At 42.8% G+C, this 576,716-nt stretch overlaps 2 protein-coding genes, 2 long non-coding RNA genes, 2 other non-coding genes and 1 pseudogene across 14 annotated transcripts; 4 read left to right on the top strand and 3 right to left on the bottom strand.

Annotated features, from left to right (window-relative positions):
* Positions 1-38,154: 38,154 nt before the first annotated feature.
* Positions 38,155-48,376, bottom strand: LOC144365994 (uncharacterized). The gene is made up of 3 exons (XR_013424772.1): positions 48,164-48,376; positions 43,535-43,646; positions 38,155-42,308 (listed from the first exon to the last, which is right to left on the bottom strand). It is a non-coding gene; the product is annotated as an uncharacterized LOC144365994 (long non-coding RNA).
* Positions 48,377-132,646: 84,270 nt separating this feature from the next.
* Plekhg1 (pleckstrin homology and RhoGEF domain containing G1) lies at positions 132,647-337,878 on the top strand. 8 transcript variants are annotated; one of them, XM_078018899.1, is made up of 17 exons: positions 132,647-132,828; positions 188,067-188,109; positions 257,113-257,618; positions 282,055-282,155; positions 293,630-293,699; positions 301,880-301,926; positions 306,439-306,589; positions 309,982-310,113; positions 311,314-311,496; positions 311,589-311,684; positions 311,849-311,935; positions 317,201-317,234; positions 319,550-319,645; positions 321,315-321,353; positions 323,194-323,216; positions 327,162-328,803; positions 334,264-337,878. In XM_078018899.1, exons 3-17 carry the CDS (start codon positions 257,124-257,126, stop codon positions 335,322-335,324), a joined length of 4,257 nt encoding a protein of 1,418 aa, XP_077875025.1. In that variant the 5' UTR covers positions 132,647-132,828; positions 188,067-188,109; positions 257,113-257,123; the 3' UTR covers positions 335,325-337,878. The 8 variants fall into 8 exon arrangements, with proteins under 8 accessions (XP_077875025.1, XP_077875024.1, XP_077875026.1 ...); XM_078018898.1 differs by having other exon boundaries at positions 188,067-188,128; XM_078018900.1 differs by having other exon boundaries at positions 132,647-132,902.
* Positions 272,069-272,142, bottom strand: Trnaa-ugc (transfer RNA alanine (anticodon UGC)). The gene has a single exon. It is a non-coding gene; the product is annotated as a tRNA-Ala (tRNA).
* On the bottom strand, positions 336,570-363,430 carry LOC144365993 (uncharacterized). 2 transcript variants are annotated; one of them, XR_013424771.1, is made up of 4 exons: positions 363,073-363,430; positions 362,526-362,597; positions 352,256-352,321; positions 336,570-337,099 (listed from the first exon to the last, which is right to left on the bottom strand). It is a non-coding gene; the product is annotated as an uncharacterized LOC144365993 (long non-coding RNA). The 2 variants fall into 2 exon arrangements; XR_013424770.1 differs by lacking the exon at positions 352,256-352,321.
* Positions 363,431-363,556: 126 nt separating this feature from the next.
* On the top strand, positions 363,557-554,705 carry Mthfd1l (methylenetetrahydrofolate dehydrogenase (NADP+ dependent) 1 like). Its single transcript, XM_078018905.1, has 28 exons — positions 363,557-363,780; positions 371,698-371,782; positions 372,689-372,739; positions 372,843-372,896; positions 377,150-377,274; positions 379,087-379,187; positions 380,267-380,403; positions 396,502-396,613; positions 402,579-402,670; positions 404,140-404,237; positions 406,420-406,593; positions 413,353-413,489; positions 415,136-415,182; positions 419,625-419,732; positions 420,616-420,690; positions 421,926-422,028; positions 426,964-427,040; positions 430,719-430,859; positions 433,758-433,826; positions 440,325-440,436; positions 471,547-471,686; positions 477,333-477,374; positions 478,590-478,690; positions 479,210-479,387; positions 497,320-497,427; positions 499,728-499,880; positions 547,371-547,489; positions 554,278-554,705. Exons 1-27 carry the CDS (start codon positions 363,557-363,559, stop codon positions 547,458-547,460), a joined length of 2,934 nt encoding a protein of 977 aa, XP_077875031.1. The 3' UTR covers positions 547,461-547,489; positions 554,278-554,705.
* Positions 554,706-572,630: 17,925 nt separating this feature from the next.
* LOC120889362 (U8 small nucleolar RNA) lies at positions 572,631-572,745 on the top strand. Its single transcript, XR_005733270.1, has one exon. It is a non-coding gene; the product is annotated as a U8 small nucleolar RNA (small nucleolar RNA).
* A 3,652-nt stretch (positions 572,746-576,397) lies between these two features.
* Positions 576,398-576,716, top strand: part of LOC101977353 (dolichol phosphate-mannose biosynthesis regulatory protein-like) — a 7,505-nt pseudogene continuing 7,186 nt past the window's right edge.

Raw genomic sequence — 576,716 nt, 5'->3', positions numbered from 1 at the left:
GCTCCGTTTACACCAATAAAGTTCCTGTCTTTGTTGCTTCTTTTCCAAGTCCATAAGGAATGTCTCCAACAGGAGTCACCCTGTGCATTTACTCACATCAGGGACCTGAAAATACCATAATGCACCTAAAAGACAAGTTACAATCAGCAGAAGACCATATACACGTGAGCCGTCGTTGATGTACTGAAGCGAGCAGGGTGGGCTCACCGAGGCGCAGTTTAGATGGTAAACCTTGCCTTTCTTCAGTCCTGTTCACCTCCTGCAGTTTATCCCAGAGGTGCTCGTCGCTCATCTGCGTCGCTCCTCCCGTGACTTTCAGTATGGGATGGTACCCACGAATCTGAGCTTGGGGAGCAGGTTGAGATGTCCTGGAGCTCTCTGTTCAGGGAGAGTGAACTCTAATTACACTCACTGTTTTACAGGGTGGGTGCGCCTGAACACCCACGCGGGACCCTGTTCTGGATGGATAATTCATCATTCAGACATGCTTCCAGGAAGGAGCACAGACCCGGGGAAGGACAGGAGCTGTGGGAGGGTGTGCGAAAGGACGAAGCACTTGCTAGCCTCAAGTGCCCCGGGGAGCGGTGGGCCTGGGCAAGAAGAGACATCAGGGAGGGGACGAAACGCTTGCTCAGCGCTGTTCAGCCTTCGTTTACGTTTAGGGGAGAATGAAGTCAGACTTATTTTTACAAAAGAAAGATGATGAAGACCAAACCATTAAAAGGCACAAGTAAAATATTCATAAGCCCGAGCCCGCATCCTTTCCAGGCTGTCTTCCCGAGGAGGTGGGATGGCTTCCTCCTCCAGGGGAGGTGCTTCCACGTCACTGGAGCCAGCCTCCTCCGCAGTCTCCAGTCCGAGCCTCCACACCCTGCGTCTCAAATCAATAGTCCTTGGGCACTGCCTTCCAAGTTCGTATTTCCTCGCGTTTTGGATTTCTTTTTCATGTCATTGACACAAATGCAGACTTAAGTTGGCTAAACTTGTCATTTCCCCCAGAAGAGCAAATTCCCACGTTTGTTTTATTTCTGGGAGGAGAGAAGCAGCAAAGTCGGCCTGGAATGGTGAACAGAAGCTAAGGGGCGGGGTGCCCTTCCGAATTAACTGGTGGCATGAAAGCCACCAAGATCAGACCAACTCCCATGACCCCTCCTGCCACAATTAAAAGGGGTGAAAGATGGCTTTTAAGGGCTCAGTCTACTGTGGAAGAGGGTTTCAGTCGCCAAAGTAGATTCCATACATGCGTGTGAATTAATAAACAATCTGAAAGCAAAAGGTGCCACACTTTCTCTTAGAGCCTTCTCTTCTTACTAATGACCTGAAAGCAGGAACCGCCACATCATTTGTGAAGCCCAGTGCAAAGTGAAAAGCAGGACTTCCCGTTCAAAAATCATTCAGAGTGCTGTGACAGTGGGAGCACATCATTCCACCTGGAGCCTTAAGCCCTTTGGAGTTCAGGGACCTTTATCACCGCACAGGTTGCCTACCCACGAAAGTTTAAAGCAGCTCTAAAAATGTGTCTAATTGACTGAAGAGAGTTAATTCATCCACTAAGAATTTGTGTTGCATAAGTAGAGCAAGGTTACATGGTCCTGAAATAATGAAATAATTTTTCTTTAGCTTGCAAAAGTGATTTTGCTTAGAACAGACATAACTACTTGGTTCCAACCAATTCTTGCCAGTGAGATGCTCAGAGAATCGTTGTCAAGGACTGTGGGAAGAATTTGATGCTTTGGAATTTGATTACCTTAGGTGGACAAACCAAAATGTGGGGTTTCGAAAATACACTGTGTGTTTGGAAATACCATTTCCTTTGTTGCTTTTTTCCCCTTAAAAGAAATTATTCATTTATTACCATCTGCTGTTATATTCAAAATCTGGTCTATGTAGGTGACTTTTTGAAAGACTATTTCACTGAAGTTATTTGACAAGACAAAAATAATGTGATTTTTAGTTACAAACAAGATTTAGTAGATGAGGCAAATTTCTCAAATTCTGAAAGTCAAAATGCATGCTGGATCTGACCGAAAAAGGAGGCAGCACCCTGGAGGTGGCCAAGGAACGTGCAGAGGAGTCACTCACAAAAGAGGAAATGCACTAAGGAGCCCTACTCCTGGAGGTGGAAGGAGCCGGAGCAGGAGGGTCAGGGCAGCTGATGAGGGAGTAGCAGAGCACTGAGTGGGCGGCCAGCCTGGGCAGCCCTTCTGCATTCCGACAAGACCTCCACCCCAGGCCAGGTACTCACAATAGAGCAGCCACTCAGGACACAGGGAAAGGGCAGCAGCTGAGAATGCAAGATGACTGTCAAACCCATAAAGAAAGATGCTCCCAGAAGTATGCTTTACCATTTTCTAGGTGTCTCTCAATCCAGTCAAGTTCACAACCAAGGCTAACCATCTTGTCCAATAAGCATCTCATGTCCCAAAGTGCTTCATGAAAGCTCGCTCCAGGTCACATGTGGGCAAGTATACTGTACCCCATCTGGTACACCGTGCAGTCACCTGGCCGGCAAAGGAGCGGGGAAGAATTAAGAACAATACAGACTGACAACAGTGCAGCCAGCAAGGCAGTGCCTGCCCTCCTCCAGGGAGGATTCCCCACCACGGCACTGCTCCCCACAACTCTTTCTCACCAAATGCACATGAGCATGGCTCATCTAAGCCCCCTGGTGGGAGGAAGTACAGGAAGATCTCAGGCCACGGTGCCCATCTGGGGGTGGAAGCTGTCTCAGCTGCCTGGGGTGGTCTGGCAGGAGTGATTCTGGTGGGTTCTGACCCCCAGGCACAATCTCTTCAGCTGTAATTAGACCCTTGAACACCAAAAGAACCTGTTCTTTACTCTGCACAGAAAGGGCAACCCCAGGGTCTCATCTCTGGCACTGCAAGTTGCATCAGACAGAGCAGTAGAACCAGGCTTGGGGCCAACCTTGAGCCTGGGGGGATGTCTGGGGCAGCAAAGAGCTTCCCACGATGTAGCGTGTGAGGCATGAATTGTCTGATTGTCCCCTCCGGCCAGTGAAGTCTGAGTCTGGATGGTGACTTGATGGCTGGAACCTGGAGTGGAAATGGGTCTAAGGGACAAAGGGAGGTTTTGCAGGACCAAGGCTGAGGCAGTTGGGCACTCATGGGAAAGTCTGGCCACAGAGAAGGAGAGAGTAGAACTGAGAGGTGGGACCTGAAAATCTTCTGGACTCCAGCAGCCCTGAGGCAAGAAGGTCCTTTAGGAGTAAAGAAAAGAAAGTGGGGTGGTGACGCCATCCATTTGGACGGCGGGTCCTCATTACCCCTAGCAATCAGACTGGAGAATTGATGAAAGGCCAACTTCTTTAAGCTAAGGTGGGGTTCGGATCATCCATACAGCCCACTCACTTGAATTATTTCAAATCAGATGACTGGTGGTTAGTCAATAATGGTCCTATCATTGATAATGTTGAAATAACAGGGCTTCTATCGTGTGGATTGAGAGTCTGGAGCTAAGATTTTCAAATTAGTTCCAATGAGCTGAGTAACTAATTTGCATGCATCTGGTGTCGGTGAATATTGTGATTAAGCTGTGCAGTTAGCAGGTGTTCCACAAGACGCGACCCCACGGAACTTCTTGCAGGAGGAGACTGCAGTGACAACAGAGACAGGAAGGCCCTGCTGCTCTGTCCTTGCCTGGCAGGGGATACTGGGCCAGCTGCAATGGGGCTCAGGCGGCAGAGCTGGCCCGGCGTGATCCTGCCAGCATGGCTGAGGGAGATAACCAGCGGTGGTAATGTATGCATGACGTAGGCCACCCCAACTCCTGTCACCCCACCCCTGTCCTTCCCAGCCCAGAAATACACAAGGCTCATACTTGGCATCCTGGACTTTTTTTTTTTCCACAGTAAAAATGTGAAAAAAGAAACAGGAGGGTATACAGATATCTGTTCTTCAGAATATGTGGTATTTTTCATCATCTAGAAAATGCTTAAAGAAAGAAAGATGGAAATCATGGGTGTTTACAGGAGACCTGGGGGTAGGTTTCTAATTTCCCTCCCGCTACATGTTATTTTCTGAGAGGGTGGTACCTAAAGCCTGGTAGACAGCGCTCAAGGCCTCAGTTGGATAATTTCTAAAAGCACCCCTTTCCCAGCTCTAGTTTTCAATAATTCTGTACCCCTGGCCTCTTTTTCAGCACTTTTAAATTTCTCCTGGCTGAATTTTCATTTTATTCTTGAACAATATTTGGGCTTATGCTAACAGCACCAACTGCTCAAAAGTCAAAAGTCAATTCATTTATTTTTAAAGTCTTTAAATACCTGTGCTGGGAAAAAAAGAAAAAGCCGTGCAGCAGGTGACTGTGTTAGCTTTTCATTACTACAACAAAATATTTTGAGATAATAAACTTATAAAGGATAAAGGTTTATTTTGGCTTACCGTTTTGGAGTTGCTTTGGGCCTGTAGTGAGGCAGCACATCATGGCAGGAGCACATGGTAGAGCAAGACCACTCGCTTCCTCATGAGCCAGGGGGCAAAAAAGAGAAGAAGAGGAAGGGGCAGGGGGGAGGCCCACATTCCCTTTCCAGGGCAAATCCCCGATGATGTAAGGCCCTCCCATATGGCCCCCCTTTTCAAAGATTCTATCACCTCCCAATAGTGCCACCCTTGAACACTTGGGCCTTCGGGAGTGGGAAATGAAGATTCAAACCCCCATTGCTTGTGGGTTGGGGATCAGAGACAGCCCCAGGGGACCTGTTTTCTGTGACCGTTCCTGCCAGGTGCCAGATGCCAGTGCCAGGTGTCTTGTCCCTCTAAGCCTGAGGGTTTCACCTGAGGGATTCACCTCTTCCACTAGAGAGACAACCCGTCAAAATCCCTAACTCACCCCAAAAGCAGTCACCGGGCTTACAAACTCTCTCTTCCTGCCCTACAATGTAATGTATCGCCAGCATTTTCCCTTTGTCTAGAAGATAAAATCCATAGAATAACTGTATGTTTAGGCATTATATTAAACTCAAATTTCTATCTACCAATAAATTTTGGAAAGGAAGTATTTAAATTTACATAAAACCAAATCTGATTGTTTATGACAATCGTGATTTTTAAAAATCTAACCCTTTTTTTCTCTTTGACCCTGGGACAGTAAGCATGATGTAGGTCAAAAGTCAAACCCTGTGACCAGGCAGCATAACAAACAAGCAGCTTTATTTGGGGAGTGTGGCACTGTTCAGATTCCTGCCGCGGGAGGGATTTATTCTTTAGTTTGAACACAATGGGGAAGATTTCCATCCAAAAGAGAAGATTCTTGGAGAGCCATATTCTGTGCTAGAGAAGGACGCTAGATAGAAAAAACAATGATAAGGTTAAAATGAAATATTAAAGAATGATTCCCTAGTGGGAGAAGCCATCTCCAGGAGGTAGAATCTTCTCTACTTTCCAACTTGACATTTCCAGTTCATCTTTCATTCTTAGTCTTCTTTTCAGGTTTTTATCCACATATCTCTATAGACACTCCTCATGACAATGACTTTCTCTTGATCTGTTGCTATTACAAAATCTCTGAGGCTGAGTAATTTATAAATAAGAAAAGTTTATTTAGCTCACAGATCTGGAAGTTGGGAAATCTAAGAGTAAGGCACCAGCATCTAGTGAGAATTTGTTGCATCATAACATGGCGGAGGGCAACACAAGGCAGAACAAGTGTGCTCGTTCAGTCTTTCTACCTCTTCTTATAAAGCCACCAATGTCATTGTGGGCTCTGGCCTCATGATGTAATCTAATCCTAGTTTCCTCCCAAAGGCCCTGTATTCACATACTAATAACATATGGATTTGAGAATTTAATTTCCAACATCAACAATTAAAGACACATTCAAGCCATTGAAGTTCTGAACCATGCATCTAACCAAGACCAATTCTTAATCCATATCTTGACCTCTGAGCAGCATTTAACCAACTGATAACCACTTCTTCTTAAAACACTTGGCTTCCAGGCCTCCACTTCCATTATTTTCCTTATATCCTGCTGGTCTTTCCTTTCAGTCTTCCTTGGTGTGTGTGGGACTTAGTCTTCGGGCTTCCCAAGACAAATCCTGCCATTGTCATGGAGGTACACGTCATTCTTCCACTGATGGTTTCCAAACATGGAGCTCCGATCCTGACCTCTCCCTTGATCCTGGATAATGGCCAGTCCAATGTCTAATGGACACTTCAAGTGGGACATGGCTGAAAAGAACCTCTGAAGCCTTGTCTCAAACCCATAATCACCCCTGTCTTCTCCACGTCACACGGTAATGCTGGCATCACCTTGAAAGGGATTAAAAGCAAAGTACAAACCTTTCTTCAATCTTTGTAAACGCCTTAAAATTTCTATCCCATTTATGCTTTTTAAAAAAATGCAAAACACAACTAGGACAGAGAAGAAGTCATGCCTAATTTTAGGAAATCATACTGCTGACACACAAGTAGTATACAATGAATGAGTAAGTGAATGAGAGTAAATAGGGAACCTAAATTGCCACCACAGGTCTTCAGGACCCCATTTATCCTGGCAGATATTTACCAACATGTGGCTCTTCCAGGGATTTAAGAACCTCTCTCTCTCTAGCTGGCCAGATTTCTCACCTGCCATCTCAGCCTGATCACCTTGCCTAGGCATGCATCAACAAATGGACCATGAAAATCTGGTATTGAAATAGCAACAGAAGTTAAAGTATACATGGGATACACCAGGTCAAACAGACACTAGCCTCCACTACACCAACCAAACAACTTCAAACCAATTGGTTGGTTCTGTTGTTTTTCAAGTGGATCAAAAATGACCCAAGGTACAAATGTTGCCTCTGATGAAAATTTGGAAAAGGGCAGGGATTGCATATTTTCAGCTTTCCCTTCCCCATGCATTGACTAAAAGAGGAGAGGTCCTATATTAGAAGATCTATTCAGTCATCTCTAGGGGAGTTTGTGAAATAAAATGGACCATATCTATGTAAGACAGTTATCTCTCTTTGCTTTAGATTCTTCAGTTACTTGAACCCTGGACTGTCTTCCTTTGGTAGACTGTCCTTTTAACAACCCCAGACAGATTTTAACATTAAAAATACCAGAGATGAGGGCGTGGGGACTGGGGCAGAGAGACCAAGGAGAGAGGAGAAGTGTGAAGTCACTAAGGCATGATGTCATTTACTTGCCTTGGAACGAAAGCTCATTACATGCTACAGGTTCCTTTCTGAGGTATAAGGAGGTGACAGCTCTGAGTCAGTCTCCATCAGCAAGCTGTGGGCAAGGGAGTCAGCTGCCCCCTCCACTCCACCGACCTGTGACTCCTTGGAGGTGAGAGCAGGACCGGCTGTGGTGAACAGGAAGCAGGACAAAGGATAATGGAGGCTCTCAGTGGCCGCCTGACACAGGCCGCCATCTTTGCCATCACCATGCAGCCAGCCTTAGAGCCTTCCATTCTCTGGGACGTTCCCTTCCCTCCTCATAAGTACAACTCTTCCCTACTCCCCTTCCCCAGTTCTTCCTCTCCAGCCTTACTGTCTCCTCAAGGTCTCAGAGAGGGAGGAAGGGAGGAGGGCCTCCTCCAGGGTGCCCCTGCCCACATCTGGACCCTTCCGTCTCCAGTCATCATCACGGGAAGCCTTGAGGAGAGGACAGAGGAGGTGGGGAGGCCAGAGTGGGCACTATCCCTGGCACCTCTCCCACCAGGGTCCGTATTGCAGGCAGTGGGGAGGGGAGAGTAGGAAGAGGACCCATCCACTCTGTCCCTCAATCCCCCCGTAGTTCCTCACAACTCATTCTACTGGGGTTGCCACGGCCCTGGTGGGGTCTAATGAGAAGGGAGCCCTCCCACCCACCCCTGACAAGGGAAGTGAGGTGAGGGGTGGAACCCAGCTGTGGAGTCACCATCAAGGCTGCTGATGGGGAGGACGTGTTGGGGGCTCCTGACAGTTCAGGCTGGCCTTCATTTCTCCATAGAGAAGCCGTCAGAAACGGTGCCCGACTTCTTCCATACTTCTATATTTATGTGCAGAGTACGTGTACTGATATGAGTGCGTGTGTGTTTTTATGCTTATATACACAGTTTGTGTACATGCACAGTTAGTTCTTAGAAACATTACAGACCCAAATGGGCTTTTGAGGATAGTCTAGGATCCAGCCAACATTTGTTTCAAAAAACCCCAAACATACGTGAGACAACTGAAGCAGCTGTGGAATACTTGCAGTAAGTATTTGAACTTGAATGTCAAGATGAGTACATGGCATAGGATTCCTCAGCTCCTATTTTGTTTGGTTTCCCTGAGAAACTGTTGTGAGCCCAGGGAACCACACCTGTGTGTGCTTCCTGCACTTAGGAAAGAGACAGTGCAGCATAACAGTGGAGGTGGAAGGTCGGTAGACATCCTTGACAGAGGAGTACGGACTGATCAGGAAGGTGCAGCTGAATTGCAAAAAGTTGTTTTGAGTAACGCTTGTGAAGCTGTAGTACATGATTCTATTTTAGTGACCGCCATGGCAGGATGTTCCGGCCACAGGACACTCAGCCTGATCAATACTTCCCCCTCCTGCTGCCTGTGTATGACCTCATTTCAATCATGATGCATCAAAGCTGAGGCCATGTCCATCTTTCCTTTATGCACCAGGTAGACGCTCTGTTATGGATGGTATGTGAGGAGTCCCCCCAAAGCTCATGGTGACACAATGCAAGAAGGTTCAGAGGAGAAATGATTGGGTTGGTGAGAGTCTTAACTCAATCAGTGAATTAATCTCTATTAACTGATTGGGAATTGAAGTGGTAGGGTGTGGCTGGAGGAGGTGGGAACTGGGGACGTGGCTTTGGGGTACATATTTTCTATCTGGCAAGTGGAGACCTCTCTCTCTGCTTCCTGATCATCATGTGAGCTTCTTTCCTCTGCCACACTTTTCTGCCATGATGTTCTGCCTCACCTCGAGCCCCAAGGAATGGAGCCTGCTGTCCATGAACTGAGACTCTAAAACCATGAGCCCCCAAATAAACGTTTCTTCCTCTATAATTGTTCTGGTTGGGTCTTTTGGTCAGAGCAGTGAAAAAACTGACTCACACAAACTCCAAGGTCGTATTGGTTTACCTGGCTTAGGACTTTTGGAATCAGACCCAAGTAGCATCACAGGAGTAACTGGGATGAAGTGCAGCAAACACAAAACCAAAACTGGGCTTTGGGGCAGGGAAGGGAGGAAAGATGGTCGTGTCGTAGCACCAGGGCTTTCCTTTCCCCGTTCTGCCTGAGTAGAGAAGTCTCAGGAGAGAAGGAAAGGAAGACAGACTATTTTCTGGGAAAGGGAAGACAGGCCATCCCGACACGAACACCACGTCTGTGGAAGTGCATATGGGGTCGTTTTACCTGGTTACGTGGCGTAAAGTGGGTCACTGCCCTTTGCTAGGCCTCAGTTTCCTCATGGGTGAACTGAGGGGGCATCTATAGTAGACATGGCCCTTGGTCCCCCAAATAACCATTTCCTTTCCTTCATCTGTGGAAATCCATGTCTGCTCTTGTGGCCGTGCTCATGGAAGGTGGGCTTGTTTTCAGATCCAGTGGATGAATCTGGCTGCTCTGGGCCAAACGCAGCCATCCCCCTGTTGCAGTGATTGGTTTAGGAGTAGGTGTGTATCGTGAGTTGAATTTCACCTCCACCCACACACAATTCACAATGTTGGAGTCTAAATATTCAGTACCTCTAAATGTGACCTTCCTGGAGATCAGGTCTTTACAGAAATGACTAAGAAGAAAGCACTGGGTTGGGGGACAACTGGTGCCCTTGTAAGGGAAATCTGAACACAGACACACATAGAGGGAAACACCGTGAAGAGACCCAGGAGCAGGCGGCTGTCTGCAAGGAGAGAAGGCTGGGGTAGAGTCTTTCATCACCCCCCTCAGAAGGCACCAGCCCTGTGGCCCTTGATGTTGGACTTGCAGCCTCCAGAACTGTCAGACCCCAAATTTCTGTTGCTTAAGCCACCAGTCTGTGTGCCTTGTGAAGGTGGCCCTAGAAAACCAAGATGGCATGTTCTGTGCTCCATGAGGAAATTTGCTTCCTTATAGAAAGAGAGGACTATGGGAAGGGAGTCACCGGTCCTCCTTGCTGTCTTGCACAGGACTGGTGAAGCCTCGGGCTTAGCATTCTTCCAGCCATTCTGTGACTGTGCCTGACTCATCCCAGGCCAAAAGCTTCTCCTGAGGATGGTGGAGTAGGGTGAGCCTGGGGCTTGCAGGGCGTTGTTGAAACACTTAACCAACCTGGTCCACTAACCCTCAGGCTTCATGTTTTACGAGTAGTGAGACATCTTTATCACATAAAACCATGTTAGATATTAGGAAACAAGTTATTTAAGCTCCAGCACAATATGAATCCAGTTGTTTATCCTTTTATACCTCCAAGGCTGATTTCTGTACTTCTCTTACTAGTAATGACTAAAAGGAAAAAATAAAAAAATAAAAAGCAGTTGTTAGTTACAATAGAATGCTTTCTGCATATGGAGCTCATTTTCCTTTTGGCTCTGATACAGACACTACAAGCAAAAGGTGTTAAAGTCAGAGTGACTTTAAATCATTTTTATAGGAATTTTTAAACATGAATCACTCCTATAAGATATTAAAATGTAAGAAATGGAAACACATGTCTTTCAGTAGCATTTAAAATGCCCTTGACCCTAAAAATGAATCACCTGTGAAGACAGATATGCAGGTTGAATTACTTAACTTTGTATTTGAATTCTGACAGAAGGCTTTTGTGCAAAGAGCCTGCACGGAGCTCTGGATGCTGACACTGGCTGGTGAAGGCAGCACCTGCCATGCTCTGAGGGGCCTCTCCCAGGCAGGCCCAAGGCCAAGTGGAGTAGGAAGGTTGAGGAGCTTAAACCCCAGGGAGGGGGCCAAAGACAAGCAGGGAAGGCAGTACCCAGTGTGAGAGTACAGAGCACTGCGGAGGGAAAGGGCAACGTGGATTCTGCCCCGGGAGGGATGAGACCAAGCCGGGGCAGGCTGAGGCCACACAGGTCCCAGTGTTATATGGTTCTGGCTACCCAGAGTCGGGAAGTGGTGATGAATTCAAGGAAACCCGAGGACTGGCCTCGTTCCACATGAGAATTGCTCAGTGCTTTTCCCTGAGATGCCTCTGATGGCACTGCCCTCAGTCCCACCCCAATCCAGCTCAAGAGCAGGTACCCACCGCCATGATGACATACAAATAACACTAGGATAGCATCCCCTGTCCCCAAACATATCTCCACTCTGCCCAAAGCCCGCCCACACCTGTCCTCCTCTGTGACACTACACACAAGCACAATTACTCAATTTCTGTTTCTGGAGACATAATGGACTATGTTATTCGGACCAATTATTCTGCTGACAGCTAAAAATTCTGGATAAATTTTTAAAATCTTTTCTTGGAAACACTGAAGCCTGGAGAAGATAGTAAGGAAGACTGAGGCCAAAATATAAGTGAAAGCTAAACCCTGAGCATTAAGGAAGAGAAGCACTCATCTTGCTCTGAGGGTATTTGCCACCCTAAGTGAACTTGGGCTTCTGACTTGTCACCATCTAGGAGCACGGAGAACAGAAGAGATTCTCCCACAGTTTTGCACATGTTAGTACTGCATTCCCTTTTACTACTGAGTAGCATTCCAGTGTAGAGATGCCCTACAGATTGGTCAGGAGTCCACCAGTCATGGACGTTTGGGTTGTTTCTGGTTTTGCATGATGACAGATCAAGCCCCCCTAGACAATCACTTATGTGAACATAAGTTTTCATTACACTTGGGTAAGTACCTAAGAGTGGGATCACTGCACTAAGTGAAAAGTATATAACTTGACAAAAAGGGACTGAATTGCTTTCCAGAGTGGCAGTGCCATCTTGCACCAATAGTGTATGAGAGTTCCAGTTGCTCTACACATTCAACAGCATTTTAACAGTGTCAGTTTTGTTTTGCTAACATTTTAATAGTTATGTAGGAGTATCTTGTTAAATTTACATTCACCTAATGACAAATGATATTGAGCATATTTCACATGCGTATTTGCTATCTATATATCTTCTTTGAGGAAGTTCCTGTTCAAAGCTTTTGCTAAATTTTTAGTCAGGATGTTGATTGACTATTGAGGTTTTCTGTTTGTTTGTTTGTTTGTACCAGGGATTGAACCTAAGGGCACTTAACCACTGAGCCACATCCCCAGCCCTTTTTCCAATATTTTTTTAGAGACAGGGTCTTGATGAGTTGCTTAGGGCATTGCTAAATTGTTGAGGCTGGCTTTGAACTAGAAATCCTCCTGTCTCAGCCTCCTGAGCTGCTGAGATTATAGGCATGTGCCATCATGCCCAGCCTCACTATTGGGTTTTGAGAGCTCTTTATATTTTCTGGCTACAAGGGTTCTTTTATTATTATTATTTTATTTTTTCAGATCTATGATTTCTCAGACATTTTATTCACATAAATGATTATCTATGGAGTCTTATTAAAAAAAAAAAACTAGAAACAACACCCATGTCCATGAACTGGTGAGTGTATGGTCAGTCTGAATCCTGTGCATGCACTGGAATGCTCCTCAGTAATAAAAAGAAATGAAGTACTGGGCTGGGATTGTGGCTCAGTGGTAGAGTGCTCACCTAGCATGAGCAAAGCACTGGGTTCCATCCTCAGCCCACATGAAAACAAACAAATAAATAAATAAAGGTATTTTTAAAAAAGGAATGAGGTATTGGCAATGCATGGATGAATCTCTGTCTTGTCTTTTCATTTTCTTAGCAGTACCTTAAAGATCACAGCCTTTAATGTTGATGAAGTCCAACATGTGAACATATGGAGTGTGCTTTTCATGTTAGGTGTGAATCCTTTTGAATCTGTTCTGTTTCAGTGGCTGACAGCTCCTGAGCCTTCATGTGGCTTCCATGTTCCCTGTCCACTCATGGCACTTTCTAAAGGATAGTCATATAATGAGTCAGACTGAGCCTAAAGTCTAGTGTGTGTACAGCATCTTTGTCAACATCTTGACAAAGACTCGAGATGTGTGGACAAGGGGACGCAAAGCTATGAGGGATCTTTTCTAAGAACAGGTCACCTTTTGCTCTTTCACTTACTGCACTGCTCATTCTGATTTCATTAGTGTACGGACATGAGAATGATATCAGTTAGAGGACAAAAATGAACTGTAATCTAAAATAAGGAGAGTGAAGAGTGGCAGTAGGTGGCTCATAATTTCTCGAGCAGAGAAAACCGCCTGCCATGCTGATCTGTGACCGTCAGCTCTCTCACCCCACCTCCCCAGGCTGCCTGGGTTTAAAGACGTAAAAACTGATGCTGAGGGCAACTATTAGTGCCATGGCCCGCATGGCCATTAATTCAGGTTCCCTGACCAGGTGGTGAGGGGATGCAGAAAAGAAAAACAGACACATAAATAGAGAAAAAGTTGGTCTTGGTGGTTGACTACTTCCTGGTAGTGACACATAACAAGCACAGGACATTTAATATATAGATATAAACATCAAAATGATTTACTGTAAGAAAGTTTCTTCAAAATAGGCAAAACCAAGGTCGTGAGTATGGGCAACCCGATTATGATTATCAGCTTGCACCCATAGCTTTCTACCCCAGGGCAGCTGGCATCTGAACCACAAGGTCAAGAACTAAATAGCTCAGTGGCTGGCACAGAACCTCCTATTGAATAGGGCATCACCATAGCAACTGGGCAGTCTTCACACTGAGAGTTCTCCAGAAAGGCATCGACTCTGCCACTGGATGGTTCAAGACCCACAATTCAGTCACCACTACCAACATACCAATAGATTGCTCTTCATCTGTTCATTTTGTTGGTCTCTTGATTTTTAAGGACAGCCATTGTCTTTGGACAGGTAACATCTTAGTAATAAAACATTTTTCTGGTTCAGTGATTCTATCATCTCTAAAGTAGATCATTGCTCTTACTAACTCATCATTTTAAAATATATAAATCCCTAATAATCCACAGAGACTATTAATTTATTTTCTAATTAACTGTAATCATTGAACTGTGGCTTTGATTGTTTGGTATATGTAAGTTAAGTTCTTTTTATCTTCCTAAAGAATCATCCACAGTATTTTGGTTTCAGATTTTATTTATTTTCTTGTTTGTTTTATTACAAATTTCCAGGATTATCTTTTATCTTCTTTTAGAAACTACTAATAGCCAGGTGCGCTGACCCAGCCTGTAATCCCAGCAGCCCAGGGGACTGAGACAAGAGGATAACGAGTTCAAAGCCAACCTCAGCCATGGTGAGGTGCTAAGCAACACAGTGAGATCCTGTCTCTAAATAAAATACAAAATAGGGCTGGGGATGTGGCTCAGTGGTTGAGTGCCCCTGAGGTCAATGCCCAAAAAAGAAACTACTAATAACATATTAGACTCAAAAAAAAAATTGGATGTAGAACCTAGTAAAAATCAGTGATACATAGGTTAATACCTAATAGGTATTATTATAAATAGTTTATTCCATTCTTTGGTCCATTCAACAAATATTTCCCTAGAATCAGCATAGGTCAAATGCAGTTCTAGTTTCTAGGGACATAATAATTGACAATCACAATTACATGTGTTTTCCCTACAATCACGGAGCTCATAGTCTAGCATGGATAGAGACAATAACCAATAATCTCACAGACAAACGTATAGTCTGAAACGTTTTGGGGTCTATGAATGATCAATCATGACACGTGAGGTCTGGGAGTAGAGAAGGTTTGAGCTGAGATCCAAATAAGAATAAAAATTAATAGAAAAAGGATGGTGGGGCAAGGGAACATCCCGGGCCCAAGTAGGATCACATGCAAAGGTCCAGTGGCATATACAAAGTGAAACAAAGCTTGAGAGAAAGCGGGGGGGGGGGGGATGGTGTAGGAGAGAGTAAAGATGAGGCCACACAGGGCCTCTTAAGCTGCGTTGGCACTTTTGCTTTCTGAGCAGTGGGAAGCCATGTTTTAGTAGATGGATGTGATCAGATTTTTCACTTTGGCTGTGGTATAATTAGATTAGGAGGCCTTAGGAGGCCACTGAAATAAATACAGTGGCTCGCACTGAAGTCGTGATTATGGAGACAAAGAACTGTGGCAAGGTTTGTGAGATGCATAGGGGCTGGGGTGGGGAAGGGCTGGGAGGCTGTGGGCTTCCAGTTTGTGTGGATGGGCGAGGGACTCATTCAGGAAGGTAGGACAACCTGGGAGAGGAACCTGGCTCATGCAGAAGACCATGAGGTCCTCCTCGGTGCAGTTTTGATCCTGTTGGATTTGAAGTCACCATGTGGACGTGTTGGATACGCAGTCAGACCCACAAGTCTGCAGTTAAGTAGATACAAATTCGGGAGACAATGTTGTATGGTCATTGAAAACATAAGTGTGCGTGGAGTCATCTGGGGGCCTGTGCGAAGTGAGAAGAAAAGAGGACCTAGAGGTGCCTCAAGGGCCTCTGAGTGAAGGTGGCTGGAGAGAGGAGAAACTGCAAGGAAAGAGCCACCAGACTTGTAGGCGGAAAGAACCAGAGACTGTGGCAGTGCGCAGTCCACGTGTCGGATGCCGTGGAGAAGCCAAAAGCCTGGAAGTTGTACATTGGATTTGCTCACGTGGAGGCTGTGGCAGATGGTTTTGATAGAGCGATGAGGGCCACAGCCAGATGGGATGGGTCGAGTGGTGAGCAGGAGGTGGGCAAATGGAGACAGTGAGTGGAGACAGCCCTTGAGAGGTTTGGCTCCCAGCCATAGAACAGAGACGGGCGGGGCTGCAGGGACGCATGTGGCCAAGGTTAGCACGCCCTATAAAACATACGAGTACTGACAGGTGAAGATTTTTGAAAGACTGCTGTATGGAACACGAAAACCTGAAATGTTATGTAAAGCGATTCAAGGACATGCATTAAAGGGCACCTAGCTGCTTCTATTTTAGATGGTTTCCAAAATCTATTTTGAAGAAACTGAATCCTTTTATTAAAGGAAGCTCCCGTTACAGTCCCAATCTGTAAAGCAGATGAAAGTGAAAATAGTCTTTACTGCACCCACTCAAAGCCCTAGACTCCACACAGTACAAACGATGTCCTTTGCAAAGGTCATGGAGAGGTGGCACATGTGTTATTCAACAATGATTTCCTTTTAAAAACATACGTATTTGAGGCATCTTGTAAAGACACATAAAATACAAAAGAATAAAAGGGTAAAAGGAATCAGAGCAAAGTTAGCTGTCAGAGAGACATATCACATCTCTACTAGCTGGGTTTTTTGGTATTGTTTTTTGTTTGTTGTCTGGTCTGTATAATTGCTGGACAGGTAAAATTTTCTTTCCACCACTGAAGGCAAAGAGATATGCACAATTACTCCCAAGAATCACAGCTTCCTTATTAAAAGAGGTCTAAAATGTTCAGGAAAGTAGCTTGTCACCATCACCAGGCCTGGGCAAGATGTCTCCTGGGAATCCTTAAATCGGGAAACCAGGAGAAATAGGCTACATGAGGATATTTTTCAAAGGACAGCGATACATTTTGTCTCTTACTTTACTCAAGAGGCTAATGAAAAAGCATAAAGTGCCTTCAAAAAGAAAGCAGGTTTTTTTTGTGAGATTAAGGAAGTATGCTGAGGAGAGAAAAGCAAATCCTGCATATCCAAGTTTCCAACCTATTCAATGACATTCCCGCCCTTTAAGGACATTGTGAACCTCCCTCTTTCACTCTCAAACATGTGTGCTCAACTGCTCTGGAAAAAAGAGCAAAACCTTTTTATTATTTTTTCATTTGTAATAATAATGCTGCACATGCATGACAAAATTCTATAATTCTGAAATTTATAAGCACAAAAAGTACATTTTCCAGCAATCCCATCCCTTAAAAGATAACTGCTCATTTCTATTTCTGTATATCCTCCTGGGATTTCACAGTGCTGGTTCTCGTAGCCTATCTAATGCACAGAGCCGTACCTTCCCATGGCTGTGGATTAGCTCGACAGATGAACATAAAATGCTTATTCATCTCATTATGGATATTTGGGTGTTTCCCTTTTTCCCACTATTAAAAATAAAGTTTCAGTGAATTTCCTGCCAAACTTTAACTCCTTATCAAGTTCTCTGCAGGCTTCTCTGAATTCCCTTCTGAACTCTTGCTGGCAGACCTGATGCTAGCTTTACCTTCCTCAAAGTTACCTTGTATTTCATTTCTTAGGGCCCTGACCTCTTTCTGATGACTCACAACGTGTCATGGAGCACTAATGGCCTTACAGTTTTTCCCAGTTAATAGCATATTTCCATTGCAGTAGTGTCTAGGAGCAATGTTTCACCCACAGATACAAACTTTGTGAAAGTGAGAGTTAGGGACAGGCAGGTGAGGTATCTTGGGCCACAGAGAGTGGGTCATTTGCATAGAAATGGAGCCAGTTCTGCAAGAGTACACAAATGCACAGGGCATACCCAGGAGGCTGCAGGCTGCAGTAGCACAGCAGTGGTGTGTAGAGTCTGGAGCCCAGGGGGGGGGGGGGCGCGGGGGGGGGGGCTCTGAATCCAGACTCCAGCACCAGTTATGTGTAAACTTGGGCAACGTAGCTTCTTTTTGCCTCAGTTTCCCCATCTCTAAAATAGATAAAGTTTTTTAAGCCTACATGCACTAGTAAAGACTAAGCACTTAGAACAGTGCTGGCACATCTGTCTAATCACAGTGGTCCCCTGTATCTGAGGGTGTTGGCTCCTGATCTTCCTGAAGAAACCACAATCCATGGATATCAACAAAATAGCATGGTCTCAACATAGATCCTACCCACAGTCTCCTGTGAACTTTAAATCATTTCTAGATTACTTATAACCTAGTACAATGTAAATGCTATGTAAGTATTTATTAGGCTGTATTGTTTAGGGAATCATAACAAGAAAAAATATGCTCGTGTGCGACACAGATGTGACTTTTTTTCTGAGTATTTTTTATTTGAGGCTGGTAGAGTCTGTGGAAGCAGATTACATGGATACAGAGGGCAACTGCAACACTTGCATAACACCAACAACCTTCAGTCCCCCTGCCATACACTGATGCAGAAGAGTCAGAGCCCTCCTAACTTCATGCTGCTATTGACCTGGGCTTGGCCTGAGGACTCAGCAGCCATCAAGATCCAATTTTTCCATAGTGAGTCTACTCACAGCTTTCTAAATCAGTCCTTCATCTCTCTACCCTCCGCTGCTCCTGCTGCACCAAGGTTATGTTGTGGTTAAGTGTAGCATCCTATGTGAAAGCACTTTCCTTCTATCATTATGAAAATTAGCATTTCTTTGGATAAATTTATGACAGATTAGAAAACAGTAAAAAAAATAGTTGCTGCTAAAAAAAATTGTAATAGATCACATATTTTGGATACTAGAGGACATGGACATTAGTGAGTTACATGCTATTAATATAATTTCTATATGCATTTTTTAATTCAAAATTTTGCCTGAAAACGATCCACTGGTGTGCCTCACAGGACAGAGAGACTTTTCAAAGCAAACCCTCACTCCGCAGCAGATTTTACTAGGCTCTTTTCCAAATCAGCCTACTAAATCAGTTTTATTATTTTTTGGTGAAGAGAGACTCAACAATAACCACCTTTATTCACCTACAAAGACACATTCTAGAAACATCCTAGTGAGTGCATACAAACAATGACCTTTTTGTGCTACATGTGGTCTTCCACAGAGCCCATTACCAGGTGCTCCAAAAAGACTAAAAACACTAAAAATGTTCATAAATATACAACTTTAGCTCACCAATTTCTTTTGGGAACTTCTTCCGGGCTACAACGGCTGTCTACTTTGTAAGTTTAGATATAAAGCAGTTTTGCTCACATGAGTAGCTCTAGTTATAGAATTCTTATCCAGCAACTGCCACTATCGCTGTGAAATCACAATTTTTAGAAATCACACTCCAGTTTGATATGGTGGTACACACCTGTAATCCCAGCTACTGGGGAGGCTGAGGCAGAAAGTTTGTAAGTTCAGGACAAATTAGTGAGGCCCCAGCAACCTAGTAAGACTCATTCTCAAAAAAAAAAAAAAAAAAAAAAAAAAAAAAAAGGCTGAGGATGTAGCTTAGTGGTAAAAACCACACCCTTGGGTTCAAACCCCAGTATCAAAAACAAAAACACACTCCAAACTTGTTATATAAAATACCTTGGAGCAGGTTTAGTTTTGCTTCTTTTTTTTATGGTCTAAAGATAGCAATACCTAACCATTATCTAAAGCTAATACGTATTATTTGTTTTGAAACTAAATGCCACATCTTCATAGTGTGAAAAGAAAGGATACTTGCATCTTCTCCTTCAAGAGAAAACATCCAACTTTTCATGAGTCAGGGAGTAAATACATGAACACAGACAGAAAAAAGCACAATGTTGTCATTCTGATAGCTAATCAGTTGGCTAAAAAATTAATGAAAAGAGTCAAGTGAACATCTCAAACTCAATTAGAAATATTTTGTGGAAGTGTTTCAAAAGATTCCCTAGAGAAAGTATTTTTTTTCCCAAGTGAAGTCAGGGGTTGTAACTTTTTAATTTATATACTCCCTGACACAGCTGAGGTGTGGTAAGTATTCAGGAATGGTTGAATAGTTCTTAATCAACTGTTAAAAACTAGTGAAGATCTACAACCAAAAGAAATTAAATCAGGTTATTGAAGAGATATGTGCTCCCCCATGTTTACCATGGCACTCTTTTCAACAGCCAAAATATGGAATCAAACGAGGTGTCCTTGGATAGATGAATGAATAAAGAAACCGTGGTATATATGCACAATGGAGTATTACCCAGCCATAAGAAGAATGGAATCCTACCATTTGCAGCAGAATGGACGGACCCTGAGGACATTATGTTAAATGAAATAAGCCATGCGTGGAAAGACAAATACCACATGTTCTCACTTATTTGTACAAGCTAAAAACTCAATCTGGAAGTAGAATAGTAATTACTAGAGGCTTGAAGAGGTGGGATTTGGAAAGTTAGCTAGAACCAAGTTAATGGGAGGATCAGTTCTTGATTTCCACAATATAGTGGGTGACTGTAGTTCACAATGACCTACCATGTAGCTTAAGAAGAACTAGATAAAAGAAGCTCAAAGTCTCCCCCAAAATGAAATGATAAGGAGGCAGAAATGCTAAGTGCCCTGATTTGATCAATGCACATTATATACATGTATTGAAATATCATGACCTTTTAAATATGTACAATTATTACTTGTTAATTAAAAATAAAAATTTTTTAAATTAAAAAAAATGAAAATATTATTTTGTATAGGCTTGGCTTCAAAGTAGGGACCTAGTCTCTGGAGTCAAGCATGCCTAAATTCAAAATCTCTCTTTTGCCCACTTGCCATAAGACCAGGTGGCTTCATCATCAGATGATCCCAGTGTCTTCGTGGATGCAGGGACAATTAAAAGCTCTGTGTCTCTGAGCTGCTACAGTGATAACAGAGGCTGGGGACCAAGTGCAATGAAAAGAAAGTGATGATTATAGAGATTACAAAATAAAATCTTGACTGTATCAGAAAGTGAGTTTTCCCCTAAGAATGCCAGGGGAAAACTGTTATGTTTTCTGTTAGTTAATATTTGTTTTCAAAACTCAGGTTCAACTTCCCATTTTAGAGCAAAATATGGGACCTAACAGTCTCTTTCTGATGTTTGCTGAGGAGCCCTGAGTAGCTCTTCATTCTAAAATCAGATAGGATTCTTGAGTGTATGTTGATGTGCGAAGAGTGAAAAGCAGGGTGTTGTGGGTGTTGAATCCAGCATGTTCTGGGAGATATTCTATTGTTGGTTGATTTTTTCAAAAGTCATGCTATCACTTTGTTTCCTTAAGACTGCCTAACATCTCTCCCTAAAACAAAGCACAGAAAACTTTTAAATAGGTGATCTTATTGGTCAGTTCCAATGAGCACCGCTAATATACCCACTTGACACAGTTGAAAGGAATAGGAGCACTAGAAAAAGTCTTCAACCTGCCCAGGTTGAAGCAGACTCTCAGGTCAGGGTGGGCCATGCAGACAGGTGCCCCCACACAAATCCCAGGATAAGGTTTACGGATGTGCAGTGTGGGAAGGACCACTCACCACGCACTGGCCTGATCAGTGGTAGCATGTGCGGAGGCATACAGGGCTCTTTGTGGGCCACCTTGGGGTGAACTTGAAAACCAAGGACAGGAAGCTAGCAGAGGAGTCAGTAAGCAACTTGAGCATCCAAGAGCTGGGTTGAGAGGGCCAGAGGCTCAGAGGCAGCTGAAGGGAGCAGATGTCCAGCTGGAGAGGGCTGAGGAAAGCTTCACCCCTGTCACTTTTGGAAGGCCTTGTCAATCATGAAGGAGGGACATCTGCTCCATACCCGAGTCCCTCATCGCTTGACATGAAGTTGTCGACCCTCCTGTCAAAAGAGAGCGAGTAACTGCCCAGCCCATCTTCCCACTTAGCATTGACAGCAGCAGCAGACACCCTGGGAGGCCCCGGAGCCTGTTTCTCCATCAAGGCACCTGAAATGCTTCCTGCACCATGGCCATGTTTGAACTCAGAGAAAGGAGATTTCTCTGCAGTTTAAGACCCAACAGTGCAATTAAGAGGATTCCTGGGACCCCCATAGACTTCTAGGACCTTCCGTCTGGTTCCATTACCATCCCTTGGAAATTACTTTGCCCTTGGGACCTGGTTGTCTTTGTCACCCAAGCATAATCTTCAGGCTCACAGCTCAACATTGGAAAGAGCGGTTTCAAGATATAAATCAAGAGGAGAGCCCTGGAAACCCAGTAGAACATACTTTTATTTGTGCATTATAATTATATATAATAGTGGGGCTCATCATGTTGTATTTATATAGCACACAACATAATTTGGTCAATCTCATTCCCTCTTACTTTCCCTTTCCCTCCCTTTCACACTCCACCTGATCTACTTGCTATGCTCTACTGACATCCCTTCTATTATTAATTATTATTATTTTAATTAGTGCATTATATGAAAGCAAGGTTCACGCCTCCCAGTGTGCCTGCTGCTCCTGCCAATCCTGTAGGCAACTATCCAGAATAATTGCATGGATTTTGTTCCCCAGTATTTTTCCATGGCCTCCCTTCCCCTCCTTCTCAATCTCCTTCCTTTTTTCTATTTGGTCTCCCTTCTATTTTGGTGAGATTCTTTATTATTATTATTATTATTATTATTATTCCTTTTATTTCACTTTATTTTATCTCTCTCTTGCTTCCATATATGAGAGAGAACACTCGATCCTTGACTTTCTGAGTCTGGCCTATTTCATTCAGCATGATGTTCTCCATTTTCACCCATTTATCAGCAAACGACACGATTTCATCCTTCTTGATGGCTGTGTAAAACTTCACCGTGTAGACATGCACATTTTCTCCATCCACTCATCTGTTGATGGTCACCCAGGGTGGTTTCAGCCCTCAGTCGCTGTGAACTGTGCTGCTATATAAACATGGATATGCCTGTATCACTAGAGCATGTTGATTTGGGTTCTTTAGGATAGATTCTAAGGAGTGGAACAGCTGGGTCACATGGTGCTTCCATTCCTAGTCTTGAGGAATCTCCATACTGCTTTCCAAAGTGGTTGTATCCATTGTTAACGTTTAAGTGTTGGTGGACTTCAAATTAATAGCAAAGTCGAATATTTCTGTCACCTCCAAGACAGGCCCTGAAGAAAGGCCGCCCTGGGCCCCACCCTGGCTTGTGCTGGAGTCACGGACCACCTCCCTTGCTGGCCTAGGGTTCCTTCCTCTGCACCAGGCTGTTTCCACACCTATGACCCAATGCTAAGGCCAGGACCTGAGCGTGGCCACGTGGGCCGTGGAAACTCCAGTAGCCACCCAGTTTTTTTGGATTGTTTCCTAATGTTCATGATTCCTGCAAGTGAAAAGTGCTTCCAGGGACAGGACTTACGGTGGGGCGGAAGAGGGAGGAGAGGAAAGCGAGGTAAATACTGCTGACAGGGTGGAAAAGCCTGCCGCGGGCCCCTGAATCAGCGGGAGTTCACCTTCCTTCCCGTCCACTCTCCTGGCCCCAGTGGCGGGGTCAGCAGTTCATGCATAAGAAATCAGGATTCTTTGGAGCAAGTCATGCTGCCAAATCCACACTGACAGCCCAGGCCAAACCCCCTCCGCATTTGAAGGTCACTTGCTCTGCGTCAAGCACACTTGACAATCGCTCAAAGGGAAATGAGGGAATTGTTTTGTATAAATGAGTCAACTTGCCTTGAATTCACACCACTTGGAATGGATCTTTCAAAAACATTCAGAGAAGTCTTCATCGCTTTATGCGAGCATTGGCGTAAAAGGTGACATGTACTACGTACCTCTCAGCTTATGTCCTGTGCCAGGTTTGAGAATGGAAGTCTAGGTAATTCCAGCAAGATGGGAGGCAGCCTGTTCAGGGTGTGTGCTCACAGCCCAGTTATCCATAGTGAGGAAGGAGAGAAATAATGGCAGTTAGCCAAGGTGGTAAGTCACTAGCTCCAACCTCTTCTTTCCATTTGCCATCCCCTTAAGTCACCTCGCTAAGGGGTCAGCAGGAGGTGAGACATCCAGCCTTCAGCACTGGGATGCCTGGACGGACACTTCAGGAAAGCTGGGGGGTGGACAGGTGCCATATAGAGCACAATTATCCTGCACTGTGGCTAACCAAGAGTTGACTGCACAGATACTTGGATACATATTTGAAAATGCATTCGGTTGTCACAGTATGTATACCTGATCTGGGGAAAGGACAAGTCCACGTTGTGGGTGATGAATAAGGAAGGAGACACTGCATGTTGACACCAGATGGGATCGGAAGAAGTCTTTTGAGTTTAAAAGAAGTGTGGGTTTTCCCCATTATTTCCATCATCTACTATGACCCATGATGGTGTCCCTGGGAGAAAAACCTAATGTATAGTGTCTACTGCTCTGTTTGGAGGCATGAGGCAAAGTGGCCTCAGGGACTCTTTTAACACTTCTCTGATCATCTTAAACCTCTCCATGGGTGAAACAAGTGCTTTGGCAGGGGGATTTACCATACTCACTAGGTTCTCCAAAACTTTGGCCACTTGAAGGTAAAGTTTTGGTTAAAGCCAGATTAGATAGCTGTGTGTGCAAAGGAAGAATAAGATCTTTTTAGTTCAGCCACCCACTGATCCCGGCTGTATGCTGGCTAAGAGGGCACCGGGGGAAACACAACCTCAGTAACCCACAGGAGGGCAAAGCTCTACCAGAGAGCCCTTGAGATCAGCTGTTGCAGTCACCTGGCGGCCCTCCACCTGGCTTTGCTGAAACCTGTGTCTTCAGACCTGTAAACAACCATCAAGGAAAGAACTCCCTGCCAGCACCTCCCTCCCTCCTCCCCCTCCTCCCAGCATTCACAAGATTTGGGGAAAAAACAAAAAATATATATGTTCTTCCCTTATGGTAATTGAGGATTCAATGTTATAGGTGACATCTCACCTGGAATATCAGTAGGCATGAGGCAAAGCTGGCCTCAGGAACTCTCCACAGTGTGGATCAAGGTGACAGTCTACGTCTACTTCCCTCAGCTTCTAAATCTGTTCTATCTTGAGAAGTCCTGCTTGATGTTTCTGCACTGGAAATTGATTCCCTGGATTGTGGTGGACACTGTGTGTGTGTGTGTGTGTGTGTGTGTGTGTGTGTGTGTGTGTGTGTGTAGACACATACATACACGTGTGCCTATGTGTATTTGTAAGTATATGCATGGGTTTGTGTGTGCATGCCTGTCCTTGTGCATATATGCCCATATGCTGGGAAGCAAATTGTACCTTAAAGATGCTGAGGAGAGAGGGCTCTAGTTCTTCCCTGGTGTTGCACTGGAAGGAACTAGTCAGAGGCCAAGTAAGAGGAACTAGGGAGACCAAGACTAAGTACCACTGTGTATCCTGAGCAGTCCTGGCAGTGTCAGGCTGCTTGCAGGAGGAGGAAAGAGGTGTTTGCTTCTAGAAGATTGTACTATCGAGGAAACAAAGGGAACACATAAGCACATGCCCCCACACTCAGAGGAGGACTGTAGAGCAACTGAATGGAGTCTATTTGGTCTGAGAACAAGGCACATGCTAGCGTCCTTCCCCTGCAAGAAAGCTATGGAAATGAGAGACCATGGATCTGAAGAGCTAAGATGGAAATGAAGAGGAGTAGAGTTTGGGCAAAGTAGAGATTGCTGTGGCCAGGCATGTGTACATGGGGGTAAGGGGCACTGGTTGCCACCAAGGGCAGTGTCTGCCGAATTATAGGAATGAGCCTTTGGAAGCAAGAGAAGCAAAAAGACACTGAGGTATATAATAAATATTTTATGGGATGTGCTTGACCTTGGTAAGACCTGGGAAAAGGAAAATGTGGAGTAGGAGAATGAAGGTACGGCACTGGGGAGGGAGGAGGCTCAGTATCGACCAGGCAGTCAGGACAGCCTGAGTGAGAGGTGGCATCAGGTGAAGAGGAACAGCCTTGGGAGGGGACCTGCTGGAACAAAACCCCCTCTGGCAGTAACATGCCTGGTGTTGGGTGACTGCTGTGGCCTCGGGGACTTCCTGGCTTTAGCCCTGGCTGGTTCCAGGAGCAGCATGCTGGCCAGTACAGCTGCAGATGTGTGAGAAGCAGGAGGTGGGGCAGAGACCTTACCAGGAGGGTGGTCAGGTCTTGCAGAACCTCATGGAACATGTCAAGTGTTTGCCTGAGGAAAGGTGCAGCAGAAGAGAGGATTTGATGTATCTTTCAGCTTTATCTTCATTGCACCTCTCACCTCCTGAGACATGTTTTCCGCTGTCCATGTGCTTGGCTTCTTTCTGATTCCCTGATGCAGGCTCCCTGAGGGCAGTGGCTCCATATCTTGTGTTCATTTCTGTGCTCTGGATGTTGAGAATGGCATGTGGCATGCGTTGGCCCTCAGGAATGCTGCTGAAAATGAATGAGAGGGAGAATCTGGGATCAGATCCTGGCGCTGTCTGAAGTGCATCTGTGTCTTCCACCTCCACCCCAGTTGCACCTGCCCATGGGAAGCAGCACCTGTGGGCTGGAGGCTTTTGCCTGCTGCAACTTGAAGATGATGGAACCCCATGGCTTCCATGGCCCCCAGCACACTCATGTGCCTTCCTTAAGCACCTGCCTGGGTAGGTTGGTTTCCCAAGAGCAGAGTCTTAGCGGGAGAAACTGCTCTGTGCCCCAGGTAACCATAGATCTATTCCCCAAGAAATGAAACTGACACAAAAATTGTCAGAAATATTGTGCATGTTCCTACATTAGAGCTCCTAGCTGGGTACACATTCTTCAAAAATGTTTGTGGGAAAAACACAAGAATTAAAAAGCAAACAGAAGTCAACTGTTGAGCTATGTCCTATCAGTCTAAACCCCTAAAGAATATTTATTTCCCCAGAATGCACAGAAAATACATTTCCAGACATAGTTCTTTAGGTCTTGTTATTGTTGTTGTACTACTAGGAATTTAACCCAAGGTACTTATCCAAACTACATCCCCAGCCCTTCTTGTTTTTTTTTTTTTAAAGAGAGAGTGAGAGAGGAGAGAGAGAGAGAGAGAATTTTTAATATTTATTTTCTAGTTCTCGGCGGACACAACATCTTTGTTGGTATGTGGTGCTGAGGATCGAACCTGGGCCGCACGCATGCCAGGAGAGCACGCTACCACCTGAGCCACATCCCCAGCCCCTCTTGGTTTTTATTTTGAGACAAGTTTTCACTAAGTTGCTTTGGGCCTTGCTAAATTGCTGAGGCTGACCTGTTTCAGCCTCCTGAGCCACCGGGATTGCAGGTGTGCACCACCACAGCTAGCTTCACTTCTTACATAATGAAAACTCTAAGCATTTGTCAAAGACACCACCGCTTCAGCAGGACTAAAAATGGCAGCTCAGAGGGCTGCTTGTCTACCAAGGGGACCTTAGTAGTGATTTATTAACCCCACCTGGCTGCAGACTCCATGGGGAAAACACACCAGGAGAATAGGGTGATTATGTTAGCTGATCTTATGCCCAACTGGATTTTCACTTCTGTAGTAATGTTTACCCAAATTTGACCTTTATCACCAAAATATTAATTCTAGTCTAATAATCTGATTACACTAATATTTTATAATTTTTCATAATACTAATTATTATTAATATTGTTTTCATATTACATTTTATGATTTTTAAATTAGTGCTTACATGTATTATATAATTTTTATTTGCTTTCCCTATCTAGTCCCTTTCTCCCCACAGCCACAAGATGGAAAGTATTTTATTTATTTTTGAGATCTATGGCGTGGTAATATAGTTTGGATGTTAAATATTCCTCAAAGGCCCATGTGTTAAAGGCTGGGTATCCAGAGAGGTGCTTTTAGATGGTGCTGTGGAACTTTAAGGGGTGGTTCCTAGTGGGAGGTCTTGGGAATCTCTGGGGTATACCCTTGAAGGGGTTGTGGGACTCTGGTTTCTGAGCTGCCCTCTACTTCCTGGCTCATGATGTAAGTGACTTGCTCCACCACATGCTCCTATAATGATGGGCCACTCTTACCAGAGACCCAGATCAATGAGAACACTCAGTCTTAGACTGGAACCTCCAGAACTGTAAGCCACAACAAGCCTTTTCTCATTGTAAGTTATTTGCCTCAGGAATTTTGTTATAGCAACGTGAAGCTGACTAATACACATAGCATGGTGAATACATCTAATAATTGAGTGTAGTACATTTCCATATTGCTAAGAGACTAAACTTCAAATGTTCTTGTCATGAGAAACATGTTAAATATTTGAGGTATGGATATGTTAATTAGTTGCACTGAATTACTCTATATTATATTAAAATTATAACATCACTTTGTACTGCATCATTATGTAGAACTATAATTTGTTAATATATAATAAAAAACTTAAAAAACAGAGGTAAAATATGGATTAAGATAAAAAAGAAAGGTCCTCTCCATTGATTTTATTATCTGTAGAAATTCTGTGTGCTTCGGGCATGTGGCCTTCGCAAGGATTGAACATCCAGGCGCTTTGTAAGCACGAGTTACTTGGGGGTTCTGAGGATGAAGCTATGGTGGTATCAGCAGAAAGATTACAAGGAATGTTGGCCCCAACATTTAAACCAGAAGCCCAAGAAAAATCCTATGTCATGGACACTGAACAGGAACAAAAAATTCTAGTTTGAAGAACTAGTTAAACCCTACACACACACAGAATTTAAAAAGCAAACACTTAAATGGGATTTAAGAAAGGCCTCACGCTGTTCGAAGTGCTTCCTATTAATTCACTGAACCCCACAACAAGCCTGAGTTAAAAACTCCACCTCCATTTGATAGATGGTAAAACGGGCCCAGAGAGGGTAATTCAGCACAGGTCACACAGCTCCCGGGTGGCAGAGCTGGGCTTCAGAGCTGGAGGTCTGCCCATGAGTCCAGCTTTCAAGTACAATATTTTCGGTAGGTGGCTGCCTGCTGATGCTGTTTTTCTCCTGTCCTTGGTTATCTGGTTCCATCTGGAAGTCAGTCCATGTCCGATATGCCCCTTCTTTAGCCTGCGGAACAGCCCCGGGGCAGCCAAGTTCCCTGACAATCCAGGAAGCCATAAAAGCAAAGGGCACCGCGTGCCCCTGGTCCAGCCGGGTGCCCTGGGCCCTTCTGCCTGCGCCTGTTGTTTGTCCTGCGTTTCCCCCTTATCTCTGCTCTCTGGTTGGCGCAGACGAGACCCAGGTTTTCCTCTATTTAAAAGCCTCTGGACATTGAAGTGAGTAAACAGTTTAGGTGAGCCAACATATGTCAAGGAAGTGGAAACAGCTGGCCCAGTGGGGCGGGAGGCTGGGCCTGGCTGTTTTTGTATGGGGGAGTCATTGGAAAGCTCCCAGGTCCCTGTGGGACCCACTGCCTCCCAACCCTCTGCCCCTCTTCCCCTCCTTCCCCTCCTCTCCCCTCTCTCCCTCCCCAATCTCCCCTCTTCCCCCTCCCTCCAGCCCTCCCCCTCACCTCCTTCCCTCCTTAGCCCTCTCCCCTCCACCCCTCCATCCCTCCATCCCCCTCCATCCCAGTCCTCCCTGCTCCTGGTCACTGTGGAAAAGCACAGGCCTTGCTTCCCAAACCCCTCCCCCTTCTTCCCTCTCCTGTTTGGTGGGGGGAGGGAGAGGTGATGGCTGTGACCATTATTTTTACCTCAAAGCCTCGGGCCACAGAATGAAAGGCACTATCCCCACAGACCCTGTGGGCTACACAGCAGCTGCCTGGGAAGCCACAGGTGGACGTCAGGGCTTCGGGGGGGGAGACAGGCAGGGCAGGCCCAGCCCAAGATGACCACTGGCCACCTGAGGAAGGGGGCAGACTGCAGTGCAAGACCCCTGGTAGGGCAGTCCATTCTCAGGGCTGATTGGGATTACGATGGTGGCATGCAACCAAGTTAAACAAATTGCCTTTCGTTAATAACACTGATGCTCATAACGCCGTAGTAGAGCTTATATTGCACTTATTATCTTCCAGGTACCAGCCTGAGCTCTCTAAGTAGACTTTGAAGTATGAGTGTATGTATGTATTATTGCTATCGATGTTATCTTTGTTACATAAAAAGGAAACTGAGACGCAGCAGAGAGGTTATGTGGCTTGCTCAAGGCCAGACAGCCAATCAATGAAAGAACTGGCACTCACACTGAGACAATGTGGCCAGAGTTTAATCTGCAATTTTGAGTTCATTCTTCTGTCTCACATAACCATCATGGAAAACAAATCATCTGACAAATGGGCATGTCGTCTCTGCGTGAGGCTTGTGTGCAACACACTGATGTAATGGTGCTTCATGGAATTTTGATGTTCCCAGATCTTCCAATAACTCTGCACATGATTCTGGGGCTGATGTCGACCTGTGTTAGTGAACACATGTGTCCTCTGAGCTGTCTGCTAGCCTTACTTGCGAAAGAATACTAGACACACCAAGTGACCTATTCATTTACTAACAGTCTACTCCATGACCAAAACTGGCCAGGTGCTAAGGGAACAGAAGAGGGACTAGATCTTATGGGAAGGACAAGTAAATATGAAGTGTAACAGTGTGAGAATGACAAGGTGAGATGGGCCCAATATGAGGGTGCTGTGTGGTCCTCCCGACCCCTGCAGGACAGGGCAGGAGCTGGGAGGAGAGAGATCGGGACTCCAGGAACAGGTGGTGTTTTTGCCTCATCTGGGAGGATGAGTGGCTTTTCAACAGTGAATCTCAGGAGCATTTCTTCCCTCAGGATGGGGCACTGAGACATGCCCTCGTCCTGATGAGCTCATGGTTAATTGAAGGTGCCTCCTGGCTTGCTGCCTGTACCATGGGTGAATCGATACATTCACTTTTTCCTTGTCTGACACCCCCCGACCCACCCAGTGGGGCCAGTGACAAGGCAGTAGGACCTGCAATGCTTTTCAATATCGGCTACTGAAAAAAATCTTATGCCTAATATGAGCATATGTTGATGTCCTAATCCCAGAACCTCAGATTGGGACTGTATTTGGAGAAAGCTCTTTAAGAGGTAATGAAGTTAAAACAAGGTTGTTGGGGTGGGCCCTGATCCAGTGTGACCAGTGTCCTATAAGAAGGGAAGATTAGAACACTGACTCCCACAGAGGGAAGGCCATATAACACCCCAGGCATAAGGGCAGTCAGCAAGCCATGGAGAGAGGCCTCAGAAGGAAATCAACACTGCCCAAACCTCCTTCTTGGACTTCCAGCCTGCAGCATGGTGACGCGATGCCTTCTGAGGTTTAAATCACCAGCCTGTGGTGACGGCAGCCTCTAGAGACTCGGGGACTGCTTCTGCCCACTAGTCAGGGCTGAACGAATATGTCCTTTGTTGGATCAGTATCTATAAAAACTCCTGGCCAAAAGGCCCACGGTTAGTAACTGGAGGGAGTCACAGAAATTAAGCCACCCTAGTTTCTTGTCTTAAGAGCTCTGTGACCTGACAACACAAACCATAAAGGGCTCTCTCCCAGAGAAGCTGGACCTTGGGCACCATGTGACATCCAGAGTGCTAGAAGCCTGGCCTTGTGCTTAGTCCATAGGTAGCCAAAAGTTACAACAGGAGATTTTAAAACACACACACACACACACACACACACACAGTACATGCATCCTGTTGAACTTTGGGGTTTCACGTGGAGGAGGGTTCAGACTCTTCACCGAGTGTACCAGTGAAATGTGGCTGATGAGCTTCAGTACCAAATTCCATCTGAATGTTTTCTTCCAAAATGAAGCTGCAACTTACTTATGGAAAGCAGATAAATGAATGGACACTTGGAATCTTGAAATGTTCTTAAAGCAGTGTTTTTGAGATGATCCTTGAACAAATCTGGCAATAAGTTGATGGAGATGAGTTCTCCCCCCCCAAAAAAAAACAGTAAAAAAGAAAAACGTGCTATTTTCTCCTAATCAAACATAATTTTGTAGTTGATAATAAGCCATTCCTCCCAAACACTCCCCATTTATTCCTAGCAATAAAAATAAGCAAATGGGACAAGACAGCTTATTAGCTAGAAATTCCTTGTAATTACAGTGATAATTCATCTTTCAAACAAGGAGTTAAGGAGGCACTATGAAGCATTATGCCAGGACAAAGTCAGAGTCCAGCGCTGTTCTGAGTAAACATGTAATCATCGCACTAGACAAACAAATGTTTTTGTCCTTAATTAAGCTGTCACTGAGGAATCTTCCAGCACGTTGTCTTATTGTTTGTTAAATCTTAAAAATCACAAGCACATTTTCTTTTTTCTTTAGACAAAGTATCCAGATAAGCTCTGGATATCCCACATTTTTGGTGTGTCCCAAAGCTTTGCCATGTGAAGAACTGCAAGTTTGGGTAGCCATATCTGGATGCTTCCACCGGGCAGCAATTCTGCTGGTTAATGAATCAAAGGAATGTAGTAGAAAGAGTCAGATGCCGGGAGTTAGGCGTTTGAAATTTTAGTTCCAGCTCTGAGACTCCCAGCTGTGTGAAAATTGACAGGTTTCTTTCCTGTGAAATGTGAAGGTTGGACTACCTGATTTCCAAGATCAGTCATGACTTTAGCAAGTCCAGTCACTGAGGGGCAGCAGCCAGGTTGGGAAGAGGTCGAGCCAGCCTCAAACAACATTTGCACAACTCTTTTGCTAAGACAGAGGATACATCAGTGGTCCACACCCCCCAAAATGGGTGCTACATGCAGGTTTCAGCTCTAAGGTATGTGAATGTAGGATTTGGTAGAAATAAGAATATGGATAAAAATGACAGACGAACACTGACCACAAGGTTGGAACAAACCTGCAATGTTGAAATCCTGTTTTAAAAAAGTGAAATATTAGGATCTGGGTTTAGAAAGGCAAGCTTGAAGGAAATAAATGAACTTCTTCATCAGCCACAGCTTCATTGGCAATGACTTTTAGGGTGTAACTCTGCAATTTGGTCTTCTTTCCTAGTCACTTATCATACAATCAACAAGATAATCTCAAAAGTTGGAAATTAACCATTATCCCCCCCCCCTAGAATGGCAACAAATTTAAAATGCAACAATAATTAATGACATGGGGATTATCAGGAAATGGACATTTATATGTCATGGTAGGAATATGGACTGCTTCAATCATTTTTTTAAAGTTTCCTATTGAGGAACAGTTTCCTTATAACAAAATGTACCTGTTTGAAGTGTACCCCACTAGTACACCCACAGTTGTGTAGATTATTCCCATCATCTTCAAAATATTCCCAGTGTTCCATTCCAGTTAGTTCTCTTGGATGAACTCCTACCCCAGTTTTTGTCATCATGGATTAAACTATCTTTTCTAGAATTACATATAAATGGGTCATATGTATGTATGTGAGTATGCGTATGTGTTTGTTGGTGTTTGTTTTGTACCTGACTTCTTTTGCTCTGTATATTGCTATCATGTTTTTAGGACTCACTCCTGTTGCTGCATGTATCAGTGCCTTCCTTTCAATCAATGATAGGATTCAGTTACGTAAATACACCACCATTTGCCCACTCACCTGCTGATGGACCTTTGAGTTGTTCCCAGTCCTTGGATATTTTGAGTGAAGCTGCTGTGAATACTTGTGTACAAGTCTTTGTGTGGATATAGATTTTCCTTTCTCATAGGTAAACACCTAGTGGAGACTGACGGTCATATGATCCTTGTAAGTTCATGAGAAATTGTCAAACTGCTTTCCAATGCGATTGTCCTGTTCCACATTTCCACCAGAAATTCTGATGATGTGTTGTAAGATCTCATTGTGGATTTAATGTGCATTTCTCTGCTATAACCCTAACATCTTGTGAAATACAAGTTCAATAAGAGTTTTTATATGGAAAATATTCTGGATGGTGTATCTACCGAGAATATCTTCTCTCGATCCATGGCTTGTATTTCTAATTTTTAATATTTTTAAAGAAAATTTCATGGTTTTTATTATTTTAATCTTGATGGAAACCTTAAAAATATGCCTATATGAAAATGGAGATATATATTCGCACATATATTTTATATATTCTTTTAAAACTTTACTGTTTACAGTACCTGGAATTGGTTTTTGTGTACAGTGTGAATTAGGGGTCAAAGTTCTTCTTTTTAAAAAATTTTCTTAAGGATATCTGACCAACCTAGAATTGTTTATTAAAAAGATCATTCTCTTCTCTCATAGGATTACAATGTTTGTTTTCTTAAGTTGAATTGTGAGAGTTTTTATCTATTTTCAGTAGAAATCCTTTGTGGGTATGTGTCTCAGTCTGTCTCTCATCTTTTCATTTTCTTAACAGTCTTTTAAAAGCAGAAATCATCAGTTTTTCTAGTGTCTAATTGATCTGGTTTTTATCCCTTTGTTTTCTCCTGGCTGTGATATTTACCTGGGAGGTAAAATGCCATTTTCATCACATCACATTAAGGGTATAAATTACCAATATGATTTACACCTATTGACATTGACCTTGATTAGGGGGCTGAAATAGCATTTGTCAGATCTCTCCCCTGTGAATTGTTCTTTTCTCCTCCTTTCCAGGCTGCATTACTTAGAAAGATTCACCATCGCTGCTCATACTTTACGAGTGAGAACTGTGCCTCCTGTCTTTAGGGGGGGCAACTTCACACCATACTGGAATTCTGCATATAACACTGGTCTCTTCTCTCTCCTATTTATTTATGTATTTATTCCATCACTTGCCCATATCAGGGTGGACTCATGGACATTTAGTTTATAATTTGGATCATAATCCAGTACTACTTGATTTCTTTTGTGGCTCCAATTGTTCAACACTGGTTACCGGGAGCTCCTTCCGTTGGCTCTGGGGCCCCTTAGGCAGGCCCCGTCAATGTGGGGTTATGATTTTCACACTTTCTCCATAAGAATTTCCAGCTGTGTCAACACTGCTTTTGAAAAGACTAACATTCCCTCCATTGGCACCTTTGTTACAAGCAGTCAATCATATCTGTGGTCACTATGTCCTTCTCAGGCCATGGATGCTGATTTCATCCATTTACTCTCAAAATTGGGAAGAGAAGTAGACGAGGCAGGCATGCCAGGTTGTAACATGATAGTCACATGTTTCTTCCCTGCCCCGCTTTTGTAGCTACAGCCCTACCTACCTGCTCCTGGAGAATAGAATTAATTACCTCGATGCCTCTGCTAACATGCTGACTCCTTATAGTCTGTTCTCTTGGAACAAGGAAACAGAAGCAGGCTGATTGTGCAGGATAACATTTAAAGGGATTCTTACTGCTCTCCTGATGGAGATGCTGTCCTTCTAAAACCCAGAGCCCCAGAACCACAGGGCCTAAGGTTTTTCTGATAGAAAGCACAAATTCTCAATGGGTCCCAGAAAATAATGCAAAATGAATCATTCCTACTTCTACCTGTCAGTCTCTAGATCTTTTATTTAACCTTTAGGGAACTATAACCATATCCTGATTGCTGATGTAGGGTACAGACAAAATCTTAGAGGATGCACCTCATTCTTTCTAAGTGTCATCTGCAAATTGGAACTACTTATGCTATAAGATTCTGTCTCCTCATCTTATTAAACCAGCAGCTTCTGGGTGGTGTCTTATGTAATAGGACCAGTGGATCCTGTGGTCTTGCTCCCACCACCCCACTTCAAAGTATGTCCTACCAAAGTATGTCCCTTGGTCCTAAGAGATATTACATGAGATCCCACAGACTACAAGCCCACTAGGTAGTGGTCCTGTCAAAAATGCTGGGGGTAGATGAGCAGACTCATCACATGTCAAGATGAACTGTAGTCTCTTCCAGTGTCATTAATATGTCACCAATTGAGAAATTGTATCATATTAGAGATTCTCTGAGGGTCACTTTATGGCAGGTTGAACATTGCATAGCACATTAGCTGGATTGTCTTGATGAGTGTGGGTCTGTGCCAACATGTCATTTCAACCCTGTCATCAGCTACTGATGATAGTTACTGTGTTCATGGGCCCACATGCCAACAACAGAGTGGGCCATCTCAGGACCTAGCTGTTATCACTGTTTGTTTTGGTTAGCGCCTCTCCTAGGATACCCTTGTCCTCAAACTTCCAATATTTCTCTTTCTAGACCACACAGTATAAACCAACCAGCAAAGATATTTTTCACCACCCAATAGCCCGTTTATCTTATTGTAGACCACTTTTCTCTCCATACAAAATTAAAGTTGAGGTACCGGCCAGTTGGTAAGATTGCCCCCTACCTACCTGAGGGGTGTATCTGCGTCCACTTTTAAATTGCTCCCACATTCCAAGCCAACCCAGTCTGACTAGAGTTTTTCTCCTTCCTCTCCTGATCATCAGATCCCCTCCCCTTACACACCCATGTAGCCACAGACATTCACTGAGAGAGAAGCATGTGTGTAATAGCAGTGGAGGTTTGGGGCCTGGGCCACCTGCTAGTGCAGCTTACTATGCCCATTAGCGCTGCCCACTCCCAGTCCTGAAGGTGCTCCTCCATCCTACAATGGACGGCTCTTGAGTCTACCCAGTCTTTGACTTGGTGTGTCTGAAAGGACCATGTTTACGATGGATAGTGCTTAACATGGGTGGCTTAATGACTCCTAGCCAAAGGCTCTGCCTTTACCAGTGGCAAGAAGTACACCAAGAGATGGTTCTCAAATTCTGTAGAATTCTCTCTCTCAAAAAAAGCATGGTTTTGCTCCAGAACTCTAGGGTCTACATTGAGATCCTCCCATTGGGGCTTCCCACAAACTCCACTTCTAGTGCCATGGTTGTCTGCTGTATCAAATGGCCTGGGGGCAGGGATGTTTGTACTTCTGTCTAGACTTTTCCAGAGCCCTTCCCTGCCCCAGGCCTGATTCCAATCTTACAACTTCCAGAGCACTTAAAGAATCAGTTGGCATCTCCAGTGTGAAATATGCTGGTTCCTGAGAAGGAATGGTGCTACATTCTTAGTGTTGACAATAATTTGCTTTTAATTTGGTGGAATGTTCTGTCCTGCTCCTAAACACTTCACTGATGTGAAAGGCCCTCAAATCTTCAGAGAACTTTCCTCCCACTTTTGTGGAGCATATGTACAAGCCCCTTCTTGCGACATAGTTAGCATAATGATTAACATAATGTCATCATTTGATAATGTCATTTTGTATGGACCAGTGTGATATGTCCAGGTAGTTCATGATATATCCTCATAAATAAATTAGAGCAGACGTCAGGAGAATTCACAGAGCTCTGGAGCAACATTGTGAGTGTATACTCTTGTCTGTTCCATGCAAATAAGATCTGTTCCTGAGCCTTCTATAGAAAAGAAATCCCTCACCAAGTTGAAAGCTGCACACCTTGGCCACACTCTGCTCTAGCAAGACACCACATCTGGTCCTGCAGCTGCAAATGTAGCCCAGAGAGAGGGAGTGGCAGAAGATGAGCCCAGGAACACAGATTGGTGTCAGATTGGGAATGGACCCAAAGGGCTCTCTGGGGGATTGGATTTTACCTAAAACACAGTGAGGATCCCTTGCAGGATTACAAGCAATATGTTCTGTGTGTTCACTAGTTCAAATGGAAAACTGTTTTCATTTCAAGAGCTTCTAAATGAACTGTCCCTAGGTAGAGTGAGTGGCGTGTACTGTAATGTGCTGCCCACAGCCTGCCTTCAGGACTAAAGCCTGCATTCTCGTTGCTGCCAAAAATTCTGGCTGCTGAAGTCTCACAGCTGTGTCCCAACCCAGCAAGGACTCCGGGCTTCTCCTTTGCACTTGCTATTCCTTCTCTGGACTATCTTCTCCACCTGCTAGGCCTTGAGGAACTCTGGTCATCCTGCAAGACTTCATAGACATCTCCTCTCACCTTAGGTAGGATTAGCTAGTTTGTTCTGTGTTTCCAGAACATTTTCTTCATAATGTGAGCCTATAACATTAGCCAGTTTCTATATGTCATTTCACAGCCGCTCATTCCCTTGGCTGATCTCCTGTTCTGTGCACTTCTTGACGTCCAGGCCACATCTCAGTGATCTTCATGTCATGGAGTTTGCATAGAGCCAACATGGGTAGGCATTCAAGGAATGGTTATTGAATTACATTTTTTAATTTAATTGAATCTGTTTGGGGTTTAAGGAGAAAAAACCCAGGCTGAGACATACACATTAATTTTTTTTTTTTTATAAAACACATGTTTGCTGTCATTTTTCACTGGGCTCAAAAAGATTCGTGCTGGTATAATTTATCATTCTGAACTTGTAAAGCAAAGCTATGATAACCTGAAACCTTTCCTTTTTCCTTCCATCTGAATTAGAGTTACCTAAGCAGAAACTCACATGACTCTACTATTTTAGAAAACTCATGTGTGATATGCTTTTTAGCCTTTTGTTTTCAAAGCATTAATTTTATAATAATTAGGGCAACCAAATGGCACTGAGAACCAAGATACTCATGTTTGAATAGCTTCAAAATTGCAACCTGGTATTGAGTATAACACAAACCCTACTTCTTTTTAAATTTTGATTGGGGCTTAAATGGGTACATTGCCATGAAAGACTGTGAGACTGACCTGTGCTTATGTCCTTCTTGTAACAAAAATTACGTGGAAAGTTTCCCAGTACAAAACTCCCAACACTGAATCACTTTTTAAAATTGTGAACCACAGATTGAGATGCATGCATACACCCTTTGCCTATGTCTGCATTGTGAAGCAAGTGTGTGCATTTTAGGCAATAAAAATATAACATTTAACCAAGGTAGAAGTTGGCACAGTGTGGCAGATACAACTTTCCATTAGTTTTAAAGTTGCAAGTTGTGGTGGCTTGCACACCATAGGAGGATTCAGAATGTGTATGTCTCTCATGAAACACTGGATGTAGAGTAGTTCCAGGCTTTCATAGCTGCTCTAGCATCATCTGGGCCCAGGTGCCTTCAACTTTCTGTTCCAACAAGCCAAGGGTCTGGTCCTCATTCTCATGGTCCAAGTTGGAGTGGCAGCCATCATGGCGATCCATCATGCTGAATGGATAAAGGGGAAAAGGGGTCTGCCCCTCCCTACTTCCCTAGAGACCTTTTTGGAACATGTGGAAATCCCTTTCTCTCATCTCCCATGAGCCGTAATGCAGTTCTTTGGCTACAAACAGCTGCAGGAGAGACTGGGAAATACAGTCTATATTTAGTATGGCATGTGCTCAGCTAAGTACCGATGGTCCCATTTCTGAAGAAAAGGGAGAAAATATACATTGAGAATCATTAATATCTCTGCCACTTGTACACATACCAAATAGGAAACACAATGTTCGGATGATATTTTGCAAAATAAAAATTTGAAGGATTCCACGTTTGGGAAGCTGTCCTTGTTTGTCTTCATGGCTTCCAGTTGCCCCAGTGTAAGTCTCCCACTTCCATTCCCTGCTTTCGTGTCTCAGAGCATGTGTTCTTCAGAGCCTCTGGCTTGGCAAGGGCCTCACTCTGGCTTTGCTTATTCAGGAATGTATCTGATTTGCCCTACATGAGCTCAACCCCAAGCGTTGGGCTCATTTGGCAACAATAATCTATTTATAAATAATTATTAACTTTTTCTTACATGTTTTGTTCTGCATTTTGTTTGCTAAAAGTAAAGCCCTGGCTTTCTGGGGGTTTAGAAAAAATAACACAAGCAAGTTGAGCAAAGAGGGAAAGAAGGTGGGAGTAGGAAATTGAAGTTAAAATTGGAGACATGGTTCTCTTGGAGTTGCTTCAACTGCCCAGGGTAATGGGGTTTTCCATCTCTTTCTCTTTCAACTGAATTTTCACCACTCTCATAAACTACATCTATGCTAAAAGATTTAGGTGAGTGGAAACTTCTATGACCTTAATATTATCCTTGGTGCTACAAAAATTCCAAGGAAACTAATGAACTGGAGTTCAGAGGTAGCCCACTGTCATAGGAAATACACAAGGGAAAAGATTTAGTCAGTACTATCTAGGCCATGCTGCAGTAACAAATACATTTGAGATCTCTTTGTCTTAATACAATTAATATTCATTTCTTATACTTAGTCTGAGGCATGTCTGGCAGCTGTTTTATCTTATAGGACTGCTATTTAGAACTCATGTCCTTTAGATTTTGCTGTAAAATGACAAAGGAGGACAAGGGAACTGAGCAGGATGGTTTTAAAGACCAGACCCAGAGGTTTCTTCTACACTGGCCAGAGTTCAGTCCTGTGCTTAGAAATAAATTGCAAGGTCTACTGAGCCTGGAAGTCTAGTCTTCCTATGTGTTCAAGAATAGGACCTGGTGTGGTGAACACAAGGCAGCATCTCTGTCACATTTTAACTGCAGTTGTTCTGCCTTTTATCTTTATGAAATTTTTGCAATTTTCAGCCATATGCAATTTTTCAGTTGTTATTTGTATAAATATCAAGGTGGGTAAAAGTTCAGCATTTACTGAGTATTTATTAAATGCAATTCCCTTTTTTTCACTTAGAGGTGTCTATGGCCTTAGAAACAACACTTAACATAGTGCAAAAACTAGAAACTTCCTGAAACTTATCCAGAAAACGACCTGCCTTCACAGCACCTGAGATTAACAATTAAACAAAACCACAATTTGTTTAATCATTGAAGAACCAAAGTTAGGCAGAGAAAAAAATGCAGGGATATAGGAAAACAGGAAAAGGTAGGAAAGCAAAAAAAGAAAACATTAAAAACAAAATAAATGTGAAAAATTATTGTCTGTTGACTACATTTCTAAGCACATGCACATTTAGAACAGGAACAACTTTTCAGGGGGAATTACTCACTAAGAACTGGTCACAGATGTTTCTTGAAATCAACCATCATTAGGAAATATTTTGAAAGTTTATAAGCAAGCAGAATGGATGATGTTATGAGGCTAGACACGATAGCCTGCTGACATGACCAGAGCTCCCGGGGTCACGGACCTACGTCAGCTCCCGCGGAGCTCCTGAAGGTCTTTGGCCTCACAAAATCAGGGCTTTCTGCTTCACATTCATTTGGAGCACTTGTGAAGGAGCAGTGTGGGAGCAACACGGGGATCTGCAGAACCAACCAACACCTCCCAGGTACAATGGTGACACTGCCAATTGGGTCAGAGATAGAAATCCAAGAGAACTGTGGGTTCATTTATGAACCAAACTAAATATAAATAAAATACTAGGAGGCCTGCAAGCCCTCTCTTAAAAAATCCAAAATGAAGAGCCTTGGACTTGGCTAGGTCACAGGCCACAAAGCACAGCTGAGCCACAGACCATCCCCACGTGGAGGGGCACAAAGCCAAATACCTTTTCTGATGCTGAAGGAAACCCTTGGTAGCAGAAAAGAGCACTACTTTCTTGGATTTTCCCAGTCAGGATTATCTTTGTGTTATAAAAGAGAAGGATACAAGTTTGGGGAACTGTGAGGCTAGTTTCTTGTGCCAGCTCGGTCTATGATAATAAATTATTTGTCGATTACTAAGCAACATTATCATTATCCTTGGTGCTACAAAAATTCCAAAAAAACTAATGAACTGGAGTTCAGAGGTAGCCCACTGTTATATAGGTGCTGCTATAGAAGCATTTTGTAGATGTGGTTCACATCTACAATCCACTGACTTTAAGTAAAGGAAATTACCCCCTGAAAATGTGGGTGTGCTTTTCCCAAACAGTTGAAAGAGCTTAAGAGAAAAACTAAGATTTCCGAGTAAGAAGAAATTCTACCTGTGTACTATACACCAGCGCATGTCAACCAATTTCATGAAATCCATCCACCCATCTATCCATCTATCTATCTATCCCTCTCCCATTGAGTCTGTTTCTCTGATATAAACCTGATGGACACTGGAAGAACTATTTACAATCTTAAAACTCCTTAGGAGAAAAATATTTTAAAAACAAGAAAAAAAACCAATATTAACTATTAACTATTGACCAAAGACAAACACTAAAAGTTCTAAAACAAAATCACGTGTTCCAGAGATGATTCTCAGAAGGTTCTCCTATGGCCACATCAATTATATGACCTGCTCCTCAGAGATTCCATGACCTGAGCAAATTTCTAAAACACTCTGAGTTTTAGTTTCCTCATCTGTACTTGTTTTCAAAAACTTACAGTGAGCATCAAATGAAATAATTCATTTAAAATACGTGGTCAAGGGAGTAGCATTTGATAGGTATAATAAGTTCCTTTCTCTTTCCCTTCAAAATTCCTGCTCACAAAGAAAGGGCTTCAACCATTTTGTTTTATAATGACCTCATCTAGAAATTGAGATATTAAAATAGGTACCTTGGATGTCCACAGTACCTTTTCTTTTCATTTGTTCATTTGTTTGGAGGTCTTCCATTAGTATCCAACACTTGAGGTTAATAAATCAGGGAAATTCAAAAGATGGGCTAATATTCACACATTTCTTCCCATAATTAATAATAAAATCGGGCCTTCACAAAGTATATAAATATTCATTTGTCCTGCCTTGCTGGTCTGAACATACTGCCATCAGAATAAGAAACGTGTTGGTTGCCATCTTGGTATCTACATCCCAGATGGAAAGCCAAAGTTATATCAGAGGTTGAATCATGAGGTCCTCTGTTTTGTGTGACCTTTGTGTCAAGCCCACACAAGCTTAAGAAACAGAGCTTGGAAGCAGTGGTGCAGCCTGTTTTATTTCCTGTTTGACCCAAAACTGCTCTTTCCTACAGGCCTTTGAGTTTGCAACTTTTGCTTTCTACCATATTCAGATTGTTCCACTTGCTTGGTCTACCCTTCCCCAAATTTTAAGTGTGTTTCAAAATATTGTTGTGCTCACCTGCTTTCTTTGTTAACCCTCTGGGTCTCAGATACCATTACAACTCATTTTTTACTGGGAATGGTCCCGATGGCTGGGTCCTGGGTTGGCTTTTCCATTTTTCTGGTCACAGATTTTCTTAGCATCTAGCAACGCTAGCTCCCTGTTAGAGACAAACAGTCTTTACAAATTTTGACCTAAGTGGCCATGCAAATGTAAGAAACTTCTTTAAATTCCTTGAACTCACAAGCTAAATATAAATAGATATAATGGAAACATAAGATTATTATTTTTTCCTGATGGTGATTTCTAGCAGCAATGAATTGTCCTCCATCTGGCTGGCTCCTGAGTGATCCAACCTGTGCATTTGACTTTGTAATCTCAAATTGTGCATGAGAAACAAGCAAGAAATGGAGTCACTCTCTCTGACTACCAAGGAACTCGGCCAGAAGGAAAGGACACATTCAAAATCCCCCCCCCCCCCGCCCAATTCAGTCACATCCTCAAAGACACTCTCTTTTGTTCAGTGTCAGGAATTTGCTCCACTTTCTGAAATGGTTGCACACCTCCTTGACGGAATGCAGAATAATTCCTGTTTCCCTGTTGTCTTCCTGAAGGATAAACATTGACCTAAAATCCCCTTTGTCAATAAGTCTGGAAGGAACCCATCTTCACATGAGCACTTTTTTTTCCGGTCCTGCTATAGTTCTTTGTAGTCTCAAAGGCTATGGCAGGATGTTTCTCCTCTAAGCACTTTTGGGCTCTCATCCCTCAGATGTCCTTGAACAACTAAATAGAAATGACGTAACATTCTAGAAAGCTCCTAACCTACATTCAGGGAGAATAAAATAGCTCCTATTCCATGTAGCTTTGTCTAATAAATGGGGAATCTTGCATATGTGTGTGTGTAGATGTTATATGACTATACATGTGCATATATACATACACATGTACACATATAAACCTGTGTGTGTGTGCGTGCATCTTTGGAGTTTTAACTACCACTATAGTCCTACACAAACACTGCAACAAAATTATTCAGCTCATTGCTGAGGACAACTTATCATTTTTGAGTGTCTATTATGTACCAAATTAACATGGCTGGGTCATAATCCTGCGTGTTAAGTACTATTTTACACATGAACAAAATGAGGCTTAGATTGTACAATTAACAAGTGTCTGAACTGAGACCAGGATGTAGCTCTATGTAGCTCCTGGACCTTTCTCTCCATTTCCTCTCCTGCTCCTTATTCAGACTGCTTCCTGTTGAAGCCTCTTCCCCTTCCTCCTGATCCACTCATCCATCAAAACCTGCTGAGTTAGTTTCTTTCTTCAATCTTCATCTCTCTGGAGCTCAGAGCTCTCACTTCCAGTGAAGTTGGATCTTACCTGCTGCCCTGACTCCCAGAGCAAACCATCAGCATCTCTTCTACTCCATGTTCAGCGACATAACATTGGGAGCTTGGAGTTGGTCACGGTGGGAATATTTGCAATAGAGAAACTGTTGAATACACAATCAAGTTAGTTGTTAACCATGACCAGCATAATACCTCCAAAAGTTCAAACTTATATCCACTTGCCATGTATTCATTCCTTGCAAGGTTAGTTATTTTTCACACATGCAGACCCATGTCTCTATTATATTACATAAACTTCTTGAGGAATAGACTTTATTCCTACCCCCTTATCACCTTGAGAAAACCAGGGCAGTGGAACTAGTAGGCTTCCATAAGCACTTGGTTGGTGTATGGCAATGCATAAAATTCCTCTACTGACGTCATGAAGTTGCACTTATACATTCAACTAGTTCTGACCCACCTCCCCTGCTATACCATGTGTGCTTAAATTTTGGTGAGTTAAAGTTGAGCTTCCTACCTTTTCCAAACCCTCCCTCAGGCTTCCCTATCTTTAGGGTGGTCAATCATACTTCTCTGGCTTTTCAGTCCTGTGAGGAGTTTTATTTTTAATTTTTTCTCTCACCATCTGCATTAGTTTTCTATGGCTGCGACAAATCACCATTACCTGAGTAGCTTTGAAAAGAGAAATGTATTATTCTCTAATAGTTCTGGAATCTAGAAGTCCAAAATCCACATGTCAGGAGAGTGGTGCTCCCTCTGCGAGTTCCAAGGAAGAGTCCTTCCCCATCTCTTCCGAGCTCCTCTGCAGCTGGCAATCCTTGGCATCCTCGCCCTGTAGCTCCAACAGCTGCTCTACGGGCACGTGAACTTCTTTCCCATGTGTCCATGTCTGGGTGCCCAAATTTCTCCTCTCTTAGACACCAGGCAATCCGGACTGCGGGCCCATGCTAAACCAGTGTGATCTTATGTCAACAAGATTGTATAGGCAAAGATGCTGTCCACAAACGAGGCCAGTTTTGTAGGTATCGGAGGTTAGGATGTATCTTTTGATGTCTCTCTTGAGGGGGACACAATTCAGTCCACAACATCATCCCTTCTGCCCGCACCTCATGCTTTGCTAATTTGTGACACATCTGCTAGCTCTATAACATTGAGAATGCAGACACTTCTGAGGAACCTTCTTGGACTTTTTACAGGCAACGAGGAACACAGAGCTTCCCAACCAGGACAATCTGGCCACGTGACCACCTTCTAGACAGGTTCCTGACCTGACTCCACACTGCTCCAGGCACCCACTGATGCCTTTAGGGTCCTCCAATCAGCTCGACCTTGTCTCCTCCCTCAGAGCCTTTCCTGTAACATTTTTGCACCATAAAATATTCATTCAGCCAAACAGAATGGTCAAGTAAAAATGCCAAAAAAAAATGCATGAGAAAGAGCACTTGGAGTGTCTCTCTAAGTGTGCGTTCCTTGGTTCATCTGCCTCCAAAATATATCAAAATATAGAATTCTAGACCCCACCTTGCATCAGGAAATTAAAATTTGGAGAAGGGAGCTGAACATGAAGGACCTCATGACTCTAATCCAGGTTCTTGGGACTGAAGCAGGAGGTTCACAAGTTCAAAAAAATTATATATACATATATTATTTATACATACTATATATATGTATATTCTATTTCCTCCTTTATATATATTCCATTTCCTTTATATATATTCCATTTCCTTATTTCTTGCAAAATATGAATATATTTTCATATATTTTAACTTTATATATAAAACTTGTTATTTAATTTTTTCACTCAATACTATATCCTAAAGATCCCTTTATGTTAGAATTATACAAACATTTCCACTAATTTTTTATGCCATATACTATCCTATAGTGTAGGTCTACTACAGTTTAATGACCAATATAGCTTAAGAAAAAAGGATATTTTGTTGGGATTTTTCACTGAAAATATTTCCAAATTATTTTTGCTGTTATAAACAATGAGACAATTAGGATATTATATTATAGAGTATTCATAAGTCATTTGTCATGCATACGGGTATATCTGTGGAGTGAATTAGCAAGAGTGGGTTTCTGGATCAAAGGGCAGATGCAGTGAACTTGTGCTGGTATTGCCAGATGCTTCTCCAGGGGACTGTGCCAACAATGTGTGAGAGCCTGTGTTTTCCCCATTGTGTTATGGCCAGAGTGCCAGATGTTTGCTGACTTGACAGGTCAGAAATAGCATCTTGCTTTAGTTTTAATTTGTGCTGATCTTGTTATGGATGAAGCTGATCATCTTTTTATGTTTATGAGCAGATAAGCTACACTTTTAACAGAATCCTTGGATAGTTTTCGTGTACATAGGCTTCTTAAAGTTTCTGACCTAAATCCAAAGGACTGGAAGGGGAAATTGTGCAGCTCACAGTGAGGAACAGACACCCATTCCAGCTTTCCTCTTGATGGTTACTGGCAGTCCCCCGGAAGGATGGTCTCCCACAAGGGACATGCCCCCCTGGGACTTTATACCCAGAGAGCTCACCTCACTCCACACTAAGCAGATAGACTACCACATTGTGAAATAGGTTTTGCAAACTGTAGTCCATTACCCACTTCCAGGATAAGCAGGAAGATGTCAGGAGCACTGAAGATTCTGGTAGGAGGAAGGATTTTTTGATGATGCTGTCACGTTCTATTCATCCCATTTCAAGAGTGACACAGGGTGTGCCCCTCTATCACTCAAGGCAAGAGCTTCACAGGCCACTTGGCTGGCTTGGCAGGAGTCCCTGGAAGGTGACAGGCATGAGGACTGGGGAGGTGGTCATACCTAAAGATATGAGGTTGTAGCTGAACCATTAAGTTGCAGATGCTTTGTGTCCATGTGTTCCAGGGTGACCAACCATCCCTGTATGCCCAGGACTAAAAGGTGTCCTGGGGTAGGAGACTTTCTGTACTGAAACCAGGGCAGGGCTGGGCAAACAGGAATAGCTGGGCACCAAGAGTGAGGCAAAGGCACCTTTTTCTAAGGAAACATTACATCCAATTCCTAACAAAAGGAGCACGTGGAAGGGCAAGGGAACCCACAAAGGAATAAATTCCAAGATCTCAGGCCTGGGCAGGAACCATGGCAGATAGCCTGGAGCAGTGCCAGTACAAAGAACAGCACCCAGAAGTCCTTGGTGGGTGTCAAGGGAACCTCCAAACACCCCACTGAGAATGAGCTTGTACCTGCAAGGTGCCAGAAAGGCTCACAGCAGGTCATACCTCTCACAGCTAGGTAGGATTGTGCCTTTTTACTCCAGTCTGGTGGACCTGGGATGCCCTGGGACCGGATGAAGGACTTGTCCTCCTGCTGCTGTGAGTGTTGCCTGCAGAGAGCCCTTGGCATCAGCTGCCTAGAAGCCCCTCCATCTTTCCAGGGAGGCCAGTAACCAATGGCTGATAGATGTGGGAGAATAAGGGCTCGACCCCCTCACTCCAGTGGGGACAACTCCAAAGGATCGTCCCAGCTTCAAGACTCTGGGGTGAGCTCAGGCCCCATGGAGACGGCCCTACAGCCCCGTGTCCTTCCTCCCTTCCCTTTCTTCCGGTTCCCAGGTGATGATGGCCATATTTCATTCTGTTACAGAGTGGGTTAACTCAGGATGAGGGGGTTTAGTTCCCACCCTGCTGAATTCAACCCATTCTATATACCATTTATAATAGCTCCTACTGACTCACTATCCCCTGAAGGAGTAACACTGTTACAAACCTCTTTATTTCACAAAGACCCTACCCAAGAAACAAAAGATGCTACAAACTCTGACACCAGGAGCCAAAGGTCTAAAGAGACCATTGAAGATCAAAGGCATCCTCAGAAAGGAACCACTAGGGTGACCACAAGTCAGGATGTAGTTTTTATCTAAGTCAACTAATCCAGTCAATCATTAACCCAGCTTGCCAACTGACCTTAAACTATCACCTTACTAGGAACGATACAGACCATGTGTTAGCCCTGAGCAAATGTGGCTGTTTGAACTCTAATCTAGACTTTTCCTGAAACTTTGAAGACCCCTAATCATGTTTGGTCAGGAAGGTACACATGATTTCTTTTTTAGGAAAAAAACCATTTCACCTGTATAGCTGAGGTCATGTCACCAACAGGTCGAAAATAGAAACATTGGCCAGTTTTTTCAGGGGCATGAAGGTTGTAGCCCTCCACCCACCCCAAGCAGGTGTTCTGGGCACTGGAATACTTAAGGTGTTTAGAAAGCAAGAAATGATCACAGGTTCAGCTCTGTGTTCACATACAGAGTGTGTCTGTCTCTATTTCTCTCTATCCCTCTCTCTCTCTCTCTCTCTCTCTCTCTCTCTCTCTCTCTCTCTCTCTCTCTCATACACACACAAACACACATCAAAAATAACCAGGAAAAGGAAAAAATACACTTTATTCACAAAATGTATTTTTAAACATTGTTTTTCCTGTTTGATTGTCTGGCCCATTTCTTCCGTTGAAGAGCAAAAGCTTAAAAAAATGTATAATAATTTGAAATACATTATTTTTAAACCTACCTCAGGACCAGGATATGTTAAGATTGGAAAGGATATTAGGATGCATTCAATCAAACACTTCAGGTAAACCAAGAAATGGCACCGGAAAGGTGACGTGCTTGTTAGCAATGTGACTCACCTCTGCTGATACAGGTAGACAGCTTTGTGCACATTCTGCATCTAATAATCTCACTGGAGAAGTCCCAGGTCATTCGTCAGGTGGAAAAGATGTTGTCTCTTCCAGGTAATACTGAAAACATTTGGTGCCTAGCTTCAAATCTCACAGCTAATAAATTCACATCCCTGTTTAAAATTCTTCCACGGTCCTCCACACATCTTGAAATGAAGGGCTTCCTGGCCCCACCCCACTGGCCCCACCCCTCACTGGCCCCACCCCTCACTGGCCCCACCCCTCACTGGCCCCACCCCTCACTGGCCCCACCCCTCACTGGCCCCACCCCTCACTGGCCCCACCCCTCACTGGCCCCACCCCACTGGCTCCACCCCCACTGGCTCCACCCTTCACTGGTCCCACCCTCTCAAGGCCCCACCTTCTCACTGGCCCCACCTTCTCACTGGCCCCACCTTCTCGCTGGCCCCACCCTCTCAAGGCCCCACCTTCTCACTGGCCCCACCCTCTCATAGGCCCTATCCTTTAACAGACCCTACCTTTTCACTGACCCCATCTCCACCAGCCCCATCCTCTCACTAGCCACGCTTTCTCACTAGCCACACCTTCTCACTAGCCACACCTTCTCACTGGCCCTGCCTTCTCACTGGCCCTGCCTTCTCATTGGCCCGCCCCTTTTGCTGGTCTCTCAGGTCCTTCCAGCCTCTCCAGGCCCTTGCAGTTTCCTACATGCCCTGGCTTTGCCCTGGCTTTGGTAGCAGGCCTTCTCCAGAGTAAGGCCCAACACCATCACTAGATATGCGGGGTGAAATCTTAATGCCCCTGAAATGTAGTTTCCTCTCTTGGGAAATATGCAGCCCGTACTAGTCCACTTTCAGTATTTCCTGCTCAGCTCCTAGGCCCTACAGTCTTCTGGTCTTACCTTCATGACTTTTTCTAAAAGAAAAAAAAAAATTGAAACTTAAAAACTTTTCCTGAGAAAAGTCGTCTCCCCATTATCTATCCGTTTCCAGAAAGCACCAGTAGGGAGGGTGAGCACTCTTTAACACTTAAGGGTATTTCCTCAAGAAATACCCTTTTTCAATGTAGAAACATTATTTGTTTACATGGAGATTGTGAGTGAATGAATGAATGAATGAAAATGAAAATATTCCTTTTAGAAATGTCATTTCCTCAGGGATGTGTTCCCTGAGGTCTTTAAGTCCTCTGTCACATACTCACATAAATGTCTAACGATTTTTCTTATCATGATGGTAATAAAGTAGTTATTTATGCGTCCCTTTGTTTAACATCCACCTATCCAACTAGAGTATGTGTTCCATTTCTCTTTTAATTGTTGTATCTTCAGCACCTGCACAGCAAATGGCAGAGTAGAAATCCCCTCAGAACTTGTCCAGTGAAGAGCCACCCTTCGTCAGCAGGTGGCCCACAGAACTTCACCAGACAGCCTCACCTGGGAACTTGTTAGAAATGCAAATTTCAGGGCCTGATTCCAGCCCTAGGATCACAACCTCAGGGTGGAACCCAGGAATCTGTTTTAATAAACCCCCTAGTCATTCTGATGCACACTCAAGGGCTCCGGTGAGGTTAACAGTTGAATGTAAGATTCTGTCCCATAAGGGATCTGGAGTGATGGGGAATGTCAGAATCCCAGCACTGAGCTTCTGAGAGCACAACCAGGGACAGGTATTATGAGGGGTGGGGGCTGCAGCTGCCTGGCCAAATGGACCCAGACAAACTGGACTCGCTCTGAGGCAGCAGGACCAATTCCAGCCGCCTGTTGTCTACTCGTGTTGAGACCTGCTACTGCCTCATGCATGCAGAAGGAAGAGTTCCTTGGCTTCTCCAATCTGATTTTTGGAGTAGCCAAGTATGGCGGTGTCCAGATTTAGGACCCCCTTGGAAGGTGAGATTGCTGATCTCTAAGATCCTGGAAATGTCTTGCTTCTCCCAGGAGAGATAAGTCACCCACTTCTGAGAGTAGGTTGGCTCTAAGAGTGACCATTAATATTTTTTCCATCTGTTGCTTCATCCCTCATCACATTTAGAGCCTCTGGATCACATCTTCTTCTTCATGTTCATATCTATAACTGATAGGCAGCTCCCTGGCCACTCTGCCTGGTGGTTAGGGGTCTTGCTCAGAACTGTCTTGTTAGGCTCTGCATTTCCTTTTGCTAGAATTGCTTTCTAAATTTTTATTTAAAAATTACACATTACTTAATTGAAATTATTTAAGAGCCACATGAATACTAAAGAGTGAGTGGAATAAACATATAGAACAGTCTTGAATTCAACCTCATGGATGATGCTCCCAAAATGAATCAGAATAGAGTTCACTGTCTCTCTCTGGCCCTGATCAGTTGCACTGCAAACCCCTCCTAGAGGGCGCCTGCTTTTCTGATATAGTTAGGGTTCCCTTTACCACGGTTCCCTTAGCCCAGTCCCCACCATCTGCAAACCAGAGTGGGGGGGTCTACAGGAGAAACCAAACCTGTGGCACTTAATCTTGGACCTCCAGCCTCCAGAACTGTGCCTGTAAGCCACCCTGTTAACTGTGACTCTAAGCCATTTCCATTCCCTGCTTGGAACTTCCCGTACACCACACTGGGGTTCATCCCAGGCCATGGCCAGCTCATAGCTCAGTAAATTACTTTTGTGACTTCCCACCTGTTAAAGACATTAGGCTTACTCTGCCTGGACAGATGTGTGTGTGTGTGTGTGTGTGTGTGTGTGTGTGTGTGAGAGAGAGAGAGAGAGAGAGAGAGAGAGAGAGAGAGAGAGAGAGAGATTCTTTTCATAAGAGGAGACTAATGACTATATTTGAGTTGCATGATAGATTTATATCGGATTCAAACATTTCAGTGGGAAAGGGAAGAATCCTAATACAAAGGAGTCCCTGACCATGACTGAGCTGGGCATTATCAAGTCCACTGATTCAATTCATAAAGTCCCATGGGAGCAGCAGCAATATATCGTATGGAGTACTTCATTCAAGGCCAGGTTCCAGAAGGCATCTGTGTGTGAGCAGGGGTGTCCTTGAGTAACTTAAGAGAGAAGGAAGCTCAGAGCCCCACATCCCTGACCTGTGAACCACTCATCTTCCTCTAGCTCAAACCTGTGGCTTCATGGGTCCTTATAACCCACCAGGTGTGAGCAAGGAGAAATTAAGTGGGGTGGAGAAGCAAAATGCTAAGCATCAAGGTTTGTTTTTTAAAAAAATGGTTAGTAGCTGATTAAATCATTTATATGAAGTATCCACAATGCCTTTGTAACTGATCTGCTGTATTTGTTCTTCTTGATTAGTTCAGATAATGAAAACATTCATCTTCAAAATATTCCTAAGTCTATTTCCAATGAGTAAAAATAAACTAGAAAAATAAAACTGGGGGCCTGTGCCAGCACATAAGCCCTTACAGCTCAGGATTTTAATGGTAATCATTTTTTCATAACTGTGTTTTTATTCCCTGTGGGCGTGTCCTAGATTCCACTGCCAGCCTCCTTTGGGGACCACAGCAGTGTCCTGCCATGAAGATCCTGTGCTGTATCCTAAACACTCCCACAACTCAGCTCAGCCAACAGGAGGGATCACGACCAAAACACATGCTCTTGCTCTTCCTGGCTGGCCAAGGATTCGAGTCCCTCCCTGTAGATGAGACGCTCCTTCCCTTTGATACCAGAAGCATCTTCTTGATTTCATCAGACAAGATGAGATATTTGTCTGGAACATGACTCCTAGATCTTGCCTTAAGCAAACAAATAAAATGTGTGAATTTAGTGAGCACACGAACCTGACATGCAAAACAGAGCGTTAAGGAAGTGATCAGATTGGAAATACCATGTCTTTCCCTGGTGAGCATGCAATCTGCCAAGATAATTTTGTAAAATGAAAAATGAAAGATCTCCATAAGAAATTTTCATGTTCTAGGAAAGAAAACCAAAGTGGGGAATTGTGGCTGGTGTACAGTATTTCTCAGTAGACACTCTAAAGCACAAAGCCTCAAGGGAGTGATAAGACTCTTACTGAAATATATTATCTACATTTTTCTTCTGTGTGATTCAACCAATCCTTCACAAAATTTAATGGGCCCACAGATCACCTGGGGATCTTGTTTCCCAACTGCAGTTGAGAAATAACATGGCAGAATGGAGGTTTCTCACACAGGGTCTTGTTCTCCATCAGCCTGGTAACACTGATGAAGCCATGCTAAGTGTGAGAGAAAATGCCACGCAGGAAATCTGGGTGACAGCTAAAGTATCAGGAAGAAAATGGAGATTTCCACAATGGCCCTATGCAGAGAAAACCACCCCTAACCTTTAGGAGTGTTTTCTTTCAGTGGTGTGTGTGTGTGTGTGTGTGTGTGTGTGTGTGTGTGTGTGTGTGTTTCTGTGTTCACACACAGTTAGAATTTTGATTCTTTCACTTACAATTTGACTTTTCACTTCTCTTGAATCTCCTGCTCTGACAAAAAGAATGTAAATTTTAGATTTGTTATGAGAGTCAAATAAACTAACAGAGTCAACACAGAGTAAATGGAAACTTTATCCTCCTCCTCCTCCTCTTCTTCCCTTCTTTCCTCCTCTTTCTCCTTCTCCATTGTACGATGATACATCCTTTCTCAGTTGCTTACCTTGTAGTTGACCAAGTTGTGCAGATAACTAGAGATACTGGCTACAAATGTCATCCTTGTATGCTTCAAGGCTCCCAAATTGATTTCTAGTTCAGTGAATACCACAGCCTCCACGATACTAGGAGACCAAATGTTTCCTCTTTCAAAAAACATTTGACAATCACCACCATGTCTGCAAAAGTTAGCTGGATTCTGGGAGAAATACAAAAGCATTTAAGACAATATCCCTCCCCTTGACTTCTAATAATTGGCTTGCTACATTATTCCCTAGGAGAACACCAGATATCAAGTCATACTCCAATATTAAGTAATTAAACATTGTGTTTTTGGCACAGAAATAAGAAAATAAACATATTAGAGAGCCCAAAAGCCAACCCTTGTGTACATGGGAACTTAATGAAACCATGACATTTCAAATCAGTGGCAAAAGAGACATCAACACTCTTGAGAAAATAAGTTGTGCAAAATAAAGAAAGACCTCCACACACACCTTATACCAAGTAAAAAAATAAATTCATGTGGATTAAAGAGTTAAAAACTTTTTTAAATCCCCAAATAAAACCTAGTGTTTGTTAGAATAAAGTATAAGTGAATCAGTTATTTACTGCCTCATGGCAAACTGCTCCCAAAGCTTAGGGCTTTAAAGATGCAATCATTAGTTTGAGCTCACAAACAGCCAATGGGCCATCTGGGCAGTTCTGCTGACCTGGGCCAAGAGTGGCTGACCTTGAGTGGGCTTGCAAGGCTGAGGTCAGCTGGTGGGTGGTCTGGGAGCTGAGTGTCCAGACGACTCTACCTGTCATGTCTTCCATGTCCACTGTACTGGACAATACCATCGTGAAGCCGCTGGGCCTCGTGTCTCTTGTCTTCGACGGGCCAGTCTGAGTTTTTCACATGGCAGAGGTAAGGTTTCAAAAGACAGCAAACTGTACACATGGTTAATTCTGCCACATTCCCTTGGCCATTTGCAGGTCCTCAGGCAAGGAAATAGATGCTATCTCTTGATGGGAGAAGCAGCAAAGTTAGATTTCAGAAAGCATGAATCCCAGGAGTTAAAAAAGGATCATTTTTTTCAATCTTTCATAATAGAAAGTAATTTTTTATTTCTATGCTTTTGGGATTGATTTCATAAAAATTTAAAACTTAGGCACAGTGAAAGATTCTATAAACAAAGTTAAAAGATGACTATCATATTGAGAAAAATATCAGCAGTGTACCTGGCAGACAAAATGTTCCCATTAAACAATAAAAAGATAGCATTCTAATTTTAAAATAGGCAAAGGTCCAAAATGGCTACTTCTGTAAAAGAAGAACACAAACATCCAGTCAATATAGGGAAAAAATACTTAATCTCTAGTAATTTAGAAAAACAAACTTAAAGTAAAGCAAAATAATAATAATCACTGAAATGATTGGCAAAGATAAAATTGATTCACATACTCAGAGTTGCAGGCATACAAAGAAATGGACTTCATGTACTATGGGGGGAAGTCAAGCTTTGTAGATCTTCCTAGAGGCCAATCTGCAAGATATACATCAAAATACATTAAGCATGTGGGTACTCTGCCCCAGCAATTTCCCATCCATGGATATTTCTTAAGGAAACAATTGGGCAATTGTTTGTAACAACTGAAAACAACGTAAGTATCTAGCAATAGGGAATGGGATAGTCAAATTGTGGCATATCCACACAATGTCATTTTATGCTATTAAAAAGAATGAAAGAGATCTCTGTGAACCCTCCAGGAAAGACAGCATGGTATACTGCGAAGTGCAATAAAATGACAGTACTCATCAAATGATCTGATCTTGGTGAAGGCCACTGCTATGGTTTGAATGTCCCCTAGGATCATGTGTTGAAAACTGAATCCCCAAAGTCAGACATTAATGGTATTTGGAGGTGAGGCCTTTGGGAGGTAACTGGGTCATGGGAGTTCTCCTCTCATGGATGGATTAATCCATTCATAGATTAATAGACTAATGGGTTAGTGAGTTATCATGAAAATGGGTCTGTTACAAAAGCCAATTTGGCCATCTCTCATGTACTTCTCTTGCCATGAGATGGCCGGCACATCCTCAGGTCTCTGAAGAGATTCCCCATCAGCAAGAATAGTTTCTACGGATGTCTCCCCTCAACCTTGGATCTCCAGAACTGTGAGTAGACTAAACCTTTATTCTTTATAAATTACTGGGTCTTTGATAGTCAGTGATAGCAATAGAAACCGATGATGGAAGCTACCTTGATTCAACTCTGGGACTTTACCCATGTTGATCCTTCTAACTGGAAATACTCTTCTCAACTATCTATTTTCCCAAACACAACATGACAGTCTGTCCCAAACAGACCCCAGATGACACTCCTTTCCCTGCCAGGAGACTTGACAGCTCCTCCTTCACACTCCCTGGATCTGTGTACAAATTTACAAGAGCAGCTATGAGTTTATTTCTTCTACTACCTGGTCTATTTATTTATTTATCTCTGCCCTCCCACCCCCCCATACAAACATCAACTATAATTGGCCTAAAGAGGAAGATAAATAAGTAGAATTTTTATAGAATAGATAAATATGCTTCCCAGCTCAAGACCTCTATTATGGTGCATAGGTGAGGTGTCCCCCCAAAGCGCATGTATGAGGCAATCCAAGAAAGTTTAGAGGTGAAATGTTGGGTTATGAGAACCTTAACCCAATCAGCAAATTGATCCCCTGATGGGATTAACTGGGTGTTAACTGGAAGTTGATCTGGTGTGGCTGGAGGAGGTGGGTCCCTGGGGATGTGACTTTGGGGTATATATTTTGTCCTGGTGACGAGCACTCTCTCTCTCTCCTTCCTGGTGCCATGTCCTGAGCTGCCTTCCTCCACCACACTCTTCTGCCATGATGCTCTACCTCACTGGAGCCCTGAGGAATGGAGTCAGCCTTCTATGGACTGAGCTCTCTAAAACCTTGAGTCCCAACATAAACTTTTCTTCCTCTAATTGTCTTTTGGTCCCAACAGTGAAAAAGCTGAGTAAGCAGCCTGCAAGGACAGTAGGGGACATGTGAGCATCTTGATCTGCAAAGGCAGACTTGTGCCCCTCAGTGTCTCCCGTGGGGAACAAAAATGAGCTTATGTGATTTACAAACTTAAAAAAAAAATGTTGTACGTACTAATCTATTGAAACTCTATTTAAATTCACATAATTAAAGAAAATGAAACTTAAAATTTGAGGGGGGAAGTCTATTTGCTTGAACTATACCCCCAAAAAGTTTCCTGGCAGCAACGTTATAATTCTGTAGGGATAGAGACAGTGAGGCAAGTATATGCTAGCAAGGCCACCTGAGCTGGAAGGAAGAGATCATTGCTGTGCAATGAGATCACTTTGTGTGACAAGGGGCAGGAAGGAAGAATGCAAATAAAGCAGGCAGTCAGTCACTTTACCTCTGCATATCTCTCACTATATGTCAAAGTACAGAATCCTTGATACATTGCAACGTGCATGCTTGTCTGGATTTTGAGTCTTAAAGTAGGTATATTTACATTTTGTTAAAGTATAACCATCTAGTAGTGTTCTTTCCAAATTGCCCCACCTTGAAATACATTATGTGTAATGATTAAATTTTAAACCATCTCTCTCTCTCTCTCTTTCCTCACTACTGCAAACCCAAGAAAATAGAGGTAGGTGACTTTCTTCTAGGAAGCATGTTCATGTAAGAACATGTGTCATTTTTAGAGCTACTTGAGTAAAAAACTGATCAAATATGGTGCTGGTTTGGATTACAATTAAAATAATGATAACATATAATTTTTATAGCCTCTATTTGACATAAAAATCATAGAAGTCTAACAGCTAAAATATGCAAATATTTTTGAAGTTTTCTGAAAGCATAAGGTTTTATCTTAACATGAGAAGAAACTCTACCCAAATGAAAGTGCTTATGATTTCCCCAAATTTTACACACAAACTAAAATATATCAGATCACTTACAAAATAGGCTCTTTTCTAGATTTTTTTAAATCAATCTTGACTATAAACTTGCCTATAAGTCAATATGCAGTTAATTATCTTAATAATTTTGATGAATTTCCTTTTTGTTTCTTTACTTCTGTTCAGTCTGATTTGTAATCAGCTCTTCAATTAATTTTACATATAGCCAACATTTTCTATGCATATTATATTTTATAGACATACTGTAAATTTTTACATAATCAATCTTGTATTGTGCTTTTTATTGTTTATAAATTTTAGTATAAGATATTAATTCAACGCACCCTTATTTAATCTTTTAGCACATTTTTATTTATAATTAGATACAAATATTAGAATTGAGACGTTTATGTCATATTGCCAGGTTTATGATTAAATTTTGTTACCACAGTTAAATTAAATTTTAAAGATACCACTCATCAAATATTTCCTGTGCACTTATATTGTGATAAGCATTTCATTGTAATAAAGAGCAATGTCTGTGTATCACATTATTGAAAATAAATAAATAAATAAATAAATAAATAAATAAAATAGGCTCTTTTTACAAATATTATTGATTTGTTGTTGGCCGGTTGCTTTTAATCGCTTCCAAAGGATGGTGTTGGGCTACCATTTCTTTGCCAAATCCATATTTTCTGGGTTTCTCTTCTGAGTGTTCTAGAGGTGGACTCTGCTGGGAAAGGACAAAAGCTGGAGTTTTCAGAAGACTGTCACCTCCTGCCAATACGTGATGAAAGAGAAGGGCGCTCTTTATTCTTCAGGAGTTGGGAAATATCATCCAAAGACTGAATACTGAAGGTGTCACACAGATATCCAACGGAGCAAAGACCTCAACCATTCTGTTCATGTCTTTTTTGAGAATAGACCTATTCAAAGGTATATTTGGCCCTGACCGTTCCCAGGAACTCAGCTGCTTGGGAAATATTAAAAACTCAGTCCTTCCAGAAATTTCTTATAGATTAGAATTTCAAAAGCCCCCTTGTCCATTAATTTTCCACACAGTTTTAGTCCGTTTCAAGGCATGCACTGTCATCATGCAGGCTTCCCCCCTTGGCTTTGTTAAAATTGTCCTCTTTCTGCAGATACCACAGGGCAGAACTCACATATGCCCTACCTTCTGTGTATAGCATTTGTCCATTTCCAGACTGGGCACATTCTCAAAGGGCCATCACAACATCTCTTCAAGAGCCCCTGTGCCTGGGGAAGCTAGGAAATGTGGTGGTACACATGGTTTTCTCCTGTTTCCAGCCAAATTTTGACAACACACCAGATAAACCTGCCTTTGGCTTTGGGCATACTTACTGGATAAGTGCATTCCAGCAGAAGCCTTGGCATAAATGAGTCTTCAACACTTCTGTTTCCTCCAGCAAAAGTTTCCCTTTGCCCAGAGCCCCTTTTGGGAAAGAGGGATCCATAATCAGTCCAAAGACATTTTTCTCAAGGTTGATAGCACTGTCGGGAATTTTAAGGTGTGAGGCCAGTGACTACTGACCTTGATTCACAAACTTGTCCTCTTGATCCCAATCCACGTGCACCAGCTGGGCTCCAGAGTCAGCCAGAACTCTGCCCCTGTTGGAAGAAGGGGATTTCCCAGGTAGGTCCAGGATTAAGACTGCTCAAGGCCATGTTAGCTTTGCAAGCAGAGGTCTGGAAAGAGCTGGGATGTGCCTGAAGCTTTATTTTTAAGTCTGAGCTCAGGACTTTCTGGGTAGTTACTAAAAAAAGAAAAAGCCCCTCCTATCCAAGAGTCAATGAATAACTTTTAAAATGTACATGCTTGTGGGCTGCCTTCCAGCTTCTATTGCTTTTATAGCCTACTCCTTTCAACTTTTAACTCTGATAAGCATTGTAAAGCTAGCTAGTCTCCTCCTTGATGTCCTTTTTCCAAATTGTTCTCAAGAATTAAAACGCAGTCATCTAAATGGCTTTTCCAAGATCATAACAATTCCCTACTCTTCAAAGCCTAAGCATAAAAATGAATCAGATGGGGACTCTCCTGTCCTTGGCTGAGAGTAACCACTGCTCCTTGTGCAGGGGAGTCGCCTTCTGGGAAGGAGGTTAGTGCCTTCTAATGGGTTTGGCAATAAGAGAGAAAGACTTGGCACAAAATTACTTCTCCTGCCAGTGTCCTCGCCTTGTGATGGTAACATTCTGAAAATACTGAAACCTTCTTCAGTTTTGAAAGATATGCCATGGAGACTCTGCTACTGTTTAGGATACGTTAAGCCAGGGTCATTTCTGCTGAATACAAAGTTGTCATCTATCTGGAGAACAATTTTGCTTGTAATTTAGTTATTATTCTTATTAACCTTCTAGTGCTGGGTGGGTCGAGATGGCAGAAATGGCCCCAGAGTACAGGATTCGAGGTCTGGCAGTGAAAATGAAGGGTGAGAGTCTGTCCCACCTGTCTGAAGGAGACTGACACAGCAGAGCCTATGAAGAAGAGGAGAGGGGATGGGTACCTCCCCAGGCCCCCCGGGGAATGTACTGGGTGGTGGTGATGATGGGCGGGCTTTAGTCAGCTTTTGCATCACTGTGACCAAATCACACAACCAGAACAACTTAGAGGAAGGACAGTTTATTTGGGGCTCAGGGTTTCCAAGGTCTCAGTCCACAGACTGCCAACACCATTGCTCTGGACCCAAGGTGAGGCAGCAATGGAGAAAGAGCCCAGTGGAGGAAAGCCACTCAGCAATTCATCAAGCCAGGAAACGGGGGCCACAGGGAAGATACACCCTTCCAGGGCAACCCCCAGTGACCCACATCCTCCATCCACACTCCACCTGCCTAGAGTTACCACCTCTTCAGACCATTCAAACTAGTGTGGAGGGCTGAGGTGTTAGTTCTCATAATCTAATCATTTTAGCTATGAATATTCCTTCATGGACAGGAACTTTGGGGGAAACTTCATATCCAAACCATAACAGCCAGCATGAGGCTTTGCCGGACTTGGGAAGTCCCAGATGCTAATGTGACCAACATGTCATCCTGAGCCCCCAGCACCGTTACCTCATATGCCCATAAAATGCTCTGCCACCAGGCAAGCCAGCTTGGTGTTGTTTGGAAATGAGATTTTTTTCTTTTTCACATGACCACAGGTTACAGAAGAACGACTTGACTTTACCTACTTGTACCCAGTCCCTTGGAAGTGATCGCATGGTACATCTGTGGCGTGTGCATTCAAGGCAAAGGAGGGACTAAGCTTGGACCGTCTGGCCAGAACCTGCCGGCTGATCCTCCCATAGTTTGTGCAGAAGTGACGTCAACTTACTGAGGATCTTTCATATATATATATATAGTTAGTTAGTTTGTTAGTTTGTTTTAGTTGTAGATGGACACAATACCTTTATTTTACTTATGTATTTTTTATGTGGTGCTGAGAATTGAACCCAGTGCTTCACCCATGCTAGGCAAGTGCTCTATCAGTGATCCACAATCCCAGCCCCTTACTGAGGATGTTTCTGAAGGGTGAGGAACCATGAAAAGAATTCTTGCAAAATGAAAGTGTAAATGTCATCATTTTATCCCTTCTCTTGATAAACAGCTTGAGACTCAAAGTCATATTTTCAATTTCTTTCATATCCCTCACTTAGTAACTTATAAAAGTTATACCAATAACTTTTTAAATAACTTAATAAATTACAAACTAAATTTGTACAAGGCTGTCAGAAAAATGCCTATAATAGCAAAATACTGAAAAACACTTAAATTCCATTAAGAAGAACTGGTTAAAATGGAATATCTATACAATGGAGGACTATGCAGCTACAAAAATGAATAAATATATCTACATATTGCAATGGAGTGATCCCACAAACATATTGTGAAAAAAAAAACAGGTGCCAAATAATCTTTTACTATGTCACCTTTTATCTAAGAATAGGAAAGAATGCATAATTGTAAGTATTTACTTGTATATTTTAAGAAAGTCACAACAGGATAAAGCAAAGCTAAAGAAACTAGTGCAATAATTGATTGTATGTTGAAATACTAGCATTTTTATATACTATATTGAGTTAAATGTGCTATTAAAATTAATTTCATCCATTTCTTTTTACTTTTTGAATACAGCAGCCATTTAGACATTTGGATTCTATCTGTGGCACTCATATTTCCAAGATGGCATTACGTTGGAGACTGAACCCCGTATCACCATACGTATCTGCCATGCCAACAAAAAGGACATCGAATCTCAGAAAGAAAATGCTGGTTATGTGAATTACTAAGACGATTTGAAACAAAAATCTGACATTCATTCAAGTTATTTATACTCCTAGACCTACTTAGATCCCAAGTTAGGTACACAGGGTCACAATGCTTCAAGAATAGGAATCAAGAAGTCAGCAATGTGAAAAGCAGAAGCAGTTGAAGAGGAAAATGCCTTTTCTCTAGAATTTAAGACAAATGTGTCATGGGATAGACTTAACAGTGGAGCTTCCAACCTGCAGAACAATGTGTGTCTGTCAAAAAATGAAACACTCACTGAGACCTCCTAGACCAAAGGCTTTGTGTATAGATGCAAACCTGGGTTCTGCCCATTGACCACCCTTGGAAAATCATCTGAGGGACCTCTTTTCTTCTTGTAATGTTGAAAAGTTTAATCATGAACAGTATGGGGAGGTTTTGTCATTACTAATATTAAAGATGGAGAGTTTTGTCAAACCACTATGATTTTCCATAAGAAATGATCATTCCCATACGTATATACATAAAATATTTCTTTTTTTTAGCTAACTGTATTTTTTTTCCTCTTGGATGTAATTTTTGTTTTCTGGTTACAAAAATAATATAAACATACCCCAAACTGTTATAAAATATTAAAAAGTATATGTTCATAAATATCTTCTGAAATCCCACGATCTAGATGGAGCTTCTGTTAAAGTTTAGGAGTATCTTCTTACTGGCAATTTTTTTCTGCATTTTTGTAATAATTAGATACAAATTCTCATAATTTCTTAATAAAATGGAATTGTCTTATAATGCTATTTTATATCTTGCCCTTTGCTTAATAATATATTGTAGATATCTTTTCATGTATTAAATTTAATTCTCTATCATCAGCTTTATGCTGTGTGCTATCTCATGGAACCAACTTATTTGCTTAAAGTATCTTTTAAATGAATATTTGGTCTAATTCCATTTTTTTCCTATTATAAACAACATGTCAATGAATTTCCTTTGACACTGGTATTTTCTTATTCTCTGAAGTAAAATTATTCTCTGAAATTTTATTGTTTTGAGACTTTGGATATGATCCCTTCCAGAAAGTTTTCTGTGATTTGTACTTATTTATACCAGTAGTAAATGAACAGTGTTTTGAACATTTTCATTGAATTAGGCATTTTTATACTTTTCATAAACAGAGATGCCTATCTATCGTGCCATAAGGTATTAAGCAAATCAGACAATGCCATGATTCAACCCTTGTTGAACTATAAGTGACCATTTCGTATGGATAAAGCTGTATAATAAATGCATTTCTTTGTCTCATTCTTGTATATTATATTTTGTTATTGTAAAGAATGTTATCCAATCAGTCAGAAAGCTTTACAGATTAATCTTCTTAATAGCCACCAATCCACTTCTCTCCTTTCAGCAGTAGATAACCTGACCCTGGATTGTCGCCAAGATGATCTACCTGGAAATAAATAACTCTGGTCATCTCAGCCACTGATAAAAACCTTCTGTGTCTCCTCAGTGTATGGTGGTGCCAGTGCTGATACGGGAAAGCATGAGAAGGATCGTGTTAACAGAGAATGAATCTCACGTCCCATTTGGAACACGTTACATTTGAGACAGTGTGAAATATCCAAGCATGAATGTCAAAGAGCCAGTTTGATTATGTTTCCAGAGTTTGGAGCCAAAGTCTTAGCTTCAGATAAACACTGGGGTCTTCTCAGTCAGGCGATGGTGTTGAAACCTGTGACTGTCAATCCTACCTCTCTCCAGTGTGCTGTGTGAACTGTGGCTTTATCCTAAGCAAACCATGCAGGATGATGAAAGGTTCTCTCCCAGACTGTCAGCAAGGATAATTTATTAAGGAACATGGACATGCACAGAGGACAGGGAACATCAATTCTCCCATCCCAAAGGGGACACACCAAAGCTCATGCACAGATTGGTTAAGGAGCTGGTCAAATTTGCTAGAAAAATCATCCCAGGAATGTGTCTCGTCTTTGCCACTAACTTCTGTACCTCGGGACTCCATTTGTTCAGGTGGGGCTGGAAATAGCTCCATTCTGACTCATGGGAAATGACTAAGAAACATCCTCCTGATGATTTTTTTTCTGCATGTAAAAGCAACGTTACACAGCGGACACATTCATATGAAAGCTTGGTCAGTCCCCTCCTATCTCTTTGGCTTTGGGAACTCTTAACTTCTCTGCAGCTCTTCACCTATAAAGCAAGAATAATGATGCCTACCATGATGAGATTCAGAGATTAAATTAATTCCCAGCCTGGCCCATGCTGGCCCACAACAGACCCTGGGCGAGTGTAGAATGCCGTTAACATTGAGAAGTGCATCAAACTCTGTTTAGCTCAGAGATACCCCCTGAAATATGGCAGTGACCCATCTGCCTGACATCAGCGTCTGTGGTGGCATTGGCCACGTGAAGACACAGAGCGAAGGCGCCATCTGCAAACCACAGGGAGAGTCCTCAGGAGAAATCAGACCTGCAGCGCCTGAACTTGGACTTCCAGCCTCCAAAACTGTGAGAAAGAAATCTGTGTTATTGAAGCCACTGAGTGTATGGAATTCTGCTGTGGCAGCCAAGCAGAAGAAGACTTCACTTCAGAGAGAAATTATTTAGAAATGACTTCCAAATTCCTGTGGGCCCCATCTTTCCCTTTACCTTTTAGAACTGGATTTCAGGATACCTGAGAGAAATCCTCACTAAGTTACTCAGCTCACCCCTAAAATTCATCCAAAACCATATCCTTTATCCCCACTTTTGACTGCTGCCCGTGGTAACCTCTATCCTGACTTCCTAGTCACAGGTAAGTCTGTCCCTCCTCCGGCACCTCCTTCCCTCTGTCACCAAGTGTTCTCTGTCCCTCTGTGTCTTGAAGCCACTCCATCTTCTCCTCCCATGGCCAAACTCATACTATCTCCTCGCCTCCTCACCTAGAATAACTAGTGTGATTTGTACCTCCTGGGTACTTCTCTCTTAGTCCACAGGACAATGCCATGACTAAGGATCTCAGTGCACCCCTTAGTGTGGGGGTGGGCCTCTGGAGAAGGCAGTGAGGCTCCACCCACTGAACGCAGCAAACCTAGGAAGTAGCCCCTGGGCTAGCCGGGGAGCTCCAGGCCACTAGTCAGAGCATGGTCTTCCAGTCCCCAGGCCCAGAAGATTCCCGGCACAGGGTCAGTGTTCAATCAGGGTTACAGAATGTATTCATTAGTTTCAATTCCTGATGACCTCCTCCCCTTTCATTTCCTCTTTTATGATAAATGGCTTTGTCTACCTGTAAGGTAAGTCAAGAGAGAAAGATACCTATGCAAATAGTAACTGAGAGAGAATAATGAAGTGGCACCATAAACTACTCTGGATTTTAGGTGGAATCCATTCCCACAGAGTGGTGGGGGGCACATTAGGAAGGCCCCCGTCCTGGAGTGTGGTCAGTGATCTAGAGCTCCTCCATGTACGAGGCCTAGAGAGACCATGGCCTTCTTATTTCTGCCTCACAGTTACCCAGAGGAGTAGACACAGTTATCCCCATTTTTAGAGATGACTGAGAACCAGCACGGTGGACGAGTAGCATATATCCCTGATGTTTCTTTCCCATTTGCTAGATTAGAATAATATTGCAGTCTCTCTGCATTTCCTAGGATTGGACACGTGTGGCTCAGGTTCCCTGGGGTGGGACAGTCAGGGAGCACAGTGTTATCTGTAACTGTGTGCAGGGGTCTGTATAATTTTGGAGATGGGAATAAGGGAGTCCATCCATGTGAACACACAAACACACACACACCTGTCCATTTGCTTCACCTTGCCTTTTTCAGTAATAAAGTTGGTATTCTTGAGTTCCTGACTCTAGTGCCTATTTAAAAATTGACCCTGAAAGGAAATGGGTGTGCATGTACTGAGCTCCACCAAGTACCAGTCAGGGTCTAAACACAGGTCTGATGACAATTTTTAGTCTCTTTCTACTATATTCCTCTCTAGAACCTACTGGAAGAAGGCAGTGAGGAAGTGTGAGCAGATCTGGTTCATAGGGTAGAAACTGGGTAGCCCATGATCCCTCACTCCTAGATCATGTCCCAAGGTCCCCCAGACAGAGGCCCAGAGAGAGGTTTTCCTTTCTTTTGGAATTCAGCATTAGCTTCCTCTTCAGGTGTCAGCATGTGCCTTGAATCCAGAGCCACTCAGGGCCAATGAGCCTGCATGTGGATTGGACAGCCATGTTAGTGAGAATGACCAAGGACCAGGCCAACTGCATGACTTGGGGACTGCTCAGGTCAGGTCAGCAACTACCCTGTGCGGGGTGCAGGGACACAGTGACAAAAGAAAACAGAGAGACCTTACTCTTGTGGAAACAGCTCATGAGAGAAGCTGATCCTTCAGTATGATGTGGGGGTTGGTAAGTGGGACAGGTGCATCACCTATAGAGAGGAAAGGTGCCTGAAGGTCAAACCTGCAGCCAGGAAAGCTCTGGGGAGAGAGGACACCTGAGCTGAATTGTTAGGGACCCGCCGTTTGTAGAAGGGTAAGATGAGCATTGGAGGCAGAGTGGACACATGAGCAAAGGCCCTGGCCTTGAACACGGTACACCTTGAACCACACTGTAGAGAGCTGATGCTGTACGGCAGTGACGGGGACCCTCTAGGAGTGTCAGCCTGAATTTTTCATGTATTGACTGTCTGTGGAGAAGAGATCAAAAAGAAAGGGGCAGGATAGTAGTCTGGAGGTTCCTGCCAAAGCCTGGATGAGAGGCCCAGGGGTGTCAGGCTGGAGGGAGAGAACAGGTGGAGGATCATTTCCTGGGCAGGATTCCTCAGAGCTGGAGGTGGAGGGGCTGGAAGAGAGCTCTGGTGGGGAAGCATCATGGAGATGCAGCCTCTACCTGATATTGGAGCACAGGGTGAGCCAAGGGGCCTGGGACCAAAAGGAGGCACAGAAGAGGGAGGCAAGAGGGAGACTAAGAGAAAGCACAGAGTGATCTTGTCCAGGACTCAGGAGAACAGAGTCCATAGACATTAGTAGTCCTCAGGGTCAAGTGTGGTCAAGAAATTGGGATACCAGAAAATTGAGAAATACCCATCAGTTTTGAAAATCAGTGTTGCCCCTTGTCAAAGAAATCTCAGTCAAGTGATGGGGTGGAAGTCAGATTTCAGAGGGTTCAGGAACAAAGAGATGAGGAAACACAGAGGGTGCATGTAGAATATTATCTTTCCAGAAACCTGACTGAGAAGGGAATGGGGCTATAGCTACAGGCAGACAGAAGGTCAACAGGTATCTAGGACAGGAAGCACTTGTGCACAGTTTGAGGCTTAAAAGAAAGAGTGAAGAAGTGAAGGTTAAGAGAGAAAGGGGTAATTACAAGACCCTCCACCTGGAAAGCTGTGTGGGTGATGGAGTGGCCCTTGGACTGGAGGCAGACTACATGACCACCTGGCCGCCTGAGAATGGACGGAAGGAATCAGGCAGGTGATCAGCCTGTTGATGTGGTTTTCAGAAAACTGATGTGATTTCACACCTCGTGACTTTAGCTTTTTTGACAAAATAGGACAAGGCTCTGGCCAAGGGCTATGGCTACAGAGTTTTGGAAGGGAATGTGAGTAGAGAAATTAAATTTTGGAAGAGTTGTCCAGTGGTAAGAGGCTAAGAAAGGATAAACAAAAGGACTTTTGGAAAGTGCTGAGTGTCGGTCAAGATAGGAGAGCAGGAATTTGGAATGGATCCAATATATCTGTTGTGTGATTTGCTCCAGAGACATGACAGCATGGTGACAGGACAGTGGCAGGAGAAAGACAAGGCTTATGAGAGACAGTGTGTTGATCCTGGGACTCCTGCTGGGTCAAGAAGTTAGACAAGGAAGGGGCTGCTAGGTTGAGGGAGGCTGGGGACTAAGCCACTAGCAGATGTGCTTCAGAGCAGGCTTAAGGAGGACCCTGAGAGGATGGGAGTTGGCGTGTACGTTAAAGCTTGAGATTTTGGAGGGAAAATCTCGCTGTGTATTGACAAGGTCTGGGGTGTGGCGGTGCGACTGGGTAGCACAAATGAGAGAAGAAGATCAAGACTCTGAGTATGTGGCTGTGTGGGTGCTGACCACGAGGACACTCCAGGAACCCAAGAACTGACGGCAGGACATGGGACATAGAGGATGGCTGTGGTCATTGTGCTAAAGTCCTCTGGGAACGTGGGCATGACCGGGATGTCAACAGTAGACTGTGACAAGCCACCAAGGAGCTATGGAAATGGGAGAGTCTATCAGGACTGCCTTCCAGTTAAGGGCATGGATTTTGGAGCTTAACAAACATGAACTCAAATCCCAGTTCTGCTACTTAGAAGTTGTGAGACCCAAGATTCACAAAGGAAAAGTTACAAAGCCTTGTAGTCCTAAATTTTCTTGACCACAAATTCAGGATAATAATGTGTACTCTTAAGAGTTCTCCTGAGGATAGGACCCAGTGTGCCATGTAGGTAGCACAGTCCTGACTTATGGTCAGCTCTGCTCTGCCCAGGGTGTCCTTAGCTCTTCATCTATTCAGAGTTCTATTCTTCTTCTGTCAAATGGAAAACCAACTCCTTTCTCCAGGGAACTCCCAAGGAAGTTTCTTGGATTGACTCCTGAAACTGCTATTCCTCCTCATTATTGTAGTTTCTGGACATGTCTTTAAGCCCTGCTGGATTGATAAGTTTATCAGGAGAGAAATAATAGCTAATAATAATTTGTTTGAGCTATATCCAACAAATGACCAATAAATATTTGTTCCCACTCTTTCTCAAAAGTATCCTAGTAAATAAAATTTAAATTGCATTAGGAAGCCTTATAATTCAACAGAAAACACAAGAAATTTTTAAATTGCTGGCAGAATTCTTGGGGCCAGATATTCTAAATAAAGTCTAAGGGCTTGAGATCATACATAACAAATTTTAGCACTTGGTAGTTCTTCCAGGATCAAAAGATCTCGTGTGAATAAAGGTCAAGTCATAGATAGCCTTAACTGACTATAAAAATATGTTCTAAAATAAGTCAGCACATTACAATTAAACTCATATGTCTTGGTCTAAGCCAGTGCTTTAATTTGTTTTTCATTGTTACCTAAGCCATGTAGAAATCTCAGTTGTTTTTAGTAAAAAAAAAAAAAAAGTTGTTGTAGAGTTTTATTCTCTTAAAAGAATATGCAAGGGTGCCCCGAAACACAAGTCAGACCTTTAACAAAATGTCATAGTAAGTACATGGCTGTATAAGCAGCGCTTCCCCACCCCCATACATTCATAGAGGGCCATAAAAGAGGAATGAGCTATTTGTACACACAACATGGATGAATCTCAAACACAGTGTATTGAAAAAAGCAGCCAGACACAGCAGAGTAAATACTGCATGATTATATTGATCTGAAAATTCCAGAAAGGGCAAAACTAATTCACAGCGACAGAAAGCACTGATTGTCTAGAGGCTGTGAAATGTTCACAAAAGGGCCTACGGATCATGTTGCAATGGTGGAAATGACCTAAGTCTTGATAGAAGTGTGGGTGACCGGGTATATACATCTGTCAAAACTCATCATGCCTGTCATGCATTCTAAGTGGGTGCATTTTATTTTCAGTAATCTATACATCCATCAAAGAGATTTTAAAATAAAAATTTAAAAACCCTAGTATCAGCCCAGTTGATGTGACCAATCTATGTGCCAAGATCCACTGAGAGCCAGTGTTCAGTACAGGAGCAGTAGCTGGGATGGAAGAGACTGCAAATGAGCAAAGAGGTAATGTGTTTTAAGCAGAAGGAACCCTAGAGGTTTTTTTCCTCAAGGCTGGAACTTTTTAGAACCCACCAGACATACTTAAGAGTGGTTACATTTAGCAGTATGAACAGCAGAAAATCAAAAATTTAAATCATAATTTACCTATTATGTGTATTTCTTAAAAATTTTTTATACATAAATCATCTAACCTTCCCAAGGTTGGTACTTTGTTGTTTTAACAAACTTCTGTTTTAAATTAAAAAAAAAATTATATCTCATTGGTGGAGGAATTTTTTAATCTGTGTCTGGAAGGTCCATCTTTTAGACCAGGAGGCTTTGCCCCGGCACTGGCAGAGTGGGGAAACTACTGTGAACCTCAAGGGACTTGGGCTTTGGCAAGCTACCTGGAAAGCCTTGTTCAAGAAAACAGAATCATCAGTCACGTGCTCTGCATTGAAGAAGATTCATGTTTTGTCCTCCCTAATGTGCCTGTGTATCTTCCATGTTGGGGAGCAAGGATCCTAGCCTGTGTCTCCCACAATACCTACTGGACTCAAATTCCATTGCTGGTACTATGGAACCCTCTTTTTAATTATTCTTGTATGCATGATCTCAACTCAAGCTAAGTTTTTTTTTTAAAGAGAGAGAGAGGGGAGAGAAAGAGAGAGAGAGAGAGAGAGAGAGAGAGAGAGAGAGAGAGAGAGTTTTTTAAATATTTTTTTTTTAGTTTTTGGCTGACACAATATCTTTGTTTGTATGTGGTGCTGAGGATGGAACCCAGGCCGCACACATGCCAGGTGAGTGTGCTATCGCTTGAGCCACATCCCCAGTCCAACTCAAGCTAAGTTTTGAAGTTTATCCCTACATCCCTGCTCTAACTTTGCCATGTGGCATCCAACATCCTGGGCACACTCTTGACCAGTCCCAGCCCTGGGACTCCATGATTCTTCACTGTCCCTGAGGGCCACACATCATCCTCTTTTTCCTATTCCAGTAAAAGGGCCTGAAGCCCTATGCCTTTTCCTGGGTGCTAGTAACTCCTGCTATACAGGAGCATTGTTAGCTAATATAACAGGGAAAGTGGGTTATCTGTGGCCCAGTGCAGGGGCTCCTAGATAGCTACAAATACAAGAAGGGATCCTGGAGTTCAAACACAAGTTTAAAACGAAAAGCAAGTGTCACTCAAGCATCAACAAATGCCTGTGACACCTTCGTATCTGCCATTCATACCTCAGCAGATTTTGTAAATGCTTATACCTTAAGAAATCCCACTGCAAACTGAAACACATAGAGCATTACCTTCCTGCTCTCCATAGATCACAGGGAATTTGGGATTGGAACAATCAGCAAATTCCCACTCAAGGCAGACATGCTGTGCCTGGATTATTTTCACCCCCTCAGAAAAGCAACTTTCTCATTCCTGATGGAATTGGTTCAGAAAATCGATTCTGACTCCCAGTCCCCTACTGTTGATCTTATACTACAAAGCACGTGTAATTGTTTTCTTTTTCCCTAGATTCTTATTTCTACTAACACTGATGCTTAGAATGAAAAGATACTACAAAGCAGCTATGCATGCTATCAGGTGCAATATCACTCAGGTTTGAAGAATAGATCTGCTTTCTGAAAAGTCATTTTTCCTCTTAGAAAAAAGATGAAGATGCTCCCTTTCTATAAAAATAAGAGACCATGAAATATTCTTCCTATTTTATCAAGAGTGACATATAAAATGCAATCCTGCAATAGATGCCATTCCATAACCAAAGAGGCATTAGAGTTCCCTGACTCCCAAATACAACTGGGAGTCAGGAATTAAATTGGAAGATCTCAAAAAGAACAGAACAACTATTCTTTGATAATGTCTGACATAGGCAAATGTTTACAAAGAAAAGTGTGTAGAAGAAATCAATCATAAGGACAGAGAGCTTTGGCAAATCACTTAAAGCCATAATATTTGGTAGTTATAACCAAATATTAAATGTTAAACGAAACATCACATTATTTTATGATTATCTTGGTAGGAAGAAATGAAGCGAGAATGAGAAGTCCTCGGGCAACAATTATAACCTGGCTGTTCCTCCAGTCTGGGGAATTTTGTGTGGGAGTTCAGAGGCTAACTTGGCCATTTTCATCAGTTCATTTAACATGCAAGCCACACCACAGCCCCAACAGATGGAAAAACTGCACAACTCTCTAGAGTAGAAAGAGAACATATTTCTCTCTTCATGGGAGATGGCAAAAGCATGCGATCATTCTGAAGGAAGAGTGATTTTCAGTCTTTTCTGTTTTCTTCCTAGGAAGGGCACATTTCTATGAGGAATCTAAACAAATGTAGCACTGACATCTACAATGATTTTGCTGAAGTCTTCTGTGTCTATTCAAATAAGTGTATATCTCAGGTCCCAGGAATTCACCTTGGGTTGCCATAATAATTGCCATATTTGCACAGATCCTTGTTTCATCCCGGATTTGGTGTCTAAAAAGTCTATAAGTTACACTTTGTAGAAAGACATCATCTCTCCAAAGTGAAGATTATAAATTGAAAGTACCTATTTTTCTTAATAATCCAACATGACCCTGACCTTCTCAATACACCTGTCCTTTTGCCCACCACATCTGTATCATACAAGAGAACTGGAGTCTACTGCTTTAATTCTGACCCATTCTCCTTGATCCAAGTCATTCTGACCTCTTTCATCCTCCAGCCTTAGCTTTCTGTTTCCATTCCGACTTTATCTTTCCTAGCCCATGTCTTGTCTCCGTTCATCAGATGATGGTTCTCCATCTTGGCTACCCTTCCAAAGCTCTTGACTCCAGACTTTCCTTTGCTGGTTGCATTATTGCCTTTTCTGCAGAAATTAGCCCACACAAATTTTAAAAATGTGTTTATATCCCCATTCTAATCTTTTCTGGAAGATAATAACTTCTTCATTGTAGAAAATCAATTGTGTAAGAAATGATATAGAATAGAACAATCTTCCTGATTTTCTATCATCCTTCTCAGTGACCTTTACTAGTTGGGTATTTTCTCTGGTTCCAGCAGGTCAACATGTTGAACGTTTCATAGGTAATTCCTCAACACTTTCCTACACTGTGACAATTATTTCAGCCCTGGTCATTTATGGCACAGCTAAGTTCATTTCCCCTGCATGAATTCATATGCACTGAACCACACATAAACTCAATACTTTTGGCCACTCTGTGAGACCCTGATAATCTTCTGGTTTATTAACATCTGATCAACATCTAAACTTATAAATAAGATTGGTACCATCTGCTCACATTGTAAGTTTACAAAGCATTTTCTCTGTTATATGAAAGTTTCTCAGGTTGTTCCAATCTCATTTTGATTTTTTAAGAGCCGGTCTGGGAAAGATTCCAGTCATTTGGTCAACCAGTCAATCAACTCGAATTTATTGAGAATGTGCATTAACGTGCATGGAACTGTAGAAATCAGGAGAATGTATGTGTATGTCTGACCAGCTTGTAGAGGCTGGAAGTGTGAGTCACAGATTTTGGCTCACAGGGTGCCCCTGAGTGTCTGCCGAGGGATATAAATAACACTGACGGTTCAGCAACTCTCCAGGAAGCACAGTGTTCCTATAAAATAAAAGTTGCATAATGTGGTCAATAGATTCACAGTTTCATTCCACTCCTTTCTCATGGCTTAGCCTCATTCTCTTCTGTTCCTAGGCCTACTACCTCCTGTTAATCCACCATTAACCATTTCAAACGACAATTTGGGTGTTGGAATCTCTAAATTTTCTCTGAGGGTAATTCTAGAAAAGAGCACATTCTTTCCTTTGGAGAAAATCAGAAAGCGAACAATTAGCAACATGATTATGAAGAAGCAACACTGAGTAGCCCTGTTGTTGGATCAGTCTGGTTTCTGACCCGAGCACTTTCAATCCTTCTCCCTTGGGCCAACAATGCTTGGTCCCCAGCCTCCCTGGGCTTTTGGCCTCGCCTTGAAAACCTTTTTTATTTTCTAAAAGGGCATTTTTATTTATCCTCCACAAGTTAATGCTCTCCTTGACAGAGAGTGAAGACAAACTTTGGGTGAGGTAGTGGTCAGGACCAGGCACCAGAATCTCCTGGTGTGACTCTCAGCTTTATGTGACCTTGAGAAAATTAGTTAACTGAGTTTCCCGCTTCCCTTTCCTAACCCTTAAAATGGAGAATATAATGCATCAGTATAGATAAAGTGCTTGGAATGGTGGCGTGCATGACAAGTGAATGGTAGATATTTAGAAAAAGTAGAATCTATATATTGGAAAAACCACTCAACTCCTGAAACCTACCAATGCACACACATTCGATTATATCCTTCCCCCATCCTCCTATTATCCACAGAGGCACTGTTATGGTTTGGATGTGAGCTGTCCCCCAAAAGTTCACTTGTGAGACAATGCAAGAAGGTTCAGCGAAGTGGTCGGGCTGTGGGTTGTGAGTCTTAGCCCAATCAGCGAGCGAATTAATCCCCTGATGGGATTAATTGAGTGGTAACTGAAGGCAGATAGGGTGTTGCTGGAGGAGGTGGGGCATTGGGGGCATGGCTTAGGGGTATATATTTGAATCTGGCAAGTGGAGACCTCTGTCTCTGCTCTCTGATCATCATGTGATCTGCTTCCCTCTGCCATGCCCATCTGCCATGATGCTCAGGCTCATCTGGAGCCCTTGGGGAGTGGAGCTGGCTCTATATGCACTGAGCCTCTGAAACTGTGAGCACATAAATAAACTTTTCCTCCTCTATGGTTGTTTTTTTCAGGTTTTTAAGTCACAGTGGCAAAAAAGCTGGCTAAAACCGGCACTCATGAGTTGATGAAGGCTAATTCCCCACACCGTGTTTCGGGACCTCCTGCTATTACACACACACACACACACACACACACACACACACACACACACACACACATCTTAAGCCCCAAACTCTACTACAATTTCTCTCATAAGTATTAAACATATTTTCTTATTAAAAAAAAAACAATCATCTCTCTACCTACTTCAACTCCTACTTCAGTGGTCACTTTCTCCCTCACCACCTCTGCCAAGACAAGGTGTCTGAAACATCACCTCCACTCTGCCTCTCCCCCCTCTCTCACCACCCCTCACCCTGCAGTCTACCCCTTGGCTTTCTCCAAACTCCACTCCAACTGCCCTCACCAGTGTCCCTTCCTTCTCATTAACCCGGGGACACCTTGCAGTCCTTATATTACTGGAGTCCTCGGCAGCATTCAGCACTGTGGACCCTCCCTCCTTCCCTTAGCCTCTTCCTGGGCCTCTCACACTTCACACTTCTTTAATTCCCGCCAGACCCTCCCTCGTCATTTTTCTCCATGAATACGGCCAGTACTTTTCCTCTACCTCTAACTGCTCTTCACTGAGCCTCTGTTTTGGTTTTTCTTCCCTTTCCATCAATATTCTCTTTGTGGTTTGATTTCTGGTGTCCCTTTACCTTGACAGAACAAAGATATTCTATTTTATCCTATAAAGCTTTATTTTTTTCAGGTTTCATGTTTAAATCTCAATCCAAGTAGAACTTCTGGTTTCAGTATAGTGCGAGAAAAGGGAAATGTTTATTTTTCTCTATGTGGCTACCTAATTGACACATCACCATTTAATGAAAGACTATGTTTCACCCTCTCCTGTGTTGGGTCTTGTTGCCATAAATACATGTATGTCTCTTCCTGGGCCCTATATTTTGTTGCATGGTCTGTTTGACTGTATTTCTGGCAATATGACACTTTATAATAGGTCTTGATGGACAAGCAAGCAAGTATTTCCATTTTTTTCATAAATTTGCTGGGATTTTTTAAAAATTAGGATTGGAATTTATTGAACATATATGCAAAACTGGGCAGAACTAACATCTTTATGATTTTGATAATCCATGACTATGGTATACTTCCTATTTTTATATTTATCTTTTTTTTAATTTTTTTATTGGTTGTTCACAACATTACAAAGCTCTTGACATATCATATTTCATACATTAGATTGAAGTGGGTTATGAACTCCCAATTTTACCCCAAATGCAGATTGCAGAATGTACAAAGAAGTCTATACATCTTTGTGAAATTTACCCCAAGCCTTTTATACTTCTGATCCAATTTAAATGGAATCTTTTAAATTATTTTTTCTGTTTTTTTGCTGGTATACAGAAATAAAATTTAATTTTGTGGTTTGTCACAAGACTCAGAGTATTATAAACTCACCTTATTAATTTTAATACTTGTTGAATATCTTAGGACTTTACATATAATCGGGTCATTATTTTTATTTCTTATTTTTCAATACTTGAACATTTAACTTTTTCTTAATGGGGCTTGAACCTGTAGTATAATATTGAATAGAAATGATGATGGTGAGTACATTTTCTTTCCAGGGTATTATTTCCATAATATCATTTGCCCTTACATTATTTCTCTGATAAATTCCACAATATCTAATAATAAAATTACATCATATTGGAGCTGAAAACAAAAACCCTGAAAGCTCATTGATTAAGGTGAATTGGATTTACTTTTGCCACACCACAAGACTGAAAACTGGGATCAGAACCCAGAAATTCTAACAATTAGTTGAGTGGGTTTTTTTTCTCTACAGCAAAAAATCCAAAGAAGGACTACTACTAAGACAATTTGTTTTATCTCATGGAATTAAATCCTTAAATCTCAAAGCTTTTGGAGTTGAATAACTTGCTGGCTATGTCATAAACAAAGTCATCTCAGCCAAGCCAGAAACAAGGGCACCTCACTGAGCAAATCCAACTCATTTCATCAGGAGATCGAGGCCCACTGCACCTCCAGAGGCTCCCAGAGTGGGCATCGGTTCTGTTCAGTTTGGGAATCTATGGTAATTTCCTGATTTTTCTCCATGATCTCACATCAGTTTATCCTAGCACAGTTGGTTGTGGATACAATCATTTCCAATAAGAGCAAAGAAATGATTTGCCCTTTTCTCCTTTCTCTTGGAATTAAACAGGTCCAGTGAAACTTGTGTGCTCTCTTGCCATTGCCAGCAGCTCCCATTTCTCCCCTTTCTGGCCCACTCACTGGCCCTGTGTGGTAAAACTCCACCCAACCTTACTATCTGACAACACTGTTCCCTGTATCCGAGCTGCTTGGTACTGCTGGGACCTAGTAGCATACACAAGTGTATTCGACTGATTTTCCAGAGGCCCCTCAAGAGACAGGAGAGATATCATGCATGTATAAGACCTGAAAGATTTTATAATCTTACTGAAGGGACAAGATTAAAATTCAGGATATAGACAGCACTAAATAATATTCTCATATAATGTGTCAGTAAAGAATCAACCTGTAACCCACAACGAGAGAACAAGTTCAAGAGCGTTGAATTCTGGTGCCCACAATCAGTCCCAACTTCTACATTGTATTTGCTCCTGTGTTCCCACAGGTTGTTACTCCTCCGTCATCTCAACTTTAGTGCTAGTTTACTCTTCTTCCTTCACTCACCTAAGTCATTGGGGGAAATGTTTGCTCTGGGTATTCTGAAACTTGGCATACATTTTCCTCTAAGACACCCTGCTCAGGAATGATGTAAATACTTCAGTCACATTACAGGTTAAATGGGCTTTTGTGAAATGACTCTTTATAACTATTTCTTTGGAAAAGCTGTTCTGAATACAAAATGACCGGCTTTCAACTGAAATTTCAGAACACAGACCCTTCTTTTAGCTCCAAATGCTCAAGACTAAGCACTCAGGAAGTGTGTCCTGCCAACACCATTATGTTCTCCTTCATCAGCACTGTTGATTGTCTCCTTATTGTACATATGCAAGAGTAAGTCTGGAAATATGAGCAATAAAGCTTGGTGGGTCACATGCTCTTTGTTTTCATAGACACTATTGTCCTTCTTCTCCTGTTCTTCTATATAAGGGCAAGAGGACTAGAACATTTCAGGAGAGCTGGCGATGGATTGAACATGCTTTGTGTACAACCACAGCACTCAAGTGGGTAAAATGAATAATGTTATCTTGGTTTGCACTATTGGCCTAACCTGAGGGAGAGAGCATTTAGAATACATATTATTCATAATTCAGAGGCTGCTAAATAATAAAAGTGGAGCCAGATGTAAGAAGGACCAATTCTCAGTGTATTTGATGCCAGTGCTATTCAAAGTGTGGTCCATGGACATGTAGCCTCAGCCTCACCTAGGGGGTGTCTGGAAATGCAGATTCTTGGATTCACACAGAATCAGAATCTCTGGAATGAGGTCCAAGTGTCTGAGCATCAACCAGTTTTCCAAGTGGTTTTTGAAGACTTTTGCTCTACTTTTTTTTTTCCACAGAGAACAGGCACGAGGCTTGTCCACCCCCCAGCTCAGCAGAATCAGCCCTGCTGATCATCTGCTGGGCTTTGTAAAGACTGCAGAGCCCACAGAGGTGCCCTGCCTGGCAGTGGTGAGGCAGAGGGTTAACTGAGCTTATGGCGGAGCACAGAGCAGGCACTCAAGACAATGGAATGAATGAACCTGCATGGCCCATGTGTGTTGTGCTTCTCCTTCACCCTGGGTGTATAGTTACCTTCTGTGGGCTGACTTGTGGCCCCCACAAAATTCATACATTGAAGTCCCAAATATTAATATCTCAGAATGGGACAGTGTTTTGAAGATAGGATCTTTAAAGAGGTAATTGATTATAATGTGGTCATTAGTGTGTGCCCTAATTCAATAATGACTGTGTCCTCAAGAGGAGGGGATATTAGAACCAGGCACACACAGAGAAAAGAGGGAGGGACAGGAGACAGCTAACCACTGCCCAAGGGAAAGGCCTCAGGAGAAACCAACATGCCTACACCTTGATCTTGGACTCAGTCTCCAAAAATGAGGAAATAAGTTCTCATGGCTTAAGCCCCCAGGCTATGATACTGTGTTGTGGCAGCCCTGGCAAGCTAGCACACTACCCCATCTGTGTGCTCGCACACCTGGAGGGCTTTATACAGAGGTCTTCCCAGGGTGATCACCAGTTCCTCCAGCAACTCATCGCTGGCCTCTGGAGTGGGGATGACTCAGGAGATTTTCTGTGATGTACAAAGCACCTGAGCCCAGTCCCACCTCTCATGAGAATGTAATCATCTGTCTTTGATGTCCTACTACAGAGAGGGAGCCAGCAAACCAGGAGCAGCCCCAGCCTAACACTCAGGAGCCCAGGCCTCCTGTGTTACCACTAACTAAATGTGTGCATGCCGGGAAATGCCCTGGCATCTTTACATGTAACGTGGAAATAATAATGACCTCCATATTGACAATCTCTTTCACCCCTGTAGAAAAGGTCAAATGAGGTGGCTTAGGTCAGAGCCTTCAAATGCATGGTATAACGGAAAGTGGAGATGTGGAGCACTGTTGTCACTTTGCCGTTAGGACTGCCCACAGCAAACCTTCTCTAGTGATACAGCTTGGCTAGACCAACAGCTGGGAGCCTCAGTGGTCTGCTTTACTCAGCTCAGTCACTGGGTAGAACTTAAGGGCCCCCAGATTCAACCACATTTGGAAAGATGTCAAAGGGTCATGTAAACACACTTGTACTTTTGTAATCTATTCGTCACTCTGCATTTTTAAATCAACTTCAGAATGTATGAGAAACAGTAATAGCTAAGAAGGGGACACCAAGGGGCAGGGGAGGTAGCTTTTGGAGGAAGATGCTAGGTCTGGACAGCAGGATCAGGACAAACAGGGAGAGCTAGCTACCTTGTTGGCAGCTGGACACAGAGGGTGTTGTTCAATCTGTGGTGAGTTCAGCTGAATTGCCATCGAACATACAGATGATGGGTTAGATGAAGCTGTCCAATAACTGAGTGTCTTGAGATAAAGATGGAAAGAAGGAAGAGGTCAGAAGATGGACACTTAAAGGCACCCACCAATGAGGAGTGGGGGCAGAAGAGGAACACAAAGGTAACACCGGAAAAGACAGAGAGGGACAAAATTTTTTTGAAATTTTAAAGTCATAATTTTTCAAAGTGTATGAGCATACAGTGGTCCAAAAAGTATCCAAGAGCAATAAAGGTATGGAAAGAATAAGATGACAACCCAGGGCTGGGGGTGTGGCTCTGCAGTAGAGCACATGCCTAGCACGTGAGAGGCCCTGGGTTGGATCCTCGGCATCACATAAAAATAAATAAAATAAAGGTATTGTGTCCAACTACAACTAGAAAATAAATTTAAAAAAATGACAACCCACTGACTTTGAATTTCAAAGTGGGGGTTGGGGGAGAGCAGGGGACGGGGAGGGGCAGATGTATGTGTGTTCCAGCTCTAACCAGGCCAAGTCATTGTCTATAATTTGGGCTCCATCTTGCCTGTCTTCTTAAATTAAACCACAACATTTCCTCCTACTCTGGATGCAGAAGGTCTATATATCTTAGATCAATATGGGTACAATTAGACTGGAGATAAAGACCCCCTTATTTCTGAATTTAAGTATCAGAACAAAGAAATCACATCAAGAGCTCTGTTCGGCCAGGAAATGCGGCAGATTGAGTGCTAAATGACACCAGACAAAACAAGGGAATGTTTTCGAGAGCTGGCTGGTGGAGTTTAGACTCAAAGACTTCTATTTAATTCAAACCACATAACAAATGATGGTGATATCATTAAAATAAATATCCCACATGGGCCATCTCTTTCCCTCCCATATCATAGCACTGACATCATCTTTGCATATTATATCAATGGCATTTTCCATATTCTGATGAAAGGTCACAATTCTGTCAGTAATGAGATTCAGCCCCCAGTCAAGCTGTTCCAAGACAACACCACCCATTTCCAAAACAATTTTGAGGGCGGCTTCCCAGCAGAATGAATTCCAGAGAGCAGATGTCTCCTTGGGTGTGAGCCACAAATGAATGGGGGAGTCCACTCCAGATTACCGTGGCCACTGGTAGTGTGGCCAGGCCACCTAGGAGGACACATAGTAGGTAGCACACAAAATCTAAGAGTACAAGGCTTTCATAGAGCTGGTGGAGCATGTTCTCTTGGGGCAGATTTTAGAATCCCTGTATTTGCAGACATGATTGTCAAATAACAAATCCTTAAAATGAAAGTAGGAGACATGCTTGCCTAATTATGAAAAAGTTTTAGAGTTCAGCAGAACTAAGATAGCCCTGGCTCTGTTCCCTGAAGAACTAGGGGGCTTTAAGCCAATTCCCTAGAGTCTCTGAGCTTCAGTTTCCCCAATCATAAGACAAGGATAATAATGGTTCTTCTCTCCCAGGGTCATTGTAAACACTATGACATAATGCATCCAAAGTGCTTAGCACAGTGGCCAGCGTATCATAAGCCCTCCATAAAGGTCAGCTGCTTTATCACGGGTAATGTGGGTTATTGGGCTGAACTTGAACATCTGTCACATTAAGAACTTAGCATTCCTTCTGTTGCTGCTGGGGCTAGGGGGAAGGGATGCACGGTGCATTTGACACTGGTGGAATTTGAGAAAGAAGAGCACATCTCCAAGTGCACTAGGATTCTCCAAGGCTGCACAAATTTGTCCATCATTTGCTCAATGGAAAATGTGGCTCTGTGCCTGGGGCCAGTCCTGAGCTCACTCACCACCTCTGTAACATTCGTTTCATTCCCCACTCTGCCATGGCTGCATGCTTTTTCTGCTCATATTGACAATCCTCCCTTCACCTCTCCCAGGATCCCCAACTCTCCCACCAGAGACAGATGGAAAGGGGTCTGTGAGACCACTGACATTTTAGTGCAGATTATTGCAACATGATTGCCCTCCTGGGAGGGTTTGCCTTCCAAAGGAGAGTGTGCAGGAGAGAAACAGAGCATCTTTTGATTTGGGGATCAAAGAAATGGCATTGACATAGACTGGATTTCAGCAGGGCAATGGTCAAAAGCTCTCAAAATATCCATCTGGAAGAGATGAAGGAGTATAGACTAGAAAAGAGCACAGTTCTATTTAAAACCAGTTCAATATCCCTGACCAAATATGCTTATTAGCAAAATGAGGACACAAGAAAGGTTGTGTCCTTGGAGAGGGTCACAGGGCTCTTTACTAGGCCACATCCTAGTCAAAATATTTATCACCAGCTTGAATGAAGGCACAAATGGCATGATGAACAAGCTCATAGACTGCTAGACTTGTTGCTGGTTTGTTTTAATGATCAAGACTCTCCAATGTCTCATTTGATCTATCGGCGTGGCCGAGTGGGCCAAATTGTTCAGGGATTGAGTTTTCACTCAGCCAAAGTGACATGACAGGCAATTTGCACACATTGTCTCTCTGCAAGAGATGGATTATTGCCTCCATTATGAAGAAGGAATTGATGCTTCTCATAATTAAGAAGACTGAAAGGATCTCACAGCTAAAATGAAGAATGTAAAAACTCCAAAATCTATGCTCTTTCGTGACCTCAGGCCATGAAATTTCTGCACTTCCCTTTAAAATACAAGTGCTCAAGATTATATAATAGAGAGGGAGGGTGTCTGTCTAGTGCACTTTCTGGCACATAGATTAGAAATACTTGTGGGAAGAAAAAGAAAAGGAGTGAGTGGGAGAGAGGAAGAGAGGGCGGGATCAAGTCTGCTTTAATCTGTGCTGGTCATCATGACCAATGAGAAACATCTGAAGATATTTAGTTTGGCAAATAGAGACATCCTAGTTCTCTCCAAATATTTAAAGGACTTGTGTAGAAGAAGTTTTAAATGTAGCCCAGAGAGGTGCATTTGAATTCAATGTGAGCTGGAACTTTCTACAATAATGAGCATTGTTTGTACAAGCATCAGAATGTCTCCTGAGGTCACATATTATCCCTGGAGGTCCTCAAGCCATACCAAATCATGACTCAAAGGGGCTGAGGAGTAGCAGTAATGGAATAAATGTGTCTGCTTTATAAAAATGTCCTGGTAGGATTTCAGATGCTTGAACCCTGGGGTTGTGGATGCATTTTGGAGCTGAAGGGTGCTCTCTATCCTCAAGGTAAACTATGCTGGTTTTGCCTTTGTCCACTGGGTGTGCAAAAATTATAAGTATCAAATAGACATGGCCTCTCATGACGCCAAATGCCAGCAATACTATGTCCATTTCATTATTTTTTTTTAAAGAAAAGGGCTAAAGATCCCTAAAGCAGGCTTCTGGGGAACAGAAAACCCTCGAAAGTGCAGCAGGGGTGCTTTGGAAAGCACAAGATCTGCTTTGTCTGTTGGTGCAAGCCTGTGCCAGAAAAGCAGTGAGCTCATGGAAATACCCGCCTCGCCATGTGTATCGCCCATGCCATCTCCCGTTATTCACAGATTCATAAGCCAACCTTCTTTCTGGGATGCTCATGCCGATGAACTTGAGCTATCTGAAATGTGATGGTGATGGTGGGGTTACTTTTCATTTCCTAGGCAATAAACCAGGAAGAGCTGTAGACATCCTCCCAGTAACTGGAATACTAACAATGAAACACACCAAAGCCCACAGCCTGCTTGATTATTTCCTAATATTCTCTTTATGCTGGTTCCAGCCCAGAGACCCTGCCAGATGCAGAACGCTTCCTTCATGGCGGCACAAATAGTTTCCATTTCCCATCGGAGAGCCAGCGTCCAAGAGGACCATCTCATTTGAAGCTGAATGAAACAAAAGATGGCCCAGAATCCAACTGCAGCCAGGAAACAGAGGCTCACAAGCCAGAAAACCTCTGCAATGTCCCAGAAATCCCCATGGGGCAGGGGAAGGTCGTGTTGACTACTCTATGCAAGTCAGCATGCGCGTAGGTCAGCCTCTCGGCTGTTTCTCTATCAAAGATTTCTTGAAGGTCTTGATGAACTTTTGTAAAACACTGCATTCCACATTATACTCCTAGTAGCCTTCCTCTCTTTTCATTAATGTCTACAGCACTTCATGAACTCACTTATTTTTTTAAATTTGTTTTAATTAGTCATAAATGATATGTACCATGATATGTCATACATAAATGGAGTATAATGTCTCATCTTTCTAGTTGTACATGATGTAGAACCCCACCAGTCATGTAGTCACATATGTACATAGGGTAATAATGTCTGATTCATTCTATTATCCTTCCTACCCCCATACTCCATTCCTCCCTTCACACCCCTCTATCTAATCTAAAGTACCTCTGTTCTTCCCTAGCCCCTCTCCCCTCCCCTTATTGTGAATTAGCATCCTGATATCAGAGAAAACATTTGGCCTTTGATCTTTTGGGACTGACTTATTTCGCTTACCATGATATTCTCCAGCTCCACCCATTTTCCAGCAAATGCCATCATTTCATTCTTCTTTAAGGCTGAGTAATAGTCCATTGTGTATATATGTACCACATTTTCTTTATCCATTCATCTGTTGAAGGGCACCTATTTGGTTTCATAGGTTAGCTATTGTGAATTGAGCTGCTGTAAACATCAAATTTCCTTCTTTCATTGATATTCAGCAACATATTTTGAGGGTCTTGATCCATTTTGTGCTGCTAGATCAAAATGCCTGAGGCCCGGTAACTTGTAAAGAGGTATACTTGGCTCATGATTCTTGTGGCTGGAGGGTTCAAAAAGCATGGCACTGGTACTGTGGTTGTCACAGCATGGCGGAGAAGTGGAAAGGGAAATGTCGGCATGCAGAAGGTAGCCTTGCTTTATAACAACCGCTCAGGAGAACTCATCCACTCCTGAGAACTCACCAGTTTCCATCCATGAGGATGAAGCCCCCAAGACCTACCGGCCTTAACTAGGCTCCACCACTCGGCCCTGTTCTTTCTAAGAGTTTTCACCTACATGCAAAATGCTGTCATTGTTTATCTCCTACTCTGCTTTCCAGAGACACAGGTCAGATTTCAACATGTTTGCCGGACTCATTCGCTTCAAGAATTCCCCACTGACACCTGACTTCACACAGAATTGAACTCATGTCCTGCTAGACCTCTGGTCTTTATGACTTCCCATTTCTGATGAAGACAACATATTCTCAGTACCTGAGCTTGCACTCAAATGTACTCTCTCCTTTGCCCAAGATAACAGTGACTTTCGCCTCCCAAACGTCTCTCCGATGCTTGATTTGTTCCATTTATACTGCTACTCTTCGAGGGCAGGATAAGGGCCCAGCAATTCTTAGCTGGATCGTTGCAGTAGCCTCTCAACTGGTCTTCCTACCTCCCCATCACCACATCTGAACATCCTCACTAACTCACATTCTCACAATGTCACTTTCCTATCCAGCCCCTGAAGACATCAACCTTAGATGGCATTCATGATCCTCTACAAGATGGCAGGATCCTCCATGACGCCCCAAGTGTTCCATGTTCCCACTCAAACTGGCGAACACTCTGCCAGGTACGCTCCAGGCTTCCTCAGCTCTTGTCTTTTCTTAGGCTGTTTCCCCTGCCTGGGGCCCTACTTCCAATTTCTATTTGCACACATGCTCCCAGGCGTATCCTCTAGGGTACTTCCCTACTCTCTGGTGATGAACGCTCCCTCCTACATGAACTCTGCTGCGCCATCCCATCTCCCAGCTGCATGGAGCACTCGCTCCTGTCTCATCTTCCAGCCTCTGAGCTCCTTGAGGTGAGCCCTTGGCCCCATCAGTCCTTGAAGGAACTGCCCACTCTACTACAGTATTATTTGGCACAACAGAAACAGATTTTTAATGAAAAGTAATGAGGGCAGAATTAAAAAGTAAAGGAATAAAAAAGCAAATAGGAAGAAGAAGGATCTTACACAACAGAAAGAGATGAAATTAAGGCCAAGTATGCAGTGAAGATTTTGGCCAGAGGAGAACCATCCCCTTTTTCTCACTTCTCAGGGAAGGATGAACAATGCAGGAAATGTTAAGGGAATGATATGCATGAGGGAGAGTCACGGAACCCAAAGCAAAGCAGCACTTCCGCCATGATGAGCAGGGCATAGCAGAGTGGGCAGGCATACTCCAAGCCTGTTTCCTGGTTCACATAACTGGGAAAAGTGTGATACCTGTCATGCGATTATTGTGAGGAGCAGTGTCTGGCTCTGTCAACAATAATTGACATGGATGCAAAAGACTGAGAAGGTCCTGGAATCTAGAAGTATTAAGAATTGTAAAAAAGAGGTGAGAAGCTATTGGAGCAGGTGTTAAAATTGAGAAGCCGATAAGATCACAATAGGAGGTCTGATTGGGAGCCAAGGAAGTAATTGAGAGCTGATCTCTACATTTGTCAAGGATGTTAAAGATCAGGTTTGGCCCTCTTAACGCTTATCTAGGATGTTCTGGATGATAAGGTCAGGCTTTCAGTGTGGGCAGAGAGGAATCTGTGCAGACGTTGGTGCTATCGACGGGAGAAGCGGCTCCCCTCCTGAACCTAGTGCCCTTGTTGCATCGTGGATGAACCTTACTTCTTAATTCTTTCCTTCCCAGGACTCACCTCTCTTCTCCTCTCTAGACTCTAGTCCTGACAGAGGGACTTCATTATGTGTGAGGGACAACTTTCAACAGCCAGGGCTCCCCAGCCACCTCAGCCACCTCTCGGACTCACAGAGGGGTTCATACCTCCGTAGCATGGTGATTGGGGGGTGAGGAAAGGAGATTAAAGCAACTGCCCACTCAAGGAAAGAAACTCAACTGTTAATTAGAAACAAGAATTATATAGAGAGAATTATTAGGTAGGCCCTGGAAGAAAATTCTACTAGTGTTCATGGGCCTGGTCTCCTTGTTAGAAAGGTTTTCAGGGTCTTAGGACGCTAGGAGCCAAGCAGGTGTTTTTCCTATCTATCTCAGGCAACTTGGATTGCAGACAGGTCCTCTAAACCTAGGACGATCCCAGGGACTAATTAGTTGCCCCAGCAGGCCTGCTGCATTGGCAGTGACCGGGCAAGCCTGCACACCCAGGATGACAAATCTTCACCTTGGTAGGTGACCGAATTCAGAATTTATGTTCTAATTCTGGCTCCCACATCAGCATCAAGAATAAGAAATTAACTCTAGGCAATCACCTTTCCCGATGCATTTTGGTTAACTGGCATCTAAGAGTAGATAGAGGGCAGATTTAACTTGATAAGGTCAAAGGCAGCACCTTTTTTAACGAAGGCAGGAGGCTAAGAGAACTGCAGGTTGCCCAACAGAAGGCTCATTATTCGGACTGTCTATTTCCTGGATAAGGGAAGAACAGTAAATTCCCATGCACTTCAGCCCAGAACACTAGGAATTGTTGAAAATAGCATGTTCTTTTCCCCTGGTTATTTTTTTCTCCCAATAAGTATCTAATTCTTCTGTAAAAAGATAAAGGGGGAATACAGTAACCAAGACCTGATACAATTTTTCTTTCAAATTCTCTTGTCTATTTTTAAAAACATACGCATCAGTCTTTGGATGGTTTTAAGACTAAAAATGTATTTTCTTAAAAGGCTGACAGTCGTGGATCAGGGTGCCAGCAAGGTCGGGTTCTGGTGAGGGCTCTCCTCCTGATGAAGGTGAAGACTGAGCAAGGTCTCTGGTGCTCCCCATATAAGGACACTAATTCTATTGAATCAGGGCTCCACCCTCATGACCTTATTTAATCTTGATTCTGTAAAGACTCTGCAACCAAATACAGCTGCATTGGTGGTTAGGATTTCAAAACATTAATTTGTTGGGGGAGGGAGAAGACGCAAACTTTCAGTCCATAACCGTGTGTGTGTGTGTGTGTGTGTGTGTGTGTGTGTGTGTGTGTGTGTAAATCAGGGGTTAGAAATGCCCTCAAAGCATCTAAATAAAGAGTAAGCCCATTGCTTGCTATTTTTACCTCTAGTGCCCAGATGAAGATTAAAAATGACTGTGTTAGATGAACACAGATCCTGCCCTAACAATTGTTTTATTCCTTGGTTTATGTCATTCTTTTAGTCACAGTAGACCTTATTTTATTCAATAATATCTGCCTGAGAACCACTTAAATGGTTTATTCCTACCTTATCCCATTCCAAACAAAAGTGTTTGAGGTAGTTTACAGAAAAGTAGGCAGGACAATAGCATTTTTAAACAAAATGAGGGGAAAAGTAAGCAACTTTGGGAAGAGAAGATGAAGCCAAGAGTAAGATTGGAACATGAAATATTGCCATAAATGCCTGGGAAATTGCCTGTCATAGACCTCAACTTGAGATTGAGCTCCCTAGTAGCTAAAGCAAAAAGAGAATGAGGAAAATAACATTTCTATATCAATGTTCCTTGAAGTTGAACAAATAGGAGGAAAGGAATATAGTTGGCATGTTCTTAAGGAGATTAAGAAATCTAATTAAAAACAGAATAACCACAAGTATGATCAGACCTGAGTAAGTCCAATATTTCCATGTCTTCTTTTTCTTATTGACAGAAAGTAGGGATTCTAGAATTTTAGCATACAAAAGAATCCCCTGGGGTAGTTTGTTGAAATAAAGCAGATTCTGGGGCCCATCCACAGAGATCCTGGTTTAGGAAATCTAAGGTGGGAAACCTGTATGTTTACCAAGTATACCAAGTGATGCTCATTCTGAATTCAAAAATACTACCAGAAAGCATGCTGTGATAACTGCCAAGAAAAATGTTCAAAGCAACAGGTAATAATTGCTTAATGTTCATAGAACACATACACACAATGTACACAGAAATCTAATTTTAAGCAATGCTACTTCCTGGTTAACCCTCCAATATAAACTAGTTGTAAAATATATCCATAGGAAGCTAAATAAGTTGATTTGCTGTACATGGATGTTGGATTGAAGCCAAATAAAACTCCCAGGTCTTCTTTACATAAACTGTACTTGAGTTATTGAATTTTTTTTTAAGCTCAAACACAGACTTTACATTTATTCTTGTTTCCACCCTGGATTCAATTTGATTGGCTGGCATGAGTCCATAGAATTGGCCTCCTTTGCCCTACACCCTAAACAGTGGATTCATAAAGGACAGCCTTACATTTAAGCTTGTGGAATGCTTATCAAAGTCAGATAGTTTTCTTGAGTTGACAATGAATAATATATTCTATTTAAAATTTTTCAAATTTTCTTCTGAAACTTAATTTCTTGTTTAAAGAGCTAAGAACTAAAAAAAAATACTTCTTAAAATCTCAGTAACATGAAGAAGAGATGTATTCATGTATTAATTAATTGGGAAAAGGATGAAACAAGATTATATCTCACGGTTAAGTGATTATGCTAGTGCCAAACCCAATTAACCAATTAAGTAATACAGATCAGCTCTTTTCAAATATGGTTAATCCCTCCTACCCCAGCTTCACCCCCTGCAGCAATGGCATCACCTGTCAACTTGGTAGGTATGGAAATCATGGTGTCCCTTCCCAGATCAACTGACTCAGAAACTCTAGATGTACCACACCCTCCAAATGATTCAGGTATACTAAAGTTTGAGAACCATTAATAGATAGTATTGGGCCTTCAGAGACTGCACATATTTCTAGCGCAATGTAATTTGTGGTTCCAAAGAATTTTCATGGAGCACTTACTATTTTTTAGGAACCAGTTAAGGATAAAAACGACAATTTACTATATTACATTTTCCCTCGACAGCAACATAACACATATTCACAGTAAGGTATGAGAAAAAAGGGTACAAAGTTGGGGGTGGTCCCATGTAACCCCAATACAGCCTCTGTTATTCCAGCAAAGTCTAAGTACTAGGTTCAACAGTGGCCCTGAGTTCTGGACCTGAGGTTGGTCAGGAGACATTTCAGAACCTGGGCAGCCTCTATACAGCAGCACAGATGGGCCCTAGAGATGCCAGGGGTTGAAGCAGCTGATTGGCATGTTCTATGAGACCTTAAGCTGCCTCATGGGTAACCAGTCATCCTGGTTGTCCAGGACTGTCCCAGTGTAGCACCACAAGTCCTGTATACTGGGGAACCCCTCCGTCCTAGCAACTGGCCACAGTTGTGTCCCTAGATGTCTCTGTATTAGATGAGCATTCCTCTCGGGGGTTCTTCCTGTTCAGAGGACAAAGGGTGCAAGGACTTTAGACAGCTGGAACGTGATGGAAGAGTGCTGAAGGTCAGGCTCTCCCACTTACTGCGTGATCCTGGTGATTTATGGGACTCCCTAGATCCTGGCTTCCTGTATAGCTCAGAGTCAAAGCCAAGGTGTTGTCAGTGGCCTCTGGGGCCCTATATACCTTGCCCTTTGACCTCACCAACTGCTCTCCCCAAAGAGCAAGAATGCAGGCATGACCTCTCTGCCTTCCTGCGGATCCCCAAACACACTAGTGCTTCCACCTGAAGGCCTTCGGCTGCCTCTTCTCTCCCTAGAGCACCCTTCACCCAGAGATCCTCAGGCTTGCTTCACATCCTTGGGTCACCCAGGTGCCACTTCATCAGTAAGGCTTCCCCCAGCACCCCAATAGAAAACAGATCCCCTTCTCCTCCTGCAGACCTCTTATCGCCAGTTGGCCTGCACTTTTTTGTCTCTAGTGTATTTTATGCCATCTCCCTCTAAAGCAGAGGCCTGTCTCAGCAGAAATGCCTATGACCTTGGCACCTCAAATAGTGCCCAGCAATGGGAGCAATAAATATTTGATGAATGAATGAATGGTGGAAATAGCACATGGGTGTGCTTTGGAAAAGGTAAGGTGTCACCATGAACAAGCTAGATACCTAAGTGGCAAACTGGAAAAAGCAATTTGCAACATACACAATGGACCACACACAAAAAAAAATGTCATCTATACTATATTTTTTTAAAAAATTCTATATATCAATAAGAAAAAGATCAGCAACACAATAGAAAAGAATGAGTGAATTATGTTAATGGGAAATTTGCATTGGAGGAAATTGACAGTCAACAGCTTATGGGCAGGAGACCCGACTTCTGCATCTAGGTCTTCTGATCTGGTAAAACAATTCCCTGTGTCCTCCAATTGGAAAAATAAAATGAGCTAAATCAAGTCAACTACTGGAAACAGTGGCTGATTTCTAGAAAGTGCACATAAGCGCTAGCAAGTATCTCCAGTGGAAATCAGAAAACAACTTGAAAAAAAATACCACTTTTCACCTATCATATTGCTTAAAAGTTTTAAGTTTAAGTCTTAAGATGGCAAATGTCAAGGCTGTGGGGGAAAAAAATATGTGGATTTTACAATGCTGGTGTGGAGATGCAGTGGAACAGTCCCTTCAGAGAGCAATGAGGTGAGTTTAAAACGTGCCAACCTGTGGTCAAGCAGTTCCCCTTTTGAGTACAGAATCTCAGGCAGCACTTCCCAAAGCTCCTTGACTCCAAATACCCAGAATGGTAGTTAAGCACACAGATGCTCGGGACACACCCACCGTGATTTGGATGCAGTTTGTCCCCCCAAAAGGTTCAGTTGCTGGAGGCCAGTTCCCCAATCCAATAGATGGAGATATGGTGGAATTTTCAAGATATGGGGCCAGTAGGAGGTGGTTAGGTCGCTGGAGGCACCACCATTGGAAGGCACTGATCCCTGTCTGGTAGATGGTGTGCTAGTCTCTCAGGCCTGCTGGGAGGGCAGGTTGTTATAAAGTGAATTTCACTCATGGCTTGCTCAAGTTCCCTTCTGCCATGTGATGCTGTCTACCACAGGCCCTCACCAGAGGCCAGCACATGCTCTTGGACCTCCAGAACTGTGAGCTAAATAAGCTGCTTTTCTTTATTAAATATCCAATCTCGAGTATTTTGTTACAGCAACACAAAACAGACTAAGACAGCATTCCTGATTCAGAATCACCAGGCAAAAGGAACAGATGATTCTAATCATCAGACACATGTAGGAAATACTGAAGAAGAGAACAGCCTTTTATTTAAGAGTCTATAATGAGGCTAAATGCAGCATTCTTAGCAAAAATAAAATGATGGAAACAACCTAATGTGCAGCAACAGGTAAATTAATTAATGAAACGGGATGTGCAGACGTAATGGAATTAGTTCTGTGTCCATATGAATAGTTCATTTTTAAAATGAGTGGGAAAAATAAACAAGATGCAGAACCATATATGACACTGGTTAATAATATAACTACTATATCATTCTATTCCAGTAAATTTTAAACACAACACAGAAATGTAAAAGACATAGTATTTTGTAAAATAGTTTAGCAGTGTGTACTAAAGCCCCTTATATCCCACCATATAACCTAACAATTTTCCCTCATTGTTATCCACCCAGTGGAAACAAACAACATACACCTCAAAGTGTGCACAAGGGTGCTTAGAGCAGCACTACTCCTAAGAAGTTGAAACTGGAACAACCCACATGCCCACTTATGGAAGAATAGATAAATCACAGCACATTAAAGGGTCCAAATACTATACAGTGATGAACATCAAGGAACACTTCAAGGTATCTACAAAAGCAAATATTAACTTCACCTGGATTGAGTAGAAGAAACCAGACACAAATATTTCATTTTATAAAATTCAAAAACAAAGTAAATAAATGCTATGATGTCACAACATGAGGTTGGGTGCTGTTAATATTCTGATTTTTTTATCTGAGTGGTAGGTACATCGATATACTCACTGTATAGAAATTTGTTGAGCTGTAAGTTTTGATGTATATAACTTATGCACACATTTCACTTCAACACATTTCACTTCGTTAAAAAAGTAAAATACACATAAGATGTACTCAACATTTTATGGGCATATAATACATGTGAAATATGAAATTCACTTGAAGAATAAACAAAAATTCATCAGAGTCATGATATAATGTCCCAGTCGGGGTGGTGGGTGTGACAAAGGCTGGCAGAACAAAAGATGTCAGTTGAAGTGAACATAAACTACATCTCTGAGGCTCTAACTATTTTAAAGATGAAAAAAAGAGATGGGGTGGGGAGAGAAAACCTAGAAATAAACATGTCACAAATATGTTGATATTTCTGGGCAATGAACATGCCCCAGCAACATCTAGCTGATTGGCTCCTCCATGGAGCTGCTCATTGGGCTGTTTCCCTGCCCTTTCAGACCACGGAGCTGCTCATTGGGGGCCCCTTTGGCTGTGGCTCTCAACAAACATGTATATAGTACAGTATTGCTTATTGCTCTTTATTTTTAGGACTCAAAAAATTTTTAAATACACACGAGGTCAAGACATTCTAGAGGGACACATTTTTAAAGTAAAAAGCTTCTGAATTTAAGGGGAAATAGCCATGTCTGAGAGGTGAGCCACAAAGAAACAAAGTCGCTTTGAGTTTACTTTAATAAGAGTAGCATTGCTTTAAAACTATGTGACAACTGAATCTAGGGGAATACAATAAAGCAGTGGTGTTAGTTATACCCATCACCCCATCCGCCCACTGTCACTAAATGCCACAAAGATTCCCTGGACACTCACAATGTCCTTTGTTCTGTTGTTAGTAACAAAACTGAGAAAATCTTGTTTGCTCTCAGGACAAAAATGTTAGAGTTCAGCCACTTGTGGCTGAGAGAGCCTCAGAATCGAGACAGATTCCAAGGATATGGAATAGATGACACTTAACCTTGACAAAGAAGACAAACATTGACAAGCAAAGTGGAAACTGTGCACTGCCCGGGACTCCCCTACGTGGGCATTCTGGAAATCTGCTGGCCTTGCGTGAACTGACCCAGAAGAGCGAGGCTCAGCTGGGCCATCTGCAGCTCTGGCCAACCCTGAGTCCCGAGGACGCTCCAGGCGACACAATCGACTTCCTGGTCTCCGCGCTGAGATAAAGCCATCCTTGCGGAAGGATGCCAAAAATAGGAAGTCTTAAAATACAGAGGAAACCAACTCTGTTTTTTCCTGGCATTGATCCTCTTGACATGGGCCACCAGAAGATAAGTCACACTCTTAAGAGGACATTAGTCCCCTCAAAAGAGGGGGGGACCTTGCAACTCCACCTGCGAGTAACCCAATTTCACATGAGATGTTTCTAGAGCCCAGAGGCAGCTCTGTGACCAGGTCAAAAGCCACCAAACAGCTGGATTTCAAGCATCAGTTGTTTTCTGTGTCTCCAAACACCACAGCAGCTTTACATGACAAGAGTGTACAACCAATAATTAAGCTTTTAATTGCTCTTCTTCCTATGTCTGTGGTAAAAACAATGCAGCTAGTTGTTTCCCTCGCCCGCTCAGCCTCGATGGACAAGTCGGAAGTGGACAGGCTGACTCAACCAGGAGGTCACGTGTGGGGCCAGGTGCACAGAGCTCATTCTGAAGCGGATTGGGTCATGTTGACTTGTGTTTGCTGCCTTGCTTCGTCCAGGATGCTTTTCTTTCCTTTTAGTCCGGAAATTGCTTTTGCATCTCATCTTAGGAGCAGAGAGAATGGTCTTCCAGTGGCTCCCTCTAGATTCTGTAAGGATTTTATTTCTTACTCTCAGACAGACACTCTCCTGAATATGTTGGGCAATGTGAAAATCAGTGCACCCATCTGCATCACCCCCGAAGGGAGGGAGAGAAGGACTAAAGGGGAATTCTCAGGGCCATCCCTGGGGAAAGTTTGGAAAACTAAACTTCAAAGTGGTAACCCTGGAAAAGCTGCCAGCAAGGTGTTCAGGCAGGACCTGCACCAGGAAGGAATAGATGTGATGTCACACCTTGGAGCTCAACTCCATATCATGTACCTTCTTCGACTTTAAGTGCAACTGGTATTAAAATTTGAAGCTTCTTGACATCATAGTTGCAGGAAAGATCAAAACGTGGACTATTTGGTGTTTTTGACAAGAGGAGATAAACTGAATGGCCAGTGGGCATGAAAGGGAGACCCACAGAGATGCTATCTCCATTCCCTGAGGCACATTTACATTGCAACTGTGTGAATGCTTCAAAGATGCCCATCAAAACCAATGCAAATCAGCCTGTCTGAATTCTCTGAGTCAATGCTGCAAGGATATGGCATTGACTGGTTATCGTGTAGCATTTTAAAGTTATATTCTTTTTAGAAATCTCCTTGGAAATACAGTAAGTAGACCTGGAAGGGCAAATGGAATGTTCAAAGCCATCACCAGCTCTCAATCTCTTCCCACTCCTCCCAATGTCACCCATTGACTAAGCTCTGGGGGTGTCAGCCAGAAAGGGCTCCCAGGAACACAGACCCTCAGATCACTTCCTGAGGCACAGAGCAGGTGGACAGAGTGAAGAACACACCTGAAAGAGGAAATGGAAACCGTCTAACACACGGCTCAGCTTTCAGTCCTGGAGAGCTCCTACTAAGGGCCTTGGAACCATGCAGATGGCACGTGGGCTCATGTCACAGCCTGGATAGACAATAGAATAAGTTTGTGTCACCTCCCAGCACCTCCTGAGCTGATGTCTGCAGGTACCCGTGGTGTCCCCACATGCTATCAGAGGAGATGGAGGGCCCCTCTGTGGGTGTATGGGGGTCTACAGCTCTGCCAAGTCCATCCCACCTTGCTGCCTCCCCAGGCCTGGGGTCCTGGGTGGAACTGGGCCAGCCATGCACAGAAAAACACCCAGGTGTCATTGTAGTGCCTCTGAAAGTCCTGACTCAGAATCCCAACAAAGAGGCCACCAGAAGCTTATAAAATTCTTGTCACAGACTCCAAAACTATCCAGACCCAGTCTCCCTCACACTGAAATCCAACAGTCCTCTAGGACTTTGCCTCATTGAGTTGATGGTGCATGTGGGTGTGTTTTCGGTAACCTTCAAGTCTTGCTTGGCCAGATGAGATTTTTGGCTGGTTCTCTGGACCCTTCACAGCACATGGGTTACTGTAGGATAAAAGGCTCAGTCCTGGAGAACCTCTGCCCACAGGGACCTCTGCTCCCAGCCAGGCTTTCCCTCCATCCCACTTTAGGAAATGCTGGAAAGAGCTAGAAAGGGCACCCAAGTCCCCTCATGACCCTCTGCTTCTCCTGGAGAAGCAAGGCCACAGATTTGCACAGGCTCCTGTAGCCACTCAAGGGAGGCCAGTGCTACCTTCACAGGCCCCATGCTGAGCCAGGGAGCCTTCTACCAGGCTGTGTTCTCCACGGTTTTTCCAAGGAAAATATCTTCTCATAAAATTTTGCCCTATTTTTCTCCTTTCCTGGTTTGGAGGCTGTGATTGCCACACTTTCCTCCTCTCCGCTATCTCTGGGTCCCCTCCTCCTCGGTGGCTCTCCTCCCCTCCTTCCCCTGCTGCTCCTTGCTGCCTCTCTTCCTCGGATTCTCCCCTTCCAGTTGGTTGCTTGGAAAGGGTGGGGAGCGAGAGTCCAGCAGAGGAACGGGCAGGATTGGGGAGTGAGGAGAGGCAAGAATACCTGGAGCTCTATGAAGCAGTCATTTTGTTCTTGGCCTTTGAATAAGGGACCTCGTGTGCCCGGGAGTGTGCGTGGGTTTTTCATGACACTCTCCAGTGAAGTTCTTCACATCCCACCGGCCAGAAAGCCTGCCTGGGTCCTCTCTGTAGTGAAGTGCACCACTCTTGATCCACTCTCTGCCCTGGGAAGTTCTTCTAGGGTTGCTCTGGCTCTGGGTTGGACAAGTCTGGAAGAGTGGGTGGGAAGGAGGATTGAAGGAAAGGAAAGGAAAGCTGCATCCCTTCGCTGACCTCCCAGGTTCCTAGTGACGTCCCACACCACTGGGCACCTCTCCTGGAACCGTGGCCAGCTGCCCAGCCCTGGTTTCCTCTGGAACTTGTTTTTTTCCAGTTCCTTCCCTTCACTGAAGAGGACCTGTTCTCTAAAAAGACAGCCTTTGACCTCTAATCTATCCAGAGATGGATTTTGTAAATTCCCAAATTCCTGTTATCCCTAACATTCCCTGAATCAAAAGTAAATCAGGTTTCTGTTGGCAGGTGCATGCACACACAGACATACACCCAAGGCCTCTTTTATCAGAAGTACAGGTATCATTGCTTTTGCCACATGGGCATTGTGTTGTTTAACCAGAAAGGTGATTTCAACAGTGTTTGCTCCAAGCCAGATGAGCAGAACTCAGAGGAGCCGATAAGAAAAAAATCCATTTGGACAGGTGAAGCCTGGAGTAGACCTTGTAGCTACCACAACCTGTGTGGGTCAAGGTGGGCTCAGCACTCCTTTTTGAAGCCTAACTGGTAATGACCATTGCCTCTGATTGGTCAGAAAAAGCAGTTCAGCCAAAGGGCCAGCCAGTGGCCTCAAGACACGATATTGGTCTCATTTTTTCCTCGCTCACGAAGTAGCGTACTCTATGGAGAAGAATTCTTAAGATTTGTCTGAAACTAGATCAAAATTGCTCCCTTAGACACCGCAAGCAGCTTCTGCTTTTAATAGGAAGACTTCATTTTACATCGGTGCAGAATTGTCCTGTTCACGGGAAAAGCTGCTTGACTGCGACAGTCTAGTTCATAAATCCAAACATTCAACCCTAACTGCCCGCTGACCAAGAGCCAAAACTCTCCTCATTTCTAGGTTCACAGTGAACAAAGCAGAGTCCCCGTCATCTCAGAATTTGAAGTATAGAAACACAATCAACAAGTAACCAAATATTTAATTGTCCTAAAAGAAACCAATTTGGTCAGAGATGGATAACAATGGAGGACGGTGGATTTAAATAGGGTGTCCATTGTTCATGAAAGAATGGCCCAGCCTTCCAGGGGAGAAAGGGATGTCCCAAGCAGAGGAAAACACATGTGCAGCGGTCTGAGGGGTCGGGGGAGACTCAACTTGTTCTAGGAAATGAAGGGAATGTGGATGAGAGGCTCTAGCCTGGACTCAGCCAGGGCCTGCTCCTGGTGGCCTGGGACCAGCTGAGTGCTGTTGGGGGACTCTGCAGGGAGAGGAGGGTTGGGGTGGAAGGGAACGCAGGGGATCCAGCTGCCCACCTCAGCCGTCTTGATGTTCAGGGGCCCCCGTGGGATTCAGTGCTTTATATCAGTTTTATGTTTGTGAAATAGACTCTAACCCCTGACTACGCCGTTGGTGGTTAGTTTTAAGTCATTTTCCTGTGTTATGCTCTCCCCTCATCCTTGTCAGGACTTACAGAAATTCTTAAACTTCCAGAGGAGCAGGGCAGGCCTGACTTTGGAAGGAATGGCAGGAGTGGCATGTCAGCCCTGAAGTCAAAGTGGTGGGATGGGTGGTGCTCACCCACTGAGGACAAGAAGCCCAGGGGCCGCAGACGTCATCTGCTCAGAGACAGCATCAAGGTGTGTTGACAAGGCCAGGAAAGAAGCAGCCCCAGAAGAACTCATGGAGAATCCAGGTCATCTGTGTCACCATCCTGTGTGGTAGGTGACAAGTGTCTCTGCTGGGAACACAGGCCCTTGAATAGCTGCACTGCCCTAAGAACACTGTGTGCATCTCCTACTCATCCCTCCCCACAAATTCCTGGCAACCACTGGTCCTTTTACTGACTCACAGTTCTGCGTCTTCCAGAATATCATGGGGTCACTCAGCAGGTAGCCTTTCAGGCTGCCTTCTTTCCCTTAGAGACATGCACTTAAGGTTCTTTTAGGTTTTTTTCACAGCTTGGTTTCACCCTTCTTTTTAGCACTGAATAATATTCCTTTGTCCAGATGTACCACAGTTTTCCCAATCCCCTACCAAATGGCATCTCTGTTGCTTCCAAGTGTGGGAAATTATGAATAAAGCTATTATAAAATCTGTATGCAAGTTTTTGTAGACATAAGTTTTTAGTTCCTTTGGGTATGATGGTAAGATGATGTTTAGTTTTATAAGAAATGTCTCCCCTAGTTGCTGTACCATTTTCTGTTTCCACCAGCAATGAATGAGAATTTCTGTTGCTCCACTTCCTTGCCAACATTTAGTATTGTCACGGTTTTGGTTTGGCCATTCTAATACATGTGAAGGGGTATCTGGTTGTTGTTTTAATTTGCAATTCCCTAATGATACATGATATGGTACATCCTTTTATATGTTTATGGCCCTCTGTATATCTTCTCTAGTGAGGTACTTTGCCCATCTTTGAATTAGATTGTTAATATTATTAATGTTGAGGTTTAAGAATTCTTGGAATATTTTGGATAACAGTCATTTATCACCTATGTCTTTTGCAACTATTTCTCTGAGTCAGTTTCTTTAGACTTTATTTTGAGAATTATTTTAGCAAATAATTGTTTTCACTTACTGAAGAAAAAATAGGAAATTTCTCCTTTGATTTCATAAGATAAGAGGCTTAGGGAGGACTAGTAACTAATTTCCCTAAAAGGATCAAGGTAGTGTGCAGTAAAAAAAAAAATAGGAAAATGATGTGTGTCTTATCCTACAAATTTCCAGGAAATGGGCTAGGGTTGTAGCTCAGGGTTAGAGCATTTGCTTAGCATGTATGAGCCACTGGGTTTGATCCTCAGCACCACATAAAAATAAATAGATAAAATAAAAGTATTGTGTCTATCTACAACAACAAATTTCCAGGAAATTTTATTTTTTAACATAAGTGTGGTATCATTGTCAGTCTTCTCCAAACCCTACAGTTCCTCCAATGTCATCAGTTTGTGTTCAGTGCTTCCTGTTTATCTTAAAACCAGGGAATTTTAAATGTCTATACCAGTTCCAACAAGATTTCATTTTTAACATGATGTATTAATTTCCAGTTAATATCTATCTTGCCTCTTTTTATGTTTCCTTAAGTAAGTTATATAAAAATCCTTTTTTAAAGTGTAATTAGGAATTTTGGGAAAGGACCAGATTGTAGGTAATAGTTTCCTCTCAATCTAAATATTTACCTGATGCATGAACCACAGGATGGATAACCCTTAGCTTAGCTCTTGGAACAGCTACCAGGCAACTGAACTATACAGGTGATTCTGGTGCAGGTGCTGCAGTCCTATCAGTGCCGTATATGCAAACACTTGCATATAGCAGCTAGCTGATTTGAAACCAGCTTGAGCAACTGTAGGTGTTCTAAAAATAGAATCTTTCCTAAATGGCTACTTTGTATAAAGTCAGTAAACTTTCATGTTTTGGGAAAATACCACTTTTAATTAGTAAAAAAATTAAAAATACAAAAATCTTTATAAAAGCTTTACTCTTCCACAATCTATAACTCTAAGCAAATATTTCATTTTTCTAATTACAATTCTAATTAAACATTTTGCACAGAAACCCTGGGAGAGCAAACATTGCATACAAGCAAAGAACAAAAAAAAAGGCTGGCTATCTCCTCATCACTTAGGAGGCAAGCCCAAAACACAAGTACCCCATCTTCACAGTGTGAAAAGGAGAAGAAAGGACCTATTTTTTTTACAACACTATAGCCAAAGAAAATATCTGTCAAAATAACCAATAAGGCATTTCCAAAAAAAATAAGTAAGGTTAACTGAAGTTGTTTCTAGCATAAGCCCACAACAAAAATGCCATGGGAAGTTCTTCTAGGTAAAGGGAAATGATGAGAGAAAGCATCTTATAGCTACATTGAGAAATAAATGATACTAACACAGTAACTTGCGATACTGTTATTTTTTTCTTTTTCCAATTTCTTCAAGAGATAACTAAGATATTTAAAGCAAAAATAACAAATTATGAGCTTTACCAAGAAAGAAAATGCAAGATAACAATAGAATAAAGAATGGAGGCAGATAAAAATATACTGCTTAAAACTTCTTGTATATGAGGTAGAAAAATATTAAGTTGAAGTAGTATGTAATAAGTTAGGGATGCATATTGAAATCATCAAGTCAACAACTAAAAATAGAACAAAACCAAGAGGTATGACTAATGTGTCAATAGATGGGACAATAATACAGAACATATAATTAATCCAAAAGAAGGGAGGAACATGAGCAATAACAACAAAAAAGGTGATTAATAAATAGAAAACAAATTTAAAAATATGATGGTTTTAAATATGAAATATTTCATGATGATACAATAAAGAATTCATTGAGAAGATATAAAAACATTAGATTATATGTGTATAAATGTACACACACACACACACACACACACACACACACATATATATATATATATATACACACACACACATACCTAATTACAAAACTTTAAAATATAGAAGAAAAAGTGACAGAAGCAAAGGAAGAAATTGATAAATCCAAATCTATACTTTGAGGTTTTAACATTCCTCCCTTAATAGTTGATAAAACAAGTGGAAAATACTATTAATCAGCTTGGTGTAATTGACATTTACAGAACACTCCAGACAAAGAATATTCACATTTTTTTAATTCACATTTTGCATATATGCAAAGCATTTTCTCTAATCACAGTGAAAGTAAATTATAAATCCATAATAAAAAAGATATCTGGAAAATCTCCAAGTGTTTGAAATCAAATTGCGGGATACAAGTAAATAAAGCAGTGAAATAGAAATTAGAGAAGCAATAGAAAAATTTAATGAAACAAAAATTGTTTTTTGTTTTTTGAAAAGGCCAATAAAATTGATGTACTCAAACTATATTAATCAAAAAAAAAAAAGCTGGACATGGTGGAGGAGGATCACAAGTTCACCGCCAGCTTCAGCAACCTAAAAAAGTCACAGATTTTTAATAACCCATGTATCAAAGAAAAAATAAATAAATAAAAAGGACTGGGGATGTATCTCAGTTGTAAACACCCCTAGGTTCCATCCCCAGAAAGAAAGTACAAACCAACATGATGTATGAATAAAACACAACTACAGATCCCACAGACATTAAAAGGAAAAAAAGTAATACTATGAATACATTTAGTACAATAAATTCTACAACCTAGATAAAATGAGTAAATTCCTAGAAAAATACATATTATTATCACTGACTCATAAAGAAATAGAAAACCTGAAAGACTCTATATTAGTAAAAGAAATTACTTCCCACATAGAAAACTCCAGATCTAGAACCTGTCAAATACTAAAGGAGGGAAGCACAAATCTCCAACAAATCTTTTTCAGAAAACAGAGAAATATTGTACATTTCTGTCTTTGTTTTGTGCTGCTACAACAGAAATTCCAAGACATATTTACACCTGGTAATTTATAAGGTACAGAAGTTTTTTTGAAAGCCAAGTGGTCCAAGATCAAGGAACCAGCAGGTTTGATTGTCTGATGAGGGCCTGGTCTCTGCTTCTGAAATGACACCCTGAATTCTGCCTCCTCTGGAGGAAAGGGATGCTGTGTTCTCACATGGCAGAAGGCAGAAGGGTGAATGGGGTAAACTTCCCCCATCAATCCCTTCTATGAAGTCATCAAATCCCATGGCTCAGTCACTTCTCAAAGACCATCTCCTCCAATACTGTTGCATTGGGGGCATCTTTGAACATGAATTTTGGAAGACACAAAACCATTAAAACATGATAAATTTCAAACTCATTATTTGGAGGCCACCATCATCATAATATTAAAATAAGACAAAAATTTAACAGTAAAAGGAATAAATTTCAATAATTTTATGTTGCCTCAGCATCCATTCTGAATATAGGTTTAACTTTCTCATACCGAGAGCGGGGCTTAGTCACCCTTGACACAGTTTCCAGTTCTCCACTTCCTCTCAGTTCCTAAATGTGGCCAATCCAGCTATCTGCCTTAAGCAACTACCTCCTGGTGACCACCTCCCTCTGGTGACCACCACATACTGATGCAACTGATGCTCACACCCTCCATTGACTTGTGCAGATATGCTGCAGAGGCTGCTTCCATCACAGCATGGAGCATGCACCTCCTTGTTCTACACCCACCTACTAGACCTCCTTGAGGGAAGCCGACTTGGTAATGCCATGGACCATGAAATAAGCATTGGTCTATAGGTCCACCACTCACTCTGCATCTAATTACAGGCTTCCAATATCTCTTTCTCTGAGGCTACCTGTCCCTATCAAAATCTTGGTTCTGCAACCCACCTTCAGCATAGCCTGGGATCCATTGAGCATCAGTTCTTTTCATTTTTAGAAGCTACATGATGTTGGGAAGCAGATTCCACCTTTCCCCCATTGGGGTCCAATGCCTAGGAGCAGCTGGGTGCCCACAAGCCAACCCTCACCCACCCTGTGAACTCAGTGGCATACTGATGTTCCTCTCCCTGTTGAGCAGTCATGGGAAATGATAGATCATGTTTGAAATGCTGGGAATAAGTACTAGGAAATTTTTTTTAAAAAAAAGAAAACATTGTGTGAAGAAGTCCCATCCTTGTAAAGAACAAGTAGTCCCCTTAAATATTATTTCCATCATCCACCATGCTGTATAGTTCTGATCACAAGACAAGTGTAATTTATCAACATCTTATCCTGTTCTGTTGCACTGGTTCTCAATTGCAAAAAGACCTGCTCTTTTTCCCCCCTTACTATTCTTAAGGATATCATTATTTGAAGAAAGAAATGTTTAAAGTTTATTTACCTGCCCCAGGAAGTTTGGATCCCTTTTCTGAGTTATCCCCATTTTTTTCCCCTAAAGAAATCTGTCAGAGTTTTTTTGTTTTGTTTTTGTTTTTAAAAGGTGTCACATGATGACACCTTTTCTAAGCTATATGAGATAGTCGGATCCAGCACAGAGATAATCCTTACCCATTTGAATGTTGACCACATAGCAGATTTCTACTATAACAATCTGTGCTAATATTCTACAAAATAAAACCCTGCAGCCTTTGAAAGTCAAGTTTTACAGGTACTGCTCTGACATTTAATGCACTTCTTTCCTCCCTCAAGACAGAGCTTAGAGGCTGGTCATGGATAGCATGAAATCTCAACTTTCCCATGCTTTAGTGTGGAAGTCCTCTCATAAAAAACAGTACATTATCCTTAAAATGAATTTCTCTCTGACTTCAATGACACTCAAATGGGCTGAAAACAATGGGGCTGGCCCAGGTCCAGGGTTCCTGGACACTGCTTCTTAACATAAAGTGAGTTCACAAAGGCTGGGGTACATGCGGGGGGATATCAGATACTTTAAATACTGTACACTTTGTGTCTCCACGTACAAAGTAAAGCCATGAATTGGGCAATTATCCCTGTAATCCAAGTATGCTCTTTCCTCCCCAAGTACATATTTTGGCTTCACTTATCTGAATATTTCAAACAAAAAGTATCTCACCCGTCCCTTGGGTATTGGCTTCACTTCTCTATTTTGTGTATGTAAATTCAAAACATCCCCTAGTCCGTATTCATAAGTGAGAGAAACTTTTGCAAACAAATCAATTTGGAGCCAACATCCTTTTTTTTTTTTTTCTAACAGTGAGCCATATAGCACCTCATAAATGATTCAACAAGCAAAATGTAGTTTTCCTGTGAGGTCAGAACTTCACCCAGGCAGGGACATCCTGTCTCTCCAGCTCCAGCCCTGAGGAGCGGGGAGGTCGGTAGAGTCCGGGCCACCCGGGGATGTGACAGAAGCTGTCTTCCAGCAGGCAGGAAGGCAGTTCACCTGTGGCCTCTCATTATCATGGGACGTGTTGACAGGCATGGGGACCAGGAAGGAGGTGAGGCAGTCTCCTATGCCAGCTGCTGAAAGGATGGAAAGCTCCCTCTTTCTCTCTCTGTCATCCTGCAACAGTGACATAGATCCTGCTGTCAGCATCCTGGGCGAGTGTGCGCCTTCTAAGTTCAGGACCCAGAGTCCCTTGACACTTTGTGGAGTCCTTGAAAGGACTTCAGTGCTGGAGGGCACATGCCATGTGATTAGCTGGAGGCTGGGACCTAGAGGAGTTACCCCTTCCAGTATGTTCACATCAGTTTAAGAAAGGATGTAGTGGCAGGAGAGCCCAAGAGACTATCTTTCCTTTGTCCCCGACCTTTCCACTAGCCTCTGAAGGGAAGGTGTTGATGTCTTTTAAAAGCACACAGGCCTTGGGATGGACCTCATCTCAGGAACCCTTGACCAACTACAACTGAGCAAAAGGAACATATGTTTAAAATACATGAAGTGTGTGGGGCACAGTGGGGCCTGCCTGTAATTCCAGCAACCTGCGAGGCTGAAGCAGCACAATGGCAAGTTCCAGAGCAGCCTCAGCAACTTAGTGAGGTTCTGTCTCAAAATTTATAAAGGGCTGGGCTGGGGATATAGCTCAGCAATGAAGCACTCCTGGGTTCCATCCCTAGTAACAAAAAAATAAATAAAATAAAATAAAATAAAGAAAAGGAAAAAAAAAAGAAAAGAGAAAAGTGAAAGTCTGTTCTCAGAATGCTATTGAGATGTCAGATCCTCTGTAAATGACTGTGAAACAGGTCAGGGGAGTGCACTCCTGAAAGGCCTCACATAACTGAAGGGGAATTCTCATTGTTCGTGGCTGCCATTCAAAAATTTCAGACACAAAAACATTCTTATTTCCCTGAGTCCTGAGCAGAAGATTCTGCAGACTCCAAATCGATGCAGAGTGAGTGGACGCGGTGTTTCCTGCCAGAAGTGGATGGATAATCGCTATGAGAGGGAGGGGTGGAGCACTTGCCTAGCATGTGCGAGGTCCTGGGTTCTATCCCCAGCACCACCCAAAAGTCAATCCCTTCCTCAGCCAATTGATAATGAAAACAAGTTACCTTGCCTGTGGAAAGGGGGAATATATGGAGCCAAAGATGTTAACAGGCCCAATTCACCAAGGCAGTGAAGAATGAGGTGCCTGGCTGGGGCAGTTGAGATTAGTAGTCTGAATGGAAGGTCCATTCTGAAGTCCTGAGAATTGTCAGCAATTGATGTGGCCACAAGGATGAAAGAACAATTTTTTTAATGCAGTTAGGTTTTCCTTCTCGCATCATAAATCAATTATCTGTTATAGTCAGTTTACCCTAAAAGGAACACTTAGTCACAGAGATGTTTTAACATAATTTATTGGTGCTTTAGGTCAAAAGCACCAGCAGGAGACCAGAGATATAAAACCCTGCCGGGAATGAATGCTTGCTTGGCCAGTGCACACCTCCTTCAATGTCAGGTCCACCATCCCTGCCCAGTAGCCTCCAGCTGCTCCTTTGCTCCCTCAAGCAGCATGTCTCTGAACCCCAAGAGAAACCTGCCTCTCTAGCTACCTACCTGCTGTCTGGCCCCTCTGTCTTCCTGCTGAAGTCTTTGAGCCTGTGCTGAGGCCACTCCTGTGCACCTATTCTCTTTTTAACTTCAGCTCCAAAAATTCCCACCTATGGATGGAATCCTGGGCTTTCAAAGTCTCCCATGATCTCATCTTCCTCCTCCTGCTCTATCTTCCTCCTTCCTCCTCCTCCTCTCTCTGTCTCTTTCTTCTACCCTCTCTCTCTCTCCTGTCCTCCCTCCCAAATTCAGATCCTGTGGCTTGGTCGGCATCTCATTGTTCTCAGAACTACTTATGTCCCGGACACTGTTTTGGCCACTGTGTCCTATTTAAAATCATCCACCAATTCTCTGTGTTCTCCATCCTTCTCTCTGATCCTGTCACTTTGGCACCTCCCTCTGCCCCCTCCCCTTGTCTGTGGCACCTTCAAGTCCCTTCTCTAGCCCTCTTCCCTCTCCGTATCTTCTTCCCAAGATCTTCATTTACTTGAAGCTCCATCTAAATTGTCGCCTCCAGCGTGAATCCCTCCCCTGCCGATGGTCAAATCAATAAGCATTCATCCAATGCCATCCCGCAAGTCCAGAGACCTAGTGTTTGTCTTGATGGTGCTATAGGCTGAAGTTGTCCCAACTGAGCATTTTCCTTCTAAAACGTACTCCCTTGCCCACCTCTGGCCCTAGGTATCACTCTTCCTGCTTCCTGTCTTTGACACTAGGATCCCTAACATTTGATTCTTTCCTAATCATCAATGCTGATATCCAAGCTGTCGTATTTCTCAGTTCAACAGGGCTTCTCAGACAGGCTGTCTTTGCCCCTTCTCTCCAGCTTCATTTCCACTGTTTTTTCCTCTTTGACAGCGTTTTCTCTGTCTTCTGTACTAGTATGCCCCAGGGCAGCAGCTCACAGAGGCAGCTGTGACCTCTGCATGAGTGCTCACCTGTCTCCACATCCATGCTGCAGATTCTGTGGTGTACCAGACTGGCCCATGTTTTAGCCTTACCTAAAACATGTGCTCTTGGTTCCTCCCAGCACCACTGTGAGCTGGTACCTGTGCGCTCCTTGTTCATTGACCTTCACTCAGTTCACTGGAGTTTTTTCTTTTTTTAATATATATTCCTATTACATCATCTTCATAATTCTGTGCAATACAGAGAATACAGGAACAGATGGAAAAACTATAAATGAAAAAACTAAAGTCTAAGGCAGCTCACTGGCCACCCAAGATGGTGACTGGTGGAAGTAGGCCTACATCCCCCACCCCCACCCCCAGTTCCCAAGTCTGAGCTCTGCATTCCCTTGTAGCTTTCATAAGCTAAACAGAGATCATGCCATCACTTACCTGCTGAGATTTTCCAATGGCTCCTCACTAGCCACAAAATAGAGTCTAATTGCATTCTCCTGGTGCGCAAGGTGGAGCCCCCAGGGTCTGGTTCTGAGTTACTTCTCCGGGTGTATTTCCTAGAAAAATAAACTAATTCCCTCATGCACCATACCTGTCCACCCTACTCTGGGACAGGGAGCCTCTGCAACTCTTAGCTGATTTCCTGGCTTTAGCTTATTTTATGATCCGTTCTTGCAGGTCTTAGAAATGCGAACGAGTCTCTCTCACCCATCTGAAAATCCAAAGCTATCATCAGAACACCACAAGTGGAAACTATTTCATGTGCAAAATTATTACAAATATTGTATAAAATAAGCTTCAGGCTATGTGTAAAAGGTATATGTGAAACATAAATGAATTTCCTGCTTAAACTTGGGTCCCATTCCTAAGATATCCCAGTATGCATATGCAAAAATTCAAACATCGGAGAAAACCTGAAATCCGAAACACTTCTGACCCCAAACATTACAGATAAGGGATATTCAACCTGGATTTATAAATAGATGTGAGTATGATTCTATATTTAGTTAAATATACAAACAGAAAAGTGAAGGTCAATGAACAAGGAGCGCACAGGTACCAGCCCACAGTGGTGCTGGGAGGAACCAAGAGCCCAGAGCTTTATTGTTCTTCCCAAACCCACGCCCTTCCTCAGGCTCAACTCTTTCCTTGAGAAAATGGCTTGGAGAAGATGATTGGCCAGTCCCAGATGACCTTGCTCTGCACACGGCCATGTGGGAGCTGGGAAGGCCGTGATAAGGACTGAGAGCCATCAGTCTTTCTGTGTGGGGCCCGTGGCCCATGGCCGTCAGCACCTTTCGCAGACATTGTTCTAACAACCTCCGTGCCACCAGGGTTCACTGACCCTTAACGAGCAGAGGTCGCAGCCCGTTTCCCAGTGTCCTCAGGATCCCCTCCTGGCTGGGCACTGACCCAGCTCAGGTCAGCAGTGTCTCGGGCAGGAGCCGGGCAGGGGCAACAATCCCAGAGCAACTCAAAACCTTGACTGCCAAGTCCTCTGGGTGAAAAATAAAGACCAGGAGAAGGGAGCTGTGGAGGAGGGGCCCTGTCAGCAGCAGGTGGCTTTGGCATGGGTTTTCCTGGTGGTCCCCGCAGTTCAGCTCACAGGATGGAGCAGGGGCAGTCCATAGATAGCATGGGCAGGCTGGTGGGGGAGGGGTGCTGCTGGTGGCCACAGCTGTTCTGGCAGCTGTTGGACAGCTGTTCCTGGCTTCTCCCCTGCAAGCCCAGTGCCAGCTGTCTTCTGCATTGTGTCTTCTGTCTTCTGTCATTCTGTCTTCTTCTACCTCAAGCTCACCTGCACCCCTCCTTCAGCCTCCTCCTCTCATGACCCCGGAAGAAAGGCAGTATGGGCGGCATCTACAAAAACTAGGTCCTCAAGAGAAGCCAGATGCCTTCCTGCACCCCAACTTTCCCATCTGTAAAATGGGTAGTACTTACCTGCTCCATACCTCAGACCAAATCCATTTGAAAGTTGCTGACAAACTAACGTGCTGCTGCTGCTGATGTTAGCTTTCTTCAACCTCCTTAGTTATTCATTCCTCATCTTTCTCATTTGCCCCTTAATAAATCTACCCCAATAAGAGCAAATCATATTTTTAAAAATGCTTTAAGCCAAATGCAAAGGTACCAAACAACTGAAAGTCTCGTGCTTTGTGCTTATGAGTATAAACCCAAACAAAAGTTTCATTTTTGTTCAAAATCTCAGGATAGTATAGTTATTATGCTTCAGTGTACAGCAATAGTTACCTAAAAATGGTTGCAACAGGTCACACTAATTGTATTTGAAATCACCTTTGAGGGGTGCAGGAAATCAACTTTGTTCAGTGGGTCTCAATGCCAAGGTTGACTTTTACTAGAGTCCCAGGTTGCTTTGTGGATCAATTCTAGGTGCTAGAAGAAATGGTTCTGGACCAGTCTCACACCTCCAGCCCCCAAAACTTCTCTCTCTGGCTAACTTTTGATACCCAGAGTGTCACCATCATTTAAGTAAGGCTCCAGAGTTCCTGGCTAAAATGAGAAGCTGTGTTAACTCACAAGCATAATTTAGCTCAAAGTCATTTCCAAGTAAAAGCAACTTTCTGGAGATGCTACAGAAGATGAATAACTGCTTATGCATCTGACACACCAGAGGGAGTTGTTTTAAATTTAAAAAAAAAAAAAGAGAGAGAGAAAAAGAGAAGGTAGAGGAGGCAGAAAGGGAGGGAGGAAGAGACAGGGGGAGGAGGAAGACAGACCCTGCTTTTGTCCTCAAAGAGCTCCTGGGGTGCTGAGGGCACACAACCAGCATCTGTGGAGTGGGGATGCCTAGAGAGCACTCAGCAGGATCCCTCACCTGCCCACCAAGAGGGACAACAGAGGGTCCTGGGCTGCTGAGGGGAGCGAGGGGGGTTTGACAATGAGCCCAAGGAGGAAAGAACCACCAAGAAAGGAGGGCTGTGCTTGAGGCTGACATGGCCCATGGTGGACCCGACCTGCACCCAGTAGACAGACAAGAAGGAGACGTGACCCCATAGGTACTCTGCCCTACTCTAAAATACCTATGTTCCTCTGTGTCACCTGCTATCCAGACCTTCTAGCAACTCTCGGAGGGAGCTCCAGCACTCTTCCCACATCACAGAGGAGGAAACTAAAGCCCAGAGTCATTAAATTAGTAGCTGCAAGGCTCTTGGCCAGTAGGCCACAGAATCAGGATTTGAACCCAGGCCCCAGACTCCAGGCCCCACCCTCATCCAGATGCCGACTCCCCTGCAAAACATGGTTTGCCTGAGACCAATGGAAGGTCTTGCCAGGTCGTCCTAGGACACAGCCAGAACTACATCCTTGCCCTGTGCACCCTCATCTGCCAACCCCAGGGGCACAGAGAGTACCAGCCCACTTCTCTTCATTCTCTGAAGTACAAAGTTGCTGGTAGGAATGCCCACAGCAAGAAAGAGTCAGGGGAGGCTGCTCCTCCATCTCCCCTCCACCCGCAGAGAGCCCGTGGCCAGAGCCAGGCCCTTTCCATGGGTGTCACACAGGGTGAACACTGGAGGCTCTGTGGGTTTCCAGGACACACACACACACACACACCACACACACACACACACACACACACACACACTCATACACATGCTCACACACCCCAGGACAGAGAGCTTAGGCCCTCTAAGCTTCTCCCCAGGGACCACTGGGTAAGTTCTTCATTCTGTTTCCCTGACTGAACTGCTCATGGCTGATCTTTAAACCCCTCTCTTCCCTTTCACTCTGCAAAGGTGGGCTCCCCTCCAGGGTCTCTCTCTCCACAGGCCTCTTTCCCCTGTGAGGAACGAGCCTTCCTCGGTTTCTAGACACGGAACACTCAAAGGAAGGGCCAGAGCCACGTGTTCTTGGAGAGGCTCAAGTGGGTGGAAACCTGTCCTGGGGAGCTGGGGGTCTAACTTCAGTCAATATCTGACCTCTCAATTGTGAGCTCCAGGGACACAGGCGATTCTTGTCCCTTGTTTTTTTTCCCCCTCCAAGTCCCAGAACAAGAGCTGGTAAAGGGGAAGGAAGAAGGATGGGTGGGGGGAAGGGGGGGGCTTCCACTCTCTCAGTGACAAGGACACTTGTGCACTTCTTGCTGGACATGGGAGCACCAGGGGGAGGGGGCTGGAGGAGAGAGTAATGGCATCTGGTGGGAAGACTGGGGGAGACCAAGGAGGGCTGGACCCGGGCCTCGAAGGTCCAGTAGGATCTCAGCAGGCAGAACAGACATGCGAAGGCCTGCGCTGGGAGAGCAGAGGGGTGCTCAGGAAACAGGCTGCCGGGGTTCCTTCTGCTGAGGGGGAGGTGACAGAAAGGAGCAATGAAGCCCAGAGCCAGGAATGGTGGGGTGGAGAAGCAGGGAGGCTGCTGCAGAGGACTGGCTGCCTTTCGGGTCTCCTCTATTCTTCCTCTGATTCCGAGAATCAGCTCCTCTGGGCAGAGTGGATGGAGGGACTTTCCTAGCCTCTCTCTGGGCTGGCAGCTAGACTGCATGGAGCCTGCAACAATGGCTTTCGATTTAGAGCCAGAAATGAGGCTGAGGGACAGCATTCTCCATAGGGGAGGAAGAGTGTGTATTGTTATCTATTTGTGGAAAGACTATGGAGAGTGTAATGATTCTAATTATATCCAACTCCAATAAGCCGCTTTCTTTTGTTACTGACATAATACTTGGTTCAGAAGACATATATTCAACCCTGCCCCCCAGTCTGAATTATTCAACTAGACTCCTCAGTGGGGAATGCAAAACTGTGAGAATAATTGGCAAGCCTGCAGAGGTTTCTAGAAACAAGGCAAAAGTAGTTCACACGAAAAATGTGAACATGTTATAAATAAGGCTAAAGTCCCCGGACCAACTCCTGCCACGGTGCTGTTCCTCCACCCACCCTCTTCCATCCTCTCTATTATCAGTGTGCTGCATACATTTTCAGAATTTTTTTTTTTTACTGTATTTACATATTTGGAAATCTGGGGCTGGGGGTATAGCTTAGTGGTAGACTGCCTGCCTAGCATGTGTGAGACCCTGAGTTTGAACCCCAGTAGCTCAAAATGAAAGTTATGGAATCAAACCATACTTTATGTTCTTAGGCCTAAAACATTGTGTATGTGGTTTTGAATTAAAAGTCTGAGGGTGGAAAGTGAACAGAAGGTGGAGTACATGCTGAAGTGGGAATATGATGCCCTTTATATGCTATAAACAAAACTACGTGTCCACTTATGGTTAGATTTCTCTCTCAAATTCAAAAGATATAGAAGAACAAAGTTGTTTCCATATTTTTCTGGTTGGGTTTCTTAGTCCCTTCTGGATACTCTGCTAGATTCCCTATCTAACACAACCATCCGCACGTCTAACAGAAACATGCAAAAGGAAGAAGCAAGGGCCGACAGCTGTCATTCATTCCATTCACAACCAGAGGAGAACTCTCTCCACCCCACCAACTGGCAGGAGGACACTGGAAACTGGTGACATTTGTCCCTACCACTTTAATGAAGGAAGACTGTCTCCCTCAGCCCAAAGTGAGGCAGTTCATCCCCATAGATCTTCTGCAGCTCTCTGGTTTTCTTTTTATCTCAAAATTCTCTTCTTACATGAGAAAAACAGTCCAAAAATTGATTTGGAAGAATAAGAGAACCAGAATAGCTAGAGCAATCCTGAGCAAGAAGAGCGACACAGGGGCCATCACAATACCGGATCTGAAATCATGCTACAGAGCTACAGTAGCAAAAACAGCATGGTATGGGCATCAAAAGAGACACGAAGACCGATGGAACAGAAGACAAAGAGATAAAATCACATATTTATAGACATCTGATACTTGACAAAGGTGCCAAAATATACGTTGGAGAAAAGACAGCCTTTTTAAAAAATGGTGCTGGGAAAACTGGATATCCATTATGTGAAGGGAAGAAATTAGATCCCTGTCTTTCACCCTGTACAAAAGTCAAATTGAAATGGATCAAAGACTTAGAAATTGGGGCTGGGTTTGTGGTTCCATGGTAGAGCACTTGCGTAGCATGCATGAGGCATTGGGTTTGGTTCTCAGCACCACATACAAATAAAAAAAAATAAAGGTCCATCAGCAACTTAAAAATTTTTTTAAAAAGACTTAGAAATTATACCAGAAACCTTGTAACTGCTACAAGAAATACAGAATCAATGCTCTATCATATAGGTGCAGGAACCAACTTACTCAACAAAACTCTTAACTCAAGAAACAAAAACAAGAATCAATAAGTGGGACATACTCAGCACTAAAAAATAACAAAATCATGGCATTTGCAGGGAAATGGATGGCACTAGAGCAAATTTTGATAAGCCAATTTTGATTAGCCAATCCCTAAAAAATAAATGCCGAACGTCTTCTCTGATATAAGGGAAGTGACTCAAAACAGAGTAGGAAGGAAGAGCATGAGAAGAAGATTACCATGAAACAAGGAAAAGAGGAGGAAGGGAAAGGGAGGGAGAAGGGAGTTGCACGGAAGATGGAAGGAGACCCTCATGGGTTCACAAAATACATATATGATGATGTGGGGGGGAAGGGAAGAAAAAAAAGAGAGAGAGATAAGTGTCACAGTAGAATGCGTAGAGAATAGTGATGGGAGGGAAGGGGAGGGATAGGGAGGGCAGCAGAATACAACTGACACTAGGATTGCTGTATGTATACACATGGATGTATAACCAGTGTGATCCTGCAATCTATATACGTGGGAAAACGAGAATTCATACCCTATTTGAATCAAATGTATGATTGTCTTGAGCAACTAATAAAAAAAATAAGTGGGACACCATCAAATTTAAAAGCTTTTGCACAATAAAGGAAATGATTAAGAGAATGAAGAGTAAGCTTACAGGACAGGAAATATATTTGCCGGTAGCTCCTCTGATATGGTTAATATTCAGAGTACATAAATAACTCAAAAAAAAAACCTTAACATCAAAAAGCCAAATAACCAAATCAACAAATGGGCAAAAGAACTAACAAGAAATTTCTCAAAAGAAGCACAAATGGCCAACAAATTCATTTAAAAATGTTAAATGCAAATCAAAAACTACACTAAAATTTCATCTCACCCAGTCAGAAAGCAATTATCAAAAATACAAATAACAATAAATGTTGGTGAGATGTAGGGAAAAGGTGCACTCACACATTGCTGGTGGGGCTGCAAATTAGTACAAACACTCCGAAAAGCAATATGGAGATTCCTCAAAAAACTAGGAATGGAACTGCCATATGTCCCAGCTATCCCACTCCTTGGTATTTATCCAGAGGAATTAAAATCAGCACACTATAGTGATGCAATCACTTCAAAGTTTATAACAGCACAATTCACAATAACCAAACTATGAAATTAGCCCAGATGCCTATAAATAGATAATGGATTAAGAAAATGTGGTATATAGACATAGTGGAGTTTTAGTCAGCAATAAACAAGAATAAAATTATGGCATTTACTGAAAAATGTATAGAAACAGAGAACACCATGTTAAGCCAAATAAGCCAGACTCAGAAAATCCAGGGTTGAATGCTTTCTCTCATATGTGGAAGCTATAACAAAAGAAGAGAAAGAAGGTGGCAAGGGGTGGAACTGGACATGGTAAAGATATAGGGAAGGTCAGTGGAATAGAAGATCAACAGGGAGGAGAGACGGGAAAGGGGAAGAAATATGGAATGAACTCATCAAAATCATATTAGGTGCATATGTATATATAGCACAGGAAATTTCACCTTTATGGATATGTAGAAAGCATCCATCAAAAAACAAAAAATAAATAAATGAGCAAAAGGAAGACCAGAAGAGAACAGGAAGGAGAATAGGGGAAGGGATGAGGGGAGGAAAAGTGGGGAATTGGGACTGAAATGGAGTCAGCCAAGTCCCATGTGTGTATGATGTAGCCAAAATCAACCCAAATACTGTGTGTGACTATAATGCTTAATAAATAAATCAATAAATTTTTCCTTGATTAAAAAAAAAATCTAGAAGACCCAAGGCCTTGAAGATTAGAGGCATTCTAAATTCTATCAAGAAGCATAAGCAGGCTGCTTAGATGACTCATAAACTGGAAAAGTTGAGGTGACTTATTGATAAACTCAACAATAATGGTCTCTTCACACAGGTGAAGCTACTCATGCTTTGCATTTCCCATGACGGCTAAAAGTGTCGGTTCCCCCAGTGCCTGTCCTGTCCCCTGTTCCCATGGACTGGCTCTCACCAGCCAAACTAACTGCTCTTTCTCCTTCTGCTTTCTAAAGTCGCGTGGCTAATTGACTATATAATAATTTCATTAGAAGGAAAACTAAGAGCTTTCCATTCTCCCTTCTAATTTATCTTCTTTTCTGTTTCCGTGTGGCACTCTGAGTCCGAATTTGGCTATTGTCAAATGTCACAAAATTTCTCCTGCCTTGGTTTTAAAGACCAGAGATAAATTGCTTTGGGGTCAGGTTTTATGGGAATGATGAAATCCTCTAATGGGTTTCAGGTGCTTCTTTGCCACTGCCCACGAGGCCATCTTCAGGTCACTGCACGGATAGTACATGACTCGGGACTAGGGATAGAACAGGTGTGCCTCTTTTAAACTCTCTTTTAAAGGATTGCCATTGAAATCTGAAGGTCTCTGATACAGAGTTTTTCTAGATAAGGGAGAAAGGTTTTATTTCCAAGCTTCCTCAAAGATTCTGTTCCTGATGTAACTTTAGAGTCCTCAAGGCAATTTCTCCAACTGTCTGCTGGTACAATGAAGTGACACATCTCTACGTGTCACCAAGCACAGCTTCTCAGCAATGCATGAGGGCAACAGTACTCCAGTGGCCTGACATGTCAGCTCTGGATGACAAAAGGTCCCTGGCCCCTCAGGGTTGCCCTCCTGCACATGAGTGATGGGGAGGTGGCCCTTCAGATTCAGGATTCTGGAGTGTGATCTGACATAGCAGCATCGAGGAAATATGTTTTAAAAGAGAGAGCACAGTGCTGTGCCAAAATAGCCCTTTCTGTTATTCCCATCTTGCCGTGACAATGTACCAATTACACTCAGCTGTGGCTTTTGCTTAATATCGAAAGTTTTATATTAAAATGTCAAAGACATATGTGAAAGTGGTTACCTCCAGGGGACTGAGAGCCACAGGAGTGGTGGGAATGGGCTCAGAGTTGCCTATCCTGCTTCAGAGTGACATGCACAACTAGTGGGACCCCTTGAGCACTTCAGAAGGCACCGTGGTGGACCGCTGTGTTACTCCTGCTGCAGTTCTTCCAACACCAAGAAGAGGCAGCTTCACAGTGCCTCGTGAATCCACGTCCTCACTCTGGGGCTCTGCAGGTCCTTCTAGGCAGAGCGGCCAGCTCTTGCCCTGCACCCAGCTCCCATCCACCCCACCCCCTCCTGCCTGGCTGAAGGGAAGAATGAAGGTCCTGTTCCCAGAAGCTGACCCTGAGTGACTCCAGCCCCTCTGCAGTGTCTACAGCCTGTGGTGACAGGGATGTGGAGTCACACCCTGTCAGAACTGGGACTCAACCAAGCCCGACCGAAGGGTCTCTGTACATCCCTTGTTGTCTAGTGAAAGTTTCCTCTTCTGAAGAAAAGGCCCTTCAGTCAGGTGGACCTGTCCTCAAGGCTCAGTATCCCTTCACAGGGAGACTGTCACATGCCATCATATGACATGCCATCAGAGAGCACCTATGCTGTGAACATTATGACCTCAGTGTTGAGGAGAACTCCGTTCAGATTTGGTCCCCAGAGCCCTCTAGCTGGGTGGCCCTGGGCAGATGACCCAGCCTCCCGAGTCCCCTATCTCTTTGTCACTAAAATGGAGGAGAGGATGAAGATGATGACATCATTCTCATAGGGTTCTTTGTTGGGCTAAATGATATAATATGAGCAGACCACCTAGTAATATCTAACAACTCCAGAAATCTCCCAATAAACAGTAGCTGCTATTTCATTCTCCTCTGTCATTGTCCTGTAGTCTTTTATATATCCTGTAGTATATGGTATATATTTTTCAAATTATAAAAACATGCTAGACAGCGGCAAGTTAAACTGCCTGTCAATCATCCAGATAGTAAATAGAACTCGGTTCAATCCGTTAAGCATGTGTGTTCCATTAGTGGAGAAAGCAGTAAACTAAGAGAAAATAACCTATCAGAGAAGGGGTGTGTTTTTAAAAGTGGCTTCCACAGGAAGGGCTGGGTGTCAGGTCAGCCTAGCCTCAACATGGTCATCCTCAGCATTGTAATAAGAAACAATATTCAGAAAGACAAGCCTGAGCTGTTACAGGGTCTGTTTTGGTGAGAAACATCCCAACCATTTTAAGAAGCTATTTTTGAGATGCAAATAGATCTAGCGATTTTCTACATAATGTACCACAAAGAAGAGAATTCTGGTAACTCAAAACTTCGGTAATCCATAATACTCCATTTCACGAGGCTTTATTTCCTCCAGACTTTACTGAATTGAATGAATGAAGAAAGCCTGGGATCAGAAGACTTCTGGCTGTGTGTGGTTGAACCAGCCTACACCACAGTTCTATTTTCTATGTCCTCCTCCCGGACCATGTCATTAGTCATAATCTATGGCTGAGCCGAATAGAGCACGTAGGATATATAATCACCAGATAATATGCTCCACTCAAAGCATTTTTTCAAGCCATTACATTAACCCTGGAACTACTCCTATGAGGCAAATATGCAGAAATGGCTCCTCTCTATGCTGCAGAAACGAGGAACTGAGTAGTCGAGAGGACACTGGAACTCACATCGGGAGCTCTTCTTCTCCACCACCAGCATTCAGCCCTGTGGATGCCCCATCCCCTCTCCCTACCACATTGCCTTTGAAGATCTACAAAGTGCTGCAGCACTGACTTCAGCTGGAACAGGACTGATCTGGGGAAGAGTGACCACTTCAGGGAGGGTGTGCTCCATCTCCCCGGGGTGGGGGTGGGGGGAAGCACAGTAGCCCATTCACTGAGCTGATCCCAGAGTGACTCATACTGCAGCTGCCTAGATTTATGGTCAGTTGATGGATTTAAGGACTGCTGGCTCTTTTGTTGAAATTCATATTAATAAAGAAGGGGGCTCTATAAAAACTTACTGTTGCATAGAGAGAATCCATGCAGCATCACAATGCGAGGATTATTATGTCCTTGTGACTAAAGAAGTAGGTAGAACTATGCTTTCTTTCATCAGGTTCTGTAGTCTTAAAAGCAAGTGGACTTTGATGGAATTTACTCATAAAATTTGCAGGATGAACTAACCCCAGCAATTATATTTTAAGTCCCCTTATCCACCACCAAGAAGTTGTGGAGACATTGTGTGTATGTTGTGTGTGTGTGTGTGTGTGTGTGTGTGTGTGTGTCTTAAAAGATCAGACATGAACACTCTAAGGCTGAATTCTCGCAAGTTCTCCCTTTTGCTCAAATCCTTAATATATGCCTACCAACAGCATACATCCACCACTATAGAGATATCAAATCCTCGTGATACCGTACAGTAGCACAGAACTCAGAAAGAACATCTAAACTTACAAGGAATAGGATTCATTCCTCTTTTCCATGGAAGATCTCCTCTGGTATTAGGAACTAGCTGGGTTCCCAAAATACAAAATTTAATACGAAAAGCCAGGAAAATGGTTTTCACATTTGTCATATAGTTGCTATCTTCTAAGTTCAAAGTCTTATTTTAACTTACAAAGCAATGATGCTTCAAGGTATAATTGATGATGAAACAAGACCAACGGAGTTTGTGTAACAATCTCATCAGGGTCAACATGAGCAACTGGGTGAGGTGCAACTCTGAAAATGGCTCTGAAGATTTCATGGCCCAATCCCCAGAGTTGGAGTATAAGGGGCACTATATACATATGTATATGGAGTATATGGGCACTACATAATAGAGCCTATGAATAGGCTCTATTATATAGCTCAGTTGACCTTAAAATAAGGCCATTATCCCTGAACCTAATTTATTTACAGAAATCCGTAAAAGCAAAGGGCTTTTCTGTGCCTGTTACTGGAAGAAGCTGAAGAGATTCAAAGCATGAAAAGGCTTGATGTGCTATTGCTGGCTTGAAGACAGAAGGTCCACGTGCAAGGTCAAGGGACAGACCTCTAGGAGCAGAGAATGACCTTTGGCAAGGACACAGGCACCCCGTTCCAACCACTGCAAGAATCTGAATTCTGCCAACCCTCTGAATGAGCTTGGAAGCAAATTGTTTTCCCAGAGTGAGATGAGAACTCAGCTTGGCCACAGCCTGAGCATGAGGTCCCCACAGAGACCCCGGTTGAGCCACGTGGGACTCCTGGCCTATGAAATAGTGAGCCAGTAAATGGCTGGGGTTGCTGTTTGTTTCTTATTTAATTTACAAAGAACAGAGATTAGTTTCTTACAGTTCTGGAGATGAGGAAGGCTGAGAGCACGGTGCTGGAGAACGGTGGCCTTCTAGCAGTGTCATGACAGACACGGCAGAGGCCATCCCAGGGTGAAGGAGCAGGAGCATGCTTCCAGTGTTATTTTAAGTCATAAAATTTGAGAGAGCTTTTATGCAGTAATAGAGAACATGGCAATTAAGCAGAGAAAGTGAGATTCAAACTCAGCTCTACTTGGCATCCATCAAGTGGATGAGAAAATTTCTGGCCAAATCACAAAACAGAATTAAATAGGATCATGATGAACCAGGAATGAACTCATTTCCAAAACAGATTAGAGAAATTAGCCTTTGGCTTAGTACTTGCCGCCACCCTGATCCCTGACTTCATCCTTGGGAACATCCATGTCTCTGCTAATGAATCCAACCTACCCTGCTGTATCCATGCCATTGTTATGACCCTCGTTTTATCACGTTTGTCCACTTTTCAAGACAGTTTCGCATTTCTTATCCTCTCGTCTCCACACCTGCGTTGCCAAACAGCAGGCATCGAAATCCTCACTTTCCAGATGAAAAATTTGCAGAAGCAAAGCAGCTAAACCATTTTCTAAATACCCAGTTAGTAAGTAGTACAACCAGAACCTCTCCTGGCTTTTCTCCAAATGCTATCGTTTCCTAGAGATTAAGAAACCGAAACCCAGAGAAATGGAGCAATGCATGCACTGACCTGGAATTCCTTCTACTTCAGCCATCTGACCCCAGCTGCTCTGCTTCCTACAGCCAATTATTCCAATCAAAACCCCACAGCCTCCCTCCCAACAACAGCCTTCTGACCCAGGTCCCTGCTTACCCATGGCTCCCAGCCCCATGGATCTTTTTCTGAGTGGCTACTCCCACCTGCCCCAGGGCCTTTGTACTGGCTGCAAATACTCTGCCTTCTCTTCCCCCTTGCTCTTGAGAGCCCAGCTCGAAGGATAGTTTTAAGGACAGGGCCTCTAAATTCCCAGAGTAGGTTAATTCCCTGATATACATTCTCATAATGTCCTTTTCTTTTCCCAGTTGGCAATTTATACTCATTTGAGCATATGTCACTAAGGTCTATTTTCCCCATTCTACGGCAATTCCATGAGAACTGGAAGAGCATCTCTTTCTTTCATACCATGTCACCCGTGCACAGCATGATTCTGGCACATCTGTGGGACTTAGCAAATATTGGATGACCTAATGAATGCATTCATGTACTGGCATATGAAAGAAATATTGTAGCTATCCTTCAGGTGGACAGGTTATGGCATCAAGGACCACCTGTCCCTGTGGCCAGCCTGGGAAGGTTCTCTTGGCAAGAATTGAGTATAGGGCCTTTCCAGTCAAATGTTACATCCCATCCTCCAAAAACTCCCTTCCCAACCCCAGCTGGAAAGCACCATGTGCCCCCAAAGCGCTTCCTCCACTTCACAGGCTGGAAAGTGGACAATTGCTCACCTCCTCACACTAATAGCTCTGTTGACAGATCCTCTGAGAAAGGGTCCCCACCCCCACACCCCAGGTAGCTCCTGTGACCCAGATATCCATGGGAAGCTGCTCTGCAGACCACTCCTCCTGTGATTGGTCCTGTCCCTTCCCACAGCAGCATTCAGTCACATATTAGCCATTTGTGAAGAACTTAGCATTCTTATTTTATTTTCTCAGCAAGAGTTATTTGGAAAATTGTTTGGAAAGTTTCATTAGACAGCCTCTACGTCCTGTCCAGTCTGAGAGTCACTGGCTTTACACTGCAGACACAGTACCGTCGATTTAGAGCATCGTCTTGTTCACGGAGCTGAGCTGAACGGCATCTGATTCTAGCAAGTAAAACCCCATGCAGAGCAACCCTCTTCTAGGAAAGAGGAACATCAGAAATGCACCGAGGCTGCTCCTCTTAATCTAGCTTAAGCTCTTTTAACCCCTAAACTTCTGCCTAGTGGTTAGCAGTTTATGAAAAATAACAGTACAGAGAATGAGACTTTAACAAACCTACCAACGAATCACTTTGTTATATGAATAATGACCTTCAGTGACATCAATTTTGTTTGCCGAGCCATTTTAAAAACAAAAATTCATGTACTTACAAGTCTGATCATCACCACGAAGTTCAACATCTCACATGTCCTGTTCTGTTATTGCCAATGTCCACACTCTGATGGCACACCCGGCAAAGGGTTTTGGTCCTTGTTGTAGTCTGGGGAGACGAGGACATGCAGAGGATGTGTGGTTTGGACATTCTGAGCCAGATATGGAGAAAACCTCAAATAACCAATGGAACTGGAACTTCTCCTTGGAGAAGGGGTTCATCTCCCCAAGGAGCCCAGGAAGGCACGTTCCAGCCACAAATAAATTCCCATGACATATCTGAGAAACACTCATTGGTAGGTTTGGCTAACTGAAAATTTGGGGTAGGATCAAAATAATGGTGATGATGAAGATGATGACAGATGCCAAAGTGATCAACTGGGGAGCTAAATTAGTAAGTCCAGAATGCTGGGCTAAGGAGTTGAACTTGATTTGACACTAGGGAACCACTGAAGTGTGTTCAAGGGATAGACGATGTGTGGATTCATAAGGCACACTCAGGCACTCTCCTGCATAAACTCAGGTGCCTTTTCTGTACCCTCTGGGTATCACCTTGAGGGTAAAGTGCCCCTGGTCTAAGTGTCTTTCTTTAGCAATCTTGAGAGAGTCTTTCAATGCATTTGTGAAGTCATCAAATAAGAAGTTAATCAAACCAAGTGTGGTGGCACACACCTGTAATCTCATCAGCTCTGGAGGCTGAGGCAGGAGGATAGCAAGTTCAAAGCCAGCCTCAACTTAGTGTGGTCCTAAACAACTCAGCAAGACCCTGTCTCTAAATAAAATACAATCAAGAGCTGGGGATGTTGCTCAGTGGTTATGCATTCCTGGGTTCAGTCTCTGGTACAAAAAGAAAGAAGAAAGAAATTAATCAAAAATTATTGCTACATTATGAATTAATCTACATTATGAGATGATCCATATACAGCTTGTCAAAGCAATTAATCTAAGTTAAATATGTAAATAATGTGCTGAAAATACTTTACAGACCTGCCAGTATGAGTTTGAGCCTTTCTTACTAAATTTGCAAAACAAATAGGACAAACTGGCATTACTAGGATTCACATCCATGACTTCCTTTTAAGAAAAAGCTTTTGTTCCAGAAGTACCAAATTCTTCTTTCATCTTTCTCAATTAGATGATTTGGTGATGTTTATGGGTATCTAACTGGCCTACATTCCACACTCATCCACAATGAGTGCATTATTTTCTTGCATTGGAGATGAAATAGGATATAATTCATTTAATCAATTCCCAATTAAGCTTGCAACTTCTCCAAGTTGAGTAAACAAAAAGTCTTCCCCAACTACAATCCTACACCCCAGCCCCTGAGCAAATCTGGACAACGCTGGCATTTAATTAGATGTGTTCTTTTCCAATGAGCACCCTGCAAAAATAGCTGCCCCAGCTCCATGTGACTGCCTAGTGACTGCCTAGTTCTGAGCAGAACTGCTGTGGTGCAGAGGGTTATATACTTCATGATTTTGAAGGACATAGCCAAGGGTTCACATGGAAAGAGAGAATGCACAGGTTGTAGGCCACTTGGTCAGTCTCTGTACAACTCAGAAATCCTTGATTCTTTGCTTACTTTCTGGGTCACATGCTCATATTCCTCCCTGGCCATGCATCTTGTTTTGCTTTTGGCCTTCTGGGGACCCTTCACATGTTATTGGCTTGCAAGTGGTATCATGAGATCAGACTAGCAGCAGCACTATGCAGAATGCATGGGGCCTGCAAACGGAGCTTCCCAGTCCAGGAATGAAGCAGTTCAGACTTGAGCTACAAAGCTGGAGTGGGAGGCCTGGAAAGAAAGAAATAGATGGTAGTACTCCAGGAGGTATATGGTTATTCTATCTTCATGTATTTTTTTTAATTGTACAATTACAGAAGGTATGTGTTAATTGCATTCGCCCATATCAAGATGGTCTTTTTTATTTCTTTCCCTTTTTCTAACTGGATGAATAGTTTTAAAAGACTCCTCTGTTCTTAAAAGTTAAAGGATACATTTCCTAAAGGAAATAGGAGCTCAAAATTTTTGCTAGTAATGTAGGAGTCCACTCTCAGGAAAGTATTGGGTTGCTGGAAAGTGGTCACGGAGTTGGGTTCTTCATAATCGAAGTCCTTCTGTAATTACAGAAAAAGATACTTTGAAACCCAGCTACTGAGTGTGTCTTGGGTTAACCACGTTCCAAGGGACCTCAACCAACACAGAAAGTCAAGGTCATGCGGTTTGTGGGGCTTCCATCTTCTCTGGTGTTTCCAGTTAGATCTTTGGCAGGCGGTTTCTGTCTATATGTAAGTCACTGGTTGAACTGTTGTGAATAAGTTGAAAGGAAGAAAAGAAAGAAATCATTTTTTTAAAAGAATGATTTTTTTCAGTGTAACAATTTTAGAAAAATAATAGATTTCTTTGGCTTCCTATTTAATTTGTTCTATTACAAAATTCCAAAGGAAAGTAGAGCTTCTCAGAGTCCATAAGCAATGTATCCACATTATGGAATCAGTTTTACTGATTTAGGATGAGAAGAAAATGCTAATGGGAACAAGGATTTTTGATAAAGTGAATAAAGATGAGTTTGGGGTGGGTAGATAGTAGGAGAGATCAGAAATTAGAAGGAAAAAAAGAGAATGCGGCTATTCAAAGAATAAACCTATAGAAGAACAAACTTATACAAAGAGAGAAATATCTATATGTGCAAATATGATTGTGATGGAAAGTGGGTTTCATTTCTGTTCTGAAAAGAATGATATGAAACCATTGATGAGTATGGCCAGTTTTTAATTGATGCAAAATGTGATTCTAAAAATCTAGGATGCACTCACTGGACACACACTGAGGAATTAATATATACTAAAACAATTTCATGTATTCTTAATTCTTAAGTGTATCATACTCTATATTAATTTTCCTGGATTTAGTAACAAAAATAATTTGGAGGAAAAAATGAGCTTGAGATACTTTTAAGTTGGCACATATGACAAAAACAGTCCACCATAACATTTTAGCAAATACAAAGTTTGATCATGCCAAGTTGAAGACAGACATTATGTTGGAGTTGGACTGGAGCTTCTCAGTTCTCACTTCGGGGACCTCCAAAGACAAAGCAAAATTTTTTTATCTTTCTCCCTTCACACCTCATGCACCTCTGTTCCTGATGTTGTCACATTGTTCTTTCAAGATTGGCCTGTAAAGATAACCACTTCCTTCATTACTAAATTCTGTTTTAAATTTCAAGTCTTTGACTTTTCAAATCCAACATTTCTACATCCAAAATGAATTTTCCATTTGTTTTCCTTAGAGAATTTCATGGGATTCTACTTCTTAAAAAAAAAATACATTTGTCTTACAGGATTGAATCATATTAAACTGTATTTAAAAGTTCACACTTTAACGTGCTAAAGATGTAATGTGAAAACTCAGTTCTAGATCATGCCACCCTTCAAGCCGAACACTCTAAACAACACTTTGCTGTTGATGCAAGAACAACCTTTAAAGCCTGCTTTCATTGGTTGGAGCTTTTGCATGGAATAAGGCATTTTAGTTTTCATGAAATATAGCCTGCCCCCATTTAAAATGGAAATGCAAAGCAGGCATAGCTTTCTACAGAACATCTCAAGTCTCCAAATTTGCAGCTTCAAGTTAGAGTTGTCACAGAGACCTTACTGATGGCCCTAGATAATTATTTCTAAGATGATGTTGTGCCTGAAAGAACACTGGCCATTTACAGTTGCAAAGACCATTTTTTCAGCATTAGTGAATAAGGGCCATTTCGGGTCCTTTCTCCTTTCAGCTGATCGTTTTGTTCCCTGCAGTGATTCAGTCCCTTTTCCTTCCTTTCTACAACACACACAATCAGATCTCAAATGCAGAACTTTCTCCTGCACAGTTGGAAGGGCTAAGTTTGAAGATGCAGAAACGATGGCAGAACGAGGTAACTCAGAAGTCCAATGAAGGTAGCAGTATACAAGGATTTCAGGGGACTAAAAACCCCATTTTCCTCTAAATGTGTTCTAGTTCATGTTCAAGTGAGCTCCCCCTGCACTCTTCCCTCAAGCCCTGCCAAGCATCTGACAAATAAGGTCCAAATGTCCTGCTTGGCTTTCATGAGGACAGCGGGAGTCCAAGAACCCCTTTGGCTGGACCACTGTAGAGGCACAAGTCATTGGACCTTTGTGATGTTTCTGCCAAATATCTAGAGACGGTGGTTCCAATAGCCTTTAGTGATCCACCTTTGAACAGTAAAATCTTGATTTTACTATTTTTCATGCCTTCCTCAAAGAAAGAGAGGGCGGAAAGGAAATTCACACTTCAGTCTTCATCACAACCCCGTATAGAACTGGGATCACAGCCATGGTGGCAGCAAGACATTTTTGCACCTTCCCCTCCCCACAGCAGACTCAAGCGCTCATTCTACAGCCACGCCACAGGCACTGCGCTTACAGATGCATCAATACCATGTACCTCAAATTAATAGCTTCTTGTTCTTTATTCCTCCAAAGGCCTGTGCTGCTCCTTCCTGATAATGAACCGTGGGCCACAGGACTGACCTAAGCTCCCAAAGCCTTCATTTCCTGAAGTCTAGATGCACCAAGCAATTCTTTTCTAACTCTCATACTTACTCTCAGGACAAAAAAAAAAAAAAGATCAAAATCATCTATGAAGAGTGAAACCAGGTAAACATTTTCTTTCTCTTCCCTAGATCTTCCCTTAGGACCAGTGAGCTGGAGGCCTGGCTTTCCCATCTGCTGGGCAGGATGGAATGGGAGGAGCTCACTGCATGTGATATTTTTTCTCTTTCTTATCTCTTGCCTCTTCTAATGGTGTGCTGCTGAGCTTTGAACAACCAGCTCTAGCAGGGGTTGGGAGGGAGGAGAGGCTGATGTGTAGCTCATGCCAACATCTGTGGTGTAAATATTCTCGTGGCAGCTGATCTCAAACTACCAATTTGACATGGCTCAGAAAATTCCTGAAATTTTAATAACCAGTACTTGAAAACTGGTTTAAACAAGCATCAATATGCCACTGCTTCTTACCATTCATAAAACATAATCTTAATAGTATCTATTCAATATAATTTGGTTCTTTGAAATTTCAGATTCCCAATTCAAGGTCTTTTCTAAAAGGGCTTTTAAAAGATAAGTAGTACATCTATCATACATAATGCAATAGTTCTACAAGAGTTTGAGGCAGCACCTTTATATTCCTACAGTTAAATCACTGAAAATTCACACTAAATAGGATTTTTAAGTGAAACTACAAATAGTCTGTGTTAATTTTTGCTCTGTCACTATAATAAATATCTGAGAAAATCAACATATAAAGAGAAGAGGTTTATTTTGGCTTCCAGTGTCAAGCTTTTAGTCCATGATTGGCTGCCCCTGTTGCTTTGGGCATGTGGAGAGGCAACACCTTCTGGCAGGAGTGTGAGGCAGTGCAGAACTGCTCACCAGATGGCTGGAAAGCAAAAGAGAGGAAGAGGAAGGGGCTGGGATCCTGCAACCACTGTCCCCCAACCCCAGCCCCAAGGAGGCCCACCCTCAATGATCTAAAGAGTTCCCACTACACCCAATTCTTAAAAGTTCCACCAACTCCCTAATAGTTCACCCATAAAAATTAAATTAACTGTGAAACCAGGTCTTGTTCTTCCAAACAAAGTCTTTAACACCTGGGACTTTCTGGGAACACTACTTTAAACCATACCAGTCTCCAAACTTTGCAGACGAGGCTTTATTGCCAAATGAGCTGACACCAGGACAGGCTTCATCACAAAGGATTTAAGAAAACATCTTCCCATTTGCAGGATCTTGAGTTGAGGATAAAGATTGTGACTGTGGTTGTGTAGAGTACCCTCTTAGCAGAGCATGTGTTTGCATTTTTCCATGGTTCAAAAGAAGTCAGGTGGTCCTGCAACCATAAAAGAAGGAAACCAAAATAGAAAGATTAAGGTGCATGATTCACATAAAATGTACTGACACTGGCACTTGGTACTTACAGGGACAGTTTTGGAGTTACGAATTTGGCTCCAAATTCCTACACTACTCCTTACTGATTCTAAAATCTTGGCCATAGAAAACAAATTGGGGGTTATCAGATACTGAGAGGGTGTAGGGAGAGAGGGTGTAGGGAGATAAGGATGGTTAATGGGTTCAGGGGTACAGTTGGACCAGAGGACTAACTTCCAATGTCATAAAGCACAACCATTAACTGAATATTTCAAAATAACTAAAGGATTTCAAATGTTTCCAACACAAAGAAATGACAAATGTCTGAGATGATAGATATGCCAACTGCCTTGATCTGTTACATGTTGTACACATGTGTTGAAATGCCATAAATATGTATAATTAAAATATAGTTAAAAAATTAAAATATAGTTTAAAACCATGCTTAGTGGCAGCTTTAAAGTATAATCCCAGCAGCTCAGGTGACTGAGGCAGGAGGATTACAAGTTCAAATTCAGCTTCAGCAATTTAGCAAGGCCCTAAGCAACTTAGCAAGACCTTGTCTCAAATAAAAAATAAAAAGGGCTGGGGATGTGGCTCAGGGGTTGAGTACCCCTGGGTTCAATTCCTGATACCAATTGTATACCAATGTGTGTGTGTGTGTGTGTGTGTGTGTGTGTGTGTGTGTGTGTGTGTGTAGATAGTTTCAAAAAAGACCTTGGCTACTTATACCTAAGTTCTGTAAGCCTCTCATTTGTAAAATGGTGAAAGTACCCCTAGTTGTGAGGATTAAATAAGGTAATGCAAGCAGAATGCTTAATGTAGATTTGGGACGTTGTTGAAAGCCAGTAGCAATCAGTACCTGGAAGAACAAGGGAACATGCTTGGGGCCTCTGCCACCAGTTCACTGGTTAAAAATGGTTTCACAGTTAATTTAATTTTTATGGGTGAACATGGTCTTCTTTTCCCTACTTACTGCATTCTTTTATTCTAGTATCCTTGGACTTGAATTCTTAGAAAAGAGCAAAGTATTTTCTCTCAGTATTTTCTTAGACAACTGAATATATGTTTTTAAGAAATAAGGAAGAGGAGGAGGAAGAAGAGGAAGAGGAGAGAGCAATGATTCCTTCTGTTTTGGTCTGAAAATTTACCCAAAAACAACTGGGAATGAAAGACAAGGAGCAACCTGGAGATTCAGGAGGATTTGGCTTAAAAGGATGTTTTTGTTTGGTCAAAAAGGTGTTTAAAGTCCTTTGAATTCACTTGCCTCCAGGTGTGCACTGCACCCTGACAGCTCTGAACTGCTAAACAAATATTTTTACAGGGCTGGCTTCTGAAAGCATTTAAGTTTGAGATGTCCCATTTAAAGGCACTGCTCACAGTGTGAGTGTAGGGAGATGTTACTGATGTTTAAGGTGGCAATTTCCTCGTGCAAGACTATCTCAGTCATGCAAAAAGGTGAGCAACCCTGGCACCCCATCACTAGATACCAATACTCTCCCTTCCATAGTGACAACCCAAAGCACCCACCCTTACTCGTCCAAGTGACTCCAGGGGGTGTTGTATTATTTCTACAGAAAACTTTCAAACGTGATTATTTTTTGAGCAATAAAGTTGAAAGTAATTTCTTCCCTCAATACATCCAATAAAGAAAAGAGCTAAAAAAAAAAAAACTTACTAAATTTCAAAATCTTCTAAATGTGTACCCTAATACTTTAATATCCACTTCATAAAAAGCTAATTGTGACGCAAAGGTATAAACTGTCCACAATGCTTTATTTTAATAGAATATAATTTAGCATGTTCTCTGTTACAAAGATGTTCAGGCTATCTGCATAATATTGAATTTTGCTTATGTCCCCAACGTGTATTGACAGTAAGTTTAAAGTTAAGTTCTAGGATTTTTTTCCTCAAATGTCAACATTTGTAAAGCATATTACACACATATCTCACTTTAGCATGTGGGTCAACATCAAGATAGGCAATTAGAAGAAATGGTGGAAAGATACCCTTGACCATGAGCTGTTGAAGTTTCTCCTTCTTGAATGTCTATGATCATTGCCTACCCCTTTGGGGTTGTTTTTTTTTCTTTTTCTTTTTTTTTTTTTGCATCTTGGGGCCTTTTTCCTTTTTCTTGCCCTGGAGATCTGATATGCCCACTGTACCAGTCTGAGAATGTTTGGGATAATCCTCCACCATGCATATCATCTTTGATTTGCACTTGCCTTTGAACCAGGCCTTCACCCAGGAGGTGATTCATGATGGAGAGTTCAGGTGATCTTGTTGCAGGTCAGCAGCAGATAATTTGAATATCTCAGAATTTTCGGATGGTTTTAAATTCCCTACTTACTTTTAGGTCCAACTCGGCTAGATAATAATAAACAGGAACGTTTCTCATGGTGTCTTTCACTCTTTGTGGTTAGTTCAGCTTCCTAATTTTTAAAATCTTCTGGCTCAGAGGCTTTGGACAAAGAAGCACCAGCTCCAATACAGATCCTGATGGTCATGTCTGGATGCAGAGAATTTGAAGAAAACCATCATCCCACCTGCTTGCATCCCTGGTCATCTGTCTACATGAGACTGTCATAGGTCACTTCCCTTACCCTAAGCTCGCTAACATGGCCAGGATAGTCTGTAGTTCTTTGTTTTGTTTTGTTTTTGATTTTGTTCTTTTCAAGCTCACAAATCCAAATTTAAAATTAAAACTTTTTCTTTTTTTTTTTAAGGAAAAAAAAAAAAGTTAAACTCCACCTGGGTTTTTTCTCCAGGACTCCTATAATCCAGTAGACATGATTTTTGTGATCTTGTATAATCATAAATTCAGTACAGTCACCATCAACATCATAAAAGTTATCAACATAAGTCGTAAAATTAAAGCAGGGCGTGATGGAGCCATCAAACTCTGTAAGCTTTGCAAACATTGACTCCCATGTGTGCATGGACTGGTGACCCGGGAGCGAGACACCATACCAGCCACAGCTGTGTTAGTGAGCGGCCTTGAGAACTGAGGGCCTAGCTCTGTGCTTGTGTCCTATGCTGCCCCTAGAGCTGTGAGACAAGTCATTGAACTTTCTGGAATCTCTGTGACCTTAGGCATTATGGTGTCTACCTGACTGGCTCTGTCTAAGGAAACAATGTCATGCTTTAGGAGATGTTTAATAATCTCAAAAAGCAAAAATGCTTCTTTTCCAGACGTCTAGTTGGGAGACCCAATCTGTCTTGAGAGGGAGAAGTTTGAAGAACAGGCCAGGCCTGGGCCTGTTGCCCTCAGACCCTTCTTGCCTTCTCCTGCTCAGTCTCCCAGGGTGGCAGGGCTGGGGAGGGGGCTGCAAGCTTTCTTCCCAGTCTCTCAGCAGAGTTCCATCAATGATCCTACCAGGATTGGACACTGAAGGGAGGGAAAAAATTGTATTTTTCCTCCTCTCTGTCAGGGTCTGTGGCAACAGCTGTTTCTCCAGCTCCAGCGGTTTCATCTCTAACACCCCCTCCCCTGGCCCTCCATCTGGGGAGGGGGGGGTGGCTTTAACTTCTGGGCTGCTTCACCCACTGTCTCCTTTTGAATTCTTGATTCTTCCTTCATGTTTACAGGCAGTTCACTGCATTAAAACCCTTCTTTTATAAATACCCTAAATGTTTTCTGTTTCCCTTTTTTTGACCTTAACAGAGAAAACTTCTCATCAAAAGAATTTTCCTAATACTAGATATGACCTTACTCAGAAAGCTCTGGAACTGAGTTCTTCTCCTTAAAGGGGAGCATAGCATGTTGCCAGCAAGCATGCTACATAATAGTATTTTCAGAACTCCATACTCTGTCCTTCATCCATTCATCCATCCATCTGCCTGTCTACTGTGGGCTGGGGTTGTGGCTCAGTGGTAGAGCATTTGCCTGGCATGTGTGAGGCACTAGGTTCAATCCTTAGCACCACATAATAACAAATAAATTAAATAAAAGTACTGTGTTCATCTATAACCAAAAAAAAAAAAAAAAGTCTACTGTGTTCAATGTTGTGCTAAATGCAGGGCACACATGGCTTAACTAGACCTTCAGTGAGTCAGGCCAAGGGATTCCAAGCAGACCACACTCTGGTGATCTGAAGGGCAGAGTGTACCTATTGGTGAGCCAGGAATGGCAAGGTGAGTTAGGTGTCCAGTCATGCTTTATGCACAGATTCAATCAAAGAGCTTCTTGTTCTTCTTTCCACTTCTTATCCCCACTTCATTACTGAACTAAGGTGACAGGAAGAGGAGTGGGCTGGACAGGAAATAAAACCACTCCATAGACACCACAGCTCCATAGTTCAGAACTGTCCTGTGCCCAAGGGAAACTGCCGGCATGGGGTGAAGTCTGCAGTGAGGTCAACATAGTACATGACCAGCTTTGTCTCCCCTTCTGATTGGTGTGGCATTGTAGGTCACCTTGTTATCTGGTTGTCTAGGTAACCATAGATGGTAGTCCCTATCTTTAGGGACGAGCAAATGTGTCTTTGTGCATAGATGTGCCTTCCTACATCCCCATGGGTGGAACTAAGCTCAACTGTTCCTTTATAGTATTACCCCTTGCCCTGTTTGGGATAGAATGTTCCATGGAAACCCCCTTTGTGTGTCCCTTCTCTTACTGTGTCCTGGGGTGTGGCCTTCCTAGATGTCAGTCAACCTGCTTATAGCAGACATCATGAAGTTAGACTCAGCCCCCTGAGACCTGACCCTTGCCTCATTTGAATGGCTTCTCCTCAATAAAAGGGGTCAGCATGTCTCTCTCTCTCTCTCTCTCTCTCTCTCTCTCTCTCTCTCTCTCTCTCTCTCTCGACCCTTAAGGTCAGAGGAGCCGTCATAGCACCCCCCCCCAAAAAAAGGTATTTCTGTCTCTTGTGTGGTTATTTCGCGCAGCCCAGTTCCTCTGGAGTGACCCCTGAGTGTTTAAGTCACTGGAAACTCCAAGTGAGTAGTCTTTTCATGGCATCCCTCTACCCCTCCAATGGCTTTACTCTAAGTCACTGTATCCTGAAGAGGGGGAAACCCCAGTTTTCTTCTTTCCTCCCTCTCCAAGGTGCCCCCAAACCCTGACCCTCAGGCATGAATACACTCATCACCAAGTAGCTTCTCTGAAGCATGTCACAGGATTGGCAAGAGACCATAAATGTGGTACAGTCATCTATCTTGTCCTCAAAGGATACATTCCAAAACCCGCAGTGGATGCCTGAAACTGTGGAGAGTACTGAATCCTGTATATACTTTGACTTTTTTCCTCTACAAATGAACCTGTGTAGGCAACAACAATAAGGTAACAACAATAAAACTAATAATAAGATAGAAGAATTATAGCAGTATACCATAATAAAATTACTAACATTAATACTCTTGCCCTTTGGGACAATTATTGAGTAAATTTATGGCTAATTGGAGATAAATATTGTGGTATTGCAATAGATGTTCTGACAGTCAAAACAGCTAGTAGGAGGTAGTGTATACAGTGTGGATGCATTAGACAAGAGATGATTCACATCACAAGAGGAATGAAGAAGAGTAATGAGAAATTTTCATCATGCTACTCAGAATGGTACACAATTTATAAATTATGAATTGTTTGTCTCTGCAATTTTCCATTTGATATTTTCAGATTGTTGTTGATCTCTGGTAAAGCAAAACTGTGGAAGCAAAACTGTGTGGATAAAGGAGACTAATGTGCTATTGCACAAAACACGCTGTACCAAGTGAGGTGTTTTTGCCCCATGTCTATAACTAATAACAGTATAAAGAGATGGAGATATGATTTGTGTGAACTCCAGATTATGGAGACTCTCTCTCTTAATTAAGACTCTTCAGCCTCAGTTTCCTGTTAATGAAAGACAGTTAGAACCTGTCCTGTCAAGCCCACAAGGTCATCCCAAGAAGATGGCAAATATCTGTTTCAGTCCCAGTGCAAATTTGCCCGTAGTAAACATATTCTAAGCATAATCCACTCCAAAGTCAGTTTGGGAAATAAAATAGAACATAAGCTCCAATTTTTGTGTACAAAACCTTGCACAAAAAAATATAATTTTTTAACCATATACCTATATAAAGGCAAATAAAGGGGGGAAATTCAATAACAATAGTAACATTTATGTAGGTTTTATTAGGTGCTGGGTAGTCTCCTAAGCCTTTTACGCACATTGTCTTATTTAAATCATACACAGCAACTCGGAGGAGGTAGGCGCTATTATCATCAATCCCATTTCACAGGTGGGGGAAATGAGACCCAGAAAAGTTAAATAACTCCCTGGCCCCATGCTAGCGACTGGTAAACTGAAAGTCGAATTGAAGGAGAGCTCAGTGGCACTAGACCATGGGCAAACCCGGTAAGTCCACTTGATGGGAGGTGTTAAGAAATGACTTCACCTTTGATTGAAGTCATAATTTTACTGCCGAGTCGGTGCCTTTACACCGGCTATCTCAAAGGTTATTCTTTGTCCCCTTTTTTTCACTTTTACTTTCTCTAAGCAAAGGTCGTTTGGTACACCTACTGAGGCGATGAGGGTAATGATGCCTGAAAACCAGTGAGCTTCCCCCTCTTTTTGACATTGCTATTACCCCAGAGAGCCTCTGTAAAAAAAAACTCGAGTGTTGACTTAAAGAGATTATTTTCATATTATTTTAAAGAACTCATGTAGGAAATGATCACGACCCGGGAAAGCTAAACCTGAAGATCTCGCAATTGGAGAAAAGTGATGTGTCTGCGAAAACAGTAGCAGAGATTTCAAAAAACTCTCTTTCCCCAGAGGCTGTAATTTGACTGCTCTCTTTGGCACAGCTCCAGAGACGAGGCCAAGTGCTTAATCGCTCTTTCTCTTTCTGGTCCCCCTCTTCCGCCCCACCTTGCCGGCCCACAGCGCGCAGGGGAGGCGGGACGACCCGCAGCTCGCGGCCGGCGGAGGAGCTGCGTCCGGGCGCGGGAGGGGCGGGCGGGCCGACCGAGGAAGAGGAAGTCGGAGCCGCGCGGCGCAGCAGGGCGCTCGGCCGCCCGAGCCGGGGCAGCGCAGCGCAGCGCAGTGCAGCGCAGCCGGCTCTTCTCCGACCTGCGAGCGCCGCCAGCGCCCGGGAGCCGCCCTCTCGGGTAAGCGCCGGCTGGGACTCCTCCAGGGATGGATCGGGGGACCCAGGGACCTCGGACGCGCCCCAGATCTGCAGGTGGGGGCGGGCGGGGCGTGGTGCCGGGTTCCTGCGCGCCCCTGGGCTGGAGCAGAGGGTGTTGGGGAGCGCCAGGGGTCTGGCTTAGGTGCTGGCCGTCGCCCTAGGAGCCCCGAATCCCGTTTCTCCGCCTTGGCGCAGCCTGGATCTGCGCGGCCGGGCGCCGGCGAGCCTCACCGCAGCCCCCGCGCTGCAACGTTTACTGTGCGTGGAGTTTCTGCGTGCCTGCAGGAATCACCTCCCGCCCCAGTTCCGACGGAACAGAGCGAAAACGGGACCCCACGGCCAGCCACCCTCGGCCAACTCCTCAACTGTGGTGCCGGCGCCGGGGCCCCGCTGGAGCGGGTGACCCGCAGTGGGAGTTGGCGGCCGGGGGCTGCGGCGCGGTGGCCGGGAGGAGCCGCGCCTCTGCAGAAACTCAGGCTGGCTCCCCCGCTCCGCAAATAAGCATTTTTAGTTGGTGGGGTGGGGGAGTCAGAGCCTGCGGCTCTTTAGTCACGGAGATAAACGTTCACATCTGGGGGGCTGTGACAGAGCCCACAGTCCTGGCCTCGGAGGACAGCTGGACCCGCGCGCGATGCCCGAGCCCGCCCCTTCTTTGTGTCCGCTGAGCTCTTTTGCTTAAGCCAGAAGCTTTAGGACGCTCGAATGAAGAAAAAGGTCGCTAAGCGGTTCCGTTTCACTCCGCTCACGGGACACCATGAGGTAGATAATTTATTTTAATGTGTTGGTGGACTTTTATTTATAAAGCCGGTGTCTCATTAAGTTCTGGTACTTAGCGCTCCCTTTGTACCGCCCTCAGGTGGCCGAGGTTACTGCGCATAGTTTTGAAGTCCTGGAATGTGGGTCCCTTGGAAGGCTGTTTGGTCAGGCATCAGTCTGAGAAGAGAAGGGCAGTCTCCCAGGGAGAGCTGGTTTGGGGATTTTATATTTTGTATTTAAACCAGGAGATGACCAGAATGTTAACTCTGGGTTAAATCAGTCATTTACCAGAATTCCAGGCCTAGATAGATCGCATAATGCTGTAAAAAATAGTTATCAGGTGTTAAAAGCAGCTTGTTCTGGTTCTTAGTTTCTGCAAGTTGGCATACTTTTAAGAAATTCATAGATTTTGGATTTTTATTAAAGTGCTGTAAAATGTTTCCAAGCCTATCATGTCAGGGGATCAAAAAACTCCATTCTAACTTTGACTTCTTCTTTGAGTATAAAGCAGATAGTTTCTAAAGTTTCATGTACATTCCTCACCTCCCCCTGTAGTATTTATTTGTTCTGCAGTATTTAAGACTTCCATACAAAAGTAATGGATTGATGTTTGACCCTTTAACATTTTTAGTATGGCCTCCCAATTCCTAACGGGAATTTTTGTCCCATGTCCAAGCCACTAGACCACCTGAAGAAATTTTCTTTCCCAGAGTTCTCCCACCTCCCTGCTTGATCCACAAGTGAGTCAACAGCACCCACTGCATGACCTTCTCACTTTCCATTTCTCTTGTGTAGAGTTCCCCAAAGCTCTTTGCTAAAGGGCAGAGCAAAGTGGGAATTGAACTACTGTCTTGCAGTCAACTCCATGCCCAGATGCTGCTTTTCCTTGATAGAATTGTCTTGCTAATCTCCATCTTCCTCATAGGCACCAGTTCCTTTTAAGTGCCTTTAATATGGAAGATTGATACTGAATCCAGGTTTAAACATTTCCATGGATGATTTGAGCAGTAATTGAAAGAGGCTAAATGATCACATTTTAATTAATAGAAAATGGCATAATAATTTTTTCGAAAGCAAACATAAGCAGGACTGTTGGGTTTTGCTGCTTGAGGATATAATTTGTTTTAGTGATTGAATTCAGCCTTTGTGGTTTACAGTCTGACATGTAAATATGGGAAATGCTGAGTAGCCCTAAATCTTTGGAGCCCTTAGTAAACTAAAAGCGATTCCTGAATCTGTACTCTTGATTCTTCATGCTGCAATTTGCTTCTTGTGGGTTTCTCGCTCTTTCATTGCTGGTAGTTGGACTTTCAAACTATTGTCATCTTTAAAGCCCTTTGCAGGGATAATTAGATCCCTGGACTATTAAAGCTAGGATGGCTTTGGATGATGTAGGCTAGGTTCTTACATCTTAAAGATTTAGCAAGCATGGGTGGTTAAGAACAAGTGTTCTGAGATTAGCCCACCTGTATGTGAAGCTTGCCTCTGCATCTCATTAGCTCTGGCACCTTGACTCCTCTAAGGGAACTTGTTAGACATGGATTATTTTACAGTTAAGGAGAGTAACAATCAAAGTTGATGGCTCTCTGGATTTTCTCACCTGTCCTTATTTCTTCCTCTAAAAATTTTACAAAGAATGATCTTTACCTCTAGCATTGTGCTGAAGATTAAACAAAATAACCTATATTAAAGTGTTTTGCACATGTGGTGTGCTTTGAAGATGATTGTTTTGATAAGCCAGATTCCAGTAGGGAGAGATTGTGCTAGAGGTTTTACATATTCTCAGTTGGCAGAGCTGGGATTGAGCCCAGGTTCACATCTCTTTCCCCTAAACTGCACTCTCTCAAAGTCATGGTTGCAAGAAGACATACTTTTTATGAAAGATAATGGTTCAGTCTTTAAGAAACAAACAAAAAATTACTTATCTCCTTGACTTAGGGAAAATATAGTTTCTAATACAAAATGTTCATAGGAATGGAAACACTTTCTAGACAGAGACTCTCTAAATAATCTCATGCTTGTGTGGCAGACAGCTCAGATATTAATATTTCATCCCAGGCCTGCATCAGTCTTGCTTGATGAAATGAAAAGCTGACCCCAATCCATCCAGCCATTCAGAGCCACGGGCATCTGTGCCAAGTACAGCTCACTGGTTGAGGAGCCAGCTCCAAGTGATTAAGAACTGACTACATTTTATTCAGCTTTATTTTGCCTATGCTGGTGAAAATCAACAGATGTTTCAGCAAAAAATATATGAATAATCTATGGTCGCAGCAGGAGACCCAGATTTGTTGCAGTATAACTGGCCTCAGGACACCTGGATGCTTGTATTCATTGGTGATCTCATGCCTATGGTTTGGAGTCGACTGGATATCTAGAAGTTTCCATGTTTGAGTCTGAGTATCTTTTCAATCTATATACATAAGGTTACCAGATTTTTTTCCAATGAGATGTGAGCCAAGTAAAAATTTCCAAACCTACACATATTCCTTTGGTAAGTACAGGAAACCCTTTGTATTGTGGGTTCTGCATCCCCATACACAACCAACTGTGGATTGAAAATATTTGAAAAAGGAAATTGTGCCTGTACTCAACATGTAGAGACTTTTTTCTTGTCATTATTTCCTAGATGATATAGTATAACAACTATTTGCCTAGCGTCTACATCACATTAGGTGTTACAAATAATCTAGAGATTATTTAAAGTATATGGGAAGCTGCACATAAGTTATATGCCATTTCTTATAAGGGACTTGAGCATCCACAAATTTTGGTATCCTCAGGAGTCCTGGAATCAACCTCCCTACAGATACCAAGGGATGCGGTATCGAATTAGTCTTTGATGCAAAGCTAAAGCCTTGATTCATACATATATCTATAACCCCTTTTCCCTTCCTCCCCACATAATCCTAGAGGAAACACAACTTGAAGAGTGTTAATGTCAGGCTAAATTAAAAAAAAAAATTCCAACTATGCCCACTTGTAATAACCTGATGGGAGGAGAGTCAGGGTTTTCACTGGGCCTTTAATTAAGGAAGTTGTTTTGGTATGCCTTAATAACCAGGGTGCTGTGGAGTCTGCTGAAGCCTTTTATCACCAGCTCCAGGAAGGTCAAACCATTCCTGCATTTGCCCAAAAGTTAGGGAGCCCTTTGGTGTGTGAGAAGGACATCTTGTTAAAATGTCAAAGAAAAGCAAGGTTTGAGTGTGGTTCTGATGAGACCTCAAGCTTTAGAATCCACAAAAGAGGAATCATTGAATCCATAAGTCATCATACTGTTAAATTAGCTATAACATTTGAATTTGTAAGTAGCTCTCATTGTCCGTGTGTCGGTTACACTGGGTACAAGTTAAGTGGCCAGTGACAGAGCAGACATGGAAGAGGACCAGGGAGAGAAGTCTTGGATCTAGGGGATGCAAACCCTTTCCTGTGAAAAGTCAGATTGTAAGTATTTTAGGTTTTGTGCCACATAGGATCTTTGTCATATACTCTGATTTGGGGAAGTTTTGTATGCAACCCTTTAAAAATGTAAAAACCGGCCTTTGTCATTGGCCAAGCAAAAACAGGTTGTAACTGTTCTAGGTGAATATCCTTTGCAGAGACCCTAAATGAGAAAATTCGTGGGTGCCATCTAAGTGGACTCCATACACACTGCTATGTAATCAAGATGTCCTTTGTCTTTTCTCAGTCACTCTTGTGACTTTTTGGACTGTGGTTAGAAGTCTGTTGGACATAGCAGTGAGCTCACATAGGAATGGCTGTGCCAACTTTCAACATTCTGCCTGTGGTTGAATAGGGGGAAGGTTGGTTGGGTTGGAGTAAAAGCCACATTGAAACTTATCATTAGTGACTACATTTGGAATGAGGACCAACCACCTGAGCATGACACTTGAGGTCCTTGTACCTGCTCTTCTCCTAGCATTCTCTGCATCCCTCCTAGTCTGCAGGACTCTCAGAGCTGTATGGGCTGTGCTGTCTCTCATCTATACTGGGATCCTTTGGTGCAAAGCATGAATACCTGTCTCCTGCAAGAAGCCCTTGCTCATTTTATTGGGCAGATATGCAGGCCCTTCCATCCTTACACTTGCACAGGAGCATCTAAATGAAGCACTTGCCAGTCCAGAGGAATGTGATTTCCTGCTGACAGATATTCACTTTCAAGGGTATAACAGTGCTGGATTCTCCACCTATCTGCTGCAAGTTCCCCTATCTTGAAAGTAGATAATAAGAATGACTTCTTAATTTTTATTTTTCCTCTGTTAAGCATTTAGTTCAGGGTCTGACATATTGTAATTGCTCAATGAATGATAACTTTTATTCATTCCAGAGCTATTTTTTGAGAACCTATAATGCCTAGAACAGTGCTTGACTAATACAAGAAATAAGGTCTCCATAGAGATGTGACCAATGAGATGGGAGAATCAGAGTGACAGATGTTTGCCTTCAACTGGTGGTCCAGGAAGCCTCTGGAGAGGGCAACATTTGCACTGAGACCTTAATGATATCCATGAGTTCCTGTTGTTTCACTAGCTCTAAGATAACCCAGGGCCCTGTGCATGCCAGGCAAGTACTCTACCACTGAGTTATACTCCAACCCCAAATACATCATTTTTAAATTACTACTAAGGAGGAAGAAATGTGAAATGAATTCATAAGTTGTGAAAAAATGCATCTTAGCATCAATAAACTGCATTCATATTTGTGCTCCATAAATATCCGCTAAATATCTATTGACTATCCATGGAGTGTTACTCTGTGCATACAAGATTTGCATTGTAACTGAATTTCTTTCCTCTGTTTCTTAGCTTGGTGTTGTTTTGGACCTGGTAAAGAGAGAAATATTAATATAGTAAGTAAAAGTATTTGCAAGACACTTCTTATATGCTTTAAAAACAGTTTGAAACATTCACTTTGGTCTCACCAGGGGGTATCAGTGAATCCTGTTTGAATGAACTTGACCTAACACATAACTTGTGTAGGGTGAAGTCGAGCAGCTCTTGCATCTGATAATTCCTTTTGGCAGCTGTCTGCAGAGATGTGTGAACCCTTAATGCACATAAATGCCTTCCTAGAGCAGAGAAGACATCAGCTCTGGGCTTACTTCCTTCTGGTTTCTAGATTTAATTTAACATAACTACTCCTTCACTCCTCCCTATCCTGGGGGGCTAAACATCCCTCTGACTGAGTAGGTCCCTTCTGACAATGAAATGGAAGAGGCTCCGTTTCCACCCAGCCTCCTCCCCTGCTCTGGCAAGTCTCAGGGTTTTTGCACTGTAACTTGACTTCCCTTCCAATTATTCCCCACCCACCTCCCTTGCAAGTGTTTGCTTTTCTGACCACCCTCTAAACTCTCAATCCTAGCCCAGACCTTTTTCTGGACCCATTGTGGAGCCTCTTGCCTCTTTAGCAGCTCTGCCTCTTTCTCTCCTTTAACCCCTCGCTTTCTAGATGACTCAATGGGAATTTCAATGATTATGAGCTATTTCTAGCTGGAATCAATTGTGTCCTCATGCTGTTGTAATTTTCACTTAAACGTCACTCAGTCCCTAGCCCTTGGTGACACTCTGGCTCTCTACCCTGGTGATCCTGTCTGTCCTTTCTTCTACCCTCCTGTAATGTGTCCCTTTGGGACACTTGTCAGCTCCTCCCACCCTCTCCCAACTCTGCTGCTAAAGCCAGAGCAAAGTCTCCTTCCTGCACCCTGTCTGAAAGGGAGTGTGAGTGAGTGCCCAGCCAAGGAGGAAGCAGAATGCAGACCTTCCCTTCCGAAGCCAGCTCCTCCAACCTCTGCCTCTGCGTGTTACTAAAGGCCCTCATGTTTTAAGGGGTCTGAAGATCAGACGCCAAGTCCAGCTGAAATACGAATCTCTGGTAGATGCAAAGGGGAAGTCATTTGTGGGCATTCCAAGGATGCAGGTTAGCCATGTCCAGCCATAGTCACCATGATTTAAGGCTGTCTCTGACCTGGGATAAGAAAGCTGGTTCCACTGGAGAGGGAATGGTGAAGAGAGTAGGGGCCACCAGGAAGAGGGAAGGGGCCGACTGCGGCCATCAGGGCTCAGCTCCCCGGCCAGGTGATTACAGACAGTCCTCCAAGCCTGACATCTGCGCTTCTCTGATGTGCTGCGAGAGAGGAAAACTGTAATCTGAGGCATAAATATATGATCCTGTGTTTGTTCCCTTGAACTGGGTAAACCTGTCATTAGTTTAAGTATCTGTGTTGTGCTAGCCTCAGAGGAGGATATGGTTGCTGATCTGAAATAGCTTATGGTTTAAATATTCAGGTGGCTCCTACTTTTTAAAATTTGAAACTAAGCACCTTAGCGTTGAAGGGTAAGAATCAGGATCAAGACTTTAGGATTACTGGGTAGGTGGCAGAGGAGGGGAGTGAGAGGAGGTGTTGGCTTTAGAAGTTCATTTTTAAAGGGAAAAGCCTTCCCTCGCATTACCATTACGTTATGCCTTTCCCAACATCTAGGAAAGTGTTTAGGGAGTTGTTTGATAAGAAATAATGAGGGTGGGGCTGGAAGATAATAAGCCAGCTGGGAACAGACGGGAGGTGTGGGGGGGGGGTGAGCAGGGGCTGATTGCTATTGGCTATGCTGAAGAAAGTGCTTTGGGAAATGTTTGTAAACTTTTTAGAACCTAGCTATGGAGGGAATGTCTTGGTGGTCTGGGCTTTCTTCCACTTTTCTTCACTGTCTATAGAAGACAAATGCAACTACCCCCCCTTTTTTCCCCTTTAGTAATTATTAGATTCAGCTCTGTAGAAAGCCATTTTATCCCAATCCTGAATGATATTTGACCTCAAAATTAAAACAGCAGAGAAGATAATATGAAAATAATGACTTTGTAGCACACAGAGTCCTTAAGGTCCACAGGAGTACCCCATCACCATGAAGCATTACCGTTAGCAGCTTCCAATCCAGATGACATCTGAAAAGTATCATTGGTATGATACACTCTTACTTTTTGTTTCTTTTTAGAGCTTACCTGAAATGCAAGCAAATATTATAAAGTTCTAAAATTGAGTGTGACAAGGCATTCCCTAATAGCTATGATTTTCTAAATCCAGAATGCCCCTGGGGAACAAAAAGAGACTTATTTTGTTTTATGGTCTGTCATGTGTTGAGGTGCAGGGCCGTTCAACCAACCCAGTCATATAGGTGAAGAAATTTCTAAATAAGTTAGCCAATATTTGTTTCTAATGTCTTATAGAAATAAAAGAGAAAGTATAATTCTATACTCGCTAAGGTATAGCTAGAAATATTCTAAAAATCTGCTTGATTTTAGTTACTAACGTATTCAGAAAACAGTTGGCAAAGGTTTAGAAACTACAGACCATACTCATTTATGAGAAAACTTCTGATCCAGTATGCATACTACATATGTAGCAATCAAATCTAACATTTTCTTGCTTTCTTTGCTTATTTATAGTAATATTAATTCAAATGTTGCTCCTGGAACATTAATTATTAAAAAAAATGGTGTAGGGCTGGGGATGTGGCTCTAGTGGTAGTGTGAGGCACTAGGTTTGATTTTCTGCACCACATAAAAATAAAAAAGACATTGTGTCCACCTAAAACTAAAAAAAAATTTAAAAAAATTAAAAAAATGGTATGCCTGGGAAAGATAAGTTTGTTTTTTTAGGTCTATTGAAATACGGAATCATTTGGAATTAGGCTGTCTGTATATGTCATTTGGGAGCTACTTAAAACTGCCTTCTAGAAGAGGATAAAACTATAATAAAGATGTTATGAGGTTTAAATTCATAACATATGGATGACACCTAGTACTTAATAAACCTTTGGCAAACAGTGGCTATCTTATTGTGTTTACTAAGTCTCACACTTAAGTTTCTTTCTGTTACTAGATGGCTGGAACAGTACACCAAGAGGACAGTAAGTGGGAAAAGGCATCTAGGTGCTGTAAGGAGGGCCTTCAGTCTCCTGAGGCAAAGGTCAGTGGGAGGAGGCACATTTTTGGTTGTTTTACTGTGGCAGAGACCCAGTGCTCATTGCACTCAGGGATTCAGATCAGAATTGATTTATTCAACAAATGTACTTAGTTTTCTAAGTTCTGGAGATACAGTGATGACCAGCACAGACCAAACCTGAAGTGAAGGGGAAACTCTGTTTAACAAATGCTTTAAAAAAAAAATTGATCTGGAAGTGGGTGGAGATGGGGAGCGCTGTATTTTCTTGGGTGGTCAGAAAGGCCTGCGGGAGAAGGTGTCTTAGCTTTTCAGCACTGTAACCAATGCTTGAGATAATCAACTCATAAAGAGAAAAGGTTTATTTTGCTCACAGTTTTAGAGGTTCTAGTCTATAACCGGTTGTTCCTGTTACTTCTGGGCCTATGGTAAGGTAGCACATCATGGCAGGAACCTGTGACAGAGCATCTGCCTCACCATGAGCCAGGGGGCAAAGAAACTGAGGCTCGTATGGGGGTCCTTTTGAGGGCAGGTCCCCAGTGCCCTACAGACCTCTCCTAGGACCTACATCTTAAAGTTTTACTGCCTTCCAGTAGTGCCATGCTGAGGACTGAGCCTTTAACACATGAGCCTTTGGGGGACATTCCAGATCCAAATTTTAACAGGAGGTAACCTGTTAAAGGATGGGAGCAAAGGAGGTGGTAAACAGTGGATGGATGCAGAACTGACTGTCAGTGATGCTGGAGGAGAAGGAATTCAGAGGAGGCATCAGGGAGGCGCCTTGCCTCACCGCACCTGCTTACCTGTCTCCATCTTTCTCTTCTGTCGCCCTCTGGGCAAAGTGGCTGAAGTAGTGTGTGGCTTGGGTGATGCCGTCTGTGAAGCTAGGAGGGGTAAGCTTACCTTCCCCCACAGTCACAGGAATTTCAGGTCCATAGCACGTTACCTCTAGCCCAGCACTTGCAATGGGACTAGTTAATTTATGTTTGGTTGTATGAAGAATAGAACCTAAGGCCTCACACAGTCTAGACAAGTGCTTAACCACGGAGCTACCTCCTTAGCCCACCGTGAGGTATTAATGACCATGTACTTGTCTTCCTTCCCTCATTAAGACTGTGAGGGCCCAGAGAGCAAGTCTGAGCAAAGTAAGTTCTTCCTAATGGTTGAAATGAGCTTTAAGAAACCTACGCAAAAAGGAAAAAAAAATTTCCTTGAGTGAGTTGAGGAATAGAAAGTTTTGAGTACCTAGCTAAATATTTAAATAAAAAAGAGGAAGACAGGAAGAGGGGAAGGGGAATCCCACAGAGCTCCGTATTAGCACTTCCTAAAGCTTTCATATAGAAAGTGGTTTGGCTCAAATGATTTTCTGCCCTGGGAGCCCATAGCTCTCCTGGTTTACAGGTTTTATGCATCTGCAATAAATGCTCTATAACTATGCATGTTCATTGCCTGCCTTTCTCTTACTGTAAACTCAAACATTCAGCAGGGATGGTGTTTCTTCTTGAATAGAAGCAACTGTCAGAGAAAGTGGAGTGGTAAGAAGTCTTTCTCACATTCCAAACCATTCCATACCTCCCGTGCATCTCCAGGAAGGATATTGACTCTCTGGAGTCTATAAACATGCCTTTTCATGTGTGGGGAAGGCATCTTAGTGCTTTGAGTGACTTGTGACTCTCCTGAGGTATGTAGATAATGCCCAATTCCTCTGTCCATTCCCACTAGAGAGCCTGGTCACACCATTGACCTTGAACTTCTGACTTGAATTTTGGTCCAGTTCTCTGTTTCCACTGCCAGGTGGAATTCAGAAATTTTGGGTTTGATGTTAGTCTGAGTTCTGGATGAATCCTTAGTGCTCGGTTATCAGCCTAGAAATGTAAATCTAGCATTCTTACTGGAGAGGAAAAAGAATATAGCTAAACTTCATGGTAGAGTGTTAAGTGACACAATAATGGCTCTGTGACTTGTTAATTTGGTTGGTTAGGATAGATCTCTGGAGGTCCCATTCATATTAAAAGGGAATGGATTCTGGTAGCCTAGTTTTAGTTACTTTGCCTGATAAGAAAATAATACAGTGACATTTCTCCCAGAATATTCTGACTTAAATTTTCTGGCTGGAAAAATGAGACCCTATTGTGTTTCAAAATAAGCCAAGGGAAAAATGATGATGCAGGTTGGTCTAGCCTCCTACTCCTATTCAGGTTTCTCCTGGACTTTATCTATTTGGCTTTTGCACAATTGACTCAAAGTCACCCACCCAGAACTGGACTCATAATCTCTATTTCCAGACCTACCTCTAACTTCCTGGGGTTGTTTTCCCCCCTCCTTTTCCAATTCTTAGTTACTAGCACCACAATTCAATAGTCACAGCAAGCCATTTTCCTTCCCTTTCCTGCCTGGTCCTTAGTTAGCAATAACTTCTTAAATAGCCCTCCCACCGTGTTCACTTACTCATGCCCCCTCCCATCCTTTGAGACTCTTATCTCTTGTTAGACCATCCCTGCTGGCTCAGCAATTGCACTATCAAGAGCCCAAATCTGAGTGCTGAATGCCTGTGAACAGAGACCTCTTCTGCTGGCTTCATCCAAAGGAAAGTTTGACAGTGGAATTTAAGGCAGAGGTAAAAGTCCCAGTTGGAAGGTTTTCAGGGCTTCTCTGATCACACCCCCTTTTATGTGACAGGTCCTACCCATGGGCAAACCTGCAGGCTTTGTCTCCAAGACATCTAGAATGTTCCACCTTCTCACCGTCTTCACTGTTCTCGATTGGTCCAGGCTGCAGTCTTCTCCCCCTTGGTTATTTGAGTCTGTTCTTAATTGGTCCCTCGGCTTTTACCTTGCCCTCTACTGTCCTCAACACACAAGCAAAGTGAAAGTGACCTTGTGGTTTATTAATGACATCACTATCTTCTGTGGGTTTTCATCTCTCTCAGAGTCAGAAGCAAAGTCTGTGGAACATCCTGGGGACCATCCCAGGCCAGTGGCTGCCCTGTTCTCACCGTGGCTGTTCTCCTGTGCAGCTTCTTGTGCATCACCTCCCTGGCCTCCCTGTGGTTCCCCGGGTGCTCCAGACTCCAGCCTCACATTGCTTCCATGCCCTCTGCGTGGACATGCTTACCCAGGCATCAGAGCCTTGCAGCTTCTCTTCTCTGAGTTCCCTTTTTCTCTTTCCCCTTATGGGAAGTCTGCCTGCCCCTGCTTTATCAAACAGGAGCTCCTGTACCTTGCAAGCCACGTCATTTGTACCTTACATCATTTTTGTGGGTAGCACTTATCAACGCCTAAGTTAGGATGTGTTCAATTATGGTCTTTCCTGTCACTTTCGAGAGCAGAGACCTATGTGTGTGGGGGTGGGGTGGGGGGGTTGGGGTGGTATCCCCAGTGCTTTACAACGATGCCTAATGCCCAGTGCAGAGAGAAGCTTAAGCATTTTTTGACCAAATCAGCGTCAGCAGTTGCCTTCTCTTGCCTCTAAGTAAGATAGGTTCTGGTGTCTGAATCTGTCATGCCGTGTCCTAGAACAGAGAGCCGCATCCTAAGGTATGGGTAGATGGGTGGGTGTGGTACCAATGGTGGTGGCAGTGGCTGTGATGATGGCAGGTAGGAGCAAAGTGACAAAGAACCTCCCCTCCATTCCTGTCCTTACAGTTCCTGGGAGGGCCACCTAGGTCTCTTGCCTGCGGAGTCTGCTGTCTGGTGCCATCAGCCTTCCTCTTTGCTGAGCTCCCAGATTTGCCCTCCACTCCACTGCATTCAAGCTGCCCTTCCACTCTCTCCCTTCTGACTCCGCGGTGCCCACGTGTGTGACAGGCACCAGGCAACATCGAGTCACTGCTTTACTTAGGTCTCTTCTTTTACCTTTCGCTGTTCCAAATGCTGCTTTTCCACCAAAAGCGGCACTGTGGGATGATAGTTAGGCATTTCAACTCCAGAGCCAGGCTGCCTGGCTTCCACCCAGGTCCCACCTCTTAGAGTCTGCATGACCTTGGACAAGCTGCTCAGCCCCGTCAGCCCAAGAGTAGCATCTTACAGATGATGGAAAAGATACCAACTTCCCAGGATTATCATGAGGATTAAAGCCAGCCCTTCCTTAAAAGCCCACAGAACCTAGTCCTAATGTTTAGAACATGGCAGGTAAATATTAGGCAGTGTTTTTATCAAAATTTCTTTAAATCTTCTTTCAAAAAAAACTGAAATTGTCATCTTTGTCAAAAAACCATGTGTGCTTTAGTTATTATTTGATTCAGTTACTTATATACTAATTCCTTATCCTAATATAGGTTATCAGTTTAACCATAGCTTACATTTATATATGATATAAATTACAAACATGTACAAAGATTATATTTATCTATCTGCATCTCGTCTCCCTTCCAGGTCTGATTGACACAGCAGAAATTACTGTTTATTATCTTCCTAAGCTCCTTGGAGGGAGGAATTCATCTCTAATTAAGGAAATTTCCAGACAGAAATAAGTGTGGAAAAGAATACAGTGAGCTCCCACATACCATCTTCCAGATTCAGCAATTTTAAGTATTTTGCAGTCTTGTTTCATCTGTTTCTCTATTTACACCTCTCCTCCAATTTGGAGTTTTAAAAGCAAATCCAAGATATGCTATTTTGTCCACAAATACTTCAGTATGTATTTCTAGCTGATAAAAGCACTTTTACTTATAACTGCGGCACAATTAACACACCTAATGAACATTACAGTAGTTCCTCATATCCACTCTTAGTTTGTCCATGGTCAAATGAAACCCTGTTCAAGCAGGAAAGTTTTTATTTGCTTATTTTGTTCCCTGCCACATCCCAAGTTCATAATAGACGCTGCGATATTTAAATGAATGAATGAGTGGGTTGTATTTTAAAAGTTTGTTCTCAGGCTAATTAAAGCCCACTTGACTCATAACGTAGCTGAGGCGTAGCTCTGTTTCATGTTTGTAAGGACCAAGAACAAGCCCCAGTGTCACTGGCCTTCAGAGTGATAACAACTGACTCTCTTTAGTCAGAGGGGTCTGAAATCCCATCTCTCCTCCCCTTTGTAAGCAGGGACTTCAGGTCACATGGGTCTTACTTGCAGCGTTGGGAAGATTACCTTTTGACTGTGGACTGTGCTACTTACTTACAAAGTATTTGTTCTTCATTCATAAAGCAGGAGATAATTACAATTACTGTGGATTACTGTGAACAGGTGATAGTCGGAGGTGAACAGTTACACAGGGCTTGATGTGGAGCAGCTGTTTAAAGCAAGGCAAGCTGAGCACTGTGGCTCACGCCTGTAATCCCAGTGGCCTGGGAGGCTGAGGCAGGAGGATTGCAAGTTCAAAGCCAGCCTCAGCAACTTAGCAAGGCCCTAAACGACTCAGCAAGACTGTGTTTCTAAATAAAATTAAAAAATGGGCTAGGGATGGGGCTCAGTGGTTAATTCCCCCTCTCTCCCACAAAAAGGCAAAAAGATTGTCACTGGCACTCTCCAAGGCAGAGAGAAAGGCCCCCAAAGGTTGGCTGGGTGCAAGGGTCCCACCATGTGGCCTATAGGCCTCTCTGTCCCTGTATCCAGGCTCTCTTCCTCTCTGTGGTGGCCATTGAGGGTTTCCCACTTTTGTGGTATAGTTTGACTTCTGGTAGTTTGCTGTCCTTCAGAGGGTCAGCAAAAGACCCTCTGAAGTTTTTACTACTGTTAAAGAGATTCTGAAGAGGATCTTTTGTTTTGTTTTGGTACTAGGGACTGAACCCAGGGGTGCTTAACCACTGAGCCATATCCTCAACCCTTCTATTTTTATTTTGAATCAGGATCTCACTCAGTTGCTTAGGGCCTCTCTAAGTTGCTGAGGCTGCCTTTAAACTCGCCATCCTCCTGCCTCAGCCTCCCGGCCTTCTGGGCTTCTGTGTACCATGTGACCAGCTAGTATCTTCTCTTTTGAGTAAACAGTGATCAGTTTTTGAGTCATCAATTCTCACAGGAAAATCAAATTTTGTGTGTCCTATAAATGTTTATTACCCATTCAAACCTAGAGCTCCATTCCTAAAAACACCTGAAGGAACAACTGGATACACTTCAGATTCATATTTGAGTCAGATTGTTGCCAGGCATGGTGGGCTCCTTCCTACATTCTGAGGTCCCAGCTAGTCTTGTCAGGAACACATTAGATTCAAGGTTTGCTTTTCTTCTCCATCATTCACCCAGTATGATGTGAATTTCATAAAGTAGTTACCCTGCATTTCCAGGACCACACCTTGGTCTGAGATTAACTGGTATTTGAGATGAATAAAGCTTTGGATAACCTGTAACCTCAGCAAAGCTCAAACCCCTTCCCCCAGCAGCAGGTCTCACAGCATCAATCCTAAAACTCTGCTGACCGTGTGCCACAGCATGTGCCCTTGAACCAATTCTCATACTACCTGTCTACCCTCAAGCCCCACAAGGCCAATCCCAAACCTCTGGTTTCCTCTGTTGGCCTCCCTCATACCTCTGAGAGCGGGCTGTTTACCTTTTGACAGTGCCTTTATTGTTTGAAATCTTCCCAATAGAAATCTTATAATATGCATTTGCATAAATTTTCATAACAGAAAAAAAAACCTGTAAATTCACATAGGCTTGGATTTCTTGTGAGAAGAATCAAATCAAGGAGGGGTTATAGCACAGAGCCAACTGTGAAGAGGAGAATTGAAATTGTAGATCAGGGCTGGGCATCAAGCCAGAGGAAGAGAAGGAGGGCCTGGAGACGGAGACAGGGCCCTGAAGCTCGCCTCTGGCCCCATTTGCCCTGAGGTTCCAAAGTGTACCAGGGCGTAGCAGAGGGGGCTGGCTGATGGTGACAGCTAAGGCCGCCTGCTTCCTGGATGGGGGAGGTTCAAGGTTTGCATGTGGCTACTAATTTCATGCTCATGAGCACTTTGAATGTGGGAGCCTTTCCCACTTCAAAGATGAGGAAACTAAAGTGTGGAAAGTAGGAAACTTGTCCAAAGACACCCAGCTAATCACAGGCAGCTTTGGGGACAGACACCCAGCTAATCACAGGCAGCTTTGGGGACAGTGCCCAACACACTGGCCAGATCTCATGTTCTTAGTATATGTCGTGTTTTGAGTTAGGATTGCAGATGAGAAAAACAAACAAAAACCAACAAACAAAACCCCAGTAGCTTAAAACAGAGAAATTAACTTTTCTCTCATGGGTCTGAATTGGTCCAGGGCTAATAGGTGGCTATCTGTAACTAGGGACCCAAACTCCTGCTACCTCGTCCTCAGATATGACATCTTAATTATGGGCAGCCATATGCCTAGTGAAAACCGGGCATTATTATAGAAGGAAAGGGAGGCTAATTGGGGGACAGCTTACTTGGTAGGAGAAGGGAAAGGTACCATTGCAATGTGGCAATTTGGAAGCCAGGGAGCCTGTGGCCAGAGTTGCCAACCTTGGCTGCTCCAGGGCCTTGCAAGGCTGAGTGTACACCTGGGTCCTAAAGTACACAGTGGACTTCCGGGTGCTCTCTCTAGAGGGAGAGGCTGTATCCAGCATGTTTCACATCTGGTGGGACGTCTCACCTGAGGACAAATATCACGTGCGAGTGTTCAGTGAACAACTGGGCACTTCCAGCAAACAGTTCATTTTGGCCAGGGTTGTTTATCGACACATCAGAAGCATTCTCTTCTGAAGAGGAAATGTCTCCATTGTGGGCTGTCAGTCTTTCATGGTGACATCAAGAAACACCTGAGAACCGATGTGGACTGCGTGCCACTACATGTAAGGACTTGCTCATCTGGCTAAGAGGGGTGATGACCAGACACTTGTCCGAAGGACCCCACATTTAGGCTGAACTGATTAATCCAAAAAAAGACTCAGGAGTAATATTCTGTCTACTATGGGGGAGGGGGAGGGGAACACCACTGGTAAATGTGGAAGTTCTAGAATTAAGGCTTAAATTGGAGGAGGTCTGATTTATATATATTGAAAAGATGCAGGGGGAAAAATGAAAAACTTGAAAAATAATGATTTTTTTTTACCCAGATAAAAAAATCTGGAGTGTAAACTAGCTGAAGTATACATTTTCTCAAATTTAAACTCTATTTTCTTCTACTGCATAGTCCCAGAGAATTACAGGAAATCCTTTCTAGCAGGGTATCCTGAGTTTGGAGGGTTTGTTAAGTTAAAAAAAAAAAAAACACTCATTTGGTGGTATGCTCCTGGTGAAGATTATAGAATCCATTATGCTTCGCTGAGTCTGAAGAATAACAATCACTTTCATCACACTTTGTTTTCATGGGGGCCCAGAGAAGAATGAAGAGACTTCCTTTGAAAAAAAAAAAAAAGTTTTTGCTAAGACAGCGCTTTTAGCCTCCAGTTGAGTCGATGGAATTGTTGTTCCTCCTGGAATTTCAAAATCAAACTTGACGTCCTAGTGAAATGTAAAAGTAAATTGATGAGGAGTAACTAGCAGGGCAAAATCAACTTGTACTTTCAAATGTTTTTAACTACCTCAAATAGCTGGGAGCTTTTAGAAGAATGTGATTTGTTAATACCGTGAAATCTTTGGACGTATTGCACACTAAGTCTCTTTGGCAATATTTTCCATAGAACTCATTTAATGGTGTTTCTTTCGTTCTGGGCGACCTAAGAAAGTCTGATATCGAGCTGCCACACTGATCCAAGTCAGCCTGTGAAGCCAGACAGGACAGATGCCTTCGGGGTCTACAGATGCGGAGGATTTCCTCCCTTTCTCTCAGGGCTTTGACAGACAAACCTCTTGCAGCTTATTGATGGGCATATCAGCAAGCATTGTGTTGTGGAAAGGCCTGGGGTGTGGGAACAGATCTTCAGGGGGAGAGAATACATTCAAACACAGGAGCAGTAGAAACACGTGATGTGAGCTAGTTCATGTTTAACAACCAGTGGGGTGGGAATGGGGGCTGTGTGTGTCTTTGTGTATGTGTGTGTGTGTATATGAATACATATGTTTATTATAAATTATACCCATGTCTGATACAATTTGCAAATACAAAAATGCAAACTGAGTCTCATAGAAACTTTTGTTGATGTTTGCCAGACTTATATTTGTGGCCAACCTATGCAAGGGAATGCAATTTCAACATGAATACTGTTTAATATTTTATTTTACCTTAACAAATAAGACAAACAGAAAACAATGAACATGTGTATCAGAGGTCACTCATTCATCAGTGATTCCAGTGACTCCTCTGATGATTTAGATAATTTTTTTTGAATGCTGGATGATATTTTGCCATTTGGGGAGTGCTATTTCCACAATGTAGCGGCAATAGATACAATGTACTTGCACATTGAATCTGTCATCATTATTAACATTTTCTCTATCATTTTTTGAGATGGAAGGAAAATAAGTCAAGCCCTGATTTATAGCTTTTGTCAGTATCCATGGTATAAATATTCACACTGTGACTGATATCAAGCTGTCATGTGACATTACTAAGTGCAAAGTGGGGGAAGAGCTAAGCAACATCACATGATCTGTTTAGCATTTTTGCTATGTAGATGAAATAGGTATAAAATAATCCCAAGAGCATTGATAACAGTAAAATAAGTAATGTGTTTTGAGCATTGATACATTTTTAATATGATTGATTTCATTTTTAGTTTTAGTGTTGACTTTTTGTTTAACAGTTCGCTCTCAAAATTCCTGAGATTTAGCAACGAATCTTCTGAGTAAGTGAAAGGGGCTTGGATATGAGAATCTGCACTCTCACACTGTACAGGCAAGTATGAGGGGGACATTTCTGAGAGTGGCCATCGTGGGAGTTTTTGACCTAATGAAACATGCCTTTAAAAGCAGTGGCCATTAGCCCCAAGTGTGGAGCCACTGCATTGAGGTAACTGAATGAAGGTGGTCTTCCAGTTTCTAAGGGATGTGAAAATCTAAAGGGCAGGTGGGGCTTGTACCCAGCTATTGCTGGAGAACTGTGGGTGACCTGGATGCTGTCTACTTTCTTGGGGGGTTAACCAGTGTTTAACTGGTTAAAAATCTGAGTGAGTGGAAATAGAAGGGAAGAAACTACGGAAAGGAAAAAAAAGTTTGGATTCGCTTTGGGACAGATCCTAGACAGTTTGACTCCAGTGATGCTCTGTCTCAGAATGCCACCAATCGTGAGGTCAAAGGTCGTCTGTGTCCTTCTCAGAGTCCCTCCTTCTAGCCGAGTCCTCCTCGACTCCTCCTCGGAATTTTTCTGCAGCCTCAGCGCTGCCTGCTTTCACTATTTCCACCTCAACACTCTCTTGCCCGCCTCCCCATTAATGCTTTCACCTTTTCCCTCTTTCTCCATAGAGAGCTTTTGTTTTTGTTTCTTAACTTTCTCTACCCTTGCCTTGAGCTCATACCCATCACCCTGCCTGGCAAGCAGATGTCCCACTCAGGATTCAAATTTCCTTCAAGGACAGTTATGAAGAGTGTGACACTAGACAGGCATGTTTTCAGACACTCTATCATTTGAATTAGTGTTAGTGGCTCTGTTGCAATACTCACTGAGCTCCTCCATTCTTGGGGAATGATGATTAAGGGAAGGAAGGTAGTTTTGGATCAGGGAGATTTGACGGACCCAAGAATGACTTTACCGGAGCAGGGGTGAGAAAGGGTTAAGGAGCAAGGGAAACAAAGTGCCTGCTTCCAAATGCTTTTTTTTTTCCCTGTTGATCACAAAAGAAGAAAACTGAAGTTCGCACTGTAAAACCAACTCTGAGTACTCAGGGGTTAGTGAGACTTGAGTCAGAACAGTGCATTTGCTGCTTGGACTGCTTTATTTTGGTGCATACATTTATTTCTGTTTCCCAAAAGATGTGTGTTTGAGTTGAAGGGAATGTTCTTATAAGTTCTCTCACTATTTTAGTCAACTTTTGGTTTGCTGTGACAAAAGACCTGACAAAGTAGAAAAGGAAAAGTTTATTTGGGGCTCCTGGTTTTAGGAGTCTCAGTCCATGGTTGGCTGACTCCATAGCTCTGGGCCTAAGGTGAGCAGAACATCATGGCAGGTGGGCATGGTGGAAGAAGGGAATTCAAGACAATGCAGTCAGGAAGCAGAGGAAGTTTTGCTCACCAGGGACAAAATATTGAACCCCAAAGGCACACCCCCAGTGGCCCACCTCCTCTAGCCAAACCCTCCTGCCTACAGGTATCACCAGTTAATCCATATCAATTCATTAATCCATTGATTAAATTATATCTCTCATGATCTGATCATTTCACCTCTGAAAATTCTTGCGTTTATCTCATGCATGAGCTTCTGGGAGACATCTCATATCTAAACCATAATATTCACCTGCTTCAGCATATACAAGCTGCTGTACATTTGTCATGTTTGATTTGATCACAATCATAGCCTTTTGGCTTTTTACATTTTTTTCTTGTATTTATTTTTGTCCTTTGTGCTTATTTTGTGGTACATATTTTTATTATTGTGTTTTTAATCAGTAAGGGGATTTTTATGTGTGTCAAAAGAAAGAAAACTCAGAGTCTGGTTTGGTCATTAGAAATAATTCTAAATCTGTGTTCATTGAAGTCCATGGACCAGCCTCAGGCAAGAAGCGCTAGATGCTGGGCACATAACAGCTTTCCTACTTAGGAAGATGCAGAGACTCGGGAGCAACTCAACTCTGCGACTCCCAGCCACACCCAGGCCAGCTCTGAGAGGTCTCGGTTGCACAGGAGATTGCTGCAACAACCTGATCTCTCCTTTGTCCCCTCAAACCCCTCCAGTATTTGTGCAAGAGGGGAAGGACTCTGTCAACACTGTCATTCCCTTTGCAACCATCCGGCTCTCTAAACTTATTTAATCCAAATGGAGGGTGAACACAGCCAATTTATCCCGCCTCTGCAAAGAAAGGGAGAAATCTCTGGCCTCTTGGACTGGGTCTTCAGGGTTCCTAACTTTTAGTCTCTGTGCCTCTTTTAAATGCCAGATCTTTTTTCACTCAATTCACTTTTTTTGAAATTGACTAGCCTTCTGCTGTCATGAGGAGGATATGTGTGCATACATTCATTCGGTAAATGTCTCTGAACCTGTCTTATGTCAAGTGTCATTTATTGTATCAGGCTGAACAAAACTGAGGTTCAGCTCTCTGTGGAGTTTGCATTCTTTGAAGAAGACAGTTATAGATAAGGGAATATCACGTGTCATCAGAAATGATCAGCTCAGTGAAAAATGAGAGAGAAGATGAATTGAGATGGGAGAGGAAGGACTCTTTCTTATTAATACCTAAATGAAACTCATTTGCTAATCATGTTAAAAATGGTAAAAAGAAGAAGTAAATAAAACTATGCAATTTGTCCTGCCTCTGCAAAGGAGGAGAGAAATGTCTGCCCTCATGAACTGGATCTCCAGGGTTCCTAACTTTAGTCTCTCTGTGCCTCAGTTTTCTAACTTTAAAATTTAATAATTTCAAAATCTGAAATCTGAAATGCTCTGTATTCCAAAAGTTTTTTATTCTAATTTGTTATATATGACAGCAGGGTGCATTACAATTCATATTATACATATAGAGCACAATTTTTCATATCCTGGTTGTACACAAAGTAGAGTCACACCATTCATGTTCCTAAAGTTTTTAAGTGCCAAGAGCACTCAAGAAGTTTTGTATTTGGTAGCATTTTAGATTTTGGATTTCAGGTTTTTAGGAATCCTCCAAGCCTATAGAGTCCATGCTGGTGTTCCCAAACCAAAACTTCAAAGTCAGAAGCATTTCTGGTCCCAGCATTTCACAGAGGGATACTTAACCTACAGTAGCAAGCTCCAATAATAGGGATCCCAAATGAGCTATTTAAAGAATCTAATTATGAATGCTGCCTAGGTAGCCACCTGTACTGATTTATGCTGCTTGTCTTGTCCTCTTTACTTTGACATCTATTTCTGTGCAGGTGACATGAACACCTTAGGATTTGCCACTTGATGGTACATTATGTCCCATACCATCATGTTAGTGTAGTAGCCCTACACTGTAGGAAAGAGGGGGACTTTTGAATCCAGCTCATGTTTGAGACTTTGCTTCTCTTACTGACCTCCTCCTTTCTCCTCTGAGAGTTCTGTCCATGTCTGGGGTCGGCTTGGTTGGTCTGGCCAACTCCACACATGCCAGGCAGAAGGAAGCAAAGAATGAGAACATTGTTCTGTCAGAATCATACTTTTGTTAAATGAATGAACCTTGAGAAGAGCAGAAATGTTAAGTGAGCATTTGTTATGTCCAAGGCTATTCTAGATGTCAGAGTGTGGGATCACTTGGGCCTAAAGGTAAAGCATAACCAACTGGTATGCTATGCTATCTATAGTCACCAAGGAGAAGCAGTCTGAGTGACAGATTTTTTTTTTTTTAATTTGCAAAAATCAGAATGAATGGAGACATCAGGCTGTATTCCAGGGTGGGCAGCTTGGTAGACCACCCATCCTGTGCCCTCACCCCAGCTTACCCCAGCTCCCATGGGGCAGCCTGTGGTGCCAGAGCTCCTCAGGCAGCATGCCCATACCTTGGGCATTCTTGCCACTGCACCACTGTTTTGAGAAGGGACTGGGCTGATCTCAGGAACCCACCCCTCAGGCAGGCCAGTGGGGCATTCCTGAGAAAGGTTTCCAGTCCCTCCCTAGCCTACAGTGAGCAGAACCCTCCCTATCCATCCCCTCTCACCTCCACTGTGTTTCCCTAAGGCAACACGTGCACCTCCAGGTGTGCTGGCTAAGGAGGCATCCTTTGCCCTGGACTCTACATGAAATGTGCCGGTGGTGTTTTATCCTTGAAGTTGAAAGAAAGAACCAGCAAGTATTTGTTTCAAGACCTCCTTCAGTGCCTGAAACTGTGTTAGGGTCTTTTAAGAAATAGGATTTTAAATTTCTTTTTATTTGGTACATTACAGTTATACGTAAATGTGGAATTCACAGTGATATATTCATACATGCACATAACATAGTGTGGTCAATTTCATTTCACAGTTGCTCCCCATCCTCATCCCCCCTTCTCCCCATCCCCTTCCTCTAATCCACTCTTCTCCCTTCTATTTATATGAGGCTTACAAACGGGACCTTCTTCTAAGGAGGAAAAACCTGGCCCCATGCATTGTTTGAGCCTGTCTTGTCCAAAGAGGTGTCACTTCCTCTCGTGTCCAAGAGAGATGGATTCTTAATTAGCATCTTTATTTTCTCTGTAGGAAATGGGGGGGGCGCAGGCTTGCCGAGGCCACTTCTGCTGTTTGTGGGAAGTATCCTGTGTGTCAACAACACATTCTTGCAATTTCACTTGTCTCTAGCCCAATTCATCAAGTGACTCTGAGATCATATTTGATGTTATCGTGCCTTCAACCACACAGGTGCAGCCAGAAAGAGGAAAACAGATGGGAATTTTTTTTTTTTTCCATTTTGAAAACTAAATCACCTTGGGGAAGCAGGGACTTGATACGGTTTTCTGAGTGCTCCTGCTGTCGGGCCCGATGATAGTGTCATTCCTCAGTAGCACTTTATGAGGCTGGAGATCGGAGGCCCTTCGCCAGCATCCCCTTTAACGGGAAGGAGTAAATGCATCTTACCCTTGACAAATATCGCGAGCCGTGAGCTCCCAGGCCCATCTATCTCATGTATCATCATGGGATGACTGGTAATGGGGTGAGGAGCCAATTGAGCTAGAATTCTCTCTAATTTTCCAGTGGGAAACTCTATGTCTCAAAGTCATAGAACTACAGGAAAATAGTGGAAGGAGGAAGAGAAGCTAGTTATCTTCTCTATTGACCTAGACGTTGGCCCTAGCCCAGGTTGTGAATGCACAGTACCCCAGGCCAGAGTGGGCCTCAGGCCTCCCTGTACGCCCAGCTCTGTGCTCTTTTTCAGCCTGTTCATTGGAGTGTGTTCTCTGATCCCTGCCCACAGGGTCTCTCTGGTCTAGTCAGACCTGCTCTTTGTCACCTGCCCATCTGTGTGTCTGTAAGCTGTTTTCCATGCTGCCCCTGTAGTGTTAAGTTTTTAGAGGTTACTGGGGGTGGGGGAGGAGATAGAGAAAGGAAGTTTAATATCAACTTAAAAATATCCTCTCAAGAAGGAAAATGTATGTTGAATCTCCAATTAAGCTGAACACCGAACTGTGTGGAATAATTAACACCTTATGGGATGAATTGATGAGATTATAGGTTTCTTTAACTTCTGGAACCATGGGAGTGTCTCATTGAAAAGGATCACTTATGCCAGACCCCAATCTGCTTGTGAAATCCTGCAGTGACCACCTACTGACTGTAGGATGTAGTAGATCTCTCACTTGGAGCTTCACCCCTGTGGTAGACCCCCCCTCTTTCTCTAGCACTTTCTCCCTGTACTGCCCTGTCTGGGGTCCAGGCAGTCTGGTGCCTTCACTCAGATGCCCTCTGGCTCCACTCATCTCTGCTGCTTGTCCCTGGGATTCTATCCTCACAGCACCTCCAGCTGAGGGACTCCCCCCACAGGAGAACCTGCCTCTCCCCACGCCCACACACCGACCCCCAGTTTCCCTATTTGCTATGTTCTAGAGGGTTGTCATGGAGGAAAAAAAAAAATGAGTTAATTTCCAAAGTGCACAGGACCTACCTAACGCAATCATGACCCTCATGATTCCTCTGATACAGGCATAGTGATTGATCAATTCTTCATCTTTGCTTCAAACAGATTTTTGATTTTCTGTTTGGATTAGGGAATGAGAGGGGCAGTTGCTGAGAACTCTCGATGCACCCGCACTTTCATATAGCTTTTGTTTTTCTCGCCAGTGTCACCAGCACGGGCCTCCCTTCAGCAGTGGCAGGCAGCGTTAGCTGTGGTCTCTGCTGAGGATACTGAAGCCCAGAAATGAGGAACTCACTCAGAACCACATTGCACCAAGGAAGAGCTCCATATTTGATGTTGCTGTCAAAACCCTTGAGACTGAAAGTTTCTCTGAAATAAAAGGGTTCATTGAGCCATTACAGATGCTAGCCAGAAAGAGGACCAGGTTCTGGGACAAGTTCCAGTAGCAGAGCTGCATGGCAGATGGCAGATGTCCTCTAGGCTTAGAACTAGAAGAATTTTTATAATGGAAATTGGGGGAAGAGAAGCCTAAGTTGTTTACAGTGAACCCACGTTGGCTGTAGATGAGAAAGGGCAAGGTAACCTGCAGCAGGGCACTCTTGGGGGTAGAAGGACCGTCCACAGGAGAAGCCCTTGTTGCTTCTGGTATGTAAGGGATAACAATCTAGAAAGTCTGTGCACAGGTGGCCCTGCTGGTCAGCCATGCTGGGATTAAGTCAAGGCTTCAACGTACTTTCAGGAATGTGGGACAGTATTTTGTTAGTTTCACCTACAGAAATAACTGATTAACTTTCCTTATCTCTTCCCTCCTCTATCCTTTGGCTCATAATCAAATTTAGGACAACTAAAATTATGTTGGCACAATGTACTGGTTTGCTCGAGGTACTATAACAAACTACCAGAGAGCAGGTGGCTTAAATAATTGAAGTTTATTCTCATACAGTTACAGAGGCTAGAAGTTCAAGATCAAGGTATTGACAGGGTCACTTTCTTCAGAGACCTCTATCTTTAGCTTGTAGCTTGGCGGTTCCTCTATCGTCACATAGTTTGCCCCTTGTGTGTGCCTGTGTCCTAATGTCCTCCTCTTATCAGGACACCAGTCATACTGGATTAGGGAACACTCTAATAACTTCATCTTAATTTGAGCCTCCTGAAGACCCTGTCTCTACATTTACAGCCACAGTTTGAGGCTCTGGGGTTTAGGATTTCAACATGAATTTTGAAAAGGCTCAGTTTAGCCACTGACCGGCAGACAACTGGTAAACTTTGAACACACATTGGTATTAATTGATGTTATAGAATTCTTGTTAATTTTCCTAGGTGTAAAAATGGATTTTTATTCTGTAGGAAATTGTTATATGTATGATAACTATAATGGGGTGAAGAGGAGCACCTTACTTTCAAAGGTCCCCTTACAGCAGAAGAGTTTCTAAGGACAAGAAAGATGCTCAGCCATCATACCCGGAGAAAGAGAATAAAACAGTGGCAGTAGTCAGATTTACTGCCCGAAATCTATAAGCACTCCTGCGGATCATTCAGAAAGACAAAGAAAGGTGCCAGAGAGGAGAGTTTGTCGTTGTTTCCAGGCAGGAACTGTATCGAGAGATTATCTTTAGGGGCCTACAGGCAAAGGGTCAGACTTGCCGAGCCTGGCTGGGCTTCAGTGGGCTTTTCCTGAAGGAGGATGACCACTAGACCCTTGAAGGCTTAATCAACGCCATGTGATCTGGAGCCAGTGTCTGTCTGCATGTCTGTCTGTGAAGGGAGATACTGGGGACTCTGTGAAGTGCACTCTGTCTCTGCTCACTGCCCTGGTGAGGTGCATGGCTCCCAGAACTGCAGCAACCATGTGGGAAGACTTGCTTCTGCCCTCACAGGCTGCGGACGTGCCCAGTTGCCCAGTATTTTCTGTTTTGAAGGTTCAGCTATGACACTAGCTAGTAGGCATCATGGGATAGGACTAGGATAAGTAGAGCTCTGTGAATAGGTACTTACAATTCCATTTCAAAAGATACAGAGGCACACAGATAATTCAAAACCTTTGTTCAAAATCCTTGAAGGACAAATCCTAATAAGTATTTGGATCATTGTATTTGCACCCTGAAACTGTGTGTTTTTGTTTTTGTCTTTTTTTTTCTTTTTGTACTGGGGATTGAATTTGGGTGCAATCCACTACTGAGCCACAACCCTAGCTCTATTTTGCATTTTATTTAGAGACAGGGTCTCACTGAGTTGCTCAGTGCCTTGCCATTGCTGAAGTTGACTTGGAACTAGGAATCCTTCTGCCTCAGCCTCCCGAATGGCTGGGATTACAGGCCTGTGCCACTGCACCCAGCTGTGTGTGTGTGTTTTCATATTTTTACCTCAGTATGGGTGAGAGCTACAGAAAACTATTTGAAGTTAAATATATTTGCCCTCCATCATCAGTAAACTGAGGAAAGTGTATGAAAGAAAAGGAGCAAAGAAGTTATTCTCTCTAGTGAAGAGAATAACTTGGAGAAGAAAGGAAGATGGAGAAGCCACGCTCTAGACTGATGTGGTCAGCTCTCTTGCAGCAGGTCAAGGGAAGTTTGCTCACAGTCCCTGCTTCCAGAACTGGATGTAACAAGTCAGCAAGTCCCCAAAAGACATGCTTGTTTACACCACATCAAATTCTGGACAAAATATTTATTTGAAAAATGAAAAATATTTAGGTTTTGAGAGAGGTTTTTGTGGCAGTCAGGATTGGAAAGTTTTTACTCATTTTTCTTCCTAAACTGTATTTATAAGCTACAAAATCTGGATCTTAAACAACTTGAATTTACAATAGACTCAAAAGCATCACTTTGGAATTTTGTTAACAGTGCAACAATCTCTGTTCTGACTGAAAAATTTTCTTTGCTCAAAAATAAGGCTATCAAGGGCTCTTCATTAAGAAAAGTGAACATTTACACAGATTGAAGTAGTGAAAATCTCAAGGGTGAAGAAAAACAAACTCCAATTTACAAATAACAGTTGTCTTTTTTTTTTTTCTTAAATCAACATCAACATCATTTTTGAGAAGAAAACTTAAATATATTTGGTTTCCTTCTGGGAAAAACCTCACTGATTTTTCTTTATCTTAATTTTTATTTAAAAAAAATATTTTTTACTAGTCTGCTGGTAGGAAGTCAAAAAAACTCGCTACAAACCTGGAAATTCCAACATCAACTCATAGGATTACAGGGTTAAGCAAAATCAGATATGCATGTACCTTGCCTGGCGGAAGTGCTTATAGCTGTGTGTGTCAGCAGATGCCTACACAGTTCAGAGGAGACCATCTCCTTCCTGCCTGGAGCATCACTGAAGTTTATTGCCTTCTGCGATCATTAGAAAGTGAAGCCCCTTATTACATAGATAATAATGAACAACAACTGTGTCAGCTTCCAAACATGTGGCTGGTAACATTCAGGGAGTTTTGGGAGTGCAGCCCTTATTCTATTGGAACTGATAAAGAATGAGATCCTTGTAACCACATGGTAATAGGACTTTTAAGTAGAACCTGTTCTTGTACAGCATAAATATTGCAAATGTAACTTCCCTCGTATCTGACATATGGACAGCAGATTGAAGGCACAGTGAATGTTTTGAAGGTTTGGTAATAACTGCGGCGGCTGTCAGAGGGAATGCTGTAGTTGAACCCAGCGATGAAGCAATGGCTTAGGCATTCCAATCCCACTCACAGAGGATTGAAATGTAATATGTTTCTGGTTGTATTCTTCCCTGAGTGGGATTTTCTGTTTTCCTGTAAATTGCCCCTGCTGTTTAATACATGTATATTTTTCTTGGTATAAATTTCAAAAAAAGGATGTTGATCCAATAGAAAGCCCCTTGGCTGTAAGAAGAGCACAAAATAACAGCTTTTTGCACATAAGACTTTAATCTTGTTTCTCTCTAGATTCCTTTGAGATCAGTTTTCAAAGCGCCTTCAGCAAATGGACATTTGTTTTGGGATGGTATGTCAATAGGAAAACATACAAACACACACACTTCCTTTCTCTGCTGTGTTACACCCTCTAAGTCTGGTTGTGCATTAATTTGACTCAATTGGAGGGACTCAGGCTTGAGTTCATTTGGTTCAATGGAGTTGGTTCATATCCTGCACCTACCATGGATGATGTTGTCATCTGGCAGGAAGGATGAAGTTGGGTGGACACATCTTCATGTTATCCCATAGAAAAAGAATCTGCATCCTAACAATGTCCACATGTTAGAGAAGCTGTGCTCCAGATATCAAATAAGGATGTAGCACTGACATCTCCAATCAGAGATGATGAGACCTTGAGGACCAGAAAGCAATGGAAATGGAGAAGATAATCTAAAAATAAGAGAAGGAGAGGAAGTGCATACACTACCTAGCGTGTGCGCGCGCACACACACATACACACACACACACACACACACACACACACACACAGGAGTGAGCATATTGCACATGCATCATGGGGGAAGGGGATCTGTTGAGAGACTGAATGAGAAGAAACCAAGGAGGCTAATTTGAGGGCCTAGATTGCCATTGGCCACATTGGAATAACTGGCACGGAGCTAGTTTGGATGTGAAGGTAGGACTCACCAACATTGGTGCAGGACCAGGCTGCCCTCAGTACCTCTGGGTGGTTTGCCCACTGGCTAGTCCAACATAAAAGGACTGGGCACAGGATCATGTTTGAAGTGTTTGTTGGAAAGCCACTTGACATTATGTGTGAGGGCCTTTGGTGTTCATACCCTTGACAGTAATTTCAGCTCAGGGTTATACCCCAAACAAATAAACCTTTTTATACACCTGATCCTATGCACAGTTTTAAAACAACCTAAAGTGCAATATTAAAACAACTTAAAATGCCAATACTAGAGAATAAGTTGTTAAATTCATACAAGAGACTAATGAGCAATTAAGATTTCCCAAGAACTATCAAATGATAAAAGTAAAACCTTGAAGCTACATGAGGAAAGGAAAGCTAAAACTACTGTCTGAGCAGCCTGTTCTCAGAGAGTGGCTGAGGCCATGTGAGGCGGCATTGGTGGTACGTCTTTGTATTTGAGCAACACCATTCAAAGTACTTTATTCAAAGAAATTTCTACCTTATTCAGCAGGAGGATCCAGGGAAGAGGGGTACCCAGGGAGTAGGTCTTGGTGAGGACCTTGATTTTGCTGTGAGTCCCTGGAGGACTTTGAACTCAGGAGTGCAATGATATTGCATGTGAACAGAATCGCACTGGCTTTTGTGTAGAGAATCCACACTCGGGAGGTGCAGGGATGGGCAGGAAGCCCAGTGGGTGGGAGGCAACTGCAGCTGTCCAGATGAGAGATGATATGGGCTAGGATTAGGGTATGAGCTGCAGAAGTGGTGAACCATTGGTTGAGTATTTGCTGAGAGTAGAGTCAGCAAGATTGGTGGATAGCTCCTATGCGCCATATTGGAAAGAAAGAATAAAGAATGAGACCATGAATATTAGCTTGAGTATCTGAGTGCATTTGGTACTGCTTGTCAAGGCTGGGAACACAGGAAAAAGGCAGGTTAGCAAGGATGAAGAATTAGAGGTTTGATTTTGGTCATGCTGAATCTCAAACAGGCATCTCGACTTTCAGTGGTTATGTCAGGTAGGTCTTGCATGTGTGAATCCAGTATTCAAGAGACAGTTCTGGAGAGGAAGTGTACACCAGGAAACCGTTAGTAAGTCAATGGCATTTGCAACCATGGGCTAGGTAAGATCTCAGAGAGACAGCGTGGGGTCGGGACCAGGAAGCTGATCCCAGGGCATCCTAGCACTTTAAGATGGCATGAAGAGGAACCCAGCCCAGGAGATGGGGAAGGAGTAGCAGCAAGGGAGGAAGCCAGGAGTCTGTGTTCTCCCAGAAGCCCCACAGAGACAGTGCGTCATCACAGCTGAAAGGGGAAGTGAGATGAGGAGAGCCAGTCATTGCATTCTGCAGTCAGGTCATTGGTGACCTTGACAAGCAGTTTCAACGGAGTGGAGGTGGGGTCAAGTCTGATGATTCCTCCTGGTCAGAAAAGAATTTTGAAACTCTCAAAGATTTTGCTTAATGCTGTGGAAGAGTGTGAGAAGCCAAGAAGATCTCATATGCCCAGGAAGAACAAAAGCTCACAATGTCCAGTTTCTGGATCTTCTGAGACCATGTCCTCTCCAGGGTTCTAGGGCCCAGATCATTGTCCAGTCTGAGATGATTGTGTACAAGCTTTTCACTTGTGTACAAGCAGTTCTAAGCTTGTATTTCTAAATACCTCTTTCTCTGCCACAGTGGACTCTAGGATCCTTCACTTCTTGCCCAACTGTCTAGTTCAGAGCACAATCAAAGGCTCCTGAAGAGGAGTGTGGGTCTCAGCTTTCTATTACTATGCAAATATCTGAGATAATCAACTTATACAGAGAAAAGGTTTACTTTGGCTCACAGTTTTAGAGGTTTTAGTCACTGATTGGTTGGCTCTTTGCTTTGGTGAGGTAGCACATCATGATTGGGAACCAAAACTTTAACACAGGGGCCTTTGGAGGACATTCAGATCCAAGCTATAGAAGGGGGATGGAGGGTTGAATAGGCTGGAGTAAAGAGGAGAATGTGGGCTGGCGCAGAGTTCATGCAGGGGAGCAGGGAACGGATCCTCTACACCAGCCTTCTGGCTGTGCTTTCCAACTTCAGGGGATCCAGGGGCTGACTGCCTGCTTTCTCTGTCACGGCCACCAGCCTGTCCACCAGGGTCGCTCTGCTCTCCAGCCTGCTGAGAATCAGAATTGTCCCATAACTTTCAAGACTCTAGCTCTTAAAACAAGCATGTGGCATTGTTGACATTTTTTGAAAAATTCTTGCTGCAAGTAGCAAAAGGTCAACAGTTTGAAAATGGCTGTTATAATGTTCAATAAAAAAAAAAGGTCAGAGTACACCACATTGTTTAATCTCCATTCTCCATTATAAACAAACAAACGGGCCAAACTGGAAGGAAGTTACCAAAGGATGAGCCAAGAGTGTCTCTGGTTATAAGGGATTTTCTTTAACTTCTAGACTTCTTACAGTATGATTTTATTATTTTTATAACAACAACCAAAAAAAAGTACACATACAAATTCCTCCCACAGTTTGATTCTGTTTGGGGCCAGTCTTACCATCTGCATTGGCAGGCTAGAGGCATAGCAGGCTGCTGTCGGGGTCTCTGGTGCTGTGGTGAGCAGTCAGACATGGGCATAGGTCAGAGGCTGGCACCCACCCCCAGCCCAGGGCCACAGCAGGCACTGCCCAGGACAGCCACAGTCCTCTCCCTGGCTCTTCTTCCTCCAAACCTTGTTCCCAACAGAATGGAATCTGTGCTAGCTGGTAGAGAAGGGAGTCCTGGTGCTCTAAGGCTGTAGGGACACAGCAGTCAGATTTGGGTAAAGATTCTCCTTTAATCTTCCACTTCCTGTGAGGTAGACCAGAAGGCCTCTCTTGTTCTTGGGTTAGTTATGAGAAGGCAGATGTCAGAGGGTTTACACCTCCAATAACTTCCAAAGCAGAGACTTAAATTCTGACCCCGTTGCCTTCCACCAGTCAGTAATGAATTTCAATCTTTTTAAGTCCTAAACCCTATGTTGAAACAAAATTTTACATGGAAAAATTTACATAGATGTGAAAAACTTCAAGTTGAATTGCTTAGAGCAGAACGAAGAATCCCCCTACCCCATAAAGAGGAATTGGGGGATACATTGGTTGCCAGTGCTTCAAGGAACAAAAAATCTTGGCTCAAACCGTACTGAGCCATAAGAAACTGAAAGAATGAATCAAAGCCAGTAAAGGACTTGGAGAAGACAGCAGAACCCTGGGAGGTGCCTCCGTCAAGTTCAACGTCAGGTGACTCTGGAGGAAACCTTGGCCAGGCTCATTGTTGTTAAATGTCGTAGAAGGTGGAAACCAAGTGAAATATGAACCTGTAGCAAGAGGAGGCCAGCGTCAGTTCTAGCAGTCTCTGGAGTGGGAAGCAGATGACGCTGCTCCAGGGACCTGCTTCCTAAGCGGTGGATGGAGGAGTCTCTGTTTGGTCAGTGTTTTCCTTTGAAGATGAACAGACACAGAACTAGCCAGAAGAGTCCATAGAGCCTGGTTTATTAGTCCCAGCCAGGCATTAAAAGAGAAGGGCCATGCTTGATTTGGGAAATGATCAGAAAGAATCTCCAGGAGAGGTTCAGGCCAAGGTGAGGGTGAGTGGGATTGGGATGGGATGTAAGGGATGTGAATTTCCACAGCCTGGCATGCTTTCCGATCTACTTCACTGAAGAGAGAAACCCCTTCCCTGAGAGGAGGAGAGGAAAAATGGAGGACTTGTTAAGGTAGAGTCCAGAGTGCTCAGCTGATGGTCGCCATCTTAAATTAGAGGTGAGCACATTCATGAGAACGTCAGTGTGGAAGGGGTGACAGAGAGAGATTGAGGGCTAAGTTTCTACCGTGATCTAGCATTTGGACATTGTATTCATCTGCTTGAGTTGCCATAACAAAATACCATAGACCTGGTTGCTTAAACAAGAGAAATTTATTTTCCATGTTTCTGGAAGTCTGAGATCAGGGCGCCAGCACGGGCAAGTTCTGATGAGGTCTCTCTTCCTGGTTGTAGATGGCTGCTTTCTCACTATCCTCACATGTCAGAAAGAGAGAACGTTCTCTGGTGTCTACTCCTGTCTTCTGAGGCCACTAATTCCATCATGGGGGCCCCAACCTCGTGACCTCATCTAAACTCAAAGGCCCTATCCAAATATCGTCCCTTTGGGGTCTGGGGCATTAATATATGGTACACAAACATTTAATCCATAATGGGCACCTAACACCTTTATTTTGCCAGCTCAACATGAAGAATTTCTCTATAGCTCCCAAGCTTGGCACTGGGCACAGGCACTACTACCTGCTTCATCCTGTGTCTGTGATCTGAGGTTGGGGAGCATGCGTGTTGGTGTGAGTGTGTATCTCAAAGCACATTCACAAAGCTTTTGCTATCTGGGGCTTACTTGGTTGAGTCAGTGTTTGTTGACTCCCAGATGTGTGCAGAACCCCTTGTCCACCCAGATTTCAAACACTAGCAGTCTTCAAACTCTCACTTGATTCTGTGCCTTCCTGACCTATTTTCTTCTTATCCCCAACTTCCTTCAGACACACTGGTTTATTAGTCACTTCCAGTCCTCTGGCCATAGGTCACATTGGCCACCACAGTCTTCAATTGTGATTATGACCTGGCCTCTGCTTGTAGAGGCCCAATCTTGCTACCTTATGGGTGCCAGGAGGAGAGAGCCCAGCATCTTCCAAGAGAGGTGCCCATGGCTGTGGGTTGATGCTACAGATTTGGCACAAGCTGAAGGAGAAGAGCAAGTGGTCCAGGGCAGCTCTTTGGAAAGCAAAAGGAAAGAGGGTCTGTGAGTGGTGGCATGCAGGGTGGCTATTGTCAAGTGTGCATGCAGATATGGAGTGTGTGTGTGGTGGGATGGGGGTGAAAGTCCGCAAGGAAGTTGTGGTTCTAGACCCTTCTTCAAATCTAGAGGCCACAAATGCAGGCCAGCCCTTGTATGGTGAAGGATGGTTTGGGCTTCTTCACTCCGATCTGCCCAGAATCACCAGGGGAGCTGGTGGAATTGCAGAGTTCCACCAGCAGGGACTGAGTTCTAGGGCAGGGACTGAGCTCTGTGTTTTCAACAAGGTCCCAGGTGGTGGCAGGGTGGCTTGTCTCTGGGTGGCACTGCCAGCAGCCAGGCTCTGGGAGTTACTCTGAGGCATGGCTGATGGGACCTGGGCTGAGGGAGAGGCTGAGTCTGGAGGTCAGGGCGTCCTATAAATGTCCTCAGGGTGAAAACTACAGCCACCATGAAGAATGGCTGGGCTCAGAGTGAGGACATAGAGAAAGTGGAAGGAAGAAGAAGAAGGTGAGTGATGTCCACAGGAGCTTGGATCCGGCTGGAGGGGAACTTTTCACCTCTGTGTTCTTCGTTCCAGGCATGACTCCTTTTGTTGTTGACAGAAGGTCTCACAGTGAAGCTAGTTGGCTTTAGTTGACTTCTGCATTGACTGTCCATTATTTTGGTGAATAGTTACTATAATAAGCTTCTTATTATTCAATTTATGAATAATAAGAAGCTTATTATTTGCTGGGGAATGACATACGCATACTGGAAAAATACTGGCTACAAATATCTTGAAATTTAAACCACTTGGCTGTTTGTGTCCATACAATCAAGCTATGATTGTCAAAGCAGTGGGATTGTGTGTATGTATACAAAAATCAAAGAATCTTGGAGCTAAATGGGATTTAAAATTAGTCTGATGCTTTTATTTTCACATGCATCATCAAGACATAAAAGGGATAATAAATGCCTCAGACATTCTCATGTTTAGAAGTCCTATTTTTTTTTAAGATCTAAAGCACAAATCTACACCAGCCTATCACATCCTATTATGCATAGGATGAAGAAGGCCACCTTTTTTTTTTTATTGGAATGAAGAAACAGAAGATTTGGATTAAAGAGTAAAGTTGAGCTTTGCTTTTCCTTCATCATCATCTGTTGGTGGCACAAGTGTTTAATTCCTGGGAAGGGTCATCAGTATCAGAGATTGAACCCAGGGATGCTTGATAACTGAGCCACATCCCCAATCCTTTTTCTTTTTTGAAATAGGGTCTCACTCATTTGCTTAGGGCCTCACTGAGACTGGCTTTGAACTTGCCATCCTCCTGCCTCAGCCTCCTGAGCGTCTGTAATCACAGGCATGTACCACCATGCCTGGTGAAGGGTCACCTTTTGCATAAGTAGTCTACACAGGCTGTAACACTGTAAATTTAAAAAAAAAAGATTTTACTATTCATTTTTATAATGACTTAATTACTTTTTCATTTAAAAAAAGGCAAAGGAGTCACTTGCTTGTGTATAGAAGGAACACTTGAAGAATATAGGGTTCTGATGGCCCCATTTTTCATGAGCACAGCTGCCGGGGCACACAGCTCAGAGCAGGTTTAGTCTTTTGAGTAGTTTGCCTCTATTTGCCTTCCAGTGGTGACCACAGAGCATTTGCTAATATTTATTTAGTATTAAAATTTAATAATATGTATTTTTTAGTAAATATATACAGTTCAACTAAGTGAATAGTGAGAATTTCTGACTGTTTAGCAATGAAGAGAAGGAGAAAAAATGACATCAAACAGTAGATCTACCAAGACCAAGAATGTCTCCCCAACAGATAGGTGAGTTCACTAAACCAACAACATCACAGGGAAAGCAGGAACCATGGCTAGAAGAGGCAGGTTGCTTCAGTTCCAGGCCCTTTGGATCCTGCAGGGCCTGAGGTCTTTTCCTTGGCCATGAAAACCACCTTGGCCTCTGATATGTGGCTACAGCACACTTCTGTAAGAAGCTTTGACTCTGGTGTGTTCAGGGACATTCTTCTTTAGATGTCAGTCCACCATATTTGACTGACATGAATGGCAGTTTGGGAAGACCCCAAATTAAAATTATAACACTGTACTCCAGCACCCATAGGATAAAGGACATATGTAAAATGCCTGTCTACAGAATAATGTCAACTCTGGAGGGTGTCATCTGTGGTTTATGATCAAGTATGTAAAGTATGTGGGAATTAAACAATGAGTTAAACAGCAAGTGGAATCACTGATGATCTGAAGAGGACCATGTTCCCTGCCCCATGAGGCCTCCATCCAGAAGGGAGAGGACAGAATGATGGGTCGCCTAGAAGAGGAGTCAGGCCAAGTGGGAGGGTGGGAGGGTTAGAGAGAGGGAAGACACTTATGTGTGATGTGACTTTGTCAACAGTCACACCTTGGTCTTCCTGCCTCTGACCTTGCTCTCAAGAGTCTCTTGGAAGAAGTCCTCCGTGACCTGCATGAGCTTTAAGATGCAGCCCTCCTTTGAACATTCTTGGGCTATCTCCATCTAATTAAAAAGCCCTGATCACTTTTTAGGGAAGTTTGTGGGCATTCGGTCCTTGTGGCTTCTGGGAAGGCAGAGCATTGCTCACCTGTTGTAGAAGGGCAGGGAACCCACATTCTTGGGATCCAGCAGAGCTTGCTCTACCTGTGGGTTAATCCATTCGGCTCATGCTTGTGGAGCATCTGTTACCAGGTGTCAGGTGTTCAGGGGCTGCAGCTGAGGAGCAAAGAGGAAGGCAGTTACCCTCCTGGAGCCGAGAGTCAAGCTGGGAATACAGGAGTTTTACTCTACAGGAGGGTGGATACCAGGATGGCATGAGCATGCAGAGCTGGAGAGCAGATAGAAGGCATAGCCCAGCACGGGCCCATGGGGAAGGATCCCTGGAGGTCACATGGGAACTGAGTATCGAAGGATTAGAGATCAAGCATATATGAAGTATTCATTAAACATATAAAATGCATTTATCAATTCTTGTCAGGCACAAATATACAAATTTCAGTTCCTTTTCTTTTCATTACAGCAAGTCTCCTAGTCCTAAGAAACATAGTTACTGTCCTCTCACTCATTCAGTGTTTCAAAGGCTGGTCTCGGGGCCTGGGATGACACAGGGGCCCTTCTGGAACAGCAGAAAGGAACCAGAGGTTCTTAGGCCTGCAACAAAATGCAACCTAGTTTACTTATTATATTTTATGTATTATGATTTTTTTAAGTACATGAGTGATACATGGTGATTGCATTTGCAAGTGAACCCAGAAAGTACATGAAGGGAGAAGTCACATCAACTAAGCCCTCCCAGCCAGAGGCAATACATGTGACATTTTGCTACTATATCTTTCCAGATGTTTTCCTACACCTATGTCTCCCCCCCTCCCACCCCCACAATGAGATCCTACTATGCTGTATGTATTGGCCTATGGCCTGCCTTTTGCAGTCAATATACTGTGACCCTATGGAGCATTCCTTAGAGCATAAAATTTGTAACGAATTAACTCCAAGTGTTTCATGAGTCATGATAACTGTCACTTGAGTGCTTTGTGATTCCAACTTCAAGAAAACTTAGATGAGAGAACCATTTTTTAAAACTTTTTATTGATGGTAGGAAACCTAGTGGCTAAAAAAACAAGGAGGGCAAAATTGTTGAAGAAAAATTTACCTTCAAGTTATGATTTAAACAATATAACACCTTTAGCCAAGGAATTATACATATCACTAATCACTGGTTTTATTTAACAAAAAGTTTCTGGAGAAACTAGCTGGTTATAAGTAAGGGCATATCAAAGATGAAATTTTGCATATATTTCTAATATGAGTTCACTTAAATTTTCCTTTTTTGACTTAACTGGTGTTTGGCTAATGATATTTAGGCTTTTAAGCTATTCTATAAAAATGCCTACACGATGCTCTTTTAAAAGCTCTATTTTTACTGGAGATAAAAGAAACATACTTTATATCTGGGAGCAGCCAAATAACTGATTTGCTCTGCTTCAGAGGCTCATGATTCAGTGTCGCACTGGGTCCGGGGTCTCAGTGATGAGACATGGCTTCTGCCTCTGGAAGGTCTCGACTAACAGAGGAGATGGGCCACAGTGTGGTCTGTAAGGGCCCTGCTCAGGGACACCATCTTGAAGAGAGTCATTGATGGTGGGTGAGAGTCATTCAGGTGAAAGACAAGCTAGGCAAGGCTCAGCAGACAGAGACGAGAGCAGGACCGGTTCCAGAGGGGCAGGAAGGGACCCAAGACAGGTCAGTGAGGCTTCCTGGTGATGCTGGCAAGGGTCAGGTAGATGCAGACTTTTCCAGGGAAATAACCAGCTGAGAAACTGCCCCAGAGCTGCTCTCCAGGTAGCTGGAGACCAAGTCTGAAGGCTGCTTCAAGCTGTGAATGGAGGGCGGAGCCTGGGAGGGCTCATTCAGTGGTGGTACAGGAGAGTGAGCCAGGACCCTAAGCTAAGGCGTTGCCTGGGGAAGATATTCGTGGTGGAAGGAGAGAGTGAGAACAGGCCCTAAAGGGGCTCTTTAGGATAATCTGGACGCCATCATATGCGTAGCCTACAGAAAGGGGCCATGGAGGGGGAGAGTTGGGTGTTGGGAAAGTATGACTGTGGATGACACTGTCTTTTCTCAGTCCTGATCCACCTGTCCCCGAGCCTGGAAGAGGATAATAATGAAGGAGAAGCTGGGCACGGGCTTGCCTGTCATCCCAGCTACCTGGGAGGCTGGGGTGAGAGGATTGCTTGAGTCCAAGAGTTCACGGCCAGCCTCCTTTCTTAGAAAAGGGGGAAGGGAAAGGAGAAAGGAAAGAGGGCAGCCAGAGGTGGACATAGAAGTTGAAAGCTCACCAAGTTGAGGTTGCTCCCGGAGGCCTTAGTTTCCCAGATCAGAGGCTGGGCCATCATCTGAGAATGTGGGGACTTGGAAGGTTTGAAAGCTGAGGTGGAAGGTAGACCTGCTGCAGAGGCAAACTCTAGAAGTTGTTACTGGGGATACAGGGACCATGGCTATTCAGTCAACAGTCAACAACAACAGCAAAAATGACAGTCAAGGACTGATGAACCCCGAGAGCCATCTGGGGTTGGGAACCTGGGTTTATCCTGGTTCGTTCATCATATGTAGTTATTGTTCACTTTTAAGTTAAAATAGAAAAACAGAAAATCACCCAACATTGGGGTTTTCCTGCACAGTTACAAAGTGTGGGAGGGAGATTAGGACGTTGAGAGAGTGGTTAAGGGGTGAGCCGTACAGAAGCCGGTCCAGTAGGAGAGGAGGAGGCCAGAGGGAGAGGCATGGAGGTGCGAGGGTGGGAAAGTGACACCGTCAGTTTTTATGATGGCCATCGAAAGTACGTAAAGTTTTTAATTTTTAAAGGATATTCATAGAATGTTGATTTTAAAGTTTTATATGACAAACAGAAAGCTAAGAAAGTAACGAAATGCAGACTCAGATTCAAGGTGATGTTAATGAAAGCAGACTATGCCTGATGTCGCTGGAGTGTGTGACCATCGCACATCTGACTCAGGTAGCTGTGGCTGAGAGAAGTTCCAGTATCCAGCAAAATCAGGTCTTATTGTTTCTCCCTTGGACTCTGCTGAATGCCTGTGAATTGGTACAACACATACTCGCCCATTCCCAGGCATGTGAAGACCTACGTGTGCCAGCCACAATGTGAGGCACCGATTGTCTGCGGAGCAGCACGAGTACCTAGGAGGCATGTGGGAGACTGCCTGACCCTCAGACTGATCCGTGGGTTAGTTTAGGAGAAAACGTCATTTGACTTCCATACCTTTTACCTGCGTGATCAAGTGACCACATGGGTGGTAGCAAATAATAAATGTGAGAATAGTTTTGTAGCACAGATCAGGTATCCCCTATCCAAAATGCCAGGGACCAAAAATGTTTTGGATTCTGAATTTGTTTTTAATGTTTACATACACATTATAGGATATCTTGGGGAGGGGATCGAAGTCTAAACACAAAATCCATTTATATTTCATATACACCTTATGCCCACAGCCTGAATGTAACTTTATATAGTATTTTTAGTATGTCTGTGTTTTTGAGGGGGGGATTTAAAGAATTATAGCTATTTTACTTTATTTTTTATTTGTTCTAATTAGTTATACATGACAATAGAGTGTATTTAGACGTGTTATATGTATAACTTCTCATTCTTCCGATTGTACATGATGTAGAATTACATTGGTCATGTAATCGTGTATGCACATAGTATGTAGTAATGTCCAATTCATTCTGCTATCTTTCCTATTCCCATTCCCCCTCTCTATGTGCCTGTATTTTTACTGACTTATCACACGAGGTCAGGTGTGGAATTTTCCACCGTGGCATAAGGTCAGTGCTTAAAGTGTTCTGGATTTTGGATTTTTGGATTGGGGATGCTCAATCTGTATGGTAAAAATGTGTGACTTAGGGTGGCCTAGGAGAGCTTGACAGACTTGGTCAAGTTTAGAACAGTGATTGGAGAGAAAAAGTGAGGGAAGTTCAAAAGGCACATAGTATGAACTCAATAAGTTTTTGACTCAAGTGTGTTTGTTGACTTCTATAATTGAACCAAAGCTAACTTGAAAAATACATAAAGGCTGAATGATATTGGTCAAATCTTATTGTTATATTGTGTGCATGTGTGAATATGTAACAACAAACCCGCCATTGATTACAGCTATCATGCACAAATTTAAAAAACAAAAAAAAATGGGAAAAATGCATAAAGGTAAAAACTTAGCATTGGGATACAGTTTTTCTTAAGTAATAAAGCGAATAAAAATAAACATTTAGAATATTGTAACTGAAAAAATAAATCAATTTCCCCGTCACTAGAGCAAATGGTTTAAATTCAAACATATGGAAAAATTTAACTTTCCATCTCAGACTCTAAGCCTATTTCTGGGAGAAAAAACATTAAAACAATGAAGTAATGAAACCATTGAACAATAAATCTTGATTTTGTAGAGAGTGCAGTGAATACTTGGAGGTACATCATCATTTCCGTGCGTTGGGATTATTACAAACACCAGGGTCTTCGCCTGAGCGTCGCAGGCTTTGGTTTGTAGCTGATTTCTGAGCAGGGTGGGTGAGAACTCACAGGATTTCATCCTTCCAACAAAAGTCGACAGCGTTTTGCAGGGGAACGAGGAAACTCCAGGCAGTCCAGGTTTAAAGCAGTCGAAGGACTCTTCCCCTAGAAAAATAATTAGTTCTCCATCCCATTGGACGTGAATATTCAATAGAGCTGTCACTGGGAACCAAAGCCAGTGAAAATGAGGGTGGCTGTGGCTCCTAACCTTAAAGGGCTTAAAACAGAGTGCTTTGAATTTCACACAAATGTTTTGCATTATTTCATTAAGTTTACTCCAGTACATTCCAATCAGTTTCCTGGAGAGCAAGAAAAGTGCAGCTCTCACTGCTTTCTTAGTTTTCTCTTTTTGGAGTTGGGCGCTGCAGATTTTGTTCTTCCTGCATGCCAATGAAGCGCTTTAAGGCCCTGAAATAATCGAATGAGAACTTGGTAGTCCTGACATTAAAACAACATAAAAACCCCGGATGGACCTGTTGGAGGAGTCATAGTTCTATTGTTTCTTGTTTTGGAATTTGTAGATTCGCTATGTGTGCTTTGCAGTTCAACACGGTTAGGAAACGATTGTCTCCTTTGATCTCATTTTGTCCCTTTTAGCACTTCTAATTTCATCTCTCTATGTGTAGGACCAATATCTCAGTTTACTTGGTATATGTCTTTTTTTTTTAATTCGCTTGTGCTTTTTTTTTTAGAATGCTAGTCTTCATATGCAGTGTGTGTGTGTATGTGTGTGATCTTTTTTTCTTATTTTCTCAGTTGTTAGATGCTAGATTTTTAAGGTACATAATTGAGTTAACAGCTTTTCAGGGAGCATAAGTACACTCAACCATGTTCAATGTTCGTGTTAATTATAAGCTACATCCTGATTTCAGGTATGCTTCTACAACGTTGAGTGTACCTTAAAACAAGGAAACCTGAGAGATGTGCTGTGTTTTGGCAGGGATGCCATTAAGTCACTGAAGGTATCACAGCCCCTGGTTTTATGTACCATGTGGTATTAATCATGGATCTTGATTATATGCCCTGTAGTTAGTAACTTAGAAAAGGCAAAGACTCCAGGCTTTTTCTACTTTGGAGTTAAAATAAATGCCATATCTTTTGGGTATTAAGAGAGGGCATTCTTAAGTTGAAGGGCATGAAACAATTATTATCTTTATGGTTGAATAATCATGTGTAGATAAGTTAATGACTTCCTGTGCAAATAATTGTGGGGTCAGCATACCTAAGATCTCCTTAAAGACATGTAGGAGAGTTACCTATAGATATGAATCCCTCTTCAGGGCCATTAGACAAACTTCAAAGTGTGAGTGCTCATGAAAAGACCCCTTATTTTGAATTTTTTTATATGAGTAACAATTTCAACATAAAATAGCCAGATGTGACTTATGTATGTGATCTCTGGCTTTTAAAAAAAAAAAAAAACTGGTGTAATACATACCTAACACTCAAACAGTTACACTTACGGGGAAGGATGGAGCCTCATGCCTTTGAGTAGCTTCCACATGGATGAACTCGGTGTCTCCAGCAGTCACTGTGGTGACAGTGTACAATGTCGGCAGCCTGTTTCTGTGATTGATGTGGCTCAATTGGGGCCATGTTTTGGTTCACCAGCGCTGTCTTCCTCTTGTCCTCTCCTGTGATCATCCATTCTTCACCAGAGTACAAACACTGCCCCTGCATCAGGGAACAGATCTTCCTGTACTTGGTTTTGTTTATAAACTTCTTTCAAATCAGGGTTTCGAATTTTTTTTTTTTTAATCCTTGGTTTAATCATTTTTAGTTCTCTGCACATGTTTGGAGTTCTAGGTTGTTTTGATTCTGAAATATTCTCTTTGTTGGAAGTTAGATGCCTGGTGAATAAAAGTTGATTGACTACTCTAAATGGATATACTGTTTTAAAAATTGAAAGACTTTAGAAAGGGAGTGAAATAAGTACAAAAATGTACAGTCATTACTAACAATTGCTACATTAGCATTGGTTGTCACCAACTGAATTCTTTACTAAAGCATCTATTGAGCTCCTGGTCTGAAAAATGAAGATATTAACATTTTTCATTTATCTTTTCTGCCCTGTGACTAAGGTGATAAACTAGTCCTGGTTTACACAGGACTTTCCCAGTTTTAGCATTGAAAGTCCCATATCTGGAAATCCCCTGGTCCCAGGATGGTTACCCTAACCTGTGACCTCCTGATTTGCTAGACTGTGATTTTTACAGTGTCATAGTTTAATATATTTATAATTTTTATCTTTATGGCATAACCATGAATGTCTTTTTTTTTGCCTGTGGGCTGCTTCTAAAAAACGAAAAGCCAGTATGCAAATATTTTTCACTGTGGAGCCAACTGACATCATGAGAAGGAAGGCCCCGCCTAGTCCACTGAATTCTGTTACTTGGAGATTTTCCCAACAGGTGCCTTTAGAGACATACCCTCCTTTCACTTTTGTTGTATTTGGCTTCTGCTGTCTTTGTTTTGTTTTTTATGCCATGGTTTCTCTCATTTAGATTTTTACCCCATTGGGCGAGCTATTTCCCTTTGAGTAAGTAACTTTTGATCTATGATGTGCATGAATGGTAAGCTCTCCTACGACATTTGAAATGTCTGATTTTACCCTTGACCTTGATTGATAATTTCAGTGTAGATTCAAAATCATTCTTCCTCAATTTTGAAGGCATTTCACCTGTGATACCTACAATTGTAACATTTAAATCTGATGTTAAGCCGATTCTTAGAACTTAGTTAATTTGTGTGTGTGTGTGTGTGTGTGTGTGTGTGTGTGTGTGTGTGTGTATGAGTGAGTGTGTTCACCTTTTTGCAGTTAGGAATTTTAGCTCTACCCTTAATTCTGATATTTTACCATGATCTTTCTTCACTACTCCTTTTTATGATCTGGAGTCTGCTTTAACTCAGGATATTTTCTCCCCACTAATATCCGTGTACCTTCCCCTTGAACTCCAGGATATGGGCTTTGGACCTCCTGGAGTCTATTCTCCTTGTCTCACTTATTTTCCTTCTCTTTGGTCTTTTGCCATTTGTTTTGGAGATTTGGGGAGCTTAAGTTTTGGATGAGTCTTTAGCCATGTAAATTCTATTATTTAAGTCCATTTTCTTTTTAGATACTTGTTTAATCTGAGAACTTTCTCAGTTTTGTTCTTTCTATGAAGGGAATGTGAATATCTGTGGATATTTTTTCTGGCTCTTAAAGAGGTCGTTTTTCATAGGCTATCTTCTTGGTTACCGTAGAATTTTTCTTTTCCAGCATCAAAAACATATAATTTGTTAATTTCTAGAATGTATTTGTTTTCCATCAAAACCCAGCTCTTGCTTGGATAACTGTATCTTGGAACAATTATTCATCTTCTGCTTCTTATGTTCACCCACTGTTTTTTTACTTTTTCCTTCCAACTCCCAAGTCTTCCACAAAAGCTATTCTGATTGCCCTTCTTCTACAGAAGGTTCTGGAACACCCCCTGGGCCGGGAGCACTCTGCCCTTTCTCTTAACACTCACTGACCCTCCCTTGATTTTTTCTTGTCACTGCCCCCTCTCTCTCTCCTGATAGAGAATGAAGGATAATAAAGGTGCCAAGAGGACAAGAACGTGCCCAGGCACAGGAGAGAGAGGACAGGAGCTCCATTGACCAGGTGGCGGCTTCCTTGTGCTGGAAGGGCTACTCCTTGGTGACTGGGAACTTGCACTTCTGCCTCTTACCCAGAAATTTATTGGATTGAAACTTAATTTCTGAAATTATTTTGTGTTCCAAAGTTCTTCTAAATAAGAACTGGTTAGGAGATGACCAAAATAGAAGCTATTAAAATTCTCTTTACATAGCAGGAAATAGAATTGTATAACCTGGATGCATTCCTAAAATTTCTTTGTGGTTTGGCTTTCATAAACTACTACTTTACTTACAGCTTTTAAAATATATTTAGACTTAAGTTTAAAGAGTGAGAACCACATGTGTAAACATCATTGAATACCATTCTTTAAATGAATGGAGAATGTTATTTATATGCTTTCTTTGCTTCCGTGGAAAGCCTATTTCTTTTGAAAAGGCTTTAACTTATATTGTACTCAGGCATTCTTTTAAGTGTACTTTAACTCAGCCATAAAATCCTCACTATTACTGGTGAGAACTTGGCCTAAATTTCTGAGTATGTTTTCAAATTGGTTATTTTAATTTAGATAGTCCAATGACAATACAGATGTCATTAGAGTACAGGAAAACTTAGTCCTTTTAGAGCTAGAAGGGACCCTGGAGGTTCTTGGTCAACTCTGTTTGAAGGATGATCTAAGGAAATGAGGTGCCCACTCCAGGTCAGACAGCTCAACCACAGCAGGCTGGCACTGGGCCCAAGGCTTCAGATTCCAGAACCAAAGTTCTTTCTGTAAGGCTGCCCATCTGGTCCACCTGCTGTCTGCTGACCGTGCCCCGGCCAGCACCCACCTATCCACCTGGCAACTACTGGGTGATGATACAGAAGGTGATATTGACAAGACTTACTCTTTATTTTTTTCTATTCATGATCAACTTCTCAAAATGACTTAAATCTAATCTTCCCTACTCTTTCCAAATCTACTTTCTTGCCCATCACATTCAGAAGATAATCTTGTCTTTTACTTCACAGAGAAAATAGAAGTTACTTGAGAACTTACTGTCAAATCTGTTAATAACCACAGTCTTCTTGTAATAGCAGGTGATCCCACCTGCCCTGGGTAGTCTCTTCTGCCTTTTGGTCACTCCACCTTTGCCAATATTTTCAATCTTTTTACTCAAAACAAAGCAAACAAACAAACAAATGGAACTTCCGTATCATTAGGACTCTCCCACTTAAACCTCCTTAGAATACCGTTCCTCTATAGCCCTTCCTAGTTTCCCCTCTTTCAGACGTTGTCTGTGATACCTGGTGCTTCTCTCCCTGAAACATTTCTCCTTCAGCCCTCACAATTTCACAAAAGTGCTTTCACAGAAGTTAACAATGACCTCATGCCCCTAATTCCAGTGAACACCTTTCACTCTGTTATTCACTGTTTTAATTAGCTTTTTTTACTGCTGTGACCAAAAGACCGGACAAAAACAATTTTTTGAGAAGGAAAAGTTTATTTTGGAGTTCACGTTTTTCGGAGGTCTCCATCCATAGATAGCCAACTCCATTCCTTGGGGCCTGAGATAAGGCAATGAGGCAGAGCATCATGGCGGAAAAGTATGGCGGAGGGAAGAAGCTCATATAATAATCAGGAAGCAGAGAGAGAGTCCACTTATCAGATATAAAATATATACCCCAAAGGCACACTCCCAGTGACCCACTTCTTCCAGCCATACCTTACCTGCCTTCATTTACCACTCAGTTAATCCCTATCAGGGGCTTAATTCACTGACTGTGTTAAGGCTGTCATAACCCAATCATTTTACCTCTACACCTTCCTGCATTGTCTCACCCAGAAGCTTTTGGGGGATACCACATATTAAGTATAACATTCATTGAGTGATGATTTGTTAACCACTGCCCTGTACTGGGCATTGGGCATGCTATGGCACACAAAGAAACAGGTGATCGCGTGTATGAGGAAACTGATGCTAATCACATACCTGGAGTTGTTGAGGATTTCAATTAAAACAAAAAAAAAAACACAATTCTAACTAATTTGATGGTGGTAGATTCTGTCCTTCCATTTCATAATGAAATTTGAGGCATTGTGTTCTCCCAGCCCAAGGAGAGTCCTGCCTATTTATCTGGGCTTAACTCTAGTATCACATGACCAAGTGCGTATGCTTTTATATATACACAAGGATCTGGGTGACACATGCTCATAACCAGAATCTGAAAAACTCTGCTTGTGGAGTTAGAAATCACATAGAGGCTTTCTAAATAAAATTTACTCTAAAGTCAGTCAACCACATTTAATATAGTCTAAACCAGCAAGACAGATGCAAGAAAATTCCAATGGTTTGCCGTGGTAGAAACTGAAAACATTCTGCAGGAAGGATGATCTGTGAAGTTCAGTCTCCCTGAGGCGTTTTTGAGCTGGTAATCACATTAAGTTTTGAACCTTTTTAAGATCAGCAAAATAACTGTGTAAGCACACACTATGCATGCTAATGGAAAGTTTCATGAAAGTAAAAATAGTTGGCTCAAATACGGATTGAAAATGACAAGTTTTCTTTGAATATGTCAGTTCTCACCCTCTTTTCCTCATGGGTTACATTATTCACTTTTAACATTTCCCCTTTTGGGAAGTAAAAACAGTCCCCAATCGCAAAACCAGAGATTTCCAGGAAGTACTGGTTGTCAAAATGCCGAGAAACATCTAGATGAATAAAACCACGGTTTGGTAGTCGCTGTAAAATGTTTCATGGGAAGCCAGTCCTCCGCACTCAGGTTTCCTATTTTCCCCCTGAACCTGAAAGTTCATTGGAATACCCTCAGGATGAATGTGAAATAAAAACTCTGTGATATATTTGATAGTATACTTTATGCACTTTAAAAAAAATTGATATGTCAAAACCTGTTTTTCTTGACTGATGTGGAAAGGTTAAAAAAAAAAAGTCTCATTGAAAGGAAATTACCTTTCCAAATATAACATTTGCAAATGATGGAATAGGTTTTTCCATATGTTGCCTGAATAAAAGTAGTGTTTTTACAGAAGCCTTATTTTAAAAAAATTCTGTTCTTCACCACTGAATAAGTAGGTGAATACAAATTCAGGTATTTAAAGCTTTTCCCCAACATAAGAAACCGGATCTCTTCTGCTTCTCTTACCAAATCTGTTTTACTTATGAGACAGCCCAACTTTTAAAACCATAGCCAGCTGAACTCATTTTAAGGGAATTTCCTTACGTTCATTAACACTGCTCTTTTTCACTGTTTGGTCAACACGTTCTACACTGGTTGAAAATATTGATCTGGATTGAAAGAAGATCTTTAATTTATAAAAGGTAGTGCTTATGAAATATTTCTAAGATAACTTCATTGGTTTCTGTGAATTCCTCCATTTTATTATGTATAGAATATAGGCACAGAATCTTCTCCTTACTTAGGGCTGTACTTGATCTTCAGAAAGCCTCGCTTTGCCTATCATATTCTCCACTAGTGTGCTACCATATCCAAGATTTTAATGTTAGAATTATATTATTTTTATGCTTTCAAAAGCTCACCCTGTGGCTGCAGTTGCTCCTGACACTGTCTCTAGCTATATCCGCAATGTCTGACCCTGACCAGAGGTTCCACATGGGTAAGGACTGTGTGAGTCTTTTTTGTGGCTAGATCCTTAGTAGCGACACGGGTTAACTCATTGGTGCTCAAATGTTGGGGTGCATTTTCTGAGCCACACAGGCCGCCTGAGTGATAATAAAATGGAGTTGGGAAAGTGCTGATAGCTGCATTAAGCCACCTGTAATTTAGTGCCTGTCTGGTCTGTTCACTGACACGTACTCCTTCCAGAACCTGATGTCTGAGTCTGAGGCTCACTGTTTTTCTTTGTAACCCTGGTGCTACCAAAAGCACCTGTAAGTGGAAGTCATTCTCAGGAAGCATTCTCTACTCCACATTGTCCCCACTGTCACCTCCAGCACTGAAGAATAAAGGAAGATGGTGTTGGACTCTCCAGTTCTATTTAAGAGGACTTTTTTACTGTAAGTAAGAAAACAGAGGGACATACAGGGAATTTGAGGTAGGGGTCACCCATTGGGACGCCAAATATTAAGTATCAGAATTTATAATCCTTGTCAAATAATTATCCCAACTGTTACTTTCTTTTAAAAAAAACTAAATAGGAAAGCCAGGCATGGTGGTGCACTCCTGTAATCCCAGACTGGGGAGGCTAAGGCAGGAGGTCTGCAAGTTTGAGGTCAGACTCTGTAACTCAGTGAGTTCCTGTCTCAAAATAAAAAAAGACTGGGGATGTAACTCAGTGGTAGAGCATCCCGGGTTTAATCTCTAGTACAAAAAAAAAAAATCAAAATAAATAGGAAATGGCAAAATCTAAGGTTCAAACAATCAAAATCTGTTGAATGGAGTTCTCATCTGTCTACTTGTGGTCTTCTTTTATAAAAGCTCACATCCAACTTGCCATAAAATCTAGCCCAGATTTAGGAAGTATTTAGTCTTAGCATAACCTATCCATGGAGAACTTTAATTAATCCTACCTGGTATGGTGTATGATCCTGTGGAAGCCAGAAATTGATACAAACTAGACACTGAATTTATCTTAAAAGCTCACTCATTTTATAAATTCTATTTATAAATAAGATACAGAGGCTTGATGGGACATGAAAACCTTGTATTTAATATCTGGATTAAGTGGGTAGAACCTTCATTTTGACAAATTATTCCTAATATATCTGTCAAAATACCACTGAAAGGGGCTGGGGATGTGGCTCAAGTGGTAGAGCGCTCGCTAGGTTTGATCCTCAGCACCACATACAAATAAAGATGTGTCCACCGAAAACTAAAAAAAATATATATATATATATTAAAAAATTTCTCTCTCTCTTAAAAAAAAACCACTGAAAACAATTGTGCATATTACAAACTGCTGGATGTATGTAGTTTTCTCATGAACACATGAATGGTATAATGTGAGATGTATTCCTTCAAGGCACCAGGCCTTGTTCACTTGGTAATTTGTCCCTGGCAGAGGGCCAGACACAGATAAGGCATTTAGCACATAATTGAATCAAATTATGGATAAAACTTGTAGGTGTACTGGTTAGGAAACTAAGAAATATTATCTATTGAAAGATTGCCTCTTTCCATAGTCTCCTCTTTCAAATTCAGGGGTGGGTGTGTGTGTGTGTGTGTGTTAAAGTAGTTCAGACCCACTAGGTTTCATTCAAAAGAAGAGTTAGCCAATTAGAGATATCAAAGTAGAAACTGAAATTGACTTGAATTTGCAAGAAAATCTCTAGATCATGTCTTTGGAGGTCTCTATGAGAATAGAAATGTGTGTTTCAATGTAGTAGATCCTAAATATTTTAAAATACACGAACAAGTTTTTCACAGGGAGGGAAACATGAGTGGCCTGTACTACCCATTAACATAAAAATATGCCTAACCTCATTAGCAATTAAGAAAATGCAAATTTAAACCACTGTAATACTATCCACACCTCTAAGAATAGCTATAATTAAAATTTTAATAGTATCAAGTCTTGGCCATAATATGGAAGGGAAGAGTTCTTATATATTCTGGGTGGAGTTTAAATTGGTATAATTACTCCTGAAAAAACTTGATGTTACCAGTGAAGTTCAATTGTGTATGATGGACAATCCCAAAATTTCTTCAGGTAAATACAATGTAGAATCTCACACATATGAACATAGGGGGTATGTGTGACATTGATTATGATGGGGGAAAAAAAACTGAAAACAAATCTAAAAGTCCAAGTAGTAGAGCATAATCAGCCATTTGTCATGTGGTGATGGGGATTCTGTCTGAGGCAGAGGCAATTTTATCATAAAGCAAACATCATATATTTATTTACACAGAAAAGATGGCTGTGATGTTACTAGGCAATATAATTTCACAGGACCACCCCATATATATAGTTCATCTTGATCAAAATAGCATTACACGATGCACAACTGTAAAAATACTACAAATTATCCAATAAAATACTATCCATCAATGCAAACATATGAACTACACAGTTAGCAAAACAACATGGAGGAATTTCACAATATAGTATTGAATGGGAGAAAGCAAGTCACAGCGGTGTATTAGGAGCCTGTTTTATCAGTTCAGAAGCACACAAATTGGATCTGAATAAGGTTCCTCCATGGTGGCTCATTCTCAGGCCCCATGTGTCAGTAGCAGCTCTACCCTTTGAATCCTCTCTTGTTCACATGTAAGAAGAGCAGGAAAAGATCTGTTTCCTGTCTAATAAAATAACCCAAATTAGGTCTCACTGGGCCTAATTGGTCTGGTTTGGACCGTGTGCCTATCCATGAACCATTCATGGTAATTACAGGGGTGAAATATGATGAATGGTTTAGCCTAGTTAATGTGCTTCCAAGGTCTTGGGCTGGGAGTAGAGCAAGGGAGAGGAAAACGCTGGTCTGTGTGCCAGAAGGAGGGTAGATGGATGTTGGCCTTCTAAGGCAGCAGGGGATATTGGCCTAATATTATTAGTAGAAGCCAATTTGTATTCTGCTCACCAGCACTACTTGCTTGTGATCCCTGAATGAAATGATGCAGCTCAAAGATGGGCAGGTAGAAGCAAGAAAGGAATTTTTATGTTGTAGAAGATCCAGAGTCACAGGTTACCTACCTGCATTCCCAAAGGAGAAGGGATGGGTGTCGAGTGGCCCCCAAGATGGCAGGTGTGGATGGAAGGAATAATCTAATCCCTATGGAGATTCTTTGGGGATTTATTTGATCAAATTTTGTATCCCTCAAAAATACTCATTTAGTTTTTGTCTACTTGGCCATCTGTATTACTACTGACTTAATACTTTCTAGAAACTTATGGAAGGAATGTTGATAGATTCCTTTGGGAGGGGCATTATTACAGTACACACTGATCAAAGGCCTGTCCTATCATTTCTGATAGATTCATACGGATTTCTACCCTCAGTTCATTTCTTTTATGAAGTTCATGTGTTTTACTCAGGAAAATAAAGAAAAGTCTTGTGCTTATGAGCAAATCTTTGGGCTCTTACATATCAACTAATTGACACTTTACAGAAAATGTTTATGCTTTAGGTCTTTGCACAGCCATTATTGCAAGTAGAGGTGTTATATTATTTCTTGTTAAAACCTTGCCCAACTGAGTTCATTAAAAACTAGTTCTATAGAGTCACATAATATTTTGCCCTACACATAAAAAATAAAGTTGGTCTCTTCTGTGGGTTATCTGGTTAACATTTATTCTGGGATAACTAGACTCTGTCTTGTAGTTATTGTCAAAACTTTTAGTCTCTCTCCTCACTCTGTTGTCTAAAATTAAAGGAGAGCTTATTTTAGACACTGTAGCTAAAAGGACATGGTGCTATATTGGACCTATGTCTCCTTTTTACAAAACCAATCCTGACATTTTACTTATTATTATACTCCAACTCACATTAGTTGCACTTCACTTATATAACTTGCTTTAAACATTACCTCGCTTGCACACCAGACTATAAGCTCAGCATTGTTCTTTAGCCAAAAGCAATAAAATGTGACTTGTTTCACTGTGATTCAGAAAAGTGCAATCAGCATTTTCTTTGCACAAATAGAACATTGATGGCTATTTTATAACATTTTCCTAACCTTCAGAAGTGGAATGAAGTTTTATTTTGTTTTTACATCAAATTCTATTTGTGATGCCTGAGTGCGCCACATTACTGGATTTTTCACTTAAAGCCAGATAATCAAATATTCTTAATGTGCTTTTTTTCCCTAAAAATCCTTTATTGGATTTACAAAACAGGCCCTGAGGTTCTCGACTGTTCACCTATAAATGAACATTGCTGATTATAGAATCTGTCTTGCTATTCTTATATTCCGATAATGACTCCAAATACCAGTTCATTGGTTTACCTCATATTGAATTTCCTGACTATATAGTGCTTTCCCTCAATTTTGAAAAGTACATTTTTACTCTTCATCGTTTCTCTTAACCTAAATATTTTCTTAATAGTCTTAACCTAAATATTTTCTTTAGTGTCTTCTACATAGTTTCTTCCCTGTGATTATATTTTTCTGAATATGATCAGATTAATGAGTATGTATTGCTGCTCCTTGACAAAAAAAAAACATTGCTTTTTACCTGCTGTGCTTCAGATCAACTTATAGAACTTTACCATTTCCAATAAATTTAAAAATATTTTTAATAATTATTTTAAGTATTTGTTATAGGTTTCCAGTGGTAATTTGCTCTATTCTTTGCCTTTTGCTGCATTACAGTGAGCATCTATATTTTTAGGCTTTATTTTTCTATGCTTTAGAGCATTTTAAAAATTTCATTGATGTATAAAAATTATACATATTTATAGAGTACAGTGTGATATTCAATTTGTGTGCACAATGTGTAATGATCAGACCAGGGTATTAGCATTTCCATCACCGCAGATGTTGGTCTTTTCTTTGTGTTGGGGACATTCAAAATCCTCTCTACTAGCTATTTTGAAATGTGCAGTTAATTGGTGTCAGCCGTAGTTACCCCACTCTGCTGCAGAACATTAAAATTATTCCTCCTATTGAACTTCACCCTGTACCTATTAGCTCTCCTTCTCCATCCTGCTTCCCTGCCTCTGGGAACCACTATCCCACTGTCTACTTCCTGAGACCAACTCTTTAGCTTCCACATATTACTGAGAACATGAGCTGTTTCTTTTTGTGTTTGTTTCTGTATCTCTTATTTTATTTCTGACCTTTTATTAAAAATGATGCAATGGTGCCTGCCTGTAATCCCAATGGCTCTGGAGGCTGAGGCAGGAGGATCACAAGTTAAAGCCAGCCTCAGCAATTTAGTGAGGCCCTAAGCAACTCAGCAAGACCCTCATGAGGAAGTAATAGGCCTAACCTAAATATTTTCTTAAGTGTCTCCTACATAGATTCTTCACTGTGTGTGACGTCCCAGGTCCAATCCCCAGCACCAAAAAAAAAAAAAAAGACATGAGCGTGTGTAAGTCTCCTGTGATGTATTGATAGGACATAATAGTTCTACTTACGTATTTATAGAATACTATAGAATAAACCCTCTTTATAATGATGCGTCATATACTAGAAATTGGGTTTTCCATATACCTATTTAGGATTCTTACATCTTATCTAAATCAAACAGGATCTTACTTATCTTTGTACCTTATCAGTTTGGTTATCAGGCTTCTGTTAACTTCATCAAACAAACTAGATAGCCTCATTTTTTTTTCCTGTATCCTAACTGCTTTATATATTTCAGGAATTATCTAATTCTTGAAGTAAACCATATGTATGTTTTTTAGCTTTTATGTTTTTAGTTCAGTTTTGATAATTAAATGTCAACTTAGAAACTTTCCACTGAGAAGTTTACATTTATTTGCAAGAATATCTTTATAGAGCACTCTTAGTTTTTCATTCTGTTTTATTTCTTTTTTTTTAATTTTTATTAGTTGTTGATGAACTTTTGTTTATTTGTATGTGGTGCTGACAATAGAACCCAGTGCCTCACACATGCTAGGCGAACACCTTACCATTAAGCCACAACCCCAGCCCTGTTTCATTTCTGTGATATATTCTTTGACTAATTCTAGTTTCATATTAGATTTTAAGACTAGATTTTTAAGAAACCTGTTTATGAGATATTTCAATTTTCAGTGAACCAATTTTTGTTGTTTAAATATCTAAATATGCTTACCTGTTTTTCTGTGTATTTCTGCCTTTCTCATATATTTATTGTTGTTTTCTAACCTAACAGAATTTAAATATTTAGTTCATTTCTTTGTTCTCTCTTAAAATTAAAAAAAATCAATTACTGATATCATAAATCAAACAGCTTTGTTTTTAGTCCCCATATGCAAATAAAATTAGTTCATTTTTACCATCAGTCCTCCTTGATTCTTTCATTGTTAATAACATAAGCTAGGATTTCAGACTTCAGTGGGGCTAGTTATTATAGTAAGATATTATCAGATATTTATTTGATATGTTTTCAAAATGTTGAAAGTCCTACTCCCTCTGCTACTTTTGTAATAATAACTGCTTTCAGTGCTATGCTGTAGCTACTTTTTCACTCTGAAGTTTTAATTTGGATTCATCCTTCAATCAACTCGAATATTTTGGAGACACTTTACGAAGAGACACAACTGATAAGTTTCTGGGCACATTTGTTTTTCTTTTTAAACTCTGCCATCGTCGGAGCGTCTGTGGTTCCTTCTTTTGGAACATAGTGAACAGAAAAACTGTGCCCCCCACCCCAGTCCTACCAGTTGTGTGTGTCACCCGATGGACTCCACCCTCCAACCACCTTGCAAAAAGATGTAACCCAGGAGGAATTATGGCACAGAGTCCATGAAGGGCTGTGGGGAGAGAGCCGTGGCCTTAGGAAGCTGTTCCCACACTGTGGAGGACTTGTGTTGGGGAGGGAAGGAGGGAGGCCGAGGAGGCTGATAGAAATCGGCCCTCCTCTTCCAGCCTCATAGCCTGGGGTTCACCTCTTCACTAGGGAGACTTCTGCCTGATTTATGGGATGTGGTTGAGCCCTTAGTTTTCAGAGGTGTTCAAAGTTCAAGCCTTTTGAATCTTCTAGGAATTTAAAAGGAAAATCAAAGATGGTCGGATGCCAGGCATTTTCTAATACCACAAGCACAAGTCTTTTTGGTTTTCGCTTCATTTCTTATGATTCTTGCTAAAATTCTATTATAGAATACATGTGGTTTTTTTTCCTGGGATAATTCTGCCCTTTTACAGCTAATCTTTATTTTTCCACTCAAAATTAGCCCTAATGTTTTATCCATATCCTATTAAAATAATTCTGAAAAGCAACATTTAAATAAAAAATCGTTTATTTTTTTGTGTGTGTTTCTACTACAGGTGAAGAGTATTGTGAAGAGCTCAGCGTGAAGACATTGAAAAGGTGAGGTTCAAATACAAAAGTGAGTCATTTGCACTTTTTTCGCTGCTTGACAATGAAACATGTTAAAAAGGTAATATGTTACAATTTAGGTTTATTTGGTATTATAGAAGTATACCCTTTAGGTCAACATTTCCTGTTTGCAGGTTTTTGTTGTTGTTTTCCAAATAGGAAAAAAAAAACAAATTTTGAATAGTTTTCGACCATTTTGCAAGACAGAATAACAAACATTGTTGCCGAAGGATGGAAAGAGAAAGAAAATGCTTACTTGGAAATCACAGGCACAAGTTTCAGCATGGCTGGGGAGAGTCCCCCTAGGGTGGCTCTGGTGGCCAGCCAAAAGGTAATAAGTTAGTGTTTCTTGTGGATGACATTTAAATGCTTTTCTTTGTCCAGAAAAGTTCTGTCTGTCCTTTTTAACTTCTTTTTCTTCATGATTTAAAATCTCATTCTGGTTTTGTGGTATGGGGCTCAAAAACCCACAAAGAATGATAAAAGGAAAGGCAGGAAGGGGATCTATCTTTTTTTTGTTTGGTCACGGCAATTATTTTACTCCATTTCTTTCCTAAGTGTGCTAAAGTGTCATACTCAGACCACATTGTAAGCTATTTGTCCAGACCCCAAATGGCAAAGTAACATCGCTCGATCAATCGCGTATCAAATGCTGTGGTAGGAATACAGGAGGAGGCTCAGTCTGGTGAGCATAGTGTTATTACTTCTTACTGAAAAAAAAGCAGCTTATGTTTCAATTTCTTTTTTCAGTACTGGGGTTGAACCCAGGAGCCCTTTACCGTTGAGCGACACCTTCAGTCCTTCTGAAAGTTTTGTTTTGAGAAAGGGTCTCACTAAGTTGCCCATACTATCCCCCAGCTTGCCATCTTCCCACCCCAGCCTCCCCAAGTCAAAGAGATTGCAGGGATGTGCCACCTTGCCCAGCCTTTTTATTCTTTAAAAAATAAAAACAAAAGGAAAAAACTAACTGCAACAATAGGCTTAACTGATAAAATGATTGTGTTCCATTGAAGTCATAACCATTGGATACGCTGAATTAATCTTGAAGCACTCAAAGTTATTATAAAGACAAATCGGATTTTAATGGGGTTATGATTGCTCGGCTTATGTCAGAGTTCATCAGTGTTTTGTTAACTGGTAAAACAATGGTTTTCCTCCTGCAGTTCTTAATTACAGGCAGGAAAGTCCCATAAGTTCTCTGGCTTAATTTGTGTCTAGAATGCTGAGTACCTTAAAAAGCAAGAGTTTGTGGTCAAGAGCGGACTTATCCGTGAGACACGGTGCTCAGGGATCATGATACTTGTAGTGGCCTGTGAAGACGTTCTAATTTTAATTACTTTTAAAAGTGAAAGAAAAATGAATAATAATGGAAATATAATATTGGAATATAATATTGGAAATATAATAATGGAAATATAATATTGAACCTAGCCTAGCCTGCGTCACATGTGTCTTCATATCACTGCAGCTGTAAAATGTAATTTTTAGTAGGGTTTTTTTTTTTTTTTTTTTTTTTAATGGAGGAAGGAGGCCACAAAGGTCAAAGCCCACAGAAGTTGTGATGTGAGTTCCCCCGACCCGGCCCCCGTGCCATACTCATGTGTGAGCCAGTCATCTTCATGCCTTGGTTTGATTTAAGAAAAGTAGGCTTTTTAAAAAAAATGATGATTTTTCTGCAGGGGCTCCCCTAGAGACATGTGGTTATATCTATGAGGAAAATAACACATTATTAGATTAGAGAGCTGTGATTATTTATTTGGTTTTCCTAAAATCAGTTTTCCCTCTAGACACCCATGGGTGTTCTGTTTGCTTTACAATATGTCACAGATCATGAGGGAAAGAGAAGCAAAGCTGGACTTGGTTTCTTTGGTTCCATCTGGCCAAGTGTTGCCCAGAGGGAGTTCCACAGGGGCAGCAGCCACTCCTGGCTACTGAGAGAGCACAGAACTGGAGTTCTTCCGAAGTTGCTGATCTATTTTACTGAGTGTAAACGTTTTCCGTAACTGTGACTCATCTGGTTTCGTTTGTCTTCAAAGCCATGATCTAGTTTTGCAGAAAATATTTTCGTTAAGTCTTCAATGTCAATGACTCTATAAATTGTCCGGAGAATATCTTCTGAAAGTCACTTTTTTTTATTTAAGCAAGCACGTTGCCTATCTGAATAACTTTTTTTCAAATGTAAACTCCCCAAGGCCCAGGACCTTTGTCTGGTTTGTTTGGTGCTATAGACTTTAGGGAAAGACAGATTTATAGGAGAAGTTCAACAAGAGTTTGCTGGAGGAATGAACTAATTTTCTCTTTCAGAAAAAGTCAGGTGTTTCTCTGAATGCCCCAGTATTGTCTTCAGTGTGTAAGCAGACTGCTGAGTGTTTTGTTCTCAGGTGGCGAGTGTCTTGACATGTATGCAAAAGTTAATATTGTACCCAGTAGAACAAGAACCTCGCTGCCAGTCACTCACAAGCTATGGGTCTGAGCTGTCTTCTCTAGGGTAGCAAGCCAGCTTATGCTGTATCACAAAGCCAGTGGTGCCACTTAACCAAACCAAGCTAGGAAAGCAAGAAAATTCTGGAGAGAAGTATGCCTCATTCTAGCAATTGAGAGGAAATCAACAGAAGGAATCAATTGACCTTAATTAGTACCACCAGATCAGATGTTCTAAGTTACAGAAACTTCTGAAAAATCAGGGAGTGTAGGACTATTTTACACTATGTGTTCACCTGAGGGGAATTGGAAATGTATTACTTTTCTCTTGGTACAGTGTGTGTGTGTGTGTGTGTGTGTGTGTGTGTGTGTGTGTGTGTTCAGCTTCAAGACTATATACATTTTTTAGTACCATACACAAAAAAGACAACAGATATATTTTCTTTCTGAAAAATATCCTCCCTGCATTTTATTCTGTCTTCTATTCGGGGTTCTCCCTACCCTGGTTCTTTAACGAAAGAGGGTCAGCAGAGCTGCTGGTGAGAGCACATGGTGAATGGCTGAACAGAGATGCCAGTTAAGTGTCAAGGTACCTACGGGCTCTGAGGTGCCCAGTGTGTCTGGTCACTACTCTTTTTGCGGGCATTTGGTGAGCCCCTTACACTCCTGAGTGGAGTAATGAGATGGAGAGTGCTTTTTAGTAAAGATGCCAAAGATTGGGTGCTTTCTACCCTAGATTTTACCATTACTCAGCACGTGACGCTCCACGATCCACGGTGCCTGTGGCTGTGCCATTGGGTCAGGCTCTCCTCCCAGGGGTGAGCATCACTCTCTTCTGTCCGTGTCTGAGGCACTTGTACTGTCCTTTGTAGCGGGAGGACCACTCACTGAGACCTCCCCACATCAGTAGATGCCCCAGTGGCTCCTTAGAAGTGTCTTGCAGCTACAGGCTTTAGGGGATGGGAATAGAGGGGCTTTTTACCCCTGGAACTTTATAAGCAATACGGTAAGACATGCTTGGGAAGGAGTTGACACTATACATCTCTTTATGGGTCTTATAGGTGACCTTGTTGCTGGGTGCTGGGGAGGCAGGAAGCATCTTACTCAGGGCTGATAGATTTGTCGGAAAGCAGCTAATAGAGGACTCATCAGTGGCTACAGCATTGATGACTCACATTGTGGATAAGTAACATGTCTTATTGAGCTAGACATTGCTAATTATACAACCATCAGCAGAATTCTTGGCAGAGTGCCACGGGACAGGGACTTAAGTGCAGTGTGTAATCTTTACAAAGTCACCGAAGTACTTTTCTTTGGTGGTTTCCATTCCAGAAACCCCTGATTGTTTCTTGATGTGGTGGTGTCATGAAAATGATTTTTTAAAAGTATATAAAAGACTAAAACACGTTACTCAAAAAGTGTTAATATAGTACTCGCAACAATACTGCCACAACAATACATCATTGAGGAAAATGAGTAGATTTGAATCCATCTAAGCATCGGGCATCTCTTTTCTAAAACAAATCTTCAGAAATGTGCATACCTTATGCTGAGTTAGAGACTAGAGACACTTTTTAGTGGCAGGGGGCAAGATCTCCTTTTTGTAGACCCTTCAGTTATAGTAAAGGGTGGGGGGATCTCTAAATATTCATGAGTGAAAAAGGATATAAATTCAAAAAGAAATTTAGCACTCTGGGTTTTGGATTTCCTGGAAAAATTACCTTTTTTTTTTTTTTTTTTTTTGCCCTTTCTCCCTTTTGGAATGGGAATGTCTATTCTATGCTTTGGAAAGGGGAATATCTATTCTATATCTGTCCCACCATTGAATTTTGGAAGTAGCTATTATAAATATAAAAAGAAAATACCTGCTTTCTCATGAAGGGACGTCCTTTGGAATGAGGGACTAGCTTCTGGTCCTGTCCTTGCCATTGAAAATTAGGAATTTTGGTTTTAGATCCTGTTGAAGATAAAGAGGGGGATAGAGGCTTTGAGGTCAAATAATTCTGGAATTTAGGCAAAGGTGATCCCTGTTTCTGCAGTCTGTACCATGCTGCCCTGAACTGCAAGTGTTTAACAGGAAGATGTGATAAGCCAATGTTTTCAAACTCTGTTAAGCTCAGAATACCTCCATCTGCACCCCTCCACACCCCACGCTGCAGTCTAGCTTTTCAACCTGTTCCTATGTTGTTCCTTGAAAGCTATTTTGCTAAATGCAGATTTAAGATTTAAGGTCAAGCATGAGAAAGAGAAGTGGTACAGACACAGAAAAGGGCTATAGAAAGAAAGGTAGATGAATCGAAGCAATGATTGTGACTTGTCCCTGTTGGAGGAACCAGGACTTTGGAGGACAAAGCTCTGCTCAGTAGCTCCATGTACTCTCTGGATCACCAACACCAGAGCCGATCTCTGTGCTTGCTGGTTGGGAAGTCTGTCCCCTTGTGCTCTCCCCTCAGGCTGAACTTGGTGCTCCAGGTGTGAAACACGTGGGTCATCTTGAAGCATTCAGCTAAATCGCTGGCTTCAGGATCGGGGAAGGATGACATTCCTGCATCTCAAATTCTAACCTGGAGAGTTTTCCTTAAACGACTTCCAGTGTAATAATGGTTGCTAGATCCTGATGCATTCCTTATGTTTCACATATGTAGAGGAAGTGTAAAAGTTGTTTAGTGTAAGCTGTTGTTGATAGCATGGGGATGACTGGCCATAGATCCCTTCTCTGTGTGACGCACTGAGCTAAGTGTTGTAGGGGTACAAAGGTAAGAAGGCAAAGCTTCTGCCCTTGGTGAGCTTAGTACCAGAATCTGGAAGCACACACAGCCTTCTGTGGAGCAAGCGTGTGATAAAAGAAAATAGAATGAGTTGGAAATTTAGAGCAAATTAGAAATTAATATCAAAGGCATCAGAGTAGTGATTATAAGAAACAGACAATTGACACTTGAATAAGGAGAAGGAATTTGAACTGAGTTTAAAAGGATAGATAAGGTCTAGATAACATTCTTACCCCTGCTGCTGCTTTACAGTTCCATCTGAAGGCTGCTAGGGGTGGGCACTGCCACCGCAGGCACCATGGACATGCTTATGAAGAATTCAGAATATGATTATCAGAAACAGACAATTGACACTTGAATTCTTATTCACTTGTAAGTGTGCTGTGACTTTGGAAATAATACTTATTTTCTTTTGGTTGGGTACAAAGTTTTTGATTAAACCAAGATTGTTCAGTGGTCATTCCAGCCCTCAACAGCCTTATTAATTTCTTCTCTCCTTGGCCTGTCTGTTGGAGAGAGCCGTTCCAGAGTTCTCATTGCATTAGTGAATTGTCAATTTTTCAAGATTACTTCTGTCGGTTTTCTCTTAATACATTTCAAAACTATGTTTTGGATAAAGATGAACAAAATTATTAATTTGTTACAGCCAGATGTCATGTCATTATATTTTAGAAACCAGATACCCGTCACAGCCCTGTGCAGCATGGGATCATGGGGGATGACTGAAGGCTTCGTGTGTTTAACATCTGCAGCTGATGGGAGACTCATGTAGACCTACCAGGGGCTTAGTGACCGTTCTCCTAGGCATGGGAAGGCCTCACCAAAACGCCAAAGCAACCTGCTATGTTCCACGGTGCCAGATCTGCTCTCAGCAGCTATAGATAAAGAACCCAGGGCTTAGAAACAGACCATTAATATTTGCAAAGCTTGTAGAAGCCCTGGACCAGATTCCCCAAGCTTAGGAAGTGAAACCCAGTGCCCACTGTGGCTTTGGATGATCAAGGCCTGCATTCACATCCTCTGAACTGAAGGCAGCCTCACTTCCTCCTCTGCCTTGTCCTCTTTCTTCTGACTCATTCCAAAGCTCAGCTGTCACTATTTTAGTCCCGCCTCCCAGGGTGCTGTGCTTTTAGAAATCTCTTGCTTTCCGGCTCACACCATCCTGCCTCTTCTGTGCCACCAGGACAGCCTGCTCTGGGGGAAGACTCCAGTGGTGACAACGCCTTCTTTTAGAGCCAAGCAGGGCATGAACACAACCACTGCACTGTAAAGTCAGAGGGCACGGCCTCGCAGTTCACCTTAAGTCCTGCATTTCTTTGAGTAGGCTCCTTTAATTTTCTTTTGCCATAAAAACCTTGAGTCTTGTTTCTTATAATGTTGTAACGTCATACATATTCTTTGAATTTCTGAAGCACAGTCATTTCCAAGAGAAATGGAGTTTGGCAATTTCCAAGTTCTCATAGACTTAAGTCACAAAACTAGGTGTTTTGGTTTTTTGCAGTGTGGTGGATGGAACCCAGGGCCTCGTGCATACTATGCAAGCCCTGTACCACCAAGTAACACCCCCAGCAAGTCATTTTTGGAGGAATTTGAGGTATAAATACCCAAGTTCAACTCTGAAGTCCACCATCCTCTTTGCCTCTGTGAAAGGTACTCGCAGCCCAGCCAGGCAGGGGTGCTATGTGCACCTGGGTTAGGACTGGATTCTCTTTCTCTTTGGTTCTTTGAACTTATAAACCTCCTGGCTGTTCTCACCAACATCCTGGTCCATCCCAGTCCATCCCAACTGCAGCCTTAATTATGTAAGGTGTCCAAATTCCCAAGGTGTTCTGAAATTCCCAAGAACACATTGCTTGCTCTAACCTGTTTTTTAAATCTTCCTGTAAACTGTTCTAAAAACCATTGATTTGGGGGATCAGCATGAGAAGAGCATGGGGTCTCTGGGGTCAGCTAGACCTGGGTATGGATCACTGCTTACCTCCCTCCAGGGTGGCCTCTGGCAGGGTTCATTGCTACCCCTACGCCCCAAAGCCTGCCTGATGACAACTCACTGCATTTGGCCATGGGTCTTCAGAAGCATGTCCATGGTGCCTGCAGTGGCAGTGCCCACCCTAGCAGCCTTCAGATGGAACTGTAAAGCAGCAGCAGGGGTAAGAATGTTATCTAGACCTTATCTATCCTTTTAAACTCAGTTCAGATTCCTTCTCCTTTTTTAAATTACTCCTACCTGATTTTATCTGGCCCTTCCTCTAAGTTGCTGTATCAGTTAGCCTCTGAACAGTTCCTTTAGCAATTTTAATTATACATTGACCCTTGATACTACTTTGGGACCTTGGAAATCCTTCCTGAAATGCCTATTTGGTCGCTTCTCCAGAGTGCTGCTCATTCCTGCCCTAATGCACTCAAGTGATTCAGAGGCCCGACAAAGGCTTCTGTGTAGCAGGCAGCTCAGTGTCCCATGCTTGGCTGTTCCAGGCACATAAAATATATTTAAAAATAACAGATTTTCCCAAGGTGATTCTGATTCACAGACTTTAATGCCCTCATGTGAATTTCAGAGGTGAATTATGTATAAAGCTCAAATTGTCAACTTTTGCAATAAATACGAAAAGTATTCTTATCTACATTATTCCACATTTAAGAGACTCTGTAAAATAAATAGAAATCAAGTGTGTCATATAAAAGATTTTTAATTTCACATGAATTTGTAAGAAATCAATAAGCCAAGTTGGTTTTCAGTATAAGAGGGTTCTCAGATATCTGCAGAGAGCATGATTAGCCCAGACTTCTTTGTTTACAATTCTAAATGTGAAGAATATTACAGAGTATAATTTGAAACTCCAAGAAGCTTTACTCTCTGCTATTTCTGGAAAACTGGCCAATCTTAACACATGGCTATGTATGAACATTCTGTTTTCTTGATGTGATTCTAAGTTAGGAAACATTCTATTTTTCATAACTATTATTTTCTACATTTAAATTTTTATTGGGAGGATTTTCTTTTTTATTCTAATTAGTTATGCATGATAATAGATGCATTTTGACACATCATACATAAATGGATTACAACATGTCACTCTTCTAGTTGCACATGATGTAGAGTCTCACCAGTTGTATAATCATATATATGTACATAGGGTAATAATGTCGGATTCATTCTAGTATCCTTCCTCTTCCTTCTCCCCCCCACCGCACCCCATGGTCTCACACATTCTAGGCAAACACCTTACCACTGAGCTCCATCCCCAACCCCAGGACATGTATCTTGATACTGAAGTGTAGATATATATGCATATTAGCTATAAAACCATAGTAACATAGAAATGAATAACCCTATATAAAAAAGATTCAGGAGAGTTTCATCTATGTATCACGGCAACAATAGAATCACATTAATTCTGTTATTTCCAGTTTTAATGTTGAACCTCTAAGACCCGCGCATTCTGGTTTGTTTTGTGGCAAGAACTTGGGTGGCATGATTTGAAATAATAAGATGGAGCCTTGAATCCTGAGAAGATGACAAAGTGACAGTGCAAATGCCTTCTTCATATGTCCTGCTGCAGTTTGGACCTCAGTGTCCTCCAGAGGTCCCCGTGGTGAAGGCTGCTCCCCACACAGGCTCCTCTGGGGAACTTGAGGAGGTAGAGCCTCCTCATGGGAGAGTTCAGGTCGTGGGCTGTGCTCTTGAGCAGGAGAGTGGCACTCCAGCCCTTTTGTCTTCTCTCACTCTCCTTTTTTTTGGTACTGGGGATTGAACCCATGGGCGCTTACCCACTGAGCCGCATCCCCAGCCCTTCTTATTTTTTTGAGACAGAGTCTCATTAAGTTGCTTAGGTCCTTGCTAAGTTGCTGAGGCTAGCTTTGAACTTGCGATCCTCCTGCCTCCACCTGGAATTATACATGTGTGCCACCACGCAGGGCCCTTTATCTTCTTCCCTTTGGCTTCCCAGCCCTGAGGTGAGCAGGTTGGCGGCTCCCTGCACTCCTGCCGCCTCGCCACAGGCCTATAAGTAACTGGGCCAACCGACGACAGACAGGAACCTCCACAACCAGGAGCCAGAGTGAACCTTTCCTCTTTGAGAGACTTGTTGTGGCACTGGGCAGCTAACACATGTGCCAGCGTAAGAACTTAGAAGTTGTGTGCAATGGAAGGTTGAAGGAGAGGGAAAAAAAAAATAACAGGATGAGGAAACCTTTGCCTTTCCCTCCTCCAATCAACTCCTGGTCTTTCCAGTTGTGGTTATCTTTGGGGATTTTAGGTACATTCCCCTGTGGAAACAGTGAGAAGCCTATGCTTAGATCCCACACGTGAGGACCACTGTGCATTAAAAAGCATTTATTAGCAGGGCTGAGGGACACACAGACCCATTGGAACCTAGAGCACATTTTTCTGTAGATAAATAAGCATATACTAAGAATCTCTTGTAACATCCTTCATTTAAAAATGGGTCCTGCCAGTGTTCATTGGGTTGAGTATGAAATGATGATTGAAATGATGATTGAAATGGTGGAATGATGGACTCTCCTGGGGAACTTAGGGCTTTGTTCTCTTTGGAACTTGATAAGCTATCCTACCACTTGGTACACCTAGAGACTACTCTCAACTATGCGTTTTTTAGACTAAAAATAAAATTTTCTGAAGTAAGCCAATCCCCAAATACTAAAGGCCAAATGTTTTCTCTGACTAGTGGATCTGATCCATGATGGGGGGGCGGGTATGGAAGAATGGAGGAACTTTGGATAGGGCAAAGGGGGGAGGTGTTGTGGGGGTAGGAAAGATGGTAGAATGACATGGATATTATTACCCTAGGTACATGTATGATTGCACAAACGGTGTGTCTCTACATTGTGTACAATCAGAAGATGGAAAATGTTGCACTCCATTTATGTATGGTGAATTGAAATGCATTCTTGCTGTCATGTACACCTAAGTAGTACAAATAAAAAAAGACTAAAAAAATAAAACTTTTCAAGTATTATTATTACTATTATTATTATTTTGATGAACAGAGCCTTCCTATCTAAGAAACTTTAAGCACTTATAAAAATGGCTATGATGCTCATGGGATCCCTTCAGAGTACAAAGAACAGATGGCGAGAGGCCCGCTGACGTGACCTGCTGACTGCTGTGAAATATTGAGCACATGAATTTATTTTTTCCTCCTCCAAGGTCATGCTTCTTGAAAGACGGCCAAGAAAACTTTTTCTTCTGATTATTTCTGACAACTTCTCAGAAATTCATTCAAACCTACCTTTTAAAAATCAACCAAGGCTATGGGAGCAGGGATTTTAAACATCAAATGTTTATATTTACAGACAGAGAATTAACCTCTACACACACACACACACACACACACACACACACACACACACACGGGGCATTATCCTTAAGGCAAGTTATTTAGTTTTGCTCATTCTTATATAGAGTTGGCCATCGAGATCCCATGTTCATGGATTCAAGCAACCGCAGGTCAAAAATATATTTTTAAAAAACTTGCAAGTAAACTAAGTACAAACTATTTTTCCTTGTTGTTATTCCCTAACAATACGGTATAACTGCTATTTACATAGCATCTATATTTTATTTTATTTTCTACTCAGCTATTTTTAATTGCTTTTGTGTTTTATAAATATGTGACAGCAGAATACATCACAATTCTTATGACCCATATAGAACACAATTTTTAGCATTTATATTTTAATAGATATTATAAGTAACTTAGAGATGATTTAAAGTATACAGGAAGGTTGCAAATACCCATTTTATATAAGACTTGAGCATCCTCAGATTTTATAATCCTTGGGTGGTCCTCAAGCCAGTCCCTCCTGAAGACCATGAACCTTTACAGCTCATGAATTCAGTGACTCCAAAGTGTCACCAAGGACTCAGTTTCTCCCTAAATTTCTGCTCTGCCATCCTTGAAGTTGGCTGTGTCTTGGGAAAGCTCTAAACGGTCCCAAGGTGGCTGCTGAACACAAATGGGGTGACCGATCCCCTTGTCCATGTACAGCCTTTCAGGAAAGTCCCTTCTCGGGGTTCCTGAGGCCTTTTAGTTCTGGAGGCTGCAGCAGTACGAAGAATGCCATGTGCTGATCGACTTGGGTCATTCACAGCCCACCTGCAGAGCTGGGGACCAGGACAGCTCAACCTCTACCATGTGACTGTGTGCAGAAGGGGTAAGGAGGTGGATACCTCAACAAAGCAAGCCGTTGGGAAGGGAGAAGGGGAGCATCAATGCTGGGTAACTGATGGTACTCATTGTAGTGAGGCCATTGTCCTTAATTTTTAAATAAACACAGTTCTGATTATAACCTGTCAATCCCTCAACCTCATCCCTACCTGCCATCACAGACTCTCCATCCTTCCTCAAAGTTTCTTAAGTTACTTCCCAGCACCTTAGTGGGGGCCATATCTTATGGTGGTGTCGTCCTCATCTTCCAATTTAAATTGTTGGAAGATGCCCTCAATCCATCTGACCTTGCACCCAGAATCACCCATGTAGCAGAGCCTGGCCTGGACCAGTTGGTATGTGGTTCTTTGAAATATGTGCCAGAGTCATACTATATTCTGTATAGAATAGGGGGAGATGCTTCTCTCATAAGGAGTTTTAAGTGAAACTCGTTGTTTTTAAAATGCTTTCTGCTCTCCATTCCTCTGTGTTTAAGATTCAGACACAGGCTATAGGGAGACGGACAGAGGACAGTAGACCGATAACAAATCTGCCAAGGATGGGTCCAGGCTTCTGGCTAGGAACCATGTGGAACTAGATTGTAACCAGGAAGTGGTATTTGGCTTACAAGTTAAATAGACCAGTGTTGGCAACTGGGGAACCTCTTCCTCCTTGTAGTGCCCTGCATAAGGGAAGATGTGTCCCAGACTCAAGACCTTGAGTCTATGCTCGGATTGATTTGGATCACTATCTGATTGCTGGTTGCAAGTTACCCAAATGTGTTACAGTCCTGTGTGGCACTGCCAGTGAGGACAAAATTCCTTGCTGTCCTCTTTCCCCAGCAATATATATCATCAGAAGAGAAATCTTTGGGGGAAAAAAATAGAACTTTTCTTCTAGTCTATCAAGGCTTTGATGTTTTGATTTAGCAATCCAGATGGAGGCTGGGCAGGGGGCTTTCTTCCTGCTGGATGTCTTTTCTCAGTTCTTTGAATGCACCAGCACAGGCCACTGGGGAAACTCTATTATTGCTCTTAGCTCTAAAATAGATGCTGAAACTCCCAGCAGCTTCTGGCATTTGTTCCTTTATTCCTCAAGGCTTGGCAAACTAGGGAGGTTGACTGAGGTTGACTGAGGTAGCATGGGCAGCCCTGCTGTGCACCCCAGAGAGTAGGAAGAAAGCACAGTTATGGCTAAAGGGCTGTGCAGAGTATAAACGTGGCTTCAGTAGACCAGTCTGCCCACATGAGCCTTTTCTTCCATATCCTATGCAGAGAAAAAAAAGAGGCAAGTTATATAATATAATGCAGCTTCCTGAACAAAATGTATTAAAAGGATCAGTCCATTTTCTGCAGTTCTGTGGAATTCTGGTTGTCTACAATCAGCTAATAGATTTGGGCTGGAATGGTGCCCAATGGAGAAAGTTTAGGAATCAGGGCAAACTAAGTTTTCCTCTTGTCCGGCCAAGGCCATCACAAGATAATGCTGGCTCCCAGCTTCCAGGGCTGGAGTCTAGCTCTGGTGGGCTGTTATCTCCTGTCTGTTCCCCATCCTGTACCCTCTGCTTTCACCACGTTGGTCCTTTCACCACTAACTTGCATCTGTTTGTATCTTACGCTGTCTCCTCTGCTAGGGGCAGTGGCTTACCTTCCAGAAAAACAATGAGCCTAGTGTCTGTGCTCATCTCAGCCACACCTAGCTGTTTCCATTAGACACAGAAAAGACCTGGTCCTCAATATCTCACATTACCAACGAGAAAATGGGTCGAGAAAGGTACAGAGAGAATTACCAATGCCATCAAATGTGCAGAGCAAGTTTACGTCAGAAACTGAACTGGAATCAATCAAGATCTCTCTTCACCTACCCTAAGACAGTTGTCACCATGAATCTGCAACTAGAAGATACTTTATTTTCTCCACAAAGGGCCTAGAACACAAACACACACGCGTGCGTGCACACACATACACACACACACACACACACACCCTACCACACCATATTTAATGATGAGAAATCAGGGTGGATTATTTAAAATTGATTTCCTAAATTAGTTTGTTTTGAGCTTGGGATGCCAAGCATTTAAATCATGCCCATGAAAATTGGGCCTGTTTAAACATAGTAGGGCTGGTTACCTAACTAACTACTTTGGTTACCTAACTACTGAGATATACAGGTTTTAGCATCCCCCAAATGTTTGATCAACAGTGCTTAATTTTAAATCTTGTATTTCTGGAAAAAAAAAAAAAACTCACAAACCAAGTAACTCCATGTGGACATCAGCTCAAGGTTTGAAAATTCCTTAGCTTGTCTTATGGACCTCAATATCAAGAACTACTAGTTGCAAATTTATTAAGTCATTTTGTGTCAAAAAGTCAATTATGAAATACCTATAGTTTTTCAGTTATAACACTATATTCTCTGAGTTCTGTTATAGCCCAAACAGTATTAACTATTTTTTTCTATTGTGTGATTTGATTTTTTTCTTCCAGAAGTTGATTTTTTTATGTATCTAAGTCTCTCAATAAAGTTTCTAAATAAAGAAAAAAAAAATTCTATAAGAAAACTCATATTTCTGCAGACATGATTTTGTTAAAAGAATTCTGACATGTGTATATGACATCATGGATATTTAGTCTCTGACTAAGGTCAACACTAAGAAGACTATTTCTAGTATATGTTCAAGTCTTGCGTTTTCAATAAATGGGTGATAGTCAGAGACAGTCCTATATTGTCTTAATACAGCATTAAAATGGAGTTTGAGGCAGAATGGACTTCTGTTCATTACACACAATCTAACATTATAAAATATCTTGAAAAATAGTAACCTGAAGCATAAAATTCAATGACAGCCTCCCATGGTGTATTAATCTTGTTTATAGCAGTCCACTTTTTTTTTTTTTGCGTTTGAAACAGACATATCTAAGCAATATGTTTTATTAATTTAAACAGAGTTAATAAATCCTGCATTGAATTTGCATTAAAATTACCTAGAAAAATATAACCTGGTTTTCACCTCACAGTGTCTATTCTGCTGTGGCCCAGAATCAACCGTCTTTTAGAACTTCAGGGACTAGAAATCCCCCTATGTTAATATTCAAACTGTTGTCATATTGTAGAGTGCCTGTTGTTCCTGTAAAACCTCTAGTCAGCAGGCAGGTGTAGGAGTGTTAGAGGCCCCTCTTCTATTTGTGGGACCTAAGGAGACAGGTGTGAACAGAAGTATTGGAAGACTGACTGTCTACAGACTGGTCTTCCAGGATGTGAAGACTGGTCCTACAAGTCTTGTGTCTGCTGGTTAAGCCGGTTGCTGTTGGATGTGAGCACTTCTGTGAATGAAGAAGGGCTCCGTGTGTTGCTGTTTCCTGGTGCCCACGCATGGACCGAAGGAGAACATGTTGTTTGTATCTGCCAAGAAAAGACAAAAAGCATCGGCTGCCCTACCTGTAACTTCTGGAAAACCAAACCAAACACCTTCAACAACTAGAATACCCTGTAAACAAAGTACACAGTGATATGGTTCCTTCTGGTTCCCTCAAATACTTTGGGGTACCCTGTAGCCCAATTTCAAAAAAATAAAAATAATGATTTAGTTGGAGAGCTGTTAGTTCCCTTTGTCAACTTCTGGATTTTGCGTGCATGTATGTGCATGCAGGAGATACTATATATTTTGAGTTCATCTACAATAACCTTCAATGGTTCGTTTGAGAAATTGTGCCCATATTAAGCGTGGTTTCTATGGACGTCTGAGGCCATTCTAGAGCATGAACTGCTCTTTCATCTGCTGGGATGTAGTGGTTTCCATGGAGCCCTGCTGGCAGGTGACCAGGCAAGAGTTCAGCATTCCATTCAGCTGGGTTCCGTGTCCCGAGCCAGGCCTGACCTGACGCCTAGCACAGAGGACTTTAAAATCAGAACGCTTTATATGCTATTACTGAAAATAAGTTGATTACTTGAGGAAAAAAGTGCCTTCACAGTTTAAAAAAAAATGTGTTTCATTGACTTAAATGTTGATTTGTGTCTAGAAAAAAAATATTTTAATCTTCTGGTGGTACAGATCTTCCCCAATCCTCCTCCTTTGTACTGAGTAATACGAAACAGAGTTTGTCTTATTTGACCTTCAATGTAAATAAAATGGGAGCCAAATCATTGAGACCAGTGTATTTCCTACATCTGGCAATCATCTTTTCTCAAAGCAATTGTTAATCTGAATTTATTTTTAAACGTTTTAACGTGAGCCTGTTCTCAGGGATTCTTGTGTCTCCCCGACTTAGTTCTGGAGACAGCCTAATACAGATGGCTACTGCAAACCCTGACGTCCTTATTTGGAGACCCTCGTTGGCACAACTGCTCTGTGTCTTCAGGGAGGACGATGGACCTTCCTGACTTAGCTTGCCCTTACGCAGGGGGAAGGCGCATGGTTGTAGACGGCTGGGCTGTTTTTATTCCATAGAATGAGTAGGAAAAAGGAGAATGATGACATTTGCCTGGTTAGATAAAATTATGAGGTGCTCTGCAGGGTTAGATTTTTATAAGAACTAAATTAACTTTTAATACCTTTACTTGATGTTAAAATGACTTGAAAAGTTTATTTAGTTTGGTATCATTCTGTGAAGCAACATGAACAGTGATTCATAGACTTTAATCAAGTTCTTACCAAGATGTTCTTCATGTTGACATGGCTCTAACCCAGATTTTGATCCTAAAATGTATTTCTAATTTCCTTTTGAAACCACTCCTGGGATAACTGAGGGATTTTTGAATTTAAGGACAACAATGGCTTTATTAATTTTTACCTCCGTTCCTCAATTGAGATAGTTATTTATTTTCTTCTGTAAGCCCCCATGGATTTTGAGAGAAGAAAAATATTGATTTTCACATGTATTTATTTTCAAAGTAAATAGTGAGGAATCAATCTTCAAAAATCAGTAATATTGGACATTAGGCTCTTAATTTAAAAAAAATTGACTTAAGTAGGTTTTCTTCTCATAGTCTCTCACTTGTCTTTCATTGACTTTTTAAGGAATGTGATCCATTGAATCATATATACGTGATTATTTTTTTGTACTGAGGATTGACCCCAGGGCTGCCTTACCACAGAGCTTCATCCCCAGTCCTTTTTATTTTTTTGGAACAGAGTCTTGCTAAGTTGCAGAGGCTGGCCTTGAACCTACCATCCTCCTGCCTTTCCCTACCAGGTTGCTGGGATTTCAGGTGTGCACTGTTGCACATGACTCAATCATATTTTTTTTAAGACATGAAAGAAATGTTGGGTTGGTAATAAAGAAGAAACCTACACTCAGAGCAGAGAGCTGGGAGAACAGTCTAGAAGAACAGCACTGAAGCACCTAATGGGGCCATCACCTGAGTCACATCAGGTGTGCGGTCCTGCACACTTCACCTGATATGTGTTCAAATCTGTGAATGGCCCCCTGGAACTGTGCCGAGACAGCAGCCCTAAAACCTGGGTTGGGGGGAGATAACAATTGCTTTTGTATTCTTATATCATTCAGCAAAACTTTGGGGTTTCCTGTTTATCTTAGAGATAGTAGGGAAACACAAACATGCAAAGCTGATGGACCTGTTCATTGTTGGCCTCTGAAGAGTAGTCCATTTGGCCAAGGGAAGTGCATGATTCTTGTGTTGCTGCTGCTTCCTCCACCCTAAAGGGTGCTCCTTTAAGGAGGAAAGGGGAGAGCCATGATGGGTAAGAAGAAACCAAAGTCCATGGCTGTTGAAGAGTTGGTCCTGCAGGAGTGAGCACCTCCTGCGCTCAGTCTGTCATGCAGCCAGCCCTGAAGGGCTCCAAATGCCAGGCCCAGCAGTGAGTGCTGAGCATGAGCATGCTGGCTCTAGCAGAAGTGTCACCTACAGAGAGCGTAGAGTCTGGAGAAGCTGAAAGGTAACAGTTTTAAAACCCACAATAAATGTAGAACTCTAAATCGTGGTGAGTGCCATGAATGAAGAGAAACAGTGTCCCTTAAAGTGGATTTGCATTGGCTGGAAGAGATTAGGTAAGGCCCATGGAACAGGAGAGAACGAACCAGTGTGTCAATGAAAACCCAAGAGTCTAGAGGCTCGTGAGCCATGGCCGTGGGGTTGGAGAGAGAGATGAGGACCAGCACAAGGTGCATGGCCTCGCAGGCTGGGTGAGGAGTTTGACTTTTATTCTGAGCAATGAGGACATTTGTGTAGGGGATATAGCAAGAGAGGAATGAAATCCAGTGTGGCATTTTGAAGATTCATGGTAGCACTGGCTGTAGAATGAACTGCAGGCAGGAAAGTGGAAAAGGAGTAGAGGTTGGGAGCCTTGCTGGAGGCCAGTCAAGAGCTAATGGTCCCTTTGACCAGCAGACCCCTGATATTAAGGAAGTCATGCGGCAGGACACAGATGAGATATTCAGATGTTATCAAGGAAGCATTGTTTGGGGAGTAGAAAAGAGTGTGACAGCAGAAGACTTAATCCCGGTATTTTCCCCTCACTTTACCTTTTAAAGCTGTGCAAGGACCCTCTCTGCTCAGGTGACCCTTATTGTGTGGAGGACATTGGAGCCTAATATTTGCAGGGCCTCGCCATGTGGCAGTGTCACTAAGTGCTTTGAAGTAGTTGCTGTTCCCTACTCTTCTTTTTCCTTTGTTCCGTAAGTTCCCGGGAGAAGCCATGTCTGTCTTTTTTATTGTGGCATGTCTGTCTTTTTTATTGTGGAGATTAATGAACATTGATATTGAGGATGGTTTCACTGATGTCTCAGAATTTGAATTCTTTGAAAAGACCTCATTAGTGGCTCATTGTAATTATAGGCCTGTATGAAATTGATGCTCAATTTTACCAATAGTAGCCTTTAGGTGAAACAAAAGGATATAACCAGTTAGTTGATAAGTGAAGGAGTGGGGGAAAAAATATGGTTGTGTGCTTTTTCATTTCCACACAGGTTGGTTGTACAATGACGGGAAAGTGAGGTGGCCTGGGTTTTCAAGTTTGGGTGGGAAGAAAAAGCACCATTTATAGATAAAAAGGAAAATGTAGTGAGTAAATAACCAGCCTCTTTGGCTGATCTTATTTTCTTTGTTTCTGCAGGTAGACCCTTGGCTGAATTAAATACTTCAGGCTTTTCTGTTGCATATCAGCTCTTTGCTTATTTTACCCCTCAAATTACATATTCTGGCAAGATTTCTCACTTGTTAAAGCATTTAATTATTGTGTTTGGCAGTCACGGTTGGTTGCGTTATATATACAAATGCTGACTTCAAACATTGAAACTGATTTTTTTTCATAATCTGCCAGAAAGTGAGACTATTTGATATACAGGTCAGATGCTCTATTTTTGATTACATAATTTAGGTCTGGGAATAGGAATTTGGCATTTATCTGTAGTCCTGATGCCACAGAAAATTTGCCTTACACACCCTTTCTAAAAGTACAAATCATCATGAATACGGGTTCCAAAAAAAACATTTAAAGTAAACCCCATTCTGTTAGAAGACTTTTGTTATCTTCAAGCATATGCAGAGCCTCTGGTACTGCATCATTTTAATACATTCTGTGTGATTTGTGACCTCTTCGGACCTACAGCAAACTCAGGTCCATTCCAGTTATGGGAGGACCCCCTAAGGGCTTAGATGATCCTGGTAGACCGAGATTGTTTTCTTCTGCCTGTCTGTAGCCAATGCATGCTTTCCCATGCCTAATATATCCAAGAACACCAACTGCTCACTCGATACGTACTCCTATCATGGAGTAAAACTTAAGCCAAAGACCTTAAAGTGTTATTCCCGCCCCCCCAACTCCACCCATAACAGAATGTCTAACCCTCCTCCCTATCACCCCCTCACAGTACCAAACAGGAGGAATTTATTTAAGGAAAGAAGAGAACCCTTTTGATGTATGTCCTCCTATCAGTCTTCATTAAACTCTGCTCCCACACCTGTCTTCCTGGAGTCCAGAGTCGGGCTCATTGTTCATGGAGTTGACCCTGAGGCAGAACAAAGGGATGAGTCTGAATCATCACAGGAAAGTTAAATTGTAGTTTGGATACTATACTTACATATTGAGATGGGAACTTACTTGACCCAGTTTAATAGGGGAAAAAAGAATTAATAAGAGTTGAAAGTTTATATGGTTAACCCCAAAGTTATCAGAAAGTTCACTTAGGCAGACTGATCCTCATCTCTTGAGGAATTTGGAAACTTGTTGTTTTACTCTAATGACGATGAGCTCAGAGCCTAACCTCTCTTCCCTGACTCTCTCATAATCAGCCTGCTGCCAGGGAATTGGCAGAGTGCACCTGGGAATGAAGAGCAGAGAGCCAGTCAGGTTCCAGTGATTGCTGTTAAACATGATAGGGCTCCATTCATGGCATCTGGGCCTCAAGTTGCATAATGCCAGATTATACCTCTGCTGTTTTCTAGGAGAGGTGCAGAGAAGTTGGGCATGGTTTGGTGCTTGAAAATGTAGTGGCCAACTCCAAACTTTCATGTGAATTGACGTCATGGGCTAAATGGGAAATAGTGAATAACTTCAGGCAACAATTTGGGAGCTCGGTGTGTGTGCCAGTGAAGGGGAAGTTCTTTGTGTGAACTTGACCATTTTTCCTTAACCACCCTATGCTAACAGCTCCTGAGTGAGGTCTTCTGGTCCTCCTCCTTGTTCCCTTCAGTCTCTCTCCATTTGTACCATTTAGTGGTCCACCGTGGGCAAACTTGGAGGGTTCAGAAACTTACCTAAGGCCATATGGAGCAGAACCAAGACTCACAGCCAGGTCTGTCACACACCAGGTGTGTGTCTGTCTCCAGTGCGGAGTGGAGGGTTGGCAGAGGGAGACCTCATCTTTTATAATACGTGCAGGGAGTCTCTCTCTGTCATCCCCTTCCTAAGACAGCTTGATTTTGACCTCCTTAATAATAATTAAAACTTCTTTTTTTTTAGTGGAAAAATAAGCACTAAGGATTATTTAAATCTAAGAAGATGAAACTAAATAGCAAAAATAAAACTACACAAACATGTCCTAAAGATATAATGATCAAATACAGAGGAAATATAGATGAGTTGAAAAATTTAAAAATAGTAAAAATAAAATTGCTATAACACAAAGTATGATCCCAAAGAAAATATACAAATTCAGACTCCATACCATGGAATGGGGGGCCCACCTGTGCTCTTCACAACACCTGGCACTTGACCCTCATGGAGAATGCTGTCTGTATTGGTACAGAAATTCTAAATTCTGAAATCTGATGTCTGAGGTCTATTTTCCATCTAACTTGAAACGTAACTGATTAGCGTGCTTAATCCCTAGAGGGTTTATTGCAATACTATCTTTTATATACCTTTGTTAGTAGAAATAACTACAGCCATTAATATATGTGCAATAGTGTCCTTGCCACCTTCAGGTTTGGGGACTGAACTTGGGAGCCATTAGCTGTAGTAGAAGAGAAAAGAGCGGGAGGGAGACCTCAAAGGGCATCAGGAATTAGGGACAGATGCCAAAAGAAGGGCCTGTCAAGGAGGAGTTTACCGGATAAAAAGGGACTCATATTTAGGATTGCCCAAATTCTGTTCATTAGAAAAGCCAAATTGCCAATTAGCCATTTATTAAAACCTGTAGTAACAAATATTTTAAGCAAGAGTAAAGTAGAAAGTCATAGAAGGGTTTTTCAATTCACTTCCTTGTCTTTAATACAACTAGTATTTGTATCGAATGTTAGTATGAGTATTATCTGATGCATAAAGACAAAATGTGGTCCAAAACAAAAAAGTAAAAATGGGGGACTAGGAATGCTCAGCATACGTGAGAACCTGAGTTGTATCCCCCAAACCACACACACACTACACACACACACACACACACAAAGATAAATATGATTTTCCACTTTCTGTAAGCCAAGTGTTTTAAAACTATTCCCAATGAAGAATTAATTTACCAGCACTTGGGTAAGCTTCAGTGGTTTTATAAAATGAAGAGGAAAGTCAAACTCATTGTGCTATCAAAATAGCTCTCCATACACAAACAGGAATTCTTAACAGACCCATCTCAACTTCAGATGCCCTAGTAAACAGAAGTTTTATGTTAGGTTCAACCTGAATTGCCCATCTTCACCCTGTCTAATTGATGTAAGTGGTAGGAATTAATTTTGTGCAGGCAGGGATAAAGGCTAATCCCAGTCAATCAGCGCCTTGTAATTAATCCACATGCTCTATTTAAAAGAAAGAAAGAGAGATGTTGGCATATTCTGTGGCTTAAGGTTCTGTACAATCTGATGTAGAGTTCTGAAATTTTATAGGTTCAAATTTCAGGGAAGAATTGCCAATAACAAAGGTTTTGCTAAAGCAGAAGTTTCTTTTTAACTGCTAAATGCTGAGGTCTTGTTTGAAATCTGGTTCTAACCATGCATGCACCAATGAATGAGTATAGGTATTAAAGGCAAAACCTTTCCAGGTGCCTGTTCAATGTGGCTGAAGAGCCTGGGTTTCATCATATTAGTTTATTGTTGATATTGTAGTTTTTAAAACCCAAAATCTCTGAATACCAATTAACTGTACATTGGCAATCAGTCTAAACTCCTCACCATTTATTTCTGAAAAAAATAAGTAATAAATACCTGGAAAAAATGAAAAGACAAAAATACCAATGAATAATTTTCTACAACAACAATATGAAATCCATAGTAACATAATTTTGTCTTCCTTTGATATAGAGATAAGTGCAAATCATTTTCATAGTATTTTAAGTAAAATGTTTGGCCCTTATTTCTAAGTTGCTATGTTCTTAATAAGGTACAAGCTTAGTGATTTTTAAAATATATTTTAATCTGTGTTTTAATCTAATAATGAATATTTAGCTGCCATGAATTATTTGGTCATTAAATTTCTTGAGCTTCATGATTGTGTTCGCCAGTCCAGCATTTCTAAGAGCAGAGGTCTGAGCGTTCAGTCCAAGTAGGACAGAAATATGAGCATCTCACTTTTCACCAAAGTGCTGCCTTTGAAGAACCCATAAAATAAAGCAGTATCTTAAAACAGATCATATTTTCCCATGGGAATGATTTGATATTAATGGGCTGTTTTCTTTACCAGGACTTCATGTCTAATTATGAACAATACCATATTTTTAAAAAAATTACAACCATGATGACAGAAATATCTTCTACACTAATTATACTAAAGTCCCCAGTGCATGATAGTTGTTTATTCATTCCTTCAACAAGTGTTCATTGAGTCTGTACTCAGGCACCTATCTAGGCTCTAGGAATTTGATGTGGGCGCAAGATACACGTGCCCTTTATCATCACTACTATAGGCTACACTGTAAGGGAGACAGCTAGAGGGCAGTAGCCATTATAAATTATAAATGCTAAAAGGAAAAAATGCAGGCCACATCTGGGGTGGTAATGCCAGAGCTGCAACATGAAGATCAGCAGTAGCTGCCATGGGGACAGAAAAGCATCATGGAGAGGGAGGAGCCCTGGGAAAACAGAAAAGAGTCACAGGTCTGGAGGGGTTCAGGGGAGGAGGACTGTAAGGTTAACAAGGAGGCAGGGATTGGGACATGGGGGACATCAGAAGAAATGAACAGGCACGCAAGAGTCTTCAGTGGCTGGGGTGAGGGTGGGGTGACATCACATTTGCAATTTGGAAGATGGTGATGAGATAGTTCTGCTCCTTCCAGGAGAACATTTACAAGACCATTAAACTAGCACAGATGAAAGGTGCCCAGGGTGGAGATGGAGAAAAGCGTGTGTCATATGAGAGACTAAGAAGTGAGAAAGTTGGGTGGAGGTGATAGTGATGGGAATACCTGGGGTGAAGGAGAAAAAAATGGAAAGTCTGGCTCCAAAATTTCTGAAGGACTGATAAATAGCCATTGGACTAGGGAGAGCCGTCATTCAGAGCTGTAAAGGCAGGTGTGTGGAGGAGGGGAGGGGAGAGATGAAGATGGAGTGAACAGATAACCTATTGGTGATTTTTACCCTCAAAGAGAACAGAAGGGAAGAGCTGCAGTTGGAAGAGACGCAGTGACTGTCAAGAAGGCATCTTAGATGGGCAGATTTGATGGGCGCCTTTCCCACCACTGGGGCAGAGGAGATGTTCTTGGGAGCTAATGAACATCTCTAGAGACTAATGCTTGTATGTTTGAGAGTCCAAATTCTGCATGAACTCACAAATGGACTTTTCAGGGATTTATTTGTTTGAGTGGTAGCCACACACGTGTTGGTATTCCCCGACTCTTCTCCTGAGTAGGACGACTCCAACGCTGAGGACCATAAACACAGGGACGTGGGAGTTTGTGAAGGGCCTGGGTGAATTTGCACAGCATCCATTTCAGAACAATTTAGCCCACACCATGGTTAGCACTTAGAGAAATGATTATGCCTCATCTTTTCTTTTCACTTTCTTCCATTAAAACAAAATTAAATTGTTGAATTTTCTCTGTGTTCTTTATATTGAGAACCACATATATACCATTGACTTCACATTTAGAAAGCAGGCTCTATTCTTAATCCCCTGAAACAGTGAGCTCTGCAAAGCTCAATGGGATCCTTTGATCCAGAGACCCTTGCCAAGTCCATAGCTGAGTCTCTGGTGCTGGAGGGAGAGAACCCAGAGATCTAGAGCCAGCGTGAGGCCCCCTGGGATGGGGAGACTGCAACCTATGGAGGAGCCATCTGGATCTGAATTTGGCCCCTCCTCAATGTCCTCTTGGCCTTGAGTGCAGAATGGAATGTGCATAGCTAATCAAGGGCTGTGGCTAAGCCTGGCAGTCATAATTTAAAGCTAGGCCCTCACTCTGTGGTGTGCACAGAACTTACTATCTTGTCATATTGTTCCTTTCCCAATGTCCAAAAGGCCTATAAACAACAAGAATTCCTTTTCCTACAGTTGGTTCTTTGCCTTAGTTCACCCCATCAGAAGCCCTGCCCTGTGAGGTCAAGGACAAGCCATGGTCACCTGCCTTGTAAAGCCACCCCCACTCCACCACCAGGCTAAGCTGCCCTTGCTGAAGCTGCCCACCATCTGCTTGTGGTGTGAGGCCTCGTCCTGCTTGTCCCAGCCTCATGCCTGCATGCCTGACACATAAAAGAGCCACTTGGTGGTGGCAAGACAGCACTACCTGAGCCAGTTACCAAAGCAAAAATTGCCCCAGAGCTGCTCACCAGGCCATGGCAAAACCCAGCTCTGGGCTATGAAAGCTGACTGGCACCGAGCAGGTTGCCATAAATCACCAAGGTAAGACAGAGGGCTCACGTTTACAGTCCAGCCTGTGCCAGAAGCCTCCCTCTTCAGGAGTTATTTTGTTCCTTAAATGCCATGTCTAGGAGATAGTCTGCCAGATGTTGGGACTTTAGGTAAGAGCAACAGAGACCTTTTCCTCCTACCCACTTGGAGAGTTGGAAACAGGAGTAAGGCAAGTGGAGACTGAACTTCAGTACTGACTTAAGAGGTCATTGTTTGTTCTGTGGGCAGATGGGCGTCCACGTACGGAACTCTGATCAGGAGCCTTCCCACCCAGCAGGCTGAACTGGGGCAGCTCTTCCCACACAGGCTCAGAGCTTGCATGTGTCCACTCAAGGCACTAGGAAGTAAAGCAAAACATGGGCCACCTGTGGGCAGGATGAGCAAGAGTGTGGCTATGTTTTGCTGGTTTTCCCTCAAACTCTTGCCGACCTGACTCTTGATTCCTGCCCACAGGAGCAGTGCATGACAGGGGCTGGGGAGAGTCCAGGAGCTCTCGGGCCCCAGAAAGACAGACACAAACATCAGGACTGGTGAGGAAATACTCCCCACAGGGCCCCACCCTTGTCTCAGCAACTCCTTCCTGAAGTCATAGCAGGAGGTCAAGTATTTGTTACAGAGACGGAAGTCCTTAATGCCAATGGCTTAGCGCTTGTCGTCACAGTGGACAACCATATAACTGCAGCTGGACACGGGACCCATCAATGAGCATTTGCCTAGGGTTCGCATGTGCCCAGAGCCACATTAGGTCCTAAGAGATGACAAAGAAGCAAATGGACACTGTGGAGGGTGGGTGGGGACAGTCTTTCTATTCATGAGGTTTAGAGGATTGTTGGTAACTCACAGCCACCATGGGAAATTGGAGGTACATTGAAGGGATTCAAGAAGTTTCTAGAATTACTTTGTTGTGAGCCATATTGGTTTCTAGGCAGCCTTAGGGTGACTGGTTTCCTAGATTTCCTGCCTAAAGAAAAAGTATATTTCCTTTCTCAATGTGAAAATGTGAAGCTTTAGAACACATAGACTCTCCGGTGAGGAGAGGAGGGGGCTTCTCCTGGTAAGACAGAGTGGGAGAGTGACATCATGAGCTCACTGCTCGGCTGCCTCCCCCACCTCTCCGTGGAAGAACACAGTTGGCCAGTGTGGGGTCTGCTGGAGGAAGGACGTTCGCAGGAGCTGGGAAGGGTGGGGCTGACCTCATAGGCAGGACATTACTCTTCTTCCTCTTCCTGACCACGTTTCTCACAGCAGTCGTGGTCATTGCTCAGTTTCCTGTGGGGGAAAACCTGCGACACAGAGCGTCCACCTGCTTCTCCTGGCCAGCTCTGGACAGCAGAGTGCTGGCTGCTGAACCCGGGAGCACACACAGGCACCTCTTCAGTAGCATTCAGGGCCCGAGACATCGGAAGCAAAGATGGAGCCATTCTCTGTGGAATAGGAGGGTCGGGACACAGTGGCCATCACAAATTGTGTTCTGGGCCAAAACATGACCAGCAGGTGAACTGGGAATACCAAGGAGGCCTGGGTGGAGCAGAGAGGCAAGGTGATGCTGTGGGTGGCACCTGCTGCCACAGTAGGGTTGGGAGAAGCAGCGAGCAGGCAGGTGTGTGAAGGAGTGAGTATTGGTGGCCTGGTGGGTGTGGAGATGAGGGGTGGGTGTCTCAGGACTCCTGGCCACAGCGTTGATGCTGGCTATATAAGCTGTACTGGACACGGGGATGATAAAGGCCATGGTTCCTGGCTTCAAGGAGCCCCATCTAGTAAATTGGTGTCTGTAATACCATCCTCAGATAGAAGCCAGGCTGGCAACGTACGAAAATGTGAAGCTTTAGAACACATAGACTCCCTGCACCATCTTGGACTGGGTGAAGATGCCATCTCAGGCCAGCCTTGTGTTCAGTAAGGTGTTTCTGATGCCCAGTGAGACTGGGGGATTGCTGGTTGAGTGGGATGAGCTTAACAGAGAGCAGTGGTGGCAGCAGAGCGTGAGAAGTGCTGTCATGGGCACACAGGGAACGCTGAGAGCACATGCTTGGTGGGAAACCCAGGTGAGGACTGGGAATTGTATCTGAAGCACCGGCTGACTCCATCTGCCTCCTTCCTCACAAAATCCCTTGGCGACCGTTAACAGTGGCTCTGCAGGCTCTCGGTGTCTAAATTTGAGCAGTTGGATGTTATTCCATAATGGCTCTGTCTACAAGCCTTATGCCTCTCACCTTGCATTTCTGATTAGCGCCTTGGTGGGGGGGGTGGGCTCTCAGATATATGGCAGCAGAAATGGTCAAGACCTCCAAGAAGGACCCCATGGGCAGAGTTACTAGTTCTTCACAGCCTCAATACCTGATCCTTCAGCTCTAGCTCACTGGGTCTTCTCTGCAACCTTACCCTGGGGAGGGGCTAAAGGTAGCTTCTGACAGTCTTGAGAGTCCCTCTCCTAGAACCCATCAGCTCCCATTCCCAGCCCATTCCACCTCCTAAAGTTGGGACACAGAGTTCAAAGAGATTCTAGGTAGATGCACATCCAAGTTCCTGCCTTCCCATCCTGTCCCCTGGGGTGACATGGGGCCAGCTGTACCTAGGATCTCTGTTGCTCCCCATCCTGACTCTGTTGGCCTCCTTCTCTGGATGCCGCCCAGCTCCTGCAGGGAGTGGCTCCAGCAGAAGGCTGGTCCAGCCTGTCTTTGTGACTCTGGGTGTGACAGGAAACTGAGACTGTTGGAGGCGTCTTTGCCCTTTCCCCTAAAAGGTAGGTAGCATTGCCTCATGAGCAGATTTTCCCTCACCTCCTCAGAGCTCATCTCATTCCTCTGTGGCAGAAGGATCTGTCCATGAAGAGGGGCGATACCACTTCAAAAGGGAAGGAGATGAGTCCCACAAAGAGGAACAGGGCTTGTACCTCCCTTCAAATGCTGCCCCTCCAGGATTGTGCACCGCCTGAATCTCAGCCTGAGGTTGGGGTGTGAAGAAACAGATCCCACAGCTTCCTTTAAATTCCCATCCTATTTTAACTTCCCCTCTATCTACAACGATCAAAAATAAAAAAAGGAAATGTCAAACAAGTAAATAGGCAAAGTGCCTATGTAAAGTGAGTGTCCTCAAAGCCCTGTTTTTAAGTATACTATAGCCTTTTATAAAATGTGATCAATTTTAGGGGATTTGGAGAATTTGCCTGTGTCTTTCAGAAGCAATCTTGACTTTATTAAATAAGGTGTAACTTGAGAAGGGAGGAAAAAAAGAGCGAAATCCGGTATGGACCCTTCTATCTGTGTAAACATAAAAGTCCCAATGACAGTAAATGCAGAAACCTCTTGGGTTGCCTGTAGTTAATTCACTCTTAGTCTCCATCACCTAGACTGAATGCGTCAAGGGATTCAAGAACTCTCTAGATCTAACTTCACTCTCGCAGCAGTGATGTACTTTTTGATGTACTCTCACCAGTGTGCACCTGGCTTCTTGACCAGTAGGGGGCATCTGTGAGCAGTGTGCTGCATGGGTGCCCTGGGGAGCCACCCTCTGCATTTGCTGCTACCCCAGTCAGCCCAGCAGGAGGGATAATTAGACCTTTGGAAGCAATTCATTTTTTAAAAGGCTTTGGGAGTTTACACGGTTGTAAATTTTTATTAAATGTATTAACCAACTTTCCTCATCCTCAGAAGCCAATAGAACTTTTGAAGTGAACACGCAGAACATTAGAAATGCCTTTCATGTCTTGTAAACAAATTCTGTTGATGTAGAAGAATGGTTCCTTCTGGAAAAACAATTACTTGAAGATGGTTCCAGGGTAAGAGAGGATCGTTCTGAGCAAAGACAAATAGGCTCATGGATATGGGCCCCAGCCCACCTCTCCCTCACAGTCATTTCTGAATATTGAAAAATTGGGCTGCTTTAAGTAAAAGCAACGAAGCAAAACCAATTCCTCCTATAAAGGAGATTGGCACTTGTGTAAGACTGACCCTCCTCTTCTCCTGACGGCCTCTACTCCTGGCCCTTCTTTTTATTTTTGCTGTTGTCTAGTTTTTCTGATCTCATCTGCCAGACTTTCCCTGGGCCTCCTTGGGGAGGTCTCACAGCACCACAAGGATGAGATGTGGGTGGAGGATGGAAGCGGGAGGAACTGCCTGGGCCTGTCTGCCTAGGGTGGAGCACCTTCAGGGACAGGATCTTCCCACTGGTGGCAGCCTGAGGAGGCTGCCACCACCCCCAGCAGGACCTCCGCTCCAGGAGGAGCATGCTGTCCACCACCATGGTGGGCGCTCTGGTCAGAGGGTGGAGGAACCGAAGCTCCCCTCGAAGGGCTGAATCAAAACTCCAGATCCCACAGAGACAAGGTGGAATTCGGATTCAGGGTACGTAGTAACACTTTGATACGAGTGATTGATATTTCTTAAAGGCTTCAGGAAGGTGATGGTGAACGTACAAGCTATCCCGCTCCCCAACACACACACACACACACACACACACACCACCCCAAACAGAATTGATGAATCCAGAGGAGGTTTTTTTGTTTTATTTTGTTTGTGTTTTCTCTCCTGGGATTTTATTATAAATCAAGGCTAACTCACTTGTGGGAGGTTTATTTTCTTTTCTCATCAAAGATGTAGGTGTCTCCAATAGTCACACAGTCAAAGACAATTATTTTTGTCTTTTTTTTTTTTTTCCTTCCAAAGCTTGTGTTTGAATGGAATCCTTGTTCAGTGGTGTTTACATGCGAAGGTGTGCCGGGTTCTGGCAATTTTTTTGTCTAAATCACCTCACTTTATTTCCTCTGGTATGGGAACTGGGAAAAGGAGTTAGCTTCTGGGTTTCCCCCACCGATGAGTTTATTTTCCATTTTGTCACTATTGTTTTGAGGCAACAATAGAACTCTGACAGATGTGCTGCTCTCCTGTGAACTTGATTCAAAATGTTTTGGCATCCTTCCTGAAATTAATTTTTATTAGATTGAAATACTTTTTGTAATACCTGACCTCGTTCTCTCTGTCTGGACCTTGAACTTCTTCACAATACTGACTTAGAAGGGGACTCTGGTCTTGGTGACTGACCCTTGGGAGAAGCAGAGCCAGTGATCAAGCAAGATGGGGCCCAGGAGAAAAAGCTCCCAGGGGCTCTGGGAGCTGGCTGGCTGCCCCTGGAGATGCTTTTCTCTGACCCAGAGCCCTGTGAGTTTCCTCTTTCAGTCCAACCGACATGTACTGAAAGCTGAGATTTTCCAGCCAGTTTTTTCTAGGTACTGTATGCACTGATCTACTTTCAAGAGGTATAAAAATTAAATGCTGTCATTCGTTGTGCTGTGATGATGGCTTCCAAACATATTTTTCAGGCTAACTGACTGTGCTCAGGAAGAATTAAGCCAGGAAATTATTTTTTTTAAATAGTCCGATAAGTATTCCTTGCAAAAGAATAGATTAATCATTTAACCAGGTATTCCAAAGATAGGAAGCTACTCAGTGTTCGAAACTGCTGAAGGATTAGCGATTATTTGTAAAACCTGGGATTCTGTAAGAAGTGTGAGTCATAGTGTTTCAAAAAGTGAACACCTGACTCTGCTCCTTTGTTTTGTGGATGAGGAAACAAGGCCAGGGAAGTCGATTAGTAAATAATCTTCCGGAACCCTGGCCAGTGCGGTGGCAGAGCAGGGCCCCGTTCAATTCCCAGACTTTTAATCCAGCGTTTTCTTTCCTATCCTATATTCTCCTGATAAATTTGGTAAGTTTCTGTGACAATTTTCATAGTCTTACAGGATAACAAAGTAATATGCTAAGGGATGGATTTTTTCCCCTTAATACATAAAAACCTTGAAATGTTTTTGATGCATAATTGTACATATTTATGGGGTATAAAATTTCAGTGTCCATTTCAGTGTCCATTATGGGGTATAAAATTTCAGTATCCATTTCCACCAAAATTTATTATTTCCTTGTGTTAGGAAGGCTCAAAATCCCCTCTAAGAGCTATTTTGAAATATGCAATTAATTGTTATCAACCATAGTTACCCCTTGGTGCTCCAGGACATTAGAAGCTGTTTCTTGTATCCAGTTACACCCCTGTGCTTACAAAGGTTTCCTTAAAAAACTCATAAGCCGCCCAATTTTCTCATTTAAATTGTGCAATTTGATGGTTTCTAGTATATTATATTACGTTGTTCATTTTTAAGTTGTGATAAATATAAAGAAAGCCTAGAATTTGCTGTCTTAATCATTTTATTTATTTTTTAAATTTTTTTGTAGTTGTAGATGGACAGCATGCCTTTATTTTATTTATTTTTATGTGGTGCTGAGGATGGAACCCAGTGCCTCACGCATGCTAGAGAAGCGCTCTGCCACTGAGCTACAGCCCCAGCCCTCTTAATCATTTTAAATATGCAATTCACTGGCTTTAATTGCATTCACAACGCTGTACAACCATCACCACTATTTTTACAGTTTTCCATTATTCCCAACAGAAGTTCTGTAAGCATTAAGCAGTACTATCCTATTCTCCCCTGGCCCTGCCTTTGCTGTCTCTCAGTTTGCCTGTTCTGGGAATTTCATGTAAGTGGAATCATCCAATATGAAGTTTTTTTCTGTCTGACATTTTCCACTCAATCATCCACAGCATGTGGCAGAAGTTCATTATTATTTATGGCTAATGGGATGGCCTGTTTTAACTCTCTTTTAATTTTATTGTCTCCTCTTTAAAGGAACTTTAATTTTCAACCTGGTCACAAACTCCTTTGGGTATTTTTTAATCCACTGGCGGTTTTATATTTAAGTTAATTAAAGTGTGAAGAGGCTCTTAGGAAGTCATTTATTTTCAGTTAGTTCTATAAAAGCAGAAGCCATAAGTGAATCTTCCTTCTTAAAAAAAAAAAAAAAAAAGTGATCTCTAATGTCTGGTCCTGGGCCTGACATTAGTTTAAATAGATGGACAGATGAATGACTTTTAAGGTTTTACTTTTAGAAATCAGGAAAGAGATTTTGAATTTAAAAAGAATATGATCTTTATACTTTCATTCTTTATTCTCTGAAGCAATGATATTATTTTTTTTACAAAAATATGTAACGGAGGTGGTTTTATACTCCATCAAATCAGTAAATATAAGAAGGCCAAGTTGTTATATAATATCAGCATTTCACTTCCTCTGTCAAAAAGTAACTTAGGCAATCTGGCAGTGACTGACTCACACCTTTTGTGACTGTGAGGTGGGGGTACTGAACCTTGGGGTGGATTCTCCCAGCCACTATGCAGTGCAGTGTGACTTGAGACCAGCCCTTTAAACTCACACCTGCTTTGGGCCCTGGGTACTGGTTGTACTTGCTCAGTGCTGGGCTCAGGCATAAGAGGCCCTGGAGACAGAATCTGCTAGAATTTCAAGGAAGACTTTACACCTAACTAGAGTGAGGAACTGAATACAAAAGTGGTTTCATCTTTAAATACCGAATGGAACTGTATTCCTGCTGGTTCTGTCCACATACAGGAAGGATGAACATATTTATGGTCATCCATCTGTGGTCTCGGAGGAATTGGTTCCAAGGAGCCCAGGGATACCCAAACACACAATTCTCAAGCCCATATAAAATGGCATAGTGTTTGCCCACAACCTGCGAACATCTTCCCATATACTTCAAATCATCTCTATTTTTAGAATGCCAAGTGTGATGTAAATAGTTGTTAAACTGTGTTGTTTAGGGAATGATGACAAGGGACAGTCTGTACCTGTTCAGTGCAGATACAAATTTTTTTCCCTTATATTCTCAATCCACAATTGGTTGCACCTGTGGATTCAGAACCTGCAGATAGAAGGACTGTAAGTGAAAGTAGTCTACCTTTCTGCACACCAAAACTTGCTCCTGGGCTTCAGCTGTTTCCAAAGGTACAGTGGATGTAAGAGGAAGGATGAGATATGCAAACAGAAACTCTTGATAGAGAAGACCATCATTGTGGGATCTGTACTACAGATGCTTTTCCCACCCTCTCAAATATCAAAAAAAAAAAAATCACAAGTTTTAAATTACAGCCAAGTTCTTTGTACTTTTGTGTGTGCCTACTTCAGAAATTCCATTCTCCTTCCTCTGGGAAGACTCTTGCAGCTCCAGGTGGCTTGGTTGTGTCACTCATTCATTTGCAACTAAGCTCTTTCATGCACCCACCCCCAACACTTTGTCTAGTTGAAGGCCCAGTTAAAGCTCCATGGCTTGATACTCTCAATCCACCATGCCTAGGGCCCCACCAGCAGTAGCCGCTCCCTGAAGATTTAACAGCACTGACTTTAGAAACATGAAATATAAGATGTCATAAAATCAGGAGCCTGGTTTTCATATGTGGCCTGTGTAATCTCTCTTGATGCTTTGCTAGTCATAGCAGGTACTTAAGTTATTACGGCTTTCTACATTTCAAAGGCTTACAGGCTACTGTTGGCCCAAATATAAAATAATAATTTCTACCTGTACAAGCTGTACACTCTGTATTCAGAAAAAAAAAAATGTTCTTCCTTCCTCATTTCTTAGTGACAGTCTGTAATCATGTTTGAGCAATTTCTGAGATTTTTTTTTTTTTTCCTAAACACTATTTGCTGCTTTCTGACATCTGGGGAGGATTTTTCCTATGACGATGGAATGATTCTCGCTCTTTCCTCAGCCCAACCACCCACCTGGTGAGAAGAGGTGGTTGTAAATCTCAGCCAGCAATTGCACTGGAGGACAGATCACCAGATAATTTTTGAAGAGCCCGGGAAAGTTTGTGGTGGCCATTAAAGAGAGTATGACTGAGTCATTTTAAGTTGTACCTGAACCCAATTTTAGCTCAGTTTCAACCTCAACTTGGAGGAACCAGGAGCCCCGGATGTTTGAGGGAACATGGGCCGGCCCTGCAAATCCAAACTGGCATTCTTAACCTTACCCTAAATGTGGTCTAGCAACTTCAAGCCTGGGTAAAATGAATAAGCTAGTCCCCAAAAACAGAAGACTAAATGTTCTCTTTGATGTGTGGATGCAAACACATAATAAGGGGGTGGGGAGGGAGGAAGGAACAGAGGTTCTTTGGATTAGACAAAGGGGAATGAAGGGAAGGAACGGGGGATGGGAATAGGAAAGAAAGAAAGAATTGGACAGAACTTTCCTATGCTGGTATGTGAATACACAACCAGGGAGACTCCATATTACAACCACAGAATGGACAGTTGTACTCTGTGCATGTTTAATGTGTCAGCATACACTCTATTGTCATGTACATCTAAAAAGAAAAAAAAAAATTAAAAAGTAAGAACCCAAAATATAGGCATGGGTAAAATGAAGACAGAAATCACAACCTGGTGTTTGGTTTGTTTATATATTGAAAGAATTTTATCTTTGAAACCAAAAATTAAAATTAACCCCTTTTTATAATTAATGATAATGATTAAATACAATAATAATGTTCTAAAATAATTTACTGTATGTGTCACTGTCTTCTGATGGAATTTAATAGACTCATACTCTGACCTATACTTACTTTAATTAGTTTAAGTTCGGCTATATAACTCTTTTCCTATATTTCCTCATAATTAACTATGTAATTGCCATTTATTAAGAGCCCCTTATTTTAATTAGCATAATCATGGGGCTTTGATTCAATAAATAGAGCAGCTGCTGTGTGTAAAAATCATGGGCATGCAGCAAGGAAAAGAATTCTAAGGCTTAACCTTGACCTCAGGAAAAGTGCTTGTGATCTAGAGAAAGCAAATATAAAGAAAGGCAGCAAATATCTTTTTTAGAGAATTTTATTGAAATAAAATATTTTTTAAGAAATATTGTATTTAGAGACAGAATGTCACTACGTTGCTTAGAGCCTTCTAAGTTACTGAGGCTGGCTTGGAACTCAGGATCCTCCTGCCTCAGCCACTCAACCTGCTGGGATTACAGGTGTGCGCCACTGTGCCCAGCATACTTTCAGTCTTTTTGACTCCTGGGGACTCTCATACTGAAAATTTAACATGATTTTAGTTAGACCATCAGGCCCCGAGTGAGCCAGTGATTTCCGTATTTAGAGAGAATCCAGAGGGGCAACTTAGGGTGGGCACTAGCTCACAAAGTCAGGGAGGGGTGCAAAGCAAAGGGCACTCTGGGGAATGCTGAGGGGTCCCATATGGCTGCAGTTTCAGGTGGGGACCTAGAAGGCCCGAAAGCCAGCCAGGATGAGGAGCTGGACTTGGCCTATGACGTGGGAGCTCCATTGAGCTTTCTGACGGAGTAACCTCCATCTGGGTATTAAAAGACAGCTAGGCAGAATGGCTGGAAGGACCTGGAGCCTGGAGTAAGAAGTCATATCAAGGAGGTTACTGCAGTGATTCAGGCAAAAGCTAACGAAAGTAGGGACAGAGAGAAAGGGTGGACGGAACAGACTTACTTAAAGTTAACAGATTCTGTTCTACAATGTTATCATGACTGTTGTTTGTTTCCACGGGATTTTAATATGTGGGGGTGACTGAGTGACAACATGGAGATACGAATGCCGTTGAAAGGAGGTTTTTGTTACTCACATTTCGCAAGAGGAGGGGCCATACACGCCACACAGGGCCGAGTCTAAGCACCAGTGTGAGAACACTAAAAGCAGCCTTTATTCAGCCAGCGGGGCAGGCGAACTCTTAGGGCTGGGTGGTTTGAATAACTCCAGTGGGCCTGGGGTCGTAAGAACATCGCCGTTTGTCTGGCATCTGTCCCTGGGTTGGTGTAGGCAGAGGAAACACGGGTGTGTGGAGCTGCTAAGAAGGTGCTTCAGAGCCTGGGCCTGGTTTTTTTGGAGGGGGGGGGAATTCGGAAGTAATTTTGGCTGTTAGTTTGGCTCTTGGTAAATGGACTCCAATTAGACAAATACAGAGCTTAAGAAATACAAGTTAGAACATCTAACTACATGCTAGGACACTGGGTCAGTTTATATGATTCTCTTAATCTTCGCGATCTGTGATGAGTGCTGAAAAGTCCCCAGCTGGGATCCACGTGGTTTCACAGTCTGTCCGAGACCACACAGTAATAACGGTTTTTGGAGCTGGGATTCCACCCTAGACACGGTCCTGCTACTGGTCACTGTGTCCACAGACATGGCCTTCTCTAGTTAATTGTTCTTCCTCAGGACTCGGGGCGTGGGACTGCTCCTGTTCCAAAGGCCTGGTGGAAACTCCTAGAAGCCTCCCCAGAGCTCATTGGGCTAAGCAGCACAGGTAGACTCTCAGGGCAAGGTCTCCCTGTCTTTCCCTGCTTTATCAGAACAGGATTAAGATGTACGTGTTTACATACTGGAAGTCTGCCATTCTCGCATAAAAACAAAAAACAAAAACACTAAAATGTGACTTAATTGCTATCCTCTCTGGTTCCTGGAAATTGCTTCTCCACTTTGACTTCTTTCTCTGATCATTCTAAGACTTGGATGTCTCACGCCACCCCACCCCACCCCACCCCTGCCATATTATCACCCGTTGATCCCCATTGCTGGTGGAATCATTGTGAATTCCCTGGGAGAGACTTGAGGTCCTGCTTTGGTAGCTGCCCTCTCTTTGGTCACTCCTGCAGAGTTCCTTGGTTCAGGCCAGGTGCTCCCCATATGTTCTGTCACTCCACAGCCTGGCTTTGTCTTGGCCACCTGCTCACCTCTGATGTCTGCCCATCCTCATGGCTTCCTCCAAGAGCAGCTCCATGCTCAGCCCCTGGGGCCAGGCATCCACATTACACATAAATCATGCAACACATCTGTGGAGCAGTTGTGTGGCACAAAACTGTGAAGGGGTTACAAAGCCATGAGGGCCCCAGCTCAGGGTCTCAGGGACCTCATGACCGGCTTGAGAGGCAGGGCAGGATGGTAACAGATGCAAATGGCCTTTAAGAAAATGGAAGCTGTAGCCCATGAGAGTTTGGAAGTCATTCTCAGCCATTTGGAACAGTCTTTGTATGTAGTTATTGCTTCATCCATCTTCCTCTTTTTCTCTGCTCCTGAACATTGACCTGGGTGGTTTGAATACTTTTCTAGACTGGGAACCGTTCAGACAGGCATCACCAGTCTAGTTTAGAAGAGCATTTGCTGAATGAACATGAAATTTCTGTCTCGTGTCCACCATTAATGCAGTTAGGTGGGGACAGTGTCTATCTCTGCATGCTGGATTCTGCCATGGAGAATTATTATAGCATATAGAACTTTCAGCCCCAAAGTTAGACTCTCAGGGCTTCAAATACCAGTTGTCCCACTTAACTAATTGTAAGTTGAAAGTTGCTTCATCTTTAATGCCTCATTTTTATCAAGTATGAAATAGGATAGTAATACCTGCCTTTTAGGATTATTGTGAGAATTGAATGTCTCCACTTAAAAAGAAAAGGCTTAAAATGGTACCTAGCTCCTAGTAAGTACTCAATTAAGTATCAGCTCTGATTATTAGTTATCATTTTGCAGTTTCCTGAGCGATTTCTAGTGTTTAGATGTTTTCTAGTTGATTTCTAGTGACTGGAGCTTTCTTATAAGTTCTATCTGCCTGCTAACAAACTTGTACAAAACCCAGAATTAAAAATCCTCAGCATAACACTTCCCCTGGCACACTAGGATCATTGTATTTTATTATTCCTACGTTGACATTTTAATAGCCAACAAGAGCACTTAAAAGAATTGGGAAGACACACAGCATCTGTCAGTCAACATATTGGACTTCCTGCTATATTTCTGTTTCCATGTGAACCTTATTTTTTCAAAAGTTTATAAGTCCTTTGCTCCATGGTGAAATTCAGCAAAAGTCTCTGTTCTAAAGTCTAAAGTCTCTCTTCCTACTTATAAATTGACCCTAGTTTCCATTTTCTTTACAAAAAGAGTGCTCGGTGACTTATGCTCCTGGAACTTGAACTTAGCTTGATATTATTACAAATATAATTTTTTATACTTGATAATTTTGAAAAACCTCCAGAGATCCAACTATAGCATGTTGTCCTTTGATTTTTACATGCTGAGTTGCCATTAGTTGGTTTTAGTTTCTGATAAGGCTGTAGAAACCATTAGAAATTAACCAGAAGCATATCTATGTTCTTCAGATGAGGAGCCTAGACTGCAGAAAGTATTTCTTTTACATAGAAAAAAAGGGCTATTTCTCATTTCCCTGAAATATTAAATTATAGGGTGATAGTTGAGAACACAAACATTAAATCTGGGTAGAACGCTGGCTTTTCTGCTTATCATTTGTATAAACTTGGACTTGATACATAGCTTGCCTAAGCCTCATATTGCTCATCTGTATAATGGGGACAATAAAATTCTCATGAGCTCTGATAGAGACCTCCATTCAACTGCTCATGACAGTGCCTAACAAATATGAGCTCCATTATTATTTTTGTAGACGTCTGACTCTGAAGTTTCTATTGTGAACCGTATATCTGGTCACTGAAATGTTTTTGAAACAAAATATGCCCTCCTTGAATAGAGGGGGATTTTGTGTGAAAACATCTTTAAAGGGACCAAGTATGTTTATTTAAGTCACACTTGTCAGAAAAGGGGGGGGGACCATAAAAACAATAATTCAAATTTAGAATCTTTACTTTAAAAATGTGAATTTAACATTTCCTTGACTCTTTTCAAAACAGGTCAAGATAACCTGAGGCGCTTTCTATGTAAGTTAGGCAAGGAACACAGAGTGTTAGTATTAACCTAAAAGAGTATCCGGAACCCTGGTTATGTCAAAGTTGCAATGAGGAAGAACTCAGATCCCAGAGAGTATCCTAGCCTGTTTTCCTTCTTTTCAAATCCATACATCCTGTAAATTATTTCTTCGACAGCTTTAAATGGAAAGTCCCAGGAAGTCTAGCAGGAATTTGTACGAAAAGCAAGAAACTGGCAGTAAAATGCCGCAGACAAGGAGGAGTGGACTACCCTTGGCCTGGTGTCCTGGTGTCTCTCCCCTCTCCTTGAAGCCCTGAGCCACCTGAAGGTCTGTAGTCAGGGAAGACTGCCAGCTCCCAAATGAAGTCTGCAGTTTTAATTTAAAATCATAGGATAATATGTAGACAGGTTCATCTTTCTTGCACACACACACACACACACACACACACACACACACACACCCCACAAATGCACACACACCTTCTGCCTTCTTTGAGGAGGCTTTAACACTGGAATTGACCTGATTTGGGGTGTGTTTCTGGAACAACGGCATTTCTATGCAAATTGTCCTAAAGAAATCTTAAGCCAACCAGAAGTTAAAGAATGACTAATTTAGGAGCATGATTTTTTGACAAGGGATTTTAAGTTCAGAGATACAAGAAATCATCTGTGAAGAGAAAAAAAAAATGTCTCAAGCTCAGTATTCTTTAAAAGTATTTTTGCTGGGTACAGTGGTATGCTCCTCCTGTAGTCCCAGCAAATCAGGAGGCTGAGGCAGGAGAATTGCAAGTCTGAGGCCAGCCTCAGTGATTTAGTGAAACCCTGACTCAAAATAAAAAATCAAAGGGCTGGGGATGTGGCTCAGTGGCTAAGCACCCCTGAGTTCAATCCCCAGTAACCACCCTCTCCTCAAAGTATTCTTGTTTGCATAAGACTGAGTCACCTTGTGGTGCTTTGGTGGTCTTCGAAATCAAACTTTAAAGCTATTGCAGAAGGGTTTGTCTCTTTACATCATATCTATTAAGTAGAATACTCCACTATATTTCAAAGTAAAAATTACTTACGAATTACCAAGAAGGTATGAAAAGTTATGTGATGACCGGTCTCCTTGGTTTTAATTATTTTGGTGGTCTTAAATATGTATATATTCTTATTATAATATATGTATGTACATATAGAGAGGTATATTTTGCCGAAGATTTATTGGAAACCAGGCTACTATGAGAAACGCTTTTAAATACAAGGATACTTTTAAACACTTTAAACATTTCTTCAGATACTGAAATAGAGTATATGTGATGACTGGATTCTAGTAGCATAAGGAGTATCACAGACAATTTACCAATTCTTGAGCTTAAGAAAGTGGATAAATAGTCAAATTTTAATTACTAAGAGCTACACACCAGCCCTCCCTGTGTGGGCCATGGAGAAAGCACTGAACCAAGCACTTGGACCCAGGCTTCCTGTGTTCTGGCTCTAACTTTGGGCAGTCCTGGGAAATCTCTGTGAGGTGGCCCAGCTTAGGACACCAGCCCTGGAGGGAGGTAGCCCTGAGTAGAAACAGAGAAACTAGTATACCAAGGATGCTCCCTCCAGTGGACTTGAGTGGCTGGGGTGTGTATGTGTGGTGGTGGTGGTGGTGGTGGTGCTGTGGGGTTCCAAGACAAGCTTTTCTTTCACAATCCCACCTCATTGGGAATTCAGCTGACCCCAGCAGGGGGTGACAGCTCTCTGTGTACAGCTGGAAGGAGCTTGGCTTCCCCACCTATTGAAACATCTGTTTACTCTGGCCAGCCCCACTGGAGCGAGAGGGGATGCAGACAGTTTCCTACAGTGCAAGGGCCAGGCTGTGTTTTGTTTCCTGATACCAGAGCAGCTTTCTTATGGGGAAGAATAAAACATGTCCCCACTCTGGTACCTGCTTATGAAAGTCATTTCCATCTTCTTTGAGAGACCCAAGAATCTGATTCTCGTGAGCTTCTCAAGGCATTTTGGTTTTCTGATGGTTTGTCTGATGTGTTCATTTGATTTTCTGTTTGAAATGATGTTATGGGTAAAGACCAAATTATGGCTAATGCATCAAACAGGAAGCTCAGCTGTGAATGACCTCACCACAGGCTTAATCAGTTTTGAAGGGTATCAGTTTTGGTCATTATATCAATTGTTAGTTAAGGAAGTTGGTTAGCATATTAAGTCTGACTCCTTAACCTGACAATATGTTATGAAAACAAGATCCAGTAAAACTTCACCTATTCCAGCTCATTGAAATTCCCAGTCTTATTGTTTGCACACTTGAGAACTAAGAACGTTTTAGGATATTTGAATAAATTGTTTAAACTCATGTATAACAAATACAGTAATGGCAGCTAAAGATTATTTGAGGAAGTGTAACCAGATACAGGCACCTCCATATAAGCTCTTTGTTTATTCTTTTCCAACAATTGTACAGACGTGGGGGCTTGGTGTGTTAGGATCTGTGTATGTCAAATCTTGGGTTCTCTTACTTCGAAAGAGGCTGTGACTTTGCTAATCAGCCTGTGTATCTACAGATGATTTGAAAATAGGTTGATGTATCATTGTTAATCTCAATCTCTGAAAAACGTGAATTTTTTTACGGAGTCTTTTCTTTACAATTTGTTTTCTTGATATTTACCTTTGTCCTCACTACTGATACAAAGGTAAATTTCAAAGAAATATCAGACAAAATGAAATTGGTGATTGTTTGGTTGCCATTACATTTCCTTTTTATTTCTTCACACTCAAAATATAACTGACCTTGAAACTGGTGGAGTCTGAATGTGCCCTGAGAACTGGACCGTTGTCAAATCTGCCATTGTGCCACAGCTGTACGAACTGTTCCTTTGGGGAACTCAGTGCAGGGCATAGGAGATCCCTGGTACATCTTTTGGGTTTTGTTGTTATTTTGTAGGCTTGTTGATGCTTTTGTGGTAGTGGTTGTTTCAGTTTCCTATGGATGTATACTTAGTTAAAAACATATTTTGTACCATCCCCAGCCCTTTTTCATAGTTTATTTAGAGACAGGGTCTCACTGAGTTGCTTAAGAACTTCACTAAGTTGCTGAGAGTGGCTTTGAACTCACCATCCTCCTGTCTCAGGGTCCTAAGCCACTGGGATCACAGGCGCATACCACTACACCCAGCTCAAAATAAAATTTTAAAGAACAAAAAAAAAAAAATGGAACTGCTCTCTAGAACCCTAACCTGAGGTCTTTGGTGCCTGCCAGGTGTTCAAGAGAAGAGGTGATCTAAAATTTCACTCAATGTGTAATGACTACCATGTGTTCAGACCTGAGAGTTTTCCACTGTGTAACAAATAATTGCCCTGTCGATGTAGGTGCTCCATAGATGCTTCTGGAGTGCCATTCTCTCTGAATCCCCTTGCTAAAGGGGAAGAGAGACTTTGATTATGAGGTCTGCCTGCTCAGCTCAGGTCATGCTGTTTGGCCCCTACCTCCCTGCCCGTGCAAACGGCCACACCTGGGCTGGCCTGTGTGACTGGCGCACTTGCTGACATGTGGGCCTTCAGCGTGTGCCGGGCTCAGTGGTGCCCTGTGCTTGTTAAATCACTGAAGCCTCAGAACCCCCGTGAGGCCACCATGAGCAGGCAGTTTTAAACATGGCAAGTTTAAACAATAATTAAGCAGTGTCCCTATTTTCGAAAAGTTATGAGGGATCTTAATGAAGGACCCTTTTAACTAAACAAATAAACAAAAAACTTTCCTTTTGAATTATAATGTAAATAAATGAAAACTTTGAAATGATCTGGTTGTCCTCCCCTTCTGAGGACAAATGCTGGCAGTCATTCACGGCCCCTGCTATTTTTGCTAATTCCTGCTATGTTTAGCATTGATGGAGCCAAATTTTAGATCACAAGTTTCGGTAAATAACTCACAGCGAGAATAATATTTGTCCTCGGCAGTAAGTGGGTTCCTGTGGTTTCACATTGGCTGTTTGTTGGGGAGGGTACCAAGGGTCTTTGTATTGTCCCATGTTGGAGGGAGTGCCAGAAGGGAGCTTCCCATGTGGCTGAGCTTCATTGAGGATGGAGGCCATCTCTGGCTGGCTCCGGTTGGCTCTGGAAGTTCAGGGGGCTCCCCAGCTGTATCCACCATCTCTTTGAAAGATGCCACTGCACACTTGTTAGCAATTCTCAGTTCCCACTCCAGTCCCAGACCCCTGGGGTTGAGAAGCTGCGATCAGTGTTGCAACCAGCCTCCAGGGGCTTTGGATGCCAGCTAAGTTTTGGGAACCAGGGTCCAGAGTACCTAGGATGATCCTTGTGCTAGACTTCCATTTCTTCCTCCATAAAATGAAAATTCATACTACAGATCTGTTCTAATGCCCCAGCACCCCAAGACACATGTCCTAAGCTCTCTAATTCCATAAATCTGATTTAAATTCAATTATCTGGCAGTAGTGCATAGGGATTAAGAGGACAGTCCCTGAAATCTGACCGCCTGGGCTCAGATCTTGGCACCTCTACTTTTCAGCATTGCTCACCAAGCTGCTTCACTGGCTGTGTGTTGAGTTTTTCATAAAATGGTCACAACTGCGCCTGAGTCCTGAAAGGGTTGTGAAGAGCTGACCAGGTGCATGTAGAGCGGCACCTGGTACTTAGCAAGTCCTTGCACATTGGCTAGGAACAGACTTATCTCTCCCTAACACCTTCTGAAACGTCCAGGACAGGAATTGTGGAGGATGGCTTTATTTCTCGTTCTTGGACTACATATTTAAAATGCTCTTAAACACTTGCTAAGTAAATAATAAATTAATGGTGTTAAAATCTGTGGTCGTAAGGCTACACAGTGGGGTGTATCTATGGACAACAGAGAAGCTGAATTTTTAAGAAATAAGTAACAGTTCTTTAGAAAGAAGATTATTTATCAATGGGGATGTATATGAGGCTGGTGATTGCTTCTATGATGTCATCAGAAAAAAAAATGAGTGAAATGAGTTCAGATTTACCTGTGTTTGGGGTTCTTTTAAACCTGTTGGCAGTTGTCCATCCTTAATAAGGGGACAGCTAACATAGTTGAGTGTCTGCTACGTTGAGTCTCTTCATTTTGGCTCATGGAGTAGAACCTATGGTCTGGTGAGGACTTGTGTCTATGCATGCACCATGATGGGTATTTTTAAAGCATTATATCAAAATGATAAGGTGACCCCCCCCAAAAAATAAGGCAGTGTTCTGAACTTTGACTAAGGTTGAGTGAAGTGGAAGTCCATGATCATAAGTCCTAGGTCCAAAATTGAAACAAGGAATATCTCACCCCATCCTCCACTCTTTTAATATCACTAAATATGTAAAACTAAATTTTCATCAAATGAAATGCTATTTCATTTAAATGCTATTTTAAAACCACAGCGAGATAGCCAAGCAGTGTGGAGCATGTGACAGAGGGCACTGGGAACCTCTCACTGTAGATATTATTTTTCTCTTGGGCACCCACCAAAGTCAAATTTGTGTTCTGATCTTCTCATTCTTCCTCTGTCAGTGCCAGCTTTACATGTAAAAATGGCCAAGGTACCTGGAGAGACACAGACTGCAGAGAAGGGCCGCAGGACTGATCTCTGGTGAGGTCTCTCTTGGCAGATGGCTGTCCCCTTCACTGTGTTTTCACAAGGTTTCACAAGGGCTTTTGCGTGGAGGGAGATAAGATCTCTGGTGTCTCTTCCTCTTCTTATAAGGGCAGCAGGCCTGCAGGATAGGGCCCCACCCTTATGACTTCATTGAACTTTAATTACTTCCTTGGGTATTAGGGCTTGGACAGCCAGGGCAGGGCGGGGGGCACCGTTTCACCCCTCACAGTGACTTGGGTGGTGTTGGATCACACCTGGGAAGTGCTGTTAGGACTGTGTGGGAACCATTGCCAGCTCCATTCGTCACTTTTGGTTTCCAGCACCATTATAACAGCTGATGTAATAGCCTGTCCAAATAGATTAAGATCTCAGTGTCCACAATAGAATGGAATGCAAAGCATATTGGGGAAGACAGACCGGCAGGACACCCGTTCTCATAAGCCAGAAAGGGTTTAGCTCATCTTCAGAGGAACTCTTAAAAAGTAAATACCGGAAGTCACATTTATCCATGTAGAAAAGAGGAGCAGAAGAGCCCCCTGCCCTCTAACACTCTCTTGGCCTTGGGGTTCCCCTAGAAACCTGGAGAAGGAGCGCTGAATGGGACCCCCAGGCCCCTGCTCCACTTCTGCTCCGGCTTTCACAAGCAAATGCCCTGCTCAGGAAGTGCCTCTAAGGGAACCTAGGTAACTTGAGTTGGCCAGGCTCCCGTGGTCCACTGCAGTCTGGAGTAAGTAGCTTCTTCCCTCGGGGAAGCTCTCTGCTTTTTCTTCCATTTCAGGATTAGGGCAAGTGGTTGCCTTTGTTTTTCTGTCTCCCTCCCTCACTCCTCCTCCTCCTCTCCCTCCTGAGGGAAGATATCACATATCAGAGATCCTTCTGCACAAAGACAGGCTACGTCTGCAAATCCTCTCAGAGGCCTCTGCATATTAAAATTTTTATCTCCAGGGTTCAGAAAGGAATAAACACGAGGAAGGCGGACAGGATGGGACTTTTTCTCCCCTTTCTAAGAAAAATGCAGATGATCAACTAATTCCTCCAGCTGTCTTCATAAACGATCAGTGTCAAAATTCACAAATGCTCTTCCAAGTTAGGGGGACTACTTGTTCCTCTTTTTCAGTCATTGTTCACTTTGATGGGACTAGGATATCTGATTCTAAGGTCTTTCCCTGCCTCCCCCACCCCAATGCTGGGGATCAAACCCAGGGCCTCACTGGCCTTGGGCATGCTAGGCAAGTGCTCTGCCTCTGAGCCACTCAGCCAACCCCCCTAAATCTTAAATTCTGTCTTATTATTTTTACAAAGTCACAACAAAACTAGCGTTTTATGAGATTAGGATATTATGTGTAAATTTTGGCATTTATAGTAAGTGGATCTTGACTTATTTTGGAAAAGAATGTCAAAACAAATCCCTCTGGGCACAGTGGGAGGCTGAGTCAGAAGGACTTCATGGTCGAGGCCAGCCTCAGCAATGCAACCTAGTGAGACCTTGTGTCAAAATAAAAAAAATGTAAAGGTGGGTGGGGTAGAGGTATAGCTCAGTGGTAGAGCACCCCAGTTTCAATCGTAGTACCACAAAGAAAATAAATAAATCCCTATAAGGGTGTACAGATGGCAGGATCCCTGAGTGTCACCAGCAAATTCAGTATGGCATGCTTTGGGGGATGCGGTTTTGTCTTGCTGTTTGGGAGAATTTTTTTAAATATTGAAACTATGGCACCAGAGTGACCAATTAAACTGCTTCTCCTATCTTGATTCCTTCATAGAAACACTGAGCAAATTCTAACATTTATTGAAATGTAGGTTTATAAATGAACTAGTAGGATAAGAGACAGATTCGTACAAACAATGGGAAAATGAAAATGTGCTAACTTCCTGAACTGCACTTACCAGTCCCCCACCCTTCCCCGTGGGCCACTCTGCCTTTTCCCACCCTCCCCCTCCCCGTCAAACCTCCCCATGGTGGGAAGATGGGTCTTAAAGCATTTTTCTTTGCCCTGATTTTGTCTAAAGTAACAGACACCAGGTAATTATTTAGGATGGGGTTTTTTTAATGTTTTATTTTCTTGTGGCTTATAAACTGAATAGGAATAAATTGGTTTTACTGGAATATATAATTGGGTAATTTCTAGGACTACTCACCTAGCATTTAAGGCACAGTGTCCAGATGTGTCCATGGTGTATTACAGAGTCACATGCCTCAAGGACCAGGGAGATCATGGAAAGGAGAGAGTAGGAAGGGGCAGTACTAACGGGGTGACGGGGACCCTGGCATACAGGAATTGCACAGCAGGGGAAGCACTGCTGCTGAATGAGATGTTCAAACTTCACTTTTGGGGGATACCTCTTCCCCATGCAATAATAATAATAATAATAATAATAATAATAATAATCTGATTTTTTATGTGAGGCATTGTAATTTTTTAAACTTGAGTCATTGGTTCGATAAAAATCTAAAACTCTGTGTTGACCCAACAACGGGTCTGCAAGTCATTTTGACTGCCCAGTCTCAATTCACAACGGCTGGGGAAATCTTTGGTTCTTACAAGGCCTCATCAGCCCCATGGTACAGGTGAAGCCAATTAAAAGACAACTTCACCAGCACAGTTGTCCCTGCCTGCTGGCCTAAGGACAGGGCCTCACCCTCTTCCTTCCCTCTGCTCTCAGACAGCACCTCCTGGGGCCCCTGCTCTGAGGTACTCCAAGTTCCCAAGCTCCCTGGTCCTCCTGGTGGTGGGCACCCAGACCCTAGGCCCAGGCTGCTGAAACTCCTCATTCTTCTCTGTATGGGAAAGAGATCCTCCTTCCTCTTGTGTTTTCTTCCATTAGATGAAAATATCTCACAGCGAAGTTGACTGAGACATTATTATTGTAATATTTCCTGCCTTTTGTTTTTTCTTAAAGATACCCAGTCTCTTCTTTCTTTTGTGGGGGCAGACATAGACTTTGGGGTTGGCTGGGAATGAGGCTAGCTGAGTGTGCTTCATGTTCAAACTCAGAAGCCAGTAATTCCCCTGAATCTAATGGCCTTTGCTCATTCTGTGCCTCAGGCCAGATTTCCTTCCCCGCGTCTCTCCCCAAATCTTTCATACTAGCGGAGGCTCATCCCCAACCCCTATCCTCAGCTCCCCAAATACAATTTGTGATATATATCTGAAAAAAAATATGTCTGAATGCCAGACACTGTCAGAATCCTTTTGCCAGAATCCATTCCTAGCCCCTTGTAAATCAACCAGCCCCATCAATCAAAGAAAGTCAACTGGGCTGGGGACAGCCACAAAGAATCTTCTGGTCTCAGCCAGTCTCCATGACATCCCATTCAGCAAATTTGTTTTATTCATCATAATTTGTATTGGTTTAGATACGAGATATCCCCCAAAATCCATGTGTGAGACAATGCAGGAATTTTTGGAAGTAAAATGATTATATTAAGAGAGGTGTAGCCTGATCAGTTGATGAATCCACTGATATGGATTAACTGGGTAGTAACTGTAGGAGGTAGGATATGGCTAGAGGAGGTGGGTCACTAGGGGGGTGCTTTGGGGTTTATATCTTTTCCCTGGTGAGCAGAGCTCTCTCTGCTTCCTGTGGCTGTGTCCTGATCTGCTTGCCTCGGCCCTACCCTTCCATCACGATGCTCTGCCTCCCCTGGGACCTAGACGTATGGTGTGGGCCAACCCCAGACTGAACCTCTGAAATTGTGAGCCCAAATAAATTTTCCTCTTCTACATTGTTCTTGCCAGGTTTTTTGGTGATAGTGATGAAAAAGCTGACTATAACATAATTGAATGTAAACTTAAGAAATAAGAGCTCCCTTGAATGATTTAGAACCAGCCATACTTACATTGTCTGTGTGTAATAGAAGCATAATTTCTGCAGTTGTATATTTAGCCCAACTTCTGTATTACTGCTAGCCCAAGGTGTGTTAGTGCAGGTCCATGGTTGGGATGCTGCCACAAATTATGACAAGACCCCTGTGGTAGCCTGAGCTATTTCATCATATACTTTATAACTGGTTTTCAGAATGCAATTTTGCAAAAAGTGGAGGTGAGCTCAGTAGATATGTAAAAAGCTTAACCGAAGGCTAGACACCGGTCTACTGTCAGATGATGATAAACATTTTTGTGGGGAACTTTCCTTTTGGCAATAATTGGATTACAATGTCTATCACAAATCCTGGCACCTAGGAATTATAGGAAATTTCACTCCTTTCCCTATCCAGAGGCCCCATGTTCCTATTCATGCATCACTGTTTGGTTACCTGACTGTGACAGTGGCACCACATCAAAGATCCTAAAGATGTTTGCGAGACTCCAGAGAGACTACCTATAAAGTTAAGAAAGAATTCACAGTGTGGACACATCACATGACTCTGATGCAGACATGTAGAAAGTGTTCTTAACTGTCGGAGAATCCAAAGCTCTTATTTTACTAATCTGGAAGGAATCTGGAACCCAAAGTGGTTAGTGACTTGGCTAAGATGACAAGGGTCCGCAGAGCTGAGATCCCACACATCTCAACTCTGGACCGTGCATCCTTTCCACACATGATTTTGTGAGTGGTAAGTGATAACTTTGATTGCACATAGTAAGTTCAGCTTTGGGGATGGTTTTTATTACTAAATCACTGGGAAGAGAACCAGTAGTCATTGTGAAGGTAACCCCTTAGAGCAGCTCTTAGAGAAGCTTAATTCTTTGGGGTTTGCCATTTTGTTATGCTCTGATTTGTGCAGCCACCTGAGCAGATGTCTTGAGTCTGGAGCCATATTGGTGATTGGACAGTTTTCCCTGACTTCAGGTCCCTTGGGACAGGTGACCAACTGATTCTGGGAAGGACTCGAGGCTCAAATGCACACAGTCAGTTCATGAGGCCCCTAGAAACATCATGACAGACTGAATGGAGTGGAGTGACCAGCTCCTCCTGTCCTCCACATATCCTTTCGTGACCCTTTCTTTTAGGGTTTCTTTGATGTTCATCTTAATCTGATTAAACCTAGATGGAAACGCTGGGCAGGGAAGTTTACATTGTGATTCACTGTCACCGCCGTTTATTAGGACCAAGGGATTGGGCAAAATCAGAGTCATGGTTGCTACCCAAGCAGCTCGGCCCAGGGTCTGAAAGAAGAAAAAAAGCTGAGAAGAGAGAAGATCGATATATACAGATTAAAGAATAGAATCGCACCAGAGTATAGAAAGAAAGGAGAGGATATATTCTAGTAGGGGGACTGTTAGAGTAAATATGGTTGTTACTTGTGCTATGCAACAGTGTGCTTGCAAACAAGAAAAAAAAATCTAGGTTGGGTGGTGCTATGGTTTAGAAATGATCTGACCCCAGATCTAAAGTTAATGCGAGAATGATTAGATTATGATAACTGTAACCTAATCAGTGCATCCTAGTTTGAATGGACTCATTAGGTGTAACCGGAGGAAGTGGGTCACAGGGTGTGCCCTGGAAGGTTGCAGCCTCCCTGTGTCCCCCTTCCTCCTTGCTCTCTACTTCCTGGCCCCACCATGACCTAAGCCTCTTTCCTTCACTGGGCCCTTCCCCCAGGATGTGCCTCACCTTGGGCCCAGAGCAATGGAGTCAGATGTCTGTGCACAGAGACCTCAGAAATCATTCCCTCCAAATAAACTTGCCCTCCTCTAGGTTGTTCTTAACCGGTATTTCGGTCACAGCAATGCAGAAGCTAACTAATGCAGGTGGTCACCCTGGGCATAATGCCAGGGGTACCTGCCATCTGTAACATGAACCATCTTTGCCTTCACCCAGCTCCCCTTGCTCCCTCTTCTCCAGCCTGCAGATGTCAGTTCTCATGTTGCTTCTTCAAGGAAACCTTCCCAGACCGCCCCAAACCAGACGTGGTTTCCTTTTCCATGTGTCTCAGCCCCTGTGCCTCCCCTACCTCATACACATCTAAGTCATCAGTCACCTGCTCAGCTGATGGTCCAGAGTCTGTCCTCATGGCCAAACTCCATGCACCTGGAGGACAGAGTGTGGTTGCTATTTCTGAGGGTCTGACTTGGAGGAGCAGGGAGCACATTTGTTTTCTAGAGAACACTCTCTAAAAATCGTGTCTTTTCATTGTATTTTACAGTGGTAATTTGGCATGAGGATTCTAACATTCCAAAACACTTGGGTGAAAGCAGCAGGAAAGCAAGACTAGAGACCCATACGGAAGGTCAGCAGGGGGCGGTGCCATTTCTAAGCACTTTGGCCCACTGCACCTGGCCCCTGAGCTCGCCACATCAAAACTAACCTCCCAGGTAGTACTCGATGAATATTTGAGTAAAGAGGTAAAGTGGATAGAAAAGTTGACAGCCCACCTCACATGACTAAGGAACCCCACAGTGGAGATGCAATTTCTCTTATATTTTTCCTTAAAAAACTTCAGCTCTGTGTGGGAAAGCACTTTGAAGACTAGGACTGCCTCAGAGTGCGATGGATTATCTGAGCAGGGATCGAGAGTGCCCAGTAACTAACAGAATCCAGAGATGGCCACACATGGTGGGATGTAAGTGACCACTGAAACACCAGATAGAGAGTCCGATTAGAACACCCCTAAAGTATCTTTCTTGGATTGACAAGCTTTGATGGTAGGATTTTAGTCTGTCTAGCTCCTGTTAGAAAAATAAGTTCCAGAAAAGCAGGATTTTCACTGTTTGATTCACTGTTGTGTTTTCAGTGCCTGCGACCGACCGTGTCTGGCACATGGTAGCAGCCCAATCAATACAGAATAAATGAATATACCTGTAGATAGCAAAAGGGAAAATGTTTCTGGCATGGAATAGGCTCCAGTTAAATGTGCATTTCATTGACTTGAATCAAATAAGCCATCCAGCCAAAGGAACCGAACAGGCACTTCCAAATCGAAATATGAATGGTCAACAAATATATGAAAAAATGTTCCAACATCTCTAGCAATTAGAGAAATGCAAATCAAAACCACTCTAAGATCTCGTCTCACTCCATTCATAATGGCAATTGTCAAGAATACAAGTTAACAATAAATGTTGGTGAGGATGAGGGGAATAGGGTACGCTCATACACTGCTGGTAGAACTGAAAATTGGTGTAACCACTCTGGAAAGCAGTAGGGAGATTACCTAGAAAACTTGGAATGGAACCACATGGGACCCAGTTATCCCACTGCTCAGCATATTCCCAAAAGACTTAAAACAGCAGACTACAGCGATGCAGCCATGTCAATGTTTATAGCGGCAGTTCAGTTCACAATAGCTAAGCTATGGAGCCAACCTAGGGGCCCTTCAACAGATGAATGGATAAAGAAAATGTGGTATATATGAACAAGGGACTGTTACTCAGCCATAAAGAAAAATGAAACTGTGGCATTTGCTGGTAAATGGAGACTATCATGCTAAGTGAAATAAGCCAGTCCCAAAAAACCAAAAGCTGAGTGTTTTCTCTGATATGTGGATGCTAACACAGAGTAAGGGAAGGGGAGGGAAGACTAAAAGTTAATTTGATTTGACAAAGGGGAATGAAGGAAAGGGAGGAGGGATGGGAATAGGAAAGACAGTAGAATGGAGCTGACATAACTTTCCTATGTTCATATATGAATGCACGACTAGAAACTCCACATTATGTATAACTGCAAGTATACTCTAATAAGTGTAACTTATTCTAATAAGTTATACCCTGCATGTGTATAATATGTAAAAATGTACCCTATTATCGTGTATATCTAAAATGAACAAATTATAAAATTTTTTAAAGCCATAAATCAAAAAATGGCTGAAATATTACTTCATGCTATGGAGTAAAAAGCAAGGGTCAACATTCCAATAAGCATGTGAAGCCAAACTGCTACCTGCTTTGTAGACCAAATGTTTGGAATTCATATGAAATTGTATTGGCCCAGGATCTGCAGGGCATAGAGCTAGCCCAGGTGCTTCACATGCAGGGTTTAATGGAGGGATTCTTCATTAAAGAGACAGGGTGGCTTAGGGAGCCAGCAACCACAGCAAGCCTTAGCCTCTGACCTCCAGGACAACAGGCAGGACAAGACAGGATTAAGGGAACTCAGGGAAGGTCTGAGGCATGGAAGAGCCACCTCAAATGCAGCCAGTGCTGAATACTAGACCTCTGCTCAACAAAGCCACAGAAGAAATGTCCATTCCCCCTCTCATGTTGCCTCTTAACATTGGTCCCCACCCCCACCCCACTAGCCAAACCTACGTGGATGCCAGCCAGCAAGGGAGTGAGCTGTATACACCCGGGGACAACACAGGGCCTGAGAAAGTGGGATCCAGGCGGGAATAGGGCCAGCGCATGGGGACTACCCATCACCCGTTGCATAAATTTATTTTGGTATTTTAATTACAGAATACATATTTATTAAAGAAAACTTAGGGACAGGATCCAAGTGGGTAGTGAAGAAATATATAACCCCACCCCTCCAACAGCTGGTATTCCTAGTTTGTTTTTTCCCTCTTCTTTCATATAGTAAAAAGGATTTGATAATTTTTATTCAGAATAAACCAAAATAAATTTGGTTGCACTTGTTTCGTGACCTAATTAAGATAAACCTGCAGGGGAACAGAGAGCTCTTTTTCCTTTCCTTTGTTCTGTTAACATAAACAAGTTACTTCATGTACCTCTGTGGGAACCAGGAATTAGGCAAGTGCTTAGACTCACAGAAACTTTCAGCAAGTTTGACTCTCAGCTTGGATACCAAGTAATTAAATATAAGATGAAAGATGAGTCCAACTCGTCTCCCAGATTGGATCGAGGACTCGAAGTGAAGGCAACCTAATTGAACTTGATTTTACTGTCAATAGAAAATTCCTCTTCACTTTCAGTATTGTTTGATGGACAGTGTAGGAGCGGGGGAGAGACAGTCTAGACAAATACAGCAAATGTTTATGTGCACAATCCTTGGTAGTTTGTAATTGTAACTGCGGTGCCCCACACTGTTGCATCACACTTGATACACTTGACATTCTTTGAGATTTGTCCAGTCCTGTGTGACAGGCATTCCAAGAAGACAGCCCTTGTCCATTCATTGTGCCCAGCACGGAACCTGGGGCTCAGTGGATGCCATTAGTGAGGGTGAATAAGGGGTTGATGCTATTTTGATGAGAAAGGACAAAGGCTAGGTGGGTACACACGCGGGTGAACCCAGCTACTGGGGAGGCTGAGGCAGGAGGATGGCAAGTTCGAGGCCAGCCTGGGCAACTTAATGAGATCCTGACTCAAAAAACAAAAGGGCCTGGGGCATAGCTCAGTGCTTGCCTAGCATGTGCAAGGCCCTGAGTTCAAACCCTAGTACTGCAAAAAAAGAGGGGGGCCTGGAGGGAGGGGGGTCATTGGGTTGTTGCTATGTGGACCACCAGCATTCGGAAGGGTAAGGATCAGGGCCCACGGCAGCAAACTGTTGTTATTGCTTATTGGAGGACCATGGCCCTGTGGCCATTGCCTTCTTTAGTTAAAAGAGAGATGAAATCCTGGAAAGAAATGTCACTTAGGACTGAGTTCTGCTTTCCTGGAGCAGAGCCTGCATTTGGCCTTGTACAGATTCTTGCTGGAATGGGATTGTCCCCTTGCCCTAGAGCAGGAGGCCAAATGAATATAAGCTCCAATCACCCCATTCTTAAAATTATAGAGTCTCCCCTGAGATGAGTTCATTTGCTCACAGACTATACATCTTAGAGGCCAAGCTGTCGACCTCCTTGACACTGACCTTAACTTTGGGAGTGGGAAGCTTGACCCAGATGATCCTGAAAGATGGTAATTTCCCAGGGTGAAGAGTGGCAATGGGACAGCGGGGAAGGGGGAGTCTTGAACCAGCTCGGAGATTGATTTGAATCTCCTCCAAGCAGCTCATGAGTGTCTGCCTTGCTAGTTTCCATCCTCCCCCCTGCGGCTGTGGAGAATTGCCTCTGAGCTGAGCCCACCATGGCTTGGTCTACGAAGGGGTGGGAGCAGCTGGCAATGTGGAGCTGAGCCTCCTCTTCACCCCCCACATCCAAGGAGCTGCATCACAAAGAGAAGGAAAGGCTGGCAGATGGGGGCTGTCTGCCCTGCCAGGATGTGCAAATGATCCTTACTCTGAAACTGTTAATTCTCATTTTAATTGGTGTTTTGGAAAATACTACTGCAGGATTTCAACCCAAGTGCCCAAGTCCCTTTTGCAAATTCAAGTACATTTTTCTAGAGTGTTTCCAAAAGTATAGATTGTGTGGAATGCCTTTAGTTATGAATGGATTAGATGTGTGTTATCTCCTGGGGGAAGAATGTGTCTGGGAGCAGCCTACATTCTTCCAGGGATAATTCCTTCATTGTGCTCAGCTCAGCGAGTCCTCCAATGGTGTCCTTAGAGATGGGACTCATAGATTACTGAAAGCAAGAAGCTATTTGTAACATATTTGCTTGCTTGATATCTAAAAATTGTTCAGTTCAGAAATAACTAAGACTTGATTTCACCATCTCTGGAAAATAAAGACCAAATATCCTAAAATAAGAACAGAATGGAAAATGAAGCTAATGATTGTCCCAGAAGCAGAGAAATGAGCCCAGGGAGGAACGCCTGAAACAGCGCAGGCATCAGAATGAGGGCCTTCAGGGCCACCTGGTCCCCCGAATGGCTGCCTGGCGGTAGGTCTCAGGGAAAAGTTAAAGGGCCACTGGACTGAGGGGAAGGGCGGGCTGTGACAACCTGTTGGGACTCATGGCTTTGTGTGTTTGTTTTTTGAAATTCTTGTGACCATGCTTGGTGACAGTGCAGTATGGGGCGAGAAACTAGGTTTGCAGTTGGAGTACTGGTTGCTGGCATTTGTAGCTTGGTTTCTATTGTCACAGTCACTGCTGCAGGACAACAAGAAATGTTTTCATGTAATTTCTCCTACACTTAGTCAGGCTTTTCTTGGGTGCTTTTGTCTGTCCTTAGACCCCTATCTTCTGCGGAGTGTAAATACTTTTTAAATTTGTACAAACAAACTCACTTGCTGTTAAAATTATTTCACTTTGAAACTAACCTTTTCAAAAGGAGAAAGCCACCTTAACCTCTTTGTTTATTTGGCCAAGTGCAGAGTTTGCCTCGTGTAACAGCAGCCAGGCAGAATTTGCAGTAGGTGATGTTTTCTGGGTTTAGAGCAGGCAGAGTATATATAGATTTTCAATAAATAACTGTGATGCAGACGGATGCTAATACATTACCACTCACATGCAGGAGAGGAAGGTCAGTGTGTCCTTATAAGGGACTTTCATGGGGGATATTTGGTACTTTTGGGCATGCAATAGACTTCAGTGTTTCTACACTTATTCTGTGGTATACTCTTAGAAAATGCAATTTCATGCCTTTTCTATTTCGAAGAAAAGTTCTGATAGGCCACTGACAAAACATTCTTAGTATATTTTAAGCCTATATCAGGAAATAGCTGGTTTTATCACTTGTCCTGAAAAAAAAATATTACAATGGCATTATCTTAAGTCACAACACACACAGGGTTCCCCATGCACCTACAGTTGCCCCAGCATGTAAAATTATTATGTTCTGTGTATAAAATACATGTTTTGAAGCACCCCTTGTAACTGGTAGTACCTTTGTATCTGAAAATGTCTGGGTATTTTATAAATCTGCCTTATCTGATATTGATGATATGAAGCAAAATCTTATCTTGATTCCCCCAAACCTAGGCATGTATTTGCCCTTCTTTTGTTTCTCTGGACCATTCTTTTATCCTTGGCTGCCCAACTTCTTGAATCTGTTGCCTGGATGCGAGTTCAGCAAGGTGTATCAGTTAACCAGGACCTGCTAAGTCCCTGCAACTGTGAACTTCCCTATACATTCCCCTCTCCCCCTGCCCAGACCTACTAGACAAGCCCAGCCTGGTCTCATTCCTAAAATCCCTGGCTACTTTGGAAGGATAGGCAGGGATTGCATGATCCTTCCCAGGGAATGTTGGAGTTTTGACTGAGGACTTTTACCCTCAACCAAAATGAGTTGGTTTTAGGTTGAGCATCTTTAATCTGAAAATCTGACATCTAAACTCTTCAAAAATCCAAAATGCCCCCAAATCTGAAACATGTTTAATGCTGATGTGACAGCACACATGGAACTTGTTTCCAGACCATGAAACTTTGTTTCACAACAAAATTATTATAAACAATTTATAAAATTAACTTGTAGCTAGGTGGGTAGGTATACATGGAACATAAATGAATCTCATGTTTAGATTTGGGTCCCACACCCAGGATATATCTCATTGCATATATGCAAATATTCCAAAATCCAAAACCCTCTGGTTCCAAACATTTTGAATAAAGGATACTCAACGCATAGTGGGATTCCAGGCATTAGGGCAGACTTCTGGAAAGGGATTTTTAAAATAGTGAGGACTTTCTGGCCCTTTTCCAGTCAGACCACATGCTATCCTTGCTCACTGGCTTGAATTTTGGTGGCTATAGACATGTCCAGGTGGGTGTTGCTCTTCTATGCCTTGAATCCCTGTTCCAGGTGGGGACACTGTGAAAAGAACCTCTGCCTCCTGATTGTCAACCAGCACTGCCCACCGGCTTCACACAGAGCAGCTTTGCTGATTTTTGTTTCCTTGAAACATATGGAACATCTCTCAAAAATGGCTTGTTTGTGTTTGTTTTGGTACTGGGGATTGAACCCAGGGGCACTCAACCTCTGAGCCACATTCCCAGCCCTTTTTTAATATTTTATTTAATTTTAAAAGGTATCTTTATTCCTTAATGAGGCATATATATGCATGAACCATGGCTACTATCATTTGAGAAAGAAATTTTTTGAGCAAAAGCTACCTTTTCACTAGGATTAACAATGCCAAATAAATTATGCACGGGGGCTGGGGCTGGGGCTCAGTGGTAGAGCGCTTGCCCCCACTGTGAGACATTGGGTTCGATCCTCAGCACCACATAAAAAATAAAGGTATGTGTCCATCTACAACTAAAAAAAATACTTAAATAAATAAATAAGTTATGCAGAGAGAAGGGGCAAGGATTCCAGCACTCCTGCCTTTTGTGTGAATCCCTGCCCACAAGTGGTGGATAAAAAAAGACAAAAAGTGCTAGTGTGAGTGCAGCGGCCTGTGCACACATCCCCTGATCTGAAAAATCTTAAAATTTAAATACCTAGATTTTAATTTAAATGCTATAACCCCTTGCTGGTTGGGGATGCAATTCAGCTGGTTTCTGTTATTTCCAAGTGATTTGAGTTACACCAGTTAATGATCTTGCTAAAGCAAGAATTATGGATGAACCACAAAATGACCATCCCATAGGACTAAATATGGCCTGGACGTCACTTCAGACCTATCCTTCAGGACTCTACCTTGGCTAGTGAGTGAGCAAACTGCCCACTAGCTTCACACAGAGCAACTTTGCTGATTTTTGTTTCCTTGAAACATATGGAACATCTCTCAAAAATGGCTTGTTTGTGTTTGTTTTGGTACTGGGGATTGAACCTAGGGGCTTTCAACCTCTGAGCCACATTCCCAGCCCCTTTTTAATATTTTATTTAGAGACAGGGTCTCAATAAGTTTCTTTAGGGCCTCGCTAAGTTGCTGAGGCAGGCTTGGAACTCAAGATCCTCCTGCCTCAGCCCCCCAAGGTACTAGGATTATAGGTATGCACAGCATCCAGGCCAAAAAAAAAAAAGGGTTTTTTTTAAAAAAAAAAAAAAAAAAACATGGTTTCGGGCAAGGAAAAATAAAAAAGCCAAGAACAGTAACATTTTATTGAACAATTAATGCAGCTAACTTGATATCTACATACATGAAAATCTATGCACCAAGAAGCCGGGAACCTCTGTATGTTCCACACCACCTGAAAGTTTAGATATTTGTATCTTACATAAGGATGTAAAATCTGTAGTCTAGGAAGGCTTCCTGGTCCCCACAGCTGACAATCCAGATAGGAAGAGATCATTGATTAACAGCTGTTTAACCAACGGGAAGAACAGAGACTGACTAGGAAGACAGGAGGGAAGCTTTTGTAAGACTGGGGCTGACTCAGCTACGCAGAGGAGGGCCCTGCTGGGTGCTGCTGTGGGGCATACACACATCAACCAGGAGACCAGAGAGGTCCCTGTGGGCTTCCGAATGGCGGAGTAGACAGGCTCCACAGCCCAGAGAGGCCTCAAATTGCCTTCCAGCATCCTCAGGTAGTGATTTCCATCAAACAAGGTACACCCTGTGGGAGAGGAATCGTTCCACAAGTTGTCTTCCGAACTGACTGATATATTTCCATTCAGAGGACTGATTTAAGCTGTTTGCTCAGCCTTGTTTGAAAGGAAATAGGCATTAAAACAAATTATCCTATTATGTTGTTAGTTTAAAATCATTTAATAGGTATGATAGAAATAGCTTTATTAAAGATGATCTACCCGTGTTATTTTCTACAACCACAAATGAATGCTATAAATGGAACTTCTACTTAAAGGATTTTAATCCTTTGAGATAGTTTAGAGGGTCTATAGATGGACAGAGTCCATGTTTTGAATTTTAGTTCCATGTTGCAGTGGTATCAGTGTTCAATTGCGTTTTGGTACTTCAGGAGGTATTGTCTAAATGCATAAAGAGCCCAATGTCTTTTTCAAATATAAATCTATTGAATCTTTATATGAAAACAGATAAGGAATTTTTTAAAAGTCAGGCAGCCTTTGGGAAATAAATAATAATTTTTAAAAAACCCTTACATAATTTGAAGTCGGCTTACCTAGAATGTGGGAACTAGATTCTTCAGCTGGTACCACTTAATATTTTAAAGTGTAAAATCATGGAACCTGTTTTTTGAAGAAATGCCCATCAGTGTCAATTGCAAACAGTTGCCTTCAGACAGATTTTTAAACTGCTTTTTAAAAAGTCAAATATATTCTTTCATAACTTGGTTTCTTTGAAAGCTGTATTCTTGTCAACAGCAACTATTCAAACTGCCTTCAGTTCCTGCCCCCTCCCCAAGTGTCCCTTTAAAATGTATGTTACAGATGTGTCCCTTTGCTTTGAAACAAGCTCCTAATTCAGGAAGTAAACTTGCAAATATCTGAGCTCCAAAGACCTTGCCGATGTAACGTGGAGCTTAGCAAGAACTATAGCTAGAGCCAGGAAGGTGCAGCCGGAGCAGCTTTAGGCAAGTGTGGGTTGTATTTGATGTTCACAAAAGAATGGCAGTCGCAGGGTGTTGCTTAGTGAAGTTGCATTTCCAAGTTACCCACAGTGGTGTCTATTGTCCTGCTTCTCAATTTCGTGATGTCATGTTTCATTTAAGGCTCACAGGGATGCTGAAGTTTGTGGTCTGCACACTAGGGGGAAAAGGCAGTGAGAAAGTTGCAGATCAGGTTTTTGTAAAGCCTTTGTGTGCTGGGTTTGAGAGATAAAAGCTGACTCATGCAATATTTCCACGGAAGGCGCTGCACGGACTAGTAAAAGCTTCTCGTTTTACCTGACTGAGCACCCAGTGAGGTCACTGCACCAGGCAGACGATGTGCTTCAGCCGAAGTGGAGCACAGGTAGGTGCTAAAGTGAATTCTCCCAAGAAATGATTCGGGACTTGTTCCTTCCCTCTCAGAGCAGCCGGGAGACAGAAAAGGTGCACAGCCTTGGGACTTTTGCAGGGGGGTTTCTTTGCAGAGCTGCAGAAGGACAGAAGCTGGGCTGGATGCAGCACAGATGTTCTGTTGCAAATTCCATGCACTGAAATCTAAGTAGTTTAGAAGATGACTTTTTCCCCCCTCCATAGGAACTACAGTCTATCTTAAACAGTTTTGTCTTGGTTTGGATCTTTCCTTAAAGTTGGGTTGAAACAACTGGAGAGTTGACTTTCAGATTCTGGGGAGAAGTCTGAGATCCTCAGTTATCTTGCACAACATTTTAATATGTTTTCTTTCTGAGGTTCGTGCAGGCTAACCTAGAGGAACAAAAGAAATGTGTGCAAATTGTATGCTTAGCAACGGCTGTGATGAAATGTAGTCTGTCTAGCGGCAACCAAAGTTGACTAAGTAAATGCAGTGTGCATTTTGAGTGTTTTGGGTAAAAAATACTTTTGTTAGTAGCAATGACTGAGGGGAAAGAGGCAGGGATTGTATTTGAAGCCGTTGTCTACTGGAATCTGATTTTATTAATTATTTGAATTTAGTGGTACTGTCATTTTTGAAAGGCAAATGGGGCATTCCTTTGATTTATCACATAGTGAATAGAAAAATCATTTTTATTTAAAATATTTGATAGAAATAGAGGCTGTGACTTTAATTTCCTGAAGTAATTTTGCTGATTATAAAAACAGCATGCTTACTGAAGAAAAGACATGTTTGCAGGTACAGCAAAGGAAGAAAATTACCATTTCTACATTTCTACTTGGTAAAACAAATGTTAATATTGTATTATGCATCCCTCAGTCTTATTCTAATGTGGATAATTAAGTAGTAGTGTCTTAAATTCAAAATTAGAAGCATATCCTACATCTGTTCATTAAACCACCCAGTTTACTTAATTGTATATTCCAACGGTTTCTTACACCTTTAAGGATTTAAAAGAACATGAAATGTAATCTTTTTACATTGTACCTTCCAGAAGGATTTATTTACTCTGATCTCTATTGTTAGATACTTCAATTTCTCTTCCTCCTTTTCCTTAAAAAAAATGTTTAATGTACTTTGTGGACAGATTTATTTTCTCAGCGTGTTATTGTTAGTCACTTGGAATTCTCTTCCTCCTCCTCCTTTTTCTTTAAGAAAATGTTATTTTGCTTAATGCCTCCCTCCCAATGTGTGGAGATGTTTTGGGAACAGAGTGTGTTCAATATAGATGGAGCTTGTGTATGTGGCTATCATTGTTTATTTGCTACTTTGAGACTGATGTTTTCATCTAGCAGGAAGGTGCTATTCAAAGTGAAGCTGGAACACAGAATCTTTTTTAGTCTAAATTAAAAATAAAGGTTTTTCTAGCTTTTGGCAAAGTCAGTGGCATATTTCAGCATCCAAAAGCTGGCAAGAGCAGGATGTTGAAGAGAATCGCTGCCGTGGGGTTCCTGCTTATGCCGGGAGCCCAGCTAGGAATGGGCAGTGTGGTAAACCAGCCAGAGATGGGTGGATTGTTTCAAGGTTGGAGTCACTTCCTGAAGGTTGAATGGGACCTGGAGAAGCCATATAGTCCAGTTGTCCCACTTACAGGCAGGAAGCTGAAGTTCAGACTCCACATGGATGAGGCAGAGCCAGGGCAGATATGTTCATCTTCTGACCAGAAGAGAGTATTATGTCATCATATAACTTCTGATCTGTCCACTCTGTACACACAGTTAGATACACACACACACAAACACACACACACACACACAGTGTAGGCCCTAGACACACACACACACATACACACACTGTAGGCCCTAGATACACACACACACACACACACACACACACACACAAACACACACACACACTGTAGGCCCTAGACACACATGCACACACAAACACACACACACACTGTAGGCCCTAGATACACACACACACACACACACACACAGTGTAGGCCCTTTGGACACAGGGGTACCAATTCACTTATGCTGAATTTTTCATTTCCTGATTCCTTAAGTTCTTTTTCTGCCCAACTATCTTATAAATCTAGATCCATGAACAAGAAATAGTGGACTAGATATCAGAAACCATAGTCTCTGATGCACACTAAACTAAGCACTCTGTACTTAACTTCTCTGGGTTGATTTTTTTTTTTTTGTCATTCATTTGTTTGTTTTTTCCATCTACAAAAATTTTTAAAAAGTAATGAAACACATGGAAGAACTTTGAAGTTGTTTGGCAGTGGGAGAGTAAGGACAATTTTAATGCAGATTTATAGCCATTGTTTTGGGGAAGGCTACTTTGTTATATGGAGACTTGGGTTATCTCTTATGGTATAATAAATCTCAGTGGCTGGCAACGGTGACAATCATTAGAAATCCCTGAGTCAGGAATCCAGGAGATGCTGCCCCAGAGGATGAGGCACAGGTGCAGTCCACGCTGGCCAGGCTGGGCCATTCGGAAGGCTGCTCGCTCCCATGTCTGGTTCCTGGGCTAGAAACATTGAACAGCAAGGCCAGAAAAACTGGTGTCCATCGAGTGTCCCGCTGCCTATCAGTGTGTCTCACCACCTGTTTGCTTCTCCTTGGCAGCTTCAGAAAACCAGACTATTCATGTGGTGGCTCAGGGGACATCCAGCCCCAGTAACTAGAGGGCTCCTTCTTGCGTCCTAGTCTGCCATGCTCTGAGCGTTGGTGTCCTCCTCAGAGAGGAGGCAGGATCCCTGCCACATCTGGATTCCAGTGTTACGGGGAAAGAATGTGGAAGAAAGATGTCAAATGTCTTGAGAAATGGACCCTCGATGGGCGTGTAGCATTTCCATTGGTGAGAGCTCACCACGTGGCCTTATCTAATGGCAAAAGGCTCAGCTGAAACTCTGGGTTCACTAAGGAAAAAGAGAGCGTGGATTTTTGGACAACTAACAGTTTCCTCTGTAAGTGTAACACAACAGTTTAGAGTACCCCCAGGGTCCCCTTCATCTCTGCTGCTAAGTCACCACACAAAAGTATACACTAAAAGGAAAAGCAACTACATTTGCATAAAAGGCTTGAAGGAATTCCCTTCAGTTTCCTTTTAAGCAGACTGACTGGAGTCGCTGCTTGGCTGAGGCAATTTATCTAAAACATTAGCTGCACCAACCACTTACTTCATCCCTACCCTGTGAGATAGCCATCGGGTAAGGCTACTTTGTTAATATGGAGACTGGGGTTATCTCTTTCCATCTTAGTCCATTTGGGCTACTATAACAAAATTCCTTAAACTGGATAACTTACAAACAACAGAAATGTACTGCTTACCGTTCCAGAGGCCGGGAAGTCCAAGGCGAAGGCTCCTGCAGGGGAGGTGTTTCGTGCAGGCCTGTTCCTCCTTGATGGCAGCTTCTGTGTGTCCTCACATGGCAGAAGGGGGTAATAGGCTCCTTGGCCTCCTTTTTAGGAGCACTAACCCCATTCTGGAGGGTACAGCCCTCATGACATGATCACCTCTCAGAGGCCTCAAGTTCTGGGTCATTAAGTTTAAACATGGGACCTCTCTATTCAGTATTAGACTTCATAGCTTAAAAGAATCTTTGCTCTTCTTTCAATCCCTTGCCTCTTATTTAAACAAATCAGTTTTGCAAAATATCTTCTCCAGTTCTTGATCCTCTTCTATCCCTATTTGCTTTTACTAACTTTTCACTGGTAACGAGTTTGTTGTTGGTAAAGTTCAGCTCCTTTTCATATGGTCATTCATATGCCACATGATACCACTGTATAAGGAATCGACCAGAAAGGTGGTTGCCAAGGGCTGGAGAGAGGAAGACACAGGGTGGTATTAGTGGAAGAAAACAGATTTCAACCATGCAATATAAGAGCACAGTGCTCTTCCTAACAATGCTGTATTATATAGTTCAAACAGTTGCTCAGAGGGTAGGTTTTATGCTGTGTTCTTATTACAAAATAACAACAACAAAGACATGAGGAAGCTTCTGGAGATGATGGGTATGTGTTCATGGCATAGATAGTGATGGTGGTTTCCTCCAAACTCATCAAGTTGTGTTCATCAGCTACGTACTACTTTTTGTATGTCAATTGTGCTAAAATACTTTTTGAACTATTTATTTTGTGGAAAAAAAATTATAGAAAAGACCAAAAGATAGTACAGAGTTCCCATATGCCCTTTATCAAGTTTCCCCTATTGTTACTATCTTATCTAACCATAGTACCTTGGTCAAAACTAAGAAATAACATTGTAACAGGAGTTTTTCACTTCGTCACCAAACAGCAACAGAATAAGTATGATAATCATGTTCCCTGAATTGAACACACTGAACATTAAAGAACATGGAGAGTTCTAGTCCTGGTCCTGCCTTTTCAAAAGAAAAATCAATTTTAGTTGAAAAGCCAAGAAGTCAAGCAGAGCCTGATGGTGCACACCTATAATCCCAGCTACCCAGGAGGCTGAGGCAGGAGGATCATGAGTTCAAGGCCAGCCTGGGCAACTTAGCAAGACCCTGTCTCAAAATAAAACAACCACAAAAAGTGTAACTAGTGAAAACCCATGTGTTTTTGTCAGCTTTTATGTCTCTGTGACCAAAATATCTAATGAGAACAACTTAGAGGAGGGAAAGTTTATTTGGGGTTCACTGCTGTTTCAGAGATCTCAGTCCATAGACGGTTCAATTCCATTGCTTTGGACCCCAGATGAGGCAGCACATCATGGGGTAACGACCCAGCAGTGGAAAGCTGCTCAGTTCCTGTAAGAGTCAGGAAGAAGCAGAGAGAGGGAAGGGTACGGAGCCACAGGGAAGATGCACATTTCCAGGGCACACCCCAGTGACCTAGCAACCAGTCAGTCCTTTCACACTAGGATGAACTGATTAGGCTGGAGTTCTCGTAATCTAACCATTTTTCCTCTGAATATTCCTGCATTAATTGGAGCTTTGGGGGGACCCCTTACAGTCAAATCATAACTCCACGTTATCCAAGGCTTTGAGTTAGTATTGAGTATTGAGTTAGTAGATATAACTCTGGGGGAAGAGATACTCTCCTCAAATACTTGGTGTTGTCTTTGAAACATATGAATGTGTATTTCTTAAGGTTGACTCTTCATTTTTTTTTTAAAAATTGTGAATTTGGTTGTTTAAAACGTTGAGGCTCTGCCAGAGGCTAGCTCTATATTAAATGACCTTTGCTGGCTGATTGAGGAGCTTCTCGTTCATCCCAGAGTCTTTCTGTAGCTTTCCCTCTTTGGCGAGCGCACAGGCCATGTAATAAGGAAAGACATAATTTTAGTTATTCACTCGTATTGAGGACAGTACATTCTCTAGATTTCCCTGGTTGTTCTGCCAAGGAACTCAGACTAGGTATTTGATGTCTGGAATAGCAATGAGCAGAATTTGGAAATCCTGATCCCTCCTCCACCCCCCGCAGTGAGAGGAGTTTCTGTTTTTTTCTTGTAGGTCACTCCTTGGGAGTTGTGACATGGACTCACAGGCCATGGAGCCCACTGAGTCCCCCTTTCATGCATGAATGCAGTCACAGAAGGCCATGGGAAGTTACATGTCAAACCTAAATCAGCCCTAAAAGCAAGTGAGAGCCAGGAAGCACGGCTTGATTCTGGCACTAACATTCCAGAGGAGAGCAATTAAAATGATGGAAGATGGAAGGGCACGCAAAGAAAAGCCAAGGAATTAAAGTTACTTTGCCTAGAAAAAATTAGAAATGTGTTGTGAAATTAAAATATGATACCGATAGGGAGCTGTTTAGCCATTTTTTTTTTTTTTTTACTAAAAAATGGCACAAAAAAGGAAATGTCAGTGACTTAGCTAACTGGCACTTATAAGAATCAGTAAACCACCATGTCCCCTGTACCTCCATGTCCCCTGTACCTTGCCAAGGATCAGATTGACCGTGACCCTCAGGTGGGTCGAGCCAGCTTATTAGGGGGTTTTCCTGGTCAAAAGATCTACCTGAGAAGTACGATTGGCAATGTTTGGCAAGAAGTTCTCGGAAATTATTCTATTATTAGCCCTTTGCTTGGGATTTGGGAAGACGAGAATTTTTAAGAACAAGCAAATTATACAAGTGTTAATTTTTCACTCTAGGCAGAAGAAAAAGCTTCCTTGCTCTCTACTTTTCTCTCTGGTGTTTCAGTTTATCATAGAAAATCAGTAACACCAGTATCTATGACACAACAGCCATCTCCCAGATGGACCCCAGATGAGGTTTTAGTTCTCCTAATTTGTAACAATAGTTCGCATTAATAGATGGAGTTTGCAAAAAAAAAAAAAAAAAAAGGGCAAACCAAGCTGAATTTTTCTCTCTATTCACAATAATAATAGTGGATTGTTAATAATAGTGAACAAAGATTGATATGGTCAACTTAATCTTACATAATAATGTAATAACCTAGAAGATCTCTGTATCACATGGTCCAACTAAACTATCTGTGAGCCACATAGATATTCTTGGGTAGTCACATTTTTAAAAAAAAGTAAAATGAGATGTGAAAATAAATTTAATAAGATTTTTTAAATTTCAATCACAGTTCCAAAATATTATTTCAACATGTAATTAATATAAAAATGATTGAGTTGTGTTTTGTAATTTTTGTTCCATATTATGCCCTTGAAGTCTAAGGTATATTTTACACCTAGAGCACATCTCAGTTTGAACTGGCCACATTTTAAGTGCTCGATAGCCACGGGCAGCCAGTGGCCACCACACTGAGCAGCACACCTCTAAAGATAAATATTAATAATTGGCAAATTGTATTAGAAAGAATAGTCCAGACAGGGTGGAAATCTTAAATTATTTTGAGGGAGGTGAGAACAAGACTAGACGGTTTTTATGAGGTACATTTCCTTCTATGAGAAAACTATAATTATCTTCTAAGCAATGATTCAACATAAAAAATGTTATCCATTAGCAAATGCAGTCTCGTATTACATGATATTATTCGACCCGACTTTAAATGTCCCACTTCTGTCATTGGCAATTTTGGAAAGTATTTAGTTTGAGGCAGTAAACTTGGCTAATGCTACACATACCAAATATCTGCAATATTTGATTTTATAAAGTGCCTAATTGGCAACCTGAATAATAAACGGCTTGCAGTGATCTCAAGTACATGGCCTGGTTTTGGAACATATGAAGGCTTTTCTGGAACAGTACCCAATTCATGTTGCTGTTTGATTTATCCACAAAGGCATCCCCTGTTGCCCTAAGTTTCACATCCGACTTTTTCTCACCTTCAAAAGTCATTTTTAAAGCAATACCATCAGTAGCAGGCCAACACGGTCTCCTTTGAAAACAGTTTTTATTCCTCTTTAATCCCTGGACAGCCCATATTGGCCACCTTGGAGTAAGTAGATAAAAAGAAATGAGTCTCTTTGTTGGGTTTATTTTTGGTTGTCCTGATAATAAGTGCACTGCCAAGTGTTTTGTAACTGTGTTAAAAAGTTTCCTAGACTAGAGGAAGACTAATTCTTGCCCAGTTAGGAAATTGGAACTTGCCCTGGAGATCAGCCTATCCAGATCTGTGAGGGTAGGTGGTTTGATCTAGAACTTTCCAGATGTCCTTGCCTTTTATATTGAGTGCATTCAACTTACATTTGGTCTGAAATCATAGCCTCATTTGACCCTTGAGACCTGAAAGAATCCTTCATTCTTCCCATTCCCTATGGTGAACTCAATCTCAGGGTTATGGTTATGGTTATGGTGGAGGCCCAAGGGAAGTTCCTATTTTGAGCTGCTCAGGACTTTCCTAACACTAGTCCTGCACCTGGGCAAGTGTCCTCTGCTGTAAGCCTGCCCAAATGCCTGGCTGCTTCTCAGACTTTTGCCACACTCAAATTGGATCAAGCTTTTTAGGTCAAGTGCATTTTAACTACTGGCCATCCATGTTTTATAGGCCATAAAGTTGTTACAGAGCAAACAAACAAAAAAAAAATTGCAAAAGCTTTTAAAATCGCAGCAAACTCATACCATGTGTTAGCAGTTATGCTGATAAATTGCTCATTTCCTATAATTTCTTACCATTCTATCTTGTGAACCCAGAGTTCCTTTATTTTATATTCATAATTTTAACATTTTCTTCATACATTTGCACTAATATTTGCCATGAATCTATCTAGGAAAACTCAGTATGTTGAAGGATTTTGATGGAGTCTTTATGTTTGTTTTTCTTTGTATCAGGATTGAACCCAGAAGTACTTACCCCCAGAGCCATATTCTCAGCCCTTTTTATTTTGAGACAGGGTCTCACTAAGTTGCTTAGGGCCTCACTAAATGGCTGAGGCTGGCTTTGAACTTGCAATCCTCCTTGCTGGGATTACAGGCATGTGCCACTGTACCCAGTGAACTCTTCATGTTCTAAAAATAATGGTGCCAGTGTTTTGAACTCTATTATAGAATCAAACCGAACTTACATTCCCCTTGAAAACTGATCATTAATGTATATTATTGTTAATGTATTGTCATAACCTTCCAAACATAAATTTCACTCCTTTCCAATAAAAACACATAAACATGGATTCGGATAGTAAGGTAACCTGCCCAAATGAGCAAATATCATCATCAGTCACATTCTTTATCACAGGTCATATCGTCTCTATATACCTGGAATCTCATTATTTTAGGGGTAAAAAAATGTTGATTCTGCTTTATGGAATGAAGAAGCTTGAAACGTTGAGTATTCCATCAGAACATCTCTGAAAGTTTAATTTGCATGAGAGCCTTTGGGACCCAGGGTCATTTTTAAGTGCTGTGGGTATTGAGTGACCGTCTGACCTGGTAGATAGATATGCTTTCTTATAAATGACAACAGCCTGTTTCTCCTAAGTGTTCTTGTAATTTCCTTCTATATTTATTTATATACTTACTAATGGGATGGGGGTCTTTAATTTGTTAGTTTTCTAATACTAGACATGAAAAACAATCTTCTGTGTTGCTTCTTTTGTGTTGTATACACTGAAATGTACAGTTGTTGGTATCACTTAGATCCTAATACTTCCAGGAACCTTGCTTAATATTCTTTGAGATTGTGGTGAAAGACTTAAAAATCTCCAGTGATAATCCTCAAAACTCTGTAAGAATCATGGATTGAACCCACTGAGGTTCAGCCCCAGCTCATTTTATCTTTTCTTTTGAGACAGGGTCTCATAAGTTGCTTGGGGCCTTGCCAAGTTGCTGAGGCTGGCATATCATAAGTTGATCCTCCGGCCTCAGCTTCTTGAGCTATTAGGATTACTGGCATGGGCCAGTGCACCTGACTGGAGGATGCCTCTTAAGTACATAAGAATCACTTGTGTGCTTGTTAAAGTTATAGATTGCTCAGCCCCAACCTCTAAGCCTTTAATTTAGTAAATCTAGACTGATGTGCACACAGGAGCCCTTCCAGGTGGTCACACTTGGAGACATTGGACGTATTTCTTAGACTTTCCTGTGTATGCATCACCCTGGGATCTTGTGAAATGCAGAGGTCAGGAGTTCTAGGGCAGAGCCTGAGACTGCGTTCCCATCAGGCTCCCAGGCAATGCTTCTGAAGCCCTCGCTTTGCATCTTGGGCCCTTTCTCTTTCTGTAACTAACTTGGCACCATTTGGTTATTGACTGTATACCTGCAGGCCAGGTTCTGACTTCCTTTCAACCTTCTCACCTTGCTTATCCTGTCTTTTTTATTTATTTTGTGCTACGCATGTAGATGGGCACCGGATGCGTCTTGAAGCAGCATCAGCTGTAACAGAAGATCCCGATCCTGAAACTACAGCTAAAGGTTCCCTATCCCCAGAACCAAAGACCATGGAGCTCTCTGACAGTGACAGACCCATCAGCTTTGGCTCCACATCATCCTCAGCCTCTTCCCGCGACAGCCATGGCTCCTTTGGCAGCAGAATGACCTTGGTTTCAAATAGCCACTTGGGCTTGTTTCACCAGGATAAGGAAGCGGGGGCCATAAAGCTGGAGCTGGTTCCAGCACGGCCGTTTTCCAGCAGCGAGCTGCAGAGGGACACCCCTGCTGGGCCGCAGAACATGGACCAGAGCAGTGAGAGGCAGCCCAGGACCCCATGGAGAGTGGACACAAATGGGGCGTCCAAAACGACGGCAGACACAGCCACCAGCCCCAAGCTCCTCTATGTGGATAGGGTTGTGCAGGAGATTCTAGAGACAGAAAGGACTTACGTGCAAGATTTGAAAAGCATCGTGGAGGTAAGGCAAGCTTCGTTTTTCCAAGTTTGTCAAGCAGGAGAAATAGGCTTGCAAAATAAAGAGCAAAGCCAAGCTTTTCAATGTGGAGGATATGTGTGTGTTGTCGCCCAAGATGTACAGAGGTATGAAAGTTTAAACAGATGGTTATGTAGCTAGCGCTGGGCTCACTGGGTGAACTCCCCTTCATAGTTGCACTAATGAGTCAGTGTGTGTCAGGAGTAAGGATGATCCTGTGCATGTACCAGTATGCTGTGTTCATCAATCCCACATCAGAGTGCCTTGCAGCTTGGAGCAGGCGAGAGGATGGGATGGGCCTTCAAGCCTCCCAGCAGATAGGTGTCAGGTGTATCTGACTGAACCCATTAGGGTAAGCTGTTCTTAACCCTCATCACAGTCCTCCACTTGCCTTGGAGTTTCTGATTTCATTGGCCAAGGGTGTAGCCCGAGGAGTGGGAGATTCTCAGGTGCCTCTAACACGCTAAGCCTGGAGCCACTGTTCTAGGTTGGGCCTATGCTGGTTGGTGTTTGGGGGAAAGGAGTGAAGGATGGAAGAAAAACCATGGGCTCTGTTTTGTCTTGAGTGTTTCCTTTCTGTTCACTTTTATAGTCAACAGTTTAACATAATTTGCATAAGTTATTTTGTTTATTAAATTATTTGCATAATTTATTCCATGTGAATCAAACTCAGCTCTATGAGCCAGATCATATCCTCTGGAAATCCATTTATTGACTTTGATTTATAAGCAGGTTTTTGAGCATAATGAATGACCAGTGGTGCTGGGTATGGTGGTGCATGCCTGTAATCCCAGCACCTTGGGAGGGTGAGGCAGGAGGATCACAAGTTCAAGGCCAGCCTCAGCAACTTGGAAAGATCCTGTCTTAAAATTTTTTTTAAAAGTGTTGGGGGGGGGGCGGGGGGATGTAACTCAATGGTAAAGTGCCCCCAGGGGTTTAGTTCCCAATACAAAAACCTAAATAAATAAATACAATGATCATTGAAGCTCACATGTTATCTCATTCTTAATTTATGATTAAGAATATTCTATTCAATAGCAAATTTGTATATTACAAAGCTACACTCACTTTGCTGCCTATTAAGATTAAATTCTTTCATTTGTTAATACCTATTGCCTATTTTAGACTTCTAATTTAAAATGCGCTTCAGAATGTAGTGGACTATTTGCTAATAAGCACATTCTGTACTAAATAAATACATTCTTATAGCATTAGCCCCTCAAAAAAAAAACAAATAAAATAATTTAAAGCATGATCATGTGTTAATTTCTACAAATGATAGAACAGACACTGTCTCTTAAAATAGTTATGACCTAACTTTCCAGTAATAATAGAAAAAGTCCATTGATGCTCAACCAAAACAATATGTGGTACCAAATGTAGGACCAAGTTGGCCAACTTTTTAAAAAATTGACAATGATGTCATTTGTACTTGAGAAGAAATATCTATGAATCAGCCAAAAGTTTTACAACCTCTCAGGAAACTTATTAAAGCTTTCTTTGGTTTATGCTTTTTTTTTTTTCTTACTTTCTTAGAAATTTCTCCACTTAATCAGAATTCACCTTACTAAGAAAGAAGCATTTAGTTCCTCAACTAGTATTACATGAAGTCTCTTCTACCTGAGACTGGTTGATTAACGTTAGGTGGAAAAATAAAGAATAAGATTTGAATGAAAGGAAACAGAGTTTTTTTTTTTTTTCTAAGAAAGTTTTAGTGTAAGTTGTACTTGAAGCAGTCCAAATGTCTTTGCCTTTTTTCCTGTAACCTTGAGTTAATCATATTTTGCAGATGGGGTTGGGGACCTTTTCATATAGCTCTAAGTAGTAAAAAGTTTAGGTTCTGAGCCTAAGGTCACAGTGTCACCAGTGTGCAATTCTGCTGTGAGGGCTCAAAAACAGTGATAGTCACTGTAAATGAATAGTCCTAGAAATATGAACAAATCTCTAGAGCCCAACTTAATCGAAGGGCCATAGTCTGCTGACCCCTGTTTCAGACTCCAAATCTGTGCCACACCTCAACTGTAAGATGGTACCTGCACAGGGTTCTTTGAATTCTATTAAATAATAGTAAAAGCATGTACAACAGTGCCTGGCACATGGCAGGCAATTAATAAATAGAATATAATCAACACCAGCCCTGTATAAATCTGCTGCTTAAGAGTAATCAACATTTATACTATGTTTCACATTAAATATTTGCCAAAAATAATCAGGTAAGCCAGTTCATAACAGAAATTGAATTAGGAAAAAAAAGTTTTAATGAGCAGCTCTGATTTTATTATCTTGAATAAAATTGGATTATTTCTAATGACCCCACTGAAATTCAGAGGTGGGACATTCAGAGGCAAAGGCAGAAGAGGTATTGGGAGGGGCAGGGTTGGTGAAGATAAGTCCTGCTGAATAGGGGCACCCAGGTTGGAAGAACTAAGCTCCCCTTTGTTCTGGAAGTCTCCAGAGTGCTGTGGATCACTTGCCCATTCTACCTAGAAAACTTCCAAATCTAACCAGGTGATAATAGGCTGCGTATCTCAAGAAGCTGAAGAGAGGATTTTGAATATTTTCCCTGTAAAGAGCAACCTGTTAATAACAGCTATGATAAGTTCTTACCATACCTAAAAGACAAATTTTCCTTAGTTGGCTCTTCCTAAGCAAGAATTGTTGCTGGCAGGAAAAAAAAAAAAAAACTAGTATAATAATTTATAGAGATAACCAGTGATTTATCTTCCTTTATCCAATAACACATTTTCTGAGTTTGCATACTTGGCTTTATTGAATCTCATTTAACAATATCAATCAATACTCATTTCAAATTCAATCAATTTTCCCCATAGACTGTACATTTTATTTATGTATATGCCATATAGATGCATAATCTCCATGACTTGGGATTCGATTTCATTTTCAGGATTTGTGAACAGTAACATTTTTGTGAAAGATCATTGATACATGAATTGATTCAAAACACACTTACATAAGACAGTATTCCACATGGTCCCAAATATCAGAGTAGCTTATTTCTGAGAAGTTGTCCTTCTACCCTCAGTTGGGCAGTAGGATTCCTGGATGTTGGTCACATGCAGAGATAACATATTAAAATAATCCAAAATATACAGATTCTTTTCTTTCCCTTGCCAGTTAGGGTTCAGAAATGAACCCCTTAAATGCTTTCTGAAAAGTTAACTAGAAATATGTTGTTGTTGTTGTTACTGATTTTTAATAACTTCATTTTATTTATTTTTTAAATGTGGTGCTGAGAATCAAACCCAGCGACTCATGCCAGGCAAGCCCTCTACCACTGAGCCACAGCCCCACCCTCTGTTGTTATCCTCACTCCTTGTTCTTCATTTCTTGCATTCCTCCCAGGCCCTTATCTCTGGACCCCAGTCCCACCTGCATGGCTATTCTATTCCATTCTCTGCTCCTTTACCCAACTTCCTGGCTATTTGATTTTGTACACTTTACATTTGGGGGAGGTAAGATCTTGACTATCACCCATGCCCAGAGCAACAATGGGGCTCTTATTTCCATCTTTATATATGGCTCTTGGCACATTCACAGATAAAATGAGATGATAAATATGAAAGCAACTTAAAAGTAAAATAACCAGTGATACAGTTTGTGGAGAGATGGAAATCCATAGTTGGTGAGCAGAAAATAAGGGTCTCTTTCATGTTTAATGGGACCTTCAATTGACTGAGCAAGGGCTCTCCTGGGCAGAGTGTGTTTCTTTAATCTTTCTAAATGATCTGTAAAAGAGCCTTTGAGAGCCTCATAAGATCGGGCCTCAGATAGAGTTCATGGCCTGTTTTACCCTTTTAGTAAAGTTTTAAAATAGTTCATAATGTTGCATAATGCTGTATAATTGGAAGCTAAATTCCCCACTACAAATGCCATCTTTGAACTTTCAGATACTAAATGAGGTCATCCCTTGGGATGTCAAAGATGTGTAGTTTGTGGGGAAAAAAAAAAAAGTGAGTAAAAAAAGTATAGCATGTATTTGGACTTTTATCTGTCATACGCGAGAGACCTAAAATCCTTCAAGTATCTTCATCCATAAAGTATACTTAAAAACAAAGAAGTGAATATTACAGCCTTGATGTCCAACATTTAAACAGCCAGAGCTTAAGTGTGTCTTTGCTGGAAGACTTTTCGTGGTACTCCAAAGCTGTAGCTCCACAAGGATTCAGGTAGTGACCTCTACCCCCAGGTCTTGTCTTTCTGAGTCTATGTGGCTCCTTCCTGATGGTGTAGACAGACAGGTAGAAGAGAGAGGGGTACTTTCTGCATACCTAGTGACTCGAAATGCATGGAAAGCTATTCTGCCTGTGGCAACCATTTAAAGAGCAAGTTGCTTTGAGCCCTGGTGGTATCGGATGACTTGGAGGGATACCTAGCTCAGGTGGGGGGGAACAAGACTTCACCCAAACGTGTGCAGAAGGAAACCTGTACCCACGCTGGGGACTTGTTGCAGTGGGTCTACCACATTCTCTGCCCAGACACTCAGCTGGGGACCTTGCGAGACGTCTGTGATGGGATAAAGGGGACTCTAAGCTGGCTCTTGTCCTGAGGTCCCCTTCCCTTGCAGATGACACTTTCAAGTTTGGAGTCAGTTTCTAGTAAAGCTTGGCTTCCCAGGGGCCTGTGGGAGACAGAATTGCCTGGTGTGGAGAGGGCCCTGTGTGTCTTTGCACTTGGCTGTGCTGAATGGTTGTATGTGCCTCACCTCCCCTGCAACTCCACCAAAGAAGAAAGCTTATGAGCCCGGGAGAAGGCTGTTGAGAGAGGGAATTGTTACAGATTTTATTGTCTTTTCTTTGCAGATGTCCTGCTTGATACCCTCCGTCCAGTTTAAATAGCTCTTATTATACTGGCACTTTTTACGAGGTTCATTTAAAGTTTTTTGAGTACTGAGGGGAAAAAAAGTGTTCCATGCTGGAGTGTAAGACTTGGCAAGGATTGTTTTTAATGAAGCCTTGTAACGTGGGTGGATTTAATAGGGAATGTACACTGTAGTACTTGGCATAATTTAACGTGCTCTTTCCTTTTACGTGGCATTTGAGCACTTTTATGTGAATGTGTCTCTTTAGCATAATGGGTGAATGAGCCCTTCCCTAAGACCATTCAAGATCTCTAATGACTTAGAGGCTGACCTGTTGGCGTTCTGCTTATGTAGAAGCTGTTCCTTACATAATGCTTCTAATTACTGTGCATGGAACCTCACTTAGATTATTCACTTTATTATCTCTTTTCATTATTGTTGTTACCATTATTATTTTTATGATCCTTCCTCTTCACCCTACCTGGCTCCTCTCTCTTATCATCCCAACAACAGCAGCACAGACATAGAAGGTGGTAGCGCTGAGTGATTCAGGGTGTCCTGTCTTCTACTTGTTGCCATCTAATTTGGAAGACTGAGCAGGGAGTTGGCTTTCCATTTCTTTCCATGCCTAATGGGTTTTCCCATTTGGGATATTTTGTAAATATCTTCTGATTGATTGCTAATGACCAATGGAAACAGTTCCAGGTGGGCAGCATTTGGAAAAAGCAACGAGGTTTGCAGGGTTGCTAAGGTAGCTGTTGGCAGTAGGCAGATGCTCATGGGTACCAATGACTGGTTTTCTCCAAACCTTGGAGCCAGATCTTGAGTCAAACTTAGGAAAGTCATTCTAAATGTCTACATTGGTCAGATTCTCCAGGGAACATGGTAGGCAATGAGTGTCACCTGACACCTTAAGTTTTGTAACCATTCTAATGTAGCTATAAAAATGCTATGTGGACACCACTTCTAAATTTTGTAGATCTATGTTTCAACAACAAAAACATTAAAGAATAACATCAGCAGCAACTAATATTTGAGTGCTTGTCATGTATCAGGCACAGTATTGAGCACTGATATCCTTCCAGCCCCATCATGTGGGTACTTTTATAGTTCCCACTTTAGCTGGAGAATATTGAATGTAGAGAGGATAAAGTAGGTCATTCAAGGTCATGTACATAGTGCTAGAGATGGACCCAGAGCCCAGGTGTTTCTCCAAAGCCAACTCCTTTCACTGCTAGTCTACACTGTTCTCTCAAATCTCCTCTTTGACCCCAACCAAGTTCAGTGTTTTCAGCAATATGACATACCTATTTCTTAAAATCACTTACTGTGCAAAATCACTTGGGGGAAATCAGACGCAGAGTAAAGTGAAATACTGAGCAAAGCACTCAAAAACCTTATTTTAAAAAAGGTAGTTATCTAGCAAAAATACAGGCACAGTTTTATACATGTTAAATGGTTAAAAACCACATATGTAGTATAGTTATTATGACACTGTATAAACAGAGGCGAATTTTAGAAAATTCAGATTGTTCCCTAACATATTAATTTGGATCGGGACATATTCTTATTTCCTAAACAAACGTTCCATCAGAGCCGACTGTACTTATTTTTTGGAGTACTGTGACTTGTTCCCTCTCCTCTTTGCTCAGACTAAAAGATGAAAGAATATGCATGCCAGAAAGCATGGCCTGCATCTTTTGTTTCTACCTTATAAGAAAAACTGGTTTAAAAGACTTCCAAAAGACACTGTCTTAGCAGTGTGAGAATCGACTCATTTCTGAAAACCAGCACGGCTGCTCCTAAACACAAACAGCTGTAGGGAATTTTCCTTTTAGTGAAAGGACTTTCCTAGTTTGGTCAAAGAGTATCGTGCAAACTATATCATCTGCTGCCTGTGAAACTCAGTACACAGAGGAGACTTGCTATATCCGTATTTCTGATGTTTAAAAATTAGAGTAATATAGAGTAATAATCACCTTGCAGACGGGGAGTTAGCATATAAGGACAAGCAGCATAATAAAGGAAAGTAAACCATTGATAGAAGCTGTACTTTTCACAGACATTACAGGTGTATACATTTTATTTGCATATTCAAGTATTTTTAAAAATGCCCAGAACTTGGGTCAGGAGGTACAGCTCAGTGTTGGAGCATTTTCCCGGCATGGAAAAGGCCTTAGGTTCAATCACAAGCACAGCAAACAAACAAACAAAAACCCTGCAACTCAGAGTCCCTTCCCATTCTATTAGACTTTGCTTTTAGGGCAACATTTTTACTTTAAATGAAAGGGCATTTCAAAAAAAAAAAAAAACGTCAGTTAACTCAGGTGATTGAGTAGCTGTTATTACTGGTCTGCTAAAGAGCTGCTGATATATTTCAAAGACTGCCTGTGGGCAAAATTCTATTGAAGATTTGCTAAAACAGGTCCTTTCGGTTGAGTTAGAATCATGCTGCTTTTTGGGTGTGTGCCATCTTGAATATTCAGTTATACTGAGTGGGTAGAAAATTATAGAATTCAAGAAATTATGTTCTAAACAAACCAACCTGCAGCTGGGAAAAGTTTCCCACGACCAGAAACACCTTCCAAAGACAAGGTGTCCTTGCACTTTGTACAGCTAATCCCAGAGGACAGTTTACCCAGGTCATGGACGAAGTCTCCTGTGAGTGTCCACACCACCCTATTCCATGACAGAGGAAAGAGGCAGCTTCTGCTGATTCATGAGTTGTCAGCTCTGTAATTCAGTAGTTAACTATTCTCTGATCATTTATGTTTTCAGTTTCTCCTCTTCCCACCAAGACTGTTTTGCCACTTAAAGGTAATGGCATTGTTCTAGTTGTTATATTGCATGGAATTTCTGAAACTTTTTTTTTAGTTGTTGATAGACTTTATTTTATTTATTTATATGTGGTGCTCAGAATTGAACCCAGTGCCTCACACATGCCAGGCAAGTGTGCTACCACTGAGCCACAGCCCCAGTCCTGAAATCATTTTTAATGGTAAAATAAACATACATAAAAGTAACCATTTTAACCAATTTTAAGTGTACAATTGCACAGGAATGAAGCACATTCACATTCCTGTGCAGTCATTGCCAAATCCATCTTCAGAACTTTCTGTATCAGGCAAACTGAAACTCTGCCTATTAAACCATAATCCCCCTACCCTACCCTCCACCCCAGGTAACCACCATTCTGCCCTCTGTCACTGAATTAAGCACTCTAGGTGCCCTTTTTAAGTGGAATCACATAGTATTTGTCCTGCTGTGACTGCTTCTTTCATTCAGTGGAGTGTCTTCAGGATTCATCCAAGGCATTGAATTTCTTTCCTCTTAAAGGCTGCATAATATTCCATCGTGTGTTTACACATTTTCTTTAACCTGTTGATGAACACTTAGTTTCTTCTAATTGCATGGGATTTTTGATTTGGTAGAATCGCACCCAGTTTTAGAACAGGAGATAGGTCAGTTAAGTCCGACTACAGATTCTGAAAGAACAAGAATAGTTGTATGGCTTATAAAAGTTTACATAGAAGTTTCATATCCCTCACAGGCAGGATTGCATCTGACATTTAACTGGCTGTCAGAAGATATTTGCTGATTAAATACTCAGCCGTGAACATTTGCAGTAAATATTTGCTGTCTTTTTTAAGCATGAGGAAATGGCCAGCCAAAGATCACAGTGACTTCCCCAACTGGGGGCAAATCCTAGCTCTGTCACTTGTTACCTTTGATCTTGAACAATGGCTTAACTTCTGTAATCTGCGGTTTCTTCCTCTTAAGACAGGGGAGATATTGGGAACCCGGGACACTGTAGGGATTAGATGAGTAAATGCCCGTAAAGCGCTTTGCAGAGGCCCAGCCAGCCTAACCCTTGATATGGGCAGCTGCTGAAGTCCCAGACCCACAGAAAAATATTGGCAGTGCCAAGATGTATCCTAGTCCTGCCTCCCATTCACTCCAGTTGGAAACAACTGGAAAAAACCAGGAGCATTTTACTGAGTGCCTCTTGTGTATCAGTTAAATACATGTGAATGAGATTTTCTAGAAACACATGACTTTCCTTGCCCAGTTCTCTCCATCTCGGCCATTGCCAGGGATAGAGCTGGGCCTGGGAGAATGTGAAGGGAAGGGCCTGTCACTTTTTCTATATCAAGTGACCGCATAATTCAGACAAAACCAGAGCGTGAGACAGAAGGAGATGGGAACAATTAGGGTCATTTGTGACTTCCTGGGACAAGTCTAAAGCCATCCAGAAATTAACTTTTTTCCCCTAGTTCTGGTATAGGAAGCTTTTTGAGAGTGAGAAACTGTCTTCCACCATCATTGATTTAGCAGAATCATGCCAAACCTTAGACCAGGTCTTTCTGGGTTTGTCCACGTGTGGTTATTAACAGGCCAGCTGGTGCTCTGGGAGCCTATGTTGCAGATCTATTTTGTTCTGAACTAGGAGCTCCCCTCAAAGTTTCCGGTGTTTTTGGGAACAGAATAAGGACGAAAGGTTTACTGATAGAATATGAAGAGTGACTTATATCCGAAATTATCCAGAATGTTCAAAAGAAAATCTTACTTGGAGAAAATTCCTACTTCAAAAATAGGAATGAATGCAACATCATAATGATCCCTTAGGAGAAACGCCCAATTAACTGGTCATAAACTAGATTTATACCTAGGATAGTCGGCCCTCATAAACAGGTTCAAAGGGGCCATTATTTGAGCAATTAAAAGCTATCACTTGAGAAATCTGGTTAGGAGGAGCAACTGAAACCCAGGGGTTCTTCTAAAGCAGAGGCCACTGGTGAGACTCCTCTGGGAACTTTCACAACTCCTGCTCCCCCACCTGCACCCTGGGCTGAGGGATCCCTCTCTGTGGGGCTGGAACCAGTTTTCCTTAAAGCTCCCCAGTCCCTGTAGACGGTAAAAGTTGCGATCTGCTGTTCTAGCAAGAATTTTTTTTCCCTTTGTTCTAAAGCAAACAACAGACTTTTTTTTTTTTTTTTTAAAGCAACACAAATTACCTCTTCATCCCCATGGAATGTAACAAAATCCCCAAAGGAACAGACTTTAAAAATCTACAAGAACTGAACCCAGATCCTGGCTCTGATACGTGCCTGTATCTTCTTGGACAAGTCATTAAACTTTTATGAATTTCATTTCCCTGGCCCCATAGGTAAAATGGGAGTAAGAGGATTGTTGTGCAAATTAAATAAGGTCATCCATGTGAAACTCTTAGCACAGTGTGAGGCATACAGGAAGCATTCAAATGAGAATTATTATTATTATTATTATTATTATTTTGATCATTCACCTCATCCATATTATTTGGACAAGGCCAGGAATTTCTAGTAGATTTTAAAACACTAAAACATTGAGCTTGCTAATCTATGCTGAGTTACCATTTCACAATGTGATTTTGACAGTAATTTAAAAGGATCTGTTACAGTCACTGTAGTTTTTAGCTTACCTGACATACCTACTTGCAGTTGGAATTCATTTCTAATAGAACAAAAGGCTGTGATGGTTTCAAAATTATGATTTGAGCTCAAACTGAGGTTTATTTAATGACCAGAGCTCTGGTCTGGACTCCAGTTCCACGCTGACAGTCAGCTGCGTGCCTGTGGACAAACAGCCACTCTGACCTCAGCTTCTTCCTCTATTAATGGGACTAATTCAAAAAGCCTCAATCTGTAGATGCCTGGCGAGTGCATCCCCACCAGCCTCAGCTCTCAAGAGGTCCTTTGAGCCGCCAAAATAGATATTTCAAACACCAAACAGTAAATCCTGTGTCTTTACCCAGAGAGAGGCCCAGGCTTTCACTAAGAGCCTATTTCACAGTACATGTTTAAAATAAGCTTAATTATTTGGTTTCCTAGCCTACAGCAATTGGAGGGGGTGGAAGGAGGTGGATATGGCTTTACCAAGGAGCCAGAGGAAAGAACCCTTGGACTAATTAGTGTAAGGCCAGTAGCAATGGTGCAGATTCACCTCGGTCACCCTGGTGACTTGTGAACTGCAGCCCCTAGCAGAACTGAACTCCTTTCTGATGCACCTCAATACCAAGAAACTTCCACGTAGGTATTGTGTTAGCTACAGCACCTAAAATGCCTCGCCTGACTCCTGGCCTTCGTAAACAGCATGGCAATTTAATGGTAGTTAACTTTTTAAATGCTTTGTATTGCAGAAAACTACACATAACTTGAAGTTTCAGTAGAATTAAGTGCGCTCAGCGTCCATCAGCCTCAGATTCGATCTGTCCCCAGCTCATCTCTACCCTCTCCAACAGGAGCTATACCCATCAAACCCAGTCTACTTTCTGCATCTGTGAAATCTCTCTTCTAGATCCCTCATGCCAGTGGAAGTTCTGTCTCCGTGTAGTATTTTTGCCCTTTGTGGTGTCTGGCTAATTCCATGGAGCATGTTCCCAAGGTACAGCCACATTGTAGTATGTGCAGAATTTAATTATCATTAACTCTTAACACGTAGGGAAAGTTCTGTCACAATGACTGATCCTGAAACAAACATGAGATGGCACTTCATTAAAAAAAAAAAAAAAGTAAGAATCTTCCTTACTCTGTAAGGATATTTTTTAAAAAAAGAAAAGGAGCTTCAGTCTCTCTCCAGCCCCAGGGGGAGATCCAAGGCTTTTTCTAAATAAGTTTCTTTGTTTTGTTAAACTAATATAAAGAGACCCCACCAGGAAGGCAGACCACAAACCGTGCTGAGAGGCCACAGCCTGAGTCTGCTGTTTGAAATGGCAAAATCCTTCCTAGGACTCCTGTGTGAGTGTGTGTGTGTGTGTGTGTGTGTGTGTGTGTGTGTGTGTGTACGTGTTGGGGGAGAGCCATTCCTTTAAACTATACACTAAAAATATGTTCTTTGGGAGGAAAAAAACACCACCTTTTTTTTTTTTTTTTGGTCACTGTGACAAGTGTTCCTTCCGCTTGGGGACGGGGCTTACTGTCCTGCTGTTAACCTTTCACTGAGCTCTTAGTGGGACATGGGGAAGGAGGGAGCTGTGTGCCAGCCCACAATAAGTGCAGACCTGCTGAGCAGAGTGCTGCTTTTGTCCCGTCTCCCACAAAGCGGACAATAAATCACTGGCCCTGGGTCTGTTTACGGCCCCACAATGGAGTAGCAGATGCCAGTGCTCATGAGCAGGGGTAGGACTTAATCTACTTTTGATTAGAGGAGCGTTTCTCATGCAGATGCCCTAGCTGGGTAGGTGGGAGGGAGTTAAAAATGAGCTGCATAGCTTAGGAACCTTTGTCATCCTCAAGAGGTGGCTTGAAAATGCTGTCCCTGCAACAAAAGAGAGAGCTCCAGAGGAATGTGGGGCTGGGTTACTATTCAGGGCAGCTCCTGCCCCGAGAGGGAGGGCTGGGGACTCAGTTAACCCTGGCCTGCCTGGCTCTGAGTTGACTGACCAGGTTTCCAGGAATTCCTCTGCAAACACGCAGGGCCCAGAGCGCTAAAGCACTGCTCCTGTGAATGGCTGACCGCTCTGTGGGAGAGAAGGAGCTACAGACAGGTCTGATGGCTCTGTGTGAGGGTTTGCCTGTGCTTCCTCCGTCATGGAGCACCAGACGCCCTGAGACAGAGGGTAGGGAGGGTCAGAGGAGATCTGGGGAAGAGAAGAATGAGTTCACCAGGTATGGGTAGGCAGGAGGGACAGTTCAGGCAGCAAGAGTGGAATAGGAAATAGAGCCGACAGGGCACCAGGAACTTCCCACAGAGCAACAAGTGTGTGTGCTGGTGGGAGCAGGGAGGGAGAAGGATCCAGAAAGTGGTAACACTGAGCCTAGCAGGGTAGGCAGGGATCACCACCTTGAAGGACTCCCTCTCTGCTGAAGGATGGGAGAATCACTGCAGGATTTTACACAGGAGCCATTCCACCAAACTCGAGTTTTAGAAATCCTTTGAAAGTTGGAGGGGTAAGGCCTACACTAGAAGATTGGCTAGGAAGTCCCTGAACATTCAGGCATCCAGGTGAGAGAAGAGCCCTTTTCAAAAGTGACACTGGCTGGAGGGACAGGATTTGTCTTTTGGCAATGCAGCAAGAAGGCAAGGATCCTGGAAACTTGGGTGGCCCATAGGACTTTTCAGGCCCATTTCTCCAGTAACTATCTTCAGACCCTCTCCTGCCACTGATGGTTGAGAATAAGCTGCTCGGCGTAATTAGCCTTCCAAGATCACTAGTAATACCAATGGAGTATTTGCTTTTGAACCAAAAGAAGCTCTGAGGCAGCCCATCTCACAGTCCTACTGAGGAGGAAACTGGGCCCACAGGGCAGGGACTGCCACCAGACAGTGTGTGCTGAGCCCTCACGCCAGGCACCTGGAATGGACCTTGGTGTTCAGCCTCTGAAGGATGAGGAGACATGGCTTTGTATTATTCCTGGGTAAGAGCTAACACAACAGAGTCTGACCATGGGGGATATCCTGCCAGCGGTCTGGGCCTTAGGTCCAGGCTACCCGACTTGGCGTCTGGTGGATTTCCGCCTTGCTGCACCTGGAGTTTGCATGCAACCTGGGCCTTAGATAATGAACCCCGTGTCCCATCCCCAGTCTGCTCCTTCCTTGCATGAATCCACTTTTAACTTTCAGAGTTAAAGTTCCTGGGACATCACATTTGCAGTTTGCATCTAAAGCATGTTGTCCACCTCTGTTCAGATCACAAAATGGCTGCTGTAGAAATTCATATCATCTCTTGGGGGGGAAAAAAATCATCTATGAAAACCTTGACCTATGAGCACATTTTCTTTTGCCCTTTCTCTCTCTCTACGTGTGTCCTACTGTCTGTTAGTTCTGTGTAACAAGATGGCCATGGACATTTTAAAGAGGAGAGAAAAAATGGATTCCCCCAAGTCATACATTTCACCCCCTGAGCATGAACTGGGACCAACCCTCCATGACAGAATGACAGAAGGAAATCTTTTCAGGTGTCCCTTGGCCCTGCACTTTGGAGGAAATCGAGTTTCTGGGGAACATCCCATCATTTTTGTGCATCTTCTTTGCTGAGGAAAGACCCCCCACACACACGTTCTCTCACCTGCTGGGCCCTCTGCCTACTCCCTGCAGCTCATCAAGCCGATGACTGTTTCTGTATCAATAAATAACTCTGGGTTGAGATTTTACAGTGATGAGATCAACAACAATATCACCAGAGAAGCAATCAGATATGTCCTCAGGGCTTCTCACTGTTTGGGTTAGAGTGAATGGAATAGTTTTGCCTGTGCACTTCCAGATTTAGCTGTGGATTACCTAATGAGGCCAAAGGATAATCACGTTCATTTCCCTCCCAATACTACCATAAAGTGTTCAGTCCTTGTGTGGATTCTTCAGTTTAATATATTTATATATCCTCATTGCATTGCAATTTTTAAGTAAAAAAAAAAAAAAGAAGCTTGACCCTGAGGTCATCATCAGTTTGTGTGACTAAGTCCATGGGAAGTTCATCTGATGTCCTTCAGCTTGTTCCTACTTCTGGTTACTATTGTCCAGGTGGTCCCCACTTTCTTCATCTGGTTGAAATTCTTTTGTTTCAGAGTTAAAGTTCCAAGAAAGTAAGCACATATAACACAAAGCTTTTGTCCTTAAGGACTTGGTTTTGTTTGTTTGTTTGTGGTGCTGGGGATTGAACCCAGGGCCTTGTGCATGCAAGGCAAGCACTCTACCAACTGAGCTACATCCTCAACCCCAAGGCCTTGTTTCTTATACGTCTAATGAATACTGTCTGAACACCTACTGTATACAGAGCAGGTTGCCATGAGAATTATCTATATTACTGTTCTGGCCTCCATAAAATGGTGGAAAATCATTTCAATTTTTAAATAAATTATACATTTAATTACTGTCTAACACATTAATTAGCTCTAATTATGTTGGCAATATAGATGTGGATGTGCCGTATCTGCTTGAATGCACCATTACTCGGTGTCCTTATTTCAAAATTTCTGGTCCTTTAGAATTAAGAGTGCTGGGATAAACTGTGGGTCATGATTTGATGTGTGAATGGGAAATGTTTTTGGTGCTGAAATCAGTAACTATCTTGATATCCAGTAAAGGCTTTTAAGCCATCGATGCTCCAAAACAATGTGAGGAGCTCAGGGAGGCAATCGGAGCCCCCTGAGATATCTGGACTGTCAATTGTGCACAAGAGTGTGTGTCCCGTGTTACTTGAAGACATTTGCTGCATATACATGCTCCTGTGGGAAGAGGTACAACACTGGCCACAGCCACCTCGCCACCGGGAGAGGCTGCTGTCCCGTGAGGTCAGTCTGCCTCTGCACGTGGTCCTCTGTGCCTGCAGGACTGCCCTTTCTTTTCTGGCTTTAGATGGATCTTAATTTCAGGCCAGCTCCTGACTCTCCAGCTTTAAAACACTCTGATCTCATTGCCGGACGGTTTTGTAATACTTAAAAAGAGCACAGAGCTGAAAGAGCTAAGGTAATTTATTTGTGACGATTCTTTACGGTGACCCTTCCACCAGGAGAGTGATAGCATCATGTCTGTAAAGAAGGACCAGGTGACTGACTGATGTCTGGTGACCGTGACCGGCAAGGAAAGTGAGACATTTTGAAGGACATTTGAAGCCATGCATAATGACCAGGAAGAAAGAGGACGTGAGAACATGACAGGAAGACACAAGCCCACTTTGAGAATCACGTGGCAGTGGTTGAGAGCTGAGCATTCTGGCCGTGTGCTTATGAAAACTTGAAGGCAGAGGCTGGGCTGGGAGTGTGAGTGGGGCCGACAGCAGTGCAGATGTGGGCTGTGATGGTCCTGCAAGTGGCAGGTGCCTGGTAAATGAGAGCAGGTGTGTTTGGTAGCCTCTACTTGCTATCTAGTAGGAACTACTTTTACCCCCAGAACAAATCAGTCAGCACACATCTCCCTTGATAAGTTTTAAAACCTCTGAAGCAAACATTTAGCGTTTCCATGCCCTGGCTATCCTCCGCTGATCCTGGTCCAAATGTGACTTGAGTCATTTATTCTCTGTGTGACCTTGGAAGAATCACAGAACCTTGCAAAGCTTCTAGCAAAAGAGGATAAACAATGGGACCCATGTCCTAGGGTGTGAAGACTAAAGAGATCAGCATAAAAGGAAAGAGACAGTACCTAGCCGTAAATCTTAAAAAAAAACACGGATGATAAATAGCAGTGAAGAGGATTCAAATTCAGCTCATCTAATAATATACATTTATTTTACTGATCTTTTATTTTTTGCACCATATAAAAAAAATCCCTCAGGCTTTATTTAATTTTCGGTAATTACTATGTGTCAAATTATACCAGCAGTACTTTGATTATAATTGAGATGAATCAGTTTCTTATTTTCAGGCACTTTAAGCCTTGCCAAGACATCGCATTCCCTCCGTCTCCCTGGGCATCCCCATTTCTCCGTTAAGGACTACAGCCATGTCTAATTGTATCTGTCTGCTTCCTTACCTGGCTTGAAACCTGGAAGAGTAAAAAAAGCAATAATAAAAAAATACTCCATAAAAGTTAAGCAGATGAAAGAGCATAAAAGGAGAGACAGAGGGAAAGAAGGCAATTGGAAAGACCATTTTCTAGAGAGTGGTTAATAAACTTCCTTCACGTACATATTTGAAAAGACAAAATTATAGGCTGGGGTATGTGGCCTAGTGGTGGGACCTTACCTAGCATGCACAGGGCTCTGGGTCTGAACCCAGAGAGAGAATCACCACACAATTATTTTAAAGATCTTAATTGGCTTTTATTTGCTATTCTATAACCAGGCAACACCTCTTCCTATAAAATAGGATGAATATTCTGATGAGCTGAACAGAGGTTTGGCTTTCTAGACCAAAGAGGGGTTGAGGAAAGCAGAAACAGAACAAAAAGCAGATTATTTCAAGTTTCTTTATAGCTTTGAAACAGAAGGGACTTCTTATTATGTGGGCTTAGGTAAAGTGCCCCTTTTTGATTGGTTGTTATAAAAATCCTATTTTTGGAAAACTAGCCCTTAGCTCCAGTGACTCCTTCTCTTCTGGTCTGTTCTGCTGGGGCCAGTGCAGGAGGTTAGTCCAAGACAGTGACCACCTGCAAAATGTAATTAGCACCTACCCAGTCAGGGCCCACTGGGAGCCTGGTTCTGTGCTTTTCTCCAGGTATCATGGTAAACACTGCTTGCCAATTTTGAAGATTTTTAAACATGTTATATATTTAAGTGTATCCAAAAGCACATGGATTATTATAGAAATCCTTTTTTTTTTCTTTCTGGAAATAATGATAGCATTAAAGAGTATGCATTATAAAAAAAAGGAATGGTAGCTTGCAGATAAGTAGGGAAAGATATTTCACTTTATCACAGGACATTCTCATGGCTGTGTGTCTACCTCTTTTACTTTAAGAAGAGCTTTTGCCTGTGAGAATGTTGTCGATGTAATTTGCAAACTTTATGCATAATTTTTAAATGAATTTTTAACATAGTAATGGAAAATTAAATTTTTCTGCTGTGTTATGCTGGTAGGGACTCTTCTCCAAGAGTCCCTACCAGCATAAAACTTTTCTAATAGTTTTAACTAAGCAGAATGTGTGAGATTAATTTTAGCGTTCTATTTGTACCAAGCTCTCTTCCAATAATGATAGCATTCTTCAGATTATGTGCACTGATAGGAAGATAATAAATGATATTAGTAGGAAGTAAATAAACACGATTGATTTCTATAAAAGCTGTCCAAAGTATGGGGAAAATGGACATCCGGTGCTTTAAGAACTTCTTAATAGGTTAATGCTAATCCTGTTTCTTAAGACCTTGTGTATATCCCTAGATGACGGTGGGCTCACAGTTTCTGCTTAAAGTCTTTGGGGGAGATCAATTCTCCCAGTTGTCCTCAAGCAAAGGTGCATTTCTCTGTCTTCTTAATGTTCCTACAACACCCCCCCTGCTCTCACCCCTCCCCCAGGTCCCCCCCCCCCAGGTGCTCTGGGGGAGACCAAGCCAAGTCCCGCCCCTTCCAGGCCTCTCCTTCCTGAGAGGAAACCCTGAGTTCCCTCCTTTAGGAGGAAGTAGGGAGACAATGGAGGGGCTGGACAGGAAGGTGTCATTTGTGACAGGACAATAAGAAGGCCATTCCTGACATTTTTGACTGAAGTTTCATGCATTGAAGATATTAGAGAAGGTAAATGAGGCTGAAACCTCCCAGTGCCTTTTTCCACCAAAACTTCCCTGAACCATTAACCGACTTCCACATGTTGCCAACAGGATCCGCCTCTGAATGGAACATCAGGGAAAGTCTGAAATGAGAACCGCTGTCGGGGCAGAGCTGCTTTGAAGGCTCCTGTGGGGTGGGAGTTCCTCCTCTGCCTCCCCGTCCTGTCTCCTCTTCTTCCTCTTCCCCTTTTCTTTCCTCCCTCGTCTCTTCCTGCTCTTTCTTTGCTCCTCATGTTCCTGGCTCTCTTCAGTGACAGTGGCAGGAGGACTTTGTGCTGTAGTTTTGGCACGCGGCACGTGGCCTGGGAGCTGCTTCAGGCCGACTCAGAGAAAACACGGTCCCACCATAAGGGCTTTGGTTTGTAGCTGGTGGAGTGGCCCAGCCCCTGGCTCCCGTTTCTTTTGCTGCCCCTTCCTCTCCCTAGAGGAGGAGAGGGAAGACCGACCTGCAGATTGGACTTCGGGCACTCTATCTGCAGGCCACGGCAGGAATTGGTACTCCAGACCCTTCCAGTGGCTTATTTGGAAGAAACATAAAGGCATTTTTTTTAAATTTGAAATTATATTCCTCTGTACTGTCCCAGCACTTGTAAGTAAATGCTATACTGTGACTTCATTTTTTAAGTGTTTTTCTCCTTTGCCCTCTGTCACCACCTAAAGGAACAGTAATCATTGCCATCGCCTCGCAACACCCCGTTGCTCCTTCAGCTGGGCCTTGCAGGTGGCGACTGTCCTCCCCCACATCTTTATTAAGTATATTGTAATAAAGCTACTGACTGGGATAGGATGCAGCCGTCGTACAGAATGAGAAAGAACCATATTTACAAACAGGAAGTAGGTCTGCCTACATGCATTGAGTAGAAGAAATAAAATTATGGCTCAAATACAGAATCTCATTATGACAGGTAAAACTGTCCCCGCTAGGACGTGGCCTGGAAGCATGGGTCCCACAGTGTCAACCAGTTATCTCTGGAGAACTTTGGGGAGAGGGTAAAGGCCTGGGGGAAGGGCGAGCTTCACCTTCTGTGCTCTGACTTGTGTCATGAAGCTGCCAGTGTTGATGTGGCCGCTCCTGGGCCCTCTCTGACGGACGGACGGGGCTTCCTGCCCGGGTTCCCAGGAAGTGCTCACAGTCCTGTCCTCCTCCCGGGTCTCGTCTTGGTCTATCTTCTTCAGACTCACATTACCAGCTGTTCCCCTCTCGGAATCCCAGGCTTCCTGCTTCCACCTTCTCCTTCCTCCATCTTCAGATTGCTCAAGGGTGGACAGAGGGATGGGTGGACAGGTCACTTGATCCATCCTGCCTGGTCCTGCCTCTCTTCAGTTACCACCCCATCACTCTCTTCCCTGTATAAACCCCTCCCATTCCATACTGATCTGTTATTCCTCTTCCAAGTCAGTCTGAGCCCACTCTGGTCATTGAATTTGGGAGTCCACTATTCCCCATGTTTCCTGAGACCGGCCCTAGGAGAGGGGAAAGCTCATGACACGCTCTGTGCTTCAAACTCTCTCAGGCCTGTGAAGGCCCTCGCCCTTACCCCCACTCAGGATGATGCTCTTCTACAGAGTGGGCCACAGCTCTGAGTGGGCGCTGCTCAACCCACTGTTTGCAAGGGCTGTTGGTGTTTTCCCTGAGCGGAGAGACCCCCAGGAGGCTCCTTCCTGCTGGCTCAGGCCTGCTGACCCCTGCTGGTGCTGCAGTTTGCTGGCCCTGAGGTCCACGAAGCTGCATCCTGGTGGCCAGGTGCTTGGCATAGTCCTGGGCCTCTCCTCCCTGTCGGTGCTCCATAAGATGGAGCCAAAGCTGCACCGAGGGCACTTCTAGCTCCCACAGAGCCCCCCTGAGCAACTGCCCCCAGATCCTGTCCTGATGACCCTCGCTGGGGATGGCTCTCAGTCACCCAGCCGTAACACACCAGGTCTGAGGTGTCATCTCCACCCAGACTCACAGCTTCTCTTCAGCTCCCAGGGGAATGGGACAACAGGGTGAAAGGCAAAGACCGAGTCTCTGGATTAGCTGCACCAAAACATAGGCCTTGTCCCCTCCCCACAGATCCCCAGAGATGTCTTGAAATATTTCATCTTGGTGTGAGGAAATCCGTTCCAGGGGGTACCTGCCCATCAGAAAGGCCTAGAACTGCCCTGCCACGGCCTCTGCAGAACAGACCAGCAGGGGCAGCTTTAGGTTAGTTTTAACTCACATGCTACTTGGGGAAAAACAGCAGAAGGGAACAGAAAAGCCCGCAGCTCTATCTCCCTGCTGCAGCCCAATAGAGGAAGAGACAGAGGGTCTTGGTACTGACTGACTTTAGCAGACCCACTGCCACAGTGGATGATCATATGTCCTCTGAGAAGCAGGTGGAGCCACACCCACCTCCTTGGAGTGGAAAGTGAGAAGAGAAGCCCCAGACTTCCTTCTCCTGAAATCCAGAATGGTGGATCATTTGCTTAGGTCTTGCTCTTTCCTCATTAAATACCTCCTGTCCCATAAAATCTCTCCTCTCCACCCGGCTCAGGTGTGCACTCACCTGCCCTGCCACACAAGTCTTCTAAGCCGCCTCCCTGGCATTTTTTATAGCCTCTATTCTACTTCTATATCCAAGCTGGAATGACCTTTGATCTCACTGCATCCTCCTGTGGCCGCCATCCCCTACATAGCAGCAAAGTCTCTGTGATCTGTCCATCACTGCAGCCCCGCCCTCCAGTCTGGATGCTCCTGCACATGCCCAGCTCTCTGCAGCCCATCTCAGTTCCTGAGGTCCTGCCTGTCCTGAGATCAACCCCTCCCCACTCCTTTCTGTGTCTTCCTTACCCTGTGCCTGTGTTGTCTTGCCCCTCTCCTCCTTGATGCTGTGGTCTCCTTCCTGTTTTCTCTTATTCAAGCTCTACTCATCTCAAAGATCAGCTCTTTCTGCATCATCACCACCCCCTTTGTAGCCTCACTCTCCCTCCTGGAGTGGGAAGGTTTCCTCCTGCACCTGATTATTTCAGTCCTCCAGTGGGAACACTGTAGTGGACCTATTTGTATACAGTTGGACCAGGCAGGGAGCTCCAGGGGGAATGGCATGATGTGTGGTTGACTTTTTTAAATTCCTGGCTTGTGAAACAACTTGGCACACATTCTTATGTCCTTAAAAAGTGGGATGGTTGGAGGGTTTGTATGAATGAATGGGAGTGTGCTTTTAAATTCTAAATGGCTATGCAAATGGAAGTCTGTTTTCAATGATATCTCCATTGAGTACATGGCCAGTGACTACTTTCTGGAAAAGGAGGAGGAATTAGAGAAATGGAAAAAGCACGTTCTCCAAAACACAAACATGTAGAGTTTTCTGCCAACCTGCCAATACTCTGATACTTTTGTAAAATACAGTAAGAAAATGAATTTTGAGAAAAGTTAAACAGACAACAATAAGACCTACCAAATATAAGTACAGGTTTATGAGTAGATTCAGCAGATATTTAGTTGTCCTGGCAAACTACGAGCATGCTCACTCTCAGCTTTGTACTTACCTCATTGCAGAGCAGAAACAGTGTGCAAACTAGTTCCTGCCCATTTACTGTACCTGCAGTTAGACTTGGATATTTTCAGTAACCACCCGTGGAATGAAAAAATTAATGAGAGGAAACCACTCATGTGTAAATCTAATGGTGGAGATGGTAAGGACATAAATTAATCAGAAAATAAACAGAGGACACTTAAAATTGCAAAACAAAAAATTATTGGAATGATAAAAAAAACCTTTGGGGGTGCATTGATCTCTCACAGAATAATTGTCTTAGTGCAAAAGTTTTAAATTGATCCTTCATTGTTAACAGTATGGTAGCCAAAGATGCTGACATTGTCAATAAAATTAATAAGCAGAACAACAGGCTCTAATAAATGTCACTGGTATCCTTACTCTGTCATTTTGAGCACAAATGAACTGTTATTATCACTGCGCTTCAAACCTCTCATTTTGGCTCCAGATGATTATAGCTATAATGGAGAACTTGCTACTGGAGTCTTCGGTAACTGGTTCAAGGTTAAAGCCTCATACTTAAAAGCTTAACTGTGAACAGTGGAGGGAACATGCTGGGGCCGTACGACTTTGATCTGTTTTCTAGAATGACCTGCAAAATCTTGGACACCCAATGATCTATTTTCTCAATAATTTCAGAAAATAAGCATCTTTTAAAATCCAATGTCTGTACCATGGATGCTGAGGGTTTTGAAGCTCTCAATTAGAGAGGGCCATCATTGGTTGGAAACCAGGGCCATGTGAGTCTTTAAAGCCACATGGAACTCTTCAAGCCCCTTTTCCCATCTTTCTCTTACATGAAGAATTTAGTCTTGGGTTTCTGCAAGTGAGCATGCTTTGTACATGAAGTATGGAAAAGGGTTTTTCCTTCTCTTGAAAAGCCCCAAGGCAGAACATCTGGAGCCAGCCAGGTGAATTTGGGATGCACACCCACCTCAGTCCCACCTCTCACCCTGAGTTGGTGTGGTTCATAGCTCCCCAGATTCTTCTGCTTTACCTTCTTAGTTTTGCATGCTACATGATTTTAAAAATGTCCAGCAAGGCATTAAACTATCCTCAAATATGGGCATTCCAAGCAAGTCGAGGATTAGCCCATTGTACCATGTGTGATTTAACAGAAATATTGATGAATACGTTTGATTTTTTCAGAAAGCTCAAGTTGGTTCAACATGCACTGTTACTTCAATTCTCATCTTCCTTCGCTTCTTTTATTTGGGCATTAACGTCCTCATCTGCAAGCGTCCAAACTCATTATCATTGTTCGATTCCTGACAGTAAGGAGAACAGGCCTTGCTATCGTGGGGGTTTAAAGGCCAATACACTTAGATTTGTGAATCTGGTACCTTATGGAGATGACCACTTTCTTGAAAATAAAATCTGTTACCAACGAAGCTTGATTAAAAAAAAAAAAAAGTCTATTAGCATTGTTTCATGTGTGACAGTGATTTTAGTTTGAAAAAGCTAAAATTGAAACTTATGCAAACCATAAAGTGTGCTACTTAAGAAAGTTGATGAGGAAGCCCTTGCCTTTTTTTTTCTTCTGACAAGTGAATTCTTTTTATTCTCATGGCATAGGGAGCATTCTCTGAAATAGACCAGTTATTAGGGCACAAATCAAATCTTAGCAAATACAAAACAATAGGGAAAATTCCTTGCATCCTATCAGACCATAAAGGAATAAAATAGGAATCAATGACAAGATAAAAAAATAAAATATTCTAACACCTGAATCAATAATACACTTTTTAAAAAAAATATGAAAGCTTGTTTTTAGAAATTCTGGGCCGTTTTCCCATTTTGATCAGAACCTCTCTTTGCCACCTCTCTTATTCCAGTCCCCATAGTTTCTCCCCAGCATACAGCCCTGTTTTTTGGAGGAACAAAAAGAACTCTAAAGAATGTGGATTATGAATAGGTGTGAGGAGGAGTCCTCTGCTGGCTCTCAAGTCCCAGTTCTCCTTGGAGTCCCCTCTGAGCACCTCTCTCACTGCTGGGCGTGGACTGCGGTTTGGTGCTGCTGCTCCCTGGTCTGGTGGCTCCTCTGGGGCTGCAGGTCGCACGCTCCCTTTGATAGGGGGCCTTGCTGCATTGTTCAGCCTCGGGCAGCGGACTGTATTTATTTTTTCATTTTACATTATTTCAGCTGTTTTCACTTTTTTCTTGGTTGTTTTCTCGCCTCCTGCTGAGTTCTTCTTCAAGCGTTGCAGGGAGGAAGGGAACACTCAGTTATGAACCCTGCAGCACACACAGGGTGGGAAGCCGTTTTCCCCTTTCTCAGCAATTCAAAGAGTTCCACTGTCAGTTGAACCCGCTGGAGATCTGGACCCGTGGTAGATCTGCCTGCAAGTGGTTTCTATGTTAATACACCTCAGACCATTCCAGAGCATCCTCAGGGCTCACGGACGGGTACCACCAATCACAGAGCGTAAGCCTATTGCACAAGTGCTTATTATTTTAGAAGCTTTTGTAAAGCAAATTGGTATTTGAGGAAGAATTTGTTTCTATCCTTTAACAACTGACAACTTTATGACTTAAAGGTTGTGTTTAAAATAACTGTCCCATTTTAGAATTTTTATTTCTGGTTTCCCACTAGATGAAGTTTGGAGTCTTTTGAATCAGTCAAGGAATCGGGAGCCATTATGCCAAAACTGACATTATTGGTAACCATTCCTGTCCTTCATTTAGGGAAGCTCTAGTACCTTCCACACTCTTTCACCTTGCTAAAGTTCCGTGTTCTCCAGGTGAGTAGTTTCATCGTCAATGAGGGAACAGCTCTGGGTTCTCAGGGTCCAGTTAACGAGCACAACAGCATCAGAATCATTTGAAACAGACCTGAGCGACTTGTCTTGCATAACTAAAGGTGACCTGGAAAGGGTCAGGTGTGTTTAACTCTGTGTGTTGACTTCACAGGATTACCTCGACTGTATCAGGGACCAAGCAAAACTTCCCCTGGGGACTGAAGACAGAGCCGCCCTTTTTGGAAACATACAGGACATCTATCACTTCAATAGGTAAGTTGATACTCAAAAGACTGCTCTCCCATGGAGCATCATGAATTTTTCTCAAATGAATATCGGCTAAGAAAATTCACCCGTAACTCCTGGTTCTGCTTCTTACATCTTTACAGCCTATCATGCCGTGAAGTTCAAGTTCTCTAACTAAAGGCATCCTTGTTTTCTATGTGATTTTTCACATTGATTCAGTATTCTATCCCTCTCCATCCTTCTGGCTTAGAGAAGAGACCTGTTTGCCCTGAAGTGGGCATGGAAACCCTTCTTCCGCAACCAAACATCCCAAAATACACATTTCCCAGGTCTCCAGCATCCACAGCTATGCTGGATTTTCTGTGAATTTTCTTCTTCCTGAGGAGTGGGATGGACACAGTAAAATACAGTCGGTCCTTTAAGTTGTAACATAATTAATCTAATTTAAAATCCACTTAATTAATAATCTTTTCAAATAATTTAATTCAGATGTCTATTAAGTACCTCCCAGGTAGCAAGCACTAGAAAATTACATTAGTAAGCAAGAGAGGGAACTGACGGGAGCGGAAGTGAGCACATCAGTCACTACAATCCACTGTGAACCTTTGGAAGACGAGCTAGTAGGTGGGCTAACCACACAGGTGCTGATGTCAGCACCCATGGACTCCTATGCCAGCTCAGCCATGCCCAGGCCCTGGTTGAGTCTTCAAACCGAATGAAATACCTCCTTCACTTCAAGTCTTTGATCAAATCGTACTTTTGCTACGAGGTTCACCAGGTACCCCTACCCACTCACCCCTATCCTCATCTCCTTTACTTTTTCCTTTCTCTCGTGACACTTGTTAACTCCTCACATTCTGTATGATGGGCGTTTCCATTATGTCTGTGGTTTCTTCCTTCCCACCCCACTCCCAGAATACTCCAAGGACAGGGATCTGTTTTGTTACTGCTGCAGCATCTAAAACAGCTTCTGGCCCCTAGGAGACTCTTGTTGAATGAATGAGTGGAAATGCCAGGAAACTCCACCTCCCTCCTGCTGCTCTTGGGAAGCTGACAGACCCGTTGAAATGGTAGCCAGTTAAGATGCAGATTTTGTCATTGTAAATTGTCATTATGAAATTCTGCCCTGCCCTGTCCCTTTGTGGCTGGTCATGCAGGCTCAATCCTACTCCTCTTTGCTCACTAAGGTTGGTAAAGGTGAGCTCCTTGGGGACAGGATCCCTGTGTCCTTTGCCACTCTTAAATCCCTGATACCTAGCACCAGGCTGGCCTCTGGGAGGCAGGTTCATTGAGTTGATTCAAATCATCCTCTATTCTGAAAGTCTTTGACATAAGAAAGGCCAGAGTTACGTCAGCATTTCCCTCTTACTTGACGCTAGACTTTGAAAACCAGTGTGTGAATCTGTGGTTCTCCACCTGTGCTCTATACTGGAATCACCTGGGAAATTGTTGGAAACAATCCAGTGGCTGGATCCTCCCTCCAGAAATACTGATTCCTTGGTCTGGGGTAGGGCTGGGGCATCAGAATTTTTCAAAGGTCTTCAGGTGTTTGAACTGGGCAGCCATGATTCCCCTGTCTTGAAAAAAATAATTAACTCAATAATGAGAAGATAAAGAAAGAGCATAAAATACTGAATTAGAGAATCCAGAACCTGCATGTTCCTTAGTAAAGTGTTCATAGGAACCCAGGTCCCCGTTAGCTATTGCTGGTGATAAACTCCCATAAGCCTCTGCGTGGTTTCCCCTTCCAGAGCCCACCTAACAACTCCCAAACCTGAAAGAGGCAGAAGTGTTAGATGCTGTTAGGGCCCTGGCCAAGGTCTCCTGTGGTTTGGCTGTAAGTCGATGGTAACAAGTAGATATGGGGTGAGTGCTTCCCTCTGCTGAAGGCCAAGGTCTTCAGATCCATTGTCACTTCACAAGCATCATGTGGGAATAGCTGGCCCCAAACCCCAGGTGTTGGGCCACATACCCTCCAGCCAGATGGAGCCCTGCTTGTCCAGCTGTGGTTAATGAAGCTGTGGCTGACCCCAAGAGAGATTTTGACTCCCTAGAATTTAAATGTTCATGTGTCTCCTGAGTTAAAGAAAGACAAAAATGAGGTCATAAGAAGGGACTTGGCAGTGGAACCCAGTCTACAAAGGTTGGATGGCTGAGAGACCTTGACATTCCTGAATTGATTCTCTGTTCTTTTCTGTTTGATGTTCATTGCTCCTGGAAGTCAGACCTGTCTACAGTAAACCTGAGTCAGAGTAATGAACAGCCTGATGGTGATGCACACGAGGCATCAACGCAGTGACACCACGACAAGGGGTCATGCCCATGCCTGTCCCTGTGGCTCACACCTGTATGTTCCTTGGACGTGCATAGCCTCATTGCGTCTTCTGACAGCTCTGGCGCAGATACAATGAAGCCTTATACACTCTTTTTTTTTTTAATTTTTAATAGTTGTAAATGGACAGCATACCTTTATTTTATTTATTTATTTTTAAAGTGGTGCTGAAGATTGAACCCAGTGCCTCCCAAGTGCTAGGCCAGCGCTCTCCTCTGAGCTCCACCCCCAGCCCCTACTACATTGTTTATAGATGAGGAATGAATTGTTCATGGTCAGGAAGTCCTCTGCCCAAGGACATAGAGCTAGAAATCTAGTCTTTGTCCATCTGAATACTTATTTTTACCAGACTTCCAGTATCTTTCACTGCTTTGGATGACTGAGAAGACCTTGACATTCCTGAATTGATTTCAAAAATTGCTTTCAAAAAATATTTAACTCTGACATTTGAATCTTCTGTACTGTTTCGACCCCATTTGTTTTTATTTCCTTTCTCTTAAACCCACAGTTGTCTTTTTTGCTATTCTATTTGATTAAGTAAGAGTATTGATGTACCTTTTTATGTCAGTGCTGCTTATGAATCTTTTATTATATACTGTAGATCAATTGATTTCAAAGAAAACTATCTGGCAAATCAATGTTGGGGCTTGAAATAAAAACCTTTAAAGTTTCTATTCTTAGTTCAGATCCAGGGTTTTCAACATAATAATATTGCATTTCCAAAATTAAACAGAAAATTAAACCAAAAAATTGTTTTACATTGGCCTGAAAAAAATGCAGCTGAGTAGATTTCTTCCTTTAGGAAATATAAGGAGAGTATCCCTAATCTAACAATCCAAAATTGAAATGCTCCAAAATCTGAAATCTTTTGAGCACTGACATGGTGCCACAAGTAGAAAATTTCATATCTGACTTCATATGATGTGTCACAGTCAAAACACAAGCACATCTTTCAGTAGATGAATAGATAAAGAATATGTAGGGCTGGGGATGTGGCTCAAGCGGTAGCACACTCACCTGGCATGCATGACGCCCAGGTTCGATCCACAGCACCACATACAAACAAAGATGTCCGCCAAAAACTAAAAAATAAATATTAAAAATTCTCTCTCTCTCTCTCTCTCTCTCTCTCAAAAAAATATGTAGTACATAGACACAATGGAATATTACTCAGCCATAAAGGAAAATGAAATTATGGCATTTGCCAGTAAATGGATGGAATCAGAGACTATCATGCTAAGTGAAATAAGCCAGTCCCAAAAAACCAAAAATCAAATGCTTTCTCTGGTATTTGGATGCTAATACACAATAAGGTAGGGAGAGGGAAGAATAGAAGTTAATTTGATTAGACAAAGGGGAATGAAGGAAGGAGGGAGGGAGGGGAATAGGATGACAGTAGAATGAATCAGACATAACTTTCCTACGTTTAATATGAATACACGACTAGTGAAGCTCCACATCATGCACAACCACCAGAATGGAAAGTTATACTCCATGTATGTATGATATATCAAATACATTCTACTGTCGTGTATAACCAAAAAGAACAAATAAAAATTAAAAGGATAAAAACAAAACACAAGCACATTAAAAAATACTGTGTCAAATTACCCTCAAGTTGTATATAAGGTATGCATGTAACAGATGAGGCTGTGTTTAGTCTTGGGTCCCATCTCCACAATATGTCATTTTGAGCAAGCAAATATTCCCAATTCTGAAAAAGTATGAAATCTAAAACACTTCTGGTCCCAAGCATACAGGATAAGGGACACATGACCTTTAGTTCCAAAATGCAGAAAAGCATCAGTGTATGATACACACCCATGAACCACCCACCTCTATCTGAGCCTTTCTTGTTCCATATTAGCTTTAGAAGTTTTTTAAAGCCTAAAGACATTAGAGATCATACTGAAGCCAATCAGATACTCTCCCCCAGCAGCACGTGGCTTTGGAGAACGGCTGGCACTGTGTTGGTAAACCAGTTCTCCAGCACAGAGACAGGAGAGGGGAGGTCTGGAATTCATAGTGCTCATGAATTTCTGTGGTATTTTACTAACAGCTTTATTAAGAAATTTAACTCTACACAATCCACTGGTTTAAAATGTACATAGTGTTTCGTGGTGACTTCAAAGAGAGTTAATTTTAGAACATTTTTGTCACCCCAAAAAAGAAACTCTACACCCTTTTGCAGTCATTCCCACTTTCTTCACCCCAGGCCCTAGCAACCACATCTGCTCTCTGTCTCTAGTTTGCCTATTCTGGGCTTTTCATATAGACAGAGTCATAGACTCTGTGGCCTTTTGTGACTGGCTTCTTTCATAAGCATAACATCTTTGAGGTCTATGCCAATTGCAGCATACATCAGCACTTCATTCCTTTTTGTTTCTAAATAATATTCCATTGTATGGATATACCACAACTTATTTACCCATTACCAAGTTGCTTGGCATTTGGGTGATTTATAGTTGCAGTTCACTTAACTACTATGTAGAACTCCATGGGGGCTCTATCCCTTTGGGTTGTGCCAATTGCAGTAAATAGGAGCATCTTTCTTATTGGCCCCTTAGGTTTCTTTTGTGGTTTCCTGGATCACATCCATTGTTCATTTTTCTGTTGGGATGTTTCTTTTTCTTGTTGTAAAGGAGTCCTTGATGAATTCTAGCTAATGATCTTCATATATCATGTTCCAAATAAATCCTAGTATGAGACATGTCTTTATGATTTCTTTGAGAATGGGTTATTAAAATTATAAGTTTGACAACACAAAATATAATTTTAAAAAGTGTTTTAGTTGTAGTTGGACACAATACCTTTATTTATTTATTTATTTATTTTTATGTGGTGCTGAGGATCCAACCCAGTGCTAGGTGAGTGCTCTACCTCTAAGCCACAATCCCAGCCCCCAAAATACACTTTTAATAAAAGCATAAAGATTTTATGTTATGTTTTAAAATTATCTCCTAATCTCAGGTAACAAATATGCTCTATTTTTTTTCTAATTTTATCTTTAAAAACTCCTAAAATTTTGCTTTTCACATTTGTCTTTAATCTGCCTAAAATTGATGGCAAGTTGCTAAGTGGTAGAAGGTCTAAAACTCTTATTTCACAAATTAAAATGTCCGGCCTCTCCATACTGACTTGTAGTTCTGAGTTCCTCATGGGCCAGGTTCATTTCGATATGTGGTATGTGTCTGCCTCTGGGCTCTGTATCCTGTCTGTCTGTTTCCACTCACCTCCCTGAAGATCACCTGCTCTTCTTCAACACTAGTTTAGCTTTTGTGGACTCTGTCTTGTCAAATGATGTTTATTTATTAGTTTGTCAAGTTTCATGAAGCACTCAGTGGGATTTTTTATTGGAATTGCATTAAATTTATATTTATAGGTTAACTTTGTTGAAATTGACATGTTGTAAAGATGAAAAACTTGCAGTGATGAGTCACCTCATTCATAGATCTATATCTCTTCAATCAACCTTTTAAAATGTCCTTTAATGTTTTAAAATTTCTACATCACATGCATACACATTAACTTTTTAAAATTCATTCCTAGATACCTCATAGCTTTTGATGTTATTTTGACTAGAACAATTTTGTTTTCTTTTTTAAACTAACTATTGTTTTCATCTAGGAGTGCTTTTGATTTTTATAAGTGAATAAAAACTGTTTCACACTAACTTTTTAAACTTTCCCATTGATTCTTAGATTCCCATGTAGACAGTGATGTCAGAAAATGAGGATAATTTTTGTCACCCTTTCCAGTTCTACTACCACTTATGAGTTTTTCTTGTCCTATTGCTAAAGCAAGTCTTCTCATACAGTGTTGGGATGTGAGAGCATTATTACCTTCTTTTTGATATTTGCAGGAATATTTTGCCATTAAGTATAATGTTTGCTGTGGGGTTTAGATAAGCACTTATCCTAGTAGGATTTTATTACAAATCCTTGTGAATATTGAATTTTATTGAATGAATAGTATGCCTTTAATGAAATTAACTTGATTTTACCCTGTGTATTCATAATGTGGTGAATTATATTAGCATTCTGATTTGAATCATTCAAAACATGACCAGAGGGCTGGGGAAGTGGCTCAAGTGGTAGCACGCCCACCTGGCATGCACAAGGCACTGGGTTCGATCCTCAACACCACATAAAAATGAAAACGATATTGTGTCCACCTAAAACTAAAAAATAAATTTTTTTTTTTTTTAACAAAAAACATGACCAGAATAAAACCTGCCTGGTCATGATGTTTTATTTATCTAAGCACTGGTGAATTTTCTATCTTTGTATCTTTTTAGAGAAATTTTCATGCATGTTCATAAATGACAGTACTATACAGTTTCTTTTACTATCTTTGTTCAGTTTTAATATATGACAATATTTAAATGGTTATTTCATAAAATCTTCCATCACAAAATGTTTTGGAATATAATTGAGACTTTGTTATTTTTCCTTTTTGGTAGCCAAATGTCTCTTTCTCCACACTAAATTAGAAATTTAAGCCTCTGCTTTGCTGTCTGGAATAAATGGGCAGGAAACTGAGATAGACAAAGGTACCACTTTCCCCATTTGGACCAGCCCCTTAAAGTCCCCAAACTTTTTGGGGCAGGGGATACCAGGGATTGAACTCAGGGGCACTCACCCACTGAGCCACATCCCAGCCCTATTTTGTATTCCATTTAGAGACAGGGTGTCACTGAGTTACTTAGCACCTCGCTTTTGCTGAGGCTGACTTTAACTGGAGATCCTCCTGTGTCAGCCTCCTGAGCTGCTGGGATGACAAGAGTGTGCGCCACCACGCCCAAATCCAACCGTGTTTCTTAAGTGATTTTCTCTTCCACCTTCCATGGCCTCCCACCCTCTTCTACCCCCGCCCAGCCTCAGTTGCTCTCTGTCATGCTGCCCTCTTCATTTCCTTCCTGTCATATGATACCATGTGACAGTATGCTGTTTATTGTCATCTGTGGTCAGAACATAAGTACATGTTTCTTGCATGGGGCCTTTGTCCGTCGTCTTTACCCCATAATCTCAGCGCTTCTATCCACGCCTAGAGGGGGAGCCTTGGGTATTGCTAGTTGAATGGCAAGCTGACAGGCGGGGAGGACAGCTTTATTGGGACAGTGGCCCCGGTGTAAAAGCATGAGGGAAACCCATGGCCTTTTCCTCACCATTTCCATTCTTATCGTTTTCATCCTATTCTAGAAAAGGGCTGTAAAGGACAGCTGGGCAGGTAATACCAACAAGGCCTCTCGGGTGGGCAGGACCATGTTGAAGACTGGCCCTCAGCCTCCTTGAGTCAACCAGGGAAGAACTGCTTCAGTAGATGTGTTTGCAGTAGAGTGCAGGACGGGACTCAGCCCCGTGCTAGCCACAGCTGAGCATTAGTTAGGAGCTGTGTGGCCTAAGATGAACGACCATTTCTTTATGGGCCGTGGTTTCCCTCCCGGCTCTGTGGCTCTTGGGGCAGGGAATGCCAGTCATTTGCTCACAGGTGAGGTTCCACCTGGAGCCTGGTGAAGAGTTCCTCCCCCCAGCACTCTACTCTGGGGTGGAATTAATACATGGAGGGAGCATGATGAGCCTAACAGAGAGAACACCAGGAATTAAATATGCCAAGGAGTGTCTCTGTTAAGCTCCAAGAAGGAGCGTGATGGAGTCTGCTCGAAATTCCTCTCTGCATAGAAAGAGGAAATTTCTATTGAGAGATCCAGACATAAAACCGCCACCCGCAGCACCCCACCCTCCAATCAGGGAGGACACGATAACTCCAAAACACAGTATCTTTGGCTGTCCTTTGACTTCCACCTTCTCTCTTACCTTGTGAGTATTCAGAGTTCAACTATCTTTAATTTAACCAACCCATCCTTCTATAAAAAGATAATGATATAAACATCAGCAGTAATTTTTTCACATTAAAACTAATCTTTGCCAGGCACAGTGGTGCACACCTGTAATCCCAGCAGCTTGGGAGGCTGAGACAGGAGGGTGACGAGTTCAAAGCCAGCCACAGCAAAAGTGAGGCACTAAGCAACTCAGTGAGACCCTGTCTCTAAATAAATAAAATACAGAATAGGGCTGGGATGTGGCTCAGTGGTTGAGTGCCTCTGAGTTCAATCCCCAGTACCCCCCCCCCAAAAAAAAAAATTAACCAAGGAGATATTTTTTGTAAGACTGTTGGGAAGAATGTTCAAATTGGGACTGTCCTAAAAGATCCTTTCAAAGTGTAAAATTCAGCAGTAGATTTCAAAGTAATGGCACAGCCTATTGGTAAGGCTTCAAACTCCAGAAACCCTTTAACAAACCCCACTTACTGAGTCTGAGTAGAATATCAAAGAAGAATATCCACCCTTATCTGAAAAGTCCATTAAAATAGTCCTCCCTTTTCTAACAACATGTCCATGTGAGGCTAGGTTTTTTTCCAAAGACCACCCCCCTTCCTGCCACAACAGCTTGCAACAGGTTGAATGGAGAAGAGGGCAAATTCAATAAAAGGGAGAGGAAATAAAGTTAAAATCTCCTCCAGAAAAACAGAACAGTAAATAAGAAGACGGTTTAAAGAAGAGGATGAATAAGAAAAATTTGAGGCTTAGATCTGGAGATCCCAAATGTGAATAACATGACCTTCCACAGTGTGGGGGTGGAAGCATCTAAGACAGGAGCCAGGAACAGAGGCTTTTAAGCTTTTTGGTCCTAGGATCTGTTACATGTTTAAAAATGATTAAAGACACCCCAAAAGCTGCTTTTGTTTGTTTTTTAATGTTTTGTTTACCGTGTTAGAAACTAAAACTGAGAAATTGTTAAAGCTTCAGTTTGTGTAATAATATGTTAAACCCACAAGTTTAAGGAAAGTAATTTTACTACTTTTTTTTTTCACAATGTTGATGTGCTTTGGAATTGTTTTACATTTTCACAAATCACCTTACTCTGACCTAAGAGGACACAGAATTCTCATACCCACGCCTACTTTCAGTCTGTCCTAATATAGAACATCGAATAGCCTCTGGAAGAAGCCTCTGTACTCTTTTGATAGAGGGAAAGTAAAAACCCAATAGCGTCTCAGCATTTTTATGAAATAGTATCCTGTGTTCTTCCTGAGGCAGGGTCCCTGGACCACACTTGGAGATCAAGATCTGTTCCCACGTGCTTGAATTGACCCAGTATGTGAACAGGCCCACTGTAAAGCCCACCAACTCAAAGCTTCAGAATAACATTAACAAAGACATAATTCTAAAAGCTTCCAGAACTGAAAAACAAAAAAACAGGTCATATGGAATCTTGATGGGGCATCAGAATGATAGTGGACTCTCAGTAGCACTGTTGGAATTTACAAGGCAACAGACAGCCCTTTGAATGCTCAGAGAAAATGACTTCCAACCAAGAATTCTTTTTTTTTTTTTTTTTTTTTTTTACCAGGGATTGAACCCAGGGATGCATAACCCCTGAGCCCCATCCCCAGCCCTTTTTACATTTTTATTTAGAGGCAAGATCTTGCTGGGTTGCTTAGGGCCTCACTAAGTTGCTAAGGCTGGCTTTGAACTCTCCATCCTCCTGTCTCAGCTTGAGCCACTGGGATTACATGTGTGCACCACCATGCCCAACTCCAACCAAAAATTCTGTATCCACTGACATCATGGACCAGTGTGAAGAGAGGAACATGTTGAAACAGGAAGAGTCCCAGAAAACTGTCCTCCTTTTACCTTTCTCAGAAAGCTGCTGGGTATTGTCACCTCTCAAAAGCAGGGATACATAGGAACTGGCCCCTAAGAAGCAAGGATCCAGCACAGGAGATAGGCCGCAGACATCATCAGGAGGCTGTTGGTGAGCATGTCCAGCAGCTGGAAGAAGAGCATGTGCAGGACAGGGCAGGCTGTGGGCTCCAGGAGGGAGACCACAGAAAGACGCGTAACCGGTGGGCTGTTGGATGATCTGTCCCAGTGGGTGAGATTTATACTGCTGGCCCACTGATGAAAATCATTGGTGCGCACTTTGAAAACAAAGCAAAAGCAAAAAAAAGAGAGAATTTTAACTCCAGGGAAAACATGGTTCTACAAGAAGGAAAAGAGATCCTGGTGTCTGCCAAGAGATTAAACTGGGAAAACTATTTCCAGAGTCTTAAAGATACAAATTCAGACATTTAATCTCATGAAGCTACAAAAGAGAACTGATGGAGATGATGGCAGGAGGAGAAGTTTGGGGAAAATAATATAAGCAAGAAATAGCTGCAACTGAAAAATAATGGAAATCCACTCTTAATATTCATAGAAATAGGGGCGTGCCTAGCAGGAGCAGCTGAAGGGTTGAAAATGTTCTCTGCAGTGGCCCATCAAGAATGAGAAGCACAAAGCAACAAAGTGTTAATTTTTAATCCCTATAGAACTCTTTTTTAACTTTTATTAAAATTCAATGTACTATGTATGACATTAGCAAAGACATAATGTCATACATAGTATATTAAAACAAATATTCAGCATATTAAATTACATATTAATACAATTTAAATGGAGTGCAATTTGGAAGTGTGATAATATTTATACTGAGAATGACCTTTGACCCAGCAACTCCCCTTACAGAATTTTATCAGACATTGGAAGATTAATTAAATGAATTATGGCATAGCCACAAAATGAAAGACTGAGCAGTTACTTAAACTAATGACACTGTCACTAAAAATTAATATAAATTTATATTTGAGGAGAGCGATTTTCCCCCCTGGCATGTCTCAGTTGTTAGTGTGATTTGTCACTGAATGTCTGACTTCCAGTGCATTGGAAGCTCTAGAGATCAGGCACCATATGTCATTATGCTCACTGGTGTGTTCTGAGGGCCTGGCCCTACACCGGGTACCCAGGCAGTTATTTGATAAATGAGTGAGTGAGTGTGAGCATTTGTGCAGCCAAAGACAAAAGTCTAGAAAACTGAAATTTTAGGCAGGGCTTATCTCTGGTGGGAGTTTCCCAAACTCTATTTCAATCCTTGCTCTGCTATGCCTTTGGACAAGCCCCTTTATCTAATTATTTCATACAAATGGCAGAAGGCCTTCAGTTATCCAGTTCTATGATTCCTTGTAAATGCATTAGAAATGTTTAAAATTTTAAGTTTGTAAAATGCCCTCAACCAGAAGACTCCATCTAATCCCTTCCTGGGTTTTTGTTTGTTTGTTTGTTTTAAAGTGAACTTCTGCAAGATTTGGAAAACTGTGAAAATGATCCTGTGGCCATCGCAGAATGTTTTGTCTCCAAGGTAAGCAGGTCTCATTTCTCTGGGCCAGCCAAGGCAGATAGTATGGACTGTTTCCATTTTAAAGTTAGAATGGCTGGTTCGTTCCATGCACACTCTTTTATTCCCCGCCCCCCATTTGTTTCAGTAGGAAAGAAAAAAAAAAAAAAAACACTGCTATGGGAAGAAGAAGAGGCTGACTTAGTAGTTGTCCTGGAACTTGCGTAGTAACTGGAGAATGTTACTCTTTCCCAGGAAAGACTTGAAGCTTGGAGGAGGAGAGTCTAGAGTAGAAAAATGTTAGAAAAATAAATACATATAACACACCACTAAATCTGCTATAAAAATACATTAGAATCTAAATGTTTTCTATGAAATAAGTGTGGTACTAGCCTGGCCTCTATAATTATCTTTTTTAAAAATATTTTTTAATTGTCAGTGAACTTTTTTATTTATTTATATGCAGTACTGAGAATCGAACCCAGCACCTTGCACATGCTTGGCAAGAATTATACCACTGAGCCGAAACCCTGGCCCTTATAATTATCTTTTATGGGATAAAAAGCAGCAGAGTGATTTCTACACCTTAAAATGCACTCATTTTCCTATATTTTTCTTAAGCGCTGTTAATGCTTAGGAAAACACTGGGAGCAGATTTGACTTAAAGCTTACCCAGCAGTGAGCTCAGGCTCTGAACTTGGAAGCAGAGCATGCTCTTGACTGTGTTTCTTTCTCAACATGCTACCTGGTAGAGATAGAAACCTATCTTGTTAAAGTTTCTCTTAAAAATTCAACAGCTTTTGTTTGGAAAACCTCTGGCAGAAACTGTGTTTCAGCAAAAGTTTGTGTGGTTTCTTCAGTTGTGTAAAGGTTTGAAATGTACAAAGGTTTAAGCAAAGTTCATGAAGGTGCTTGGAGACCAGCGGTGAATTAGCACCTCATTGGGAGCCTCAAGTCCAATGTGAACTTGGGATGTTGTCCCAGCCTGACCTGGCTCCAGACTTGTTCCACAAGGTCATTTCTGTTGACTGTAGATCCTTCCAGATGGCTTTGAATTCAAACATAACACCCTGTTGAAGTTCTGTAAAGACCATTGATGATCTTGTATTTAAATTCTCCTGCCTTTGCATGTATCTGTGTGTGTTCATGTGTAACATGTTGTACACACATGCTTAAACACACAGATACTCTTCAAAGTTTCCAGGGTCATAATTGATTCTCCGAAAGGTAGGAATTTTAAAAAGAGGGGAAAAAACTGGAAAGGAGAGAAATGGTAACAAGATAGTCTGAGTATATCAAAGGAGATATGTTAAAATAACCGCAGCACATAAACAACATAGAAGCTCTCGGAAACATTTGGCTTTTACTGGTAACTGTAATCACAAACTGATTAAAGATGTTCCAGCATACGCTTAGCTCTGGCTTAATTATTCACATAAAAGTTTGTTTATGTGCCTCCTTGCCAACTCCCAAATCTTATTTTTCATTGTAACATTGCCAAGTTCAATTAGAAGACTGACTTCAGCTCTCCACACTTGCACGTGGAAGCAGGGAATCGTGAAGTTCTGGCATAACCTGCTTTTCACTCAACACTCTGAAATTTAGAAGATGTTACGTTCTCTGAAACCCCACCAGCTGCTCCTCTCTGGGAGGAATGGAAAATTGTTTTAATTGAGAGGTCATTAACGACCGAGGTAAAGCTGGCGGTTGACTTCTGCTTTTATCTGGATCACTGGGGATTGATGGAGATTCATCTTTGACCTGGCTTACCTTTTTGGTATGCATAAGTTAAGGAAATTCTGACCAACCCAAGGAGAATACAGTGGCTTTTTACCTACTGCTCCTACAAGAATAAGGAGCGGGCAGTTCTCTTGAGGGATAGAAATAAAAGTTCCCTATCGGCCACCCAGTCCTGCTCCCATGAATACTGCTCTGCTCTTAGGGATCTGGAGACACCTGGAAGGGCTCCTGCCTTTACCTCCGCCCTGGTGCCCATCCTTTATCTTGACTCTCAGCAGAGCTGGCCCCGGGCAACCTAGGAAGGGACAGTATGTCTTGAGAGCCCACCTTACCCTTAGCTACTTCTTCTCCCTGGCTGCCCAGCCCCCCTCCCTTGGTGCCTTTCTCCTTTCAGAGCCAAAGTAAACAAGGTATACACATACACAGGTATACACATACACGTGAACATGTGTGTACACACGTACACACACCTGCCCCTGTATTATCCTCAAGAAGGTGCTGATACTCGATATCTGTACCATTAGAGTGTTACCTTCCTGGGTGCTGTCTGCATACCAAGCCTTCTCATAAGGTCCAGGAAAACCTCCCAGAATCTGAGAGTGTGAGGGAGAGGAGTCTGCAGCAGAAGAAGCCCTAAAATCACACTCTGGTTACCTGTCCAGTCACCCTTTGTCCTGTTCGCTCTGTTGGACAGCCCTGACTATCAGATGCTTTGGCTCTTTGTACACTGTCTCATTTCTGATCATCTCAATTTGAAATAATTGAATAACTAGACGTCAGTATCTATTTTTTTCTAATTTGTGTAATATATAGTTTACCATGTATGCCACCCCAATTCTTTTTTAAATGTATGGGGTGGCATACATGCTAAACTATGGCATTTAAGTATTTACAGACCCAGGAGCTACTGCTTTTTGTGTAAAACCATTATTGACAAGGTCCACAGAGCTTTATAAATCTAAGATTCAAACCTGTATTTGATTGTCCAATAAGGCTATATTGTTGATGTCAATCAGAACTCTCTAATACATGATAGGAATATAGCCACAGTATCACAAAACACGATTGTGCAGAAGTCTTCAGGCTCTACTAAGGCTGTGCATACATAGGATGCAATTGGAACAAATTTCCATTGAGGCCATTATGTTTTAATTTGGCATTTCAAATGATCCTAAAGATCCCTAAACACAAGGAAAGGCAGCCTGATCTTGCTCAATCCCAGGTTGAGTAGAGCAGGGAGCAGGAAAGAACAAGAAACTTGGAGAGTGCCAGCAAATCCAGAGAAAAGCTCCAGTCTGATGTATACTTCCTAAAGGACCTCAGGCAGGTCAATGCCTTTCTCAACGCTGGGAGCCAGGGCTGGCTTCAGGTGCCACCAGGTGAACTTGAGGGCCCAGGTGGAGGCTAAGGCAATCCAAGTGCTTGCTTGGTCTCATGGGATAGTATTCGTCATGTGAAACTCAGGCCCTTTGCCTGTGGATTCTACTCTTTCTCAGGAGACACCGCAAACTGGGATATTTATATTTTCCAGTGTTTTAAAGTTGACAACTAATTTGGATTTCTAAACAGTATTATGCCTGAACATTTAGTATCATGCTTAAAATTTAGTCAACAAGGCCATGGAGAAACAGATGCTCTCACAACTGTGCCAAAGCAAAATGGCACAGACACTATGGTGAAGGCTGTAGCTCGACATTACCCTGTTGCCTGCTAATTCTGCTTTCAAAGATCTACTCCAAGGATCAATAGAAAAGATTCATTAGGAATGATGCTATTCTTTGCAGTAATGTTTGTTACCAAAAAAGACTGGAAACAGCCCACATGTTCCCAAACAAGAATCTGGTTGAATAAACCAGACCACATCCACGTGATGGAGTACCGTGAAGCATAAAAACAAAATAAGAATTGCAGAGGGAATGGGTAAAAGTGTGTAGATCTCAAAGTGTGATCCTGGCACCTCAGGGAACTTGTGACACATGCGAATTCTCAGGCCTCCATCCCGGATCTACCAATTCAGAAACTCCAGTGAAGGGACCCAGCCATCAGTTCAAGCCCTCCAGGGGACTCTGATGTCCACTCAAGTTTGAACATCACTAATGTAACATGATTTGTTTATCTACAAAGGGAGGATATGCCTGTTTAGAAACAGGATAACCTATAAGATTAAAATAGGAGATAAGAGAGAATAGAATGGAGAAGAATAGAGGTTAGACTTCTTTTAATGTATTTCTTTGTAGGGTTGATGTTTAAAAAAATGTAATTAATTTAGTTATTTAAAAAAGGTAAAAGTTTGAAGATACAGTCTTCAGAAACTGAGAGCAAATGAAGCACATGCGACTAATCATGTGTCAGGTTGGTGGTGTGACCATGCAGAGGGAATTCCGATTGATTTGAAAGGATGCTCTGGACAGAACTCGGCACATACATCTTTAACTGTTTTCGTGATGATTCTATTTATCGTGATGTTACAATTGTTATTCTGAAATTATTGAGCGTGTCATGGAATGAAGCAAAAAAGTATTTATGTTAGTGCCATTGAGAACAGGAATTGCTAAGGAAAAGGAAAATACAGACACAAGAGCACTTGAGGCTAATTTAAAATGCTGTACTCCTGAATCTGAATGGGAGCTTGAGTAGCCCTTAGCTGAAATACTTGGGACCAGAAGTATTTCAGTATCAAATTTGGGGGAGGATATTTTGAAATATTTACATGTACTAAATGATATATCTTGGGGATAGCCCCACATCCAAATGCAAAATTCATTTGTGTTTCATGTTCACCTCATTGAGGGTTATTTTATACAGCATTTTTAGTGTACTTGCATCTTGACTGCCCTAAGTTACCAAAGGTCAGGTGTGGAATTATCCACCTGGGGTATCATGATGAGGCTCAGAAAGTTTCCGATTTTGGAGCATTTTGAATTTCCAGATTACAGATACTCAACCTGTACCAGCATGAACTAAGGATGTATTTTATCCTTTAAAAAAACATCATATTTTTTAACCCTGACCACTGAAAAGCCCTAATGACTAACTCAGTAGCAATAGCATCCCTAAAACCCAAATTGTGGTCTTCAAATACTATTTGCCACCCAAGAATCAGGGCTCAGTGGAGCCTGAGTGTTTGGTAGACAATACACAAGACTTTCCATGATAATAATGGTCCAAGCATCTTGTCCCACCAGGAAACACAGAAGCTATGGAAGAGAATAGGAGTGCTCAAAGAACAATGTTCAAAAGAGGCTCTGTCAACAAAAGATGGGATTGTTGGAGTGTCAGCAAAGACAATGGAAAATGGTCAAAACTCATGAAATGTTTATGAATTTACAGTGGTATTAAATAAAATGGTCACCTTTGCTGGATGGCAGAGAACCATACATTATTTTGAGAATCAAGAGAAAGAGAATTTACCCTGCACAAACTGCAGAGTAAACCAACAGTTCATAGGAGAAAGTTCCTTTTTCAGAAAGATTCTGACTGATAAATGAAGCAGGAAGAACAGAATTAGAAATATCATCTTTTGTAACCCTAATACAGTAATAGATCTCGGTAGTAATTGCCAACTGTGAGCATCACAAAAGGACAGCAAGGCCCTAAGCAACTTAGCAAGACCCTGTTTCAAACTCAAAAATAAAAGAGCTAGGAATGTATCTCCGTGGTGAAGCACCCCCTGATTCAATCCCTAGTATTAAAACAAAAGAAAAGCAAAGCCAGACATCAGGTGCCTCCTGTGGAAGCACAGTGTAATCTATGGTGGATGTTGCCAAATTTTGAAACCTAAATCTCAGCAAGCTCTACTGCTCCACACAGAGTCAGCAGACAGGGTGTGTACCATGGGACTGTCACCAGCACTACTGAGACTGACTATTCAGGACAATCTGGTTCCTCAACCAGATTGAATCATTTACATGTGATGGTGGCACTGTGGTGATGCCTCTTGGTTGAAGAGCTTGTTTTGAAGGTGCATACTCAAACCCAGATGAAATGATACGAGGCCTAGCATTTGCTTCAGAGTGATGGGGAAGCAGGGGAGGTGGGTTGTAATGATTACGGAGGTTGGATGGTGGATACTTGGGATTCACCATTTTATCCTTTCTATTTGTATATATACTTGAAGCTTTCCATTATAATAATATGAAATGTTTAACCTAATCCTAGTTGAGTTTAACAAGAAGGATTCTAAGGATTCTTTCTGAATTGGGGGGCGGGGGGAATAATCAGAGCATTAAAATCAAGAAAAGCCAGGAGCAGTGGCGTGCACCTATAATCCCAGCAGCTCAGGAGGCTGAGGCAGGAGGATTTCAAGTTCAAAGCCAGCCTCAGTAACTTAGTAAGGCCCTAAGCAACTCAGCAAGACCCTGTCTCAAATTTTAAAAAAAGGATGTACCTCAGTGGTTTAGTGCCCCTGGGTTCAATCCCCAGTACCAAAAAATTTTTTAAAAGTTAAGAAAACTCAGTTTAGAATCACATGTCAGTGCAGCATAAAGTAGTTTAAGAAGTCAAAAGTTTGTGAAATCAGAAAAGAGTGAAATGCGACGTGCCACCCAAAGTATCCAGTGACTTTTTTCAAACAGAATTCAGTAGAGACTTTTTAAGAGCTAGATAATTTTTTGGCTTGAATCATCTGTTCTGAGTGGCAGTCTGAACAGGCACTAGTGTAAAAGCCTGGCTTCTGTACTGCACCTACCTGCATACACAGCTCTCTTCCTTGTCAGCCTAGGGATCCACCAAAAAGACTAGGGGTGTAGGAAATCTATGGCCCTCTAGTTTATTCTTCCAAATTACATAATTCAATAGGGTTCTGCACCTTTCATCATCTTTGAAGTATTTTACAGCTCCCATCAGTTTTAGATAACTGATCGCTGTGCAAATGGTTCTTGGCCACTGAAAGCAAATGAATTCTGTCCCATGCAAGAACAATCGAGTTCATTACCCACCCAACCCCATAGAAAAAGCCAGTTTTGTATCTATGTGTAAATTCACTTCAGCATTCAGCATTGACCTATGATACTTTTATTTATCCTTTGATTCAATTGAAATGTCTTAGAACAATCCTCCCTAATAGGTTAAGTAAAATACCTGACAGTGTTCATTTTGTATTTGCATGGAAGTCATGATTGTACCTTTGTAAAGAATTAACCTTTAATGAGCAAATATTTAATATTGCCCAATTTCAGATAAATAGGACTGGGACATCTGCAAGACTGAGGTAGCCAAGGGAATGGAATGGTTTTAGGGAATGGGGGTATGTTCGCGGCAGGAGGCAGGACCCACACATTTGATAGCCAGACATGAACTGCACTTGGGCATTGCTGCCATGCTGGATGCGTGCAGATCAGTAGGCTTGGTCCTGCTCTCAAATAAACTTTGGCTTAGTAGGGAAGAAGGGAATGCAGTAGTTTGACAAACATTGTGAGCCAAATGTGCACAGTGTGTTCTCTACCCTGAAGGAATTCCCAGTTAATGTGGGAGATGGACAAACAGAAAGTGTCACTCTCGTTTGGTTGGTGCTGCCAGAGAGGCCAGTACTGGATGTGCTGGAAGCCCAGAGTAGGAGCTGTTGGCCCAGCCCAAGAGCTCACAGAAGGCTCCTTAGGAGAAATAAGGCCCAGACTCTGAATAAGGGAGGCACAGTGGCTCTGCAGCGAGAGGAGTGGGAACAGGAGTGGGCAGGGACAGCAGAAGGCACAGGGCCTTGAAAGAGCCCAGCAGCTGCTTAGCTGCTTTTTATTTTTCTTTTTTTCTTTCTTTCTTTTTTTTTTTTTTTTTTGTGTGGAAGTTTCCAGGGATTGAACCGAGGGGCGCTTAACCACTGAGCCATATCCCCAGCCCTTTTTAATATTCTGTTTAGAATCAGGGACTTGCTGAGTTGTTTAGGGCCTCCCTAGATTGCTGAGGCTGGCTTTGAACTCATGATCCTTCTGCCTCAGTCCCCCAAGCTGCTGAGATTTACAGGTGTGTGCCACTGCACTGCTGCACTGCACCTGCCTTTTTTTTTTTTTTTTTTTTTTGGCAATGCTGAGGATTGAACTCAGGGCCTCAGGTATGCTAGATGAGTGCTTTACCACTGAGCCACATCCCCAGCCTCATACTAGCTTTCTTGTCTCCTGCATGTACTCCCACCATGTTCTTCCTACATGATGTTTACATTACCCACTTATATTTCCCTCTCACCCTGTTGCAACCACCAGAGAACCAGGAGCACTTTAGGGCAGAAACTGTTTTCATCCTCTTCCTGTTTGTCTTCAGAGTATCTGGAACCAGGTGTTTAGAGGACCCAAATAGTCAGAGTGTGTGCAGGTTCTAGGTATATAACAGTGGGCACAGACGATCCCACAAGGGCTCCAGAGACGTGTGATTACAGAAAGAAATTTAAAGGCCCAAATGCTGTTTCTTTTCTTGTTTTTAAATGAATGTTGATGTCTGTGCTTTTTTACCTATAAAAGTCTCTCGTTTCCTTGCAGAGTGAAGAGTTCCACATTTACACCCAGTATTGCACCAACTACCCAAGGTATGGATCAGGAAGGAGTGGATCACTTGGGATCACTTTCATAATGTTTCAAGTCAGCATATCCAACATGTGGAGTTCTCAGGTGTTGTCTGGCTGGCCTTGTGCTAAATCCGTGAACAAACACAGAACACGCAGAGAACAGACTAGGGGATCCCAGATATCTACTGATCCCTTTGGGTTTTGGGGCTCCAAGCAGGGACAGTGCAGGGAAAAAAAATGAGAAAGACATGGAAAGAGACCAAAAAGGTTACTAGGTATCTCCAAAGGAAAGCAGGCTGTTGGCCTCGTCTGTCAACCTTTTTCTCTGTGCCATGTCGGTACGATTGGGAAGCACTGCTAATGCATTTATGTAATCCAGCTGGGGAGAAAATGTGTTCTGTTTTTGCTCTGTAAGTTTTATGAACTACACGAGTTTTTATGGAGTTCAGAAAAAGGACAGATTGTGAGAAGCCAAGAGGAGAAAAGGGGGCCCGTGGTCTCCCCTGGGTTGTTAGCTCAGTTTTGCTTACACAAGAAAGGCAGAGCAATTAGGGAACAGCCTGGGCAATATATCAATCAATCAATAAAAGCCCAGGAGCCCAATATCATGGGCCACAACTGTAGGCATTTGATTCTCCAAAAGGCATTTACCAGTCACACTTTGATTCCTAAGCACTGTGTTAAATGCTATAAATACAACATAAACATTGAACTCCACCTCCACAGCCATTCAGAGAGATTGGGGGATTAAAGCAAGGCCCCAGAGCTTGGCACCTGATAGGCTGTCTGCAAAGTCAAGGTCATCACCACCTTTGCCCCATCCCCATCCCCATTTTATGAATGAAGAAGCTGAGTCTGATAGGCAGATTGTTTCAGGGACCAATCACATAGCTGATGAATGGCCCAGCCTGTGTTTGGGCCAAGGTTCCTCCACTCTCAGACCTCGAGTTGATCCCCCATGCCTTCTTCTTCTTATTTTTTTTAAAACCACGTGATTAGCAGTCTTGAGTTATCCCAAGGACAGCCAGGACGAGAACTGGGGGGATTCTACACACTCCGTGAGTGGTCTTAGAAGAGTCCCCAAGGATACAGCCGGTGGCAGGATTCATGTGGAAGAGAAGCCGGCATGTGGGAAGGGAAAAAGAATTCTTGCTCTGCTTAGAAACAGATCCAGAAAGCAGGTCTTGTTAAAAGAAAAACCCCATGGAATAGTCCCATGAAGCCAAACCACAGATTTACTGATGATAAAAGACTTCCTATTAGAGGATCTTACTGTCCTTTTCTAAATATTTGTCAGGATATTGTGTTGCGGGGATTTATTGGTTGGTGGCCAACCATGCTTTACCCAAATTTTCCATAAAAAGAAAGAAAGGAAAGCATCCTGCGTGCAAATTGGAGCATTTATCACATATCCCTATCTGTAGCCACACCCCTGCTTCACAGTTTACTCAAGCAGTTTTCTCCCCTGTACTATTTGTTTCCACCTCCATGCTGAAAAATCAGGAAAACTGTAGGGTGCTCCAGCAAAATTCCAGGGTCCTTCAGCCAAAAACCAGTTTACACCACACCCTAATGCAGAGAAATCACAGACTCAGCCCTCGGCTTCTCCACAAAACTTCTTCCTGAGGGAAAAGCCTTCAAACTGAATAATCAACAAAGTTCTGGACTCGATGATCAGAATCTGTGATATGACCTTCCCAAACTGCAAATTCAGAAGATTTACTAAAAAAGGAAAGTACAAAATAAAGGCGGCCTTTTCACATGTCGGGTTGCTTCAGAGTCTGGGGAAAGGCAAAATCCCTTTTGCATGAACATTATTTTCCCACATTTCTTATTGTTACATTTTAACTATACATGATGGTGGGGTTGGTTATATATTTATACATGCACACAATATAACAATATAATTTTGGCCAATATTGTTCTCAGTATTTCCCCTTTCCCTCCCCTCCTCCCACCCCCTGGTCCCTTTCCTCTATTCTACTGATCTCCCTTTGATTTTCATGAAATCTCCCACCCTTTCATTTCCTTTTTCCTTTCTACCTTTCACTTACGATAGAAAAACATTCAACCCTTGACCTTCCGAGTTTGGCTTATTTTGCTTAACATAATAGTCTCATTTTTCCTGCAAATTATATAATTTCATTTTTCTTTATGGCTGATTAAAATTCCCTTGTGTGTCTATACCACATTTTCTTTAGCCATTCATCTGTTGATGGTGACCAAGGCTGGTTCCATAGTTTGGCTATTGTGAATGGTTGTAAGAACATTTTCAAGAGCCTGCCATTCAGGGATGGTGGTATGGCTCATGGTAGAGCCCTTGCCTTGTGTGCATGAGGCCATGAGTTCCTGAAGGAGCCTGTCATTCGTGGAGCACAGTTCCAAACTTAGTGGAAATCCACAAGAAATAAAGAACCAATGTCTCAAGCAGTTTATATTCTTTTGGGGGGCAGGGGGTACTGAGGATTGAACTCAGGGGCACTCAACCACTAAGCCACATCCCCAGCCCCATTTTGTATTTTATTTAGAGACGGGGTCTCACTGAGTTGCTTAGAGCCTTGCTTTTGCTGAGGCTGACTTTGAACTCGTGATTCTCCTGCCTCAGCCTCCTGAGCCACTGGGATTACAGACATGTGTTACTGCACTTGGCCCCAGTTTATATTCTTTTGAGGGTAGAACTTAACTAAATGCAATAGTGGAATAGCATGTTATGGAAGATCAAATAATAAGTGTAAATTAAATAGGGTGATTGTAGCCAGGCTAAATTCCACGTACATGCCTGGAATATCCCAGCTATTCAGAAGGCCAAGTCAGGAGGATTGCAAGTTCAAGGCCAGCCTCAGCAACTCAGTAAGGCCTAGCAACTTAGTAAGGCCCTAACCAGCTTAGCAAGACCCTGCCTCAAAATGAAAAATAAAAAGTGCTGGGGGTGTGGCTCAGTGATGGAGCACTTCTGTTCAATCCCCAGTACCACACACACTCAGTCATGTGAAGTCGAAGTTCAAGATACTGAGGTAAGAAGTGATAAGTCTCAGTGAGGGGTAGTTAAGAACAGTTTGCTGGAGAAAGTGGGGTGGGTTTTTTTGTTTGGTTTTTGTTTTGTTTTAATTTCAAGTCAGGCATCTCTGCTTCTTTCCCAATTGCAGGGTTTTCATATTCACAGAGAAATACTTCTTGTCCCTCGTCCAGTCAGTTTGGTCTGAGGCCTGAGGTTCCCGTGTCTTAACAAGCCAAGAGTGCCAGGTGTTGTGGCCCATCTGACAGATTTTTCTTTCCCCCTTGGATCCAGTCTGGTGACATTTAAGTGGCCTGGCACACTGACCAGTGTCCTCTTTCTTCCTGCCAGTGGTGCCCTGTGATTTCCCTGTGAGGAGGCACAGGCCCCTCCTTCCTTACCCCAGGGAGGAGCACAAACAGGACCAGGTCAGTGTCCTCAGATGCCTAGTCCTGTAATGAGGACTTCTGGGTACCGGGAGCCCTGCATGCTCCCAGTCGGTGACACAAGCCACTCTCCAGCAGCTGCTCAAGCTATCAGACAGCTAAGGAGCTACCAGGCAGCGGGATCTGGGGGGGGGGGGGTGGACTAAAAACTGAGAAAAGGTCCCAGGTCATATGATGGGGAGTTTTGAGATTTGGACTCAAATTTATGAATCAGTTTGAACCGATATTCTGAAAACAGATGGGTACAAAGGAGAGTCCAACAACTTAATTATGAGACTTGCATTGAACTTCTTTCCAAGGAGTCTTATTTTGTTGTTTGACTCTGATTGTCTCAATTAATCGTGAAAACATGTTCATGACTTGGGGAATAAAAGGGATGAGATTTTTCCTACCTGCTTCCTTCTGAGTTCTGAGACCATAGATGTTACTGCAGGTGTGTGACCACCCGAGCCCCTCAGCATGCTTTAGTTGTGAGGTGCCAGCACTCTTTATCCTGTTCCTGGAAGCTGTTTTAGCACCATCCTTAGTACTTTCAGGGATCTGGGCTAAGAAGGAACTCCAACCCACTTTTCTAATACCCTGTGGTGAGGCACCCTCTCTGAGGACTGAGACCGTCTAGAAGGAGGAGAAGCACCTGGAGGTGGAAAGGGGAATCTATCTGTTCCAGGATTCTCAAATGCAAGTTAACTGTGGGGAGAGGTCTCCCAGAAGAGCCACCCCATAAAGCCATACAGCTTGTGCATTATACAAAGCTAACCATCAGAGTTGACAAATGCCCTAGTGGGCATTTACTGGCAAGGATCTACTGGGAAGAAGGAACTACTTCTTGGTACAAAGTACCTTAAAATTGACTTGTGAAAACTGTGTGAGATCTGCAGTGTGAGCACTGCTTGAAGATACCAGGTAGGGCACACCTAGGGGCTAAAATCCAGCTCAGATCCCTTTTGACAAGCCACATGCCCTGGCATGCATCTGGTCTTCTAGAAGGAAGGATCTTGCTACTAGAAGCCTTGAGCCCATGGTGCTGCATCAAAACTCAGCTACCCCTGCCCTGCATCACACTGACATAAAAAACAATTGTTCCTCTTGCAGGTCAGTGGCCGTGCTAACCGAGTGCATGAGGAACAAGATGCTGGCCAAGTTCTTCCGGGAACGCCAGGAAACTCTGAAACACTCGCTGCCTCTGGGGTCCTATCTCCTGAAACCAGTTCAGCGGATTCTCAAGTATCATCTCCTTTTGCATGTGAGTCTCTGCCTGCGCTTGAGCACTTTCCAACGGGATGGAGATCTTGTGTGTATATATTAAGTTTTGGGGAAAATACCAGAAAAGGCTGTGGACATATGGAATCAGTTTCCACTCTCATACTTTACAACTGACTAATCTGCTTTGAGGAATTAGAGATATTTATATTCTAGGCCTGCAGCCCCGCTGACCATGGCCAAATCAAAAGATTAATCTTAGCTCGGATGGTGACAGGGCTTACGAGTGCCTTGCACTGGGCTGTGACAGTCCAGGCAGGGAGCTATCATCCAAATGGAAAACAGGTTTTTTCCTGTTTTCTTTTATTTCCATGAGTACCGATTCAGTAGGAAGTTGAGAGAGAAAGCTGTTTGTCATAGATTGGTTCCTTTATGAGAGCAAAGAGGAGGGGCTGGGAAGGGGGGGGGCAGAATGTGCAGGAGGTTAGGGCTCCCTGAGCGGGAGAGGCTTCACTTCCAGATATCTCCCTTTTTATAGTGTTTTCCATTACTTTTATAAAATTCAAAGAGTCTTTCGATCAAAGATAGACACAGCTCTCAAATTCTCATTTCTTAGCCTCTAAGGAGGCTGATAAAAATGGGGAAAAAAAAGTTTTATTGAAGGAATTTGCATTCTAGATGTGGAGCTTGCTTACCTCTGCACCACGGGCAAGAAGTAGAGCAGGAAGGTCAGGAGCAGGGCTCTGGGGCAAGCCAGCCTGCCTTCAAAGCCTAGAAGGTGCCCACCTTTCCTGAGGCTCAAGGCACTCGATAAAAATAAGCCAGTGTTTGTAGTTTATTCCTTTCACACTATATTAAATATCTTCCCTTAAAAGGGATTTTAATCCAGAGAACTTTTTCAGTCCAACATTACCAGAAATTTCTTCGCTTTGTCTGCTTGCCTGGGTAGCTCATCCATGGAACATTTTGCATCCCATTTAGCCACATTGGAGATATTTCATTTTTAAATTGGTCCTAATGACATTTTAGATTTAGTGGAGTAAGTTTGCTAAATCAGCATCCAAATAATTCTTAAATAAATAATACTTATCCCAAGACAGACCTCTGCTGAACTCTGTTAATATCACAGCTAAGACTTATTGTGGTCTTCTAGACAGGAAGGTGACCAACCTGCAAAAGAAAGTGAAGTTCTTAGAACCAGCCTGAGAGATGGCAAGTCAGGATCCTTAGAGAAAGTGCATTGGTGGGGAGAACAGCCTCACTCTCTGTATTGGGCTAATAATAAAGAAAAGGGAAGAACAGTGAGTGGATAAATCCAACACTAGCTCCAGGTCGGCCTCGAGATGTGTTGCTTCTATAGGTGGCTTAGATGTTCCTTGTGTCACTCACATCGTCTTAAGTTTTACAGGGAACCATGAATATCTCGGAGCAGGATCCTCTGCTCCTCTCAGCCTGATCATTGTTGGGCAGGATTGCCTCTCGAACTTCAAGAAGAAATGATTATTTCTTAGTTTGCTACTAATCTGTAACTCACCTAGACTAGTGGTATGGTTTCATAGGACCTTCAAACCCCATGAGGCTGAGTATGGGGATAAAAATGTAAATTCCTTTCCAGTTTTTAACTACATGAAAAATTTGCATACCCAGTAAAAGTAAACTAATATTTACAAAGTGTCACTGTAAAATAATGGGAATTAATTTGCAGAAATTATGCCATAAGATTCAGCCTCTTCCATTTAACTGAGTTTGCACAATAAATGTCATAGAAATGATCTAAGGCACAGTTTCTTACTGTAGATGTGATTGTCTCTTGGTATCTGCAGGGGATTGATTTCAAGGATACCAAAGCCGCAGATGCTCAAGTCCCTTATATAAAATTATGTAGGCTTGTGTATTATTCAATGCATGTGTAACCTCCCCTATACTTTAACTCATCTCTAGATAGTTTATAATACCTAAAGCAGTTATTACAACATATTGTTTAAGGAATAATAATAAGGAAAAGCAGTCTGTTCATATTCTATATAGATGCAATTTATTTACATATATACATAGAGAGATTAGAGTTATTGTTGTTTTTAAGAAAATATAGTTTTACCTTAATAAGCATTTATTGGGGCTGAGAGTGTAGCTTAGTGATAGAGTACTTGCCTAGCATTATGGAGGTCCTGGGTTCCATCCCCAGCACCAGAAGAAAAGAAAAACATCTATTGACCACCTGTCTGTTAGGTATTATGGAGAAGATAAAAAGAATAGTCTTTGACTCCTAAGGGATCGAGGTACAGGAGTCTAATATCCTCTAAAGAATTAGAACAGAGGTTGCGGGGCACAGTGCTGTGCATGCCTATAATCCTAGCTACTGGGGAGTCTGAGGCAGGAGGGTTGCAATTTCCAGGTTAGTCTGAACAATTTTTCTTCTTCAGTACTTGGTATAGCTTGGGAAATTTAGCAAGACCTTGCCTCAACATGAAAATTTTAAAAATTCCTGGGGATACAGCTAGCTCAGAAGCAGAATGCTCCTGCTTTCACCTTCCAGTACCAAATAAATGAATAAATAAATAAATAAATAAAGGAAAAAAGAAAGAAAAGAAAAGGAATTAGAACAGAGATTGTGTCCCTCTCTCCCTTCCCTGGGGCTGTGGAACTCCATGCTAACATGGGTGCTAACATAACCTGCTGAAACCATCAGACAAGTTAGTGCATGATTCCTGTGAACTTCCTTGACACTCCAAAAGACTGTCTTCAGTGAACCTCATTGAGGTTCTAAGACCTCATGTCTGCATGAAAATGTGCTTGCTGTAGAGGTTTCTATTTGCATGTTTGGTTTTGGTGCCAGGGATCTTCACCTAGGGCCTTCTGAATGTTAAACACCTGTTCTACCACTGAGTTGCACCTTCTGGCCCCTACGGAGGTTTTTTTGTTTGTTTGGTTGGTTTTTTTTAAGATATTGTCTACGAAATTTTTGAGTCTGTGACACTTTGAGGTCTTTGTGAGACATTTTGTTTCCTCTATAAAAGAAAAAAAAGATATGTATTTTGATCTTGTAAGAGTGAGAACTGTATCACTGAGAGCGATATTACCTTGGTCACCAAGAAGCTCAGAACTCTCAGCTATAAGATCAATTCTCATATCTATTATAACTGTCATATCTCTTTGAGACTTACTGTGTGTTATAGCCTTTCCTGGAATTCTAATACTCTTGTATTATTCTTAGACCTATTTTTTATTTCCATCTTATCATTTTGTGGCAGGTGTTCCTGGTAAGAACCTCAAAATCTTAAGGAATGATAGTAGTAGGCAAATAAATAAGCACAAATAAAATATAAGGAACTAGTTATGGAGATGTTATTCATTACTTCCTATATGAAAAAAAAATGGAAAACAAGTAGTTATTTTTGTGTGTGTGTGTGTGTGTGTGTGTGTGTGTTTTTAAAGGAAATAGAAAATCACCTTGACAAGGACACAGATGGCTACGATGTGGTGCTTGATGCTATAGACACTATGCAGCGAGTGGCCTGGCACATCAATGACATGAAGCGGAAACACGAACATGCAGTCCGGTTACAGGTGAGCCCACAGCAAGGTGTCAGTACCCAGCAGGGCTGCAGGGACACGGATATGTATCATTTCCAAAATCAAATCCAATATTAAGATTGCACAAATATCATACTTTATTTATGGTCCTCATCATAATTCTCCCTGAAGAAAGATCAGGGCACCAATAATAATGACCATTGTTTAGAGTAGCTATTTAAGACAAAGTTGTTATGTAATTTAGCTAATAACTTGCTTATAGCCCTTTGAAGACCCAAGCTAAAAACTTTCATCTCCCAAGGCCTTACCTTATGTTAAGTAATAAAATTATAAATTAGTAATTTTTGTTAAAAGCAAAGTACCTAGACCTTTTAAGCTTCTATTCTTTCTCACTCACTCCTGCAAAACCATGAGATGGTTCTCAAGCACATCGTTTTAGTTTCCTCATCGTTAAAATGAGACAGTCAAATGAGAAGTTTGCTAAGGTCCCATCTAGCACCAACATTTTGATCCCTAAAACACTCAGGAATTTTTAATAGATGCTGTGCCAATTATCCTAGAAATCTAAAAAAAAAAATAGCCCTTTTTAAAAGCTAATTAAAAACAAAAACAAAACATATAGGCCCCAAAATCCAGTTCCAACTTCTTGGGTGTCCCTAGAGTAAAACAAAAAGCCCAGAGTTGACTCCACACTATGCAGGGACACGATGCATCATTTGGCTCATAAGTCAGAAAAAACTCTAGGCAGGTGGGCAGGAGAGTATATGATATCATGCCATAGAGTCAAAAATCAGAGGGGGACAGCATCCTACTCTTTCATGCCATATCTGTTTTTTGCAGTAGTAGCAGAAGGTTTAATGCTTAGTCATTCAAGTGTATTGCAGGCATCAGGCAAACCTTTGTTGGCATTCTGAAGACAGTGCTAAATTAGATTCTGGTCAAACTTATCACCATTTCTAGTTCCTTCCTTCCTTCTTTCTTTCCTTCCTTCCTTTTGCCTATGGCATGGGTTATCAAACCCAGGACCTTGCACATGCTAGGCAAGCACTGTACCACAGAGCTTTCTGTTTTCAACCAATGAAGTCTTTCATTATCTTGTGGCTTCCTTCATTAAGTGGTACTTGTGAACATTTTCATTTTTCAAAATAATGACATCATCTTCCTTAAGCAATATTAATGGACAACAAATCCTAAAGAAATGTCAATCGTGTTACCAATTTCTATATTTACCAGGAGATTCAGAGTTTGCTCACAAACTGGAAGGGGCCAGACCTGACCAGCTACGGGGAACTGGTGCTGGAGGGAACCTTCCGTCTCCAGCGGGCCAAGAATGAGCGGACGCTCTTCCTCCTTGACAAGCTGCTTCTCATCACCAAGAAGAGGGATGACACGTTTACATACAAAGCTCACATCCTGGTAGGTGTGAACACCAGTCACATGGGGGCCAGGGCCGGGGGGCTGCTTGTTCCCTCTCCCCAGTGGCCTCACCTCCGTGCTCTCTGCTCCAGTGTGGCAACCTCATGCTCGTGGAGGTGATCCCCAAGGAGCCACTCAGCTTCAGCGTCTTCCACTACAAGAACCCCAAGCTGCAGCATACCGTCCAGGTAGAGAGCCTCACCGCTTCCCTGGGCCCCCCTCGTGGACGAGGAGTGCTGGGTGCCGGGGCCTTTCCAGGTCTTCCTGACCACACAAGGTGCTTCCCATCTCATCGGGGGGCTAAAGGAGTCCAACATCTGTCCAACATCTGACCCTTCCATCTGCCCCGTAGGCTAAGTCTCAGCAAGACAAGCGGCTCTGGGTTCTGCACCTGAAGAGACTGATCCTGGAGAACCATGCAGCAAAGATTCCAGCTAAGGTAAGACGGCAGATGCAGTCAGCAGACAGTGGCCGAGAAAGGGGTCAGGTCCTAGCAGGGCAGCGGGACAGGAAGTGAGGCTCAGTTGAAAAACACCATTTGAGATGTCAAGTCTGTAAGGACCGATTCCACCACCCAGTGCTGCAGAGATTCGCTCATGGTGGGCTCTGTATGAGGTGTTCCCCGCCTTGGGAGATTGAAAGAAGTGAGGGGAAAGACTGTAAGGAAAGTTCCAGAGGAACTAACAGAAAACGGAGTATGAAGTCGAGCATGGTGGCGCACGCCTGAAATTCCAGTGGGCTCCAGAGGCTGAGGCAGGAGGATCGCAAGTTCAAAGCCAGCCTCAGCAAAAGCAAGGCACTAAGCAACTCAGTGAGACCCTGTCTCTAAATAAAATACAAAATAGGGCTGGGGATGTGGCTCAGTGGTTGAGTGCCCCTGAGTTCAATCCCTAGTACCAAAAAAAAAAAAAAAATAGAGTATGAGAAATACTCAGAGGGGCACTAAGAACCGGCCACACAGGAAAGACCACTAGGTGCTATGGGAACAGCACCCAGAGAAACGAGCCCCAGGCATGGCAGTGAGTGTACTCAGAGCAGGGACAGCTGGCCCTGTAACCCCTGACCGGTTTGCTCAACATGGTGAAATCATGGCACTGTAAGCCAGGTGTCACCAAAGGACAGTGTCCATTTCAGTGGGGAGAGGAAGTGCCTTTTACTTCATTCTTGAAGGGTGAGGAGTATTTTCATAAGTGAGGGGAAAGGAAAAGGGAAACCAGGCTGAAAGGACGTGTAAACAAGCAGGAGAGAACGGGGCACTGTGCTCAGGGCCCAGAGGCGCTGCCTGCCCGGGAGGGCCAAGCTCTCAGGGTCAGGATAGCAGGTGAGGCTGGGAGGCTCAGTGGGCCGAGGGAGGACTTTGGACCATGCACCATGGAGTCTGCATGGTGAGATGAGGAGCAGGGGCTGTGGTGGCCACAGAGGGAGAGGTGAGGCAGCTTGTGAGGCAGAGGAGCGGGAGTTGGCCACTGAGATTCAGCTTCAATCGTGACCTGCACCAGGAGCATGGCGCCGGAGCGCCCAGCAAGCTGGGAGGTGGGGAGAACTGGTTCCATGGGAGTTGAGGGGCAGGGGAGACAGGACCCTTGCAGGTAGAAATTCGGGTTCTGGGAGCCGAGGGTTAGGCGAGACAGTAATGGAAGGTCTAAGATGGTTCACAAAAGTGTGCAGAGGAAAGAAGGCCCCTCGGGAATCCCAGTGAGTGGTCTAAAAGGGGAGGCGGATCTGAAGCACAGAAAAAGAAAAAGGGGCCGTAAGAGAAGCAGGGAAAGGCGTTGCGCCAGCAAAGGAAGGTGAATCTCACAGACAGAGAATGGAGAACAGTCTTGCAGAGGTCAGATGATTCAAATGGAAAGACAGATTTTTAGGGTTGGCAGCTAAGAAGAAAAGGTCTGAGTGGGTCAAAAAGTAAGGGTGAAATGAGGAACAGACCGGGTATCGCTTTTTCACTTCACAAAGGTCAGAAAAGGAAAAAGCTGGTAGTTTGGGGAAAAGCCAAAGCAAAGTACAGATGCAGTGGCACAGGAGGCTGAGGCAGGAGGACCACAAGTTTGAGGCCAGCCTCACCAGGTAGGAAGACCTTGTCTGAAAATAAAAAGGGCTGGGATATAGCTCAGTGGTAGAACGCACCTGGGTTCAACCCGGAGTACCTCCCTCCCCCCCCCCCCCCACACACACACACAAAGATACCATGTGGATAAGAGGGCTGCAGGGGATAGGAAGGGAAACGGGAGACAGTAAGGCCAGGAGAAGGATGTTTGTTGGGGTGAGAACTGGGCAGGTGGGAACAATAGGCCCGTCAGCGCAGCAATAGGAGCTAGTCTTGGGAAGGGTTGGAAACATGTTTTCTGAACCAAGAAGAAGAAAGATGAGCGAGGCAGAGAACAGTGGGTGGACTTGGGGAAGGAAAAGCTTCTAGAGATAAAGTAGCCAAGGGACTATGGTGCAGGGGTGAGTGTCATTACCGCTTAGCCAGGTAGAGGGTGGAATGGTCCACAGTGGGAGGGAGGTGGGGCAGAGAGTGGGGCCATAATCATGGGAGTGGACCTGGGTGGGAAATCAGGAGGACTGAGCTCTGAGAGCCTGTTTTGCCCTCTGTGTATTTTGAAAAGCTTGTGAAGTTAGTCCTCAGGGGCCGCCAGCCCCAATTACTCAGGAAATGAACTTGCAGAGGTGTGTACGTGGACTGCGGTGGGAGTTTCATTTCATCGGGGGATTATGAGATGCAGGGGAGTTCGGGCAGAGGGGTGACTGCAGTTGCTTCACGGGCTGGTCCCGGGGTTGCTGGCCTGGAGGCCCTCTGAGTAATGGCAGCCTGTGTCCCATGCCCCACCTGTTGATGACAAGTCTCCTGAGAAATCCAAGTTGCTTAAGAAAATTCTGAAAGGCAATTATAGACCATTACAAAACCAGACTAGCCTACATACCTGTCCCTTTCTCCTACACACGTGTGTGTGCCCCTGGCCCTTTTGCCTCTATGTGTTACCAGTTGGACATAGCCATAGTTGAATTGTATTTCTCACCTAAGTTGTTGATCCATTTAGAATCTAAATTTTTTCAAGTTACAACTCACTGATCACATATACACTGTGCTGTATCTTATTTCACCCTCAGCAAAACACCTTATGAAATAAGTCCAATTCAAGAGAACTAAAAACAGAGGTTCAGAGACATTAAGTTGTGCAAGTTTTACCACGAGTACATGACTAAACTCAGACTCAGACCAAGGTCTGTCTGCCTGCAAGGAACTTCTTAACCATAGTGTTCCCACGGGTGGTAAAAATACACTTATTTCATATACTTAATCCACTGTAATGTTATCGTACAAATAAAAGGATTACGTTGAACTTTTTGATGAAAGCTACATCTTTCATCAAGACTATTTCTTAAATTGTTTTCTTAAAGCTTTCAAAATGTATTTCTACAAAATAAAATAAATGTATAATGGGGCATTTTAGGTAAAAATGTATCACTGATCTAAGTGTCAACACAGCTTTTGGAAATTCATTAGTTTAACTCCTCCCAGCCTCCACCCACTCCTTTAATTCCATGATGGTCCTTGACTGACACCTAGTGGAAATCCTGGGAATAGTACTTTTTTGAAATTAAATGTCAAGATTGGGGGACGGATACTTTGTTCAGGATTACAGATACCAGGGAATTTCCTGGAAGTAGCCCCATTCTCATTCATCTAGATGTTATATAGACTGAACTCTTATCCAAATTAATTAATAATTAATTATTAATTAAAAATTAATAATTTTGCATTTCATATATTAACATGGTTCTAGAAACATGCTTTCCAGAAATTGAGCTATCGCTTATATTTGAAATTTAATTCCAACTGGTGCATGGAAATGGAAGGAGACCCTCATTGTTATTCAAAATTACATATAAGAGGTTGTGAGGGGAATGGGAAAAAAAATAAGGAGAGAAATGAATTACAGTAGATGGGGTAGAGAGAGAAGATGGGAGGGGAGGGGAGGGGGGATAGTAGGGGATAGGAAAGGTAGCAGAATACAACAGTTACTAATAGGGCATTATGTAAAAATGTGGATGTGTAACCGATGTGATTCTGCAATCTTTGTAATGTTTTGAATAACCAATAAAAAAAATCCAACTGGTAATCTCAAATTCTAAATTTAAAACAGAAATATCAACATAACAAAATTCCAAATATTTGTTTTCTCAAAGCCAAGGTGACTGTGTTAAGGCCTCTCTCTCTCTCTCTCTTCCTTCACTTTCTTAAACTAAATAAGATTATCATTTAGCCTAAATATTTTTATAATATCAAAGATTTCAGAAAGTAGGAGTGATATTATTTTGAGTCATTTTATCATAGTTTTATAGGTTAAGTGACATTTCCCTTGAGAAATAAAAATGACACCAAAGAGGCTAAAAGGCCATCTAAACTGATTACTTTTCTTTGAATTCTTAGGCAAATTGGCTAAGAAAATCAGCTTGCCTTTTTATAACACCCTAAACATCCATAACATGTGGCAATAATAATAGCAAAAAGAAACCCCCAAAGCATTAGCCCTCAGAAAGTGTGTTGGAGAGGGAGGGCTAAGTGGAGCAGCAGGTCACTGGACACGGCCCCCCAGGAGGGCAGCAGCAGCAGGCAGGTGAGTGCCTGTGCCCGACGTTAATGTAGCTCCACCTGATGGGTCCCTCTGCCATCCCATCTGACAGTGGAGGAAGCTCAGCCAGAGATAACAGCACCCACCACCTGGCTGTGTGCCCGAGCTGGGATCACAGTGACCCTCAGCACCTTGACTCCACACTGTACCTCTTTCCTCCTGCCTGGAGCACCCAGAAGAGATGGAAGGTGAAGGGAATCAGGGCAAGAAACCTGATGTTCACCATGCAGCATTTGGGAGGAGAGATGCAGTGAGAGCAAACTCCAGCAGCCATATTCCAATCAACTAAAAATAGACAGCCCCCCACCCACCAACAACAGGGCTTCCACATCTGCAGATCCAACCAAATGCAAATAAAAAAATGTTAGGAAAAAATTTACGGCTACACTGAACATTTAGACTTTTTTTCCTTTTCATTATTCCCTAATGAATAGTTATATAACTATTTCCATAGCACTTATTTTGGATTAGGGATCATAAGTAATCTAGAAGTGGTTTAAAGTTTACGGGAGGATGTGTGGGGTTATATGCAAATACTTACCACTTCATATAAGGGACTTGAGTATCCATCAGTTTTTGTACCTTTGGGGCATGCTGGGAATGGGACACTGAGGGAGACTGTGATTCTAGGGACCACCAGTGGCATGGGGAGGGCTGGTGTTCTATAGATGCCAGGCTCTGGGCCTTGGGCTTTTGATTCGGCAGACCACTATGGGTCGCAGGAGTATACTTTTCTTTATCAGCTCCCCAGTGAATGATTCCTGATGATCAACCAGGCTTAAAACCAACTCTTCCTTTCTCCATCTATTTTTGCAGATTGGCGGGGTGCTGGGGGGGCCAGCCCTAGCTCTGGAGTCTCAGTTGGGCAGCATCTATGGTGCCCATGAGGGCATTTATCTCATTGAATTCCCTGAGCTCCTGATCTATGTTTTAATGTCTGCAAGAAACAGTCATTTAAAGCTTTTTCTAATTTCTTTATTCAGATGGGATAAGAACTGTATTAGAATTAGTAGATTAAAGAAAAATAATAATAGTACTTGCAATTACAGCTACACTTTCTCTTTCAGGCCAAGCAAGCAATACTTGAAATGGATGCCATTCGTAAGTTTTATGTCCTTAACATGAATTGAAATGTTCCTTACTTGTATCGTCACATTTTCTCTCTTATGAAGAGTTTATAAAGTGTCATTTGTAAGAAAACAGCATCTCTCTGCTCCCTACCCCACCCCCCGTCCTACTGAGTTTGGACTTGGCAGTATGATTGGGGAGGCCAGTCCATTGGACCAGATGACCTCCCTTGAGTTAATGTTACCTGCAGCTCTGGAGATGTGCATGTGGCCTTTGGGGTCCTCTAATTTGAGGAACACCAGTTTATGGCTTTGTACCCAGAGTGCTGGCCTTCAAGGTGCAGATGATCAGTCACTGGATATGCTGCGTGTCTTTAGGATTAGACCAGAGTTTCTTAATCCAGAGTCTGTGTGCTGCCTCGCAGGGGCAGAAACACATGAACTCAATGAAAATTCCTTTTCTGGATCTAAATCTTTCACCAGGTGCTTAAAGGAACAATGTCTGTAAACGTTTTTAAGAATACTCCACTGGAGTCCTTGGCCCATTTATTGATTGGGTTATTTGTGTTTTTGGTGCTTAGCTTTTTGAGTTCTTTATATACCCTAGAGATTAGTGCTCTATCTGATGTGTGAGGGGTAAAGATTTGCTCCTAAGATGCAGGCTCTCCATTCACTTCAGAGATTGTTTCTTTTGCTGGGAAGAAACTTTTTAGTTTGAATCCATCCCATTTATTGATTCTTGATTTTAATTCTTGCACCAAAGGAGTCTTATTAAGGAAGTTGGGGCCTAATCCCACGTGATGGAGATTAGGGCCTACTTTTTCTTCTGTTAGGCACACAGGGTCTCTGGTTTTATTCCTAAGTCCTTGATCCATTTTGAGTTGAGTTTTGTGTATGGTGAGAGATAGGGATTTAATTTCATTTTGTTGCATATGGATTTCCAGTGTTCCCAGCACCATTTGTTAAAGAGGCTATCTTTTCTCCAATGCATGTTTTTGGTGCCTTTGTTTAATATAATTGTAATTTTATGGGTTAGTCTCTGTGTCCTCTATTCTGTACCATTGGTCTACCAGTCTGTTTTGGTGCCAATACAATGCTTTTTGGGGGGTTTTGTTGTTGTTGTTGTTGTTTTTTACTATTGCTCTGTAGTGTAGTTTAAGGTCTGGTACAGTGATGCCACCTGCTTCCATCATTGCTAGCAATTAGAGAAATGCAAATCAAAACTACTCTCAGATTTCATCTCACTCCAGTCAGAATGGCAGCTATTATGAATACAAACAACAAAAAGTGTTAGCGAGGATGTGGGGGAAAAGGTACATTCATACACTACTGGTGGGACTGCAAATTGATGCAGCCAATATGGAAAGCAGTATGGAGATTCCTTGGAAAATTGGGGATGGAACCTCCATTTGACCCAGCTATCCTTCTCCTTGGTCTATATCCAAAGGACTTAAAAGCAGGGACATAGCCACATCAATGTATATAGCAGCACAATTCACAATAGCCAAACTGGGAACCAACCTAGATGCCCTTCAGTAGATGAATGGTCAAAAAAATGTGTCATTTATACACAATAGAATATTATTCAGCAATAAAAGAGAATAAAATCATGGCATTTGCACGTAAAAAGATGGAGTTGGAAGAGATAATGCTAAGTGAAGTTAGCCAATCCCAAAAAACCAAATGCCAAATGTATTCTCTGATATAAGGAGGCTATTCATAGTGGGGTAGGGAGGGGGAGTGTGGGAGGAATAGATGGACTCTAATAGGGCAGAGGGGTGGGAGGGGAAGGGAGGGGACCTGGGGTTAGAAATGATGGTGGAATGTGATGGACATTATTATCCTAAGTACATGTGTGAAGCACAAATGGGTTTAAATATACTTTGTATACAACCAGAGATATGAAAAATTGTGTTCTATATGTGTATATGAATGGTAATGCATTCTGCCATATATAAATTTTTAAAAAAGAAACCCTCTAGAGAGGGAAGCAACTTGCTCACAGTTTTGCATATTGTTGTCAAATTATAAAAAGAAAAAAGAATACTGCACTGGGGACAACTACCACAGGGCATAAAGGGACGAGTGGCAAAGCTGGTGATTGACAGCTCCTTCTGCTAAGGAGTAAAAATGGAAGGCAGAGGAAGACGGAGGAGGGGGAGAGAACAGGAGAGCAGTCAGTGCATCCTGGAATCCTGCATGTAAGAAAAAACCTGAGATGCAGTGAATGCCAGTTACGGGGGTAGGATATGTCAGGTGAAAAAGAAAATCCATAAATTATTCAAACAAGATGTGACTATTTTCCAAGGAACCCAGAGCACCTCACTCTGCCTGTTGTTATCTTTACAGATCATCCAGGCTTCTGTTACAGCCCTGAGGGAGAGACAAAAGCATCCTGTGGCTCTAGAGAAGGTTCTACACCCTATCGGCTCAGAAGAAAATCTGGTAAATAGGATGTTTTGTAATTCCAGCGACTTGGGAGGCTGAGACAGGAGGATTGCAAGTTTGAGGCCAGCCTCAGCAACTTAGCAAGATCCTGTCTCAAAATAAGAAATGAAAAGGATTGAGGATGCAGCTCAGGGATAAGGCAGCTCTGGGTTCAATCCCCAATACCACCAGGAAGAATAAAAAAGGATGTTATGATCAAAACATGATATTAACAGGGCACTGGGAGTTCCTTGCCAGTGACAGGCCTTTTGAGCTCACTGCTCGTTTGATTGCACCTGAGCCTGCCTTAAAACAAGCCTCTGCACCCTGTATTTTAAACTCTTTTATCCTTAATGCTCTCTTTTCCTGTGAATAGAAAACATATCAACTAATTTTGCTTTGTAGAGCATCTTACCACGGGTCTGTAGTTACTTAAACCCTGTTTGCTGTTGCTAATGAAAACTGTTATCTTGTGAACGACACCTCAAAAGATTATTCCAGCCTAAAATATTTGCTACATCGGTCTGCATGCAGTCAGTGTTTGCTTAGCCCAAGGACCTTGGTTTTTTGTTTTTTTAATCAGTGTTTATTGAGTACCTACTGAATGCCTTGCTGGAGACATGGAATGCAAGGAAAAATAATGCATGTGATTCCTCTTTGCAAGGAGCTCACTGTGGGAGTGAGTGACAAAAAATTGGGAATAAACACCAATCAGTTTGATGGCATTGTGACACGGGAGGGAAGGAAGAGTGGAGGGATAAAGGAGAGAGATTAACTTTCTAAGGAGAGAAAAGGCGTCCCAGAGAGGAGGGGAGTTCCCCTGATGGAATCTGGGGCTGAGAAGCAGACTGGGCCAGAGTAGTATGTGCTGAGGCCCTGAGACCTGCACCGACATTCCTGAGGACAGACAGTGGCTGCTGGTCACTCAGCCTGACTGGACAGTGGGGTGGAGCAGGGGAAGGTGGAAGGAGACCAGGCTCAAGATGTGCAGTTGGGACCTGAAGGCCGTGCCTAGGGTTTGAATTTTGCATCCACAGAAGGATTTTAAGCAATGAACAGAATATTTGCCTTCTAAAGACAGAAGTCTGGCTCCACGTGGAGAGTGAAGTGGGCAGGAGGGAGACCAGGAGGGAGACTGTCGTGCTAGTTGAGGGAAAGATGATGAGGACTTGGATTGGGAGAGTGGTAACTGGGGTGACACTCTCTCAGGAGCCCCCAAGACTGTGATGGATAAAACCAGGAGGAATGTAAAGTCCTGGTCACTAACTTGGGGGGTGGCAAGGCCCATGACAGCCCAGAGGAAATCCGGAGCAGATTTGGAAGGATGGTGAGCTGGGATTGAGATGGTGAGTCTGCTGCGATGGAAACTTGGGACAGACGTCTGGCGCAGAATATAAAATTGAAAGTTACCAGCTCACGGGGTAGTTGAAGCTGAGAAAGCCTCTCGTAGTTGGTAGGTTGGTGACGTAGCATTTTGATGCTAGTCCTATGATGATAGGACTCCTGATTCCTTAACATTTCGACAATGAATTCCTTGCTCCTAAGTAACTCTGAGCAAAGGGAATTTAGGTAAATTCGATAGAAAATTACTAGAGCTCAGGTAACCTGTCAATAAAGTAGTAATTTATGTATGAAGACAGTTTTTGATTGGGTTTTGCAAATAATGCTGGCTTTATTTTTCTCCCAGAACCTTCCTCAAGATCACATAAAGTTTTGAAGACCAGCGGTGAGTCCCAAAAATACATTGGCATTTTCTTATTCATTCAAAGTAATAAACCAAAAAGCAAAGAAAAAAAACAAGCAGATAAATTACAGCTGGACTGGTTTGAAGGTCGGATCAGAGAAAGATTAATTTCTATAAGCAAAAATGTCCCGTTATAAAACATATAGTCAGAAGACGTAAATTATTTGCAGTATATCGTGACAAGCATAAAAATATACAGCTGTTCCTATCGTGAGAAAATACCATACAACCAAAGGAGGAGACCAAGGACCCTTTTTATAAAAAGAGAAAAAAATCAATGTTAAGTGGGCAGCTTCACAGAAGAAAAACCAACTGCCAGTAAGATTTAAAAATGATCACCCATGTTACTAATCCAAAAAAAGCATCAATTTAAATGAGATAAATTTAAATGAAACTATGACCTTGGCCAAAAGATATAGAGAAATAGGTGCTCTGAAACTACTGTGGAAGGGGATACATTTTTGCAATCCTTTCAGAGCAGAATTTGTCAATACCCATGTAAATTTAAAATGGACATTTGCCCTTGACCCCATAATTTTACCTTTAGGCCCGTGTAGAAGGACTCACCCACATTCAGACATAACTACATATGTTCACGTTCTTGGCGGCACTTGCAATGGAGCACCACGTAAGATTCCCATCTAATGAAGTGGTTTAAACAAATTGTGGTATACTGTGCCTCTGATGGGATATTCTATTCCACAGCTGTTAAAAAGAAGGAAGTAGATTTCTGTCTACCAACAAGAGGGTCCATATCTACTTAGCAGAAAATGAAATGTCGCATAGTGCAACCTTACCTGTAAAAGCAACAGTTGTGCCTCATGCTGGGATGGGGGCAGTGGTTTGGGGACTTGGGAAGGTGAACATCAGACCTCTGAGGGAAGTTTTATGGGAAGAGAAGTGCTTTTTCTTCTGGAATTAATCAACTCTTACAGATGAGGCATTCTGTAGTGGTGTCTAGAGAACTGAGTAGGCACACCTCCTCCCAATTCCATTTGCAACACTACTTAGCACAGGGCCAAGAAGACCCTGTTGATAAAGGCTGTATCTTTTGGTTAAAACCAATAAAATAACCTCAAACTTGACCTATACATTCTCCTATCTTTATGTGATTTTCTTTCTTTCTTTTTTTTTTTAACGGTACCAAGGATTGAACCTAGAGGTACTACACCCCTGAGGTACAACCCAGCCCCTTTATGTGACTGTCATGGTTTGAGGCATAGGCGTTGTTTTTTTTCCCCAAGCAGTGTACATATTTTTGTTTGGAAGCTTTTGAAGCTTTTTAACCTAAAGTGGTGTGTTCTCTCAAGGATTCGGGGAGACACCTGAGACTCATAAGGTGGTTTCCTTACTATAGTAGAGGAGAATTTGTCAATACCCATGTAAATTTAAAATGGACATTATAGTAGAAGATGTGTTACTAGATATATAATGGAAAGGCATTTTTCAAAATTAGGCCCCAAGGGCTGGGGATGTGGCTCAAGCGGTAGCGCACTCGCCTGGCATGCGTGCGGCCCGGGTTCAATCCTCAGCACCACATACCAACAAAGATGTTGTGTCAGCCGAAAACTAAAAAAAAATAAATATTAAAATTCTCATTTTCTCTCTCTCTCTCTCTGTCTGTCTCTCTCTGTCTCTCTGTCTCTCTCTCTCTCTCTCTCTCTCTTTGAAAAAAAGAAAATTAGGCCCCATGCCCCAGAAGTGTTTTGGGCTTCAATTACAAGCACTAGGCTTAGAAGTCCTATAAAATATTAGTGCTTAGCTAATATAAGAAATATATTTTTAATTGTCAAACTTGAAAAAAAAATTCTTTGTTTTTCAGAAACAGTACAAGACATCCGAAAGGTAAGCTCTACCATTTCTTCTTATGACAGAGTTCAAGCCAAGTCCTATGGAAACTAAGCATTTACCCTTTATTTTAGTGGTCCCTCTTGACAGTGTATCTCATCCCCAGCCTACATTTCAAGCATAAACCAGTACTTGACATTTTGACAATTTTACATTTCATATTTATTTTACATTTCTAATTATTTACATGTAATTTGAGAAAGAACTTATCAACTTCTTCCCTCCCTCTTCTTAGAACTAAGGCAACTCTTTGTTGCTGCCTCTGCCCCACATCCCCCTCGGGAGCTGTAAGCTCACCTTAGGAAGTTAAAACACCCGCAGGGCACTGGCCTGGGCCATCTCACATTGTCATGTGTCTCTGCTCACGTAAAGCCAGGCCCTCGCCTCCCGGCACACCTCCCTGCTCAGAGGGAGGCTTCTATCACAGGGCAAGGGGCTCCTTCTAAGAATATGGTCCTGAGCTAGGCAGGTGGTCATGGGCTTGGAGTTCAGCTACTCGGGAGGCTGAGGCAGCAGGATGGCTTGAGTCCAAGAGTTCAGGGTCAGCCTGGGCAACACAGCAAGACCCTGTTTCAAGCAAAAAGGAAAAAAAAAAAAAAGCTAAATGTATTGTCCTTCTACTACCCTAGGAGGTGTGATGGTATGTCACCTACGTAACATTGCTGTATCAAGTTATGGTTTTTATTCCTCTGATATAGATTAGGAGGAGGTTCAGAAGGCAGTCTGGGCTGTGGGTGTGGCTCAGTGGTAGAGCATTTGGCTAGTATCCCCAGCTCTGAAATAAAATAATGACAGTATGTTTTATTGGAAAATATGTATCCAAATATGTTACCTGTATCCTGACCTGAATGATTGTAATGATGTGGTTACTAATCAATTGGCTTAATTAACAAATTTTAATTAACCAATTATGGTTTATCTTGTGATGAATTTCTCTCCCCACAATCCAGCTTACACCATGGTTTAACATAGGGCCCAAATGACCATGTGAATAAAGGCTTATCTTTTAGTTAAAACCAATAAAATGTCTAACAACCAAAATAGCCTTATATTTAAGTGATTTTTAAGTCTTAGGGCATGTGCATATTTTTCAGGTCATACATATTGTTGTTCAGAAGCTTTTTAAACTTGTTGATATTTCTCCTGAAATATGGCATGAAAAAAAATTATTTTAAGCAGGGATTGAACCCAGGGGCACTCTACCACCGAACCACATCCCTCACAGTTTTATTTTTTTTATTTTGAGACAGTGTCTCACTAAGTTGCTTAGGGCCTCACTACATTGCTGAAGCTGGCTTTGAACTTTCGATCCTCCTGCCTCAGCCTACATAGTTAATGGGATTACAGGCATGCACCACCATGCCCAGCAAAATTTTGATCTTCTAATCTTTGTTTTCATAAGGGTCATTGCAGAAGTTACCCTGCTCCTTAAAGCAACTAAAGTAAGATCATGGAGCCAAGTCCCTCTCCATACTAATTCTAGAGATCAATCTAAGAGCCTCTTGGAAACTTCTTATGACAGAGTTCAAGCCAAGTCCGATGGGAACTAACTGAATCTCATAAAATCAGAAGACAAGAAAGAGAGAAAACACCAGGGTGCTTTCTCAGTGGCAAAATTCCATCTCCTAACAATAATGGCCTGAATGTCCATCAAACACGAGAGCAGATTTAGCCATGATCAAACAGCTTATAATAGAAAATACCCCTTAATAATAATATTTCTACCAGAATATAAAGGTATATTCTGAGGCTCTGTGCGTGAATGTGCCTAGAGTGGTTAAGCCCATACATTGGCTGTGGTGGAGATGTGTATGGTAATCCATTTCTGCCATCTATAAACTGCATGACTACAGTCCAGTCCAGTAACTTTCTCAGAACTTAAGTGCCCTAATTTACAGAACTATTATAAAGATTTAATATGACAATATGTTTTTAAAATCACTTAATGCATTATTTGGCAAAAAGCAGTATTCCATAAATGATAGCTATTATCAAGTTATTAAATACCCATAATGCTGAGAATATGGAAAAGCACACACACACACACAAAAATGTTCTCTTTGGATCTCATTTAAATTGAGGTATTTAAATTACATGCTTATTTAAATTATATTTAAATATATTGATGAGTTCTTTTTTAATGCCTTTATTTTATTTATTTATTTTTTAATGTGGTAGTGAGGACGGAACCCAGGGCCTCACACATGCTAGGCAAGTGCTCTACCACGGAGCCATAGCCCTAACTCCTATTGATGAGTTCCTAATCGAAGTTTAGCTCTTTGTCAATTCTTCTAATGATTTATTGGATGTCAATTTTTACCTTACAAAGTATGGCTACCTTCAAGGGTAATTAGTGTAAAAGTATATTCCAATACTTATATTCTGGATTTCCTAGTTTTCCAAAACATCTGCAAGTTTCCTGGGATAAAAGATCATAAGAAGGATTACTTTTGGTATTTTGAGAAAAAAACCACAAAATTGTTTCTTTACACTATCAAAATGTTTTCCCATAATTTAGCAAATATTAACTCATTTAATTTATAGAAAGTAAATTACTAGGTACCTCTATTTTATAAATATTATCCAAGTGCAGTCTAAAGGAAGAAACACTAAAACATGGGGGAATAGATACATAAAAACAATAAATTTATTGCATACAAATATATATATTTATATGTGTGAAAAAATAAAGGATTAACTATTTTACGTTTTGAAGTTGTGCTAGAAGAATAACATTTAGGATGAAATTTTATTTTTGTCCTCTCTACTCTTCCTTTTCTGGTAGACAGACTGACATGTCATGAAAGCTCTTGCTAATTCAACTTCCGATAGGTTACTGTAGTGCTTCCATCAGAAAGTGTGTCCCTGGTATGCATCAGTCTGAAAATGTCTTAACCCTTTCAACTCTTTGAAACTGACCCTTCTACCTGCAAGATAGCCTCAGAGGCTAATCCACTGCTGCCTGCAGAATTGAGCATCCCAGAGTTAGCTGGCCATAGTACAGGTTCTCTACACACCAAGAATTAGGGACAAGTTGAGCTCCGTCAAGAAAGCTCCCAAGTTATAGAACACTCCCTTGTTTTCTTTTCTTAGATATCATTAATGTCATTCATATTTTACTTCTGAGTAACATTTAATTAATATATTTGAACAAAATATATTCAAAATAAATATATTTTGAATAAATATATTTTGAAAAAAAATTTTAAAATACCATTAACTTAACAGTGGATGAAATTATATTCCAAGAACAAATTCTTTTTACATAGAATCTATAAACCAAGATGGTACTGGTCAGGTTTGTGGTGGTCAAGAAACCCTTGGAGTGGGTCACCAGGTCACCAACAGGGGCTTCTGATATACCAGAAACCATGATCCAATTCCTTGTAGTCAAGTGCTGGAATTAGCCTTCCTGAGAAAGTTTCAGATATCCTTGCCCTTGACACCTCTGTATATCCATTATATGGTGAATTTTTGCCATGTGCATAATAGACTTATTTAGTATCTAAGGGTCTTCCATAGTTAGCTGATCTCCTGGTTTAGGGCAGGGTTTGGAGTCGAACCAGGTTTGAGTCCTAGCCTTTGCTACTGACTCAGAAGAACAAGTTACAGAATCTTTAGGACCCTAGGATTTCCTATGGATACTGGAATAATCATATCTAATTCACAGAAGGATTGTGAATACTGAGTTTGGAGGATGTCTGCAAATTGCCCATAACTTGCTTTCTAAATAAATAAAACTCCTGTCCATTCTGCCCTTTTTCCAAAAATCTGAAGTGATTTCAACTCGGTTAAAATCAGCAACACCTACCATTATTTTCTTTCTGAATCTTTCTGAATCTTTCAGGCTAGTGGCAGAGGCAACGTGTAAGGACAGGAGAAATTCCTTAGGTGTCTTCTCTGGGGCACTGAAACCCATTGATGTGTCTCTGTCCTCCTCAGGTTTCTAGAGAGGAAGACTCTCCCCAGCGGACTTCGGCAGGGCCTTCTCCTGCCCAGAGGAACAGCCAGCCAGGCAGTTCTGCTGTGAGCAGCGTGCTTCGTGGGGGTAGCACCATCAGAAACATCTGGACGGACCACCAGATCAGGCAGGCCTTGTTTCCCAGCCGCCGGTCCCCCCAGGAGCACGAGGATGATGAAGATGATTACCAGATGTTCGTGCCATCCTTTTCTTCCTCCAACTTGAACTCGGCCCGACTGTGTGAAGAGAGCGCTTCAAGTCGCCCTTGCAGCTGGCATATGGGACAGATGGAGTTCTCAGAGGTCTCCAGCTCTGGCCACAGGATTGTCCGGAGGGCCAGCAGTGCCGGTGAGAGCAACACGTGCCCGACTGAAATAAGAAGGAGGGACAGCAGTGGCTCTCAGTATAGTCCCCGAAGGGAACTGCAGAACGGCCCTCAAAGAGAAGGGCAGGAAGGGATGAGTCCCTTTGGGTCATCTATAGAGTTGACAATTGATGATATCGACCATGTCTATGATAACATAAGTTACGAGGACTTGAAATTAATGGTTGCTAAACGGGAAGAAGCTGAATTCACTCCCTCCAAATCGGCCAAGGACTCCGTTCGTCCCAAGAGCACCCCAGAGTTAGCCTTCTCAAAGAGGCAGACTGGCCCTAGTACCAGTTCCCTACACACCAAAAGAAGTGGCGTGCTCACCAGTCAAGAGGCATCTCATCAAAGCACTCAGGAGCTCCAGGTGGTAGAGGAAAACATTTATGACACTATCGGGCTCCCGGACCCACCGCCTCCAGATTTCAAAAGCAACAGCCTTAAGCGGCCCAAGAGGAGCACCTTTTTGGGTCTGGAAGCTGACTTTGCATGTTGTGACAGCCTGAGGCCATTTGTTTCCCAAGATAGCCTCCAGTTCAGCGAGGATGATGCGCCTTACCACCAGGGGCCCCCCGACAATGACTATTTGAGTTTGCTGTACAACTCCTCCAACTGCAACTTGTCTGTAGCAGATAAGGCTCTGTCTGATAAACTGTCTGAAGAGGTAGATGAAATCTGGAATGACTTGGAAAATTACATCAAGAAAAATGAAGACAAAGCTAGAGACCGTCTCCTGGCAGCATTTCCTGTAAGTAAAGATGATGTCCAAGACAGGCTGCATGCTGAGAGCACCCCAGAACTGCACAGAGACGCCGGTCACTCCACATCCACACTGTCCCTCCCTGAGAGCCAGGCTTTCCTCACACCTCTGAAAAGCAGGGCCGTCAGAGCTAGCCGGGCCAACTACCCGCTTGAAGAAGACCTGATTTCTACAGAAGGCTCCTTTGTGAGTCTTAACCGACTGTCCTTGGCCAGCGAAATGCCCCCAGTGGACAGCCCCTACGACTCGGCCAACAGCAGCCTGCCCCAGACAGACCCCGAAACCCCTGATCCTGGGATGGATGCCACAGATAAGACAAAAAGCAGGGTCTTTATGATGGCGAGGCAGTACAGCCAGAAGATCAAGAAGGCAAATCAGCTTTTAAAAGTGAGAAGTCCGGAGTTGGAGCAGCCGCCAGCCAGTCAGCATAAACCCACCCACAAAGACCTGGCAGCCATCCTGGAGGAGAAGAAGCAGGGTGGGCCTGCTATTGGTACGTTCACTCCACTTTTCTTCCTTCTTGAAAGTGGGTGCAAGAGCAGGCTTCGAATTCTCAGGGTCCTTAGTAGATGCACCCGTGAAAACACTTGTCACTCAAGCATTCCTACCTCATGGACCACAAAGACACTGCTAGCCTTTCCCACTGCACCTCTGCTCAGTTACACAGGATGGTGCATGATTTGGCCTCAGAGGGTTTGAGTGTCCAAGCCACATTATCACTACAAGATTGCCATTTTTAAAAAAAGGTATGGGAGTGGGCATGCAAACAGTTTTAACTTGTGGAGCCTAGAACTTTACCGTATATCAGTATCATCTAAGGAGAAGGAGTAGCTTGGAAAAGCTTTTAGGTTTTGAATGTATATAGAATGTGATTGTTCTTTGCTTTGGAACCCTATTATGAAGTGCCCACTCTGGGTAATCAAGACAAAAAAGAATTCTCTTTGCACTTTTCTTAGCTGTCCACACGATAACTTAGTTGTTCTCTTGCCTATTTTGGCTACTACTCAGTTTTTGAAAATAGCTGCTCTCGTGCATTTAAACCGTCTCATTCAGTATTCTGATTGATGCCTGCAAGAAGTTTAATTCTGTAGTTAGGTCTGCTTTGTGGAGTGTTACTAAGCCAGGATCATACTTGTGGTGTTGGAGAGACTGAGGGCACAGGAATGGGAGGTTCATGGCTGGACTACTTTGAAGGACAGAATGTAATACTTATCTCAAAGAAAGAACTCAGGTGTGAATAAAGCACATGATGGTCTTGAAGGAAGAGCCCAAGGCAAGGATTCTTATCTCAGGAGCTATAACCTCCAGATGCACAGAGATTTCTGGGGGTAGGCCTGGGAATCTGAATTTTAAAACAGGGTGGCCCTTCCATCCGGTGTTAAGAAATCCTGCCCTTAGATTTTCTGATAAAGGAGCACCTCCAAATGAAAAAAGTGGGGTCACTTCTCCAATTAGAGGCAGAAATCAGGTGGCTCAGTTTCAGCAGGTTCAGCTAACCAGTTTCATGGTGACACAGCATGTTTGGACACACAGGGCCACTAACTAGACATGTTGGTGTCACTAACTGCCTTCTTTAGAACTGACCTATCTCCATGGAAACCAGAGGCAGAAATGGGATATCAAAATCCTCAGTGAAGTCACAAGTTACATAATGAGAATCCGAAGGGATTTTTTAAGTTCGTAAGTATTTAAGAATTGTCCAAAGCTTTAATCTTCAGTAAAATTTCCTACCATAGATAGAGCAGTGAAGGCTTGCAATTGATAGCGGAAGGATTTTACAGGCTCTTTGAGTCCTTCTTCTTTTTAATAAAAATGATGAAAAGTGATTTTTGTAGGAATAGGAGAGAGATCAAATTGCAAATATTTTTCTCCTTGTAATAATGTGCTAATGGTAATTTATGTCCCTTTTCCAATGCTAGTGTCACCAAGCTGGTATATTGTTATACTTGAAGAAAGCAGCAAGTCTAGCGGCAGAAGGACACTCTTGGGGAGACTCAGATGGCCTTAGAAATAGTTGTGTCTTGGCAATTGCAGCCACTGACTGATTTAATGCTAAGATTCCCAGTGACAATGGATTATACCAGTGCACTGTTGCTGAAACTGTAGTAATAGCCTGGACCAGGTTACTTAAGAGTATGTCCATCCACAACGATGCAAACCTCTATCTTGATTGAAGCAAGCCCCTCTGTTCTAAATGATCAGGACTTGCAGCTGCCTTGAATGTCTTCTTTTTAACCTACTTTTTAAGTATGAATTTATTTCAGATGGGTTTTTCTTTGGCTTCTTTTCACTTAGTTTGTTCTCCTGTTGGTTTGCTTCCTGTTGTCTTCTTGGGATACCCCAGGATCTTTCCTGAGCTTTGCATCCGGGTCTTGTCTTAACATGGTAGGCTACTACCGACATCCTCCCCGACAAAGAGAAGATCTCTCCCAGGGCATCGTTCACGAGTGCTGTCTTCCCCTGCTGTCGGGCAGGTGCACGTCCCTAGGGCCTGCCATCTCTCAGACCTGGTGAATTAGATCCACGCCTCCTTCCACCTGGGTGATGGAGATCACCTCCTGTGCCCACGAGGCGTTCCATCAGTTGACATGATGACTCCTTTTCTCTCTCTTGTTTATCTGGGCACAGGACGTCGTAATCGAATGGACCGATTCTCCAGACTTCTGCGCGTGGGCCTTGCCACTTTGCCAGGAGCTTGCTCTCGGTGTTGTGCGGAAGGAGGAGCGCCCTATTCACCTGCTGAAACTCTCCAGCATCTTTATTGAACGCTCTGCCCGGGGTCTACAGGCCCCGGGGGTCAGATTTCCGCCTATAAATCACCCAACCAGGTCTAGTCGCTCCCACATTTTAGAGCCTGTTGTAGCATGCTGGCCCTCGGTTCAGTCAGACTTCCTCCTGGTAGTCTTTGAGACAACGGAGGCCTCTGGGGTTTTTTGTTTCTTGTTTTTTGGTGATATTTCACATGGTAGAAAATTCCATACAGGCTTGAGGAACTTTCCTCCTTGGAGAATCTAGGGAAGGCACAATTTTATGCTTTTGTTTAAATCTCAGGCAACGTGAGAAACATGGATTTTAATCCTACATTGGAAACACTCTTTTGAGGGAAATCTTGGCAGGTATTGCTTCAGATGTTTATCTGGAATCCTAAGAACTGTAACTTTCAAACCTTCAGAAAAGGATACACATCAGAGGCAGCCCTCAGAGGTCGTGTAATGTTAATGATCAACTCCTAAGAAGACAATGCCAGAAATAAGAATATGGGGAGTCTGGTCCCTCCTGGCAAGGGCTGAGTTCTTGGGGCTGGACAAGCCTCTTCAGCTGACTGTCAGGGTCTGTTCCAGCACAGGGATGCTCTAGAAACCTCCCTCTCTCTTTCACACTGGCACCTTGTGTAGGTTACAGACTCTCTTATCAAGTTGAGATTTAAAAAAAAAAAAAAGTAGATAAGCACAATGTATTGTGTACTAGTGAGATCTGAGATGTTTTTATTTGAAAGTGATAAATGGTCAGCTCTTCATTACTCAAAGATAAACTATGCCCATTCTGAGTGTAGTATAAGAAGTATTTTAATCCAAGGCCATCTTCCTGCCTCCCCTTTTCCTGCTGTGACCTGGTTTCCAGGCTGTCTTTCCACTTGAGTGCTTGGTCTCAGGAAAAGCTCATCCATTCTTAAACCCTTTGCTTTAAAATAAAAGGAGGCAGTAAAAATATTCTCTGGGGAGTAAAGTTGTTATTGAAACCAGTCTCTGTTGGTGCTCTATAGGGAGAGGAGCACTTGGTACAATCTTGTCCTCCAAGATCAAAAAGCTCATACATTATCTAGAGGAATAAACCAACCTATAAGAACAATTAGCAATACAATACTGTGTGAAAGTCTCCAAGTGTATATATGTACACATAGAAGACTTCAAAGAGGAGAAATCATTGGATAAGGATTCAGGGAAGAATCGGGCTTAGGGAGGATCTTGAGCCTTGTGTAGAATTTTCCTTGGGAAAAGGAGAATATGAGAGGCAGACCTGAGAAATACTATGGATGATGAGAAACATTCTGGACAATGCATATTTTTAGATAGCTAGGCAAAAGGCACAAGCTGATTGTTCTTATAAGACTTTGTGTTTAAATTCTAATACTAAAATAATTTGAATCCTTAATGAGTTCTATTTTCCCCCCAAATTGTCATCTTCATGAAACTTGTAAAGGCTTCCAGGATCAAGTTCAGGCTGTAGCGTGCAGTAGAAAGCCTTGGGCTGCACCATCTGACTGTCAGATGCAGGTCTGGATGCCTCTGAGCGGGTCTTAATGAAACACACAGGTCTCAGGATGGCTGACATAAAGTATATTGCTGTCCAAGTAGACTTTCCACACGATTTCTCTTAAGGTGTTGCTAAATCTTAATTGGTTATTAAGAATTTTTACTATGCTATTTCAGGAGGAATTTCCCATGGTTTTGTTATTAGAAATTTCTAGACTAATATTCTCTATTCTTCTAAGGAATTTGGAGTTGAAAACCCAAAGAATCTGAAGATGGGCTCAGAGATGAGAAGTTAGACCATTTCCCTTGATTGCAGGGAGCAGGGGGTGATTGTGTCTATCCTCAAAGAAGATGGATTCAAAGGAGGTGGCAGTGCTGGGGATGCGCCTCATGGTAGAGCATGCATGCAGCCCAGGGTCTAGTCCCTAGCACTGCAGAAATAAAAAAGAAAGAAATGTCAGAAATTAAACTGAATGAGTTATTTAGCTGAAATTCAAAAGATAATTTACAAATAACAGTTTATTAAAAATATAGTTTAAAGGAGAAGAAGAAAGCATAATGTCATTTGCCTGTTGTTGTGGACAAGGTCAATGTCCTCTTAAAGATTGTGTTTATGTGGTCTGAGAAACTTATAGGATGCATGGTGTTCTTCGGTTCTAGGGTGCTTGGATTGGAGAGAAGAACAACTCTTGAAATTGACATCTCTGGGCTCCCTGCCTTCAGTCATTGCTGGCCCAAGAGAATGCTCTCTGTATCGTAGTTCAGCTGGTATCTTTATAAATGTCTGTCTCCGAAGTGGGGAAAAGGGGCTGCCATCCTCACAGCTTATATTTTTGTGGAGTAACTGTCTAGTCCTATCCTTGAGCCAGCACTAGAAAGCATTAGAGTATTGCATATGTACATGCACAGTTGGTTCATTCTTTTGTTTATTTTTGTGTAGTTGCAGATGGACAGAATGCCTTTATTTATTTATTTTTATGTGATGCTGAGGATTGAATGCAGTGCCTCACACATGCTAGGCAAGGGCTCTGCCACTAAGCTGCAGCCCCAGCAGGTGGTTCATTCTTAATGGCTTCATTGCCTGGCTTCTTGGGTTGGGAAAGGAGATGGGAGTCAGTTCTCATGCTTTGGAAATACAGAGGGGAAGGCTTCCCCTAGACATCAACTCCCCAGACAGTGGCCGTGAAGGACTGTCTGGAAACTAGAATTGCAGGAACCGCTGCAGGAGCAGACTCTTCCAGGGGCATGGTGGGGAGAAGCCAGGGGTGACCACTGCACTGGGCATTGTGGTCATACTTCTTTGAGTGGCTGCTTATTTTTTATTAACCAGCGCTTAAGTGCTGGCATTGTTGTTTTTACAATGCCTGTTTTCAACACTGACACTGTTTCGAGCTTAAAAGGAACACTAGGTATTTTCATTACATAGAGTGGACACTTGCAGACCTGCTGTTAAAATAAAAAAAAAATACAAAAGGAGGTCAAATTAAATGAACTTTGTGGTGGCATTTCTAGCTTTCTTAAACTGAGTTTTAGTTTGTGTTGCTTTGTGTTCAGTGATCACTGATCCTCAAACTTCAAAGTCCTACTTACTATTTAAGTTTTGTTTTAATATGTTGGTTAGAACATTATGTTTTTATATTTAATCTTTCTATGTAGGAACAATCCCAGGTATACTTATTGTTTCCATATTTGCCTTCCAGGTGCCAGGATTGCCGAGTATTCCCAACTGTATGACCAGATTGTCTTCAGGGAGACGCCCCTTAAAATTCAGAAGGATGGCTGGGCCAGCACACAGGAACCGTCCCTCCTCAGGGCTGCCTCACCTTCCCAGGGCCAACATGGTGGCGAGGATTGGCTCTTGCATTCAACTTATAGTAACGGAGAGTTAGCAGATTTCTGTCCCCGGCCAGAGCAAGACTTGAGGTCAAAGTATCCCACTTTAGATATTGGTACCAAAAGTACCCCAAGACAGTTGTCTGCAGCTTGCTCTGTGCCTTCTCTTCAAATCTCTGACCCTCTCCTGGGCTCCATGCAGAGATGCAGTGTGGTAGTAAGTCAGCCCCACAAAGAGAACTCATGTCAGGGCCATCTTTACAACTCGCTGGGTCGGAAAGGAATCAGTGCTAAATCCCAGCCTTACAACAGGTCCCAGTCTTCTTCCTCCATCTTGATAAACAAATCAATGGACTCCATCAATTACCCCAGCGAGATGGGAAAGAAACAGCTGCTGTCCTTACACCAAAGTGCACGGTGTGAGAGCCACCAGGATTTGCTGCCAGGTACAGCTGATTCATGTCAGCAGGATGCTGATACATGCTCTGACCTCACACTCCAAGACTCACAGAAAGTTCTGGTAGTAAATAGAAATTTACCTTTAAACGCCCACCTAGCCACACAGAATTATTTTTCCAATTTCAAAGAGACTGAAGATGAAGATGACTATGTGGAAATAAAGTCTGAAGAAGACGAGGTGGAGCTGGAGCTACTGCAGAGTCGCAGAAGGAAATCTGACTCCAAGATGGCGGATGCTGACTTCTCTGATAACGTCTGCAGCAACAACCCACCTTACTCCTTGAATAGTCCATGCACTCCAAAAGAGCCCATAAACAGCAAACTTGGGCTTTCACCGTATCTGACAGCATATAGCGATTCTGACAAACTGAATGCATACCTTTGGAGGGGGCCGTCTCCCAATCAACAAAACATTGTCCAGTCTCTAAGGGAAAAATTTCAGTGTCTTAGTTCAAGTAGCTTTGCCTAAGGCTTCTCAGTAATAGCTGCCTGAATTAACTTCCTCTTACACTCATCCATCACAGATACTGATAGGTTTTGTATGTATCGGATTAAAACAATTTTGTAATAACCAGAGGTGTAAAATATACTTTCTTTTACAGCACAACTTTTTGAGCCGGCTGACCCTACAGCCAGGATTATACTTTAGTGAGTGTCAGCACTGAATAATATCTTCTTCTCAGATGCTGATTGTCTTCACTTTCATGTAAGTCAATCTTACTTGAAATTTTTTAGGCTTTTTGGGTAACATATTTTTTCCATATCCTGACAACAGTGCCCACACTTTAAGAAATGCAGTAACCCTCTCAAAACCTACAACACAAAGGCAGCAAGGAGACTTTTTCATATTTTGAAAGAAAGGAACTATCAGGCTGTTTTAAAGAATTATGCTTGTAGCTGACATTTTGTTACAGTTGCGACGAGACCCTGGAATAACTTACGCCAGAGATCTCTAGTTAGAACCCAGTCGTGATGCCTATTTTAGGATTTCCATGCTGGCATTCCTGTGTCATTTCATTTCGACTCAGAAATTGTGTGACCATTGAAAACTCAAATGTAGAAGGACCAATTCACTGTAAGTAAAAGCCTTTACCTGTATTCCTGGACAAGTCCTGATGAATGTGCTGCTGATCATGTTACTGATACGATTTCTGGGATGAAATGAACGATTTCCTTCGTGGCTTAAAGAAAACGAATTCACTAAAGCGCAAACTAACTTACTGTTAGAAAGATGGAAAGACTCAGGGGGAACAACTTGGTTATCCATTCATATTACAGTTGAAGTGGGGACAGTTTGACCAAAAAAAATCCTATGATGCCATTGTGTGTGCCTAACTCTAATTAGGGAGAAATAAACCATAAGCTAAAAATCAGACAAAGCACGTTAAAATCACCCTTCCAGAGCATTGTTCCATAGGCACCTTCTTGAGTTTTTACTCTGCCAGTGACCTGCTAGATCCTACCCCAAGGAGTCAATTGCTAAAGGAAAGGGCAAGAACTTATATTCTAAACAGTACATAACAGGTTTCCATTATTTCATGGCATATGAAAGAATAGTCTTTGGTTACTGAGTTCTGGATAATAACATCTTTTATGCTATAATTGTACTTTATGAAGCATTTCATTATGATATTAAATACAAATTCAACTCCTTATGGAAGAAACAGAACACCAAAAGCATCACATTGTAAATAAAAAGCAAAATCAAAGAAGGTTGAGATAAATGAAGGCCGATTTATTGGTACTTTATAAAAATATTCTATTTTCTTGATTGCATGAATGCAATGAGAATATTTCCTCGCAGTAACCTTTGTATTCTCAATTTCAGCAGTTATACATTCTGTGGCCTTTCTTCACCCTCTGTTTCCTTTATAATTTTATTTTCTCTTTATTTTAATTAAAAGCCAGTCATTCCCATTTTAAAAGATACACTGATATATGTGTATGTGGCCTTTGCACTTGAAGGAAAGAACTAATTAAATCAGTGACATCTTCCCATAACTCTTTTCCTCTTTTTAAGTCCTATCTCTGTTAACTTAAAACATAAAATGTAAACATCCTCATTTTATAAATAGGTACCTAGGGCATTTTTTCCACTTTAAATAACAACAACAACAAAACACCAGGTCTCTTGTTCTTCAAGCATTTTGTCTTCTTGTAGCTCATAAAGTGAAGTCCAGGGGTGGGGTGTGGCTCTGTGGCAGGCTTCCAGCATGCATGAGGCTCTGAGATTGATCCCCAGCCCTGCCAAAGGTGGAGGGAAAGTCCATATTAAACAGTATGATTCTGGAAACATTCCTTCTTTGATTGATTTTATTTAAACCTGATGTGAGTTTTCAAGATTAAGCAGCATCCAAAAGACAAGCACTGAAGAAAGTATTTTCTTAGACTTCCTAGAGGTGTAGTGCATTTATATCACCTATTTTTTAAAAAAGCAAAACACAAAGTTACCTGACTCTTCCATTTTTGTGCTTTTGTCTATATGAACCAAATTCTCCAAGGTCCATAGTACTATTGTGCCTAAGTCTCAGAATTATTCATTGTTCATCCAGTGTCTCGTTGCACAGCTTTGATAAGTCACCTATACGAACACACTCTACTGCGTGAAGGTGGATGTTTCACTGTACGACGTGTCTATGTGGTCCTTTGGATTCTAAGACAAATCTGTAGTTCTATAGATCACTCCCGTGGGCCAGAATGATGATTTTGTCAGCTATGTGTAAATACATAGTCATATTGGTCTGTTTCCCAAAAATTATCAATTAAGTGCTTTTGTAGTTTGTTTTGGAGGTGGGTGGGGATGTATATAACTGGGAGGAAAATGTTATCTGTACTTAAAGGTTCTTATTAGGTTCCTGTATGGAAGGGTCAATTTTTTTATAAGTTTACTTTTCACCTACTCTATTCTTTTTTTTGGGGGGGGGGGAAATGCATCTAGGAAAACATAGTTTAAATACTGTATATAAGATAATGAAAGTTAGTAATGCCCACTATTTAATAAAGTTTGTAAAGTGTAAAGTAAATTATGGTGTGAATTACTGTGTTTATTCTGGAACATCAAGATTTCCCCAACCATGTTTAGCTGTTACTTTGAAGTGACCTATGAACCAGGAAGAAAACTATTCAGGTTAACCATGATATGCTGTATTTCAGTGGCCCATGGCAAGCCATTTTTCAATATTTTTGGATTATTTTTGAAATACTGAACTTAATGTCTGTTTGGTTTTTGTTTTCTTTATAGGAGACTAAATTAGGTCAATCACTAAACTGCCTTTTTTAAAAAAAAAAAGTATAGTAAAAAGATATCCTTTTACCTGTTTCATAATTGGATTGGAAAAGCAATATAAAAGGGTTATAGCACAAATTCGAGTTTATTCCATATAACTTCACATTCTGAATATTCTTTGATATACAACATTTTTGTAGGGAAGAAAACATGCTAATAGAAATTGCTAATTATGGATACTCTAAAGCAATTCCATTTTCATACACAAACATAAAACACTATTCTATTTCAATGACAATATAGGTTACCTAGCTTCTCCCACACGAGAGAAAAATAGCTTTAAAATGTTCTTTAGAGTGTTTTAGAGTGAAGAGTCTCTAAACTTCACATCGAGGAGACCTCAGGCCTTCCTTATCTTGATGGTTTGTGCTCTCATGAATTCAATTTAGAGAAGCCAATGGCTTTACAAAAATGATGCCTGCATAAATTCTATACATACATAAAACCTGCTGAGGGCATTGCCAAGTAGGAATGACGCATCGAAATTTCCTTGCCAGCGTACCCCATGTTAAATGGACTTGCCTTGGAAATTTGCTGTGACATTGCATGTGTCTTTGAGAAAGGTGACCCTGCTCAAGGACCAGGGTGGATCCAGGTTTAAGGTGTATCCTGCAGGTTTTAGGAAGTATCCAGGTTTAGGATATTTTGGGTTTAAGGCGTTCCCGGTTTAAGACAATCTGGGTTTTAGGGAAGTTCCAGGTTTAAGGTTATTGCTGCTGGGAATAGGGCGTTCCTGCTGCCTGAGTTCCTGTTGAGTTCTCATGGAATTCAGAAAGTATTTTGGGACATGAATTGTGCGGCAGAACTGGGATTTCCCCCAGAACGTGTGTAGAGGCCGGTGTGAGTTCGGGAATAAAGAATTGCTGTTTGAATCTACAAGGTGTGTGGTAGCTCGTGATTCTATGCCCAGCCAAGACTGCGGCACCCATGGGAGAAAGAGGAACATCTTAAAATGTCTACTAAATTGTCTTTTCTATTAAAAAAAAAAAAAGTTTGCAAACCTCTATTGTGAAGAGCAAATGCTGACAGTACTTCAATATTTCAAGAGCTTTGACGTCCTCCATACCATACCACTTTCTCTAAGTGGACAGTAGTAACCGCATTTAATTCTTTCATCCAGAAAGAGGTTACAGTAAAAGGAATTGCTTAACCATTTTTGTGCTAATTTACATATATCAATATGAATTTATTTTAACTTAAACTTTGTCCTGAGGATAAGTTCTAGAGCTACTCTATGCATTCCAATACTTTTTTTTTAAGGTATGAAGACATAAGCACACCCTCACCTTTATGTTTTTACCATTTTTTGTTTGTTGTGTATTTGTTTTGTTTCCTTACAAATAATTTACAGCATGGGACTCCAAAAATATCATGAAATTGGGCTACATTAAAAAAACTGATAGGTGTGGTGGCACACACTAGTAATACCAGCATACCCAGGAAACTGAGGTAGGAGGATCACAAGTTCTAGGCCACATTGGACAACTTACCAAGATCGTGTCTCAATTTTTTTAAAAAAGGAGAGACTGGAAGTATAGCTCAGTGATAGTGGAATTGCCTAGCATGGATTGCCTAGCAATCTCTAGTACTGCCAAATTTTTTTTGACAATTGCAAAATATGACTGCATGATGCAGGAGAGAGATTTCTTCTATTTCCTCCTTAGTGCTTATGTGGGCTCTTTGGCTAGATTTAGGAGCACAATTAATAGATGAACTGATAAACAAGAAAAAAGCATAAATTGCATTAATTTTACATGCACATGGGTATCTTCACAAGAGAGTGAAGTATGAAGAAATAGCCAAATATTAATCTTTTATATGTTTTAGACAAAAGAACAAAATTATTTGTGAAGTCATTTCAAGATAAATGGATATCTGGACTGGGGTAGGAAATTCTAGGGATGTTACTAAGTGATATGGGGGAAGGAGACAGAAGCGAGGGGAAGATAAGGGTTACTTCAGAATTTGAGATCACTGCAGCCAGAATTATCAGTCACTGGTAATCAAATTTATTTTCAGCTTTGGTATGTGAAGGACAACCCTCCCCAAGGAATCTTTATGACTTGTTGCATGTAGGAAAGTACAGGCCTCTGAAGTTACAATTCCTCAAGTAATTTCAGCTTAAAGTAATCAATATACTAGTTCAGCATACTGAGATGGCAATCTATGAAAGTATAAATTAAAATTTGGGATGTTTGGTTTATAGCATATTGGAAAGCTCTTTTGCAGGAGATAAGTTCCTTTTTTGGGAGATTATTCTAAAATTTAGTATGTAAAACCATTGTCTATTTGAGCCCTTGAGGTATAAATTGTCAGCTCTATAGAGTGCTGGGAAATTTTCAGATGTTCAAAACACTTTTAATGATTGAATAAACAGAGCTTAAAAATTTGTTTTGAGCCCAAAGCATGAGAAAAACACTTTCAGATCAGTAAGAACAGGCAACTAAGTTTCCTTTTAAAATTCACAGTACCCTCAACTTGATATCATCCAACTTCTTTTAGTGTCCCTGGAGTGTAAATCAAGGGAAGGTAGCATTTTAGAAGGTCTGAACCTTTTTCATCTCTTGGCTGGTAGAATTCTAGAACATTTTCTCTGGATTTTTCAAGCAACTGTAAATCTGAGCATTCACTTGAGCACGGAAGGGGAGGGTTATCTTACTTTCCTTGGAATTCCATTTAGACCCAAATGCCTTTCCTGATGACTGCTTCTGAGAGGTGAGGAGAGCAGAGAACAGAGGTGGCACCCTGCATGCAAGGGGGAGGGTAAGGGCACACAGAACACTGACATTCTCAGGGCCAAAAGACCAACTTGATTACCTCACAATCATGGTGCATGCCCATGCACAAAGTCCATGTTATGTATCTACAAAAAATGCCAAAACTCTCCTCTCCTGACCATGGCTTATTCAGAAGCATCATACAATAGGAAAGGAAGAGAAGCAGACAGCTCCGGCTCTTTAGTCCAAAACTGTGTTTATTTAGCTCAGCATAAAAGAACAGGGCTTGGACAGTGATCAGAACTTCTGCTTGATGGGGCAGACACAAGCCCCCAAATACCCTACTGTTTGTGTAGCAATGTATGGCTCTCCACACAGTTCCCAGGGAGCCATCCAACAAAACCATGGCATAAGCAGATTCCTATAGACCAGTTCAATCAGACCCGGTAAAATCTTGGCCCAGGGGGTGAATCTGGCTGGTGCAATTTTTTAATATTTATTTTTTAGTTGTAGTTGGACACAATACCTTTATTTTATTTATATGTGGTGCTGAGGATCAAACCCAGGGCCACGCATGTGCTAAATGAGCGCTCTACCACTGAGCCATAATCCTGGCCCCCTGGTACAATTTTTAAAGGGTTTAAATATAAAAATCCAAATTCCTAGCTTTTTAAAGAAAGAAGAAAAATAAAAAGATCTGACCTATTTGAACCTGGCTTGCAGTGAGACACCCCTGTGAGATCAAAGGAGGGCATCCAGAGGTGAAAGTCACCATAACAGGTAGCAACTGACCTTGACCTTTGGGGGAGACACTTCTTTGTTTCTTCTCCCCTACTGATGAATGGACATGGTTAGTGGACTTCAAGTAACCACAGGGCACTGAACACAGATGCTTTAGCTAGAAAGCAAAGGCTCTCCTCTTAAGGTAAAATACATGCATGTTAGAAAGTGTGCAGAACATATTGCTTTACACCTGGCCCGCCTCACTAGTTAATCCTATCTCCTTGGCCTCCTTAAGCCTCTGGGCAGACTTCATGGAAACTGAATAGTCACTCCTCCATTCTCCTTTACTGTTAATGAACTCACTGAAGGTTTAAACTGTGGTTTCTATTCTGTTTCCTAGACCATCATCTCTAGCTCAGACTCCTTTCTCAGGTGCAGGACAAATTTTTTCTCCAGGTCATCTCTGCCTGAGTTGTCCAAAGCTATCATTTCCCCTGCCCTTGGACATTCCTCAGAGGCTCCTTCTCTAGTGTGCACTTTTGGAGTTGTTTTGTTCTGTTGGTGCAGGGAACTGAACCCAGAACTTTGTTTTGTGCATGCTCAACACATGTTCCACTCCTGAACTACCGCCACCCCAGCCTCTGGGGTACAGTCTTTTTCTTGGATGATGACACCTTCCTAACTGGCTGTCTGATCACTATCTTCCCCACTCCCTGTCCTGTCCACCTCTCTGTTCCTAATTGTAGTCAGCTTACTGTGTCTGAACACAAGCAGAATACAATCCTCAACTAAGCCCTGCTCAGTCTGCCTCTACCCCCTAGGACCTGCTTGCTCTGCCTGCAATGATCTTCCCCTGCCATCCAAGAGAAAGTCTGCTTAATCCCCAACATTTGAGATCAGAATAACTTGCGAACTGTCAAGGGGTTTTACTCAGCTTGCAAGCTAGCACATTAGTCTGCTTCTCAGACACTGGCAGAAGACACAGGACTCCCAGGTCAGAGATAGAGCAGGCAGATGGAGCTTCACATTTGCATTGGTTCCTCTTACTCCTCCAGACTCACTGCAGCCCAGGTAGTGCTACATGCACCCTGAGCTTAGAAATTCTGGGTCTTAAAGGGGGCAACTAGCAAACCTGCCCTCATTCACAAATGAACTGCTGCATGGAAGCTTGTGTCATTTGGAATGCAAATGTTTGTGCTGACTGCTGTCACCTTCGTTCAGTGAAGGTGTTGGCACTAGACTTACAGTCTTCTTATCACCCCATACACTCACCACTCCCATACACTTCTTTTATCCTAAGTGGCCTCCATATTTTGATGGAAGACCAAGACAATATCCTGGCCTCTCAGTTCCTTGACTTGCTCACCACTGTTGACCTCCATCTCTATTCGTTTTCATCACTGTGCCAAACCACACTGAATAGAAACTGCAAAGAATAGAAACTGCCTCGAGCAAACTGAGATCATTAATTTGAGATATTCCTTTTTCTTTACCCCTTCCTTCTCTTCCTGGTGTTGATTTTTTTTAAAAAAATGTGGCAAAATACATATAATACAAAACTTACCATCATGACCAGTGACAGTTCAGTAGCAATAAATACCCTCAGATTGTCATGCAACTATAACCACCATCTATCTCCAGAACTATTTTCATATTGCAAAACTAAAACTTTGGCCAGGTATGTTGATATCAGCACACCTACGATTCCAGCAGCTCAGGAAGCTGAGGCAGGAGGATCACAAGTTCAAAGCCATCCTTAGCAATGTAGCAAGGCCCTGTCTCAAAACATTTAGAAATTTAAAAAAAAAAAATAGAAAGGGTTGGGGATGTAGCATGAAGCAACCCTAGGTTCAATCATTAGAACAAAATAAAAACAAAACCTTAGGCTTGGAGTTCATTAAACAGCTACACTTATCCCAAAACTATTCCCCAGGCCCTGGCAATTTCCATTTTACTTTCTGCTTCTATGAATATTATGATTTCTCTATGTATCTCATATCAGTGGAATCATATAGTGTTTCTCTTTCATTTAATGCTACAAATGTCCCTCTAAATACTTCTTTGGCTATATCCTGCATACTTTGATAGGTTATGTTTTTGCTTTCATTATAGTTTATAATTTCCCTTGAGATTTTCTTACTCTACCATGGATTGATTAGAAATGTTATTACATTTTTAAATATTGGGAGAATTTTCTAGAAACATTTGTATTATTGAATTATAGCTTAATTCCAATGTGGCCAGAGAATACACTTTCATTTAAATTATTTCAAATTCATTCAGTCTGTTTTATGGCCTAGAATAGAGCCACTCCTGACAGATCTTCCATGTGTACTTGTAAACAACATGCCCTCTGTGTTCTGGGACAGGATGGTCTCTGAAGATCAACTTGGTGGACAGGATGTTTAGGACTTCTATATCCTTACTGATTTTGTTGTCTACTAGGTCTATCAGTTACAGAGAGGAATACTAAATTTACAACTATAACTGTGGACTCATCTAGTTCTCCTTGTAGTTCTTTCATTTTTACTACATTGACTTTAGCAAACTTTAAGTGTCGGGAGAAAAAAAATTATCAGAAGAATAAATGTTAACTCTCAGAGCTGACTAGGAATTCCAAAGCACCAGACTCAAAACAGGCTAGAGGGGGGACAAAGTAAGGATAAATTGCCTACCTTGAACTTCCTGTTTTTTGGGTAAAAAATAAACCTTTTGTTTTAACCACTCACTGTAAGTCAGGTTTTTCTGTTCCTTGCAGCCAAATGCACATCTCACAGTACACTCTCTCGAATTTTCTCCTACTCATATGGCTTTAACTTCTTTTTAGACTTATATCCTCTATTTTTTTGTTTGTATTCTTTGATGCTATTCTAGATCTTTCACTTTTAGATCACTCTTGGTGATCATATCCACAAACATAGGCTTAAGTTCCCTCTTTGTGTTTTGGTGCTATATAGTTATCAAATTTATTTCTCCATGTTAAAACTTTCTCCTGAGCTACACAGCCATGGATGGTTTCAACTTCTCCCTCCAGATATCTCCATTTGCACATCCCAGAGGTATGCCAATCTTGGCTGGTCCACATCTGCTGCTTCTCTCCCCTGGTCTCCTTCTGTGAACAGCACCGCTCCCCCATGTGTAGATAGATAGATAGATAGATAGATAGATAGATAGATAGATAGATAGATAGATAGATAGATAAGTAGATATTGCTTAACTAAATTCAGGTATATATTGCTGGAACCTGGGGCTTCATCTCTGATAATTTCCTTCCATGCACCCTCTATGCCAATCAAATACCAAATGCAGCTAACTTCTCCTCTTAAATATTTCTTGAATCCATTCACTTTCCACCATCCCACTGGACCATCGCACACCCAGGTACTCATCATGTCTTTCCCCAGTTACTAGCACGGGTTCCAGATTTGTCTACTGACTTCATTTTCCATTTTCCACACGGTTACTGGGAATCCTTCTAAATGCACATACGAGGGTGCCACTCTCTACTGCTCTCAAAATACAATGCCAACTCCTTCCTCTGGTTACCTGACCTGCCACGAGGTGGCCCTGTGTGCCTTTTCAGCCTTACTTGTCACTGTTCTTCATTTTCTCCAACTCTGTTTCTGGAATAACTTGCAATACCTCAAATTCATCACCACCTCCTGCACTCCCAGCTCTTGCTCATGGGATTCCTGTAGCCACAGCATTTATTTCCAACAGCAACTCTTCCCTTGGTTCAACTCCTAACCATCTTTAAGTCTTGCCTTCAAGTGCCACCTCCTTCAGGAAGCTTTTTGTGATTGTCTTGGTCTAGATGGGTGCCTTCTCGATACTCTTACAAGACTCAGAGCTACCAAACTTGTGGTTTTCCATTAACATGCTATGTTCTACATGGTTCTACACAGTGAACTCAGTGTCTGTCCTGTTCATAGGTGACCTCTTAACTGCATGCTCAGTACAGAGCTCAGTGAGTAAAGACACTTACACTCTCCATATGTATATTATAAATATATGTCTATATATATTTAGTACTAGGGATTAAACCCAGGGGCACTTAACCACTGAACCGCATCCCCAGCCCCTTTTATATTTTATTTAGAGACAGGGTTTCACTATGTTGCTTAGGACCTTGATAAATTTCTAAGGCTGGTTTCGAACTCATAATCCTCCTGACTCAGCCTCCTGAGTTGCTGGGATTACAGGCATAGACCATCATGCCTGGTATATATAAAATAGCATTAAATTCAGATATATATTGCTTAACTTATACTGAAAACAAAAACTTTCTTGGACATATGTCCAAATGTTATTTCAAAGTGCACTGAATGATCTGTACACTCCAGCAAAGAACATTATTGAGTTAATTTTAAAAGGCTTCAACAAAGTAGGCCCTTTCTTCCTATCATAGCTGACTTTTCCTAAATAATTATTTGAGTTTTGGGCAAACAGGTTTAAACAGATCTCTCAAAATGAGGTCACAAAACAACTATGAAGCGAACCTGGAAATATGAAGGGTTCTGCACTTACTTCTGTCTTTCTCCTCTTCCTAGTCTATCCTGCAGGTGTATATTATCAATGTGTGAGAGCCCCAGTATCTCCCCTGGAAGGTGGGCACTCAGGCTTGGGCTCGGGCCACGCTGACTTCAGGGCCTGGCCTGGAGCTGTGAGAAAGAACGAAGGGAACGGAGGCCCCGGGATCCACCCCATCATCATTCTAAGAGTCAAGTAAAATATTCTAACTGGCCCCATGAGCACAGGCACTTGTGATCCTGGCCTTTCAGATCATTTTAAAAATTTATGTATTATGAATCATAATAGGGCAGCCTTTAGACAAATGTCAAACATTGTAAGAAAATGATGGGCTATTAAATGTCCTACATTTCCTCGGACATGGTATTCTAGTTTGGCCATTATTTTTGTAATTAGGGCAGAGAGGGAAACCTAAGTAGTTTAATAGAGTTTACTGTGACCAACAAATGTCTGATTCAAACATGTTATTACCTTAATGCCAAGAAATCCAACAACTCTTTCACCTAAAATTGCTTAAGGTTAGAAAACATTACATTGTTTAAAAATAATGTGGCCTCCAGGTCAAGAAAGCATGGTTATACTTTAACCTACCATCTAACTGAAAGATGTAGTGTGTCACTTTAAAATTGTGCATTGACTGAGCCTCTGGTGATTGTGTTAGTCAGCATTCCATTGCTGTGACGGGTACCTGAGATAAACAACTTTGAAAAAGAAGAGGGCTCTTGCTTTCTGAGGTTTTAGCCCATGATTGTGCACCCAGTTTGCTTTTTTCTGTTGCAACAGTACCTTGTGGCAGAAGCCCCAGATAGGACAAAGCTGCTCACCTCTGAGTGGCTGGGAAGCTAAGAGATAAAGTGGGTGGGGCCCCAATATCCCTTTAGGGCATCTCCAGTGAACTAACTTCCTCCTGCTAGACCCGCCCCTTAGGAGTGCCACAGACTAAGAACCAAGCCTGTTGGGACACAACCAAAGCATAACAAGTGAGGACTGAGACGAGCACCAAGATGCCCTCTACAGAACAGCTCTGCAACATCCACGTATTGCCTGAGTCACTTCCACATTAGTGATTTTCCATAACAAGTTAGTTTCTGTGGCTCCCAATTCCATTAAGTTTGGTTTAGGTCTATGGTTTGGATTTTTCTGTTTTTGTTTTTGTTTAGTACTAGGGATTAAACCCAGGGGTGCTTTGCCACCTAGGCACATCCCCAGCCCTTTTTATTTTATTTTATTTTTTAAATTTTAAGACAGGGTCTCACTAAGTTGCTGAGGCTGGCCTATTTTTGGTCATCTACCTGCCTCTGCCTCCCAAGTTGCTGGGATTGCCCGTGTGCCCCACCATTCCAGTGAAATGTTTTTAAGATTTTAAGTTGACAGCTTTTTCTATTCAATTTTTCATCCATACATAGTATTTAATTAGTGCTCTCTTCCTTTTTGGAAACTGCTAGACCATGAATATTTTTACTTTTATAATCAGAAATAAATTGTATACATGTTATTTATGTATATAATTAGAGAGAGTGTTTCACTATGTTGCCTAGATTGGTCTCAAATTCATGAGCTCAAATGATCATCCCACCTCAGCATCCAGGTTTAGTATACATATTTTCAAAGACCCACAAAGCTTACCTCAGAAGCCATTTGGGGGAGAAGAATAGCAGCTTTGTTGAGACAGAATTTAATTAAACATTAAGAAAACAAACAACCCAATCAACAAATGGGCCAAGGACCTGAACAGACACTTCTCAGAGAAGGATATACAATTAATCAAAAAATACACGGAAAAAATGCTCACCATCTCTAGCAATCAGAGAAATGCAAATTAAAACCACTCTAAGATACCAAATCAGTCCAGTAAGAATGGCAGCCATTAGGAAGTCAAACAACAACAAGCGCTGGCGAGGATGTGGGGGAAAAGGCTACACTCGTACATTGCTGGTGCGACTGCAAATTGGTGCAGCCAATTTGGAAAGCATTATGGAGATTCTGTGGAAAGCTGGGAATGGAACCACCATTCGACCCAGCTATGCCCCTTCTCGGGCTATTCCCAAAGACCTAAAAAGAGCATACTATAGGGATACAGCTACATCAAGGTTCATAGCAGCACAATTCACAATAGCTAGAATGTAGAACCAACCTGGATGCCAGTCAATAGATGAATGGATAAAAAAATGTGGCATTTGTACACAATGGAATATTACTCAGCACTAAAAAATAACAAAACCATGGCATTTGCAGGGAAATGGCTGGCATTAGAGGAGATTATGCTAAGTGAAGTTAGCCAGTCCCTAGAAAAGAAATGCTGAATGTCTTCTTTCATATAAGGAGGGGGACTCAAAACAGAGCAGGTGGAAGAGCATGAAAAGAAGATTACCAATTAGAAGGGACAAGAGGTGGGAGGGAATGGGAGAGAGAAGGGGAATTTCATGGAAATGGAAGGATACCCTCATTGTTATACAAAATTACATATAAGAGGATGTGAGGGGAAAGGGGAAAAAAGGAGAGAAATGAATTACAGTAGCTGGGGTAGAGAGAAATTATGGGAGGGGAGGGGACAGAAGGGGGGATAGGGAGGGAATAGGAAAGGCAGCAGAAAATAACAGACCCTAGTATGGCAGTGTGTATCAACTTGGACGTATAACCAATGTGATTCTGCAAACTGTACACGTGGTAAAAATAAGAATTCATACCCCACTTGAATCAAATGTATGAAATATGATATGTCAAGATCATTGTAATGTTTTGAGCAACCAATAAAAATTTAAAAAAAGAAACAAGAAGAGACAAGGCCCATATTAAAGAGATTTAAAAATTCTACTGAAATCTATAAGAAAATGTTTGAATGAATTATGAGGTATTAAAAGAAGTACAAACTTAATATCTTGCATAGAATTTATCACCCTATGTTTATAGACTCAAAAAGCTTTCATTATTTTAACCTTCAACTGTGTTTTAACAAAGCCACATTATTAAGGGCTCTCTACTTCTGGCTTATTCTTTCTTACTCAGTCTTTTCCCCCATATGAGGTCCTCACCACCACAGTCGTCAATGGCTGACCTTGCATTATAATTCAAGGATCACTCTATGGAACATCTTCTCCACTGATTGACTGTATTCAATTGCACTTCACAGCAGGAAATGTATACAACACAGCTTTATGTTGTTCACAATATCTACCACAATACCTTGTGCTTTTGGGGCACTGAATATATGTATAAGGATACCCTTATGATTATTGGATGCTTCTTGTCACATGTGCTCGTGAATGAGCCAGGGTTTTCCCTCCATATCCCCCATAGTTTCCAGGAACATTCCAAACATATTTAGAAGAAGAGAAATGCTTTCATTTGGATGGTCAGTTTCGAATACAGTAGGTAGGTATCTCTCTCAGATAGAAATATAAAATGGCAAACAGCTGTGGTCAGAGTGAACCATGCCAGAAGACTGAATCTGAGTGATGAGAAATGCCTTTCAGCAGGAGGAGCAACCACCACTGGAACCAGATTCAAGCCAAATGTGATAGGTCTTACACTGAGAAAGGACCATTATTTGTGATTGAAAACAATAAACAAACACAGAACACCTAAAGAGAAGGAGGCACCCTGCTATAATTTGGATCTGGAATGTTGCCCATGGGTCATGTGTTGAAAGCTTGGACCCCAATCTACCAGCATTCAGAACGGACTCTACAGAAAGGTGAATTGAATCCTGAGCTCTAACCTCATCTGTGGATCAATCCACTGATGGGTTCATGATTGGACAGGACTATTGGGAGTTGGTCAAAACTGTGGGCGGCAGGGCCTAGTTGGAGGGCAGGCCATTGGAGTTGATTCCCTGGACGGGTACATCATATTCCTCAGTCCTCTCTTCCCCTCACCATTTCCCTGATCTCCATGAGTTGAGAAGCTCTGTTTTGAAGCCAGGCTCTCTGCCATGGTAATCTGCCTCACTTCAGGCCACAGCAATGGAGCCTGAAACTGAACCAAAATAAATATTTACTCATTTAATTTTCTCAGGTATGTTGTCAAAGTGATGAAAAAGTCTTCTAACACACACACACACACACACACACACACAGGAGGAATGGTCTAAAGGGAGAAAAGGACACTTGGTATTGTTGACGCCTTCTTCAACAGTAGACACAGCTGGGGTACAGCGTGGATTCTCACTTCAGCAGATGCTAAAAGGGGCTTAAATTTTTATATTAGTCTTTTATGAGGAGAGACTGACTAACACAGGCCTGACTTCTCTCTCAGATTTGGAGATGAATAAGAAGGACCAAGAAGATTTCCTTTTCTAGCCCAGGACACAAATGCAGTCACTAGTTTCTGATAGCAATCGGAGTAATTATGTCTACTTGCTCCGCTATCTTGAAGGCAAGAGACATTATGAGGTGATTCATATAATCCTTAGAATCTATTTAACCATTAATTTTCCAAAAATTATTCCTTTTTTAAAATTTTATTTCTGCCACCTTGAGGTTTTTTTCCCTGAACAGACATAGAGAAAGAACAGCTCAAGGAAAAGAGTCTCCTGAATATGGGCTCTGGGAAGAGAGTAATGGGAGCAAACCCAAACCCCTTCTAAAGGGTAACAAGGAAAACGATCCTAAACAAAACAAAAAGCAAATATGAACAAAGTGGCAGCAGGCTCTATTTGTTGGCCACTTTCTCTGCACCAGCCATCAGGTGAGAACTACACACTATGTTGTCATTTACTGTTCAACTCATGCTTCTGAGAGAGGTTTTATAAATGCATTCTGTCAGTTTAGCTCCAAAATTGCTTTGGTCCCAAATTGGTATGTCTGTTACAGCCCACGTGCTTCATCTCTTTGCTTTGTCCCCAACTCTACAAAACTGCCTCCTCATTAACTTGTTGGAATGTAAACACCTTGGAAAGCAGGGCCTTATCTTAACTCCTTCTGATCCTTAGAGGTATGGGAATTAAATTTAGGATTGTTACTGCATAGTAGAAAATTTCTCAACTTTCTATTTCACTCTGTACTCTTGAAACCTGGATTATATTTGGCACTGATAAACAACAATAGGTTAAGTGAACATCAACCTATGGGCACTAAAACAAATTTTCTTAAGTGAAATTTAAGCGGAATTTTTGAGCACTTAAATAAACTTCAATCAGAATTAACAAGGACCAAATAATGTTAAAATGAACTCGAAAATGTATAGATTAACAGCAAAAATTTACTTTTGGAAAGGGTAAAGATGGTTCTTTAGTGAAATCTAATCCACATTATAATTTGAATTCTGAGACTGATTAAGACTTTGTGATGGTTAATTTTATGTGTTAACTCGCCTGGGCTACGATGCCCAGATACTTGGCCAACTTTTATCCTGGCTGTGTCTGTGCTGGTGTTATGGGGTGAGATTTACTTTTGAATCGGGGACTTTTAGTTAAATAGATTCCATTCTCTAATGTGGAGCGAGACCTCACCTCGTCAACTGAATGCAACTGAATGGGACAAAAAGCCCACCTCTCCCAGACAAGAGGGAACTGTCCAGTGAACTACCTTTGGATTTCACCTACAACATTGATTCTTCCTGGCTCCACAGCACACTGCCTTGGGACTCAAACTAGGACACTTTCCTGGATCTCTAGCTCCTCCCAGCCACCCCTGCCCAATCCCGTGAGCCAATAGCTGACAGGCAAGTGCAGGGAAGAAGCAGGGGCCCTGCAGGGGGTGAGTGTGCTACTGGCTGCAGGTCCCTGGTCAAAGCGCAGGACAGGCTTCTGAGTTTACAGGCAGGAAGGGATGATTGGAGGTTGGTGGAGCCCCAGGAACCCCGCGCTCTGAGGAATTCTGAGCGCTAGGGTCATAATTGACCCCGGGGCAGAGAAGTGGATGGTGATGGACGCGCTTCTCAGAGCTGGTCCGATGGCTCGCTGAAGTGGCCACGATGTCGGCCTGGTTTGGAGGCCTGGGCTCAGGCTTGGGCCACTTCTTGGCTCAGGTGGGGAGCAGCTTGGCTTTCCTCACCGGCCATAGCTCCACCCTCACCAGGGACATGCTTCTGGATGACTTAGGAGACCCAGAAGCAGCTTTACATCATTGTCGGAGAAAGGAAATGGAAACTACTGATTCCACACTAAGATGTGAGAATGAAAGACCGAAAAAGTATTGTACTGACCTGGAAGAAAAGCATGAAGCGCCAGAGCTACAAAGAAACCATCAGTCTGTAAGTTGCCAAGATCAACTGCAACAGAAAGAGGTAGAGATCAGCCATCTTAAAGCAGGACAGACTGTACTGCAAGATCAAATGTTCCAACTACGGGCAGCTGCTCAATCAGTACGCTCGGGAGCTTGTGGTGTGCCAACAACAACCGCACCGGCTCCGTTCGGTTCCCTGATCGGTAGTCATTCTTCAGCCTTTCGTGATGATGACACGGACTTTAGTGACATAATTGTATCACAACAAGAAACAAACAGATTATCAACTGAAGTTGCAAAACATGAATCTGAAGTTGGCCACTCGAGGCAGATTGCTGAGGCTCAGGGAACACACCATTCTGACTCAAGTGAAATCTGCAAAGTACTAAATACTATCAAGACTCTTCAACCAAACCAAAGTCCAGACATAGATGATCATCAGCATGAAATTTCAGTTTGGGAGCAGAGTTCTACTGTGGCAGAAAAGGGAAGAACCCTTCCTCAGCATTCAGCAGTGGAAGAAGTGTTCAGGCTTCAACGAGCCCTGGCTGATGCGGAGAAGGAAACCGTGAGACTAAATGGTTTAAACCAGGATAACCATCTTGCTGAAGACAATCTGAAACTTAAAATGCATGTTGAAGCTTTAGAAAAAGAGAAGTCATCATTGAGTCAAGAAAAAGAGGAACTTCAGATGTCACTGTCAAAATTGAGCTGTGACTATCAAGTCATGAAAAACAGAGCTTCAACAGACGTGAATTTGAATGTACAATTACTAGACTTAAAACTTCACTTGAAGGCAAAGGAGGAAGAACTGAATCAGACTATCAATGAGAAGAAAATGCTGATAGCTGAGTTAGAAGAACTGGATCATCAGAATCAGGAAGCTACAAAGCACATGATTTTGATACAAGATGAGCTATCCAAACAACAAAATGAAGGAGACCTTGTCATCAAGAAGTTGGAACAAGATCTAGATGATGAAAAAAAGAGAGTTCGTCAACTTGAGGATGAGCAAATGAACACATCCCAAGAGTTGCATGTGCAGAAGGAGAAGTTAACTGAGAATGCACAGAGCCTCAGTGATTTGCATTTAACTAAGCAGAAGCTTGAAGGTAAAGTAGAAGATTTAGTAGATCAGCTAAATAAGTCACAAAAAAATAGTTTAAACCTCCAGCAGGAAAACCTTGGGCTTAAGGATCACATTAGACAACTTGAAGAGGAGCTGTCTGGATTTAAGAGTAAGTATCCAACTTCTCTGAACGAAGACTCTAACAGTCACTGGAAGGATGACATGCTTAAAGAACGAGAAGCTGAAGTTAGCAACCTAAGGCAAAATCTTTCTCAAGAGGAACAGCTCAATGAAAACTTAACGAAAGTTGCTGTTGAACTCAAGACGGAAAATGAAATGTTGATTTTAGCACGTGACGATGTAAGGCGTAAGTTGGAAGAATCTATTGCTGCTTACAATCAAATCTCTCAAGAAAGAGACACTATCATGGAGACTCTCCAAAGAGACAAAGAAGAGACTGAAGCCAAACTGCACCAGGCAGAAAAAAGACTGTTGGAAGAAGCAAATAATCACAGGCAGACTATTGAGGAACTCTCCAATGCACACAATTTGAATACCTCTTACTTAAAGCTGAAACACGAATGTGCACTTCAACTCAATCAAGAGAAGGACTTTGAAATAGCAGGACTCAAAAAGAATATTGAGCAAATGACTGCTGATGAAAAAGAAACTGAGGAAATTTTGGCATCTTACATAGAAGAAGAGGAGCGATTGACACAAGTCATAAATGAGAAAGAAGTTTTTATTGAAAAACTCGAAGAAAAAAGTTCACAACTACAAAAGGATTTAGATAAGTGTTCTCAGGCCTTAAGAGAAAATGAAACTTTAAGGCAATCCGTTGAAAGAAAGGACAGAAGTCTTACCTACGTGAAAGCAGAAAACAACTATCTGCGAGTAGAACTGGAAATACTTAGGGAACAGCACAATCAAGCTGTACCAGTGGCTGAGCCTGAAGCTCTTGATGCTATCACAGAACTAGAATTGGAGGTATCTCAACTGAATATAGTCAAAAATCATCTGGAAGATGAAATTCAAGACCATCTGAATATAATTGAAAATCAAAACCAGCGTAAAATGCAACTACTTCAGTCTTTACAGGAGCAGGAGGAGGAAATGGATGAATTTAAGTACAAATATGAGCAGATGAATGCTGCGCATAGCCAGTTAATTTTAGAAAGAGAGGAGGAAATTAAGAACTTGCAGAAAACTATTGAAGAACTAAAAGCCCAGTTGCCTGGAGAGAGAGGAGATGCTCAAACATTGAATTCTTATATTTTTCAAGAGACCAAAGTAAAAATCCTAAGAGAAAACGAGGTTCAACACTTACGGGACCAAGAAGTACAGTGTGCCCTGTCATCAAGTAACCTGAAAAGGGTTCTAGAGCACTTCCAAGAAGAAGAGGAAGCTCTGCATTCTGCCGAATTAGCCAAAGAAAAACAGTCAACAGCTGAATGGAAGAACAAGGCCGAAAAGCTAGAAGGAGAAGTATCATCACTGCGGGAACGTTTGGATCAAGCGAATGCTCTGTTGGATTCTGCTTCCAGACCGAGAGAAGACTTAGATCTCGAGGAAGAACAGATGGAAGAACTGAAAAAACAAAAGGAGCCCCGAAAAGAAATGTTGGACCACGCACAACAGAAATTGTCGACTTTGGTCAACAGCGCAGAAGGAAAAGTGGACAAAGTCCTCATGCAAAACCTTTTTATCGCTCATCTCCAGACACCAAAAGGCAAACATCCTGAAGTATTGCAGTTGATGGGGAGCATCCTGGACATTCCAAAGGACGAAATGGAGCACTTGCTGAATAAAGATTTTGGTGGTGTCAGTAAGTGGATGAGGAGTTGGCTTGGAGGGGCTTCAAAAAGTGTCCCCGACATACCTCTGAAACCAAATCAACAACCTGTGCTTCAGAGTTCTTTTCCAGAACCCTTTACCAGGAAATGTTAAAGATGGAGCCAAATTAAGAGCTGGCAGAAGCACCAACGGGAATCCACTCTTGGTTCCACGTTCTGCAGCTGTGCCTCTTAGTAACCTAGCTGGAGTTGGACTTGGTGGACCTGGGCATGCTCTTTTTAAACCCACCTTTACACCGTTGCCAGTGTCCCCGGACAATAGGGCCAGAGCTGTACTCCAGGATCTTCTAAATATTTAGCATTATTCTAAAGAAGCCATGACCCTTTTTTTATGTTTTACAGCATGGCCTTTTGAAAAAGTACTCATGTGTTTGTAGACAAAAAGAGAAAGCAAAACAGCTGGTATATGTAAGTGGATAGCTACTGGGTATTTTATTTTATTTCTTTGGTTGTTGTTGTTGTTGTGATTTTTTGCTATAGTACTTTTAAAAAAATTTGTTTTGTTTTTTGTAGCACTTTTTGTTTATAGAATTTTGTTCCAATGTAGCAGATAATCATCACCAGTTATCAATTCTGATGTACTTTAGCGAGCAACTGTACAGAGCAGCCTTCTTGAACCACTAGTTCCAACCTCACTTAATGGCATTAAGATAAAAACGATACATGTAATTACAGGAAACAAGAAAAACCCAACCCATAAGAAGGATGTCTCCGATTTAGAGTACATGAAAACCAAATATAGTGTTGCAAAACGTTGAGAATATTTACTTTATCCAAGATAACATTGTACAACTACCAAGCGAAAATTCCAATGGGGAGGACCTAAACAGGAAGCTTAGTGGATAAATTCTAAGATGCCTTGAATCCAAATTCTATGACCCCTATCCATTTTGCTGATTTCCATTTCTCTACGAAAGTCACTTCACATTAATTCAGTTTTCCAGATGATAAATATGTCCAGAAGGAAGAGTATTTCTATGAGTCAACCCCAAAGTGGGATCACGTGATCCATTGCCAATGGAAAAGTTAATTAGTAAGAATGTATCATTAAATATCTGGACTGCTTATCTACATACTATTGGGGGCTCTACAATAATTCTTATAAACACATTTTATAAAACATTGGATCAAAACAAGTTGGGGAGAGAAATAAGCTAACAACAGTTTTTGAAAGATGAAAAGCTTTAAAATAGGAGTAGTTACAACCTTTTGATAAATTAAGGTAAAAGATGAATCAAAAGTTTCTAGCTTAAGTAGGTGAAATCAGAGAAGAGAAAAAGCAGATTGCATAGCACATACTTCTCCGACACCTGTAGTTTCTAAAACCATTCAGAACCTTTTTATTAAAATTAATTTAAACAAAATTTAATATATTTTAAAATATAAATTATACTATCATTTAATATAAATTAATCTAATTTAAATTAATCTTATTAGTAGTATTATTTAAATTTCTTTTATTAATACTATGGTTTGATCTAAATTTATTTTATTAATTGATATTGTTTATATTAAATTATAAATAAATATTAAATTTATTTATAATTTAATATAAATTCCATTTATATTAAATTATAGTATGATTTATATTTAAAAATTCGTTAAATTTTATTTAAATTAATACAATTTAACAAAGTAAATTTAACATAATATAGATTGAATTATTTAATATCGACTATATAACTTAATATAAATGTCAATAAAGTTAATTTTAATAAAAATGCTCTTAGTTGTTTTGGAAATTACAGGTGGCAGTGAAGTATTAGCAATATTATCTTCTTTTTTCTCCTCTTTGATTTTACCTAACTTACGCTAGAACCTTTTGGTTTATCTTTTGTTTTACTTTACAAAAATAAAAAAAAGGAAGAAGTAGTAGTAGCTACACACATATCAGCTTTTCCTTTCTTATTTCTAAATTTCACTTTAACATTTACATTATTTTACCAAAATTAAGATGCCATTAGTTGTTAGGCATGAACAAAATCACTGAAACAACAACTGGAGGACGCATCCCAAAGTCACATTGGCTAAGTACTCAAAACATATAAATGTCTGAGAACTGATGAGCTCTGATAGTAAAGTTTCCAACCTATGAAAAGTTTCCAAATGCTATGGAAAATGATGACATTGCTCTTTTTGTGTTTTTAAGCTGAGAACCTAAGGTATGTTATCAGAAATTGTATGTAACTCAAGTCTTTAAATTTCTTATTTTTCCTGTACTGTAGACAAAGAGACTCACAATTCCTTGAGCTCTACTAGCATTTTAGTGACAGGAAAAAATTCAATGATGCATAGTTGTTTATCTGCATTCAATGTCTATCAATCTTACATACTTTGGGAAGGGTCACAAGCCACAGCCCTTATGCCTCCTGCTCTATTTCAAAGCTTCCAACATCAGTTGCAACAATTCTAGGAAACACTGGGAATAAATACTCTATGGTACAAAATGCACAATTACTTTTATTTGAAAGCATCTCTAAGACATGAGTCATTAGGTGACTTTCTTGTTCTAAGTAAATTTACTGAATTATTATTAAGTGATAACATAGTAAGCCAAAATGAAAAATGAAAGCATATGCTTCAAATCAGAGCAAGGAAGAAATAAGAAGGTATGATGTGTGGTAAAAATACACGAACATGCAAATATTATCCAGCCTTCTTACGTCAAATTTCCTCTTTTTTATTTATTCATTTTTTGGAGGTTACATTCTTGCATGATATGCATGGAACAACTTTTGGGGGGATATAATCAGAAATTCAGCACTAAAATCTGCCTTCCTGTAACATCACACGGCTTACTCCTGAGAAGAATATCAAACTATATATTTGGCTTCGACTTGCCAAATTACTTGGAATCTTATTCCAGTAGACTTCACATGGTTGGGAAAAGCAGAGTTCAGATTTGTCATGAGAGATTTTTATATATTCTGCTCACTCCATTGTGTCTAGGTGAGCCTTTGGGTTTCAATGCCTGGAAACACACTTCTTATATTTCAGAATTGAAGAGCTCTTGGAAACGGCGACTTCACTGCATTCTTGAGAAAAATATGTTATACAGGTACTCAGAAAATCACAAAGATTAATATAGATTCAAGATTTTTTTTTAAGACAAGGGGTTTAATGGAGAAAACAGCAAGATAGCCTTAGAAATTTCATACTCCCTGCATTCTTAGGAAAAGCTTCTATATTGTAAAGAATAACACAAAACAGAAAAGTTCCTAAGAAAATATTGTGCTTTCAGTTTCCTTGTCTCATAAATTTTATTAAAGTTTCATTAAAGACCCTGTATTTGCTAGCCTTTTTATTAAATACTTTTTTGAGATATTCTATTAATGTCTATGACTGGATTTTATTTGGTCTCACATTAATGTCGCTCCCTGTGACAAAGGGTACATGGGAGGCAGGCAGGATCAGCCTGTCCTCTCCGAGGCACCAGCTGTCCGAACCAGGCTCTGACAGAGGTAGTGAAGGGCACTAGCGTCTCCTGGACTGAGCGAGAGGGTAAGTATCTGAGTAATATTAATTGTGTATAAATGCCACATTTTTTATGCATTCATCTACTAAGTTGTTTCCACAATTTAGCTAATGTGAATTTTGCTGCTATAAACATTGATGTGGCTGTGTCCCTGTAATATGCAGTTTTTAAGTCCTTTGGGTATAGACCAAAAAGAGGGATAGCTAGGTCAAATGGTGGTTCTATTCCCAAATTTCCAAGGAATCTCCAAACTGCTTTCCATATTGGCTGCACCAATCTACAGTCCCACTGACAGTGTAGGAGTGTACATTTTTCCTGAAATCCTCACCAACACTTATTGTTGTTGTCTTCATAATAGCTGCCATTTTCAAAAATCGCTGACATTCTAACTGGAGGGAGGTGCAATTAAACCCCTATCTCTCACCATGCACAAAACTCCACTCAAATGAATCAAGGACCTAGGAATAAAACCAGAGACCTTGCATGTAACAGAAGAAAAAGTAGGCCCTAATTCCAATCATATGGGATTAGTCCCAAAATTCCTTAATAAGACTCCTATAGCACAAGAATTAAAATCAAGTATCAATAAATGAGATAGATTCAAACTAAAAAAGTTTCTTCTCCACTAAACAAACAATCTGGGAGGTGAATAGAGATCCTACATCCTGGGAGAAAAGTTTTGCCCCATCACACATCAGATAGAGCACTAATCTCTAGGATATAGAAAGAACTCACAAATCTAAATACACACACACACACACACACACACACACACAAATAAATAAATAAATAAATAAATAAAATAACCCATTCAATAAATGGGCCACGGACCTGAACAGATACTTCTCCCAAGATGATATAAAATTAATCAACAAATATATGCAAATATGCTCATCATCACTAGCACTTAGAGAAGTGAAAATCAAATCTACACTAAGATTTGAAGTTCAATCTTAAAGGCTGAAAATGAGCATGTTTCACCTCTTTCTCTCCTTCTACCACCAAATCCTCATAGAAATTAGAAGAGGACATTTGAAATGCTCAGTGATCCAAAATAAGAATGAGAATTTCAAGGACTGAACACAAAAATAGATTATGAAAGAGTAGATCAAGTTGAAAAGACAAAAGCAAATATAGAACGTGCAAGAAAACACTTCACTTGCAGAAGCTGAGAGGTAACAGGCTGCTTCATGCTTTCAGTATTACATACCAGGGATCACAGAGCACAGGACAACAATAAGATAGTTATCTGGGGTACCACACCGTGGGGTATATAGAGCAAAAACATGGGAAACCCTGCAGAATAAAAGGCATAAACTGAACATCCCTCTCTCAGAACCCAAACAAGGAACCACCAACAAGCAGGGAGGGATAGAGAAGAGCTGTGTAATGCACTTAAGAAGCCTGACTGAGTAGCTATACCAAGAAGTTGTACCATGCACACAAAACTACATATCATGTTCAAACACACAGGCTACAGCCACCAAAATTTACCATGCCCTAGACCACAATGAAAACGCCAGCCAATTCCGTAAAGGTGTTATCACACACGCTGCAATTCCCTGTGCATCTAAAATTAGAAGAATTTTGACTCCTCAAAAAAAAATCCATATACAATGAAATTAGGGCCATAGAAACAATTCCAAATAATTGTTAGATTAAAGCAAAAATCAAGATGGAATTAAATTAAAATACTATAATAGTCATCTGGTGAGTATGGCAGAAGCAACAGGGATTTAGATATATGTATTTGAAAAGAGATTGAAATCAAACGGCATATGTTTTTAACATAAAAACATAAGAAAATACCTGGATACTGGATAAAATAATGTAAATGTTAAGGCAAAATTTAGAAAAAACAAAGGAAAATCTGATGTGTGTAGCTACTGGGTGTTTTGTCTTCCCATTTTTATCTTGGTAAATTAAGATAAAAGATAAACAAAAGTTTCTAGCTTAAGTTAGGCAAAATGAGAGAGCAGACAAAAGTAGAATATATAGCTAATATTTCTCTGATACCTGTAGTTTCTAAAACCATTAAGAGGATTTTTATTAAAATTAATTTTATTAATATTTTTATTATATACTTAATATTAAATGATTTAATCTATATTAAATGTTATTTAAATTGACTTTGTTAAATTGTATTAATTTAAATGAAATTTAATGAATTTTTAGTATACTGATTTTAAGTCCTTTAGTTATAAACCAATGAGTGGGATAGCTGGGTCAAATGGTGCTTCCGATCCCAGTTTTCCGAGGAATTTTCATACTGCTTTTCAGACCGGCTGCATCAATTTGCAGTGCCACCAGCAATGTATACATGTACCTTTTTCCCCCACATCCTGGCCAACATTTATTGTTGCTTATATTCTTGATGATTGCCATTCTGATTGAAGTGAGATGAAATCTTAGAGTAGTTTTGATTTGCATTTCTCTCATTACTAGTGAAATTGAACATTTTTTCATATATTTATTGATTGATTGTATTGCTTCTTCTGTGAAGTGTCTGTTCAATACCTTGCCCTTTACATTAAAATATATATATATTGTGTATTGCTGGCAAAAATAGAGTATCATTGAATAGTTCCAAAGTTTAGAGACTTCTAAAAAAGTGGCTTTTATACACTTTCATGAGTTGAAAACTAGTTGTATTTCTAATAGAATAGAGCTCAGTAATCACTATGTTGCCATCAAGAAAGCCCTGCAGATGTTTGCCCAGTGGAATGAAAAAAAAAAAAAACAGAATTGAGAACATCATCCAGGCAAATCAGTAGGCAACTGATTCTAGTTCAAGGTAGACAATTAATCTGTTGAAGAATCTACTTTCACGGTTTGTATATAACATTTATGGACTATTTTAAATTCTATTTTAAAAAATATTTATTATTTAACCTTTAGTGGACACAACATCTTTATTTTATTTATTTTTTTAGGTAGTGCTGAGGATCAAACCCCATGCCTCACGCATGCTAGGTGAACGAGCTACTACTTGAGCCATATCCCCAACACTCTCTTAAATTCTTATTTTCACCTTGCTTCTTTATTTCTTCATTCTTTTTTTTTAAGAGAGAGAGAGAGAGAGAGAGAGAGAGAGAGAGAGAGAGAGAGGAGAGAGAGAATTTTACTATTTATTTTTTAGTTATTGGCGGACACAACATCTTTGTATGTGGTGCTGAGGATCGAACCCGGGCCGAACGCATGCCAGGCAAGCACGCTACTGCTTGAGCCACATCCCCAGCCCCTCACCTTGCTTCTTTATGATAATGAGAATTCAAATTTATGGGTAATATATCATTCACTGGTTAATTAAATTCAATGGTTTTTAGACTATTCATAGTATTTGTAACCATCACAATCAATGTTAGAACATTTATTTTTATTGCCCATGCCCAAAGCAACCCTACATTCACTATTGGCTATCACCTCCCAACCCTCCAGCCCCCGACCCCTAGCTATAAGTAGTCACTAATGCACTTCCAGACTCTAGAGATTTGCCTATTTGGAGCATTTCATGTAGATGGGGTCCTACCACTTGTGGTCTCCACAGCCTTCTTAAACATCACTAATGTAGCACTTGCCAGGTAGTTACTACCTGGAACTTCTAAATGGTAGGGACTGGGTAATATTCAACTTTTTGGCCAGTTGTTGGTGTTCAGTAGTGTTCAATAAATATTAAATGAATGTCCCCATTTTAAGGATGAGACAAATACATATTAAAGGAGTTTTGAGACTTGCTCAAGATCATAACAACAGTAGGGGAATGGGTGATTCTAGATTTTAAATATTTACTTGCTTATACAAAATATAACTGTCAATTTATATTCTTGTTTGTAAATTTTTTGATAATACCTACCTCATAGATTGTGAAGATGTTAGTTATTCCTGAATCCTACAAAACCATGACGGGTCAGATGTGGCCATCTTCCTACAATGGAAAATACCGACAATGGGAGAAGATCAAGAACACAATTAGTTGGAACCAGGCAAACTCCCAGCTCTATCAATACACACACACACACACACACACACACACACACACACACACACACACACAGCTCCCCTGGTTGGAAATGGAGACCGGTACTACTCAACTCATGACATTTTTCGGGATTAAACGACATGTTTTTCCAGCACTCAGTGCAGTGTTATTTAGCTAAGTGAAAACGGATGTCTCTAACTTGGACCAGTTTTACTCCCACCTTACTTGAGAATCACAAAATTACATCACTAATGTAGCACTTTACTCAGGAATTGTGAAATTATAAAGTTATAACCTTATTTCCACATCACTTTAAGTTATAAAATTATAAATTATGGTACTTAAAAAGTATCGCTGAGTCAGGGAAGTTGCACAGAGGCTAAGTGACCTGCCTGAGATCAGAACACCCTAGACCACACACCTCAGGACACCTCCAGCGGAATCCATCCAAATCCTCTTATCTAAATTGGATTCATAGCCACTGGTTCTTGGAGGAAGTGAACTGCCATTCGCAGACGGAGGGTGACACCAGCGTTTCAGGCAGAGGGGAGGGTATGCGGCGACAGGGCAGATCTGGGGCCAACCTGATGCCCCACCCTTGTCTGACTTGAATCATGAACCACATTTTGAGCAACTGTTGAAGATGCCTGAAAGCTACCCTGACTTCCAGGCAACTCCAACTAGCAGCCTCGCATCTCGCAGGCCCCCGCCTCCCGACGTCACTAGGTGCAGTGCCCCCTAGGGGCCTCTGCTCCTGAGGAGGAAGAGCCCGGTCCTTTCCGCCGCTGGCCCGTTACTGGCCGGCTTGGCTCTCTCTGGCGCCCGCCGAGACACCTTCGGGAGGCACTTGCCGCCGAGTCCCCGAGTGGTAGGAGGACCTGCCTCCCGGCTTTCCCTTCTGCATCATGAGCGTGCGCCTTTCGCTCGTCCTGCGCCAGTCCTGCCTCCTGCCGCGGCCGCCTGGCCCGCCGCGCCACCTCCGGGTGCCCATTCGCGCCAGCGGCGGCGGCGGTGGCGGCGGCGCCTGCTGGGAAGGTCTGCGCGGGCAGCGGCGGCAGCAGGATGGCCAGGCCCGGAGCAGCTGCGGCCCCGGCCACCCGGCGCCCCCAGCGCGGGACTCCATCGTCAAGTGAGTGTCCCGCCTGGCCCACGCGCGGGTCCCCAGCGGTGGCGGCCCGAGAGACTCAGGATGGGGCGGCTGGAGCTCTGGGCTTTCGGCGGGTCCCGGGGACCGCCGTGGGGGTGGTGCCAACAGCGAGTGCTTGGTGCCAACTTGTTGGGGGCGCTGGGAGGTTTGCCGAGGAAGTGCGGGGAGGCGGACCCGCGCGCCGGCTAGGGACCGGGGCGCTCTGGGGCGAGGCTGGGGGTCGGGCGGCGGCGGGCATCCTCAGCCGGCGCCGCGCGGCTTGGACCGCCCGCCCTGCACGCCCCGCTCCACGTGCGCGCCGCCCTCCGCTCTGATGCAACCGCGCCGGGCGCGGCACGAACGGGAAAGGGGCGGCGCGGCCGAGGGCGGGACTCCGGAGGAGGGGCTGCCGCCAGGGATTCGCCTTCAAGCGCGGGGAGGTGGCGGGGCTGCCTAGGCGCGCGGGTCCGGTGCTCGCCCGCGCGATTGCTCCTCGGCTGCCCTGGCGCTGGAGCCACCGGGCTCCCGCAGCGCCGCGGCCCCTGCGTGTGGGGCCCGAGTCTAGACTGACTGCTTGTCCCGACGAGGCGAAGGTGGAGCCTGGCCGGTAAAAAGAGCCTGAGAGGGCGCGCCGGCGTGTCTGCAGTATCGCTGCGCAGGGGACACGGAGTCCCCAGACCCGGGGGCGAACTGTGGGAGCCTCCCGCGTCCCCCACACACTGGCACCTCGACACGGGTCCCCATCCTCGGCCCTAAGTGGTGGACCAAGGAGGAAGAGCCCTGCCAGGCCCTCGGTGGAGAAGTGGGTTCACCGAGGCCCAGAGCGAGCAATGCGCCCTGGAACCACCTGACGGTGGCAGAAAAGCCCTTTCCAGTGTTTCCCTGAACTAAGATGCCCTTTCTCTGGGCAGGCGGTCCTTCCTACTCCCTTCCCACCCCTTCCGTTTTGCTTCTAGCCCTCATTCTAAAAGTCACTGCCTCCCCCGACCCATACCTGTCTCTGCCTCCCTCCTCTCTCCCATGATGACTTACCTAGGCTTCTTTATGATGCGATGAGGAGGAGGAGCCATTTATGTAGATTACCTGTCATTTTCTGAATGTTGGATTGACTTTGGGTCATTAGATTTTAACCAGTTCCCAACCTAGCCTCTTCGTGCGGTAGGCTCTGAAGACAGCTTGGGAGGCAAACCCATCCCCCTGTTTTATTTTCTAGATAGCACTTATTATTGCCTCAGATTTTCTTGTCCCTTTTTTATTGGCTCATTTCTTTTGTTTCACCCACCTGGCATGTAAGTTCCAGCAGGGCAGGGACCCTGTCTCTTCAGTCTCTAACCACTCCCAAATCTATGCTGGGCATTGTGGTGGTGGATGAATCAAGTTTTGGGATCAACTGAGCATTTTGTTCGTGTGTGTTCAGTTGTTTAAAGCCATGCGTAAAGATGAGTAGAGTTGTTGGGAGGGATTCTAAACCCCTAGGCCCCCCAAACTCAGTTCCTCGGGAAAATGGAGCAAATAACAGTACTCAGCACCAGCGATCATGAAACAGTTAAGTGAGAGAACACATAGGAAATGCCTCGCCCAGGAACTGTTGCATACTAAGCCCTCAACAAATGTTGGCAATTAGTTTTTTCAGTGTTCTAAAACCAAAGTGCATAATGGGACAGGTAGTAAACATTTTATATTTAATGAACTAAAATTTAAAATATGATGTAGATACTTTTATAACAAAACAAATTTTTCTATCATTTTTAAATGAAATTGAACAACTTATTAATGGTCACTGAAAGTTGAATTTCATTTAATTTTCCCATTCCATAGACTTTATTTCTATTTTTTTAACCACTTAAAAATGTAATAGTGGGTGGTTTCTCCCTCTGGAGGTGGCCCACATTTTCCCTTGAATGTGTATTCTTTGCTTTACCCCCCAGAGTTTCTTCCTTGTTCTCCCTTGAATATGCCTCTTCTTTCCAATTAAGCCTTTGTCTCAAAACAAATAAATAACAATAATAGTGAGTCTTCATTTGTTGGCTCCTGTTGTAAACCACAGTGAAGTGTTAAGTCATGTGTCTCTGCTTCATTTAATTATGAGTAAGAGTCAAGTGACCTCTTTCCAACTCGACTTTACCACTCATTAGCTGTGAGTGCGTGGGCAAGCTGTTGGATCTGTGTCTTCCTCTATAAAACTGAAACCACAATGTTAGCTTTGCTGTGAAAATATTCCTGAAAAAAATCAACTTAGGGGAAGAAAATTTTTTAACTTATGGTTTCAAAGGTTTTAGTCCATGGTCAACTGGCTCCAATGCAGAACACAGAACAGAAACATCAGGATGGAGGATGTCACCCGAGGAAAGCTACCAGTTCACAGCTGTGGGGAAGCTGAGGTGGGGACCTACCGACAAATGTAGTTGCCAAAGGTTTGCCTCCCAGGACCTGCTTCTGCAATTAGGCCCCTCCTCCTTCAGTTTCTATCACCTTCTAGTAGATTATGAATCCATCAGTGGATTAATACATTGATGACATCAGAGCCCTTATTATCCAATCACATCCTGAAAGCCCCCACCTCTGCACATTTCTACACTGGGGACCAAGTCTTTGGGGGACAGTCCAGATCCAAACCATGGCAGTCACTGACTTCATGAAGTGGTTGTGAGTCTTAAGGGACTCTAGGACATACGTCTTAAGAATCTCTAAAACTGGTATTTGTCTTCCAGTTGGTTGACACTGTTGGCCAGGTGGCAGTCACTTGGCACCTGGCATTACCTACACCTGTAGGAACTGGTATGGCCATGGGTATTGCTGTACCTGCTGATTGAGTTATCTGCTTGGTTTCCTGAAAGTCTCAGCTCTGAAAAAGTTTCCCCCGGATTTGGAGGAAAGGGGAAAGGAAGCTGACTAGAACAGTCAAGCTGGAGTAGACATTCAGGAGCCTCAGATGTTGGCTCTTGATTCATGAATATGAGTCAGAACAGTTAAGGGACAAGCTCCCTGAGAGGTATAGTAAGTAAACTGTTCTGGGTGGTAGTGTCTCAGTTTACCGGCATGCTAAGGTAATTTTAGGAAATAATAGGGTTTCGGATGATGTCCATTAACATCTGTTGTAATCATGACAGCACCAGATTCAGCACATGCAGAGCCTGTGCTGCAGTCGGGATGCTGAATATCCTTCATGTGTTAAAGGGTTGGCCCACAGTGTGGTGCTGCTAGGAGGTGGAGGAACTTTGAGAGGTGGGGCCTTAGAGAAGGTCCTTAGGTGTTTGGGAGCAGGTTCTTAAAGGGGATTGTGAGACCCTGGTATCCTTTATCTTTTCTTTCTGGCTCACGAAGTAAGTGGTTTTGCTCTGCCACATACTCCCATGATCATGCCTTGCCCTTGCCAGAGCCCCAAGGCAGTGGTGAGCTGCCCAGTCTTGAACAAGAGTCTCCATGACTGTGAACCAAAAGAAATCTTTCCTCTCTGTAAGTTACTTAGATATTCTGTTGTAGTAACAGGAAGGTGTCTAAGGTACTGAAGACAAAAATGACATGACCTTTTAAGAAATACCATATCCCCAGTGCTCTTATAACACACATGGTAATTGTATGGGGTGAGGTCGGGGGTAGAAACAGTGACCTGCAAATAACAAAAATATGTTGGAGTTTTTAAATCAAATTCAGAAAAGGCAGATCCTGAATGTGACATTTCAGAATACCTCAATTAAGTTGGTTTGTTTTCTTTTTATGTATATACATAAATGTGAGTGGTTTATGGCAAAACACATTCCATGTGTTAATAAGTCTAAAAATTTTTGTTGGGCCAAAGGTGTACCTCAGTGGTAGAGCACTTGGGTAGTGTGTGAGAGGCCCTGGGTTTAAGCCCCAACACTACCAAAAAAATAAATAAATAACTAAATCTGTCAGTACTTATAGCATAAATACTTTGTGTTAAAAAAGATTGTGCCACAGTTAACTGGCAGAATCTTTTCTTTTTCTTAGTGGTTCATAAAATAGTGGTGTGTCTTTTGTTATCTTAGATTTGGTGGAATGCAGTAAAAAAAAGATCATCCTGTTGGGGCCCTCAGATCAATCTTCTGCATACTGTTGAAAATAGGCCAGGCTACTCTAATAGAGATCTTAATTCATTTTGTGCAGCTATGGCAGAATGCCACAACCTGGGTAATTTATAAACAACAGAAATGTCTTGCAGTTCCAGAGGCTTGAAAGTCCAATATCAAGGTGTCTGTATCTGGCAAAGGCCTTCTGGCTGCATCATAACATGGTCAAAGGCAGAAGGGCAAGAGGGATAGGGTGCAAAGTCAACCTTTCATCAGGAACACACTCCCAGAAGTGTCCTCATTTCCAATTATCTGCCAGCACTGCTGCACTGGGGATTAAGTATCCAACACATGAACTTTGGGGGACACACAGAAACCATAGATGACGATCCCTATGATGACCCCTATGATAGTTGATCCCTGTGATGGCTACTCACTGCTCCAGTTCTGGGAAAAAGACCATCGCTTTGGTGTCACCACCTCACAGCCAGCAATCGGGGAAAGGGCCAAGGTTGCTGGTTCAGGGTCCTCTTGACTGAGCATTCTTATTGTCAAGAAGGCTCACAAGAGCCCACCCAGCTACAGGTGAGTGACACTGGGAAATATGCTTCCCAGCTGGTGGCCACGTTCAGCTAACATGGAAGTACTATGAAAGGAAGTTCCCAGCCATTGTTATTGTTACTGTTGAATATTAAACTGCTCTCCACTGCTTTTACCCAGAACTCCTCCTCTGAACACCGGGATGTCTTTGGAGGAGTCTGCTTTACAAACCTTTGTTATATTTCTAGAATACCTCTTTTGCCTGTAAAGAATAGAAAAGTTGAAATGTAGAACATTATTAATAAATAGGCTCAGCATGCAGAAATATAAACCTAAATTGACAGTTTTCAATAACCTGACCAACTGCTTCCTCCCCAGCTCTTTGGCAGCATGACCACAGCTAGCTGAGGCAGCTTTGTGTCCTGCTAACCTACTTGCTGCCCAGCAGGCCAGAGGACGAGCTGCTGGAGATAGTAATGGTGGAAGATACATCTAGGGTAATTGTAACGAATAATAAAGCTAGTGGTGATGGCTTAGGATACTATTAAATTATCTTTAATACTAGAATTCTGAGTTTTAGTTACACATGACAGTCCAGCTAGCATCACACACTCCTCCCACTTGTTCCCAGTCAGATGGAGTTAACAGGGCCATGTGTTCTGGAAAATCTCTGATCAGAAACATTTGTGCTACTTTTTGGCTTCGTTGAACCTGGTGGCTTCTTGCTTGCTGTGCTCATCACTGTCGGAATAATGAGTAACCCTCAAACAAGTGGCAGGTTGTCTGGGCAAGGACGATTTGTTTTATTAGCTTTGTTGGCTACAATGTTGAACCCTGTTTATCCACCCATATCTTCTATACTCTCCCAGCTATTTTAAAAGGAAAACCTCTTTTTACCCATGACTTATCTGTGGTAGTTTTCTTTTTGTTTTATTGAGGTGGGCAAGACTTTGGATGTTTCTGAGGAAATGACTATTGCTATCAGTATGAGTGTTTTTAGTGCTTAGGTTAGCTTTATAGCACAGGAAAAAAAATCCAATCATAAAAAAGGAATCAGGGAGCTGGGGTGTGGATCCACATTCCCAGTGACTAGGGAGGCTGAAGCAGGAGGATCACAAGTTTGAGACCAGTTGAAGCAAGTTATTGAAATCTCAGCAACTTAAGGGAGATCCTGTCCTAAAATAAAAAATAAGGTGGTTGGACATGTGCCCCTGGGTTCCATCCCCAGTGTCCCTCCTACATCCAGAAAAAGTAAGAGAATAGAAAAGAAGAAGGAAAAGGTTGAGAGCCCCTGGGGAGCACCTGTCTTACAGATAAGGAAGCCGGGCTCCGTGGAGACCAAGCCAACTGCCAGCCCTGGTAGAGCTCCAGACCGGGCTGTGTTTCCATGTCAGTGACCCGACGCCCAGTCTGAGAGACACATTCCTGGGCCCCACCCAAAATCTTGACTCAGACTCTCTGGGGCGAGTGTAGAAACCTTTATTTTTAGCAAGTTTCCTGGATGGTCCTTTTGCCACTCCCATGCGTGAGCAGCCTCTGCAGGCTGGGAGGCAGTGCGGCTTGTGGGCCTCAGCCACCCGTCCCAGGACCCATGGGGTGTAGTGCCCATTTATATGGCAATTTACCAACTTTACCATTTGACCTCATTTATTCAACACAATAGCACAGCTACTTTGCTGGGAATTAGGTTGCTTTATCCCAAGTGTTTAAACCAAAACAAACAAATGGCTATGTACAGTTGCCTGCCCACCTAGTCTTCCATTTCTAGCCTGGGTGACAGACAATACAGAGGCTTGTTGGTTGTGAGTTTGGAAGCATTTCTGTCCTGAACAACCATTCAGCTCGTCCACCCACCAGAGGGCTGCCAAGTGCCCTCTGGTCACATTTCTAACTACCTTGTTGAAAACTGGGAGTTGCTCTTGGCAACTGACTGCTGATGGGATCTTGCAGGAATCTCTTGTATTTTTTGAAATCTATCAGGTGCTTGTAAGAACCTGTTGGAGACCAAAAACACCATTTGAAGATGGTCTAGGGGTATAGTTTAGTGGTAGAATGCTTGCCTAGCATGTGCAAGTCCCTGGATTCAAAAAACATGGTTTTGACACTTAAGTCAGGAACTTCCAAGGGTGAACTTTGATCTATTGTGAAGAGCGGGTGCCGCAGTCTGGCTGGGCACAAATCACGAGCCACTCAAGCAGGAACAAACTTTATTTCCGAACTCCACCAGCACACTCCACACAGGCTCCCTGGGAACCTCTCTCTCATGCCACCCTCCGCAGCTCCTCCAGGCACACACCACACCAACTGGAAATCCCTCCTCCGGACCTTCCCCAGCTAATGCAAACCCTCCAGGAATCCCCTCGAGAACTCCAAAGCAGCAAGAGCCACCCCATTGCCCAACAGTAAAGGTCAAATATGCAATACAATCAATCCAGCATCACAGCAATTATATATTAGCTTAACTCCAATCATCATCTCAATGATCTCAAACATTCCCTCTAGCAAATGCCAGGCATGGCCGAGGCTCTCAACAAGGGGGGGGGAGGGCCTACTGGTGTTGTTGGTGTGCTAATGAGAACATTTCATATGGGTGAAGGTGGCTTCTGAAATCCCTCATCCAGAGAGCAAGCCTGGTTCTTGCCATATTTACCTGGTCTACCCACCCTGGGCTGGTACCTTTTACCTCTGGGGCTGTGAAACAAAGGGCTGAGTTTGAGAGGCGCTGCCCCTCGTAGGTAGAGGCTCTTCCAGAGAGGCCTTTAGGGTGCTACCAAATGGATTCTGATGTACCCCATTTCTGCAACTTACATTTCCCTCCCCTTCCTCTCCCTTCACATTGTTTTTGAAACTCTGGGACGAAGAAATCAGCCCAATACCATTTCTTATCCAACAGCCAGCCCCCTCTCTGAGCCCCTGTCTCCACCACCCTCTCCCCACCTACATTTTCTTTCCTTCTCCATGGTCCCCAAACTCATTTCTCTGGTAGAGGAATGGGATTACTTAAAATAGAAACCCAAACTTTTGGGTATAATTAACTTGGGGAATGCAAGAGAAAAATTCACCTCTAGAAAATTATCATTAACATTTAGCTTGTTTCCTCTGCATATTTTTAAAAATTAGATTGTCACATTTTTACAAGTTAGGATTTCTTGAGGTCCCTGTTGGCACTGTTGTCCTGCTTCTCCCCACCGTGCACGGTAACCTGGGCGCTCCTCCTGTTGTCTTCTTATTGTCACCTACAGTAACAAACTGTGTAAGAAGATACCGTGAACTTTTAAGAAAATATGTCCTATCCATTCTTTCTCCTCATTAACAAAGAAATGACTTCTGTTTTCCTTTCTCAATTTAGAGAAGTCATTCAAAATTCGAAAGAAGTGCTGAATTTATTGCAAGAAAAAAACCCTACCTTTCAGCCGGTTCTGGTTATCATTCAGGTAAGCCTTCGTGCTACTTCAGGATGCCTCTCAATTTAGAAAATGATCATCAACAGAAGACCAGCTCGCTTCTTGTCTGGGAAGAGCAGGCTCGGTTTGTTGATGCTTGGTGGTTGCCCTGCTGAGTCCTCTGTAAGTGTGGGTGGCCCCAGAGGTCAGCAGTCAGGTGCCCACACAAATTGCATAGTGCAGGATTTAATGTAGCCCGTGGGTGTTTATAAATGCTTATCAACTGTGATTTGGAGGTGATTGGGAAAAAGGCTCCCCTTTGTCTCTGAGAAAGACAGCCGCTAGACAACATGTGGGTGCTTGGTAATCTCTTCACTCAATCTTTTAATGCCTGCTGTAAGCTTGACATGCCAGGAGTCATTACCATGTCAAAAGGGCATTGCGTGTCATGAACATTGTTTGGCGGCAGCCCTTTAGTGCTGAGCTACCGTTGCACTGTTTGCCCTCATCACTGGCATCCTTGTGTGATGGCAGGTGCAGGGAAGGGACGAGGTGGCCAAGCCTAGAGCCTGGCACACCCAAGGAATTGAACTGCCCTGTTGTGTTTGGCATGCTTCCAGTGTGTCAGAAGAGCAGCTTCCAGATCTGTCGGGGTGTGCTTTTCCAGATATAGAGCCGTGCTCTGGGTACTTAGGTTCTTTGGGGTCGGATCCATAGCCCCTCACTAGGAACGGTAGTTAGCAGGAAGCTGGGTCGAAGTAACATAACTTGGAAGTCTGGGTATGTTCCTAAATACCAGCTGTTAGTCCGTTTTTATTTTTTATGCATTTTCCATACTGTCTTTATGATTAGATCATTTGTAATCACAATAATCTGTCGCTGCATTGTTCTGTGCCTTCTTGAGATGTGTTCTTCACGTCATTACCTTCTCTTCTCCTCTTGTCTCTCTCTCCTAAGACAGGAGATGACAACTTGATGCAGGAAGTCAACCAGAATTTGGCTGAGGAGGTGAGCATTGCTGTTTTTTTGGTTTGGTTTTATCTTGTTTTAATTCATTGTAATTCTCATCACTATAAGCTCCTAGTGACCGACAACCTCGTGTTCCTTTCAGGCTGGTCTGAACATCAGTCACATCTGCCTTCCTCCAGACAGCAGCGAGGATGAGGTAATTCCAGCCCAGCCCTGTCCACTCCTCTTTCCTCTCGAGCCCTCAGGACGTCTCCTGGTGGTGGGGAGAACAGGCTTTCTTGGGCCTGAATTTGCAGGGGGAAGGGTCCGTTTTTTCCTCTGATGTCAGTGTCTTCCTGTCACCCACTGTGTTTCTCGGATGACTTGAGCTGTGGCTTTGTGCTTCTGACTGCTTCCTCAGCCACTGCCTCAGCGGCTGGTAAAACTGTCAGACTGTGGATGTCTGGAGACCCGGCTCTGTCCTTGCTCTGTCCGGATAAGTCCTTTGACCCTGACAAGCCGATCTTCAGGGGTTTTAGTCAGTTTTTTCATCACTATGACCAAAACCCCAAGGAGAACAGCTTACAGGACAAAAAGTTTATTTGGGGCTTGTGGCTTCAAAGGTCTCAGTCCAGAGACGGCTGGCTCCATGGCTGACTCCATAGCTCTCGGCGAGGTGAGGCAGCATATTGCAGGACAAGGGCCCAGTGGAGGTCAGCTGCTCAGCTCACAGTGGAGTCAGGAAGCCACAGGGAAGGTGCACTCCCTAGCAACCCCGCTCCTCCAGCCGCGCCGCTCTGCTTACATTACCACCCAGGCCACCATTCAAACTAATCACTTCACCACTCAATGTTTGTGCATTCACAGGAGCTACTGGGGGACACCACATCAAATTCGTAACCCCTCGGCTAGCATTCTGGGACTCCTTCAGTGGCATCGTGAGGCAGCTGATAAAAAACACCCGAGTTTCTTCTTGCTGCTATTCCACGTGATCTAGTAGTTTCTGCCAGCAGCCTTCCCTCCTGTCACCTCCAGCGGGAGAAGCAGCACCCCATCAGCAGTGGCAAGGGGGCTGGGCTACACACCACAGGCCTTCAGAGGACCTGGGCCTCTTGTGGCTGGCTTTCCTCTATAAGGATCGGGTTGGGATTCATAGGATAGAAAGCCTCAAGTAACAGAGTATTAAATAGCAGAGGAGTTTATCTCCTTGTACGTGAGTGAAGTTCAGAAGTCAGCAGAGCCAGGCTGGTAGCACCACAGAGTTGTCCGAGGCTTAGTCCTTCCTGCTGGTCCATGCACTCTGTTATATGCCTGGTTGATGATGGCAGGGTCACCTCTACCAGTCACACTCACATTCCAGCTGCTGTCAAATAAAAATAAATCCAGACTTGGTAAACAGTGTTGTTCAGAAGGATTCTTTCAAGGTATAGAAAGAAACTGTTACAACAGGGAAAGTGAGGAAGGGGGACAAAAAGTTCCTAGACACTCAGTGGATACCTGAAACCCCCAATGATCCCAGACCCTAGAGATACAGCACTTTGTGGCTTCTCCTGGGTGTATCTGAATTCCCTGCTTCACTACCTACCCTTGTGCTTTGGGCCATCATTAAGTAAAATAAAGGTTACGTGAAGACAAGCACTGCGATGCTGTGACTGATTGGCTAACCAGACAGCTGCTTAGTGACTAAGAGGCAGGTAACATATACAGTGTGGACACTCTAGACGAAGAGAGGACTCACATCCTGGGAAGGAGGAAGGGGCAGGTGCTAGATTTCATCTCGCTACTCAGAACAGTACACAACTATAAACTAAGAATTGTTTATTTCTGGAAATTTCCACTTAGTGTTTCTATACCATGGTTGATCACAAGTAACTGAAAGCTTAGGAGGTGAAACTGCAGATGACGGGGAACTACTTGTATTGCAGTAAGGAGAATACGTGACTGTGAGGCCTGCCATCCTGACCAGAGTCAGGCAGAGAGGGGTTATCTTTTATAGGGAGGAATAAACGGGGCAGAGGAGGGGTGTGAGGAATGGGATGAAAGCCTGGCTTGATGGGATCTTAGAGCAGAGAACAGTGTTCTCTGGGGCCAGTCTGTTCTCCACAGGGACACCTGCTTACTCAGCCTGAGGGTGGCCCAAGGTTCAGGGACCTGCAGGCATTTTATTCTGATCGGCAGTGGGAGCAAGTGATCAGCTAATCATTTATGAGACTGAGGGTGGATGCTGGTAGTCTATTTCTTGCCTATGTCTTATGTGATCTGTGAGTCTTCTTAAGTCCTGTAGGAAGAAGCAGTTCTTGGCAGGACACAGAAATTGGGGGCAGGTTTCCTAACCTTGCCTCTTTTCAGGATTACATGACCCAGGAAGAGTTCAACATTGTCAGTAGCAAGGGAAAGACAGGACAGAGACAGGCTCCCTCTCTCCCCTGTAAGAGGATTTCCTGAAGGCCACAATTCTCCCCTTGTCTTGGTTCTGTCCTAGTTACCTGGCGGGACCACAAGAAAGGCTGGGAAAGGTAGTGTTTATACCAGGAGGCCTCAGATCACTTACTACCTCAGCCAGCAATCAGAGGTCAGTTACTAGGGAAGAAGAGAAACCCGGATATGGGCAAACAGATTCTGCTGCACATCATTTCAGAGAGTGACGACTATTAAGACACCTGTGACACAGCGTTCACCAGATGCAGAAAAATTGGCTCGCCAATTAGTCAGGACCCCCACCGTCTGCCATAGAATATGCATTTCTTTAGGTCATCTTGACACTGTCATCCACAGCCCCTGACTTATTTTTTGACAAGGAATCGTTTATTTTTCTATTTTTCTGGCGTGAAATTCTGATAAAGCAAATTAGTGTGGAGTTATGGAGTATTATTATTACATTGGAAAGGAATATCTTAATTTACTAAGGTATTTTGACTTTTGTGGCCTCTTCCAAATCTGAGATACAGGCAACAGAGGTTCCCTCTCTACATTCTGAGCTCTGCTTAGAGGTCACGGCCATCACGCTATCAGCCCTTTACCCCTTAACCTGCTTTGTTTCTCTTCACATTTTGGTCCCTTCCAGAGCTTTTAATATTATTATTGGATAGGGGAAGTGTCTTGCCTCCCCATGAGAATATGAAGTTTACAGGGACAGTTTTGTTCACAGCTATTTCCTTTACTTAGAACTCAGGCAAAGTCGGTGTTCCAAACCTATATGTTGGGCAGGACACAGTGACACACTCCAGTAATTCCAGCAACTTGGGAGGCGGAAGCAGGAGGAACACAAGTTTGAGGCTGACTCCTGCAACTGAGTGAGACCTTGTCTCAAACTAAAACTAGAAGGGGGCAAGCAGAGAAAGACTGAGGATGTAGTTCAGTGATGAAGTGCCCTTGGCTTCAACCCCCAGTACTGAAACAAAAACGTTTGTTTGTTTGTTTGTTTGTTTTTTAATTGGGTAAAAAAATAGTGAGCACCCGGGTATAGCGGTACACACCTGTAACTCGGCTACTTGGGAAGCTGAGGATCCCAGGTTCAAAGCCATTCTGAGCAACTTGCCAGATGCCACCTCAAAATTTAAAAAAGAAAAGAGTGCAGTTGTAGCTCAGTGGTGAAGTGCTTGCCTAGCAAGCCTGATCCTGGGTTCTATTCCCAGTGGGAAGAAGCAAGCCACTTAGCTGAGTGAATGAAACAATTTTCTTTCTGAATTGGTTATCTCAAATATCCTTTTCTTCCCCTACTAGGCAGTAATGCTCCAATAATTTTTATTAAGACAATAGAAAAAAAGTGATCAATCAATGCTTCCTCTAAGTGAGATCCATATGCATGAGCTAGAATCTTCTTACTCATGAGCAAATGATTCGGTTATGTAAAATGAATCAGGATCTTATCTTCTGGCATAAGAAAAGTGGTAATCGGAGAAAGAAGAAAAATGTTGCTTCCTTGGCGAGGCATCTAGTCATTCACCATCTAGTTCATGTCAGCTTCCCAAACTGTTTTCATAAGTTATAAATTATTTTAGTGTTCCCTATAAAAAGGAACTCTGTGTGCTGAGAATTTCTCTCTCAAAAGCCATTGGGAAAGCTTCCTGTGTGCCATTTAGATGCAGAGAGCCTGGGGGAGAGGAGTGCTTGAGATCCAGGCCTCCCTGGAAGCCTGTGGTGTGTTGGGGTTAAAATACGCCTGTTGACAGGGATGGTCTTCTGTCCATCTGGACCTTAATAACTGTGAAGCTCTGCTCTCGTTTGCTCTTTTCTGGCAGAGTAGTGAAAAGAACCATGAGGTCACTAAGAAATTCAGCCAAGCTTCTTCTGAGCTTTTATAAACGTGACGAAAAGAGGCAATAAACTTCTTCATTGTGATGTACACCAAAAGTCTTCGAAAAGGAGTAAAAAGAAATGATAACAGATGCATCAGGAACCCATTTTTCAATATAAAGCTGCTTTTGTTGGGTCTTATTTCCACACAAGTATTTTTTTTTTCCTCTTTAGATTATAGATGAAATCTTGAAGATTAATGAAGACAACAGAGTACATGGCCTTGCCCTTCAGGTCTCTGAGGACTTATTTAGCAACAAAATCCTCAATGCCTTAAAACCAGAGAAAGATGTAGATGGGTAAGAAAATTATGAAAGAAAATTATCAATATTTATTGCAACATTATTTTTTCTACTGAGATTTCTTTCCGCCTAAATTCTCTTTGTTGTTGTTGTTGTTGTTTGAGGGTTTTTGTTTTTGTTTTTTTGTGCAACTGTCAGTGATTGGAAGATGAAAAAAAAAATCATTTTCAATATTTCAAGGGTTGGAGAACTTATAAAATTCTGTGTAGAAAAGTTCTGTATCTGGGACAATACCCTGGCCCTTTTGTAGTGCTTAGGAGCCATTTTGGAGATAATCTTAGACCTTCCTATTGTCTGAACAAGTTCCTGTCTTACAGAGTCTGGCCACCCTGCTCTTCTAATACCTTTTCCTAGGTAATTCTACCAGACCAGAGGAGAAATCTAAGACCTGATTCCCCAGCAGTACCATATTCTGCCTCAGCCCCAGGCCAGTTGAGAAAAACAAAACAAATACTTTTATTAATGGTACGAGATTTTATTTGAAATTGGAGACAGGCCTAGGAGCAGGAATCCATGCTCTGTCTGATGCTGGTCTCTTGCTTCACATCATGGTGTGACGTAAGGTACATGGAGACAGTCCGGGCTACAATGGAGGATCAGCACATTTCCTGGGGATTAGAACTCCCATTGTTTTACCTGGCAATATAGGAAAGAATTTTGTACTATGGCCAAAAGAAACAGTGTATTTAGGGTTACATGGTTGTAAGCAAATTTATAAAGCTAAACTCCAGATCTGGCATCTCCTTCCGGGGCTGGAGAGGCCGCTCCCTCCCTGAGACACCCAGGCTTCCCCCTTCCATCCTTTCATTATGCCTGGGAGTAAAACTAGGGACTGCTGAGGACGGCAGGTATAGGTCAGTGGTAGAACACCAGCTGACGATGCCCAAGGCCCTGGGTTCAGTCCCCAGCACCACCAGAAAAAACATCTGTTGTCATGAAACTCTGTAATCATATAGGAGACTCACCCCAAAGGGAGAAAAAGCTCTAATCAATGAGAAAATTTATAGAACCTGACAGTCTGAGGGAACAGTAGTTTCAAATCTATCCTACAAGGAATATTATAAAAAGAATTATGAAAACATGTTGTCTTCATTTTGTTAGTAATCTGGATTGAGCCCATCATTTTAGGCTTCTTGTTTTTTGGATGTTTGTCCAACATTTTTTCTTTCTTTCTTTCTTTCTTTTTTTTTTCTTTTTTTTTTTTTTTGTGGTACGGGAGATATTGAACCCAGGGATGCCCCACCACTTATTTTGAGATGGGGTCTTGCTAAATTGCTGAGGCTAGCCTCCAACTTGTGATACTCCTGCCTCAGCCTCCCACATCACTGGAAGTCACTGGGATTACAGGCATGCACCACTCTGCCTGGCTTTCTTCCTAGATTTGAACAAGGAAAGTCACAGAAGCCATCGAAAGCATGTGATCACTTATTTTTTTTTCCCCTTGATTTGCCAAGGAGATGACTACTGAGTCACGTGGGGGTCAGATCTGTGAATCCCAGGTTTACTGGTCTGAGGTTGGAAAGTAGACAGCACAGTAGCAGGGCACCCTTTCCTGTGGTTGTGAGGGGAAGCCCTGTGCTGCCCTGTGCTGTCCTTGGTGTGTGCACAGAACCAGAATACCCACGGAGGGGCAGCAGGAGGAGTTTGGGGGGCTGCTTTAAGAAGATATTGGCCTTGGCTTCCTGCCTCCCCTTTAACTCTCATTTAATATATTCTTTCATCAAACATGGCCAAAGGGTCATGTGAATTACTGTCAAGTGGTTTGGGACTCGGGTTTTCACATCACACCTCCCTTCTTCTCCAATTCAGAGTGACTGATATCAACCTGGGGAAGCTGGTACGTGGGGATGCTCATGAATGTTTCGTCTCACCTGTTGCCAGAGCTGTGATTGAACTTCTTGGAAAATCAGGTCTGATGCTCCTTTGAGAATGCCAATTTCTATTTATTGCTGTTATTTTTAAAATAAGGATTTTTTAAAAATATTACATGATTTTTAAAATAAGGATTTGTTTCTGAAAGATTCTAATTGAAGCACAGAGTGATATTTAATGTTGACTTTATTTTTCTCTTTTTTCGGGAGATACAAATGAATAACTGAAAACTTTTTCTATAGGATTGATTATATGAGAATATGAAAGAGAAAATGGCAGAAATGAATGTTAGTCTGTTATAAACATTTTCCATTTCTCTCATGAAATGGTTGAAATAACCACCAAGAAATTTCAGGTTTCAATTTCTCAAATCTGTTATCTAAATCTAGATAAGACTCATTTTAGACTGAAATGAAGACGCTGTTGATGTTGTGTAGAACCCAGAAATCTAGACTGGGACTGATTAATGAGCCATAGGTTTTTCAGTAATCATGACTTCATTTCCATCATTGTCCTTTTGACCTGCAAGTCAAAGAGAAAAGTTCATGTCACCAAAATGGAAATAAATACATTAATACTGAGATCTTATTATTTAGGGGCTTTCTAGCTGAAGACATAAAAGTTCCACTAACTAAATTTTTCACTTCTCCAATTTGAATAGAAAAGAGGTAGATGCCCCTTCCCTACCCGAACATGAAGAAAACAAAAATCTACAAATACACAGCAGAGTTGTGTTCAAAGACTGACTTTCAGACCATATCCTTTGTACCATATCCGTTGGGCTCCGAACTCTGAGCTAATTCATACATAATGGTGTTTCTACATTATCTGAGTTATCATCATGGATGATTCCAAGCCACTTTACCAGATAATTCTGAAAGTATGGCTAGTAAAACTTAGGAACATGTTGCAGACACAACGTCAGCAGTGAGAGTGGAAGGGAGAGGATGTAACCTGAGAATTTCGGTTAGTTACCTTGTGCCACTCCTGGTTCATAGTCTCTGTGATTGGTGCTGAAGAGCCAAGTTTTAAAAGAATGTTTTTCCTTAAATTATGTCTATCTGGGAGCAAAGATCTGGGCTTCTCTTATAATGTTTAATTTTTATTTGGTTGTTAGGTGTCAGCTTAGATGGAAAGAAGGTCTTGGTGATAGGGGCTCATGGATCTTTGGAGGCTGCACTTCAATGCCTGTTCCAGAGAAAAGGGTCCATGACAATGATCTCCCAGTGGAAGACACCCCAGCTTCAAAGCAAGGTAAATTCCACGTGGGAAACGTGCAGCCTCGAGCATTTACACTAGGAAGGAGGAAGGGCTAGAAGTGGACAAACAGCACTTAATTTCAGGAGTTAGAGAAAGAGCAACGTGGAGTCTTTAAAAGCAGATATTAGTGCGATAGAAAACATATGTGAGAGATTATCAACAAAGCCCAAAGTTGGTCCTTGGAAAAGACTGCCATACCGCAGGCCAAAATAAGATAAAGAGAGGGCACCAATAATATAACCACAGAAATAGAAATTGCTTTTTAAAAAGGAGACTGTGAACACTGTTACTCTTGTGAATTTGAAAATGTGAATGAAATGAAGACTTTCCATGTAACTTACCAAGTGGACTTAGGTAAAATTGAATAGCATATTTCCATTGAAGACATTAAATCAGTCTTCTTGCTAAGGAAGCAAACAAAAAAAGACACAGCAGGTGGTTTTACAAATCAAAGGACAGATTGTTCTAATCTCATCTTTTCTCCAGTGAGTGGAGAAAGAAGGAACGTGTCCTAACTCATTTTATGAGTCTCAAAACCACATAAGGACAACATGCTAAGGAAAATTAACCGGTTGATTTTATCTGTGAATAGAGATGAAATAGTCATGAGAAAAATCTTATAAAATCAAATACCACTGAATTTGGTTTATTTTAGGCTTGCCAGGGTGATTTAACATTGAAAATCAAATTTAAAACTATGTTCTTACCATAGTACGTATAGAAAACTCATTTGAAAAAAAATTCTAATATTCATTATGAGTTTTTCTTTAAAACAACAAAACCCACTCGAACTAAAGGAGTTTCTTAACCTCACTTAATAATGAAAATATTAGAAACATTTAAAATTAGGACAGACAAGAGGGCCTGTTAGCATTGTACTGGAATTTCTAGATAATATAGTAATACAAAGAAAGAGACAGAAAAGAAATTAATGAAAATTGTATCTAAATTTTTTAAAGTAATTATTTAATTGTAATGAAAGTTATTAAGAAAACAAAGCAGAGATACTATGTTCACAGCTAAGACTATGTTGTCTCCAAATTAATCTATACATTTTAATCAAAATCCTGGCATGATATTTTTTTGTAGAATTTGACAAATTGATTCAAAAGTTTTCATGAAAGCATAGAAGACAAAATAAGACTATTTTGCAAAAATAGTAAGTAGGAGACCTATCCATGTATATACAAGTTGAACATCCCTAATCCAAAAGTCTAAATGTTCCAGAATCTGAAACATTTTTGTACTGATGTGATACTCAAAAAGTTTCAAGAGTTTAGATTTTGAATTCTCAGGTTAGGGATGCTCAACCAACTCATCTGGGCAGATAATTTCAAATCTAAAACCTCCAAAGTTTAAAATACTTCTAATCATTTCAGGTAAGGGTTGCTCAACTTAGTATGAATTAATAATATATTCATTGTAATTAGACAGACTATTTGAGGAAAAGACACTTGTGAACAGATTCATGCATCTTTGGAAACTTGAGAGCAGGAGTTCCTGGTCAGTACGGAAAGGACTGACAATTAAAAAATGATGCTTTTTAAACTAGTTATACATGTGGATAAAACAGAAGTACCAGCCTGACACTCTGAACAAACAAACAAACCAAAAAATCACTTCTAGATTAAAGATCTAAATGTGGGAAGCAAAACTGTAAATCTTCTAGGAAAAAAATGTAGGAGTATGCTTTTAAGATGCTGAGATAGAAAGGATAGCTTAAGAGACCCAAAATGTCTACCCTGTAAACTCGTGTGGCTAAATTCCAATAAAATTTTATTTACTACTGACTTGGGTCAGTAATCCCAGCTACTATGGAGGCTGAGGCAGGAGGATGGCAAGTTGTGGACCAGCCTGGTTGGAGATGTGGCTTAACGGTAGAGCGTTTACCTAACCGGTGTGATGCCCTGGGTTCAGTCTCTAGTACTGAAAAACAAAAAGCTTTACAAAAACAAACAGCTTCTTTGCCAATTCCTGCTCCATAATGTATATACTTAAAAAATGAAATTGCTTTGTTAAGAAGTACTAAACCCTCTTCAGAAACAGAGAGAACCCCAAAATCACAACATTTTAAATAAAAGGTATATAAATTAGACTGCATTCAGACACACACAAAAAAGTCACTTTTCTGAAAAGAAATCATGAAAAAAAAGTGAAAAGACAGGTGTAGGCTAGAAAATATTTACAGCAAACATTTAGCTGGTAATTAGAATCTTGGACTCCTCTAAGTCAGAAAGAAAAAGACAGTCCATAGAAAAGTGGGCAAATAACAGGTCATTCATAGGTGAGGATCATGGTGGTTAAAAGACACACGAAAAGTCCCCTGGCTTCCTGTTTAAGTTCACCGATCATATTGGCAATATGGGGAAACAGGTGACAGTCTGACATTTGTGGAGCTTAGGGATTCACGTATCACTGTAAGGGATTTAAATTGAAATAAGCACCTTGAAAAGCTATTTAGTAGAGTTGAAGGACATCCTTCAATCCTGAAATTTCACTGTGAAAATGTGTCATAGACAAGCTCTGGGAATACGTACAAGAAGACATGTTTAAAAATGCTCAGGGGTCGGGCTGTAGTTTGGGGATGGAGCGCTTGCCTAGCATTCTCAGAGCCTTGAGTTCCATCCCCAGCTCCACACAGACAAAAAAAAAAAAAAAAAAAGAAAGAAAGAAAAGAAAAAAAAAGTAGGAAAGAAAAGAATGGTTAAAGCAGCATGTTTATCATCCAGTAACATGAATGGTGACCCAGTGCCCAGGAGGGTGATCAGATAAATCAGTGCAGTTGTAGGTTGAGTATATAGATAGTCATGCTTGAAGCAGAATGATGTGCACACAGAGAAAATTAATAACCTAGGGCTATAAATATCAACAGAAGAATCTTTAAAAACAGCATTCAGTGAGGGGGGAAGAAAAAGCCAATTACAGAAGGGCATATTGCCTACCACACCATTTACAGAGGTCTAAATCTATGCTGCAGGAACATATGAAGTAAAACTATGAAGAAATGCCTGGGAACTATGAAATCAGAAAAATGTGGGCCACGTGTTAATGGAAGGGAAAGGAGGGAGACCTAGGGACCTCCATGTCCTTTCTTTTTTAATACTAAAATCATTTTTTATTCCCTTTGTTATTCTTCTTCAAAACTCCAAATCAGAGTTCCAGAAAGAGGAGTGGATTGACAGTCTTGAAGTGGGGATGGCTTATCACCCTGCATGGGACCTTGAGAGTCGGGGTGGGGGGAGGAGCATCCATCCTGGCAGACAGGAGCTGGGGGAGACCCTGTCCTGCCCTCCCTCCTTCAAGGACTCAGTCTCTCCTCCTTTTTCTTCTCTGGATTTCCATCTTCGTCTCAGTTCCTGTCTTGTTCTCTTGGGTACCAGACGTAGCTTGACCGTTTACCCACAGGGGGACCTTCAGGAAGACCTTCCACTGTGCATGAAGCTGGTCATGCTGGCTCCCTGGTGAGGTTGCTGGCCAAGGGGGCAGCCTCTGCACAGCTCTTGGACTAGACGGCCTGGCCTGCACTGAGGGCTTAGCAGGTATTCACCGTCCATCTTTGAATTAGTTGTGTTCTTGCCCTCTTCCCACTTTCTTAAATTTCATTTTAATATTTAATGGGTTGTATTTCTTATTTATACTTGCTGAAGGAAAAAATGCTAAGCCTCTTTGACTTTTTCAAGGTGTGGGTTTGAGTGAACTTTAATGAAATAATAACTTGTAAAGAAGAAACTGAACATTGCTACTCGTGAATGTCTGGAGTATGAAACGGGGATGCGTGAGATGGTGAACCGGCAACACTTAAATTAGTAGTGTTTTTCAGCATACTGTGACTTAACCAAAGTGAACTCCTAGATCACAACAGGTTTTTTTTTTTTGTTGTTTTTTTTAAGAGTTGATTACCAGCAATTGAAAAGAAAGTTATTTTAGAAATCCAGGGGCAAATAAGGAACTAATATGTGAGACCCTCTCTCAAAAAAGAGAAAAATTAAAAATAAAGAGCTGGGGATATGGCTCAGTAGTAAAGTGCCACTGGGTTAAATCCCCAGTACCTAAATAAATAAATAAATAAATTCGAGTCATTGGTCATTTTTTAGCGTTTTTTGAGTTACTTTCTAACATTATTAAAGTTGGATACCTTAAAAGAGAAAGTTGGCTCTTTAGCTTAATGGACTTTTTCAGAGTCAGGAGATGTGTGGAGCATGTGCATTTTATCTTTTCCCTGACCAGTATCCAGGTGTGTTACATTACTCTTTTTATTTTCACATCTGAAACATTTCATTAAGTGTTTCATTTCAGAAAAGGATAGTGCAGCTCGTGCATTTTAAGCAAAGCAAAGTTAAATAAAATGAGCACACGTAGCGTGATACGTTACAGGAGTCCCTGCTTAGCTGCAGTTTCACCCCCAGTGTTCTCAGTTATCTGGGTTCAACTGAGGTCTGACAATATTAGATGGAAAATTCCGAAACAAGCAATTCACGTTTCAAATCGTGTGCTGTTCCGAGGAGTGCAATGAAGTCGTGCACCTCCTCCCTTCATGCTGTCCTGGACGCGTCACCCCGTCGTCTGGCACATCCACCCTGTATGCGCTGTCCACCCACTTGTCCCTCAGTAGCCGTCTTGGTTATCAGACCCAGTGTGGGGGCATCGCAGTGCTTGTGTCAGCTGGCCTTCATTTTACCCAATAACGGCTCTGAAGCGTGGGAGCAGTGGTGCTGGCAATCAGAGAAGCTGTGGAGGAAGCTGAGAACGGCCTCCTTTAAGGGAAAAGGTAAAAGTTTATCAAGGGATGTATTTGTATGAAAAAGCAGTATATATATATATATATATATATATATATATATATATATATATATATATATATATATATATATGGCTCATCTAAGGTTTCCGTCATCCACCTGGGGGTCTTGGAATGTGTCCCTTTGGATAAGGGGAGACTGCTGTCTGTAGAACAAGATCTAAAAATACATGTTCCTCATGTTGGGATGAGAGAAGAGATCAGGAGTGAGTTGCAGCTCTGCCAGGGACAGCGGGTGTCTGTGACTGAGAGTTGGACTGTTTGCATAGCAGGTGGATCTAATTGATGCAATGCTTCCTTGTTGTAAGACGGCTCAGGAATGTGGTCTTGCAAATAACCAAAGCTGTTGTGCATTTTTAGTGGTGGCCACATGGTGGCAGCCTACTCAAGAAAATAAAAGTGCTATTTTGCAGTTTTTGTGAGTGGTTGGTGCTGAACGTGGAACACAGGACCTTGCATTTGTTGGGTAAGTGTTCTACTACTGAGCTACATCCCCGCCCCTATTTTGCTCTTGAGAGCCCAGAATTTTCTATTTGGAAGCTTAGTGGAAGAGGAAAATAAACCTTGCCTGCACTGAACAGCTGTGGTGGAGAGAGAAAATGCCGTCTCTGGCAGTTGGATGTTTTCACAGCTGTCACAGATCCCTTTGCTCACTGTATCTGTATTTTTGGAAAACAAAGACATTTTTCAAAGTACTTTTTTATTATGGAAGTAAATCACCTTGACTCTGTACTTTGGGGTGAATCCCATCGTAACTTTGAGAAGGATCAAGTGGCGTGCTTTTTTCAAGAGAGACTGGAAATGGGGAACCGTTTCCTGTTCCCACATATACAAGAAGTTCTCTTTAAGAGAACTTTCCTCACCAAGTCCCTAGTGCTGTGATGGCACTGTCGTGAATCTCAGAGGCTGCCAGCTTTCACGTTATTGCCTTATCTGTGTAGCCAAGAACAAGGAAAGAAAGCACCAGGGCTCCCCACACTCGTCCTTGAGATGTTTTGGCCTTTACCCGGCACGTGCACATCTGCATCAGGCTGCCCCACCTCCTCCACACACGACCGCCTGGTCCTTCTGCTTCCCACACTAGCAAAGGGCACCTAAGATTATTGTCCATTTAGCTTCTCCCTCCCAGCAGTGATGAAAGAGCTGGGGAAAGAAGAGGACAAAGGAACTCGGCCATTAAGTGAAAGGACATTATCTTTGAGAACTTGCCTCGCATGCTGACAGGCACGTGACCTGCACAGCGGGTCTGTTCTGAGAAATGCGTTGTTAGGTAGTTTCATGGTGCCAACGTTAGGAAGTGTCCTTCCGTAAATAGACAGCTACGACATCCCTGTGTGACATAATCTTAAGGGACCACTGTTGTGTGTGTGGCCTATCATTGACTAAAAAGTCATTATGCAGGAGTGGGGATACAGCTCAGTTGGTAGAGTGCTTGCTTCACATGCACAAGGCCCTGGGTTCAATCCCCAGCACCACGAGAAAAAAAAAAAGGTCGTCATGCAGAGTATGACTGTATTTGTCCCTGACCCAGAATTGGCCCCCTGTTGGACATCTGGCTGGGGCTCTTCACAGTTGGCCGTGTGAGGGATTCAGGCAGCAGGACGGGACTACAGTACCAAGAGCTTTGTCTGCCCCCTCCCAAAATACAGGTAGTCTTACAGGTGTGGGACGACTGTAAATTATCAGACAGGCGCTATACCCAGCAAGAACTGCTCTCCAAGGTAGACAGTCAAGTACATGGACTTGTGTCCTCAAACACCAGAGCCCTAATTTTGGAGACAGACGGCACTGGGTTTGGGCCTCAGCTGTTGCTCACCTGCCCTGGGCCTGTTTCCTGGTAGGATGGGGATCACAGCACGGCCTGTCTCATAGGCTGTTGTGAGATAGAGTTAAATAATTAGGCTTGTCAATCCCACTGTTAAGTAGATAGTGAATAGAATAGTGTGGGCTCTTGCTCTTTATGGGAAGCCTGGTCGGCCTGCCTCCAGTGCGTGACGGGGGATGGGAGGGGAGGCCTAGCAGTGAGTTCATCCCAGGGAGAAGGAATCCTAAGAGACCATGTCCCAGAGAGAGGAAGGACTGAGCAGAGCGCATGCCCAGCTATGACCAGTCTTTAGGTAGTTAGCAAAGAGCCCTTTTCCTCAAAGCCGTAGACCACATCCTTCCTGTGATTCTTGTGATAGAAACTAGGAGTCGCTCCACTTCAGAATCTGTCTGGGGGGAATCTCCGATTGACCACTTAATATGTTTAGGTCTTAATATTTGGAATAACAATTACATAGAGTTGGTGAAATAAAAATGGAACTTTTCTCTATCTGCCTACTTAAATCTAAAGGTATTTTATGGCTACTGCTATGGCTTGGATGTGGCTTGAATGTGTCCCCTAAGCGTTCTTTAGAAGCTTGGTTTCCAGTGTGGCAATGCTAAAAGGTGATGGGACCTTACTGGGTACAGTGACACATGCCTATAATCCCAGCGGCTCAGGGGTTGATGCAGGAGAATCGTGAGTTCAAAGCCAACCTCAGCAAAATCAAGGTGCTAAGCCACGCAGTGAGATCCTTCTCTAAATACAAAATAGGGCTGGGGATGGGGTTCAGTGGTTGAGTGCCCCTGAGTTCAGTCCCTGCTACACCCCCCTCCCCCCCGCAAAAAAAAAAAAAGAGGTGATAGGACCTTTAAGGGCTGGCTCCTAGTTGGGAGGTCAGTAGGCCCCTCCCTGTTCTGACTTTGTCTCACCATGTGATCACTTGTGCTCCTACCACTGTGACTGCATCAGCTACAAGGCCTTCTCCAGAGCTGAGCAGAAACCAGCATCAAGCTCTTGAACCTCCAAAACCAAAAGCCAAATTAACTCTCTCCTACTTTTTTCCAATACTGGGGATTGAACCCAGGGGCACTCACTATTGAACTACATCCTCAGACCTTTTTGGTTTTTATTTTGAGACAGGGTCTCAATAAGTTATGCAGGCTGACCTCAAACCTACGATCCTCTCCCCTCAGCCTCCCGAGTTGCTGGGGTTGTGGGCATGCACCACTGCACCCGGCTGAAACTTTTTTCTTTATAAAGTTATGAATCATGGGTATATCATTGTAGTAACAGCAAAATGGGCTCTTGCCGATTACTGATTGATGCCTAAAATCAAGGAGCTGGAGCATATAGAGCTGAGATTTGCCTTCTGAGTTCTATAGGAACAGAACAGCCTTCTGTTTTGGTAGCTTTATAACTTGTGCTCATTGGAGTTGGTCGTTGAAAATGGAGAATAAGTTCCTGCTTTGTTCCTGTGCATCCCTTCCAGGCTTTGAGATGCCTCCTGCAGTTCCATGGTGTCCTGGGGTGAGGAGGGGAGGAAGGTCTGGGTTTGGGTCCAGATTCACCGACTGCTGTGGAGCATCAGCTGAGCCTAAGCCATAGCACTGGGGCTCCTGTTTTGGGGTAGGGCTGAGGAATCCCCCTGCTTCCTTCACTTCCTGCACACAAATGCAGGCCCTCACGCTCAGCTTCCCAGCGCCGTGAGAGTCACCCACCGGCAATTTCGCCTTGGAGGTAACCCTCTTCCTTGCCCTGAAGATTTTATGTTACATCAAAACCCATCTGAAGAGAGAGGATGTTCTGCCCCCGGTGTTCCCGAGGTAGTGAGAGGTCGGCAGGCACCATGAGGCTTGCTCCCTTGAGAGTCTCTGCTGAATCCTTGCTCAGAGCACAGCTGGAGGAGGAGACCACAACGGCCAGCAGCTGGGACAAATCAGGTGAATCCCAGCTGTGAGCAGAAGAAAGAACCTAAAAACGAGAGAACTGTTCTTGTTTTTCTCAGAAGATCTCGTTTCTCCTCTTGAGCACAGAAACCCTCAAAACCAATGCTCACAGCAAAAGGAAAAATATGGGTCTTGCACATTTGAAACATCAAAGTGTCTGTTTTTTTGTTTGAGCAAGGTTACATTGTCACAGAGCTCTCTCCAGTTTAAATTTAACACCCAGCATGGCTCCTAAAAGCCTTTAAAAGGTGCACTGGAAAATTCCAAATGTATTTGTGCTAGGATGGACATGAGGGTGGGGAGCCCTTAGCTTTTGACATCGACTTGGATTAGTGAGTTACATACAGGACACTTCTTTTTATAGGAGAGGCTACACTTGGGATGGTACCGTTCGGCAATGATGATGGCTAACACTAGTTGAGTGAATGGATTCTGCAGGCCAGGCACTGTCTTACTCATGTTATCTCTGTGATTTGACACACCTGCCCTGTTAGGCAAAACTGTCATTGTCCCCATATTACAGATGAAGAAACAGGCACAGAGGAGGGATTTTCCACAGATCGTATAATTAAAAAGGATGCAGGTGGCGATACAGCTTATAGGCTTTAAACCACTGAGCACATCAGCTCTTATGGCGGATACTCACATAAAGTCTCTAAATTTTAAAACCAAAGATACCTCCCAGCTCAAACACCAACATCGGAGTTTTATGCCAACTGTTTATCATCCCAGAGGCATAGTCATAAGAGCATGAAGGAGACTGAATGTTGTCTCCTCCCTGGGACTTAGGACTTGTCACCAGGCCTGCAAGCTCCCTCTTCAGAAGGGATGGTGTGTGCTAAGAGGGCACCTGGTCAGGTGTGTGGATCCTCAGGTCAGCTGTGCTGAGCCAATACCCAGGTGTCTCAGAGTGTGTAGTTCAGTGGACAGGAGTGACATGGGCCCCTGAGCTTTCTTTCTGGATGTTTGTATGTTAGTTCCCATTGTTTTGACTTCTCTTCAAGAAGCCTGGTCACCGTATTTACTTATCAACACCAGGGACATAGCTGGTGAGTACTTTTTTAATAGCCAGACTATCAGCCCTTATATTTAGCAGTGTTGAGAAAAGCATTTGTGAGAAAACATGGTGAAATTAATGACCATGTGAGATCAAGTGGAACCATGGAAACTGATAGTTTTATTCGTCTTACATGGTTCAGAATTTAAGCTGATAAACTGAAAACTAGGAGAAATGTACTATTGTTCTTATTAAATATGTGAGCAGAAAAGTAATGAAAACACCCTCTATCTCCACTTTTCCCTGCATTTCTTCCTCCCCAGAGGCCCTTCCTATTTCTTACAGGCAAAATGCTCTAATTTCAGTCTGACGGGGTGACGTGGTGGGTGTTGGAAGGTTGATTGGATTGGCATGTGTTCTCATAGACGGCATGAGGCATGGTGCTGGGGTCCCTGGGTGGTGGAGCCAGCGTGACAAACAGTGCAGTGGGATCTGATGTCGTGTCCTGTTTCTCTGTTGGAAACCTTGTCTGGAGCCTGAACTCTCCTCTGAACTGTGGGACCAGGGTCAGCCTTCAGGCAGTCCATGTTACTTTGCAGTCAGCTGCGGCCAACTGCAGATACATCCTGTGGTCATCAGGGACCAGATGGGGAAGCAAGATGTACGTTTCACAAAAGAGAGCTGTCATGGTCCCAGCTGAGGGGCTCCAGGCCTGTGTTCTGCAGAGAACAGGCTGCTAAGATCACCTTCAGGCTGGGTGCCGTGTCACACGTCTATAATCCCAGCGGTTTGAGAGGCTGAGGCAGGAGGATCACGAGTTCAAAGCCAGCCTCAGCAATTTTGTGACGCCCTAATAAACTCAGCAAGATCCTGTTTCTAAATGAGATACAAAAAAGGACTGGGGATGTGGCTCAGTTGTAAAATACCCCTGGGTTCAATCCCTGGGACCAAAAGGAAAAAAAAAAAAAATCACCTTGGGCCATTTGCCTATCATCTTCTGTGTACTTTCCTATACTGGCTGTCACGTGAGTGCTTTTTGAGGGTATAGAATTAGAATCTTTCAATGGGAAGGTCTTATACATAATCTATAATTAAAAAAGCACCTCCTATTTGTGCAGAGATTTCTGTTATTTCTGTTACAACCCTGAAAAATGGATATCTTGCTTGCCACAGAGCCTGGGCCTTTATCATCACTGATAAGAAGCAGAGTCTGAACTTGAATCCAGGTGGTGTGACTCCACCTGGACCGTCCTGCCTGTTGCACCTGGATTCCTCTCTTCTCAGGGGAGCAACCGAGGCCCTGAGAGCTCTCCAGGGAAGAGGGATTCGGACAGCAGATCTGTAGACGTGCGATGTGGAGTTGAGCATCGGAAGCTTAAGCACTGGGAAAAGCAGGGCTGCGTTTCCCACAGCGACACGGATTGGCGTGAATGTGAACCCAGAGGGTGGGGTACAGTGTGTGGCTAGCAGCACAGATGTGCAGCCCGGGCCTGTCGCTCCCCTGCCAGGCTCAGCTTGCTCATTGTTGCTCTGGGAACTGTAACTGGAGCATTTCCTCCTTTTTATTCTCCAGGGTTCTGAGTCTGTCGTGAGAAGGAGGATCGCTGCCTGCACACTCTCTCTCTCTGCCCTACTTTTAAACTTTTTTCCTAGAGTGTGAGGAAGGGAATTGTTTTTGGTGAATCGGTCAGAGCGAATCCCTGACTAGATGTGACGTTGCATTCTCCTGTATCATCTGTCATAACTTTTGGAAGCATCAAGCTCACTTGAAGAAAGAGTCACTGTCTTTCCTAGCGATTTTGGACACCACCGAGTGTCTCCGATGCTCTCTTCTCACACATTGGGCAGTTGAACGATGAAGTAAGAGCCATTCAGAGGAACATTTAGGAAAACAAAGGTCACTTATTGTCCCTGAGGGGGAAGATCCTGTGAATATATGCTAGAATCACAACTCCCAGTTGTCCATTCTGATTCATGAAATAACCCTACAAGAAGTCTTTTATTTAAAAGCCAATAATCTGCTTTACTGATCACAAACGAGAGTGGAAAACAGAAACACACTCAATTCCTGAAAGGAAAAAAGTTCCTCCCAGGATGAGCTCATGGGCGGCACGAAGCGAGAGGAAAGGACTTCTGCGGCAGTTGTCAGGTCTTATCTTGCCAGAGTGTGACAGCATCTGGAGGAACACGTCTGAGCGGCTTGACCTCTCGTGGTGGAGTAGTTACACAGTTGTTTGCACATTCCTGTTTTGTAGTATGCCTAGTATTTCAGGAAAACGTGGATATGGATTCGTAGATAGAGCAGTCATCGCATGGTAGATGTTTGGTAGATTTCAAATTAAATATTTGACGTCCTAAGTTCAGAAAATTGTGAACAAGCAGGGAACCTGCTTGTGGAAAGCTCCGCCTGAGTGGAATCTCTGTGTGTGGGCACCGTGCTGTCGAGGGGAAAAGATGGGTCAGGCTCGGTGGCTCTGGGGAAGTTGTGAATGGGTTCCTAATTGCCACCCGTGTCTTCTGTTTTTATCCTGCTTGACCCCTGGGCGTCCTGTGAACATGTTGACCACGCCTCTTTCCCTTAGCCTGGGTGGAAGCCCCCTTCCCGCGGTCCCCTAGGCCTCTGGGCCATGTACTCCATGTCCTTCCCGTTCTCACTCTCCCAGGGGAGTCTCATCCAACCTTCTGGTCTGAACTTCTGTCTGTGGGTTGCTGCGGACAGGCCTGCACCCCACACACCAACCTTCTCAGTCCAGGCCTGTTGCCAGCTCCCCGCCCACCTCCCCTCAGAGGTCTCTCTTCCTGCCTTTCCTGTTGCTCCCTCTATCCCAGTCTCAGTCCAGCCTCCCGAGAAGCCTTCCTGAAACCCCTGACTGTGTGAGGGCAGCCAGGCAGCTAGCCCAGCCTGACCCCCACTGTTATTAAGGCTTTGGTGAGCCAGGGGCAGCAATTCAGTAGAGCCTGTCTCTAAATAAAATACAAAATAGAGCTCGGGATGTGGCTCAGTGGCCGAGTGCCCCTGAGTTCAGTCCTCAGTATACCAAAAAGGAAAGAAAGAAAGAAAGCTTTTGTGAATCTGGAAATTCTGACATTTTATGTAGGAAACTGACATTTTGTAAAAGAAGACATTAAATTACTTTTAGGACTTGGTCATGAGATACTCAAGTGACCAAGTGACCTGGGACATAAGGTTTTTGCACACTTTCTGTCCTGGTACAAGGCCTTGTGCAGAATCTGCCCTGGAGCATAATGTGATGCCCAGAGCCACTTATCCAGGTTCCCGTAAGCCTGTGTGTAGACAGTGAAACCTGAAGTGTGGGACCACGTGGGTGTGGCGGGCGTCTCCCTTGCCTAGAGTGTGACAGCTGGTTGGCCAACACAGGAGCTGATCAAGAATCCCAATATCTGCCCAGATGTTAAATACTCGTCAAGCTTACTGCCTGCATTGTGCGAGGAAAAGTAAGTAGAAATTCAGTGTTGGCAGCAGTTGAAGGATATAGAAATCACAGTGTCCCAGGCAATAGAAACTACAATTCTTCAAAAAAACAACAAAAAAAAATTTCAACTTTTTTTTTAACCTGTTCTAACTTTTGATGTATAAACGCATCTCATACCTGAGATGCCCACATGTGCCCTTTATCTCCTGATAGCAGAAGATAAGGTCTGTCTTCTGGCCAAGAGGGTAGTACTAGTTCTAGCTAAAATCTTTTTTAAGTTTATTATATTTGTTAAATTTAAAAAATGGGTAATTCATAAAACTCCACTCCTTTCCTACTCTGATGCTTGTTCCTCCTGAAAGTCTTTGGCCTGAAGAAGAATAGTTTGCACATTATCTAATCACTGTGGCGTCCCTCCACCCTCCCCACCAGTGTCTGCATATCTGTGTCTCAGTATTGTTTTAACATTTGGGCCTCTGCCTGGGGAGTGGGTGGTTCACTTTAAGCTACCCTACTCCAGTCTCGGCAGAGAAAGCAATATTTTGTTATGAGGTTAAGTTTCTAGCCAGGCTTTGGCCAAGGCCTTTCCCATGTGGGAAGAGGAAAGCAGGAACAGCCAGCGAGGAGATAATTCTCCTTGAATTTGAGCTCATTAAAATCTTCACTCTTCCTGGGTGGATTATTTATTGATGGAAGCATCTAGCTAGTACTCTTCCTTTCCAGAAAGAATTAGCATCTACGATGTGATCATTGCTAAGGGAGGGGATTCTTTATCTTTTCTCTGTGGGGATCAACTCTCCCCCAGTTGCTTATTAGCACAGACCACTTTGGAGTTGTGTATGGAGTGAAGAGGCTGGAGTGAGATTGCTGAGATTTATAGGTAATGAAAAGAACAGGTTGTATCTAAGACACCATGTGTCAAAACCTAAGTGTTCTTAGGGGACTCGTGTGAACCTGCGGTCCTTGGCATTTTCCAACGTGAACATTTCAGCATTCTTTCTATGCACCTCCTTTTTATAGAGGCCTTAACATGTTCTGGTTTTGCTGCTCTGGTGCAGGACAATCTAGCAAAGTGGAGTTTCTCATCTGCTGATCTGCAGCAAGCTTTAAACATCCTCGTTTCTTTTGAGGATTATTGGAGTTGAACTTGACAGTGAAAAATACACTTTTGAAAACAGATGTTTAAAATCCTCTCCCACCAGAACTCCCCCCCCCCTAAATATAACATCACCTAAAAGTCTAGGTGCTTTTCATATCTCTCTGTAGAGATGGTGTGCAACTTGAATGGAGCAGATTCCTGGGGAGATTAGCTGCAAATGTAGTGGAGTTTGGCCATGTTATGACCCGGTAGCATAGAAAAAAAATGGTTATTTAGGTGAATGTTTTGAAAAGATTTTCTCCTTTCTTTTGATGGTGAATAATCTCTAGATTCAGTACAATACCATTTCAGTGTGTTCTTTTGCTTCTGGGGCTTTAATAACCTAACATGCTGAAAAGTAATCATGATTTTCTCTATTTGTATGAGCAAACTGACTGCATATTTTCCAGCTGTTACCTTCAAAAAGTAGACTTTACCCACTATTATATATAATTATAATGCACCAACCAAAAACATTGGCTCTGTTGGCCTTATGAAAAGACACACATTTAAATTGTTCTCCTGCTCCTCAAGGGAATGTAAAACTAGCCTTGATCTTGGGTTCATAAATCAGGTAGGACTTGGGCATCTCTATCCCCTCCTTACCATCTCTTGTTCCAAGATTCCTGTAAGACATCAATTATAGCTGGGGATGTAGCTCAGTGACAGAGTGCTTAACTAGCATATGTGAGGCCCTGGGCTCAATCCTTAGGACCACAAAGGAAAAAGACATCACTCAATGCCTTCTCTGGCCCAGTGTTCAGAATTCTCAGCAGAGGAGCTAGTTTGTTTCCCTAGACCTTCAGGGACCAGCTAACCCAGCTGAGAGTGCATCTGTGCTGGGTGGTTGGGTGGTTGGGTAGTGGTAGTGGTGGTGGGCACATTTTGGGTTTTGTCTTCTGGTCCTCTAAATGCCTCATTCCAGAGACTCTAGTCAGTTGCATGGCAGTGACATCCGTGGAAAAGCCAGTGGGGGTTGGACCATCAGCACTGGAGAGTAGAAGGCAGGCAGCTTTCCCCGTCTCCCTTAGAGAATATCTCCAAGAGACACAGCACAGACCCGTGGGCATGTCAGCTCCGTGAGCCTCTGTTTCCTTGCCCACTAAATGAACATAGGAAGTAAAGCCAACCTCACGTACGTGGGGAACTCAGTGAGATGGTACATAGGGCACCCAGCTGACCTGTGCAAGTTTAGCTGATATTCTTTATTCACCTTTCCCTCTATGTGTGGACCTGTTTGGAATTATCCGTTACTCTGTGGTTCCTGGACCAGCAGTTCTTGTAACATCAGGAGTAGCCTGTTAGCCTGTTCTAGAGGCAGCCTCCTGCCAGCTGTGTTCCTGCAGTGCCAGTTATCAAAATGCAGGATGGATGTGCTAGAGGCGTTCTGTAGTAGTGCTTACATTTTTTCCTCTTTTTCAGACAAAAAAAAAAAAAGTAGCTAGATGAGAGGTGAATTTGGGCCTCAAGGAAAGTGGGATTTTCTCTGGCTCCTGAGGGTCTTTCTGGTGGACATAGTAGAAGTCCATTAGGGACACATCTTGATGCTGCCACTGTCCAGGCGAGCTCTGTGCTGGTCGGACTTCACCATCGCAGCCCCTGTTTTCCTCCTGAGGCAGAGCCAGGATGCCACTCTCGTCCGCCCTTCTTTCTCTTTCCTGTGGCCGTCAGTAAAGGTCCATCCTTTGGCTTGATGTTGTGGTCAGATGATAACGCTCACAGCGTGGATGGCCATGTGCCCACCATGAAGACACCCTTGCAGTTCTGTTTCCTCTCCTTTGTAGGGTGCACTGGGCTGGTTCGGTTCGCACTAGCATGCTCGAAAGGAGTTACTCGAGGGATTCCACGTCTGGGGTTTGGAACAGAACTCTGGATCTGTGACTGTTGTCTGTTACATTCAGCGATTCAGCTGACACCAGCGGTTAGTCATGTCTTTGTGCCATGATTAAAACATTTCTCTTTTTCCTTTTAGCTTCAAGAGGCTGACATTGTGGTCTTGGGCTCACCTAAGCCAGAAGAGATTCCGCTGTCTTGGATCCAGCCAGGAACCACTGTTCTCAACTGCTTCCACGACTTCCTGTCAGGTGAAGGTCCCCAGCGTTGGTGGGGGCCCTGATGAGGACAGAAGGAGTGGGGGGGGACTTGGTCTTTCAGAGGAGCATGGTGGCACTCACCTGAATCCCAGCTACTTGGGGGGCTGAGGCAGAAGATGCAAGTTCAAGACCATCTTCAGCAAGTTAGCGAGACCCTGTCTCAGAAAGAAAGAAGGAAGGGAGGGAGGGAGAGAGGGAGGAAGAAGAAATAAAAAGGGCTGGGGATGTAGGTCAGGGCCCCTGAGTTCAATCCCTCCCCTCCAAAAGAGTGTGTTTTTGAGGTGCTGTTATTTTATTAAAATTTATATTCTGAGTAATTTGGACACAGTTTTGGCTGGAGATGGGTGAATCTACTTTCATAGATTTTTAGATCTACTTTTCTACTATAGATCTAATTTTTCTACTATTCTTTTAGGATTCCTTTAAATTCTATTATATGAAAGTGGCATGTGTTTTCTTTAATGAAACTGCCTTAATTTTAATAACATTTCTTTTTAGAACTCTTTATTTTTGAAAAAGGTGTTCCTGAAAACAGTAGGTTTCAATATCACAATGGGGGGGGGCGATGTTCAGGAGCGTCAAAGACCAAAGCCTTCTATTTCGATTGAATGATTTCATAGTAGTTAACTTTAAATTTTAACTGGTCTGTTAATTTTACGTGGAGTTTTCTTGTTGATTTTTTTTAATGCCCAGGGCCTAAAATGGTACCTGACACATAGTAAGCTCTCAGTCAATGTTGGCCTTTGAGTGAGTGAGTAAACATGGACTCCGCATTAGAGTCTGGCTGTAGTTTTTAAGTTAGACATTTCGGAGAGGTTTCCCTGAACTTGTCCCCACTTCAACACAGGGCTGCCAGGGCAGCTGTGGAGACAAGGTGAAAAGTCCCACGCTCATTGTACAGGTGGACAGGTTCCAAGTGCCGTCCATAACAGCACTGCATTTCTTCAGAGTTAGTTTCACCTTAGTGACTTGGGTTACTATGAAAATTGAACCTAGGAGTAAGTTATTAGCAAGTTTCCTTCTCCTCTTGTCATACTCTTGCCACTCTAAACAATGAGTAGGCTCTTTGAAACTCTATGAAAAGGAGAAGTGTTTTCGTTTAAACTTAAGACCAGAAGAACTTTTAATACCCTTGTGGCTGAGTGAAAGCCGCGTTTCGTGATGAGATTTTCATCTCGTCCTAATGGTACGGTCCCTCCTCCTCTTCTTCCCCTGTGTGAAAATAGACGGGACCCGGTGATTTATGGCGAGGTAATTCTGCAAAGGCGTGTTATTGAATATCTAATCCTTGGAGAGATTTTCCTGATGGCTGATGTCCCAGAAGTAGTGCTCAGAAAACAATTACACCCCACGTTGGGTCTGATCATTCCACTGTTGCACGAGCTGAATGTGTAGATTTTAAAACAGGGGAAATGTCAGTGATCTGTGTTCTAGCTAAAAGAATAATTACGTCTTTTATTACTGAAAATTGTTTTAAGTGGAAGAAATGTAGTGTGATCTCGGAACGGCTTGCTTGTTAAAGAGGAGAGCCCACCCTAAGCAAGACCATTTGGTATTTCCAGTACGAGGCCTTATGACTGACGGACCTTTCGGAACAGGGAAGCTGGTTATGTCTCAGGCCTAGAGAACAAAGTCAAAACAGCAGCCCGGGGGTTCAGAGTGCTTCACGGCCTCATTTTAAGCTAACCTAGCTGTTTTTAGTGTGACATCAGGGAAGGACCATGGGTTGCATCCCACGGCTCATAGTAATGGACTATAGGATCCTGAGGGGCCTTGGGCCTTCCTTTGTGTGAGAGAAGAGAGAGAGAGGAAAGAGCATGGATTTTGGAGTTAGGGCTTCCAGACTTAAAGCAAACAGCATTGGTGCCTGGGCATGGTGACACCCTATAATCCCAGCTTCTTGCAGGGCTGAGGCTGGAGGATGGCGAGTTTGAGGCCAGCCTAGGTGACTAAGCAAGATTTGTCTTTAAAAATAATAATAAAGGGGCTGGGGATGTGGCTCAAGCGGTAGCGCGCTCGCCTGGCATGCGTGCGGCCCGGGTTCAATCCTCAGCACCACATACAAAAAAAGATGTTGTGTCTGCCAATAACTAAAAAATAAATATTAAAAAAAATTCTCTCTCTATCTCTCCCCCCCCCCTCTCTCTCTCACACTCTCTCTTAAAAAAAATAATAATAATAAAGGCTGGGATTGTGGCTCAGAGGTAGAGTGCTTGCCTAGCATATGTGAGGCACTGGGTTCGATCCTCAGCACCACATAAAGTAAAATAAAGACATTATGTCTGCCTATAAGTAAAAAATAAGCATTTAAAAAATAATAATAATAAAAAAATTCTAGGGTTGTAGCTCAGTAGTAAAATACCTGCCTGGCATGCTGAAGACCCTGAGTTCAATTCTCCCCCCCACACACACACACACATAGAGTTGTTTTTTTGTTATTGTTTTTTGTTTTTAAAACTGAATTACATTACAGTTATAACTGTGTGACTCTGAGGAAATCACTTGAGCTCTCTGTTTTTCAATGTCCTTGTGGATGAAATGGAATCAAGGCAGTTGGGAGAAATAAATGAGATGAGATGATACCTCAATTGTACAGTTCTTCTTTCATATTAGCTGCCAGTAAACATCAGTCTGCTTCCTCTGTTCCCCTGTGCCACCTCACTCCTGCCTGCTCTCCAATATAAAACAGCTTTCAGATTTTGGTTCAGCAGTGTATATGGTTCTCTTTGAAAAATCATGCCCAAAGAAGTCCAGTGAGATTCTGAATATGTAAGAAGTTTTAGGAATTAGCATGCTTATAATTTAGTCATGATCCTAATGCATTTGGAATAAAATAAGGATATTTTCTTATAACTTTTGAAATTTGATTCTAAAATCTATTGTATGTGTTACCTGCTTTCCTTTATTTTTTCTAGAAATCCTAGGTATTTTGGATCTACCCCTTCAATCTATTGCCAATTTCCATGTCAAATGTTAATTAGTTCTAAATAAAATATATCTAATTTTTTCCTCTTTTTAGAATATGCAGCCCTGTGTCCGTTCCTTCTCAATTTGGTTTCAGTCATTCCAAAAGGCTTGCCTATATATGTTGACACTCAAATTTTAATTATGTTCCTTTTTTCATTTCTTAGAATATATAGTTTTTAAAAAGTGTAACATACTGCCATTCAGTGGTGGGATTCAGGTGGTATGAGCTAGGAGGGCAACTCTTGAGGGCACTGTCACAAAATTACTCTAAATGACTTGTACTAATTTTATCTATTGCATGTTACCTTTTTATTTTACAACATCAGTATATTTAACAGAAAAACCAATCAACAGTGTTTTTCTAAAAAGTTTTATCTGTATTAATTTCTACTTTCCAGTTCTTCTTGATTTTAAAACTTTGCATATGTATTTCAGAATCACTTGCCATCCCAAATAGGAAAAAAAAAAAAATTTTGCATTTGATCTTTGGGTCCATGGAGCACTTTTGCAGTAGGAAGGGTGTCCTGGCCAGAGCTGAGCTCCTGTCGTATGGCAGAGGGGACAGGAAGACCAAAGATTTCCCTCGGCTTCCTGCACTTCTTCCATTCTGCCAGACTTCCTAGGGTGGTCACATCAGGGAAGGGACTGTTCTGACTTCTAGGGACAGCATAGCAGTGAGCCTTACATGTTCCTGTTGCAGAAAGTTTGGTTATCATGAGAATATTGTAAATGAAAGGCTGTCTTTCCAAGTGATTTCATTGACTTTTCCTGGGGAACCATGAGTTAAAGGACAGCATTTAATGGGAAGTGGAGAGACCCATCCATGACTTGAGAAGGGACCCCTGTTGCACTCTGGTCCCCCAGTGCCTCTCAGGCCCAGACTGTAGACAGCTTCCAGGTAGAGTCCCGTCTTCACACAGGCAGGGGGCTGAAATAATGATTTCCTTTCTAAAGTCTTTTTAGCCTTTAAGTTCACTGAGAATGTATTCCTGACTCCCGAGTTACAACTCTTAATTGTTTCTAATTCATTGGATTCAGAATTTTAAATTCAATTTTATGATCGCATCGAGTCCTTCTACAAAGGCAATGTTTGTGATAGGAAATTGGCAAAATACAGATTAGGACACAGAAGAAGATAAAAATAACTTTTGATCCCATCACCGTCAGATAATCGTTTTACATTTTTTTTCACAAAAGGTCAAATTAGTATAAACTAATTTTATTTGAATGTAGAAAAGGAAAATAAAGCAATATGGTACTTCTAAGTCATCGTTATTTTTAATTACATGGTTTTTAATAAGTCAACCATTAACTTAGCAAGTAGCAGACCTTTATCTACTGTGCATGAAAATCAGAGGCAGTGCTGTTTGGAAGCCAAGTCATCTTCCTCTGGTGTCCTGAAGATGTCCCCTGTGTCCATCCTCTTCTGATACATGTTGACTCTGAGCTTTGAGCTTTTCCAGGGGTCCATGAGGAAGAAAGAGTTTTACACAGTCGTAGTCACTGGATTCCATTTATATTGGGGTTACAGTTTCCTTTATGCTGGTTTCTTATCCATCTGGTCATAGTTGCTACTTTCACAAATTTCTTGTGACTTCTGGTCCATTCGTGGCACCCTTTTTACTGCTCTGGATGCATTTCCTTTGAGTCACTCCAGATGTACTTTGTGCTGGGAGGAGAGAGGAGTGTGGTGTGTGCCATCCGCCATCTTGGGCTGGAGACTTGACGAGGCTTGGTCTCGTTTGTTCGCTCTATTCCTCACGCAGCTCATCCTACTTGTTGAAATCATTTGTGGGATGGTTTAGACATCAGCAATCAATCATTCAGCTTTCAAAGTAGTGTATTCTCACATTTGCTAATAAGCTCCATGTCATTCAAGTGACTGAAATTATAGGAGGAATTTTTTATTGTGTAACTGTGTAGATGAAATATTCTTCACTCACATGGGTATTTGTGATTATGTTCTTGGAACATGCATTTATAAATTGATACCAACTCCTGGAATGGAGCTTTGCCTTATTTCTCTAGCACTTAAAGACAGAAGAATGAGAAAAGCATATTTCTTTTCCATAATAGATGGACAAGATCTTAAGATCAGATCTCTAGGGGTTAAAACAAAACAAATCTCTCTCATTCTCTGACTTTTGTTTTTGCCTAGATAATGATTTATAAAACTGAAGTGTTGCTAATCTTTAAACAATACCTGAGGGACATGATTTTCCAACACCCTTAATACATCTGACAATAGAACATCACAAAACACGTACTTTTAAGTGTTTTTTTGTGCTTTCTTGCACGGACTGTCAGCAAAGTGGATAATTTAAGAGTAGAGTAGTCCAAAGAAAGAAGACAGTAGTTTCTTAATTCAAAAAATTGCTGTTAAAAACCTTTCTTTCTTCTAAGGAAGGATGTAGGCTAAAGTATTTTGCATGTGTGTTGTTTTCATAAATTTTGCAAGTGATAACTAAGAAGGGAAAAGTAGTATTCTTACCATTGCCTTTCCATTTTGAAAACCCCGATCTGCAGGCTACGCTGCCTCTGCACTAAGTATTGCAAATGTATGCTGTGAATTGTCCTGAGTTACTATTGTATTTATATCTCTAGTAATGCTCTATTTGGGAAAAAAAAAAAGAAAAGTCACAATATGATACTTCAAGTAGTTTAAAGAGATTGTGTGCCTAGATGTTTCCCCCTGGTTCAGTGTGAGATATGATTTCCCAAGGCCTCAGGTGCTTTGTTAAATCACACCTCTGTTTATCCCAGTTAATAGCTTAGAGGGACATTTCTCTGATGTAAAATACACTGGAACCCAACCAAGATCCTCAAAGCTGTGCCAGAGGTGACTCACCTGCAGCTGCGCCCTGACCTCCTGACTTCCTTGGTTGCAAAATGAGACCATTATTCAGTGCGCTGGATTTTTATAAGGAACATTGGTTGTAAATGACAATATGCTGAAAGTCTTTTTTCCCCCCCTTTAATTTTTTTACAGGGAAGCTTAGATGTAGTTCTCCAGAGGTACATGTTAATGGGCTCATTGCAGAAGATGATGTGGGTCTGCTCGCTGCAGCTCTGCGGATTCAGGTTTGGTTGGCACCAATATTTGAGCATTTTGAATGTGGAGCTCTGTTTAAAAGTTGATAACATTTTTCAGATATTTTTTGCTTACCAGTTACAGTGCTAAACCCTTTATATACTAGTGTTAAGCCTAGTTGACAAATGAGGAAATGGAAAATTAAGTTACTCGCCTATAACACATGATGTGTTTGAGGCAGGGACCCAAATCTGGGTCTGTGTTTTAGTTATCTATTACTGTATGGTATATTATCCCTAAAATATAGCAACTTAAAATAACAGGCATTAATCATCACATTTCTGTGGGACAGATTGGGGAGCAGAGTAGTGGGTGGCCCCCACTCGGGATCTCTCAGGCAGTTGTAGCCTGGGGCTAGAGGATCTGCTTCCAGGATGGAGCAGTCATGTGGTTGTTGGCGTGTGGTGTTTAATTCTTCAATGGCAATTGGCAGGAAGCCTTCGCTCCTTGTCACATGTACCTTCCCATAGTGCTGCTCACAGTGGGGCAGCTAACTTTCCCCAGGATGCACAGTCCAAGGGAGAGAGCAAGGAGGAAGCCATGGTGTGTTTTATTGATCTAGTTTCTAAAATCCCACACTGACACTTCCTCTTTTCCTGTTTGTTAGAAGCAAGTCACCAAGACTATTCCCTAGTCAAGGGAAAGGGAACTGTGCTTCTCCTAAAGACAGGATAGGAAAAAGTCTGTTGACATCTTATTAAGACACACTACTATCTATGTGACCTAATGCCCAGGCTCCCCAGCTCTTCACTGTGTGAGCTGAGTGTTCCTATGACACAGGCCTGCAGCAAAGGTGTCTTGCTGATGGGGGCGCTATGGAGCAATAGAGAAGCCTGAGGCGCTAGTCACTCCTGCAGAGAATAAAGCAGAAGCAAATTTTAGTTCGTGTCTTTTTTTACCTTCAAGGTGATGCACAATTAAAACTTTTACGTTTCTGTTAGGATTGTATGTTATATTTCAACTAAAGCCAAATTTCATTTCTATTCATTTTATTTTTACTTGACACCCGCACACATCCACACAAGCATATCTGTCACTATCTGACAACTCAGTTTCCTTGTTGTTCTACCAGCTACGTAAGGATGACATCTGAAATACCGTTGCACATTTTGGAATCTGAGCATGCAACCTGATCAGTTGATGCAATCTTACATTTTCCTCATTTGTTTTCCTAATCAAGATGAAGAATCCATTCCATATAATTATATCTGTATACTTGAGGTCTTTTGTGAATGCCTAATCTATTTTAACAATGCATAGATCTCACATTTTCCCTTTTTAAGCAAAACCCACCAGTTTCATTACGTGTGAATACAATCATTGCTAGTGTTCTCTTGGATTATGGTGCGACTTTATGGTCCTGTTTGTTTGTGACACCCCTGGACACTATTCCCTAGTTTAAGCATGTGCCCTGTTGCTTTACCTCTTTAACATGAGTTTTCCTCGCTCCCTCCGGAAGAACATGGTCAACAGTGGAAGGAGGTGGCTTCGCGAGCAGCAGCACCGGAGGTGGAGGCTCCACTGCTTGAAGCTGCAGCCGCTGTCCCCTGTTCCAAGGTAACGCTAGAGTCCTGTTTGCACCTACATCAGCCCTCCAGAGTGACCTCGGTCTCCTGTTCACTACTGGCTGGGGCATGACTCTTGGTGTTTTGGTTTTGATGGTAGATAATTTTCTCTTATCCTTAAATCGCTTCAGTGTTTTCTCTACCATAAATCCTCAAAAATGAAATCACAGTGAACGTATTTACCATATTCTATCAGTTCTCAGAGCCCGGATTATTTCATTACACTCAATGACATGATCTATATTTTCTCTTCCTAGGGGTCCACAAAACAATGTTTTTTTTTTAAATTAGACAAAATATAGTCATGCAGTCCTTTAAATATGCTTTTCAAGGCTAGAAATGCCTAGCACGGGGACAGCTTGGTCTTAAGGGCCAGAGTTGTATTTAATAAGATCTAAGCTACATATTCTCTTTGTATAAACTTAGAAATACAGACTGCAAGACTTAATCTCAGTATGTGATTTAGAATGATTAGATGTCATCATATCTGAGCCAGAGATGGGCATCTTCTGGCCTCAAGATGAGTCCTTGCTGCCGCCCCACCAGAGTGAATTGGTCCTTAGCATCTGTCCGGGTATATCTAGGCCACCACATCCCCAGATGATCCTGCCCAGCACCGAGGGGATGCACAGAGTGTCAACTAGACAGAGCCTCCAGTGAGGATCTCAGTAACCAGTTGCTTTTCAGAATTGGCCTCTGTTCCCTTGGCAATCAGCTGAGCACTATGGCTGCATCATACCCACCCGGCTGGTGGAACTCTCCGGCTCTTTTCATGCCGGTGATAGACTAAACATCTCTGTTTTGCTCTGTGTTCATTAATACATAATTCCAATGAGGAATGTTATTCTTTGTAACATCATCCCTGAAATTATACAATGTGTTTCATGAACTTTCTTGTTATTGAAGTCATTGGTGAGTCAATAAATTGTACTTACAGAGAGCTAAGAAAGATTAAGACAGACTCCACCTAACTGTGTACCACCAAAGTTTTTCAAAGTCAGTTCTACTTGGGGCAGGGGAAAAAAGTCATTTAGTCAACTGAATTTGATTTCTAGAGCCACTGGGGAAAGAAAGGCAGACTGTAGTTTATAAGTCACTTTAAAAAAAATCAAAATTATGCCACTGTGGCTCTAGTTAGTGATGAGAAAACCACAGGGACTTTCCGAAAGTAGGCTGTTTAATTTAGGAAATGGAGAGAGGAGAGAGGCAGAAAAAAGAAGGGATAGCCAGGAAGACAAAATGAATGGGAGTCCAGAAAGTCCAGGTGAGAGAAAGGCGAACCAGAAAAGGACTAGGGGCCTGGGGAGGGGCTCGCCTGGGGTGTCTCCCCTCTCCTGGCTTCTCTGGTGCCCCTGGGAGCAGGTGGGATGGAGTCACATCTACTGTTCCCTCCTGGGCCAAGAGCAGACCACCTTGGAGAAGAATATAGGTTGGTTTGGGGACTGAAGAGATTTTCAGCACTGGAAACAAACAAAAAATCAGAGCAGAGGGGCTGCCTGCCCTGGAGGGGGTGGTCCACTGCTCACTGCAGAGAGACTGCTGTGACACCATTAAGGGCTCCAGGGTGAGTCACGGAATGGTGGTCCCCTCTTATGCAATCCTAAGCAGTTTCTTGACATCAGCTGTCCTGTGCCCAAGGCTCTGGGTCAGCCTTGCTGTGAGGGAATAGTTGTGCCTTTCAGTCAGACGATGGACAGCCCGAGCTGTGCCCGAGCACATGAACCCCAGCAGGCTCTCCTGATGGCACCCGTGCTGGTGTAGAGCGCTCCTCTTTCAGTAAAATCCAAGAGACAAGTCAGGTGCGCAGCCACAGGAAGGAGAGCTTTACGCAGTAGCCCTTCTCTTTGAGGGTCCCACCTACAGCTTTTTTGCTCTAATGGATTTTTTCTTGCAGAAGGTGTTTGCACACCTTGTACTATTACAGTTCTCCTTTCCCGGTGGCACAGGAGTTATCCTTGTACCTGGACACAGTTCTAGGATCTTCATGAGTCTAAAGAGTCACGTCTAAAAAGTGCACCGCTTTTTTCTCCTGCACGTTAATTGCTAGCAGCTGTGCCTGGGAGAAAGGACACAGGCAGTTGCAATGATTTCCTTGTTGGCGTGGAGCGTGGTTGGCTTTCACTCTCACGTCGACCACCTAAGCTGAGAAGACTTTTGTGTTTCTTTCCCCCCAGTGATATCGAGATTTCAAGAGGACAGACTCCAAAAGCTGTGGATGTCCTTGCCAAGGAGATAGGATTGCTTGCAGATGAAATTGAGATCTATGGCAAAAGCAAAGCCAAAGTACGTTTGTCCCTGCTGGAAAGGCTGAGGGATCAAGCAGATGGAAAATACGTCTTGGTTGCTGGGTAAGACTGTGCTTGAAACTGCACTCAGGAGCCATGTTTGTCAGATTCTCTTCCTTTCTTATCGTACCCCTCTAATGAACCCTATCTCAGATTTGACATTAGTTTATTCATTGCACTTGATATTCCTTCACTGACATGGGATAATTTTTTTTTCTTTCTCTTTTTCTTTTTTCAGCGAAGAGCAAATTATCCCTGCCACAAAATACAAAGCTGTAGCAAGTTGCTAATGCAGTATTTAATTTTTTCATGTCTTACATTGTGCCATGATCCTCTCCTTGGACTGTTTTATTTAGTTTTACATAATAGAAATCAAAACAAGAATTGGAACTTATTTTGAACTGGGTAGGGGTTTTGGTTTTGGTTTTTGTATTTTCAGTAATATTTAGTGAAGGAGATACAGATAATCTTGTGAAACTTATATTTTCTTATCAATATTCTTGATGTTTCTTTTTTCATATTTATATTACAAAAACTTACTCTTTTTTCTTGAATTTTAAAACCTAACATTGGACTCTTTTCACTTGTTTTGAATATTTGATGAAAGACATTCATAGTGTTTGGGAAAAGGAGTGTTTGCTGTTTTTCCCCTTAAAAAGAGAAAACCCATTCACTAGCTAAAAAGATAATAGAAAACAAGAGATTTGGACAATTTATTTAGTGTGAACTGAGGGAACATCAAGAGACCTTGTGAATTCTTTCATTGTCTACAAAAGTTCATTGCATTGACCATTGCCTGTGACATACAGGCCAAGGCTTGAGGTACAAAACCCATTTGTAAGGCAGACACATTTCTTGTAACTGGACTTGGCTCAGTTAACTTTGTTTTTATGTAATTATCAACGTGAGTCCTTTTATCTTTATATCTTTTTCTGGTTATAAAAATGACACAGTGCCTTTATAGAAATATTGCAGAAAAACAGAAAATTTAAACAAACAAACAAAAAAAAAATGTAAAACATCACAAATTCCACCCCCCAGAGGAGATGCCTGTCCGTGCTGGGTCCCTCCGTGGTGTGGATAGACTCTTCCATAACTGAAGTGGCCCCACCTGTGCTGTTCTGCCAGCTGCTTCCTGTGCACCAGTGCACTGTGTACCTCGTCCCACGGGAGCAAATGTGGAGCTGTGACTGTTTTCTCCACTGCATAATAAACATTCCAGTGCTCACATCTGAGATTCTTAAATACATGGGGGGAGAGTAAAAATGCCTGGGATGGCATGGATTCCATTTTGCATGTTTTAACGCCTCTTGCTCCATGAGAAGCACTGGGGTAGCTTACTGTTTAGAGTACAGTGTGTTTCTAATTCTTCAAGGGCATTGAGGTGGACAATGACTTGAAAATATGGTAGGGATGTTCCACAGTCTTCTGCTCTACTGATGGGCAATTAAATTATTTCCAAATTTTATCCACTGTCAGCATGCTAAGATCACAGCCTTGGCCATGCATATTTGTGCATTTGTCCAGTTATCTCCTTTTGAAAAATCCCTGGAGGTAAATTTAGTTACAGCAGTTCTCCTGTATCTGTAGGGGATTTGTCCTAGGACCCCTTCAGCCATCCAAATCTTCAAATGTTCAAGTTCCTTCTAGGGAACAGCAGAGTCTTTGCCTATAACCTACAAACATTCTCTAATATTTTAAATCATCTCTGGCTCACTTAAATGTAATGCAGTGTTCACGCTATGGCAGTAGTTGTACATTATTTAGAGAATAATGATCCCCCGAAGTCTATGCATGTTCAATATGGACAGCCTTTTCTCCACGCAACCTGCTGCAGACCCTGGTTGACTGTGAGAAATATTCTCAGGCTTTCAGGCTCCCTGTAATTTTTCTTGTGGAATGACTGTGATTTATCCCATTTGGGGCTTGTCCATTTTGGAAATAAAATCCAGACACGGCCCTGCCCTGAGCTAGGAGCGCAGAATTGATACATCTGAAACAAAAGCCATGATATGATGATGATGTTATCAGGTTCCTAACTTGGAGTCAAACTGCCAAGGCCCGGCCTCCATCCATCTGCTAGAGGATGCTAGGATGACCACTGGGACCAGAGCTAATGTCAGGCCAGTCCCAGAAGCTCATTGCTCTAGGCCAGTGTGAATGGGTCTAACTGGCCAGCATGCCAGATTTTAAGTAGAAATGAAAATTAAACATGATTTCTCTGAAGTACAGATTAAACACAAAAAGATCAATAGTTCTTTTTCTTTTTTTAAATTTTATTTATTTATATGTGCTGAGAATTGAACCCAGTGCCTCACACATGCTAGGCAAGCGCTCTACCACTGAGCCCCAACCCCAGCCCCAGCCTTAGCCCCAGCCCCCACCCCTGCCCCAGCCCCTGCCCCCAATAGTTCTTTTTCTGAATTGTGGTGAAAGCTCCCCTTATTATCAGAGACCTTTTATGAACCAAATGAAATGCTCTTCTTTCAACTGCGTTGAGAAAAGCACTGTGAATAGGAAGAGTTCTAGAAGATGTATGTCACATGGTATTCTAGAAACAGCCCCCCAAACACAGCAAATGATATATATATATTTTAAATGTGTAAACTGCCTTTACTACCTAATTCTTGATAGCTGTATGATTGAGGTCAACTTAGAACAGAAATATTTTATTTATAACCTAAAAAAAAATAGAAAATAAATTTAATGTAAAAATCAACTCCCTTTTTTATTTTTGGTCAGGTCAAACTTAGAGCAAGGGCCTGGGCTGGGGCTCAGTGGCAGAGCACTTGCCTAGCACATGTGAGGCACTGGGTTTGATCCTCAGCACTGCATATAAACAAACAAACAAACAAATAAATAAATAAATATGTTGTATCCATCTACAATTAATAAAAAAATTTTTAAAGTTAGGGCAGAATGACATTATCAGTTATGTCATGCACTGTTGCAGCTTCTTCAGAAATGGAATGACCCCTTCATTAAGTGCAGAATTACTTCCTTTTTTCTGAAAGGTTTTAAATCTCCTTCCAGAATTTTGTCTATGCATCCATTTTTGTACAAAGACCATGCTATAAATACCATTCTGTGTCGTGTCTTTCTCTCTGAAGTCTAACATGAATCTTTTCCCATGCCTTAGAGGAATTCAAATACCTAAGAAATTTTTCAATAACCTAACTCATAATACATTTGTTATTGTACGTATGGATTTATATATAAATGTGATTTAAATATATCAACGGTGGGTGAAAATATAAAAGAATGGGATTTAAAAAAAAATTCTGTTATTGGTAACACAAAAGCAGAACAGATTAATTCTCCTTAAAAAGCCATTCTTCAAACCTTCTGATTTCTCATTCAGTCAGAATCATCTGCATTTCATCAGCTGTGTATCACATGGAATTTACACCTACACATCACTTTATTTGCTTTGCCTGACAAAATGAAAAGTATTGGGAATTGTTCAGGGAAATACGCCAACAGAATCTTAGGGGCTCTTGAGTTTTACATATTTTCCCAGTTACACTGATGAAAAGGAATTTCGTTTGAGAACCTGACTCGGAGTGCAGCTGCAGGGCATTTGAATGTGCACTTGGTCTCTATTGGGCTTCCACAGATTTCCATGCAGAACAATCTAGAAGTTCTCTGAATTGCTCGGACAGAGTACTTTAAAAAAAAAAAAAAAAATCCAGACTGCTCTGAGATTAGATTGAATATCACCTTAGAGAAAGGTGATATTCAATCTAATATATCATTTATGTCACTTCATCTTTTGTTTTCGGCAGCATGCCAAATACTTGACTTGAGGTTTTTGGGGTTTTAATGTTTTATCCCATCTTTCTGGTACAGAGTGAAAATAACCTCTACTGAGTTTTCTAAGATTTTGCCCTTCTACCTTAGATAACTGAATATCTGTGAGTTTCCCCTTTATTTGTATTAATTGTAAACTAGAACAAAGGTATTTAGAAGGAACCAGTACCCACAGGAACTCTGAACTATTTACCTCTGTCAAATGTAATGGGAAACACAACCAAATGGACTATAAGTTTTATTATTAGATAATAAAAGGCTTTTAAAAGACCTTCCAAATCATAAAGATGCCTGGAATGAATGATATATACTCTTTTGCTGTTGAGCCTGTAGTTTGGGATTCATGGTTAGGCCGTGACTAATGCCAATAATACTCTTGTTGGATTCTGAATTTTAAGAATGATTCAGAGTTTTACCTCTTGCCTCCATATAAGCAATTTCTTCGACCTTTGAGTAAATGATCAGCCTATTTCAGAATGAATCCAAATTGTCACAGGGTACTTTGGCAGATTTTTTTTTTTTTTCTGTAGTTGACAATAAATCCTCTATCTTGGCACACTTGTGGCCCTTAGGCAAGACAGACTAGATCAAATCCCTAATCATAAGCCATCTGAGAAGTCGCAGACAAGTCCTATAAGAAATGCTGTGTTGTGGACATAGGTCGGGAGCCCACCAACATGCCTGGAGAGGTTGAGGAAGTTCATCAACAAAAATCACACTTCCATCTTCATAAACAACGCTCTCACTGAAACAGAAAAAGACATGAGACAGTTTTTGTGTTTGTTCTTTTCAAAGTCAACTTTGACAATTTGGAATCTGAGCTAAGGATACTGTGGGGGAAAAAAGTAAACCAAATTTTGATATCGCATGCCGGCATGAGGCGAAATAAATTTTTTATTGTAGCTCTCCTTTTATTGCTCCCAATAAATACTTCCTACTTTCTGATTTTCCTGAATTGTATTCGTTGGCAAAAAGCTGAGCGGTCCTGTGTTTCTAATTAAGACTTGGATGGCTGGCTGAAGTTCCCAGGAGGTCATCGCTGGGCGTGGCCGCTCTTGGCCCGCTCTGCAGCTCTGTGAGCCTGTCCTGGGGAAAGAAAATGTAATCACTCATGGAACACTGCTCAAGTCAATCGTTTTTTTCTTTGCAAACAATAAATGCTCAGTAGGTCCTGAAACTGCCCTACAGAAGGTACTGCATCTTCTTTACAAGCTTTCCAAAGATTTTGATGTCTCTGGGCGTCTGCTCTTATCATTATGAGTGTTGTATCTCAAAGAGTAGAAAGTTGACTCCATGGATAAGCACCTTTGTGTAACTTGGAGTCTCCTTGTTGGCCCCGCTCCAAAATGTGCTCGTTAGACACATGCAGAGGTCACGGGGATGCCATTTTGATGTGACTTGGGAGTTGAAGGTTATTTCACCGTGTCTTCTTCTTGCTGGCTCACCACCAACCCCTCCTGTAGTGGTCACTCTGTCGTGGAGTCCACTGGCTCTCCTCTGTCCTCACTTGATTTCAAACCTCAGTGGCCTGTGGCTCCCTCTGTCTTAAATGTGCTCTTCTTTGGCCTTCCTATGGGGCGGGGGGCGGGGGTTCTTCTTTCATCTTACTCCTCCTTGATTTCCTTTGGTCTCTCAGATGTACTTGTCCATACCCTTCTCTTTCTCTGCTCCTTCTCCCTGGCTGACTGTGCTCATCCCGTGCCCTAATCTGCTAGGTAATCTGCCAGCTGTAGTTACCACAGCAGAACACTTACTATTCCATCAGTAGAAATAACCTGGGAAGTCAGACAGCTGGTCTGTGGGGTAGGACCAGCTCTACTGCCTTCTAGTCAGGTGATCGTGGGCAAGTTATTCAAACCCTCTGTACCTGTTTTCTCATCTATCAAATGGGATACAAATAAGACCATAGATGCAAAGTTCTCTGCTTATTAACCACCCCTACCCCACTCAGTTTTATCTGGATAATATTTATCAGGACTCCACCAAGATGTCACTTCCTACAGGAAGCCTTCCCTGGTGTTCCCAATCTAGTTAGATCCTCCTTCCACGTGCACACTTAACATAGTCTGTTTGACCTATTCCCCATCTTAGTGTTTATCACGTGTATTGTAGTCACTGAGTTATCCATGCAGAGAAGGAATCTGACTTCTCCATCACTGATCGTGTTGTAGGGGTGGTCTGAGATAGCTGGGGACCACGATGGATCAAAGGCATGACTTCCTCTTTGTGGCCACTTCACCAAATTTTGTAGGCCAGAAAACAGTCTGATCATATCTGTTGTAGTTTAATATCCTACACATTCCGACTCACACCATCTAATGCACAAATGGTGCATTTGGTGGTAATAAGATGCTAAGGAATAGCTTTATGGGTTGTCTTTGGGAATGTAATTGGTTTGCTTCCTATCATCTAATACTGTGATGTTATAAACATGTGAATATTTGTCTTTTTTGGGTGTTATCAGTAATAAACTCCGGCTGGGGCGGGGGGGGGGGGGTGGAATTCCTGCTTTCTATGGGAGGGGCTTTGGACTTACTCTTTTCCAACATTGAAAGAGCTATTGTATGGAAAGGGATTAGGCTTAGTTATGAGTCTCCAAGAGATAGGAAGCAACAGAAATGCTGGTGTCCCTCCATGAGAACAAAGAACTTCCTCACTCTAAGGAGTTAGATAACTTTGCCCTTTTGGTTTCTAGTTTTCTTCCCTGTTCTCTCTTTTTTTAAAAAAAAAAATACTTTTATTAGTTATTGATAGACCTTTATTTATTTATTTGCTTACATGTGGTGCTGTGAATCGAACCCAGTGCCTCACACACGCTAGGCAGGCACTGTACCACTGAGCCACAGCCCCAGCCCCTCTACATGTCTCTCTTGATCTTACCTTCAGCTTGGCCTGAGTGCTGAGGGTAGACCACCATGATCCAAGCAACGGCATTACTGAGTGGAGTTGGGAGAGGTTAGCTCTGCATGGTTTGTCTTGGAAAAATGACTCAGTTCACTCTCCCCCCACCAGGATCACGCCCACCCCTCTTGGAGAAGGGAAGAGCACAGTCACCATCGGGCTGGTGCAGGCGCTGACCGCACACCTGCACGTCAACTCCTTTGCCTGTCTGAGGCAGCCTTCCCAAGGGCCGACTTTTGGAGTGAAAGGTACTTTATTTCGCAACTTGTATATTTGTCAGAGCAAAATTGTGTGTAGGCGGGGGGAGCTTTTTAAAAAGAAGATCATACACAGGGGGTAAAACTTTTCAGAAGAATTGGTCCATCTTGTGCCTACGTTTGCCCTCTGCACACTGAGTATGCAGCAGTTACCCCAGGTTGGTCCTCCTGGCACGCAGAAATGCCTAGGGAGCTGCATGGGGCAGGGTCTTCAGTGCAGCCCATGGGAGACCCGCTCCCCTCGGCCCATTGGGCAGTCCTCCCCATTCTGTCTCGACTGGGCCTTGTCTGCCAAAACCTTTGAAAATCTGCTGGTCCTGGGGGCTTTTTATCATCCCAGCCCCGTGAAGATCCTTCTCTCCAAACCCTGAGAGGCCCCTTAAGTTGGCCCCCAAGACTCAGCTTGTGGGAGCTGTCGTGTGGGGCCTGAGGAGCTCTGGAGACGAACTGGCTGTGCACAGAGTCATGGTGAAATTCCTCTCTGGCTCTGGCGGGGCTCGTGTCTGGCACATTCCCACTCATGACTCTTTCTTCGTTGATGGATCGTGAAGTCACTCCTGACTTCATTTTACAATAGCACTTATTGCCATTACTGTGTGTTCTTGGCAGTTGGTGGTTTTTAACTGTATTATATTTATATTACTTTTATAAACATTAATAACTCCTAACTCATCAAGAGCTGATAACTCGTAGAGGGTCATCCATTATGCAGTGGAACATTGGAGTGAGAGGGCCAAGGTTTGGATCACAGCTGTGTCTCTCACCGTTGTGTGACCTATCGCCAGTGAAGACCTCTCTGAGCTGCATCCGTCAGAGTTTAAAAAGTCCATGGTGCCCAGCTCATCAGGTTGTTGTGAAGCTCAAATGAGGTAGCCTAAAAAGAATGGGGTAAATTATAAAATGTTATGCAAGTGGGTGAAATGCTTTTTTTTTTTTTAACATACAGCTTTAATCCCTAAAGGATAAACAACAGGACAGACCTTTCCTAGGATTATCTAAAATGATCTGGCTGAAGTTTATAATCTGTAGATCATTTGCAGGTGGCTTTTTAAGCGAAAATTTTTATTACTTCAGTATATAGATGATTTAGATAAAGTACAGCCTTGATATACAATAATAAATTAATAAAACCATGTTATATCCTGAAGCATGCTTTTTGTTGGTTGTTATTTTGGTACTAGGGATTCAACCCAGTAGTAGTTGCTCTACTGCTAAGCTATACCCAGACCTTTTTTATTTTTTGAGATAGGATCTTCCTAAATTGCTCAGATTAGCCTCAAGCTTGTGATCCTCCTGCCTCAGCCTCCTAAATTGCTGGGATTATGGGCCTGCACCCATAATCCTAGCTCTGAAATGTTTTTACAGTGCTGGCATTTGCTATATATAGCAAATGTGTATGTGTGTGTGTGTATCTTTATTATTTTACCTTTGTTTTTAAACAAAGAAATGCAAGTCTTCGATTGCACAGTTGGACACCCATGCAAACTTTGTTTTACTCCTGTTCTGCTTGCACAGGGCAGGTAATGATTTCACCTTGGCATAGATGCCTACCTATTTGGTTGGGAGCTGTGCCTGGGGCTCTGTCGGGGCCGTGCAGATGCACTTGATGACTCACTAAATGCCACCTTGTTGTTTAGGAGGAGCTGCAGGTGGCGGATACGCACAGGTCATCCCCATGGAGGAGGTAAGGCCTTGAGGTGTGCCGTGGGTCCCTGTTTCCTTCCTGACATCTCAGTGTCTGTTTCATCAAGCGGCCCACAGTCCTTCATCCATGATCTAAAGCCTGAAAGACTCTGTAAACCCAGGGCATTCGCACAGCTCCTGTGGTGGCAGAACCTCCCATTGACTGTTGGGAGCCATGTGTGGGTTTTGTGTATGCCACCTGGGGTGAATATTCATGTTTTGCTGATTATTCACGCATATTCCTCTTCTGAAGGGTGCTGGTCTACTGCCTGGTTGGGGTATTTTATAAATAAGTTTTACCTGCATCATACTACCTTTCTAGATTGCAAAAGATTCTAAGTCCCAATACCTGCGTAGACTTGAATGTTCTTAAGAATGCTGACCTGTCCTTCCATTGGTCATTGCTATACCACCAAAGTCAGGAGGACTTGGATGCTCACTTCTGTCCATTCAGACTCCAAAATAAAATGTTTGCAGAGGAGAACAAGGGAGAAAAAAAAAAAAAAGCCAGTGGTATCAGTTCTGATTTTCCTGAGAACCTTTTCTTCATCCCGCGTAGCCTCCTTTGTGCCCTGGACCTAACCAGGGCTCATCTCAGCACCTCTGCTGTCTGCATCAGCCTCACAGTTCGCTCCTTCATACTCTCCCTGAACCCTGGTCTGAGCAGGTCACTGCCCGTCTCTCCTGCTCAACGTGAAGGCTCAGTAGCCTGCTAGTTCTGCTTCACCATCTGCTGGCCCACCATCCCACTTTCCCCCCACCATCCCCATTTCAGTCTCCTCACAGACTCCCGTCCTGTTTTCTCTTCTTGTTACCTTGCAGGTAGAAGTGAGGCCCGAACCCAGGACTTCATGAATGCTCAAACATGCTCTACCACTGAGCTGCACCCTCAGTCCCCTGTTTTATCTTGATTCCAAGACTTTTCCCGTGCCTCGAACATTCTTCTTTTCCTTTTCCACCCTTATTACCCATCTCAGGTTCTGTTCTTGAATTTCTGCTCCACCCCACAAATTCCCCTGTGTTTTCAGACATCAGTTTGGTTGTCTTCTGTGAGTTGGAGGCCTGTCTTGAGGTGCCAGGTCCCAGCACTTAGTATAGTGCCCAGAAAATAATGGGTGCTCATTAGAAAGTATTTTTTTTTTTTTTTTACTTTGTTGAAGGAGTAGGAGAAGTGTTTACCCATAGAGGCCTGAGTGTCTGGGAAGAAACTCTGGAAAACCCCTCAAGAATAAGGGGTGGGAATGAGAAAGAGGAGTCCAAGGCATTGCTGAGAAAACAGCCCAAGCCTCACATCTGAACGGGAGTGAGTACTATTGACAAAGCCAGGAGGATCGATCCAGAGCCAGGAGGCTAGGCTGGGGATGGAGTCTAGGGAATATAGAACTCAGGATTTCGCCAGCAAACAGGGAAGGGAGGTGGTGTCCCACTGTTTTAAGCCATTCACTACGTGGCTTGGAGCACACAGTCAGGCAGCTGGTCCCTGAGAGCAGAACACCCTCGTGTCTTCTCCATCCCTGTATCTGCAGCTCTGAGCACAGCGCCTGACGCTTACCGCTTGTTAATACTAGACACCTGCATTCACAGAACACACTGGAAGAAATGTCACAAATAGTCAAATGGGGGAGATGTTAGAATAAATTCCAGATGGGCTGAGAAAAGGAAAGTGAAAATAGGAAGACTTAAAAGGTGCAAAGGGGAAGCCTGGTCAAGAGTGAGGAAAGACGTTCCAGGCAGCAGGAACTCTGGTGGGAAAGTCCTGAGACAGGAGAGGGGTTGGCCTGTTCGGAGGACACCAGTGTGGCTCCAGCTCCCCGGGCAGGGTGGGTGAGGGAGATGGGACACAAGAGTGGACAGGTGCCAGCCCTTTCAGTTCTTAGCCAAGAGCCTGGGTTTGATTTAAGTGTCATGGTCGGCCTCATTGCAGGGATCTTCCCTGAATCACCACAGGAGGCAGATTAGGCTTTCCAAAACTCACTCTGGCCTCTGTGCAAAGAGTCGACAGATGAAGCCCAGTATGGATACTATGGGGGCAGCCCAGGGGGAAGATGGTGGCTGCTGGGCCCAGGACAGTGGCCATGAGGGTAGAAAAAGGATGGTGATTTAAGCTCTGTTCGCTGATGTTTGTGGGACGTCTGCATATGCCTGAAATCCCAGCAACTTGGGAGGCTAAGGCAGAAGACGTTGGGATGAGTCGAGGGGAGAATCAAAGGGTAATGTCCGGGGTGTTGCGTTGAGCAAATCAATGGAATCTGTTGTTGAAATGGAGAATTGGGGAACTGAGTTGGCAGTGTCTGTGATGAAGGACAGCCATCCAGAGGAAAGAGCCCTTGGGGGTCCTTTGAGACACCCGAGAGGATATCAAGTAGACAGCTGGAAGCAAAACTTAAACCCCAGTTGTAGAATGGCCAAAGGGTTCAAGAAAAATGTCAGAAGATAAATAGTAACTAACCAAGGGTGTTCCATCTCCACTAATAACCAAAAACATCTGCATTAAAACCACTATCAGTTACTGCTTCACTTCTCAAGTTGACAGAGCAGAATTTTTCAAAGTAGCATTCATACCAAATTTTGGCAGAGATAGATTGAAGTACACTCTCCATCGCTTCTGGGAAGTGTATATTAATAAAACTTCTGCAAAAAGAGTTAGAAAAATGTATCAAGTACCTTAAAAACATTCATGTCCTTTGCCCAAATAAGTTCATTTTCAGTTTGTCCCGAGGAAGAATTGGATGTGCGTATAAATATTTAATTTTAAAACTCTATCTTTAGCTGTGGGCTGGGAGCTGTGTGCCTGGGGCTCTGCGTATGCCTGTAATCCCAGCAACCTGGGAGGCTAAGGCAGGAGGATGGCAAGTTTGAGACCAGCTTCAGCCACTTAGTGAGGCCCTAAATGGCTTAGCAAGACCATGTCTCAAAATTAAATATAAAAAAGTGCTGGGTATGTAGCTCAGTGGTAAAGCACCCCTGGCTTCTATTCCCAGTACCAAAAACAAACAAAAAACTCCGTCTAGTTCATAACATTAAAAAATTGCGAAAAACTTAAATGTTTAAAGATAGAATATCAAATTAACAACACGTTTTGAAAACTATGACATAAAAATTCTAGTAACATTAACATTAAATGTAAAAGCTAAGGCATAAGCTATTATGGAACTAGGATCCCAACATTGGAAATTATAAATATATTTTATGAAATATACATATATATGTAGTTTCACATTTTCTCTAGTGAATACAAAATTTAACAAGAAATATGAATTTTTAACCTTCCAAGAGGTTAAAGAAATGCATCTTAAAACAGAATACCATCTTTTTTCCATTGTTATTTTTTTTAGTCTGAAGGTGTAACTTTTTTCCTAAAGTAACTCATCTACTGTGTTTTGCAGCTAAAACTTTGAAAAAGAACTTTTCTTATATTAATCAGAATCCTTTAACTCCCAGAAATATATTGCTTATTAATAATTACTATTTACATTTATTGTTTAGAGTTATAGCACTTTTTTGGCAAAAGTGAAAATTTGAAAGCAATTTACATATCCAGACATTGGAGGGTAAAATTTTTGATGCATCTCCATGATTCCACAGCCTTAATAAACTACACCAACAAGATTATTATAGACTGCAGGAAGATTTCTTATCCAAAATGCCTGGGGCCAGAAGAATTTCAGGTTTATTTAAATTTAAAAATTTTTAAATATACATAATGAGATATGTTGGGAATGGAACCCAAATATGAACATGAAATTTATTTGTGTTTTATATGTACCTTCTACATAAACCTGGACATAATTTGATGTGATATTTTCAATAATTTTGCATATGAAACAAAATTTCATGCATATTTTTCAGTCGGCAATGTGATAGTGTACTCAAAAAGTTCTGCATTTTGAAGCACTCTGAATTTCAGATATTTGGATTAGGAAATGCTCACTCTCTAATAACTTTTTTTTTAAACAAGTTTCCAAATATAAGTTTGCCAGTTATACAAATAATGATCATGTGTGCATTGGGACTAGAAGAAAATAGCAAAATTAATAGAGCTGTGGGAATGACATACCTTCTTTCTTAATCTTTCTGTAATGTTTTATATTCTGTTGTTACTCTTTATTTTATACCTTGTCATTCCAATGAATAGTTGATGTCGTGCAGTTTTTTTTTTTTTAAAGAATAAAGCAATACATAAAGAGAAAGAGAAAGAAACCAAAATAAGGAAAGCCATCAATGAGCCCATCAGAATGTTTCTCCTCTAACCCAAGAATAGAAGAATTTGTGATGAAAGAGGCTGTTCAAGTACTCTTTGTCCAGTGGAAGGCCTTGACCTGGACTTCCTTGTTTAGGTCATCATGGATTCAGCTTGTTATAAAGACACATAGTTAGTGTGTCATTTTTTTCTATTCGGGTGATGTTTGTTTGAAACAGATAGATGTTGCGTTTCATTTATAGTTCAACCTGCACTTAACTGGGGACATCCACGCCATTACTGCTGCCAATAACTTGCTGGCCGCTGCCATCGACACAAGGATCTTGCATGAAAACACTCAAACCGATAAGGTGGGAAGGATTCCTTATTATCTATTTTGGGAACTTGATCCTTGGGATTCCTGGTTTCTTAAGGAATCATGGAAAGATTTCTAGTCTGTAAACTCTCTAAAAATTTTTTCAGTGTTTTGTGAATTTTATATATGTTCTCAATTCCAAGAGAGCAGCCGTACTTTGGTCAGATTCTCAGATGGGTTTATGACCACTGCCAAGCTGTTGGGTGAATTATATTATGTTGTACTTTTTAAGCCAAATATCGCTAGAAATGAGTTTTTAGTTCTAAGGTGACCATTGGGCCAATTCTCTTCATTCTAGCCAGGTCCAGTCTCTGATCTATATACTAACGGGGAGATTGGACATGCACCTTTTTTAAGACTAATGCTACGTGCAGTTAATTCAGCTGTGCTGTGAGAGTCAGAGACCCATCCTGGGCTTCACATACGTGTAGTCCAAGAGCTGAATACATACCTGAAAGAGCCCGGGTACCAGGTCCTAAATCCTCAGGGACATAGGGCAAGGATTAGTGGGGTGCTTTTTGGCATGTTTTACAAGAAAGGTCCTGACTTTCTTCAAGTAAAGTGATTCCCCGGTGTATCCTTGGAACACCATCCAGATAAATATTAATTTGATAGTCATAGGCTATAGATCAAGAGCTATTTGCTATGTTTATACAAGCTATTTGCAATGTGTATTATTTCAAATTTAGTCAGTTTTTATTAAAATAACAGAATTTTCTAAGTCTTTATGGTTTAAGTTAGTCCCCAAATTTTAATGGGACCTTTAATCTAAATAGTTTGTTATAACTGTCATGAACTTTGTCATAGCCTATGAAATGCCCAAGTGCATGGTCCACCTTCAAACTTTGTGGAGTTGTGTTTGTTGGTTTATTTTTTAGGCTCTTTATAACCGTCTGGTCCCTTCAGTGAATGGTGTCAGAGAATTTTCAGAAATTCAACTTGCTCGGCTGAAGGTAGGTTTCCAGTTAGCGGTTGTTTAAAAAGAAAATATCCTAGAAACACATCAGAAGGATTGCCAAAGCCAGAAATGTTGAACTTGACTCAGTTTTGGTTTCCAGATACTCTTTTGGGTATTGCACTCTAAAGGGACTGAACAATTTAGCAGACAGAGTGCAGAATTAGAAGCCTGAAACCTGGATCCTGCACCACAAACCAGGTGAACGAGTGTATTTTTAGGACTCAGTTTTTTCACATGTGAAGTGAGACGACCGCTTCACCCATCTACAAGGACCCTACGAGTCACACTAACAAACTGCATTTTGATGCATTCTTCTCCTTGAAAGAGAAGCATTTTTGTAAAATGCGTCAATGTCTATGAAATGACAAGATAGCTTTGAAAATTCATCTCTCTCAGGTTTTGTTGCAGCAAAACATTCCACTTGCACTTGAGAAAGCCGTCTTAATTCTCCTCCATGGTATTTTCTTCCTAATGCTGTTAGCTGCCTCTCTGCTGCTCCTCACATGGCTTCCCCTCATTCTCCATCAAAACTAAAAAATAACCCTTCATGGTATGATCCATAGCACTGGTTGGTATTAAATGGTTTTTAAAATTCTCCGCCTTGCTTGTTACTCAGCCAAGTTCACTCTGTTGAGAGTTGCAAGCAATTCCATCTTCAGCAGCTGTAACATGTACACTATCTGTTTCCGGGATTCTTTTTCTTTTTTTAATAAAGAAGTATATGTGTATATATACTTCTTTATTAAAAGCCACTTTCTTAGGTTAATTTCTTTGCAGAAAATAGATGCATTAAAATCTTAATTTTTTTTTTCTTAGTGAATTAGAAATAACTTGTTTTGAATCTTCAACATAAACGTTAGCTTTTTGTTATATGCATTTGGAAAGAACAATTAACAAACTAAAGCATCTGTTATGGGGATAGCAGTCTGTGTCCCTTCAGAGCTTGGTAGGTGGTGGCCTCATAAAGCAGCCCAAGAGTTCACGGTGAATGGCCCACTTTGCTCTGTTTTCAGATCTGTCTTTGAAAAGTGTAATACAGATTTTCGGTGCCTTGTAGCTGGAAAAGATATTTGACCTCAGGCATTTATTTGTATGATTTGGCTTAACCTACAATTTACTCAAAGTTTAGTTTTTTAAAAGGCTTGGCATGGAGAGAATAAAGCAAGAGGCATGGCCTTACACTTTCTATTCCTTCTTGAACTTATCACGTCTTTTCCTCTTAATCATTAGAAACTGGGGATAAATAAGACTGACCCAGGCACACTGACGGAAGAGGAAGTGAGTAAATTCGCCCGTCTCAACATCGACCCCAGTACCATCACGTGGCAGAGAGGTAGGAGCTGGGGACACAGCAGAGTTTTGAAGGCAGGTGGGGAAATATGCTTCAGCGGAAACTCTTTGATTAATATCATTAATGCACATTTTTAGTCCTTCCCATCGTCTTCCTGCCTGGGCTTCCTAATTCCACCGTTTATTTCCCTCCTCTTCCTCCTACTTAATCCACCTGCTGTCTGGGCTTAGTCCCATCCACTCCCACCCATTCAAAATTTATAAGGGGAATTAATTTTCTCTTCTGTCTCTCTCCTCCTTGGCCTCTGTCTCTGATTTTTAAAAAAAAAAATTAAAGCCACGTCTCTCCTTACGTGTCCCTTCACTTCTTTGTCACCCTCTCTAAGCAACACTAATTAGTATTTTCATCTGTTAGATGCTTCCCGCCATTTGCCAGGTCTCCCTCTGATGCTTTGAACAGGACAGGTGGACTTCAGGGTCTGCTTCCTGGCCTCCCTGCCTCCCTCTCCATTTCAGCTGTGATGTCCTCCCTTCTCCCACTCTGCCCCTGTATCTAGGTGGTCACCGTGGGGTAGGCTAGTGGGGAAAAGCACTAAACACCGAGTCAGGGTCTCGCATATGTTTCTCCACCCTCTCGCTCTCCCTTTCCCCCCATCCCCACTGCATGACCTTGACTTGAACAAGTGGCATGTGTGTCCTGGGCCCGAGGTTCTTGGAGATGGAAATGAAGATGATCGGCTGTATATACTCCCAGGAAGGTGACGGTCATATCTGTTAGTCCCTTGGGACTGCAGACACATTGGCAGGCATGCATTCCTGATCCTTCCTGGATTGTCCTCCTCAGACCCGTCCTCCATTTTTACTGTTTCTATCCACTTTCACAACATATTTATCAAAAGCCCAATTTCCGACAGTTACCTGCTGATACATCATCTTACTCCAGTTCCGTCCCCTAGTTCCACAGGTTCACATTGACAGAGACACTAACCTCTCACTTCCCTGAGCAGAAGCCTCCAGTGGCTCCTACCACCCCGTGTTACAAAGTCCCTGGTGCACAGTTGGGCCTTCAGGACAGGACTGCCACAGAATGGCTCCGTGCCCTTTGTTCCTTTCTGCTCTACAGTGAGGAGGGTCTGCCCTTGTCCTTTTGCCAACCCTTGCTCAGGCATCCCCACCCCATCTCCCTGGCCTTCCAAATCCAGCCCAGGTCTCACACCATCATGAAGCTGTGTTCCAGGGGGTCCACGAGCCAGGCCAGTAAGAACTGAGTGTTTTCCCATAGACCATGAGGTGCAAGATACCAGAGACCCAGCCTTGGCTCTGCCCAGTGTGAACTGCCTATCTTCAAGCATACGACCCACTCACTCAGTTTTCTCATCTTTAAAATAGAATGCAACTTGGGTACCTCTTATCTGCAGTACCTGAAGCAGAGGGTTTTAGGTTTCAGAGTTTTTAAATAATATTTGCATAAATATAATGAAGTATATTGGAAATGGGACCCGTGTCTAAAGAAGACATTCATTTGTGTTCCATAGATACCACATACACATAGCCTGAAGGTCATTCTATACGATATTTTAAATAATCTAGCACATGAAACACATGTCATGGTGAGGGATTTTCCACCTGTGGTTCCATGTTGACACTCAAACACTTGCAGATTTTGGAGCATCGTGAGTTTTGGGATTAGAGGTGCTCCACATGTGGTGACACCAGCCTCCACATGGAGAGGCAGCATGGAAATGTGCGTGTGCTTTGCAAACTGGAAAGCGCCGTTCGAATGGGCATCGGAAAACACTGTGGTTGTATTAGGCAGCTTTTCTGGGGTCTTTGTCTCCCAAACTAACTTAAAATATCCTTGGAAACTAGGATATTTTAAGAACATATTAATGATCTATTTTCCATTTTAAAAGAATAACATTACAGAGATTTTGAAAATTGCCAAATGAATAAGAAACATCACTTCTCTAGGATGATTAGCACTGTTACTTGTAATTTTTGCTGCATTTTTTTTGTTTTGTTTTGATTTTGTTTTGTTGTTTTGGTACCAAGGATTGAACCCAGGAGTGCTCTGTCACTGAGCCACATCCACAGTATAATCACTCCCCCGCCCCCCCCCCTTTTTTTTTTTGATTTGAGACAGCATCTCCTAAGTTGCTTAGGACCTTGCTAATTTGCTGAGGCTGGCTTTGAACTTGCAATCCTCCTGCCTCAGCCTCCCGAGCTTGGATTACAGGCCTGCACCACCGTGCCCAGAGGTACATCTGTTTTTTTGTATATATATTTCTGTTATAATCTAGGTATATAGATTTCATATTCAACTAATTTCATTCACGGCATAAACATTTTCTATTTTGTTAGCCCTTGGTTTCATGGTCACTCTAGTTTATTTCTTATTTTTTATTTTTCACAGTATTGGGCATCAAACCCAGGGCCTTTCAAAGAGATCAACAGCATTTTTAACAAGCAATGTGAATATTTACCAGCATTTTATTGAGCAGCCTTCTTGTTTGGGGAAAAAAAAAATTATAACTAGGAAGATTAATTTTTAAAATACCATTATATTTAAATGTGTAAAAAACTTTGGGGGGAAGTTCACTGGTGAGAAAAATCATACGGATGGAAATTAGTATATTTTGAACCAGGAGTGTGGATATGCCAAGAGAAATTTCTCTACCCAGCTGCTGTGGGGCTCCAGCCAAGGCAGACGTCAGAAATAGTGGGTCAGCTACGGTGTGGAAGAGAGAAGCCACGTCACCCAGGCCAGGACGTGACTGGATTCTCTCTGAGAAGGAAGACGGGGCTGAAGTGTTCTGTGGTTACAAATTGATTTTCATAGAAGTGACAACTTTAAAAAATTATTCAAAAAAAAAAAAAAACACTAAAATTATTTTCCTGTTCAAGGCACTAAATGAAGAAAACTGTATTGCAATGGACAAGCCATGTGAGTGAGAGCAATTTGAACTGACATCCGATAAGTAGTTTCGTTCTGGTCATCATAAATTAAAATGAGAAATAGGACTCTCACATGTGAATTGAGAACATGACTAGTAGGGTTTTCTGGCTTCCATCTGCGACTAGGGTAGTCCTTGTGATAGAGTAGCTACTTTGGATAACTGGAGGGGACGCTAGGTTCCTAGTAGAGATGGAGAAATGGATGTCAAACCAATTAGTGGTCACCCGTTCCTTTCAACCTGGCTACAAATGCTGATTGCTTCATCCTGTGCCTGGTACATTAAGGTCTCATGTGCCCGGGGACAGGTTGGAATCAGAAATCATAGACTTTTCCAGAAACATAGAAAAAATGTCGATACTGAGCCACTGTTGTTCCCAGAGGACCAAGAGCAGGACTTGGCACAGTTGGGAAGGTCGGAGCCCCTGCGTCTTTGAGCACCCATGCTCCCCCCAGGGGAGTGTCACAGGCTTATGTCCTACCCTGTGTCCTTCACATGCCCATCTCCCAATCATGGCTGAAGCCCACCAGCCTCCATCCTCTGTGAGCCCACCTCAATTTCTGGTCCCCAACACTGCCCCAGTGCCATGGTAGGGAGTTGATGCTCTACTTTCCCAGGAAGTCAAAACAGTGGACCTATCCCAGGTGGAGAGCACAGGACAAATCTGGGGTAGCCACTGAAGGGCTCAAGGACTGTCAGAGCAAAGAATGAAACAACAAAGCCACCCTGTGGTCCCACCCCGGTCCTTCCACACTCTCCTGGTGCTGTCCATATCTCCGTCCATCGGGATGACATCTTCTGCACCTTTGGGTCCCTGGACTGCCAGCATAGGACTGGGCACAGAATAGGCCCTTGCTGCCTGCTCCAGGGAGGAATACATATGTTCCTCATTCCACCTGCACCTCTCTCGTTTAGAGGCCAGGAATTATGTATTGTTAACTGAGGGCTGCTGTCAGCTCTCTGTCTTCCCTGCAGGCTGAACCTTCATGTTTCTTTCAGGTATCAATGATGCTTTCACACCTTTCCCTGTTTATCAGAGTCCTGGTGGATTATGACACACCCTCGTCTACCTGCATCATGTAAAAAGCACAGGCAGACTTTGGATGCCACCAATCATAGTTGGTCCTAATAACCTTTTGCTTGTTTTTTCTTTACTAAACAAAGAACAGCTGAATTTCCATGTTGACTTTAAATAAATTCGGTAAGGAGATCGCTTCAGTCTGGTGCCAACGTTGCATAGCTGCACATCGGGAAAGATGTTTTTACTTTAGACAACTGTGCTGTGCATCTTGGGAATAAAAGTATGAGCTAGTGATAATACTGAGAAGTAGTCCTTTCATTTTTAGATGCTCTGCTTATGTCTTTAAAAATCACAAAGGAGGTTAGTATGTGCTGTAGTGTGAGTTATAGTGTGTGAGAGACAGACAGAACAGTGGCACCCAGCTCATCAAAGGCAGGCCGGGCAGGAGCCTCCCTGGTGCTTTATGTGTCAAAGAAAGATCAACATTCTTCATCCTGCAGATGCTTGAAGTTCCAAGTACACCTACGTAATTTCTGTCACCGTTTTTGTCCGTGCATGTTATACATTTAGTAAATTGTGTTACCGCCTTCGCTGTGCACTTCGTGGCATCAAATAAATCCCCAGTGATGACACCATCTGCACTCTGAACGTCATCCTTCATGGAAACTCTGTACCCATTAAGTAACAACTCCACTCTGCCCTGGGAGCTGTTCTGTGCTGGGTCTCCATGAATCTCCCTCTCTGGCTGTCCCAGATAGGTGCAGTCATACCACATGCACCCTTTTGGGTCTAGCTGATGCCCTGCGCTTTGCCTTGCTATCTAATCAGAAAGGGAGTCCAAGCCCACCCCACCTCTTCCTCTCACCTCCTTTACCTTCTTCAGGCTATTACCACCCGCAGACATGTCTTGTTCATTTCATCTCCCTTGCTGCCACTTGCTTAGCATCAGCCTAGGCGCCCAGTCCACACTTGTTGATAGAACAAGTAATCTGTTCTCTTTCAGTATTGGATACCAATGACCGATTTCTGCGAAAAATAACCATCGGGCAGGCCAGCACGGAGAAGGGATATTCCCGGCAGGTAGGTGGCGCTGTCTTCCCGGAAGTGGCCCTGTTTGGGTCACTTGGATTGATTCCCTCGCTCTCTGCTTTTCTGCCTCTTCCCTTCCCTTCTCGCCCACCTCCCTGTGGTGGCAGGGGCTCTCCTGCTTCTTCGGGATGCAGGACTGAGAGAGCCTGGGGGCAGGTGATGCATCTGCATCACCACAGAAGAATGAAAATCTCAGACACTTGAATTTCATAAACCAAAGAACGAACACCTAGTCAATGGGCTTCACAGCACTGAGTTTTTCAAAGGAGAATGGCTTTCTTCCACAGAGGGTGTGGAGGAGAAATGATGAGGTCTGCCCTCCTTTTAATGGGTCTCTGAGTGGGTCAGCAGCACTTTGGGAATAGAAATTCATTTCATAATTTCTTAGCCAGGTGCAGCAGGTTCTGATTTTTTTTTATAATAAACCTCATATTTTTGGATAGTTTTAGGTTTATTATCTTTACACATTAAGTCTGTATAGTGGGGAGGAGGGAAGTAATTTTTATTGTAATAACAAGTCCTTGTACCAAATAGACTTTGGGACCTTTTGAAATAATAGAAAAGTGAATATGGGCATTGGATCGAGAAGACAAACTAAGCCCATGAATTTTCTTCCTCCTCCAAGTCCCAGAACTTGGACACAGACAGATTTCAAACAGGTAGACATCTTCAGTTGTGCAGATAAAAAGCCATTGCTGACATAGGATGCAGAAACCATAAGAGATAATTTTGACATTATTAAAAATGAAAATGAAAATCTCCAACATAAAAAAGTGACACACATAAAAACATTAAATGATGATAATAAAGGTCTGGGAGGGGATCTTTAACAACACACCTGGCAAAGATCCATGTGCCAAACCAAAAAAGCATCTGGTAGCAAAAGGCAAATTCTGCTCTTACAGTCAGGTCTTCCCTGGCCACCTATGCAAATCCCCAGGCCCCTCTCTCCTTCCCCTGCTGGACTTCCGCCTTTACACACATCTGCTTATCATGTTTTTCTCAGCCTCTCCTGCTCCAGTGGGAGTTTCATGAAGACAAGGACTTTGCCTTTGGTATTCATGGCCATATTCCTTTCGCTTGGGACAGAACTTGGTTACACAGTAGTAATAGCAGGTGTTCGATACGTTTTTCTGAGCACATAAATACAATGCAGATTCAGGAGAAAAATGCCAGCATGTAAAACTGCAAATGGGAACAGTGAAGTGCTACACACTGCTAGCTGACCAAAAGATGCATAGTCAATACTAAATGTTGGCGAGGATGCAAGGAAACAGAGACTTTGTAGAGTGTTAGGGGAAGTAGAAGTTGGCAAAGACTTTTTGGAAGATCATTATTGTTAAGATTTGAAATGATCCAACAGTTACCACTTAATGACCAAAATTATTTTGGAAGAGAACGAGAAGGAATATGTGCTTGTGTGCAAAAAAAAAAAAGAGAGAAAGAAAAAGAAACAAACTCTTAAGGATATTAATTGTAATGGTGAAAATTTGAAACATCCCCAATGTCCATCAGTGGGACATTTATTGCTATTAAATTATTATATTAATTATTATGGAAAGTGGAAAGATGTACCTTGGCACTCATGGCCTCTGAAAACAGGATTAGGAAAGAAAGGGAGCAGCAACATGGTCTTTATCCTTTGTTCTACAACTTTCCTCTTGTTTGCTTAGGCCGGGGAGAGGTGCAGGATGAACAGTGACTGTGATGTGTGTACTGTGTGACTGATATTGACAGGCCCCTTACGTACTTCAGCACATTCAGTTTATAAATCTGATTTACCAGTTTAAAAAAAAAAAGTGGTTTTTTTTAACTGACTCGCCCAATCTCATATTGCTTTAGGTGTATTTTTAAGCAAAAAAAGAATCATTTTTAAAAGATTTAGCTACATTTTTTAAAAACATAGGCTATGGAGAATATTTTATGTCAATAAAGGTAGATCTATGTCATCTTTTTATTTTTGGTACCAGCACCAACCACTGAGCCACATCTCCAGCCCTTTTTATTTTTTATCTTGAGACAGGATCTCAGTTGCTTAGGACCTAAGTTGCTGAGGCTGGCCTCAAACTTGCAGTCCTCCTGCCTCGGCATTCTGAGCCACCAAGATCACAGACATGCACCACTGCACATGGCTACATCATCATTTTTAATGGTTATTACAACATCTCATCTCATAAATGTACCATAATTGATTCATCCAGTTCTCTCTCAGTGGACGTGTAGGGTATTTACAGTGTTACATCATCCTAAATAAGCTATAGTGAAAATAGTATGAATAGCTCCCATCCTCCACAATGTGCATGGTACAATTAGTAAAGTGAATAGTAATATTTAAATTGGCCCAATTTGTTTCCTTTATTTTCATTATTATTATTACTTTGGTATTGCTCAAGTTACAAATTTTGAAATTGCAACATACAAATGGAAAACTGTATATGTATTACAAATTCCTCTTATTTACACAGTTAATGTTGTAAGAGATTCATAGTCTCATATTTTATATAGGAAAAATCTCAATATTTTAGTCATTTTCTTATATGCATGATTTATCATATAATGGTATAGAGTCCTAGATTTCATACAACAAAAAAGTCACTTGCATTTGGAATTTGTTATACTGAGAAAGTAATCATTGAGTATGGCTGTATTTGACTTTCAGGTGATATTTTTTTCACTGAGTCGGTGACTAATGCAATCTTAACCAGGAAGGAGCCAGAAAGCTCCTTATTTTCTTCATTTCCTCACTTGTCAGTGGCGGAAATGGGTAATAAAGGACTTCCTAAGGCAGCCCCACCAGGGCATGGCCATTTTCTCCCTGTTAACTTGCACTTGTCTGGCTCACACCCCCCTTGGGAAGAAGAGAATTAAGCTGGAACTCAATGATGTGGTTTTGTCCAAACTTTCCTAGTGTTGGAATCATGAGGGGGCGGCACACATTCCTTGGATCCCTTTTGGTTCCCCTTGGACTTTACACAACCTGGAGTCGGAGCCAAGACAGAGGAACAGGAAGTCCTAGGAACTTTTCACAGAAAAGTCGCTGCTCCCTGGCTTTGCTGCTGCTCCAGTCAACTCCGTGCCACTCTTTGACAACTCTGCTAAGCTCTGACTCTGGGAAACTAGTCTCCCGTGCACCAACCCAAAGGGACCCTCTTCTTTTACCTTCTGTTCCTTATCTCTTTACTGGACAGACAAATGTAGCCTCCTAGACAGTGGAGGTAGCTAGTCGGCTGTTCATTAATTCAGTCAGCATGCATTGAGCACCTACTGGGTTTCACATATTGTCCTGCCCGAGTGAATCCTTCTGTATGACCCCTGCCTTCATGGTACTTCCAGCTTGGTGGTGGAGACACACGGTAGATGGGTAATGATTTTAAAACTTAATTTCAAGTCTGAGTCCAGTAGCCAAACACATGGTGCTGTGAGCAGGTCTAACAGTCCCCATAGCCAAATCCTGGCTCAATAGTACAGTGATAGCGCGGCCATGCCAGGGAGGCTACCCTAGATGTGCCAAGCACAAGACCTTGTGCGCTCTGCACACTCAGAAAACTGCTACGTGTGTGAGCACGGCCACTGAGGATGGCCTCCAACTTGCTGAAGTCCAGTGCCCTGTGGACACAGCCATCCTGATGGTTCTGCAGCTGACCACAACCTTTGCTTTGGCCTATTTAGGCACAGTTTGACATTGCGGTGGCCAGTGAGATCATGGCAGTGCTGGCCCTGACTGACAGCCTTAAGGACATGAAGGAGCGGCTGGGGAGAATGGTGGTGGCCAGTGACAAAAACGGGCAGCCCGTAACAGCAGACGACTTGGTGAGTATGACTCAGAGAGCTCGTTGTCCATCCAAACAACGGAGATTCTGGCCAGGCACGGTGCCCCACACCTGTAATCCCAGCATCTCGGGAGGCTGAGACAGGAGGATAGCGAGTTCAAAGCCAGCCTCAGCAACAGCAAGGTGCTTAGCATCTCAGTGAGACCCTGTCTCTAAATAAAATACAAAATAGGGCTGGAGATGTGCTCAATGGTTGAGTGCCCCTGAGTTCAATCCCCAGTACCCCCCAAAAAAAGAATGGAGATTCTTCCTCATGTGATGGGGTGCAGAAAGCTCCTGCACCCAGGTTATTGGCCTCCAAGTTCCACAGTGCTCTCATGAGCATTTATCACATGACTACATGGCGGCAACCAAAACACACCGAATTCACTTCCATTTTTGCAAATCTTGATCCCTGCTTCTGCCTAGGGTAGGGTGAGGTCATTCCCCAGCGGTTGGGGGCTTATAAAAAATGTACAATATGTACCTGCCTTTTACATCGAGGGCAAATCACCTTTCCAAGGCACAGAACTAAGTGGTTCTGCAGTGGGAAGATAAAGTTAAAACTGGCACATTCTCGGCACCAGCCTGCTCCCCAGCTTGTTAACGTTGTGTCTTGGGTTGGGGTTTCATGTTTTAAAAGCACATCTCAGCTTGCTCAACCTTACTCTTCCGACCTCTCTTCTGAGTGGAGCGACACTTTCTGTAAAGCTCTCATAGCTTCATGGCTCCCCTCTGACTCCTCCTGCCTGTTCCCGTTTGCCCAATCTCCTTTCTCCTGTTCCCCCTGCTAACGTGAACCCCAGCAGTGCCGCAGCGGTTTCCTTGCCTGCCCCTGTCTCCCAGCGTGTGGGGGTGGCACGGGTCTGTTCAACGCCATTCTTGTCCATTGAAGCTTCCCCACAGGTGGAGTCACAGACACGTGGGATTTCAAATGCAGACTGACTCTTGAAAAAGAGTTGTGGAAAGAGACAGGCAAAGTCATATTTTATTCATTAATTCCGAGGTCCTAGGGTGTCATTTGAATCTTTTGCCAAAGTGCTTTGAAGACTTTTGGGCTACTTTCAAAGAAACGAATCCGAGTGACTCATCTGGTAGATCTTGTCGGGTGTAATCCACGTGGAGCCCCGTGGAGTACGTAGTAGACAGCTTACAGAGGGAACCCAAATTCAGGGTGCTGAAAAAAAATGCCATTTTTTAAAAAATTACCAAAAGCTCACTATCTCTAACCAGTTTCTGTATAAAGATATTTCTCTGAATCTTTTTAATCTTGGATAATAACAAATATGTCAGTTGTAGTTTGAATCTTAATCCTCAAATAGTGTTTCTTTAATTTATGTTCAAGAGCGCTAAAATACCCCAGATTCAGACCAAATCCAAAGCATAGCCTTTTACAGTTCTTTGGGGTATCTCGTTTGCAAAAAAAGTGCCTAATTTCTTTAAATTGTGCTTCATCCAATTGGAGCATTTGATCATTGGTCATAGGTAGAAATTGGAAGGTGGAGTTCAGGAAGTTTCTTCCAGATCTTTAATTCTGAGATACCCTGGAAGAGTAGGTCCAGACTCTTCCTACCATTTTCACAGATGTAGAAGGGTCAGCCCCATTCCTCCCTTAGTCTCTTGATCTGGATTGATTGGGCCGTCACGTCCATGCCAGGATAGCGTATCAAATGTAGGCAAACTCCTGCTCTCCTCCCGCCTGTTCCAAACAGAAGACGAATGTCTGTGAGTCCTCGCCATCTTCCTGTATTCATGAGGGGAGTGGTTACATTTCTTTTGATATATATTTCCATGGTGAGGGAGAAAATGGATTGGTTTCTTATAAATCTTAAACGATGATTATAAAAATAGAAACTGATCACACAGGAGAGAAACAAGGTGTTTGGCGATAGAAGCAGAGGGAGAAAGGACTGCGCTCTGGAGTGGTGCGGATTCTCTGGATTCTGGCACCTTGGCGTCATATCGGGGGACGTGGTGAAGTGCTGCTGTGTGTTCTCTGGCGCTGTGCCCAGCAAGGAGTGGCACCTTATTTTTTGTTTTTCTTCAGAGCTACTTCACCAGGCCTTGGCTCACGTGGTTGCCTCACCCAGTAACTGCTGACCGGTGTAGTCACCCAATAACTGCTGACCCGTGTGCTGAAAAAAGCACGGTCCTGTCCGGGGTCTTTAGCAAGGAGAGAAGGGATTTTTTTTTTTTTTCTGGAGAAAGAAATAAATGGTAGCATTTCATTTAAAATAAAATTGTAGACTGGTGACATTCTTGGGCACTTTCCCTGCTAATTCTCAGGCTTCACCCCTGGTTTGCTTCCTTCCTTCTAAAGGGGGCTGGGGGGACGCTTCCCAGGGGTGGAAGGAAGCAGCCTCTCTTTGGGTAAAGATGGCATTGCGTCACTCTAGAGAGCCAGGAGCCTTCCAGGGGCACCTCCTATGGGTCAGGGCTTACAGGGTGCCCCCAGCCTGGCCCCTAGCCATTTCCCTTGACCTCTCCTGTTCCCACTCTATCATAGCCTGGAGCCTGGCTTCACTTCTTATTTCTTCAGGCCATAGTGAAGCCTTTGGTAATGAAAACAGAATATGCCTCAATGGCCAAAAAGCACTTGGCGGTGGCTTGAGAGGTGTTTTGCATAGGAAGCCTCTTAAATGCCATCAAGGAGGGGTTGGGAAGAGCAAGGACTCCTGGGTCCTCACACTCTTCACATCGCGGGTTGGCTGCCACCCATTCTTGGCCCGGGTGGGGGAGAGGTGGACAGAAGCCACAGTGCCGTGTCCCCCACAGCCCAGGGGTGAGGCAGCCTAGGAATGCCCACCTTGAAAACAGGCTGGGGAGAAGCAGCCGAGAGATTCAACATTGCCTGAAGGTCTCTTGTCAGTCATCTAAATGATTTTTTTCTCTCCTGTAGGGGGTGACAGGTGCTTTGACAGTTTTGATGAAAGATGCGATAAAACCAAATCTGATGCAGACCCTGGAAGTAAGTGATTTTCTTTTCATGGTAACTGTTTAGAGCATTCGCCTTAATTGAATTGCCTGGATGTCACTGTGGAACGTGAGCGTGGCCAGCCACCATGGGCCAGGCAAGGAGCATCCAAAGAGCTTCTTGATCACTGGGAAAAAAAAAAAAAAAGATAAAAGTGAATTTATAGATTCTTAGATATGATTCAAATCTTGGCTTAAGGATCAGAGTGGAAACTTGGGAAGCTGATCTCTGCCTTAATTTTCAGTAGGTTGCGCAGGTGCATGGGCATGTTGTTTTCTGTTTTGCCTTGGGTTTCTTTCCTTAATTTAATCCTTCATAATCACTGGGTTTTGGATTTTGTGGTTGGTTTGCTTATTTTTTCTCATAGAATGATAAATGCTGAGAAGTGTTTTCTAGGAAAGTGTGCTGTGCTTGCTTGGCTTTTATGAGATACGGCTTTTGAACTCTGGTACAAAAATATTGAACTGAATTTTTTGTCCTGTCTTTACCAAACTGAATTTTTTCATAATGAGAGTGTCTATTTGAATCTAGTTTTCCAGTCACTCATCTGGTTTAGCAATTGTCTAATTCCTTCCTCCTAGCTAATTAGACCCCAGGATTTGAACCCAAATAAGGAGGCAGCATGCAGGTCAGGTTGAGCAGAACACAAGTGCAAGGGTGGGCTTGGGTGGGGGACCTGGTGGTATGGGTAAGTATTTTCACAGACAGCTCTCTGGGGGAGAAAAATCTCTCCTCTGTATCATTTGCCGGTCGCCGTGGTGTAAAAATTTCCACCGTGGTGATTTCTGGCTCGCTGCAGATGTCACTAGGCTTGGAGTTGGGAGAAAATTTGCCTCATCAGTGGTGCAGATGGGGTATTTGTTTTCAAGCTGCAGTGGAAAAGGGAGGTGGAGGTGACCAGAGGGCAAGAATGCTGGGGGTCACAGTGGAAACCCATCCATTCATTCAGCTGGTATGAAGCTGAGTTTGAATGGACGCCCTGCCATTTGCAGCTGTGACCTGGGGCAAGTTATTTAATATCTCAACCTGTTTTCTTCCAGTGCAAATGGAGGCAGGTGACAACTAAACAGACAGGGGTACTGTGAAGACTATTTATTTAACACATAACATGGACCAGTTCTTAGCAGGTGCTTGGGACACATCAGGGAACAGTACAGAGTACCTGTCCTCAGAGCCTCCGCCGTGGTGGGCAGGCAGACAGGAGACCTGGAGTAGACACCGGCCTGTGAGTTGGAGGCAAGGGCTGAGGAAGGAACATCAGAGCAAATGAAGGGGCAGGTGCTGTGGGGTGTGCACCTGTGTGCCTCCTTGCCCACCTGTTCAGTGACACCTGGGATGAATGCAGAGTAGGGTCTGCAGGGGCTGAGGCCTCTCCCCACCACACCTGAGTCCTCCCTCCCTCTCTCCCAATCATCTCACCAGCGTGCACACATGCCCTGGAGTGGGCTGTTTAAAACCTAGCAAACCATCCTAGAGCCTCCTGCAACCCTGTATCCAGCTAAGGGGGCAGAGGATTGGAGCAGTCGTATTCCTTACGTCCATGTCTTATCTGACATGGGAGCTTCCACCTCTTCTGACCTCAGCTTCCACCTCCCCTCACAGCATTTGTCAAGGTCACCTCTCCCTCCTTCTGACCAAGTCTTCCTATCTCGGTCCTTTTCTTAACTGACCCTCCCCAGGCTTGACCCAGCTGCCCACATCCTCCTTCTGAAGCACCCATTTCTCTGGCTCCTGGACCTTCTCGCTGGCTTTTCTTCTATTTCATTCTCTGGCTCCTCTGTCCATTCCTGAGCTTTTGAGGACCTGACTCTTGTTCTGAATCTGCTGAACCTGGAATTTCAGACCTGTAGGGACAGTTATAAAGATGGGACCCTTTTTCCCACTTGGGTGGGAAAAATGCTTTTCAAACTTAAATAGAAAATAGGACCTTTGATTCTCAGTGTTTTAGTTAGCTTCACATCACTGTGATCAGAAGACCTGACGTGAACAACTAGAGGAGGAAGAGTTTATTTTGGCTCGCAGTTTCGGAGGTTCTGTCCACGGTCGAGCAACTCTGTGGCTTTGGACCTGAGGTCATGCAGATCCCAGCAGAAGGGCGTGATGGATGGAAGCAGCTCTGGACATGGCAACCAGGAAGCAGGCGGGAGGAGGCGGGAGAGAGTGCTCCACTTACCAGGGCACAGCCCCAGTGACCTACTTTCCCAGCTACACTCCATCTGCCTATAGTTACACCCAGTCAATACATGTCAGTAGATTAATCCACCAGTTAGGTGACAGTGCTCATAATCTAGTCATTTCACCTCTGAACCTTCTTATATTGTCTAACTCATCAGCTTTTGGGGGATGTCTCATATCTATACCATAACATTCCACCCCTGGCCCCCAAAAGCTCATGGTCATCTCACAGTGCAAAATACACTTAGTCCCTCTCCAAGAGTCCTCATAGTCTCAAGAGTCCCAGCATTGCCCAGAAGTCCAAATCCAGCATCTCATCTGAGACTCAAGGCACACTCTTGGTGCTTTCCCCTGTAAAGATCAAAAGCAAGTTCCATGTGTCCCATGTGTCATGGCACAGAGTAAACATTTGCATTCCACAAGGGAGAAATAGAAAGAAAGGATGGGGCCAAAGCTAGAACAAAATCCAGGCAGGCAAACAAGTCCTGTAGCTCCAAGTCTAGCATCTGGGGCACATAACATAATGGTCCCTCCAAATGACATGTGTACCTCTGTCTCTGACCTTGCTGGCTGCAGTCTGCATGGCCTCTCGCTTGGCCTGTGGCTGCTTGATTCTGCAACTTTCCTCTGCAGAAGTTCCTCTACACTGGCATCTCTTCATCTTGGGGGTCTCCACTGCAGCTTGTCTTCCTTCTCACATCTTTGTGCATCGCTCTCTCAGGGGCTGCCTGCAGCGATGCCAACCTGCCACACTTTGGCTTCCCGGGCTTTCCTTTTTAATCTTGGTGGAAGCCCCCATGACCCCCTAACTCCAGCATCCTACAGAAACCAGCACCACGTGGTTGGGATGATCTCCAGTACTCCCTGTTGAACACACATGATTGTTAGTCCCATAGCAGTTTATCAGGGGCCACCTCTCCATAGGTTGCCAGAAGATAAGTAGTGGGTAAGCAGCCAACTATTTGAAGTCTCAATCTCATAAAATGTTTGGAAAGCGTGTTATAGAGATAGTTCATAGTTTTTTCATAATGAAAAGCTAAGATAGCTCCTGTATAGTGTTCTATAGAAAACAAAAGACTGAACTCAAAATATTTTTATACCTTTGAATTAGACATAGCTTGTTTTAGACCCTGAATTGAACTCAAGAGTACTGTATTTTACAGCTACACCCATCATTGAATGTATGTGTATCCCTGGGTGTGAATGTCTAACAATGCTGTTTTTTAATATTTTTTTTCATTCAGTCCCCATACTGGGAGTTTCAGAACCAGAGCCCTAGTCTTGATTTAATCATCCATCCCCTGTGTGGCCTTGAAGAATTCCCTTAGCTTCTCTGGGCCTTTAGTTTCTCATGCAAAGAAGAGGTTAGCCTCTTCTTGCATGTGCTCACACATTATCTGGTTCTATAGTTTCTAGCTGGAACCACATTTATTTATACAAAACTGTAACATGATTTTGCAAAGTGGAGAATAGAAGGGTGGTTCTCGGGGGCTGGAGGGTGAGAGGGAGTGGGAAGATCTTGGCCACACTCTATAAAGTTCCAGTCAGACAGGAGGAATAAGTTCTTAGGATGTGTTGCACAGCAAGGTGACCATAGTTCATAATAATGCATTAGATTTTTCAAAGTTGCCCAAAGAATAGATTTTATATGTGCTCACTGATAAATATGTAAGGTGATGGATATGTGATTAGCTTCATAGAAAGTAAATTTGCTCGCTGTCCATTACTATGAGAAATAGCTGAGATGATCAATGTATAAAGACCAAAGCCCGGTTTGGCTCACAGTTTTAGAGGTTTCAGTCCATGATGTGAGTTTGCCCTGTTGGTTTGGGGGGCTCCGGGGAGGCAGCACACCATGGTGAGAGTGCAGGGCAGAGCAGAGCTGCTCACCTCATGGTCAGAACTCAGAGAGAGAGAGGTCAGGGTCCCACAATCCCTTCAAGGAGACTCTACCCATGACTGTAAACTTCCAGTGGACCCCAAGAGTGCCAAGTTGGACACCAAGCCTTTAACCCATGGGCCTTTGGGGGACTTTCCAAAGCCTAACTGCAGTATCATTCTACTATGTGTATCAAAATATCACAGTGTGCCCCATGAAGACATAAAACTGCTGTCAATTAAAAGTAAAATTTCTAAATACAAAATGCTTTTGCAATTTTGTAGGTTAGTTATGTAACTTAGAAAATAAGAAAGATTCGACAGTATAAAAGTCCTTTCCTACTGTAAGTCGTATTAGATCTGGTTGGAGTGGTCTTCCCAGGAAAAGCAATGTTTATGCTGATTCGATCATACCCTGTCACCTGTGTCCCCTGGAGACCAGGGCCCTCGTGCTTCTCAGACAGATGGCTGTGGTGAGGTTGCAGTCTGTACAGGGAGGCCAGCTGCCCATCCAAGGATGGAGCCTGTGACCTTGTCCTTGTTAAACTTGGCCAACTCCTCTTGCTAACCATAGGCAACAATGTGCTCAGACCAGCAAGAATAGGAGGTGATGGGGACTTTGGGGTCTTTGTAAAAATGCATTTTTCAGAGCACTTAAAGGTCTTATCTAGCTGGGCACAGTGGCACACAACTATAACCCCAGCCTCAGGAGGCTGAGGCTCAAGGATCTCAAATTCAAGACCAACACAAGCAATTTAACGAGATCCTGTCTCAAATATAAAAGGACCTGGGCTGGGGATGTGGCTCAAGGTGTATCGCGCTCGCCTGGCATGCGTGCGGCCCGGGTTCGATCCTCAGCACCACATACCAACAAAGATGTTGTGTCTGCCAAGAACTAAAAAATAAATATTAAAAAAAAAATTCTCTCTCTCTCTCTCTCTCTCTCTCTCTCTCTCTCTCTCTCTCTCTCTCTCTCTCTCTTTAAAATAAATAAATAAAAATAAAAGGAGCTTGGGAGGTAGCTCAGTGGTAGAATATCACTGGGTTCAATCCCCAGTACCACACATTAAAAAAAGAAGAAGAAAGAGAAAAGGAAAAGAAAAAAGGTTTATTTAGATAGAAGTGAGCAATTGTGGACTGTTAGGTGGAGATGTCGGCAGTAAGCCTACATACTTATCCATAAACCTGTACACCTGGGTTTTATAGCCCTGGCTTTGTTTCACATACAGTGCTGTGCCCTTCTTGGGGCCCTATCTCATTCTCCCTCCTGGGAACATCACAAGGAAAAATAAAGAAATAGGGAATCACTTAGTGGTTTTGAGGAACTCTCTCTTATTCTCAGAGATGATTTTTCTCTCACTAACCTCCTTCCTGCTGTTGTTCAGCGTCCTCAGCTTTGAACTGTGTTCTGCCAACAGCCCGTCACGGTTCGTGGGAATTTTCCATGGCTCTCAGCCCCCAGCCTCCCACATTGCTCCCTGCCTTCCCCGGTGTCAGCAGAGGGGCAGCCTGTATTTTCACAGGTGGAGCGAAGCTATCGTATGCACAGACCATCAGGGCCCTGGCTGGGCTCAGAGTAAAACCCGAACACTTTAATGCACAAGGATAAATTCTTGTGCATTAAAGGCTAAAGTCCATTTTTATCAACAAAGGAAAATAAAATCATTTAAAATGAACATATGAACAGATTTTGTCTTAAATAATTAAAATCTAAAATTTTTAGTGGAACCCTTTTTTATTGTCTTTTTTACTCTGACATTTTTACTATGAGTGCAATTTTTCTTTACTTCGGTTATCTTAGTAGTTACTGTGTTTCGAACATGGATGATTGAGAAAGGCTTAACAGAACTTTTAAAAATCAGAAAACAACTTTACTATGAAAATAAAAGCAGCCTAAACTTAATCTTTCTGTATGTGGCCTACGGTGATTCCCGCCATTCATTAATTGTTTTGATTTTTTTTTTATGCTTACTTTAGATTTCTCTTGAGTTGACTAATTTCTTAACTGGAAAAAATTTAAAAGTCTCTTAGTTCATTAGAGTTTTATTCTATTCTTTCAAAAAATACGATGCAGAGCAGTGTGAAGTAAGGTAAACTGTTAATTTCCTGGTCACTGAGATAGCGAACAGTAGCTTATCAAAATTATAGTAGGAAGTGGCTGTATTATAGCTTTCTGCCCCTGGTTCAGCATTAAATGTAGAGTAACTGTGTTCTAGAATACATTTCAAATACATTAGAAATTTGGTCTTTTGAGTGAATCAGGGAGTTGAAACTCATTTTTGAAAGATGTTGTGCATTGAAGATAACAATGTAGAAAAAGAAAGAATGACTTGAATCATTAAAACACCTAACAGTCTGTCCCACCTTGTGTGCCCCAGATTGATCTTGGTTCCCTTCTTCCATTTGCCTTCGGGGGTCTCACCTTGTTCTCCTCTGCAGGGGACACCTGTGTTTGTGCATGCCGGCCCCTTTGCTAACATCGCCCACGGCAACTCTTCAGTGTTAGCTGACAAAATTGCCCTGAAACTGGTTGGTGAAGAAGGATTCGTAGGTAAATCGTTGCTTTTCAATTTTTTTGTTGTAAAATGTTGATGTTAAAAGATAACGACTGGGAAATCTGTCCTTGAAGACCCACTTTTCATAGTGATCTCAGAGTTGGAAAAGCCTACATAGTAAAATTATGTTGTGGTTGAACTGTAGGTTCTGAGGTCTCCTACGCATGCATTTGAATATACGCTTTAATGCTTGTCCAGTGAGTGACCTTAGGCACATTGTAAATGACAACAGAGCCTGAATTTTGTCTTCCGAAAAATGGTGCTGACTACCATTTCTGTCAAATTCATAAGGTTAGGTGGGTGACTACATAATGTCATTTAGTTTCCATAAGCCTATAAAGTTTGATAGAAACTTAATGAAGTTATTTAGCCTTGCAACAAATGTTTGTTGAGAACCTACCAGGTACAAAGCATGCTGCTCAGAGCTGGGATCTAGAGGTAAGCAAAGCAGACCTAGCCACTGCCCTCATAGCGTGTACTGTGAACCTACTGTAGTAACAATAGAACCAACTCATGGAAATCGCTCTTTTCCCGGAATCCTGGTGTGTTTTTGTGACCTAACAACGAGGAGATAGATGCCCAACCAGTAGCCTTTGGAGTTTGATCCAAGAGGTCTGCAGACTTTTTGTCCTTAAGGGGCACCTGCTATAGTTTGCCCAGGCAGTGCCAACTCCAGTCCCCACCATGATAGTAAGGCAGTGAGAAAACAAAACAAACTAGGATTCATGGACAGGCACTCAATCTGACATATGAGGAGTTAATTGGCAAGTGCGCACATGGCAGCCAGTAAGTCTCCTTCACCACATATGGGACCTGGATGGAGTATAGCAGGTGCTTCATTCACACTTAACCATAGGCCTTATCTCAACTCAGAAGAGAGGTATTTTACTATTACAAAAAAAAAAAAAAAGTCTGCTGGACAGAAAAACTAACTTTGCACTTTTAAGTTCCGACATCATTAAGTTCATTCAGGGTCAAGACTTGTTTTAAGAATTCTTTAGAGATAGGAAGTCAAGATCAAGTGAGATTTATGTAAGTCCATTCCTCAAGGTCTGTATAATACAGCAATCACGCTGCTTCAGTACCAAATCCACTGCTTGAGTGGCCAGACGCACTGTCTAAATGGATTTGCTCGATTGATCACGCATAATTGTAGAGCTAATGGACCAAGAGGCTGCGGAAGGGCAGCACTGAAAAACTGGGCACTAAGTGAAGTAGTGGTTGTGGTGCATCGACTGCAAATAAAAGAGCTTGTAGTAGCAAGCACTCTGTGTTGTGCTGACAGAGCTCTCTGCCTTGCCCGCGGGTTCACTTCATCAAACACATATTTGTAGAATATGTATCATCATGGCAGAATATCTTTAAAAGTACCTGAGGATGTATGCAAAGCATGCTGGCTGTTTGTGTGACCTTGGCAAGCCATTGATTCTGGGTGTGCTTCTTATGTGCATTCTTGTCTGCTAAATGAGAAGTTGGACCAGATGAGGAGTTGATAGGGATAGGAGGCCAAGAACCCAGAGAAAGCTATGGGATTTGGTAAGTGTGGTGGTGCATGCCTATAATCCCAGTGACTCCATAGAGGAAGGAGGATTGCAAGATCAAGGGTAGCCTCAGCAATTCGGTGAGACCCTGTCTCAAATTTTTAAAATAAATAAATAAATGAAATGGACTGGGAATGTAACTCTGTGGTAAAACCCTCCTGACTTCAATCCCAACTACATATATATATATATATAGGATCAGAGCCCCCACTCCCTAGTATGACTCTTGAAGCAACTAATTTTACTTCCCTAGGCTCAGTTTCCTCTTTAGATAAAAAGAGAACACTTAGTTACAGTACTTTAATAAGTAATAGCCAGTGAGAAAGTGATTTGTAAAACAGGAAACTATGTAAATGTCAGCAACAATGCTAGTGATTTCCCTGATGCCTTCCTTCTAGTGTGAGAGGCTGTAAGTGGGAGTGCCAATGAACTTGTCTAAGGACTTAGAATCTGAACTCTAGAGTCAGAGTACCTGGCTCAACCACTTCCAAGTCTTATGAACTTAGACAAGTCAACCCTTCTGTGCCTTGGTTTCCTTATCTGTGCCATGGGGCTTTTAAGAAGACTTGCCTCCTAGGTTTAAAAGGCGGGTTACATGAGACTATGCATACCTAGTCTCAGGATAGCACCCCATAATTCTTGGCTACTCCTCATTGATAACTGTTTTCCCCATTTTTACTTATTTGAGGAAGACAATGATTTTATTTTTAATTGTAAATTATACATCATATAAATTTACCTTAACCATTTTAAAATGCACAGTTCAGCAGTGAAGTACATTCACATTGTTGAACAACCATCTCCGGAACTCCTTTCCTCTACCAAACCTGAATCCTGTGCCTGTTAAACATTCCTCATCCTTCCTCCTCCCAGCTCCTGGCATCCAGCATTCTACCTTCTGTCTCTATGGATTTGACTCCTCCAAGTGTTCCATGTATGTGAAATCAGGCATTTTTTGTCCTCCTGTGACTGGCTTATTTACTTAGCAGAATGTCCTCGAGTTTCATCCAGTTTATAGTATGCGTCAGAATTTCCTTTTGTAAGGTTGGAAAAAAATCCACTTAATTATTTACCACCCTTTCTCTATTCGTTCATTGGTGGGCATTTGAAAATGTTGCTTCCACCTCTTGGCTGTTATGAACAATGTTGCTATGCACATGGGTATATTAGTAGCTCTTTTATACCACTTTTAACGTCTAAAAATCCTGGTCTATTATGTATAAATATGTTATTTATATAAACATGCTCAGACCACAAGACACTACCCCTGCGGTGCTCTCACAAAGTACATCTATGCCACTTTCCATTGGCACGTCTGCCCAAAGCCTGCTTGTGGAACAGCAGGAACAGGGTGTGGTCAAGAGACTCAGTCTCTCCCCCTCTGCCTGCTCAGGCCTGCAGTGGAGCAGGGTGGTGGTTCTTCCCTGCTGGGGTGAAGTGTATGATAGTTCTCTCTCACTCTCTGGTGCTGTTTGATCCCCCTAAATTTTTTTTTTTTTATTCCTCTCACTTTCAGTCACAAGAATAGTGACATTCTAGTAAACAATGTATCATATAAAAACCAAAGCCTCCAAATTTCATTCAAATTTAAGCTCCTTCCCTTTGCCACTTTAGTCCTCCTGACAGCAGGAAGAAGGTGGCAACTTCTGTCACCCATGTCTTCTCTCGGGCTGCCCTAGCCCTTGCAGGTTTGAAGCTTTGGCATTGGTGGTACCCACCCAGCCTCTTCTAGCCAAAGACCCCCACACTGTGGCCAGTATCCCCTTTAGACAATTGCACTGCTTCATCTACTTCTGGTCTCCAAGCATTGCAGACCTTTGATCTCTGCCAGGAGATGGGTGTTGGTCTTCTAAAGCTGCCCTTACCTCCTGGAAGAGAGGTAGAAGCAGCCCCTATCCTTCCTCTGGCTGGTGGGAAGGGGATTGGGGTTTGGGATTTGCATTTGGCACATTGTATGATTTCTTTGAAGATGTTCTTTCCCAGGTTCTAAGGTTAACTGTTGGACTGAAGGATGCAAAATCTATTTTCAGACAGGTTCTTTGCAGATCCTGCTAGATCAGCTAGCATTATCCTTTTGCATGTCAGCAATTGACATCATTTTGGCATCTGAAATAAAATAGAGACCACTAGAGGCCCATTTTGACATGCTTCCACAGACATCAAATGCAGTAGACATAAAGCTTATCAGAAGTCTCAGGAGGAATTTATATCCCTTTAAAAACTGTTGTTTATCAGAGATTGTCTTTCTGACCTCATGGTAGGGAAGATCTGTTAAGAAAAAGATTGATAATTTGGATGCCAATAAAATATACTCTGCATGGAGAAGGATACAAGGTAAAAAGGCAGGTTGACAGATTGGGAAGAAACATTTGCAAAGATAATAGACATGATTAGTGTTCAGAACAGTATAGGACTAGGCGGGTGGCTCAGTGGTAATCTAATAGAAAAATGGATGAAGCATTTGGAAAGGCTCTTTGGCAGAATTTCTGGGTAAGACTGAAAATGAACAAATGACCCAACAATTTCATTTCTATGTAGAAAAGAAAACAATTGGAAATATATTGCAGTCCTTTGAAATGCTTCATTATACATTTGCCAACCTTCCGCTGCATTAGATGCTAGCAGCTGAGAATCAGGATATATGACACGTCTGTACCAGTAAATGCCAATGTGGTACAAAAGGCAAACCATGGGCAGCACCTGGGCAGTGGGCATTGTGCACATAGGAGCTTGAGTGCTCCCTTGAACAGTGAAGAACTTTAGGAGGAGCTGCCGTCTCCTAGGCAGAATTTCCTCCATATTGCTGGTTTTGCTGAGGCACGTTTAGTCCAATTTTTAGTTCTAGCCCAACACATAAAAGGATGAAACTATTTTGTCTATTCTGAATAATTATTCTAAGATAATGGAATCAATAGTCCATTTAGATTTGAGAGTAGCGTTTATTTAATTAACTGCATGTATTTGTCAGACTAGAGCAAAATGCTTCACAAAAATGAATTTTTGGAAAAGAGCTGCGGTCACCGTAACGGCTGTTCATGAGTCACCAGTCCTCACAGGAGTCTACCTAACCTCCCTCTCCTACTAAAAATGCAGACCTTCCTGGGGTGTCAAACCCTAATTGTGTGTTATTTTTTCAAAGAACAATAAAAGCAAAGTAAAAGAAAGACAACAATTGACTTTTTGGATTTTTTTTTTCTTTTTTTGGGGGGGGCGGGGTACCGGAAATTGAACTCAGGGCCACTCAACCACTGAGCCAACCCTATTTTATTTAGAGACAGGGTCTCACTGAGTTGCTTAGTGCCTCACTTTTGCTGAGGCTGGCTTTGGACTTTTGATCCTCATGCCTCAGCCTCCTGAGCCACCGGAATTACAGGTGTGCACCACTGCACCTGGTGATAAGTTTTGGATTTTTTAACCATTATTTCATATTTAAACTGTGTGAATTTCAAACTTACACATGAACTGTGTGTGTGTGTGTGTGTGTGTGTGTGTGTGTGTGTGTGTGTGTGTGTGTGTGTTTCAGTGCTGGGAATGGAACCCGGGGCTTTGCGCATGCTAGGCAAGCGCTCTGCCACGGAGCTACATCCCAGCCCATTGAACCTTGGATTTTTGAAATTTGTTTTCTACTCTCTTAATCGGTTTTGATTCCTGTTTTCCTATGAGCATACACTTGTACATCCTCATAGCCAGGGGTCGTTAGTGACAGTCACAGCCAATGGGGATCTGTGGATAGACTTAGGGAGTCTACAGTCCCCTCCCATAATTAAATACTGGCTTGCACATGTGTGCCTGAGGGCTTATTGTTTTAAAGAAGAGAAAGACTCCACAGTGCTCATTAAAGGGCACCGTGACTCAGGAAAGATAAAGAGCTGTGGCTGTATGGCTCTGGCCTCATGATGTCACATAATCTTATTCACTGTCCTGTGATATGTGCTCAGGTGGCCTTCAGTGCCCCATCCACATTCAACATCAGTCACCCTCATCCAAAAGTGCTTGTCAGGAAGCCACCTCGGTGGTCGCAAGCCTTTTGCCCTCCACAGGGAGTTACCCAGATCTGGCTGTGTGCCCGGGTGCTGCCTGGTGCATGGGCACCGACACATGTGCAGCAGAGAGGTGCCAGACCAGCGCCCACAGAGCATGCCGGAGCCCTGCCTCGAGTGTTTCAGGATTAGGATTTGGAGATCTCATGAATGAGCACAGCAGTGCCAAGGAATGCTCAGTAGGGCTGGGAACCAGGCCTAGTCACTCACTATCCACACCCGTTTTCTGGGGCACCAGGCCTATGCCAAGGCCCCTCACAGCTTCTCCTTTACTCCCAAGTCTTGTGGGGGTCAGTTATTATCCCCATCTTACAGATGGTACAGCAGAGGCCATGACATTTTAAATAATCCTTCATTCTTGTAGAAGAAAATCAGACCAAACTAAACTGTATTTTCATCTGCCCTTTTAAAAAAAATCTGAGCCGTGCGCAGTGGTGCATGCCTAGAATCCCAGTGATTCAGAGGCTGAGGCAGGAGGATCACAGTTGGAAGCAAGTCTGGGCAACTTAGGAAGGCCCTGAACAACATAGTGAGACCCTGGCTCATAATAAAAAAAATTCAATAACAGCTGGGGAGGTGACTAAGTGGTTAAGCACTTCTAGGTTCAATCCCTGGTACCAAAGGAAAAAATCTGAGCTCAAGCAATCTTCCAACTTGTGAGCTTGAATGCTCCAGGGCCTGGCCTTTGACGTTATTTAAACACGCTGGTCTCAGCCTGGGCTCCACCAAAAAAATTGCACTTATCTCAAGGATAAGTGGTGGCCTATTAGAGAGCCTGGCTGGAGGTCTGTGCCTGCTTAGGGAACCGCTCTTCACAGGTGGGGCCTTTAACCCTGTGTTCAGGAAAGCCCACCCTATGGGAGGCCGGTCCATGTTGTCCCAAGTCTATTTCTGTCCTCGGTGCCAAATCTCATTCTTCCCTCACGCTCTGTACTGGCTTCTGTTCTGCCTACTGTACTTTGTCTTTTCTTCAAACAGCTTCTCCTTGGCCCTTAAAAAAAAAAAAAAATTTAAGGGAACTTTTCTGGTTGTACACTGAGAATGTATATTAGTTAAAACACAAATACCTATGTTCCTGCCATTCGGCTTCATCAAAAATTCAATATATTGCTACGTGTACTTTAGAGCTTTGGGGCTTTGTTTTTGTTGTGGTTTTGTTTTTTTGTCTTGTTTGTTTGTTAGTTTTAAGAAATAAGAGATTAACGACGCCGTTCCCGTGAGCCTCCCTGCTTTAACGTGGTCTGGCCCCACCGGACCTCGGGTTGAGGCTGGGAGGTTGAGTCAGGGGTGTGGAGCTCTCATGAATAGCCTCACTCTGTATCACAGGAGTCCGTCCCCACTCTTGAGGGACTGGGTGTGTTACCACAAGGCCACCCTCAGTCTGGCCTCTGTGTGCATGTGCTTGCCTTTCGCTTTCCGCCACGAGGCCCACGCCACAGGTGAAGAGGATGCTGGTGCCAAGCTCAGGACTTCCAGAGCCTGGAGCCAAAATAAACCCCTTTAACTTGTAAGTCACCCAGGCTTCGATATTCTGTTATAGCAACAGAAAATGAACCAAGACACTTCTCTGATCCTATTTCTTTTCCCCACCCCCATAGTGGGGGGAAAAAAAGATTTGAAGGCATATTGTTTTTGATACATTGGTGTTACTCCTGAGTGTACGTTTATTCTCTTATCACATCTGTGTGTACAGAGATCTACAACAAAGGCTTCCAAACATCTGTTTATGATACCCTTAGGGACTTAGTGGGGTTTTTGTTTGTTTCTTTGTTTGTTTGTTTTGACAGCCACCCAAGTCAAAAGAAATATCTAACTCCTCCATTGAGTAAGTAGTAGTTAGATCCAAACAAATTAATGGTTATTTGTGTCCTAACAACTTAGTAGCTGTCTGAAAACTAAAAGGAAAAAACATAAATCATCTTTTCTTAAGTAACCACCATCCCTCATTAACGACACATGTGTTCTCGGTGGGCACTAACAACCCCCTGACCCTGGGAAACTGTCCACACCCACAACCTAATTTCCTGTTCAATATTGATTTTCACATAATTCTTGCTTTTAACTGTAGTGACTGCTTCAAATTTAACTTTGAAAATGTACATTGTCATTGAAAAGGCACTAATGTCGACTCGGTCAACCACCTCAGAGTAGTAGGACTTGCAGTGTCCAATGAGTGTCGACTATTGCTCTATGGCCCTCTAGAAAGTAAAATGTTAGTTAGCCTCAGCAACTTAGTGAGGGCCTTTCTCAAATTTTAGAATAAAAAACAAGTACCAGGGTCATAGCTCATAAGTAAAGGACCCCTGGGTTCAGTTCCCAATACCAAAAAAAGAAAAGTAAAATGTCCCACAGGTCCTCTGAGTTCACTCCAGTGCCTCATGACACCTCTGTGCATCATTTGGGAACCACAGATATTCAATTTTTTGTATCTTATTGTTCTATCACAAGGGTCAGCAAACTTTTTCTGTAAAGGTCAAGTAAATATTTTATGCTTTTGTGGGTCAAAAAGTCTCTGTCACAAATACTCAATTAGGAATCAGCCAGATAAAACATAACATTTATTAGCTAGTTTTTGCTTATGAATGGGTGTGACTGTGTTCTAATACATTCTATTTATGGACCCTGACATTTAAATTTTATAGTTTTAATACATGATGAATTAGTATTATTCTTTTTTAATTTTTTTAATTTTTAAAATGTGAAAAAAAAAATTTCAGGTGATACAAACCCAGGAGGCAGGCTGGATTGGTCCTGTAGGCTGTAGTTGCCAACCCCACTCTGTGTAAGTTGGTTTTTTGGTTGAGCACTACATTTTTGCATGGATGCCTGTCGCTTTGATGAAGCCGCCTTGCTTTGCCTGTAGTGCAGTTTCCTTTGCATGGAGATAGCATGTGCATTTGCCCTGGTTTGTTGAGGGGCTTTGATAGTCTTCCAGTGACTGCTGTTATCAGTGACGCTTCAGGAACATTCTTGTCTGTGTCTCTGAGAAGATATGTGAAAGGTTTGCAGAGTGGATGGTGAGGAGTGAGCTTTGGGAAGTGAGAAGGTATGCTCAGCATCAGCTGAATGGACAAGCCAAACTGTTCCCCTAGTAGTAGCAATTCATATTGCCACCAATTGTTATGGCATTTCCAGTTTCTTCACATTTTTTTCCCAAAATTTGTATCATTAGGGTGTTTGTTTTGTTTTGGCACCAATCCAATTGTAGTGAAATTATATTTCTTTATAGTTGTAAGATGAAACATTCATGGGCATTTCCAGGCATTCATGAATTGTCTATATTCTATTGTACTGTTAATCATTTTCTTATGAACTCATAGAAATCTTTCATACATTCCAAATGTGAGTATTTTGCTGTTACAAGCTTCTTCTCCCATGTGTGGCTTATCTTTTAAATAGGTTTATTGTACCTTTTCTTCCCTGTTCTCTTACGATTTCCACTTTGGAGGAATCACAGAAATAATCTTTTACATTCTCTTACAAAATGTTACCTCTTATCTTTAGGTCTCCGCATCATCTTAGAATCTGTGTTGTTCCCCACGTGCCAGGTCCTGCAGTGTCTGAGGCTTATATAGACGTAGTCAGTTCTTTTTCTAGGTGTTCCAAGCATCTTCTCACTCTAGCTCTCTACCTGTTGCTGCTGAGCTTCAGCAGTGACATAGGCTTTCCCACAAAACAAAAGTCTCAGTTTAGCTACCTCATGTCCGTGCTAGGAACTGTTAAGAGTCTAGTTCTGACTTTTTGTCATGAAAGTTCACTTGTAAGTTTGAAAAGAACGTAGGGTTGGGGGTGTGGCCCTCCTGTGTTCAATCCCTAGTGCCAAGAATAGAAAAGAATGGCTTTAATTTTATGGTCAGATTCTACATTATCCATTTACTTTTCCATTTTTGCAAGAGTCTTTGAATAAAATTTCTTCACCTGGAATGCCTTCAGTTTATCTCTTGAATAGAGGCAAGGGGGACCCATTTGGATTTGCTAATGTGCATATTAAATATGAAACTCATCCAAAGGTATTAATGACATGAGAAGAAGGAATCTTCACTTGTCAGGATGATGGGAACTGAGAGATTTTGCAGCCTGGCTCAATAGAAGTAGTACATCATGGTAGCAGTTTTTTAGAATTGATTTTCAGAAGAAAAATATAAAACAAATGTCAAATAATTACCAAGCTTCCTTCTTCCCTCCCCTTTATTGTGATAAAATAACAAGAACAAATTAGAGGCCTAGCTTCTATTTATTTTTCTCCATGGGTTTTTTAGAATCTTAACTATTAGAGTTTAGGGTTCTCTCTGGTCCCACATCTCTGCCTCCCCTCTGAAATTACTCATTATGCTTACATAATTTCTAATTGCTGCTACGTTACATATATTGATGTGTAATTTTGATGACATAATTTCTAATTGCTGTTACCTGACACATATTCTTTTGTATCAAATATTTCATAAAATACAATTAAAAACTAGGTAACCTATAACTTTTATAATCTGATCTTTCAAAACTTCAGGGGAACTATATTAGAATAATATTTGGGGTCATTCTGATGCTAATATAATTTCTTGGTCATTTTCTACTTTAATGCAATAAGAATCTGGATGATAGAGATCATTTGCTTCAGAGCTGCTAAGCCTATTAGGTTGCAGGCTCCAGTCACTTGGGTTTGAATTGCTCTTGACCATGTGCTGTCTGTGACCTTGGTTTGGTCACTTAACAAAACCTCAGTTTCTCCAATATCTACCTGATGCACAGTGGTGCTGGATAAAGCACAAGCTGTACAGATGGATGCCAGCTACCATTGCACTTCAAGTTACAAAGGAGCGGTACTTCCCAGATGAACCTTCACAGATACTCTTTCAAGTAAATATCAGTACGCACACAATTTTTATACCTCTTTTTCAGTGCTAGATATTGAACCCAGGGTCTCGTGCATGCTAGGCAAGTGCACCCCTAGCCCCTTTTTGTTTGTTAACAAAGCTTTTAGAATGATCAGATCAATGACTAACACTATTTGGTGTGTCCTCATACAGAGGCATCTAGCACCATCTTAAACTTACTTGGCATATTTAACACCTCAAATATATTCTTAGTGCCAAAAGGAACACTAATCAAAATGTTTGAATCCTTTTCTGAGGAAGACTGTCACTGCCAAGGATAGTGAAATTGGAAACTTTTTGAAAACTACAGTAGCTGAGTCATTTAGTGTATGTTACTTTTACCCAATCTTGTCAAGTCCGTAGATCCCTATCATGTAACATCTGATTATTCCTCTAAATTTATTTACATTAATGAATGCCGGTCAATAATGCAGAACTTAATTGAGCAATTTTTTTAAATGTATTTGCCTTACTTTCTTTTTTCTTCTTTTGTCCCCCCTAATACTGAGGATTCAACCCAGAGATGCCACATCCTCAGCACTTTTCATTTTTTATTTTGAGACAGGGTCTCATTAAGTTACCCAGCTGGCCTCAAACTTGTGGTCCTCCTGCCTCAACCTCCCTCAGCCTCCCAGGTAGCTGAGATGACAGGTGTGTGTCATCGCGCTGGGCTGTTTTTCAACTCCTAGCCAATCTCACAGAAAGGCCACCTGTGTCACAGGCTGACTCTCTGGGGGACTATCCTGCGTGCTGTAAGATGTGCAGTGTCCCTGGTCCCACCTGTCAATTGGACATAACTCTTCTCCATCCCTGAGACCCCCATTTGTGCCCCCATGGTGCTACCCACTCCATGGAGATGTGACAACCCTCCCATGCCCCAGTTCTCCCATCTGTAAAACGGCACAAAACACCGAGGCCTACCAGAAAGGCCTTATGTGGATGACAGACATGGGCCCCTGCATCTTTGCTGATAGTAAGGAGTTCACTTTCCTTCCTGGGGACTTGCTGACTGTCAGAGTCTGCTCGGGGATTTGTGTGCTGACCCATTTCATCGTTGTAACAACTCTAGGAAGTAGTGACCAGAAGGACCCTCACTGTCCAGATAGAAGACCAAGCATCAGAGTGAGGTGTTTGCTCAAAAGACAGGCAGCCAGAGCCAGGGGAGCAGGGATTTGAACCCAACCCTGAGCCCCCAACCCTGTCTGCCCTGCTGTGCTAACCACCCCTCAGTCTTCCCTTTCATTCCATTCTCTCCTCAGGAAGCCCTCTGCATTGCATATAATAGGCACTAAATAAGTGTTTGCATGATGAAAAACAAATAGTACACAGCAGGTAACTGAATGACTAATCTACAGTGTGTCTAAATGGCCACCAGGCTTTTATGGTGAGCATAAGCATGTTTGCCACATAGTTTGTTGACGCAGTAATTCAATTAGTTTAAAGAATAGTTAAATATAAAAAAGCAAAAAAAGTTTTGAAAGAAGTTTTGAAATTTAGGAATGTCTAACCTGACCTTGACCGTTTCTTTATGTACTATAAAATGCAAATTTATTTTCAGTGAGCTATTCAGCCCATCCCTGCCTGTGATTTATGTATACACTAAGCAATGTACTCAGAGTGTTCTGCTTATCATCATAAAACATGGAGTTCAAATAAGATCCTTGTCAAAACATTGTCACGCAGAGATTAGTGCTATGAAAGTTAACATAAAATAATTTTAAAATGAAGTCCAGAGGTTAAACTTGTTTTGCAATTCACAAAATGCATAGGCTTTTTAAGGAATTTTTTAAAAATCTGTTGCACAATGACTTTTAGCATTACATTGTACAACTGCTATTTTACCCCATCATAGCCAAGAACATTTAGCCTGTGTCCTGAAAAAAGAGTCGAATTACTTTCTCCCTATATAAGCTATAGTACAGAAAATTACAATTACATGAGGTGGTTTCTGAGTTTTTTTGCAGTGTTTGGTATAATGATATTCGTATTCAAAGAAAACAGAATTTTAAGCAAGGAGTATTGGGAAACTAGCCAAAATAGAGTAATTTAGTGGATCTTTATGTGGATTTATTTACTCCCCCCCACACACATTTTTTCAATACTGGGGATGGAACCCAGGGCCTTATCTCTACCACTGGACTGCACCTCCAGACCTGTTTATTTTGAAACAGGGTCTCACTAAGTTGCCAAGGCTGTCCTTGAACTTGCAATCCTCCTGCCTTAAGCTCCTGGGTAACCAGTATCACAGGCATGCACCACCACACCTACTGTTCACATCTTTTTTGGTAAATGGGACAAGCAGATTGTTGTGGGGCTTTCTAAAACTTGCAAGCCTGTTGCTAGTTGCAGCAATAAATGTTTAAATATTTTCACCATTAATGCTTTAGTACTATTCATATTGACATTATAGCAATAAAATTTTTTTTTAAAAAAAACTACTTGTTGTTTAAATGAGCTGTATTAATTACAAAGTAATGAAAAGTAACTTTTGGAAAAGAGGTATCAAAGAATGGGATCCCGATTAGAATAAGTTATACTCTATGTACGTATAATATATCAAAATACTCTCTACTGTCTATGCCTATCTAAAAAGAACAAATAAAATAAATAAGTGGGGACTGGGGTTGTAGCTCAGTGGTAGAGTACTTGCCTTGCATGTGTGAGGTACTGGGTTCAATTCTCAGTACAACATAAAAAGAAAACAAAATAAAGTTACTGTGTCCATCTACAATTAAAAAATATTTAAAAATAAATAAATAAATGGAATGATACACCTCATGCAGTAGAAAATTTTAAATAAAATTAAAAAGCAAAAATCAACAGCATCCCCATAAGCAGTATAGCCTTCTGGACACACTTGATGTATTTAGGGATATGAGAGGAATACTTTTAATCAACACTGTGAGTGACCATTACTTTATAAGTTCCAGCCACTGGAATTGAGCAGGTACAATAAAAACGTATTGATAGTGAGGAGAAAGAGAAGACTTTTTCACTGCTGATATATAGTATGATTGTATACCTAAAAAATTCAAAAAGTCAGCTAAAAATTCATTTTACCTGCTAATTTTATACAAATTTATTTTACATACTAATTACATACAGATTTCATTTGCTACTTGGATATATAGTAAATATGTAAAGTTCATATCAGCAATAAACAGATACTTTAATAGGGAAAATAATCCCATTGACTCATGTTCCTCAAACTATAAAACCCCCTAGAATTAATTTAACAAGAAATGAACATAAAGCAAGAAAAGTCTAAAGTTTTATTGAAAGACAAATACAGCAACACTTGAATAAAAAATGAGGTATATATCATGTTCTTGGGGGTTGGGGGGAGTACTCTGGGAATATTGAGTATCAAGCAGTCTTCTTCATTTGTCTGTTAAATGAACATCAAATACTATAAAATTGCTGGGCAGTGATTACCATCAAAGCTGTGAAGGATACGAGCTAGTTAATAACATTTGTCTAGATTGCAAAATAATAAAATAAAAATCATAGGAATATTGACAGAAGAAGGAAATCAGGGTGATGGAACACTGCCACAGAAACAAAAAGAATAGACTAAAAGGAATGGAATTTTTTTTTAAGGCACCCATGAGTACCCTTAAATTGACATAGATTCCATTAAATGTAGAAAATAGTTTGATAAAGATGATTTTTCAAATTAGTAGTGACGGGGTGGATTGCTGATGACCTGGTGTTTGGACATTTGACAGACTTTTTTTTTTTCTTTTGGTGCTGCTGGGGATCAAGCATTCTACAACTGAGCTAAACCCCAGGCAGGTCCTGGCTCACAATTTTTAAACATAAATTTTTGAGTTCTATAGAACCGTGTTCTCAAAATAAAGATATGTTATACTTTAATGGAGAAATTAAAGCATAAAACTTCAAGAAAAAGGCCAAACATATATTTTTTTGTGTGTGACATCAGGCTGTTAACAAGAATAAATAAATAATGTAACAGGGAAAAGATGTTCAGGATATAAAAAGTAAAAAATGAAGTTGCTTTAAAAACAATATTTGTAATATTTCCAGTTTTTTTTAAAAGTAATGCTGTGTATCTTTATATGCAGTGAAAATATTTGATGTATATAAAATAATCCCTTTTATTTCCCTGCAGGGACTGAAATCATACTTCCATTTTATGTAATCTGGTATTCTGAAATTTTTAGTGTGTATTTTTTGTAATATTTTATAAAACAAAGAATTGATTCGGAAAATCTGCTGTAATGTAACACACAGAGACAGGGAGAAATGCACTCTACCATGTGCCTAGAACGAGCAATGAGCATAGGTGTAGAGCATAGGTGGTGGATTTCATGAACTTTTGAGGGGGGGAGGCAAATTTCATCATTGGATGAGGTCATATTTTGGAGTGGAATATAATAAATGTTCATCTGAAAAATTATGCTTTCCATTACCAGTGGAGACAGATTGACAGTAATCTTGGGTCCAGTAAGACTCTCCTGAGATGGCATCTAAGCGAGCCTTGCAGAGTGGTTAAGATATAATTCAGTGAAGGAGGACCAGAAAGGGGAAGATTGGTCTGTGTTCAGAGAATCACAGACAGTTGTGTCAGCCCAGAGATGGGGCAGAGAAGACAGATTGGGATCCAATATTCAGTGTCTTTAAAATTCACGGAGCAGAGATCATATGGTTTCCAGTCCACAAGGACTTCCTGAATGATTTTGCAGACAAGTTATTGTTACCAGGACTCCACTGTAAGATGGTGTTTCTTTCCAACCCCCGTTCCCCATCAAATGAATCATTCCACCTTTCTGAAGCAGAGTAATGGGAAGGACAAGCCACAGTGCTGTCTAAGGGGGCTGCCTTCCCAAGAGAAGACTCCATACCAGTTAGGGACGTGCATGGTGTACAACCAGCAGTGCTACTCCTGGGAACAGTCACGAGGCCAGAGGCCCAGGCAGGTGAATCAAAAGTCCAAGTCCTGCTTCAGCAACTTAGTGAGACTCTGTCTCAAAATAAAATACAAAACAAAAGCTGGAGGAGCAGCTCAGTAGCAGTAGCACTTACCTAGCACATGCAAGGCCCTAGGCTCAATGCCCAGCCCCCCACCCCAAGAAATAGGGAGTGGTAAAACACTTGGTGGAATTGTATCTACAGGCATTCTTCCCATGTCCTGATGGACTCATTATAAGCTGAGGATATCGTAAGTTGAAGATGCATTTCAGATACCTGTCCTTCTCGACACCTACCTGAGCAACACCGCATGCTACGGAGTGTCACCTGTTTCCCCTCTGGTCACAGATCTGACTGGGATCAGATCTACCTCACTGCTGGCCCAGCATTATGAGGCAGGATCACACTGCATATCACCAGCCTGGGAAAGGATGAAAATTCAAAACCGTAGGTTTCTGCTGACTGCAGATTCCAAACTCCAAGTTGGGGACCATCTGCAAAGTCCCAGTTCACACGATGCAGTACTGTATTCTATTTATACACGTACACATATGTACAAAAAGCGGGCAGATGTGCTCAGGATAAGGGTTAATATCATAAGAGTTGTGACTTGGGAAGAAGGGAGGGAACTAGAAGAAGGACCCAGGCCAGACCATGGGAGACCTCGGCTCAAAGCTGCAGATCTGAAAAGCAGACCTTAAGCTGTTGTGGCAGGATGTTAATGTTTGTTAGTTGTGTTTGGAGAGGAGGAAATGTGGGTCTGTAATTTAAGAGGGAGACTGAGGCTATAACCAAGATCGGTGGCTGTGGTTGGCAGGTGGTCAAGTGTTGCCTGTTTGGGAGCCAAATCTGGATGTCACTAGGGATGCTTATGGGCCAGGCCTTTTACACTACTTTCTAGCAGTGTGGATGGCTTTTGTGCATAGCTGTCCTCGCTCTTGCATGTCCCTTGGGACATGTAGGCAATAACTGGGCAAAGTAGGTCAGGCAGACAGAGCAAGGGTCAGAACTTTCTCTCTGCAAACGGGGAAATGACGCAAACCATGAGTTTTCTCAGTGGTTTCCAGTGTGGCCTGCTTCCAAAGGGCAGTGAAGGTGGCTCATTCATCCACTGAAATCTCCTTATCCCAGCAGGGTACAATGACTCACACCTGTAACTATAATTCCAGCAATTCAAGAGGCTCAGGCAGGAGGATCCAAAGTCCAAGTCCTGCTTCAGTAACTTAGTGAGAGTCTCAAAATGAAATACAAAACACAAATGGGGTGTAGCTCAGTGGTAGGTGCACTCACCTAGCATGTGTGAGGCCCTAAATTCAATGCCTGGCATCCCCCACCCCAAGAAAAATACCACCTTCTCCAGCATTGAAATGTTCCGTTATGTTCTAATGAGTTTTAAATGTTCTCATATGTTCAGGCATTTGTGTACACAAACATTCTGCATTTTAAACACCAGCAATCTCAGTACATACCTCCTCTGGAGTTGTTCCCCAATGTTGTTCGGTCTTTTTGTTTGTTTTATAAAATCATGATTTTTTTTGGTTGACTGTAGATGGCATTTACTTTTTAGGGGGAGGCAATAGTTTTATAATATAGCTTCTTAAAGTATTTAAAACAAGTATAAAAAGAGAGGGGTTTTGTTTTGTTTTGGTTTGGTTTTGGTTTCTTGTCTCCAAAAAACACTTCTTTGTTCAGCAGATCCATGCACAGAAGAGATAAAATTTAGAGCAAAAACAGTTTTTAAAGCCAGATGAACAGGAAACCCTCTGGGTCCTACACATTTATCTTGTGCTGCTCCATACTGACATATGCACCAGTTTCTTGTTGTCTTGATTGAATTCAGTGTCCAGAGCTTGCTCTCCACCTTCTGTCCGTTACCTTCAGTGGTGCAGCTCTGGGGTGTCCATCAAAGAGTTCTGGCCACATCTCAGCCTCTAAAAGTTCAGTTCTTTCATCAGCAAAACTTTGAGCAAATCTCACATCTCTTCTAAATTAGAAATGTAACCTTGACTTCATTCCCAGAGTTAATGTTGTGCAGAGAAAGAAAACACTATGTAACGTTCGAGTAATGTGCAAACCGAAATGATAGAAATGAAAAGTGCTATATAGTGTTTCTAAGTAGGCTCTATTTTCATAATGAATCAGTCAGGATTAGGTTCACCCACAGATAACAGGAACCATGAAGAAAGATGATCCAAAGCTAATAGAAATTTGCTTTTCTTTTACATACAAGAAGTTCAGGGTAGGCAATACGAGCAGATGCACCAGCTCCTGGACATTATAGGCTCTGTGCTGTGTGGTGCACAAGCCCCAGCCATCACAGCTGTATCCTACCAGTAGGAAAGAGGAAGGAGGCCATACCCTTTTTCGGGAGGTTTCCAGGAAATCACATATATTTGTATTTACATCTCATTAACAACCTTGGAGTTACACCTTGCCATAAGAGAAGCTGAGATTTTGTGATTCAACATGATCTCCCTCAAACAGAAAGGTGGCTTGGTCATGCACTGTTTGGGCTAATGCCATGTCATCTGTCACCATCTCCATTTCCTGTCTGAAAACTTGTGCACAGTAGCCAGCTAGGATGTAGGGAGCAGACTGCTGCTTGCTCTGCAGACCTGTGCCTGGGGTTATCTTCTGCACCAGCCAGACTCTCCGGCAGCCTTCAGCTTTTACAGTGTCAGAGATCACTTGTGAGAAAGTTCAGGACACGTCTGCAGGCGAGCAAATGGTTGTGTAAGCCGTGAGTGTTTCTTATAGTGGACTGTTACATTGATAAATCTGTTAACGTCACAGGGAAATGCAGCACATTATGTTAACTGAAAAGATCCGGATGTGAAATCAGCTTCAGTGCGTGACCTACGTTATGTTGATGGAGGTTACCATATTTGCTGGTGAAAACCCCAAATTGCCCTTCAGGAAGCTTTCTCAGAAATTCTGTAAGCCCATTAGGCATAATGAAACTTTGTTTGGGAGGAGGTTTTTATTTTTCATTTTTTTGGTGCTGGGAATTGAACCCAGGGCTTTTGCAGGACTAAATAAGCATTCTACTGCTGACCTATGACCCCAGCCCCCAAACTTTGTTTTTAATGTGTATCTTTTGCAGGATAATGAATATAATAATCAAATATTTATAGATGCTTGATATTTCCCTATAAAACACAAATACTCATATTTGGTACCCACATTAGATTCACTTCTGCATAAGGACATAAAACCAGGCTGGGGACCTCCCAAGAGGAGGAAGGAGAGGTGGCAAATTGAGAGTTGGTTTTTTTATTAGAAGATGCGAATTGGAACAAACTTTAATCTCAACTCCAACTGGGCTTAGAGATGGGATCGAGATGGGGACACGAGAATTGTGATGATCCTTTGTTCCCGTTTCCTTGTGAAATCTGTCACCTGGGCAGCTCCAGGGTGTCCCTCTTCTAACAGTATATTCGTTTTGGAAGTCAACCAAGGGAAGAAGCCTTGCCATCCCTCTTCTTCACGGCTGTCCTTTATGGTTTGGGTTTTAACAAATGTGGGCTCTGGGCCTTGCCAGAGTGTGCTCCTTGATGCTTGCTGGGCTGTCCCACCAGACAGGCAGCAGGGCTGCCTCCTGCCAGGTCATGGGACACATTCTGGAAGGACTCAGCGGAAGCAAGACAGCGCTATCCTTGCCTCTATTCCCAGAGTGGCACCCTACACCAGGGGGGAGGAATGTGGCTACTGTGGGTCCACCTTAGAGACTTTGGTCACTAACAAGCCCTTGGGTCAGCTTCCCTGCCCTGTTCCTGATGTGAGCCCAGCGACAGTGGGGACCGCATGTCCAGCACTTGGCTTTCCTTCCCTCCTTTCCCTGCTTTTCTACCTTTGGTGCCTCTTGAACTCCGTGGCTCCGCCCTGGTCCCTGCTGAGCCCGAGGCACCAGCATTGCCCTGGCACTGAGCCAGGTGAAGCCGCCATTAACTTCTAGAAGATCCACTCGGCACAAAACGATTCTCCTGCAGGCTGAAGAGCTGCCCTGGGGAACTGGGGTGTCGTGTCTCCAGACAGGAGGTCCCCTGCAAGTCGGCATGAGGAGGCACGGCCCTCGGAGTGCAGTGTCCAGGCCGGCAGTCGGCCCCGCAAGCTGAGGGGAGCCCGAGGCAGCCAGGGACCTCGTTCATCTTTGTGATGATCCTGATCTGTGCTTCTCTCCTCTGCTCCTCCCTGGGTTGGCCACTTTCCAGGTATGGTGGCCATGAGGGCCAAGGAAGAGCCATCTCGGGTCCCAGGGGAGAGGAGAACACAGAATCCCATCTCCGCTCCCTGGGGAGCTGCTCTTGTTCTCAGGTGGCCCAACTTCTCACACACAGCACTGTGACACCTGGGTAATCTTCACCAAGGACCAGGACATGTGTGCCCTCCAGGGGCGTGAAACCACTGGCCACAGGCACATTTCCTGAAAGGATGTGAGCATTGCTCATAGAAAGATATGCCCTGGGGAAGGCTGTTTCTGCTCTAAAGAACAACTTTCCAGCCAGGGGTCTTGGCGCACACCTGTAATTCTAGCTACTCTGGAGGCTGAGGCAGGAGGGTCACAAGTTCAAGGTCAGCCATGGCAAATTATCAAGATCATCTCAAAAAAATAAAAATTTTTTTTAAAGGCTAGAGATGTAGCTCCGTGGTAGAGAGAAGAACCCCTGGATTCCATTCCCAGTACTGGGAGCCAGGGGTGGGGACTGGGGGAGGGGAGCACTTCCCAGTGTATCCCACCAAGCAAAGAAAACAATCAAATGGAATGAAACTCTCCAGTGTTCTCTTCACGTTGTTCATTTCTTTTCGGGGTACATTTGTCTCCAACTCTGTGGAAATGAATGGGTCAGAGAATCAGAATAACACTGTGTCTCCCCTTGAGGTGGAATGTTAGAGTAAACACATTGTGCAGTTTCTCCTCATCCTTCAGGCTATAAGGTGCTTTGTGGCCCTAAATATAAACCAGCGGCAGATACCCTGGGATAGACGTTCCCTGGGAGCCTCCTGCACCTTGGGTACCAACGCTGAGCAGAACGGGCAGGGCCTAAGCAATTCTTCTTTTGCCTGTAACATATGACCATGAAACCAGCTCTTCCCTACCTACATAAGAAATTGCCAGAAGTAAAACCTGTGCAGAGACGCGAATGTTTGAAATCCAGATCAGAAGTACATTATATATAACAATCACATGGGTGCAAGACCACATTCAAACCTTTTCAAACAATATACTTTGGGGGTAAGGGTACCAGGGATTGAACCCAGTGGCTCTTAACCCCTGAGCCACAACACCAGCCCTTTTTATTTTTTACTTTGATACAGAGTCTCACTCAGTTGCTGAGGCTGACCTTAAACTTGAGATTCTGCTACCTCAGCCTCCTGAGCCACTGGGATTAACAGAGTGCACTGCCCCACCCAGTGAGATAATATAGTTTTGCTTACTATGCATGATGTGTGGTGTATCCCAGTATCTTCCATTTTTCTTCTTTTTTAAAAGTGCAATTTGCAACTCATAAATTGGTCAAGTAATGCACGAATGGGCCTCTGCCTTTGGCTCAAAAGTCTGCATCCTGCCTACTTTGTCAATGTTAGAGTAAATACGTTACAACTTCAAATTTCAATATTTTCCTTCTGCCTTCATTTCTTCTATAATCTTTCTTCTATAAGTTATAGAAATGCTGGTGTATTTACTTTGTTTTCAAAGTCAGCAGTCAAGAGTTTCTCTTGCTGAGTTGTATTAATGGTCCAGAAAAAGTGATTGCCTTTCTTTTTTTTTTTTTTTTTTTTTTTTAACTGTTCTTTCCTGGGAAGCTTTGACTTTATAAAGTGTATTTACCCCTTCACACTTATACTTTTTCCCCCCCTTTTTGGGCATGTTTTCAAAAACTGCTCAATTAAAAATGCTGTATTTCGTCTTCCCATTATGTTAGGTTAAGGCACGTTAGTAGCCACGCCTGGCAGATTTCATTTCTGTTTTATGTTAACTTCCTAGTGTCCACTTCTCAGGTGCTACAAGAGACTAGCTCTACCAGTGTGGCCATCCCAAATCCCAGACCTTAGGCCAGAACTTACAAACACTACTGTTTGCTAAAAACCAAGGAGGTTAAAGCCCTGATCACAGCCATGACATTGAACAAATGTGTGTGCTCCTGACAAGAAGATGGGAACTATTTGGATAATGGATTCTTAAATTTAATTCAGTTGGGCTTTTTTTTATGGGAGGTAAAAATAACACGTGTAATTGAATTTTCATTTGAACTTTTTTTTTTCCAAAATTAAATTTGGAAAAAAAAATCATTTTATAAAAAAGATGATCAGTGATGGTTCCAAATAAAGCAAACCAGTGTCTGTAACCAATTAACTTGCTGGAGGAAGGGAATTCTGGAGCCTGACATCAAAACACATCAAAGTGGCATTATTGGTATTTTTAAAATTTCCATTACTGTGCCACTAAAAATGTACCTATGTCCTCTTTAGACTTTGAATCTGTTTTTGTTGCCCTCCCTAAATACACACCCAGTCACTTTTTTTATGTGATCTACACCCCTGGCAGACTCCCCCAGGTGTGTGCACACATGGCCTAGACCAAGCCAGCGAGGAGGATTAATGCTGACGTCAGCTTTCTTCTTCCTTTAGGTCTCCAAATACGTGCCCAGTTGATTCTTTATACTCTATGGAAATCTGAGCTTAATACACTTAATAAAAACCAAAGAGGATAATAGATTAAATAGACAAACTCTAAAATGCTGAAAGGATTTAGGTTTTAGTAAAATTTCATGGTCTTGAGATAGATCCTCAAAGTTAAAATGTTCTAAATCAAGAGGTTTTTGGGTTTTGTTTCTTAAGCTATAGCAACAATGCCAAGCCTTTTTAGTGGTTAATTTAATGACTCATCCCGGTATACTGAGCCTCGTCCTTGTCACCTAAAAAAAAAATAATTAAACTCCTCCAAGGCTAGCTCACCTTGAGCTGGAGCTGGGAATTCATGGGCGCTGTCACTTTGAACTTGGCTGTTCCTAAGTTAGCCGTAGGCAGGTGCCAGAATTACAGCCCAGATGCTTCAGAATGAAGCCTGAACCACCTCTACCTTGTTTCTTCCTGCACAAAGTTTCTTTATTTCTGACTCATTGAAAGAAAATAAAGTACAAACTGAATGAAAGCTGCAGGTGTTTCCCCCCCCAACCACCGTCTGTTTTCAAGAAATCCTTCTGAAAATGAAGTTGGCCAAATCTGCTCTTCACAGACATCTTTCTTATGTCAACCCCTTTTGAGCTGAGCTGGCTGCTAAAGTTCTTCTGTGAGACCTCTAAGGGTCCATAAGTTCAACTTCATACCCAAAAGTAGTCAACGTATGTTGTACGTGTGTGTGTGTGTGTGTGTGTGTGTGTGTGTGTGTGTGTGTGTGTGTGTATTTAGAGTGCATGTATCATGGACAGAAAAGTCATTTCCATTGTGAACTGACTATGAAATCCTATCGTTCTCGTTTCTTTTATCTTCTGAGTACTCATGAGATAAATGACTCCATGGTGATTATAACAAGACAGAAATTCAATTTGCAACTCTGGTGACACTATTCCGTTATTTCAAGTAGCCAGAAACTCGAGGGAAATTTTTCTCAGTGCCTTAGTTCAACCAGACCTTAGATTCCAAGGAGGGTTCCCCCCAGTGGAAAAGCAAAGCTGAGAATTTCAGAGCTAAAGCGATGGTTCCCTTTTGTCCCATTATTGTGTGCGTTCTGCTGATGAAAAGTTGTGGTTGGGAAAGAAAATTCAACCTAGAGGTTTGGAGTCACTCATTTCCTCACCCCAAAATGGGAGAGCTGACATGTGGGAGGGGAAGGGGGAGGGTATCTGGGATCTGACTGCTCAGTCGGCAAGTAGCAGTGTCCCCTCAGCCCCAGAAGGGCAGGCCACTGCGGTGAGTGTACCCTGCCTGTGTGGCCTATTTCTGCTTGGTTTGGGGTGCCATGTCCAGGTGGACCTGGTCCCTGGAGTGTCCTCTCTCCGAGGTCATATTTGTTCATCAGAACACTCCTCTTGCTGCCCAGGATTTATCTATATTGACACATGGTCCAAGAACTAGGAGAGGAAGTGATTAGTAATCCCTGAGTGAGTGGCTCTGGAGAGAAAACGAGTATGTGAAAGAAAGAAGGAAGGAAGAGATAAAAAGGAGAAGACTGTGGCTTACGTTATTTCTGCTATCACAGCAGGACCATTTTGCAATTAGAAAACAAATCTGGGCACGCTCACCTCTCAGTGGGGAAAATAATACAGAGCTACTTTTTATAGATTGAAATGCTGTGGAAGTGCAAGGTGTTAAGATTTTCATTGAAAGCAAAACCCATCCAGCAATTCAGCTAGAGAAATGCTGCGGGATTGGTTGATGTATTCGTAAGGCAATGTGGAGCAGGGACATTGGCAGAGACTGCAGTTCAAGTCACAATGGCCTTGCTTTCAGGCCAGCTTAATAGCTGTGTGACCCTGGCAATAATGACTTGAACTTTCTGCTCCTTGGCATCATCAACTATATGAGGAGGAGAAAGCTCCCTCCCAAGAGGTGGAGGGTAAAATGAGAGTGTTGGTACAGCGCCTGCTGCACAGAAAACGCTTAGTAACTGCGACATTTGGCCCTGCCCCTCCTGACTCAGTTTCTCAGAGCAATCCTTTCCCCTTCATGTATGTTTTAGCAGGAGGGCTACAGCTGCCATCACGCATGCTGTCCCATACTGAAGGTTTCTCCCTGATCATTCCCTTCTTTCTTACAAGATTAATTCAGTAGTCACCTGGTCACTAGTTTTCATCACCAGAAACTGCCAAATTGTAGCGAGTCTACTTAATGCAGCAAATCAAAGCGGTGCTGAGAAGAATTTTTACTGGGATATTTCATATTTCAGGATCTCATTTTTGCATAGGGTTACAATCATTTATTAACATAATAAGTTCGTTCAGTCTTTCAGTCTAGAATCTAATGCATTTGTAATATTCTCAGAGGGAGCCTCTAGAAAGCACAAGCCTCCTTTGTCCTGCTTGAAGGACAGTGGCCTGCCTCAGCCTCAGTGCTGTGCACATATTGGGTAGAACATTTTTTTGTTTATTGAAAGAAGGTGGATGAGTGGGGATTAGCTGCCCTGTGCATTATAGGATGTTGAGAAGCATCCCTACGAGATGCCAGGGCCGACCAAAAGTGTCTCCATATATTGCTAATTGTCCCCAGGGAGGTGGGGCAGAGTTGCCTCTTGTCAAGAACAACTGAACTGCACTGATGGTTTGTGGTTCTGCAGAGGTGGGCACGGTAACGTGCTGTAGCACAAGAATATCCAGAAGCAAATACAAAACCATCAAATTCTAATTTACCTTCATACAGGAAAAAATGAAGGAAAATTGTAAAACACCAAAGGGAATTCAGGAGGGGGAAAGGGCAAGGCCAGAACCATATTCCTTTTTGATTAGATAATTGATTAATCTTTCTCACTTCCATCCTGTTCAATGTGTTGGCAGTTTAACTAAATGAGACCTTGGTGTGCAGTTGCCAGTGTCCGACAGCAGAGTGGGTGGGGGTTCAGCAATTGTCAAATGAGGAATGAAAGCTGTTCCTAAATTCTGTGATGTACCCATTGAACGAAAAACACTCTGGAGTGGAATCCCAGGAGCAGAGTGTGCAACGTGCTGGGGGAGCTCTGGCTGGCAGCAGAGGGACCCAGATATGACGGTAGGCTCCACACCGTTATCTCGAGCCGACCACCTGCCTGGACTCAGGAGCCAGGACAGGGCTAGACCACTGTCCCTGAAGTTCCCTCACAGTTCCAGTCTTACAAGCCACATTTTATAGGGTCTTCCTAGGAAGGGATGCTGTTCATGTTTTTTGTTGTTGTTGTTTGGTTTTTTGGTTTATTTTTGGTTTCTTATGTAAGCTGTCTGTTAGCAACTTTAAAATCAGAGTTCTGTGCATATGGTAAGTTAGGGACATGGTAGAACAATTTGACACCTACTTACAAACCATCTCTCATTGAAGAATTTCACAGATACCGGGCATGCCTGCCAGAGTGCCCTTGTGGTAGTATTCCTGTGCTCGTCATTGTCATTGTTTCTGTTTAATCTTTGTAACAGAAATCTGGGTGCCCTGGGGTTCGTCATGGACAGCCAGCTGTCCTGTATTTCACTCTCCACCTGCACCCAGAGCTTGGTTTCCTGTGCAGGTTAATAACAGTGTTGATCTGAATGGCTCGTCCCTTCTCAGCTTGAACCCACTGACCCTCCTTTCTGAGCCGAGTATGGGTTTTGAAGTTTGAATCAAGCTACAGATCGCTGTCTAATAACTTCTGTGTCGGCACAATAAGACTGTCAGCCACCGTTTCCTGTTTTCATTCATGTTGTGAGCTGAATGGCTATAACAAAGAGAACAGAGATTGCCAAGACAAATAATTGTTGTGACTTGTGCAAACACTTTATTGCAAGACTTATTAAACATGTGGCTTTGAGATGACTGTATTGCTTGCTTTTCAGGAAAGCCAGATCTTCACTAAGCGGACTTGCTTTAGGATTCAAGAGCAGTCGGTTAAATTTAATATTCAGTCATTCTCTAGCCTGTATCTCTTTTTAAATTTATTGAGAGCAGCAAATGTGATAAAAGAATAAATTGCTTATTTCAGTTTGCTAGGGAATCTCAACTTAGAGATCCCACATGTTGGCAATTTCCAGGGAGTCCCTACGAAGTAGAACCTGCTAGTAAGAGTGACTTGTCCCCTTTTCCTTCGTGTGAAGGTCCCTGGGTACTCAGACATAGATACACAACACTGCAGCCTCAATTTCCAAGCTGCTAGTTATTGGTGATGGCTCATTAATGGGGTCCTCACTTTTGTAAATACTGTGAACACATCAGCCTGCCTTCCCCATGTTCCTTGTTTTCTTTGGCAGCCTGTTGCTATTCAAAAGCAAACAACATGAAAGTGACTGTATGCTCTGTTTCAGAACAGCTTTCAAAGTGCAAGGACTTGGCACTCCCTTCAGTTTTCTACACGTGATTTGCCTCCATATTTCCTTTGCACTTAGCAGTTAAGTCCCTGGACCTTTATAACTATATCCTTACATCCTGTTTCCTTTCCCTAACTGAAGGTCTTTTTTTTTTTTTTTTTTTTGGTACCAGGGATTGAACCAAGGGGTGCTTAACCACTAAGCCACATCCCCAGCCCTTTTTTATACTTTATTATTTAGAGACAGGGTCTCACTGAATTGCTTAGGGCCTTGCTAAGTTGCTAAAGCTGGCTTTGAACCCTCCATTCTCCTGCCTCAGCCTCCCGAGCTTCTGGGTTTACAAGCATGTGCCACCATGCCTGGCTGGAGTCTCTTTATTACCACTATTTCAGCTTTTATTTATTTGTTTGTTTCTAGTTTGTCTCTTAAAATGTGGAATTAAGCCAGGTGTAGTGGCGCATGCCTGTAATCCCAGCGGCTTGAGAAGATGAGGCGGGAAGATCACAAGTTCAAAGCCAGCCTCAGCAAATTAGCAAGGCCCTAAGCAGCTCAGAGAGACCCTGTCTCCAAATAAAATACAAAAAAGGACTGGAGATGTGGCTCAGTGGTTAAGTGCCCCTGAGTACCAAACCCTCATGTGTGGAAGATACAAAGGTAAGAACAGGGCTGTCCTAAGTAGGGTAGAGGGAGAGGACGGGAGGAGGGACAGGAAAGAGATCAGATTGTGTTTCCATATATGAGCAGTTGTGTCACAGTGAAACTCACCATTCCATATAATTGAGATGCATCGATTAAAAAAGAAGCAGCAGGGGCTGGGGTTGTGGCTCAGTGGTGGAGTGCTTGCCTGGCATGGGTGAGGCACTGGGTGGGATTCTCAGCATCGCCTATAAATAATGAATAAAATAAAGGTCCATCGACGTCTAAGAAAAATATTTATAAGAAAGACTCCTCAGCAGACAGGAGAAAGGGGACTGTTCAGGTGGGAGACAAGGGCAGAGGGTAAGTGGTATGATTGGCGTGGGTTCCTCTGGGAGCTCCATGTTCCTGGAGAGTGAAATGGGAGTGCAGGTCGGGATGTGCCTGGGGTTCACATGAGGCTGGCCTTGGGATTCATGTGAAGACACCTGGATTTTTTCCCTTGAGGCATAGGGAGCCTGTGAAGAAGGGAGAACATGGACCATGCATCAGGGGTGAGGAAGAGATATTTTGAGGGGAATTTGAGCTTTCAACTATTCCAAAGGGATTCAATAATGACAATATATGTTTGTGACCAAGTGTTTCAGAGCTTGCTATTCTACTGTTCACTTGTATTTAATGTGGGACTATCTGTACCTTTGTCCAGTGCCATGTACATGTCTTGTGATTTTAATCTCTCAGACATGCGCCCTGTCCTCGAAGCTCACTGTCCAACAGGAGCTTCTGGAGGAAACAGCTCAGAAAGCACTTGGTCAGTACCCAGCGTGCAAAATGTCCACAGCAGTCCACCTGCCACTTCAGGGCCAGGGTGAACAGCTTTCCGAAACACTGCATCATGGAAACACTGTGGACCACTTTGGCTCCTTGCACCCTGTTCCTCGGCACCGACAGGGCCTTGCTGGTGGGAGTCATGGCTCAGCAGATCCTTTCCCTGCTCATTCACAGGCTGATTTCGGCTCTTGCTCTCACCTTTACCTATGAATCTCTTCTTTTCTCTCCCCCTCCGCTCTCTTCCCCTCCCTTACCATCCTCCATCCCCTGACTCCTTACTTCCTTGGGAAGATCCTGACTGTCCCAAATGCCCAGGCTCTACCCCAGCACAGTGCTGCCCTGCCGTTCCCACGGGGGTGCAAACAGCCCCTCTTCCTGGGCGGGCATGAGGGAAGCAAACCTAAGACATGGCTCTTCCACCAGAAAAAGGCCTAGACATTGCAGAATTGAACAAATGCTCAGGATTCAGTATGATTTCTAGCAAGCGGGAGAAGTGTAGTTTTGGTAATAATGATGCCTCCGTTTTGTGAGCTCTTACAAGGTCCCAGAAAACAGAAACTTGGTATTTTGTATGTACTGATTATCTCACCTAATCTTCCCAAGTTAAATGAGGATCTGGAGACTCAAACAAGTTAAATAACTGACCAAGACTACATGAATGATTATTACAGTGTGTGCATGTACCAATACGTAACAACAGATTCCATCATTACGTACAACGATAATGCACCAACAAAAAATGTAGAAGAAAAAATAATAAAAAACATTTTTTGAAAACATTGCATGAATGAAAGGGATTGAAGATCCTGTCTGTGACACTAACTGGACAGTCCCATGTAATCACTTCCATAAGGCTGCCTAGACATCCAAATGTTCCTGCACTAGGCGACCCTGGCAGAGTGGCGAGGAGGGGGAGCTGGGAATGAACCCAGGGCCTTCTGCATGCTAGACAAGCACTCTACCACTGAGCTACACCCCCAGCCTGTAATGAACTTAACAAAAGTTAACTAAATGATTCAGCTTTTGGGGTCTGCCAACATGCTGATATTAATATTTGCTCTTCCTTGGAGACCCCTGAGGCAGCAACTGCTGCTGTAAGAAATCTTGTCTAGTTTTGACCATGAGTAATAAAAATAAGAATTGTCCCAAATTCTATATAAAAAGGAATGTCTTTCACTTCTTTAAATTGTTTTGCTGTCGGTTCAAAGAAAATATAATAAAGAAAAAATGGCTTGTAGCTATAGTCATTCCAAATTGGATATTTTTCAAGAAATAGCTTGTGGTTTGTCAGAAACATATCAGTGGTCATAAAATTTTTTTATATCCTCTGACACCGTAAGTCACCCTTGGGAATTTATTCCAAGAGTATATAATTTGAAAGAGATTAAAGCCCATGTACACAGATATTTTCAGTGTAGCATTGTTTCTATTGGAAATAAACCAAATATTCCATAACAGGGGGAACCATCTTATAAATCTTGGTACATCAGTTAGCTGATACTTATAAAGTTTGAACGTTTATAATGCAGAAAAGCAATTATAATTTTAAAGTAAAGGAGAAAACTGCAAAGTTACACCTAGTTCATAAAAACTCTCTAGGCATGTAAAGTACCAAAATAAAACAACAAAGAATTAGATGTATTTAGAGTTTGAAATCATGTGTGAAATTTTATTGCCTTTTATTCTTGTTAAAATCTAGGGATAAAATTTGCTCACGTTTTAAATGTTGTTGATTTAGACCTTAATGTTTTCTTATTGTCAATTCCTATCTGTTCCATAAGTTTTAGCCTTGGTTGTACTGTTGGTATTTGGTTTCAGAGTCCATAAATATTTACTTTTTGTTGCATCAGTCGTATTCCTTTCCTGGAGGAGTTGCCTCCCAAATTGTAATCGACATGCATCTCACCTGGGGAACTTATCCAGGTGTTCTTCTGATTTAGTAGGTCTTATGGGAGCCCATGATTTCACATTTCTAAAAAGCTCCCAGGTGATGCAGTAGCTGTGATCTGCTGTTTCCCTGCCCTTTCAGACTGCCAGCTGATGATTGGCTCACAGCGGCCCCAGCAACATCTAGTTGATTGGCTCCTCTGCGGTGATGCTCATTGCGGGACTTCTTTGGCTCCGCCCACACAACCTAGCCAATCAGCCTCAAGAGCAGGAGGATTGTGGGAGGTGGTGAGGCTTGTATTTGTGTGAGAGGCTTGTGGGAAGCCGGTGGTGGCAGTTGGGCTCTGAGGGTTTTTCCTGAGGAGCTGTCTTGTTTGGCCTGTGTGGTTCTAAAAATAAAGTTCATTTCTTTTGACAAGTGGCTCCTGAATTGTGCCCAGCCAGACTGCGGCATTTGGTGGCCCGTACGGGGAGTCACGTATCCAGTGGCAAGGCTCTAGAGCCCTCCCCTGGGCGTGAAGAGGATGTTGCTGACCCATTGTCTTAGAAGGCAGTGCTAATATTCTGTCAGCCACCCCCAGGCATGCCACAGAAACATTTCTGCCAACCGGGGGGAGTTGCAAAGGTGGGGACTCAGACAGATGAGCATCCTCTGTGATTCTGGAATAAAGGTGTTGTCTTGCTTCAAGTCTCATGATCAACATCCTTAAGCCAAACAACTTGAACTTGAATTTTGTCAGTCAACAGAAACGACCAGGTGGCACTAAGTTCAGTGACTCTAAATAAGTAAGAAGGGATCTTATATCATCATCATGCTATCATCATCCTTTGATATAGTTTGGAACCTGATTGCAAAACTGAAAACCCCCAACTGTGTTAAGAAAAGCTTTATTTAAAATAAATAAATAGAGCTGGGCATGGTGGAGTACACCTGTGATCCCAGCCACTTGGGAGGCTGAGGCAAGAGGATTCAAGATTGAAGCCATCCTCAGCAACTTAGTGAGGCCCTAAGCAACTTGGCAAGACCCTGTCTCAAAACGGTGTGGGGATGTGGCTCAGTGGTAAGTGCCCTCAGGTTCAATCCTCAGTACCCACACCTCCCCTGCCAAAAAAAAAAAAAAAGTTTGTTTAGAGTTATAGTAATAACAGAAAAATCTTAGCCTTGGCAATGAATCCTTCAATCCTGTGGTGCAAAACAGGGAGAGAGCCATCTTTCCGGTGAACATTCTCCATGGCAGTAGGAAAGTGTAAGTTCAGCTCTGCAGGAGATGCACCCAGGAAGCTTGGGTTGGGGAGGACTGAGCTGTCCTTTCAGCTTGGATTCTTATCCCTCCTTACTAATGACTGCAAAACCTTCTGTTGTTTTTAGAAGATAACAGCCATTTCCAACTTGCTTCCCCACAGTGACTGAAGCTGGCTTTGGGGCTGATATTGGGATGGAGAAATTCTTCAACATCAAATGCCGAGCTTCTGGCCTGGTGCCCAACGTGGTGGTGCTGGTGGCCACTGTGCGAGCTCTGAAGATGCACGGAGGCGGACCGAGCGTAAGTCTCCATGCAGCTTTTTAAAATTTAGACAAAGCAGAAATTAGCATAGAATGTCTCCTCTGAACCCATGTTTTACAAATTACCAACGGAGGAACTTGGAGTTTGGCTACTTCAAAGAGCAGCAACACCCACAGCCCTAGGGATGGGACTCCACACTGCATTTGGAGAGAGCATCTTGTGGGCATTTTTAGTCCTGAGATTCACCCCGCCACTCAGGCCAAGGTTCCGTGACCACTTGATAGCAGGAGTTTAGAGGCTCTTGTTCCTGAAGGCAGGACACCAGGATTAGAGTGATCTCTTTGATGACTGAGGGTTTTCAGCATTTGTACAGAGAGGTTTTTGGTTCACTGAGGCTACAACTCATCATATTTCACCTAAAACCACTTTCCTTCTGTTTCTGTTTATTGCAACTTGGCCTCTGGCAGCACTGGGTTGCTTCTAAGCGAAATCTGCTCGGAAAATACAAATCATAATTTTACATTTTTGAGGAGTTTTGATATTTACCTGTCTTAACATGCATAGAATTTACAAAAGGTGTTTGTGATTTTTTTTTGGGGGGGGAGAGGGGTGGGGATGGTGTTTTTCCATTTGAAGAACTTCCAAGTGAGAAAAAATAAATTTTATTTTGGGTTAATCATTTCAAAATAAAATAATTTAAGTTTCTAAGTTTCTTCATCATTAGAATATTGATAAACTGCCACATCATCTTTCTTTTTGTACTAAGGGTTGAACTCAGGGACACGCTACCACTGAGCTACATCCCATCCCTTTTTATTTTTTATTTTCAGACAGGGTCTTATGATCTTCCTGCCTCAGCTTCCTGAGTAGCTGGGATTACTGGCATGTGCTACCATACATAGCCCAAATCCAGTTCCTTAATTGGGGTACTGTGTACACAAAAGCCATGTAATCAATGATTATCATATAGATTGTTATATAAAAACAACAGGTTTGCCATCAGGCAGACTATAACGTGCCTTGTTCAATGATCTTACTTCAGCCTGTAATCCTGGCAACTGGGAAGACTGAGGCAGGAGGATTGCAAGTTCAAGGCCAACCTCAGCAACCTAGCAAGGCCCTTTCCAAAAATTAAAAAATCATAAAGGTCTGGGGATGTCGCACAGTGGTAGCATAATCTAAAAAAATGATAAAAGCTTAATCTAAAAAAGGAAATTCTTTTTTTAAGAAGACAAAAAAAAAGCAAAATTTAAAAAAGAAATTCTTCATCCTGGGAAAAGCAGAGATTTTAATTTCATTTTACAGATAAGGAGGCTGAGGTTTGAAGGGTGTAGGGAATGTGGGCAGCTTTACCAGTCTGGCAGGGAGCCAGATCTGTCTGCCATGCAGAGCTGAACACTTAATAAAAGCTAAAGGTAGTCTAAATCCCCAAGTCCACTCCTAATACCAGATACTCAAGCTCTTTGTTTTGGCCCAAAGCTTTATCATCTCAAATGCAAGATTGATGTGAAATACATCTTATAAGATAGTAAATCCTGAAGAATTCTGATTTTGCTCAAAATACCAGTTGTTGTGGTAGTCATTCCTGGACTTTAGAGTTTGAATCTGTAGACCAAATTCCACCTTCAAAATACAATTTTTGCCTATCTAAGAGGCATTTGGAATGTTCCTTTCTTGTCCTTGCATCCTGAAAACTTTAAACTCAAAGGGTTCTCATAGTGGCCAGGTGCAGTGGTGCACACCTGTAATCCCAGCATCTCTGAAAGCCAAGGCAGCAAGATTGAAAGTCCAAAGTCAGCCTCAGCAATTCAGGGAGACCTTGTCTTAAAATAAAATATTTTTTGTAAAGGGGCCTCAGGATGCAGCTCAGTGGTAAAGCATCAATCACCAGTACCAAAAAAAAAAAAAAAAAAAAAAATGAGGAGGGGAATTTTCACACTAGAAAGGGCTTAGAGATTGTGGAGTTTGTTTCATTCTTTATGAAGAGGGAGGAAGTCTCAAGCATGTGGACATCCAGTGGCTTGGTAACATCCCCCACCTGCCTAGGAGACTGGACCAGTCAGACCTAAAGTCAAGACCTTTTGTCCTCCAGTCTAATGTTATTCCAGATTATAGTCTCTGTTATACAAAAATTCTCTACATGGCCTGTAATTCTATTTCATTTTGTCTCAATGCATGTGCTCTGTTCTACAGTGGTTGTGTTTTCCCATGTTAATCCTTTATGTCTCCTCCACTCCCACTTAATGTCCTTGTTCTATGGTGGTGATGATTATAGAAGGCTCAGGGTTTGCAGATAGACACAGATACAGGGGGTGCTGTCTGATACTGCAAAATTGTCCTTTACTGTAAAAATACCTACGGTAATCAATTCGTAAAGAGAAAAGATGTATCTGGCTAATAATCACGGAGGTCTCAGACCATGATCAGTTGGCCCTGTTGCTTTTGTGCCAGTGGCAGGGCAGGGCATTGCGACAAGATCACATGGTGGAACATGGTTGGGAAGTGAAAGAAGCAAACAGAGAGGGTGGGGGTCAATAATTCCCTAAGGGGTCGCCCCCAGTGACCTAAAGCCCCCCAACTAGTTCTCTCTTCCTAAGGTTTTACTACCTCCCGATAGCACCCGGGGACCGAACCTTTGACACATGGCCTTTGGGGGACACTGAAGATCCAAACCACAGCAGGGACAGAGGGTAGCACAATGGGAGACTCGGGAAGCTGGACACCCCTCTCTGGGCTTCAGCAGCACCTTCTGCCTCATGTTGTTTTATAAATGTCATTAGTGTGTCTGCTCCTCCAGTTCTGGGTCCCTTGAGATTAGGAACTGTGTCCTATTCATTGGTGCCCTGGTGCCCGCCATAGTCTGTAGCCAGGGAATGTTTTCAATAACTGAATAATAAGTGAACTTTCATCTTCTTACTCTGTCTTCCGTCTTACCCATCTCTGTGTCTTTCCTTCTTACTTGAAATAACTCTGTGCTAATATTTTTGGTCCATTCTAATTTCTGCTTCCTTCTGATAGAAATTACACAAATAGCCACGGCCGCCTCTTCTGTTTATTCAGCTTGGTTTTTTTCCCATAATCTGTGCAGTGGAAAATCCTGTGACCCCCTGAACTCGTCCATCTTAGCCCCAATCATTTTAAATTCATCTCCTGTCTTCCAAAGTGCTCGCCATTCTTGGTGCAACACAAGGACTAGATTCTGTCATACTGTTGGGTCTACATCTGATTAGTGAGGGTTCTCAGAAACTTACGACCGACAGAAAGAATGTGTCTGTGTGTGGAAGGACATTTGTCCTAAGGAATTGGTCCCGTGGTTGTGGAGCCTGGAAAGTCCACAATCTGCACAGCAGACCCAGGAGACTGATGGTGAGATGGGGATGGAAGGATCCTCCCTGGCTTAGGAGAGACCAATCTTTTTGTTGTACTTGGATCTTCAGCTGATTGATTGACACCTGCTCCCATCATGGAGAGCTTAGTGCCCTGCTTCAGAGTCCACGGATTTGTATGTTAATCTTGTCCAAAAATCCTCACAGAAATACCCAGATATAATTTTTTGACCAAATACCTGAGTACCCCATGGCCCCACCACGTTGACACATAAAATTAACCATCTCACCCCTTATTACTGTTCTGGCCTATGGTGCCGTGACCAACTCTGATTTCATTTTTTTTTTTTTCTGTGTTAATAAGCAACTGGCACAGCCCCAGGTGCTTAAATAGTTCTTCTCCATGTTTGTTAGGTTCCTCTGGCTCTGCCTTCAGTTGTTCTGGTCCTTGATATGCCACATGAATACCTGCAGGCCAAGGCCCCTCTCCTGTTGCTTCATGGCTGCCTAGCCTATTAGTCCCCCTTTTGATTTCCATATGTATTTTAGGATTAACTCATTAGGTCCAAGAAAGAATTTGGGGGAGATTTATGTTGAGATGGCATTAAATCCATCAAGGATGTGGGAGAGATTTTGTAGCTTTATATCCAAGGATATTGAACATCTCTTCATGGATTTAAGCCTTTTAAATGTTAATGGAGCAGGGGACATAGCTACAGTGGTAGAGCTCTTGCCTAGCTTGCACAAGGCCCTGGGTTCAATCCCCAGTGCTGCAGCTACGGAAAGGAGGCGGGTTATATGTTATATAAAGGTTACCCCATAAATAACTATAAACAAACGTCACAGATTGTTCAATAAAGGCCTGCCACGTTTTTTTATAGATTTGTTCCTATATGTTTTATATTTTTAAGAAACTTAACAGAGATTATTTCTATTTTTATAAATTACTTTTATATCCCACAACCTGTCTAAATTCTCTTAATAGTTGTACTATGTTCGCTATAGATACTTTTGGGGAGTTCTGTGTCAGCAGACTTTTCTGAAAATAGCAACAGGTTTCTTTCTTCCTTTGCAGTCTTTATGCTTTATTTCTTGTCACTTACCCCGACTTCCTAGTCACAGTACTGTGTTGGATGGAGCGGTGATGGCAGGCATCCTGTTCTTATTCCTGATCTTAAAGGAGGCACTTTTAATAGCTCATCACTAAGGATGGCATTTGTACAGATTTTTAGTAAAATTGAGGAGATTACCTTCTATTCTTAGTTTGCCAAGTTGTTATATAAATAGATGTTGAATTTTTTTTCAGCTATGCAAAGATTTAGTTTTTCTCTTTAATGTTGTTACTTAAATTACTTTCAAATACAAATGAAGCCAGGCCTAGTGGTGCACGCCTGTAATCCCAGCTACTCAGGAGCTGAGGTGGGAGGATTGCAAATTGAGGCCAGCCTTGGCAATTTAGCAAGACCTTATCTCAAAATAAGCTAAAAAGGGTAGGGGATGTATCCCACCAGAGCACCCCTAGGTACCATCCCTAATACCTCCAAAAAAGAAAAAACTAAATGAGTGTTACATTCTTGGAATAAATCCAATTTGGTTATATATTATCTTTTTTAAGAATAACTGAATTTGCTAATTGGTTTGCTAACATTTTGAGTATAATTTTTATATCTATTTGAGATGTTAGCACATAGAATAAAAAATTGAGGAGAGTTCTTTCTTTTATTCTATACCCTGCAAGGATTTGTGTATAACATTAGAACATTTGCTTTATTCAAAGTTGTAAACCTGTCTGGGCTTGTTCCTCGTTGGTGATAGTGGTGGGGTAGAATTTTTTTTTAACTCCAAACATAATTTTTTAATGAATATAGAACTATTTAGGTTTTCTATTCTTAAATGAGTATTAATAACCAATTTAATCTATGTCTTTAATATGACCAATAATAAATTGGTCAAACACCATCCTCCCTGACAACACCGTGGGGCATTGTAAGATACTCGTCCAAAGAAATGAAAAAACTGTAGCACTTACTTTAAAATGATTTAGAATGATGCTGCACCCTATATAAATCAGTTATCTAACATTGTTCCATTTTGTGTTAGCATTACGGTCAACAGTACAAAAGTTCTCAGCATTGGCTCAAATAGGATCATTCCCGGGGTCCTGATTGCTTCGGCCTGTGGGAGCCCAGACTGCAGTGGTTTTAAAAGCTTCCCAAAACAAGACCACAGTTTGCCAAAGCTGACAATGTCTGGTTTAACATAGGGCCACCGTCCCAAAAGTGACTGATTTGTGAACTTGATGGATTAGAGAAAGGATTTCTATGGGATTACTCTTAGTTTTTGCCTCTTTTTATTTCAGGTAACTGCTGGTGTCCCTCTAAAGAAAGAATATACAGAGGAGGTAAGGGGGACTCTTTGGATATTTATTTGGAAGGTCATTCGAGTCCAGTTCATCACTGGCTTATAGTTGACCATTTGTGAATGTGTCTGCCACCAGTGGCCTCTTAGAAATGTGTTTTCTGCCAGACACGGTGTCATACACCTGTGGTCCCAGCAACTGCAAAGGCTGAGGGAGGAGGTTCTCTGATTCAAGGCCAGCCTCAGCAATTTAGTGACACCTTGTCTCAAAATTAAAAAAAAAAAATCTTAAAAAAGGACTTGGGATGTAGCTCGTGGTGTGGCATCCCTGGATTCAATTCCTAGTAAAAACAATTTTTATTAAATATGTTTATCTAAGAATCCAGAAGGAAATGGGTGGGATAAAGGGATAAAATCCATTTAGTTTGCAGCCTGTATTCCCAGCAACTCAGAAGGATCACAAGTTAAGGCCAGCCTCAGCAATTTAGGGAGGTCATAAGTAACTTAGCAAGACCTTGACCATAAAAATTAAAAAGGCTGGGGATGTAGCTCAGTGGTAAGCACCCCTGGGTTCAATCCCCACTACTTAAAAAAATAATAATAATAATAATAATTAGAAGGGCTAATGCTTAAATGTCAAGGAAACGTGGCTGTAGAGTTATTTACTATACTCCCAGGAGAGCTGTTTGAGCCACCAGACTTCAAGGTCTCCAGGACAGAAATAAATATGAAGCTTATATCCATGTCTTCTTTTAGCATAGAAGACAGCGGACTTCTGGAAGATAATGCAGTTAGCTTTATGACTTAGCAGAAGCCACTTGACTCCTCCATAAATTGACTGATTTCCTGGTAATGGTACCTTTCAGCTCCCTCAAATGGCACAGGGATTTCAGCCAGGAATAGATGGACAGGGCTCCTCACCATCCCAGGGTCCTGTGCCTTTTGTCCACCAGCCTGCAGAGCATGAGCATGCTGCATAGGCCCTGGCAGCCAGTCATCAACAGAAAAAGGTGTGAGTCCAGAGACCCGAATATGTCATTGGATGGACCCAAAATGATTTCGTAAATTATTTTGCAAATGAAACTCTTCCTTCTGCACCCATTTTCCTTGGAGGCAAAACATGACCCAGGGTCTTCTTTAAAAGCTTCTAGGACAATAAAGTGAGGAGATTTGTAAGCAAAGGCTGCCAGTGTTCCTTGGCCAGTTTGGTCGGGAGTTTTGATGGGAAGTCACACCGGGTTCCTTTTACCCCTCACAGAACATCCAGCTAGTGGCCGACGGCTGCTGTAACCTCCAGAAACAAATTCAGATCGCTCAGCTCTTTGGGGTGCCTGTCGTGGTGGCACTGAATGTCTTCAAGTGAGTCAAGTCTCTTGCTTTAAGGGGTGCTATCACGGGGACCCCTGTGCACTAAACTTTGATTTGAGGGTATTTGGTCTTTCACGGTTTTACCTAAAAGTTCACAGAAATGCTCAGCGCTCTCTGTGTTTAGTTTGATTTCACTTTAGCCAGTGTGTCCTCCTCAAAATATTATTAAGGAAATGAAATATGTATATATGGTGATTTCCATTTCCTTTGTTTGTTCACTTTAATTCCACCAACCATTTCTGGCTGAAGACTGAGTGATCACAGAGAGACGTTATGGAATGTTCTCTATAAAAACCCTTAACAACTTGAAATATTTGTGTCGTGTTAGGGGTTTTTTTTTTCCCCCATGCTTTTCTTGAAGTCTGATTTATTTAAACATGATGTGACCACTTTTGATGTTTAAAATATACTCGGTGTTAGGGAGCGAAGTCGAGTATAAACGGTTAGTCTTTCTTTTAAAACATCGCTAAGTGAATACAGATGCAATACCACAAAGATTTTCATCACCAGGACCGACACCCGCGCCGAGATTGACTTGGTGTGTGAGCTGGCCAAGCGGGCTGGCGCCTTTGATGCGGTCCCCTGCTATCACTGGTCGGTTGGTGGAAAAGGGTCGGTGGACCTGGCTCGGGCCGTGAGAGATGCTGCGAATAAAGGAAGCCATTTCCAGTTCCTGTATGACGTTCAGGTAAGACATAATCCAGAGGGGGAACGGTGCTTCTCATTTCGTGCCTCAGCCAGGGCTGGGAACTCTGCTTACCTGGGTCATCCCAGGATCTCAGGACAGCCCTGCAGAAAAGATAGAGAGCTAGGGATGTCACTCGGTGGTACACCATTTGCCCAGCATGCATAAGGCCCTGTGTTCAATCCCCAGCACTAAATTTAAAAAGGAGGGTGGCAGCTGAAGATCAAAGACATTAAGCCATCTGACCAGGTCCCTGTGCCCAGGGCAGACCCCAGTCCCCACAACCTGTGCTCCTGAAGCCCATTCTCTGTCCCTAAACAGCAGGCCTGAGGAAGAGGTGCATTGGAGAGCAGGGTTCCACAGCCAGTGCCCTAGGGACTGACTGACTGCCTGGGAATGAGAGTTTTGAGCAATTTCACATGGCTTGTGAAATCATGAGAGGCATATTCTGTGTCAGTTTCTAGTGTGGTACATTCCCTCCTGGTTTTCTTGAACTAAATTGTGTGTGTGTCGGGGGGGGGGTGTATGTGTTTCTCCCATTGAAATAAAATACACATAACAAAGTTTATCATCTTAACGACTTTTAAGCACACAGTTCAGCAATATTAAGTGCGTTCACACTGTCGTGCCACCAATCTCCAGGATTGGTTTTTATCTTGCAAAACTGAAACTCTGAGTGCACCTATCAACTCCCCATGGCCCCTCCCCATGGCCCCTGGATGTCACCATTCCATCTTCTGTCTCCGTGGGTTTGATTTCTTTACCTACCTCTAATATAAGTGGAATCACACAGTTTTAGTCTTTTTGTGTCTAGCTTATTTCACTTAGCATAATATTCATGCATATTGTAGCATGTATTGAAGTTGCCTTTCTCTTTAGGGCTGAATTATATTCTGTTGTATGTGCACACCACATTTTGCTAATGCAGTCATCTATTGATGGGCACTTGGGTTATTTCCTCTTCGTGGCTATTGTAAACTATGCTGCTCTAAACGTCTATGTTCAAAGCATTTCAGCAGCAGGGCATGGTGTTGCACACCTGTAATCCTAGCTTTTTAAGAGGCTGAGGCAAGAGGATCACAAGTTCAAGGCCAACCTGGACAATTTAGTAAGACCTCGTTTCAAAACAAAAAATAAAAGACCTGAAGATATAGCTCAGTGGTAGAGCCCTGGATTCAATCGCCAGCACTGAAGAAAAAATAGTAGCCTATGAGCATACATCAAAAGATCTCCAAGATCATCTTTTCATTTCTTTTGGCTATACACTCAGATTGCTGGATTTTCTGGTATTTTTTTTTAAATATTTTTAGTTGTAAATGGACACAAAACCTTTATTTATTTATATTTATGCGGTGCTGAGGATCAAACCCAGTGCTTCACACGTGCTAGGCAAGTGCTCTACCACTGAGCCACAACCCCAGCCCCTCTAGTAGGTTTTTAATACATCAAGACGACGGGCATTAAGTCAGGAAATCTGAATTTCCCCGTCCTCACTCTCCTCCTCAGTTTATCCTGGGAACCACTTCATGTCTCCATTCTGCATTTCGTGAGTCTTGTCCTGGCCAGTGGATTTGTCCTCAGAGGACGTCCATGACTGCCAGAGAGCTCAGCCCTCAAGCCAACAGCTGCTTCGCCCCTTCCTGCTTCCCCCTCACATTCCATTTGTGTCTCAGATGTCATCGAGGGTTACATCACTCCTCTCTCCTGCTCACATAAATCAACATTATAAGTGAAGCAGAAGGGGAAAAGAAAAAAAGCAATTGAAGAGGGCGTGGCAGCATTATCTCTAAGCTCCCAGCTACATCAGCAAGAGCTGGAGGTTAACCTCTTGCTGAGGCTGCCCTGCAGCAAGCTCTCTGTGGGACACTCTGTGGACACATTGCATATGTCCACTCCTTTCGTCCTGACATCCCTTTAGGCCAGAACTGATGAAATATTTCCATTCTGTGGATAAAAAGCTGAAGCACAAGCAGATCTGCCCCATGACCCACAGCCAGAAAGAAGCAGGGCTGGGAGAAGAGCCAGAATGACAGAGTGTTACCTGGCCCTGTTCTTCAGAGCCCAGGGCCGCGTCAGGTGTGAGCGTGAGGGAAGGGTGGGGAGGCAGAGCTACCAGGGCAGTGACGCGGAGACGCAGCTTAACAGTAAGGACACAGTGCCGGGCCCAGTGTGCACACCTTTGACTTCAGCTACTCAGGAGGCAGAGGCAGGAGGATGGAAGTTCTAGGTCCTGTCTCCAAAAAAGAGCTGAAGATGTAACTCACTGGTAGAGTGCCCCTGGGTTTTCATCCACGGTACTACAAAGTTTTTTTTAAAAAAAAAATTATCTACTCTGGATATTAGGGCTCATCTGAAGTGTGAGGAGTAAAAATTTGTTCCCAGGATGTAGGCTCCCTATTTACCTCTCTTATTGTTTCTCTTGCTGAGAAAAAACTTTTTAGTTTAAGTAAGTCCCATTTGTTGATTCTTGTTATTAACTCTTGTGCTATGGGTGTCCTATTAAGGAATTTGGAGCCCGACCCCACAATATGTAGATCGGAGCCAACTTTTTCTTCTATCAGACGCAGAGTCTCTGATTTGATATCAAGCTCCTTGATCCATTTAGAGTTAACTTTTGTGCATGGCGAGAGGAAGGGATTCAGTTTCATTTTTTTGCATATGGATTTCCAGTTTTCCCAACACCATTTGTTGATGATGCTATCCTTCCTCCATTGCATGCTTTTAGCCCCTTTATCAAATATAAGATAGTTGTAACTTTGTGGATTAGTCTCTGTGTCCTCTATTCTATACCATTGGTCCACTCGCCTGTTTTGGTACCAGTACCATGCTGTTTTTGTCACTATTGCTCTGTAATATAGTTTGAAATCTGGTATCGCTATACCGCCTGATTCACACTTCCTGCTTAAAATTGCTTTTGCTATTCTGGGTCTTTTATTTTTCCATATGAATTTCATGATTGCTTTATCTATTTCTACAAGAAATGCCATTGGGATTTTGATTGGCATTGCATTAAACCTATAGAGAACTTTTGGTAATATCGCCATTTTGATAATGTTAGTTCTGCCTATCCATGAACAGGGTATATTTTTCCATCTTCTAAGATCTTCTTCTACTTCTCTTTTTAGGGTTCTGTAGTTTTCATTGTATAAATCTTTCACCTCTTTTGTTAGGTTGATTCCCAAGTATTTTATTTTTTTGGAGGATATTGTGAATGGAGTGTTTTTCCTCATTTCCGTTTCAGAAGTTTTGTCGCTGATATACAGAAATGCCTTTGATTTATGCGTGTTGATTTTATATCCTGCCACTTTGCTGAATTCATTTATTAGTTCTAGTAGTTTCTTTGTAGACCCTTTTGGGTCTTCTAAGTATAGAATCATGTCATCTGCAAATAGTGATAATTTAAGACATTCAATCAATCAACAAGTACATGAAAAAATGCTCACCATCTCTAGCAGTCAGAGAAATGCAAATCAAAACCACCCTAAGATACCATCTCACTCCAGTAAGATTGGCAGCCACTATGAAGTCAAACAACAACAAGTGCTGGCGAGGATGTGGAGAAAAGGGTACTCTTGTACATTGCTGGTGGGACTGCAAATTGGTGCAGCCAATTTGGAAAGCAGTTTGGAGATTCCTGGGAAAGCTGGGAATGGAACCACCATTTGACCCTGCTATTGCCCTTCTCGGACTATTCCCTGAAGACCTTAAAAGAGCATGCTACAGGGATGCTGCCATATCGATGTTCACAGCAGCACAATTTACAATAGCTAGACTGTGGAACCAACCCAGATGCCCTTCAATAGATGAATGGATAAAAAAAATGTGGCATCTATACACAATGGAGTGTATAGATGCAGCAATAAAAAATGACAAAATCATAGAATTTGCAGGGAAATGGATGGCACTAGAGCAGATTATGCTTAGTGAAGCTAGTCAATCCCTAAAAAACAAATACCAAATGTCTTCTTTGATATAATGAGAGCAACTATGAACAGAGCAAGGAGGAAGAGCAGGAAGAAAAGACTAACATTTAACAGAGTCATGAGATGGGAGGGAAAGGGAGAGAAAAGGGAAATTGCATGGAAATGAAGGGAGACCCTCATTGCTATACAAAATTACATATAAGAGGTTGTGAGGGGAATGGGAAAATAAACAAGGAGAGTAATGAATTACAGTAGATGGGGTAGAGAGAGAAGATGGGAGGGGAGGGGAAGGGGGATAGTAGGGGATAGGAAAGGTAGCAGAATACAACAACTACTAATTGGGCATTATGTAAAATTGTGGATGTGTAACCAACGTGATTCTGCAATCTGCATTTGGGGTAAAATTGGGAGTTCATAACCCACTTCAATCTAATGTATGAAATATGATATGTCAAGAGCTTTGTAATGTTGTGAACAACCAATAAAAAAAATAAAAAATTTAAAAAAAAAAAGAAATAAAACCTTTAAGAAGCAAACCCAGGATAAAAACTACTGATCTTTAAGCATATAAGTGATTCTAGAACTCTTACTTAGGTTTGGAATTTAGGAAAAATTAAAATGCAACCAGTTCTTGTCATATACATGCCTAATAAACATATATGTTTCAATTTCAAAAGAAAAAAAAAATTATCAAAGGATGACAGAATCCTGCCAACGTAGGGACATCTTTGGTACTCAGAACAAGCTTGTGGAATGAAGGGCTTTGGGAATGAATTGGGATGGTTAGTACAGAAAAGGTTTGTCGTGTGGAAAAGCTATTTGGTGACGGAAGGGCTAGAGTGTTCTTGGTTTCAGAGGTGGTCAAGATCAACAAGGAGAGGAGATTTGGGGTCAGCATAAAGAAAAATACCCTAACCGGAAGCTAGGAGTTCTCTGACACTGGAGATGCTGAGCATAAAATAGAGGGGCCAAAGCCACCTCAGTGGTGGGTGGTGGTGGCGATCCTGGGTTTCTGTGCTTTGGTGCTGAGGTGATCCTTGGTTTCTGTACCGGCGTGTCGACCACACCTAGCAGACTCCCAGAACATTCTACACAGATCACTGTCAGAACATCCACTTCCATGTTCCTCCATGAGCGCCTCAGACCCATCACCATGTAATTGGAACAGCCCCACCCCAAGTGGCAAAAGCAGTTTATTATTTTTTTAATTGTGAAGAATTTATTTTTTATATATACTCTTTTTTATTGAATTACAATTCTTAATACACATATACCACAATTTTTCATATCTCTGTTTATATATAAGGTATGTCGACACCAAATTCACACCTTCATACATGTATGTACTTTAAACTCTCTGGATAATGATGAGGGTCTCCTTCTACCATCTATGCTATTCCCCTTCTCCCTCCCTTTCCCTCCCACCCCTATTCCCTATCTAGAGGTAATTTTCCTCCCATGCTCTCCCTCCCTACCCCACTTTGAGTCACCCCCCTTATATTAGAGAAGTATATCATTTAAAAGCAGTTTTAAAATGAGTGATTTCATACAATGTGGTTCTCTTTGAGGCAAACAATCCAGCAAAAAGAAGATCAGTAACAGAGGAAAGGTTTCTGAGCTGGGCTCAGACATGCACTAACCCTAAGAGGAGCCCTTTTCCTTTCCACTGATGTGTTAATTTTTTTCTACATTCCATTCATTATCATTATATTTTGAAAAACTGTAGTTGTGAATATTTATAGTGAACAAAGTGATGCTTTGATCCCAAAATACAATGTGAAATCAAGCTCAGTAACCAGTCCACACCCCAAATGTTTAACCTTTTTGTGGCGAGGACATCTGAGGTTTACTCTGAGGGCTATTGAAAAGCACAGTGCTCCGTATTGGCTACACTCACCACACTGTGCAGCACAACCCAAAAAGCAAACTCCAGCTTCTTCCTGCTCCCTGAGACCCTGCACCATCGTCACCTCTGAATTCCCATTCCTCTTGGGATCATGCTGCAAAACCTCTGCTGGGGACGGGGCAAAGTTTTAATAACAAGGTCTAAAGTCCCACGTCCGATAGGTGGCCTGAAGGCCAGGGCTCTTGGTCCCTCTGCCTGCCCCCTCTCCTTGCCTTACAACAGAAGCCTTGGATTCAATAGCAAGGAAGTCAGCGGCTCAGCCTTGGCACCAGGGTAGCGTATGCAAAGAGCAGTTGGAGCTCTTGCCCCCTTTGCTGTATCCCTAACAGCTGAATGCCTCATCTGGAAGAAGATTCCAGATAATGTGAGGCCATTTGTCACTGTGTCTGTAGCCATATAGAAGTCTGAATTCAATGGTGCAGTCAGTAAGGAAGCTCAGAAGTTTTTCCCTTGATTTCTTGCATTATTCAGTCCTGGTTAAACAATGGATTAAATTATGGTTTCCTGGACCCTCCCCCTCCCTTTTTTTTCCCTCCTCCACAATCAAACCTTTGATGCTGAGCAGCTAGATAGGTAGAGGGTAGCTCTCCAGAACAAAGAGGTTATAAATGTTTTGGGGTAAATCTCCCTCCTACCTCTGCTTTTGTGTACAAACTGGATTCCTGTGTGCCTTTTGCCACCTTGCTGGAGTTTATTTCCCCAGTAATGTAGAATCGTCCCTCAGCATTCATGGGAATTAGCTCCAGGACACTCAAAGGATATCAAAATCTGCAGATGCTCAAGTCCCTAAAGAAAATGGCATAGGATTTGCATATAACCTACACATCCTCCTATAAACTTTAAATACTCTCTGGATTACTTAAATATCTAATACAATGTAAACACCATGTTAAGAATAGTTATACTGGCCAGCCAGGAGCCTATAATCCCAGCAGACTCAACAGGCTGAGGCAGGAGGATCACAAGTTTGAGGCCAGCCTTAGCAACTCAGCAAAACCCTGTCTCAAAATAAAAAAATAAAAAGGACTGGGGATATAGTAGTGGTAGAGTGCCCCAGGTTCAATCCCCAGTATCAAAAAAATAAATAAAAGGTTTTCATACTGTATAGCCCAGGGAATGATGACAAAGGGAAAGTTCACACATGTTCAGAAATGCATATAATTTTTTCCCACGTATTTTCAATCATTGGACTGCCAATGCAAAACCTGTAGATCAGGAAGGACACCTGTATTCTGTACAGGATTGTTGGCATCTTATCTCCTGCTCCATTCCCAGCTCAGTCTTGTGTTACAAGAGGAAGAAACCTGAGATCATTTTAGGAAATGTGAAGTAGCCCTGGAACTTGGGCCTGATTGCTTTTATTTATTTATTTATCTATTTATTTATTTATTTATTCATTCTTATTTGTAGATGGACACAATACCTTTATTTATTTATTTATTTTTATGTGGTGTTGAAGATCGAACCCAGTGCCTCTCACATGCTAGCACTCTTCCACTGAGCTATCATTCCCAGTCCCAGGCCTGATTGCTTTTGTGTACAAAGTAGAAATTGTCCCCAAACCCTAAGAGGAAAGAGGAACGGCTAGAGAGAAGTGGAAGCAACCAGCGCCCAGGGATACTGAGGGCCAGATGCAGCATGCAAGGCTTTCTGGCAACAAACCCACAATTAAAGCAAAAAATAATCTGCCCTATGACTTGGGAGCCCTTGCTGAGCTTTATAGAAACTTGAGTTAAGCAGCTGCTGTTACCTGGAGAACTATTCTGCATCATTTTTACCTCAGTAGCTTCTAATTCAAGAATAGGCAACTTCTGACTATATAGTTCATGAGGCAGCAGCTAATTAATTCAGAATAAAACTTCAAAAATACAAAATGAGATGCAGTGGCCTAGTTGCCCAAAAGAAAACTATCATGTGAAAATTAATGTATTTAAATTTGGAACACAGTAGATCGTTTCCTTGCAACCCTTTAAGAGATCACAGACCCTTTTTAAGAAACTGATAAAAGCCCTCCCCAAACCAACTTCTCTTTGGCTTCTCCAGTTTTACTACTGACCGTTGCATCTTTCCTATTGACTAATACAGGGTCTCCGTATCTGCAAGCATAGAGGGACATTTCAGAGCAGAGAGAAAAACTAGTTATGCATTTACATCTCATCAGCTAAGAATTCCCTCTTACAGACATTTTTTCTGGCATATCTTACCAAATCCATCTGGGATGTGGGCTCAGCTCTGCATTGTAGATGGGAAGGTAGAGCTGGGCGTGTAGCTCAGTGATAGAGCACTTGCCTCGCATGCATGAGATCCTGGGCTCCTTTCCCAGGACTGAAGAAAAGGCTGGGAAGGTGATGGACTTGCCCCATAACAGATGGAGACTCGATGCATATTATAATGAGAAGGCTGAAGCCTGGGGGTCTCTATTCCAATCTTGCCCAGGCCTTCCTTCCACTATGCATATAAATTTAGACAAACTGACTCATCTCTGAGCTTCAGCTTCTCCCACTATACAGCAGCGTCTGACGTTGACACCACCTTCACAGGAGGACTGAAAGCTCAAAGCCAGCCTCAGCAATTTAGTGAGACCCTGTCTCAAAATTTTTTTTTAATTTAAAAAAAATTAAATTAAAAATAAATAAATAAATAAAAAGATAATATCTCAGGTTTAATGCTGCAGCATAAGAGCTGACGATCCACGTTAACTCTCTTTCCCATCATGTTCACCTCACAAAGAGAACAAGCCTCCTGAATTGACCTTCCAAGAATTTTCTTGCACCTGGGCACAATGACACACACCTGTAATCCCAGGGACTCAGGAAGCTGAGGCAGGAGAATAGCAAGTTCAAGGCCAGTCTCAGCAATTTAGCAAGACCCTGTCCCAAAATAAAAAAATTAGAAAGACTGGTAGTTAAATCCCAGTTCAAAAAAAAAAAAAAAAAAGAGTAACTTAGAATAACTTTATCAAACTCTAGGTATGTTTGTTTTCTTTTTTTTAGTGGGTTAAAACTAGGCATTAGAAGCCTAGTATGTCCCTTAGAGTTCACAGAAGAAAGCAGACTTTCTTTCCCTCAACACCCTAGTACTGGGGAGTAAACCCAGGAATGCTCTACCCCTGAGTTACATCCCCAGCTCTATTTCTTTTCTTTTGAGCCAGTATCTCACTAAGTTTCTGAGGCTGGCCTTGAAATTGGGATCCTACTGCCTTAGCCTCCAAAGTCGCTGGGATGTGCCACTGTGCCCAGCAAAAACCAGAGTTTTTATCATGTACCATGATAAAAGGGCAATTAAACCAAGATATACATTGTTTTTGCTTCTGGTTGAGAATTGGGAGTCATTCATGATGTCATGAAAAGAGTCATTTTTGCAAAGTAGGAGGTTTGACACTGAAAGCTTAACTTGAAATTCAGAGTCTGAATGTTGTTCGTGAACTGTTTGCTGAGGTTGAAAATCATCTCCATATCCTTCCTCTAACCTTGTAAACGTTTTGAGGTGTAACCTTGACTGCAAGAAAGAATCGTGTTTGTTTTGTTAAAAGGTCTTTCCTGTCACTTGTATGGAGCCATCCCCTTGATCGCAGTGGGGACTAGAAGGGACACCCTGAAGGCAGCAGCTGGCCTCCGAGATCTGAACCTGACACTCTCCCATCCCCTCCCATTAAGGGTGGTTTCTCCCCTGCTGGTCTTTTTAAAGGGAGGGCATGTTTTGTTTTGGTTTGGTTTGGTTGATTATTGAGAAACGATTTCATATTTCTTTAAAGATTCGAATTTGAACAGACATTGAGGTTTTGAATTTCCTTTTAATTAGACTTAAGGCATTTGCAACCAGAGCCTCAAATTTTAAATAAATAAATGTATGTATGTTTATTTCCATGTATATACAATGGGATTTTTTTATTGTGGTAAAAATGTTCATAACATAAAATTTCCCACTTCAACTTTTTTTTTTTTCGATACTAGAAATGGAGCCCAGGGCCTCACACATGGTAGGCAAGAATTTGACCACTAAGCCACCTCCCCAGCCTCATCTTAACCACTTTTAAGTGTACAGTTCTGTGGCACTAAGTACAATCACATTGTTGAGTCAATAGAATTTTAAAACTTAATGTAGTTTTTTTTTTTTTTTTTTTTAAATCTCTGTGTGTGTCTCTTACATTTCATAGTAATTTTTAAAAGCCCTCTAGGGGAAAGGACACATGCCCCTTCTTTGTGTCGTTCCTGTCCCTACACAATGGTCTCCTGCTCTGTCCTTCTCATTGGCCACTCGCTCATGGTTGCCCTGGGCCTGCCAGCTCTCTCTAGCTCTCTTCTTTGTGCACAGGAGTATTGGGGTGTTCCATGGAGAGCTGCCCCTCACACCGTCCAGTCAGTGAGCATCTTATTCATAAATCTCCCTTGCCTCCATCCTGTAATGTCTTGCTTTCTTAGTTAGGACTGAGCTGCCTTTAAAGACCTTGGGTCATCCAGCCTCAACTGCTGCAGCCCCTCATAAGCCTCCTTCCAGGACTCTACTCCGAATCCCACATCACCTCCTGCTAGCCCAGACTTTCTGCAGACACTCCTCAATGCGTTTCACTGCTACATTCTTCCCCAACACTGGCCTCTGGGTTCTCTCATCCCACGCAGCCTGCCAAGTGCCTTATCCTTCTGCGTTAGAGGGAGAGTCCCAGGAGAACTGAGCCTCCCAGAGAACCAGCCAACTTGCAGAGCATCCTGCTCACCTGTGTGGTTCCCACAGAACCTGCCCCAGCTTTGTTTCCCATATGGTCAGAACAGCACCTGATGAGATTCTTTTACACATCACAAGGATCCTTAAAAATTCATTTAAATGCACCCTTCTGCCATGAAAAATGGAATGTCAGGGTGATGAAAGTTTCTAGAAATGCATTATTTCCTCTAAAACTTTGACAGAATCTAAAATGAGCTATCAGAGTCGTACCACAAGATAGACAGCTGTCTTTACTCCTCCCACCCCATCCATCTGCAGACTTTCTTAAATTTAGATGAGACCATTGTAGTCTCATTGTGAGACTGTTCATTATCTCAAACTGAAAGCAAGTTCGTGAACAACATTACTTAAGTATTATTGCAGGTATAAAGAGTAAAGGTAGCACATATGTTAAACCACTTGGACCTTGGGAAACTCATTTTGAGTTGGTTCGATGCACTCCTAGATAACACACCAATGTTCCTAAGTCAGGTTTGTAAGAGAGGAAGGAGCAGCTACATCACAATGGTACTCGAATGTCGCTAGGCCATGCAGGTTCCTCCAGTGTCAGCCCTCTTCCTTCATCTGAGTGGGATCTTTAAAAAAGCATGTGCCTATCAATTCCTTTTTTTGACATGTAATATTCTGTTGAGTAATCAAAGATCTCCCATGTCAATTCATCATCTTCATCATTTCTCAGGAATAAGTGCAAATTTTCTAACTAGGAGCTCATTTCTTAGACCCAGTTATCTCCATAACACACAGCAGTTGCCTTAAGAGAATGAATTCCTCCCAGGGTCCCCAACCTGCTGCTCAGGCCAATGATCCCATGGAGACCCAAGCTCAGGGAAAAGGCTCCGGGAAGTCAGCACACATGCTTTTGGTAGCTGAGATGTGTTGGTTTCCAGCCAAGGGTATGCTTTGTGTCGGGGATACAGGGGCCTGTTGTTCTCGGTAACAAGGACCGAGCTGCTCCCTGGACACCAGGTGGTTTGTTTGTAATGCAACCCCATGCACCTGTGGGGTATGGTCAGTGTAAATTAACATCTACAGTTTAGAATTGTACTCTTATTTGAATTACAGGAAAGGCTGGGCTATATGTTGAACTGTTCTTGTATGTTATTCAAAACTTACGCTTCATTTAAAATATAAACTAAAAACTGAAATAATTACTGTGTACCTGGAGATTTCTGTTCAACCTAAAAAATTGTTAATTGATCCTCCCTTTAAACACTTTATGGGCATAGAAATAAGTTGTCCCAGTATCACAGCATGAGAACTTTGAATGTACTTGAATTCAACTCTGTGGACTTGGGAAAACAGAAGAACAATGTATTTTTTTACTCAGCATAGATAGTCCTGATGCCTGCCAACCACTTCATTTGGTGCAAGCTGAAGAAACAGCAGTGTTCTTGCACCTGGGCAGCAGTGTGGGCTCATTAAGGGATGGTCAGGTAAGGATAACAGAGGACACACCCTTTTCCTGGCTCTTCTAATGATGTCCAGTGCTGCAGACTTTAGCACCAACCTCCAGGTGAGCTGAGACATCACGTTATATAGCCTTTATGCCTCCATTTCTAATCCCCCCCCTCCACTTTTTTTCCCAGTACTGATGACTGAACCCAGGGCACATACTAGGCATGTGGTCTACTACCACTGAGCTACATCTCCATCCCTTAGCAGCTTCATTTTAGAACTCTGGTTCTATTACACATTTGTTTTTATTTTTGTTTGTTTTGCTTTGGGTCCATAATTTTATCACCAAAAAAAAAAATTTAAAAACATAAGTTAACTGTTCTCTGGATTTTATAGATCAGTTTTATTCTAGTGATTCATAAATAAGGTCTTTAAATAATTTGATATAAAGACTTCAGTGGGGCCGGGTATGGTGGTGCACACCATAATCCAAACCGCTCAGGAGGCTGAGATAGGAGGATCTCAAGTTCAAAGCCAGCCTCAGCAACTTAGCAAGGCCCTAAGCAACTCAGCAGGACCCTGTCTCAAAATAAAATCTAAAAAAGGACTGGGGATGTTGCTCAATGGTTAAGCATCCCGGGTTCAATCTCTGGTACCAAAAAGGAAAAACAAAATAAACATCGTGGGCATTTCCCAAACCTTTTCAAGCAGAATATACTTTCTTTTTTAAAAAAATATTTTTATTTGTTCTAATTAGTTAACCATGACAGTAGAATGCATTTTGACACATCAAACATAAAGGGGTATAACTTCTCATTCTTGTGGTTGTACATGATGTAGAATCACACCGGTCATGTAATAATATTTGCACATAAGGTAATAATGTCCAATTTATTCTTTATTCTCCCTAGCCCCATGGACCCTCCCCTCCCTTCATTCCCCTCAGTCTAATCCAAAGTACCTCTATTCTTCCCTAGCAGCTCCCACTTATTGTGAATTAGCATCTGCAAATCAGAGAAAACATTCAGCCTTTGGTTTTGGGGGACTGGCTTATTTCACTTAACATGATATTCTCCAGCTCCATCATTTACTGGCAAAGCCATAATTTCAGAAAGCAGAATATACTTTTTTTCAGTAACTCAGCTTCTGTGAGCCTGGATCACCATATACCATGAGTATAATAAAACAAAGACCATCCTATTCTCCAGCTTAACCTTCAGGTGTCGCTCAGCTAATGTTTATGGAGTGCCTAGTGTGTGCAAGAGACTCATGGTGTGCCTATTGTGTGCAAGAGACTATTTTCCAGAGCTGCACTAAGACCACATGTGGCTATTTAAACTGAATAAAATTAAGAATTCAGTTTCTTAGTTGCATTGCCCTGGTGTTGTTTCAAATGCTTTAATAGCCACAAGAGGTGAGTGGCTACTGGGCCATAGGACATTTCGATTATGGCAGTATTTCGGTTTCATGAAACAAACGTTTTGGAGATTTGGGAAGGAATTGATGTACAGTGTTTAGAGTGACATTTTTGATGAATATGAAGTTTAACATAGTTTTAGTTAGAGGAACTCTAGACACAGGTCTCTGTTGTTGACCATAGTTTTCAGCTGTGTAGTAGGTAATAGGACGGCTACTGTTTTCGGAATAGGCTTTTGTTTGCTCCACTTGCACCTGGGCCCGTGCCTTTCTCTTCCCTCTTTTGCTTGTGGAGACCTTTCCCGTCCTTCCCTCGAGGCCTTTCCCGTTCCTTTGATGCCTTGCCAGCCTTTGCTGCTTTCCGTGGTTCCCCTGCAGTCTGGGGCCTCCGGCAGCAGGAGTGGTGTTTATGCAGGACCTCAGTCCTGCCCTCCGATCTGTCACACTGGTTCATCACGTGCCCGCTCCCTCCCAAGTTCTTCATACACAAAGTCCCCGAAGCTCCGACAGCGTGACAGTGCTTGCCTGAGAGGGTTAGGGTTATTTGTTTGTTCAGCGCACGCTCGTGGGAGGCCTACTGTGTGCAGGCCACTGTGCCAGACACCAGGCATAATCAGGATGAAAGATGTGAGTAAATAGGTTAGTCAACGTTCACTGAGCCCGGGGCGGGGGGGGGGGGGGGGCAGGCCAGCAATGATGAATGCATAAGAACGCATAATCTCTTTTACCACATAATTTGTTCTATACAAGGTATCCTTTGCCACAGAGCTGTTCAAGGGAATTTAGATCATTGGACTGAGTTCAGCTTTTTTTTCCCCCCCAAAAAAATTATGCTTCTCTCCAAAATCAAGCAGAGAGTCAATGGGAAGTCCTCTCCTACTGATTCAATATAAATAGATGACATCCAGTGGAAGTACCTTATCAGGGCAGTTTTCCATTTTTACACTAAACCCCAAAGATAAGTTAACTGATATTCTTATTTATTTACTTATACATATGAGTGAAAAAGAAGCACCATCATCGGAATCCCTGGGAAGCCTTGGGCGCAGGCTTCCTCCTTTGTGAGCTGAAGCCCTTTATTTATTCAACACAGGGTCTCATGACCCAAGCTCGGGGTGCAGATGGCACATTCTCTCAGGGTCTCAGGGGATGGTCCTGGACATGTTAAAGCCCCCAGGAACCACCTTCCTCTTCTCCAGGGATGGTGAAGCTGAGGTTCAGGTAGCAGAAGTGCCACTGCCAGGGCTAGACACCAGTGCCTGCTGGCCACAGAGCTTGGCAGGGCAGCGAGAGCGAGCGAGAGACACAGGGTTCGCTTCCACACTGGCCTCTTCCTGTCGTCCCAGTACCATCTTGTTTGGATCCTCTGCTGTGTGTGGGTGGTTGCAATTCTCCTAAAGAGACTAAAACCACAACTCCATAAACTCCGCCTGGAACCTCCTCAAAACGCTTTCTAGTAAACAGGAGAAAGGAAGTAACTTTGGTGTTGACCAAAGATGCACATTTCCTTGAAAGGGTTGGAAGCTGGGGCTCAAAGGGATATTCGTCAACCCATGCTCTCGGCAGCATCATTCACAGATGGACAAGCCAAGTGCATGCACCGGAGCACAGTCACCCTCAAGGAGTGCAGTTCTGACACGGTGCCCCGGGTGCTCCTGCAGGGCACTGTGCTCAGAGGCAATCCAGATACAGGGGGACCCGTGTGATTCTACTTGTAGGAGGGACCTAGAGCTGCCAGATTCCCAGAGGCAGACAGCAGAATGGTGGTTGCCAGGGCCCGGGGTGGGGTTCAGAGTGGCTGTTCAATGGGTGGAGTTTCAGTTTTGCTAGATGAAGAGAGTTCTGGGGTGGCTTGTATCAAGCTGTGAATGTACTCAGCACCCCTGAACTGCGCACTCAGAGTGCTTAAGGTAGTAAAGTATACGTTGTGTGTGTGTTATTAAAATTAAAATATTTTAAAATAGAAACATTTCTTAGGATGTTTTCATGTTTAAAAAATAAGAGTAAAACAAGTACCCACTCACTAAATCCTTCACGAGGCATCCAGTTGTGAATTTTTCCTTAATTATTCATAGAAAAATCACACTCCTTATTATCAAATCATAATCATAGCACAGTAAAAAATGAATTCTTTTCATGAAGTGTGTTATGAATAGCAGTATCTATTTCTGAACTTCAGAGGAAACCTTTCTTTCTCTCCACCCCACTACCTCACTGAATAATAATATTACTGAAAGCCTGTACAGCGCATTTGCCGTGTGCTTTCTCTCCCTTGCTTCAGTGTATGCAGTAAAGTGATGTACAATATTTCATCTTTATATTTTTAATTTTTTTCTACCACTGGGGTTTGTACACAGAGCCTGGCACTTGCTAGGCAAGAGCACCAGCACTGAGCTGTCCCCAGCCCTTTTTATTTCATTTTGATACAGTTTTTCAGTAAATTGCTGGTCTCAAACACGCAGTCCTCCTTCCTCAGCCTCCCGAGGAGCTGGAATTATCAGTATGTGCCACCACCGTGCCTGGCTCACATTCGTATCTTAAGGATGAAGAAATGAATTCAGAGAGGTTCTGTGAGTTAGCCAAATTTAGGCAGGGCCCAAGTGGAACCCATGCTAATTAAACAGGAAATTTGGGAATCATCATTTATTTGTCCAAATACATATTGAGGCCTTCCTAGGTGCTCCAGGGCTGTGCTATATCCCTTCTTTAGGTAAACAAGAGATGATGTCTAACAGCACTGAGCTAATATGAACATTGACCCTTCTACATTAGAAGTTGCTCTGGAGGTCAGGCATGGTAGCACTTGCAACTGTAAGCTCCTCTGGAAGTTGAGGCAGGTGGTCACAAGTTCAAAGCCAGCATGGGCAACTTGGTGAGCCCCTGATTCAAGATAAGAAATAAAAAGTACAAAATGGCTGGGGAATGTAGCTCAGTGGTAAAGTATCCCTCGGTTCAGTCCCCAGTACCAAAAAAAAAAAATAAGGAAGAAAGACATTGCCCTTGAGGTTGACCTTTAGCCCAGCCTCAACTTTATGCTCACACAGTGGTTCTTTGTACCACATTCCTGGCACTAGTTCAGCTTATGCTGAATTCTCCCAGAGTGGACAGGCCACGGCCCAGTGAGGCAGCTTCCTAAGTTTTATCTTGTTGGATAACTCTGTGCCCTGTTTCAAAGTTATTCATACAAATGTACCATTGGCCCTTGCCAAGGAAAGTCCCCAAGGCATGCCACAGGCTTCTGCTGCGTGGGTGACACCAATCATCCCCCAGTGCTCAGCTCAAGAATCATTCACCAAACAAGGAAGCCACTAACTGCATCATGCTGCTGTATTTTCTATCCACAGTAAAATTATGAACAATTTTGTCAAATACTTTTCTTTAAGAATCACCTTGTCTGCAGCATATTCCCTTCTTAATGAACCAATCTTGTTCTGTAAGACCAATTTTGGTGTCTCACCAGCAATCTGCACCTAGGTCTTCCATCTCTCACTGTGGACACCATCTCCCCGAGCACACTCTATTTACCAGCATCTGGTCTTTTTGCATATTCTTATCATGCTGCAGGATTTCTCATAATTTGCTCATGTGATAATAGATTCATCTCTGATTTTCCAATCAAATGTTCAATCACATCAACATCTATATTAAAATCGTCTTTTCCTGCTCTTCCCCCCCCCCCCTCTCTCTCTCTCTCTCTCTCTCTCTCTCTCACACACACACACACACACACACACACACAGAGAGAGAGAGAGAGAGAGAGAGAGAGAGAGAAACTCTTCTTCTATAAACCAGTATTTTGTTTTGTTATGGGGTTTTCTTGGCACTGGGGATTGAACCAAAGCTGCTCTATCACTGAGCCATATCCTAAACCCTTTTAATTTTTTGAGAAAGGGTCTTACAAAGTTGCTGAGGCTGGCCTTCAACTTGTGCCTCCCACATTGTTGGAATTACAGGTGTGTGCCTCTATGCCTGGCCAGAACCTCTTTAAAATGTGCACTAACTATTGAATTAAGGGACTCCTATTCTGATATATAAGACCATTAAAAAGCAGAGTATAAACTACATTTTCAAAACTCTCCAGTGGAAGAAAATGGTCAACTAGATAAGCGCACAAAATTGGCTGAACATCTGAGGCTTCTTTTTTGCCAGTTGACCTCTGCCCTGGACATTCAGTGGTTTAAGAGTAATTGAAGGAGAAATAAATAAATAAGAGTGATTGAAGTGAAAAGAGAGTCTGTGCTGAATGCCACTGTTGCTGAGGAGGGACTCTCGGGAATTTTAAGCAAATATCTAAAATCTCACCACACTTTCTCTTCCTTCTTCAACCAGATTAAAGTTAACAACTTTAGCCAGGCGCTATGGCACGTTCCTGTGATCCCAGCAGCTCAGGAAACTGAAGCAAGAGGATCACACGTTCAAGGCCAGCCTTAGCCGCTTAGAGAGATCCTATCTTAAAACCAAAGATTGCAAGTGCTGGGATGCACCTCAGTAGTGGAGCACCCCTGGGTTCCCTCCCCAGTGCCAATAAAAGGAAAGAGAAGGCCTCAACTCTGTTGTCTCTGTGTCTCTCCAGCTTCCAATCGTGCAAAAGATAAGAACCATTGCCCAGGCCGTGTATGGAGCCAAGGATATCGAACTCTCTCCTGAGGCACAATCCAAAATAGATCGTTACACTCAACAGGTAAGAGTTGTACTTGTAGGGGAAAAAAGAAATACACCTGGGGTTCTTGAAATACTCCCTTGGCTTGAAGACTGGAGGTGTCAGCCTCGCCAGTTGAACGAATCAGCCAAGGTTGAAGTGCCGTCGAGGGGTAGAGCACTGACTACCTCATCTGAGGGCAAATGTCCTCTGACATGTGCATCATTGACTTGAGACTCTAAATGTGTCTGTCATGAGTGGTGTCACCTTTGTATGCGATACACGGCCTATAGTCCACCTACTCTGCAGAAACATCCAACCAGTGCTCTGTTGAGTAGCTGTGGAGTCTGACGTAGACGGTTCTAGTGATTCTTCTTCACATGAGCATGCTGCGCGGTGAAGCCAATAGGAGAGCAGTGTGTGAAAATGGGAACATTCGGGATTCCCTTCCATGTGAGTAGTTCGTTGGCCTGTTGCTGGGATTGCTCACCAATTTCAAAGCTCCATCATCATCTGCCTCTGGAAAATGACAAAAGTAAATTTGCAAGTGACTGTAAAGGTGGCCGTAGTCCAGAGCACGAGCCACTGCCTCATCCTCTGTGGATAGGCAAGAGCAGTCCGCTGCACTGCAGGATGTTCCGCCATCGTGACCAAAAGGACCATGTGCCTCGAATGGCCCCATCCAGGTTGGCAATGACAAGATGGAAGTTAGAGTGCTTTACGAGCTTACTGGCCAAGGAGCTTCATTAAGAGTGACATCGAGCTGGGAGCATAGCACACGCCTCTAATCCCAGCAGCATGGGAGGCTGAAACAGGAGGATAGCAAGTTCAAAGCCAGCCTCAGCAAAACCAAGGCACTAAGCTGCTCAGTGAGAACCTGTCTCTAAATAAAGTATAAAAAAGAGCTGGGGATGTGGCTCAGTAGTTAAGCACATCTGGGTTCAATACCTGATTCAAAAAAAAAAAATGACATAAATCTTTTTTTTTTAATTCCTGAACTATTTGTAAACCATATTTGTTATTTTGTTAAATACCGCCCGTGCTGACCATGGTATTCTCCCAGGTTTGGTAGGATGTCAGCAACTCGTTTCTTTTGGAAGTTTCCATGTGTGCTCTTAACTTCTAAAAAATGATTCCCAAACACTGCTCTGCACATGGTGTTGTTCTGTGACGAAATTTCCATTTGTATGCAATGAACTTAGTAAAATAAGGTCATTGTCATGAACTTTGAGCGTTTTATCCCCATGAGTTTTTAATAATGTTACTTAGGACTATCATTTATTCTAATATTGAGTCTAATCTTTTTTTTTTTAAGGAACTAATATGGTAATGGTATGACATTTTTAAAAAAATATTTGCACTGGCAAATCTTTAAATGGGCGAATCTTTATCAGTTCATAGACATTATTTCAATGTTTGATCTTCAAGGTCCAAAATTATGGGCACCATTTCTGAAGAGCAGTTGTGATATTTCCTCAGCAAAATTCTTTGTAGAATATGAATAGGGCTTTCAAAGAGAGAGTGTCCCACCCGCTGCAACTGATAATACTCTGAAATGTTCCAAATAGTTTGGGGCCAAATCATAAGAACTCCTATGCGGGTTACCTCTGAGGATTGCACTTCCTTTTATCTCTGTCTACCAAGGGAATATTCCTTAAAAGTTACGTGTCAAGTATGTGGTTGCAATTAATTAGCAAAGTCTCGAAGGAACACTGTGTGCCATTTAATCACAAGCAGGCTTCGGAGACACTGTCCTTTTTGTGAGACACCACACGTGACTTCCTGCCCTTTCACCTTTGGAACTTGGGTCAGGCCTGGGCTTTGGTCCTTAAAAATAAGAGCCTTAAAAAAAGTGACCTCATCTTGGTTCCTATAATGTAATCGCAGATCAAATGGCCATGAGTCATAAACCAGCACAAAGGGTCCTTTGCTTCCTGACAGACTGAGACTGAGTGAAGGATGGGACTGAGAGCCGCATTAGGGAGCCCCTCTCCAGATTACCTTTCTGGGTCCTGGATATTAATAGCCTTGGAAAGTGCTTTCTGCAGCTGCTGCTGCCCCTGCTGTGCCTAAAATAGCTTGGCTTTCCCCCACACACAGGAGCCTAGTGCTACCTTCTCTTCAAGAAAATGTCCAAAATAAACAGTAGACCCCCCAACCTGCCAAATACTGGCCGCCTGGGATGAGCTCTCACCTTCAGCCTCTTGCTCCATGAACAAACGCTCCTGGTGCGCTGGGGTCGGAGCCACTATTGCTACAGAGACTGTAGAGAAGGCAAATTCAGCAAGGACCAGGAGACCAACATTTGTACAAATGAACATGTTTCCTTTCCTTTCTTACAGGGTTTTGGGAATTTGCCCATCTGCATGGCCAAGACCCACCTTTCTCTGTCTCACCAACCTGAAAAGAAAGGCGTGCCGAGGGATTTCATTCTACCTATCAGCGACGTCCGGGCCAGCATAGGTGCTGGGTTTATTTACCCTTTGGTGGGAACGGTGAGTCACAGGCTGCACAAACCCCGATGGATCAGTGTTGCTGAGATGCCTAAAGTCCCTGTGCTCGGCCAGCTCTCTAGAAATCGTGTGTTAGGGAGTGATGGAGAGTATTTGCGACTTCTCTACCAAAACAAAAAACAAAAGAGGGATGGGAGTGTAGTTCAGTGGTAGAGCACTTGCCCAGTTCAACCCTTAGCACCACAAAAACAAACAAAAACCCTCCTCTGCTATTGTAGTTTGGGCTTTTGTTTTCTCAGAGCAGGTGTTCATGGTCCATAGAACCATAAAACTGGAACCAGGCCAGTGGCACACACCTGTAATCCCAACAACTTGGGAGGCTGAGACAGGAGGATCACAAGATCAAGGTTAGCCTCAGCAACTTAGCATAATCCTATCTCACAATTAAAAAGAAAAAAATTAAAAAGCTGGGAATGTGGCTCAGTGGTAAACCGGCTGAACGTTCAATCCTCAATACCCTGGGGAAAAAAATCAGAACTGATTCTCTTGGGACAGAGAAGAGCAGACATGGGAGAATTCTGTCTGCTGTGTGACCAGTGGAATGGCCTAGGACAGTGCTTCTCAACCTTTTGCATCAAAATAATGAAGCAGAAATGGAGAGGCTGCTCATGCTGGACTCGGACAAGGTCAACCCAGATGGTCCAAAAGCTGGGAGACCAGAGCCTCACCCTCGGCCTCCCTCCTGGGCACATCACCTGAGCAGCTCTGTCTAAGAACATTAACGGGTCACCCAAGTTTTCGTTTTTGACATAGTAATCTGCATTGCTCTAGTGTGATCAGTATGTTACTTCAGGCTATCGGTGGGGAGAAGACAGGAGATGAGCAGAGATATAACCGTTTATCACAGCACTTAGAATCCACCAAGGTGGGCCCTCCCTTGGTTCCCTCAGTGGCCTACATTTGATGTTGTCTCACATGCAATGCTCCTAGATGAGGCGGGAAACAAAAAACCATTCTAACTCATCATTGTCACCGTCATTATTGTTATAGACTGACCTGAGCCCAGACAGAAAACATCCTAACAGGCTTTTTGCAATCAACCATGGGGCTCTGTTTTGCAAGAAATCAGTGGATGGTCAAAAAATGCAGAATTCTTCCCACACAAGAGGCACAGGGATTCTGAGAGGGGTGGGTATGAGCAGCAGAGGTTTGACCAGCACAGAGACATCTAGAGCGTGCTGTTCTGGTGTCTAGATGCCCTCAAAGTCTGGGGAAGCCAAGGCTCTACCCAGAGGAGGGGAAGAGAGAGGAGATGGCCAATGTCCATAAAGGGCTCAACCTCAGAGCTGGAGAAGCCGTGGGTTTCAACTCAAAGGCACAGAGGTACACAGTGTCCCTGCCTGAGATGGTGCAAGGCCCTGGCTTTGATGGGGCAGGAGGTGACAGGGAGGCTGAGAAGTGGGGCGGGCTGGCAGCATGGGACCCAGTTGTTAAGGATCACAAACACCCACCTCAGGGGACTTGACCTCCATTCTGTGCACACTGGGGAGCCCTCAGAGGGTGGGGTTTTCTTAATTAGAAGAAGAACGTAGTCTGGTTTGTAATTTTGGAAGAGTGCACTGGCAGCGATGGGGAGAAAGTTTAGAGAAAGATCAAGACCCAGGGAGGCAAGTTAAGTCAGCTGGGGACCAAGGCAGTGAGGGTCGGTACTGCAGTGCAGAGGTAGATGTGCAGAGTGGAGGCGAGGCTGAGGCGTGTTTTAAAGGCAGCTGTCTGTAGTGGGGACAGGGGAAAGCGACCTTTCCATTTTGGTGGCTCTGTATGGCAGTACCATCGGGCATGTGCAGGATCCAGGAAGAAGGCAGTCTGACAGGGCCAGGGATGAGTCCAGCGTGAGCAGAGAGTTTGAAGGGTTAAGAGGAGATGTAAAATATGTGGCTCCATTAGAAATACAGACACCATACTCTGAAGAAAGGAATAGGAAGGTGACCTTGTGGGTTTTTGTGTGTTTATGGTGCAAGGAACCAAACTCAGGGCCTTGTGCAAGTGAGGCAAGCACTTTACCACTGACCTACACCCCAGCCCGACCTTGTGAGTTTTAGAAACACAGAGGACAGTGTCCTTAGGTAATGGAAGGAGCAAGGCTAGTGGGTGTGCAAGAAGGACAGGCTAAAGAAAGGAGCCCCAGAACACACCGACCCTTGAGCAGCTGGCTGAGTAGCAGGAAGTTTGCAGGGAGTGGGAAGGACGAAAAGACATCCCCAGAAAGTTCAAGGGCACCAGAGCCAGGCACCTAAGTTTGCAAGAGGGTCACTGAAGGGAGAGAGCTTTGAATAAAGTCAGGACTGGATGACATTTGAGGTGTACAGTCAGGTCAGCGATTGCTAGGATTGGGGTATTGTGGAGAGGGGATTAATTACAAAGGCTTATGAATGAGCATTTGGGGATGATGAAAATTCCCCGATTTTAATTGTGGTGGCAGTAGTTCTATCACTGTGCATTTGACCAATCTTGACAGACCGACACACCTAAAAAGGGTGAATTTTATTGTAAATAAGTAGATCTTTATTAACAAAAACAGGCCTGGTGCTTCCGCATGCAGTCCCATCTACCCAGGATTGAAGCAGGGGAGTCTCTGAAGGGGTTCAAGGCCAGCTTGGGCAACACAGTGAGGCCCCATCTCAAAAAAAAAAAAAATGGATATTGAGAAAAGCCTGCTTTTTTGTTTGTTTTGTTGTTTGGGTTTAGTGAATTAATTTTTTTATTCTAATTAGTTATACATGACTGTAGAATGCATTTTGACACATTGTGTACAAATGTAGCACAACTTCTCATTCCTCTGGCTGTACATGGTGCAGAGTCACTCCAATAGTGTCTGTCTCCTTCTACCGTCCCTCCCATCCCCACAGCCTCACCCCTCCCTTCCCCTCACTCCTCTCTATACAAACCCAACTTCCTTCATTCTTCCTTATCCCCCCACCTCACTATGGGTTTATCATTCACTTATCAGAGAAAACATCCAACTTTTGATTTTAGGGATTGGCTTGTTTCAGTTGGCATGATGTTCTCTAGTTTCATCCGTTCACCTGCAAATGCCATGATTCATTGACAAGATCCTGCTTTTCATGCCCTCGAGTGGCCATGGTGATGGCTTGCCACTCCTGGGCTTCAGTTGGTGCAGGCCTTTGCTCAGGAGTAGGAGGACAATCTAGCAGAACAGGCCCAGAGGGCTTGGACCAGTAGGAAAGATAAGGGTGCCCAAAGAGAGAAGGACATGGGGACATCCTCCAAGCGAAAGTTAGCCTGACTCACAGTCTGTTCTGACTCACCGCATGAGATTCAGAATCCCACAGTGGCTCACCTAGTGAGTCCCTTCATTCAGCCAGTGTGCAGAAGGCCCTGCGCTCCGGGCTTCAGGGAGCCCCAACATAAAGGTGCTGTCTCTGCTTCATGCCGCTCACAGCTGGTAGAGGGAGCAGAAGTGAAATCCCAAGGCACATGGTCTGCCCAAAAGATCGTGAATCTGACTGATACCTTATTTGCTTCCTGAGCACTTAATAATCATTAAATAAAAATCAAAATGTAATATAAAATCTAGGGAGCCAGTAAACAAACACCTGAATCTCTTTGTGCCCCTGTTGACACCGGCATATCCATTGCCAGGTAAAGAACTCAGCTGTTCTAGGAAATGAGAATCCTATCAACCATTGCTCTTGCCTGCACATCAGGACGGCTGCCTGCTCCTGATGTCACTCTCTGACTTATGACTAGTTAGAAAATGAATGTGTGGAATGTCCCTGGAGGAGCCCTCTGTGCCATTATCACACGTCACAGTGCCCCGGCGTTCCTCTTGTGGCCACACACAGGGACGCAGTGAGCATCAGTGCACGGTGGTGAAATCCCCTCGAAACAATCAGTGTAAAGAGAAGGAAGGAAACGAGGCCTGACCCAGTGGTTCCTGGAAGTCAGGAAGCCGGCACGGGGAGGCGGTGGCTGAGAGGGCCACTTTCTATGACAGAGCAGGAAGCTGTGTGGGGACGGGGAGACGCACGAGTGGAGGCCAGGATCTCCTAATAAGGAGCGGTATTTACTTTCCCCACTCCGGGCCCTGCTGCTGGCTGCCAAAATGCCTCTGCTCTTCATCACCCATGTGAGAGGCGGGATAGTAATTTCCTGCTGAGATGACCAAGGGGAAGAGGAATGGGGACATGCGGGGGACTGGCTTCTTCAGGTGGGAAAATTCGAGCAGAGTGAATCCCTATTACACTGAGTCATTTCAACATGTGCTCAGTAGAGCGCCCTTGACATGCACATCCCTCTACCCACTCCAGAAGGAAAGTCCCAACTGGGACCCGAAAAACCAGAAAGGCTCTCCATTCTTCCCTGGCGTTAACTCATCCATTCCTTTCCTCAGCAAGTCGTTGTCAAGTACCTCAGGCAGGCAAGGCCATAAAGCCCTGTAGGTCTATGAGGGAGGAATCCCAACCTAAGCAAGTCCTTCCTTGAAGGAGAAACATCTTAAGAGTGGCTGGTGTCGGGAGTTCACATGCAGCAGAGCTGGAGGGCCCAACTTTCTACCCTCCGGGTTCAACTTGCTAAATATTTACTTTCACTTTCCATCTTTACTTACAGGTCCCGTGTTTTTCTACCTTGAACTACTGCTTGGCATTATGTAAAATAACCAAACAGTTAGTTAATGCTTTAGTTGGCCTTGATCAACACAATCTAATACCGACGGTAACTACATGAACCAGTAGTTACCATCAGCAGCTTCATGAATCCATTTCCCTTCCCAGGGCTTCTGCACGGAAACTGGAAGTTTCCTGGACTTCTCAAATCCTTCTAGTGTTTTCCATATTTCTTTAAGGTCGCTGAGTTTTCCTTCATTCCTAGTAAGCTTCTCATGAACTCTTGCCTCTTTTGTGTAATATTTTTCTGATATATTTTTTCCCAACTTATTACTGAAAACTACAAAATAGCACCAGATTCCTGACCAGCACAATACTGCTTAGAAAATTTTTTTATAACCAATAGTTGATCAGAGATGGATCTGAGGAGGCGGGAGGAAAGAACACATCATTTTTTAAGGTTCTCTAGTCTTCTATTCTACAAATTACCCTATCATGGTATATTTCCAAAATCCTCTCAAAGCTGATAGTTTATAGAGCTCCATAAACCTAATAGTTTATATAAAACTTCTCAAAAAACAATCTCACGCCAAAAATATGTAGTAGGTGGTCTGGGTTTTCTGGCTACATTGTTTTGATATGGTCTTTAAGTTTTCATACTTTACAAAGCCTGTTTCATCATCAGACATAAATTTCATGACATAAAACCACTCACAGGGAAGCAAAGTATATGGAGTGATGTTATGGGAAAGTAAATTACATTCCATGCAGGAAAAGACCAGGGAGATGACATCAAAACCTTAGCATGGGACAGTGATACGATGAGCAGCTTTTTTCCCTTTTTGCTTTTCTGTATAGTCCACATTACCACATTGGGCAGCTATCAATTTTATAACGTGAGAGTACAGTCAGTGGGGAGATGATAAACTCCAAGTTCTCAGAGAAGTATACTACTGGTATAGCCAGTTGCAAGAGACTCACAACACATGCACGTGCAGATCAGGCCCTTCTGTCACCTGTCCATTCTGTCACCTGCTCATCCCTGCTGTCGTACTGTGTTTCCATGACTAAAGAGTTGGGACCAAAGAAAAGACATAGAGCTAGAATTCGCCTATGAGAACTGTACTCCTGCTCATGGTTCTTCTTGCTCTGTCTCATGTTTGTTCAACCCAAATTCTGCAAAGGAAGGTCAGGATTTTTTGCTCCCTATGAATGGGTCCCAGCATGCTGCTCATGTACTGTTTTAGGGTGGAGAGAGGATGAGAGAACCACTTCTTCTCACAAGGCATTCTTTAAACAATGACTCATTCCAAGACAGTTGGCAAAAAGAGGTATCTGGCCAAGTTTGAATTCTTACCCATTTATCCATTTGAACTTAGTTTTCGGTGTGACTGTTTTACTTCATGTTATGGCAAAGAGCGAAGCCCTGGAAGAACTTAGGGCATAAACTTTTTTTATTGACCAAGATGGGACATAAAGTTATGCTATAATGGGTGCTTAGGATAGCAATCTGGGTCTCGGGGTTAACAGTCTCACAGTTAGCATTTTTATGGCAGTTGGTGCCACACAGGACAGAGGTCAGGGTGTGCAACTGCAGAGAGACAAACTGCTTCTCTCTCACAGACAGGTGAGCAAAGAAATGCAGGAGGTGGGAGGCGGGAGGCCTGAACAGTGGTAGAGCTCTGGGATCTGGGGGCCTGCACTGCTCTGCTTATCTCTGTGCAGTTCCTTCCTTCCCTCTGTCCCCCCCCCCCCCCCGCAGTGCCTTCCCTTTGGCCCCCTGCCCTTTCTGAGGCACAGGGTGACAAGAAGGCACTGCATGCTGACACACACATTTTTTCCCCTCCTGTTGGGATTGGCCCAAGCCAGACCCAACAAAATGTGGAAGTCTGTCCAGGGACAAGGGACTAAAGATCAGCAGCAAAACAAGCAGTTCATGCAACTGGCGTGACCTTTGTCTTCACCCTGGTGACCTCACCAGGCCACATCTCTACCCAGGTGCACCCCTGACGTCATCACCTGGCTGGACTCCGGAAAGCAGGAAACTGCTGGAGCCTGTTTGGGGAATTAGTGATGTCTTCCCCGGCCGGTGCTGGAAGTGCTGGGTGGAGAGTTACTGGACTGCATGCTGAAGGCGTTGGGGGCCTTTGGGGGGGGGCACCCCGCAGACTCACTGCCACTTGTCTCCCCTCCCCCCCCACCCTGTTCAGCCAAGCTTACTTTGTTTTGCCCCCACTCCCTCTGCTGTGGAAGTATGTGCTGAATGTTGAGTTGCCCGCTGGGTCTGATTCAGGTCAGTGATGAAGCTCTTTGCAACTCCGTGGGGTACATTCCCCCCTCTCCTTTGGAATCCATGGCTGTACACTTGCTCCACTGGGTTAGACATGAAGGCGAATTCATTCAGACCTTTGTAGGTTTATAAATCAAACGCGTGACTCCTCACGTTTTGCAGAGATTGATGGCCAGTTACATAGTGAGAAAATTAAACAGTTTAGCTTTAAGTGAGATGTATAATCTGTAACTCGCAAAGGGCCCACCACCGGAGACCCTGCAGAACTCATTAGCCTGGAATGCCACTCAGGAGCTCGGCACCCACACACTGTCGACAAAATCACCTAGTCCCTGTCTCCCCCTCAATTTCCACTTCTCCTGCCTTCCCACTCCCAGCCCCATAAGTAAAGAAAGAAACTTGTAGCTTATTTTGCACAAGTCTCTGCAAAGGACCATCCTGTCTCCAGGGCTCCTTGGCCCTGATTTGGCCTGACATCTGCAGTCTCTCTGATGAGTTTAAAATGAAGCACATTCAGCCCTGCTTCACTGCGCGGGTGTCCCAGTGTCCTCTAACCTCCTCATTGAATGCCTGCCTGTTTCCTCTTCCCTGCTGGGCCTGAGTCCCCCTTCCCCACAGTCCTTCCTTATCTCTGCATCAGAACTTCCTGCTTTCTCCCAAACATGGCCCAGGCACCCACTGTGTCCCTGCATTAGATCTCCTGGCTGCTTTGCAACCACGCCTTCCGCCAGGGAAAGTCACTTGCGTCTGACCAAGAGAGGAGTCTTCCTGTCTTCATTATGCATGTTCAGGGGAGAGGAAGGTGACCAGCATGGTTCTCAGTTTCCAGAAATTATTTATCACATTGACAAGAGTAAAAAGCTTTGTGACTCATGGAAATGAGATTTTCCTCTCTGGCACAGAAGGTCATCTAGGTCTAATCCATTTGTTTAGAGGATCTGTTCTCCCGGATTTGATATGCAAATTTATTTTTAGCATAAGTATAAAATTACTCTCAATGAAATCAGCCTCAGCCAGGAAAATATATTGAGTATTAGTGTTGCCAGATATTCCTACTATTGCACTGAATTTTTAGTCCATTCTCATTAATTCCATGTATAGGTTCTTTTTTTTTTACTTTCTGCATATGTAGAAGCAGGGTGCTTACGGTGCCTTCGGGTCTAGTGCTACAATCAGCATATTGATCTGTTGTTTTTTTTCTAGGGCTTGATACAATACTCATTTCTCTTCCACTTTCATCTATAGCCTACTTGTTTTCTTTCCCCCATTTTTGGTTTGGAGTCTTAGTATAATAATGACAACTAAAATAAATCTTGGTTCAGAACCTGAGAGGCACGCATAAATAATATGATGCTCACAGAGCTTCTTTCTATTCTGTGCCTCCTCATTACTTTCATTATACTTTGCTAAGAGGCACGTAATCAGAAGCAGCACAGAATTGATATAAACCAAAATACCAGTTTTGCAAATTAAGGAACCAGATCATCCTTGGAATCAGTCAGGGTTAAGTGGGAGGGATGAAAAAGGAAAGCTGAACTTTAAAAACCACATCCTTTAAAACTGGAAGTGTGACTTATAAAGACATATAATTGATCATTTCTGGAACTGTTAGCAGTTTATGTATATGTGTGTGTGTGTGTGTGTGTGTGTGTGTGTGTGTGTATGTATATATATATATATAAATTTACCACAAATATTTTCATTTAATATGATATGCATGAGTGGACAATTTAATTACATATGTGTGTATATATGTAAATTATATGGGTACATGTTTACCTATATTATATATCTATTTTATATGTATATAATATATTTATGTATATATTATATATGCATAAATATGTAATATTGTATATTTATATATCACGTGTGATATATGTAATATATAATATGTGTATATAACATATATATGAATATTATGTTTACCCATTCATATCATCTTAAATGAAAATATTTGTGGTTACATGATTTGGGTATTATTGGTTATCATGTATTCTTTTCTTTGGAGTATCAATGAAAATCCAAAATATTTAATTAGTTCTGGCTATGTTCACTGATATAAAATCAGAGAACCAATGTAAAATAGGCGTAGGGTAATAATTTATGTTTTAAATGATCATTGACAGAATTTTATCAAGTTCCTGGGAGATGCAGAATAAAAATTCACTGTCTCCCAACCACGCCCCCATAAGAATTTGCTAGGTGCCCACACTAAGTATGCTTCCTAGGCATTTTTAATAAAGGTACCACAATCTGCTAAGGAAGAAACTGGCAGCTGACAATATAAGGAGCTGAATCCATCATGGATATGGGTCTCCCTCAACATGAGGAATCAGTTGTGGAGCGCATCGGACTGTGTGTACCATGTTTGTTGGCTTCCTCAATTCATCACCCGCTTCCCAAACTTCTCTGTGTTTCTCCTGGATACAGAGTTCCCAGGACTGGAGATGGGCGAGGTGCCCCTCCATGACCCCCAGGATGTGCTCCCCACCTCCAGACACTCCCTTCTCTTTCAAGGACACCTCTGCATCTTTCCCCACAGCTCCCCGGCTGAGGCATAGTGCACTTTCGTCCTTTGAGCATCCTTAGCCTCGCCAAGTCACCTTGCCCAGGATCTCCTGTTTGTCCAGACCCCTCCAGAATAGGAAACCTGTCTCCAGTTCTCTCTACCTTCCCACAGTGGGAAGCCCAGTGCAGAACATTCGTTAGCATTGGCACCCTGCCAACTCCAGCCAGCGATGGAATCTTGGAAGTTCACTGCCAGTGTAAACTCCCTGGTATTACAGTTCCAGACTCAAAACCAGTCTAGAAATGCTTTTTAGGAGAAACTCAAGGACTCACAAATCTTTCTTTTTTTTCTAGCCTTTGGAATTGGTACTTTTTTTTTTTTTTTTTTTTTTTTGGCCTAACCAGTTACTGACCAATAAGACTATAAAACCAGGTCTAGATACATTAATTTATTAATGTCCTTAAATAAGGACCCACAGATCAACTATCCCCCTATAAAGGAAACAACAAACTATCAATCTGTACCATCACACTCCACACAAAACACTTCTGTGATCAGCTATAAGAAAATTCATAATCAAGCCAGGTACATGGTGCACATCTGTAATCCCAATGGCTTGGGGGGGCTAAGGCAGGAGGATTGCAAGTTCAAGGCTAGCCTCAGCAACTTAGCAAGGCCTTAAGCAACTATGTCTCAAAATTAAAAATTACAGTGCCTGGAGATGTAGCTCGGTGGTAGAGCACCCCTGGGTTCAATCCTAGTACCAAAAAGAAAATAAAAAGAAGGAGAAAAAAGAAAAGAAAATTCATAATCAAGCATTCCCCAGTGGACATCAACTGAGTATCCTGTAAGTCAATTAATTCTGACATCTTCCACCTATTCTGTAGGTTGAGAGCTCAGTCCCACAGGACTGCCCCTGCTCCATACACTAATGGCCAGTCTGGGCTACCCCATACTCTGCCAGACTGACTGAAAGATGGGGTTCCTACTGCCCACCTTGGTTTCAACTCATTTGCTAGGACAACCCCCAGCACACAGGGAAGCACATTACTTGTTTATCCTGAAGTTTATTGTAAAAGATAACAGATGAACCGCCCAATGAAGAGGTGCGCAGGGTGAGATCTGGACCGGTCCTGAGTGTGAGAGGCAGCTCTACCCTGTGGAGTTGGGTGTACCACCCTCCCAGCTTGCAGGTGGCTCACCAACCCAAGAGTTGTCAACTCTTGTTCTAGAGTTTTTCTAGACTTTAATCTCCAGCCTCAATCCACTCCATTCTTAGAGGCTGGTGGGTGAAACTGAGGGCTCTAGCCTGTCACCTTTTGGGGGTGCTATGGGGGACTGAACCCAGGCCTTGTGCATGCTACGTAAATGCTCTGCCCCTGAGCTACACCCAGCTCCCAACTGTCTCATCTTCTCAGTGTTACTGAACCAGACAGTCTGCCCACCACCCAGAAGGATGGTCCCAAACATGAAAGAGTTTTGCAAATAAAAGAGTAATTCACCCGTAGTCACGCATAAGGAGACCAAAGGCCCTGCACTCAAGTCCACCTCCCCAGGGACAGGGTTAAGGAAGTTTCAGGGATAAAAATAGGTTGGTCTGATGTGTAGGGAAGGTGAAGTCATCAGTGGTCTGCACATGCTAGCTTCATGGCTCTTCACAGGACCCATGCTCGGAAAAGGATTCGTTCGCATGACCTGAGGTGGAGTTGGGAGCCCTCTAGTTCATACGGTTGCCCACCAGATTCTTTGCAGATCCAGTGAGGGTGATGTGGTTCAACAAGTTTGAACTAAAGGAGGCTTCTTCAAAAGTCTTTTGAAAGAAGCTTAAACCAATCATTGGCAAGGGGACCATTCACGAGAGGTGTTATCCATGGTGAATTCATAGGTTTTCCTTGACCCGTTTTCAAAAGAAAGGGTGTGTTCTTTGATCTTTAAAATTTAGCTAGGGAAGGAGGATGACTCAAGTTTCTTAAAAGAGGAAAAAAAGTTATTTTCATAAGGAGACTTGGTTATGGGAACGTTGCTGCTGGCCAAGGGTCCCAACCTGGTCATCTCGTTAGCATAAACTCAAGTATTATCCAAAGAGCTCATTAGGAATGATAGAAGATGTGCCTATCACTCTGAAATCCCAAGGGTGTTAGAGGCCCTGTGAAAGGAAGTAAGAACAAAGACAAAATACGTAGTAGGCCCTCTGCACCCATGGGTTCAACCAATCATGGTCAAAAATACTCAGAAAAATAAAAGTGTCTGCACTGAACATGTACAGACTATTTTTTTCTTGTTATTTCATGAAGAATACACTATAACAACTTTTTTTTTCATTTTTGGTTCTGTAGATCAAACCTAGGTCCTCACACATCCTAGGCAAGTGCTCTACCACTGACCTACATCCCCAGCACCAGTATAACAACTGCTTATACAGCAGGTACATTATATTAGGTATTAAAAGTAATCAGAGATGATCAGAGTATAAGGGGGGGTTGTACTTGTTATATGCAAATGTTATACTACCTTTTATAAGGGACTTGAGCATCCATGGGTTTTGGTATGCTTGGGTAGGGGTTGGGGTGAAGGTCCTGGAACTAGTTCTGCAAATACCAGGGCTGCTTGCTTGTCATATTATACCACTCCCACCAAATCGGATGCTCAGCAGTCTAGCCCTTGGTGTGGAAACTGATGTCCACATTCTATACTAACATATTACAGTCCTTACTTGAAGATTCACCATCATCGTCATCGTAGTCATCACCGTTCTTACCAAAGCCCAGACATCCTTCCAAATGCTTCATAAAGATGAGCTCATTACTCATGCCAGCCCTGTGAGCACAGTAGGCGAAAAGTGACAAAGGAGAATTCTCATATTCTGTACATAATAAAGCTTATGAGCTGGGGCTGGGGTTGTGGCTCAGTGGTAGAGCACTTGCCTAGCAAGTGCGAGGCCCTGGGTCAATCCTCAGCACCACATAAAAATAAATAAATAAAGGTATTCTGTCCAAGTACAACTAAAAACTAAATATTAAAAAAAAACTTAGGAGCCAGGCACAGTGGTGCACACTTGTAATCCAGCAACTGAGGAAGCTAAGACAGGAGGATCAGAAGTCCAAGGCCAGCTTCAGCAACTTAGCAAGACCCTGTCTCCAAAAGTAAAAAGAACTTGTGTTGTAGCTCAGTGGTAAAGCGCCCCAAGGCTCAATTCCCAACACAAAAAAAGAAAAAAAACAATTTCCCCCAAGAATAATACTTTCTTTTCAGTGGCAAATCAGTCAGTGTGTGTTCATGGTGCTGTGTGTGTGCTGCGCAGTGAGAAATATAACCAAGCATGAAACCTGGTGCTGCCCTCAGGAGGCAGCAGGATGTGGGGTAGGAAAGACCAAAACACCTGAAAAATGAAAGCAAATACAGTTGGAGCTGTTTGTTTGCCAGAAGAAAGGCGTCAGTGAGAGATGAGTTAGGTGTTCAAAGGTGACAGAGACCACAGAGCAAGGCAGGCTGGGAAGGTTGGTTGTAGAGGTTAGGAGATTAGACAGTACTGGAGATTCTGTGGGCAGAGGACCACCCTGGCAGCGACCTCCTGGAAGGGGAAGGGACTGAGGCTGAGAGACCTTGAGAGGCAGGTGCTGTGACCTGAGTACGGTGATGAGTCCCCACAGATGGAGGTGGAGTACAGGTGGAGAGGAAGATGTCTGCAGCCAGGAGACTCAGTGAAGTGGAAGCACTGGAGCTGACAAGTGGCAGAATGTGAGGAAAGAGCCCAAGGGACTCCTGAGGATCTGGAAGATGGCACAGAACACAGTCAGCCAACTGGCCTTGGGATGGGCACCATGTTGGTTGAGGTGCGTGTTTGACATCCAAGTCCAGGTGGTCCATCAGACAGTTAGAAACTTGTTTCTAGAGTCTAGGAGAGAGGCTCTGGCTGAATTTTGGGAGTTTTTTACATTGCAATGATATACAGCCTCTGAATGTCTAACAGACGCTGAGGTTACTGAGCCTGAAAGACCTAATCCCTGCCCTGTAGGCTTAGATCTGGGGAACGCCAACAAACTGATACATCCACACAAAGTGTTCCAGGTGCCAGGATGCAAAGGGACACAGGAAAGCGAGCCACTTCTCCTGTGCTGAGAACCTTCCCTAAAGCGCCTCCAGATGTTGTAAAAGGGAGCAGCACTTACAGAGGTGAGCAGGGATAATGTACTCTCGGCAGAGCCGTGGGTAGGACCATGACCACAAGCTGCCTGAGAGGCAGTAGCTGGAAATCGAGCTTGACCCTGAAGACAGTGAGTGAGCTGTCAGAAGCCCTAACCCACCGGAATGATGGGATCAGACCACAGCACAGCTGCAGGGGCAGTGTTGATGGCAATCTGTATGAGCTATTCCCAACCTGGGGTGGGGTGCTGAGATACTGTGTCAATATCTATCTGGACATTAAGGGCTACTCTTTGTAACAAGTCAAAAGCCTTTAAACTTGTTTCAAACTATATCCTGCAAGTAAATAGACTTGTACAGCAAATTAGGAAATCTCGTCTGGTTTGAAATTTCATATATTATTTGTCTCACTTCTACAGATACTTCTGATGCAATATAGTCCTCCACTTTTGACTTGTTTGCGACTGTATCAGAGTCATTATAAGGCCATCAGGACAGTAACCTAGGTTTCCGTCATCTTTTTTTCTCTTGTCTTATGGTATGGTTGATGCTACTTCCAAATGGCAAAGAGTTTGTCATCAAAGCTATAAAGTCACTGTTAGAGGTGAAAAGTTCTCTTTAATACCCTTGCATCTAAGGGAAGTGTAAATCCTTACTGCAATGCTCATATTAAAAAAGACAGGCTTTGTGTTTGTTTGTTTGTTTTAGTTAGATGTGGTGTTGCACACCTATTGACCCAGTAACTCTGGAGACTTGGATAGGAGAATCAAAAGTTCAAGTCCAGGACAGGCCAGGTGTGGTGGTGCATGCTTCTAATCCTAGCTCAGGGGGCTGAGTCAGGAGGATCGCTGGCTTGAAATTAGACTCAGCAGCTTTGCAAAGCTATAAGCAACCTAGTGAGACCCTGTCTCAAAATAAAAAGGGTGGGGATGTGACTCAGTGGTTAAAACCCCCCTGGATTCAATCCCTGGTATTCCCCCCCCCCAAAAGAAAAAAAGAAAGAAAGAAAGAAAGTTTAAGACTAGTCTCAGTTATTTAGTGAGACTTTGTCTCAAAATAAAAAATAAAAAAATAAAAACTAACAAGGGATGGGGGTATACCTCAGTGGTAGAATACCCCTGGATTCAATCCCCAGTACCACAAAAAAGAGAGGTGGAGTAGAGGTGGAGAGAAAGGTTGCAGGCTAGTATGTTTTGCCTCCTCCAAGAGCTCATTACCAAAAACTCTGCCCTCCAAGTAGAGGGCAGCCAGTGGAGCTCCTAGGTTGGTGAGGTAGTCTGTGTTCCCTCCTACGTTAACATATAGAGAATTTAGCAAATTATTCACTTATAATCCTTTATGCCACTTAAAAATAATTCAATTAAAATGACTTTCATGTGGATGAAAAAGCTACAGAGGTAGCTGTCAGCTCTTCATCATTCATGATCATCACACCTAATGTTTTTTTTCCCCACAGTTGTTTTGATAGCTGGAGGTAGTGGTTGTAATATTGCTAAGTTTGTCATGAAGAGTGGAATGTACTCCTTTTTGGTGGAGAAAAATCTTTCTCAGGGACAGAGGAAAGAGACACCATACCTCCCAACAAAGGGAACCAACGGGAGAGCCATTGGCTTCTTTGAAGTACTTGAGTTTTCATATGAGATGTCGGGGGGGCCTTTCATTTTTCTGAAGTATATCAGAACAAAAAAAAAAGTAAATTTTTTTTCCTACAACTACATCACTCAAAAAAGAACAGAAGGTTTCATGAAGAATAAATAATTAAGCTGACAAACTAGAACTACAGACAGAATCCTCCTTTATTTGGACAGTGAACAGTTAATGGTACATGGAAACCATGTTGAGGAATCTCTGCGGCACTAAAAAAAACACACGCCCATAAATCCTTCCCAGCACTTCTTGTGATCACAGATCCAAGCTGAGGACAGTGATGGAGTGCTCCAGTTCATCTCGAGTGCACGAGCCTCCGCGGCCTACTCTGCCGCCCCAGCCTCCCGCTGCCTGTCAGCAGCAGGCAGGCCCTGCGCCCTGCACCATTGATCTAGAAAAGAACCACAGCAGGCAGTGAGTCCGCACAACGCCTCCCTGTAATTTTCTTTCTTATTATTTCCTGTGCCTTTTTTTTTTCTTTCCTGTATCTTTTTTATTGAGCCCATGAACTGACATTTTTCTGGCCCAAAAATAATTAGCGCTTTTCCCTTAAATGTAATGTGTATTCTTAAAAAAAAACAGATTGCAAGGAGAGTTGAGGATAGTAATGGCTACTAAGTTTCAGACCAGAATGATTGGGGTATGTGTGTGTATGTGTGTGTGTGTGCGTGCGCAGGCACACACATAGCTCATATATGACTATGTGTCTGAATGTTTGATGAACTGGAGAAACAACTCGTGTTTAATGGGGGAATGAGATTTGGTGGAATATAATTTCAACACTGTTAAAATGCATAGAAAGACTTGGGGTGCAGCTCTGTGGTAGAGTGCTTGCCTAGCATGTGTGAGGCCCTGGGTTTGATCCCCAGCACAACAAACAAAACAAAGCAAAAATAGTCATCAGGGGACTGGAGATATAGCTCAGTTGGTAGAGTGGCTTTCTTGCATGCACAAGGCCCTGGGTTCAATCCCCAGCACTACCAAAAAAAAAAAAAAAAAAAAAAACCTCATCAGAGCTAATATTATGGAGTTGGTTCCCTTTTTTGGCCCCCTCGGGAAAGAATTAAGTGGCAGACCAGGCTCTGAGAGCTTTCTATTAACTCATCTCATGCCCCCAGCCACCTCAGGCCTGTCATATCTCCCCCAGAAATATTATACCATCTTTGTGGTCTTAATCTCTCATCCTGTGTGTTACTGGAAGTAACCCTTGATTCTGCTACCTAGCCCATTAGAAAGAGTAGGCTCAAATTATCTATCCAGAACAACACCACTAGGTGGAAAGATGGCACCCCAAACCTTATTGCTTTATACACATTCATTCCATGTGGCCTTTAAATCTTTAGTAACTTAGGATGGATTTTGAAATTGTTTCTGTTGGTTGTCAGAAATCAGTTTTGCTCCAAAGGGAAAATTTTTAACTATGTCTTGTTGTGATTTTCCTGTAGCTTTTCTAGTCAACCAGTAGCTTGTCCTGGGACTCTTCTAAGTCAGAGCTTTATAGTGTGGATCTTGGAGTCACTTGTCCTCCATTGGTCAATGAGCTCGAGGCAGGTCCAGAACTCTTTTCTAAGAGCACCCTGGCTGCCCTGTTTGGGTGAGTTAAATGTGCCTTTGTCTGAGAGGCTTGTTTCGCTTTCTTGATTTCACAAAAGTATCGTCAGCCCTCACAGCCGAGTGATGGGGCCAGGCACAGGGACACGTTCCCCAGGATGTAGAGTACATGCACTCCTGCCATGGCAGAGGTCACTCCCCATGACCTTGCCCTGTCACCTCCCTGCCTGCTTATCAAGGTCCCCTTGGGAAAGAATTATCAGAAGAATCTGCTGCTGTCCCTTCCTCTAGAGGTGGTCTGGTTTCTGTTCCCACACCAGATTGTCCCCCAGAGCTCTGTACTTAACATGGCCATCAGTGACATGTCCCTGTCATCTTTCAAGGGGCACTGGTGCTATAAGGAAGGGCCTGTGCTTGCCTAGCATGTGTGATACTGCGGGGCACCACCTCTTACCCAGTGCCCCCTCCGGGCAGCTCTCAGAGGGAAGCACCTGGTTGAGCGGGCTCCTGTGCACTCCTTTGGTTTGTGGGACTTCTGGTGACCTCCAGCTGTGTGCTCAGCTACTTCTCCACTTGGTGACCAGGCCTGTGAGGGCAGAGACCAGTGCTGCTCTTCTCTGTGTCCCAAATGCCAGGCCCAGCACTTGGCATGCAGCAGGCTCTGATCATTGAACACATTTCTTCCCACCCTGACAATAAAGTTTGGGCTTTGACTTTGCTTCCTTGCTGCTTCCCCCAGGGAAGGAAAGTGCCTCTTCCCTGTGAATGTGCCGCACCTCCCTGCTGAGCCTCTGCCACTGCAGCTAATAAAAAGCTCAGCCCTAATGATGGTAGCATGCCAGGACCCCATGCCTACTCTCTGATTGAGTTGTAAATTTTATTCACTATATACTTCACATGATCTTGATTCTGCCCATCTATTTATTTATTTATTTATTTATTTTATTTGTTTATTTTTTTGGTACTGGAGATTGAACTCAGGGGTACTTAACCACTGAGCCACATCCCCAGCCCTTTTTTGTATTCTATTGAGAGTCAGGGCCTCACTAAGTTACTGAAACTGGCTTTGAACTTGCAATCCTGCTTGCTGTCTCTGCCTCCCAGAGCCGCCAGGATTATAAGCATGTACCACCATGCCTGGCATCTGCCCATAGAATTTTTAGGTTTTATTATAAGCTAATTCTCAAGAGTTTTTGCCAAAAACCTCCCCCTTCTGGGAGAGACATCCAGAAGAGTGTGAAATAGAAGTGATAGTGCCACCTAGGAATGCCTCTAGACCCGCCCTCCAAAAAATGTGTATGTGCGCACACACACACACACACACACACACACACACAAACACACATACACACACAGTGAGATGGTACTTCTACCTTTTCTTTCTAATTAAAACGCTCCAGGGAATAGTCTGGCCTTCGAGGAGAGCAGTACATAGAATTTCATTTCATTGCTAGTGAAGGACAACCTATAGTATATTTATGGAGAGTCAGGGTTTGACCTCGTCTCTTGCTTCATCTCCATACAGTCAGAGCTTAGCTGGTTTCCCACAGTGATGTTTTAATGAAATACAAATAGCTTCTCACTGCCGCTGCGGAGAGATTAGAAAGATCAGGACCTAGCACAGGAGGCCCCTAGGTAGGTCAGATCAGAGCTGGGGCTGAGAAAAGAGCCGGAAGTGGTGGAATACTGATGCTCTTGTCCTGGGAAAAGCTGTTTTTCTGATCTTAACAAAAAGCTTGTTGGTTGCTTGGTAGAGCAGTGCATTTCGTTTTCCTTGATTTTTAAGGCTGACCTGCTGGTTAACAGCCAGCCAGATTCATTAATTCCATTAAAAATCTGCAAACTTTTCATTATGGTAGATAATAATTAGCCTAAAGAAGCCCACTAATCCCCAAGATATAGCCATATCTTGAAAAGGATGATTTTCGGGAGTATGTGTCATTTGTCCTCATGAGAAGGGAAAGCCAGGGCTCAGGCATACCCTTGACCCCCTGCCTGCAGCACAGCCCTGATCCCCTCTTTGGAGGACTCCTGGCCCTGCCAGAATGCCCCTGTATGGCCTGGCTGATTAAGTTTCATGGACATGTGCATATTAATCATGGACACTTGGAGTTGTGGACCCTGGGTTGCTTTTTACCGTTTTAACTTATTTAAACGTACCTTACCAGTGTTTTGCACGTCACAAAGCTTCTAAAGGAACTTTATTCTTAATCAAAGTGAGACAGCACCTCAATGAAGGGTAGGATGGGACAGTGGTCAGCGTGTTGAAAAGGGAATCCGCTCAATGGGACACCTGTGCTTGAGGTCCTGCCTCACAGAGCAGTCCCCTCACCCAATGGTGATGACGTCCTCCGGGCCCTTTCAGCTCCAAGAAGCTATCATTTCTAAGCTGGATGTGATTGGCATTTTTGTAAAATCAGAGTGTGAAATTTGAAAGTGTACTTTTTTGATGAGAAATGACAACTACCAAAGGATTAAAGTGCTGTCAGCGTCATCAGGTCCTTCCCCAGGCTCCGATCTTACCGTCTTGTTGAGTAAGTCTTACTCCTGTACACGCTTAGATGTGAGGTGCTGTTGCTAATCAAGCTGCAGGGAGGGAAGCACTTCCCAGAGCCGGTTCTAAAGCTCCCTGGATGCTGTGCGGCTCCGGTTTGGCACTGAGGAGGACGGCTCCTCCTCGGCATGTTACGTAATCCACCGGGGAGTCATCCATTTTATTTCCAAGTAAGTCGATGCTTTCAATGGGTTTTGGCTTTGCTTGGGTCCAGACTGAATTCCTTCTTGCATTGCAGGGAGGGTACAACAAACACTGGAAGAAGGACATAGGTTTGAGGGAGGGGCAAAACAGGCCAAGGTCACCAAGGGGACATCTCCAAGTTGAGCAGCACTGAATGTGTGGGACACAATGCAGAGAAATCCCAACTCAGTTAATGTTTACAGAGTAAAGGATTCAGTACGTCACCTCGGCAGTCACACAGACACCAGGACACGGAGGGCCCACCTGAAATTTAAAAAAGAGAGCACCAGAGAATAGAGATTTTAATTGCTGTCCCCAAGAGAACCAGCCAATGGGGTTCTCTTACTGGAAGAGAGTGGGCCCCTGTCTTGAGACTCACAATCTTCAGGTGAATGATTCGTGAAGCCGTTCAGCTTAGAAGCTGGGTCACTGTGCAACCAAGCAAATGTCGAATTTATAATTGGCTTGTTTATTTATTTGGACTAAGCTATGGAAATAACAACAGAGGCCTGGACCTAAGACTTGAGAGCGCACAGGTTACCTTGGTACAGAAGCTGGTACAGAAGGAGGCTGATATGCTCCAGGAGTCCACAGGAGGGAAATCCGGCTTGGAATGGGGTGACCTGATCTAGATCATGAAGGACAAGAACAGAGGTGAGGGACAGAAAGGCAGTAGGTACAAAGCATCAAGGCTTGGAACAGTAGTGCTAACATCCTTTAATACAGCAGTCGCGCATACAAGCAGTGAGATTTGGGATGGGTTATGACCCTGGGCAGGAAGGCCAGACCCAGGTCACGCAAGGACTTCAGGGTCAAGCTTAGGAGTCAGGAGTTTATTCCGCCAGCGCCTGAGAATTTTAAGCCCAGCAATGTCATATGTACTTTTGCATTTTAGAAAGATCACTCAGACAGCAGTCGAGCAGAAAGGAGAGGAGAAAGGCGAAATTGGAAGCATGAAGACCTCGTCAGGAGGCAGTAGTGGTTATGAAGGCAGGAACTACTCGAGGCCTAAGCTGACCCAGAGGCAGGAGATGGGGACAAGAGGGCAACATGGCAGCAGAATGAACTGGACCCAACCAACAGGAGAGGGAAAGAGAGAATTTAAGATGGTCCTCAAATTTCAAGCTTTTTCTGCTGTGAATAGGGTTTCGTTTATTTAGATAAATCATAAGGAAGATAATTCTTTTGGGGGTCCCCAAGACCACCCCCAGATTCAGTGATTAGCTGGGAGGACTCACAAACTCAGCATGTAGTTGCATTCAGCTGTGACATGTTGCAGCAGAGGAGAACAAAGCTGCATTAACCAAGCAAGCAGCCCCCAGAGTCCCCTCCCCATAGAGCCACGTGAGGTGTGCTTAACTCCTCCAGCACTGAATTGAGACCTCACCTGGAATGCTGTCCCCAGGGAAGCTCACTAGGAACTGTCCCCAAGGTTCATCATAGGCACCTTCTGCCTGCACATATCAAAGTTGAGACTCCCAGAAGGAAAGCAGGTTTCAGCATAAACCATAGTGTTGGTCTGTTTAGGGCACAGTGATCCCTCTTATCATTTAGGAAATGGGGGGAGCCCCCACAAGTTCCCAGATAGCAACCTTGCAAGCTCTAAGGACAGCATTCTTGAGCCTGGTACATCACCTCTATTCTGCAGAGTAATGGATTCCATTGTGAAGATATTGAGTCTAATGCACTTGCCATGTTTAAAGGAAGATGTCCACTAAACAGTGGGACATTTTAAGGTTCAGTGACAGGATCTGTGCTCTAAATTAATGATTCTGGAATCGTGAGCTTGTCACATGGTCCTTAAAACCAGCTCTGATTCCTCAGACTGTAAAGCTGGAGGTCATCTAGGTTAACCCTCTCAGTGGCCTAGTGAGAAAACTGAGCCCCGCCCCCACCCCGTGATGTGGCTTAGCTGCAAATTTTTGTTTCAATCTGTTGTTCTTTCCATCACACCAACTGCCTTTCAAAATGACCAAGTCCATACATTGCCCATAAATAAATAAAATGACATGTAGGGCCTATCAGATGGGCCCTTGTAAGTTTGGTTACTGTGTTTTACTGCCCCAAAGGCCTCCTCCCCCAGACCCTCAAAAGTAGAGTTCATCACCTCCAAAGTTCTACCTGGTAGGAATTTCTAAGCAGCCTCTAAGTCAACCACTCATATTTAGTTAACCTTGGTAATCCAAGGGCAATAAATGATTAAGACCTTTTCTCCTCTTTGCTCTTGTGTCTATTCAAGATTTTTATGTTCCCACGCACTCTGTTATCCACTAGACATAAAAAGATAAATATGGCAAAGTCTTTGCCCTCAAGTTACTTGTATTCTGGAGAAGAGATAGGTGAACACAAATTGTACATTAGGAGTATATTGAGGCCAGTGACCCCTTGGATATAGGAAGTGAAAATAAGGCAGATGCAAAGCCAGTTCATTACTTGCCTAAAGCTTTGGGAAAGGAAAAAGTAGAACTTGAAAAATAGAAAATGAAGTTGCTGCCTATTAACTCGGTTTGGATTTCATTCATCAGTAGCCTTTAACTTAGATGGAAGAATACTAGAAACCCTATATGGCAGTTGTTCTTTTAGATATTCATTTCATTCAGCATGTGTAATTTAGCTTTGGTGTTCGGAGATAACTTTGGTACCTAAAGAAGTAAGCTTCTAAGCCAAGCACCCTGGCATGTCCTTGAAGATATGCTACTTGGGAGACTAAGGCAAGAGAATCACAAGTTCAAGGCCAGCCTGGACGATGTGTCAGACCCTGTCCCAAAAATTAAAAAAGAAGTGACCTTCTCTGATATCTCTTCCAGCCTTTTTATGGCTGGATTATTGGATTCATTGACATGTATGTACTGCCTCTTTTTCTGTGGTTATCCATCCATCTACCCTTCAGAAGAGGAGGCCACAGTTTGCATTATTCTAAATTGTCCCAGGGGACATCATGAATTATGTGCCAAGTCAAACTTAATAGTAGAATGTAAATTTCAAGACAAGCTGCAGGTCATTGGTATAGTCTCGAAACATGTATGTATTTTTAAAACAAAAAAAATTCCTCTCTTGATTCTTTATTCCTATCTCGGCTTCATTTACTGTCTCATTTGTCATCTAAACAGTCTTTGTTCTTTCAGCTTTCAAACATGATTAATTGACACTGTGCAGCCTAGCATCGGGAGATGCTGAATATTTTGTAAGATGAGTAATCTAGTTAAACTCCCATCTCTCTTTTCTTTCAGTGTTACCAACAGTTATGGCTTATGCAGATGCAAAGGCTTATTTCCCTGTTCAGATTCTTGCACTTTTAGCATAGCGTGTTTCCTGTCCATGCAGATAGCCAAAAATAATATTGACAAATTCATGACGGCTTCCATCTGATACTATTGCAAACTTATGCAAATATATTTAGATGGTTAAGCAAATAGAATAATTAAAGCTCCAAACGTCAAGAATGGAGCAGGGGGGAGTAGTGCCAGCTGTTGTATTATATTTTCTAGCCTCAAGTTGGAAGTTAATGAAGTGTTTGAAAATACACCTTTAAAGCTGAAGATCTGATCATGTTTGGGTTTTTTTGTTTGTTTGGGATTTTTTTTTCTTTCAGATTTAAATAAAGCACAATCTATTATAATTGTAGGGACTTATAAGCATTCTGGGAGTACTTGTTTTCTCAGCATACACTATTTGGAATTTTAAAAGATGGGCAGTGTTTCTTTGTCATGAATCTTTCCGCTGGGACCAGCCACTCCTGGATGAACTCACACAGATTGAGAGTTTCTCATAATACAGAATCAAATTGTTTGTCTTAAAAAAATATGCTACTTTAAAGTCCCAAAAAATCAAAGAATGAAAACAGACTAATACTTGGCAAAAACAGTCAATTTGAGGAATTGTCTTTCTTTTTTTTTTTTTTTTAAGGAGTTGTCTTTTTTAAAGACTGATTTTTCTTACAAAACTTGCTTCCAAAGAAATTCACTTTGTATGTCATAAACCCCCAAATTTTTCTTTATGACACCTTTAAATTCTTGATAAATATCCTTGAACTGTTAAATCATGTTTAACTTGTTGGAAATAAGGGTTTTCTACCAATTTAGCAAAGACTGATTTAACATTTACTCTCACTCCCCAAAACTTCAAATACTAAATGGAATCATAGCTTCTAACTTTTCAAGGTTGTGAGTGTATATTCTCCTTGAAAATTGTGTTAGTTTTTTGTGGCTTTTATTTTGTTTTTTGTTGGTGTTGGAGATTGAATCCAGGTGCACTCTATCAGCTGAGCTACGTCTCTAGCCATTTTTTATTTTTTAGCTTGAGACAGGGTCTCTCACTATGTTACCCAGACTGGCCTTGAACTTGCCATCCTCCCGCTTCTGCCTCCAGGTCTCTGTGATTATTGGCATGACCACTACATCAGGCTGTATTTTTTTTTTGTTAAGTCGTTGTAGTACCCAACTTGTTTTAGTATTTATAAATGACCTCCTGCACGTCTCTACAGTTTTGTGCCAGTGATGTCATTTGACTTAGGAGCATCTGAAGCGCCACTCCGGTCTAACCACTGGGGTCATGTTACCAAGGGTCTTGTCAGGTGGCCAAAGGAGCCTGGTTTTGCTGACCACCTTTCCTGTCAAAAGAGAAGGCTTGGGGGACCCTGGCTGCCATGGCTCTGCACCCCCATCCTCCCCACCCTATCCCAAGCTGCCTCTCACTGCTCTCCTGCTTCTCTTGCGACCTCGACCAGCTCTTCCCTTTCTCCACAATGAAAGCCCTGGACCAGTGAGGCCTTAGCTCACTGTGTTTATCAGAACTCTCTTCTGGAGCTGTAATCCCAGCAACTCCAGAGGCTGCGGCAGGATGATCACAAGTTCAAGACCAGCCTCAGCAACTTAGTGAAGCTCTAAGCAACTTGGTGAGACCCTGTTTCAAAATTTAAAAATGCCTCTGGGTTCAATCCCCAGTACCAAAGAAGAAAAAACTCTCTTAGGATAGCAAACAAGAGAAAGTCAACTTAGACAAAAAGAGGGAATGAATTGACCCCACTAACACAAAAGTTCTGGCCTTAGCTGCCACTAGATTCAGGCCTCTGGCTTCAATCTCCATTCCTCAGCCCAGTGTCTCTCAGAATGATGCCGTCTATCAGTAGTAGCCCCCCTCAGAGGAGACTCGCTGTCCCAGAGGAGGAGGACTCCTCCTGTGGGCCCTGTGGGCCCCACCAACACCCGGTGCAAGGCCTCCATGGTCACTGAAGTCCAGGAGCACGGAGCTGGCCAGGCAGGACCCCAGCAGCTGCTTCTCGGGCTGTCCCTGGTCTGTAGCGTGAATGAACCACAGGTCTCCCGCAGGCAGAAACCACTTTTGTTATTTTAGAGGAATGTTGAGATTCATCAGACACAAAGTCATTGGAAGCACAGCTGTATTTCTAGAGGCTCCTTCTCCTTGTGTATTTTTGTGTTGAATAGATCTGCCCCAGGGGCATTTCCCACTTCAAAAGAGGTTCCCATCTTCACAAATTGGGTAGCATTGAGTGTGTGAAAATAATGTTCTAACCAGGGGGAACACACACACACACACACACACACACACACACACACACACACACACACACGGAAAATATCTTTAATCTGATGCTTACTCTTCAAAAGAGTCAGTCGTTGGAGTAAAGTCTTTCTGTGATGCCTGAGGACCCCCAGCCGGGGCCTCCCGACTTTAGCTCTCTCATCTTAGGCCCACAAACTTCCTAAGTCGCTCATTCATAGGGAGCTCATTCATGTTGTGTATGTAGGGCTTGGTATTCCTTCCACCTTAGCAAGTAGAACAATCGATGGGATTATTGCGAAATCAAATTAGATTGACCAGTTAGAAGCGTCACAAATCACTTAATCATTGTTGTCACCATTTTTGTGAAGTTCATAAGTAATTGATACCAGCTGCCCCATAGTACCAGAGATGAGAGTGTACATTAAACTGAAATGTGGATGGCTAATGACATCTGTAAACAGACCCCGTGGAGTGGAACCTCTCCAGCCAGTGACCTGCCTGAGCTGGCTTCAGAGTTGGTTCTTCTCCAGGACCTGGAGCGGGGTGGCAGCCTGCCAGCTTGGCATCACCGCTGATCCCCTTTTTTTCTGCAGATGTTGTGGGTACACCAGCCCAACGAACTCCAGCGTATCCCACGTGCTTTCGGCATGTAGACCCGTGGTTACTCCTCATAGCACATTTGTAATTTTTAGCGAGGCTCTAAGGGAGATCATCCGAGAGGACTTGAAAGTCGCATTTGAATAACAAGTTTATTCTCAGGCATGGCTACATAAAAGAGATGAGTGATGCTAACCAGATAACGCAGTTCTGATTGGGGCCATTGGCGACAGAAGGGACTTCTGGATAAACAAACCAAAATAACAGCTAGAACGCAGATCTGATAACAGTTCCTGGGTTTGATTAAATCTAAAGATGACAAAGAGAAGTTCAGCTGGTCTTCCTCTCTGTAGCAACAGGGCAGCCTGCCTGACCACCAGAAGTAGAAGCTACTTTGTGATCTTGTGCGGCAGGGGTGCCTCTTGCCTGACCCCCCCATTAAAAGGAACTTGAGCAGAGATCTTATCAGTGATGGAGACAGAGACACCTCAGGATTCTCGAGGGTCGTTTTTCACTTTTTGTTCTTGGCTGTGGTTAGTAATACTGCCAGATCTTTTAAATCCCGAGGCATTTCCTCCGGGCCCTGAGTAGCTGCGGAGGGTCAGGTTCTTCTTGAACTGTGGGTTCAGTTACAGCATCCATATGTTCCCGGCCCACTCTCTGACCTCCATTCTCTTTCAGTGCTTATTTGGGGGGGGGGGGCTTTTCATGTTTCCAGCCACTAATCCCAGGAGACTCTCTAAATATTCTGAGTATACAGCCTAATTATTTTTTAAAAGCTAACTTAGTAGAAATTTCTTAAGCTTGATATTAATTGCATAAATATTTTAACTTAAGAATCATTTACTCACAACCTTAAACGGTTAAATTAGATAGCATATTAAAGGGAATAAACTTAAGAACTTGCTTCAGCAGGCAAGGGTATTGCCATCCTGCCCACACTTGGCCCTGTCAACCCCATTCCACTCACTGGGAGGATTATCCGTCTTCTGAAGAAGAGTATCAATATTGTCCACAGCGGTGTATCTTTTGAACTCGGCTGTTTCTTCTGAGGCATTGATCATGGTATCCGGCTTTGATTCCATGCCAGTTTGCCTGATTTCATTAAATTTTTGGAAAGGACAGAAACTATGGCATCATTTTATTGCAATCCTCACATCAATCATAATTTGGGGCAGTCTTGGTGAAAGATGAGGAATTCAGACTGGGAAGGGAGAACCCGGGCAGCAGGATGGAATGCACTGAGGGCTTACTTCCTAGTGTAGCCACCTGGACCTCATGATTCTTTCGCTGTGGCTTGATTCTAAAGTGAGTTCAGTCACATGGCCCAAACCTCATGCAGAGACCAGACAGTTTTGTTGTTGTTGTTTATTTCGGTTTGGTTTGGGCTTTTGTTCGTTTCTTTGTTTTTTGATACCAGGGATTGAACCCAGAGGTATTTAACTACTGAGACTCATCCCAGCCCTTTTATTATATTTTATTTAGACACAGGGTCTCTTAGGACCTAACTACGTTGCTGAGGCTGGCTCTTTGAACTCACTATCCCCCTGCCTCAGCCTCCTGAGCAGCTGGGATTATAGGCACGTGCCACGGCACCCCACAGTTTTTAATTAGACACTTACAACCCTCTTTCTCTGTTTTTGGTTGGATGGGGAGCCTCTAACCCCCCAGGTCTGTACAGCTGGGAATAGCAGGACAAGTCAAGGACCAGCAAGCAAGATGCTCCCTTGCTAGCTCAATAGGCTGCAGGGCTATTTGTGACAAAACCCAAATGCAAGGTCCAATCTGTGGCTTCTCACATCAGGTTTTCCCTGCACCACTCCTCACCCTTGAACCTGGTCCCCCACCATATTGTTTTTCTCTTGCAATTCTCTCCCCTGAGTTTGCAACCTGCATCTTTTCATCTTTGGACAGTACCCTTTCTGATTAGCAGCTAAGCCACTCTCCTGCTCCCATAGGGCCTCACGTTGCTTGAGTGTGTCTTGGCTCTGTGTGCTAGCCTGTCCAGGATCATTTCCCTGATGAGGTGGGACAGAAAGTTCCACATGCTCTTTGGTGTGATAAGACATGAGGTGTTTTTACACTCACAGAGAATTAGATTCCAAGTGAGACTTCCTTATATAATCTTCTTAGTTATACATGACAGTAGAATCCCTTTTGATAAAATTATGCAAGTATGGGGTGTATCTTATTGTAATTAGGACCCCATTCTTGTGGGTAGGCATAATGGTGGGGTTCACTTAGGTAATTTCTTATGTGTACATAGGAAAATTATGTTAGATGTATTCTATTGTCTTTCCTTTTCTTCTCCCCCTCCCTTCCATTCGTTCTCCTCTGTCATATCTAATCTTCCCCTCCTCCCCCTTTCTTGTGCTTTAGCTTCCACATAGCTGCTAAAACATTAAACCTTTGGTTTGGAGAGATTGACTTATTTCACTTAGCTTGATATTCTCCAGATCCATCCATTTACTAGCAAATATCATAAAGTCATTCTTCTTTATGACTGATTAATATTCCATTATGTAACCCAATGTGTTGATGAGCATCTAGATTGGTTCCACAATAGCTTAGCTATTGTGATTTGTGCTTCTATAAACATTGATGTGACTGCCTCACTGTAGCATGCTAATTTTAAATCCTTTAAATATATGCCAAGGAGTGGGATAACTGGGTCAAATGGTGGTTCTATTCCTAGTTTTTCAAGAAATCTCCATACTGCTTTCCAGAGGGGTTGCATCAATTTTCAGTCCCATCAAGAACGTGTGAGCATTCCATTTTCCCCATATCCTTGCCAACATTTATTGTTACTTGTATTCTTGATAATTGCCATTCTGACTAGATTAAGATGGAATCTCAGTATAGTTTTAATTTACATTTTCCTAATTGCTAGAGGTATTGAACATTTTTTCATATATTTGTTGACATCAGGTTCAGTGGTGCACACCTATAATTCCAGCAGCTTGGGAGGCAAGACAGGAAGGATCACAAGTTCTAAGCCAGCCTCAGCAACTTAGCGAGGCCCTAAACAACTCAGTGAGACTATCTCTAAATAAAATACAAAAAGGAGCTGGAGATGTGGCTTAGTAGTTGAGTGCCCCTGAGCTCAATCCCTGGTACCACAAAAAAAAAAAAAAAAAAGTTGCATATATTTGTTGACCATTCATATTTTTTTCTTTTGAGAGGTTATATTCAGTTTCTTTGCCCATTTATTGATTGGATTATTTCATTTTTGGGTGTTGGGCTTTTTTAATTCTTTGTATGTCCTGGAAATTAATGCCCTGAGATATAGGTGGCATGGACTTAATTTCTTATGCTGTAGGAGTTTTGTGTTCAGGCATCAGTTCCTGTGCCCATATGCTGAACGATTGGACCTACCTTTTCCTCTAGTTGGTACAGGGTCGCTTGTCTAATTCCTAGGTGTTTGACCCATTCAGAGTTGATTTTTGTGCAGGGTGAGAGAGGGGCTAACTGTCAATCTATTACATAGTTTTCCCAGAACCATGTGTTAGAGAGGCTGTCTTTTCTCCAGTTGTGTTTTGGGCACCTTTGTCTGGTATGAGGTGAGTGAACTTATGCAGGCTTGTCGTTGTGGCTTCTCTTCTGTTCCATGGGTCGTCTTGTCTCTTTTGATGCCAATGCCATGCCCTTTTTGTCACTATAGCTCTGTAGTATAATATAAGGTCTGGTATTGTGATGCCTCCTGCTTCATATTCCTCACTAAGGATTGCTTTAGCTATTCTGGGCCTCTTGTTTTTCCAAATGAATTTCATGTCTGTTTTTTCTATTCATATGATTAACGTCATTGTAATTTTGATGGAAATTGCTTTGAATTTGTACAGCACTTTTGGTACTAAGGCCATTTTGATAGTATTGATTCTGCCTATCCTAGAACATGGGAGATCTTTCCATTGCTAGGGTCTTCCTCGATTTCTTTTTTTAGTGTTCTGTAGTTTTCATTGTAGAGATCTTCACCTCTTTGTTAGATTGATTCCTAAGATTTTGTTTGTTTGTTTGTTTTTTGAGGCTATCGTGAATGGATGGTTTTCCTAATTTCTCTTTCAGCTGATTCATTGTTGGAGTACAGAAGTGCAATTGATTTATATAATTTTATATCCTGCCATCCAAGTGAAACTTCTATCTCAGATAATATAAATTAGGTTTTATGAATTATTCTGCAAACCAGAATCAAGGAAATAATTTCTAAGTAAAAATACCATAAAGTACTATCACTTATATTTAAATAGCTTTTAATCTGAGAAAGCCTGTCCCACAGTATTCCCTAAAATACTGAGAATGGACCATGTTGTTCTCTTTGACCTTTCATTTTTGGAAAGTGTTTATTCTGTTGAAGCAGTTAGTTGTTTGTTTATTTATTTATTTATTTTGGTACTAGAGATTGAGCCTAGAGACACTTTACCACTAAGTTGCATCCCCAGCCCTTTTTATTTTTTATTTTAAGACAGGGTCTCACTAAGTTGTTCAGGGTTAGGCCCTGGGTTACTGAGGCTGGCCTCAAACTTGTGATCCTCCTGCATCATCCTCCTGAGCTGCTGAGATTACGGGTGTGTGCCACCACATCTGGTAAAGCACTAATTAGATTTAAACACCATCACCAGCCTCTCGTGTTCGGTCGGTTTCTTCAAACTGGTCTTGGTTGTCTTTAGGGAAAGTTATGGAATACCCGCATTGTTCTCAAGTTCCTCAACTATCTTGGTATAAACTCTTTTGTCTATAACTCTCTGTTTTGTAGAACAGAGGTCAGTAAATATCTTCTGTAAAGGTCTGGATAGTAGCTTAGTGGAACAGACATGATCTGTCTTAACCTCTGAGGTCTGTAAAAGTGCAAAGCCATTACCATATATACACAAATGGCAGGCTGTGTTTTGTTTTTTGTTTTTGCTGTGTTCTAATAAAACTTTATTTATTAAAATAAGCAGGTAGCCAGATATAGGATGCAGGCCTTAGCTTGCCAGCCTCTGAGTTAGAAGAAAAGGGAGATTCTTGTAATTTTATCTTTTAATAATAAACATATAAAACCTCCTCAGGAATCCCTATCCTCTCCCTCACTGGGAACTATTTTTACTTTACCAGTGTCCCAAAGTACTAGTGGCAATGAGGTAAGAAAGGCTAAGAATACTGTTTCCCAAAGCAGATAGCCAAGCCTTCCCTCTCCCCACGGAAATCCCCATTGACTACAGGAGGGAAGCAGCTGGCTAGGAAGCCTGCAGCCTGCCCCAGTTTATTTAGGGAATTCTAAGCTCTGCTCCAGGTCACTTTCCCTCTACCCAAAATATAACAGCAAATGAATTAACTGTTGCTTGCAGTCTTGCCACATCTAGTAAACATGCTAGAACATTACATTTTCATGTAAGCACCAGATATGTTATAGGTTTGCAGAAAATGGCATCATAGTGGGGGATGGGGACAGCAGGAGGAGGAAGTGAAAGTGACATGTTAGCAAAACTGGGTGCCACCGTACCACTGCACCAGGCTGGGAGAGATGCGTAGAAATGTTTGCTCTTGTTAAAGTGCGTCTACGTTGACAATTTATATTTCTCATTCATATATACATGTATGTGTATGTATATATATATATTTTTTTTTTCAGGCTTTGTTGGCTTGATTTCTGTGGGAAAATAGCTAATGGGCCGATGGTATCGCTCTATTCAACATTCTAGAGAATTATTCAGATGCTTGTCAGATCCCCGAACCACATATTCATTTGGGAATGCGCCAGGTTGGGAAGCTCTCATTCATCACGGTCACTGAGAGGGCAGCAGAAAGAGGCATGCTAAACTTCCAGTGGTTCTCGATGCTTTTGTCTATAACAAAGTCATGAAGGAGCCAACCCACCAAAGAAAACAGAGCATCAGGGAAATCTGATTAACTTTGTTTGAGAAAAGCAGGTGACTGAGCAGTATCTTAAGAACCCTCATTAGTTGTACTAAGAGAAAAGGAGGAGGAGGAGGAGGATTCAGTTTATAAACCTAAACAGAATATATGTGTGGCCTCGTTTCCTATTCATTTCTATAAATAATTTTCTTTGTAAAAGTTGTATAGGAATGGGTGTGGTGGTCCCAGCAGGTTCAGGAGACCAAGGCAGGAGGATGGCAAGTTCAAGGCCAGCCTCAGCCACTTAGCAAGACTCAAACTTAAAAAAAAAAGGGCTGGGAAGTAGCTCAGTGGTAGAGCACTCCTAGGTTCAATCCCCAGGACCACAAAAAAAGAAAAGTTGTACAGGACCTGGGATGTAGCTCAGTGGTAGAGCACTTTCCCAGCATGCACAAAGCTCTGGGTTCAATCCACAGGACTGTAGAACAAACAATAAAAAGTTGTACATACCAATTGACATCATAAATACACAATTTCTTATGTCCCCTTTTAAAGATTGCGTTTTTATACAAAAAGGTTGTTTTTCTGCATTGATTTTATGTGTCAGTAAATGAATGAGGTTTTGGCCCTGGACTTAAGAAAATGATTTACTTTTAAGCTCATTGTATTTATTCAACGTATTTATTTTGAATTGGACTTTATATAATTTTATTGTTGGGCTACTGATCTTAAAGTCAAATTCTGTAATTGTACAATGCTCCTCAAAAAATTGCCTTTTAGTTAAGTAGTAAGTGGAATAATAATAACCTTAAAAACCCCCCATCAGCCTATAAAATTTACTCATACTTATGAGATAGTATTATCTCACCCAATGAGAAATGACAGTCTTTAAAATACATTGCATTCTAAGAAAGGTGGAGTAGCAGGAACTAGATTTCCTTTGAAACAACTTAAAAATGGGCTGAAGTGTATTAAAAATTCACTCCGGACACCAACATCAGGCAGAAAAGAAGAGTGACCCCTGAGACCTAGAAAACAGACAGGATGAGCTCTGCCGTCATCCTAGCCTCCTGCCTTGAAAGAGGTTCTAGACTGCTGTGTAGGGAGAGGGAACCCAGAGAGGAGGAGGAGAAAACCTCCTCCTCCTCCTTTCTCTTAGTACTACTAATGAGGATTCTTAAGCCCTGAGTTGAAGACATGGAGCCAGAGGTCCATCCGGGGAAACTGAGGCAGCTAGAGATTCAGAGAAGAGAGAACCCTGCAGATCTCCAGAGGGTCTTCCTTGAATATTCAAGTGAGTGCTGATCGCACAGATAGGAAGAAACTACCTGAAGCCAGGGAAGGGATCCCCCAAAAGAAGTAGAGGGAACAGTATGTGAATACCACCCAGAGCCAAGAAGAGGTACCTGGGTCTAGCACCAAAAGTGAAGAGCCTCATTTTCCAGGGGCACTCATTAGAGTACTAAAGAGAATCTGGCCTCCGTAATGGGAAAAAAAAAAATTAATCCTAGACTAAACACAGCTCTCATTCCACCCAAGACAGCTTAATAACAAAATCTTAAAAAGATCGAATTGTTTCCATATAACTAAACTGGGTCCCAGAACAAAATATAAGAATACTTAAAGAGATACAAAAATAATCCATACCCAACAAGATAAAATGCCTAACATCCAGTCCAAAATGATCAGACATGAAGTAGGAAAATACCACCCATAATGAGGAAAATGAATCAAAACTCACCCATTAATTATACAGATGACAAAATTAAAAGAGACATTAAAAGTAGTTGTTGTTATAGTATTTTATATGTCCAAAAACTAGAAGAGAGATTTAAAATGTTAAGTAGAGATAAAGACTATTTTAAAAAAAAATCAGACTTCTAGCAATGAAAACTACAATAACTGAAATGGAAAAATAATTAATGGAGATTTGACATTGCCAAGGAAAAGATTAGTTAACTGGAAGACATAACAAGTAACTGCCAAAATGAAACAGAAAAAGGCTTAAATGAATGAAAACAGCATCAGTGAACTTTGGGACAAAAATACCTAGAGAGGAAGATAGGAATTCAAAAATACTTTGAAGCTATAAACCTATAGATTTGAGGTCAACAAATCCGAAGTACAAAAATATGAAGGAAATTATATCAATGCACATCTTAATCCAAATTGTTTAAAGCCGGTGGTAAGAGCTGGTTGTGGAACTCACTGGTAGAGCACGTGGTGGGTATGCCCAAGGCCCTAGAACCAATCCCCATTAACACAAAGTAAGTAAATAAATTAATTAAAGCAAGCCAATGATTAGGAGAAAATCTTACAAATAGAGAATAAAAGACACATTTATGTTCAGAGAAACAAATTGGCAGCTGGTTTGTTGTTGGAAGTAACACTGGCTAGAAAACAGTCAACATTTTTAAAGTAGTGAAAGAAAATTCTCATAAAAACTGAAAAGGGGGCATCACTAGCCAATTTGAACCACAAAAAAACAAGTTCATGAAAATCCTTTAGTTAGAAAGAAAAGGATATCAGTGGGAAAACTGGATCTCCCTCCTTGACAGGAATGAAGAGCACTAGAAATAGTATTATCTGGGTGCATTTAAAGACTTGTTCTTATTATTTAAGTCTCTTTAAAGATAAATTAAGTCAGTGCAGTGGTGCCCACCTGTGATCCCAGCCACTCAAAAGGCTGAGGCAGAAGGATCTCAAGTTCTAAGGCCAGCCTCAGCAACTTAGCAAGGCCCTCAGGAACTTATTGGGACCCTGTCTCAAATTAAAAAAATAAAAAGGGTTGGGGAGTGTGGCTCGGTGGTTAAGTGCTCCTGGGTTCAATCCTCAGTACAAAGAAAACAATTACTGCAGGAACCAAGAATAATAGAAATGTAGATATGACAACAATAGCACAAAGTTGAAGAGAAAAATGGAAATCCACTTTTGTAAGACCCTTATACTATATGGGAGGTAGTAGGCTATCACTCAAGGGTGAACTGGAAAGTTAAATGTGTATACTATAAATACTAATGAAAATAATATGACAAGGAGTTCTAGTTAATAAGCCAACAAAGGAGATCGAATGAAATCAGCAAGAATACTCAGTCCAGTTGGGCATGGTGATGCACACCTGTAAACCCAACTACTTGGGAGGTTGAGGCAGGAGGATTGAAGGTTCAAGGCCAGACTAGCCAACTTAGCAACTTAGCAAGACCCTATCTCAAAATAAAAAATGAAAAAGATGGGAGATATATGGTGGAGCTTGTTGTTATAGTATTCCATATGTCCAAACCCCAGTACTGCAAAAAAGAAAAAAAGAAAAACTCTCCAAAGAAGGCTGAAAAGGAGAGAAAGGAACAAAGAACAAGTAGGACAATGAGAAAAATAATAGCAAAATAGTAGATTTAAACCTAACTATATCAGTCATCACATTAAATATAAATGGTCTTCATACCTCCATTAAAATGCAGAGATTGTTAGATTGGTTAAAATATACAAGACTCAAACATGCTGCCTCAAAGAAACCCACAAAAAGACATAAATACAGTAGTCCCCCATAAAAGCAAGGGTATGTTCCATGTCCCCCCCCCCCAGTGGATGCCTGAAAGTTCAGATAGTACTGAATCCTATATATACTATGTTTTTTCCTATACATTTATGGTTTTGTTTATTTATTTACCTATTTATTTGTAGTGCTAGGGGTTGAACCTAAGTCTTCACACACATTAAGCAAGCACTCTACCCTGGAACTACATCCCCAGCCCTTTTCCTATACCTTTATATCTATGTTAATGTTTCCAAATAAGGCATAGTAAGAGATTAATGACAATAACCAATAATAAAATAGAACAGTTTTAGCAATACACTGTAATACAATGATATGCACGGGGCCCCTTTCTCTCTCACAGGACTGTACTATATTTTTAGACCACCGTTTACTGTGGGTAACTGAAACCATGGAAGAAGAGACTGCAGATGAGGGGGGACTGCTATAGGTTGAAGTTAAAGGGGTGGAAATGCTAATACTATCCAAAAGACAGCTGGAGGCATACATTAGTGTTAAACTAGAACTAGAATAAAGAGTAGAAGTAAGAATAAATCGGGTTGCCATTTCATCAACCAACATCATAATCCTGTGTCAGTAGGTAAAATAACAGAGATTCAATAAACATGAAGCAAAGGGGGAAAGTAGGCAAATCCACAAATATAATCAGAGATTTTAAAACCCCTCTCAGAACAAACAGACTGAAATCAATGAGGATCTTGAACAATACTCCAATGACCTAATTGGCATGAACAGAGCGCTCCACCCAACAACAGCAGAGTACACATTCTTTGCAAATGTACATAGAACATTTGCCAAGATAGACCATATTCTGGACCACAAAATAAGTCTCAATAAATTTTAAAGGATTCAAATCACTCAAAATATGTTCCGTAACCACAATGGAATTGAATCAGAAATCAACACTGAAAGAACCTGGAAAAACTCCAAATATTTGGAAACTAAAGAAGCTTCAGAGTGAGAGAAAATATTTGCCAATCGTCTATCTGATAAGGACGAGCATTTATAATATAAAATAGACTCTTAAAACTCAGAAAATAGCTCTTAAGAAATGAGCAAAAGATTTAAACACTCTTAATTTAAGAAAGTATGGGATGATAAAAGCCCATAAAATTATGTTTACCATCAGTAGTCATTAAGGAACTGCAAATAAAAACCTCAGTGAGCACCATGATGTCCCTACTAGAATGTCTGAAATTAAAAAGACTCATCGTACCAAGTGTTGGTGAGGATGGGGAACAATGGAACTCTGGTTCTCTGCTGGTAAGAACGGGTAATAGGACAACCCCTTTGGAAAACAGCTGTGGTTTCTTTGTACCTGCCATATGGCCAAGCCATGCCATCCCTCATATGTACTCAAGATAATGAGGTGTGTGTCCACATACAGATCTGAGCATGGATGTTCAAAGCAGCTTTCTTTTTTAATATCTTTATTTATTTCTGTGTGGTGCTGAGGATCGAACCCAGTGCCTCACACATGTGTGAGGCCAGCGCTCTACCACTGAGCCCCAGCCCAGCCCACAGAGCATCGTTTTTTATAATGGCACACAATAAACTTTACACTTGGACATCTGCCGTTCGTCATGTGCCAAGTTTGCCTCAATAAAGCTGCTCAATAATGCTGTTTGTTTCAAAAATAAACTGGCAACAAAGTGGAAACACGGAAGGAAAAAATTCCAGAAGTTAGAGGATCCATCCAAAAGGCCTAACATCCAGATAATGACAATTCCAGCAAACATCAGAAAGACTCCAGAGGAGGAGAAATTATGGGGGGGAAAAAAAAATCTCCTACCCCACTCCATTTTTTTCCCCAGAACAGAAAGACTCTACCCAGAGGGGACAGAGAATGGGTTTGTGGACTCGCTCCCGTGCACCTCATCATAAAGTGAAAAGGAACCCCAGAACCCGAAGGGGAGAGTAGAGCTTTCAGAGGGAAGCTCAAAACGTGGGTGTGCAGATTATCCAAATCTAAATGTCCCCGACCCTGTCGGCAGCACACGGGAGGCTGGATTCCAGCTCTTCAGAATTCGGAGAAAGCCATACCCCGAGCCAAACCGTCAGTCAAGGTGCAAAGAACAGAGTCAAGTTGGGAGTCCTAGAACTGACCCCCATGCCCTTCACTAAGCTGTCTGCCCGAGGTGCTCCCACCCCCGTGAGCACACAGGCCCTGAAAGAGTGAGATGCCTGTATTCATTTTCTCTCCTCTGCTGTGCAGCAAATCACCACAGACCTCGCCGCTCAGGCAACGCCGGTCACCACCTCCCGACCTCTGATTTCCGTGAGTCAGGAAGCAATGGTGTCCCTGGGGGCTGTGGTCTCCTGAGGCCTGGGGTCCTCTTTGAAGCTCACAGAGCTAGTCACAGAATGCAGTTCTCTGGGGTTGTAGGACGGAGGGCCCAGCTTCTTGCTGGTTGTCATCTCATCCCAGATCCTAGAGGCCACATGTGGATGTTTTTGCCATGTGACCCGAAAGTTTCTCTCTCGAATCTGCTAAGACAGGGCGATGTCCCATCACTTTTACCAGGTAATGGAACATAACTCCAGGCCCCTAGTGCCACATTTTCTTGGTTAGAAGTATGCCACACGTCTTGACTTCACTCAAGGAGATGGGTTGATTGGGAGTCACCATTCTGTCAGTGGGAAGAAAGCTAAGCAGACAAAGTCACAATGACTGCCTCCCATGGTCCCTACTCTGAGCTACTGCGAAATCCCTTCCCTTTCCGCAAGTGTCTTGACCTCCAGTCACTCCATATATACTTAAAAAGGGACAACGACCTTCACCTTCGTGAGCTTCTCTTCTAGTGGAGGAGACTGTAAACGAGGAGTGTGAGGGAGTGTATGGTGCCCGGGTGGGGAGGAGACGGGTACTGAACAGTTACTAAGCATCATAGCATGCAAGATGGTCTCACTGTGGATGTCATATTGTCCTCATAAATCCTGTGATCTAGCTGGAAGTCACCCTAGCTCTGTAGTTAGAGATGGAAAGGGGGGTGAGTCTGGGTGGTAGGGGTACAGAGAGCTAACTCCTGGCCTCTCTCAGAAAGCCAAGGGGTACTGTCCAAAACTACAAGATCAAGACAAGGCAGTGAGCGAAAAAGGAAACCGAGAGTTGTCCTCCTTGGTAGTCACTAAGCTCTTGGGGTGGGGTGGCAGTGGTGGGGTACTGTCTTTTTTTTTATAATAAGGCTTCGGGAGCGGCGTGACCTTTTAAGCCATGTACATGATTTAATTTGGCAAAAATCAAGTTCTTTAAAAAAAAAATTCATTACCTTGCTCCACACACATCTCTTTTTTTAAAATATTTTTTTTAATTGTCGATGGACATTTATTTTAATTTATTTTTTTGTATGTGTTAGTGAGACTTGAACCTAATGCCTCACACATGCTAGGGAAGCACTCTACCACTGAGCCACAACCCCAGCCCCACACCTTCTTTTAATTGATGCTAAGAACTGAGCCTAGGTCCTCATGACTGCTGAGCCTGGACTCTACCACTGAGCTACATCCCCAGGCCCTCTCCCAATTGTTAGTGCATTGTGTTTGTGGTTGCAAGAGGTCATTCAGGAGTGATTAAAAGATGCTCCGCCTGTGGTTTTCTCTTCCTTCCACCTCCAGCATTTTTCGGGAGAGGGTGCCCCAGCAGTGTGGCTGGTGCGTGAAGCCAGTTTAAATGAGAAAGTGTCCTGTTTGTAGATGTGTTTGCGAGTAGCAGAGTTAGACTTCTTTTGGTGCAGGACTTAGGAAACGTTAGAGGAGGATGAAAACATGTCTTATTGACATTCTCATCAGTGAGTACAGGGAAGGCCACATTCACACCTGCTCCGTTATTAGGGAAGGCTGCACCTCATTCTGGGGGCGTGCACAGCCAACTCCAAAATCAAGCTGTCAGCAGGGTGGTCTTCTCTTGAGGCCCCCTTGGTCCTCCCCTGGCCTTCTCTCTGTGAAACTTCCCCTGGTGGCTCTTCCTCTTCTTAGGACGCTAGTCCTATGGGATCAGGACCCCACCTGAGACCTCATTGCCTTAGTCACCCCTTGGAAGGCCCATCTCCCAATATAGTCACATTGAGGAGACTAACCTGCAACCTGTGACTTTCAAGGGGACACAATTTAGTTTATATATGCACTAACTCACTACCAGGCCCACTCTGAGGTCCTGGGCATTTTCCTGGGATCCAGTCTGGTCACCTGGTTGAAGGATGCAGAGCGCTGTAGGCCCGTGGTGTGTCCAGCAGGTCCGTGAGGCCACAGGCTGGTCCCGAGTCCTGAGCTCAGCGGGTCTTGGCAGCCAGATGTCAGGTTGGTGGACAGGAGTTGAGGCCACACCTGCTGCTTCCTTCCCCTCCTGCCCCTCAGCATCCCCTCTGCCATTGCCCCACGAGCAGCAGAAAGGGGGCCTTTAGTGATGGATACAGTTTCACTCCGTCCCCTTCTGTTTCCCTGCGCAGAAGCCTTTTATCTCTGAGGAAAGTTTTGCAGGGCTCCGGAGGGGTGAGGGACAGCGATAAAAAAACAAAAGGGAAATGCTAAGCGAGTCTGGGGGTGTGGACACTAGCAGGAGCACTACTAGTGTGCAGAGGCCCTGGGTTCAGTCCCCAGCACCACAGACAAAATGAAAAAACAAAGCTCAACGACTTGGCACAGGAGGGCAGCAGTGTCCTCAGCCAAAGCCTGTCACCCACCCTTACTGCTCCTCTTCCATCTCCTCTCCTTACAAGGGACACTGAATAATGATTTTACTACCAGTAGGACCTACGGATAAAACCCAGGCCCAGACCATCAGCTAATTTTCAAGGTAGGTCCTTCTCAGAAGCCAGGATTTATTTACTTGATATTAGGCTTCCAAACAATGAAATCTTCAATAGCCAGAGTTGAGGGGACTCTCATGGCGAGCACCTGCAGGCCAAATAGCTAATGAGTAAAGATGCCGCAGAGACGTGGGACCTGCTCGTGGTAGACTTGTTTTCATTCCCTAAACCCTGCTGTTCAGTGTAGAATCATCCCTGGTCACACCTCTAAAGGCTTCTCTCTTAAGCAGAATTTGTCCTTGATCAGTGCTGCCCCCATTTTCTTGAATACTCTGGGTCTTGATTCTTTAGTTTAGTTCCAGAGTTAATCACCTTAAGTAGGAACTACAAAGAAAGTAGCCTTTATTTTACTTTTTTGTTTTTGTTTTTGGTGCTAAGGATCAAACGAGGGCCTCCTGCATGCAAGGTAAGAGCTCTACCACTGAGCTCCATCCTCACTCCTTCCCTGAAATTTGTAACTGAATTATGCAGATGGTTCTTTAGTTACTTCAGGGAATAATGTTGATGGTACAGTTTTCAGACAGGTGTAAATAATCCATATCTGATCTTACAAGGGTAACAAGCCTGTTCTTTATAAGGAAACACTCTGGCTAGTTAATGTATTTTTATCATTTTGAAAGCCTTTGTTTTTTTTTTATGGCCCTAAGGCATTATTGATTCACTGCTGCTGTGACTCTGTTTTTAAGATTTAATTTGGAAAGATAGTATCCAAAATGTAAGCTCTACAGCTCATTCTTGGACAGATGTTAAAGTGGAGAAGGGTCAAGGCTAAAATGGTAAAGTACAGATGTATTTTCACGCATTCTCTGGTAGCTTGGAGGGATGCAGAGAACCCTGGAGAACTCATACCATTTCCTTGTGCATTTCTGACCTGGGCACATCCACCTTCCCAGCCTCTGCAGTTGAAACGGGCCTCCTGTGACTAGAGAGGTGACACCATATCCCATGAAGTGTGGGGACAAGCGGGGCTTAGTGGGGTAGGACTCCGGCTCTAGAGTCACATTGTCTCCACCAACAAACTGGGTGATTTGGGGCAAATTACTTAACTTTTCTGTTTCATTTTCCTAATCTCCAAAAAAGGGGGAGCATAGTAATATGGGTCATGCTGACCTCGTCACAGGGTAGGGATGGACGATCTATCCTTCCATGCTGAAAATAATTTTCAAAGCAATTTTTTAAAAACTAATGGAAAAGTTCAATAAGGATAGGCTTCCTACCCCTAAAAGAAATTTCTAGTTCCCTTTCAAAAGAAGAGAGAAATCACGGTGTTTGTGCAGTCTTTCATTCAAGGCCATTGAAATAAATTGGAACCATGTGAGCCAAGCAGTGCCCTTGATGGCACCGTCTGAGAGCAGGACCTCCACTTCGGAACGTTAGAAGCTGGGAATTGATTCACTTTATTCCTCTGATATAAAAAGCTAAAGAATTAAAAACCCGTGGCCTACTTGATGTGGTTTGGTTGACCTGTCTCTAAATATAATATAATGCAGGGACCATGTTTTAGTCAGCTGTTTCGCTGCTGTGTCTAAAGGACCCCCACCAGAACAACGACAGAGGAGGAAAAGTTTATTTGGGGGCTCAGGGTTTCAGAGGTCTCAGTCCACAGACAGCCGGCTCCATCCCTGGGGGCTCAAGGTGAGGCAGAAGAGTGTGGCGGAGGGAAGCAGCTCACATGATGATCAGAAAGCAGAGAGAGAAGACTCTACTTGCCAGATACAAATATAGACCCCAAAGCCATGCCTGCCAATTCTCACCTCCTCCACCCACACCCTCCCACTAATTCTAATTCACTGATTGGGTTAAGGCTCGCACAACTGGATCTTTTCTCCTCTAAACTCCGATGCATTGTTAGTGCATTGTATTTGGGGTTGACATGAGCTTTTGGGGGACACCACATCCAAACCTTAACAGACCAGGTCCTGGCCAACTTGGTGTTCTCTCCGTGAGCTCATAGCCAAGGCTTCTGAGCTGAATTAAACAGTCTGCATCCTTTCAGGGAATCCTGGGCACCCAAGAGAGTCCACACTGTAGGGTTGATCAGCCATCATGAAAGATGAGTGAGCTTTAAGCCCACACAGGACCCTGACTACTAAATATAGGTCACCTTTAGAATGCAGCCACAAGCTGTGTGGGTAGATATTACCTAACTGCTGGGGGGGGGGGAAGAAAATCCAGAACATTCCATCTCTACTAAGTCAAGCAATAGATATTATAGCAGCTCTATCTATTTTCACTATATTGACTTTTAATATCCCTCTTTCTCCCCTCAGTCTCTTGACATTTCACTGGGCCCTTTTTCCTCGAGGATCATCTTAGAGTTACTCATGTAATTATCTAAATGACCATGTGATAGAAACAGTTCTGTCCCTCAACATCCAAAGAAGGAAAAAGGGAGAAACAGAGAGTCTAATCTCCAAGAAACTCTCTTATCATTTGCTTATGTCCTATTCTCTAATCATCCTTTGGTTTTACCCCCCATTTAAAAAAAATTATTTATTAGCTGGGTGTGGTGGCATATGCCTTTAATCCCAGTGGCCAGTTCAAAGCCAGCCTCAGCAACTTATCAAGGCCCTAAGCAACTTAGCAAGACCTTATCTCTAAATATAATGTAAAAGGGCTGGGGATGTGGCTCAGTGGTTAAGCACCCTAGGTTCAATCCCCCCTCCAAAAAAAAAAAAACCATAACAATATAATGAAAAATATCTATTGGGGCCTAATATTGCCAGACACTCTATGAAACAGTTCAGAAAATAACTGTGCTTTAAAAAGATGTTAAATTTTTAGATATTTCATCAAAGAGAAAAATCTTGTTTACAACAAAGAGTTCATGTCAAGTTTCCCTTATGTTTGCAAGTCAAGCAAGGTGTAGGTCCCTGTGGGGCCTCCCTGGTTTTATCTGCTCAGGGAATCTTCTAGCCTGGTCTCCATGTAATTTACTTGAACAATTGTTAACCAGTACAGGAGTGTTTTGTTTTGTTTTGTTTCTGGTTAAGTATTTTAAACAAGTTGTCCTACATATTAGCCATCTTCTGGAAAGAAAAGAAAAAGGTAGAAGGATTTCCTTCCACTGTAAGAACAAAACAGAGCCGGGCGTGGCGGTGCACACCTGTTATCTCAGTGGCTCAAGAGGCTGAGGTGGGAGGATCTCCAGTTCAAAGCCCAGCCCCAGTAAAAGCAAGGTGCTAAGCAACTCAGTGAGATCCTGTCTCTTAATAAAATACAAAATAGGACTGGGGCTGGAGCTCAGTGGTTGAATGCCCTTGAGTTCAATCTCTGGTACCAAAAAAAAAAAAAAAAAAAATACAGATACGTACATAAAAAAAATGCTATTGCTCTTCTGAATCAAAATAAAACTAAATGGCTTATTCAGAAGGAAAAAGTAGTAGATTTAAGGAGAAATCAGAAAATAGATTATCTCACAAGCACAACAAAACTAATTGCAATGATATTTCGGTTAAGTAGAAATTAAAATTCTATTGCTTTTTGAGACAACTTTTTTTTTCTTTGAACTTAGGGATTGAATCCCAGGGTGCTTTGCCACTAAGCTATATCCCCAGCTCTTTTTATTTATTTATCTATTTATCTTAATTTTGAGATAGGATCTCACTAAGTTTCTCAGGGCCTTGCTAAGTTGTGGAGGCTGGCCTCACTGACCTCAAACTTCTGATCCTGTCAGCTTCCTGAGTCACTGGGATTACAGGGATGTGCTATCCTGCCCACCTGAAATCATTCTTTTTTTTTTTTTAAGAGAGAAAGAAGAGAATTTTTTAATATTTATTTTTCAGTTTTGGGTGGACACAACATCTTTATTTTTATGTGTTGCTGAGGATTGAACCCAGCGCCCCGCACATGCCAGGCAATCGAGTGACCACTTGAGCCACATCCCCAGCCCGAAATAATCATTAATAATAATTTTTCTGTTCATGCCAAGAATATTTTTGTACTTCTTAAATGACTACTTTTTAAATGTATGTCCATTTTCTCTTTTTTTATTAAATATTGGTTTTTTAGTTGTAGTTGGACACAATACCTTTATTTAATTTATTTATTTTTATGTGGTGCTGAGGATCGAACCCAGGGCCTCGCATGTGCTAGGCAAGCGCTCTACCATTGAGCCACAATCCCAGCCGCCCATTTTCTCTTTACTGGTGTTTAATGTATATTCATAAAGGCTATTTGTAGAACTTACTGTTTCCCCAAAATAATGTTAACCCTAAGTTAAAGATTTGGAAGATTTATTATAGTCAAAGTTAGGGTCATGAGGGCAAAAAGCCTATGTTTCTTGGCCTTTGTAAAAGAATCCACTAATGCTCCATGACAAGTAAGTACGATTTAGTAGCTCCTTAGTTATTTTAAGCAGGAGGCCTCCTTAGAGGGCACAGAGATAAAGTAAACACGGAGCCCAGTGACCCTGGGCATGTGGCCAGGGGTCAACTCCCAAGGGCTCTCTGAACTGAGTCTCCTCTAAGAGCTGGGATTCTTTGGTAAGTTTTTCATGGGGAGAGAATATCCAGTGAAGGTGTAAGTTCTGCTCACATCACCCCGAGTCGTGTTTGCTCAGCAGGAAAGTTTTTACCGTAGGAATAGACTAGAGGCGACTGTGTACCCACAGGCCAGGGAGCCTCTGGGCTCTAGAGTGCTGTGCGGTTTCTCGTCTGCTCTTGCTTATTCCAAATAAGGAGTCCAGATTCTTGGAAGGGCTTATTGCATCATTGGGAAGGCACATGGGAAGGAATCTTTTGATTAAACTCATTTCTCTCCCATTTGAAAGAATAAATCAAAATGAAGGAAAGACATGTCACACTGACTGACGCAAAGTATTTTAGCTGACTTGACTCCCAACTTGGTCACAGAATCAGACCAGAAGACCCACATTCTGGTTCATGGCGACCAGTGGATCCTCCTCTAGGAAGACATGGGTCATACATACCCTGCCTTCGTCAATCTTGGCCTCTCATCGGCTCAAAGTTCCTGCTGGAGAGTTGACTGTTCTCTTCTGTAGAAAGAGTGGGTACTCAAGCAGGGGGGACAGTGGGTTATCCACAGTAGACTCTCCAGTTGCCTTGGTTGCCCCACATATACTTCCTTCAGAGTTCAAATTGGGTTTTGTCACCTCAGGTGGATTTAAACTTGACCCTCCTGTTACTGAATTCTGTTTTAAAGTGGACAGTGTTGCAGCCTCTGGAGCAGCACCTGCCACAGTGTTGACGTGAGTTCCTTACTAGTAAAGGATGCTTTGGGCCCAGAGAATTAAGGGATGGGGAAATTACAGCTGAATATGATCATTCCTTTATTTCTCTCTAATTATTAAATGCTGCTTCCTTCTCCATAGCCCCATGCAGATTGCAGTACAAGTATCTTAAAATAGCTTTTATAGCTGGGCACAAAGGGGCACACCTGTAATCCCAGCAACTTGGGACCTGGAGGCAGGAGGAATACAAGTTCAAGGCCAGCTTCAGCAACTTAGCGAGCCTCTAAGCCACTTTTTAAGCTCCCATCTCTAAATATAAATATATTAAAGGGCTGGGGATGTAGCTCAATGGTTAAGCACCCCTGGATTCAATCCCCAGTACCACCCACCCCCCAAAAAAAGTTTCCTTGTGGTTGGCGATTTGGAGCCCAGGATGCCACCAATGTGTTCCGGGAGCTTTCCTCCAGGCAGCCTCAGAAGCCCTCTTAGCCATACAGCCCTGAAGTGCAGGCCTGTTCCGTTAGCAAGACAGCAGCCACCGCCAGCCACCACAGTGTGCTGCGCCTGCCCCTTGCCCTGTCCCCCTCCCCACTCCCACTCCCAGGCCTAACGGGGCAGAGAGGAACAGTTAATGGGGCCTGTAGGTGTCCAGATTTGCTCTCCACCAGCTGCCAGGTGGGACAGGGTGGCACTGCAGGAGTGGGGATCTAAAACGTTCTTTGGCCCTTGCCTTTCCCTGGGGCTGAAGGAGAAGGGCGGTGAGGTTACCAGTGGCAGTGGGTGCCCTGGGAGTCCTCAAGCTGCAGTGTGCCTCCAAGTCCCCTGGGCACCTGCTGTCATTGCAGCTCTTCTCCAGCAGGTCTGGGGGCTCTGAATTCCTAACAGACGTCTGGGCTGCTGCTGGCCACAGAGGGCCTTTTGAGTGAGAGGAGATCCTATACATGGAGGCAGGAGAGGTGGTGAAGCGCGAAATTCAATCCCCTGCAAAGGAAGCGGAGCATGGAGGAGCTTGAGCACCAACCGCCTCCTGGCTGCGCCTCCTGAGGGACGCTCTGGGCCGGGGCAGCTGGACCCTGCGGGGTGCAGCACTTAACCTTGGGAGAGCTGGGCTAGGCAGAGGCCCAGGTACTGCCCCGGTACCCATCAGATGCCCCTGTGCCCGTGAGCATCACTGCTAGGGCACGGCAGGAAAGACAGAAATGGAGGAGCAGGTTATCCGGGAGCCTCACATCCAGATCCTGGAGCAAGGTTAGTGTGTGAGAATCCCTGGAAACCAGTATGTTTCCTGGCACACCTGTGGTTTCTGAAGCTGGGGACAAAGAGCACCTTTTAAAGTGCTCATTCAACTTGGCCCAGCAAAGACGAGAGGAACTGGGCTTCATTCTGCACTGCCACTAACTACCCTTTTTTGGTTTGGTTTGGTTTGTTTCATTTTCCTTTTTTGGTGCTGGGAATCGAACCCAGAGATTCTATACCCCTGAACTATGTCCCCAACTCTTGTAATTTTTAATTTTGAGACAGGGCCTTGCTAAGTTAATGAGGCTGGCCTTGAACTTTCGATCCTCCTGCCTCAGCTTCCCAAGTCTCCGAGGCATGCTCCACTGCTCCCAGCACTGACTGTACTGTATCTGCCTTTCTACCTAAACATCCCTGGACTCATCTGTAAAGTGAGGTGGAAGTCAGTACCTATGTCCAAGGGTGCAGGGAGCTGGATGAAGTCATCCATGCAAAACCCTGTGTGTCACACAGGTTTTTGTGTGGTGGGGACATGAGTTGGAGTGACATCGCAGACAGAGTCAGAGTCCCTGTATGGCATTTATTACCCATGTGCCCTTGGGCATCTCTCTGAACCTCAGGTTCTTCCTTTGTAACATAGAAATAATGAAAATACTTCCCATGTAGATTGTTGAGAATATAAAGCAGGCAAAACACTGAGCCCAAGGGCCTGGCTCAAAGTACACCTGAGACTGGCCGAGGTGGGCAGGTGACTGGGGCCTCCAGAACAGATTCACACTGCACTGGAGGTTTTACCAAAACATGTACCTCCAGGTGAGGAGAAGCCGCCACTCACTCCACCCACACTCGCAACCCATGCACCCAGAGTTGGGGTTCAGCACAAAGATTTGACTGGGAAGAAAAGGTTTGGTGTGCTGTGGACTATGGGGAGAGCACACGGGCTAAATTTCAGGAATCAACACCTAGCCTTTCTAGAGATTGAAATGACAGGGGCCAGGGTTGTAGCTCAGTGGAAGAGCGCTTGCCTGGCATGTGTGAGGCACTGGGCTCAATTCTCAGCACCGCATATAAATAAATAAAATTAAGGTCCATCAACAACTAAGAAATATCAAAATTAAATAAATAAATAAAAGAAGAGGAAACGAAATAACAGCTAGCCAACCTAAAGAAAGGTGTGTATACATAGCCTAATATTACACGAGGCTGGACCCAGCGCTGTGGCTAATTGGTGTCACTAGGCCAACAGTGTCCAGTGTGATCACTCTGTGGCATTTGTTTTCCCTCCAGATGAGCACGATGCCAGGGCTTCCCACTCGGCCCTGCTTTTATGACATAGACCTGGACACAGAAACAGAGCAAGTGAAAGGTTTGTTCTAACGGCAGGAGACCTCCCAGGACCACTCGAGGTAAGCTGTTGTATTTTTACTTTTTCTTCCTTTTCTGTTGTTTCAGTTCAAATGCTTTTTTGTTTTGTTTTTCTGATACTGGTTATAAAAGTGATTAGTTGCTGGTCGCGGTGTTGCACACCCATCATCCCAGCAGCTCAGGAGGCTGAGGCAGGAGGATCACAAGTTCAAAGCCAGCCTCAGCAACAGCAAGGTGCTAAGCAACTCAGTGAGACCTTGTCTCTAAATAAAATACAAAATAGGGTTGGGGATGTGGCTCAGAGGTCTTGGATTTACTTCCCTGTACAAAAAAAAAAAAGTGATTAAAGTCCTTCCTTGATTCCCACAAGTTCCTACCTTATGGCTATTCATGAGTTGGGTCCACGCCCAGGTGTGGACTTGGAATTAGTGGTCAATCCACAGGCCCTTTGAAAGAGTAACTTCTTACCTCTCTACCGCACATTCTTTGGTACAGAGTAGATGCTCATGAGTCAAAGGAACCTCGGTGTGTTCATTTCCTAGAGCTACCATAATAGAGTACCCCAGAAGGAGGGCTTAAAACAAGAGAAATTTGCTCTCCTGCCGTGCTGGAGGTGTGAAGGTCAGGGTCAAGGTGTCATGCTTCCTCCAAGGGTGCCTCGGGGCATCCCCGCCATGCAGTGCCTCACTCCAGTCTCTCCCTGGGGTTCTCCTGTGAGTCTGTCTTCACGTGGCCTTCTCTTCCTGTAAGGACACCAGTCATATTGGACTCAGGCCCACCATAATGACCTCATCTATTTTTTTTTAAGGATTCATTTTTTTATTTGTTCTAACTAGTTAAACATGACAGTAGAATGCATTTTGACACATCATACGTAAATGGCATATAACTTCTCATTCTTCTGGTTGTACATGATATAGAATCACACAGGTCATAGAGTCATGTGCACATAGGGTAATAATGTCTGGTTCGTTCTACTATCCTTCCTACCCCCCACCCCCTCCCCTCCCTTCACTCCCCTCTGTCTAATCCAAAGTACCTTTATTCTTCCCTAGATGCCCCCTCCCATTATGAAATAGAATCTGTGTATCAAAGAAAACATTTAGCCTTTGGTTTTTTGGGATTGGCTTATTTGGGATTAATAACATGATATTATAACATGATATTCTCCAGTTCCATCCATTTACCAGAAAATGCCATAATTTCATTCTTCTTTAAGGCTGAGTAATAGTCCATTGTGTATATACACACCATATTTTCTTTATCCATTCGCCTGTTGAAGGGCATCTAGGTTGGTTCCATAGTTTAGCTATTGGGAATTGAGATGCTATGAACATTGATGTGGCTATATCACTGTAGTATGCTGATTTTAAGTCCATTAGGTATAAACCAAGGGGTGGGATAACTAGGTCAAATGGTGGTTCCATTCCGAGTTTTCTGAGGAATCTCCACACTGCTATCTAGAGTGGTTGCATTAATTTTCAGTTCCCCCAGCAATGTAGGAATGTATCTTTCCCCCCACATCCTCACCAATGACCTCATCTTCACGAAGAAGTTACTCTGCGTAAGCCCCATTTTCAAATAAGGTCATGTCACAGATGCTCAGGATTAGGGCTCTAATGTATCCTTTGGGAGACACATTCGACCCTTGACTGTGGCACAGCGGTGCCTTAGGCTCTCCTGTTTCTGGAGGGACACGGACAGATGGGCAGATCTTCTAACTCAGGGGGCCCCGTGAGTCACAGAGAGGACAGAGCCACAGGAACCAGGGCACTTGCTGGCTCCTGATCCACAGGGTTTTGGCTTGGGGAGGGCGGGGGCTTCACTTGCAGCTTCTGAGCCCAGAGCTGTCCACCCCTCAGCCAGCAACTCGGCCACACCTGCTGGCTTCCTGTCATGGAGACCAGCCACACTCCCAGTCCTCCTCCCCAGAAAGTTTTGGGTCAGAAGTCCTCAGGGCATGGAGCTCCCTCTCCATCTCTAGAGCAGCATGCCCAGCATATTCTCAGAGACAGTCCTTCCTCCAACACGTCCACCCCTGTTCCTTAGCCCAGGACCCCTTCCTCTTGCCAGAACATTCTGGGCCTTCGGATGAGCTTGCCTGACCTAAAGGTCCCTCTCCAGCCGACTCTCAGTGAGGCCCAAGCTGGGCCTGCAAGACTCCCATGACTTCACTGCAGGAGTCCACATGGGGGGAGATTTTCTCTTTCCTGTAAGTCTTCCCACTAAAACCTAAGGGCTGGCCGTGGGGACGAAGGCAAGGAGCTGCCTACATGAACTGTGGTCAAGGCGTGGTGTGGACTTGTTTGTCTTGTGCCGTGAGGTCCTTTCGGGGGTGTTTATGTGTTTGCCGCCGAGAAGCAGGAGTCAGGTCCACGTTTACCCATAACCACGTTTTGTCTTCATCGTTCCTAGAGAAGAAAACTCAGAAAAGAAATGTGGTGGCTAGTTTAACAAAGGAGCCCATCCGCGCTGGAACCAGGGTGGATTGGGTCTTTGTTCTGCCTCTGTGTGTTGTGAGCATCTCAGATTTCCCAGCCTGGCCTTCAGAAAATAACCACATCATTTCTCCGAAGCCGAAAATTGACCCTGGTCCTAACAAATCTCTCTTCTCATGTCACAGCCCTGTACGGTACATTGCTATCATTTGTCACTTGTCTCCAGAACAAGTGTGTACAGTTCTCTCATCTCTCTTGAATAGTGTTTTTCCAGCCTTTCGGTCCGTCTTCACTTGCTCTCCAAGTAGGTCACGTGATTCCAAGGGAGATGCCCAGGGACGTGCCCCCAGCCTTGGTGATGCTCATGCCCGGGCCCTTCGTTTCTCGACATGCCGGATTCCCCAACAAGGGTTCCTCTGGGGTCACCTGAGGATCCAGCAGGAGTTGTGGTCGGACACTGGGCTGCACTCACCTCCCACTGTGCTCAGCACCTGCCACGGTGGGTCACAATACCTTCTGGGACAGGTGTCCTGAGAAGCCACTGGCTTCAGGAAAGCCAGTCCTTCCCTGGTGGTCACGAAGAAGCAGAGGCTGAGGGCCATGGGACTGCCTGGTTGCCTTCCCCTGCCCACATTGCCCCTCTTGTGACCCACAGGTTTGCAGTGTTCTTATATCAGAGCTGTGTAAACGCTGGCCCAGAGAGGGAAACAGCCCGCTCACATCACACAGCTAATGACCCCAGAAGCCAGGATTCAGCCCAGACCCACCTACTCTCACTCTCAAGCACCCTTTATTCCCCCAGACCATTTAACTTCAATCACAGGCTACATGGACTTCCATCCGTTCTGAAATTTAAAACCAGCTAGTTGAATAGGATGAGTTTTTAAAGATATTTATGATCATTTAAAGATAATTATGCAGGTGTTGAAAGGTAGAACTTTATCAAAATTCTTTTCAAGCATATGGAGCTACCTCTTAATTCTCTAGTTTGCATTTTTTTTTTGCCCTTGTTTATCCAAGGCTGCTTCTTCCTGAGCTGCTAAATACTCTTCTGCTGGGCAGCAGTTCAAATCCCTCACCTGACCCTGCCCAAACAATCGAAAAGGGCCAAGACCCTTCCAGCAGCGCTCCCTCAGCAGCCGTTCAGCGTCATGATCCAGCAAACATTCTTGCTCTTGCCTGCGCCTCTCACGGTGAGCAGAGACCACTGCACCAACAGTCAGAGGTCTGCAGCCACTAACAATAGAAAAAATAGCTGGCGCGGTGGTGCATGCCTATGATCCCAGTGACTTGGGAGGCTGGGGCAGGAGGATCACAAGTTCAAAGCCAGCCTCAGCAACTTAGTGAGGCCCTTAGCAACTCAGCCAGATCTTATCTCTGAATAAAATATATATATATATAAAAAAAGAGCTACGGATGTAGTTCAATGGTTAAGCACCCCTGAGTTCAATCTACAGTGCCAAAAATAAACAAATAAATAAATAAAGATAAGACCCCTTAAATGGCCTTCGGCTCGGACTGGATTGGGCATCAGAAAAAGAAGCATCTGGTGGGCCAGCTTTGATGTCATAGGGACCAGATCCCAAGTGGCCCTGGACCCTGAGCTGCTGAGCAGCACATTCCTTATTCTCCAAGGACCGTGGCGCAGATGTGTCCCCGTGGGGAGAGGACAGCAGACAGTGGGTGACTGCTTTCCTTCCTCCCCTTCCCCCCTGGCCTTTCCTGCCTGCCTCACCCCTCTAGGAAATTGCTGAAGCTGAATGTGAGCGTGAGATCCAAGAAGTCGCGGGGATCTGAGCTTCGGCTCCTCTGTCCCGATTCTTCCCTGAGGTGCTTTCCTCAGGCTGGATGAGGGCCTGGTTCCTTCCTTCAAATGCCACTGAACAGTGAGAGTTAAAATAAGCTTTTGTCCCAGTGCAATCGATCCTGCTGTTCCGTCTTTGGCTTGGAGGTGGCTGGGTTTGGGTCTGTTTTGTTTTGTTCTGTTCTTCTGGTTTCTCATCCTGAACCTTCATCGTATTTCTGAGCCTTGGCTGGGTCCGTCCAAGTGAAGACACTGAAAATCCCTGAGGAACTCGGGTCCTCCCTCCTTCCCTTCATGCTGATGTGCAAAGCTAAGCTCAGTACAGAACCAGATTTCCTCTATTCCTGCTATCGCTGTGAGTTATCTACCAGAGAACTGCGTTTCTAGAATCATGCACACAGAAAGAAGCATGATACCAGCTCATTTCTGCCCTAGACTGCTTTTCGGGCAGAAACTATCAAAGGGACTTAATATTTATAAATTAATCTTTTGTTGGTACTGAGGGTTGAACCTGGGTGTGCGCTACCATTGAGCTACATCTCAAGCCCTTTTCATTTTGAGACAGGGTCTTGCTGAGTTGCTGAGGCCGACCTCAAAGTTGCAGTCCTCCTGCCTCAGCCTCCAGAGTCACTGGGGATCACAGGTGTGTGTACTGCAGTTGGCTCATGAATGAACCTTGAGTTGGGTAGATCTGTACCAGCCCTTCTGTGGACAGGGCCTGTCCAGCCCCAGCTCACACACCACAGGGTTGCAGGATGCCCCAGGAGAGCACCTGCACTTTGTGATTTGGGTCTTGAAACCTTATATTTTCACAGAGGTTCTCAAAAGTTGCTCAGCACCCTTGTGCTTTAAGAAAGAGGCCCAGTCCTCACCCTGGGCCTTCCTAGGAGTAGAACACCCCTTCTCCCTCTCCCATTTCCAGGCAGGGTCCGGGTAGGATGGGTGTCCTGCTACCTAAACCGTCCTCACTGGCAGCTGAAAGATGGTGATCATGAAATCTCCCCTATCTGACTAAAATGAGATGTTTTGAAGCTTAGGCAACAATTGTGACATTCTTAGATCCCCTTCAAAGGCATCTGGGGGGCACTTTTTTATTTCTGATCATTCCATAACCAAAATAGAATGTTTTAGATTCTGCCTTCCAATCTACTTTCCCACTGAATAAACACCTGATTGCTTTTTACATTCTCACCTTAGCGATTGCATGTCTGATTTCTTTTTTCCATCTATAATCAGTCTTTCTATACTTTCGCCAACCCTTCAAGTTTCCTTAAAAGGTGAGAACACAAACTCTAAGCCCCTCCAACCACAGTACTGCAGAGGACAAAGGCAGTGTGGCTCCGCAACAGGTCCTCCCCGGCCACCTCTGCAGCCTTAGGCCAGCCTGGCCTGGCCAAGCCCAGGGTCCTCCCCAGCCAGCAAAACCCACCCCGATCTGCCCCAGCACCCCTCACTCCTAGGGCTCACTAGAGCCACCAAGGTGATGCCGGCTGTGTCTCTGGGGCAGGGGCTGCACAGGTGCACCTCCTCCCTAACATCTCAGATATTTTCTATTTGTTCGTGTTTATTGTACTCGTAACACTTCTGTGTTCTGTTCACTCCCCTGACTTGGAATCCAGTGTTAGGGAGTATTGAAGTTCCTGTCCCCTCTCTGTCTCTGTCTTGTGTTTTTAAACCCATCAAGCGTCCCCTGTACCTCCAGCCGGCTCAGTCATCCGTGAGAGGCCAGGTTACTGCATTTCAGCAGAGTGAGCTCTGGTGGCCCACAGAGACCCTTCCTGGTGTCATCCACATGAAACGCCATGTGCTTGCATCTCCATTTTTCCTGCAATGGGGAAGGATTTTTTTTTTTTTTTCTGGAAACTTAGGTGTTTTGTTTCATTTGTTTTTCTTTTGTTTGGGTATCAGGGATTGAACCCAGGGGTGCTTTGCCACTGAGCCACATCCCCAGTCCTTTTTTATGTTTTATTCTGAGACAGGGTCTCAGTAAGTTGCCCAGGCTGGCCTCGAACTTGCCACCCTCCTGCCTCAGCTTCCCGAGTCACTGGGATTACAGGAGTGCACCACCCTGCTGTTTGGTATCTTTAAAATATAGTCTGATCACTTTCTCTTTCTAAAAGGTTGCAGGATTTAAGATGGGCAAAGGATCTTAGGACTCTCTGAGAAAAATCAACAAAGCTTTAACAACAGGAAGTCCCAGGTCCGCCCACTTCCTCTTGTCCCCAGAGCATTTTCAGACCCTGCCTTCTGTGCCCACTATGTAAGAGAGGAACTGAAATCCAAGGCAGCCACATTCCTAATCTAAAATCCTAAACGTTCACAGGATCCTGCCGACCATTATCTGGAAGTCATGGAAATTCTGGAATCTGTTGGGAAGTTCAGGTGCTGGATCCAGGAGCCATGCTGAGGCCAAATCCCAGTCTCACTTCTCCCAGGGAAAACCTTCCCTGCAGTGTCCTGGCCCCTTTTTTTGTGAATGAAGTCACTTGAATTTTCTGGTGGCCCCAAACTTCAGAAGTGCAACATAGTAACAGTTGAACCCCAAAAGTTGTTCTACTACTAAAACATTTTTTTCCTTCTTTTTCAGATTCCTCAAACAAGACTCATTGCCTTTTTGCTGCAGTTGGAGAAAAAAGTAAATTTGAAATATGCCCGTTACGCAATGTCGGGGAAATGATGAAATAGGCCAAAGACTTCTCCGTTCATGAGGAATTCTGTTTGCAGCAGAGGACCTCCAGCAAGTCTGAAAGAAACGAATTTACTTTCTGCTTCTGCAGAGTTTACATTATTTTCCGCTGCTTATACTTAGAGTGTTTATTTTCTGAGGACTAAGGGATGGCAAGAGTGTGAACTGAAAGGTACATTTTCCACTACAGAGTTTCTTATTTTGTCCCCTTTTTTTCCAGTGCTGGGGATAGAGCCCAGGGTCTCATGCATGCTAGGCAAGTGCTCTGCCACTGAGCTACACCCCCCGTTTTGTCTTTGAGCTGAAAATAAACATATCTAGAAAAATAACCACTTTTTGGTGCCAGATAAAACTGCTCTCTGGAGGTCACTGTCCATGTGAAGTTGGTGGGTTGTTACCTGAGGCCATTTTCCTGGAAATTGTGAATGCATTCAGAGCTTTATAAATGTGACAGCGAAGAAATGAAACATGCCTAGAAACATCTGGTCAACTGTGAGATCTTCCGACGGCTGGAGAATTGTGGGGTCTCTTGGAACAAAGTGCACTGTACATCCAGAGCTGCTTCTTGGTTCCAGTGAAATTGACATCACTGACTTAAAACAACTGGATATGTGCTGGTTCCTTCCACCAGTGAATGAATCTCCAGTGCTGTTTGAGGTTTCTAGGGCCCATAGGGCTAGGAAACATAGCTCTTAAAGGTCAGGTGTTTGGCAAATGTTTTTCCTTTGGCCCAGCCCTTCATTCTTGGTAGAGAATGCTTTATGGCCTGTTCCCCTCTCTTGAGAGTTCCTGACCCTTCTTTGTTTCCCTTTCTTCCTACAATAATATAAAATCATGCAAAAGTTAAAACAAAACCAAGGATTCAGGAACTAACAAGGAGTGATTGTCCTCTAAGCAGTATAAGTAAAATGGTCACCATAAATACCCTAAATGACCCTGAGGCACGTCCTGTGGAGTCCTTCCTGTGGCTCCTGCACTGCCCTCTCCAGTGACCCCACTCGGCCCATAATGTACTTTATGAACAATTTAGTTTGTTCCAAAACGTTGTTTGATAACTGAAAAGGCTCCCCATTCAAAGGCTGCCTGGCCCAAGAATAACAAATGTCCCCTCCCTGTCCCTGCCCTTTATTGAGGGTACCCCCCCCCCCAAATATACAGCTCACCAGCATTTCCTGGAGGTAAATCCATTTGATGGTTAGGAGCCCTTAAGGTGAATTCACCGTCCACATAATGTACCAGGAAGCAGCCTGTCTCATTGTGAAGTGATTTTTTTTTTTTAAATAAAAGCTGCTTGAGGGTTTTCTTTTCTTTTCTTTTTCTAATATTTTTAGTTGTAGGTGGACACCGTACCTTTATTCTCCTTATTTATTTTTTTATGTGGTGCTGGGGATTGAACCCAGTACCTCACACAGGCTAGGAAAGTTCTCTACCCCTGAGCTACAACCCAGTCCCAAGGAGTGATTTGTTTTTAAATGTTGCTTTCACTCTTCATGTTTTTATTACTTTCCTCTGTCATTTAAAGTGTCATTTTCTATTTCTGAAAGCATTCTAGGGGAAAACATATTTTAGAAACGTACTTTGCTAAGATTTTAGGCCAAGGGCGTCCTTCCTTACTGGGTTCACCAGGCGACTCCAAAAAGCAACAGCCCCGTCCCTCTGTGCGGAAGTCTCCCTCAGTGCGCTCCTAGGCAGGACCAGGCTCTAGGTGTTGGGGGGACTCAAACTCTTTCCCCAGGTGGGGGCTCATTTTTAACCCTCTTGGTGTCCCCTGCGGCTCTGCTCACCTGTTTTCTCTCCTTGGCTGCCCTACTGTGTGGAGAGCACCCTACTGTGTGGAGAGCACACTCCTGCTGGAAGGAAGATCCTGGCAGGTGAACTAACAGGCTCCTCTACCCACCGTGACAAGAGGTGTTCACAGGCAGGAAGGAGAGTCCATCCTCCATGTCCATGAAGGGCCATGGAGAGTCCATCCTCCATATCTGTGGTTCCACCTCCATGGATTCAAACAACCCGTGATCAAAAATATTCTGAAAAAGAAAACCACATCTGAACAAGTACATACTTCCTTATCATTATTCCTAAACAATGCCGTAAGATGGCCATTTCCATAACATTTATATTATGTTAGGTATTACAAATAACTAAAAATGATTTTAAGTATAAAGAGGATTTTGTAGGTTCTATGCAAACACTATCTGAGCATCTTCAGATTTTACTATCTGTAGGGGGTTCCAGAATGAATGTCCCAGGATACTGAGGGACAGCTGTACTATTTAGGGGGAGGATTGGGAGAAGCCAATTATCAACCATCTTTTCTGAGACCACAATATGGGAAGGAAAATAATAATAGTAGAACTTTGGCCTGGTGAGTGAGTGTAAGCTGGAAATCTTCCCAAGAAGGGCAGATCCTGATTTCTGTCTGCCTCTATATCAGAATGGACAAAAATGGTAAGGGGCCCCAGCTACACACCAGGCACACAACGATTGTCCCCCCCCCCCCCCACCTGATGGCTGGCAGTGCAAAGGAGAAGTCCCGGGCCAGAAGGATCACCCATGAAAGCTCAAACAACACTGTACAGATCCACTGGTACCGAAGTGGAGGTGAACCTGGAATTGGCAGCAGGGCGATCAGTCAAGCCATTCATTAATACTTTTTTTTTTTTAATGGTGCTGGGAATTGAACCCAGGGCCTCGCACATGCTAAACATACACTCTACCACCAATCCATACCCTGCCCCCAATTAATACTCATTATTCAATTGCCAGGGTTATTTTGTTTTCTTTGACTAGAATGTGCTAATTTCATTAAAGTAATATAAAGGATGCGTCCCAACAAGTGTTTAAATCTGATACTGACCATAGCTTAATTTTTATCAGAGTGAACACTTGCCTTCAAACAAAATAGTAGACCAAGCTTACCTTATTTATTCCAGAAAAATCCTCATACACATACTTGTACATTGCTTTTGTATACAGTTGTATGCAGAGGGAGTAAAAATAAGTGCATGTATTACAAATCTATAATCCATATGCTCTGAAGAAGTTCAGCATCGAGACAGAACAACTGGTCAATAACAGGTATTGATATAGTGCCTTTATCCCCAATGGAGGCATAGACAGATTCAAGCGTCTTACACTTATACATCAAACAAGGAGGATGACTAGGATTCAGGGGTCTGTGAACTTGAAGGAATAGTGAAGAAAATCACCACCTATCCTAATTTCACTAAGCTCCAACTGCAAGGTAGTATTTCCTTCTGTTGTGCATGTTGGCAGTGAACCAAGGTGTTATTTTTATTATGTCACCAGTAGAAATCAGTTCCTACAGATATGCATGGTAGCATTTATGCTCTTCACTATCTCAAAATTATGGCAGTTATTAGATCTGCCACTTTCTTTGCTTCATATGTAAACAGGCATATGTACAGCTGTACAACTCTGCCTTTTCAACATGTTGATTGAATCACATTTCACCATCACTGGTCTGCTTCCAATCATAGTGTTTTAGGTCGGGCATTTTAAAACATTATTCCAATAAAAGGTGCACCAGATCCACTAATCTGTTCAAGGGGGTCCATGACACACACACACACAAAAAGGTTATGATCCCTGGGACTAGATATGAAACTTCACTGTGGCCCAGTACAGTGGCACTCACCTATAATCCCAGCAACTCGGGAGGCTGAGGCAGGAGGACCACAAGTTCAAGGCCATGCTGGGCAACTTAGCAAGATCCTGTCTCAAAATAAGAAGGACTGGGAATGTAGCTCGGTGGTAGACTGCCCCTGGGGTTAAACCCCAGTAAGTAAGAAAAAAAAAAAACTAGCAGCCTAAACCCTGGTTCTGAGGCAATGTTGCCTTCTCTGGAATTTGGCTACCTGTGTCCGTGTTCCAGGAGGTTGCTAAGATCCCATTGAGGATGCCTGAGCTATATCTAATAGAGATTCTTGTCCTGGGGTAGCACAGGTGGCCTTGTCACCAGATCCTCAGCCTGACTCAGACGGGAGAGGAGTAGCTCTGGACACTTCAACGTCCAGCCTGCAGCTGGCTGCCCCCACTGCCCTGTGCTGGGGTGGGGCTTCCCATGCCGTGGCTTTAGATTCTGCCTGGCAACCACATATTTGGGTCACAACAGCCCCATGTCCACAAAATCACAGAACTTACTGTATGGTTTTCATGGTAAAGGATCTTATACTATGAAATAACATTTTTAATTCACTAATTTGTTCATTCATCCTGCAAACGTGTCTTGGGTAACTACTGTGTGTGAAGCAGAATGTTTAACACTTGTGATGGGCATCTGAGTAAGGGCAGCCTTGTTCAGAACCTTGCCCTCAGTTTGTGCCGTGTTAGTGTCAGAATTGAATTGAACTGTAGTTCATCGAGGTGATGCCGGAAAATTGGGATCAGTATATACACCAATGTAGAATTTACTAAGCAAAAGATTCTAGTTCACGTCATGAGAAATTATTGAGATGCACAAATACCAAAAGTTTAAGAAATCAGTTCAAATCTTATGACTTCTACCCTATCCCTGGTGGATTGCTTACAACCCCAGATCACACCCTGAAAAATACCACACACACACACACACACACACACACACACACACACACACACACACACACACACACACACAGTCTTGCTTAGGCTGACCTCTGACTCCCGAGCTCAGGTAGCCAGCACTACAGGTGCATGTCTCCACACCTGGCTTGAGAACTTACTTTAAAGAGAGATTTTCATTTCCAGATCAAGCTGTTGATGGTTTTGGGGTTCTAATTTGGGTTCACACACTTATTCTTCAAGAGCTGGGAAAAACTGTTTTTGTTCCTTTGTTTTGGTTTGAGATACTAGGATTGAGCACTACCACTGAGCTGCTTTCCAGTCCTTTTTATTTTTCAAGACAGGGTCTCATCTCACTCAGTTGCAGAGGCTGACCCTGAACTTGTGATCCTCCTTGCCTCAGCTTCCCCAGGTATGTGCCCAGAATGAACCAGGCAAGATTTCTGCCACAGCCCATGAATTTCCTAAAAGCAAGTCAGTGTCTACAGCCCTGGTCAGATGCCATTGGTCACTGTAGATGGGACAGAGTTAAGTAGCCCATGTCCATTCCACTACTCGGCAATTGCTATGGGATACTGCTTCTAGGTGCTTCATGTTGGGAACAGAGAACATGCATGTAAAATGACTCTATATTTAGGGCTTTGCCCAGGGAAACATTCTTAATGATGACTGTTGAGCCCTCTTTAAGTCTCAATAAGATGACTGATTTCTACACCAGAAGGTGGATGCCATGAACAAAAAATAATGAAGAAAACACTTCACAAACTGGCTGAGGTTGGTGGCACACACCTGTAATCCTGGCAACTGGGAAGGCTGAGGCAGGAGGATCATACGTTCAAAATCAGCCCCAGCAACTTGGCAAGGCCCTAAGTAACTTAGTGAGACTCTGTATCAAAACAATAAGAAAAGGGCTGAGGATGTGGCTCAGTGGTTAAGTATCCCTAGGTTAAAAAAAAAAAAAACTTCACAAACAAGAATAGTATCATATAGTTGAGTCTTCAAGATGAAACAGAAAAGGAATAAAAAATTTAACCATGCCACCTATCTATAATCTCAGCTTTGTCAACGTGGGTCACCATCCCAGGTATTTCAATCCTATTCTTTTGTTGTGTTTTAATTGGAGATTGAACCACATACCCAGCCTTTTTTTTTTTTCAATTTTTTTTTTAGTTGTAGATGGAAACACAATATTTTTATTTTTATGTGGTGCTAAGGATTGAACCCAGTGCCTCAAACATGCAAGGCAAGCTCTCTACCACTGATCCACAGCCCCAACCCCAGCCTTTTTACTTTTTATTTTGAGTCAAAGCCTCTCTAAGTTGCCCAGGCCAGACTCGAACTTGCAGTCCTCCTGCCTCAGTCGCCAGAGTCTCTAGGATTACAGGTGTGTGCCACCACACCCAGCCTCAATCCTTAATCTTTTGTGCCACTGAAGCTCTGAGTAGGCAACTCCCTGGGTCTGAAGTGAGGCCATCAGTATTACTTCCCTGCGTCCATGACTGGGGCCATGGTCACTTTTCACGGAGCAATACCAGGTCATAGAAGTTAAGCTAAGCCCATATGAACTAGTTGAACATAGACAACCTCTCCTGGCAGGTACTAAGTGATCCCCAAGTATTTAGGCCAGTTTTTGTATACAAAGATGTTTCAGAATCATGACTTTGAATTAAAAAAAAAAAAAAAAGCTGGTCCCAGGAGAACCTTTATTAGATATTTTCTTTAAAATGCAGCCCTTTTCCAGGCATGGTGATGCACACTAAATCTGCTAATCCAGGAAGGATTGAGTCTCCACCCCCGCCCCGATTCAAGGCATGACGCAAGCCTGGGGCTGTGGCACACACCTGTAATCCCAGCTGCTGGACAGTCTGGGGCAGGAGGATCACAAGTCAAAGCCAACTTCAGCAATTTATCGAGGCCCTAAGCTATTTACCAAGATCCTGTCTCAAAATTTTAAAAACCATAAAATATGTTGGAAATGTGGCTCAGTGGTTAAGCACCCCTGGGTTTAATCACTGGTACCTGCCCCCCCAAACAAAACAGTGGGTTTAGTGGGTTAAGAAAGATAGGAGGATTCTCCAAAAATGTCCTAGAAGCCATTAAACACTCTGAGTTCCTACTAGTCTCCTGAAATGCTCTAAATATCTGAATTTTCAGATATGCCATCAACCATATTCATCCCATGATTAAAATGAGAGTAAAGGCTCTGGACACCGCCCATGCCCCCTCTGTTCTGGCACAGCAGAGCTCAGAGGAGAGCGGTGTAATTGCTTAGATTGAGCTTGAGGTTAGAGTGTTTATGTAACAAATCAGCTCAACTTAAATATTTCTCATTGCACACTTGAGGCTGCAAAGCTTTGCCCAGAACATCACGGGGAATGTCATCTGTTTATCTAATCCTGTGTGGGCACCTATGTTTATACCAACGGATCTGAGAGTTCAAAGCCAGTCAACGTTTTCAATCATATATCATGTTGCTTACGCATTTTACAATTAGGACGGTGAAGAGACGATTTTTCAAAACCACCACACTGATTACATTTGTGCATGTACTTCGGAGCAGGCCCGGTTAATGAATGTTCGCTTGGCAAAGTCTGACAATTAAGGAATTTTTCTTCCTCGGATAATTGCATGAGCCCTGATAATTTTCCTCTAAGTCAGCCTCCCGGAGACTCCCCCCCTTGATAGAGACAATGTGTACCAGACCAAGAGCAGAGGCAGACACCCCAGGAGCACCAGGAAGGCTCTCCCGGGCTCCTTGCAAGCCAGCTACATGAGAAGTGGTGCTTTCTAACTCCAGTATGGAGCTGGCATCCAGAGACTTCAGGGGCCACTGGAAAAGACCCACTGAACAGCCCCCCTCTCCTGCGAGGCATTTTAGATGGTGGCCTCATTACATAGAGTGAAAAACTGAATTCCCAGAATATCAGGCACCCCCAAACTCATATGTGAGTACAAAAATATACTCCAAAGCCAAAAGTAGTTTTAAATTATTCATGCCACCTAGCTGGTTATTAGAACAGATAATTGATCTAACTGTAAATACGTATAAACAGAAGTGACAGGAACAGAAACATCCACAACAAACTACAGATGGTCAGAAAAGTCCACTTAAGTGCTGAATAATTAGGGAGGCCGGGAGCCAGGAGAGGTGGGAGGCCCTAGCGCCGGGTAATGAGTGCGCTGGGAGGTGCGCGGATCTGCAGAAGAGGCAGGATGGGCCAGCCAGGGGGCGTGGCCACGGCCCAGGAGCCAACCTCTGGCAGGGAGAGATCAGTCTGCGGTGGGGTCTGGTTTTTAACAACTCTGAATTCATCAAGGCAAAAGTGACAGATGGGGCCATGGCCAACATGAGGGGGAAAAAAGGGGGGGGGGGTGTCACACTATTTGAGACATCTGAGCTCCTCCTGCAGCCCAGAGACAGAGCACAGAGAAAGCACACAGCATCCAGAATTCCACCCATCCCTGGCCTGCTTCTGCACAGAGGGAGAGAGCGAGTAGTAAGCATTTTCTTAGGAGGAATAATTTCTAATGCTCCGTAGAGCGTCAGGATAACTGAAGTCGACACCAATTAGTTGCATGATTCAAAATGGCTAGTAGAGGGGATTTTGAATGCTCCCAACACAAAGAGATGATAATGTCCAGGTGATAGATACAGCAATTACCCAGCATCATCACAGACTGTGTACCTGTATTGAAATGTCTGTCATACAGCACCCTACTATAAATATGTGCTATGACTGTGTGGCAATTAAAAAGAAAAATATATTTTTAAAAAAGTTCTTAGAAGCAACTCTTTCCCGTAGTGGGTGATGATTTGGGAGCATGAAGATACTAACTTGGGGTTTCTCTTTTAAAAAAAAAAAATGAAAACAATTAGAAGATTCAAAGCAGCTGTTTAGAACACAGAAGGTTTTAAGGATAAAAGAATATGTTGTCCCTCTAAGCCTCTCCAACCATGGTGTGTTCCCATTCACACCCAGGAAGATCATCCACAAAAGAAACTCCATTCAAACCCTAGAGAAGCCAAAACCCGATAAAAAGTCCAAATGAGCTGGCAGTATCAATCAATCCTAAAGGAGAATGGAAAATGTAAATTCCAGGCTCTTGGCAGATTTTGAAGTGGGAACAGAGACCTGGGAAGATGTCTTGCATCTGTACAGACACCTGAACCCAGGTCAGCAGCCAGAGACCAGATAGCGACCAGCCTCAGTAAGGAACTGTCCCAATGAAGGTGCCCAGTGGCAGAGGAACATGAATGGCAGGAAATAAGCCAGTAAAGAGGGTGTCTTTTTGGTCAATCTTCTTATAATTGTTAACATTTACTGAAAGATGACTTTCCACCAAACATTTTGCACATGTTATTTTATTTAATTTTGGGAAGTGGATTCTTGTCATTTCCTCCTAAAGAATCTTAGGCTTGAAGAGCTGAGGGGACATGCCCAAAGTCCCACATATGATACTTCTTCGAAGGTCCTTAGGATCCTTGGGTCAAGGCCAAGCCAGCATTTTGGAGAGAGTTAGAAAAGCTCAAAGAGAGGGAAGCCACTTGTGGGTAAATGATTTGGAGGCATAATTAACAAAACATGGATTGTGCAGCTGTGTGGCCACCCAGACCCCACACGCCTGAGTGACCTGGGAAAACTGCCCACTATTGCCCAACTGTCCCCAGCAAGAGCAAGAGAGGAACTATAACACAGAGCCTGTGCCCTCTTGCTCAGAACGAGCAGCCTCTCAGCCCAGGGCCCTCACTCAGGTGTGAGCAGAGTGGGCAAGTGTCCCAGGAGGCCAGCCAGCCTCTGTGCCCATATGCAGTGAGTGACTGCTTGTGCAAATCTACCAGTGCCACGCACATTCCAAATACATGCCGCAAGCCCTGATGCCAGTCCATGGGCTGAAGTGTGGGATCAAAATTGGTAATGTTGCTACCGTGATATTTTTGGGATAATCTTGCTTAAAATCCTGTGGTCTGATGGCATTTTCTCTGAATCACTGTTTTTAAGAGATGAAGAAATTTTTTATGGAGTATTGAATTCAAATTAAGACACTTGCATTACTTGTTCCTTATCCTGGGCACAGTGGGGAGCAGGGTTCCAGGCAGACGGAGCCCGGGAGCCAGGGGAGAGGACTGCTGCAGGCAGGCCAGGCATACCTGCCGCGGGGCTCAGGAGGGGGATTCCTTCCGGCTTCCTTCCCACTGTTGGAGGAGCTCCTATGAGGCCAACCCTGCACCTGGCCCTGAAAATGCAGATACGGCAGAATTGTCACCTCCCTTCTTGATGGAGTACAGCATGGAGTGACAGATCAGAGCTGGGGTTGAATATCATCTCTACCTGTAACCAGCTGTGTGATGCTGGGCAAGTTACTTAACCTCTCCTAGCCTTATTGGCCTCTTTTATAGAATGGGAATAATAGCACCTGCCTCTCAGGGTTGTTACCAGGGAGTAACTTGGTTCCACTCACAACCTGCTCACCATGGGCTGGGAACGTAGCACCTACTGAGTGTCAGTATTATCATTGTCCTTAGCACTAACAGAAATATTACTTCCTAGCCTTGCTTAGCAACATATGGTAGCCGCTGAACACTTTTCTTATCAATTCATTAACAACATGGACACTCCATGGAAATAGGATAGAGAGAACTCATGAGCCAGGTGCCATCAGGAGAGGGAAGCCTTGTCTCAAGGTTGGTAGAAAATGGAAGCAAAGGACAGATGTGGTCCCCTGGCAATTGCAGGAGCACATCCAGCATCCAACAGTGAGACGGTGTGAACGATTCTTAAAGGCTTCCTTAGAGACTTGCCCACCTGTGGGACACTGAACCAGGTGGAGGCTGTGAGCCTGAGGGTTGACAGGTTCAGTCCACCTGAGAGAGGGAGGGAGGGAGAAACAAGAGGAAGGTGGGCTGAGAAACTAGGGCCCAGGAAGCCCTGGACAGTTCCTGCCTGCTCTGGGGCCCCCACCGGGGGTTGCCAGGAGCCGAGTACAGGTGTACCCTGGGCCTCCATGGGCAGGAGACCTCACGTGCAACTGCCTCCTGGGGAAAGAGCCATGGCCCTCCCCCAAGACCCTGCCTTTTGGAATCACAGTCCATGGCTCAGGTCAATGCTAGGGCCAGTCCTTGTCTCCCTGGAAAACTGTTGACCCTCCTGGAGGCAGCTGACTCTAGAACAATCTCTGACTCCTTCACTTCCCCCAAGACACCCTTAGAAAAGGAGAGCCGAGGAGACGCCTTCACTGGGGGCATCACGGTGTCACGGATGAACGGAGCCAGCCCCTCTGCAGAGGTGTCTCCATTGTAACAGACCTGGTTCCAGAGACTGCGGCAGAGGGGAGGCACTGGGCTGGCAGGAGGCCTTCTCAAGGTGACAGCTGCTGCCTTCCTGCCCAGCCCAGCTGGTCCCCCAGAGATAGCCCTGCCCAGAGGTGGCCCTGGCTAGCACTGGTGCAAGCAGAAAAATGGCTTAAACTGAGTTAAAAGGACTCTTGACGAGATACTCCAGAGGAAAGGAAAGACGCGGAGCCATCAGCCTTCCTGATTGTGCTAGGACCGTGCTCATCCAAAATACAAGACTACGTGTTGTCTTTATTTTCACACTAAAATTTTGGGGAAAAAAAATAGATGTTTTGTTACTATTTCAATTTTTGAAATGATTATTATGTTCACTGTTTATTATTTTTTTACCTGTGTGGTGCTGGGGATGATCACACACGTTAGGCAAGGGTTCTGCCACTGAGCCACACCCCTACACCCCCCAGTCCCCCAGTCCATTTTTTAATGTGATGACAACTTAGCACGTGTGACCAACATCATGGTGGACATCCAAAAATGCCCTCCTCGGGAGTGGATCCAGATGGAGTGGCAGAGCCAGCTGGCCTGGCCATCTACCCAGCGCTGCTTCCTGCCTATGCAACCCGGGCGGGTGGTTCATCCTCACAATGCTGGGGTTTCCATGTCATCCCATGATGAGTTACTTTATAAGGTCTTCTTGAAGATAAGCCATTAATAAGGCCATGTGCTTGCCACGGTGCCTGGCACAGAGTAAAGGACTCGTGGCTAGGCTGTATTCTTGTCAATATTCTCCTAACAGAATTGTTTTTAAATGAGTGATTGAGATCTAAAAATCATTTTTATGTGATTAAGAAGCACTAACAGGACTGGGGTTTTGGCTTAATGGTAGAGCACTTGCCTTTCACATGTGAGACACTGGGTTCAATTCTCAACACTGCATTAAAAAATAAATAAAATAAAGGTATTGTGTCCATCTATAACTAAAAATATTTAGAAGAAGAACAACAACAACAACAACTAACAAACCTAAAAGAAGGACTTGTAGGGACTGACTCAGAGTCCTATGAGGAGCCTTGTCCTTGGAATTGGGAAAGGACATGAAGTCCTTCTAAGCATCCCCCAGAGAAGGATAAGCCCTCTGGCTGGTGGCTCCTTGGGGAAGCAGGACAAGCGCTGGTGCCCAACAACTGCCAATCACAGCTGTGAGCAAACGACCTGTTGTCTTTTTATTACAATTCTGTTTGCTCTTATCACCGCGTCTTGTCATTTATGCTCCTGAGATGCATGACCACGCAAGGCACATTAACCTTCCATCTCCCTCGGCACCCAACTGTTAACTACCACCCCTCCCCAGACCCCAGAGACGTACAAGGAGGCATTTAAAATGGCCATTGGGTGGATCGGGATTGACATTTGGCTTTGAAGTTGTCAGACCTGATTGGAAACCATCCAGGGAGAGAAGAGCATGCTGGGGCAGAGAAACCCTTTCTTGTTTTTCTTGCAAAAGGCAGAGTGGCTTTTGTTTCATGGAAGCTCGGGCAGTGGCAGCAGTTTTTGAAGTGAGAAGATGTTGCTTTGCACTTGGGCTGTGACTGTGACCTGACCTGACAGCTTCCCATGTATGAGTTGTGGTTACTGGTCTGAGGCTACTGTTCTCCGTGTATCAGATCAAATCCAGTCATTGCTGGAGGAGGAGGAGACAGCCCTGGTCTCTTCCCTCGATCACTATATTGTGTCAGTGCAAACTGTAAGAGGGACCCCGGTGACCAAAGAGTCTTGGAGAGAAGGGGTAGGGGACGGTAGCTGGAAGTGACAAGACAGGCGGAAAAGCCAAGCATCCTAGAGGGCACAGGGCTCCTCTCCAGCTGGGCCCAGGACAGGGCACGAAGACACCGGGGATGGAGAGGGGAAGCAGAAAATACCCTGTGGTCTAGAGAAGGAATAAAGAGTTCCTAAGTAAAAGTGGTTTAAAATGAGGCAATGATCCACCAATAGTTGAAGGAGAAGCAGGAGATTCTTAAGTCATACCCCATGCTAGATGACCCTAGAACCTACTTCCTAACTTGAAATATCTTAATTCTGATTTCAAAGTGTATTAACCATGGTTTATTAGGGATACAGTTCCAGCCTGGGAAGATGGAAACAGTTCCAGGGATGATGGTACACAACGTGAACATACTTAATGCCACAAAACTGTGCACTTATAGGGAATTTAAACGAGCAATTTGGTTTGGTGTATATTTTACCACATTAAAGAGAAAAAAGTTAAGCACATGAATTATCAGACACCTGCAGCAGGACACTGTGGTGCACCCCTGTCAGCGCAGCGACTCCGGAGGCTGAGGCAGAAGGATTGTGAGCTCAAGGCCATTCTTTCTCAAAATAAAAAATAAATTTTAAAAAAACGGGGGGGGGGGACTGGGGATGTAGCTCAGGGATAAGCAGCCCTGGGTTCAATCCTTGGTACCAAAAATAAAAAACAAAAATTATAAAAAAATTTTTTAAAGACCTACAAATTTTTGACTCATCTAGTATAAATTCATCTCCCCAACCTCATCCACATTATTTCTGGGGTTTAAGTAAACCCTGGTTTTAATGGTCAGATTCTACTCCAGTTAATTAGACCACCTGGAATAAGTCATCTCATCTTCCTAGTTTTCAGTTGCCTCGTTTATAGAATGAGAAACTCGACAAGAACTGTCTGCTGTGGTCCTGGTATTCTAGAGGTACTAACAACTGCTCTTTACTGAGAGCCTGCCACATGCCCAGCTCCCTGCTGTGCCTTGAGTCACAAGGCCCTTGTGAGGGTCAGATGATGATCCTCGTGGAAGAGGCAGGAGTCAGGCCCGGAGAGGTTCAGGAACGTGCTCATGTGCAGCGAGTGAGTAAATTGGGCTTTGGTCTGTGGGACCCCTAAACCAGTGCTCTCAGCTTCCATCAACCTGGAAAAGCAATTAACCTGAAAGAAAAGACTGAAATCTAAAATGAACAGCCATTTCCTACTGGGTGACAGATGATGCTGTCTTCTCCTGGGGATGGAGGTCGAGGAACATGGGCAGGAAGAAGAAGAGGCGAGCAGGTGAGCCTGCTGGTTCTTCCCAAGTGAGATCTCCACAGTCGGGTTCGTGATTTCTCTCTAAACAAAGTAAAACTCCCCCAGGTGATGCACAGCCTTATTTCCGTATAACTAAAGTGTGTTTGAGAAGACAGGCATGACTCTCGGATCCTCTTCCTCCAGGTCCCCACCCCCTACACAGCCAAGGCTCCACTCTCCTGAGCATCCAGACTCTGAAGAGATATCTGCTCTCCAGTCTGCATCGAAGGTCATGGACTTTCAAATGTTCCTTTTCCTGTCTCCGTAATCCTTGGCAATAATGCAGGCTCTGCGCAGGCATCAGAGTGGGCATATCCATGTGTTCCCCAGAGACCCTCAACCAGAGGAGGAGGCAAGACCAGCAAGAGTACAGCTGAGCTCTAACTGCCCATGGGATACAGCAAAACCACGGATGTGTACCTTTGGGGAAAAAAAAATCATTGCAAAATCAATCTAGGAACCAGGCATGGTGGCACATGTCTGTAATCCCAATGACTTGGGAAGCTGAGGCAGGAGGATCACAAGTTCAAGACCCGCCTCAGCAACTTATCAAGTCCCTCGGCAATTTATCAAGTCCCTAAGCAACTTAGCAAGACCCTGTCTCAAAATTTTAAAAAAAGGGGGGAGGGGTTGTTGAGGATGTGACTCAGTGGTTAAGTACCCCTGGGTTCAATCCCCAGTATAAGAAAAGAAAAGAGACTTAGGAATTGGATTTTTAAAAAATATCGGATAATCCATATGAAGTTATTATATAGATCTCAGGAATGAATCAGATCTTTAATGGAGCAAATCATTGTTCAAACCAATGGACAAAACTTTGGAACTGGAGGCCAAGTTAAGCTATCATTTTGCAGAAATAGAGACAGAGGAGAAATGGTATTAAGAATCTTCAACAGAAGTTTCAAGTACTACATCAAACATCCTGGGAAAAGAAGAGCTTAGGACGTGGTACAGAAGAGGCTCAAATGCAAATCCAGGTATGCCCAAGGGTGCCTTTCTCCTCAACGATAGGTTGACTAATGCCGCTCACCAGCAGTCACCCAGCTGGAGCCAAAGATGGGACCAGAGCTCCACCCACCAGCATATGTCACCCATTACATGGAAATATGCATTATGTATACAGCTGAGGTACCAAGGTACTAAGGTACTGAGGTACTAAGGTACTGAGCAACATGCATGAACAAGTATTCCCCTTGCTTCATCATAAAGATCCAAATGCTCTTTGTTTCCCAAGGATGTCCTGAATTTACAAGCCCTGTATGTAGATATCTGTATCACTGGATTCTATCGACTGATAACCAAGAGTGGTCACCGGAGGGGAGTGAAGCAAGGTAAGTAGCCCACATCAGTTTGTTATTCTAGCTCAATAAATGACTCTCTACCTTAATGATTTAAAGCCATTTATTATTGCCCATGGTTCCTACGGGTCAGAAATTTGGAAACACCCAGAGGGAGCAGTTTTGTCTCTGATCTGCAATGACCAGGGTTTCAGTGGAAAGCTGAAGGGTGGGAGGGACTCATCAGAAGGCCTGTTCATGTCTGACCATGGGCGCAGGCTTTCAGCTGAGGGCTTGAAGGCTGGAATGCCCATATACAGCTTCTCCATGTGCCCTGAATTTCCTCGAAGATGGTGGCTGGGATCCAGGAGGAGCATCCCAAGACAGAGACCCAGATAGAAGCTCCGTCCTTGTTCTGACCTTGCCTGACAGGCACACAGCATTGCTTCCACCAAACTCGCTGATCAGGCGGATTCCAAGCCTTAGCAGCTTCAAAGGGAGGGGACCCAGCGCCACGGCTCCATGGAACAAACATCCATGCTGTAAGGAGAGTAATGGAGAAGGACCCTTCTATAGGCCCAACCCCTTTTGGAAAAGACAGCCTTCCCTCACCGAATCCTGCTGTAAAGAGGGTTTCTAGAAGGGTGTGCCCCATGGTTCAATGACTTCATAAACGAGAGTCTTAGATGGATTCTAACGGAGGGGATTACTCAGTGTCTGGTGACATGTGGGGACGTGGAATTAGAAAGGTATGTTAGGACCAGGTTTAGAGAGCCTGGAGTGACATTAAAATTGTAGACATTATTCACAAGGCACTAGGGAGCCATAGGAGTATTTTCAACAAAGATTGCCCTGTGGCCCTGGAGAGGGTAGATTAGAGAGAGCCACGAGGCAGGGAGACCAATTGGGAGCTAATTAAAGAGGTCCAGGTAAGAAATGTCTGGAGTCTGGAGGCCGGCATTTGTCTGCATCTCTGGGCTGCCAGCTTATACCATCTGCCCATTTTTGTTCCTGGCTAATTATAAAAACAGCCAGGACCCAAAGAGTTGCAGCATTTAATATTAGATTATAGGTTTTAAAGTACCCATTTGATATCTGCTTTTGTTTTTATAATCATAAATATACCTTATAAAGCAATTTGCCTTAAAATGAACGTTTACTTAACACAGGGCTGTGACATTTTATAAAGCACGGATTTTGCTCATAAACTGCATAATGTTCTTCCTACATAAGCTTCTTCTTGTATTTGTTTTTAATGAATCATTTGAATATATTACTACGGTCCCTCTGTCCTTCTTTTCCAACTTTATTTAACTCTCACTATAAGCCAAAGTCACTGGGCAAATTAGGTCCCTGGTTCTCTGGAAAACTTGACTGATGTTCGCACTTTGCTTCAGAAGTTTTGAGATTTTCGTGAGAGAGGGGAAGGCATATCGCAGATGTCTCTAAGAATGCGATAAAAATTCGCAGATGAGCTTGTTGTCTCGTGGAATGGGAAATGGCTTTGGGGTAGTGGCCCGAGCCAAGAGGGTCACAATGAAGCAGCTGTAAGTGGTACCTGCATGAGGTCACAGTCATGGCAGGACTCCTGGCCTTTGGAATGAGGGCACTGCCTGAGCTGGGGCAGTCACTGGTGCCTTCGAACTTTGGTTTCTCAGGATGAGCGTGGTACTTAGACTCGTCCCTGAAGGCCACATCCTGCAGGGGTGGCCATCTGCTTGGGAACCTCAAGTCACTGTGTGCACCGTCAAATCAAGTGGAACCTGTCCTTTCACCTGCCTATCTGAGGCCGCACTTAGAACTGTGACTTGTAGTTTAGTTTGCTCTTGGATTTCTTTATTTATGCTTTAATTTTGTTGTATAAACACTCCTTGGCACATTTTACAGGCCTGAAATTCTTTCTATCATGACTTTTCCTCCTCCTCCTCCTCCTCCTCCTCCTTCTAACAAACTCTGGAGTCTAGACTTTGTCAGGTGAATACACGAGTTTGGGACTGTTCATACCAAAACCAGAGACACATTCCGGGAGTCTGCCTTGTTACTGACCTGAAACAAGATGAGGAGCCTAGACCCATAGAGGGATACCCAAGAAATCTTTGGAAGTGAAAACCCTGATTTACCGCTCAAAGGAGGTAAGAAGATTCCGCCAAACTTTCGTGGCTGCCTTAGGACGAGATGGGAGTTGGTGAGAGGCAAGTGTCGCTCGAGGTGGGAGAGAGCCTTCCCCTGATGAAGCTGTTGAGAGGGAAAGGGGCTCTGGATAGCAGCTGTCCCCTCCACGGAGGGGTCTAAGCAGGCCAGATTGGCCATCTTCAAGAAAAGGTCTGAAAGGGATTCAATCAGTGAATGGAAAATCAGATGGGTATGTGAGTCGATTTCATTCCAATATCGTATCCTAAGGGCAGGGATGGAGCTCAGCAGGAGAGCATTTGCTTAGCATGTGTCAAGCCCTGGGTTCCATCCCCAGCACTTGGGGGTCAGGGGAAGCACCAAGTATCCTGTCTTACATTTGTCCAGGAAGCCTGTGAAGGCAGGATTGCGTTAATGAACAGACCTCGTGGAGGTGGCCTTCCTACTGTGGGGATTGTAAGAGGAGAGAGTTGTTTTAGCTCAAGTATGTAGTCCCAAGAACACATGGCTGGGCTTTCCAAAGAGACACATTGCACTTGATAAACCAGTGGTCAGTGGCTGCTTCTTCCTAGTGCAGAAAAAGCGAATCTAGGAGTGGCAAGCGCTGGCCTTGCCAACCAGTCACAGACTGCAGAGTGGGGGGCGGAGCAGGGGCAGTGCACACAGGTCAGGTCTAAGAGGGAGGTGGGAAGGGAGTTGTGGGTCCTTCAAACAGGCTGTCCATCATGGTGTGATGACAGTCACACTAGAGCTAATGTGCAGGAGACACCAATCAGCTCTCGTGGCTTCAGTGTTCATCATAAATAGGCCTGAAAACCACCCGTGGCCTTCTCAGAACCTCATAGTGGCCACATCTGATGAAGTTCAGGGCTGTGGTTTTTTTGGTATAAAGCAAACTAGATTGTCAGGCTCTGAACTTTAGGGCAGATTATAGCGTGATGATTGGAGTTCACGTGATATGTGATTAATGTCTCTGTGGAATCAGGACTCGCAAAACCTGATTGCTCCTATCTGATTCTTTTGGGAGGAAAAAAAAAACATGCACACACACAAATGTAGACACATATATGAACTTACACCACTGAATTCCTTCCCTTTGAGCCTATAGACAATAAAAATGTTGACAGAGCTCTCGTTACATTTTCTACATTCTGCCCATTCACTTTCTGGCTCGGGTAGATGTATTGCTTTTGCCTGCCCAGGATACAATCCTTTTCTTTTTCTAGAAACCACACCATCATTTTCCTTTAGGAAATCACATCTGTCCATTCTTGAGCAAGAAAAACTGCAAGTTCGATGCCAGCCTCAGCAACTTCGTGAGGCCCTAAGCCACTTAGTAAGACCCTGTGTCAAAATAAAATATAAAAATAACAACTGGGGATGTAGCTTAGTTGTAAAGCGCTCCTGGTACAAAATAAAAAGTGTATATATTTACTACATAAAGTTTAAAAATATATAAAATTATAAAATACATTAAAATTCTTCTTACAAATGTTTTTACTGTGACAAAATAATATAATTAATTATTCTTGGGGGGGGAAAGAGGATATTTTTCTTATTTTTAATAAGAGATTAGGAATGTATCTCATAGGAAATGCTCGTGAAGGGTGTGTTAGCTTTCTGATACTGTAACAAGACACTTGAGATAATCAACTGATAAGTAAGAAGGTTTATTTTGGCTCACAGTTTGGAGGTTTCAGTCCATGATTGGGCAAATCCATTGCTTTTAGACATGTGGCAAGAAAGCGTCTCATGGCAGGGAGCCTGTGGTAGAGCAAGCTACTTGCCTCTTGCCGCCGGGCAGCAAAGAAAAAGGAGAGAAGGAGCTACGTTCTCAAAATTGTCCTTTGAGGGTCCCCCCCCCCCCAGTGACCTAATTCATTCCCTCTAGGCCCCGCCTCTTAAAGATTCTACTTCTTCCCAGTAGCACCACAGGATAAGGACCACGACTTCAACACGTGGGCCTTTGGGGACAGTCAAGATCCCAAACTAGCCAGACAGGGTGGTACACACCTGCAATCTCACTGATTGAAGAGGCTGAGGCATGAGGCAAGATAGAGGGCAGACTCGGCAACTTAGTGAGACCCCATCTCATTAAAAAAACTAAAAAGGGTGAGGGATGTGGCATAATGGGAAAGCACCCCTGAGTACAATCCCCAGTACTGCAAAAATAAACAACAAAAACCATGCAGGAGAGGTGCATGGGTTATAGGCAAATGCTACACTTTTTATATAAAGAATTTGAGCTTCTGCAGATTTTGGCATCCTGGTGGGGGCCTCTTGCAGCCAATCCCTATGAGTGCCAAGGGATGCTTGTACTAGTTTTTCCACTGAGGTTGCTGAGTTGCTAGGAAGTAAGCCTGCAACCTGCCAGGTACCACTTGGCGAGAGGCACCATGAGAAAAGAGAGGAGAGGGAGAGGTGGAGAAGCAGCCGCGTCCTGACAATATTTGTTTAAGCCCCTGGTTTCAATCAGGACTAAAGCCAAACCATTCCCTAAGCTTCTCAGTTACTGAGCCAAGAGAAACACTCCTTTACATTATTCCAGATTGAGTTCAATTTCTGTCATTTGCTGTCTCAGGAGATTTCAAGGCAAATGCTGAGCTGTAGTAGTACATGATGAAGAGCCCAGTGCTGGGCATGGTCCTTTCAGAAATCTGGCCACACTGGCTTGGACAGACCCAAAAAGAAAGATTCAACTTGGTGATAACTTTGAGACTTTCTGGTTCATGTCTTAATCCTTTATTGTCTTAAGCTCCAGGGATACAATTAGATTCTTTAAAACACAATTTGCTTCCCAATGGTGATGGCTCATGAATCACCATTAGGAACTTTGGTCATCTGTTTAGTGATTTTGGAAATCTAAGTAGTCCAAAAGGTGATGTCTAGTGCATCCTTGAGGATTAGTATTTTATAAGGACCAATCAGATAGCTTTACAGAGTATTATTATTCATTTCAATTTCATTTTTGTGCATTTGCAGAAGTAAAGCAAGTCTGTACGGTCTCAAGTGAATTGAGTTTGGGCCTGGACTAACCATCTCTTGCTCTGGTGCTAGTCCACGAATGGTGGGAGTTCTGCATTCTCAATCTGTGATGAAGTGTGGGAAATTTAAGAAAATCATCTAACGCTAGGGTCGAAGGGAACGGGTTGGCCATTTGGAAGTTTATTTCCTCTGAGGAACTGTAGATCATCCAAATTCACTTTACTAAGTATGCATACTTAATTCGCATCCAATTAGATAAAGCAGCTGGATAGAACCTGGAGCCCTGATATTAATTCATTAATTCAGGCGTCAGAGTGGGAGGTTATGCACAGACGTGGCCCAGATGAATGCATTTAAATTGCTCTAATCTACAAATTGGAGCTGATTCTCTATCATTTGAAAGCTGGGAAATGTTTCCATTACCACATATTTTCTGAAATACTCAGAACTGTGGTCTTGCTTTTCAGGAGCATGCTTTTTAAGCAGGGCTGTGAGGTGATCCGTCTCACGTTGCAGAAAGAGCATCGCAGTGTGGCCCAAGGGACAGACTAGAGAACAGCAGGTGGGGCAAAAGGGCACGATTTAGGATAAACAAGCCAAGAAATGATAAGGGGGTGATCCGGGATCCTGGTAGAGGGTCCCTGGAGGACATTTGTGCAGTAGAGTGCCTGTTGTGGGCTGAAGAGTGCCCCCCAAAAGACATGTCCACCCAGAACCTGTGAAGGTGACCATTTTTGGAAAATGGTCTTTGCCAGGTTCCATGGCACATGCCTGCAATCCCAGAGACTGGGAGGCTGAGGCAGGAAAATCACAAGATCAAAGCCAGCCTCAGCACTTGGCAAGACCCTGAGCAACTTAGTAAGACCTTGTCTTAAAACAAAACAAAAAGGGTTGGGGAGCCAGCGGCTTAGGAGGCTGAGACAGGAGGATGGCAAGTTCAAAGCCAGCCTCAGGAATGGTGAGGCGCTAAGCAACTCAGTGAGACCCTGTCTCTAAAAAAATGCAAAAGAAGGCTGGGGATGTGGCTTGGGTGGTGGTCGAATGCCCCTGAGTTCAATCCCCAGTACAGGGGGGAAAAAAAGGAGGGGAGGTTGGGGACATGGCTCAGTGGTAAATGGCCCTGGGTTAAATCTCTAATATCCACCCCGAAACCCATCAAAAAAAAAAAAATGAAGAAAGGAAAAAAAAGGGCTTTCCAGATATAATTAAGGATCCCAACTTGAAAACATCCTGAATTGATGAGGTGTGACCTACATCCAGCTTCAAGCGTCCTTCCATTACCACATATTTTCTGAAATACTCAGAACTGTGAGACAACGGGGAGAAGACTTGGGGACACGTGCAGAGGCGAAGTCCACAAAGAGCAGCAGAGACCCGAGTGGTGCTGTCACAAACCAAGGAATGCCTGGCGCTCCCAGGAGAGGAAGGGATCCAGGGATTCTCCCCTAGAGCCTTCAGAGGGATGGGGGCCTGCTGCCAGCTCCATTTCAGACTCTGGCCTCCAGAGCCCTAAGAGAATACGTTCCTGTCACTTTAAACCACTGACTTGTGGCTAATTCATTGCAGCACACACCCCCCCCAGGAGCACTCCCCAAATTTACATTTTGGGTTTTCTCACCTTTCCACCTGATTTGGGGACTAAAAATCACCCCCTTAAAGGAAATCTGCCTTACTCTACGGAGAATGACTGACTTGGGAGAAAAGCCCCGCTGCAGGGAGAAGGTAATACACTTGTTTGGGAGGTGGAGAAGAGAAGCTTTATAAACACTCCTCCTGATGGGGGTGTAGCCCAGGGGTGGCGCATGCGCATGGCATGCTTGGGACCCTGGGTTCAACCCCCAGCACCAGAAAGAAAAAAGGAAAAGAAAGAAAAACCTTCTCCCTTTCAGGAGTAGAGAAGTGTGATTGGGACAGGCAGAGAGAGGGTTCTGAGGTGCAGCTATGACAGCATTAGAAGTGGAGGTCACCGTACCAAATGAGACTCAGCTACAGGCAACAAGAG

The sequence above is a fragment of the Ictidomys tridecemlineatus genome, chromosome 8 (genome assembly GCF_052094955.1).
Source record: "Ictidomys tridecemlineatus isolate mIctTri1 chromosome 8, mIctTri1.hap1, whole genome shotgun sequence".
Taxonomy (NCBI): domain Eukaryota; kingdom Metazoa; phylum Chordata; class Mammalia; order Rodentia; family Sciuridae; genus Ictidomys; species Ictidomys tridecemlineatus.
This window is presented reverse-complemented; position numbering and strand designations above follow the sequence as displayed.

Excerpts from the sequence above, each read along its gene's own strand:
- Plekhg1 (XM_078018897.1), top strand. The coding sequence starts at position 242,451 with ATGAGGGCCTTCAGGGCCACCTGGTCCCCCGAATGGCTGCCTGGCG. Across the intron at positions 311,497-311,588 it reads CATACAAAGCTCACATCCTG|TGTGGCAACCTCATGCTCGT; the intron begins GTAGGTGTGAAC and ends TCTCTGCTCCAG. Across the intron at positions 311,936-317,200 it reads CAGCAAAGATTCCAGCTAAG|GCCAAGCAAGCAATACTTGA; the intron begins GTAAGACGGCAG and ends TTTCTCTTTCAG.
- Mthfd1l (XM_078018905.1), top strand. The coding sequence starts at position 363,557 with ATGAGCGTGCGCCTTTCGCTCGTCCTGCGCCAGTCCTGCCTCCTGCCG. Across the intron at positions 415,183-419,624 it reads AGGTCATCCCCATGGAGGAG|TTCAACCTGCACTTAACTGG; the intron begins GTAAGGCCTTGA and ends TTTCATTTATAG. Across the intron at positions 497,428-499,727 it reads TAGATCGTTACACTCAACAG|GGTTTTGGGAATTTGCCCAT; the intron begins GTAAGAGTTGTA and ends CCTTTCTTACAG.